General features: G+C 38.8%; 3 protein-coding genes, 1 long non-coding RNA gene and 1 other non-coding gene across 8 annotated transcripts; 1 reads left to right on the top strand and 4 right to left on the bottom strand.

Moving 5' to 3' along the window:
* Positions 1-16,809: 16,809 nt before the first annotated feature.
* On the bottom strand, positions 16,810-281,669 carry LOC145995342 (membralin). 4 transcript variants are annotated; one of them, XM_083131956.1, is made up of 14 exons: positions 281,592-281,669; positions 276,922-277,382; positions 267,575-267,810; positions 264,268-264,470; positions 257,681-257,742; positions 254,822-254,875; positions 248,892-249,006; positions 244,737-244,980; positions 217,979-218,069; positions 172,954-173,011; positions 149,499-149,582; positions 110,324-110,456; positions 45,745-45,844; positions 16,810-18,023 (listed from the first exon to the last, which is right to left on the bottom strand). In XM_083131956.1, exons 2-14 carry the CDS (start codon positions 277,216-277,218, stop codon positions 17,622-17,624), a joined length of 2,079 nt encoding a protein of 692 aa, XP_082988082.1. In that variant the 5' UTR covers positions 277,219-277,382; positions 281,592-281,669; the 3' UTR covers positions 16,810-17,621. The 4 variants fall into 4 exon arrangements, with proteins under 4 accessions (XP_082988082.1, XP_082988086.1, XP_082988090.1 ...); XM_083131960.1 differs by lacking the exon at positions 281,592-281,669 and adding an exon at positions 281,419-281,579; XM_083131964.1 differs by lacking the exon at positions 281,592-281,669 and adding an exon at positions 281,196-281,387.
* Positions 281,670-343,063: 61,394 nt separating this feature from the next.
* Positions 343,064-383,860, bottom strand: Mon1 (vacuolar fusion protein MON1 homolog). The gene is made up of 8 exons (XM_083131947.1): positions 383,590-383,860; positions 377,215-377,387; positions 371,481-371,678; positions 364,759-365,002; positions 357,548-357,723; positions 355,262-355,382; positions 353,533-353,814; positions 343,064-349,712 (listed from the first exon to the last, which is right to left on the bottom strand). The coding sequence occupies exons 1-8, from the start codon at positions 383,767-383,769 to the stop codon at positions 349,572-349,574; spliced, it is 1,515 nt and encodes a 504-aa protein (XP_082988073.1). The 5' UTR covers positions 383,770-383,860; the 3' UTR covers positions 343,064-349,571.
* A 6,557-nt stretch (positions 383,861-390,417) lies between these two features.
* LOC145992809 (uncharacterized) lies at positions 390,418-394,490 on the bottom strand. Its single transcript, XR_014442220.1, has 4 exons — positions 394,215-394,490; positions 392,973-393,134; positions 392,245-392,371; positions 390,418-390,882 (listed from the first exon to the last, which is right to left on the bottom strand). It is a non-coding gene; the product is annotated as an uncharacterized LOC145992809 (long non-coding RNA).
* Positions 394,491-420,859: 26,369 nt separating this feature from the next.
* Gint3 (GDI interacting protein 3) lies at positions 420,860-453,293 on the top strand. The gene is made up of 8 exons (XM_083131935.1): positions 420,860-420,999; positions 423,219-423,565; positions 424,146-424,297; positions 425,953-426,080; positions 430,982-431,227; positions 440,148-440,305; positions 442,263-442,392; positions 451,386-453,293. The coding sequence occupies exons 2-8, from the start codon at positions 423,330-423,332 to the stop codon at positions 451,653-451,655; spliced, it is 1,320 nt and encodes a 439-aa protein (XP_082988061.1). The 5' UTR covers positions 420,860-420,999; positions 423,219-423,329; the 3' UTR covers positions 451,656-453,293.
* A 31,376-nt stretch (positions 453,294-484,669) lies between these two features.
* Positions 484,670-484,741, bottom strand: TRNAP-UGG (transfer RNA proline (anticodon UGG)). Its single transcript has one exon. It is a non-coding gene; the product is annotated as a tRNA-Pro (tRNA).
* Between the last annotated feature and the right edge of the window lie 17,024 nt (positions 484,742-501,765).

The following is a 501,765-nucleotide window of genomic DNA, read 5'->3' as shown; positions in this document are numbered from 1 at the left end:
AAAAAAAAACAACTAGACATTGGAAACCCGTATTACTAGTAAATCACGTAACTCTGTACTAGAGCGATAATTGTACCTTTCGGATATCCGAGATTTCTATCAATTAGAGTGTGTGAGAACAGGGATCGACAATGAGGAAGTAAATAAGATTACAGATACATCAATATTTGAACAGTGGATTGCATTTCCATGCATACAACCATCACACAGCAAAGCAATTACAAACATAGGAGGAAAAAACTGAGCAATAATTGGCCATGTTCAGTGCGAATACAGGAGTTGGGAAATTTCTTTCTCAACACTTACATATTCTTTCAGGGTTATGACCTACTCAATGAAAGTGGTTTCAAATTCTGTCGTCAATAACAATAGCTGCAAAGTGTACAACTTAAGGTATATTTATGAAAGGCTTCAGACCATTTTAATTTTTAAGAAATGCAACTTTGAATGACTTGTAGAGTGAGATCAACTAGTATTGCTCGGCAAATTGTCCATGACTCTTTTCATTAATATTTATTTTTCTTATATCCTATGTGTTTTTAAGCGATGCATTCATGTGTGCTGGTGCAGAAGTTCTCAACAGCTTGATATGAGTTTTCTCTTAATTCTTGAAGTTCTTAGGGTCAAATAAAGTGCACGAACGTGGTGATGGACAATTTGCACAGTAATACTCATGGATTCCACTGTACAGTTCCATTTATCATCAAGATTTCGCATGCCAATATCACTTTTCACCTTAAAATTATCTTTAATATTAAAATTATGGCTGAATATTAATATTAAAAAGTAACTTGGTAAATCGATTCTCCAGTAGGGAACGAATTTGAAACTGTAGAGACTGGAAAGGGAATTCCAGACACACACAACACAAATATATTCCATTCCATGTCATTCGCTCAATGAGGAACTGAAATGTCACCCACCGACATGGATTTCAACGAAATTTTGTATAGCTTTGGCCTAGGAAAGAAACCATATCAATTTTTTTTCCTCTCTGGGTCTTATACTTTTACAATTATAGGAGGTCAAAGTTTTCAGAATTTGCTTGTATATGTCGCTCCTGACTCTTCGTTGCAGTACTGTAGTACATTAAAAAAGTAATTATATTTCAATATGCAACCTTCGTAGCTCCATGCATTTATTTTCTGTAAGCCAAAGTGTGAAGTTTCAAATAAAAATACCCGAAGACTTATGTGGTTTTCTCATTATTGCAAAAAATGATTTTACATAAACAAAACATGTTTCTTTTAGCCAACGGAGGTCCATTGAACTTGTCTGTATTTGTGCCATTGAACTTGTCTGTATTTGTGCCATTGAACTTGTCTGTATTTGTGTTTCACTAATCCTCTAAGTACGTATTAACATATTATAAGAAAAAAGTTCTGGGGTTTCGACGGCTTATGTATAAAATTTATGCTAATTTATGAAACACGCTAATTGAGACTTCAATTTAAAACAGTGATCATGCATTTACCAACACTTTTTTTTATTTATTACAACTCTCAACAGAGTATGATTATATGTATGACTATTACAGAAAACTAACTGCATGAATTTTAGTGCTACAATATACAAGGTGTATCATAAGTAATAGCGCAAACTGACATAGTTGAAAGTACACGACAATAGATGCAAAAAAGTCTCAGTAAACATGGGTCTGCAAACGAGCCGTTTTCGAGATAATCGCGAATGTGTGATTGCAAGCCGCCACTGCCATCATTGTTTGTAAACGTCGACCTAGTTGGTAAAATGCTAATAATACAGTAAGAAAAGCCATTTTAGATCTCATTGCTTTTATTGAACATTCTACTTACTTTAACAAGGAATACAGTACTACGTTAGTATGTTACATGTTACAATTACTGTAAACTCGTTCCTGTTAAAGGAGGTGTTCAAAGTGTCGTTCTTGCATATGGTACAAAATGCAATCAGTTACGGTTTCTAACCACACATTCGCACACATTATTAGCATTTTAACAAATAGGACGACGTTTACAAACAATGAAGTCAGTGGCGACTTGTAACCACACATTCGCAATTATCTCGAAAACGGCTCGTTTGCAGACACATGTTTACTGAAACTTTTTTGCTTCTATTATCGTGTACTTTCAACTGTGTCAGTTTGCGCTATTACTTATGAGACACCCTGTATAAGCTTGAATGCATGTGTGGGATATCACGGGAGCGAGTGCAGGCGATAATCGCACGGTGGGTGAGCTGCCTGACATGAAACAGAAGAGACTGGACATTAGCCAACAGTTGCTTCAGAGCTACGAACTTGAAGGTAATGCGTTCTTCAACAATACTGTCACAGGTGATGAAAGTTGAGAGGAGTTCACTTTGATTCTGATGATGCAGTGCGAACAGAAGTGAGGACGCTGTGGCTCCGTCGTCAAGACCAACAATTCTACAGTGGCGGCATTAAGAAACTGGTCTCTCTTTGGCAGATTTGTGTTGATCACCAGGGCGATTATGTGGAAAGTAATTGGTAGATATTGACAATAAAGTTCTAGAATCTTTACCTGCATTTCTTTTATTCAAATAAATTCAACCGTTTCCCAATAACAAATACACGCACGCCGTCGTATTAATGCGTTACTGCATTAGTATATTGTCGTGTGTACAAGGGGAACCTTCTGGTGTTTCGCTTGCAATGCGACGCTATGCGATGCTATTCTCTGAAACGCGACGCTATGCGATTCGATTCTGTGCAATGCGATGGGATGCAATTCTACGCAATGTGACGCTATGTCTGCCTGGCTTTGTCTATCCTGTAAGGTACAGAAATGAGGTATTGGATTTAATTTTAATTTTAAGTCTATAATAATATTATACTAATTGTGTTCTTGGATTTTACTCTGTGTAATCAGCACATTAACAGTTTATATGTATAAGAATTATTTTTCTATATTTTAAATTTTCTACTGTCAAAATGATTTTCAGAAATTGTTATGTAAAATATCAATTGTAATATGTAGCTATTTGACCAGAGTTTGTTGTAAGAACGGCCAGTGAGACCTAAACACGCCCTCTCAATAAAGGCGATTCTATTCGATTCTGTGCAATGCTTGTCGACCCGACAGAGCAGTTATGAATTCCGACAGTCTCGTGCTAAAATGATTTTCTCGTTAAATTTTCTATTTGGTAGAATTACGAGATTTTCCACACGCGATTGCGTCTTATAGTAACCACATTTTTTTATTTTTTGAAGAGCCAAAAAGAAAATCGCAAAGGTATATTTACCATTCGGTTCTTTCATCTCCTCCCCATGCCTTGTTTATCATTCTCATCCTGGTCTTCACTTTCCGGATCCGCGAGTCCCCAACTCGTCAATCCCGAAACCTTGTTGCAGACGGGGGGAGTTGGGGTGCAACGAGCAGCAGGAAGGCTGGGATATCTCGATAATCAGCGGGTTAATTAGTAGTTCAGGAACCTAATTAGTAGAGTTTCCTGCCATAACATGTTTACAAAAACGCTCAAGCGAGGGCGCTAGTAGCTACGCAACCTACGAGTGTATGTCGTTCCAGATGTTAGCTTTCTCATTGGACTCCTCTCCTTGCTCCGACCCCCCTCTTTCTCTCTCCCTCTCTCTCTCTCTCTATGTCTGGAGCTTTATCCTACTTGTCCCATTCAACTTTCTTCTCCAATTATACCTTCAATTAACTCAATACCTTCAAATAGGATAAGGGTCGGAAGCACATTGCACAACTGGATTTACACTCTGGCTTGTTTTAGTGAGATGTCATGTTCCATATGGCAAAGTGGATGGTCATTACTCTCAAATTAATAACGAAATGCGTTATATTGTAATGAGCCGGCCTTTGTATTCAACTGGCCGTATCGGCCATGGTACTGGATTCGATTGATTGATTGATTGATTGATTTAGTTTATTTTACTTCGCGTTTTGTGCCTCTTGGCTAATTTGCGAAGATGGGGATGAGTGATGAAATGATGAAATTGATGAATGGACATTCACAAACAACCAAGCCCGAGCGGAATTCGAACCCGGGGGTACTGGATTCGAATCCTGGGAAGGGCATTAAGGTTTTCTAGCTATTACTCATTTGTTTGTTTCATATATTCATCTACCCTCATTACCTGCAATTTATGTTGCGAACAACTTTATGCATGTAATCTATCTATACAGGGTGTCATTTTAATGGCGCTCACGGACCACGGAAACGTATAGAGGACTTCAAAACAAAGAAGATTTCTCAGCAGCATTGTTCTCGTTGGTGCATCATTTCGGCGCTACAGTCGTTCAAAAAAGCCTGTCCTGCCGCCTGAATGCTGGCAACCACACACAACATTTGATTGCATTTGTGACGTCATATCCCGTCGTGAAGCGATGCGTTCCAGGGTTGTCAAGAACACTCATATTCTGTGAACACCCACATTATGTACCGTAAAAGAAAACGAGAAAACACGTTCTTTAACCTAACACGAAGTAAACAAACGATACGAAAAATGGTAGAAAGAAAATATAATTCAAGTGGAAGTGGTCACATCGAAATTTGTCTCGCTTACGTGTCAAATATTTGCAAATCAAGTTGGCATCTACAATTTAGTCTATCCACTTCGTCCTTCTGATACTAGTTGTCTGTGACAAACTGAACAGATGACAAAATAGTAATGAAAGAACTCAAAATTCCAAAGGTAAGCAACACATAATATAATGTATATTCAGGGCATTATGAGGAAGTGACAAAAATGGTTGAAAAAATATGGATATAAGTAGTACTAATAAAAGCTCTCCGGCGACTGTGTTTATCTATGCACCGGATACACATTTAATAGTTTGGAACTGTGAACAGGGCAGTATATTCGCTACTCATCATTCGATTGTTACTGTGGTTGATTTGGTGCTTTAAGTCCACTTTATGCACAGTAAGGCTAATCGGGACTAGACCTACAGTGTAAAGTGGGATCCGAAACACTTGTACCTCCACCGGGTATCGAACCCGGGATCCCTTGATTACAAGGCGACGACGCTACCACTGCGCCATCGGGGAGGCACTGTGGTTGTTCGTGTTTTAGCCGTAATGTAACAACGTGAACCTCGGATACTTCCGTTATCAGCACAAAAGTACCACAAGGCATCTGGACACAAACCTTTAGATATCAACCTTGCAACGAGATTGCAAATATTTGACATGTAGCTGGGCGTAAACAGCCACATGTAAGCTATAAGTCCAATAAAATGTATTGTTCTTGATATTTGACTTGTAGGCTGAGACAAAATCCGATATTGACACTTCATTTTGAATACGTTTTTACCATTTCTCATATCGTTGGTTCATTTCCCCCTTCCCCTGAAATGACAGCTGATCTTCTGGCTGGTAGACTATGATGTTCGGTCTACTGGACGCATTTCTCGATTAGTTTTACACCTATTCATGTGGTTGGTAATTTGTCAATTTTCACAAAATGTGTATGTTCCTTGCAACCCTGCCGTGCGCTGTTTCGCCGCAGGAAATGGCGTCATAGATACGATCAAATGTTGTGTTGGGTTGCCAGCATCCACGCGGCAAAACGGTCTTTTTTGAACAGCTGTAGCGACGAATCGACGCACCAACGAGAAAAATGTTACTGAGAAAAGTTGTTTGTTTTGATATCCTCTATACGAATCTGTGGTTAGTGGGCGCCATTAAAATGACACCCTGTATATATAAAAGTGGATGTAAGTGTATATGTGTGTGTTTGTTCCAGAATAACTCTCGAACGCCTAGAGCAATTTCAATCAAAATTGGTACTCGTATCACTTGCAATCTCGAAAGAAATACTGTGGGGTAAGACACCCCTGACACCCCTAGGGGTGCGGGTGGGAAGGGTTGACGTAAAAATAACGACTATATTAGTGTGGAATCCATAGTTGTCGGGGTCGCTAAAATGAATAGTGACACTCCCAATGCCATTCAACTCCAAGACACCCCTGGCACCCCTAGGGGTGGGTGTGGGAAGGGGGTGACATGTAAAACGACCGATATTAGTGTGGAATCCATAGTTTTCGGGGCCGCTGAGATGAACTGTGACACTCCCAATGCCGTTCAACTCCAAGTTCATTTTACACTATAGTTAGAATTCATTATTTTCCTGTCTAATAGAAGATTGGGATAAATAAATACCCGGGCAACGCCGCGTAATCAGCTAGTAAAGAATAAAAAAAAGTGAAAAAAGTAAAGTTCTCCCCTGAACTTTGCACCGCTCCATGAAGGCGTACAGGTGGTGTCGAGTTAGGGGCCCACAGTTCCTTGATCAAGGCCGAAGGTAGGGGTGATGTGATCAGCACTACGTCCCTGGCCGCCTTTATCCCCCCCCCCCAGAGTTTCCTCCAGGTACCCACTTTATACGACGCTGGGTGGGCGCCGGAGCCGTTTGAAGAGGTGGAAAAAAAATTCGGATCTCCCCCGCCCGGGTCTCTCGCGTGGTAGTCAGACGCCCTAACGACTGAGCTACCGCGGCGAATATGTAATAAAGAATAAGTTATATTAATAAATATTAATTAGCTAAGCGTTTATTCTGCAATATTTAATATGAATATTTGACCAGACCCATTCGAACAACGAAGGTAGGCTGATTTCACGGATGGAACGCTGCTCTAGGCGACATCTCCTGCCGATTCGGACGCGGCCTGTTACTGCGAGTCAGTGCGTGCAGTGTTGTCACGTTCCACATCTTTACTCCGTTTAATAAAAGTCTGCATAAAATCGGTTTTGCAAATGTGAATTGACAATGATCATGGCTTCTAGAAAAAAGGTGCAAAGAGCTTCAAAACAAGAACAATATTGTATTTGTAGAACTACCCAATACTAAGAAAAAATTCACAAAATTGATAAGAACGTTTTTTGATAAATTTTAAAAAAATCTGAAAATTAAGAATTGTATTTAAAACCTTTCTGGCTGCACCATACTTACATTTCATCACGATCTGACCACCCGTTTTATGTTTGAAGGGTAAGAGGAAAGAACAAGAAATGTCACAAAACCAGTTTTTGGAGAAAACGACATTTTAATACTAATCTTTCCAATTGTTCCTTCACAGTACCTCAAATATTCGATCGTCTCTTACACGAACATAAGCTCAAAGTCGAAAAAAATGGACATTTCTCGATTTTTCCCCTTACCCTATTTTTATAGAAATTCAGAGAGCAATTTTTTGCAAAACTTAAATAAAATTTATATAAAAAAGCGGCATTTTTATATTCTCACGACAATACAAAATAGAAGGCATAGTCGGAAAAAAAAAGTGGTTAGCATAGATTAACGCAAAATTGAATAAGCTAAATTTTGATGTAACTAGTTTTCGTGTATGTCTACTGGTTAATTATTTTTTTTTGATTGGAGTCAAAAGTCGAGTAACTATAATTTTTAATCCGACAGTATTGCCGATGCATGACAATTACCCAGTCCAGGATTCATATCCACGAACAATAGATGACAAGACAAGTTAACCACCACCGTCGAGGCGACAGACACATAAAAATCACTAAATATAGGAAATCTGCGACGAAAGTTTCAGTGAATAAAAAAAAAGGGGTTGAACGAATCCAATCAATCCATTACCTACGCACTTCTCCCGCGTGAAATAAAAGATTGAGCACGCCGATTGGTGGATAAAAAAACGTCATTGCATCGGGAGAATTGGCACTCGGCCGTTTGCAGAATGTGCGAAAAAGCGAGACCTCCCCCACATCACATGCTTGTGCACTTTACTTAGAGGTGGCCGGGGACTGTTAGAGCGTTACGACCCAGCTAGGCACTATCCGGAGTTCGTAGCTAATAAACCCGACCTATTGCTTGGTCCTTGGTGTTTGCAGAGAAAATATTTTCCCTTCCCCAGTCGCTCTCATGGTCTTACAGAGAATCGCGTTTGGTCCAGTTTCATTAATACAGCCCAGATCGAAGACCTCACCCTCTCGCTCAATCATCTCATCTTCCAGGTCTACATCGTTCCAAAAACTTCTCCCCCATTCCATCCCCTAACCACCTCCCCCTCCTTCTTCCCCCGCTTACGGGGTCGGTTTCTTGGACTCTCCTTTTCCTGGAATTTCGAAAAAAACAAGTCCGATATATATATATATATATATAATCTTTCAAGGGACGCCATCTTCTTTTTCTGATCATCGCGTCTTCGAGACGGTCGGGTAAACACGTTTTCCGAAAACGGGCGTAACGATCAATGGTTTATGGTTGGAGTGACATATATAAGAACGCTGATTTCCAAGATTTTTTTTTTAAAAAAAGGATGTTCCAATATGTTGGTACGCACGCGTTTGATGCGTACGTGTAGAATTCCATAAAACAAGTGATTTCTAAAAGGGGGAAACAAAGTCGGAATTCAGATTCGCATGGTAAATTCGACTTCCAAAAAGTGGAGAACAGAATAGGTTAAATACCTTGCACTCCGTTAATATTAGCATTACAAGTCGGACAAAATTTTCATTTGGCTGAAGTTTGAAATTCAGAAACGAAAAAAAAAAATATAACCCATATTTCAAACCTGGTCACGTGTGCTGCTGAGAGCCATTAAAAAAAAAGGCACTGATCGTAAGACAAGAAGTGTAATTACTTAGAAAATCATAGCTTCGTTTCGTCTGTAGCTAGTTAATATATTATTATGTTTAATTAACATTTGGTATTACAGTACAATGAATATTATAAATCCGTATCTTTGTTGTTACTGCATTATAATTTGGTACACAGAGAGATGTATTACTTACGTGAAATTGAACTCGTAAAATGAATGCTGGTAGCCGTCATCTTGAAAAACTGTTCTGAGGTACGTGTTTGATACCGCATTGTCAATATGACACTACTTTCCATATTTTCAAGCATGAAACGCATAGCGTATATCGCTACCCTGTTAGCAGTGTAACTACCTGACCGCGCATGTCATTTATTTGTCATTTCTGTGCACGACGGTACGCTCTAGGGTGCAGTCCACTAGCGCACAAAAATGTGCAAGTGTGCGCTCGTGGGATATGAAAGGTGCCACGAGCGCAAAACATCCAATGCAGCGTTGCCACATCTATGATTGTGTAATGGCTGGCCTTCCTTCGGAGATCATCATTCCTTCCCTCATTGAAATGACCTCTTTTTGTTAGGTTAGGTTAGAAAGAAAGAATGTAAGAGTAATTATAAAAATAGCATATAGAAATAAGATTATTATTTGTGCGCTCGTGGTATACATTTTAACTACAAGCGCACGCAGGCTTTTGTTTGTGCGCTCCCGGCATACGACCACGCTCTAACGTTGGACATTTTTCAGTTAGTATCTCGTCACGCTAGCTTCTCCGGCTCTAGATTCCTATCTCCAATTGTTCAGTAGTGTATCACCTATTTCCTGTTTCTCTTTTTTGCGCTCCTTTACTGAATCACCCTGTATGTACAAGTATATGTATAAAAATGTGTCATACCATTTTAGAACAGACCACAGAGCTTTAAATTTTCAAAATTAAATTTGCATCACCCTTTACTGCTAATAATAATAATAAAAAAAATCACCGTACATATAGCACCGTGCCATGAAGGCACATTTAGGGGACTGAAAGAAGCAAAATTCACAAAATAGTTTTTAAAAAAATTATGACTATTTTTAATATAGTTTTAAACAGGTTTGAAAAACATGTACGAGTAAGGAACGGATAATCTATAGGCTTTAATCCATCGTTTTGCAATAATTTTAAACAGTTTTTACTTTCTTAATGTTTTGCCAGAGCACAGAAAATAAAAACAGATTCTGTGAAAGGCAGCTTCGAAAGCAAGTATTGCAGCTTCCAGTAGACGTTTATTATACATTATAATCTATAATTTATATACCATCAAATGCAGCACGACCATCAGTAAATGCTGCCGAACATTACAATCCATGTACATACCGTTGACCCCAGTGGCGGAGTGGTTAGCACATGGCGGTACGACTCCAGGGTTCCCAGGTTCGAATCCCGGCCTGGGCATGAATGTTTGTGAGTGTCAATTCATCAATTTCATTATGTCATCACTCATCCCCATCGCAACTTAGCCAAAAATTGCACAAAAAGCGAAGAAAAATAAAGCAAATCATCAATCAACTATTTACATACCATGAAATTCTACGGGCACCTTAGACGAAATTTTAGCACTTCCTGAAAGAGAGAGGGGAGTTATGTGCAGAAGAAATTTCTCTTTTTTCCTCTTCTCGTCCAAATTTCGAGACAAGGACGAGACAGGTTGTGTCGTCTCGTCTCTATGCCATCACTACTCTTCAGCATTTAAGCTATTTTTCCTCCTTAACTTCTTTAAAAAGTGGCTAAAAATCGAAGCGTACCACGCGTCTTCGCATAAGAAGAGATTCCCAAAAGAACACACAGAGGGGAAAAAAAACAGCTTCCCACGTTTGGAAACCAACCGCCTTCCAATTAGAAACGGTTAGAAGTAAAGGCAGCAAGAAGTGCCTAATTAGAAAGCAAGATGTTCCAAAGGACAAGCTACGTCTTTGTATGTGTACAAAGAGCGTGCAATACAAACGATCTTCCAATGGAGAAAAATAACATTTCTTTGGGATTTCTGCATCTTTGAAACTAGAAAAATACATTTGTATGAAGAGACGATGATGAAAAGTTATTCCGAATAAAGAAGTGAACTCTCGCTAAAGGCAATAAATTATTATTTTTTAACAACTGATGAATATTCTAGAAGAGCACCGTTCCACTCACAATTAAAAGTACGTTTGCTTGTTTGACTTTTTGTTTTAAGTCCTATTTGTGCACAGATAGGCTAATCGGGACTAAACCTAAAGTTTATAGTGGGAACCAAACCACTTTGCTTCCAACCGGGTATCGAACCCGGGACCCCTTCAAGGCGACTACGAATAAAAGTACGTATTTAGAAAATAACACGCGAGTTCGAGAAGCTACAAAAATGCCGCTCTGAAAATTCCACGACGACGTCGCTGTCGGGAAAATGTTGCCAACTTAGTACATCATTCCACCATCCGAACCCGATGTAAGCCGTAAAGCGCCAAACGGGACTATACGGTGGATGTCGTAAGACAGTCATGTCAGATTTGCATTCGGTGGTTGGTTTGTTACTGACTAAGCATAGCTAGGACCCCCTGGTATAACTTTTGGATATCTCAACATTAACAACATAGTTTCCAAAACATTGAAGCAGATATTCAAACCCCGTCTTTTGGCGCGGATAAACTGATAGAAACGCTCGATGTTGCGTGGGTAGAAAGCTGTGTCAGCTCGTCCAGAACGAGACTTCCTTAGATATCTGTCGCCACTGTTGCAACACATCACACACCACCTCAGTGTGCTTACACGCGCCATTTTCCATGTACCAATTGTCGATGAATACCGATGGGTGCATTTTACGAATTTAGGAATTCTGTAATACGCCTGTGCCTCGTGCGTGCGTACATGCCAGATGTAAACTTGTTCGACTAACCCTCTGCTGCAAATTTGTTGCCCCCTAACAAATTACTGGTTACTGACAGAAAGGTTCTATATGAACTGCCATAGCACTAACATCCACCTATGACTTCGTGGGGCAACGTAATAAAATAGGATACATTATTTTCAGTTTGCTGCTAGTCCAAAATAAAAAAAAATAAAAAGTTAAGTGTTCCCCTGTGCATAGCACCACGCCATGAAGGCATATAGGGGGTGTGGGGGTAACGCCCCACACTTTCTTGATCCGGTCGTGAGTGGGGGTGATGTGATCAGCATCACGCCCCTGACCGCCTTTACCCCCCAGGGTTTCCCCCAGGTACCCATGTTATTCGACGCTGGGTGTGCGCCGGGGCCGCTTCCACCGTTAGAAAAGTTCCCGGATTTGAACCGGCCGGGGATCGAACCCGGGACCTTTAGCATGGTAGTCAGACGCGTTACCGACTGAGCCACCGCGGCCACCGAAATACACTATCTAATAAAAAAAGTAATTGGCTACGTACCTGAAATGTTTGCCCGGAGTCCGTGCTGTCAAAACCTCTTGCTAATGTAGCAGCAGCCTACATGCATGCTCTGGACTATGTTGTGGAGGAGACTGGAATCTTCCGCTACTCCTCTTGCAAAATCATAGACAGGTGGGCAAGAGACGTTCGCCGCCTTACCGAAACCTCACCCGCAGGCCCAACTCGTCCTAAATGTGTTATATTGGATTGATGTCGGGACCTTGGGTAGGCTAATCCAGGCGATGAACATTATTGTCTAGATACCACCGCAAAGTAGCAGCATCAACATGGCACCTGACATTGTTATCCTGGTAGAAACAGGGTTCCATCCCCCAAGACAATATTCGTTTGTTCTTTTCTAGAATTGTATAGTGAGACCAAGTCCATGCTGCCACGAACAACAATCAGTGGCCCCACACCGTAGTAAGTGAAACATCCCCATACCATAATACCACCACCAAATGTCCTTGTGGGCCGAAAGCGTTCCCTGGGTAGCTGTCACGCTCATACTCCCCCGTCGAACCAAAACAGTGTGAACCTCCATTTGTCACTTCACACAACTGATTTCCACTGTTCCAGTGTCTACTTGCGAGATCAGAGCTTTGTTCTTCTTCGTGATCTGGGGCATATGTGCAAATGCTCTGCCTCAATATCCAAGATGTTGGGTCTCTCTTCGCAATGTTCCAATGGAAACGGACATCGCTGTTGCTGCCTAGAACTCCTGTCTGACAGTGTGATCGGACATCGCTGCTGTTGCTGCCTAGAACTCCTGTCTGACGGTGGTGATCGGCTGTGCCCGGATTTTCACAATTCCACATTTCATGGTTTGACGATCTCTGTTGGTCAGAATTGTTGGTCGTCCGGAATGCTCGCAACTCTTACAATGTCCCTTCACTTTCCACTTACGCAGGATGAGTGACACAGTTGATTTGGGCCTGTTAGCTTAGCGGCTATTTCCTGCTGGATAATCCGCTGAGGTAACATCCCATGATTACACACTTGTCGAAGTCGGACAGCTCTGCACTGGTTCTCTTGTTCACTGAAATACGTCAACCAGTGGCGTACGCAAGGGGGGTTACGGGGTTTAAACCCCCCCCCTTGACCTTGTGAAATGTTATGAAAAATGCTGTGGAAAAAAAATAATTAAATGGCCAACTTACCACAGTCAAAGATCTAGGACAATACTATTACTACTACTAATAATAATAATAAAAATAATAATAATTTGAATTATTATTTCCATACAGCACGGAGAAAAGCACAGCATTCTAAACACATGCGTCTTTCAGAGAGAAAGCCTTGAAAATTAACAAGTATTCTTGAAAACAAAATATGAGGGCAACTATGATTTAAAAGAGAGAAAACTTCGTTTTGTATCTCAGTTGCAACAATGTTCAATACACTGGCATATGCAGGATTTTTTTTTTCGGGATGGGCTGGAATAGTAAATGTGGATAGCACATGCCTTCGTTTTGGAGGGCAGGATGCATAATAAAATATTTCGTATTTTTCGAGCTTTTCAGTCTATTGAAATTGTATTCAAAAACAAAAATTGTAATCGGGACACATTTTGATTTTTTAAAGATCTTAAGGGATTTTTATTTGAAAATTTTGATTTTCTCAAAATTTCGGTAGAGGTTGTAACCCCATCAGCCACCCCTCTACGTACGCCAGTGTTCAATGAACATGTATTTTTTTGTGTGAACAATGAGAATTAACTAAAGAAAGTTCTTGGTTCGTTGTAAGCTGCTAATGTATAGACAAAGGCTAGGCGGACAAGAACAGTCACCAGTCCGCCTTCCTATTGGTAACCGCAGCATGTTTGAATGTCTCTCTTTTAAAATATCTCACCTTGTTGACTAGACATTTATTCAAACGACAATAAGCTTAACTATTGTAAAATGTTTTGTTGTTAAGAACAGAGAGACAATCCAGATGTGAATTATCGGGGACATTTATGAGGGGAAGAAACCGGAAAAATTCCAACCAATTCCGGGAATCAAACCCGGATCTCCCGCGTGGTTGTCAGACACTCTACCAACCAACCAGACCACCGCAGCTCCTTGGATGAGTTCCATACTTTGATTATTTTAATTTATTTTAATATTTTTTCTTGTTTTTATGGTTTTTCATCACACTTAAAATGTCTCACCTCGTTGACCAGACAATTATTTCGTAACAAAGAAACAAAATAATGCTCCCAGAATTTGATAAAAATCGAATGACTAGAAAGTGATATTGTTGTATTGCTTTCGTAAATACTATATTTATGTAGATCTCTAGTACATAATAGTAGTAGTGGTATTATTAGTAGTAATTCAGTTAATTAATTAATTATAAGTATTATTAATTAATTGTGATTATTATTTAATTAAAGTATAATAAAACAATGGTAATGTGAATTGGACAAAGTTTTAGAAATAACCCCCCCCCCTTGATAAAATCCTGCGTACGCTACTGACGTCAACACGGTTCAAGTAATATGACAGCCAACGAGTCAAATAACTTACCTAGAGACAGGGTGTGCTCAATTACCCTGGATGGAGAGTGTATTTCCCAGAACCACGAAATTAATTGGTAGCTACGATCCACTCAGTGCACAAAACCGTCTGAAGCAAATACTGGGTGTCCCGTTCAAATCTCCCTATTTCAATTAATCGTAGAAAAGAAAGTATGAATGATAGAGCAATGAAATTTCAGAGAATTGAAGAACAACTCATAAATTTTATTTTCCACACACTAATACACCTCCACATGTGCCCCATTGGTAGCCCGAACGATATCCAGTCTGTATTCAACTTCTTGCCATGTTCTCTCCAATATGTCCCCCGTTGCAATCGGATCACGTATGCGGGTTCGTAACTCTGGGATGTTATTCACTGGAGTCGCAAACACACGATCTTTGACGTAACCCCAGAGAAAAAAGTCCAGCGGAGTGAGGTCAGGTAAACCGTATTGGTCCATCGCGTCCAATCCAGCGATTAGGAAATGTACAATTGAGGGACCTCCGAACATCCAGACTCCAGTGTGGAGGAGCCCCATCTTGTTGAAAGATTATGTCCGGTTGTAGAGCAACTACCTGGGGGTACACAAACTGCTCCAACATGTCCAAGTACACAGGGCCTGTTACTGTATCTTCATTGAAAAAAAACGGACCGATGATCCTATCCTTCATTAGATCACACCAAACATTCAATTTTGGGCTATCGCGGACATGTTCTCTGTACACATGTGGGTTTTCAGATCCCAAGATCCATACGTTATGCCGGTTGACAATCCCAGACACGTGAAACGTTGCTTCGACTGAAAACAGGACGTTGTAAAGGAAGTGAGGATTCATGTCGATATGCTGCAGCATTTCCATACCAAATTCTTTGCGACGCAGCTTATCATCTGGCTTCAATTGTTGCACAATCTGCACTTTATACCGATAAAACCAAAGCCGCTTGTGCAGAACTCGATGCATTGTCGTTGGAGGCACATTGAATTGCCTAGATGCCTGGCGGATGGATTTACTCGGACTTCTCTGAAACCCCGCTCGAATTTCTTCCACCTTTTCCTCCGACACACGACGACGAGCTCCACCAGATTGTTTTAGGACACTGCCGGTTGTTAGAAACTTACTAAACCACAGCCTAATAATTGATTTAGCATCAGGTGTAACTCCTCCGTACACTCGTCTGAAATTTCGTTGCGTTGCAATCACAGATTTTGTCTCACCATAACACACCACTGCCTGCGCGCGTTGTTGAAAAGTCGCCATTTTTATTTATGCGACCGTGGCGCTGCGTAGTGAGCAAACGGACAACTTCAAGTCATGAAAACAAAACTTGAAGATCTGGCCTTTCATTTGGTGTTATAGTTATTTTACAATTCATCGTACTTCGTTCACAGTAATTAATTGGGAAATTTTAACGGAACACACTATAGTTTGCTGATGGTTAAAGCACAACTTATGGTTGGTAGCTATCCAGTTCAAGAGCTGTCATGCTGTGACTTAACCGATGTCGGAACTATACTTGTCGCTGCCACTTATCTGGCGCAGAAGTTGCATCAAAACCAGCTGGACCAGTGCGAACATTAGCACACTATTCGAAGTGGTTCATCAGGGTCCACTTGGTCTCGATCTTCCCCACCTCAAGTGCAGCCGCGATTTCAGAAAACCATCCCTGTCCGTGACTTAAATAGTTCTAGAACAGAAAACATCTACACAGAAAAATCCTACTGCACCATCTTCACGGTCAGCACAGAGCTTGTACTAGATGTGATCACCTCTGGGGTTTCTAAAGATCAAAAAATCACATTTGAATTAAACAAATCTACTACATAACTTGTATCGGGTTCAGTAGAGCAGATCTGGACGTGGAAACCCCAATGCACATCCCTTTGATGAATAGATAAGGCGACGGATATAGTTTTATGGGGCACAGTAATTTTGGTATTTGAATCACGATCGTTGCAGAGATGAGTGAATCATCCTTAAGAAATAATACAATACTGATGGAATATTTTCGAGTTATCAACGAAATTAGTTCTGAATAGATTACCATGTTTTCAAGAACGAATGTCATCCTCATCTTCAGATATTGAAGTTAATATTGGAGATAACATTTACGTTAGTTCTGCAAGGCTTGGAAACCTATCCAAAACTCCCTTAATTGATATCCTTAGAAAATCTTCAGGAAAGCTTCAAGACGGCTCGGTGTCTGATTTCCCTGCTTGAAAGACAGTATTACCCAGTTAAAAAACCTGATAGTTGTCATGTATGAATATGATACACTACAGATACAGAGGCTACCACGACCTCCTATAGTAAATCATACACGGAAGATGATGATGGAGGGGTGAAGAAGGAAAAAACACTCTTAGACCAACATTCATTAGGTTTAATGTTTCTTTTGCCGTAACACAATGTTTATTACAGACCAAATCATACAGTTTCAATCCCCAGATTGATATTCCGTTGTTCCATTTACTCCAATTCAGTAAATAAATTTTCAACACATTCAATACGGCAATTGTTTTTATATATACACACAATACACAATGTTCAGACAAATGAACATTGCCTTGAACTTCCACCTTTCACACAATACTCACAAGTAACAAAACATGATCCCTGGTGCGTAGTAGCTCTTCGATAGAAACAAGATCGGATACACAAAATATGCATATAGCATGGCAAGTTACATGAAACTGAAGCTGCTTATTATTATTTTTTTTATTTACCATGTGGACAACATGTTGTATGTGAAACAATTCCATTATTAATCCACCTACAAAATATGTATTAGAAAAAGCTCGTTCAGGGAAACTTCTGAATCTTACGTCAGATCTCTTTTCTACCAGGAGCTTTCTCCAAATATTACAGCAACACAAAGGCATTCACTTGATTAAAATTTGCATACGACAGCAAACCCAAAGAGCATTGTTATTTGTCTTGACCGAAACTCCGCGTCAACGGGTTAAGAAGAAAACACACACACGTTTCTCTCAAGGCAGACTGAAGCATCACTAACTCAAGTGCCCTGACACAGCACTTTCGTTGATCTTATGCAAATTATTGTGCGGTAACAATTGTTTACACTTTTATACTTCGCATTAGGCCTATCACATATGTTTCTCCTGTACTTAATCACATCACTTGGGGGAAAAAATCACACCACTGATTGTATTGACCTTGCACTATAACGAATCATCACGGTTTTCCCTATTGGCGGAAAGTTCTGATGTACCACTATCAGGATTACCTGATTGGTTCTCGCCTCTCACAGTTGCAGATGATGTTTCCACATCAGCAGCTGCAGAGGATGTAGCTTCTGTACTTGAGGTTTGCTGTGATGACTCTGAACTACTTGAAGGATGTCCAGCATCCTCTTGAGACAGAGGAGGAGGAGGGGAGGAGCTTGCTGTAGCTGAGAGCTGTTGATCAGGTGGATGATCATGTCGAGCTTCATTTCCTGCAGGCTGTTCCTGCTGCGGTTGTGGTACATCTGCACCTTGGTTCCTTAGCAATAGCTGCTGAAGCTGTGCCTGTTGTAATATTACAGGCAGCTCATAATGGTGAAAGAAGTACAACATCGAGTGCTGGAAAGAAGAAAGAACACCTGCATCAACTACATGATTACATATATTCGGCACGTTTCTGATGAAAAGCAAACAAAATTCATTATATTTTATAGCATAATTCTTGCACTTGGCGTTAAACGTCTCATATTAAAAGTCCAGCAGAAATCCGAAACTTCAATACCGAAGTGATCTTAAATATGGTGTAGTAGAAAATTTGTTGAGGTGCCGACATGTCACACCTCAAAATGTAAAGCAAATATCATCCCCCGTATCACTCATACTTTACAAAACAGCTAAGTTATATAAGCCGTGGACATTAATAATAATATTTTAGTTAATGTTAACGGGTATGATATTGAAGTAAATGTCAGTTCTTGTAAGAAATCTAATTGTGTTAGTGTTTTGCAATCGGCTCTATACACCAACCTCGAAATGGTATAGGAAACATTTCACTCTAAGGAAAATATGAAACTACCTGATTGTAAGAAAGTGTGTAAATTTAGTGCTCATTTCACACTTTTACTCACACTTAGCTTATACCCATGTAGTACTTGTGATCCTTGAAATGTCCTCATTTCGGTTCTTTAAAAATGTCTTTCATTGTAATATGCGTCCAGAAATTAACAAAATTTATGAAAAATGTCTTTTAAGCCCTCCCTATGCGGCGAGATTCAGAGAGCTGTAACTTCGAAACGGTAAGATTTGAAATCATCCCGTGTGCACAACGTGCACAGCAACGTCTCTACAACTCAGAAATTTTTCAACATTCTGCAGTGAATACGTTACAAGGAGAAAACTTAGATTCTGTGTTCTCGTATATGGAAAAGAAAATTCTGAATGTGAAAAAATCAAATTGGGAGTTCTCAAATTACCTTTCGTATAATAAAACAATTTATATTTTAATATATTTTTTTCTGAAAGCTTATTACTCACTCCTGCGTTGCAAATTTGTCCTCTCGGCCTATGACGAAAGTGCCTTGTACTTGGAGTTAAGACAATATTTCCTTTCAATGCATTTACTTTCGTACGGGCAGAAAAGCTCATGGTTTTAGTACGTAATTTTAAGTGAAGAGACAAAGAAAAGCGTTAAAGAACTGCTTATCTCAACAAGTGAAGGTAAATCCTAAATGTCTGAGTGGTATAACTATAATGGAACCAGAATATTTATCGATTTATTGCTTGCAATGAGGGGGGGGGGGTCTCTGGCGTCGCCACTGAAGAAGGAAGTGTCAGATGAACATTCAGTGATCTGCAATTCTCCACCCTCGTTTCAAAAGGAAATATCTAACGAGTGTAATGGAACATTCTAGATCTCCAGTTGAAACTCCCTCCCTCCCTCCCTCTCCCACACACACAAAAAAATAACGAGAACCTCTTGGCCAATCATTCAAAATGTAATTTCAATTAACAACGGCAATAATAATAATAATAATTATAATGAGTACTGACGAAACAAGTTATTTGGTTATTGCTGCACAAATAAGATATACTCGAAAATATGAGTTCATTTTCTAAGCATAACATGATGGTTCAAAATATTGGAAAATTTTAATTAGTGTAACAAGCCATAAAGGTGCTGCTATAATAGAGATAGGAATAAGGAACGAATTATAACAACATAGCAAGTTAAACAAACAATAGAAAGAGTAAACAAACAATGGAAAGAGAAAATTTGTTGTTGTTTTTTTTTTAATAATAATAATAATAAAGTAAAGGTTGTTGGCTTTGGCTGCGCGGTGTTTCCGAACGCGACGACACAGGGATGCATATACGTATATTGCCACACTTCGCTCACAGCGCAACGTCAACAATTCCAGCGCAACCGTACAGTGGGATCCACAAGTATTGCAGTATTGCTCAGCAAATTGTCAATTACTATTTTCGTTTGTTTTCATCTTCATTTTACGTATTTTTAAAGACTGTGTTTTACGTATACTGGTTCAGAGGTTGTAAGCAGATTGTAGTCAGTTCTTGGAAACTCTCATTGCATGAAACAAAGGATTTTGGATTTAATTTATTTTATTTTACTTTGCGTTTTGTGCCTCTTGGCTAATTTGCGAAGATGGGGATGAGTGATGAAATGATGAAAATGATAAATGGATATTCACACACAACCATGCCCGAGCGGGATTCGAACCCGGGACCCTTGGCGTCGCAGCGCGATGTGCATGAAACAAAGGGATTAAACATGGTGATGGAACATTTGCTTGGTAATACTTATGGATCCCACTATACAAAAACCGTTGGACAGCAACACCGACAGCGCGATTTCTTCCTAATTTCATGTTACGTGCAAGAAAATATCCTTCAGTATCAAACGTACGGAATTTCATCTACAGAACAACTAAATTTGTAGTCCATTGGTCCCCTTGCCGATATTAATCAAACAAAGCGAATCTCGGCGTCTATCCTTTCCGTGGACATTTTTCGCTGTAACAGCAAGAGCTTTCTTTTAATTATACTTAAAGGGTCTTATTAGAAGTTCTGCACAAGATATGATATTAAATCATCTCGGTTCCAAGTTACAGCCAACTGAAGTTCTAAGAAATGTGGTGCAAACAACACTTTTTCGTAAAAGTAGTTTTTTTTCTTCACACAAACAGGATTTTTTTTAAAAAAGTTTCATTTTATACTGAAACAGTAGCATCCGGAAAACAACGAAATGGAAACAATACAAGAAGTTATCGATTGTCGAAACTGTTCTGGCAAGAGGGTCAACATTTGGAGGCAGGTTAAGCGAGGAAGCCTCTAGAAAAGAAAAGGCTATAGAAGGGGAGATCCTTGGAGTGGAATTCTGATAGTGCTTTACGTTACGGGTTGGCCATGTGGATACTAGTGGATTAAATTGGTTGATTATGAAATTAGTTATTAATTTTACCATCCCATTATATTTATGGATAGTCGTAAAGAGTGCACTGAACAAATTCAAAAATGTATAAAACGTTCACGTTTCCTTCGCGGTCACGTTAACAGCGAAACTTGGGGGTCAATATTTATTAAATGGATAGTAGGAACATACATTTTCAGCATAAAGAACTACAGGTTATGTATGAAACCTGCAGAAGAAAAATTCGTATATGGTTAATATATGCAGAATTTGAAAAGGGGCCATAAATTTTCCTGAAAATCATCGACTATTTTCTTGCTCGAGACGCAAAAGCAGCATCAAATAGCGATTCTTAAGAAAGAAGATATGGGATCAATTAAGAAGATTATGCAAACAAGAGTAAAATTTGACACTATTAAAGATAATATTGTTATATTTCAATAAATAGTGGCATGATACAGCAGCATCAACACCGTGTCCGTTCATAATTATCACCCCTCCGCCTAAGTAATGCGACATTTAAAATGTTAGAGATTTAAACGCAGAATACATTATGACGTCAATTATGTTATGAGGTAATTCCGTAACACTACCTAATGGTTACTAGCCAACCTGTAAGTTCATTTCCGGTTGCTAGGAGAGAGAGTAGTGCATTTCTAGGTCCGTACCTATTTTTTTCTTCATCCTAGACGTATGCCATTTAGAGATCTATGCGTTTCATGCACACAGCACCTTTCCTCTGACATTGTATAGGACAGAAAACGCCTATGTGAAGCACAAATTCCTATAGATGCCTAAAAGCTCTGCTTGTACCTGAAAAGCACCTTTTAAACCTTTCGTGTAAATTTAAAAATATTATTTATTAGGAACGACCCTTAGTTTCCACCACAAAGGGTTTCAATAATAGATTATTACGGTCAAGAACCCAGGCGATCAAAGGGATCGTAGGTGCACCATACCAAACAAAGATGCGGACTGTTTTGGGACAGAATGCTGGCTGCAAAACCATACAACCGTTAAAGGCTGATCATCGAAGAGAGAACACCACTGCGAACCTGCAGCAGTCGCAAGCATGAACTTTGCATCAATAACTTCCTGCGACGTGGAGTGAACGTTCTCAACGTACATGACCCTACTATACCTGCCGCAAAATTAGTTTGGTATTGACGCTTGGGAAGCACGTGTTGAAATCGGGTCTACGTCACTGCGGGAGGGTGGGTTGCTGGCATGCAAGCCAATCAAAATCTTCCCAGTGCTTCACCCAAGCCCTGGTTACCCAGCAACAGAAAACGTTTATCTCGGTGTTGCCGCTTATCGGGCGATTGATTCTTCCTGCGATCAGATTTCATGTTGGGAGAGGACGTGTTGTTTGTTTGTTGCGTTGCGCTGCTGTGATATTTTAACCGGTCCGTTTGTTTAGTGTTTATTGAATTTAGAGTATTCTTTGTTGTATATAGCGTGTTGTTTTAGTGTGTTATTTTTTGTACATAATTTTCTGTGTTCTGCTTGAGTGTGTCGTGAGCTTGTGTGAAGAATGTCAAGCACAGGAGGCAATACTCGAGATGACAATGTACCAAAGAGGCCATGCACTAAAAGAAAAAGGCATTCTTCTCAAAGGACAAACGCGGTAGATGGTTTGTTCTGAGCGCAAATAACTTGAGCAAGAGAATAATAATGGGGGTCCAATCATTTCTGTAAATAAAGTTCTGGACAGGACTCCTGCTGCTTTCGACGTGTCTAAGAACACTATTGTTACAATAGGGAAAGAAAAATATAATGTGGTAGAAATAAATAAATAAATAAATGCGAGGCTTCAAAATTGGAAACACCAGGAAAGAAGAGGAATATCAGTAAACGCGTGACAAATTTAGATACCTTTCAGCAAGATGTTATTCGTCGTCATATTTACTCTTATTATAGGAGGAAAGATCATCCCACTGTTGGGAAACTGCGCGTTTCGTTGAAAGATTCGGCATTTTTTCAAGGTAGGGGAACATCTTTAAGGATAGTCATAAAATATCTGGGATTCTCATACAAAAAAAAATAATGGACGCAAAATAAAGTAAAGTGTGGAGGCATATGGGGATGTGGAGGTAGAGCTCCACACATTCTCGACCTCGACCTAGGCCATATTATGGAGGTGATGCGGTGATGTGCTTCACCAACCGCCTTTACCGCAGGTTTGCCCCAGGTACTCACTTGGGCTGAGTCGACCCCGGAGCCGCTCGGGATATTTGAAAAAGTTCCACAAACCACCGCGGGTCTCACGCGTGAAAGTCAGACGCCCCACCAACTGGACTTTGTGCAATTCAGTTGCGGTAATTGAAAGACGGGCAGACTTTAACGGCAACTTTGGAAAGAAATGATTATTGAAAAGGTAACCTGTAAACAATGCTCGTTTCGTTAATTCGTTCATGTTGTAAGGGAAATGGAAATGAAGAAAGGAAACAATATCACATTCATCATTGTTGTCATCATTGTTATTCCGTTTTCCTCGAAAAACAATAACACATTTCATCATTGTTGTTCCTTTTCATAACACGTTTTCCTCGACACAGCGTCAGACGACTGCACTGCGTGCCGTACCGCATGATATGGCAACACCGTGACGCGTGTTCCTTCAGCTCTCAATACCAAACTAATTTTGCGGCAGGTATAACGGGATGACCGAAAGAAATTCACCACGGAGAACATTGAAAAAATATATGGCGGTGCAGTACAAAAAATTATTATTTAGTGGACAAATTGCATCTTTTCTTTTTGTAATCAAAGAAAAAAAATTGTTGCACTGAAAATAGTAATATTTTTGTGTACAAATTGCACTTGGAACGAGATTTCCCTAAAATTATTATTATCAATTAATAATTGAGCAGCTCGAGAGTAAAACTTGATAACCAACACTCCGTTCTGAATTCAGTTAACATTAGATGTACTTGCTGCACAGTCTCCAGTTGCTGTACCATAGTGAATAAAGTTCCTTCAGGGGCCGCTGATAGCCAGAAACACACGGGAACGTCTGGGTAACCCATAAGCCACAATGTAATGAACGAACTTTCACCTGCGTTTTTCTCTGATACTTTTGTTGGTTATCAAGTTTTACTCCCTAGCCAATCAATTATAATTATCAATTTATTATAAATGCCTAAAAGTCCTAAAATGGGGTTTAAGAAACCCTGAATCCCTCAGTTTTGGCACCTAAGAATCCGTTTCATAACAGGGTGTCTACCTAAATAACAAATCCAAAATTCTTGATTTCTTGATCATCTTTCATTTTTCTCAACCTTTATTTCATCGACCCCTACTTAGGTAAAGTTGGGTATTAGTAATTAAGAAAATATTTAAATTTAATGACGTGACTAAATTTTTCGTTCTTGGCGAAATGAGTGATGAACGCCTACTTGTAAAGGGTGTCTAAAAAATACGGGCCTTTTTTAAATTGTTAGTTTGCAACACTGTAAACATGTGGCGCCGCGTAACGGACACAACGTTAAGTACATACCATGCCATTCAGTTATCATGGAGAAGTGGGACGGTGCGCAGCGTGCATATGCTGTGAAAGCGTATTATAAGAATAACGACAGTGTGGATGGAGGCTGCACGTCGCGATTTTCGGCGACATTATCAACTTCCGCGGCATGCACAAGTTCCATCCGCGCATGCAGTGCGAACTTGGGTTAAAAAAAAATCGAAGAAACAGGTTCGACCTTTAAGCTGAAACAAACAGGTCGACCTCGCAGTGCTCGAACACAGGATAACTTACAGGCTGTCCAGGCTGCCGTCGAGAGAAATCCAAGACGCTCTGTTCGACGCTTGTCGACGCCAAGCGTCATCTCTGCAGCTGCATAGGTTAAGTGTTCCTAGACGGCTTCAGGTATGTTTACGCAAAAACGGTAGCCATCTTACTGACGTCATCTTCAAGACATGAGGCCATCTTGTGAGTGTGAGTGAATTAATACACATAGTTCGAAGTTCATCTTCTTTTATTTAACATTTCAAAAAAGCCCGTATTTTTAGACACCCTTTATAATACTAAAACTTTGGATCCTACCGTCAAAATAACAGAATGTATGAGTTTTAAGAGCTTGGTGGAAAAACTACCAAAGTCCAGTTAAGATGAAAACTGAAACTGTACTTTGCCAAGAGAATTAGACTTGCTTTATGTTTGAATTAGGATTGCTAATGTTTGCGATTAGCCAAGGGTGGCAGAAAAACGAAGTAAACTAAACAAAATCAATCAAATTTTTGACCACAAGTATAATTTCTTGACTTTTCCTTGACTTCTTGTCAATCTCTTTACTTTTACTTGACTGGTAGACAACCTGCATAATCATTACACAGAACTGGTCTAACTTGACAAATCTGTTTGACCTAGGACTCGATAAGAAAGAAAAGAAAAAAAATTAAAAATCATACAGTTCCTGTCTGGTTCTCCGCCACATAATACCCCTCTGTTTGGCGGCGAGGGGAGTGAGTATCGGGCATGTCATGGTGCCCTGATCACAGCCACCGCCACCCCAACCCAAACCAATGCTGCGATCAAATTTATATGGAAATCTGACAACGGGAGCCGCTTCGCTTTCTCTCCCAGCCCTCCCACTTTTAAAACCGGGGGAAGGGAAAAGAGGATGCTGGACGGGGAATCACTCATTAGACAAACATAACGCGAGCTGGAGCAGCCGAGGGGAAGGAGATCGCTACTTGTCCATGCTCCTCTGTCTCAACAACCGTTCTCCATCCGAACGCCGGCGCCAAGAACATGAGGCGGTTCGGTAATTAACAGCATTAATTATCTTCGGATCATAGGTGCTTGTGTTGCAGAGGAACGACAGCCGGAAGTGAACTAAAACTATTCAAGACTTTTTCTTCGCTGACGCAGAAGCCTGAAGAAAATGCGTGAAGAACCCTTGAAACCTGGCTTATAAATATTAACCAGTATCGTTCGTATAATCTTCAGTGGCGAAACGGAACAATTTCTCATTAATCTTAGGTTAATAATCGGTGAAAGCTGATAAAAGGTCAATTCAATGTGAACCATAGAAGTGACGAAAACTATTGCAAAGGTAAAATTTGAGAGACAATGGTGTGGCCAAGAATATTAGAGCATCTGGCTTTAAAAGTAACTTTTTATAAAGGGAATTGACCTAAAGTTTATTGATTGATTGATTGATTTGGTGTTTTAAGTCCACTTTATGCACAGTAAGGTTAATCGGGACTGGACCTACAGTTTAAAGTGGGATCCGAACCACTATGTGCCTCCACCGGGTATCGAACTCGGGACACCTTGTTTACAAGGCGACGACGAAACCACTACATCATCGGGGAGAGCCAGTCAAGTGATCAAAATTACTGATTTGACGAACCAATTAAAAAACCTGACAGAATACTGACAAATCACTGACATATTTTACTTACACCACATCAAGTAAAAGTGGGATAATATTTTTTTCTTTTTTTAAAAAAAAAATTGTTATCTAGCCTTCACCATCCCCATAGTCAGCCTTCACAATTTTTTATACACGGTAAGGCAATGTTTTCATTATTGCACAAAAATTATGTAAGTCAATAAAACCATCCTCTTTGGGAAAAAAAATAATCGTGTGTAGCACATGTTGAAATGCAAAACACACGTTATCTTTACTTTAAGTTTGTCTTTGACTTTTTACTGAAAAATATTATTAATAAACTCTTTTTTGTTTCTCTGCAGATTTCTGAACTACATTGGCATGCATTCTTCTTTTTTGGTTCTCCTCTTCCAATGTTTTCTCCACTAGTAGCATGAGCTGTGCTATGTTGAATCTCACTATGTATTTTCCCTTAGCAGTCTTATTCACTAGCAACGTGAGAAAACATCCTCTTCTCATTCTGCTCTTGTCTCAGCTTCCATAGTTTTGCTTTCTTCTCTTATATACTATTCTTTTCATTGTCTATCTTCATCAGCCTTTCTAACTTCTCTGCCTTTTCCCTTTCTTTCATTTCTTTAAACAAAAACTCTAGGTTCAGTCCTGATCAGAGATGTCCAGCCTCCGGAGGACCGGCCTCAGTCTCGGCCTCCAGGAGCTTTGCGAGGTTGAGGCCGTGTGAGGAAGAGGCCGACTTCGAGTTCGGATGCTGAGGCCGTGTGAGGCCAACCTTGAGGTTGGAGGTTGAGGCCGTCTGAGGCCGAGGTTGATTTGCAGGTCGGAGGCTGAGGCCGTGTGAGGCAGAGGTCAAGTTGGAGTTCGGAGGCTGAGGGTTTGTGAAGCCGGAGGCCGAGATGGAGTTCGGAGGCTGAGGCCGTGTGAGGGCGGAGGCCGGGCAACCGGCCATCTCTGGTCCTGATTAGCCTATTTGACCACAGTTTGACCATCTCTTTCTGAGAAGGCAAACAATAAAAGTCAAAACATCTTCTAGATCGGGACGATGATTATGGTTGTAAGTTGGTTTACACTTCGTGTACTATGTGCTATATGCCTAATTCAGAATTCGAGCATAGGACCCTTTCTCCTTATTCCATTACTGCTAAATTTATTTGTTCGCATTTTCGAACATCCATCATGCATGCATTGCAACAAATATCTGTAATCAAAAGTTCCAAACGAACTCAAAAGATGCTAGTGTTTCTAAGAAACAGAGAGGACTCAATCTCTAACTAATATTGGGGTAATATTCTGGCGTCTGGATCTACGGTCAGTATAATTCTCTGTAGGGTTGAGTGTTGTCCTGAGTTTTGTTCGTATGTGCTCAGTGTCCCTTTACAGCCTCAGCTTTTAACGAAGGTAAGGAGCTTTTAGACCTCAGATTTAGCCATGGCAAGGGCCTGGGACACGTATAATATGACGGGTGCGAAAAGTCTAAGTGCTGACCAAGCTTTTAACCATAACACCGAAAAGTTTAGGAAAGTAAAATAAAGGTTTCGAAATCGCGAAATAAAGCGAATTTTGCGATTTTTCAGAATAACACCGAATTTTGCACTTAAACGCGAAAAACGCCCGAAATATGCAATATAAACTGGGGATAGTACTTCTTTTGTTAGGAAAAAAAATACCCGAAGCACTATTAGATCTGTGATGTGTATTTTAGCTGATGATAGTTCGATTCAAAAGAGATTGTCACTCTTCATTTATTGCAGTTTGGTGCAGAAATGACTGACTCTGTTTACCCTCGTCGCTCGGGGAGATCTTCCTAGAACGGGAAAATTTTCAGGAAGAAGCACCAGTTGTGTTTCTGGGGGGGGGGGGGGGAGTTGCACAAACTGTATTTTGAGGTCGCAGAGGAATTTTTTGGCATTGGAAGGAAATGTGATGTGTATTATTGTTTTCAATACAATAAACATTTCATATTTAGTGACTGGTGAGATGAAATAGTTTGACAAATGGAAGAAATTTGGTCCTTTCTCAATAGGTAAGCCATAATTTGTCTTTTGCCATTTAAACTAAAGTTTGTCTCAATTTTCCAGAACTAAAACAATGTGAAAATCTTAAGCATAAAAGAAAAAGTAAAATGCATGTAAAAAAACATACCGATTTTAAATTAATGACACCGAAATTTGCCATAAACCGCGAGAAATAACACCGAATTGCAGTAAAAAATAACATCGAAATTTAGGGGAAAATAAAACGAAAACTTCACGTCCCTATTTATGAGTAATAAATATTCCTGATTTGCTCACCCATTCCTCTCTTCGAACCCACGAATCAATTCATGATTGATTTCTCAGAAATGACTTTAGACACAAATGTTAATAAGTAAGTAACAATTTGTAAACTGAATTACCAAGTACTGGTTTAGTGAATTACATATTAACATGATTAGTCAGTTTAAAAAAAGAGAGAGAGAGGAACCAATGGGGAGCACATGTAGTAAAAAGGGGAGAGCAAAAGAGGATTATCTATCGCTGGTGCCTCGTTAGCCAGGATTAACTAATTAGGGCGCCCATTATTCTAATCCATGAAGAGAATTTCTAAATCACGTGTTCATGCGACTTCCTTTCAGTGCATGGATGCATAAATAAATTAAATATGTGATTCATTAGGAAAATATATTGGCTTGTTGTTGGTGATAAAAACAACCATTCTCGACGAATTAGCACATACTGTGCTTTAGATTTCTTCAAGAAGACGTAAATTAGGTACACGGATACCAAGGTGGATTCATTTAAATCAGGTTGACTTAAATCGCGTTTTAAATCACTTGTAAAAAATATAATTATAGAACAATGTACATAAGGATTTTGTAGATGGATCATTCCACGTCAAATCAACTGGGGTCTGAACCTTGACATCTCAGAAATTGATAATTTTTTGTGCAGTGGCAGTACCTGTGAAGTTAACGAAAAATGCCAAATTTCAGATTCTTTCGGCCCTTAGTTTCTGAGTTACTGACTTTCAAAAAAGCAAAAATTTAACTACATTTTGATATCTTTAAACAGTTGTAGAACTATTTGACCTAGAGAGCTCAAATTGGAGTCATTCTCTTCTGCTTATAATGACCTTTAATTTCAAATGCAACACGACTGTGTTACTGCAATTACGTATTTTTTAAAAAAAAAAAACTCGAAAAAAAAGTTTTTTTGGAAATCTCAAAATCACCATTTTTAATTATTTTTTTAAAAAAAATCTTTTGAAGACTTCAATTGACTATTTGTGTGCAAAATTTCACAATGGGACGGCAATGAGTTCCTATGGATATTATTTTTTTTGTATTGAAATGTGTGCAAAAATTGCTAAATTTATTGACTTTCATGTTAAAACCACAACTATATGCTGAGTGGTTGATGTTGAAGTCTTCATATTAGTCTATTTTATAATTTTGGACTACAAATAACATTAAAATACCTAAAATTTATCACTTTTAATTTCAGGTAAGCAAATTGAAAAATGTACGAGGGGAAGTCATTACATAACGGGAATTTTATTCTAAACTTCATGGGAGATTTATACACAACGAAAGTTTTGTGTTTCGGCACTCAAAAAGGCTCCTTAGCAACACGCCATAAAGGTGTCGAGACGATCGAGCAGTATGCGGCTGCGCAGTAGCGCGTACAACATAGCCGCTACACTGTTGAAGAGCAACGAAGTGTTATTCGTTTTCTGTGGTCAGAGGGAGTGAAACCTTCTGAAACCTACAGCAGAATGAAGGTTTAGTACTACATAGGAATCAGGACTTCAACTATTAGGAATCAGGACTTCAACTATAAGAGTGCAGTGTGGCATTGTAATCATGGCAGAAGAAGCAGGAGGTGGCTTCGAGAAAAGGAGGGTTCCTTCTCCTGCAGTACATTTGTTAACCTCTAACGAAAGGGGCTTCCCCCTACACACACACCTGCTCTACTGCTTACTGGTCTTGAGGTGCGGTGTGCAGGTGGAATGCTCAAACCGCATGGATAACTCACTGGCCTCTACAAGTGCAAGACGATGCTCAAGCCTGACTACGCCACCAGGAAGGCCAACCCTAGGATATCTTGTAATCACTCCTTAAAAAACAAGGAACCGTACACTCTGCCTCGGGAATCTGTGGAGCAAGGCCAGGCATAACGACGGAGAAGGGGAGAAAGCGAGTGGGTGGAGCAAAGCAGTGCGCGCTGATGCAAACGGCTGGTAGATACGGCCGCGTTTTCCCTTCATGCACTCACTTCTCTCACGCGATCATTGATAGAGCCCTATCGAGTCCTACTTACTTAAAAGACTTGTTTTCATTCACTTGCTCCAGAGATTCCCGGGACAGAGTGTAGTTGAAGTTGTTTTTTTTTTCTATAAGCTGATACGGAGCGGCGGTGGTATAGACGGTAGGGCGTTTAACAGTCACGCGGGAGACCCCGGTTCGATTCTCTTTGCGAGTGATCTAAGGTCGGAATTTTCCCGGCCTTGTCCCATCATAAAGCGGCTCTGGGGTTCACCCAACCTCAAATCAATGGGTACCTGGGGGTAAAGGCGGCCGAAGTGTGGTGCTGATCACCACCTCAAAAATGGCCTAGATCGAGACTGTGTGTGGCCCTACCCCCACACATCCCCTAAATGTGCCTTCATGGCACGGTGCTATGTGCAAGGGGTACTTAAAGTTTGACCCGAAACCTCTGTGCAATATGCCTACAACGGGATACGAAACTTTAGCCCTTTGAATGAGAGGCGAGGCCATTACGCAGAGAGAAGAAACCAGTACGCAATCGGGAAGGACCACACAATTCACTGGATTAATTGACTTGGTTTACGTTACTTCACTTTTCTCCCAATTGTTGGTAGTCGCGGAGATGAGGATGGGTGATGATATGATGAAACCGAAGAAGGAACACTCACAGAGAACAGCCACGTCCAGGTCGGGATTCGAACCAGCGACCTCTGCCGTCGTAGCGCCTGTGCCAACGACACCGCGATCGATCGGTCCAATTCATTCGAAACCGCGAAGGGAATCGGAAATCTTTCAATCGAGACGACGTCCGGTACCCGAAGCATAGAAATTGAATCCTCCCACCAGTTCGGTTGTAAGTTCGTTTGCACTTCTTGTAGACATTAGATAGCGAGCGAGTTAGGAAAGCGAGCCAGGGACCGAATTACGTGTTGTGTGTTCGTATTTGTGTTGGCAGAGGTGGCGCCTGGATGCCGTATGTAATAGAGAGACCATTGGAAGGGAACCGGCTAGAGGCGTGGTGAACCCCTCCCCCCCGGCCGCCGACGACCTGGCCCATGCATTTAATCAATTTGGAGGCGAGTCATTAGACCGTGGGGCTACAGCGGGACGTCCATTATTCGGAGAAGTTGGGGCCCGGCTCTTAATCACACATCCTGGCGGGACACCCACCCCCTCGGGGCTGGGCTGATAGGGGTGTGGCGGGAACATACAACAACCGACCAAACCGCAAGTTCTACCAACTCATCAACAACAACAAACATTGCAGAGATGAACTTCGGGGCAGTTTTTTGTCTCTGAACCGTGTCTTCTTGTGGACACCTCTGCTTCCTTGACATTATGAACTTCATATGGACGTGCGCATGCGCCTGCTTATGCACACAAAAAGGAAACGTTGGTAGAACTCCCTGCATCACGTGACCTATGACGCCACGCGCCCTTTATAATTTTAACTTCACTCTTCTGCAACTTTTGGCTAATCGCGAAGAGGACGATGCGTGATGATATTGTATAATTTCTATACAATATCATATATTTTATTAAGAACACAAAAGGTAATTACTCTCGATTCTTAACTATCAGAACTATCTTACTACGAGAGAGAGAGAGAGGTCAGTCTTTGCACATCAGTCTGTAGGGCTGATGATGGTTGACCCCAGTGTTGTTACTCTCTTTCTATACTTCAACGCAAGCAAGAACAAGCCTACGTTCTTCTACGATTCTTCAGAGAACTTCAGTTTTTAGTTGAAACAGGTATTTACCTAAACATCATGCCGAGACAATCTTAGTGAGACCTAAAATCCAATTTGTGTTTATTGTGTGTTCATTTGCCATTCAACGCTATTCAGATACAACGTCTCGCATGAGAGTTAATCGCCAAGCGAGTGTGCGCGATCGCATCTCAAGGGAAATCTAATGGTCCCAGGTTAAGATCCCGGTGTTCCTAAGGGAACGATACGATATGATGAAATTTGATAAATGGACACCCACACAGAACACACATGTCCACGCCGGGATTCGAACAGGGGACCCCTGCCGTCGTGGCACGGTGTGGTCCCCACTCCGCCGAGGGAAACGGAGTCAGGCGTCTTGTTTTGAGCATTTGCTTTCAATAATAAATTTTTCTCTCTCTCAAAATTGTTTAAACCGCAAAGAACTTATGTTTCAATTGTTCAAGTAATGAAATCGTGAAAATTACTCACTTAGAAAGCTATTCTGAAGGGAGAAAAGTTACTTCACAATGCTAATTATAGCAAAATAAATGTTAAACATAAGCACAGGCCCGATTACCGAAAACCAAAGGTTCTGGGTTAGATTTCCGATCTGGGCATGTGTGTTTACATTTTACAGAATTACACTATAGTGCAGGAGGCCCTAGAAAGATCGTTTCGCGGGCTTGCAGCAGACGACAATATGGGGGTGTGTCTGTGAGAACCAATCAGGTCCGCGAATGAGCGAGCCCGGTTGCCACAGCTAGCTCGCAGCACCCTTCTGGAAGGGTGAGTGACCTCTGCCTCTTGCTCCCTCGGCCTGTTTGTTCGGCTGAGGAGCAGACGACACGAGAGTGTATCGGCAATAGTGTGCGAGCGACGTCAGCTGTTAGCCCGCGAAACGCTCTTTCTAAGGCCTCCTGCACTATAACCTTGCTTTACGTTTGTTGGCAGCGATGACACATAATAGTGTTGACTATTACTAAACTGTCAAAATTCCCAGAATGTGCAACTAACTGTGGAGCCGAGGTGATCCGTTAGTAGGGTACCTGACTGGCGGGCGGTAGACCCAGGTTCGATTCTCTGGATTGGTTATCTAAGAAGGCAATTTCTCCAACCTTGTCCTGCATAAAGCGCTCTGGGGTTCACCTGGCCTCTATATAAATAGGCTACTGAGGGAGGATAAGGCGGCCGGAGAGTAGTGTTGATCACCTCACCAGGCAGGCTGCAACATATACCGCGTGGTTACAAATTATTGGACGATTAAATAAGGCTATATTTTCACTAATCCTGAAGATAAATACGTTATCTTGGTGTCATTTGAAAGAGGGAAGTTTGAAGACTTTTTTACTGACTTTAGATGAACTCGATGTGAGCCCCACGTGTAATACGGCAGACATCCAGGTGGCGATCCCATTCTTGCCAAACCCTCTCAAGCATGTCTGGTGTGACGTTCTCAATGGCTCTGTTATTGCGCCTTCTCAATTCTGGCAATGTAGCTGGAAGTGGAGGGATGTAAACAATGTCCTTGAGGAAACCCCACAGGAAGAAATCACACACTGTGAGGTCCGGTGAACGTGGTGGCCATATGCAGAATGTGTCTGTCGTCTGCGGCCGTTGCACGACCAATCCATCTACCTGGCAGGTGTCGATTTAGGTACCCCCGGACATCTGTATGCCAATGTGGAGGGGCCCCGTCTTGTTGGAAAATGAACCCCTGTTTCTCCTCTTCCTTGAGCTGTGCATTAACCAACTTTCCAAGATGTCCAGGTACACGTTCCCCTGATAGTGTTCTCGTCAATAAATAAATAAATAAATAAATAAATAAATGGGCCAAACACACGTCTCTTAGAAACGGCACAAAACACGTTTACTTTTGGACTGTCACGTTCTACTTCAACTTCCCCATATCCGGACATTGTGCCTATTGACTTTTCCGGATAAATGAAATGTCGCTTCAACACTCATAATGATTCGTTCCAACAAACCCTCATCCTCTTCGATCTTGGCCATCAAACTCTCACAAAACGCAAGCCTCTTTGCTGGATCATCAGGCTGCAGTTTTTGTACCGGTTGCTGTTTGTACGGGAACAACTTCAATCGCTTCCGTAGAATCTTCCTGACTGTTGATGTTGGTATCTGCCACTGCTGACTGGCTCTACGCACTGATTTCTGAGGGCTCCGTGTGAAACTTTCACGGACTCTGTCGACAGTCTCTTCACTTACATTTGGCCTCCCTGTGCATCCTTTTCCTTGATGACAAATGCATCCTCTATTGCGAAATTGTTCGAACCACCTACTGAATGACGACGCGGGAGGAGCACGACGTCCAAATTGCCGTGTAAATGCCCGTCGAACAGAAACAACACTGTCTCTTGGTGCATATTCAATCACACAGCAGCTACGATCGGATGGCAGCGCAGCCATTTCTCCAACACAGCAAAAAAAAAAATCACATGGCAACTACGAAAACTTCAAACTTCCCTCTTTCAAACGACACTAAGATAGTTCATTGATGATCAGTACTAGTGAAAATATGGCCTTATGAAATCGTCCAATAATTTGTAACCACGCTGTACAATGTTCCTCAATGTCCAAATTTTCTCGTGCTGAATGCTGCTGAACCAGTGACATAAATCAGCCTTGATCGTATCGATCAGCAAAAATGAAATGAAAGACTTAATCGATATCATGGGATTGGCCGGCTGGGTGGCCAAGCGTGTTAAGTTCACCGGTTAAAATCCCGGCATGGACATGAGTGTTCTTTGAGTGTACTTTATCATATCATCACGCATCCTCATTGCCGCGATTAGCCAATAGTGGAAGAAATGCGACTCTAAATAACGAAAAAGCAAATAGACATCAGTTGATTAGTTATTCGTGACTATAATATCTTAATTTGTTAACTATTTCTTTTTCCTAAACACTGTGCAAAACAAGTGGCTGTTGCGCAATTAGAAATGGGATGCTAAAATAAGAAGCAATGAGTATATCGTACTATTTGGTGCAAAAAAGTACAAATTCCCAAAAGCCCATCCATCTTCTAGGAACGCTGTAAGCAACCCCCGCCCCACTTTGAAGGAAAAAAGTAATTTGCATGCAGACAGCTTTCCAAGCTGGGGCAAATTAAAACCATAATAAGGAAGTCGTGACGTGAAAAGTGATTGCCGTTGCCATCCTTGAATTCTGAAACCAAACAAGAAAGATCCCAGCATACAGGAAACCATCGTTATGGGGTACTACATACTGCGTAAAATATATCACGTATGAAAGAATATATAAAGGATGCGAATTGTATTTTACAGTCCACGGTTTCTGAACCTTTTTAAAGCATTTTAAGATATCATTTTTAGATCTCTAAGTGTTCCATACCTCAAATTAACTAACTGTCTATCCTTCTCAAACCCGAAGGTTTATGGCTGCAGAAACCAAAGACTTCCACGTGCCCCATTCCTGGGCAAAATCAATCCAATCTTTTCCATCTCTACAAAGCGAGACGTATGGAATTTGAATCTAGGAGATTCAGATTGGGAATTGAGAGCATTTATGAACGGAGGAAAATATATTGCCCTATCTTCTTCAGAAAAATGAAGTCCAAGGGTGGGGGTGGTGTTCTGACTCCCACAACCACTCTTGTTTGTCACTGTCCTGGATCTACACGCTGTCTACGAAGTAGCATCACTCCAATACCTTCGGGATTTTTTTCAGCCGTGCACTCAAAATTAATTTTCAACACTAAAGAAATATGTGTATAGGAGAGAAATTACAAATACGTACACCCGGCAGATAGATATATGTAGTGAATATGTATGCTGTATTTTCAGTGTGTCTCTCACATCCCATTATAATTGTACAATGTCCGCTGTAAATGTATTGTAAAAGCAGATCGACAACGAAGTAATTGAGAGAATATAATTTTGACAGTGTTCTACTTTTGTTGGGAGTAATATTAAGTGAACTGTGTGTGTACGTCAATACACACACACACATATTTTACTCTCGTCTCATTTGCGTTACAAAACACAACACCGTCAAACGAGTACCGATACTTCCACTTCAATTTAATTACAAGGTTAACAGACAGCGCAATGTCCATTTTTTTCAGAAGATACCTTTAAAGTTTTACATGATATATATTTATTGGACCTTTGTCACCATTGCGCTGAAAGTTTGTATCATTGCAAAGGCTGATGTATTGATGCCTCTCTAAAAAGCAGTAGTTGTTTACTTAGGTATTTATGCTGTTATTAATTACTGAAATTTCAGATAGAGCAATTACACGCCACAGCCACTTTGACTTGAGTTCTACCAGATAGAACACTGCATTTTAGAAATGATTGATTGATAGATTTAATTTAATTTACTTCGCTTTTCTGCCACTTTTTTGCTAATCGCGAAGATGAGGATGAGTGATGATGCGAAGAAATTAATGAAGGGACAGTCACGAACATACATGCACAGGCCAGGATTCGAACCGGGGACCTCTGGCATCGTAGTGCGATGTGCTAACCACTCCGACACGGAGGCCTGCTGCATTTTAGAAATGCGATTAGGTACTTGTTCTGTAATAGAGATGAAACAATCATTACAAATTTGTCATTCGGTTGCAAAGCGAAATCAATAAATTCAATTAATAAACTATTTTCATTCCACTATTATTCAAAATTTTTGTCTGTTAACAACAAAAGTAGGCGGAGGTGGAAACAGCTCCCACAAGTGACAGCTTAGTAGTTTATCTCATACTCAGATGGCGCTTGTGGTTGGTTGAGGGAAATTGTTTTAAGGTTTCATTGGCTGTTGGAGTTTGCATTCTCGTGGCTGATTCCAAATTTAGTAGATGAACGATAAACACTCACAATATATCAAAATTGGTTGTATGTAGGCATCAGACGATAGCAGATATGAAACAATTGCATCCTAAATAGACCACAACCAAAATATCTCAATGTGTTTACAATTTGGAGATAGCACATTTACAGTCTGAATGGAAGACTGTGACCAATTTGAGGAGGAAAAAAAAAAGGCAAGCAAATTGGACATACAAACAGAAAAAAAGTGGGTTAGGTCAACATACCAGACAACCAAGGACGTATTTAGAGGGAGGGTCCAGGGTGTCCGGACCCCCCCCCCCCCGAAAGAATTAGTAAGTACATAAATTAAATAATGAAAATGTATTTGTTTATAATTTGTTGTATAATCTATGCTTATGTATCTCCTTTGAACTTACAGGAAGGCAAGGATTATATTGGGATCATGTGGCTTTGAAAGACAGCACCAAAGAATATTCATGCATACTACTACTCATGATAATATGCATAAAATAATAATCAGGAACTATACTTCTCGTTAACTGGATCTAACATCCCTTTTGTTATTCAAAAAATATTCAATTCTTTATTTATTTGACATATCTACCTTGATTTGTCTTTAGAAACATTTTTGGTAATCTTGAATATGTGCTGTTATATCTATCTCTATTCTTATACCGTATTCTTACCTATTAATGCCCAAATATGAAATAATTTAATACTTTATTAATCTTTTAATTATAATTTAATTATTTTAATTAAAACACTATTATTATTATTATTATTTCTGAGACATTGGTTCGGACCTTTTCCGAAATCGATTTCTAGATATGTGCCAGCAGGCAACATACAAACAGCAAGTAGACAAAATCAATTCGCTGAACATTGTTGTACATAACATAGAGCAAAGTACTGATAACATAACAAAACATCTTTAATGTCTAAGCGAATGATTCCGGATTCGATTCCCGGTCAGGTACCTTTCAGTGGTTTTAGCAACAACCCAAAAAGTGGAGCCAGTAAAAAAAATATCGCATTTGTTAAGTAAAGCGGACAATAAGAACAAGTTTATTTTCATGAGTACTACAAAGAAAAGTAATCACGCACAATGATACCCCACAGAGTTTCAACATCAACATATACCAAGATACTTTTTGTGTTGAAATATGCGAAATTACGAGCACAGAAGTTAAGAGAAAATTCAGAAAAATTATATCGTTTAAATAAACGTCTAAATAACATCATGTCCCAATGGTTGGTTGATTGGTTTCCATCATTTTACTTCTATTTTCTGCCATTTTTGGCTAATTCGCGAAGATGAGGATGATTGATATATTTAGGGGCACACTCAAATAACACCCATGCCCAGGTCGGGATTCGAAACCGGGGCCTTGGCGTCGTAGCCACATTCTAACCACTCAGCCACGGCGGTCGGCGCCGTGTTCCAACAAAAAAGGCACTCGAATGTACATTTAAAGAAAAGGCAATAGTAGATGTAATTTAATTCGGCCAACACATATTTTTAGTGGTTACTTAGTAAGCTAATTGTAATTAATATAGATTTTTAGGAAAGAAAATAGTGCAGCGCTTTTAAGTTCTTGCAAAGCATGCATGGGTTTCCCGAAAATGGCGCGCCATCTATCGGGAGATTTTGATTCACGCATCACTGGCGAGGAAAGAAAGTGGGGAAAAGAAACATTCAGAAAGTCAAATACGTATTAAATTCAATCATCCGAAGTGAATATAGCCATCGACAACAGAAGCGTAAAATATGCTCACAAAACAAGACGACCTAACAGCAAAATATCAGCTACTCACAAGAATGCAACCAAGTTACGAGGAAAACATGTCGGCACATAAGTTCAACAGAGATGAATATTACTAAAGACCTCTGGCCCCAACACCTGTCCAATTTCCCGCAGAATATGCTTTTTTCCTCTCTTTTTACCCCCTCCCCATTTCCACCGCGTTCTTACGACCATAGGCGGTGGAAAGGAAATTCCGCAGTTTTGAAGAAGGAAGGCGATATGATGAGGTGAAAGGGGGAGGTTTTATTCGGATTTCATTGGTCAACAGGCGGTCGACGACGGGGGGAACCGCACATTTCTCACGGTTGGCCTGTCTCCGAGGCAACCCGCTCCTGTGGCGGCTTCTGAAGAGAACTCTCTCTCTCTCTCTCTTTCTCTTTTCGTTGCCCCTGGCAACAAAACTACACCAGATTCTGATCTCAGATGGCCCTGTTACAATGAAAAGGTGGCCAGGATGAGAGAAACTGAGATGACGAGAGACATGACGGATGGATAGGGTTGCAATAACTGCGCACTTTATAGTAGATTTCGTAGAAAATTTCTCCGGCTAAATCCCACACAAGAATAACAAACGAAACAAGAATATCTTTTTTTAATATTCTCTGAAAGCAGTGGCGTAGCAACATATCGCGAGGCCCTGGGCGAGATTAGAATGGGAGGGCCCCATCCATTCTTTTAGGTGATTTTCGGGGGGACGCATGACATGAGTTTGAGGGGGATGCGCCTTTGGCCTTGGGGGGGGGGGGTATGGGCACCCCTGCATATTAGCATTCAAACTTTCACATCAGCTATACTATAATGGGAAAAGAATCTGTGAAATTTAAACATTATGTGCACAGAAGGAAATGTTTGTTTGGAATAAATAAAATATTGGGAGTAGTGACCAAAATATTATTTTTAAAATTCGATAAACAAATGATCCTTTACCAGCCAAATTACTTTCATAAGTAAAATATAAATTGTTTATTGTTATGAAAAGCTGTTTTTAGTTGATTAAAAAAACAGACTTTTCTGTGTATGTATACTTGCACTTCAGTCGGATGATTGAAGTAGATAAAACTAGTTCTCAGTATTTGGTATTACTGTTAACCGGTAGTCCTCATTTACCTGGCAAGATAAAACGTGAAATGATGTCCTACTACTGTGGTAAACAACAGGTAATGTAGAGGATACTTGGTGTAAAAATGAGGCGTGATGCCACCAAAGGTTACGTCACTCGCACTGCTCTGTCATCAGGACCCAAACATCTGTTTCGTTTATGGAACAATATGACCACTTCAATGGAAAATGTCAACAGATGACGGAGAAGGTCCTGCTGAAAGAAGACCAGGAAACATACCGGTCAGAGTAGCATATGCCACTGACTTTGTAACGTCATTGTTAGTCAAAACTTCAGAGGTTTGATCTGAGGACTAAACCAATTACCATGCATCGAAGATGAACTACAAATGCGATCGCAACACAAGGATAGGATCTGAAGTCCGGGTAAAAATCAAATGAAGTTTTCTTTTTTACTGAAAAAGATCTAAAAATATCAACAGTACCTCCCCTAAATCTCCCAATCTATGTGCAGGGGAACACAGCTCGTGGATGGGTTCACGGCGTTGCTACATTTTCTTTTGTGTTTCGGCCATCATGCCTTCCTCCCATGCTCTCTACTGAACTTTCAATACGAAATTGAATTCTTCACCTACCACCACTGTCCTTTCCTAGGCACATGCTTATTCAAGCTTCAATACTGTGAGGAAGAGAACGTCCGACTTTTCAAGTGTCCCCCACCCTCACCCCGAAGCTATACCAACTACTTCACGGCGCTATGTTTAGAGAGAGAACCTCTTCTCCGTCTTCAGGTAGCGCACCAGATTTGTAGAAAAAAAAAAATCAAAAGTCTGTCGTAGGTTCGATTCTCGCTAGAGTGCTGCAACGAGAGGATTTCGCTCGAGCGCAAAATAGTTCACACGGACGATGCTAGGTAGCGTACGGAATTGAGTTTCTTCGCTCGAGCGAATAACGCTTGAACAGGCAAAACGAGCGGTATACGCTCGAAGTCCAGTTGTACACGTATAGCCGTCATTTGTCTGTGATAGTGGGACCTCAAACACGGAACGTGAGGTGAAAGACGCAGTTAAATTGAAACTTAAGTTAACATAGTCAACATTTTCATGTTAAAATGTAGTTTAGTCTATCTTACCAATACCCAGTGATGTATGAAAATGAAGTAGATGATTGTGGGCTAAAACTACAAACCAAGGCGAATGTTTTACAAATATATTTCTACGACTATTGTTGACTAAAATGATATTCCATTGTACATGCTCGAGGGTGGGAGACTCGAACGAGCAGGAACGAGTGAAAGTGGTATCATGCAGTTCTCTATCTCCACCACCGGCAAAAATAAATGTGTTCGACTGAAGACAACAGGTGCTCTCTAGTGTTAGAAATAAGTATAGTTAAAACCACTAGACTCGGTGGAGGCACATGGCACAGTAGTTCGGATCGCACTTTGAACTGTAGGTCCAGTCTTGATTAGCTTTTATGTGCATAAAGTGGACTTAAAACAACAATTCAATCAATCAATTAAAAGAACTAGGCAGTGAACATTGTCCAATTAACATGGCATGCTAAAAAAAATTAGCATGTCATGGATACATAGTTAGTTGCCTATACGTGAATAAAGGTTTGGCGTGTCTATTGAAGTATCAAGTTCTACAAAACAGTGGCGTGTTCAAGAAGGAATTTCGTCTAGGAAAACAGAACCCACTGCTAGAAGAAAAGACTACCACATCTTTATAGTCGTATCACAAACACTTTTTAAAATCCTGGGCATGCTACTCTGTCGTCCACTGCGACTCCTCCTCTCGGTGGACGGGTCCATGGCGCCTCAAAGACCTCTCCTGTTGTCAGCGTTTCTAATGCTTCAGACACTAACATCTTTCTCAATCTTTCTGCGCAATTTTAACCCCTCAGCGGGAGAGAATGTATTCAGGTTTTAGGGGAGAAGAAGGGTGCGAGGGGAGGACTGGCTGACGTCACATCCGGCCAGTCACTTGCAGAAAGGGAGTCGGGGGACAACAGAGTATTCGTGTCATTCGACTGTCTTGCTCCACGACAAAAACACGCTGGGCGGTAAACAATGGATATAAAAGAAGTTGAAGGTGGCAGCGTGCAAGAAAGGCATGAAGTCATAACAGTGAAAGAGCACAATGAAACCAATATCATAACAAGCGTTAGACAAACATGGGATGTGAAGAAAGCATACGCGACCTAAAATCAAGAACTAATTCTTGAATCTGGCCATAGGTAATTTACTTTCCCTCATCTCGCATTCAGCTCTCAATACCATGTCAAGATTTGTGCACGTTAATTGTCAAGCCTGTGTAAGCTTACGGGTTAATTTTGGTCACCAATATCTCCAGAATCATTCGGCAGAAAATCAAGAGCGAACTCGTTGTGTGTTTTGGTTCAAAGACCGCATCCACTTCCAACAAGATAGCGCACCACCTCACTACCTTACCGAGGTCCGGGATATCCTCAATAATCGATTTACAGGTCGATGAATGAAACCCCAAAGTAAAAATCGAGGGATGTCAGGTTAGGTGAACGAGGTGGCCATGCAATTGGCCCACTTCGACGTATCTATCGACGTGGAAATCGGTTATTGAGTTTGAGTATATCCCGGACTTCGCTGAGGTAGCGAGGTGGTGCACCATCTTAGAAGTGGACGCGGCCAATAAACTAGGGATGGCCAAACGGATCCGGATCCGAAAGTATCGGATCTCAATACCATTATAATATTACCACACCTTAAAAGGTATTATGATCTTCGATTACAAAGAAATTTTTCATTAGTTAGTCCTACAAGAATTTTTTTCAAGTGTTGTTCCTAAAATACTTTGCTACGCATCGGCTAACACACTCGTGCACAAAAATAATCTTACTTGTTTAACATAAAATGTCAGAGGTGATTTTGTAAATGCCATTGAAACGAATATGTATTCATTCGAATGTATTGGAAATGAAAACACACAAATGTGAGACATTCCATTCCAGGACGAAACCTTTAACACATATAACAAGATAGAAATGTTATACAAAAATTATACAATTGTTCTACAGTTACAGTTTTACAAATTAAAATAAAACATTATAATATATGCAGTGTTATATAATTACAAAGTGTAAGACTAACAAGGGAGGTTATCTAAGTGTCCCCCTCCGATTTCCATGAAACTTGACAGGTGTATAGAGGGGCCCAATGGAAGAAATTCGTGTTTTTTTTGTTTCAGCTAAAAAACTGTTTTGGGGGCAAAACCCACTCAAATGTCGAGATGAGGACAAATTGAAGTAGGGATCTGACACCTGTGTCCCCCTCCGATTTCCATGAAACTTGGCAGGTGCATGTATAAACGGGCCCAAATGAAGAAATACGTGTTTTTTTTTGTTTCGATTAAAAAACTGTTTTAGGGAGCAACCCCCCTCAAATGTCAAGATGAGAAATTTAAGTGGGCATTTGATCCCTGTGTCCCCCTACGATTTCCATGAAACTTGGCAGATTTATAGAGGGGCCCAAAGGAAGAAATACGTGTTTTTTTTTGTTTCGGCTAAAAATCTATTCTAGGGGGCAACCTCCCCTCACATATCAAGATGAGGATAAATTGAAGTGGGGATCTGACTCCTGTGTTCCCCTCCGATTTCCATGAAACGTGGCAGGTGTATAGAGGTGCCCAAAGGAAGAAATACGTGTTTTTTTTTTGTTTCAGCTAAAAACCGTTTTAGGGGGCAAAATCCCCTCAAATGTCAAGATGAGGACAAATTGAAGTATGGATCTGACCCCTGTGTCCCCCTCCGATTTTCATGAAACTTCGCAGGTGTATAGAGGGGCCCAAAGGAAAAAATACGTGTTTTTTTTGTTTCGGCTAAAAAACTGTTTTAGGGGGAAAAACCCGCCTCAAATGTCAAGATGAGGACAAATTGACCTGGGGATCATCTGACCCCTGTGTCCCCCTCCGATTTCCATGGAATTTGGCAGGTGTATAGAGAGGCCCTATGCCCCCTGTTTCTTCCTATGCCATATTTACGTGGTTTTGGGGTCAGATACCCACTTCAATTTCTTCTCATCTTGACATTTGAGGGGGGCCTCTATACACCTGCCAAGTTTCATGGAAATCGGAGGGGGAGACTTAGACCTCCCTTGTAAGTGTATTAATTAATTACAAATCGCGCAGGCGATATCTATATGAGTATGTATGTATATTAGCAGGTAACAATATGTTATAAACACATTCTTACTTTCCAAAGAAGCGCATGTGGGATGGCAAAACGGATCCGGATCCGAAAGTACCGGATCCGGATCGGAAAGTACCGGATCCGTATCCGGATCCAAAAGTAGCGGATCCGGATCCAAAAGTTCTCGATCCGGATCCGAAAGTACCAGATCCGGAACCAACCGGGTCCGGATTTCGGATCCGCAAGGATCCGGATCTGGCCTCCCTACAATAAACACACAGGGAGCTCGATCTTAACCTGTGAAGACAGCCTTTTTTAATGGAACTGTTGATGGTGCTTAAGGTGGCGGAATTCGGTATTATTCCACAATGCTAGTCAAACTTGATGTATGTCCTTACAAAATGACACCACAACCAGTTCTGTAACGCATCCTTGTAAATTTTTATGCACTTTCTAAGTTGTAAAGTCGTTTTGGACAACCCTGAATAAAGGATTCTGTCTATTAATTTTATTAGGCATAAGATCAATGATTGGAAAAGCTCTTGCCCAGGAAGTCGACAGTATTATCAGGAACTACATCGTCTGAGACGCCCCAGCTACATTTAAGCGTAACATTCAAGAAAGCACAATTTATCTTTTTCGGTATTTCATCTTGATTCAAGTAAATTTGGGAGAAAATTGGAAGTATAGTGCAAAATCAAACATTTACAAACCAGTATGCACTATGTAGTTGAAAAAGAGAATAGAGAATAACCATAGTACTGGAGACGTAAAACAGTTACAGTTAATCAGAAATAAAAACAGCATCCTCAATCTGCGCGGTTTGGAGCAATCCTAATTACACTCAAGTACATCGGACAGTATAGCATTTAAGCATACTATTTTGAACAGAGCAAATAGTTACAGAAAAGTTGAATGTGAGTTATATTTCTGTTGCTGGGACAGCAATTCTTAAGGACACCTATTATAGAATTGGGTACAGATATGAAAAATAGAAAGTTATCAGTTATAAACAGGGCTTACATTATGCAAATAATATACTCAATTTTAAGAAAATATTAAACTGAGCCAACTTTCACACCGCCGTAGTGTTGCCCACGGGACGAGACGGGACAGGCTTTTAAAAATTCGAGACGAGACGAGATTGATCATGTGTCCCGAGACAAACGAATATTTTCGAGACGAGACAACATTTCACAGCATTTCCACGAGACGAGACAGGCCAAAGTCTCGTGGGCAACACTACACCGACGTATTACAGAAGTGCAACGTGCCTCCTGGAAGCAGTGACTATCGGCATGCCTAAAAGGGTTATTTCTAGGGCTGAACCGATACTCTTCCCGATACCGATACTTTCAAAATTACAATAAATAAAAGTTGTTCAAAATATTGATCAATATTAGTGTATAAATATTCTTCTCCAATTATATGCATGAAATTACCAATAAATTTGCTTCAAGAATTACCTCAGAATGTTATACAACCACAGCATCCAGTTTTTCATGCAAACTTGGTGCAAAATAAATACAATGTTTGAATTTTGCATAATTTCCAGGATAATTAGAAAGTGTGACGCGGTATTTTTTGCGGACCCCGTAAAGACCAAAATGACGGAAAAGTATCGACTGTTATCGATAAATCAATTCCAACCGATACCTTCCGATACATCGGCATCGGTTCAGCCCTAGTTATTTCAGATAAGCTACTGCGGAGTGAAAGCTGGCTAAACAAGAGTGAAACAAATAAGCATATACATACCTGTATAAATAACCACGAAGTTACTAACGCTAACCCACTATATTGGCCATTGAATCGATAATGGTAGGCGTAGAACGAGAAGTGGTAAAGGTAGAAAAACCTGAAAAAAAAAGAAAAATGTGAATTTTAAAATTCTGCGTAGTTAATGTACAACGATTAAAATTTTTAAAAAATATATATGTACCATACATATACAATATAATAATGACACTTCTGAGACATCAGCGAAGACTGTGGTTTATCCTTAGCAAAAGGAATGAATAAACGCCGACGAATTTATGCAAACGAATTATAAAACACCTATTTATTTCCATAGTAATAATAAACCAATACAACCACAGACAGACGCAAGTTTAGGTGCTAGGTTGGCTAGGATTTACCTAGGATTTACCTAGGATTCGTGAGGACCTTCTTCTCTCCCCGATGCTCTCTCGCTCCTGTCTCCCGCCAGGGATCCCGGGTTCGGATCCCGGCCTGGGCACGGGTGAGTGTCCATTCATCAATTTCATCATATCATCACTCATACCCATCTTCGCAAATTAGCCAAAAGTGGCACAAAAAGCGAAGTAAAATAAAACAAATCAATCAATCGTTCCTGTCTCTAATCGAACTCTCGTCTTCCAGTTTCCTCCAAAATTTCGACCATTCATCTCTCTACGTAAACACCCTTACCACATCTTGCACTCGCACCACTCTGCTTTCCAGCTCATGCTGACCCTTACACTTCCTCATTCCTCATTCTACAAACACACCACAATTCAAACACCACATTGATTGAAAATATTCTCTATTTTCTCAATGAAAAATCAACAACATATTGCATTTTCATTTCAAGGATATTAAATTATTCCAACACTGTGCGCTGAATATACGAACACTGATAGCAGCAGCAGAAAAGTAGCGGGACTACAGCCATAACTGTGAAGACATGTATGACGGCAACAATCGTCTTGAGGTGTTGTGCAGCATGGTATATCAGCAGTTCATGGTACGATTCTCAACTTGTTTACTTTAGTCAGGTGTCTATTGATATTTCTATTGATATTTATTGATATTGATACGAGCCCTTCGGCTGTGCGTATCTTACAATATTGTTACATAAACACCCCGACCTTAAACATGCACCCCATTTATCATACATTCAGAAACATTTATAAACAGAAACATTTGAAAAATAATTACATACTATGTACATATATAAATAGCAATGTGGTCCTCTTCTTGCATTTGAGATTGTTCATTTTCACAACACTACATTACACTCTTCACCTATGCTTGAGCCGCTGCTGTTCCGTACCCTTCACTTTCACTGACTCCTTGCAGCAGTTTCCTGCGCTCCCTCCAAACTGCATGAAAATAGGAGCCCAGGGCTTTGATACGAGGGCGGATTGAAAAGTTCGTGGCCTGAGTAGGAAGGAAGCTTTTAATTTTAAGTTTCATACATTAGTTGCACAGCTATATCCTTTGGTAGTCACCGTGTAAAATTTCATTTCATTTCATTGCTCTATTGTTTCAGGCGAGGACTTTTAGTGGGCAGAAGTGACGGAAATTTGTGACATGGAGAAAATAGAGCATCGCGCTGTCATTAAGTACCTGCATAAAAAGGGTTAAACACCACAGCAAATTCATACGGACATGGTAGAGACGCTTGGAGACTCCGCGCCCTCGTATTCCATGGTGAAAAAGTGGGTGGCTGAATTTAAGCGTGGAAGAAACAGCATTGAAGATGACCCCCGCAGTGGCAGGCCTGCAACGTCGACCACAACAGAAAATGTCAATAAAATTTGTGACCTGATTTTGAGTGACCGCAGAATCAAAATCCGTGAGATAGCTGAGACTGTGGGCATTTCCTATGAGCGAGCACAAAACATTATCGTGAACGATTTAGGGTTTTCTAAGGTGTCTGCGAGATGGGTACCCAAGTTGCTTTCAGTTGAACACAAACGCACTCGACTCACCCTTTCCCGTGATTGTTTGGAACTGTTTGAAAGTGATCCGGAGGAGTTTATTGGCAGATTTGTGACTATGGACGAGACATGGGTGCACCATCATACACCGGAATCAAAACAACAATCAAAGCAATGGAAACGACAAGGATCTCCTACCCCAAAGAAAGCCAAACAGGTTTTGTCGGCAAACAAGGTTATGGCATCAATATTCTGGGATGCTAGGGGCGTTATCTTAATCAATTTCTTGGAAAAAGGAAAGACTATCAATTCTGAATACTACTGCACCCTGCTGCGACGTTTACGCGAGGAAATTAAAATTAAGAGGCCAGGAATGCTGCGAAGAAAGGTGTTGTTTCACCAGGATAATGCGCGCGTTCACACGTCCCTTGCATCCATGGCAGAAATTCATTCCTGTGGGTTCGAACTGTTGCCGCACCCATCCTATTCGCCTGATCTGCCCCCCTCGGACTTTCACCTGTTTGGAAACCTGAAAAAGTTTTTGGGGGGTCAGCGATTTTCTTCGGATGAAGAGGTGAAAAGTGATGGACTGGGGTATTTTGCAGACCTTGAGGAATCAATTTTTAAAAGTGGTATAGCAGCGTTACCGGAGAGGTGGCGTAAATGTATCTCCCTCGAGGAGGATTACGTGGAAAAATAAAACATAACTTATCCAAATATCTTCTCATTTTCTAGGTCAGGCCACGAACTTTTCAATCCACCCTCGTATTTACATTCGTTATACCACTCCTCTCCTCCCTACATATAGCCTGGATGGTCTGCTCAATGCTGTCCCTTGCACTGTCCCCCCATTTGCGTTGTCTGAGGGGTGCCGACCAAACACACTCGTGTAGGATGTGAGCCCTCGTCTCCTCTCCGCCGCATAACGTGCAGATGGCACGACCGTCCGGCCCCTTGAGTTTGTGTTGCCTCCACCCCCCTAGCAGGAACCAGGCGAATCCACGTCTTTGCTGGTACGTACACGTATCAATATATCGTTTTCTCCCCCATTCCACCCACACCCCTGGCGGTTGTGCGGCGACGAGCGTTACCTTCTCCCTACATTCTGCCATGATGTCTTGCCTGCTACCGTCCACCAACCTCTCCCTTATGATTTGCAACATCCCAGTTTCGCACCTCCCGCCCCTCACCTCTTCCCACAGTTCCCCCAGACCCATTCTGTACAAGTCGTCCTTAATTCCACTTGCCCAGTGGCGTGCGAACCCTTCCTCAATCTGAACTCGCAGACACTGTTCTTTCAGTGAGTCTCCGGCCCCTTGTTCCAGCTTCATCCAGTACTTGAAGCATCTCATCCTCGCTTCGACATCCTCCCTATGTTTTCCCATATCCCTCAGGACGCCACACGTGCTTGCACTCGTGCTGGTTCCCAGTATTTGTTTTAAAAACCGCGCTTGTATCTGATTTGCTACTCGCCCCCCTACCCTCCCCCATAGTTCCGCGCCGTAAAATAGGGTTGCTTTCACCGTTGCTTCATAAATTTGGTCCAGCAATCTCACACTGACTGTAGGGACTTTCCGTTGCAGTCGCTCTACCTTGCCCAGCCCATAACAAGCTTTTCCCTTTCTGCCTTCGATGTGCTTTGTCCACTCCCCTGCCATACTCAGCGTGATGCCTAGATAGGTGAAACGTTTGACCCTTTCAAGCTCGGAATCCCCATAGGTCCACCGCTCCTTTGCTGCGAAAACATAACCTTTCTTGAACGCCATTATTTTAGTTTTTCGTGTATTTACCTTCAACTTCCATGTTGTGCAATATTGTTTAAGTCTGTTCAATCCCCGCTGTAACCCCTGTACTTCGTTTGATATTAAAACGAGATCATCCGCATAGAGAAGGATTGGTATCGGTGTCCCGACTATCTCCGGTGTTTCAGCTCCTTCTTCTCCCACGAAGCTAGCAACATCATTAATAAAAAGAATGAAAAGTAAAGGTGAAAGTATGCATCCCTGCTTGACGCCTACCGTGCTCTCGTGATGCCCAGACACCACCCCCTGCCCACATTTGACACAAAATTTGACCCCTCTGTACATATTCATTAGCGTATTAATCATTCTAGCCGAAACCCCCATGTCCCATAACTTCCCCCACAGCATTTGCCTATTGATAGAGTCAAACGCCTTTTCAAAATCAACAAAACAACAATATAATTTTCCCCTTTTCTCGTTTAACTTGCTTTGGATCAATGTGTTCAGGACAAAAACATTATCTATAGTGCTATAATTGGACCTGAAACCAGCCTGCAGGGGGGTCAGTTTGTCAAAAATATCGGCCCATTTTCTCAATCTGTTGTACAGAATACTACAATATACTTTCCCTAACACGGGCAGGAGAGAAATACCTCTGTAATTATTAGTGTCATTTACATCCCCTTTCCCCTTGTAAAGAGGACAAATAACGCTCGTTTTCCATATTTTTGGGAAGGTTCCACTATTGAATATGTTGTTGAGCAGAGACCTTCCCGTTTCTGCCAATCGCTCGTTACAATTCAGCACCTTCACGAGATCTGGTCCGATTCCATCGATACCCGCCGCCTTGCCGGTCTTCAGCGAGCGAACAGCCGCATCATATTCCAGCCTCGACACACTTCCGTCAAGGATTGGAACAAAAGTACCCAGGAACCTGCCCTCGTTTGGAATAGCCCCTGACCCCCCCTCCCCTTCCAGCAGATTGAAAGTCCCGTCGTGTGAAAGCGTATTTCCGCTTTGTGCGGGAAGGGATTGACTTGAAAACCGGCCACAACGAATCAGCATCGAGTTTGTGGTAAAACTTAGGAAGTCGGCCAGATCAAAATTCCAGATTGACTAACCTGAGTGCAGAAGATGAATAATTTCTAGATTGTGACTGCAAGACTTGCAAATAAAATATGTATTAATATTTCAAATGTTACGAAATAAATGCGCCAGCACCTACCGACAACCAAAAAACGCAAAAGAATAACCGACAACCAAAAAACGCAAAAGAATACGAATGAACAGTACAAACAAGGAAGCGCATAAGAAGAATAAACAGTAAATTATACAGCGAAGAGCGCGACGATCATCCGCGACCAAAGAAGTTACGAGAGAGTGTTCGAATAATCCCGGGTTAAGAAGAGATCATGTAAGCAAACCGATTTTACTAAATATACGAGGGTGGGTCAATTTATTATTTTTCTTGCGGATTTCTGCATGAAACATTGCAACAAGCTATCAAATCTTAACATAAACTATACTTGTTGATCTATGCATAATTCCAGCTGATTAAGTGCCTGGTAACCTCAGCAAAATGCTCTTGAAGATGAACGTGCAGTCACTTATACGCCACTTCAGTTTTTCCACCCATCTGTCCGCAGAGTGACGCCACCTTCGAAATATCTCCGCCATTCGTCAACTTGCTGGTGCGGTACGCATGCGTGGGTTTATTGAATATTCATTTGAAGAATTTCTACAGGTTTTACACTTCCTGAGGGAAAGAAACCACAGCTCATCACTAGTGTGAGTGCTTAGCGGAGCCTCCATCTATAAAATGACAAAATGGCGACTTTAAGATCATTTGGCCACCTGAGGGCTTTAACAGCTGAACCCTTAGAGACTTTTACGGTTTTCATGTAACTCACCTTTGTACTTTTGAATCTTAAGTTAGTGATTATAGCTATTCGGGCATGACAAACATAATAAGAGTTACTAAGATGATCCTGATCATTATAACACGTACCCCCTTTCATTCTGTTTTCTCTTTCTTATAATAATGACTTGATTGCTAATTACAGATAATTTCCAGACGCAACCAGGCTTCTTGTTTCTGACAAATTCCGGAAAAGAAGGGTTCAGTAGCAGCTACTGTGAACGTGGATGGAAAGGGCTCATCATGGAAATCGATTCACTAATTAACGTACCTCGTGTGCATTTCTTACCTATATTGAAGCTGTGAACCTTAAGACTTCATTATGACATCCAATTACGCTTCCTCCTCCTTGCTTAAACGGAATAATGAAACTGAACACTCACAAGTATGGTGCTCGTCCTGACTAACAGTTATGCATTTCAAAATCTCCAAAGACGTTTACATTTTTTACGCAACATGCGAAGAAAAGTCATTAAGTACTTTATATGTACTTCATTTTACAACAGCACTTACAGAATTAGTTTCAGTCTCTATTTTTCGACACAGTCGCTCTGAATCGCTTGGTCCACCTGTCAACAAGTTTGCAGATCCCTCTAGAAAAAAAGCTTCTTGCTGTGGCCTTGAACCAACTTTGTGTCATCTGCAAACTTCTGACCCCGCAAATTATTTTCCAAATGTCCACACAAGTGGAAGTCCGATTAAGTCAAGTCCGGACTGTACGGTGGATGTTTTAAACCCCTCAAATTTCACAGCACGCAGTGCATCCATTTTATGCCCAGCAGTATGGGGACGGGTCTTGTCGTGAAGCAAAAACACTCCTTTTAATAGAAGTCCGTAGCGTTTCGGTCTGATGGAATAATTTTTAAAGTAATAATAATATGAGGTGATCATATTCGACTACGCAACGAAAGTTTTCTATTCCAGTGCTCTGACACGTAACAAGGAATCCGCTGAAAGGCCGTCCGCAGGGCTATGTGAAAATGCGCTTCTATTGTTGCTGCAATTAGCCATGGCCTCAGTTGCGATTTCGACGTAGGTTTAGTAAATATATGTCCGGAGCTTGGATTTCAGCATGAGGCAGTGTTTCCACATGAAGGAAAATTTCTCTAAGTGAAGGAGAAAATCAGGTAAATATTTGTGGTCAAATGGAAAAAAAATGTTATGAAAAATATCAAAATCAGTCATGTAAATATTCTTATAAACACAAACCAATAATTTAAATTTGGCTTGGGAAGAATTAACATTTTCCACTAATAAAACTTTTAAAATTTAACAGCATGACTCGTATAATCCTAATGGAAATTGTTGTCAGAATCTTTTCCATAGTCTGAATATTTTCCAAAGTATAAAATCTGATAGCAATAATGAAAAGTGGGGGAACCCCCGAAGTAAGCTCGTCGCCGCCAGCATACATTCGAGGGGGCGTTCAAGTCCTTTTGCCTTTAAATGCACCAGGATATCAGTTGTGTGAATTTAATCGGTCCCCCGGACTTTTATTTTCATATTTATCTATTATTTATAATATACAAAAATATATAGGCCTAGTATACAAACAAAACACGAACAAGAACTGATAACAATAATATTTTTATTTTATTTTTGTTTAATCAATCATTTCTAGAAATTAATGTTATCTGTGGGTTAACTAATGATAATAGCCGATCAGAAGTTTTGAGACCGCATTTTTTTAATATGAAGGAGAAAATTAACGATAAACGGTAATTTTGCACGTGAAAAAGGGAAATTGTGGTCTTAGATTGTGGCAACACTGCCATGAGGGTCTCCATAATATTGTACATTACACTAAAAATCAGATAATCTCTGGAAAAACGTTTCATGTCAAGCTTTCTTTTCACCCAACGCGACAGGTAAAAGCCGCATGGCTATAGAGGTACAGAAGGGGTAAAAAAAGACACTGAAGAGGAAATTCCTTGAACAAGGAGTACCGTAATGAAAAACGCGGTCCCACTCACCTAGCGCAGGCAGAGTACTTTAATGAGCCCATTATCACACTTAACAGCGGTCTAAATGACTTGGTCTAAAACAATTAGAAATCCTTGTTAATTACTGCAAGCTGCCATCTCCTTCGAGTGAAACGGCTACGGGAAGGAACGCGAGGTTCTACGAGTCTACTTCGCAGCCTTACGACTGCCAAAGGCTGAACGTTCAGTTAGGCAGTTCAGCGCGTTCAGGTGCATATCGACACCAATCAGTGCAAAATACCTCATCAGCGGATTAATCGCCTTTTCATTAAGACCCGCCGTTTCAAAGCCTAATGCCACTGAAATCACTTCCCGGAAGGGTTTTATACTGTTCTTGAAGTAATTACGCAATACTTTTTCCAAGTTTTTGCTCCACTCTCCTCCTCCTTAATAAATGTATTTACGAGGAAAGATAATGGCACTTCTGTGAATAAAGTTTAAGACAAATTGAAATGAAATTTGTTCACAATTTCGTTTTCCACCTGGTGCTGCGTGTTCTGAGCTTGAAATAGGTTGTCCATTAAGTTTCACACGCTGTTAACAAAAACCTCACAAAAGTAATAGATTCGAAAATGTTTCCACTCTTGGTGTGCTACACTTTTAATGCTAGCTCAAAAACAGGCAAATAAAAAAGCCTAGCACCTTTCGTTAAATGAGTGTTCAATTTTCAATCCTAGTAAGTAAAACAAAAAAGCAAAAACATTTAATTTCCCACGTTTTTTAACATTGCATTAAAATTCTTTGACATTTTCCATAACCTCTTCACTTCTAAGTTGATTTTCTCTAAGTTTTAGAAGCTTTGCAGGCTAGTGGAAGCCATAATAATAGATATGTGAGTATACACGTGAGCACATACATGTAGGAATTACACGGTATCTACTGAGCATCACTTCCTTCGATTTTCCATAATTGTGTCCGACGACTGAGAGCTTTGTCAGCTGTGTCCTACGTCATTCACGAGTTTTGTTTTAAGTGTACTACACACTCAGCCAGATTAATAGAGACTGGATACTGAAATTTGCTCGCACCGGAAATTGAACATTGGTTCCCTTCATTACAACGCTAGAAAGGTAGCTTGGATCAGTGGCAACGGTGTATGCTCGGGCTTAACGAAATAATTTTAATCTACTCTGCAGGACAACGTATTGTCATGACATGTAATCTACTAGTCAGGTAAGATCAGAAAACAGTTCAATCATTATTTATTGAAAGGAAATAAATAATGCACAGCTGGTCCTTGCACCTACGAGTTTTAAAATATAATAAGATCCGAAAAGAAAGCATGGTATATTATACAGGGTGTCTCACTCGCTCTCGGGACCCAGATTTTCGCATATACAAATCAAAGTAATGGTTGTAATGTAATGAAATTTGCTACGTGGTGACATCAAAGAAAATATTGGAAGTGATCGCCATGAGCATCAAGACATGCCTGCACACGACTCTCCATGTTACGGAAGACTGCCGCCAACATATCGGGAGGCACAGCATCAATTTCCTGCCGAATGTTGTATTTTCGTTGCATAACAGTCCGTGGCTTGTTGCGATACACTTTTTCTTTCAACATGCCCCATAAGAAGTAGTCCGGTGGGCTAAGATCGGGCGACCTTGATGGTCAAAGCCGCTTTGAAATGACGCAATTTTCAAAGAAACTTTGCAGGCGGTTTCGGAATCCAAACTGAACAGTAAATTGCCGCTAGCACGGCTTTATGGACTCAGTTTTCCAGTACGTGCGGACAATAAACACACGCTGTTCCACTGTATACTGAACCACACTCTTCTGTACTGTACTGCAAACACAAACACAAATCACACTGTACTCTGTATCAGGCGCTTCACAACAAGAACACACGCCCACAATCTCACAACTGTAACACAGAGACAAGCACGCGTCCGTAAGACCGCATCAAATGGCCGACTAGCGCATATGCATGCCTAGAACGACTGTGACGCTCATTCTCGTGATTTCACCACGCTTCTCGCACACCAAGGTATGTCTGTAACAAATTTTATTTATTACATTACAACAATTACTTTGATTTATATAAGCGAAAATCAGGGGCCGAAAGCGAATGAGACACCCCGAAATTATCCCGAAATAGCAAACGCACAAACACAACTACAAGCGAAGGCAGCATTACGCTTGGCAACGTTGCAATATCCACCTCGAAACTGAGATTGCTACCTGCACCAGCGCGCAGACCCTAGAATACGATTGGCAGAAATAGCTCCCAAGGTCAGCGGCCAGTTCAAAAGGCGGTGCATGCTTCCAAGGGTCCCGTCATATGCACCAACTTGCTTCTCTTGGCGTAAAGTTACAGCGTATCATCATCGACTAACTTGAACACCCGATATATTCGACAACAAAATACCATATTTTGAACCCTTCAATCAATAAACATACACACAATTACACATTGGTAAAAAACGGCAGTAAAAACCTCGCCAATAACCTTACTGATTAAGTTATTTGTATAAATATCAGCTGAAAAATTATCCGTCATATCGGATTCAACAACATTGATAAAGGACAGTTTAAACACCATTAACAGTCCCGACCAAATCAGAAATTTCCAACAAATGCAACTGTTTGTGTAAAGACAACATACGATAATCATGTAGTATTTACGCACGATTGTGCAAGCACAATTTTCGTTTGTACACAGACGTGACTTGTTTAAAAGTTCGTCTCAAAATCAATACCAAATACACACAGTCCTTCTTGTACAATAACTCTGGTGGTAATGTACTCAAGTTTAGAGATACAAAGTGAATTCTAACAATATTAATAGGACTGAAACAATACTACGTGTACATGGATTAGGTATGAAGTTTGGAACTACATTTTCAATTATCCACACAAGAGGAATGGAATAATTTCCTTCTATAAAAATACCTCTTCCCTAAGACTACCGATATTGAGGCTCTATGGGGAATTATTTTTTCCATGGCTGTACACGACGCAGAACAGATTCACATACGATTTCTTTTTCACTCGAAGTATTTTAATTTCGGACTATGGCAACACTGTGCTCGAATGTAGAACTCTTTAAATGTGGCAGGGTACTTTAGAGTACACCATATAAAAACGAAAGGATGTAAAGTTAAATCCTGGACATGATATAAACTATTCCTTTGAAGTACAAAATCCATCAACGTAAATTTACTGCAAAATATTTTGCCCGTAAATTTTCGTTGTTCTTACTGCGAAATAATTTACAGGTTAGTTACGACGCAACCTAATCCAATGCTCCTTTTTCTGCATTCCAGGTGGAAGGAGAGAGAGAGAGAGAGAGAGAGAGAGAGATTGTTGGCCGGAAGATGAGAAAAAGGAAAATGGCCAACAAAGAACTCAGAAGAATGAGCTAAACCTGCGTAGGACGGGAACCGTGGGTGGACGTGGTCGACCCGGAAAATGCCGGAACGCCAGCTATGGAGGGAAAGAAAAGGGAAAGAACAAAAGGAAAAAAGAGTTGATGGCGCCAAAAGAGGGGTATTATGCATTGTGCAGAGGTTAACTTGGAGACGGAAAGTGATAATGGCAAGAGCCATTTCCTCCAGACTAGAAAGAAGTGTCAGTGATATAGCCCTACCACTCCATGACCTGTTGCTTGCATGGAAATAAAGCTGGCTCTTTCCCGCCAACAGTTCTCTTTGGCGCGAAAAATAATTTACAAAAATAACTGTGTCTAAAAAATCTGCAAGCAGGTATTTAACAGAAAAAATATCTTAAAACGCTGCCCGAAAGAAATAAGACTAGAATAATCAGGGTGGCTACAAACAAGCAGAAATGAAATTCCCTGACTTTTCCAGGTTTTCCAGGACAAAATTTACATTTTTCCCTGACAATTACAAACTAAACTAAATCGATGTTTTTGCAAATGGAAATAATAAACTCATACAGATCCAGGTATGGATTTGTTAAGTACCAATATTATTTTCTATGAAATTGACTCAATTTCTCTATTCTCTATGATTTGAATTCAAACTGCAAAATAGTGAACTTGGAAAATTATTACAATTCACAAGCTAGGGAAGGATTACAGAATTTTGTCATACGCAGTAAGTTTAAAATAAAATACTTGATTATTTTTAAAGTTACGACTCAATGAATAAAGCAAACAACTTAACTCTTGCATATAAGTGAAACAATTGAATCGAACAAAATAAAGTGTCATATTTCCTTACATTATCAATGGGATTTCTGCTTCAGTTCAGTATATCCAAGTCAAGTACTGTGAAACTGACAACATGCAGTTATACCATTAATGCTGTCGAAAAGGGTATGTAGGTATTAGAAATTTAACGCAAAGAATTTATAGAATTGCATTGTATAGGTACCTGATTTAGTTAACCATACATTAAAACAGGAACACTCTAATAATAAAAGCTTCTGAAAGTTCATATACGAGGGGCATCTTGAAAAAAGCTCCAATGGTGCCTATACGCAGCACTGGTGGTCAGAGATAGACGCACACCCATGCAGGCAGGAAGAAGTGGCATGTAGCAGTAATCTGGTACAGTTGCAATGCAGCCGTTTTAGGACAGTTCTAGGTTAAAGATTGCAGCTGTCATACAGTCTCCCACCGAGCCTAGCCTACAATGCACACTCAGAATTTGGCACAGAGCCACCAGCAATTGTGTGAGGTGTGCAGACCGGACGCCGTGTATGGTCAGACGATGGTGCAGACAATTCACGGAAGGCCAATCGAATGTGCACAACCCCATACAGCTGAGTACACACAGGCCCTTTGCATCACTTCAGGTGAGAGATCTTGGATCACTCCATGTACAGCCCTGGCCTTGAATGTACCGACTTTCATCTCTGTTTAACTGAAGAGGTTTCTGGCAGGGCAACACTGCGGTAGAGATAGTTCCAGTCTTTGCTGTCCGACACATATACCATGGGCATATAAAATTTAGTGCCATGCTACGACAAATGCCAGAACAATGGTGTTGATTATGCCGAAAATTAGGTTAAGACTCACTGTTACTAATGCAATAAATTACAACTGATATTCATGTTTTATTTATGCCTAATCGGTAGGGACCTTGATATTTTGTTATTTGTTTTCAAATAGGTGTATTTTCTTATTTTTTATTTTTTTACTATACGGTGTTATTTTTCTCAAAATTCACATTTTCATTTTAGCGCATTTTCTGGCAAATATCTGAAATTATTCCTTCATGGTGTTTTTAAACTACTGTTTCAAATTGTAAGTCACATGGCTTACGCCTCTTCGTGAGAGTTCTTTTTGGAAAGTTATTTTCCATATTCCTTTTTTTAATTTTAAGGTAAGGATTTTAGATAATGGAATTTCTCCCGTATATACTGAAGGGTGCATAATGACCATAAGTTGCGACGCACCCAAAAAATTAAAATCAATCAATCTCACGTGACAGATACCGATATATAATGGCACCAAAAAATTGGCATTATCTTTTTCTGACTTGTCAGTATTAAGTTTCCCAAAATTCGCTTTTTTGTTTTAGAACATTTATCTGCCAAATATACCGAAACTTAATACTCCATTGTGCTTTTAAACGATTATTTTAAATTGTAGATCACATGGTCTACGTATTTTCGTGACAGTTTGATATGTTGGAACAGATTTTTGAGGAAGTAAAAGTAAAGTGCACCCCTGCACTTTTCCATGAAGGTGTATAAGGGTGTGGAGTTAGGGACCCACACTTTCTTGATCACGGCTAAAGGTGGGGGTGATGTGATAAGCAACATGCTCCTGGCTACCTTTATCCCACAAAGTTTCCTCAAGGTACAAGCTTCATATGATGCTGGGTGGGTGCCGGAGCAGTTTGAATAGGCGGAAAACATCCCAGTACTCCCCCGCAGGGGATCGACCCTGGGTCTCTTGCATAGTAGTCAGATGCCCTAACGACTGAGCTCCATTATTACTAGCTTGACAAATGTCGATGGAGCGCACTTAGCTTGGTAATTCAAAACATATCTCGTGCGACAAATACGAGGATGTGGATCCCGTGTGACAGTAGATACGCACTCGATCTCCTGTTAGAACCCTGCCACTTTTCTCTGTGATGCAAATTGTTTTGATAGAAGTTGAAAAAATCGTGGGAAATACACGATTTAATGTGGTTGTCGGAATTATTCCATGTACGTATAACTCTATAGTTTACTCTTGAGTAAAATGTTGGAAAACTTGCATGTTCTATGTACACAAAAAGGCCTAAAAAAGACAAGAATGTTGGATTTCATGGAAATTTTCGTTGTTTTAAGTCACTTCTTTAAAAAAAATCGCTAAAAACGCCAACAATTCACATTTTATGACAAATTCGCATTATTTCGATATTTAGAAAGGGCAAAAAATGTGTACCACAGACATCACTGCACATTCCTAAACATAACTTCGCTGCAATTACCAGTAATAAAATTCCAGCAGCATATTTGCAGTCTAAAGCTCTTCTTGTTTATGCATACGATTTTTGTTGGATGTTGCAGTCCATGCAATTTCTGTCGCATGTTGTAGTGAGATACTTTGTCGGGTGGCGATATTCGACAAAAATCAGGTGTATCAATGGAACCTATTTGTTTCCATGTTCCTTCAGTTTGCCCAACAAAATGCCTTACTACGACGTCCGACAACTATCGGACGGTGCCACCCGCTCCCATCCCCTCCATCTGTTGACAGTTCTGTCTCCTTACTACTCTCCCATACGGACAAGAAAAAATGATAATTCAATGCACTTTCCACGTAATATTTAGAGGCTTAACCTTTACTCCCTCGATGATATTATATGGTATCATCAGAGTGAGGTTGTTCTGACCCGATGAAACCATATGGTGTCATGGTGCAGATTACGACATGAATGTGCTTTTTGGACCCTCATACTCTTCTGTTTGAGTTGAAACTCTGACACAGGTCTGGAGCAAGCCTGGGTAAATTCATATTGATGATTAACTCTCCCCCCCTCTCCGCAACATCTCCATGACACATTTCCGAATAGTTTCACATTTTCGGCTCATTATTCAACTTGTATGGCACCCAGGAACATGAAACAAGATTCAATCTCTTTGGAATCGTCCATTCTTTGAATAGAATACTAAGGTTTGCGCCTTCTCCCGAAAATAGCGAGAGAAGAGGGGTGAAAACTCCAGATTTTTGTTGTTTTTTTTTCATTGAAATTCGGTGATCACGCCCCCAAACCCCCTTCCTCGGTTTGGCAATCTTAATTGTACACGGTTGCGTGCTATGATGTTTTAGCTGCAAAACAAAACTTATCCGAAGTAGATTGCTCCCATAGTGCCCGAGTTATAACAATTTTCCTCCAAAAATGCTAATGTTAATCACTGAGTAAGGTTAATGTCCAATATTATGAAATGAAATACTAATAATAAATATGTAAATATATTATAATATCATATTTACTCGAATCATTCAATCATAAAAGCAAATCACTTTCTTCAAGAATTGACTTTTTTCTGCCAGCCCTGCTAAATTTTCACTTTCCATCTACTGATTTATATGAGGGGTGGCCAGAAAGTAATTTCCGATTGATTTTTCGCAAATGCCAAAACCGTGAAAAATGGTAATTGCAGCGAAGTTATGTTTAGGAATGTGCAGTGATGTCTGTGGTACACATTTTTTGCCCTTTCTAAATATCGAAATAATGCGAATTTGTCATAAAATGTGAATTGTTGGCGTTTTTAGCGATTTTTTTTAAAGAAGTGACTTAAAACAACGAAAATTTCCATGAAATCCAACATTCTTGTCTTTTTTAGGCCTTTTTGTGTACATAGAACATGCAAGTTTTCCAACATTTTACTCAAGAGTAAACTATAGAGTTATACGTACATGGAATAATTCCGACAACCACATTAAATCATGTATTTCCCACGATTTTTTCAACTTCTATCAAAACAATTTGCATCACAGAGAAAAGTGGCAGGGTTCTAACAGGAGATCGAGTGCGTATCTACTGTCACACGGGATCCACATCCTCGTATTTGTCGCACGAGATATGTTTTTCGTAAAAAAAAAAAAAGAAAGAAAAGAAATCACATTTTGGCTTATTATTCAACTTGTATGACACCCAAGAACATGAAACATGTTTCATTCTCTTGAGAAATGTCCATTCTTTAAAAAGAATACTCAAGTTCGCACCTTCTTCCCAAATAGCGGGAGAAGAGGGGGCAAACTCCACATTTTTATGTTTTTTTCATTGAAATTCGGGGGTCGCGCCCCCAGACCCCCTTTCCTCGGTTCGGCGTTCTGAATTGTACACGGTTGCATGCTACGATGTTTTAGCTGAAAAACAAAACTTATCCGAAGTAGATTGCTACCATAGTGACTGAGTTATAACAATTTTCCTCCAAAAATGCTAATTACCTATTTTTCGTATAAAAAAAAACAAGAAATCACATTTTAGCTTATTATTCAACTTGTATGACACCCTAGAACATGAAACATGTTTCATTCTCTTGAGAAATGTCCATTCTTTAAAAAGAATACTAAAGTTCGTGCCTTCTTCCCAAATAGCGGGAGAAGAGGGGCAAACTCCAGATTTTTATGTTTTTCCATTGAAATTCGGGGGACGTGCCCCCCCCCCCCAAGCCCCCTTCCTCGGTCCGGTGTTCTAAATTGTACACGGTTGCATGCGCTGATGTTTTAGCTGCAAAACAAAAGTTATCCGAAGTAGATTGCTCCCATAGTGCCCGAGTTATAACAATTTTCGTCAAAAGAGTGTTCGAAGTAAATGAAGACGATATTCCCTGACATTTCCCTGACTTTTTTTGACACCTCAAATTCCCTGATTTTTCCCGGTTTTCCAGGATTTCCAGGTCTGTCGCCACCCTGATAATGTTTTGCAAAACATTCAATATATTTTTAAAAGGCATGATATGATTGTTTTCCTCAGTTAAACAGACCCACATTTCCGTTCGTTCAAAGTCTTCAGTTGCGTTGCGTATGATCAGTTAAACAATCCGATATTTCTTTTCGCTCCAAGCCTACACTTGCGAATGATCAATTAAACAATCCGACATTTCCTTTCAAGCCTACAGTTGCCTATAATCAGTTAAACAATCCAACATTTCGTTTCAAGCATACAGTTGCGTACGATCAGTTAAACAATGCAACATTTATTTTCGTTTTAAGCCTACAGTTGCGTATGATCAGTTAAACAATCCAATATTTTGTTTCAAGGATACAGTTGCGTACGATCAGTTAAACAATTCGACATGTCTTTTCGTTTAAAGCCTACAGTTCCGTATGATCAGTTAAACAATCCAACATTTTGTTTCAAGCATACAGTTGCGTACGATCAGTTAAACAATTCGACATGTCTTTTCGTTTTAAGCCTACAGTTCCGTATGATCAGTTAAACAATCCAACATTTTGTTTCAAGCATACAGTTGCGTACGATCAGTTAAACAATTCGACATGTCTTTTCGTTTTAAGCCTACAGTTGCGAATAAAGAACAAAGATCGGAAAATGATCGATCCTTAAGCAAATCTCGAATCAAGATGATAATCAGAATTTGGAAGTTACCACTTTAAAAGTACTCAATTACAGTTGCAGTTATTCCTTTTGAAAGTAACTATGTTACCCTTAGAATTACTTTATTCTAGATTGTGTATAGCTTGAAGAATACGTTGCCATGTTGCATGTATATATTGTCATCGGGCTGTTATTTTCCCTTACAGATACCGATCTGCAATTAACACTAATTTTCATTCAATTATAGTACATTTTGTACGAAAATACAGAAGTAAGAAAATTCAGAGTAACCCTTTATACTTGGAAAATATCATACAATGCAAAACATTTACTCTCAATAAATTTACATATGAAGAAAAAAAAATACATCCATTTCTTTAGAAAACCACATTTCTCTATATTACTGATGGGTAACTATACATTTATTTACTTCCAAACACTGAAGTTAACAAATGATCACTTCTGAGTATGCCCCGAATGACTGTATGACGTAATTAATCTCTCATCCGTTTTGCTTTGTCTTTTAGTTATTTGGATTATGCCACTAAATGGGCGTATGACGAAGCTCAAAAATTTTAAATACTAAAGCGGATCGAGTAAAATACAATTTACTCCAATTCTCGAAATGGATTAAGAACGCTATATATTATATCTAGCGGGTCTTTTATCTTCATATATTTCTCCAAAAATCTGGCAATTTGTTAATGTCGATCCATAAACATTTGCTATTAATCGAATACAAGAACTTATATGACCGCAAGGCTCTCTTAAAAGTGTTGGATTTTCATCTATAATTTCTCAGATGTAAACGAAAGCCATAATCCTCCGACAATTAAGCCATAATCCTCCGACAATTTAACGGGGACAAGACGAAATAAAATATCCAGACATAATAAAACAACAAATTACAAAGAACAAACTACAAACTGGGAAAAGAAAAGAATCGAGATCAAGAAAATTAATATTCCGCATAACGTCTATAGGAAGAGTTAAAAGCAATCACACGGAGGTTTAATTCGGTCCGTAAGTCTGCTATAAGTTAAAAACTTTTAATTAAAGTTTAACATTCTTCCAATTTGCATCACTCGTCATGATAAATATACGACACCTTCTATGACAGCCATAAAACGCAATCTACAACAAATAGAGGATATTCATTTCATTCCTATCGATGTTAAAGTACTCGTAATTATGATAAAATTATACATAACATTCACTTCAGATTAATCCATATGTACGGGCTCACGTGCGGATGCGTGTGCATGTATAACAAAGAAGAAAAATAAACAGTCAACAAATATCATATTTGTACACTATTCGTATATTACCATATGTAGTTAATAATAACTAAAACAACAAGTTTTTTTGACAAAATTGTATGCACAGCGTTCTACGACGTTCCAAGTTCGAATCCTGAGAAAGGTTAATTTTCATAAATTCGTCATTCATCTTCATCGTAGCGATTTAACTACAAATATACTTACTTACTACCTAACCTCCTCGGTGGCAGAGTGGTCGTTGCTTGAGCACAGGTCCCCTCCCACAATATAAGTGCCCCGTCAACAGTTTCATCTACTTTGTCATTAGCCGACCTCCGTGGTGGAGTGGCTAGTAGCTACAGAGCTCTACGTCGCCAAGGATCCGGGTTCGATTGATTGAAATTACAATTGTGGGTGCGTCAGCACTTAGGCTATTTTGCACCCGCCGCATTACACGGGGCCCCGTCCCTTACCGAAGCAAAAATCAACACATGTCTCTGAGGAATAAGGTTTCCTTACCATATTAAAAGTCGAGGTCGTAAAGGGGTGCTCAGCACATATAAGGACACACAGCCTTACAGAGGCATATACTGGCCGTAGGTCCAGACGCCAGAGCCTCGTTGGTCTACAACATCAGGTCCGGAGTTCGAATCTCGGCCTCGGCGTTCTTTATGAGTATCCCATCACGGTGAAAATTATTGATTCATTGATTTGATTTATTTTACTTCGCTTTTCTGCCACTTTTGGCTAATCGAAAAGATGAAGAGTGATATGATGAAACTGATGATGGCCCATCATCAATTTCATCATATCAGTCTTCATCTTTTCGATTACCCAAAAGTGGCAGAAAAGCGAAGTAAAATAAATCAAATCAATCAATCAATAATTTTCATCGTCACGATTAGCGGAAGGAAATGCAACCAAAATAAGAAAATTATATTCTACCAATTGATATGAATGTAGAAAGAGTGAGGAATACAGAAAAGTGTTAGCAGCACCATCCATGGGAACATGAAAAAATCGTAAAAGCTGTCATTTTAAGGTTTAAAACGATAATGGCAAAGAACAGATAAGTACTACACGTTAAAAAATAATCCCCCAAAATTCCAAATTCTGCTGTTCGCTACTCAAATTCACCGTGCTTTGACTTATTACAAAAAAAAAAAGGGATCAAACAAAAAGTCTGCGTTGAAACGCAAGCGGGGGGAAAGTCTAGATTCTCATTAGAACTTCCACTCTCGGAAGCCAATCGCCCCCCGCCACCTGCACTTGTCAACCTTCCCTGTTTCCCCGGCCCGCTGGCTGGCGACGTCCTGTCCCAGGGGCAGCTAATGGGATAGCCCTGTCGGCGTCGGATCCCGGCGGGGGGTTCGACGAAGTAACGCCATAGGAACCCCAACAGAGAAACGACTCGCAGCTATCAGCTCCCTGAAAACCAACGGGGCACACCGGCGTAGGAGGTCACTTGCCACGGTTAAAACAATCCCGGCCCGCCCCACCCACCACCTTTCGCTTCCCCTTCTTAGTGAACTGTTCCTAAAACGTGATGGGAAAACGTGAGGGTAAAAACAGTTCCATATGGGACAAGATGGTATTCATGCATCAACATGTAAGAGCTCAACTGATGTCAACGTTAGGATAGAAATTCGCTTCGCACATATCCTTAAGTGTTATGCAATACTATCTACTTGTATGAATTTTGACAGTCTGCGTGTTCGTATGTAGGGGTAAGTATAATGGGTCCAACTCCTCTCCAATTGAATTAACAAACAATTGGCATCAATTACAAACTAAAATAATTACAAAAGCGCAGTATTCAACATAACGTTACAATAGCTTTAAGGTATTTTAACAATCTGAATTATGCTCTACAGTGACGCCAAAATATATTAACATACATGTTACAATATCTCCATAATTTCTGGGTAACTGTGTCAGTACTACAATTTATTGGTTTTTATTATCTAGCGTCGGAGAGCATGAGTGATGATATGATGAAATTGATGAAGGGACACTCACAATGAAGAACCATGGCCATATCGAGATTAAAACCCGGGACCACTAGCATCGTAGCGCGCTGTATTAACCACTCGGCGAAGGAGGTCGGCACACTACAATAATAAACCATATTATTATTCCCAAACAACCAAATCTGACTATGGATTGACAGAAAATTTTCTTAATAGTAAAGGTAGTTTATGTCCTTTTAATAATATATGTAGTATATGCTAATCAGGACTGGACGTACTGGAATCCTAAACGAAAATACGCTATCGCTGGAAATCGAATCCATGAGCACTTGATCAGATTGAATGTAAAATAATATTGCTATGAATAACAGAATTGAATGAATTAATTAATTAATTTTATTTAGGTGTGTCGGCAATCACTTCTCAAAAAGCTAAAAGCATTTGTTAAAACGCTGCCATCGTCTCCAAACATGATCATTGGAAATAGAATTATTGTAAAAGTAAAAGTATTATCATCGTTGTCGTTTTCACTTTTGGCTCAACACAAAACTCTCTTCATGCATCTTTCTAACACATCAACTTTTCTTATGAAACTTTTAACGTTTCCATTTGTACTCTGGTTCGTTTTCGTCGCTTTCCTTCCTCTCTAGGTTAATCGAAATTCGGGACGATCAAATTGAATTATGAATTGATGAAATGGATGGCACATGAAACATATAGAAATATTCTGTGTTCGAGTCTAGATTGGCTTCGCAATCTAATATGCTCACCAGTCCGCCACATGATTTTCTCTCTCTTAATAATTGACGACCGTTAATACAAATTTAGTCTAATTAACATGTAACAGGTCAAACAATGACACTCACGCAAATAACCCGATTATTATTTTTCCAGTTTTCTATTTGGAAATTCATCCTAAATTAAAGAATGCATTATTTTTTGAAACAACAGGGTACCAGGCAGGTAGGAATATCCATTAATTTCCGAGCCCTATAACCCAGTGCAACAGGTGGGTAAATATTTGTGGGAAGTGAGGACGACGAGGAAAGCTCTGTTACAAACAAACCACAAAAAAGTAGGGGAAGGATAAAACAAGTTAATGTGTAAATAAACCGTTATTTTCCTCTCCAGCTATGGACTTAAAGGTAAACATTGTGCTATATGTCGAATGTTTACGTAAAATGTTATGTAGTGCGTACACCCCACGGCTCCCACGTGATCAATATGAACAAAAAACTAAACCATTTATATTTGGTGAATGATCTGCAAGTTACTAAGTAAGTAATAAGAGGATTTTTTTTAATATTTCGTAGCGACTTAAACCTGAATCCTTAAATAGGACGTAATTATTTCTGAACTAATTTTGCGACACAGTTTGTCTAAATGTTAGTGCAATCTTAATAGGACATTTATCCATTGTCTAAGAAAAAAAATAGTATCCCTAAGAAAGAGGGATTATCTGTGATCCGGTTTATCAAGTATCACTGGGGAAAATCTAATCTAACAGACTTTTGTTCTACATGTGTTATAATGGATTAGAAATTATTTGAAGTTGTGTGTTACATGTTGTTTTCACTCAAAAAGTCTGCTTTGTGCGTTGACTATACCTGTACTTTGTACAAGAAAATATACTTTGCACAAAGATAAACAATTGTATTGAAAAAGTGATCCGATTTCCCGCGGGCTCCCACATGCGATTTTTTGTGAACTTACAACTCAAGTGTTTGAGTTAACCCAATGTTTAACTAAAGTTGACGCCCTTATGTGAGGTCATCGAAATAGCAGCGCCCCACTCTTAGAATTTACAAAACGTCACCCTATTTCACCACGGACTCAAATCACTTTCCAGCAGCTGCTTACATTCCCAGGTTTTCCAAATAATCAGAACGAGCAACGTGACGAAGGAAGATGGCATTGCTTGAAAGAATAATTGCCCAATATGTGACGTGGATCCTGACAAGACAGATCGTGGGAGATATGGCTGATTTGCGATACGTTGCACGCATCGCATCTCGCCCGTCTCTTTGAATGCTATGCCGCTTCTCGATACAAACATAAGTTTATATGGATCTATAACAGATGTCTGATATTATAAGCATAACGCAACCAGCACATTGAGTCATAGTGGAATTACCTCTTAGAGTACAAAATAAACAAGTTGAAGTTGTGTTTACCGGTATATACTTCATGGGAACTAATCACAAAACTAGTAGTCGATATTTGAACAAACTTGTCAATTTATATCGCAACATGTGGTAGGTATGGCCAATTGCAACAGGTGGTAGGTACAACTATCAGGTCTTGTCTCTGTAATATGACCTTTCACAAAAACATCCAAATTCAACATGCAATTTCAAATTGCAAACTAACGAGGCTCTGATGTCTGGACTCACAGCAAGTATAATCCTCTGTGAGACTTGTGTTGTGTGCTGTTCACATGTGTTTGTGATCGTCTATTCATCACTATCATGTTATCACTATTCATTAACCATTGGCAGAAAAGTGAAGTAAAATAAATGTTTCTGATATATCCAAGGTTAAACAGATATCGATAGCTGACCTTTGACCGATTGGCTTCCATAGACAAACGGACGTAGCGAACAAGATTATTTATGACGCAATTTCAATTCACTAAATTATAAAATGTAGTTAGATTAAAAACCGACCGATTGTCGACGTTGTATTATTTAGCCACCACAGGTAAATGGAAAAACCAATCGAAGTAATTTAAGTCACGTTAAGCTAGCACTTGCCAGGTTCATACTGGAGTGTTTCCGATATATCGAAAGGCCACTTTAGATCGATAGTTCTCTCTCGTTGATAGCCAAGGCGTTCAACTGTAATTGGGTTAAGTCTTAACAGTTCATTAACTTCATCTGTATGGTTCTGATGGTTTCTGAAATTCGACTACTTCAGTGATCTCCATATCAGTGACGTAAGCAAAATGAAAATGATCGTATACGCCACTAGCAAGACGAAATTGCCGATTCATGCTCGCGAGGTTGCTCTTGTTTCTTATGTTACGCTTTGGTTTATAATGCATGCCAATCGAGAGATGAAAGGAACTGTCTTCAAATCCGGAATAATGAATTCTAAAATTAAATATAAACAGTGGTAGCGTTTACAACATTCAGCGTTGTCAACTTCCTAAGGAAACTGAATGTGTTTAACATACCATTCTCCGAAGAGGAAAGCGAAAGCTTCGATCACTATCGTGATCAAATGTTTAGTTTCCTCAACTTCTCCGTTTTTCTTACGGTTCCACGAGGGATGAGCGTTCGAATCCAAATTATCCGTATCCAAAATTACACGAATCCGAATCCTGCAGGGTTCGAGCCATGGATTTAAATCGGTCCATCCCGAATTTCTACATATTGCATTCGCATTATCCATTTCCCCGGGTTAACCTGAAACTGTCATCCGCCCCTCTCTACAATGTGTGCAAAATTTTCAGCTTTTCGGTCTTCCCTGTGCATATGAGAGTTGTAATTGGTTGCGCTTACATATGCCTGCTTCCATTTGATCCTATCTGGTCTAGTTCACTATTTCCTCTCTTTACCAATATCATGCGCTCTAGAAAGGTGGAGAAAGCGCCGCTTGCGTAGATATTTCTATTTCAGAGTTGCCATGGGGTTTTATCATGTATTTCTTGTTTCCTGCCTGCTTTGTAAAATGATCAAGTGATTAAAAAATCTTCAGCCACAAATTCCAAATTTGATAAATGTTTCTGTGCTTCCGTTTTGACTGCGCTGCTTCTTCGCCACAGATGCGATTCTCTGTCCGTTTGCCTACGTTTGCAGCCTACCCCTGGTGAACATGTACCATTTTTGCACGTTTTGCGTGATAGACTTGCAGGGCTAACCTGGTTGGCAAAAGTTAGCGACTTTCCGCCATTTATCATATCGTGCAAGGATTGAACGACGGAAACCTGCTGTATTTTCATAATTTGTTATAGTAGAGTTTCTAGATGTTCTTATTCTATTTTTTGTAACTGAGCCGCGGTGGCTCAGTCGGTAACGCGTCTGACTACCATGCTAAAGGTCCCGGGTTCGATCCCCGGCCGGTTCAAATCCGGGAACTTTTCTAACGATGGAAGCGGCCCCGGCGCCCACCCAGCGTCGAATAACATGGGTACCTGGGGGAAACCCTGGGGGGTAAAGGCGGTCAGGGGCGTGATGCTGATCACATCACCCCACTCACGACCGGATCAAGAAAGTGTGGGGCGTTACCCCCACACCCCCTATACGCCTTCATGGCGTGGTGCTATGCACAGGGGAACACTTTATTTTTTGTAAGAAATAAAACAATATATTCATGAATACGGGTTGCCTCTAGTTCCAATTTATGCTGCAACGTAATAGTAGAGTAGCGAAGACCAGGGGGAAGCTGCCGTCTTGGAATTGCTACAGCTGATATAAACCGACAAAAACGAATCACCAGTGCTAATAGTGGTAAGTAAAAATAATTGAAATTTCATACATAAATATTACAATGGAATAAGGCACTCGTGATCATCTCTGATTAATGTTCCGACAGACGACGGAAAATGTCCATGTAAACTCATTCTCTACATTGTAAACCTACAATTTCTCTCGTACAAATAAAATATTTTCATCAAATACAGTATCAGACGTGAGAAAACAATCCGTAAATACATTTACTTATTTCGGCGCTTGAATTCTTACATAATGTTCATTCAAATTGAAAATTCCTAGATGGGGGTGTTTTCTCGTGCCTTCAGAATTGGTAGGGGCAGTAGCGACTCTAAAGGGGGGAGGGGCAGAGTGAACCATGCCCCTCCTCCCAAAGCGCCTGAACCTGCCGTGGCCGAAATATTATTTTGGGGAAAAAAAACTATTTATTGTACAATTATGGCCATATACAATTCTGTATTAAGTTTCGAACCATTGATAATTTTTGTGCAGCCTCTTCTGCCAATCGGGCTCCCCCTTGGCCCTGTTTCTACTAGGTGGGAGGATGCACAAATTATGCAGTGTAGGATGACATTTCCCATTTCGAGCACTGCATTCAATGCTATATTGTAATCGACCGGGACTGGACCTACAGTTTCAAAAGAAAATATTCAGTCTTAAGAAGATCGATCATTAAAAAAAATTCAAGAACAACAATTATCACACTGTCGTAATGGTTTTTAAGTAATTTTGGACACTTACATACGTCAAGTAGTCATATCATGACGATAGTTAATATTACTATAATTATTAATACTACTACAACTATTATTACAAATTTTGTGTGATATTGAACCATATTCAGTGGTTTGCCTAACACAAATTGTCACGTACGGCACTGCTCTATACAAACATTCTTGTCTTACACCTTTGAATCAAGGAGTCCTGGGTTTGATACCCGGTGGAGACACATGGTGATTAGGATCCTATTTTAAGCTGTAGGTCCAGTCCCAATTAGCCTTTCAGTGCATAAAGTGGGCTTAAAAAAACTCAAATGAACAAATTGTCTTACTAAGGTTGTTCTCAAGGATGTAAAGACCTAACACGTGTGAGACATGGGAGGAATTGCCATTATGTCCAAAATATATTCTAAAAAAAACATGAGACGCGAACAGTACACACACAGTATGAGTATATATTTGCCGATAACGGGAAAGAGCGTTACAATTAACAATTTAAATATACATGAAGAGCTCTCTCCCTACTCTTAATCACCCACGTTAGCTCTATTCTGTGAAGAACTGCAGAATGCCAATGATATAAAAGCGAAACACGAGCGAAGGAACAAAAACAATGTCCGAAAAAGTTCAATCTACTCTGTAGGGCTAATGCGGCATTTGTTCGTCCCTCCCCCCCCCCCCTGACATTGTGCAGGCAGTGCAATGGGGATGGTGGCACGAGGGAGAGCGATGCAGGATCGGCATCCGTGTCCCTTCCAGTTAGAACCACACGTCCCAGTTAATAGCGTTGGGAAGTTGTGATGAAGACAGGATGTGGCCAATGTGGAAGGCTAACAACATACTACTATTAGAGCCAATCAGCACAGTGTCATTCCTCTCTACATTTACAAAAACCTGCATTTATGCACAACATACCGGCATATGGCATAACGATGCATTATTGTAAGAATTAACAAACACATAATGGAGAAAGTTAATATAGAACAACCGAACCACAATGCAAATTAACAAGGGGTCTCTAGGATGCTCACCAACATTTCTTTGAAGTATTGAGGGTTTTATCGTTTAACTCGTCCATCAATCAGTGGTAGCATGTGCGTAGTGTTTACAATGATGCAGTTCGTAACAAGTAAAATATTCATACCCAGATTGAAAAGTGCTACGAACGTATGAGATGATTTGAACTGTTATTGTCCACTTTATGCTAGTGTTGCCCACGAGACGAGACGAGACTTTACTCTGTCTCGTCCCGTCTCGTGAAAATGCCGTCTCGTCTCGTGTATCGTCTCGAAAATATACGTTTGTCTCGTCCCGTGTCTCGTCTCGAAGGGTTCTGTCCCGTCTCGTTTTGTCTCGTCTCGTAAAAGTAATGCAGGGTATTATGCCAACAAAAGTTAAAACTGGAAGACATCACAAAATATTATTCCCGAAAGTGGGTAAAACCTTAAAATATTTTGTTCACTGTATAGTGAGAATAAATTAGGTTCGTTAACCATAAGGACATTAATATTTAATATAATGTTTGTTAATTACCAAGAGCTAGATAGAGAATGAAATCTACTATGTGGTTTTTCTACCTTCTAATCAACTCTTTTATCCATCGTACACTAAGGGAGATTTCAGATCAAAGCAACAAGCGCCAGGCGACAAGCCGCATGGGGAGTTTGCACCGAAGTTACAATCAACACAAGCCCCTTCCGAATATAGGCAAATATTCACCCCATATGCACTACCAACTAACAGACCGAGGCTACACTATGCACGATATTAAGTTTCAGCTACAAGAAACATGTACACCTTATCGTGTTACTTCGGTTCGGGAGGTCACATTTACTGAGGGTTCGTTTCCAAGCGGTTGCGTGTCGCTTTAGTCTGCAAGCTCCCTTGAGGGACCGTTCAGAACGAAGTGACAAGCGACATGGTAGTTCACACGTGACACAGGCAACTTCAGTTTATTAGCAAGCATTCACGGTCCGAGGCAACATGACGCACGGTATTCAGAAAACGGTCTAATCCGTACAACACACAAGCGACAATCGACCCAGAACAGTTTGTTACGTCGCTTCGGTTGCAAGGTTTCATTAAGGGAGAGTTCAAACCGAAGCGACACGCGACACATGCTCCTTGGGAACTAGCCCCTCAACAGCAGTATTGCACACTGTGGCGGTATGAGACGCCGTGCAAGCCAGCGTTCGATCGATGGAATCCCCAACCGACACGAGGGTTTCGCACCGAAGTGAGAAGCGACACAAGCTCCTTTAGTCTCTAAGCAGGCTTTCCCACGTGCTACCAACGGACAGAGGCGACACTACATTAGAAAACGGTCAAGTCCGAGCGACACGAAAGCGACAAGCGACACGTCCCGCTCGTCATGTCACTTCGCTTCTGAAGGTTATATTTATTACTAAGTGTTAATTTCCAAGTGGCAGGCGTTGCTTCTTGCCTCTTGCATGTCGCTTTTTACTCCTTTGACTTCAGGCAATATAGATTCTTTACGTCAACACAGAGTATCTAACTATATTGGCCTATTACCAGGTTTTTGGTGCGAAATCTGTGGAGTTTGCAACCAGTACTGAGGATGGAGCTGTTGATTTTGAGAAGAGGGGTCGCAATGAATGAACTGTGCTGGCGATTGTCCCAAATAAGGCTGGAAGATGATCTACAGTAAACAATGGCAGTGGCTACCTCCACATCGTTTGGCGCAAGGATGAATGGAAGGAAGCCCTTTAGGTAGCAGTTGTTGAGAAAATTTCAGGATTTTTTAAGTAAAGATACCTGCAACACGAGGCTATAGTCTGGGCAAATTCGTTACGGGCATCGTGTGGTGAATTAGGTCTTGCGAGGGGGAATCTTACAGAAATATCTCGAAAGAGCTTGCTAATGGAATCGAAGAAATGTTGGAACATCCAGAAATATGGAGAAATAAGAGAATGCCTAACCGATGCAAGAAATTAATTAGAAATTAGACGTTGATATGGGCAGTGATAGAAAATACCTTTTCCCAGCGACACGTGCAGATTGTCGTGCTACTTCTGTTCGGAAATTGACATAGGTTGTTACTTTGATCTGGTCACTTCTTACTTCGGTCTGAGCTATGCGACAAACAACACAGGACAGGCGAAAAGCGAAAAGTGTCGCTTGCGAACGAACCAACACTAAAAAAATGTAATTTTTCGTGCCGAAGCGCCGCGACAAGCAGGAGAGGATAACGATCACCCAGGGAAGTTATGCCACAAATTGATTACATTTCCTCACAGGATTCAGTTGCATTATAACATATTTCCCATCCAAGTAAAAATTTCGGCGAAAGGGGAATTCCTGTTTCGCCGATTATTTTGAAGGGAGGGAATTTTCCCTCCGCTGGGAAATTTCATGTTTAAACAGACAGAATGCTTAATAAAAAGTTGTATGGTGAGAAATACCGAGAGAAATGGATTACTGACCGCGATCGGGTTTGGATGGGGAAATATTACAAACAGCAAGGGAGGTTACATGTCAAACATCACTTCATTCCATGAGAAGACTACAAAAATTGCTTTGGGTTCGTTCCTTAGATGGCACGATTTTATGTGGAATATTCCTTATTCCTTGTGCGGGAATAATCGTGTTGTGACGATAACAACTATTGTATGTCTCACTTAACTGTAGTTTACGCGTTATCAGTGTGGTATTGATGAAATTTCCAGTGGGGGGGGGGGGGAATTCTACTGACTGTCTAGGGACAGCATGAGACAATGACTTTATGCCATATAACATTTCCCCCCATGGATAAAATTTATCAACCAGAGGGGGGGGGGCACAAGTACCCGAAGGGGGGAAATCCCCTCATCCCCCCCTACAAATACCACCCTGCGCGTTATAGCAGTAGTTTTTACTTTAAAGGCGTTAAATATATTTAAGCTGTTTTAAGGATAAACAAATAATAAATTTCGTTACTATAGCAAAGACCGCAATTTTCGTAATTTTCGTAAGTTTTACAAAATGTCTCATAAATTTTCCATTCAAAGAAATTATCGAGAATACTTCTCTCACAATATTTTTATACCGATAGATATCTGAATCGGTATTTTAGCAAAGTATTTCTATCTGGAGTACTATTACAACTTAAAATTACTAAGCTTGAATACATTGAAAAATGCAAGTAATACTGGATTTCGGAAGAGTATAAAAACTAAATAAGATAGCCTTTTTATGTAATAGACGCTGATTTGGGTTTCCAAAGAAAGTCCTTTACTCCGAGTAAATAAATATTCGCAACTGATTAATTATTTTGTTTGTATTTTTTTCGAGACTTTCGAGACGAGACTTTTCACGAGTCGTCTCGTCCCGTCCCGTGTCTCGTGTCGTTTTCGAGATGAGACAGGTGGTCAGTCTCGTCTCGTCTCGAATTATGAAATGCTTGTTCCGTCTCGTGTCTCGTCTCGTTTTCGACGGGACACGAGACGAGACGAGACGAGACATGTCTCGTCCCGTGGGCAACCCTACTTATGCACAGAAAGGTTCATCGGAACTGGACCTACAGTTTAAAAGTGGGCTCCGAACCACTGTGCCATGTGCCTTTACCAGATATCAAACCCGGGACCCCTTGCTTACCAGATATCAAACCAGAGACCCCTTGATTACAAGGCGACGACGTTACTAAAACGCCATCGGGGAGGCTCTATAAGAGATGATGTTGCGTGCGTGACTGTACAGGATGAAACTGTGATTGACGATCAAGTCACTAATGAGCTAATCCAGAAAAATGTCAACCTTGTGTTCCACTAACTTTGATTCAGAAAATGCAGATTCTTAGGTTGCCATTGTGTCAGCCTGTTACCTTCAAATTAAATTTTGTATATTGTTCGCAGAAAACATTTGAAGAAATTTTACTTTGCAAGAAGAAAGACTACTACTTGCAAATTTCTTGGATTACAGTTTATCATTGAATGTTTCATGAATCACATACAAAGAAATAAACTAAAAATAAAACTGCTTCTAAGTGTCAGTCTGTTACCTCTGAAATTGTTCTAATGCTAATTTGCAGTGCAATATTGTGCTGGAAAAATATCGGTTGCAGAATGATTGGAAAATATATCTGAGTGTTTCGAACGTGGATGAGCAGTTGGAGGTTACAAGTATGATGGTCACTGCTGTTACGAAAGCAATGGTAATTTCATGACTCAGATAATAGGCTGGTTCCCGAGAAGCAGGCTCGGAAGGCTGATATGTGTGTTCCGTTACATCCCTGCCATTACCGTTCAAGATTGCTCTGGTGTAGAGAGCATCGCGGAAGTGACCAACGGTCGTGTTCAGTGTTGCGACCAGGTTTGGTCATGAATTGGTTTGGAGAGAGCATGGAACAGCTTGTACGGAACAAAACATCTGCTAAGTTGCCATTTTGCTTGCAATTCTTACTGTGTAGAGACAACGTTTACTGAATACGCGATCTAAAAATCTGCGCTACTTGTAGAAAAAATTGTAAAATAAAAAATCACATGCCAAATTTTGAATTGAAGTACTGAATAGGCGGAGAGCATTATGATGATTGGTTGACGTCCACCTTAGCGTCCGACAGAACACTTCTCAAACACCTTTCTTCGTCAAGCCCGCCCTTCGTCTTCTGACGATATTGCTTTCGTTGTTAAGTTAGGCATGTTAGGTTTAGAGCTCTTGGCATAAATACACTGCAATTTTAGTGACGTCACGAGTCGAAGGGCGGGCCTTGACAAAAAAGATGATTGAGAAGTGTGCGATAAATGAGATCGCCGCCTTCTGCTTCCGTATTGTGTGCCTGCGCCTCAGAGCGTGGTAGGAGACCTTTGAACTGATACCTGGCCGGAAACATTACATCATTAGTCTGTAGCAGGGTGGATAAAAATCATGATTTTTATTTAAAAAAATCATTTTTGATGATTTTTTAAATTTAAATCGATTTTTTAAAAAAAAAAACACTTAAAATTACTGGTATGGTTTTTGGCACCATACATACGTTCTTTTATAGGAAGGCCTTTTCTAGTAAACGGCCCTGTAACATATTTGAAAATTTTGATTAAAGCAAATAAAAAATAAATTACATGTAAATGTACATTTTTCCGATTGAATTTTGGTAGCTATTCTTTAAATGATGTTTGTAAAATATCAGCTGTCATATTTATTTACTGTTTAATGATAATGACACTATTTATGGTTTAACATGATTAGTATTTTGTACATTTTTCTACACAAAATGTTTGCTATTCTTGCCTATAAAAATTATTTAATTTTCAATCAAGGGAAATTTAAGTGTGTTTACTATTTACACATTATATTTCCTTTTGTATGAGCTTCACCCCATCAATACATATATTTTGTTTCCTTTCTTTTTCTTTTTTAGAGCCTAATAAACACTATTAAATTATTAAGAGATTAATGTATTTTCACTAAAAGTGATTCTGATATCTACAAAATCCTTATGTTAGTCTATAAATTATTTATTTAAAGTGATTTAAATCAATCCACCTTGGTCTGTAGTAATTAAAGTTACTATGGTATGCTACGAAAAAAAGAGCCACGCTTTTAGACTATTAAAACTTTCTAAGTTAAAGATAGGCTATGTTTAATCCTGTATTAGAGAGAAACGCTGGAAATACAGGACAAGAAACGCTGGAAATACAGGACAAGAAACCTAAGTTAAATGCTATCCCGTCATGGCTGGTAACACAGAAGTAATTATACGACTTTTATCATGTTCTTCGGACATGTTGGGGTGCATATGCACGGTTCAACATTCTTGTCCGTAAAAAAAAAAAAATCAACTAATAACGTAATGATATAAACGGTCGGCGCCAGGAAGTATAATTCCAATTAATTCGGCTAATCTCCGCGCGCTCGAAATGGAAATTTACGCGCAAGTTGGGCGTAGCCTTGCTAAAGGCCGAGATTACTTCGATGTCTCTCTAAACGTTGATGCTGTTCTTCATGAATCCTGAAACTGCAGTCGTATTGCGGAAGTGTAAAAATAGCCATTGTTTCACAGTTGTACTTTCTGTTGATTTAAAGCATTTTTATCTAAATGTCTCAACAAATAACCTAAACTGAGGGCCCGAAATCCTAGACCTTGGCATTATTTGGTGAGTATCCCTTCATGAACTTCACGTAATCGCCATTTCTTCCTCGTCGTCCCGCTTAGGTCAACAGTGGCGGAAAATGCGACGTCAAATAAAAAAAACATACAAATTATGTTTATTCACATAAGTTGATTGTATGAAACCTGTACAAGGAAAAAAATCGACTCGGATAGTCATCAATATTATTATTAATAACATTACTATTAATAATAATAACAATAATTTATTACTTGTAGTTGGGTTACAATGAGAGCCATAATTTTGCCTTTGTTAGTGTCGTGGGCTTCACGCATCCCATTTTTAAATTTTGTACAGTTATTGAGTAATATTGGATGTACGATATATATATATTTTAAAAAAATATAAGATCCGATTTTCGGGAAATTGCTACCAAAATTTTCTTTACACCACCTTCAATTAGTTTTTACCCTGACATAGGTATGCAATATCTCATGTGAAAGAGCCCTTCAAAACCTTTCCAACGGCGTCTGAATCGCATCTACAGGTGCTCTTATTACGGAAATATTGCACTTTAAGTTAACAAGATGTTGGCCCATCCAGTATGCCAAATTTCAAATGAATAAAAAAATGTAAGGTTGAGGACATTGTTGATCTGACATGGAATGACAAAAGGCAATCGTAATCATAATTTGATTCCCGTGTGAGAAAAATACCACAGGCATCACGCAGGGAGTACTTTTCTACATAATCTTTGAAGCATTCTTCTTTGTTTTTCCTTGGTCTTGCTGCCTTCCGCCCGACCAGTCTCCCCTCCTCCCTCCCCTTTGTGATGAATGAGTCAGGGGCCAAGGCTGGCGGGCAGTCCGTCAATCACGAGACGAGAGAAATCCTCCTGAGAGAGCGAAAGGAAAGCTCAACCGATGACCACTGCCCGATGCCAACCGAAATACACCGTGGCCGGGGTGAGGTTGGTTAAGTCCCGGGCCACAAACGCCAAAGGGTTATTCAAAATGAGTTACCTAAAACTGAAGCCGACAAACTCTGAAAGTGTTATTATTGATCCAAATGTGGTTAAATACGCGCCATACCAGAAGTTTCATTTCTAGGCCGCCAGAGGTCAGTCGCTCTGTTACAGGTGACTACGTGACCAATAAACCAGTTGACATGGATTCGTACAGCGATGCGGAGTGTTAGCAGTGTTGTCTGTGGTTAACACTGTCCGTAATTACCGTTCAACGGCGTTTCAGAACTACATATCAGAAAGTTACGCCTCAAGGAAAGACTGTCAACTCTCTCTGACCTGAGACGATGGGGTGTTACAAGTGGATGTTCGCGCGAATATGGGATGAAGTTTCATACCGGTGAGATTTGCCGAGTGACAAAAGGGAGCCACATCGAACATTTATAAGAAACTTGAAGTTAAGTAGATTTTAATGCAGTAAATTGCAATAATCGAGGCCGTGAGCCCGTTGCCATGGCACACGACACACAGGCTCGGTCCCCTCAAAAGACCAAGACCGAGCGTCGCTGCCTACCAATTATCTTTCTGTTATAATATATGCCACGACTAATTCTCAGTTCCTGCGGGGCATGAGAGCTCGCACCCCAAAGTTCGGGTAAGGGTCTGCATTTGAATAATAATAAAAAAAAAAATGTTTACTTAACCAAGAACCTTAACTCTAAAGTACGTAACCTTCCTTACGCTAAAACTTCCATCGTGATCGCACCCGCATCCCACTGACCAGTGAGGATACGCATGCGAGTCGCGAGCGAAATCAGCATAATCTAAACTGACTTCTTATGGGTTGATAAAGCCTCTGCCCCACTGACCAGTGACGGCGGAACACCTTATCAAACCAAAAGGAGGCCAGTTAAATTGTACTTATAAACCAAATTTACTATAAGGAAATACTCATTTACGATTACAAATTTATTTACATCTCAGATTTCCAATAAACTTTCCAAAATTAGCATGAGAGAAGGTTCTCCGTCTAAACCTTAATCAACTTATTCACGAGTTCAAACATAGTTAAGTTAAAAGAAAAATATATAAACTTCTGATCTAAAGGAAAACTACAACAATGCCGAGATAAAATTTAGATCATAACGACTTCCTATGGTCAAAACTTTCTATAGAGTAAACATAAAACCCAGAGAGCACTCTCTTATATAACATGTCCATATCCCATCATAGAACTAACACAGCTTTAACTTGGTTTCAAATAACGGGTGACAAATTATTAACTAAAGGTCGATAAAATTACTATTAACCAAAACCAAAGAAAAATTTGCATAACATCTTTCCGTAAATTTCTATTCGTGCTTCTGTCATATTTTCACATCTGCATTATGTTCTCTAGAACTCATGAGGTATACTACCCTCTCCAGGGCCAACCTCCAATAACATTCATAACAAAATATAAGGGGAGCCTTTCTCTACGCAATATCAAAGCCATATCTCGGCCACAAATTACAAATGTCCACGTAGAATTCCTTAACATAGGGGACTCTATGTCTACCCTTTTTGGCTACTCACATTGCAAAAGCAAAACAATAGACTTTTACATTAAATGAATTTATATAAAAACTTATATTCGACCGGTCACCTATTATAGCTGTTTCAAAAATACATCTAATATAAACCTAACTAAGAGAAACCATAAACTTTCCTTAACGTTCCGGATACTCAGACTTGAAAACGGACAAGTAAACTATATAAGCTATCAGATTTAAAAGACCCACTGACCAGAGGTATGCCCCCGGATTAAAGTAACAAGAAATAAACTTTTAATTAATTGAACCTCCTGACCAGGAGAATTCCAAATGATTTAGAATAAAATTTAACTCGACGAAAAGGATGTATATCTTTGATGAGCCTAATTTATTTAACTTGAATTTACATCGGAGCCACACTGACCAGTGACAACTCCGACAGAATTTATGAATCAAAATTTTAAATTATTAAGATTAAATATTTATATACGAATTAATTATTTATAAGCCTACCAAAATCCCCTTTAAGGATCATGCTGACCAGCACTAATCCTGAAAGGTGGCGTACGGAAAACCTCGGACATTGTGGAAGGGAGAGCTGACCAGCCACTCCCCTCACAACGCCCGTATTCTCTCAGCCCTGGACCTCGACAAGCGATTTAACCACCTAAAGATTCCGGAATATACTGATCAACTGATTATTTTGCCAGCGACACGGCTGGTATTTATACTCGCGGGATTACGCAATCCTCTTCCCTGAACAAAAGATTTAGACATATGTAAAGTTATTTTTAGCTTTCAACAATTACCCCTTCGAAAAAGGTTTATCGAGAAACACAATGAAAGATAAACTTATTTACAAAACCGCGCAGCGCCGAACGAAAAAGAACCCATTGTTGATAAGAAAGAAAAAGAATGTAAGCTTCAACTTGCTTTGCGTTCTTTTTCGCTTAGCAGAAACTGCGTTACAATTTTAACAAGGATAAAATATAGTACATTCAAAAAGATTAGACTACAAAATAATTTATACTAGGGCTATCGAAAAGTAATTTGAATAATAAACAAATTTACCAAAATTTATCAATCGTTACAATATAAATTATGTAAGTATATTATACAAACGGAGTTATTTAATTTTAGTTTTAGGTAACTAATTATGAATAACCCTTTATGATGCGACTTTTTCTACGAGTGCAGCTAAATACGTCACGTTAAGTGTTTCGGATTTTTCGTGAGCTTATTTTCTCTAAACAAATGAAAAGAAACAGCATATGGACATTTATAGTGTAACATTCTTAAAAATATACTTCAATGCTGCAGATCATCTCATTGTTTTACTGAAGCCAAGAAAAAAATGAGTTGCAAAGTGGTGTGTTCAGAAACACGTGTAGGTAAATAGTTCCAGGGTTATAGAATAGTAATAATAACCCGTTTAAACACAATATGCTTAGTGAATGAAAATGGTATCATCAAATCTCGTGCTAAGTGAAGTTGTCTAGATATTCACAATAGTTTTGTGACCTAGAAAACGTAATTTCGATCACAGATATCTAGAAAACAGTGAATTGATGTGAATGCTCTAGAAGGAATTCTACACAGATGGATTTTTTCAGAATTCGGGATATCATAACAATTTTTTGAAAGAAAAGGAATTTTTGAAAACTACTTCGCTAATGCAGGCTAAAGGTCAAGCGGAGTCCTGGCATTACAGGACGAAAGACAGAGTGGCAATGGAGGGATAAGTAAAAATTCATCGATTGAAATGAAAACTGTGGGTGCGTCAGCACTTTTGCTATTTGTACCACTCACATTATAGGGGGCCAAGCCCCTTACCATAAATATAATCAACACGTGTGTCTGAGAACTATAGTCTCCTTACCTAGGTTAACACCTGAAGCTCTAAAGGGACACTCGGCGCATATGAGGACAACACACACCCCTACAGAGAGTATACTGGCCATAGGTCGAGACGCCAGACCCTCGTTGGCCTGCTACACTGCAGTTATCCCCGTAGTGTGCTACGTGGAAATGAGGTTGGCTTTCGGATGCCTTCTCAAAAGGTCACCCCTTACACTCTGGACACTATTTCATACTGAATCAGAAACAGCAAAGAAAGGAGAATGTGGAACAGGATATATAATAGAATAAAAAGGACAATGGAAGTACTGATTGCTTTCGAATACATGAATGAAGAATATAGAGCATACAGATGAGTAGCAAATTGTACAACCTTACAACAGTAAATAAGGGGTGTTTCAAAAAGATGGGACATTTTCAAAGAGATTCATAGAGAAGAGAATAAATAGCTGCAAGAGATTTAATCATGGAAATGAATAGTGCAGAGGATGCCATTACATACCGCTGAAGAGATGGGTTCGTTTATGGCATGACCATGATGTCCAGAAGATGACGACCTTTTCTAAGCAACCATTCCTGGAGTTGTCGAGGGACATCCTGCATAGCTCGACGTAACACGGATCCTTTCGACTTGACAACCGAAGAATCGCTAAGTTTCCTGTGGACATGTTACGATGAACTGTGAGGGATGTCACTCGACGAATGCACGCAGGGTTGCTTAGGAAAGGTCGTTATCTACTAGACGTCATAATCAAGTCATAAACCTACCCATCTCTTCAGCGATATGTAATGATGTAATGGTATTCCCTGCACTATTTAATGATTCAATCTCTTGAAGATATTTATTCTCTTCTCTACACCTCCGTTTCGAAATGTATCTATCTATCTTTTTGAGATATATTTTATGTACGCTATGCACACATAGAAGATAAATACGATAAAACATATCCATGAAGATATACAAATGGTTATGGCGAAAATCTCCAAATATGATAAAGTAGTATTGTAAGGGGATTCCAATGCTAAAATATGGACCTCAACAAGCACCCTGGCCACATGCTCAACTACAAAAAAAAGTTCCTTGCATCAAAAATTAATAGGAACAGGGTTGCAGCAATTAGCCGAGTTCATTGTCGGGTGTCGACGGTGGCGAACGTGCAGGAGGAAAACGCACAGAAAGCGTATTAGTATGCAGGTCCATGACACTCATATTACGTTCAACTTCGTTACCACCACCACGCGGTTTTCGCTTTGCGAGCAGAATACAAGTCCAGCTAGTTTATTGCGTTATAGAAGGAGAGTAATATTTAACCAGAAGACCCCTCCCCCCCCTCCCGGCAAAAAATGTCAATAACATAGTACGGCAACACTCAAGACAGATGTTTGCATGCTCGGTGTTGACAATACCGCAGTTCGTCGCCGCTTTTGTAAATAAATATTAATGCACAAACGCACGAACGGTAATGTCTAAAACCTCAGATTCGTGCAAATTATTTGCAATGTTTGCGTACAGTGTGTCCATAAAGTCACTGAGGTTTTGAATATTTCTGTATGTGTGCAAAATAAATATCTCGAGCAGGCACTAGGTGAACCAAAAACTTATGAGCCCTTGTTGACATGTTTATTTAAATTCGATGTGACTTAGGTTTTCTGACTTGCAGACATCTGAGCGGCAATTTGTCATACGCTCATAATTCACGGTAAAGCTTTTCGAACTTCAGAGAGATTTCAAATCTAAACGAGACAAGACGAAGAACACCCAATCTAATGCAGCCTTATGCACTGTGTCACGTCCGTGCAGTGTGAAACGTTGGTGTGTCGCACGTCGCTTGTCGCTTGGGAGTGTATTCTCCCAATAAACACAAAAATTAAAAACTCAAGCAAATACAAATACTAAACTGAAGAATTACGCAAACAGTTATTGATTAAGATGTTCAGGGCTTCGTTTAAATAAACCATTCATAGACGCTACTCCATCGTCACACTTTTATGTTCTAGGTTAGGAACGGCAATAAATGAACAACTGATATACAGAAATGTTAAAAATAACTTGCTGAGTTTCACTCTCATTTGGTGCAGATTTAAGACGTTTAGTACACATAGCCAGGGGTAGACAAAATTAAAAATAATTCAGGTGCGAGACCCCTTTTTCTCAGGGCTACGAAAACCATGAATCTATCTAAGATAGGTTATGAAATGCGATCTTAAAACATTTAAAATGAAATGTTCCTCCTGGGCTTAACCTGTTTCTGTCATGACCAGTTGTACCCACTCACCCTATATGTACATAAAAACAAGGGTGTACCGAAGGGGAAGGCTGATAGAACTACAATCCCCTCCCTCCAAATGCATAAGCCAGAATTCTTAGGCAAGCTTTCAGATCGAAATGGCAAGTGATATGCGACACGGACCGTTCTAGTCTGGAATAAAAACCTTCACTGCGAGCACGCGACTAACAAGCGAGGCGACAAGATGCACACTATTGAGGAAACAGACCAGTCCGAATGACAAGCAAGCAGCAAGCGGCACGCACACCTTGTCCTTTCCGTTCGGTACCAAAGGTTGCGTTTACTTGAAGGTTCGTTTCCATGAGACACGTGTCGTGTCACTTCGGTGTGAAAGCTGCTTCAAGGAAAAACATTTTTGCATCGAATTTGTAGGAATATGTGTATCTTGCAAAAAATACAAAATTAACAACTGAATTAATACTTATATTTTTTAATCAGAGTATACAGTATCCTAATGGCTGTTATCTGGGGACACAAGAGGGTTCTCCTTTACCAATCTTTCCAGTAGGGCAGGGTTTCCCAAACTTTTTCGTTTCACGGTGCCCTTAGTGTTTCAAGAAACACATTACAAATTCAGAAATATTTTACATGTAAAAAGTACTAAGTAAGCACATATTTGGAATAACCATATCATTCAGTGAAAATATTGGAACATTTCGCGGCGCACCTGTAAGCCATCCCCGACGCCCCAGGGTGCCGCGGCGCACACTTTGGGAACCGCTGCTGTAGGGAATATATTATGCTCCAGGTTCACACTCCCCACCCATCCAAATCTTGAGTACGTTCATAAGAAATCTAACAATATATTTTTGTACGCAAAACGAAAGGAAAACTCTAAGATATTCTTCCCATTTGAATATAATATAATATAATCCGAGTCTTATGTCACAAGAAAACACCAATCAAAACAGTGTTGCCAAACAGCATTAGTAGAAAAGAACACTGCTCACTTTCTAAGAATTATATATATCGGAAATTTTAAGATCGAACATTATACGAAGATGCTTACACAATGGACACATCATCCAGTATTTCTTTAAGTTCTCATGCGAACAACCGAAAGATATGGATTATGGATGGATGTCTGTCTTTTAGTCATTTTACTTTCTTTTCATTAATCTAGTTTAGTATAATTTGTGAACCAATAGCTGATGAAAAAAATTCAGGTGATGTGTGGATTTCTTGATAATAACATGACACACATATTTACGCTCGTGGCGTCATAAATATTGTGCGATATTAGGAGCTAGACCTGGTTCCTAAATAGCCAAACTGGCAACTTTGATTCAGTTCCAGCGAGTGCTGTGGCCGAATAAACGAGAAACGGTCTTCTCTCTCTTTGTACTCAAATATTTATGGGAAGAAGTAGATAGATTTCTCTGAATCGCCTTGTGCGATTCCCACACATCCGGGACTTGACACAGACTTCAGTTCGTCGTTCTGTTTGGATTCAGTTAGGGAGGTTCCACTAAGAAATAAAATCAGTTTCCAATATAGATTTCAATTACGGGCAGTTAAAGTGATCAAGATTGATCTGTGAACGTGACAGACCTAAGCTAAAACTGACCAGATCAATCGCATGTTTAAGCACAACAAACTTGATAATGATAATTTATATGCTGTGTACGTGGAACAGATATGACTATGAAGGAAAGAGATAACATCCTGGTTTTATTATCAATAAAAAGTGAATTCCGTGATGCAAACGGACTAAGAAGTGAAAACTCATACCAGGGTGATGTCAAAATAAATTACATTGTCCATTAGGGTCTTGCTAATGTTTCTGTATTACTTTTGCACATAAAATGATAAAGGTAACGTATGTAGGATGCAAATTCACGTGGTAGGCCTATCAGTAACCCCCGCCCCTTTTCGGATGTGTCTCCTAGAGTAGCTCTCGTGCCAGTGACGGTGTACAATTGATTGGTTAACGATATTTTTTTTATTAATGATGGTAATTTTTGTAATTATTATATAACTACGCCTATATAAACAACAAAGCAAGCAATGATTCAATAACAACGGCATTCCATTGTCACGAGTGGGAGACACGGACTACATTATTTATATTAAAGTAACTATTCTGCTATTAGTTAAGCAACATTTTCATTACAGTTTGTGTGCAATGAAATATGAAACTTAACACTGTTCCCAGATTTGTAGCTATATGTGAACAATTCTGCGTCACGGGTGGGACAGAAGAAACACTGACTCTTCACTTCGCATTAAATTTATTCTAATTTCTGTGAATTGTCAAATAATGAAAAATAAATTATTTAAGACATCTAATTAGCTTTGAATATTCTAGTGGAGTTGAGGGGGAAATGTAACAGTTAAAGGAGAAATTAATTGTTTTTTGGTGTCGCGGGTGGGACAATATAGAAAACGCATGTAAACTAAAATGTTAAAAAACACGAATAATATGTACAACAGCTTCTACTTTCTAACTTAAGTATGTAAAATACTTGATTTTTTATGCAAATGACAATTTTAATTGTTCACTCACAAGAATGGGTAAAGTTACAGATTTGCATTTTAAGGTTCACGGTCATTTTCACAAGGAATGACCAAAAAAATCTTAAATTTTAGTTATAAAAAAATGTATTATTCTCTGCCCCCCCCCCTCCCCTTTCCACACACACACTCCTCAGGTAAGTAAGCTTCTTGTACGACACGGGTAAACTGAGACTACACTGGTCGATCAACTACTTATTTACACAACACTTCTGAATAAAGATTCAGGAACATTACATTTTAGGAAACGATTTTTTGACCGCATAAGCAGCCGTCAAATACACCACTAGACACATTGCAAAATACCCATTTCGGTTCCCGTATTTTGCAAACGAGAAGGTTAATACATGTGAAGCTTTCATGTTCTTTGGCTCAAGAAAATGTTCTGAAACGCGACAGGATGGATAAGGCACAACTTGGCCCTCCCTTCCATAAGCAGCATTTAAACCTGGCGACCAAATATTTTTCTTGAACGTTCGCATTTTCAAAGCGTTTTCAGACAAATACAAAGGACCAAGATAATTCCTGACTATACACACTCGGACACGACTCGCTTCACCGCGACTTTTCTTTCTACCTTTGCCATCGAAAGCTGGCTGCCGTTTCCAAACTGAACACTTTATTGTAAGCCCGCGAAAAGCTTGATAATGCCGTCACTTCACCGGCAGCGGTGCATAATTGACTGCACATGCATCGTTCTACCGCAAGATTGTCGAGCTACAGTTTCATTGAGAATGAACTGAATGAATGAGCAAGTTAAGATTGTTGTGTGCATCCATTTTGCACCCTTGAAAGTATGCGCGGAAAAAAAAACTCTTATCTATACCCTGTCCCAGCTAACTGTGGAGCAGGACCGCGCATAGCGGCAGAGGAGGAGGGAAATCGAGTGGTGAAAGCGCAGCGTTGCCAACCGTACGGTCCTGACTGTACATGTACGGAAATTTCATGGCATGTACGGACGTATGGCCCAGACCTTAGTCCGTACGTTAAATGTACGGCTTATCAAAATTTGCTCTTGGCTGTTTTATCCCTAATATTTCCCTAATAAATTCTTAAGCCAAGCGTACGGACCTAGAGACAAAAATACGGTCCGTTTGCCATGTGCGTTCGGTATTGTCGCTTTCAAAAGTTTGCAACGCTTCCGAGCGAAGCAAGGAAATCGGGCAACTCCAGTCGCCGATTATGCAATCCCGTTTCTCTCACTGTTCATTGGTGGAGTCGTCTCGGGTCACTACTTGCGCAGAGACTTGTTGTCGTTCGCCTGGTCAACAGTTAGCTGGTACAGGGTATGTAACCCTTACCATAAATTTTAAAAAGGGGTGTAAAGAGCCACTTGAAAAAAGTTAAAAGTGCAGACCTTCACAGGATGTACGCAACATATTATAAAGGTTAGTGGCTTGGCGTTGGATTTTTAAAAGTGTTACCGGTTATCAGTAGGACATTTAAGGGAGGGGCCGTAAGACTTGGGCGCCTCCCCACCTCATACCCCCCCCCCCCCCCCAATGTCTTCCAAGTAGTTCGTATAATATTATTCTGGTACGACTGCAATTCAATACTAGATTTTGGTACAGTTATTAATCAGGAAAAAAAATGTTGGCTTAAGCACTGAAGTGAAATCGCAAACATTGGTTATTGACACAATAAACATTAGCCTAATAAAGAAATACGTAATTTGATACTTACAGAAATATCTCCTATCGCACAATTACACACACTGTTCAGATAGGACGAACCCGCCACCTCGGAACTCGAAACAAGCTCCATTCCGCTTGCTAATTAATTGACAATGGCCGAAAACAACACAAAGATGAAAGACACCACTCACAAAACTCGCACTGCACAGTCCCTCCCGCCAACCGTTGTTTACTTTTGTAACATGTGAAGCACCCTCCTTGCCCCCCCCCCTCTAAGCATCGGCGCTTCCCCAATAGCCAATATTTCCTTCGGAACCTTACACTGCAAAAAGTCCAGTTCTACTACTTTTGAAACCAGATTTGACCAAATCGCGAAACTTTTCGTTTCAAATAAGACGTATGTAGAGTAGATGTAGTCTTGATCTGTTTCCTAAATCCACAGAAATCTCATTTCTGACACCACTACTATTTCGTATATTTTACGTCCCTTGCTACCTTTAAGGCTTTCGCTTTATAAGATAATTGTAATCGTGACTATGAGGATGCATGGTGAATTATTGAAATATATTATTATTTTGTGTATGTAATTATTATTTTTTATAATCATGTAAGTAAAAGTATAACAAACATTGAAATAACCATTTCTTGCTGAGGATTCGAACCTGCGACGCCTGACACTTCAGAGCTTGGTAAGATATCAATCGGGATATTATGCTTCTAAGTAATGTTTTCACCCAAAAACAGTGCTGCTGCCTCAAAAACATTGCTTCAATCCGAAATTATCGCATTCCTGCGACAACGTATGTCAATCTCAATCGGCCCTTTCAACAATTATCACAAATTCCTGTAACCGAAATAATATTATACGTATGAAATTATAGAATTTTAGGTTGGCATTTTTAGAAGGACAGCGGACCCCTTGACCATCCCCATCTCTCTTCTCCTCGCCCATGAAGACGAAAAAGGGACAAAGAGGACTTTCGTAATGGCTGATATTTAGTGTAAATACAAAATATCACTTGGTAGTTTGCTTTCCCCAGTGTGATGTGCACTTTATGCACAGTAAGGCAAATCAGGACTGGATCTACAGTTTAAAGTGGGATCCGAACCACTTGTGCCTCCACCGGGTATCGAACCAGGGACCCCTTGATTACAAGGCGACGACGCTACCACTGCGCCATCGTTCTCCAGTGTGAATGCACACCTTCAGAGTAAAATAGACCCGATCAGGCGACTTAGCTCTTTTCTGTCAATGGAATATGGCAACACTGATCTGTATCCGGTAAGCCTCACCGGCAACTGTGGCGGCTAAACAGGCATGGCAATAACCCGCCTCCTCCTCCCGCCGTAACAGTCTTTGCCGCGACGTGAAGTCTTCCTTGCGTGGGCTCAGGGCCCTTTCCTCATGTTGCCTGAGGAGGGTACCGGATCAGTCCTCCTCTTCGCTTTTGCCGGTGTCAGAAAAAATGTCAGTCTGCAATATTTACTTTACGACAATATTACTAGTTTATGTATGTAATAATATTTTAAGACAGGTTCTTCAATTCTTTACATTCTGGTGTTACCTGCGGTAACAGCGGTTACATGCACGCCACGCCTCTGATAAAGGTAAAGAGAGACTAAAAATTTCCTCACTGCTTGCTCTTCTCAAAAAGGTGACAATATGGTTGACAATATTGCTAATAAAAATACTAGAACGTAATGTAATTATTAATCTAACGTCAGGTGTTAACGATTCAATATATGTACAATGCAAAGCACTACAATAACAAAACCAATAACACAACTACAGTAAACAATAATATTGATTCACTGAAGTGTAAAACCGAGCGTAGGCTAATTAGCTTCTAATTTTACACACGCATGCATTAATTCCTATTATCAGATGTTTTATTTTTCTGCAAAGATCAAATTAACCAACGTGAATTTACAAAAAAATGCACTACTTACTAAATCAGCATAAGGAAAATAGTCACTGGTCACATTCTTCAACTGCCAAATTATTATGTAACAGTTTTGAATTTCTGTTTACAGTAGGAGTACCATATGTGCGGGAGGGCATATTTTAGTTTTACGAACACAATGTTGGTATATATATATATATATATATTGTACCGATTCGATATCAAATGGCAAATATTTGATGAGAAGCATGAATGACACATTCATGATTCGAATGGGTTATCCTGTACTAATCAGCAAAGATGAAAAAAGTACCCTTATGTGCCTTGGTAGTGTGCGCCCGTGTCAATTGTCAGTGTGTCAGAAATTACCACACCTATAAAGACAAGTTTTGATGGGACAGATAGACCTACCAAATAAGTTCGGTGAAAGACAACAGTTAATCCAGGTGGTCTGGTGACATCTCGGAAACTAACAAATGTGAAGATTTGAAGTTTTCTAAAATTTCAGACCCACCAGTCCGTCTGGCTACGGTAGTAAAATAATCGAAAGTCAACAATCGATTTTTTTTCATTGCGATATCTTCGAAGCTATTCGACCTAGAAATATGAATATGACAATCTGAAAGAACCCTGAATTACGCGATATCTATCTGCTGGATTGACCCATCCATTATTTGTATTCGTATTTTATTGAGGCCGTACGCACTACATAATTTTATTTTACATAACTCTGTATTCGCTTTTTGTTACAATATAACCATTCTTTTATTTATCTCTACAATGTTTATCTCTATATCATACTCTGTCTCCTCAACACAAGTACCTAGGTACAATATGATCAATATTTAAAAACACTCAAGTTGCTGACCAAGGAAGTTTATTAAGATTTAAAAACACTTTTAAGTGTAACGTTTCTACCCTCTATCAGGGTCTTCCTCATAAACTGCCTTGGTCAGCCAATTTAGAGCTTTTAATATGAAAACAAGGCTTAATTATATTATCATTGATCAATATTTAGCTAGGGAATAACAACAGTAATTCTCCAATACACTAGTTTAAAAGTCCCTTCCTCTTATGACGTCAGGACCCACTAAGGAGTTAAATGCAAGGAAAGGAATTTCTCCTTTAGTCCAGGGGCTAACCACTTTTAAGGGAGTTATGAGCGGTTCTCTTTCGTAGTGAGTGAAGTGGCAGCCATCTTGGATTTATGACGTCACACACGCCATATGCCACCATTGCGGGCAAAACACCTGGTAGTACATGATTGTGTACCCCACTAATAGCAACCTATCACGGGTAGTTATTTCTTCACTGCATTCAAAAACTCACGGGTTACAAAATATTAACACGTGCCCCTGGACTATTAAAGGAAAGAGCTCTTGACCTAAAAACATGAAAAGTCTTATGAACAAAAGTCCGTAACTGACGATGCTGTGTGTATGATATATCTCGATATGTTCGTGTAATAGAAGACTTAAAAAACACATTATTTTTTTTTCAATGAATGCTACTTTCTGATACCAACGAATATTTTACTAATGCTTCATAATTATGTAGAATTGCTTATAAACAAAAATCCTCAACAGATGACTGTATGGGGTGTAAGACGCGACCCTTGCTAAACACACCCAAATATCAACTATCTTCCACGTACACTGGGCTGCATTTTGTAGACTAATGATGCCCTGGCGTTTGGGCCTGCAGCCAGAATACCCATCTGTAGGAATTGTGTTGTGTCGTACGTATGTGTTTCTGATTGCCCCTTCATTCATCTCATAGCATCACCATTTATCCTCATCTTGGCGATTAGCCAAATGTGGCAGAAAAGCAACGTAAAATAACCTAATTCAATCAATTAATCTATCGATACATCTCTGTATGGTTGTGTCTTGCACTGATCTATACAGAAGGACTAATACGACTCATAGATAAATTACTTATTTATTCTCATGAATGCTAATTTCTGGTAGCAACGGATACTGTACTAAACTAATATTTCATCATTATGTGGCTTGAATTTGATTGATTTTGGATTACTGGTTTCGAAGTTATCTATCATCTGATGAACAAACATTTAGATTTAATACAACGTGGATGGAACTGCGGGTGAGTTGATGGTCACAAATAAATTGTAGAGGATAAAAGTTACAGACTTCCTAGTTGCTTCAAGACGGGAAGCTTGTCTTTGCTAAGGTAGAAATATGCTACCGCAATATACCTCCACAAGTTTCATTAGAATCTGATAAAAAGATGAATTTCCAATATATTTTCCTTTTGGAAGAGGAGGTGGAGGGTGGGGTTGTTTCCGAGTTCTATTTTTTCCGTAACGGTTTCGGGGGGGAGATTTCAAAACGAAGGCGATGGGGGGAATTTTGGGGAGGGGGAGGAGGGAAGAAAAAGTGACAGAAGATGAAAGCAATCAAAATCCGCCCATTCTACTGTCTCCAAACCAATCCCTGCCCCATCCAGGGCCACAACACAGTATCCCCAGCCAGGCCTCGTCCCAGATTAACTCCGAGATCAACTTAAACCCACCCTCCCGCCCCAACTCCCAACCCGCCTTAGCAAAAGAGGGTTATCGATTCCGCCAAGCAGGCACTGGGCCATTTTGTTGTTTCCCAGTCGGTCCCTACGACCTGGCTGTAATCTGCGAGCCCGGATCGCCCCCCTTTTCGTGCCTCCTCAAGCGTGACAGAAGACGAAGAGAGAACCAGAGATAGAGAAACACTCATTTTCTCAAGTCTCCACCGGATGCTTGTTTGTTTGTTTGTCAGAGGTAAGGAAAAGCACACCTTAAACTTTTACTCTAACGTCTACCCAGTTAAAAGCCTTTTCGTTTCTTCCTCCCCTTCTCTAGTCCTGAACTTAGCGAGATGAAATGGATTCATCGTAGGGAGACACTTCATAAGGGTCGCACAAAGAAAGACCGACGCAACAATTTGTTCCAAAAGAACAAGCTGATAAAGTAACAGAAGAAAGAAAACACGACCGGTATCTTCAGAACAACGAAAACCAGAATAGGACCGCTGGACAGATGTGACAATGAGGTACGTTCGCCCTGAAGAACTCAACATTAGACATTTAGAAAAGACGTAACGGTATTACCAACTGGAAATTGCAATGATAATTCTTCAAATTTAAACCTATCAGCGTAGCATTAACGTAATGACTATGTGTTCTCAATATATCGCCCAGTGCGAATGTAAACGTTCCAAGACCAATATATCATTTTTTCAGGAGAGACATTTGAAGTTTGGCATGTTATAGTTATTGGACTTTCGTCACCATTGTGCCAAAAGTATGTATCATTGCTAAGGCCAATATATTGAAACCTTTCTACAACTGGTTGTTTCGTTAAGTATTTATGATGTAATTGATTGCTGAACAGTTGCTCGCAACACTAACTTTGCATTCTCGTGGCTGCTTCCAAATTCTTTAGATGAACAAAAACACTCTCAGTATATCAATATTGGTTACATGTATACATCCGATGATAGCAGAGATGAAACAATTGCATTCTAAATATACAACAAAAATTACTCGATTTATTTACAATTTGGAGATAGAACATTGGCATTCTCAATGGGCGATATGTTAACTAACTTCGATAACTTGAAGTCCGGAAATAATCCTGATATTACTGTTATTAGATTGTAACAACAAGTGTTAATAATAAATCATTAATTAATGTCGTGTATTATATTGTCCTTTCTTCCTTACTTGTCGCAGTCTCGATGACTCAGTGCATTGACACACAATTTCACTACGAACGTTCAAGGTTCGAATCCTGGTTAGGTCATGAGTGTCCTATCAATTTCATGCAATCACCATTTCATATTGATGTTCGCGATTAAAGTGTAGAAAAGTAACGTAAAAAGAAAAAACAAAATTAATTTGCTTATTCATTGTAATATAATGTACTAACATAACTTTCATTAAAAAAATTCTTGAAAAAAATACTTTTTCGCTTACATAAGTTATACTCAAAATTTGAAAACTAGCTGCACATGTGATTGAGAATGTATAGCGGAAATTATACGGGGTTTCATAAAATAATGTATAGGGGAAATTATATGGAGTTTCATAAATACATTTTAGGCAAAAAGGATTGATTGAGATTTATTGATATATTTTACTTCGCTTTTCTGCCACAGGATAATTATAAACATATATGGGGCCTCCCCGATGGCGTAGTGCTAACGTCGTCTCTTTTAAAATAAGGGATCCAGGGTTCGATACCCGGTGGAGGTACATGGTGGTTTGGATCCCACTTTAAACTGTAGGTCTAGTCCCGATACCGAATAGCTTATCTGTGCAACGAGTGAAATTAAAACAAAACAAAAACACACACACATGACAGCACAACACAAATTCCACAGAAAATTCTACTAGCTGCGAGTCCAGACGCCAGAGCCTCGTTAGTCTTAAAAATGCAGTCTAACGTGGGGGAGAGGTTGACTTTCGGGTGTCTTTCAAAAGGGGCTACCCCCTACGCAACAAAGAAAAAAATACAGGTAAATGCTACAATTATGGAAAGCAGCATGCAACCTCATGGATCTCTGTTTACAGTAGAAGTATACGCATAAAAAATAACAATATTTTAATATACGAGGGAAACTCAAAATCTGCCGCAATTTTGTCACATTTTTCTTAAAATAGCTATAGTGGCACTTGTTGGTGCATGCGTCCGCTTAGTCAAATAGTGAAAGTTTCAAACTTTGGCAGTTGGTTCCCTTGTTGCTTTTGAGAAACGAACAAATCCGCTTAGATCTCCCGTTTGCACGAACAGGGAGACAACATTTTATTAACCACAGCGGAGTGTTTACGAATATGAGAAGTTCAAAAACAATCAGCTGTTGAGCACGAAGGAGTTAAATCCTTGCGTCATTGGCAAGCAATATGCAAATTAGTCTAGGTTCCGTATAAGCCACTGTCCAGACATAACTTTCATATCTCGGGAGGGTGAGTTCCTCCACATGTTTCAGAAAATTAGTGCACCCGATTAATTACCTGCTTATTAGCGGCAAAACATGAGGATATGTGGACAATTCGCCAAATAACCATACCCTTCCACCTTCTGATATTTGGTCCAGTCAAAACAACCTTTAGAATACTGATTAATTTAGTTTATTTTACTTCGCTTTTCTCTCACTTTTGTCTAATCGCGAAGATGAGGATGATGAAGGGAAACTCATGCTAAAAAAAATGCTTCGATAGACTATTTCACGAGCCATAGTGTTAAAGAAAAAAGTACATATAATTATGTAACCACGCTCTGTACTATCCCGCGGACTAAAAAAGATCCGCTCTCTTTCATGTAAAAATCGCACAGTATACAATTGGGGTGGGGTATTTTTCGCGCTTTACGCAAAAATATAAATCACGACAGTATCGAATCAACGCAAACAGGACATAGTTTGCACTTTGTCAATGGCAATCGAATGAGAATGAATGCATAGCAAATGTCGAGAGTAAGCTCAATATTAATTGCTTTGGTGTTATAGCAGCATCTGCAAACAAAAAAGGGAGAAAATTAAACACGGAATCAGTAAACAATAACTCAAGAGAATTGCAAACAAATCTCCCAACATCCGACGCTACAGTTTTTTCTGCAATTCTGGAAGTTAGATCAGTGACGGGGAAGGGGGGAGCTGTTGTTCTACCTTTTCCGATTCAATGGAATCGAATTAGATACGGAAGAATCAGTATCGTTTCTAAAATTATATTGTGAAGCAATCAGAACAGAAATTCATGAGTCGTGAAAATAGACCTCCTTTAGATTGATTCACCGAGTGAGAAAAGACGTGTTTACAGAGGCGAGATACTCAGAAATTTGAGATTAACATAGACACACATTTCAATGATACAGCGGTGGATTCATACTTTTCTTTTCCGGTGGAGGTGAAACATTATTATTCTGACAAAAGGCAATATAATATATACAACTTATTCTGAAGGGGCATTGCATGTTTCAAATTTGCATGAGTAATGGTATGCTAAGGGTTACAATGTTTCTTTATTACCTTTTTTACATGGTAAAATGTAGCACACGTTAATAAGTGGAGAAGTCGAAAGCTCATTTCATTACCATTTACGGGTATCGTATTTCCTCATACGAAAACACTAAAATTTGTTCGAAAAAGTAGTCTAAGGTCAAATCCGAAGATAGTATATAACCTACGAGGGTCAAATACGTAATATATTTACGAACGGGAATAGAGAATATCCCAAAACAGTCTACTAACTGTGAATATATTTTCAACCGTCGAATATCCATTTTTGAAGCTAATGCTGGATCCACAGTTCCCCTTTCAATCACTCTGAGTAAGGTATTCACCATAATTAAGGTATTTACACCAATCTAATTATTGCAAATAACACAAACATAGTTAATGTTTTTCAACTTTGCCATGTTTTTCAACTTTGCCTATCTTAAAAACAGTCAAATTTTCAATTTGCCTATGTATCGCGCGACATAATTTTGGAACTATAATATTGGACCATTTTATCATACTTGTATGTACTTCTGAATTATTATATCTGTAACAAAATAACTTGCGTTACATATTAATATATGCCTAACAGTTATTATCTACTCTCGGTGAGTAAAAATAAAACAAATTATTACATAACTTAAATTAACAAATTTAAATCATGTTATGAGCATGCCAACCAAAATAATAATACCAATGCCATTTCGGCATTAATAGATTAGTGCAATTTGCAACCATATACCTATTCGAGTGTACAGTTGAGCTCCGCCACGCACGGTGTACATACATAAATGGATTTAATATGTAACGAGGGCAGCGAGTTAAAATATCTCCCTTGAAGCCATAAATTCGGAAGCTGACACCTTTAAAGCAACATCGACCATAACATTAAACTAGAGCTGGTGCAATTTGAATATTGAATATATTAAATTAATACTAAATAAATTGTAATTTGATTATTTTTCATTGAGATCTCCTCTTTATACTGAGGTTTTGTATTACTACGGTCATGCTTGTATTGAATGGCAACTACTTCGATTTACAGTATCTACAGTATTTCCGAGAAATTTAAGTACCCCTAGTAACATGTATATCATGTTGCGACTGTTAAAAATAGGCCGTTATTTTTAAATTTCCAACTAAACATTCACTTTATACTCACAGGTTAATTCATAGTGAACTAACTCAACCTGTCGATTACAAGCCATAAAACGTTCATAACTTAAGGTTTTTAATATTATTGGAAAGTTTAGGTATGCATACACGGGCTGAATCGCCCTAATTTCAATTATTTTTTTTACATTGTTGTTGTCATGGTAACTTGTTGATTTTGTTTCCTCGCAGGTATGTTCTAACCTAAATACATATCGCCGGCTGAATACTATTTTGTCGTATGCGCATCTGCACTAACTCTTCAGCAGAGCTTATTGAAGTTGGATTTATGTGCATTTTGAATACACTACACGATTTTCACAAACATTTTATTAATGTTGATAATTCACACCACTTGACAGCCAGATTCGTCGCTTCGGAACGTGACGCATTAACATATACGGGACAGGATAATGTCATCAACTTACTTCCGACTAAAAGTGGCGATACGACAAAACAGCATTCATCCGGCGATATGTTATACTAAATAAATATGTCACTTATACAGTGTTATTCAAAAAGAAAGAGCAGATTTGAAATGTTTATTTCTCACGAACTATAAAAGATAGAAACACGTGCCATACATCAATGGATAGAAGAAGGTTCAAAATTTTATAATCCTGCCTATAAGTTCCATTCAATACACATCGAATTGTTGTAGCTATCAATTCAATAACTAGGGACCAGTTAATTCGTGTGTGGCAAGAAATGAAGTACCCTTTTGATGTTTGTCGGGCAACACATGGTGCTCATGTTGAGTGCATACATTAAAACTTTCAACAATAAAACTTTGAACCTTCCTCTATCCATTGATGTATGGCACGTGTTTCTATCTTTTATAGTTCGTGAGAAATAAACATCTGAAATCTGCTCTTTCTTTTTTAACAACTCTGTATAATTCTATGGGTAATATGTAATATAATCGAAGGGTACAGGGACTTCTCGGACACTATGTAGTATTTATTAATTTTAATAAAAGTTAATAACCAAGTGAAGATTTCTGAAAATATGCACGTAACATGAAACCACAATAGTTACTTTGCAACATTGTCGTATCTGAAGTTATGGAATGATTACTATTTTTTAAATTAATATTGTGGGTTCATATATTTTTTTAAATGCTGAAAATAAAGAGCCCTCATTTGAAATAAACTATTTGAGACGCGCCCTGGACAGTGGGCGACATTGAAGAAAGCGGACTCTTTGACGGAGAAGAGGTGTTCGAAACGTAACCTCCCGAGGCTCCGTGTTCAACCTGGCTCCCAACACGAGGGAGTAAATTATTGTTGGACGGTGCAGATTTTCTCTCCGAAACCTGAACCGTTTCGGGCACAAAGTCGACGGAGCTTCACCTTGAAAACACAGCCAACATCAAGCCATGCCCGAGGGCAACCTGGATCCTACCCCCTTTTCCACCCCACCCCCCTTAAAACTCCATCCACTTACCAATCTGTGCAAGGGAGTGCGCCGGGCAAGAGGAGCAAACGCTACTGCTGCTCCGGCCCGGAAATAATGCATGAGGGGGGAGGGGGGATCCTTCCTTCCCGCCTCGAGACACTAGTCTGCATTTCGGATCGTTAAGGCCGACCCCACCTTCCCCCATTCCTCCAACTCCCTATACTCCTGCTATCTGAAGCAGTGGTCGACGGGATTATGGAAATGCGGCAGCTCCACATCAAGCTTGTGAGACGACGCAGAGGGGGGAAGAAACAACGTGAAGGTAGAAGGAAGGAAGAATCCATGAAAAACTATGTCAAAGCATACGCTGAGGCTTTCGCCTCGAGGTAACTTTAAGCTTTGGAAGAAAGTATAAGAAAAAGAGGAAGAATTCAAGACAGGATGCCCAAAAAATGAAGAAGACAATGAACATCTCTCAAGACAAGGTCCATTAACGCCACGGTAGTCGATGGAACGGACGTAGTTTCAATTGTGCTTGGTTGTAATTCTGTACCGCTAGAAAATCTAACGTCTCATGTGTATTGCAACATGTTCGTTCGTTGTGTTTAAACCTCCATCGGTGGCACCTGAAAAAGTATCAAGATCGATCGCGCTGTATTTGTGAGATACTAGTCCGGTTTTACTAACATCATGATTAACGGTAACACTGTTAAGCCTTGCTTCCAGAATAAAAATATATAGACTAAAAAGGTAACGTTCCCACCCTCTAACAGGGTCTTCTTCAGACTATTCTATTGTGAATATTCGTCTGAAGAAGACCCTGTTAGAGGGTGGAAACGTTACCTTTTTAGTCTATATATTTTTATACTCTAAATTCTGCCTTGGCCAGTATTTTAATGTTTTATCATGATTAATTTTAATTTTCAGCTTATTCTATTTTAGTACTAAGCACCTTAACAACATTGCTTTAACACGTGTGCTATTGTCACCTTACAATAAATGAAGGGCTCGGGTGTAAAACATGGTAAGTGACATTTTGGTCATTTCTGAGTTAATTAATCAGAAAGATAGATAGACTGTAGATAAATTGTTTTTGCGTAGTGTTTACCAATTTCAGAAGGCTTCACTGAGTCCAATGCAAATTGTATGACATGGCAATTTATCGAAAATTGAAGAATGGCACATTTTACTTTGTAACTCACAAATTACCAAAATGTCACTTACCATGGTTTACACCAGAGCCCTTCATATATATATATATATATATATACAGGGTGTCATTTTAATGGCGCCCACGGACCACAGATTCGTATACAGGACATCAAAATAAACAACTTTTCTCAGTACCATTTCTCTCGTTGGTGCGTCGATTCGACGCTACAGTCGTTCAAAAAAGACCGTTTTGCCGCCTGGATGCTGGCAACCCAACACAACATTTGATCGTAACTGTGACGTCATTTCCTGCAGCGAAACAGCGCACAGCAGGGTTGCAAGGAACACACAAATTTTGTGAAAATTGACAAACTACCAATCACATGATTAGATGTAAAACGAATCGAGAAATGCGTCCAGTAGACCGAACATCATAGCCTACCAGCCAGAAGATCAGCAGTCATCTCAGGGGAAGGGGGAAGTGAACCAACGGTATGAGAAATGGTAAAAACGTATTCAAAATGAAGTGTCAATATCGGATTTAGTCTCAGCCTATATGTCAAATATCAACGAGAATACATTTTATTGAACTTACAGCTTACATGTGGCTGTTTACGCCCAGCTACATATTTGCAAATCTCGTTGCAAGGTTGATATCTACAGGTTTGTGTCCAGATGCCCTGTGGTACTTTTGTGCTGATAACGGATGTATCCGAGGTTCATGTTGTGTTGTTACATTACGTCTAAAACACGTACAACCACAGTAACAATCTAATTATGAATCAGTTCTGCCCTGTTCACAGTTGCAAACTATTACATGTGTATCCGGTGAGTAGATAAACACAGTCGTCGGATAGCTTGTATTACTACTAATATCCCTGTATTTTCAACCATTTTTGTCACTTGCCTCATAATGTCCTGAATTATATTATGTGTTGCTTACTTTGGCATTTTGAGTTCTTTCATTTCTATTTTGCTATTTGCTCAGTGTGTCACAGACAACTAGTATCAGAAGGACGAAGTGGATAAACTAAATTGTAGATGCCAACTTGGTAACTAGATTTGCAAATATTTGACATGTAAGCTGAGACAAAATTCGATATGACCACTTCCACTTGAATTCTATTTTCTTTCTACCATTTTTCGTATCGTTTGTTTACTTCCTATTAGGTTAAAGAACGTGTTTTCTCGTTTCCTTTTATGGTACATAATGTGGCTGATTGTAGCTATGTCATTTTTCACAGAATATGAGTGTTCCTGGCAACCCTGGAACGCATCGCTCCACGACGGGATATGACGTCACAAATGCAATCAAATGTTGTGTGTGGTTGCCAGCATTCAGGCGGCAAAACGGTCTTTTTTGAACGACTGTAGCGCCGAAATGACGCACCAACGAGAAAAATGTTACTGAAAAAAGTTGTTTGTTTTGATGTCCTCTATACGTTTCCGTGGTCGCCATTAAAATGACACCCTGTATATATATATATATATATATATATATATATATATATATATATATATATTTATATATATATATATATATATATATATATGACTCGATCTGCCGTTCATCGCAACCATCATCACATTCCAGTTCAGTCTTCGAATTACCTTCTATTGCCTCTCCATTATCACAACCGCTGAAAACCCTAAGCACTGATGATATCGTATTCATTCCTTACACCACTACTGCTGTAGTGAATGCACGAATGAATTCAGCGTTTTTCCGGGTTCTAATGTTAAATTCTACAAGCAGACTGTGCTACAATTAACCCGAACGAGATCGGTCGCTCTTTATCTCGCAGATACAAACAACCTACTAAGCCCACCCGAAGAGCCTCCAGACTCACCTGCATTCAGATAGAGAGTGAAGCATCTACTGAGAAGCGTAAAACCGCACGCCTAATAGTTTTCGAGACAGTTTTAGTGTTGGTCTCGATTTCAATATGGGATAGCTATTGCAATTTCGCTAAGTGTAATTGCAGATCTGGAACAGTGGGGAAATAGACATTTTGTCCCTCATGAAAAATCTAGCATCAAATTCAGGTCAAAGAAAGTATGCACCTTCCTACACCGAATCCACTCTTGATGACTGTCCAAACGATCTCGCAAGGTTGTGGTTCTTGTCTGGGTGTGGAGTATCTGAAGTATCGAGCACCAAAAATTTATACCGGGTGATTCAAAAGTCTTCACATTTTAATCATTATTAACCCATTTTATTGACGAAATTGACAGTACTGCTGAAAACTACTCTACAATAGAGGACAAACTCAACCATTTCAAAGTGGTGGCCTTGTACGTCTACGCATAGCACCCACATCTCTCGCGTAGACCGGAACACATGGGAGCATGCATGCTCCAACATCATCTCCCCTGTTACTGCAGCTATTTACTGCGTCAGTTGATCTAGGGTGTTGATCTTTACATGGTACACCCTAGACTTAATGAAACCCCAGACAAAAGGTCTAGGGTAGTCAGGTCTGAGAGCGAGCGGCCCAAAGTCTTGGTGAGCCACGGCCGATCCACCTATCGGGGAAGGTGTCAGTGAGATAGTTCCGAACGATTCTGGCGAAATGGGAAGGCGCACCATCTTGCTGGAAAACAAGAGTGTCTCTTTTCCAATCCTGAACCCCATTCATTAGAGATATAAGGAAAGTGTCAAGATACTTTTAAATCACCCTGTATTATCATCTCCACAATAAGACTACAAGGTTCTTTTTTTTTCTGAAAGAGAATCCGAAACAGTTTTTTTTTTATTCCTTAAGAACCAATCAGTTTCTCTGCAGTATACTGAAAACATAAAACAGTTGCTCAACATGACAAATGCGATTCCATTGCATTTGGAATTAACTAATGAGAAAGCGGCCGGCTGAAAATCTGCCAGCCAAAACATTAATTTTCTAGCGCGGCGTTGCAACAAGTTTCCTTACTTTTCCACGAAACCGGCCGCATTACCATTACAATTACTGGGCATGATCCGCAGCCTACCGGCGGACATTGCAAAAGCCAATCCTTTTATCCACGCAATTCACACAAGCGGAACGAAAGTGAACCCTATTCAACAAAATGTGACCAGATTCCCCAACTTAATTTAATGAGATGTGATTGTTTCGTTTTCAGATCCATTTGCATTATTGTTCCGCGAGGGTAATTAAAACTGCGCTGATTAACGTCGGACAACAGGCGGGTCGGTCAAGGCGGAACTTTCGGGGCACAGCGAGATGTCCACGAGCTGAGTGGCATCGAGAGGTGCGAGTGGGGGAAGGGGGTCCATGTCACACCTCCGCACACAGATAGGATCGTAATTTAATCAAGAGCGTAAAATAGCGCGTTGATTGCACCATATACGCCTGTTTCTGGCGAGGGAATCATGCATCCGATTGCGTATACACCCTGGTGACAAAATGGAAAAAAAAGAGGATCCTCCTAGCGAACATTCTCCCAATTTTCCAACACACTTCAAATTCATAAATGGAGCTTAAATTTTCATGGCTCTCCATATATATTTGGTAACGGTGACATGTTCCTGAAATTTACAGAAATTCATGTTGTGAAAAACTCATCAAGTTAAGGTGCATCGTTAGATATGGTGTCTACAATTTCGTAAAAACAAAATTCCCCGAGATTACCAGATTTTCTAGACCAAGTCATAAGGGAAATTCAAACTTAAGTGTCACACTTAACCAGGTTAAAAGCAATAAAGAGAAGTGAAACTGAACAGAAATTGGCTACCGGTTGGGGCATCAACGTTGAGTAAAACTTAATACTCGCCACTAATGGTAAACAAAGAATTAACTTTTATAAAAAATCGTAACTATAGCATAAACAATACAAAATTAAAGTTCACTTTATGCACAGATAAGTATACTGGTCGTATACTTTAAAGTGGGATCCGAACCTCTTGATTACAAGGAAGCGACATTCCACTACGCCATTGGAGAGGCCCTAGACTGTTAACCTTTAAAATGAGGCATTGTTTCATACATTAAATAGCAGCTACACCACGTAACTTATGAATACAATTTATAATTTAACGTGTGAATGTAATAAAACGTCGCCGGAACAAGAAATACAATGATTGTTGAATACACAGATGTTTCGTAAATTTGAAACGTCAAGCATAAATGCTCACATTAATTATTATCTTTTCATTGCAAGAATACTGCAGCGCATTACAACACAATTAACCATTACAAACAACCCAAATTAATCATATATCGAATTAATATGGAACATGATTCATACACAATTAATTTAATTTTGAAGGTTTATTCAACGTACAGCTCGGTTTACCGTGATACAAAAGGTAATCAGAGTAAAAGCGAAGGCAATTCAGTCGTATCAACAGGCCTTATACGGTCAAACTAAATTTCGCGGCTTATAGTAAATGCATTCTCTCAACACAGTGGGAGATCATATTACACACTCCCTGCTGCTCTTGCCAAATTCCCTGATTTTTCCATATATTTTCCAGTAACTTTCCAGACTATTTTATAATGCTTAAATGTATGAATCGAGTCTTTAACCATCCATGCTAATTAAATGAACGGTTTACTTAACAATGTTAAAAGTAAATTTTAAAAAATGAAAACATTTACCACAAGATATTTGCTGGCACGCATCCAATATTCCGGACTTTTCAAGATTTTTGAAAATTTTTGCCAAATTCCATTACTTTTCCTGGTGTTTGAAAAAAAAATACAAAATTCTCTGCCATTTCCAGGATAAGCTGGTTTCCATGAATTCTCCAGGATTTTCAGGTCAGTAGGAATCCTGTATTAAGACAGAACCAATTGTTCACTTTGTGCAAACACATAATGTGCTAACCGGGAGCGGACCTGCGATTTAAGCGAGAAAATAACGCGCGACCCTTTCATTGAAATACCACAAAAATCTGATTAGAGTCATTAACCCGTAAGTAAAGAAATGGAAATAAATATAATTTCCCAGGTAAAATGTACCGTAAAGAAAAAAATACAAAGCAATCTCAAATTATGTGTTTGAAGTTGTAGTATGAACAATATTCCCATCGAATATATGACTCCAGTAGTTAGTTATCTACTGGAAAATCTCAAGTCTGAATTTTAAATCACTGTAACAACTAGTTCGCTTTGTTGTCAATAATTAACAGTAGAATCTCTTTAAAATGGTCCTCAATCGTGTAATGTTTACAATTATTGTAAGAGATTATAATGTGTTTTCTCAGTAGTCAGTTCTACATTTTGTATGTTTTCCTGCAAAATACACGCACTAAGCTTTTGACGTTCCCTTTCTTTAGGAATGGTGGGCCGAAACCATCTACGAACGCCGCTGGTCCTCGATCTAACAAGGCTGTTATTCCTTGTTCTTCTTTATTACAATCAGTAAACCTTGTTTTCATTCGACCAAATTTCACAAATCATAGGGAATTACATATTCGAACTACATACATAATATTGAGATCCCACCGGGCAAAATACAAAATACAAAAATTGGATGTCCTTTACGTTGTACTTGTGTGTCAGTGTTCATTTAGTACCACGGTAATACGACGGATGTGTAGCTAAATTCCACTACCAGCATGTTAATATTGTATACAAACTTACCTGTCAGGAAAAACAAAATATATCAATTTCAATTTCAATTTTATTACTCCATGTAAACCATATACATTGGTATTTGGAGGGTTCAGTACAGTTCATATAAAAAATATATAATTACAAAATTTTTATAATTTACAATCTAGATATTCACTAACGCTATAATATTCCTTATTAACTAATAGTTTCTTTAATTTATTTTTGAAACTTGTCATATTTTCTGCTTTAATATCATTTGGTAAATGTTTGAATATTTTAATTGCCATCTGTTGAGGTCCTTCTTGAACTAATGTTAGCCTGGTGAAGTAAGACTTTAAGAGCTGTCTATTTCGGGTGTTATATGTGTGTTCCATTGAACTTCGCTGCGCAATATTTTTTCTCGCATATAATGACATTTCATATATGTACAGAGAAGGGAGGGTTAATATTTTAAATTTCTTAAACAACGTTTTGCACGATTCCCTAGGCTTTATACCTGCTATAATCCTAATGGCTTGCTTTTGTTTTCTAAATGCTTCTAAACTTGCCGGTGAGTTCCCCCAAAATTCTATTGCATAATTTATTAGTGAATGAAACAATGTATAATATACCTGAATTAGTGAATTTGTTTGAAGTGTTTGTTTTAATAACCTCAGTGCAAATATTTTGGAATTCAGTTTTTTAACAAGTATTTTTACGCTGTTTGACTAATTTAGATTTTCATTTATAGTAACTCCTAAAAATGTTGTTTCTCTAACTAATATTACTGGAAGATGGCTATTCTTTAGTACATCTTTAATTTTATTGTTTTGTTTAGTATGAAATAGCACGTAATTTGTTTTCTGTTCATTCAATAGTAATTTATTACTGTCAAACCAAGATTTCATTTCTTCCATTGCTTTTTCAATGTTGGCTTCTAACTCGTTCACATAATTTCCCTTTATTATTGCGCTAGTATCGTCTGCGTACAACAAAATCTTTGTATTCTGTATATTAAATGGTAAATCATTTATATACAAAAGAAAAAGTAGTGGGCCTAATATTGATCCTTGGGGAACTCCATATTTTAATGTCTTTAGAGTGGATTTGTATTTCCTTACGTTTCCTTCTTTTTCGTGGCTAATTTCAACACATTGCATTCTGTTTGATAAGTATGATTTCATAATTTCAAGTGCGTTACCCATTATCCCATAGTGTTCCATTTTAGAAATTAATATTTTGTGGTTTACTAAATCAAAGGCTTTTGTCAAGTCGTAAAAATTCCGAGAACTAATTTTTTATCGTTTATACCTTGCAAGATATTTTCGATTAATGTATGTGTTGCACTTGCTGTGCTTTTATTTTCAATAAATCTATGTTGTTCTTTTGATAGTATGTTGTGTTTATTAAGGAACTGTAGAAGGCGACGTTTTAGTAACTTTTCTAGAATTTTGCTTAGCACAGGTAGTAATGAAATTGGTCTGTAATTTTGAACCAGGTTTTTACTTCCATTTTTAAATACTGGGTTGACTTTTGCTATTTTTAGCTTAGTGGGAAAGATACCATTCGCGATACATTAATTAAAGAGATATTCTAAAATGGGTGCTAACAACTCCTTGATTTATTTTATTACTCTGATTGGAAATTCGTCTCCTACAGCCTTTGAGTCTATTAAATTACATATCTCCTTCGATATTTCATTTGTCGTGGTTGGTGTTACGTTCTTTGTCCATCATAAATATCTTCATGTTGGAGAGAAAGCACTGTTTTCAAAACTTGGGATAGTACCGTGCGTCCATTTCGATCTGCAGCCGAGAGATCGGGAGAAGCGTGGCGGGCGGCACTGACGGAGATGCCGACATTTGCGGCCTGAAATGCCCGCTTATTTTTATGGACATATGCAGACATTTATATAAATATTGCAAAACGAGCACTAACCTGTGTTATAAGAGTACGGTTTTAATTTTAGTAGCTTAGTGGCTGTATGTGCCGATGATTTTGACACGCCCACCTCTTGTGAAACACGGCGTAGAGGTGTGTTTGGAGAACGTTCTAACGCTGCACCAATATCATCGAGTTTTGCTTCGGTTAGAATCCGTCGTTTTTGCTTAGGTGTTTTTAAATTTAACGATACAGTTTCTCGTAATTTAAGGACAAGATATCTAACCGTATCTCTGTGTGGAGTTGAAACGCATGGGAATTTCTGTACAAATTACCTACACACGTCTCTAAACGAGTTTGTTTTCACGTAGGTACGTGTCATACATAAAAAATCTTTGTTCTAACGTGAATCTTGCGGCTGGCATTCCAATCGTCTCACTGACACGTCACACATACACACTACAATAACACAAACAAGTAACTGCAAGTAACCAAGAATAACACTCTTGCGCACAGTACGAAATTAACACGCTCTTGGTTTACATTGCTCGCCACTATATTTACAACTCTGTCTTCATCTAGTCGCGAAGGAACAAAAAACTCGAGATCAGATATTTCGGATTGCGAGGAAGCTCACGAAAACCATTCACTTTTATCGGTTTCGTCTGCAGTGTAATCCTGATACAGTGTTGCACATTCGAAACCTCCAAACGATTCCCATCGCCACAAAACTCTTTCAAGGATATAAACTTAAGCAGGACGTTACTGATCAAAACCATGATTAAAATGCTTTTTTATCTGTGGCTCTTAACATCGTTTCTATAGCGTATTTATTTGTGTATATAAGAGCAGAACTTGGATGAATTACAGAAGAACTTTTGCGTGTTATAACACAGGTTAGTGATCGTTTTGCAATATTTATATAAATGTCTGCATATGTCTATAAAAATAAGCGGGCATTACAGGCCGCAAATGTCGGCTTCTCCGTCAGCGCCGCCCGCCACGCTTCTCCCGATCTTTCGGCTGCAGATCGAAATGGACGCACGGTATAATTCATTAGACATGAAGACATCAAATAAGCTTGACCGTTTGTACAATTTAATCTGTTCCTATCGTTCACGTGAATATCACCTTTAGAAAAGATGAACATATGCATTGTTTCGCTGATTGCGTACCTAACGATGCACTCTCATTTTCGTGAGTACTGATTTGGCACCCTGGACGAATATTCAGTGCTATTACCACAATGATAAAATATATGTATATTATAAGCTGCATGTGTTATGGAGGGAGAAAAAATCCTGCTCCAAGGACATAAGAAAACCCAAGCTTATTAGACCTCGGATTTTAGGTTTTTAACCTATTTTCTCCTTTACAGGTATGTAAGAAATAATAAATTATGTCAACGTTTCGTTAAAAAACGTAACAACCTGATGAAGTTTATAGTGCCTAAAACAAACTATTTTGCTTGTTAGAACCTATTTTAGGTTTATGCGCCTAAATCAAGCCTTTTTTTTAGGTTTTTATATATTTTTAAAGGTTTTACAGGATTTATATATTACACAGAGGCATTTGCTTTTTTTTTGGTCACGATAAAATTTAATGACGAACGTGTTTGAAACGTACTCTCTGTCGATATCCCTTTCTCCTAGTCCACGGTGATTTTTCAAAGCTCTAACAAAGCAAAATGTCTGGCGTCACTGTTTACCTGTACAGTCCAAAGTGCAAACTTCTGATATGTGTGGTCTTGCCACTTTCACGTCACTGAGGTACTTTGTGGCATTCACGCCTTGCAAACTAACATTTCAGCATTGAAGTTTGCACCACTGACTATGTTTTTGTTGAAAATATTATTTTCAGCATACCTATACTGTAAGTAAGATGGTCCTCACAGACAAAATTGCGGAGTTTGACTGGGGATAACATGTAAAACTATTGTTGCCTAACTATACGGCGAAGAGTGGATTTTAATGGCAAATTTCCAATGGTAAGTTCTGCCATCGCCGTAGGGTTAGGCAATACACATAACGTTATCCAAGATAGTGCGTATTTCAGGATATAGGTGTCGCATTTTCATTGCCGGTGACTATACATAATCAGTATTTTTCAGGAATTTTGAACTAATTATTTTAAGTTTTTTGAACATACTTCAGGATTTTTCGAGCCTAACTTAGGATTTTTAGGACCTTTTTTGGATTTTCAGAACCTATTTTAGGGTTTTTCGAACCTATTCTAGGATTTTTAGAGCCTATTTTAGGAACCTAAAAGCACACTTTTTAGAACCTAAAAATCCGAGATCTACTTATTATATACATTTACTTACCTTAGCCAATGCCTCTTCGTTATAGGTGTATGGCAACAAATCGCATCATACTGGTCGGCAATCCAGACTATGAGGATTATGTAGAATGCCGTTGAAGTGTCGTTAAAAAATTCAGACATTATGGCTTCCATACCTGTAACAGAAATGAACGTAATGAAATGTTACATAATCTAACACAAATTTCAATTGAAAGACATCTGTTATCGTTGAATTCCCAATGTTATACATTTCTAGACGCCCTCACGCTTAAAAAAACTGATCCTCATTGTGGAGATTAAGCTAAACCGGTAGCATGGAGATGCTAGTTTATAAAGAAACCTAATTAACCATTTGTTATTCAAACGACTTTAACTGTGCAATTCATTATTGTATTATAGAATAATTTCTACAACTTGATAGTAATGATTTCTTACAAGAGGATATTTGTAACCTACTACATGCAAACATCTTCAGCTTCTAGCAGAGCAATACATTTTTATACTTCTGGAAATACACAACTCAAATAACTATCTAGTTTCTTGTTCCGACTGCTTGTTATAAATAGCTTTCTTTGTCTGTACCCACAAATTTATTAGGTGTACACTTTAATTCTCGGTGCTTAAATTAATTCACCTCTTATTACTGTTGCGATTACTCAAATTCGAACTTTCCCCGGCACTCAAATACCAACCTAAAAAGGTAAAAAGGGTTTCACTCACAATAAAGCAACAACATCGTGTTCTGACGTAACCGAGGAAGGCCTTTGTTGTTAGGCTAGGATTGTTAGGTTTATTTCTCTTTGAATAAATACGCTGCATTTAATCTGGGCTTGATAAAAAAAATATTATTTATGCTAAAAGAACTGAACCTAACAAGCCTAATCTAACAACGAAGGCATTCTGCACTCACGTCAGAACATTATGTTGGTTGTTGCTTTTGTTATAAGTGAGACCCTAGGTAAAATACCCGACTAGCAGACGACGTAACATAAAGAAGTAGTAGTGAGGCACGATGTTGTTCGAGAAGCAGTACGTCAGACACTGCATGCTTCTTGCATATTAACTGAATAAAAATGCCGCTGAGGCGAGGGAAATTATTTGTTTGGCCTTGGGTGAACATCATCATACGGCAGCTGCAGGAATTTGCTTCAAAGATTCCGAGTGGGGAATTTCAATCTCGAAGATGAACAGCGTCCAGTAGAGCCAAAGACACTGAAGGGTGAAGACTTGGAGCAACTGTTGAACGAAAATCCAAAAATCAACGTCAACTGATTCGTTTGAGTAACGAAATTGAGATGAAAAGATCATTTACCGGCAGTGGGACTAGGCAAGGTGATATTGCTGCATGATATAGCCAGGCCGCACACGCCAGATGTAACAAAGGAGACGCTCTATACATTGGACTGGGAAGTTCTGCCTCATGCGGCTTATTATCCTGACCTAGCCCCTTCATACTACCACCTATTCCGGTCCCTGCAGCAGCATCTAGTGTATTCCCACTTCATAAACCTTCAAGACATGGAAAATAGTAGTGTTGAGTTTACAGACGCTAAAACGCCATCGTTCTCTTGCCAGGGAATTCGTCAGCTACCAGAAAGATGGCAAAGTTTATAATTCCAAGGACATCGCTAATTAAAATGTAAAATTATTTTTCATGAATACGCATTTTCTATCTTTAAAAAAGGCTGAAAATTAATCTGCACAGCTAATGGCAGCATTCCAAAATTTCAATTTTGAACACACTTTGGCATACACTGGTACTAAAGGAAATTCGATGCTTTTGCCCAAGCATCTAGCAGCTCGAAAATTTATATGTTTCTGCTAAATTAATTGCTCTTTTTTTTAAAGCTGGAGACAATAAACGGACGAGATCCGGGTGAAAAAAAATACAGACAATTCAACAGTAAAATGATCCACATCTGTGCACTTGAAACATAGGAAACAGACAGACGCCGTTAAATGCTTGTTTCCGTTTTACACAGAATAAACCCGTCATCAACACACTTTTCATGGTTTTCTCTCCACGCAATAACTTGTCAAGTTCAAACGGTGCGCAGACGACGTCATGGATCTCCGAAACGCGGGAGAAACGAAGCGAAAAAGGCTCATTACTTGGTATGCTAATGCGTTTTCGGCAAATCCCGTATGATTAAATATGCGTTCGGTCGATTACCGGGGACTAGCAGGAAAATGATGGTTACTGCGAGCGTCGGAAGGGAAGAAAATTAAGGGCACGAGAAACAAACACAGCTTGATGTGATTAACATCAAAACAGAGATGTTCCATCGGTGGAGCGGGGGGAAAAGGGCCGTAACGGGTATATGACGCGAAAATTACGACTCGGGATTCATCTTTCGCAACGCCGCTGCATGGTTTAAAATGAAATGATGAAGGCGAAGGTCACAAACGGAATCTTCCGCTTGAAATCTTCCGGACGCTTGAATCCTGAGCAGACCATATACTTGTTGCAATCTTTAGGCGCTTTTTTCTTCCTTTTGCAAGTGCATTACCGTGCACACGGGAGTGGAGGTACAAGGAATAAAAAGCAGAATTGAAATGTCTTGAGGGGGGTCTTTGGGAGACTGTTAGGATCTTGTACGATTATGTTAACAATTAAAACGCCCGTCTCTCCATTAACACCTTCTTTCCATTTTCGCCATTGTATTTATGTCAGCATAAAACTTGCACTTTGGGTTTTATGTGTTCGAAGACTGCCGCGGCGACAGAACATGAAACTACGTCTCTGAACCATTAACTCCGAGATTTTGGTCTCCCCCTCCCCCGATTCCTCCTCCCCCTCTGCAGATATCGATTCGCATCGCGAGATCGGTGGGATACGTTGCTTTTAATTTCTAGGATAGATTACGACAGAGAGATTAAAATTCCACAGAATTCTGCCATTCACAATTTTGCAACCTAAATGTGTAAAAGGGTTGAAAAGAGATTTAATTTCTTTCTCTGTTATTGCTTCTTGGATATAATAGGATCATCGCCTTTAAAATTGCATGCATATTTCCACTCGCCTTCCTTCTTGAATACGTCAGATGATTGTTACCAATATCATAATTCTTGTATTGTAATTGGTAAATGTAATAAGATTTTGGGTACCTCGCCGTCGAAAGTACATCACATATGGCACAATTTTCATCACTGGCAGAATCAGATGTCTGTCGTTGGTATCAAAATTATAGTGATAGCGGTTCAAAATTAAAGTTGCCACGCGTTGATATTTGAAACTTCTAATAATGTAAAGGGTTTTCCAATAAGAATGGTATGATTTTGAAACAAACTGGCAAGTATGTTATAACTGTCACTAGTTCTCATTTGTGCTAAGTATACTGTGACAATTCATCATGGCTAAATACACGCTTCAAGAACGTTTGGTTATTATCCAAAAAAAATATGAAAATAGACGTTCTTTTGAAACTTGAAACTGATCATAATTTTGGGGAAAAAATTATCTTCTCAGATGAAGCTCATTTCTGTTTAACAAACAAATTGTCGTTTTTGGTGTGAAAACAATTCATCCGCAAAAGGCTACTGTATGGTGTGGTTTATGGCATGGTGACATCATCGGGCCATTTTTTTTTTCCAAAACGAGGTAGGAGATTTAGTTACAGTGACTGGTGAGCGGTACCGATTGATGTTAACAGATGTCTTGTGGCCAAATTTAGATGAAATTGATTTGAAGGACATGTGGTTCCAACAAACGGTGCCACATGTCACACTGGTAATGCCACTATCGACGTATTGCAAGAACAGTTTGGTGAAAGGATAATTTCAAGAAATACAACTGTTAGTTGCCCTCCAAGAAGTTGGGATTTAACTCCTTTAGATTGCTTTTTGTGGGGTTATTTGAAATCTATAGTCTATGCAAACAGACCACGAACCTTTGATGCATTAAGATTGAACATCGAACGCAGCATTCGTGACATTAAGCCCAACTTATTGCACAAAATCATCGAAAATTGGGTTCATCGAATTCACTCGTGTCCATAAGTTGAGGTGGACACTTAAATGACGTGTTATTCAAAACATAATGTAAAAAACTATGCTTCAAAATAATATAAAAAGTTTTTTGTATCTGAAATAGTTTTTATTTTATTTCAATGTAAAATCATATCGTTCTTATTGGAAAACCCTATACCTGCCAAAAAAAGGTGTGCGATTTCACCTCGCTTGACATTTAATATACCAAGGTTGTTTCGAACAATTCGCATTTCGTAGGATGGTGGGTGCAATCGTTCCTATTGTCACTGTCGTCTGTAAAGAAGGTCATACCGCAATTGTATATACTACGTTGAATCGCTGAAGGATTGGGATTTTTTAGTGTTGCCAACTGTAGTGAATTTGTCGTAAATTAAGGGATTTATGACGGTTTGCTGATAGCAGCGCATATACAGTAGGATTTGTTTGTAAAAGTTGTGTTGTGTTGTGTGTGTGTTGGGGGGGGAGGGGTCTTCGTGAAACTATTTCTTCTTATAGTTTACTTTAACTATGGCTTCAAGTTGTTACTCTGTATTTTTGCGCTCGAGTGTATTATTATTCCGTATTCAATTCGTTACGCATTATCTTTGGTTTCTGTTGTTTATTTACAAGAAGTTTAAAGGTCAGATATCAGTCTAGTACGTTGTGCGTACGTTTCGTCGCTAATTTGTTCCTGTCGCGAGAAAATCTATTTTGGAATGCAATAACAAAATGAGTCAGATTAGGAAGTTCTCATTTTGCATGCTGCGGGTACGGTAAAACTATCCGCCATACAGTCTTGAGCCCATCAGAATTAGACCCGAATAATCAGAATCATGAACAGTGAAGGTGCCTTGACAGGAACGAAAGGCTTATGAAAACGTTGGGCCGCTGTGGTAAAAAGAATAAAACTGAATAGCCTATTCTGAGAGGGGGGGGGGGGGGTTTCCGGCCTCGATATCCGAGATGACTTTGAAGACCTGTAAATGTGACTTGTAAAATAAATAAGTTACATACATGTAAAAGAAGACCTACAGTGTGCAAAAAATTTCAAACAGCCCTCGTCTATTTCCGGAATGTGCCAATCGCTAGTGCTCTTCCCTGAAATTTGAGTAACTTCGTGGATGGAAAGAAAAATTAAATAAAAATTCTGGCGTCCATAAAGTTTTCAGTATTCGAAAGCGTCTATGAATTCATGTGTAAATTAGGTACACCACTATCGAAATTAACAAAACTTCCAAGTTTGAGCTGGAGAAGCATCAACCATGCACTACAAAGCAGACGTTCTTATGAACAGCGTCCGAACTTCGCCGAATGTAAACCGAAGCAAGGAAATGTCAGACGCAGAACTACAACCTCAAGTTATGCACAGTTCTGTACAGTGATCCGCGTACAGTGAAAATGGCAAACAAAACTAAGACACATACACACCAGACAGTTAGGTCAACCTTCTAAAGATCTCGTGACGAGAGAGAGAGACGAGCAAAACAAGAACATGATTTTCTAGCAAAGTTACGGTCGCTTCTGTTACGTTGTAACTTGTCACATCAAAAGCTAGTAGATCCACGTTAGGCTTGCATGAAAGTGAGCGAAGATAAACAAGAGACTGTCAAATTATTGCTCGTGATTTGATGAATCCTCCAAATGTATTCACTAAGATACGTCATTTGCATTAACAAACTCGAACAAAACACAACACTAAATCGTTCAAGGAAATATGCATCAACCTGGGAAGCGCTGAGCTACTTGATGGTCCAATAACTTTTGCTCAACGAGCAAGTTTTCACTAAGCAAAATTTTGGAGCACAGAATAGTTATAACGTCACTGTCTGACGTTGAGATAAGTATCATGGTGTAACCACGGAGAAAGGATATGATGTAAACGGCGTAGAATTATGTTAATTATCCCCAAATCATTTGGTTCAGTTTCCATAATGAGCATTGTGCCTGTGTTGACAAACCAGTTGCTAGGAAAGAGGTATATCGCGCCTACAATAAAGTGAAAATCAGTTTCTAGTGACCTGGTATGTCAACACTGGCGCAATGCTCGATCTGAACACTGAAGGAATCTGACCAGAAGCAGTTTCCACAAACGAATAGGAAGAGTCCGTCAAAGGCAAAGAAAAGCGCCCATGGAAATGGCAGTCGACTGCTTACAAGCGAAATGTTGATCGTCGCGATGAAATACGGTATCAAAAATCATTCACCCACGATCACAGACGATCATAGGTATTTCAATATCGCATTCGTCTTAGTTAAATTTTTTGGATGGTACAATGTTCTAGATACATTACACATATGTACTTGTGATGTATCTGTGACTTCTGTGCTGTACTGGATCCTCAACTGTCACGCAATGAGCACAACTATAGGCTAGTAGCGTCATTTCAGGGAAATTTTAAATGTAAGTGGTACTTTAAAAAAATATAAAACTACAGTTATTTCGTTGCGATTATCTATTCTGAGTTACTACTATTTTCCTTGAAAGGCGTTGAAAGGCAAAACAATTGCCTTGCAAACGAAGAGTCATAAAATCTTAAATCGTGACTGTTTTGAACTAGGGATGGGCACATCCAAACATGATAAAAATGCGATATCGAATTCTATGAATTTTGGCAACAAACTCTACGTTCAGACTTTGGTTATAGAATCCTGCGTTCGCGAATCGGGTGAACAATCCTTGATTTGAGAATGGAGTAACAAATCCTTGACTCGAGGATCGAGTAACGAATCCTTGATTCGAGGATCGAGTAACGAATACTTAATTTTGAGGATCAAGTAACGAACACTTGATTCGAGGATCGAGTAACGAATACAGGCATCGAGAACAGGGTAATGAATCCTGTATTCAAATCAAACTGCATTCTGATTTTGGATATTTTGGATTCTGGTATATCAGATGTGGCTGGCTTCCCATCTTTAGTTAAAATATTCACCATGGAAAGAAGGAAATAAATATGCACTTTAAGCTCGCAGAAATTATATTACTATGAACCCCTTTCGAGACGAGTGCATGGCTCTCGTACCTGGTGTCAATGATCATGCGCGCGCTGGTTAATTTCCAGTTAATTTGCACACATTAGCGTGTACAGCACCAAAGAACATGATAAGGTTTTGTCCGACACACAGGTGGCACAACTGCACCGGATGCAAACTTTTTTTTTTTGCGTTCATCAAATACAACTCCAAAACAACCAGCATGAGCTCCGGGCTATTATGATAACCGTGTCCGTTAGGAAAAAAATATATCTACAGCGGTTACCCTGCCGTGTGAAATTTCTGGCAGATAGATCATGTCATGCGTGATGTTTCTTGCTCTAGGGCACATTATTGTTCCATCACACATCCTCACTGCAATTATTCGCTCGCGTTTGATGTCACGGCGAGGATCGCAAAAACGCAGAGCGTAGTAGCATAGTAGTACGGGGGAACAAAAGAATTAGGAATCCAAGGTTTGTTCTCAAGTCTCGGAAGAATTCAGTCTGCGAGACGGAGGGTGTTTCGAATAACACAGGCGCCTCGACGTCCACCAGATACTGTAGCGGAGGTGGATAGGACGGAGGGTGGACGTTTGATTGATGATTGGCTCCACATTGAGTGTGTCGGAATGCAGACAAGCAGGCGGATATCAATCACGGTGTGGGAGCCGGCGATGGAAAATGAAACCCATGTGATGAAAAGGAGAGAAGCAGAGTGAATGGGGAAAGTATGGCGGGTTAAGAGTTAAAGGGCTTGTATAAGTATACAGGATACTGTCGGGAATTTGCCCATGGTGCAAAGTCTGTATTTCTATTTAACCCTGCGATTCTACTTGATAGATTAAACCAATGCACTTTGTATTGAAGGAACAAAATCTCGCCCTAGTCGTGAATTAAGACACATGCACTCACGCAAGTCCAAGAGAGGAAAAAAGTCGTTAGAAAAAGATCCATGTGTAACTTACAAACACAAATCCAAGATGCCTACCAGTTTGTAAACAAAAGAATGCTGATATGTACGTACGACAGATGCAGGGATCAAAAATTCATAAAAAATGAAAGACTTGAAAAATTCACATTCAATGCAGCTTACGCGTAATTAACACCCACCAGGCCAATCAGCTCTTTTGGTGCTCACTAAGAGCTGTAATCTTCATTCAAATTTCCTTATTAGTAATTTTACATCCCTTTGACTTTACATACGTTTGACTTCACAAAAATAATTTATTAACTGTATTTTAACCCTTTTCAACCGAATATTGCGTGTTTCTGAAATATGCGAAGTCCCGAAATATCTCGAGACTCATTTCTGTGGTCGAGTGTGTTCAGAGATCATCTCACGATCTTGCTGAACATGGATGTTTGTTATTCTACAGTAAACCTTGTGCTTATTAAAATCAAAGACTGTGGCCTGGTACGAGATCGATTATCAGAAAGAAAACTATACAAAATAAGATAAATAGGATTGATTGAGGATTGATTTTGATTTATCTAACTTCGCTTTTCGTGCCACTTTTGGCTAATTTGAGGATGAGTGATATGATGAAATTGATGAATGGACACTCACAAACATCCATTCCCAGGCCGGGATTCGAACCCGAGACCCCTGGCGTCGTAGGGTGATGTGATAACCACTCCGCCACGGGGGCCGGCAATAAGAAAAATAGATTTTACGGACTAGGAGAGTTATGAAGTAAATATTTTATGGGATAACTGCACGGCATCAAGCATAATATACGAGTGTGGAGGGAAAATTAAAATTCTAGATCAGTTCAAATTATTGTGTTTATTTTGTGCTTCAAATATTTGTATTTTGTAAGCTGTTAAGACAACGTTCTCGACCAATAATCGACTTTCAAACAAGAGAACGTTCTCGACCACTAATCGACTTTCAAACTAAGTTCCCGGATTCGACCAGCCTGAGTATGGTGATTCTTTTAACTGTCCCTTCATCAGTTTCATCTAAACATCACTCAGCATCATCTTCGCGATTCGCCATAAAAAATGGTGGAAAAAGTTACGTAAAATAAGTAAAAAAAAAAAAAAATACAAATCAATTTCAAGATGGGAGAAATTAAAGTTCAAGAGCTTAAAGAATACATTATCCTGATACTTATGCAACCCAATACGCAGTACAGTTGAACAAGTTGCCAGAATTTTAGGCTGAATCATTTCAAGCATTACTTTAAGTGGACCTACGGTATTTATTCTAAGATCGATACTCCGAATAATTCCGAGTAGTATCCACCTAGTACAGTGCGATCCATCAGTTTTACTGTGCAAATTGTCCATGACTATTTTCATTAATTTGTCTCTTACATCCTTTGTGTTTTTAAGCGATGGATTTTTATGTATGCGGCTGCAGAGGATGTCAACAGCTTGTTTTGAGTTTTATTTTAATTCTTGAAGCTCTTATTGGGTCAAAGATTAATACTGTATATAGCGAGTGGTTCTCGCATTATAATTCGTTATTTTTGGATACTTTTGCGCGGACACCCTCGATATCTTAATAAAATCACTACGGAATTATTAGTGTAATTTGGATACTGGGGAAAGATACTGTACTGATCTGTGCCATTATACGGGAGCTCTTATAAGAGCTACCGCATAACAGAATGGTTAGCTATCTCGCCTTCAGTTGAACGGTCCCATGTTCTATCCCGACAGGTCCAAATTTCGGTGTTGGCCCAGCATCGTTAAAACAAATAGGGAACTACTTGAAAGCAACAGATGACTCAGGTCTGGAAACCGAGAAAACAGCAACGATGGGCCACGATGTGCTGACAACGTGTTACCAGTTGGAAATCTGTCTTGAAGCTTTGACCCTCAAAAGGATGTTGCGTCACGAATATATGTGTGTGATAATGTAATTTGTTTAAAATGCTCAATTTTCGAGCGGAATGTAAGAGCAGCTTGAAAACTTCATATTTTGAATTGACTGTTTCGGAAACCCTTCTTTGATAAGTCCCTCCACAGGCTGTCGTGTGTTATCAATGAAAAGATTTCTATAGGAACACATTTAGGTGTGATGCCTTACAAAGCTTAAGTGAAGCTGTTGAATTTAATAACCGAACAGAGGGGAGTTCCACGCCACCTGAAACTTTAGAAGTGCGACTCTTCTGTCCTTGGCACATAAAAAACAACGCCCTACATTCCATGTCTTTAATTTCTTTACAAAAGACTCCGCTCGAACAAAGCGGTGAGCATTTTGAAAGGAAATACAATTTAACGGTAGAAATTTCTGTTCAACGAGGTTCCGACACTCCATTAGTTCTCTTTCCAGGTACAAGCACCATTCACTAGATAACCTAAATAGGGTATATTTTGTTCTATTATCTACCTTAGGTTTGCTTAAGATTCACTTTATGCTCAGATAGGCTAATAGTGGTTGGGCTTAGTTTAAAGTGGAATCTGAGCAACTGTGGCTGCATCGTGGAGCGAACCAGGATCATCTTGGTTGCAAGGCGATAGCGTTAGAATCGAGGAGACTATCTACGATGGCTATTTTTTTCAACCTCCGATAGGGCATGAAATAATAACCACAGTGAATAGCAAAATGGGTTTATTGACAAAAGTTACGTACACGTATAATCTACTTTTCAACGTAATCACCAAGAAGATACAGACATTTATCGTACCGATGCACCAGTTTCCCAATAACCTCTGCAAAAAAAGGTGCCGCCTGTCTGTTGAGCCAGGTCTGCACGGTGTCCCGAGGCTCCGCATTGGTGTGGAAGCGCGGCCCTCCCAATCACTTCTTCATTGCCGGGAAAAGGTGGAAGTCACTCGGCACCAGGTCTGGGATGTAGGGAGGGTAATCAAACACTTCCCAGTGGAATCGTTGAAGAAGGTCTTGGGTTGACGCAGCACATGTGGCCGGACATTATCATGGGACATTATCATGAAGCAAGGCAATGCCTGAAGACAGCATGACTCTCCGGCATGCAGCTCATTCGACGGTGAATTTGTGCCCCTCTGCCTGTAAAAATCGTATCACACTACGCACCTCGCACTTGGCGGAAGAGTCGATTGTAGCAGACATCTCTACGCGCCCCTCCCTCAGCTTCAATTGTAGCGTTGGCCTTGGCAGTGGTGGTGGTAGTGGCAGGGGAGCCCCAATCACGCTGCGTGACGCCCCGCTTCCTGGCGCTTCACGAGCCACCTGGCGGCACCATCGGAGGTTGAAAAAAATAGCGCCCGTATCTTAGGTTCTGCCATACAAGAGTGTGATCGATATGTCTTGGTTGTGTCTCATAAGTCAAAAAGAGATTGATGGATTGGGTTTATTTTATTTCGCTCTTCTGCCACTTTTGGCTAATCGCGAAGATGGGGAATGAGTAATGACATGATGAATGTAATGAAAGGACAAGCACAAAGAACAGCCATGCTCTGGCGGGATTCGAACCCGGGACCCCGGGTAGTGTAATGTGCTAACCACTCCGCCACGGAGGCCGGCGACACAAAGGGAGAGAGAGACACACACGCACTTGTCATTTAAATAGGCGACTGGGCAGAATTGCGCTGGTGCCACATATGCGAAAAGCCCAACGTGAGTGAGACAATAAGTTACTGGTTCCCGCTCACTGTGTGGCTACGTCAACCGGGCTGCGTTGCCTAGTTCGAGAGTCAGACTGATCTCTCTCCGGGGCAAACAGTTATCATCCTTGTCCCTTCGAGTAAATACTGTCACTTTGTATCACATGGATTACAAGACCAACTCTACAACGAGATATTTCATTCTCCGAACACACGGGGTTTTTCTCCGACGTGGCAACAGGGCGAACTTCTGCCACCCGCCTTATTTCATGGCTGTACGTTTACTGTCAGGAACATTCTGATGACTAGTTGCATGAAAACAGGGCGAAAATCTTGTAATTTCAGGGTGGCTACAAACAAGCAGAAATTAAATTCCCTGACTTTTCCAGGTTTTCCAGGACAAAATTTACATTTTTCCCTGACAATTACAAACTAAACTAAATCGATGTTTTTGCAAATGGAAATAATATACTCATACAGCTCTACGTATGGTTTTGTTAAGTACCAATATTATCTTCAATGAAATTGACTTAATTTCTCTATTCTCTATCATTTGAATTCAAACTGCAAAATAGTGAATTTGGAAAATTATTACAATTCACAAGCTAGGGAAGGATTACGGAATTTTGTCATACGCAGTAAGTTTAAAATAAAATACTTGATTATTTTTAAAGTTAGGACTAAATGATATAAGAGTGAAGAGTGATTGATTAAGAAATACAATTTGTAATTTATCAGTCTCCTTATACATTCTCGGTATTATATGTTGATATTTCCACTGAGGTTTGGAACCCTCTGCTTGCAAGAACCATGAGTGCAGACTCATTTTTCGATGCATAAAGCTACTTCTCTCTTCTCTGTAAAGCAAACAACTTAACTCTTGCATAGAAGTGAAACAATTGAATTGTACAAAAGGAAGTGTTATATTTCCTTGCATTATCAATGGGATTTCTGCTTCAGTACAGTATATCCAAGTGAAGTACTGTGAAACTGACAACATGCAGTTATACCATTAATGCTGACGAAAAGGGTATGTAGGTATTAGAAATTTAACGCAAGGAATTTATAGAATTACATTGTATAGGTACCTGATTTAGCTAACCACACATTAAAACAGGAACACTCTAATAATAATAGTTTTTGAAAGTTCATATACGAGGGGCATCCTGAAAAAAGCTCCAATGGTGCCTATACGCAGCACTAGTGGCCGGAGAGCGACACACACACATGCAGGCAGGAAGAAGTGGCATGTAGCTGTAATCTGGTACAGTTGCAATGCAGCCGTTTTAGGACAGTTCTAGGTTAAAGATTGCAGCTCTCATACAGTCTCCCACCGACTGCGATGTAGCCTACATTGCACGCTCAGAATTTGGCACAGAGCCACCTGCAATCGTGTGAGGTGTGCAGACCGGACGTCGTGAGTGATAGTGTGGTCAGACGATGGTGCAGACAATTCACGGAAGGCCAATCGAATGTGTACAACCCCATACAGCTGAGTACACACGGGCCCTTTGCACCACTTCAGGTGAGAGATCTTGGACCACTCCCCGTACAGCACTCGCCTTGAATGTACCCACTTTCATCTCTTTGTTTAACTGAAGAGGTTTCTGGAAGGACAAGGATTTGACAGCTACACTGTGGTAGAGATATTTCAAGTCTTTGCTGTCAGACACATATGCCATGGGCATACAAAATTTAGTGCCATGCTACGACAAATGCCAGAACAACGGTGGTGATTATGCCGAAAATTAGGTTAGGACTCACTGTTACTAATGCAATAAATTACAACTGATATTCTTGTTTTATTTATGCCTAATCGGTAGGGACCTTGATATTTGTTTTTCAAATTGGTGTATTTTCTTATTTTTATTTTTTACTATACTTAGTTATTTTTCCCAAAATTCACATTTTCATTTTAGCGCATTTTCTGGCAAATATCTCAAATTATACCTTCATGGTGTTTTTAAACTACTGTTTCAAATTGTAAGTCACATGGCTTATGCCTCTTTGTGAGAGTTTGATATATTGAAAGTTATTTTGGAAAAGTTATTTTCCATACCCCTTTTTCTAATTTTAAGGTTAGGATTGTAGAAAATGTAATTTTCCCCGTATATACTGAAGGGTGCATAATGACCATAAGTGGTGACGCACCCAAACAATTAAAATCAATGGCAACGCACCCAAAAAAATAAAATCAATCAATCTCACGTGACAGATACCGATATATTATGGCACCAAAAATTGGCATTATCATTTTTGACTTGTTAGTGTTACGTTTCCCAAAATTCGCGTTTCTGTTTTAGAACATTTATCTGCCAAATATACCGAAACTTAATACTCCATTGTGCTTTTAAACTATTATTTTAAATTGTAGGTCACATGGTCTACGTATTTTCGTGACAGTTTGATATGTTGGAGCAGATTTTTGAGGAAGTAAAAGTAAGGTGCTCGCTCCCCTGCACTTTTACATGAAGGTGTATAGGGGTGTGGAGTTAGGGCCCCACATTTTCTTGATCACGGCTGAAGGTGGGGGTGATGTGATCAGCTCCACGCTCCTGGCTACCTTTATCCCTCAACGTTTCCTCAAAGTGCCAGCTTCATATGATGCTAGGTGGGCGCCGGAGCAGTTTGAATAGGTGGAAAACATCCCGGTTCTACCCCGCAAGGGATTGACCCCGGGTCTCTCGCATAGTAGTCAGACGCCCTAACAACTGAGCTCCATTATTACTCGCTCGACAAATGCCGATGGTGCACACTTAGCTTGGTAATTCAAAACATATCTCGTGCGACAAATACGAAGATGTGGCTCCCGTGTGACGGTAGATACGCACTCGATCTCCTGTTAGAACCCTGCCACTTTGCTCTGTGATGCAAATGGCTTTTATAGAAGTTGAAAAAATCGTTGGAAATACATGATTTAATGTGGCTGTCGGAATTATTCCATGTACGTATAACTCTATAGTTTACTCTTGAGTAAAATGTTGGAAAACTTGTATGTTCTATGTACACAAACATGGCCTAGAAAAGACAAGAATGTTGGATTTCATGTAATTTTTCGTTGTTTTAGGACATTTCTTTTTAAAAAAATCGCTAAAAACGCCCACAATTCGCATTATTTCGATATTTCGAACGGGTAAAATATGTGTCCAGATATCACTGCACATTCCTAAACATAACTTCGCAGCAATTACCATTTTTCACTTTTTTGATGTTTGCGAAAAATCAATGTCTCTACTAATTGGAAATTACATTCTGACCACCCCTCGTATAAATCAGTAGATGGAAAGTGAAAATTTAGCAGGGCTGGCAGAGAAAAGTCAATTCTTGAAAGTGAAAGTGAAAGTGATTTGCTTTTATGATCGAATGATTCGAGTAAATATGATATTAAAATATTTACGTATTTATTATTAGTATTTTATTTAATAATATTGGACATTAACCTTACTCAGTGAGATATTAATGACCATCTCTCACGAATTTAAACAGACAGGACAGAGAGTGGCGTTAATTTCATTGCAATACTAGTGTTGCAGTAAAGTTGAGGTTGGGAGCATGCACTTGCCAATTTTTATAACGTTCACCAATGCAGATTTATGTTTCACATTTTCGTGATAGTATTCAATATATATCCCGTTTGGTTGGATTCTTCTTGATATCTAAGAATAGTGCAATGTCATTGTAAACGTATGTTAACTTGTGCGAAACCAGTAATACGTCAGGATGATGAAAAAAGACCTTCGTAAGCACTGCTACATTAAATAAGGTGAAGTGAGCCAGAAGAGTAATAAAATTCCAGCAGAATATTTGCAGTCTAAAGTTCTTCTTGTTTATGCATGCGATTTTTGTTGGATGTTGCAGTCCATGCAATTTCTGTCGCATGTTGTAGTGAGCTACTTTGTCGGGTGGCGATATTCGACAAAAATCGTATGTATCAATGGAACCTATTTGTTTCCATGTTCCTTCAGTTTGCCCAACAAAATGCCTTACTACGACGTCCGACAACTATCGGACGGCGCCACCCGCTCTTATCCCCTCCATATGTTCACAAGTCCCCTTACTACTCCCATACGGACAAGAAAAAAATTATAATTCAATGCATTTTCCACGTAATATTTAGAGGCTTAACCTTTACTCCCCCGATGATACCATGGTATCATGGTGCTGATTACGAAATGAATGTGCTTTGGACCTTCATACTCTTATGTTTGGGTCGAAACTCTGACACAGGTCTGGAGCAAGGCTGGGAAATTCACATCGATGACCAACCTTCCGTCTCTCACCCCCCCCCCCCCCCACTCCGCAACATATACATGCCACATTTCCGAACGGAGTTTCACATTCTGGCTCATTATTCAACTTGTATGGCACCCAGGAACATGAAACATGTTTCATTCTCTTTGGAAACGTCCATTCTTTGAAGATAATACTAAGGTTTGCGCCTTCTCCCCAAAATAGAGGGAGAAGAGGGGGGCAAACTACAGATTTTTGTGGTTTTCTTTCATTAAAATTCGATGGTCGCGCCCCCAAGCCCCTTCCTCGGTCCGGCGTTGTCAATTGTACACGGTTGCATGCACTGTTGTTCTCTCTGAAAAACAAAACTTATCCGAAGTAGATTGCTCAAACAGTGCCAGAGTTATAACAATTTACCTCCAAAAATGCAAATTACCTATTTTTCGTAAAAGAAATATCGCATTTTGGCTTATTATTCAACTTGTATGGCACCCAAGAACATGAAACATGTTACATTCTCTTGATAAATGTCCATTCTTTGAAAAGAATACTAAAGTTTGCTCCCTCTCCCCACAATAGCGGGGGAAGAAGAGGCAAACTACAAATTTTTATGTTTTTCCATTGAAATTCGGGGGTCGTGCCCCCAAGCCCCATTTCTCGGTCCAGCGTTATGAATTGTGCACGGTTGCATGCTATGATGTTTTAGCTGCCAAACAAAACTTATCCGAAGTAGATTGCTCCCATAGTGCCCGAGTTATAACAATTTTCCTTCAAAAATGCAAATTACCTATTTTTCGTAAGAAAAATATTCACATTTTGGCTTATTATTCAACTTGTATGGCACCCAAGAACATGAAACATGTTTCATTCTCTTGAGAAATGTCCATTCTTTGAAAAGAATATTAAAGGTCGCGCCTTCTCCCAAAGCAGGGTGCAAACTCCAGATTTATATGTTTTTTCCATTGAAATTCGGGGGACGTGCCCCCACCCCCCAAACCCCCTTCCTCGGTCTGGTGTTCTGAATTGTACACGGATGCATGCGATGATGTTTTAGCTGAAAAACAAAAGTTATCCGAAGTAGATTGCTCCCATAGTGCCAGAGTTATAATAATTTTCCTCCAAAGAGTGTTCGAATTTAAAATTCCCGCCGAGAAGCCTGGGCGAGAGAAATTTCTCTCTCTCTCTCTCTCTCTCTCTCTCTCTCTCTCTCTCTCTCTCTCTCTCTCTCTCTCTCTCTCTCTCTCTCTCTCCTCCTGTCATCACTGGTTTCTGGCGCCGTGGTTGTGTTGCGCATAAAAGGGGCCTAAAAGTTGAGGCCGAAACTTACAAACAAGATTTCCTGTTCCCGTGCAGAATTTCATAACGATATATTTAAATAAATATTTTTTTAAAAAAAAAAAAAAAGTCAATGAAGACGAAATTCCCTGACATTTCCCTGACTTTTTTTGACACCTCAAATTCCCTGACTTTTCCCGGTTTTCCAGGTCTGTCGCCACCCTGAATTTACTAATACAAGATCTCCCGTACAACACCGTTACAATTTTACAGTGTTTCATAGTACGATTTTACTTCTCGTTGAGGTCTCCTTTAGACGTCACGAGCCCCTTTATCCTACACACACATTCTTGGCGCTACAGTCCATGAAGGGCCTTGGACTCCTTCACAACCAGCCTCCACTCCTCTTTATTCACCGCTTCCCTTTTCCATTTCCTCATTCCCAGTTACCTTAAATCTTCTTCAACATCGTCAACTCATCTCTTCCTTGGTCTTCCCTTGTTTCTCTTTACTCCAGGTTTTCCTTTTAGCACCTTATCATGTACTCCCTCCTCTTCTACTCTACATACATGTAATTCTCAGCTTGTTCTTTAACTGTTCAGAGAGTGCCTGGTTTTCTCAATGTTCGTACATTCCAATATGCCATCGTCACCCTCGTCTTAGCCTTTCCAATTTTCCTTGACTAATTCGGCTAATAATCTGTCCTTCCGTGGCTTGTTTGTCGGCATCTCAACAAGACAAGGTTGTTAACCTTACGCTCAATCCCCAAACTGCAGGACCAATGGCATCTCATTTAGTCAGGACCATCATTTTTGACCTGTCCAATAGCTATGGCTAACGCTGACACAGCTCTTAAGATCCTTTGGCCATGAGAGCCTTCTCACCTGGCAAAATACCTTCGCCAAGATAGAGGGATCGCATACATGTGCAAACACATATATTCGGTTGCCAGTAGCGTTTACTTTTTCTGTCTGCTGGTATGATAGTGTGTGTTTTGAATGAAGTATGTGATGGGTTGGAGCGGGGTAATCATGAACTGCTGAATTCACATGTAAAGAGAAAATCAAATTTGCAATTATATCCACTTCAATTTGGAGGTAATGCTAATAAATCGAGGATTCCCTGCTAAATATTATCTAATCCAATGATTTTGCATTACGCAAAATTAATTGAATGTCTATATTTTCTCACTCTGTACCACAGTTAACTGTTTCCATGATACGTTTAAATTCCATAGTAGTTTGGAGTTTCATCAAACGAGGTTACGAAAGTTTAACACTCTCTTCGCATACAATGATTTGATGTTTAACCAATGAACCGATAAATATGTGCCATCCACTAGCATTCTCCTGCACTGAATAGACTAACAAATCACTTTTTCTAAGCACGGTGATTTTTTCATAGTTGTCAGTTTGACAATCTGAAGAAATGGCATTTGAAGGAACGAAAAAAATTCCTCTGTCTCAAGCATCCAAAATCTAAAAACACTTCGAGCTAAACTAAACTGTGTGTCGTAATAGCTCTTCGAGGTCCGAGGAATGCCTATCGGCTTTCCTTTGGGTAATTATTGTCGATCGTAAAGAGTCTCTTTTAACTGGCTTTCTAGTTCGGAATCTGATGTTATTTCTTACAATTGTCGTCACGATGTTGTGTTAATATCGATAGTTTATAACTTGCAAAAGAAAGAGGGCTGAACATAGGATAGGCGGGATTACAATCTTTGCCTTACAGTGCTGCTGTTCGAGACTTACTGAAAAATACTCTATGTGATCAGAAGTATCCGGACACCCAACTGAAAATAAAGTACAAGTTTGGGCAACCCTCCATCGGGAACACTGACAGTCAATACAGTGTTGGCCCACCCTTAGCCTTCATGACAGCGTTCACTCTCATAGGCATACTTTCAATCAGGTGCCGGAAGGTTTCCTGAGGAATGGCAGCCCATTCCTCGCAGAGCGCCAAAATGAGAAGAGGTATTGATGTGGATCGGTGTGATCTAGCACGAAGTCGGTATTCCAAAACATCCCAGAGATGTTCTATGGGATTCTAATCAGGACACTGCGCAGGGCAGTCCATTCGTGGGACGTTGTTGTCGTCAAACCACTCCCCCACAAGCCCTGCAGTATGGACGGGTGCTCGGTCGTGTTGAAAGACACAATGGCCATCCCCGAACTGGTCTTCGGCGGTAGGCAGCATGAAAGCTGTTAAAATGTCAACGTAAGATTGTGCCGTGACATTGCCATGTAAAGCAACCAGGGGCCAAGCCCTCTCCAGGAGAAACATGACCACACTTTAACCCCGCCACCTCCGAATTTCACTTTCGGCACTACACAGGCTGGTAGATGTCGTTCACCAGGCATTCGCCACACCCACACCCTACCATCGGATCGCCGCATTGCGTACTGTGAATCATCACTCCACACAACGGTTTTCCACTGTTCTATGGTCCAGTTTCGATGCTCCGTGCACCACAAGAGGGGGCGTTTGACATTTGTCTGTGTGATGTTTGACTTATGGGCAGCTGCTCGGCCATGGAAACCAAGTTGCCGCACCTTGCGCCAAACAGTAATGGTGCTTGGAGTAGATCCTGATGCAGTTCGGAATTCCTGTGAGATGGTGGCGATGGATGATTTACGATAATGCTGTACGACCCTCTTCAACACTCGATGGTCTCTGGAGGGCAACATGGGAGGTTGGCCTGCACGCTTTTGAGTTGTACACATCCCTTCACTATAACATTGGAAACAGTGGACAGAGGGATGTTTAGGAGGGTGGAAATCTCACACACAGACTTCCTAGACAAGTGGCACCCAACCAACTGACCACGTTGAAAGTATGTGAGTTTCTCAGAACATCCCATACTGCTGTCTCACACTGTCTGCAAGCTACTGAGTTCGCTGACTATGTGTTCTATGCGGTAGATGGCAGTACTGTGTCGCCCTCTATGATAAACATACGTTTCGCGGTGTGTCCGGATACTTTTGATCACATAGAGTATGTTGAAATCTATACAACATACACTCTACCCTGTAAAACCGTGGAATGCCTCTTAATTTTTACCAATATCTGGTTTGTCTGCTAGAAAGGATTAGGCTATGCACCATAGGAATTTTAAGATGGGTTTCAATGATTGCATAAGTATAACGATCTACCCTCATTGTGCCAATTACATTGTTTAAGGGCTAACAAAATTACATCTAGAAGGGATTACAATTAAGCTTATCTTGACGGGAAAGATTTGTCAAAATCCCTAACAACTTCCCCAAATAATTCGCCATCATTATGCGCATCATCGCGATCAAACCAACAGTGAAAAAGAGTAATGTAATGAACATTACCGTTTCAGAACACTTGAGTTAACGTTTTGCCAATACTTCCTCACTGATAGCACAATATGATATGTATGCGTTTTTCTTATGTCGCTTTTCTGCAACTTTTGACTAATCGCGAAAATGAGAACTAGTTATGATGTAATTAAATTGATGAAGGGACACTCACACAGAACACACATGGCCAGGCCAGGATTCGAACCCGTGGTAACCACTCCGTGTTTTGGAAAAATGGCCCAACAGCAGATCCAGCCTGTGATCTGACCATCATCACACACGCAAATTTCCTCTTTTTTTCGCGTAAGAGAGAGAGTTGTTTTCATGCAAACTTCCACTGAACCGTAATTGCTGTGTAACCGAACGCCCTCGCAATAAATGAGCACGTGTAAGAGAAAACGGAGCAGGCGCCCTATGGACTGGGTGCTGTCCCGCTGTGAAGGGGCCCAACAGGGTTCAGTGTAAAGTAAAACAGCTGAGCAAACAATCGCGCCAGTGACGTGCACGCAATCAATACAGGTGGAAACTAAAGTATCCAATGCAACTCCGAAACAATTACTTCCACTTCACGCGATCGGACCCACCCAGCGAAAGTAAATATAATGCGAGTCGAAGAGCATGCTGGGTATTCAGAAAGCACCTAACGGACAGGTAAATTGCACCAAGTTGAACGGAGCATGAAATACACTGTCGTCTGAAATTTACCCACAGGCATTTAGGTTAGAATGAACAAGGCCGTTAGAGTGTCTTCAATTTCAATTTCAACTTTTACAGGTTTTCGAAATTAATAACTAAATTTTTCAGATTTAAGTTATTAGGACAATTCACGTGGGTAAGAACGTAACTTCGAATCTCACTTAATGAAGATTTTACAATATTCACTTTCACATGTTAAAGTGATAAGGGGAACTAAATCGAATTGACAGTTGGAAAGGGGTACCTATCAGGGTGGAGGTTTTACGCAATGCTTCCCACACATTGACATACGGTTAACAAATAATTTTTTACAAAAATATAAAAATTATAGCATAAATAATACATAATTACAGTTAAATTTAGTAATAATAGATGTATTAATAATAATATCTACCCAACACAATCAAAAATGTGAAAAGTAAGTTGAAAATACGAATAGCCACTTACTGCAACAATTTAACAATTTCTACATCAAATTACTCAAAGCATGCCCTTTTCCTACAGTATTTCATATACAATTTCACTGTATAGTCCACGCGCTTAGTTCGTTACCGTCCCTGCTCCTCTACTCCACGTGGAGTCTCAGTCACATGACTGCAGATATGCTGTTGCCGTAGTTTGCAACTTCAATGTGGAAATCGTGGGAAGGTGTTAATGCGGGGGAGGTGTGGAGAGTAAATGTGTGGCAACACTGTGCGTTGAATGTGATTGTTGCAGCTGGCGGGCGCGCTTCGTGGACTCCAAAGCCAGCCGGTCGTCAAGCAAGCTAGCGCGTCGACTATAACTACCGGTAATTCTCAGTATATAAAATTGAAGTATAGTTTGTCAGAATGGATTTCAAAGTCCTCTTTTCTTCGTTCAAAAACATACCTTTAGTGCACAGATACAAAAGCGTTCATTTCTCCAGAAACACAATCAATTTTAATGACACATCCATGACTTTTCCAGACGCCCTGAGTGTATTTCTCAGTGCCCAATTTTCTAGTTTTCAAGATCTGCAGGATAGAGTCATGACTAAAGAAATTACTTTTGCAAATCCCACGATTATCAGATTTTTTCAAGGAGCATCTCAAAAATTTAGGATGAAATTTACATGTTGCTCTAAATTGTTGTCGTTCAATTACATGTTTGCATGAACGTGACCGTTAATGAAATAGCTGGGGAAGGGGTATGAAGAGATATCGTAAAAATTCATCCTGTCTATAATGTGACCCTCTCCACAGTTCTGAAGAAAAAAATGCCGTAGAGGGAGCTACATCGCCCATTCGAACTCTGTTTATTAGGGTCAACGCCGAGGGAACGTTGGACTTAATCAGAAGAGATGAGGTGGACGGACATAGACCAATCGCAATCTCAGCACCGGGACCTCTCGACCTTCGAAATCTCCCTCTCTCTTCTCCCTCGCACGCACACACACACAAGCCTCCACTTCCAATCCCTACCTCCTCCAAGCACACGAAATTTGATTTGTTTCCATGCTAATAGAGTTTGTTTGTTCCCATTTTCCCGAGCTATTGACTTCTGAAACTCTTCAGGGACGGGCTGGAGAAGGAAAGAGAGGAAATTTGTTTCAATGCAACACTGGAGAGTGAAGGTATCGGGATTACAGTGGGCTGGGGGTGGAGATGCCGGATCATCCACCAGATGTAGAACCATACCCCCTCTCCCGCTACCAAAAAAACTCTCTTAAAACATCCCTCAACCTCGGAGGGAGGGGTCTGGATAGACTTTCCCGTTGAAGAACAATTAATCTAATAACCGAGGGTACCGTTCCATTCACTGAAGCAAACCTGCTCCCATCAAAATAGGAATCTGTTCTCTCCTTGCCTCTTGAATCCATACAAGATTCTCTACTTAGGAACAAAAAATCATTGATTTTCATATCCTTATTCCTTTCTGCATTGCAGCCACCTGCGTGTTCCTGCACAATTCTGTTTCAATTCCGAAGTTGACAAACAAGAGAAGAATGTGCATTTCTTTTTTCTTTTTTTTTAAGAGTTGTAAACACACATTTTGAAGATAGATTGTTTGTTGAAGTTTCCTTTACGTCGACTTTAAACTCGCATAAGCTAATTGGGACTAGGCTTACAGTTTAGAGTGGGATTCGAAGCCTTCACGGGGATCGAACCCGAGACTCCTTCCTTACTATGGATCAGTATTTCGACGGGAAAGAGCAGGTTTGACCTTCTTCGGAAAAAAATCAGGAGGGGCCCCCAGGGATTTTTAATGATGCATGCGTTACGTTGATTATATTCATTTTCCAACACGTAAAATTTGAGAAGTAAAAGAGGCACCGATATTTCCAAAGTTTTCGGCTGGTAAAGTTTATTGAAGTCCCGTACCGTGGCCGCGCGGTCTAAGGCGATATGCTTTGGGCTCCGGCTACGGAACGCTCCCAGATTAGTCTCTCCTGTGATTTCGGCCTACGTATGGGACCGGTGGCCACCCACCATCGTGAGGAAATCGGGGAGCTACGAATGAATAGCGTAACCCGGTCATGCAAAATCTACAACAACGACTGGGAGTTCGTCGTGCTGACCGCACGTCACCCCGTAACTGGTTGAATGATCCCCCACCTGGGGCGGGTGAGTGAGTAGGATCAGGTGGGTAGGTAGGCCCGGGGCCTCAACGGGCTCTTGCGCCACGGGTTACGTTATGTTAAAGTTCCTTGGAACATCAACCAACATTTTGCACTCACGTAGAAGATGAGGCAAAGCAAGTCAACAACTGTCATTTGCTAGACAAGATACTTTTATATTATCTACCAACACGACAAAGATTGGAGACCGTATCATAGCATTCTTTTATCCACTGGTCACAATGGATGGCAGCGTTCGCAGGATTAGTAGATCTTTCAAGCGTTCGTTGTTTGAGGCTCACCTGTCTATCCTGCGGAAAGTTCAATCCCTTCCGAACAAATCCTCTTCGAAATTCAAGTAGCTCATAGTTACTCTCTTCCCTTTCCTAAATTTAGAGTGGACTTGGCGATGCAATTATCGTCATCAGGTAGTCCACCAGAAAACCAAAATGACCATTTAAAATCGGTTCCGTACATGTCTGTGACAAGTTGTAGAATTTCAAGTGAATACATTTCGGTAGAAATCATTTACAGATTATATATACAAAGGCTGTCGCAGAGAAGGTGAGACAGAATTTTTTCCTTGCTTGGCAACACTGCCCATGGTTTCGGCACTAGTCGCGTCGTGTAGGATGACTCATTCTATTTCCGTAGCAAGTTGTCACATGTTGCGAAACCACGTTAGTGAGCACCTGTGTTGATTTACGTTGAATGTGTTTCCTTTACCCCTTCAGGTTTTTATGTATAACATTGCTTTTCGCGATGAGTATTCAAGATGAACAGCGACATGCCAGAAAATTTTGTTCGCGTTTAGGGAAAAGTGCTGCGGAATCACATGCAATGTTTCAACAGGCATATGCCGATCAAGACAGACTGAGTATAGTCACAGTATTACCAAGGAGTCATTGAGACTCTGCCCCAGAAAAAAGCCGCATTTGAAGAACTCCTTCATATTGCACCACGATAACCCACGCACGCATTCCGCGCGGAATTTTTAGGATTACGCGACGAAAATGAAAATAGAAATTGTCCCGCATACATCATACAGCCCGGACCTTGCACCCTGCGACTTTTGGCTATTTCCAATTTTAAAGGCCGCTTTACGTGGTCATTTCATGACGAACAAAGAAGTGATCACCGCAGCGCAATTTTCTTCAGTTTGCTACCTGACGACGAATTTTCAAAGACATTCACCAAGTGGCAGGAGCGTATGGACGCTTGCTTAGCTGTCAATGGTACCTATTTTGAAAAAGATGTACGTCTACTCGATATGGCTGATTCTGAATAAAAATTTTGTGGTTTGTAATTTTTTGGTTTCATTTTCATGATTCTTGGTAGGGGTCCATGTACATGCTTGTCTTTTAACTACTACGCAGTCACGACTTTTTTATCTATTGTTCTCATTTTGGTCCCATTCGGCAGCTAATGAACCAAATTTTCACCCTAGTACATTTGCTAGCCAATGGAGGTCGCTGTTGCCCTATACAGGAATTAGTCTCACCTTCTCTGCGACAGCCTTTGTAAATATCACAAGTAAAATCACATATCAAATCGCCTGACATCAACACTCAGTAAATCCCAATTCGCTTGAAATTCTTCCAATATAACTGAAACACAGTAGATTAAATGAATTTTATTTATGTTATTAACTACAAAAAAAAACTTTTTTACAATTTGAAATGAACGATGCCAATTTCTAGGAGGGGGAGATCGACTGGCCAGTTCGACCATCATGACGTCATTCCACCCCACACTCCCAATAATTGATAGATTGGATTTGTTTGGATTGGTGATGAGAATATTTTGAAACTTTTAATTTTTACTTCGCAGTAACGCGAATAAATGAAGAACGCACAGGCGAAATGGGCACGTTTTGATCTACAACAGCGAAAATTTATTCTTTGATTCACAAGTGAAAATTTATTCTTAAAAAGTAATATTAATGAAAACGTTCTTAAGGCTATAGGATAATTTATTTTTATGATGAAAATAGATCTGCTTGTGAAACAGGTAAAGATGTAATCTGTGGTCAACACCATCACATATTCGATTGCGCCTTCTGATGTTCACATACTCTAGCCTTCCTGTCTATGAACAGTTTCTTTCCTAATAATAAAGTGTGTAGGGAAAGGTGTAAAAATGCATCATTGGCATACTCCCTTGCATTTTCCGGTTTAATCCTGCGCAATGCCGTCTCGAAAATTTTCATTAAATGCCTTTTACGGAAATTCTGATACAAATATTACTTGCGTGAGGGCAGAACAGTAATTCTTGCTAATACAACTGCTTAAACATTCGTTACAAGTTAAATGTATTTTCGTGGCTTTTTGTGTTTAATTTTCGTGTTTGGGTTTACTTGGAATTTCCATCGTATCGATACTCATCCTCCTTGTTAGAAGAAAGTAAATTAAAAAAAAGAATAATACAAAATATGTATACGACCCACTACAAGAACAGCTGTTGTCTCGATAGCCGAGCACAGTGAATGTTCATTAATTCCCTTCAAATGCTCTTGATTAGATTCCCAGCCAGTACAGGGTGTTCATAAAGTTCCCGTACCATTACAAAAAACATAGCTCGGAAACTACATGCAATAGAACAATGCTGTTGATTCCAAAATGAGCTACAACTCTCCACGTTTATATGCCATACACCTCAATGTGGGTCCCTCTAGTTGCTCTCAGAACATCTTCTGCCCATACACGTCCCAGCATATCATCAGTAACAGTTAGGATACTCTCAGTTATTCTTCTTCGAAGAGTAGCAACATCTGGAACAGGAGTGCGGTAAACGCAATCTTTGACATACCCCCAGAAGACGACTGAATCCAAGGGTGTGATATCAGGAGAGCGCGGTGGTCAGGGAATAGGTACATCACGGCCTATCCACCTGCCAGGGAAATGCCTATGCAGAAGATCTCCAACAGCCTTGTACCAATGAGGGGGTGCCCCATCTTGTTGAAAAATTATGGTTGGCTGGAATTCCTCCATTGTTCTATTGCATGTAGTTTCCGAGATATGTTTTTTTTTAACGGTACCGGGACTTTATGAACACCCTGTATATCTTTTGAGTTGTCCTTTCTTGCATTTCATCTAACCAGCATCTTAATCTGGATTTGATTTGAATTGACTTGGCTTTTTTGCCACTTTTGGCTAATCTGAAGACGAGCACGAGAAATTACACGATGAAATTGATGAAGGGACACTCTATGCTGCATATTAATCATCAAGACAAACCTGAATAATTAAGAAAGCCACGCTCAATAACCAAAATATAATACAGTCACAAATTAACGACTGTTTCTACAGAATGTAGCATCTTCTCGATGCTTGCCATATTTCGGAAAACTGTACGGGAAGGAAATGCTTTTAAATAACAAAGGAGAATGCTCAAGAAAGCCAATTCACTGGCACCCTGGTGGGTTTCTGACATCACTCCAGAGAACAACTAGAGTCGGATGTTGAGCTATTATTCATCACATCAACCGATACAAGCAGCTTCCTCTTCACTCCAACCGCACCATCTTTCTCTCTCAACATATGCTTCCTTCCTCTTGTCATCTTCCCCGACACATGCCAACTTCCGCCGATCTCAGCCGCTAGTGGTATCGATCATGCCATCTAGCGACGGCGACACGAAACACATTCGGAAGCAGGTGGAGTTCAACAGTGTTTCCACTTACACGTAATAACAACCGACGATTTTCGGGTTCAATAAGTGAACTTTAGGGTTCGTCTATTCTGTATGAATATTTAGGACGAGGTAGTTATGACGCTGATCTATGTACACCTAACGGCAAAATAAATAATAGGCGAATTGTATCACCATTTTCAGCCAGTCTGTTTTCCACAATGTGATTGTCATTAATGGAAATAAAAACGTCAATAAATAGAGGATAACATCTGCTTTACATCAACAGACTTCTATATTTTAAAACAACACAGGAAGTAGAAAAAAGCAGAATGAAAATAGTGATGGACAATTATCTTTGACGTTGGCTGTACAAGTAAGCTTTTAACGTCTCGACTGATTTGTACATCTCGACATTAACGCAACAATGGCAATTTGAAAACAAAACTTTAAAACCTGATAAACTAATGCTCAATTTCAGAATACGTACTAAGGTTTAACAATCTTTCGTGGAATAGTAGGGATGGTATTTGATAAAGTCTCGGTATCGGCTTCAGTTGTAAATGTCTGTCTCGTTCTCGTCTCGAGTCGCGAAATGTAGTCACCGGCAATAAAAATGGAACACCTAGATCCTGAAATACTCTCTTCCCAGCAAAGCGTCATGTGTGTTGCCTAACTCTACGACGATAAGTGGATTTTAAAATAAGATTTTTAATGGCAACTTCTATCACCGCCGTAGTTAGGCACCACACATAACGCCTTGCAGGGAAGCGAGTATTTCAGGATATAGGTGTTCCATTTTTCTTGCAGGTGACTGTACAGTACTTGCAACCCGTCCCCAGGCTTCGCACGCATTATATTATATTTATATATGTATGTTATGCGTGTTTATTAGTCCCTTTTAGATCTCAGCAAAACACAACCATCTCGAGTTGTATATTACACACTAGAGTGCTGCAGAGAGAGGTTTTCGCTCGAGCGCCAAATAGTTCGCACGGTCGACGCTAGATAGCGTACGGAATTGAGAACTTCTTCGCTCGAGCAAATAAAGCTCGAAGCCTATCTTACCAATACACAGTAATATATGAAAATTAGTTAAATTATTGTGGGATGAAACTACAAAGGCGGATATTTTACATATAGGTAGCCTATGTGTCTACGATTATTGCCACATAAAAAATGACATTCCATTGCATACGTAGGTGAGAGACTGGAAGAAGTGCAAGCAAGCGAAAGTGGTCACATGCAGTACTTTATTGCACACAGTGAACTTGTTAAGAACTTTTGTTTACAATATAATTCATGTTTCTAGGTTCAGGGTTTTAGCTATAAACGTACCATTTTTTTACAGAAGTACAGGGTGATTGTAAGTCTGAGAAACATTTTAGAATACACACACACACCCAATACACACGACATACACACATATATAAATGCATGCTTGGTCAAATCACATTCAATACTCTCTCCTCGATAATCTTTGTTTCGTTAACGTTATGCACATTGCACAGTAAAAACATGTAGAAAAGATACTTTTGTCACGCACGAACATGGCCTAGCATTCATAGGCGTGTGCATATCCTCTGATTAGGGGAGAGTACAAAAGCCTTGAAAAGCTAGTCGGGGGAAACAAAAACTGCATTTCCATTCCACTACTTAACAATCTCTGCATTTTGATAGACCCAAAAAAGGAGCGTATCTATTGTGCATGCGGACCCCTCGAAATCCCATTTAGTGTAATTTTAGGCGTAATTTTATGCATGTCATACCTAAGATGTGGAACTCATGTTTAAGTCATATAAAGGAAAGCCAAATCTAAAAACAAAATCTCGGGTCGTCTTAAACGAGAACTTTCACTACACACACGCTTGCAAAGAGGATGCTCCTATATTTCAAAACATGGTATAGCATATGAAACACTACTGGTCCAATATTAGAACTAACTGCTACAGTTTTACGAAAATGTCGTGTGTCACGTCTCCGTTCAGTTGGTACAAGAGATTTAAGGACATCCAGTTTGTCACTGAAGCATCAAATTGCATAAGAAACCAGTTTGTCACTGAAGCATCAAATTGCATAAAAAATAACGTCGTCCTCCTCGTTATTTGGAACATTTAACAGTTTGAAAATGATTCCGTATTTTTAGAGAGTATATACGTACAATCTTGTAAATCCCCTCACTGAATTTCTAAGTGAAAATAAAAGGAGGTTGACTGCCCGTCCCCTGACCTCCTTTGCACACGCCCGTACTAGCACGTTAAGGGCAGGAGGAACAGTTTTGTGTCCAGATAGACGGGAGGACCCAAAACTGCTCCTCCCTCACCGACCTATCTTCGCGGCGAGCTGGGGAAAGAGAAGTCGGTGCGCTGGTGGGATATTTTTATTTGTTCTCTTGGGAATACCAAACTTCAGTGGCGTACAAAAACACATGAAAGGAAATAGAACCCATTGAAGATTTCAGTTGTGTGAGGAATAGTCGAAACTCCCATTTGATTAGCTGTAACTTGAATTTGGAGTTGTTCCTCCATGAGGAATACATGGGATTCTGTAAATATTTATTCATCATATTTTTTCAAACATTGTATCTAGCTTAATATTGAATTTAAAAAACCACTTCCACTTGAAAAATGGGGAGAAATCCATACTCTCACACAGTTTGCTTTTTTTAGTAGCGGACGATATATAAATAAATATTTTGAAACAAATGCATGCTCTGTGCGCGAAACTGTCACTCCTCGCCTTAAGAATATGGCAATGAAATACGTGTTTCGGGTTGCTTACCAGTATGGATTTGTATAAGTCTTGGCTTGATCCAGTTTTTCTGCAAAGTGCTAAGTTACCTTCACTTTACAATTACACGCTGAAAATTGCAGAAGACACGGTTAACATGCACACGTACGTGAACAGGGGGATTCCACGATTTTACTTCAATTTCTTGGAAATGAGACACTATAACAAAGAGAGGAATCCACTGCACTATGAATATAAGCCTCCAAGGCTAAACAGCTAGATGAACTCAACTCGAAGAGATGTTATTGCTAGTCAAGAGGTACGATGCAAGACTTTCAACTTTTCTTAACGGAAGACTCAAGTTACTACCCTTTTGTCTGTACTGCGTAAGGAAGAAAAGATGATGCTTCTACCTGCATAAGATTGCATTCGTGTTTCATTACATTCCTCTAATCCTTCTTTTCTGTCTGTGCTGACGACACGAGCTTACTCTTAATTCTGAGATGAAAATCAAGTATTATTTCTGATCTTATCCGAGAAATTTCCCAAATTTCAAAACAAAAAGTCCGTTTCGTCTGCTTTTAAACATTAAAACATATCTTCCTTAGAAGTAACGGCATATATTTATTTTTATTGCAGGGTGTGCGAAAAACAAATTCACCAATTTTCTCAGACTTTTTTTTTTTTTTTTTGCTTTAAGTACGTGTTGCTTGCATTGTAGAATTATTCCTCTCGTAGTTTACGGTGGTTACAAGCATTTACATTCAACTGATTACCTGATCAATATGTAGGTGCTTGTTGGGAGGAACATTTTAAATGCGTTTATTTCAGTTTATTATCTAACATGAAATTTCCATGATTTTTTCCACAAGCTGATTTCCCTGGTTTTACTAGGATTCTCAAGACAGTGGGAACCCTGTTTTATTTCAGAACAAAGGGTAAAAATAGAGAAGTCAGTGTTGCAAGGAAAGTTCGTGTGGCTGTCGATGATATTTGAACAAGTGCAGTTTAGTTGCGTTGTAGAAAATAGAAAACACTTATGGCCCAATCTGACATACTATGAACCAGAGATGGCGAAGCTAATGGGAAAAGCCAGAACTCGTCAAGTTTTTGTCACTATATATCAGGCGCGGAGCAGCGTCCATGTAAGCCGGGCTTACACTTCATTAGTTCTAGTAAAATGTATGTGATTATAGAACAGCCGCAGGCTGAACCTCGCCCTTTAATAAAGGAAATTGAAATATGAAAAATAAACACCTTCAAAGTTCAACTCGGGTCCACACCAGTGTTCGAGATCCTGTTTTGTTAGATTGCAACACTTCAGCACCAGGCGGAACACTGCTTGTGGAAATCTGTAAGTCTTCTGAATTTTGCCTTACAAATTTCTGACCGCGAACGAGCAGTGCCTACCCCATGGTTCTCTAAGAGTTAGTATCATGGCCTATATGGGTGCAGATGAGCGGGCCAAAACCCTACGTGTGTAAACCTACGGCCAGAGGCTGACAGCAGCGTTGCAAACCTCATGTTTAGAAAAAAGTGTTGTTCATGGACGTCCGCAGTATTTCCTTCCATCAGGTAGGATTAAGCAAAGTATTTTCTTCCAGGGTTTGGGGTAAACTAGGTATATTTCCCCCATAATAAAGTTGCCTTCTCAAAAGATACCCTTTTAGGACTTTTTTGAAGATAATTCTGAGACTAATCCATATTTTAATGTCAAATAAATTTGAATATACCGACAATACGAAAATACATGACGTAAGTTACGCAGAGATTTAAATTCGGATACAATTTTTTATCAAAAATATTGGAAACTGCATTATAAACGCGTTGTGTGGACATGTTGCTCCGGATTTGACTGTAAAAAGTAAGATAGTGTCTGTGTACATTTGTTTTGTGTATTTTTTAGCCAACCTATCGAATTTTGTTGAAAAATGAAGGGATCTTTTAATGTTAGAAGCAAGACGTATGGATAGGTTGTTTCTCTGGATAAACGAATTCAGGCAATCCTCTCCAGGAATGTTATCTTTGAAAACCTTAACTGTTTTCCCCTGTTTTTCAAGATATTTTGAAATACCAGTTCTCACATCCAGCCTAGTTAGAGGAAAACCCCAACTGACGACCAACACCAAGTGTCTCCGTTATAGTGGCTTCCTCTTCGCTCGAAAAAAAACTGTTGGATTACCAACTGCTCCCAAATTCTTTCCAAGAACCTTCCTAGTGGAGCGAGGTACTTCATACTAGGGACGTTCAATATATAAGTTTCCCTGTGCTATAAAATATTGTATAAAGCAATGCCATTAAAAAGAAGCACATGGTTGACAAGCGCCATCCTTCGTCTACAAGGAACAACAATCGATTTGTTATCAGACCTGAAGGCGCATGCGCTCAAGGGCGAAAAGTAAATGCTTGTTCGGAAAACGTGGGCTCGCGTCATAAGGAGTTCAGAAGCATGGATGCTAAGGGCGTTCTGCTGATGGACTTTTTGGAACGAGGAAGAACAATTAATGCTGACCGTTATTGTCAAACATTGGATAAATTGAAAAACGCAATTCGACATAAGCGACCAGGTCTCCTCTGTCAACTGGTGTCATTCTTCTTGACGATAACGCTCGCCCCCACTCAGCAGTGCAAACACAACACAAAATTGAAGAATTGGGGTGGGAACGGCTGCCCCGCCCTCCATACAGCCCCAATTTAGCGCCGAGTGTTTTCCATCTTTTTCCGGTGTTAAAGTCTGAATTGCAAGGTTACCGTTTCGAAACAGATGAAGAAGTGAAGCGGAATGTGAGAATAGTGCTCAATAGCCAGAACCCTGATTTTCTTGCAAAGGGTATGGACAAATTGGTGCAACGGTGGGACAAATGCCTGAATCTCTATGGGGATTATGTGGAGAAGTGAGGAAGGATCCTCCTACACATGTATGTATAGTTTTCTAATGTAAAGGGCCGCGGTGGCTCAGTCGATAACGCGTCTGACTACCATGCTAAAGGTCCCGGGTTCGATCCCCGGCCGGTTCAAATCCGGGAACTTTTCTAACGTTGGAAGCGGCCCCGCCGCCCACCCAGCGTCGAATAACATGGGTACCTGGGGGAAACCCTGGGGGGTAAAGGCGGTCAGGGGCGTGATGCTGATCACATCACCCCCACTCACGACCGGATCAAGAAAGTGTGGGGCGTTACCCCCACACCCCTTATATGCCTTCATGGCGTGGTGCTATGCACAGGGGAGCACTTTACCTTTTTTTTACCTTAAAAATATAAAAAAAATACAGCATACGGAAACTTATATATTGAACGACCCACGTATGTTTTCGCTGGGAGATGTTTTGACATTCCAGCTTGAACGGCCTGTACGGCATTTTCCAGATCCTCGTCCTTGAAATTGCGATAAGGCTTATTTCGTACTTTCGCACCATTTTTATTCAAAAGTTATCTGAAGCAAAAGAGAAGAACATGTAAAAACCGAAAAGAAAAACAAAATAACACTTAAACAAATAAAATAATAAACAATATAATGGGTGAGCAAGTAACCCTGGGGTGTCCAAGTAGTACCCGGTTTACGGTACAAATTCGATTTGAAGTTAACATTTTTCTGCAACGCCCTTACAATAATTAACATAATTTGATGTGACTGAAATGAAATTATATTGGTTTCTTTTATGGTTGACAATCATTTTCCAGGAAGGGCTTCCTCTCCTTGCCCCTTCTGGACATTCATGATGTCGTTTAAACTCCGAAATTATGCTACATACTACTAAATTGTTCTGCGATCTACATATTATTAATATTGTTGTTGTTGATTTGTTGTTTTAAGTCCACTTTTTGCACAGTAAGGCTAATCGGGACTGGACCTACAGTTTAAAGTACACTTGTGCCTCCACCGGGTATCGAACCCGGGACACCTAGATTACAAGGCAACAACGCTACCACTGCTCCATCGGGGAGGCCCATATTATTAATATTAATTTGTAACAAAAACATAAATATAAATTCGAATGGTTCAACCAACGGGATGAGTTCGACGACGTTATACGTGAAAAGTTTGAGAAAATTCTACTACCACGAACAACGGACCTCTTGCTTTATTTATATCCCCAACTTCCAAACGACTTTTCAAACTTGTGCGAGATTTAGCACCATTATACTTGGGTTGGCTTCACTGGCTAACCGTGAATACACGCCAGCGAAACACGGGTCCTGCAAGAGGAAGGGGCTCCAGCGTTGTCGGGTATGAATGAATGGTATGAATAAACATCAGAAATATTAATATCTATGTTTTTTTTGTTTATATTCGAACTCAGCTGGTATTAATTGAACTAAAGTGCAAAATTTTTTTCAAAAATTAAAATGTTTAATGAAAACTGAATATTGGACCAGTTTTACAAATCTCATGTCAAATGTGAACAAAATATTATTAATTACATAGTCCGTGGTTTAAACACTCTTCAAACAACGTACGAAAACCCTGTGGTCTTTCAGGTGCTAGATTTGCTTTTACACTACCCTTACTTACATGTACTTTCACAGAATCTTCGGGATAAATCCTTAGAATTAGTGAGCATTTGTTATATATTTTATGTTGTCGTTCTTTTTTTTTTTTTTTTTTTACGAAATTTAGGGGATTTTAAGGCAAGAGGGAATTTATTCATGTCCGAAATCGATATTCCCTCCGAGTCCGAAACATCACTGCTTTGAGCAGTGATCGCTTTTGGATGTGGTTTGTTTTCGTTTCCTCTTTCTTGTTGTATTGTGTGCGTAGTTAAAGTCTCGCGGTATTTTTTGGCGACTTCCATCCATTGAAAAGCGGGCTATCATCCCTCTGCTGTGGTGTGATAGTGAACAACAACAAGTGCATTACGGAAGAAAACGAGTGTGATTGTATGGTGGGGTGGATAACTTGTTGAAGACGCCGTTTTCCAGCAAGGATTTTGCTGCCAAGAAGGAACTTGTGGATGTAGGTAGGCCCACCACTTCACTAGCAGGCATGGTAACAGAAACGAAAAATAAAGTGCGCCGATTTTGTGGTGGTACGAAGCTGATACTTGGTTATGAAGTTGTAAAAAGTATTCAGCACTTTTCTGTTTCCTTCTGTTTTCGTTTCTTGATCATTATTCTTCATTTTATCAAACTTTGCATATCTTTTATTGTTACGTTACTCATTGTGATAGGAATAAAACTAGCGTAATTATGAATTGAACTGTAGGAGATACAAAGCCTAGCAAAGAAAACACCAGGCTCAGGGATTTATCCAGAATTTTTAATCTGGTGTAATGTAACTTCGTTTTTAAGGGGTGTAAGGTTAAATTTAGTGCCAAACTTAGGATTTTGTGAAACATTCCAGGGAAATTTTCTGAATGAGAGGGGAGGGGGGGGGGCGGGGGTCGATGTGTGTGGATAAATCACTGACCATGCCAGCCCAAAAATAAGCACAACGGGAAATAGCCTTCATCATACTAGGCTTACACTGTTGGAATGGTAACGCTCCGCTACTGCTATATATAGAGTCTACCTTTAAAGGATCACAGCACCTATGCTCATTGTCCACAGCAGCTATACATTTTGTGGTCCTATATTTCAATATCATACCGGATGGTTATAATTAAAGTTTCCCTACTGAGAGCCATCTGGAGCGACGGATTGTGGTTAAACTTAGTATACAGGGTATGGAGACCAAGGGGAAGCGAAGAATGCTCAAGGAAAAATAGTTCAAGTTTTCCCCACTACGTGGAAATGTGGAGCCTAGAATAAAATTTCACCTACTCGGAGCCATCTGGAGCCCGTTCGAAGCAACGGATTGCGGCTAAACTTAATATAGAGACTATGGAGACCATGGGAAAGCGAATGATCTAAAATAGTTCAAATTTTCACCACAGCGTGGAAATGTGGCGGTGAAATAAGAATCAGAAGCCGGACATACAAACTTTATTTTTAGTTTATGCCAGTACAGCAGTGTTGCAGGGTGTTCCATAAGATTGGACCCATAGAAGAACACGTAGAATTACAGAGTCTGTACAAAGTATCCGCCATTGTATTGCATACACAGTTGAAGACAAAATCTGACACATTTTATGGATGACAGTCCCGAATTTTGCTAATACGTCTGCACAGTGCATAATTTAAGATGGAGAATAATGTGAATTTTTACCTCGTGTACAACGGTTTTCAGGTGGCCCCACAAATAAAAATCTATCTGAGTGAGATCTAGGCTCCTCGGAGGATACTTCAGTCATCCTCGGCGTACAGTCCACTGTGCGGAGAACTGTGTTAAGGTAATGTTGCACTGTCAGTACGTAATGTGGATGGGCACCATCTTGCTGAAAACTCCTGAGAGTCCAGACTTACGAGTCACCCTGTGCATAGACAATGAAATTGCGCGACAACACTTGCAAGGAGAGAAGACGCCAATGAGAAGCGAACCTCCTCGAGTCGAAAGTACGAGTAAGTAAGTACTTACTGTAAGGCACGGGAAATTAATCGGCGCGAAGCAATCCTACAAAGGAGCCTTAGTGTGTCATCAACCCCGAAGCAAATCCTGTATCCAAGTGTTGCAGAAGCCTTCTCCTTATTAGGCTGGTTCATCGATCACGCCCAAAAAGGCTTCGAGCACACTCCTAGCAAACGAGGAGTGCAACTCTTGTTGCACGCTCAACTGCCCCTGTTGGTTATTTAAAGAGTTGGCTCTATCTCCCTTGCCTGTTCATTCAATGAAAAGAATTTTATGGGGGAAGGGGAGCGAAGTTTAACACGCCATGAAGCGAACCACATGAAAGGTTGAATTAGATATTGCAATTTTTTTCCCCTTCTTTGAGCTTAAAGGAATATTCTCAAACGCTTCAGTGCAGATTTTGTTCGAACAAGAGAGGGAAAATTCCACCATGCTCGGGCAGTTACCGAAGAACTTTTTTTTTTTTTTTTTGCTTTTCTCTCAATAGCAAGAACTTGTTGAAGGCACCAATAATTTTCAACACTTTCACGCATATGCACACTGATTTTTTTTTCAAATAATGGGTGAATTATAAATTATAAAAATTCAATACACGAATTTCTCAAATAATTTTTATTGCAATTATTAATATGCAAATAAACTTGAAATGTCGGATTTGGCAGTGAAACTTTAAACAGTACCTCAGTGGAAACGAACTATTTTTAATAAAAATAGGCACTTCTCCCAACAAGATGATAGTGCATTAATGCTACTTTCGTAGAAATTCGACGTTCAAGACTGAAGAATCTCCTCAATGGCGTTTTTGACAGATGCTTCATTGGTGAACATTTTCCCCGCCAAATAATAGTCCAATGCATAAGAAAGTGGTAGTCGGTTGGCGAGAGATCTGGTGAGTACGGTGATTGCGGAAGAGTCTCATAGTGTAAGGTATGTAGTTCATGCCACATGGGGCCTTGCGTTGTCGTGAAGCACTAAAGCTTCATGTCTGTTGATCAATCTAGCGTGCTTAACTCATGCGTTCGTCGTTGTCGATTGCTGCGAATGCGTGTCCACGCAGTTTACTTTCAAGGGTCATGTCGCGGATCGGAATGTTTTAGACCATCACTGTACGATTCTTTCATTTACTGCGTCCGATCCAAATGCTCTGTTGATGTTCCTCGCTGCCTCTCTGCGTTGTGGTAAGTTTAAACTCGTAAAGAAAATGTAAGTGATTTGACTTACGTCCATGTTGTGTCTATACGACCACACGGCAAGTTAGTATTAAACTTATTCTTTGCTCACGTGCACGGATATGTACCAGTCACTTTTCGATACGCTGGCAGCATCTGGAGGCGTGTGGGGATATCCAACTTACGTAAACTCGAAATCCGACATTTCATGTGCAACGACCTGATGGTTTCCCCGCATCGAGTGTTATAATGGGCATTTACGTAAGTTAACTTTATGCACGTGTAAACTCGGTTCGATACCCGATGAACGTATACAGTGGTTCGGATCCCACATTAAACTGTAGGTCCAGTCCCGATTAGTCTTTCTCACCATAAAGTGTACTTAAAAACTAACTCAATTTTGTTTTTTCGTTTTAAAAAAAAAGCACATGTAAACTAATTTTAAACTATGTGTGACATATCATACCACTTTTTCTAAAGGAGCTTTTGGGTTGCAAGTGTCACGGTTGCTACATATCTTTTAGGAAGTACTGTAATGCATTTGAAAGATATAGCTTCGCGTATTTAAAGATGACGAGCGAAAACTCTAGTTTCGATTATATCCAAATTCAGTTTATACTTCCAATTCTCACTTCGGACTACACTTTCAGATCTTAACAAACTGAACTCGTTGAAATTTTAGGTAATCCCTTGAAGAACAATTTGTTCACAATAAAAGATCTTAAATATGGGATGCAATTAAAGGAAGGGCAAGTTACTAAACTCTGACCACAGTAACGTCCGTAGGTTAGAGAATTAAGCTGGAATTTTTATACCTCGAAGGACTGGTTGGCTATTTCATTTGAGTGAGGTCGTCAACGCGTTTCAAAAATGCCGAACTTATAAACCTACAGCAACCAAATTTTGACAAATACACTGTCGGCGCGGAGAACATCCTTATTGCATTCTTATAATAATAACGATAAAAACACTTGTCGCGCAAAAGCCCTTGAGGGCCAGGGCCTACCTACCGAGTGTCGGTCTTACTCCCACATGCCTCAGCAGAGGTGGACTATATTTCAGGGTGACTGCGGTCAACACGACGAACCTTAAGTCGTCGTCGTCGGTTTCCGTGACCGGGTTACGCTTACTCATTCGCAGCTCCCCAATTTCCTCACGATGGTGGGTGGCCACCGGTTCCATAGACTGGCGGAAATCTCAGGAGGAAAGTTTTTGCGCATGGAATCTTCGGAAACAAGATTGTGTGTAGATCACTCAACGCGCTTGGCCATCACGAAAAACAAAACAATCTATAAAACCACGCCCAAGGCAACAAGCGACATGATTTAACGTCTTCGTCGAAAATTTACATTTTTGGAGTAGTTCGCGTTAAAGTATCGTACACGATATATCTATAGGAATCCAGCGAACTAATAGTTACATCTATTACAAGTAAAATTACCGCCAGTTTCACTTAATTGCTATATTCCTCCATTAATTCAATTTTCTTCCACTTAGATGCTGGTTTGTTCCACTATCACCGGTGCTTTGAAAGAATCTACAAAACTGACTAGTTTATGTACACTTGACACGATTCTCAACTAAATAACACTACAAATATCCCAGTAATCGTCACCAAAGAAACGAACAAGGGACTTACCAACCAAAGCCAATATCACCGTAAGTAGAGGCGCGGCTGGGAATGTGATTGTGACGTTGAATTCCAGCATCTGAAGCAGATCCACTGGAAGAGAATATATATATCACAGTTACTCAAAATGTTACGGAACAAGGAAACATTATTATAACATATCAAGCAACCGAATGCTGGAACAGCAAAAAACTCATTACATTTTGTAAGTACGGTACGTCACATTATCAACTCGCAACTCGTGATCGGTTTAGTCACGGTGCATTCAAGGAATTTCTCTAATTAAGCCTATATATATTTCATGAGAATAGACAGTAAGTTTTCATGACACTCATTAGTATTAACAATATAGAACAAGGGGTTCCCAATTTTTTTTTGTTTCACGGCAACCTTAGTGTTTCAAGATCTTTCCGCGGCGCCCATGTCAGAATGTAGGCCTATCTAACATTTGCAACGCTCAGTTAGTGTGGTTAGGTAAGTTGCCTTAAGTTAAAAAATAAACACATATTTCAAATTCAGAAACATTTTACATGTAAAGATACATGTTCGGATTCATGCGATGGTCGGTTTATAAAACCATGTGTAGACTAACAAGTAAGTGTCATTTCAGTGAAAATATTGGAACATTTCGCGGTGCACACTTTGGGAACCACTGATACAGCATATTCAGTGATATGTCACCGAAGAGTATTAACTGATTATTTAAAAATATAGTATATCATTTTTCGGGTCGGTAGTGACCCTTAAATGCCCGAATTATTATATTGCAGTATTATTTACTTATATAGTTAGTGTCAGCTGCAAAACAAGTCACTTTTATGACTTCTATACTACCACACACAAACAACAGAGTCTGTAACAAATTGCACGCATGAGACCACAATCATTACGTAAAATCCCTTCAAAGTAACAACACCAGACCACTATCATTACGTAAAATCCCGCCTAAGTAACACCACCAGACCACGATCATTACGTAAAATCCCGCCTAAGTAACAACACCAGACCACGATCATTACGTACAATCCCGCCTAAGTAACAACACCAGCTCAAGGTATCAGTAGGTTGGCAAATATGACAAGGATAACATCAGTCAATGTTATCCGGTGATCATGTAATCGGTGACGGAAATCTTTTCACATCGTTTTTTAGGTCATATTCCTTTACCTTTATTATTGTTAGTTCTGGTTGTTAGGTTACTCAGGTTCAGTGTCTCTCTCGGTGAAAATAATCACAGAGGACACTGCATTGGAGTAGGTTACGCAGTTAGGTTCAGACACATTTCTCTAAAAATAATTCATTTGTATATTTGTGAGATTTCATTATACGATTTTCTTCACATAAAGATCTACGAAAGTTATTTCAGTTACAACTACGTAACAACTGGAAATATAGGGAAAAATACATTACAAATTAATTTTGCGGTACCGTGTTGCGGAAAAAGTACTATTTCAGAAATCATTCTCTACATTCTACCAAAAATGTGACACAAATATGTTGACCCCAGTGCATTATAAAGTGCATAAACTACTAATGATGCACTTTTGGAGCATCAAAATACTCACAGATATGTATGATGCTATAAAAATGCATCAATTAAAATCAGACACGATAATTTCAAATAAACCGAAATTACACGTTTTAACTATGTACACTGATCGCATGCATTTCTAGCTCTATGTGTTGGCCATAAAGATATATCGGTAAATCTTATATCGCCTTGACAACACTTAATCATCAGGTGGGAAAAAATAAAATCGTGCATTTGAGGAGGGAAATCACGTATACTGGATGCACTGTGCGCGAGCGCTAACCAGGGATAACAAGGTGTGACATTCTTTTTTTTTTTCTAATTTTAAGTGCACTTTGTGCACAGATGGACTCATCGGGGCTGAACTTAAAGTCGAATCCGAACTACTTTTTTCCTCCTCCGGACCCCTTGATTACAAGGCGACGACGTAACCACTACACCATCGGGTAATTCCTAAAATATGAGAGTTAACCACCACGCTATCAGGAGAGCATAATATTTAAGTATGAATGAGCACCTTTCTCGCATTTTTCTGCAGTCTCATTTCAAAGGCCAGAAAAAGTCTCTCAACAAGTACAAAAACATCAGAAATACTGAGGAATTAGTTCCAGAAATGACTAACCTTGGAAATATATGAAATCCATCCGCAGTCCATTCCGACCGTAAACATGAAAATCCAACCTTCGGACCACGGTGAAAGGGGGGGGGGAGGCAAAGGTCAGGATGACATTTACTTGCCAAAGTACCTAGAAACAGCAAACCATCGCACTAATGTCAAAGTTCAATGGCGCAACAAGCAAGGAACACGGCAATCTGTTACACATCGATCTTCTTGAACAGTTCCAGTTTAATTGCGGCCATTTCCAAAATGTCGTGAAAGCGGCACTAGTAATGAAAGTGAGCATTCTTGACTAACAAATTACGCACGAAGTGCACTGAACTCGTAGAGTAAAAACAAGCAAAAGAAAACATTGTCGGATTTTATTTTTACATACCTTTCCCTTTCTATGTAGCCGAATAAAAATGGAATATTTTGGCGTATTACAATATTAGGAACGATTTATATGAATTTTATCTTTCACACATCCTCATATTTTGACGTAGTCACCAGCAATAAAAATGCGACACCTAAATCCTGAAATACTCACTTCCCTGCAAGGCGTTATGTATGTTGCCTAACTCTATGACCGTGGCAGAACTTGCCATTTGCTATTAAAATGCATTGCATACTTTGCTGAAAGGATATATTTTTCCAAAAAATGAGGTGTTTTTACCATTTCCCTGTGTTTCATTGAGTAATTTGTGGGGCCCACATTCAAAATACGTTTCCTACTTAATGTTTACATAATGTGATTTTATCTCGTGTTATGAAAGTCGCACTGTAGAAATCAAGGCTCCCTGTCTACTTTGTTCTTCACTAATGACATGTGTCTCGAATAATCACTGGTGATTCTATGAACAGTGACTATAGAGCAGGATTTCAGAGAGAGGTAGGTACTGATCAAACTTCCAAAAAAATCCACTCAAACCTTGAAAAAAAAATTGCTCAGTAATGAACGAAACGATATTACATATCTTACATATTTCAGTGATTTATTTCACATGTGTGTACATATTTTGCATGTTGTGGCTTCATGAAAACCCGGGCCTTAGTGATGATATGGAGATTCAAGTAACAACATATGTGTTAACATGTATTTGTACAGTTAGTTCTAGTATATCACATAAATTCACTTTGTTTTACGCACTGCGACGCTAGGGACTTGAAACACCAATTAAGTAGACGGCGACCTCTACATAAGCATCAAGCCCGCCATCTTGAAATATCTTAACGATTTCATTAAAATGTGACATTAGAACAATCCTACAATGTATAAATTATTATAAAAATGCCAACCTAAAGTCTCCCTACATACGTAAATTACCGTTGTCATAAGATTACGAGACTTGGTCCCAACTCCGTCCTAACCTACGCACTACATTTTTAAAATTCTATTGCGTAGGTGCAACCTAAGAAATGAATCAAAATTCCTGTTAGTTTAATTTCTCTCGAAAAAATAAATATGCTGACCAACGAAGCAATGTATTATATTTTAAAAACAAACTAAACGTTACGTTTCAACCTTCTAGCAAGATCTTCTTCAGACTCTGTACCAAATACAAATGAAATAAGGTACAAAACAGGACGATATAGCCTATATGTTTTTATGTTTTTAAAATAAAATAAATTTCTGCCTTGGTCAGCATATTTTATTTATTTATTTGTTTCTATTTTTTGTTACCATGGAAACAAGGCTTAACGGTGTTATCATAGTTCCTTTCGCTCCGAAATTGTATGGCAGACAGGTTTTGAAAAATGTATAGCACAGTATAGTCAAGGTAACATACGAAATATCAGTTGGAAACATGAACGATTTCATTAGGCGAGTCCTTGAAAATGTCTAGCTTATATGCGAATTTCATCACAAGTCAGTTATGGTGGTCGCAAATTGGTGACGTGCTCTTGCCCCTAATAAATCACAAGCAATATTTCATAGTTTTCTTTATTTTTTTATGGAGAGATATATCGTAGCGCTAACGATCTAATTTTCACATGATTTACTGATTGAATTAATTAAATTTACCTCGCTTTCCTCACACTTTTGGCTAATCGCGAGGATTAGGATTAAGAGTGATAACAAGAAATGAATGAAAGGACAAACATAAATGGACAGCTCACAACACAAATCCCACAGAGGATTATCCTAACTCTGAGCCCAGACGAATTATGAATTTCTAATCACTGATTCGTACCCGGGAGAGGATTTGAACACGGAATGTCGGCGGTGACATGCTGAGGAAACCACTCGACGCGTTCGATCATCGGAAAAGGTCACAATGGAGTCATTCCATGTGAAAGTGGACAAACAAGGTTAATTCATTTTTAATGAAAATATCACTTATTATACATGAAATCAAGGGAAAAGTATGCAGAATTGGGAATCATTAATAAAAACATTAGTTTCGTAGCTTTTAAATAACATATTGTTTCAAACCTATTACTTTTTATAGTAGAAATGGGACTTTTTGTGTGGGGTTTCCACTTAATTTATAAAGCTCTGAAGTATCCTACTTCATTTCTGATACAAATCTTAGTTTGAAGTGTCTATTTATGATAATTTTCATAGCCTTTACATTGTTCCATAATCCTACATGTGCATGATGTCACACCCATCACAAAATTTGTCACATCTGTCACAGACAAAAAATATATATAAAAAAGTATGTAATAATATTTTTAGAAACTAAAAGCATCTAAATGTCGAGTAAAGTTTGTATTATGAAAATATAATGAAACTATTTCAGTAAACTCAAATATTTCACAAGAGATTTCTGAAAGACTGAGGAAGATCTTGAACTCATGTCTCAGAATTGTCACACCCGTCACAAGTGCAAAAAATATTTTCTGTAACTGAGAATTGAGATGGAGGAGAAATATTCTGCAATGAAATACGTTTCATGAACGAAAATGAAATTACGTGAATTGATAGTTACATATTTTAAGGTAGTGAGAAAATTATTTTAAAATGAATGTAAATTTGTCTGAATGTCACACCCGCGCAAGTTCGGTGGAGGTCTCAAGTAAAAATACCAATAACAAAAATTCTTAATACAATTATTTTAAAATTAATTTTCACCACAAAAGAAAGCACTTCGGAGCCAGAACAAATCACGGAAAGGATGGCAGAGGTAACGCGCCTGTATCAACCGTAACCACGGCTCCGAAAAGGACAGAAAGGGAAATGAAAGAATGCTCAAGTATAGAGAGCGTCTGCCAGGCCTATTTTTCCTCAGTCTTTTCTCGTGCAAAAATCCCATTTGCCACGGGTCTCCTATGCTCAATGGATCACTCTCTAGACTACGCGCCAGCTGGAAGACTCCCTTCATGAATATTTCATAGCAGAGGCGTTGGTCTGGCATACATTTCAGTTTCGTCTCTCAAGATCAAGACCAATGCCTGTCAAGCAATACACAATATACATAGGTCTGAGGCTGACCTCTGTGACCAAAGGAATTCCAAACCTTAAAAAAGGGAGAGTGAAGCAGGACCATCATACCAAATCATCCGTTGCATGATTCGCATACATCTGTATACAATGTTACCCATAATACCACCTCAATAAACAGCACACATGGCGACAGTTCAGACGTAAAATGATTTGAACATACGAGGATAGTCGGGAAAAAAGTTTCACTAGTCTGCCATCTGCAAAGAGTTTATGCTGGAGAAAGAGCATGACATGGGCAGAAAGAGGCATCATTACATTATGTTTTCCACATAGTCCCCAGCGATATTCAGGAACTTCTCGTACCGCTTCACAAGTTTCAAGAAACCCTGTTCGTAAAACTGCGTGTCCTGTTTACGGATGAAGAGACTGGTTCAATGTTCAGAAAAATCAAAATTTTTATTTTCATTTCATTCATTTGTCCATCACATGACATTCCAGAAGTTTCATGCATTCGTAGCAAACAACACTTCATTCTTTGTCCACGATTGCAACACACCTCTGTTATCCATGCCCACACTTCTCAACTATTCCCGTCTTCAAGTCTTCAACACAGCAGTACGCTGACGCCTTCTGCAAGCAAAAGGTCGTGTATCGAACAACAAAAGGAGGATGATGCCTGTATAACCACGACATACGTATTACCAAACCAAAATGTCCATGCTTTAAGGAAATGCACATACGGGAAACTTTTTATTCGACTATCCCTCGTACTTTTCAGCACAAAATGGCTGCAAATTTTACACTGACGTTGTTATGAATTTATATAAACTTTATACAGGGTGTCCGAAAAGTCACGCAACCGAGACTTTGAACGTACATAACTTTTGAACATAAAGCGATAAGAGACATGAACCTTGCACCGGGCACTTCCTTTCTCTATGTGAATGTTTTTAAACATAAAACGACCACATCATTTTCTATATGAACGTTCAGTATGGGGGAAAGAGTTGCTAAGGTGTAAAAACGTTTCTGTACGAAATAAAGAAAAACATGGATAAAAGATAGCTATGAAATAGCTTGCAATAATTTTAGTTGTATATCGATGGTCCTCTGTGGGTATTGATGAAAGAACGATCGATTTTTTACGCGTATGGTTTATTACAGGCCGATTTATGAGGTTAATTATGACATTCATATAAAAGTCTGGTTTCTCTTTCGAAATTACCAAGTGTATTGGCAACACTGATCGTGTCAGATGGCAGTAACAGGTACGTCCGACATTGATTTGCTTTATTTTACTTCGCTTTTTGTACCACTCTTGGCTAATTTGCAAAGATGGGGATGAGTGATGATAGGATGAAATTGACGAATGGACACACACAAACATCCATGCCCAGACCGAGATTCGAATCCGGGACCCGACATCTGTCTATGTTATTCAATCAATGCCCAGATGAAATAAAAGATCATGCATAAGACTAACCTAACCAACCTTTTTGTACGACAAACTTCAAATCTTTTAAGGCAACTTTAATTTTGGCTACCCAGTACATGGATTTTTGCCTTTACTTTTTGATTTACCAACGTACATGCCTAAACGATAAAGCACACACACATTGAGAGGGAGGGGGGGGGGGGTCTTACAACTCGCAAATAAATCCAAAGTGGTTTCAATCTCCAAAAACAACACGGTAGCGACGACTCTTCTATAAATAACAAAAGATAAATCTTTCCAAGGAGCATCCCACAAGATGAGAACACCAACAGATCGATCTGCGAGGGAGCAGTTCTTCGGGGCCAAACGAAGTGTGCGCGAACAGATTGTCAGTACTCAGTGCTGGAGGGAACAGGGAAAGAGTCGACTTCTCCAGTGAGCACATTTTCTCCAGGAATCCGCACCGGAGAAGAGACCCGCCGCACTTAGCCAACATATTAAGTTGACAAGCATCCTTGAGACCCTTGAAAATCTCGTTTTACGCGTCGCAGCCCAGAACCTACCCTCTGGGAGAGGATTTCCCGAGCACAACAAAGCACATATCTGACGGGAAAGGAAAGGGTGCGAGAAATCAAGAAGGATAGAAGAGTTAGACAGAACTCTACCCGTTCTCTTCCTCCCCCTCTTGCCAGTATCACTATTCGATATTCAAAATCAAATCTGCAGCCGCTTTCGCTGGAAGTGATTCACGATCCTGGAGCTCAGAAAAGGTTTTCTAAATAAGCCAAAGGAAAAGTGAAGAATCGTTAAAAGAAAACCTTTTATACACCAATACTGCGTTATCCCACCCTGCATAATATAACGCTATGTATGTTTTAAAAAACAGTACGGTACCCTTGACCCTCTGTACCCCCTGGAGAAAGTGAAATATCTTGCATGGTTTATGAAGATTTTGTTGTTTATGAACGTTTTCAGTTGATTTTAGCTCTCGGAAATGTGTTATTGTGAAGTAAAGTATGTATGTTACCTTAGCATGTTACTTTATTTGTGAAGCAGAACAACCTGAACAGCACCCAAACGACTATCCACAACAGCAGCATTAATTTTACGTAGTTAGGTTAGGATTGTTAGGTTTGGTACTGATAGTTATTTTCGGCGTGTACTTTCACTATTTTAGTGTACATACAAACAGTTTTTACTAACAAAAAGCGGCGAAAGTACTCCGAAATTGCAGGTTTTAACTTACGTGGGCCATTCTTTGGGATCAAATATCTTCGTTATTTGTGCTTTCCTAACGCTGGAACAACTTTTACATTACGTAAAACATTGAAATCTATCGATTAAAAAAAATCGGCGTAATTCCCGACGGGATACAGTGGGTAAACGGCCCCAAAGGTACATATTATTGTAACAAATGTACATCATTAAGCTACTTCTCTAAGTCATCGCCGTTTGTTAAGGCACTTGTTACAATGGGAAACCAGCTTTTGTACAGGGTCATCGAATATAGTAATAAGATGTATTTTATACAGCGTATGATGCCCTTGTAGGTTGAATTGTATCTTCTGCAAACACGCTGTATTACGAAACGAACTGCCGGGGTACTATGTGAAGCGAGTATACACCCTCGTCGAACTCCTGCGTAACATCTACGCATGCTCAATGAAACAACGGCGACACACGCGGTGCGAATGGGAACTAGTAGGGTTAACTTAGGGTGAATCGAGTCAAAAAATGAAACAACCGAAATATTTCCTATAATTTCATTCAAATTCAAAAGTATCGGGAATATGGCAATAAAGCGATCCTTTAATTATAATTTCCAGTAACTAATAATTTGTTAAGTTCTCTTATTCTTTTGTCCGTACCATTTAGACTTCGACTCTGCATGACCCTATTCACCCTTAAAGAGTTTGGGTGAATCGAGTCACATCTGAGGGTTAAACGAATCCGTTACCTAACATTGAAATATGCATTATCAGTTTTTAATTTCCAATGTAAACCTTATGTTAAGAGTGTAGGACCCTATCTTTTGCTCGCACATCTTCTACAAATAAACTTTATTCTCCCTTGTGCAGTCGCACATATCCTGTGATAACCATCTTTAGATTTTCCTGCCACTGTACCCAATCAACCATTTTCACAGAAACAGGTTGGTTATGTTAGTACTTCACATTACAGAACCCAGAAACAGTATTGTTTCCCTCATCACTGACGTTTTCCGACTCGGAACATGACGATGATAATGAGAGCGTGCGCGTGACTTGAGAAATTGGAACGCAATCTTTCTCATATTACTGGGGGTCGATGCAGAAACCTCACGAACATAGTTTTAGTAACTGCGATGCCAGTTCATCCTTCTTCTCCACGGCCAAAGTAAGCGTACCCCCTTTCTTTCTCAGGGATTGGTCCTGGCCACTCTGTATTCTTCTTTGGAAACACGAATAAGGAACATCAAAAAGTTCTGCGGCATGTCGTCGGTCCCTAAGTTCCCTAAATGCCTTAATCGCTTTCTGCATGTCTTCGTGATTCCACAAAGCTGATTATTCCTTTGTATCCGTAGGAGACAAATTAATTTAGAAGCCTCTTTCCCGGTATGAAAAGCACCTTCACACTTGTGGAGTAGAGAGGTAGCTTATCGTGAAAGGATTCTGATCTGGACAAATATGTGTGCCTTATACCAAAAAAAAGCCTAAAAGTAACTTCCTGGATAAAGTAAGATAACGCAATCTACAGATAACACAAGTCTACAAAAAAAAAAATATTTTTCTTTAGTTGCCAAAGATTTTTGAACGAATTTATGGTATTTTAGTTGTGCCAAAATGAACAACAGTTTTGCCAAGTTGGCTCTAGTTCTTGAGATACTTGATATCCTTCGATTTTCCGAGGTTTATCTCAATAAGAGCTGTAGGTGAAATAGGACATGGCTTTTATTTTAGAATATAAAATATTTCTCCAGTCCGTTCATTGCACAGAATATTTTATTAAAAGTTCGTTTTTCTTTATTTCTTTTATATTTTATTGTTATATTTCTATTTTTGAGGGGAATGAAACATGCGTTCTTCACGAGCAGGCCGGGTAAATGATTCTGATGGATTGTGCTGCATTGGTCATGAATATTCTGTGCAGAAATAAAGAGAAACATCAATGACTTTGTAAAGGAAGCATATCTTGCATATTGAAGTAGTTTGTTAAGTCTTGGATAAAGGTGGCGAGTATTTCATTACATATAGACATTACATCATGGACTGAATACTAAGAAACTAAAAACAGGGATCTTTGGTGGGCCTATAACTCGTAAACTCATTGATGATTCAAATCTCTATTTTAAGAATGATATTGAAGCTTCCACATCATTCAGTTATGTCTCAGTTGTCAACAACTTCTTCGGCAATCACAAACACGAAAACTATGAAGAACTGGTGCAAAACTTGCTCACAAACTTCAAATATTTTGTAATTAATATGAGTATAAAGATAAATTTCCTCCAAATCCATTTTGACAGTTTTCCAGATAATCTTGGTGATTTTAATGGAAAACAAGGGGAGGTGTCCCACCAAGATATAAAGGAGATGGAGGAAATATTTCAATGCAGATGGGACAGATACAAGATAACAGATCAGGGGTGGCGATTAGATGGGGTGTGGAGGACATTTTCCACCCACTTTTTGTCTCCGCACTATGGTCTCTTAATGATATGCCATGTCTACTAAGGAAGACTCCCTGTTTTGGTACCCAATGGTCGCTATTGTAGCAGATTATTGCTGGGATCTTCAACGTGATTGTTCCGACAACCTACACACAAGAAAATCTCAGAAACAACGTTTTTCTCATCATTACGAGTGATTAACAATAAGATTTCATGCTTGTTTATGTTTTTTTAAAGGACAGCCATTACTCAAAAACTAGAGCAAATTGAGAAAAACTGACATCATATTCGAAATCACGATGGCAAAAGATACCCTAAAATGACTTTAATTTCGTTGGCAATAAAAAGTGTGTTTACCAATGTAATTATTGAATCTTACAGATCTCAACGTCTAACTACGCGTAAGTAAGTGGCTGATTTTGTATATAGGATACTTACAAGTAAATGAACATAATCGAACTATACTCTGTCCAAGGGGTCTGTGGAGAGAGCGAACGAAAACAAGTCGTCTGCGCAGGTAGATAACTTTCTATCTCCATGCTATACCAGGGTGGCTACTCTAAGTCTAAGGTTATGATAAAATTCGAGTATAATTTCCGGTTTCCAAGGCAAACTTTCCAAAAGTTCATGGGTACAATCAGGTGTTTTCTCTATTTCAACCTTACCTATTACTGCCTCTCACCATACACACACAAGTAGCTATATTAATAACATAAAAGCTATGTGTGATTCAATGTATCCAAAAAATCTAATTCAAGTAAATGGTATATATATATATATATATATATATATATATATATATATATATATATAATTTCAGCTGCGAAGTATACATTTGCCATTTCGCATATTCAGACTCGAAATACATCTACAAACACAAGTCACAAATATTAAAGGATATACTAAACTTCGAAAAAATGGTAATTGTATAAGAATTTCAAACTCAAACTCAAATTTACGTAATCAACTTCAAGATATCTTATATTGCAATAATCTTCCGCCTGTCAGATAGACTGTTCTGCAAAATACACTAACAAAGTAAACGGATTGAGAGAATTCGGTTTTATTTTCCAGGCAGCTTTCTTTTCCTTCTTCCGACAAAAATAAAAGCTAAACTTTGAAAACCTTGCCTTAAAGCATTTATAAATATGTATAAATTCAATGAGATTTGTATTAATAATAAAAGATGCTATTTTTCACGTTTACGGAGAAAAATGTACGAAGAAATCACGCATAATTCCCGGACCCAATAATTCACGCAGAATTGCTGGAATTCAAGGGATTCCCGGTGAGGAGGTAACCTGTGTGATGATATTTTCTTAGAAGAAAAATCACAATGAATTATGATATACCAGTCATATTGGCTGGCAAAGTATCCTTCCTATTTCACAATCAAGAACTGGTTTAAGGCAGTTCTTTTTTCAGCAATGAAGTTGAACATTATCCATGGACACCGATTGAACTGACAAGGGTTGTGCACGGTGTTCCCGCCGAACAAATGTACAGTTCGGACTCTAGGTACAGCTAGATGATTGGAAAGTTCTGATGTACAGGTATGTACCAAGTTGATATGTAGCCCGCGAAACGTAAGTGGCCATCACTGATGAAAACATGTATGCTACCAAATAATGAGCTTTCGCTACGCAATCAAAGAGTAAAGAACATGTGAAGCATTAGTGCATCGCGTCAGTAGATCGTACCCATGTTAACTGGTGCAACATTCGAGGCGATCCATATGCTATGTTCTCGCTCTCCATCTCACCTACTTCCTATACCTTTAATCTCTCCCCCTACAGGGTGCCTTCAGAGCAGATTAATAACGCTGAAATTTCAGAACGGGGCAAACATACGACAGTTCTACCTGTTCCTAGGATCATTGAACATTACAAAAAAATCATAATTGAAACAATTATCTCTGGAGATGATTACATACGGTTCATTATGTCCTGTTTCTATCTACATATTTACACTGATCCACAGGTGCATTATTCCAAACAATCAATTCCCTAAATCAACCAATGCGCACCTATGGCTTGCACCATTGGTACTTCCACTAACGCAGAATTAGCATAACTATCTCTGCGGGCCTACACTCAGCTTAATCGTAATTCAAATAACAACGCAACCTTCTAGCCGTACTAGTAGGGCGCGTTCTAGTGCGTTTCCTAACGCTGCATCATCCTTTACTTTCGCCCGCTACGCATTACGATGCATTCTCGGTCGTCTCATATTTAATTATCACACAGCACCAGGTATTCCATATTGATCGACCTTTTGAAAAAGGTACACATCTGTAATTTTTTCCTGTTTCTTTTTTTAAAAAAATCCGCTAAGCGTCATCGTTTTCATAGGAAAATTCAACACTGCATTGAAACTTATTAAATTAAATGATGGGTAAAGAATTTTTTCTCTTTGTTTAGTTATGCAAAAATATAAGTGGTATTCCATATTTGTTAACTATTCTTTTTCTCTGGCGGTACGCCGTACCGGCACCTGTTTCTATGAGTGAGAATCATGCCAATAACATTTTATTTTAACGAAAGAAATGTTCGTGTGTGCATGGATGCACGATCTTTGAAGAACATAGCACTATATTTTGAGTAAGTCTTATAATGAACACAGTAAAAACCAACACCATAACAACAAACTAACTTGAAGAGTACCGGAATCTTTCTTCCAAAGGAAAAAAAGGTTCTTTGATCACAAGTTTCGTAAACGAATCAGCATAATTCTTTAACCTGTGCAAGAAAAATATCGACTTTAGTTAGCAAAGTTTGCAGGTACGTCGCATGAACCGCAAAATTTTCAACGAACTTTTTCTTACCGGCGCTGCGTGGAATCCCATCCCACCTAAGCAAAACTACTTGCATGTGATGGAGGGCACCGTTTCCAACTTTTGCAATGGCACTTTCCGGGCTCTCCCTTGCCTGTAGTCCCATAAACCATCATCCTAAATGGATGAAATAGATCCTGGTTAAGCTAATGAACAATTCCTCCCCTCCCCTCGTTGCCTCCCCTCTCCCTCTCTCTCTCTCTCTCTCTCTCTCTGTCGCTCCGGCACCTCGGCTCCAATTTCGCAAATACATCTGCTTCCAATTTCACTTAATTCCGTCGCTCGAATGTGCGCCAGCGCGACCTGATGTGGAGCCAGCGAGACAACGTGCACGAGCGAAAAGTCTATCTCTCTCGGATCCATCGCCTTGTCAGCGCATAAATTCAAGATTCCTAGAAGAAGCAAGTGAACTTACATTTCATCACTTTCTTCTACATACATGTTTATAAAAGTCATGAATACACCCACATAAATATTTCTTAATTCGTATTTACACAACAAGAGTATCAAGATATGTCAATTTCCTTCTTAAACATTAACAAGCAAGAATGTAGCCCCATTGTGTTCTATATCTTTAAAAAATAAATAATACAAAACTAAGGATGTAAAATGAAGCTTTCCGTTAATTTTATACGTAAGTGTGTGTGTGCGTGCGCGCTAGACCTGCATTTCGTTATGCTGCCTCGCACATTTATATAAAATTTAAGGACATGTATGTTAAATATTTTTAAAAGACCTTAAAAAGAGTTGATATATTTGAGAAGGAAATTCTAATACGTCGCTGCTCCAAAAATGTTGACAACTACATGCCTATACACACACACACACATTTCGAATTTCCCGGGTTTGAGTCCGAACTTGTGAGTATCCCTTCATGAATTTCATGTAATCATCCTCACCGTCACTATTAGTCAAGTGGCAGGAAAGCGACGCTAAATAACGAAAATTCAAACACACACACACACACACACACAAACGCGCGCGCGCGCGCGCGTTCAATCACGGACACTTCTGGGTTGTAACAACCCTATTTGTCAATGTTATTGGAACATTTACTTGGAAGTTTAAACTTAGCTGTGTTTTTCTTTTCACGTGCGTGTGTGTAAGAAGAGTGGTGTGCACGGGTGCTGGGTGGTTTTCAAAGTATTATTTTCGTCCAATCCTTTAATATAATTGTAAAATATGGAATTTACAGTAATGCAAGGAGTGAAAATATCAAGCAAATTCGTCAAGTTCCTTACCAAACAGCATTAAATAAATAAACATAATGTGAAGCGGGTATTATTCCATCTCGAGAACACGGTACATTGTGTCCTAAATGTTCATCTCGTATTTCTCCTTGGCATCACTTCTCAATTTACTGAGATGTATACCCGTGATTGATATAAACACAGTCAAAAAAGTTTTGCATCAGGACGGAAAATGACAAAAGATATATGAAGCACAAGGTTTACTGACAATGACAGTGGGAATACAAAAGAAAAGATGAAGAACAAGACATGTGAAATGAAAAGGGAACAAAAACCGTACAATTCTCTCAGAAATGTGTTTAAAACGAAAATGGCACAATTCACGATGGAGGTGAAAAAACAAAGAACTGTCACAAGAAGACTGTTCGTCATAGCGGATCCACCAGAAACATTGTCTACCACCTGGTGTGTCCTCCCCTGGCTGCAAGAAGGTCTTGAACACGCTGTGGCATACTGAGGATGAGACGATCAAGGTGATCTTGCCGTAAGCGATCCCATTCGTTCTGTGCCGCAAGAAGAACTTCACGAAGATTGGTGGGAGCCACAGGACGGTTTCTAATGGCATTTTTTAGCATTGCCCATGCATGTTCGATGCAATTCATGTCGGGACTTTGCGCTGGCCAGAGCATGCGACGGATATTGCAGATAATCGTGCACCACCATCTGTGCACGGTGTGGACGGGCATTGTCATCCACCAAGACAAATTCGTCACCAATTTCCTGATGAAATGGTTCCACAGTCGTCTGGAGAATGCCCCTGACATAACGAACAGCTGTTTGTGTCCCTCTAATTGGAAATTAGGGGCATTCGACGTCCGAGCATGATCCCTGCCACACCATGATTCCTCCTCCTTGGTATGGACACCACGAAGCCGCTCCTGCAGTCCAGGGTCTTGCCACACCCGTCCTCTTCATGAATCTGGCCTTAGACAGAGCCTACATTCATCGGTGAAGAGCACATGAGCTAAATAATCGGGTCCCCAATTTCGATGCGCACGGGCCCAATGCACACGGTCACGCCGATGTCGTGGCAATATGTACTGGCGGCGGAGAGGTCTTCTGGAACGTAAACCACTTTCTCGGAGTCTGTTACAGACAGTTTGGTTTGACACAGAGGCTGCCTGGAGGGCATGAGTGATGTTCCTTGCCGTCATGGTATTCTGTCGCCGAGCTGAGTGTCGTACATAGCGGTTTTGTGCTGGTGCTGTGACCCGTGGACGACCTGTCCGCTGACGATCTGCTACTGTTCCTGTGTCTGTATACCACATCCAGGTCCTACAGACATCGCTTTGCCCACTCCAACAGGCCTATCTACAGACCGTTGTGACATGCCAGTCTGCAGTAGCGTGATGATCCTGGCCGGATCAAACTGCACTATTGTACGCCTAGGCATGCCTTGCACACAGCTGCACTCGCTCGCCTTCGCTAACTGGACACAAGGAACACCTAACCAACCTTCGCCGACTACCGTGGTGCTATGCTCGAACACACGCATGCACTAGCCGACTCCGGTAGTCGTCTGTGCTGATCGGTATTGCACGTCGACCGCATTACTTCGCACAATGAGCTCTGCTTCATCGTTTCTTGTCAGCTTCGGCATGTTGCGGATGCTATTTTCATCACTTCTCGGGTGATGCAAAACTTTTTTCACTGTGTTTACAAGCCGCACAAATACAATGTTGGTTGGTATGTCTATACACAAGGCACTTGATGGTCGGGCATCCAGGGATTATTTCAATGCTCTTTCAATAGGGTCGTTACAACCAAGACGTGTCCGTGACTGTACATTACATATGGGCAATTCCATTGTGACGGGTGTGACATTCAGACAAATTTACATTCATCTTAAAATTATTTTCCGCACCTTCAAATATGTAATTCTACCAATTCACATAATTTCATTTTCGTTGATGAAAGGTATTTCATTCCAAAATATTCCTCCTCCATCTCAATTCTCAGCTACAGAAATTATTTTTTTTTTGTACATGTGACGGGTGTGACACTTCTGAGACATGAGATTATGACCTTCCTCAGTCCTTCAGAAAACTCTTGTGAAATATTTGGGTTTACCGAAACAGTTTCATTATATTTTCACAAAGCAAACTTTATTCGACATTTAGATGCTTTTAGTTTCTAACAATATTACTACATACTTGAAAAAAAAACACGTTAAAGTTACAGACAACGTAACTCATACACCATGTTTCATTCATGCATTTCAAGCAGACAGATATTTTTCACTAATAGCCGAGACTTCGATCAATTTTCATTAATATATAATCATGATATTGCTTACGTGTATTTTTGTCACTTGTATTTTGGGGGGATGTGATTTTTTAAGTGTTGTAAATTTTATTATTACTAATTGTAACATTGAACTGATGAACTGTTTATATACCGTAATGTATGAACGTAAGAAAAGGCCTATGAAAATAAACCTAGTACATACATTTAAATGCAAAAATCTGGAGGTACAACGATGCAACCACCTTAACTTGAAAGAATTCCGTCACGCAAAACATTTTGTGATAAGAATATTACATGTATGAAAATTAACATTGTATTTCCAATTCTTGAAGCAATAATTTCAAAATTAACTAACTAATTACAGTTTATCGTAAATATTCCGTGCTTCCAAACTCTGTATAAAAATCCGATCGCTAACACAGCCAACTATTTCTAGTACCATCTAATTGCAGATCGACGTCTACAGAATTACGTGACTATTCTTGCAATTACGGGAAATCAACGAATGTATCCACAAGGGTTCTCTGTTCGCATCATTCACACTGGCAATGAATACTACAAAGAACCTCTGTCAGAGCAAGCTACAGCTCTGTCAATTTACACCCCCATGACATCACTCTGAATCGAGCGTCAAGTGTTTACTGTGAATCCAATTCTTTCGGGGTCAATGGACAGCAAATTTTGTACCTAAAAGCTTACGTAATTTGATTTCCACGGAATAAATTGGCCGCCTCGCAATTGTCCAATCACGTATCCTAATTAAACGATTAGCCACAGTGTCTTTAACTACTTTCCGGTTGAATCCAAAATAAGATTTTATCACAAAGTTCTCTTCATCATATTGCGTCATTATTATTTGGAATAAATAAAAAAATGTGCAAAACTTTGTGTGTTTAAAAGGGCTTCAGTAAGTACCTATTTTTTACAATGTACATTCGAACAGAGACTAGAACTAGCGTAGAGTTTAGAAACCCATACAAGAACGCGAATGAAAATAGTTAAATAACATTGCCTAAGTTTAGAAAGAACATAAATAAGGCTTCAGACTAGATATTTTTTTCCAGTAAGGGATGCATTAACATTTGCCTATTTTGTTTTGAACAAATTCATGAAAAGCGAAAATATTGGAGAAAAGATTTTTCTTGATTAACATCTTGTAAATTTCAACAATTTTAAAACATGTCAAATTGTATACATCCAATTACTTTATTGTTTCACTTGCTTTTAGCATGTCTATTTGGTATTGAACTTTAATCTGTAGTTCATTCGTAAGAAAACCCTTGACAGAATTTTTTGTATTTTGATATTGAATTTAAGAGTATTTTCAAAAAGAAAAACATTGAGGATTTGCTTTGTTCTTTACACATACAGTATACATTTCAATGCATAATGTCGGTTCAAGGAGCTTTTCTCCTGAAAACAAAATTCACAAATTTGATAACACCAGTGACATATTTCCTTCAATTCCTCTAACATTGTTTCATTATCGTTCGTATGAGTTTGGCTACAGGAAGTCATTGGTGTACGGCTTGTGTTTCTATCACAATTGAATGAAAAGGAAGTCTCACTAACTTTACAGTTCAAGAATAGAGGGAAAATGTAAGACCCGTCACAATTGGATTGAGAAAAAATGGAAAATGATATGTGAATGTGGGTGGGTGACGTTACCACTAAGTTACCGACGTTACTCGGGAAGGCCCCTAAGTACCCAACAGCGCACTTTCATTATTCGAAAAGAAACATTAAAGTAAAAACAGTTCGAAAAGAAAAAAACATGGATTTGCACCTACTATCGTCCCGCAAATATCTCAAAGATGCTTATAACAGCAGCGTCCTGAATTCTACTGCCTGTGTTCAGTACCACTGATTTAAAAACAGACCCCAAATGTAGATAGCATTTAAGCTGTCCGCGCGTCAAGTTCTGGTATTCATATTAAGTCGCCACTAATTGTACACATCAGGAATGTTGCAGAAAAAGGGAGCACCGAAATTAACGACCCATTAAAACTTCACACACACTGATAATCTATGCGCGTATGCATGAATGATGAATATTGTACCACGTTTGCGGGACTTCCAACCCTGAAAAAATAGTATGTCGGTGGTGATAAAAATTGGAATTGTGCGCTACAGGCAAGCTAAACTGTACCGGTTGTATCTTCGAAAAGATGGGAGTACTAATTTGATTTAACGAGCCACAATTACAAGACACGAATCTAATATGATTTGTTATCAATAACTGGAAATGATATTAACATTCTCTCCAAAATTACCGACTTTATCTACTGCACAACCCATCAGATATCACTTCCCCTCTTATCATGTTTTTTTTTTTTATGGGACATTGTTTAGACTTCATTTTTCATGTCCACTGTACCTACTGTTATCTGATTGTTACGATGAGTACCTATACTTATGATGTTAACTATCAAATTATTAAGAGTTGAATAAGATTGGACTTTTGAACACTACTTCTATTTGTTTCTGATACAATTAGTTTCAAAGGCTTGATCTTTCCCAGTCTTCGGGAGTAGATTATTACGTCTATGAAGTAGTGTAGATTCCCCTATTGCGTTGTGCCGAGCCTTCGGTAGTTTGGGATATACTAAGATAAAAATGGTGTTCTGAGAAAAGCCATCACGATGAACGGATGCGCCTGAGAGGATTATTAAATGGTAAACTAGGACACATCGTGTTCAGAAAAAAATCGAAAACTCCTACAAAATAAATAAATAAACTATTCGGGTAAAGTAATGTCATAGCAAACCAGCTAAATCGCAAAGGTGTGATCGGACAATGTATAAGGTTCCATCAAATGAAAAGGTCCAACGGAAAATATCCCGAAATACGTGTTACCTGCGACAGTGTTTTTGGGTGCTGAGTATGTGACATGTCAGTGGCAGAGGATCGGCGCATGCGCAATGTTGACTTGGGTGGCGTTGGGTCGTCTCTTCTTTCTCCCCTCGAGGTGAAACGTGGTGCTGTGTGACGGAACAATCGAGGTGCCGCTCACGGACGTGACCATGGAAGAACAGCGTAGTGTGATACGCTTTCTGCACACTGAAGGTACACATCCAGCGGACATTTACCGGAGAATGCAGGCTGTATACTTTGGCAAATGTGTATCGGACAAAACAGTGAGGAGATGGTGTCGACGGTTTCGTGCTGGACGCAAAACATTGACGGGCGATTCGAGGCCAGGACAATTGACAAAGCGCATTCCTGATATGAAAGTGAAAGCTATTGACCCTGTCATTTAAGAAGACAGACGAATTTCCCTGTCAGCCATTAGTGACCAAGTGCAAGTGTCATACGGTAGTGTGCAGGACATTGTCAAGAATAAACTATGTAGCTTACAGGAAAGTTTGTGCACAATGGGTGCCAAAGTGTTTGCCCGAGGAACAACACATGTGCAGAATGGGACTGTCATTGACCCATTTGGTGCGATACGAGAATGAGGGTGAGGATTTCGTGTCCATGATCATTGCGAGAGATGAATTCATATGCCCGCATTACCAACCGGAATCAAAACGTGACAGTATGCAGTGGAAGCACCCAGGGTCAACCAACCCGAACCCGGGCAACAACATCAGCTAGCAAGATCATGGTGACCGTATTCTTCGATGACCGTGGTCCCCTGCTAGTGGAGTTCCTTCCAAAAGGACACACCATTAATGCCCACACGTACTGCTAAACACTGCGTCGTCTGCGGACAGCAATAAATCATAAGCGACCCAGCAAGCTCAGCACAGGCATCATTTTACTGCACGATAATGCTCGTCCCCATGTCGCCATTCAAACACAGGACCAGTTGAATTCCTTCGGTTGGGAATTGCTTGACCACCCTGCTTACAGTCCTGACTTGAGTCCATGTGATTTCCACATTTTCGGCCCAATGAAGAAACACCTCAGGGGATGCCGCTATGCTTCGGACGCAGGTCTGCAGGCTGCAGTGACAGAATGGTTTGCCTCACAGACCAAGGACTTCTTCTACCAAGGCATTCATCAGTTGGTACCCAAGTGGGATAAGTGCCTTACCTCATATGGCGAATATGTGTAGTCAATGTCAGTAATAAACTCTGTACATGGAAAAGGGACTTTTTCATTTGATGGCACCTTATATTATCAGCGCAGCTTTCTTTTTACTGGGAAAATATTTCTCGTGGGTGTTTCCGTTCAGACTAATCCACACTGATCGCTTTTCTCAAAGCACAAATATGTTCATGGTATATCCCAAACCACCTGGAGATTCGCCTAACACTGTAATACATGGCTGCAACACCTGAAGACGAAAACAGATCAATTCTCCGAAATGTCTGCGCTTTTGTCACTTTTGACTAATCGAGATGATCTCCGAAATGTCAGCATCATCTGACGAAGTGGAGCCTGGGCCACTGATAACCCTACCTTACAACTTTATGTATATAGAGGTCCTTGTGACAGACAGACGCGGTGGAGCGTAGGCCACCAACAATAATCCTCCAAAGCAACCATATATACTGTAGATCATTTATATGATCTAACAGACTACACGCTACCATGAAGACGGAAGCAGATTCAGTCTCCGAAACGTAGGTAAATCTCTTTTAAAAAATAACAGTGGTTAAAAGTCCAAAAACTAGAATGAATAAATCCCCACTGATTAGCTACAAAGAAGAGAAAGAAGTACGTTGGTTAAAAATCCAATCTCATTCCATATGAATCAATAGCAATCTACAAAGAACAATTACAAATGAAATAAGATAGTTTCTGTAGTTATTATACCACTTTGCTGTAATTAAACCTATTGATCTTACCTTGCCAGGACCTCTTGTACATCACATGTGCCAAGTGATATAATTTTCATTTCCTCGAGATGTGCATTAAAATTTACCTGTCAACCGCAAGTTAAGGTCAAGAATATATTATTTAGAAAATTATATTTGCTTCTACCAGGTCTAAAATGCTATTTACTTTATTCATCTTCTTTTCAGAATAAGCTTATATTAAAACCAGCTCATTATCGAATGCCTAGGGTGTTGATTGTAAAGAGGAGCCAATCTGTGTACTCTTTGACTATATTAACTAAAGCACTCGCCACGAAAACAGTCCAGTCAAGGTCACGCCACCCAGCTAGTGTTGGCAACAAGCAACAATTTCAACCGACGAAATCAACTGCATGAGTAAACGCGCGAAGTGTCGACTGAGCAGCTTAGGAGTAGTGTGGCAACCCTGGAGGGCCAGGGGTGTGGAGGAGACAAGGGGAAGCTCCGACCTTGACTGGACTGTTTTCGTGGCGAGAGTATAGTCTATAGTACGACAGTAAAATAGATGTATTGCGTGCGAACAGGGGATAGTCTCGACTGCAGAATCTACAGAAGTCGTGCAGAAATTAAATTGAGATCCGTAGTTCAAATTACGAGACAAATTCTTTGCATTTCAGTTCCTCCTCTTATTAAATAATAATAACGCCATGTAAAGAGGATTATTAAAAGGTGTGGGCCCTACCCTCACATCCCCCAAATATGCTTTGATGGCACGATGATATATATGAACGGGTAATTCACCTTTACTAATATTTTTATGTGGCATATTTGAAAAATCAACACCACGATGAGGCCCATGCAGCGACAGGTGGACAGGAAGTAACTTTTAGTTTCAGCAAAGTTCTTTTGAATGCAGGAAACATTTCGATTGATTGATTGAATTGGTGTTTTAAGTCCACTTTATGCACAGTAAGGCTAATCGGGACTGGACCTACAGTTTAAAGTGGGATCCGAACCACTATGACCCTCGACCGGGTTTCGAAGCCGGGAGGCAACATTTCAAGTTTGTTTCAAATTCTTACTGAGAAGGAAGATGGAGAATTAAATGTGAGTCCAGTCTCTTGAAGCCGCAAAGGTAATCATTAAACTTACGTAAAGTTGCAAGACTGACTTGATTGTGTTGCAAATGGAAATGTTTATATTTTTGATAACTTTATACTTTGATAACATTGAAACAAAATAACCTGAACAACGGGATCAACAAGATATCAATATAGGCGTATGTAGTTGAATGCTTTTTTAAATTGTTAATCCTGCCGATTTTCTTAAAATTTAGCTCCACTGTACTAAGATAAGGGATTCGTATAAAAATATATATTAAGGATAATGCGAAACTAATTACATGTAAAATCTACGGAAATCCTGATCCTACAATTATTTTTATTATTGTTTTGCTAGAGTGAACTCATTTCATGTACGCGTATGTTTTCTAGAATGGCACCAGGACTGGTTTCCGCTTAGGAAAAACGTAGGGGGGCTAAGTTGCAAATTTTATTTTGTCAGAAATATGCATTTCACTCGTGTGTCTGATTCTAGAAATCTCTTTACACACGAAAACATATTACTCCTTCCGCAACATACTCGGAATCCGTTTATCTCGCATCTCAACTCAATTCTTTGAAATGTCATAACCAGGTTCCACATTTCATGAATATAGTATCATGATTACACAAAACAGACAAGTGCAATCCCCAGAACCCGAGTAATTTCTCGCTTCCGACTTACCTATGAAGACAAATATCTGATGATGGGAGTAACGAAGCAACATCGAGATGGAGACAGTCTGCAAAGAGAAAGAAAAAAAAAGATGAATTAATGGTCGTGTAGAGAAAAATAAATAAAGTAGAATAAGCCTTGACTCGCCGTACAGGGTTCGGCGCATACTCTGAATGCGTGGTCGTTGAAGGATAAAATGAAGGGTGAGAGGGGGAGGAAAAAATCGTAACGACCAAATTACCGAGCATTCATCTTGCTCGGCGTCAAATGATAGCCCTTCACGCTGGGGGGTTCCAGTTCTCTGGCAATAATGATCTAATTAACCTTGCTTCGGTCCCCGTCTGGGAATCACAGACACGGGAGCGAGAGGATGTAACCCGACACCCACTCGTTTCGTGCAAAGCCTCCCCAGGGCACGAATTAGAGCCCTCGACACCAGAAGCACACAATATATCAAAAATTGTGATTGCATGCTATGCGGAAACCCTCCCCTTGGTTATACACAACTACATCGCGTTCGCTGTATGGAGGATGGTTACTAACAACGAGCCCAGATACAGGATGCAGATTTCGCCCTCTTGTTGATTTGGATTCATTCAACTTCCTGCCGTAAACATTATTTCTTTTGTCGGCGCCGTCTCATCACGTTTCTCTTCTCTGTCAATGCGGCTTCCGTTCTTTAGAAAGCGTAATTTATGTACTCTTCTTCGTCAAAGGCTAGTTAGGACATACCGGCATTCCAGATGATGCAACAGTTGTTGATAAAAATATCATACTTAGTGGAAAGTTGGGGTTCATGCCCTCGCCCAAAATGATTCACGTTATATGCTAGTATAACTAATTAACTCTCTACCTTCTTGAACCCGAAGGTTCATGGCTGCAGCAACACAGGTCTTCCATCTGCCCTATCCTGAGCACGATCTATATACTCTTTTCCATCTCTACCAATTTCCTTAAGGTCCATCTCAACATTATCCCTCCATCTTCGTCTTGGTCTTCCTACTGGTCTCTTACCATCAGGTTTCCCAACAAGAATCCTGTAAACTTTTCTTTCCTCTCCCATTGGTGCCACATGGCCTACCCACCTAAGTCTTCTTGATTTAATCATTCTAATAATATCTGGACATGAATACAAATTATGTACTTCTAATGTATATGTATGCTAGTATATTTTTCAAAAAAGAAAAAAAACACGTTTGTTTTAAGTTCACTTAACGTTAAGGGTCAATCCAAACCATATAGTCCAGCAATTTTTGTTGTAACACCTATGGAGGGTGTTCAATATAGGCATATTTTTTTCTCAAACTGACTTCGTTTCAAAATGGCGGCCATTTTAGATTCATGGCGTCGGAACTTCTTGGCCTTTGCAGACAGTTACGATAATTATAACTCAGCTAAGACAAATGATGATAGAAAGCTAGGTTAAGAAACATTGTTTTCAGTGCATTTGAAGCTACATTTTATTTTCAGTACCTTTCTTTACCATCTCTAATGCAAATGACTGAAATTTAGGGCCACAAGGGGTTCGATTTTGAACAAAAATCAAAGTTTTGAAATTTTTCAGCAGTATAACATCAGAGCTATATTTTTTTTTAGAGGAAAGATACAAAATCTTTTTTTAAGAGTTACAAATAAAGAAACCCCTACTTCACACACCGTCCATTCATATTGGTTGATAATTGAATTCTATAAAACTCGCATTATGTAAATGATGAATACAATAATTCTAATTACATGCTGGTTTATTACAACGTAAACATTTATTTGTAACTACTAACGTAAATTTGGCTGTTTCTGACCAAATTCCACCTGTTGTAACTTCGTTATGAATGGAATATCAAACTCGTTTTTTTCCTTACAGGTACACCTTACCGAGTATTCTTTATTATGCAAATGTAAACTTTTATTCGACTTCCTACCAGACATATTGGAGCTCAAATTTTGAAAAAAAAAATCAAAAACGAGCATTCTCCGAAAGAGAAAACGAAACCAGTAACAGAGCTCAAATATTTTATGCTAAAGCCTTGTATGTGTTTGCTTCCTGTAAATATAGCATAACTATGATATAACATTACTTCCCTGCTAAAAAAAAACTAAAAAAAACTAAACTTTTTCAAAATCGAACATCAGTTTTGGCCCTAAATTTTAGCCGCTTGTATTAGAGATAGTAAAAGGAGGTACTGAAAATAAAATGTAGCTTGAAATGTACTGAAAACAAACACTGTTCCTTACCCCAGTTTTCTATCATTTGTCTTAGCTGACTTATCATAATTATCGCAACTGTCTGCAAAAGCCAAAAATTTCGGACGCCAGAAACAAAAATGGTTGCCATTTTGAAATGAAAGTCAAATTTTAGTAAAATAATGTCTGTTTTCAAACATCCTTATATATTATACAAAAGATTTCTAAGAAGCCGGTTGGAGGAAAACGTAAAATATGTTGTCGGATCTGTCATCCTTGCAACAAAAAAATTCACTGCCTTTCCCAGGTTATTTATTTACAAAAAATTCCCTTATTTTTCTGGTCTCGAAAGCCAGAAAAGAGCCCCGATGGGACTCGAAGTGCTGACATGCAATTAAAAAGCCGCTTGGCAGTTCCTGGCCCTAAGAGAACTATTTTGCCATGGAGTTTAATATGCAGTGGTTCCGTAAAGTCATGGTGGGGTATTAGACTCCTACAGTATCCAAGCAAAGCACAATAAAACTATGAGATTTAGTTTTACGCTGCATCGAAATGTTCTGTACGTGTGGAGAAGACTGAAGATGCACGCGCACGTAGTCACGTGGCCTGACAGTGACGCAACCCATGGGAATGGATATGACGCTTCGTTTCGAAGGTGTCGGTTCCTATCCTATTGGGGTGGATGAATAGGAAGGCATGGTCACCACGATCGCCGTGCCTAAGGCCATGAGACTTTTACTTCTGGAATTACTTGAGGCAAATAGTGTACAGTCTTCGTGTTAGCGATTCTGAGCACGAAATCGAGAATTGGAGAAGCTGCTCAATCTCACACCTGGTGTGCTTAATCGTGTGTGGCAATTACGGAGTATTGATTAGATGTATCAAACAGAAGCCATATCCAAATGAATTAAGATGTGTATATATAATCAGTTTATCTTTCATTTCGCATGTATTTGAAATATTTACTGTTTATGGTTTTTTCAATGAATATTTCTGAAACACCACCATAACTTTATGGACACCCTGTATACGAGTGTTTCCAAAAATGATTACTACGAATCGTAGAAAAATGTAATTTAGTCTATCTTGGCAATACATAGCAATATATGAAAATGAATAGATGATTATGGGCTGAAACTACCAGGATGGATTTTTACACATATATTTGTACGATTATTGTCCCATTGAAATGATATTTGAAATTCTATATATTCGAGCGAATTACGCTCGAGCGTGGGAGATTCGACCGAATATATTCGAGCGAAAGTGGTCCAATGCAGTACTCTAAATCACTACAGTGTAATTCTGGAATAGTAAAAAATAGTGGAAAAATATCTCCACTGAGCTGTTCGTTCTACCATTTAACTATTTTTATTTGCCGTGACGATGTTCAGCTCGATTATACAAATGAAATAGTACATGTTACTAATTAAATAATTTAAGGGGAAATAAATGTGATGTTTGTTATTTAGGGTCGCTTTTCTGCCATTTTTGGCTAATAGCGACGATGATGAGTGATGTTATGATGAAATGAGGAGACACTCACAAAGAACACGCCCAGCCTTAATTCGAACCCGGGATCCCTGGCGTCGTAGCGCGCTGTCAACGTAAAATAATTGAAAGTATCAAAAGACACAAGAGAAGATAATACATCCCACCCTACTCCATTTATTGGAAAGCCGTCACTTGGAAACGCAAATAAAAGCACAGACTAAATTTCCATATGCTTAACAAGCAGTAATGTCAGTTATACAAGATGGCGCAAAAGTCATCACCTGATTTTCTTAGCCTATAGCTTGGGTTTTAAATTAAACAAAGTATTTTTTTTTGTGTTAAACTTTTATTGATACTTGTACGTTTTATGTCCTCAATTTTTAAAGATAACATCCAATAAATGACCACCATTCGAATTGATGCAAATTTGGGCTCTTTTTATTGCGTTGGTGGTGTTGGAAAGAATCTGTGGGGTAGTTTTCAATTTCATGCTGAATATTGTCCTTTAGTTTCTGTAACCTCTCCGGCTTATTCACATAAACCAATGACTTCAAATATCCCCAAAAGGAAAAAATCTGGAGCGGACAAATCGGGCGACCTGGTCATCCATGGCAAATCACCAAAACGGGATATTACTCTGCCCGGAAAAGTGTCACGCAAAAGAGCTAATGTTTTGCGGGCTGTGTGTGGGGTATACTTATTCATTTTCGCATACAATAAATTTCGTGAGTATCTTCTATTTAACTGACAAAACACAACAAGATGTCAAAATAAAGGTCAGTTCAAATAGGATGATGACTTTTGCGCCACCTGTTACTTGACGTCTTATCAGATAAAATATGAGTGCATTACTGGGTGGTTACAAACACACATATTTTTTTACAACACCTCTACATTCTTTTCAAAGGCTTAATTGATAGTTAAAACGACAACTTCAGTTATAAAGAATAAACTGAAACCTAAAGATTTGTTTTTTCTTAATTAAAACATTTACAAAATAATAATAATAATCCCATGCAATCACCGATGGACCTGAAATTGTCAAACTGCGTGAATTTCTTCTATTCTGGACATAACAACAGTGCATTTAATAGACTACCCGATTTATGAGGCGTTCTATCGAATTCTGGAAACTAAAAAGCGTTTCAGTAGAAGTTGTAAAACTAGCAAGAAGGATCTGTTTTAGCTCTGCACTACCTGAAAAATGGGTGTCCGGTAATAGTAAGAAAGAAAAAAGACCAATCATTATTATCAAGCAATCCCAGCTACAATCTTCCCACGATCATTTGTCTTCACGAAAAATTCCATAAATTTGTCACGAAGAAGAAATGAAACGAGTCTCCATTTTCATGCCAGTCCACACTAACTTTCTCAAAGCTTACTCCTAAGACGCAAGGGGTCCCGGGTTCGAATTCCAGTTCAAATGAGCCGAAAGTGGCACAAAAGACGAAGTAAAATAAAGCAACTCAACTCAAAGCTTACTTAATTTTTAAGAAACTTCCAGAAATTAGGGAGGAGATATTTCATCTCGATCAAGTTGGTCATGGACCATCAACTTCTACCATACACTTCTGGATTGTGTTGATCCCATTGAAAGTCAATTGGGTTGATACAACCCGGAAGTGTCCGTGACTGTACAGTAGATGTACTGTCACCGGCAATAAAAATGGGACACCTAGATCCTGAAATGTGTGTTCCCGTAGTGAATTTAATAGCAAATTTTCAACGGCAACTAATTATGTAGTTAGACAACAAATATAACACCCTGCAGGGAATAGAGTATTTCAGGATCTAGGTGTCCCATTTTTATTGCCGGTGAGTGTACGTCGAGTTAATGCGATAATTTTTCCATGCAACATTTCAACGTTTTGGCTTAAAATGTAATAAATCTGCACTCTGTGCATTGGTATAGAGTACGCTAGGGTTAATCCAAAATGCCCGAGTTCCGAGGGGGGTTATGGGATGAACCCTAAACCTCCATGAACACGGAGAAGTGGCGGTGGCAAGTCACAGTCTTGCACGCCAGAACTAGGAATTGACAGCAGAAACAGACCAGAAGGCAAGGAGAAAAAATTGGGGGACTCAAAAACCGAACGACTCTGATGAATACACAGCTGATGGATCCTGTGCCAATTTCCGGAAAACGTGGAAAACAGGGAGGGGACGATAGGGAAGGGGCACGAAAAGGGTTTCCCTGTCGCGACAATGACAAACAAGCCCTGCATTCACTCCCCGGCTAGTTAGCTCGTTTCTTTCTCAATTCCGTCTTTCGCTTTTCACTTCTGAAGCTGGCCTTCTTCACTCTTGCCTCGTAAACATCAATTAAAGCACGAAGAGGGGGTGGGGGGAGGGGTCCCCGGGAACGTTCTGGTAATCGAGTTTCTCCTGTTCGCCGCCTCCACCCCGCACCCCACCGTGACATCGTTAACGGGTGGTTATTGAGACATATCTAGCAGACAAGATGAAACTGACACCGGGTTTGGTAGCCCGGACGAGCGCGGGTAATGGGCCATGAGATGACGGTGAGCAGCAGGCAGGCAGATAGCTAAACTGGGACGGGGCTCGATTTAACAAAATCGCTGATTAAAGACAGGAGGCTTGTAGGGCTGTGAGGGGTATCTAAAAGAAATATCCACTGCCCGCATCAAGCGCGGCGAATATATTATCCTAAATTTGCTTTACGATAGGCTATATCGCAATCATGGGGGTTGCCCAAAAATCTTGTAGGCGGGGTCAGGCAATTGATGAAACTTATAGTAGAAATAATAACAATAATAATACAAGATAATAACTATTCTAAACTAATTAAAACAAATTTTATTTGAAATTATTATTAGGAAAAAAGTAACGCCTGAATATTAATTTTTGAAACTAAATTAAATGCTGTAACTTTATACTACCTTGTTGAGTCCACAAAATGAAATTGTCATTTGAATAAAAATTCAAGTATTATACATAATTAAGTTAGAAGGTAGAATGTATTTTATATACAGTATGTTCGCTTAACTTCTTGATTTACTTTTGTTTTGTATTGTGTCCCACCAGTGACACCAAAAAGCAATTAATTCCTCCTTCCACTAGAATATTCTCTCTTCGTCAAAAAATTTACTTTTCATAATTTGAGCATTCACAGAAATTAAAATAAATTTCTTATTAAGTAAAGAGCAAAAACTCAATATGCTGACCAAGGCAGAATGTATTTCATTTTAAAACATAAACTAAAAGTTACGTTTCAACCTTCTAGAAAGGTCTTCCTTGGACTCTGTACCAAATACAAATGAAATAAGGTACAAAACAGGAAGATAGATATATATATGTATGTGTGTGTGTGTGTGTATATATATATATATATATACACACACACACACACACACACACACAGATTTGTCTACCCTACCATGCGAGGACATGAGCAGATCACATACAATACGAGGACATGGCTCAACTGCAATTAGTAGCGCTCAAGAAAGACGTTTTATTGAGATGAAACACCACGCGCGTCGGCATACTAAATGGCTAAATAATAGCGAAGATATGACAACTTTTCTCCTTACAGGCATGTAACAGACATTACGAGGACGGTCCTCTAACTGTAGGTCATCTGTATAACCAAATGTACACCTGTGTTTTGTGTGCACAGGTCCTCGCATCGCACATAATTCTATCAACGATGCGAGGACATTGATGTCCTCGAACTGTAGATTCTGCAACAAACGATATGAGGACCTGAGTGTATGTATGTTGCCGCAGCTGGTGCACCACAGGGGGCAGGGAGAGGGTCGGATAAGGAGGGATGTGGCTATCGCGAAGGGAACTGTTCTAAATGAAAGCCACGTGTTTCCTTCTTTGAAGTAAACCGTGTTGCGGTTAGCAAACTTACAACTTAAAAAGACTCCTGAGGGTCTGGGTTCCATTTTAGAAACAATGCCAGAAATGGAATTTCTGATCCAAGAAAAAAAGTTGTCCAGGTAGTTTCACTGAACCTTCTCAGAATGTATAACGTGATACTGTTTCTAATTATAATCTAATTTCATCTAATTAATCTTATGTAATAAATTGTATATCTCTTTTAATCGTACTTTTAACCAGCCACCTTTCTCTAGGGATGGCCAAAAAAATCCTCATTCGGAGAATTTTAAATCCGGATTCGGAAAATATAATATCCGGATTTCGGAGGGAATCCAATCCGGATTTCAAAGGGAATCCGGATTTCAGAGCGAGAAGAATACCGGAGGCAAGACAGGTTCTGGAATGATAACGTATTACAGAGAGAAAGCAAATTTTGGAGGGAAACTGATTTCGACCCATATTTTCAATAATTGCCTCATGAATTTAACAATATACTCTAATCTACCAACCCAATGTCAGACTATCTTCCACGTAGTACACCCTGGACTGCATTTAGCAGACTAACGAAACTATGGCGTCTGGACTCACAGCCAGTACAATCCTACATGGAGCTTTTTTGTGGTTATGTGATTTGCCCATGTGTGTTTGTGATTGTCCTTTTGTCTGCTTCATCTTATCACAATTCATCGTCAATGGAGCAATTGAAGGGCATCAGGAAAGGGACACATAAATGAGGGAAGTAGGGAGGCCATATCAAGATTCAGACAGGAAAGATAGATTGATTGAGTTGGTGTTTTAAGTCCACTTTATGCACAGTAAGGCCAATTGGGACTGGACCTACAGTTTAAAGTGTGATCCGACAGGAGAGATAGGAATGATAGCCAAGAGGCTTTACGACAGGTGACGGACGACATCGGTTACTTTGCAATCTATCAAAATATCGCTCTTGTGAAACTGCTACGACAGATAAGGAGTCATCGAGCAATGTGGGCATGTTTGGCGGAAAGAGAGAACTGTTGTACAATACTACTGCACATTGCTTTTCAGTTAGCCAACTATTCCTCTTTCTCAGTTTGGAATTAGCTGCAAACATATTCAGTAGACTTAGTTACGTACAATTTAAACATTTAAAATAAGCGTGAGCCAGGATGGATCGAATTCGAAGTCTGGATTCCATTCAAAATCCGGATTCCCTCCGAAATCCGGATTCTCCGTTTTTACTATACGGATTCCGGATTTTTTTTTTAAAAAAAAAAACGGATTTGGCCATCTGTACTTTCTACATATGTATGACTTTTCCAAAAATATTACATGGAAACTTTCTTAGAAATATTAGCGAAAGTAGAAATCTTCCTTTCTACTTGTATTCCATTCATTTGCACTGTATGGATATTTTATTTCGTACTGATGTGTATGAGACTTCACAATCATCAGAAAATTCATTGTAGTGCCTGTCAGAAGGAAAATATATTTATTTCTAATTTATTTTTCTTATTTTGCGTCGCCATTCTACCTTTTTCTTTAATCGCGACGATGATGATGAATGATGAAAATTTGTTACATGAAAGGGTTTATCAAATTACCGAAATCCGATAAAGTTAAAGATAAAACAACATAAATTTCATGAATAAAATTGTCCTTCATTGTCATCTGACAAAATACAATTATGCCAGATATTAGCTCATCAGGTGCTTCGAGTGGATTGATTGATTGAATGATTTGCTTTATTTTACTTCGCCTTTAGTGCCACTTTTGCCTAATTTGCGAAGATGAGGATGAGTGATGATATGATTAAATTGATGAATGGACACTCACAAACATCCACGCCCAGGCCGGGATTTGAATCCGGGACGCCTGGCGTCGTAGCGCAATGTGCTAACCACTCCGCCACGGGGGCCGGCTGTTTCGAGTAGAGAAATGCACCAAGTTTATAATCATAACATTAATAATAATATATAAAACTAATGGTTTCATTGCAAATGACGTATTTAGGGGGCAGGGGGTCTTTTTCCCCAAAGTTCATGGTATTATTTAAAACGCCATCCCAGTTGTATTATTACGACACAGAATGTACACATAATTCTGATTCCGAAGCTTTTGGATATATTCATGCAGTAGTTCCCAACCTTTTTTTACTGACCACGCCCTTCACCAAACCCCTGCAATCACGACACACGTTCATTTGAATTTCTAATTATTATTATTATTATTATTACATACAATTATATGTAGTATCAGAGCGCTTTGAGTACACTGATAAACAAACACTGCAAATTCACCTTACAGGGGTGACTGGTTTGTAACAAATAGACGTCCACAAAAGGCAAGTTTCCTCGTTCTAAACAAAGGTGAGTTTTCCTTCATGAACTTGGAAGCGCATTTACACGCCCGCGAAATGATGGATGGTTATAATCACCCGAGCTGAGGGGGTGCATTTGCACTGTATGCAGATGAAAGGGTGTAAATACACTCCCTTAGCCAGGGTAAGCATATTCACCACATACATTTTCTAGAGGAATAATTACAAAGCCTAGACTAGTGTGAGAAAACTCACCCCTGCTTAGAAATTGGAAACTGGCTCTTTGGGGACTCCTATTTGTGACAAAACTCGCCTCAAAAGTCGTAAACTACTGACTCTTCATGCAGTTCATCTGATGATCATTCATCTTCATCGTCGCGATTAGTCAAAACTGGTAGAAAATCGGCGTATAAAAAGATCAAGTCCAAATTGAAATTAAGCACTTTGGTAAAATAGTTGCACTGCTAGCACACGCATATGCCGAGTATAAACTGACTATTACAATCGCACGATAGCAGCAAGCAGGAAAATTAAACTTATCATTGCTACCGGTGTTGACCCTTTGGTATAGATATTCTCAAAATAAAACGACGTATTATAGGGTAGGTAGCAAATAGTAGAAAAGCAGTATGGAATATGGAACCATTCCAAATGAAATTATATGTATTTCGCCATCCACTTACTGGGGTTTCTACACTTTTTTTAATGTCGTGTTGTCAGACATGGGCGAGGGAGGCTTAGCCTAACCTGGACCGAGACCCGTTTCATCGTATTTCACACTGTCCTTCCATGCTTCTTCTTCTCATGCATGTCAGAAAGAATTTATAAGTTTATTGATATCTAATAAATTTGCATCTCTTAGCCTATATCGCAAACGAGAACCTTTACTAGGGGCAAGTAAGGAGGTACAATGCATTCCATTCAATTTCAGAATTTTAACTAATAATTCAGTTTAAATTATCGATTTGTTTAAAAGAAAAAATAGTAATTTGTTCTTGCTCAATACGCTAACACCACGTTGATTTGTATATTAGTCATATCAACTTCATACTTATTACTATGAAAACTAGCCCTCTCACCGGTAAAATTAATATTGTTGTCCATTTTAAAAAATAGAAAGAAGAGTAAAAATCTTCTCACTTGCTCTCCTCGCAATGAAAGTGCTTTTGAAACCATCATAACAACTTTTCCAAAAAATAATACAATTCTGATAGAAGAATTTAGTTATGTGTATGAATTCAAGGAGCACCGAATTCTATTCTCACTTTGAACTAAAAAAAATAAAAAAATCTCTAGTTGCAGTTCATGTTTCATTTCTGTTTAACTATTGAAAGTAAAAGTATCATGTTTTACATGTTTGAAACAAGCTCACCGGCACTCACCAGTAACCCGTAAACGCCTCCTCAAGAGATCACTCCAAGCTACAGGCCTGCGTGTTGTCAGAGTTTGGCATGTATTTTACCAGAAACACTACCGAAGACACGATTTCCGTTTGCATATTCATATTTGCAAAAACTCTTTCACAATACTTTAAAAACATCAGAAGGAAATATTCTGAACGTGCGAATTGAAAAAAAAATACTAATAAAAATAGCGATAAAAGCTAAGCAATTTGGAACAAATAGCATATGCACTGGAGTATATAAAATCATGAATATTTTCAGTGGTGGTTGTTCAAGAGAATACTCACCCTTCAGCACGTAGGATTCTTCCGTCCTCTGAGCACTCCAATGTGTGAGCAAATACTGATTAGTTTCAATGAATTCAGGCAAGAACTTTAGAAACTCTAGTGCAGTTTAGAGTCATGCGATTGGTCAGTGTAGGGACACTGAAGACAGACCTTTCAACCTTATATTGTTTTCAGTGAAAATGAGAGAAACATCCCTCAGATGGTTAAGGGGTTACATAATGGTAGGTGTGGAGTTAGAAGGCTGGGGTCAAGAAGAGAAAGTGAAGAGATCTCCCCCTTCAGAAAGTGAAAACCGTCACTCTCTTCAGATTTATTGTACTTCCCTTGTTAGTTCTAACACTTTCCCTTCTTGGAGTAAGCACTCTACGAACAAAGGCGGTACGAACTTTACCCTGTGGGTGAACCACTTCGTGGGGCTTCTTTTAAGATATTCAACGATCTTCAAAGGGCCACAAAGATTATAGATTATATTGATATTGACGGTATTTATGTGCAAGCTGATTATCTTTAACGATACAATAGTAAATCTAAATGATGAATTGCATGATTTATTTATATTTCTGGCTATTTTACATCAATGTTTACAGGTTTCGCTTGACCATGACAATGAAAGATGAAGTAATAAATTACGGAAGTGCAATTACCGGAATTTGTTTGACGGCACAGAGAACGTCACTGGCATGAGATTTTAAGGGAACATATAGTACGAGATTGCGACTATTTTAATCTACTTTATTTAGTTGCTTTTGGATCGTTAGGGGTGAAATTTGAAAAGTCAATGAGGCAACGAACGAAATGATGAGTGATAAGTTTTGAAGTAATATTAAAACTTTAGCCATTATATTTATTTTAGAAAGTAGGTAATGTCCCCTTCCCCCTGGATACCGCCATAATTGGATCTGTATTTTAAAGCGGGGTCTGAACCAATGTGCAATGTTCCTCCATCGGGATCAAACTCGATAAGCCTTGATTTAAAAGTCACAATGTTAGGTTCTACATTAACATCGAGATCCATCGTGTACCTCCGTGTCAACCATAGCTTCTGAGACACTCATAAGTGAGTATCTCAGAAACTACAACAGCCAGAGAGACAAAATTTTGGGATTGTTAAATTTAACACACAGCTAAAACACCACCACTAGACTCTGCGAAAGTTCGGCTCCCCAATCCCTGGTTTAACTCCGGCCTTCGGGATTACTTCCCTTCCCTTGTATTATCCTTTCAATCTCTCCTTCCACCTCACCTTGCGTGCCAAGCGAGCAGATTATATTTGCGCCGGAATTACGAAGGGGGGGGGGGGTCACATAACATTTATATTTTTTAGTCCCTGGTTCGTTACACATGTACAGAAAGTGAAAAAATATTTTGTTAAAAATGGACAGTAACTGTAGTTCTTGGAGTTACTTCAGCAAATCATAACATTTCTAGTAGGATTATATGGATTTATTATACGTTGGTATTATTTACATATTTACAAAGTGTTTCCATACTTATGTGCATTTACATAATCAACCAATTGCCTTAATTCAAGCAAATTCGTACCTATGGCCTAACCATTGGTACTTTCATTAACACAGAGTTAGCCTAACTATCTCTGTAGCCTGCCCTCGACTTACTTGATATTCCGACTAGTCTTGCGTTTCCTTACGCAGCATCCTCATTCAGCCCGCAAGGCATTCTGATGCGATTCGGCAATATCGTACAAATGCAAATCTTTTGCTAATTAGGAATCATTTTCTATCATTCAGTCTTGCCACCCTCAGTGGACAAGACTTTCGAAGGGTCTTCGTAGTTGTGAAGGTAGTAAAAAAACTGTTTTTTTTTTCTAAAGCCCAACTGGCCCTTTTTTATAGTCGGGGTAAATGTCCGTGAACGTGAACCCCGTACCTTCAACCCGACCATTACAACTCCTACTTCTTAATTTCTGTCTAGCTTGCGTATTACTTGACCTTTTATTTGAAAGATTGAGGGTCTCCCCGATGGCGCAGTGGTAGTGTCGTCTCCTTGTAATCAAGGGGTCTCGTGTTCGATACCCGATGGAGGCTCATAGTGGTTCGGATCCCACTTTAAATTGTAGGTCCAGTCCCGATTAGCCTTACGGTGCATAAAGTGGACTTAAAACACCAAGTCAATCAATCAATCTTCAAGGATATTCGAATTTCGAAGATTGCACCTGACAAGTTGGATTGTGGCACGTAATAATAATAAAATGTCACATTGACGAGTATGAAGTGGAACTCTAGAAGCTGTGAAAAACATCTGAATTTTTCAATCACATGTGATTACAAACGCATTGCAATGAGTGTACGTAACTATTAAAGGCCGTACCAAAGATGTGAAAAATACTGTACGGCCGTAGGACGGACTGGCTATTGGGACAAGAATGCATTTCTCCCCTTGCCCAACACAATAATCGTCCCTTGTACTTGGCATCAGTCAAAAGAAGAGAAACGTAATGAAGGGGTCCCAGGTTCGCTACCCGGTGGAGGCACATAGTGGTTCGGATCCCACTATAAACTGTAGGTCCAGTCCCAATTAGCCTTACTGTGAATAAAGTGGACTTAAGACACCAACTCAATCAAAACTCAAAAGAAGAGAAACGGATTTACGAAAACAAATGGTTTCTAAATCGAAATCCAATGTCCGTGTGCAACGGTAACAGTTGTCGCTGAGGTTGTATTAACATGTTGCTAGAAAAATTCTGGATTCCTCTCTACTTACACGTTATTTTTTCTTAAAAAAAAAAAAAACTGGTCACCGCACTACAATTCAAAGAAAGCTAAGTGCATCTGGAGTACACCATTATGCTTGCAAGGTAAAGCACCCGAAAATATAAATTTGTGTCTGATATTTTGAAATTCCTTTGAAACAATGGCCATGATTATGACAAAAATAAATTGATTTCTTGAAGGAACAATATTAAAGATGATGGAAGTATCCTAAATCTGCTGTTCCTATACCTATTTGAGATTACTAGGTTATTTTACGTCGCTTTTCTGCCACTTTTGGCTAATCGAGACAGTGAGTATGAGTGATGATTTATGAAATTGATGAAGGGACACTCACAAAGAACAATCAACACCAGACAGGGATCCGAACCCAGGACCCCTGGCGTCGTAGCGTGCTCTGAAAGCCACTACGCCAGGAAGTCTGCTCCTAGGCTTACCTGAATTGACATTGGTTTATTTTGGGAATCTCTCACATAGTATGGTGTTACAAGTACAGACTTTTACAAGAAAGTTATGTTCTCTTTGGTATAATGATACAGCATCTTTTACAAACATACTCTCATCGCATGAATTCCAAAAAAAATATATAGTAGCGTGCCAAAAATGGGGGCTGGAGGAGATTATTATCCCCCTATGGCCCAGTAAAAAGAATGTCAAAGCAGGAAAAGGTGGCGAAATGATGACTGACTATTGTAAAAATGTATAAGTGCCCCCCCCCCCCATTTCGTAAGTCCTTGGTACGCCACTGTATCTAGAGTTTTGTCTTTAAACCCAGTTTATGCACAAGATGGCTAATCGGGACTGGGGATTTGCAGTTTAAAGTGGAATCCGGACCACTTGTACCTCCACCCTGCATAAAACCCGGGACCCTTTGATTGCAAGGAGGTGACATTACCACTACGTTATCCATCAAAGAAATAAAAGCTAAAACTATCCTACAACTTTTCAAGACATGGAGTGTTCCATTTGGAACAAAGAAAGGGAGGAGAAATGGCTGTTCCACTTTCTGATAGGAGAGGAAGCGTGATAATTTACATTGACATTTCTTAACATTTTGAATTTTTTTTCTCGAAAATGGGACGAGCCCCAATGATTTTTTATTTCCATGTGTTAGTACATGTATTCAGCTACAAGATATCATACCACGTTTTTGCTACCCTTCCGCTGTTTTGAGATAAGCCTAAATCTAAAGTTCCCGATTTCGCAGTTTTTGAGTGTTTAAATCTGCGTCAATATCCAAGTAATGTGCTATATCAGGTAGCTTGCCCTAATAGTGAGTTTCCATGCCCAGTAAAAAAAATGGGGTAGTGTTACTTAACCAAGATATTAAGGGCCAAAAACAGGCAAAAACTGCATTTTGGACCCTCTTTGTTGCCGCATAACAATGGAAAGCAACAATACCCCATCAAAACAATTAAATGTATACAAGCAGTCTTATAATAACAGTATATCAAAACAAAAGTTTGGGGTGCTGTTGCTTTCCAAAGATACAGCACTCCAAACGTACTCATGTTTCACTTTTCATGAAAAGTGGACGGTTTGACCTTGAAGTATGACATTTTCTACAGGGTACGGAAAATTTTTCCAGAGTCTGAAAATTGCACAAAATTCATTTTTCATGACCTACTTCAACATATAAAAAAGTCACGGAGAACAAAAAATACAACTATCCAAATATAACTTTTTGGTTCGAATTTCAAAATAATGCCTCTTAAACACATTAAAAAAACGTTATGTTTTTTCCTATTTCCCTTTGACTACTGACACATTGCAGATATCAAAGAACAATAGATAATGCATTTATGCATTCTCACTTTCAGTCAGCTATAATTCTCTTAGGTCACCTTTCGTTACACTTTTCATTGTATTTTATCTCCCTTTTAAAAAAATAAGTTCCCTGAGTAATTTTGCAGTTGACTTGCTAATTAAGATAATCATAAAAGTTTTCTTTACTAGTTCGCACTAAAAACGTTTCTCTAAAAATCCCATCCCGACACCCTTCCTTCAAATACACTACTGTCAAGAGGAACTAATAAATCTTGCTTATGTGCCTAGACAGAAATTGAATAGTTTATTTGAGAAACCCTATATCTCCACAAATATCGTTTGTGAGAAAAAAAATGCTATTGTCCCACATAATATTTGTATTCTAATTTTAGGTGAAGAGTGAAAATGTTGACAGAATATATTAATTTGTTCACAACTTCGTTCGTTCATCTTGTGTATGAGCAGAAGTCTAAGCAGCGGAAAGTGTTTAGAAGATTATCTAGACTTTAGAAAGTTCTTTCATAGGGCGCCTTCTTTATCTGTACCATCCCTGCCCCTGTTGCAGCCTCTCGTTTGACAGAAATCTGTGACTTTGATGTCATTATTCACATTTCTCCCGCATCTGCGTCAAATGTCAACAGATCCCAAGTTTATTGCTTTGGCCGGGGGTGGAATGTACGATAGGCACTATGATTGAAGTGAATATTGTACATCTTGACATGTATGATATAAATATTTGTATCATCAAAAATAGTATGGAGTGTGTGTTAAGGGATGGTGTCAGTGGCAGTCATTAGCACTTCAAGAGATGTTTTAGAAGATAAATAGAAAAAGAACTGTAGTATTTGTATATTTCTAAATTTATATTTTAATTTCACTTAATGACCTCTACACACATAATTTACCTTCATTTAATACTATTGAACTTTTGAAAAATGGACTTGGTTCACAAAGCCTCACCTGATACCGGTGAGCCCCCCCTGGAGGTCAGTTCTAGCTACGGGCCTGGGAAGGACGCACAATAGTTAGCACCCTCCCCCCAAGTTGTAAAATGAATTAACCCTTCCTTCCCATTTTTCGACATCGACTTAGGCTATATATCAGTTTAGTAGTTTGTCGAAACTAAATCAGGGTGGTCTGAATCGCTAATAAATAACTGGATGAAGACATTAGAAATATTTTATCTTACTTCAACGCACTGGCACAGCCAGGATTCTTTCTTAAGGAGGGTGGAGGCTTCACACAGCCAACTATTTTGTTCATGATCCTTTGTATTTTTTGTTCGAAGCGTTTTTTTTTCTTTAATGTAGGTTACATATAATACACATATATTTAAAAAATACTGTTTGGATAAATTGTTTAAAGGCTAGTAAACACTCCTTTTTTGGACTTGGAGGTGGATGCACCTTCAGCCCAAAAGGCCATCCTCTGGCTATGCCAGGCCAATATTCAACGTAAGAGCGCTCACATTACGCTTCTAATACTAATACTAATACTGAGTTATATACTCAAGCAAACTTATCATTTCAGTTACGGGGGTTGAAATGGACCTCTACATTGTAAATGGTGAGCTAATATCTTCGGGTCAATTGCAATCTACTGCTAAGAAATAGAGGCGGACTCAAGTTTTGAGAGATAGAAAATTAAGCAGCGACTGGACTTCATTCACTGAAAATTTGTCACTCAATGAAATGTCTATTGGAGGGATTGGAGCACTTCGAGCACTGTATACTTTGTATATCCTGCATGGCGGTATTGGGGCTACTGGACGTAAGGGCAAAGGGAAAATTGTCCTTGGGCTCAACATCCTGAGTTTTTGGGCTCCTTTGAAGTAAAACGTAATAGGTGTGGACAATGTGGGAAATTTATCTCAGATCTTATTTCAATCTCACATTGAGGCTTGGGGGGGGGGGGGGCTTGAAAATTGTTGGTGGGAAGTTACATTTTAAATATCACGTAATATTACTTGTATTAAAAATGGCATAAATTATCAAGTTTGCTTGTTTAGGTATTGTGTAACAATAAGACATCGACCGGTTGAGCAACTGAATCTTTCTACCCGATTCACAACTGTACTACACTACACTACACTATCACGAAAACCACGTAGGTATAAAGGTATGAGATGAGAGAAGCTTCCTATCGATTGCCATCTATGAGCAAGTAACTTAATTCTGAATTTCGGAGGAGACCCATAATGTCAAGTTGCCCGGGCCCCTCTGCTTATTATCGCAGACGTCGTCATATGATATGTTACTGGGAACCAACTTTCTGTTTCGTAAATCCATTTCTTAAATAAGCGACAGTAACTGCTGAATTTCTGAGATTATATAAAATTTCAGGATGACAGAGAGAACTCGCCCCCCGCATTGCGGGGTTTGCGGGTGGCGGCTGCTACGCCACTGTCCTAGACCAAGTTGAAGCATTCAGCATGTGTTGTTGGCCACAGAAGAATGTTGTCGTAGAAGTTGTCATATTCTCGTGTGTAATCCAGCAACTTACGAATATCGTCCAGTTTCTTCCTGATTATGGGGACCTTTCCTGTTGGTTTTTTTGGTGAATTTAGCTGAAGATGAACTTTGTCAGGCAACATTTCATGCAGTGGCGTGCTCAGGATTTTCTAAAAGAGGGGGGGGGGGTTACGTATATATTTGTTTCGTCGCCAGCCTTCATTTTGCCACTTTTTCGTGCTTTTGATGTCCTTTTATTCTTGAATGCTGGGCCAAAGGAGGTGGGTATGACTTCCACCAACCCCTCCCCCCTTGGGCACGCCACTGAATTCACGACAGTGTTAAACACGCCAATCACGGGAGAACACTTGTTCTTGGATACAATGTAGTATTGCCAACTGTACGGAACTTGCGATTGAATCAGTTGGTACCAAGTGAGTTACATCTTTACTGCAGAAAGCCTCTATGTTGCGACCCTTGAGGAGTTTCTGCAGTAAACGGATATTTCATGGCCACTTACCTGCGTTACGGTATATGAGCGGTTTCTACATCAAATGATGCATCTTGATAAGGGCTAAATGAAACTGTAAAAATGTCGTTTTGGCCAAAAGTAGTCGGTATGGGTTTCTTAAATAAACAATTCAATTGTGATGGTATTTCGGCATTGGAAACCTGGGGTTGAAGCGAACCCCATAAAACTGTCATCAGTAACCTTGTTCCTTTGCCAACCATTCTTCCAGGAAGACACCTCGTCTGTTCTTCCACTGCTTTTGTCGACCGCTTCACACGAAAAAGGACTGGGATAATCGGAAGCTGAGGATGAATGATGAAGCGATGAAAAACATAAATAGACACAAATCCAATACCTCCCCCAGGATTTCAACATGACAGAGAACCTCTGGCGTACAAGCCTGCTACACTCATGACTTCATAACGGAGGCGGAAAAATAACAAATTTTATATTATAATTTTTAATTTATGTTGTATATTAGAAATAATGCAAATTATTTCTAAAAAATAACACAGGGACTTGAGATGTTTGTGAAGCAATGGAACTACAGTACTTTTTCTTATTCGAAGTTTAGCATGCTGCTTGGAATATAAATTAGTAACAAACTTTGAGACGAAAATGGATAGTTTAGAAGTGGAGGGAGGTAAACACCCATTTTCTGACAACGAATGGTTTAACCCTAGGACGCATACCCAAAAATATTTACTACTCTACATAGGTGGGGTCTGGTAGACCCCATCAAAATATATCAGTAAAAGTAATTACGAATACATATTTTGTCTACAACAAGATAAGGAAATCACATATTAATGTCGTTTTGAGATATCCACACGTATTTTATCACAGCTTTTACAAACTAACTAACTCTCTGGCATCACAAAACCTGAAGGTTTATCGCCGAAGCAACATAAAACCACCACCTCCCTCTGTCCTGCGCACTCCCAATCCAGTTATTACTATCCACACCAAGTTCTAACAGATCTATTCAAACATTTACCTCCCATCCTTTTACAAACAAACAACAAGATTTGTGCAATATAATATTTCATCACATATTTCTTCCGTAATGAAATACTCCCATGGGTCCTTTGGCGTGGTAGTTATAGTTCCTGGTGCAGGTCCAGGGGCATTGTGAAGCACATTGTGTTGACGCGTTTGTGCAATAGGTTTAGGAACAGAAGACCACATTGTACCACCTCTTCTGGTCAAAATAGTTGAAGCAGCATCTTGCGAATCCGAAGAAAATGTTTCAATCTCACCACTGTCTAATTCACTTTCAGCTGAACTCGATGTTTCGGAGCACATGTCCTGGGTGTTTTCGAATCATCCTTCTGCATCACTGTCCTGAATACTTTCTTCAGAGGATAAAACTCCCTCTTCAGCAAGCCACTCGGAGACAAATTCACTACAATTACCATCTTCTGGATTCACAGAACGCTCATTCTTCCTTTTTTAGAACTCATTCTAACTGGTTGAAACAAATACTTTGAAAAAAGCTCCAAATCTCTAAATCACACTCATAGGATGCAACACTAACACAAACCTGCCATGATTCAAGTATCCTATGCATCATTGATATTACATACATAACTTATTTTTCAGCAAGAAAGGTGACAAGTTGTAAATTATATTGGTGATGCACAGCAAAAATGCTACCGGAAGAAACATGACAAATAGTATGTATTTCTTCTTCTTACAGTAATGCGGCCAAATAGGAGTATAGCTTTATATACGAATATTATGAACTAGATGTGAAGCTGATTCATTAGCGCATCTATGAAGCACCTGTAAAAGCACGATGCTAGAGTTGAACGAGAGCAAAATGCATTGCTATGACAGAACTAGTGCCTAACATTACAAAAAATGTATTATTTCTTGTTGGGGTCTGAACGACCCCACGTATGGAAACATGGGATAATGATACAAAATAACAAAATTCAGAAGAATTGTTATTGGTACGGGGCTATAATCTCGTACGTTATAAGAACACTTTCAGATGTAAGATGTCACAAACACTGAAGAACTGATGCGCATTTATTGTATCAGAAGGTGCTTTAATATACTACATGGGGTCTGAGAGACCCCACATATGCGTTCTAGGGTTAAATGTACTGTAAGCACTGGCGTACGCAGGATTTTTTCGGGGGGTGGAGTTCTGGAATTGAACAAATGGATGCTTTAAGTGGCGCGAATTTGTAGGGGCCCGTGGCAACATATAGAACAGCTAATAATTTGTCGTGTTATTACTATTATTATTATTATATTTATTATGTATTTGCGTGTTGAAATCAGTAAATAACAGATTGAAAATAGCGAGTATGATGCATTAATATCATAATACATGGAAAGGAGAATTTCAGATATTTTCTTAACTTAGAACCCAATGTTATCAAAAATGGCAACTGGGGGTCAAATTATGGGGCTTGCATTTACCACTCTGGCTTTTCCCGAGTTTTTACAAAGTCAAGAAATCATTCTTGTTGTCAAGAATTTTTGCTATTTTTTACAGTATAGTGACATTGTTATATACCTTTACTGGGATTTGATAAAATTGAATATTTGTACAAATCTTTTATAAAATCACAATACAGGTACACAACAATGTAAATTTTCTTAATTTCCAACTGTACGTAAGTAGATACCGATTAAATAAATGCTAAGAAAAAGAAAAAAAGGTCATGAAAATGTCAAGAATTTATGATTTGTTATTTTGGTAGACACCCTGTTTTAGTGCTTTTATTTTAAATTGTTGATTATTCAAAATTTCGGAGGGGGCTGTAGCCCCTTTAGCCCTCTTTGCGTACGCCATTGACTGTAAGTACCATTACGCTTACTCCTTTTTGTCCTTCAGATTATTTCTTGAATTTATCCCACTCAGTCTAGTCTCAGTTTATTGTCATTTAAGTGAAAATTTATTTCCTTCATTTTCCTTTCTCTTAATTATATTGAAAAAACACAAAATAACAAAATAAGGAACATTGGTTAAAAAAGCTTTATTCAAACATTGGTTTAAACTCTATTTTAAACCAAAGTGATTTAGAAAAAACAATCTTGTTGATTGCCCAATTTTAATCAACTGAGTCGAGATATAATTTAATGTAAAGAAAGTAGTTTCCGCATGTAACCGCCGCAAAATATAGTCTGAGAATGTGATGAGGAAGTGACAAGTCGTAACTTAGTTTCTTTTAGATTCTGGAACCATCTTATAAACAACGACGTTAGTTGTTAACATAAGAATCTAGTATCTGATAGGTCTTTCATCAGTAGACCACGGATTTGTAGGTTCTAAATAAGTGTGCTTTTACGTACCTAAAATAGGCTCTGAAAATTCAAAAGTAGGTTCTAAAAATCCTAAAACAGGTATTAAAAATCTTAAGTAAGGCTAAAAAAATCCTGAAGTAGGCTAAAAAAAAAACTTAAGTTAGTTCAAGATTCCTGAAAAATACTGATTAGGTATAGTCACCGGCAATGAAAATGGGACACCTTTATCCTGAAATACGCACTATCTTGTATAACGTTATGTGTGTTGCCTAACCCTACGGCGATGGCAGAAGTTACCATTGGAAATTTGTTATTAAAATCCACTCTTCGCCGTATAGTTAGGCAACAATCTTTTTTCATGTTACCCACAGTCAAACTCCGCAATTTTGTCTGTGAGGATCATCTTGTATGCTGAAAATAATCTTCCAACAAAAACATAGTCAGTGGTGCAAACTTCAATGCTGGAATGTTAGTTTGCAATCAGTGAATGCCACAAAGCACCAAAGTGATGCGAAAGTGAGCAAGACCACACATATCAGAAGTTTGCACTTTGGACTGTACAGGTATCAGTGGCACCAGACATTTTGGTTTGTTCAGAGCTTTGAAAAATCACCATGGACGTGGAGGAAGAGAAATCGACAGAGAGTACGTTTCAACACGTTCGTCATCGAGTTTTTTCTTGACTAAACAAAGCAAATGCCTCTGTGTGACATAAAAATCCTGTAAAACATTTTAAAATATATAAAAACCTAAAAAGGGCTTGATTTAGGCACATAAATCTAAAATAGGTTTTAACAAGCAAAATAGGTTTGTTTAGGTCCTATAAAACTTCACCAGTCGTTGCGTTTTGTAACGAAACGCTGACATAACTTATTATTTCTTACATACCTGTAAAGGAAACAATAAATTAGGTTAAAAACCTAAAATCCGAGATCTATTCATCAGACAGTTTTCGGTTGCGCCTTTAGAAGTTGTGAGTAATCAATATAGTCTGAATCGATCAGTTCGAGTCTTCGAGTACTTTCTTAACGATCGACGATGGGAATTAATTCTGATTGTTGTCTACAAAAAAAATTGACAGGAGAAGGGAAAATATGTATATCAAAGAATTTGATAATACAGAGTTCTTTCAATTCAAGAAATTTTATATTTACTAAAAAATTCACCTATTAACAAGTTTTCGTTATATATCACCATTTACGAGTAGAAAAACGGAGACTAAAAGTTACCTCATTAAACTGGTAATTACCAGCCTTACAACTTGAGCTTACTTCAAATCTTGAAATTTATAAGTTTGTGGAATTTACATGTGTGGTGTTTTCCGGTTTGGCTTCTTTGAAAACACCGTGGTAGACAAACCGATATCAACGTTACTCTATTGTCACAAGTGTTCGAGGAATAAAGCTTGAAGGGTTTTTACTGTTTTGTACATTAAGAGTAGGATACAGTAACAAGATAGAAGCTGCCACCAGACGTAACGTCAATATAGTAATGAAATACTACATAAAAACTTCTGAGAGGAATTTTGAGTCTGTTTGTGTGGAATTATGTGAGGAACGAGGTTTTACCCAGGGGAGTTCCAGGCGGAACAAAATGATGTTAAAAGGAGGTGTTTTTTACTGACAGTGTTCCTTCGACTACAGTGCACACTGTCTTGTACTGTCTCTTTCAGACGAGACTATTCGTTGAGTGAATGGTTTCTGATAATTAACTGTCTATCACTAAGTACGAGAGGGCCTCCCGGATGGCGCAGTGGTACCGTCGTCGCCTTGTAATCAAGGGGTCCCGGGTTCGATACCCACTGGATGCACATAGTGGTTCGGATCCCACTTTAAACTGTAGGTCCAGTCCCGATTAACCTTACTGTACATAAAGTGGACTTAAAACATCAACCCAATCAATCAATCAACTACGGTCGAGAAAGGTCCAGTACTAAAGTGTGGAAGAAAAGTTTCAGCGTGAAGAGTAATAATGTGCCTAATGTGTTGCTGAGAATTATGCTGTGCAACCTGGCACGACGCTCATCGCAAATGGTGTTACCTCGGGACCGAAGTCCCTTTCTTTTCATCCAAACCAGTGATGCATAATTTTGGATGAAATGCTCTGGTATTTTATTTACTTATGGAGAAACATTGTTTTCGCAATTTGTGACTTAAAATTGCACTTGTTAACTGCATTTGCTACTTTGCTGGTGCATGAACGATGCGTAATGATAGCATGTTAACTATGTGTATTCTCGGTGAGCAATAAGCGTGTTTGTACGTAGTGTTCATATCAGTGGCAACGCTAAAGGGTGGCCAGGGTGGGCCACAAACTCCCAGAGACACGTCTGCCCCCCCCCCCCCCCACACACACACACACACTTTTCCTGACTCAAAACTCGCAGCGTAGATCGAAGTAACTTTTAGAAATCCCTGGATATAATTGCTACCATAGATTGGAAGCCCACGATTTGATGTAGATGTGATAGCAGATCAGTAATGTACTCTAAATTCAGCAAATTTGCTTGTGCTTACTCCTCTCGCAATACAAACCTTTGTAAGGGAACCTCCTGAAGTATATTCTTATTACTTTGAAAGTATTGATACAACAATAAATTAATATTCTTGCCGCTTTGCTCGCTGCTCTCACAATACAAATGTTTCTGACTCATATCAACTTAATATGAATTACTTGCCGTATTATTGTTGAAACAAAGAGTACCGTTATTTATTTATTTTCTCGTGTACAATAATAATGATGGTGCACCTTAACCAGAGTATGTTTCTTATGTACGTATTATTTGCCTTGAACTCCCTGGAAATCAAAATGGATCGACTAATATGTCTGATTGCCGCGTTCACGCCCCATGGAAAAATGTATCCGGACACCCTTCCCTCCCCTCCCGTCTATCGTTCGCATCCATTATAGTAACCTTTCGGTCCACCTGATAGCTCCCAAATGAAGTAAAAAATAGCTAGTTTGAAATGGATGCCATGTTGTTGTTGCACTAAAAACAGTGGGAGAATATTAAATACAATTGTGAAAATATGGAAAGATTAAATTCAAATAAATAATAAGTTCTATGGAGCAAAAATGTCCAGTGTGGCTATGTGTGGAGAATATGTGGAGCCCTCCGTCTCATGTGCGTCTGTGGCACGTTGCAATGCACCGGGGATGTATTTACACATAGCCCACACTCCTGCATGAGGGTAGAGAAGCCAAAACAAATAGACATCTTACTATATATTTGTACCCCCCTCCCCTTCTCTTGCGTTCTGGTCGCCTCTTGGCCTCCCTGGTAATTTATTTATTCCTGACTTAGCCGCTGGTTCATGTGGTTTGAAAACTGCTAGTCCTCATTACAATTTTAATGTTTAACTACCAAAATTTAATTGAACCTTTCTCTTAGTCACTTTTATTACTTTGGTGACTTGTTACAATCCAACCATAATATTCATATCGATCACGTTTTGAATCTCAGATACTCAAACAGGTATCTTCTTTCCTTGTAGGGCTATTATTTGAATTACTCTTAATACAATAAAAGGTTACATTCTCTTAGACACCTTACATCATATTATTTTAATATGCTTCCGAATATTTTGATCACATGAGATTATGCCTTCTGGCATAGATCCGGTTGTTGATTTAAGAATTGGGGAGGGGAACTTTATAAGCTGATGCAACACAGTGTTTGCAATAGTTACTACAACTTGGGAAAATAGAATTGACATTGTCGTGTCATTGGAGATGAATAGCGGACAGATTATCCATGTGTAGATTTATAGGTAATCGGAAATTACTCTCTCTTAGCGTAATCCAGTTTCAAGAAGACAGAATGAGAGTGTAAGATGAAGGCTTAATTTAAGATCTGTCATTGGTTCTTAGACAATGGTTCATAATGCTACAAGAAGAGATTTTCTTCTCATCGGGCACCCGGCTTGGAGAACAGAGCTTTAAGGAGAGATCTTTCAAGGAAAAGTAATGGCAGACATTTTTATATTCCGAAAAATACAAGTTCTGAATTTAATGAATTCTCGTCCTATTACACGCAGATCATGTAAGATATTATTATCCGTTATGGACAGACGATGGAAGATACAATTCTCTTATATCCCAACGGACTACTAATTTGTTAGTAAATCAGTTTACCGTTGCCTATTTAGTTTTCCTGCTTATGCTGGTTAGAGAAACGATTCAAAATCTATACTTGTGCAAAAAGAAAAAGAAGAAAATGGAAAACTTCCCTCGCAACATCCTTTGTAGGTAAAAATAAAATTGAACAAAACCAAATGGACTGGAATTATATTCAGCCTGGTTTTTTGCTTTCATCCGACCGTTCATTATGCGTGGTACGGCCGTTGGGTGACATACGTTTTGAATCAACATGGATGGGTGGTCCACAGACCTTGGAATACTAGGCTCGTTGGGAATATTCTTCTGGTAACCTTGAGCGCAATTGTTGTGCGGGGCCCCCGTCGTAAAGCCAGACCAATGACTGTTGCTCTTTGGATTTCACCCTTGTCCAGGGTAACACATTGTTTGCTTCGACAGGGATGGCGAGGTTGAGGCCAGAGGCGAATCCACGAACAAAAGAGGAAAGAAACTTTCACTTACATCAACCATGTCAAATTCAGTTTGTAAGTAGGGCCGCATATCTTGGAGGTTGGCCCAGACGGGAGGATTCTAGTGATTACTGTTCCAGCATCGGTATATTATATAAACTACATAGAGAGTGCCCCCCCCCCCAGGTGACAAAAATTAGCAATCAGAAGGAAAAATTCCCCCTCATCCCCCTTCATAAATAACCCTGATTAGAACTGAATGACTCCATAATTACGCGCGTATGTAATTGTAATGAAAAATATTTTTTAGTTCTTATATATTTTATTGAAATAAAATCAAACTGAAGTATATTTTGGTAGTTAGTGAAAGTATTTTACATGTTTGTTTTAAACGTACATCGGTTACAATTGTCAAAACATAAAAAAATGGGGGGGGGGGGATTCTATTTTCATGTACCACAGATTTGATATTTTGTTTTTCGAAACCAGCCAGCGTCTCAATGTCCCAATGTTCGCACTAATTTCTTTGTGAGTAGAAAACTCTTAATGCAGAAATGTTGATCGTTGGGCTCTTTCATTTATTTTCATGATGGAGAACAGGTGTTTACAAAGTAAAGTGCTTCCAACATCCCTAAAATTCCACCATCAAAATGACTTATTCGAGGACGCTGCTCTGGGAGACATAGGAAAAGGCTAGAAACACTAACCTTTGATGATATTTCTCTCTCAATGTTGAGTTGCGTTGTATTTCAAAATGTTCGATTTCAAGCTCGGAACTTTCACACGCACCATCAAAGGAAAAGGAATTAGTGAATAAGAAAATTCCCCTCAGAAGCCTTGAAACCTATTTTCAAATTCATCAATGCCTATCTCGGTGACAGAGTGCTACGACGCTGGGAGTCCTGTGTTCGAATCTCGGCATGGGCATCAATGTTTTAGTGAGCGTCCCTTTCATCATATCATCGCTCAATTTTCAAGGCAATGTCGCTGCGTAACTGGGTGTAGCGTTCTTCGAATTTAGTTAAGTCCCTGGATTGATTTTTTGATTCGGCGAATTAAAATAATTGGGTACTTCAGCACTGCAGGCTATTTCGCAGGTTTCTTGAAAGCGGGGGAGAACAGCTAATCCTTTCCTGCGAACCCGTGTGCTTCCCTGGAGGGTAATAACAACCGGTGGATGGCCCTGATCACATCACCTGAAATGTGGCCCTCACGGTAAGGTGCAAAGGTAAAGGCATGGTAGGTATATTTATTTAAAGGTAAAGTTTAGTTTGTTAACTTCAAGAGTTGCATTATTTCACAGCAAAGTAAACTGTACAATTGTGCGACGTTAATAATTTGTCTTATTTCGGGGAATACTTGAAAGCAACCATACACATAAAAACATTTACACCTTTGCAGAATGCCGCCATATGTGCAATTTGGCGGGGAAGACGAAAGCAGAATATATTTCCTTTGTACTTCATTTACTAGATGGTTCCAAGTTACTTTTTTCTACTCGATGCATCATATTTAATCCGTTACATGAAGAAAAGGAAGAATTTCGGGTGAGACAGATCAAAGTAATGTGTTCAGTAAAGCTTAAAAAAAAATAGTGATTATCGGTAATAGGTGTGGTTCTTTTTCTGATCATTTAAAATCCTATTCACACTAAAACGCTAAAGGCTTTGAGTTGTGATTCAATTTGTGTATTTATCTTCCAAATCAAATTATCTGCTTAAATATGCAGCCAACAGAGAAATGTGCCCAGTCAGAATTAGTGCTGTGGTTGCTGAAGGTAAGGGAAGTTGTCTAGATATCCTTTCATTGGCTGTGTTCGTAACTGGGCAGCGCAGGTGAAGAGTGAGTAATTGTTGGATTTTTTAGGAAGCAACTCATTCTAATTATGGAGATGGGTAAACAAATCAAGTGCATGTTCTATTGGAAAATATTTATAAGGGTTACGAATATCAGGAATTTCTAAAAATATATGCTTTTGGCTTCCTGATTTGTCGGCAGAATCGTAAGAACAATTAAATCCTAAACACGAAAGCGATCTAGAACACGAAGAAATGGAAGTGTACAGTGTACGAGCTACAGAGGCTTAACTACAAGCTTGGAGATCCCTGCCAATGTTTCAAGATGGGTACCCAATTGATTTGTACAATTTACCGCCCATACGTCTTGTTCGCAAATTGAAAGATCGTTGAATTTTCTACACTATAATTTACGTGCAAAAGAGACGTTCTGAATTGATTTCTATGCCACGCATATGAAAAATACATTACTAAAAATACAATATGTCCAAAATAGATGATATTAACTAATTTCAATTTTCCGGAAAACTGGATGAAGGAAAGTGATTTTCCTCTATAAGATATTAGAACTCATGCGCTATGTATTTAATTGAATGGTGAAAACTGCTTTATTGGAAGGAGGAAGAAAAGGAGGGAAGAAAAACATAAATAGCGAGAGAAAAGCGGGTTGGCTCACTTCATATCACGACCCCTGACTTTTGCCATACGCCCCTAATGAGCTACGAATCAAGCGTTCAAACTGGGGATAGCCAAATCCGGAATCCGGATAGTAAAAACGAAGAATCCGGATTTTGGAGGGAATCCGAATTTTGAATGGAATCGGGATTTCGAATTCGATCCATCCTGGCTGACGCTTATTTTAAACGTTTAAATAGCACTTAACTATAAGTCTACTGAATATATTTGCAGCTAATCCCAAACTGAGAAAGAGGAATAGTTGGCTAACTGAAAAGCAATGTGATCAGTGTTGTTGCAGTAGTACAACAGTTCTTTGTTTCGACCAAACATGCCCACATTGCTCGATGACTCCTTATATGTAGCAGTTACACAAGAGCGATATTTTGATAGATTGGACAAGTTCGCGCTTCAGTTTAATGCGCAAGCACTTTCTGACGCCGAAAGAATATAATCATTTGCATCTGATTCCTGAGATTACATGCTTCGGAGCTGAAACTATGAAATCGTAGGTATACAACACAAAATTTCATATATATTTCTTTCTGCTTTCGACGAAACTTTTCTTGCTCTCATGCATGGATGCCCCGGGGAAGAAGGTGCGAAGGGGTTCTTTAGCACCCCTTAATTTTCTTCCGCAGCTGCTAGTTACGATATGTATGACTTACTATGATAGTAATTGATGTACCGCGAGATAGGTTTGTGGTCACATTGGAGTAACACCGCTGTCATTGTAGATAACAAATATTGATCGTAATCTGAAAGAGAACCCGCATTTGCTTTCCTCTATTGGGGGCGTGGGGGGGAATTTCTACAATTATTAGTGGCTGTTGTCTTTCTTCCACCATTATCATTTTTTTTTTTGTTAAAAAATTATTTTTATTACACAGTATATGGTCATTGGCCTTCATAAACAAGCTTTGTTCGTTTAAAATTACAAAACATGCGCTTGTAGTGGCCAAAACAAACAAAACTGAAACAAGTCACTAGTAGTCTTCAGTTTCATTGGCATCTTTTTATAATAGCCTAATAAATGTTTTGATGTATTTGATGTAATGGCTAAAGACCGCATGTTTTCCTTATTTTCAACATCACACCCCCAAACTGTCATTCCACGCTCCCTCAGTGCACCTACATGATTAATACGCCGCTGCTCTCGTATCATAGGTACAAAAAAATATTCAGATTACATCTGATTGTTGCGGAACTGATCTCATGTACCAACTTCTTGTTAACCTGTACCAATTAAAAATGAAAACATAAAGTAGTGCAATCATTTCATAAATGAAGGGCAATCTACTATATTACTAAGCGCAGTCGGCTTCTTTCATGCGCGGCGCCAGAAAATTTTGACCGGCTGGGCAGGAGCCAAATACTGATAAATTAGGGTTGACAGATATAAAGTTTGAGTTTCACACACATATTCCCTCGCCCTCTCCCGAATTCCTTTGCATTTCTTTCACCTTTTCTCATTGGTATTGTACGTCTTATTTTTGCGTTCCACTATTTTTCTCTGCTTGTATTACTCCCCCTCCCCCTCTTTCTGTGTTTTAAAAGACACATGGTAAAATTGCATGGGTAATCCGTTCACCAGATCTTCTGATTAAAATTCTCTTCATCCCCTCCAGTCTAGAAAAAAGTAGCGAAAGTAAACGATGTCGTCACCTGTTGTAAGGTCTTTTGGCTATCATTACTATATTTCCTCTCGGATCACACTTTAAACTATACGTCCAGTCCCGATTAGCCTTAGTGTGCATAAAGTGGACTCAAAACATCAACTCAATCAATCCATCTTTCCTGTGTGAATCTTGATATGGCCTCCCCACCTCTCTCATTTATGTGTCCCTTCCCTGATTCCCTTCAATTGCTCAGTATGTATTTCATTTTGTACAGTCTGGGTTGTAACGATTCCATTGAAAGTTAATGGAATTGTTATAACCCAGAAGTATCCGTGACTGCACAGGAGGTATTTTATCTTATCCCTTTAAATTTAGAAGAAATTTATCATAGCCCGTACTTTATTAGTTGAACGACATATTACATTAATTGATTTGATTTATTTGTTCTATTTAACTTCGCTTTTCTTCCACTTTTGGCTAATCGCGAAAATGAGGATGAATTGTGATGGGATGAAGCAGGCGAGGAACAATCACAAACACATATGAGCAGATCACAAAACCACAAAATAGCGTCTCGTAGGATTGTACTGGCTGTGAGTCCAGACGCCATAGTCTCGTTAGTCTGCTAAATGCAGTCCAGGATTTACTACGTGGAAGACAGTCTGACATTGGGTTGGTAGATTAGAGTATATTATTAAATTCATGAGACAATTATTGAAAATATCGATCGAAATCCGTTTTCGCTCCAAAATTCGGTTTCCCTCTGTAATCCGTTATCCTTCCAGAACCTGTCTTGCCTCCGTAATTCTTCTCGCTCCGAAATCCGTATTTTCACCTAAATCCGGATTTTATCCGAAATCCAGATGTTAACGGAAATCCGAAATCCGGATAGTATATTTTCCGAATCCGGAAATTTTTTGGCCATCCCTAGTTCAAACCGCTGGTAGGATATGAATGCTTTTGTTCTCTTTGTTGCGTCATCCAATTGAATAATTCATATTCGTCTGAGAGAAAAGCAAAGAAAAACTAAGAAAACAAAGAAGGGTATAAAAGGAAAATGATTTAAAAAAGTCATGGAACAGATTACAAAGAGAAGTAAAACTGGAAAATTGTCATTCTTAGTGGTTTCATTGACATGACCAAAAGGCAATCGTGAAAGGGCAAGGACTCGGTGGAAGCTTCCTTTCCAGAAGCGAGGGGGAATTATAGTAAACACATGTCCACGGTCCACCCTGGGAGGTCTTTGTCCCCTGCGTGGAAAGGAGGTGGGGGCGGTAGAGAAGTACTGTGACGGGCACGCGACATTCAGACCGAGGACTTCACCCCCTCTCGCCCCGGACCCTTGGCGGGCTTTCGTGACCTTGAGGAGAGTGGAGTGTGAAATCCGAGATGTGTTACTTATGCCTGCAGACCGTTAATATAGGGACATTTGTGTGAGTGTGTTTATCGCTACAGGCACCAGACCTACCTTCCGAGCCACGCCCGGGAAAAGGACCAGACACTGAGAAAGCATTGGGATGCTTGAATATATTGTCGAGACGATCCGAGGACGTCCTCGCATCTACGGTCGGCAAAAAATGTCCTCGGACTGCTGATGTGTTAACACATGGAAGTCCTCGTTTACACGGGTACACCAACGCGCGCGCGCGCGCGCGCACACACACACACACACACACACACACACACACACACACACACACACACACACACACACACACACTCAAAAATCACTCCCCTCCAGACACAAGATTATTAGAATGTTGTTTATCTGGAACATTCTTTTCCAGGTGTTCCACCAGGTGGTCTTCTCCTGTGAACTGTTGTTTCACCTGACAGGCGATTTACATAAACATTTCCTTTCATCTGGAACATGGTTGGACTCCTTATCTCACGCTCTTTTTCCATATCCTTTCTTACTTCATTCCTCTTCCTTCTTTTCTCCTCCTTCGCTCTTGTCCTTTCCACCCTTCCTAACAACTTATTCCATTCTTTGTTTATCTTCAGTCCCCCATTCCAGCTCATTGTGTTTTCTTCCCCTTTCTTCTCTATTTCCTTGGCCTACTTCCATTTTCTCACTAGTACTCTCTTCTCCCTTCCTATCTGCTTAGCCTCATCCCACTCTATGTCATGTCTTGTTTCTCTCGTGTGCTTAAATATCGCATTTCTCTCTATTTTAAGTCGTACACGCCTCACTTAAGTAAAGAGGCAGTGTTTTATGTCCCACCCGTGGTACAAAATTGTTCACTTGTAGCTATAAATCTGTGAAAGTATTTTAAGGGTAGTTATGTTCAATCAACAGTGTTCAGTTATATAATAATTCATTGCACAGAAACTGTAAGAAAAAATGTTGCTTAACTATCAGTAGAATAGTTACTTTAATGTCAAAAATGTAGTCTGGGCGTCCTACCCGTGTCAATGGAATGTCCCATTATTATTATTACTATCGTCATCATCATCAGTGGTGAGACTTCTCTACCCAATCCGTCAATATCTAGTACAAGTGTTTTTCGCTATTCTTTTCTTTACATTTCACACAGTCAATGTATTGAAATGTCAAGTTATTCTATTTTATTAACTTTTACTCACTTCGTTCAAAAATGCTTTAAAAGCTTTAGAAGGAAGAAATTTTATTGGTCATGGTGTTTATGTTGCGTGTCTTTTCACATAAAACTCAATTTTTTGGAATTCTAAAGAATGTGAAACAATTTATTCACAAGCTCTCGGCTTTCCTTTAACTTAAAATGAACGATACCAATTTCATATGGGGGCGACGGATCTGTTCGACTCCCTCTCCCCTCGCCCATCATTGCAATGTATCGACCGATTGGGCTCAAATGCAAATTAGGATTAGTACGCTAAGGGACCTATGTAGTGGACACGATAATTTTCTATCTGGATTTCAAACATCTGGATATCGGATATTTTGATAAACGAATTATCCGGATATGTGAAATATCCTAACGTGTGCGTTATACGGGCAGATTTATTATTTATCCATCTTACGGGCTATCCGCATATTCTATTATTCGATATGTTCTTATTTCGAATGTACGAATTATTTACATGTCTAACATATGTTTACGGATTCTCAGAAAATGTTTAAATGTTTACCTTCTTTGCCTAAAACAGATCTCTGCATTACTAAGTTCAGTATAAATGCACAAAGTTGTCCGTAGTAACAAAAATAAAATGGAAATGAAATAGCATCAGTTTGGTGTCCCGATCCTTCGTTTGGTAATTATTTATTTCCTTCATTTCAGACACCATTCATAGCAGAATAACTTACTGAACTTGAAAAAGTAAATAGCGATCTGCATCTGAATAACCGGATATCAGGAATAGCCGTACTAGTCTGATATCCGGATTATGAGGATATCCGTACTGTTCGGATATCCGTATTATTCGTTGGATAATTTGAAATCCGGATATCAGTCATTCTGATTTTATGTCCATCGCTAGTGGCACATGTAAGTTCTGGGGTGAAGTCACCAAAATGTCAACATCTCTTCCACGTAGTACACCCTGGACTGCATTTTGCGACTAAAGAGGCTCTGGCGTCTCGACTCACAGCCAGTATAATCCTCTGTGGAGCTTGTGTTGTGTTCTGTTCATTTGCGTTTGTGATCGTCCTTTCATCCATTTCATCTGATTACCATTTATCGTCATCTATTAGCTAAAACTATCAGAAAAGCGAAGTAAAATTTTAAAAAAAGCAGTCAATCCATCGACAGGTCAGTCCAGTATCTTAGTCGGGGAAGATAATGTCGTCTGGGGAACTAATTGCAACACAAATGAAACCAACTGCCTCGGCAGTAAAAAAAAAATGTCTAACACTTTCTGACCTGCAGGTTCGCCACCATCTTGAAAAAAATGTAAACTTGACTTCCTAAAACGCTCTGGATTAATGAAATTCCGAAGATTATCGAGCATCCTAATGTATTGCAACCACAGAGCACCGGTATCCTGTTATCTCTCAGAGTTGAACCAAATGTAGATAAATATTTCTTTCAGCGCCTCTGAGCTTAAACTTACATTAGAACTTACTTCTGAGTTGAGCACACCAACGATTATTGAACTTATCTCAGAAATATGTTCATTTTCAATATGCACTTTGCTTCTGCAAGTAGTGAAGAGTGCTGCATAAACTATGAAATGACCCCTAGTAGCTCTGGCTATGGCGTTTCCAGTTTGCTTGAGTTTATTTCAAGTCAATTAATTTTTTAAAAAAATATATTTTTGGTATTTCTAGTGATATGTTTATTATTGTTCTTCCTCGATATTACAAATTTGTTTCAGGATGTATATTTGTTTTCAAAGTAATAAATTGTTCAAGAGCTCTCACCGGTAACAAAAATTGCATGTTCACATCGAAAAGTTGATCAGGGGAAAACAGTTGAAGAACTCCGTAGATAGTGTTTGCATCTCTTGCAACACCTCGGACTACTGATGGATGAAAAACTATCTACATTCCGGCTTCTTCGCTGATGCTGTGATGGGGAATTAGCGTTCTAGAGCCTAGTTTTGTCTTTTTCAAGATACTGTACCCACCGATCTCCTAAATTTTTATTCTCCTCCTTATCCTCATCGCCTAATGATTCCTCATAGATCACTGTTTTGAGCTTTGCAGGCATCTGTCACGAGAATCTTCAATCTCAGAAGGTAGCTGTAGATCAAGTTCGTCATCTGTGTATTCTTCCAGTCACGACACAGCTCTCTCTCCCGCGGTGCAGATCTCAGTTTTAGTTTCGTCTCCCTCCCTCTTGGCATCAAATGTTCTATCTGCTCGCCAACCTTCACCATTGTTGCCAATTGGCATGCCAATCTTGCACACACTCGCGCAAACATAATTTAAAACAATTGAATAGCGCTCCAGCTCGCGGTTCACACCGTTCGACAGGGACGTTAATGTGGCAATTTAGCATGACATAATGGTTGCTTCTTTTACACAATGCATTTCCATTGGCCAGCTAGTAACTAGTGTTGCCAACTGTATTAAGGAAGCACTACTTCTATCACTGAAGGAGATAGTCAAAGTGGTGGTGAGTTTTGTTCGATTGAAAGCGCCATAATAATATTTTAAGTTTGACGTTGTGTGCGTGTATTGCGTGTGTGTATGTGAAAGTGTGTGTTTGTTAATGAACGTTAAAATCCATAATGCCTCCAGTACTGTCAAAGTTGAAATCAATAACCTCGGGAGATTCTAAGCAACGTGCACGAGTTCATGAAGGAGGAAGCCAGTCCAGGTGTTAGCATCCCAATAAAGAATTTTGGCAAGAGAGCAGCTGCAGCGACTGGAGTTCCTGTTCATATTTCTAATTTTGGAATTGTTCAAAAGAAATAAATTATGTGGCTCCATGAGCATTTCAACTCTGGGCTCCGGCACGTGTTCTTGTAGGAATTGCATAGACGAGGCTGTCATTTTTGCTGCTTAATGCGATGCATATTGTTTTCTGTGTTAAAATTGCCATGCTTTCATGGGTGACAAGTTCATTGCAAAAGAAAAAGCTGCGCAGCTTATCGTCTAGTGGCCGGCATCGTTTGTAAATGTACAACAAAGGCAACCGATTGTCGCCTATCACAGAGAGGCAATAATACTGCGTGAGGAGGAGTGTTGTGATCCAATTGTCGCGGTTTAACACGTTCGCATGTTATTATACGACGCACGGTTTTAGAAGCGATATCGGGCGGAGTTACGGAGAGCGTGTCTTTGGCGACCAGCCAATAGCAGGAGTGCAACGTTGTGCAGTTAGGTTTGCGCGCAAGAAGTTCTTTATAAAACTCGCCACTTTAAGGTTCATCATTGAATGGGACACGACAATATGAACCTGACTGTCCAAGTCCCATACATTTCCGTCGCCTACAGCTGGAGATATCGTTTCTCGAAGAAACAAGGGAAATAGCGCGTCTCTACACACACACACAATGACCCTTCGTTTTCCTTCAGTGTTCCGTCTGCCTTTTTTATTTGCCACCCACCTTGTTAACCCCGCTGAGTTGTCTCTTGATAATGCTATGGGTGTCAAATTCGGCTCAATATGAACAATGGTCCTTCATTGTCGTGGGCGTTTACGAACATTGCGAGTCTGAGTAACTTTCAGTTCAGCGTTTTTGTAACAAGGGCGGTGTAAGATAATTGTACTCGTACGCCACGAAGAACAGTTGTGAGACGATTCAATATGGCCCTTATTGATTGATTAAATGTTAGTTTATTTTACTTCGCTTTTCTGCTACCTTTGGCTAATCGCAAAGATGAGGATGGATGATGATGATGAAATTCATGAAGGGACACTTACAAACACCTATTCCCGGGCCGGGATTCGAACCCGGGACCCCTGGCGTCGTAGCGCGCTGTGAAGACCAGCCCTTATGTTCGATAGTTATGCAATAGTGTGTGTTCCGCGAGTGTTACTTAATAATTTCGCGCCGGTCTCCATGGTGGAGTGGTTAGCATATCGCGCTACGACGCCAGGGATCCCTGGTTCAAATCCCGGCCTGGACATGGATTTTGTGAATCAAATTAATAATGTCGCTCTCGAAATCTATTACAAGTAGTGCAGGCACCAAGGGTAAAATATTACGTTCACAAGAAAGAAATCTAGTGTATTCTTGCTTCAAGGAATTGGAGTCGGAAGACGCGTGCTGAAACAAGTGTGCTAAACCGTGTGGTGCCTGTGCGCATACTGTGTTGCGTATTATAAAACATGGTAATATACCTTGTATCTACCACAGAAATCGGTGAACCCCTATTCAAATCTTCTGGGAGACATGCCAGAAAACAGAAACGAGAGTGGTGATGATGGTCTTGCAGTTCCTCTATAATAAATACCTTCAAACTTCTTTCAGGTACGAGTTTCTCTGCTGCAGTGATATGATATAATCCTGTGTAGAATTCTTTACTATATATTTCATTGTACTCAAATATCACGTGAATGAATTATATATAAAAAGCTGAATATTGGATACGGCGAAATCTCTGCGTTTCCTTTCCGCAAGCAGTTGGTTTGGCAGCAGTGCGACAGCACTGGCTGCGTATTGACTGAACTCATGTTCATTCTAAAAGCGTACGCCGTATAGTTCTCAAAGCAGTGATACTGTCGGTCGTGTATTATCTGTCGTTGCAGTTCCGTAGCAGTGTAGACGGGATTATTGGGAGTGAACAGTTAGAACGCCACCAGTGCATTAATGCAATGGAAAATAATAAATTGTTTATTTTGTTTGAAATCACTCAAATAAGGAATCACTATGAAGAAGTCTTCTTTACAGGATTTTGGGTAATCTTACGTATGTGTTAATCCATATTTTGCGAATTTTTAGTCCATATGTATGTACATACAACGCCACTTATTAGTACATATTAATCCTAGTCCTGGAATAATACATGACGTTTAAAACTCAACGTTAGATAGATCTGAGTTCTCTGATTTTCTTGTTGTACGTAACAGCTGTGCATCGGCGCACTGCAGCGATTTCTTATCTTCTCCATTAGCAACACTGCTTCTTGAGTTGTGTCGTGCATCACACGGCAGAGATATATGTGTCGGGCTACTACATCAGGCATTTTTCAAAGTATTCACAAGATGATATAATATAATATTACTAAGAAACCTTTCGTATCGTTCATTAACACGACAGAAAGCATATAGGTACGAAAACTCACTAGAAACAGCCTACACCTATTGACTAAATAATGGACAATCTTCTTAAAAACATGTAACGTGATCCGCGTTCACCGTGACAGGACTCCTTCCACAACAATGGTTTCTCTAATACTGCCGTTTACGTCATCTCATAAGAATGTGATCAAATGACAATTAAAATTGAAAGTGAGCGCAGCGCTCATTCGCGACCGAAAGCGGGTTAAGTCAGTTACAGTTGCAGGTTATTTTATTCTCGATAATCTGTGTGCTAAGCAGCTTTTCCAAAGAACTAGAATTCTAATCTGGTAGCTACACCAGATATCATGCTGGAAATGCTTGCTTTCCGAATAGCTTGTAAACCGTATTCGGCGAATGAGGCTGGGAACAACCAACCATAACCAATTTTCAACCAGTTATTTATTCTCTGCCACTGAGCCGTGGTGGTCTAGTCGGTAGGGCGTCTGACTGCCACGAAGGAAACCCGGGTCCGATTCCAGGGGTGGGCGATCTAAGGTCGGAATTATCCCGGCCTTGTCCCCGCTTAAGCGGCTGAGACTCACCCAACCTCAACTAAAAAGTTACCTGGGGGATTAAAGGCGGCCGGAGGGTAGTGCTCATCACATCACCTCCAAAAGGGCCGAGATCGATAGAATGTGTGGTTCCCACTCCCCAACATCCTCCTATATATGTCTCATGGCATGGTGCATGGTACGTGGAACTTTTACTGTCTTATGGGCCCATCGGTCTACCTGTTCTTTAAACAGTGGAAATTATTTCACTTCATTTTTGCACTTTGTAAACAGGAAAATCTTATTGTCGTACAAGAATACAGTTTCCAGGCTGTGACTTTAGAAAACATGACTCCCCCCCCCCCCCCACCTAATTCTGATGCATTCGATGGCTAATATGCGAATAGGTTTCTTTATGACAGGGGGTTAAAATTGGCGTTGCCTATATTTCGGAAAACTAGTCGGAACGCTACACTACCTGCAAGTAATTTACTGGAGGTTGAGTGGGAAGTAATCTCGTTTTGCGACTTTCGAGATAAATATAATGAAGCGTGAAAAACGGTACGTAGAAGCCGTCACCGTTACTTGCCATTCTCGCCAAGGCAGTCATCCTTTTTTCGGAAAACATTTTCGCGGGAAGTGGTGTTTGTGATGGGAACAATCCATTTGCCGAACCGCCCTCCACACCCCCGCGGATCCCTTCCCGCCCTTATTCTCTTACGTCTAAGGTGGAGGAAAGGGAGGAGGCCAACACAGGTTTCCAATTACGACGTAAACCATCCACAGAAGTGAGCGAATCTTCGAAAACAAAATACACGTCTTGGATGCAGCATCAACATTGAGCCCTCCGCTACTTTAGCCCCCCTTCTCTCTCCCGGCCCCTTCCACTCATATCCCACTTCTATCGAACTCTTCCTCGTTCAACTCTATCCACGAAACTTCTCCCCACAAACCCCATTAGATGGTCCCAAGGGAAGGCCGAGCCAATCAATAGCTTGAGTACACAATCGTGAAATCCTTTCGTATAGCTCCGCAAGCATGTGCGCCAGTTCTTCACCTAATGAAGGCGAAGACTAATACGTTCCAGAGAAACCGTCCTCTTTTTTTCCTGCCAGGAAGGTACCTTATCATTATAGGATCGCTGGCTAGATTATAACGTGGACGCGAGTCTGGCCCGATTCAACCGTCAAGGCGGTGCGCGCCGACGGGCTGTAACGGTACACCGTACGTCACTCCCATGAGGCAGACAGGGTTACGGAATTCTTCAAACCGGAAATGATTATCCACGTCAGTAAACGTGCGCCGGGATCTTGTCTCTCCTTCGCTTTCCAATATCCTCGCTCTCATATTCTTCCTCGTGCCAACACCTCTCCTAATACCGGGATCTGGAATCACTTTAATTGAAATTCGATATGTCCACAATCATTTTTCCTTCTCCTTTCCTTTTTCTTCAACGCGCCAAGGTCCGTGGATCTGGAGAAACTGGATTCAGATCTAAAATTGGCGACCTCCTTGAGAGAGAGAAAGAAGTACAGGATTGACAGTACCCCGAGGCAATAAATATCTGTTACAAAATTGGTTTAAGGACTGCGATATCGTTATTTGGCTAGGGAAATTAAAGTACTCTTGAGGAAACTTAAAACTCTCGTCCAAGAAAGAGATTTAAGGGAACTTATTCGCAAATTTGGACTGTTTCTTTACTTCCAAATTTACACTTTTCCATCAACATAAGAGAAAATAATTTTTAGCTAATCAATACACATAAAAGAATTGCAAACCATGGCAACTTTTGTGTCAACCGGAGAAGAATTTTCCACTACCACTGCCCTCTGGCCTAAGAATATGATAGAGTTTGCTTACTAGTGCCCTTGAACGTGTTCATGGACGAGAAAAATAATTGCAACTACACTTCCTTAATCTAATAGTTCGTTCGTTATACTACATTCTAGGCCTGCAAATGCGTGTTTCTTTTCATCTCTTTTTCTCCTATTACAATTTTCAATATTTCTTCATGTATCTCAATACATTGCTACAACACTGTATCTTATCTGGACGATTGATATCCACAGGCTTCTCTTGTTATGGGGACGTCTCATATAAGGTTCGAACTTCCTATTGGCAGTGGCTAACTTGTTCTGGACGTAGTTCGTCACCGAAAGTATCCAAATCGCTATGAATTGCATCGCCTCAAGAAGTGTACGTGTGCTCTGCATTCTTGTTGAGCCATAAGGTCACGCGACGAGACGAAGTTCTGCTTTCTCCTGAAGATAGCTTCAGTGTTGACCATGAACGACCCTAGGTCCTGCTGTTCTCGGATCCTCGTTACCTTGAGCTGTACGTGCCGAGGACGCTAGGTCAGTGTCCAACTTGCTTGGGATAATGTGACAGTCCTTCCTTGACCTTTCACTATTTCCGTTCCTGACCACAGACAAGTTATGCAACGTGACACGTGTGGATGAAGGTTTAAAGCCACCGTGAAAATAACTAAGGGCGCACCAGAGATACAAATATCTTAGTTCCATGACTAGGAGTGTGTGTTTGCTGATGGCCAGAGGTCAGGCTGCTGCTGACCACCCAGCCCTCCAGGCTGATGCCAGGAAGATGGACTTGGTTGGATTTCTGTTGTTCCTACCGAGCATTCACTAACTGTCCGTTTATCCCAACCAACTCTTACCATTAACACTTTAGGTTTTGGTTTAGAAATTCATCACACGAGACTCTACAAATATAATAAACCTTGTTATTGTTAATTGTGTGTGTAATTGTGTTCTCATCCAAACAGGTACAAAGATGTGGTAACAACCTAATTAGGTCGTTAAGTCTCTGCCATAACAATAATGTTAATCTCTTACAGGTTTTCCCCTTAATATTCTGAGCTACACTTTCCCTACGGTGAGTTTGGGTTTAACTCCCAGCTCCGAAGTGAAGCGGAGACCATCTCCAACCCACTGTAACACTCAAAACATTTTTGTCTGTTACTTCGTCTGTCAATAATAGGAGAACCTGAATTTGTGTAAAGATCCTATGCATGAGGATACATCTCAGATTGTTCTCAGAACAATCGAATCCACAAGACACGGCAAATAATAATAATCAACAAAAAGAGAACCACAACATAGATGCCATCATAGACTGATAAGCCTCCTCACGGCAACGAATCTCAACATAGAGGAGAAACTTGTATGAATGCTATAATATGTACTATTAAAGAGTATTAACAATTTAGTTTACACTGAGAAGGAAAATGTAGTGAAATATCTAAACATTTAAATGAACCGGAAGAGTGTTGCCATATCTGATTAGATGGACCGGAAGGTTCCTGATATTCACACACAAGAATGCCGTTTTGGACTATGTGTATTTAAAAAAAAATCCCATAAACATCTCGATATGATTCGGTCTACACTTAACTATCATACATAAAAATTCTTTGTTCTAACAAACTATTCGGCTGGCATTTCACTGGTCTCACATTATTAAACACACACAAACTCACACTGGAATTTCACAGAAAAACTAACACACAAACACGCACCCACCCACGCACACTAAATTAGAAAGAAATTACACTGCACGCGAAAATGAATAGAACTGTACTGATAAACAAGAACATTTACAAATGCAACGAAAGTTTCAGACAGTGTGTTGACTTGTGCATGTCAATGCGATGGCATTATCTTTCACAGAATGGTCCCTTACATTAAAGAGGAACATAAATTAAGAGTATTTGAAAATAAAATCGTTAGAAAAATATTTGGACCTGAAAAGGATGAGGAGATAGGTGAGTGGAGAAGATTACAGGAAGGGAATCAGTAGGGATGGAAAAAAGTGGATATATCTTGCTCAGAATGGTGACAGATGGAAAAGGCCCGTGTTGCTGCAGCTATAAATCTTCGGGTGTAAGAAGGCTAGAGAGTGAGTTAGTTAGAATGGTCAAGAATAATAACACTGAGCTGATAACTTGCCAGGCTGGCCACTCTAGGACCATGATAAAATTAATGTATAATTCCCGGTTTTCAAAGCGAACTTTCCAAAAATAATTCAAGCAAATAAATAAGCAGATATTTCTCTGCTTCAACCTTATGTATTACCGTCTCTAACCACAAACACACATACAGATATATTAACAATATAAAGGGTCTGTGCGACTCCAATGTATCCAAAAATTATAATTCAATTCAATTAAATGGTATCGTGTATATTTAAAATATTTAATTTACGTTGGGGAATTTTCATTTACCATTTCACATACTAAGACTCTAAGAACATGCACAAACACAAGTCACAAATGTTACAGGACATACTATATACAAAAAATTGTTAATTGTATAATAATTTCAAGCTGATATTCAACTAATCAACTTCAAGACATCTTATGTTGCAATAATCTTCTATTCATCATTTAGATTGTTCTGCAAAGAGCACTAATAAAGTAAACTCAACTGACTGAGAGAATTCTGTTTTATATTCCACGTAGCTCTATTTTCCTTCTAGATAAAAATAAAAGCTAAGGGCATTTATGATTTGTTTAAATTCGGTGGATTAATTGGATTAATAAAAGTTGCAATTCTTCATGTCCACCAAGAAAAATTCACGAAGAATTCCTGGAGCCAATAATTCACACAGAATTCCCAGTGAGTTGACACTCTGCTTGGATATAATGTTTAATCCGTAAGATGACCGTGACACCCTGCTTGCATATAGTGTTTAATCCGTAAGGATGCCCATGTGGGTAAAATTTACCCAGTCGATTTTTAAATATATTTTTTGATCACTTCCAAATTATTGTCTGAGGCCACCCTTCTCAGCATCTTTCCAATGAACCCTTCCAAGTGTTGGGACCTTGAATTGGCTGTCAGTTAGTTCCTTAGTTCCACTCACAGCGACATAGAAACACTGCCTGCGTAAATTTCACACATTTCAAACATTTCAGTTTGGTATTCTAACATGTTATTTTTTCCTCATTTTTATCAAATGTGTGATTCATTCAAATGTTCAAAATTAATAAAATTATATTAATCAATAAAGGCATTACTAATTACATGCCATAAAAAAATTAAAGTTCGGCACACGTCCATATGTTATGCCAGAAAAACCTCTTCTTACAGTCTCTTCTTTCTCATTTTTCTAAACTTCATCTTTGCGTAATGAAATAACAATGTTCAAACTTAATAAAATTAGGTTATTTATTGAAGTTACTATTATTTACATGGTTTAAAAAAATTAAAAGTTCAGTTAAAATTCGGACTTAAGAAGCAATTTTTTTCTGGATACTTTTTACACAGCATGAATCCTGCCGGGTTAAGAATGGCAAGAAAACAACTTGCAAACAAAACAAATATGTCAATCAAAATTTCACCAAAAGGTGCCGAGAATGTGAGAATGCAGTTGGGCACCAGTTTGAACAACTCTTATAGCACAGGTTAGTACTCGTTATGCAATATAAATATAATTGTTTGCATGCACAAGATATGTGTGTAAAAATAAGCAGGTTGAAAATGCAGGCATTCACGCCATGCCGAGCCATCTGCAGTCACGCACTATCTCAGCCCAGAGTTGATTGATTTGTTTTATTTTACTTCGCTTTTTGTGCCACTTTTGGCTAATTTGCAAAAATGGAGATGAGTGATGATATGATGAAATTGATGAATGGACACACACAAACATCCATTCCCAGGCCGGGATTCGAACCCTGGACCCCTGAGTCATAGTACAATGTGCTAACCACCCCACCAAGGGGGCCAGCCTCAGCCCAGAGCCAAAATTACCCAAATTCCTTCACGACAATTTTGAACTTCATATTGACTTTCTTCACTGCAAAACAGATACACTTGTTCCTCGTGTTACTTTGCACTGAACTGTTTTCTTTAGTATCGAAACAACAACCGTAAAATACATGTGCCTTTCTTCTGAATCGAAGGTCCAAACGAGTAGACTATGAGGAAACTATAAAATTTGAACCAAATTGCATGTGCATTTTATAACTATTACTACTTTAAGATGTAAAAGCATGTACTTACAAACACAAGCATGATGAAAAAAGCTGCCAGATATGATGTTCTTGCCATCCACATGCTCACAAATCTGTAATGTTCGCCTGTTACAACATTCCTGCAATAAGAAATAAGCATAATGTAATGATTTTTATATTTCAATTTTCAACATACAGGGCTGATCAAACATCAATATACTTAAGTTCCATTAACAGTCAATATCCAAGGTTTTGTGGAATAATGGTTTTCCTTTCCTCAGAAGGTCCCTTCATAACCAACCATTGTGGTTGAAGAATTGCATGAAACTTGTTGTGTCACTCTAGTGTGAACGGTTACATTTATTTCTGAAGATTTCTTTCCAAGTGACATGTGTCACTTGTCTATTAAGGCTTGTTATTTGTCACTTGCCAATTCGATCTCAAAGCTTCCTTAAGTTTGGAAAAACTTTGAATTTGTTGTAAAAAGAGGCAAAATGTGAATTCTGTGAACAAAAAGTCATGGTTCCAATGTAATTACTTGTCACCATTTGAAATTCCATGGCTCCCTAGAAGGAAGTGTACTTGTCCCTTGGTATTTTGTTTACATATGAAGGATATTTAGGTAAAGTTCCCCATACACTTTGTACCATGCCATGAGGCATATATAAGGGCCGTGGGATTAGGCCCCACACATTCTATCGATCTCGGTCAGTTTGGAGACGATGTTATTAGCACCATGCTCTGGCTGCATTTATTCCCTAGGGTTGCCCACAGGTACCGATTTAGTTGAGGCTGGGTGAGCCCCAGAACCGCTTTATGCAGGGATAAGGAAGGAAAAATTCCAATCTTAGATCGTCCACCCTGGGAATTGAACCGCAGATCTCCTGCATGGCAGTCAGATGCCTTACCGCATCTGTGGCTTCAATATGTTAGCATGGTCCAAAACTCCAAGAAGGTGAGAATTTAGCAAGTCACCCTCCAATTGGGTGCCAATGGCCTAAAAACACCCCCACACAATGTTTGGTACCCGAGCAACATTTTCCAGCCATGCCCCAAGTTTTCTTTTTTTGCACCATACAGATTGCATGCCAAGAACGTAGGCATCCCTGTCGCATGTGCTTAATGACCCTCCAGGGGTCTGGTCAATTTAATTTTTCTTCTAACTTGACGTCAGAGGAATGAAGAAGGTCATAAAAGAATCACAGAATACATATTTAGTGCAAAAACATTAATTATAAACTACGATTTTGCATCCTAATGAAGACTGGCATTGAAAATGACCAAAAATCACAATTATGCTCATTGGCTGCTCTTATGGCCTGACATCAAGCTACCAGTATCATCTTTTGGTGGCAGAGAGAGAGCACCACTTGTCGGCAGTGCAGAGAAAGCATGTCAATTGAGTGCATGTAATTTACAACTTGCTGGAGACCGACCTCAGTGCGTACCTGTGTTCCATTCAATGCAGATCCTCATGTTCACCTATCACATATTCTCGTGTCTATATGAAGTGAACATGCAGCGACATGTGCCATTGACAGGGGAGGGGGCAGTCTTGTCTGGGGAGATTTCGAGGTGCACAAGCTGCCTTCAAGAGGTGAAGTCTTGCAAAATATGAAGATGTTCTTGAAGTGGCGTGGGAAGAATATCAGAGACTCCATGCGATGTTGGAGAAGTTGACAGTGCATGGCAGAGCTCGGGCCTACCTATTCAGCTGAAGGCACATGCTATTAAAGCTATCGAGGGTCTGTACCATGAATTACGAAGCATGCGTAAGCATGAGAAGACGAGAACCATGAAGCAATTGGAGAGATAGGTGAAATAAATAAGTAGATCTATTTGACATTTCCCATCAGGACATCATAAAAATGGCAGAGGTAGAAGAGTTCTGGAAATGCATGGGAAGAAAGGAAGACTAGCATTCATGATGAAGCTGGACAAAGAGTATTCTATTTACATAGAATCTTCAATTGTTAATCAGATAGGTGCGGATATCATACTCTACATCAGATATGTAGATGATGTGCTAATTATTGCTAAAAATGAGAACACCATCATGGACGTATTTAAATTGTTAAATGAATCACATCGTCACATAAAATTCACTTGCGAAGCCATGACAGGGTGGCTACAAACAAGCAAAAATGAAATTCCCTGACTTTTCCAGGTTTTCCAGGACAAAATTTATATTTTTCACTGACAATTACAAACTAAACTAAATCGATGTTTTTGTAAATTGAAATAATAAACTCATACAGATCCAGGTATGGATTTGTTAAGTACCAATATTATCTTCTATGAAATTGACATAATTTCTCTATTCTCTATCATTTGAATTCAAACTGCAAAATAGTGAATTTGGAAAATTATTACAATTCACAAGGTAGGGAAGGATTACGGAATTTTGTCATGCGCAGTAAGTTTAAAATAAAATACTTGATTATTTTTAAAGTTATGACTAAATGAGATAAGAGTGAAGAGTGAATGATTAAGAAATACAATTTGTAATTTATCAGTCTCCTTATCCATTTTCGGTATTATATGTTGATATTTCCACTGAGGTTTGGAACCCTCTGCTTGCAACAACCATGAGTGCGGATTCATTTTTCGATGCATAAAGCTACTTCTCTCTTCTCCGTAAAGCAAACAACTTAACTTTTGCATATAAATGAAACAATTGAATCGAACAAAATCAAGTGCCATATTTCTTTACATTATCAATGGGATTTCTGCTTCAGTACAGTATATCCAAGTGAAGTACTGTGAAACTGACAACATGCATTAATACCATTAATGCTGACGTAAAGGGTACGTAGGTATTAGAAATTTAACGCAAGGAATTTATAGAATTGCATTGTATAGGTACCTGATTTAGCTAACCACACATTAAAACAGGAACACTCTAATAATAAAAGCTTCTGAAAGTTCATATACGAGGGGCATCCTGAAAAAAGCTCCAATGGTGCCTATACGCAGCACTAGAGGTCAGAGAGCGACACACACACATGCAGGCAGGAAGAAGTGGCATGTAGCTGTAATCTGGTACAGTTGCAATGCAGCCGTTTTAGGACAGTTCTAGATTAAAGATTGCAGCTCTCCAGTCTCCCAAAGACTGCGATGTAGCCTATACATTGGACGCTCAGAATTTGGCACAGAGCCACCAGCAATCGTGTGAGGTGTGCAGATTGGACGTCGTGAGTGATAGTAAGGTCAGACGATGGTGCAGATAATTCACGGAAGGCCAATCGAATGTGCACAACCCCACACAGCACAACACAGGCCTTTTGCATCACTTCAGGTGAGAGATCTTGGACCACTCCCTGTACTACAGCCCTGCCCTTGAATGTACCGACTTTCATCTCCTGGTTTAACTGAAGAGGTTTCTGGCAGGGCAAGGATTTGACAGCTACACTGTGATAGAGATAGTCCCAGTCTTTGCTGTCAGACACATATACCATGGGCATACAAAATTTAGTGCCATGCTACGCCAAATGCCAGAACAACGGTGGTGATTATGCCGAAAATTAGGTTAGGACTCATTGTTACTAATGGAATAAATTACAACTGATATTCATGTTTTATTTATGCCTAATCAGTAGGGACATTGATATTTTGTTACTTTTTTTCAAATTGGTGTATTTTTTTTATTTTTTACTATATGGTGTTATTTTTCCCAAAATTCACATTTTCTGGCAAATATCTGAAATTATACCTTCATGGTGTTTTTAAACTACTGTTTCAAATTGTAAGTTACATGGCTTACGCCTCTTCGTGAGATTTTGATATCTTGAAAGTTATTTTGGGAAAGTTATTTTCCATACCCCCTTTTTAATTTTAAGGTAAGGATTTTAGATAAAGGAATTTTCCCCGTATATACTGCAGGGTGCATAATGACCATAAGTGGCGACGCACCCAAAAAATTAAAATCAATCAATCTCACGTGACAGATACCGATATATTATGGCACCAAAAATTGATATTATCTTTTTTTTACTTGTTAGTGTTACGTTTCCCAAAATTCGCGTTTTTGTTTTAGAACATTTATCTGCAAAATATACCGAAACTTAATACTCCATTGTGCTTTTAAACTATTATTTTAAATTGTAGGTCACATGGTCTACATATTTTCGCGACAGTTTGATATGTTGGAACATATTTTTGAGGAAGTAAAAGTAAAGTGCTCCCCTGCACTTTTCCATGGAGGTGTATAGGGGTGTGGAGTTAGGGCCCCACACTTTCTTGATCACGGTTGAAGGTGGGGGGGGGGGGGTGATGTGATCAGCACCATGCTTCTGGCTACCTTTATCCCTCAAAGTTTCCTCAAGGTACCAGCTTCATATGATGCTGAGTGGGCGCCGGAGCAGTTTGAATAGGTGGAAAACATACTGGTTCTCCACCGCAGGGGATCGACCCCGGGTTTCTCGCATAGTCGTCAGATGGCCTAATGACTGAGCTCCATTATTACTCGCTCAACAAATGCCGATGGTGCGCACTTGGCTTGGTAATTCAAAACATATCTCGTGTGACAAATATGAAGATGTGGCTCCTGTGTGACGGTAGATATGCACTCGATCTCCTGTTAGAACCCTGCCACTTTGCTCTGTGATGCAAATGGTTTTGACAGAAATTGAAAAAATCGTGGGAAATACATGATTTAATGTGTCTGTCGGAATTATTCTATGTACGTATAACTCTATAATTTACTCTTGAGTAAAATGTTGGAAAACTTGCATGTTCTATGTACACAAACATGGCCTAGAAAAATACAAGAATGTTGGATTTCATGAATTTTTCGTTCCTTTACGACATTTCTTTTAAAAAAATCGTTAAAAACGCCAACAATTCGCATTTTATGCCAAATTCGCATTATTTCGATATTTCGAATGAGCGAAAAATGTGTCGAGACATCACTGCACATTCCTAAACATAACTTCGCAGCAATTACCATTTTTCACGGTTTTGGCGTTTGCGAAAAATCAATGTGCCTACTAATTGGAAATTACTTTCTGGCCACCCCTCATATAAATCAGTAGATGGAAAGTGAAAATTTAGCAGCGCTGGCAGAGAAAAGTCAATTCTTGTAGAAAGTGATTTGCTTTTATGATTGAATGAATCGAGTAAATATGATATTAAAATATTTACGTATTTATTATTAGTATTTCGTTTCATAATATTGGACATTAACCTTACCCTGTGAGAGATTAATGACCATCTCTCACATGTTTAAACAGACAGGACAGAGAGTGGCGTTAATTTCATTGCAATACTAGTGTTGCAGTAAATTTGAGGTTAGGAGCATACACTTGCCAATTTTTATAAAGTCCACCATTGCAGATTTATGTTTCACTTTTTCGTGATAGTATTCAATATATATCCCGTTTGGTTGAATTCTTCTTGATATCTAAGAATATTGCAATGTCATTGTAAACGTATGTTAACTTGTGCGAAACCAGTAATACGTCAGGATGATGAAAGAAAGCCTTCGTAAGCACTGCTACATTCAATAAGGTGAAGTGAGCCAGAAGAGTAATAACATTCCAGCAGCATATTTGCAGTCTAAAGCTCTTCTTGTTTATGCATTCGAATTTTGTTGGATGTTGCAGTCCATGCAATTTCTGTCGCATGTTGTAATGAGATACTTTGTCAGGTGGCGATATTCAACAAAAATCGTATGTATCAATGGAACCTATTTGTTTCCATGTTCCTTCAGTTTGCCCAACAAAATGCCTTACTACGACGTCCGACAACTATCGGACGGCGACACCCTCTCTTATCCGCTCCATCTGTTCACAAGTCCCGTTACTACTCCCATACGGTCAAGAAAAAATGATAATTAAATGCATTTTCCACGTAATATTTAGAGGCTTAACCTTTACTCCCCCAATGATACCATATGGTATCATCAGAGTAAGGTCATACTGGCCTGATGATACCACCATATGGTATAATGGTGCTGATTACGAAATGAATGTGCCTTTTGGACGTTCATACTCTAATGTTTGGGTGGAAACTCTGACACAGGTCTGGAGCAAGCCTGGGAAATTCATATTGATGACCAACCTCTCCCTTCTCCGCAACATATCCATGCCACATTTCCAAACAGAGTTTCACATTTTGACTCATTATTCAATTTGTATGGCACCCAGGAACATGAAACATGTTTCAATCCCTTTGGAAATGTCCATTCTTTAAAAAGAATACTAAACTTCGCGCCTTCGTCCCAAATAGCGGGAGAAGAGGGGGCAGACTTTTTCCTTGAAATTCGGGGGTCGCCTGCGACGCCAAAGGTCCCGGGTTCGAATCCCGGTCGGGCTTGGTTGTTTGTGAATGTCCATTCATCAATTTCATCATTTCATCACTCATCCCCATCTTCGCAAATTAGCCAAGAGGCACAAAACGCAAAGTAAAATAAACTAAATCAAATCAAATCAAAATCAAATTGGGGGTCGCGCCCCCCAAACCCCCCTTCCTCAGTTTGGCATTCTGAATTGTACACGGTTGCATGCTATGATGTTTTAGCTGAAAAACAAAACTTATCCGAAGTAGATTGCTCCCATAGTGCCAGAGTTATAACAATTTTCTGAGCAATATGCAAATTACCTATTTTTAGTAAAAAACAGTGTTTCACATTTTGGCTTATGGCACCCAAGAACATGAAACATGTTTCATTCTCTTTGGAAACGTCCATTCTTTGAAGAGAATACTAAGGTTTGCGCCTTATCCCCAAAATAGCGGGAGAAGAGAGGGCAAACTTCAGATTTTTATGGTTTTTTTATTGAAATTCGAGGGTCGGGTTCCCTCAAACCCCCTTCCTCGGTCAGGCGTTCTGATTTGTACACGGTTGCATGCTCTGATGTTTTATCTGAAAAACAAAACTTATCCGAAGTAGATTGCTCCCATAGTGCCCGAGTTATAATAATTTTCTTCCAAAAATGCAAGTTACATATTTTTCGTAAAAAAAAAATCACATTTTGGCTTATTATTCTAGTTGTATGGCACCCAAGAACATGAAACATGTTTCATTCTCTTGAGAAATGTCCATTCTTTGAAAAGAATACTAAAGTTCGCGCCTTATTCCCAAAATAATGGGAGAAGGGGGGGCAAACTTCAAATTTTTGTTTTTTCTATTGAAATTCTGGGACCGCGCCCCCCAAACCCCCTTCCTTTGTCTGGCGTTCTGAATTGTACACGGCTTCATGCTATGATGTGTTAGCTGATTGGATTGGATTGAGTTGGTGTTTTAAGTCCACTTTACGCACAGTAAGGCTAATCGGGACTGGACCTACAGTTTAAAGTGGGATCCGAACCACTATGTGCCTCCACCGGGTATCGAACCCGGGACCCCTTGATTACAAGGCGAGGACGCTACCACTGCGCCATCGAGGAGGCTGTAATGTTTTATCTGAAAAACAAAACTTATCCGAAGTAGATTGCTCCCATAGTGCCCGAGTTGTAACAATTTTCCTCCAAAAATGCAAATTACATATTTTTTCGTAAAAAAAAAAAATCACATTTTGGCTTATTATTCTAGTTGTATGGCACCCAAGAACATGAAACATGTTTCATTCTCTTGAGAAATGTCCATTCTTTGAAAAGAATACTAAAGTTCGCGCCTTCTCCCCAAAATAGTGGGAGAAGAGGGGCAAACTTCAGATTTTTTTTCTATTGAAATTCGGGGGTTGCGCCCCCCAACCCCCTTCCTCGGTTTGGCGTTCTGAATTGTACACGGTTGCATGCGCTGATGTTTTAGGTGCAAAACAAAACTTATCCGAAGTAGATTGCTCCCATAGTGCCCGAGTTATAACAATTTTCTGTTCACGTGCAGAGTTCCATAACGATATCTTTAAATATAAAAAATAAAAAAGTCAATGACGACGAAATTCCCTGACATTTCCCTGACTTTTCCCGGTTTTCCAGGTTTTCCAGGTCTGTCGCCACCCTGCATGAATAACAATGTAATTTCTTTCCTTTATCTGCAAATTAAGACAAATGACACAACAATTCAAACATCAGTCCATAGGAAAAAATTAGCAGGGGAAAAATACATCCATGCCAATTCAGAACATTCTCGTATAACAATGGATAATATATTTTTAATGTTTTTCCTGAGAGCACAAAGACTATGTTCTAATAGTAAGGATATCAAAAATGAAGAAGAAAGGCTTTTTAATATAGCAAAAGAAAATGGCTTTCACACTAACAGAATAAATCAAATAAAAAAAAAACAAGTCTCAAGAAAACTAAAAGAAAAGAGAAATACAGACAAAGATCAAAAATCTGTTGAAAAGAAATTTGTGTGCATTCCATTCCACAAGGGATTTTCACATAAAATTGCAAAAAATTTTAGAAAATTTAATTTTAAAATTGCTTTTAGATCACCAAGAAGTTTCGAATGTACATTTAATGAATTCAAAATGAGAAACTCTCTACCAGATGTAAAAACCACAGGAATATATAATATAAGTTGTTCATGTTCAAAGGATTATGTAGGACAAACAGCAAGAAAAATGGCTGTTTTTGGACATTATAAATCTAAACCCAAGAACAGGTTTGTCAGCTCACATCATCGAAGAGAAGCATTTGATTAAAAAGAGAAGGGTTTTAAAAAGATTGATGGGAAACATAGAGTTGAATGTCTGGCTGGGAAGCTTCGTTCATTGCAGAACAACACTGGAATAAATTAAATAATGAAAATGGCAACATAGATCCAGTATGGAGTTTTCTTTTTCACAAATGGAGTAAGCCAACATCTTTAAAATTTAATGTAACAGAAAACATCAAGAAACTTTGTGAAAACAATGACGACTTTGAATTACCTGATGATATTTGGGATTCATAATTTTAAATAAAAAATAATGTGATAAAAAAAAATTATCTGAAATAAAAAATAAAACAAGACTGCTTCTTTTCACAGCTAGGTTGCTATATTACAACAATGTAACATTGACAACATCCATTATATAACGGATTCTTTTTGTATAAAAAATTGCTAACCATTGTTATAACTGTATCTTTAGTCAAAATAAAAATCTGAAAAAGGGAGCATGTGTTCTCCTGAAACGTCACAACAAAAAACTGTTTTATTATGCTTGTAATAACCGTAAACTACAAGAAAATGAAGAGTATGCATTCCATCAAGTAGAAGTGACAAATGCAAAGCAAAGGTGGTACAAGAACACCGCTGCAGGAGGTTCACTGCTTTGAAGGGAGACCAGTCAAGTAAAGTAAAGGGCTCCCCTGTGATTGCACCATGCCATGAAGGTGTATAGGAGGTGTGGAGTTAGGACCCCTCACTTTCTTGATCACAGCCGAATGTGGGGGTGATGTGATCAACACCATGCCTCTGCTTTACTTTACCCCCCAGTTTCCTCCAGGTTCCCACTTTATACAACACTGGGTGGACACCGGAGCTGCTTGAGCAGGTGAAAAAAATCCCGGTTCTCTCCGGCCAGGGATCAAACCTGGGTCTCTCGCATGGTAGTCAGACACCCTAATGACTGAGCTACCACTTGGTTAATTTTACTCCTCAAGTGGTAGTGAAGCGGGGGAGGGGAGAAGAGTAGCAGCAGTGAGGAGTGCCATCCTTCTAGAAAAATCATGCAGGCAGTCAGTGTATGAGACAAATCTGGACCAGATCAAAGAGATTTCGACTGACTTAGCCATTGCTTGCAAATCTGTTTCTGCACATGCATATGTATTCTGCGGCTCTTTCATGACCTTCTGCATACCTTTGAGATCTTTTTTTTTCTTCTTTATTTCAAAAAATAAAGTGGTCAGACCCTTTGAGGGTCATAGAGTACATTCTGCAGGAATGCCTATCCTTATGGGAAAAATAAAATTCATGGAGCACAGTCGGAAAATGTCATTCAGGTCCCAAACGTTGTGTGGAGTGTTTTCAGGTCCAATGGCATCTAACTGAGGAATGACATGCTTTACCCTCAACAAAACGAGAAGGGATTTTTTTTGGAAATTTTGAATCATTCACGCTTCACTATCGCCCATGTCAATGTTCGTTCCCTGGTACCGGAAATTGACGAAATACGTCACACGGTAGAAGAAAATAATTTGGACGCTCTTCTTGTAACCGAGACGTGGCTTAAGGAACACACAAATGATCTAATAATTAAAATACCAGGATTCAACGTGATTAGGAAAGACCGTAAGCATAAAGGTGCCGGCGGAATTTTATTTTACGTGCGTTCAGAGCTAGCGGTAGAAGAGATATAAATTATTCCTGAAGAGATTAATAATATTGAATTTATTGTAATAATAATCCGTCAAAAGCAATGCAGTATTGGCATTTGCGGCATTTATAGGCCCGGTGATATTCCGTACTCCAAATTATCAATCATCGAAGATATTGTATCGAATATATATCACAAAGTCCATCACTTAGTAATCTTACGTGACATAAACGTAGATTTTTTAAAGCCAAATGAGCCCGACACACGATACGTCTGGTCACTTGCTGAACAGTTCCAGTTCTCCCAAATCCAAACGGAACCCACTCGTATCACACATAACACTCAAACCTTAATTGATCCGATCTTCATAAGTAACTTATCTGATGTCATAAATTCTGGCGTCTCTGTACCAGTCAGCAACTCCGATCATTGTTTGACATATGTCTCTCTGCATTTCAGCAAAACAAAGCCTAAGGCCACGACAATTACTTACAGGAACTATAATGCGATAGTGAAAGACAACCTCGAAAACGACCTAAGCAAAATAAATTGGAATACGTTAATGGAATTTGCAAACATTGAAGATAAAGTGTGTTTCTTCACCAAAAAATTGAATGCGGTGTTTGATAAACATGCTCCATTGAAAACCGTTTGCGCAACTAAGAGAAAAGCACCCTGGATAACAGAAAATGTTAAGCTAATCATGAAATTAAGAGATAACGAGCTACTAAAATTTAAGTGGACAAATAATTCTCAACATTGGACCAAATACAAGAGATTACGTAAATTCGCAACATCGGTCGTAAGACAAGAGAAAAAAGCGTATTTCGAACATATCATAAATTCGTCCAATGATTCGAAGCACATATGGCAACATATGCGGAATTGGGGGTATAGTGGTAAAAACAAAATCGGGGAACTTCCTCCCACATTAAATGATGCTAATGTCCTAAATAATCACTTTGTGAACGTATGCCGCGACTTGAAAATAAACCAAGAGAAAGTTTCTCAGCAGTGTGAGCGTTATTACGCTGGCTGTTTCAGTGAGAGTGCGGCTGATTTCAGTTTTCGTGAAGTGGATGAATCCGTTGTCAGAAAATTCATGTACAAAATCCGATCAAACGTGGCCGGAGTTGACGGCATATCTGTAAAAATGCTCACTTCCCCAAATCCTTCCGCCATTAACGCATATAATTAATTATTCCCTCCTCACAGGCTGTTTCCCGCTTTCTTGGAAGGAGGCAAAGGTCATTCCCATACCTAAGAAACAGAACCCGAGCTCTGTAAATGACATTCGCCCCATTAGTATTTTGCCGGTACTCTCAAAAATCATTGAGAAAATAGTAAACGATCAAGTTCGTAAGTACATTGGTGACTATAACATTCTTCCTCCGCAACAATCCGGTTTTCGTCCTCACTATAGCATGCAAACTGCTCTCCTGAAAGTGACCATGCAATGGACAAATCCCATGTAACAATGTTAGTTTTACTTGACGTCAGCAAAGCTTTTGACATGCTACCACATAAACTACTTCTTGCTAAGCTACAATATTACAAACTCTCTCCAATAACACTCAAATGGTTCGAGACGTATCTCCGTGGAAGGCAACAGCGTGTATTAACAGATAAACTGTCGTCGCCTCTGCTAGTGGGTTCAATCCTGGGTCCTTTGTTATTCACGTTAGCAGCTGCCGACTTGATTACGTCAGTGAAATATTGTAATGTGCACTGTTATGCCGATGACACGCAATTGTATATATCGACAGATATATTTAATTTACAAAATGCGATTGCACTATTAAATCAGGACTTGAAAAATATAAGTAACTGGTGTGAATCAAATGGCTTAGTTCTAAATTTAAATAAATCTACATTTACTATTATCGGCAACAATAATCTCGTGAAACAAATAAATCTCAGCGAATGCAAAATATTAATTGAAACTAAGAACGCAAAATTCTCACAAACAGTACGAAATTTGGGCTTGACCATGGATCAAAAATTAGACTGGTCTGAACATGTACTGAAACAGTGCGGTAAAGGATATTCAGTGCTAAAGAGCCTCTACACGCTTGTTGACTTTCTTTCACCCAAAATTAAATTAAATTTGGTCCAATCTTTAATATATCCTCTTTTCGATTATTGCGATGTTGTTTACGGGCCAAGAATCACAAAAAGGCTCTCAGGCAAAATTCAGAAAGTCCAAAATGCAAGCATGAGGTATGTCTACAGATTTAAAAATCACGAACACGTTCTACCTGTGCTTAATCAGCACAAAATTCTCAACATGGCAAGACGGAGAGAACTGAACATGACCTGCATTACTTGCAATGTTATAAATAAAAACAAACCGGACTATCTGAGTGTAAAGCTTAAAGCCAGGAGTGAAATGCACTCATACTCCACCAGAAGCGCCGCTAATCTCCATATACCTCACTGCAGAACTTCTGTTTCGCAATCGTCATTCAGTTACATGGCACCAGGCGCGGAGCGTCCATGTAAGCCGTGTAAGCTGGGCTTACACTTTATTAGTTCTAGTAAAATCTATGTAATTATATGGCAAAATTCGTAAAAACTTCAAAGTTCATCTCGGCCCGATACCAGTCTTCGAGATCCTGTTTGTTAGATTGCAACACTTCAGCACCAGATGGCACATGAGAACTCCTGCCTTTTGCTTGGGAAAAGTTGTAAGCCGTCTGAATGTTGCCTTACAAATTTCTGACCGCGAAGGAGCAGTGCCTACCGTCACCCACCGTATCTGGAAGGAGAAGAGCAAGGAATATAGGGAGAAGAGCGCATCGAAACCCTAGGTGTGTAAACCTACGGGCAGAGGCTTACAACAGCGTTGCAAACCTCATGTTTAGAAAAAGTGTTGTTCATGGACGTCCGCAGTATTTCTTTCCACCAGGGAGGATTAAGCAAAGTATTTTTTTCAGGGGTTAGGGTAAACTAGGTATATTTCCCTTCTCAAAATATACTAATTCAATTTGAAGTTAACATTTTTCTGCAATGCCCTTACAATAATTAACAATTTGATGTGACTGAATTGAAATTATATGTGTGAAAATGGTTAACATTCATTTTTCAGGAAGTGTCTCCTCCCCTTGCCCCTTCTGGACATCCATGGTGTCGTTTAAACTCCAAAATTATGCTACATACTACTAAATTGTTCTGGGATTTTCATATTATAAATATTAATTTATAACAAAAACAAATATAAATTCGAATGGTTCAACCAACGGCATGGGTTCCACGTTATGTGAAAAGTTTGAGAAAATTCAACCACAACGAAAAGCGGCCCTGTTGTTTTATTTATATCTCCAACTTACAAACAACTTTGTACACTTGTGCGAGATTTAGCACCATTATGCTTGGGTTGGCTTCACTGAATACGCGCCAGCGAGACACAGGTCCGGCAAGAGGAAGGACTCCAGCGTTGTCGGGTATGAATGGTTGGTTGACTGCAAAGGAAATTTGAGCCGGTGGTGCTTCAAGGAGTTTTTTTCCCCCCAGGAACAGGGAATTCTTAAGCAAAAAAAACTAACAGGAAGGGGAAAAAGGAGAAACCTAGAAATGAGCGGGATACGGGAAAACTAGATACACATTGATGTGCTACATTCTTGTTGTTTCTGTTTTTCGCTTGTAGGAGAGCATAAACATTAGACATATTAAGACTCTGTTTTCCGTTTATGTATGAACTCAGCTGGTAATAATTGAGCTAAAAAGTGAAATAAATGTTAATGAAAACTGAAGATTGAACCAATTTTACAAATTTCATGTCAAATGTGAACCAAATATTATTAATTACATAGTCCGTGATTCAAACACTCTACGAACAACGTACGAAAAGCCTGTTTATGATCTTTTAGGTGATAGATTTGCTTTTACACTATCCTAAGAAAGCACTTACATGTCCTTTGATAGAAATTTCTGGATATATCCCTACAATTTGTGAGCATTTCTTTTATATTGAATGTTTTTTTTACTAAATATAGGGAATTTTAAGGCAAGAGAGGGAATTTATTTATATCCGAAAGGGATATTCCCCTCACAGTCCGAAAGATCGCTGCTTTGAGCAGTGACCGATTTTGGATCTGGTTTCTTTTTGTTTCCCCCTTCTTGCTGTGTGTTTGTTAAAGTCTCGAGGTATTGCTTTTGCGAATTCCATCTATTGAAAAGCGGACAGTCGTCCCTGTGCTTTGGTGTGATACAGTAGTGAAGTGCATTATGGAATAAAATGAGTGTGATTGTGCGGTGGGGTGGAGAACTTGTTGAAGATGCCGTTGTCCAGCAAGGATTTTGCTGCCAAGAAGAAACTTGTGGATATAGGTAGGCCCACCCCTTCCTTCTCTAGCAGACATAGTAACAGAAACGAAAAATAAAGTGTGCCGATTTTGCGATTCATGATACGGAGCTGATACTTGGTTGTGCGGTTGTAAAAAGTATTCAGCACTTTTCTGTTTCCTTCTGTTTTCGTTTGTTTATTATTATTCATTTTATCTAACTTTGCATATTTTTTATCGATACGTTACTCATTGTGATATTAATAACACTGACTCAATTATCAGATATCCAGAATTTTTAATTTGGTGAAAAATTCCAGGGAAGTGTTCTGAAAAAATTGGGGGGGGGGGGTCGATGTGTGTGGATAAATCACTAACCATGTCAGCCCAAAAATAAGCACAACGGGAAATAGCCTTCGTCATGCTAGGCTTACACTGTTGGAAAGGTTACGCTCCGCCACTACATGGCACCTAAAATCTGGAATGCACTCCCGAACGAAATAAAGCAACTGAACTACAAACACTTTCGTAGGGCCGCATATGATTCACTGATTGATAATCAGAAGCAAAGTAAGACCACATATGATTAAAAACTGTTTCCTGTGAATTATTGAAAAAATTAAGTTAATACATATATATTATTATCTCTTCATTTATTAGCACACACGCACTGTATATATTTTGTCATCTGTTTTCTTTTTGTGATTTTCTTTGTGTAGTAGTAGTTTTTCTTTATAGTTTCTTTTATGCTATTTTACTTATGTAGTGTCTTATAATCTTCATGTAAAATAATGTACCTAGGTACCTTGCTACATTTTTCTTTGTCGGGTTAGGTGGTAGATCAGCATTTGCTGAACCTCGCCCAAGAATAAAGACCATTGAATTGAATTGAATTGAATCAGACTAATGAGAACCATACTTGCTTGAAATCAACACTGGGATGGCTTATAGGGTGTTGGCCCTGGGCTATGAAGGTCTTTATTTGATTTTTTAAGTTTCGAATTTAACTCTTTATATAGTACTGTTACGTTCTTCCAATGTATTCTATGCAATCCATTCCACGTGAGTTACGCAATTTTTAGACCTTCATGTATCTTTCCAGATTTTCTACGTACACTCATCAGCATTCTCATATTTTGTGTAAATGGTTTCCGCTGACTTGCGTGGAGTTTTCTGGCTTAGTGATTGTCAGATGCTTGACAAAATCAACCCAAACCATGGACAATTTTTCAATTAACACTACATGTAATATAGAACTGTTATGTGGGGTGCTGAGGTCTGTCAAGCATATAAATGGACTGCAGAGTATATTATTCCTGAGAAAATAAAAAGCTGTTTATAGTCAATGATTGGGTTTTCCTTTATAATATGCAGTTTTTACAATAGTTTAGTGGCATTTTTAGGTCAAGAGAATAAATAGTTATTATGAACAAAACCTTGACACCTTGAGTATAATCTGTATGTGTTTAGATACACAACAGGCATTAAATGCTAACACAGGAGATATGAGTTTTGTGTATGATTAAATGGATTATATCATCACTGCAGAAATCATGTACGTGCCAGAATTTGACAAAATATAATCCAGACAAAGGAATCATCAACTCCTTACTTGAAAATGAATGTTAATTACTGCCATGTTATCAATATATGCAAAGAAAACCAATTTTCTCAATTCATATCTGTAATTGGACACTATTGCATTATTCAGTAGATTATTAAGCAGTTTGAATTGAATTGAATTGTTGTTTTAAGTCCACTTTATGCACAGAAAAGCTAATCGGGACTGGACCTACAGCTGTTTAAAGTGGGATCCGGACCACTAATGTGCCTCCACCGGGTATCGAACCTGGGACCCCTTGCTTACAAGGTGATGACACTACCACTGTGCCATCGGGAGACTCCTTATTAAGCAGTTTAAGATCTGATGTTTTTAGGAAGAAAATAATAGCTACACCATGGAGTTCCACAAAGTTATTGAGTTAGCTAGACAAATGGAAAGCTCAAAAGAGAAATGAAGGATTATTACTACAAGAGACAATGAATATTAACTGCAAGGTTAATAACAGAATATTAAATGGGGTGAATAAGTTTCACGTGCAAATAAAAGCAATTCACCAATCAGCAAAATAACTTCTGTGGACAAGATAATAATTTGATTGATTGATTGAATTGGTGTTTAAGTCTACTTTATGCACAGTAAGACATTGTGAAAAGTTACAGTTCATTCTATTGGAAGCAAGGCCATAGTTATTTAAAATGTTTTAAACGAATTTACCTGAAATGTTGAAAAAACACAAAATGTGAACAAAATAACAAATTTGTTGCACATAAAATCAAGGCACAGATTCTGTACCTAACTCAGAATCAATTGCAATACACACACCTAACATTCAAGATTTTCTAATTAGGGATGGGACAGATTGATTGGTACTTCATCGGTATATGCCAATATAAGCAAATCTAAAACTATTAAAAACTAAACTCCATGGTGCAACAGCGTTCGAAGGGACAGAGCCTGCCAGATCAACTTTGCCACTGGCTGACATGTGGTCAGTGCATCGGGTCACATCATTGCCATTCTCAACTCTCGTGACCGGAGCTGCTACTTCCTCTTTTCAAGTAGCTCCCCAAATGTCCTCACGATGTCCAAAATTTTGGGGGAATCGGATCAAATCACCAGGAATTAGACTACATCACCTCTTTTGGTGATATTTTCGTCACATGCATGTGGCATCTTCGACTTATTTGGACTGATGTAGAAGCATTCATTATGGACGTCAGCGAAGAAACTCGGTTTGTGACTGCAGCGCCACCTAGGGAGCTTTGCGAGAGGTGACGCACGGCAGGCAGACACAGTGAGTGAGGAACAGTTAGCGAAAGTACCACGGTTCACCCAGCAGTTAACGTCTTCGTCTCTCTCTCTCTCTCTCTTTGGTCGAGTTCACCGACTTGATTTCTTTGGCATCGTCAAAGTGGATAGAAGAATGTGGAAGGAGATTTGAGAGGAAACGCCCAGTCCTTGCCCAGGAGTGCAGTTCCAGGATTACAGTGTGGTTTGTGGTATGGAGTTCACCGGTAAGAGAATCCAGGAGTGTTGCTGCCCCCTTAGATGTTTGTCCTCGAGTCTGCCAGAGACAATTGACAGCAGGCTCAGTGTTTTACCAAAGAAAAGACGTCCCTGTTTTGTATGAAGGCTGCTTTCAATTAGATCGAAGATCGACCCTCGACTGCCCCCTTGTTCCGAAATGCTAGCAAGTGAATCGACGCCCATTTGATCTTCTGGATGTTCGGAAGAGATTCGTGACACAGGAAGTACCAGCCCAGGTTTCTGATCGAAGTGCACCCCGAGAGTTTTTGGATGTTCCCCAGTCCCCAGAGTGGCGAGGACGAGCCCCAAGTCATTTTTAAATTACTGTGGGAAAAGATGTGCGTTTTGCCTCTTTGCATTTAATTGAAGTCAATGGGAGATTGGTTTAAATTGGTGAATACTTCCGTTGATTCAGGGGCGGTTGTTTGATGGGCCGTTTGTATGTTTCTGGACATGCGATCTGTAACTCAAAGGAGAAGTGCTGTTGTAAAAGAGTGTTTAGTTAATGGGAGAACGTACGTTCGTGAGAGTGTGTTTGAGAGATAATGCATTATGAATCAGTTTAGTTATACCGTTAACTGTGGAACTTGATTGTTAGAAAAGGGGAGGGACAGAATTGATATTAATGAATGTTCTTAAGATTAATGTTAGTTGTTACTTGTTTAAATGATGTTGCAAAAAGGAGGATAATTAAATGTTGTTGTTAAGAAAAATTGGACATTATTTGACTTATTGTGAGGATGAAAACCTTGAGAGTTGTAAGAAAAAGGTCCAGGTTATTGTAAGGTTGTTCGCTTCCGGACTCCACTCACCTATGAGAGACTATTAATTTGAATTTAAATGACTGGAGCAGGTTTGGAGACTCCTGTGTGAATTGAGCAGTCACGCGAGCTTCATTGAATATAACTAATTGGTGTGTGTGTAAATCCGAGTACCCTCATGGGCAGGCAAACCAAACCTTGTTACGTGCCCAATGAAGTTCGATGCACGTGAGTGATTACGAATGTTAAACAGAGATGCCAGCACAAGGCATGCAAGACAGAAGATTGCTGTAATATGCATGAATGACAGTGTAAATAAGCACGAAAGTAAATTAGGAAGATGAACAATAATAGAATACGGTATAAGATAATAAAGAAAAAGTATGAAGATAATAAATTAATAAAAATACTTGCGACATAAAACATATGCTCATGTAAATAGATAAGAAATTTAAAGAAATTTAACTGGTCTTGGATTTGTTGGATTACTACGATCCCCTTTGTGAAAGTTTTGATTACATTAGTGGTTTCACGTTCCAATCGTGACCCACAGCACCTTTTGCCTGCACGTCACAATCGCGGCACCGACTTGGCTGCGTGTTTTCTTTGTTGGCACCAAGTCTACACTGGGTCGTATTTAATAGTGGCGGTGCGTTCCAATAGACGCCCCAAGGTGGGTAACTAGATTGGACTTGATATTAGTATTGGGAAAATAAAAGGCAAAACTTTCTGGGATTTAGTGGAAAGTCGACACAAATAGGACAATTAATAAAGCGAAAGATTCGTGATATAAGAAGATAAGTCTGAGAAGAAAGTCCAATCCCACATCCAGAAGGAAGTCCAAGTTCAGATCTAGAAGGAAGTCTGAGTCCACAAGGAAGTCCAAGGCCAGGAGGAAGACCAAGGCCAGAATGAAGTCAGAGTCCAGATCCAGAAGGAAGTCCAAGCCCACATGCAAAAGAAAGCCCAAGTCCAGATCTAGAAGGAAGTCTGAGTCCAAGGCCAGAAGGAAGTCTGCACAAGTGTATAAAGTGAGAATAAACGATCAATTGTGAATGTGAAAGTGACTACACACAAAAGAACTGGAATCAAGGAGAGAGCAATTGAAATTTATGTACAAGTTTGATTACTTCTACAGGGAGGTTATTCCAGTTGTTTACCGCGAGACCATCGACCGCTCAACGGTGCCTTCATGCAACAGATCCCGGCAAATTGCATTACAGGAAGTCCGTAACAGAAACCACTTGTTTTGTAATGTTTCCACTTTTCACAATTACAGTTACAATTACAATTGAAATAAGCACGTACCTTCTCGCAAGGATGCTGGAAAAGGTGTCCTCCCAAATACAAATATTTCTGGCACCTTATTTCTGACATCTAATCTTAGATTAGACATCGCTACTTTATCCTCAGTTGTCGCGAGAGTGCCGGCAGCTTATCGGGGGTCGGGGGAGTTATCAGCCACGAGAGGGTGCTTGCTGTCGGCAGTGATGCCAACCATAGGGACATGTCCCTACGCATAGGAACTTTTCACTATATTTCACCCACGTAGGGATGTAGGGACAGATTTGCCAAATGAGGGAAAACGTAGGGACTTTTTTCAATCTTGGAAAATAACATTTATTGTGCCAAGGTGCAAAGCTTACTCGCCGGGCAGTTGCACTTTCTTCGTGCTCGGTTTGGAATTAATAGATTAGTTTATCTGGATACTTTAGCGAGGAGGAGAAAAAAGAACTAACCAACAAATCTCCATCAAAATTTTGGAACATGTTATCGGTTACCAAGAACTTTCAAGGCAAGTTCTTTTTTGAAAACATTTCCACTCTCGCGAAAATAGTGCTAACATTGCCACATTCTAACGTGGTAACGAAAATAATATTTTCAATGTTAAGTGATACAAAAACAAAAAAAAAAAGAGAAATAAAATGGGACCAGAATTGTTAAAGTCTGCAGGAAATACAGCATCACCAACCAACATCTATCTCTTCACACCAGCAGCATGTATGACTTCAAATAACATAATCAACAGTAAACGACTCAACGTTATTCATTAGGGGTGTGCGGGATCCCGAAAAGTCGGGACCGGAGTCGGGAAAGAAAATTTCCGTCCGGATCCCGATTTCGGGAAATGACTTCCCGACTTTTCGGGATCCCAAGCAGTCGGGAAATACCGAATGGTCACTTTAAAAAGTCATTAATTCTCGACGTTTTCTGCATTGTAAGTTTCTGGAACTTATCGGAAATTGTAAGTTTTTATTCTAGAAATGCAAAAACAATCACTTAAAGTGAAAATGATGTGTAGAATTCAAGATTTCCAGAACTTCGGGAAATTTCGAACATTTCTCGTCCCGAAAATTTCTCGACTTGGTCGGGAAATTGCAAATTTTTCCCATCCCGAATGTCGGGATTTAAAAAACATTTCCGTCCCGACCCAAAATATTCTGTCCCGCACACTCCTATTATTCATTAAGGCAAGAATTTACAATACCGGACCATTCTGTAATTTCTATGCTACGTCTTATACTCACGAAATAATTAGTCGTGATGATTTATCTCAAGTTAACATGTTGGGTTAGGTGAAAAATTGTTGATTAACGTGTAGAAGTAGTAAAATAAGCTTTTCAATTCTCGCAATGATTCTCCGTATACAAGTATGGTAGCCATATTTGTTGATATGAACAACTGACGTTCGCAATTAGTTACGCTGTCTACAGCGTTGCCACACTGTTGATATAATACTTGGAGAGCATGGATCGTGCAAGAATGGCGGAAGAGAACAGTAAAAAAGTTGATAATGTTGTATAGATTTTTAGGTGGAGTGTGCAGGAGGATTGCCGTGGGCTAATTAATAAACTTATGGATTTTGGTATATTGCCCAAAGAAGGTTGTTACATGTGACAGTGACAATCACGATGTAGAAGAACATATGGAATCTAGACTGATTTGATTACAGGTAAGTTTGGCAACAGTGTATCGATCGTAAAATTGCAGGATACGAAAATGGCGTCTTCGATGATGAACGTTTGCCTTTAAAGTGCTACAAAAATAAGATTTTTTTTATTGGTTCGTAATCACAATTACCGCAAAACCATTCAGGGGTAGTCCCACTGACCATTCTCGGTAAGGTTAGGTTAAATTAGGTTAGGCAAGGCAAACATAATTAAAATTTGGGGTCGAAAAACCATGCACGGGTAGCCCCACAAACCATTCACGGTAAGGTTAGGTTAGGATAGGAAAACATAGTTAAAATTTGGGGTCGTAGTAATATCAGGAATGTATATTTCATTTTTTTTTACACAAAATCTTCCGGTAAATAATGAGCAATCGTGCCAATCACGGACCACTCAATTTCACTTATTTTGCAATTTCTACAGGTGACCCCCAAATTTTAACTTCAAATTCGTGATTAGGAGGCCTCAATTAGTGAGTATGCGAAATGTTACAAAAATCGGGGAGGGGTCCTGCATTGTAAATTCGCACCTTCTTATAATTGTGGTAGCACCGAGCAGAAAGATTTGGTAAGTAAATGTGTATATTTTATCTTCTGTTTTGCATGCTCATGAGGTGGTGTTTTTTTTAGTCGCTTTACTTGGCATAGGGACATTTGGTCAGTTGTAGGAAAATTTTGACTACGTCTGTAGGGACACTGCCGGAAAATGGTTAGCAACACTGTCAGCTACCAGACGTAGTAAGTCTACGATCATGTTCACTTCTGTTTGCGTTTATCAGTACTCGGTATGAGTACGCATGTTATTTATACTGTTATTGATTTAGTGTGCTATTCAGTGCTAGTGTCTTATTGTGTGTTAATTGTTATTCATTCATTAGTTATGCCGCTAAACAAATATAGTCTTGAACAAAGAGTTTTATGTACGATAATTACGCGAAAACAAACTCTTGCAGAAAAGTGGTCAGGCAATTACGAGAGACAGGATCTCTTGAACCTAAGAATCATGTTGTATTGCTGTTGAAGGAGGTCATTTTCAATATCTCTTATAACACATGAGGTTAGTGATCATCATTATTATTACTTTTAAATATCATTTTACGCTTTCGGTTTGCTTTATGCACCAGGATGCTGTCTTCCCTTTCTGTCAACTGAGGATAAAGTAGCGATGTCTAATCTAAGATTAGATGTCAGAAATAAGGTGCCAGAAATATTTGTATTTGGGAGGACACCTTTTCCAGCATCCTTGCGAGAAGGTATGTGCTTATTTCAATTGTAATTGTAACTGTAATTGTGAAAAGTGGAAACATTACAAAACAAGTGGTTTCTGCTACGGACTTCCTGTAACGCATAAACGACTGAAATAACCTCCCTATATATGAATATATTCTCATGTAGTCTCAACTAGATCTCGTTAATGTAAAGAGATAAGATGTAATATAATCTTATTAACAGTCTCCATTGGAAAGCTTGCTGTCTGGTTTCCTTTCTAAAAAGAACCCTACCTCTTGAAGACATTTAGCCGTGGTATAATATAAAGGATTGCACCCAAAATACAGGTGGCAACCTTCCACTTTGAGTCTGCTTATGGTGGTGTCACCATCCAGAATTAACCTTGATTCGAAATTGTGGGTAACATCATAAACTGGACCGGCACTACTGTCCCGAGAAAGTGAAATATTCGGACAATAGTGCTACAAAACCCGGGACCATTCATACCAAAGAAAAGAGCACTAACCACTTGGCTATGTGGAAGCCCCTATAGGTATATCAGTGTATCAGTTTTAGCAGTAAAATTACAGATAATTTATCTGTAACATATATGTAAATATCTTACAATTTAGTACAATATTGTGCCATTCTTTTTTGTAAAGTAAATGTCTAAATATGCAACTTCTTTTGAATTGCAATGCTTAGTTCATCTGGTAACATACATTTATTAAGAAGGTCAATGAACCATTTGGAATTTTATATCAGATTGGTAGAATATCGGGTATTGGTATTGGCAAATGTTATATTGGTGCTATATTCGTATATGCCAAAATTCCACATTGGTCCATCCCTAATTCTAGTGATACACAAGTAAATAATGATGAAGAGTAGGATAAAGAAGAAATCCTAGACCAGACATCCAGCCTTCAGTCGATGCAACACGAGAGCAACTGTTCTGAAAAAGGCGTAAACGTGTGTAGAAGGGTACATACCATATTAAACAGTGCACATATATGTAGTGGAAATTAATGTAAATAGTCATGAAACAAAGTTTAAGATTGATATGAGAGATTATGCTTCTATGGCTAGGAAAGTTTTGTCAAACCTTTCTGCAAAACATACAAATGCCAATGTGAGCTTCAAGGAGTCCACTCCTACTTCTGTTTCAGTAAAAGGACACTAATGGGTGAGGCATCAGGTTGTTTGCTTCTCAAGCAGTACCCTCTGTGAAAAATCATATTGCTTTGTTATCTAGATGTGAACTCCTTACAAGTTAAAGCCACTGGCAAAATGCAGCTCTGTGAACACAGTTCCTTTTCTTATTTTAATATACGCAAACAATTACAAGTGACACAGTTACCAAAACTTCCAAGAAAAAATATTTCAAATGCAATGTCTTTGAAAAACAACGAGTGTATGGTTAAATCATTCTTTTATACATTTATCATTATTGTATGTAAAAGTAAAACATATCAGAAAAAAATGCTGGTTGAAAAGTAAAAACCCATATTTTAAGTTTTTAACACTTTCTGGTAGGGAATAGGGTGTGATGCGAGTAGGATATGGTCGCCGTATTTCCGTTGCATTTAAATTTAGTTGCCCGAACCTTATGCGATTATCGTTGCACAAGCTTGGAGATAGTTCTATTTTTCGCCACCAGAGAGCATCTTATATTGGTTGGGTAAAGGCTTACCGTTATTTCGTTATTTTTTTTATAACGTGCACAGCGCATGTTTATGCTGATTTTTCAAAAATACAAAAAAGTACTTAATTTTTCAATAAATATTACAATGTGTAAATTATAAAAATGTAACATCTAATTGAATTATCTATTAGAACAGAATCTAAGCTTTCATTTGATAAATAATACATTGTGATACTATTAATAGTGTATTTTTCTGTAGTTTTTTAAAAAATGCCCTAAAACGTCCGTCCGTCAGACCGGAAAGTGTTAATAATATTGCATATTTTTCTTGCGAAAATCCACTTCATTAAAAAGTGTTTGTTACAAATACTAACAATTAATGTTTTGTTTTGCAAGTCCGGTATGTTGGACCCTGATATATGTACAGGGGATGGACAAAAATATGGAAACACCTGGTATAAAACAGGTAGCAATTTCAAACACGATTTGCGTCTGAATGATAGGTGGCGCTGTGGTCACTGGCACTTCCTGCGAGGTATACACCCTCGCCAACCTGACAGATGGGCCAGTTACAGTTCAGCGACCGGTCCGTACAGGTTATCGTGAATCATGTCTGAGCTGACAGAGTTTCAAAGAGGGCAAATTGTGGGTGCGCGTATGATGGGAGCTTCCGTGACGAAAGTAGCGGAAATGTTTGGTGTATCAAGAGGCACAGTCTCAAATATCATGACTGGCTACGAGACTTCCGGAAAAACCGCATCAGCGAAGCACCAGCGTGGACGCAAGTGTGTGTTGCGTGACAGAGACAGACGCACATTAGGTAGGATTGTGACCAAGCAGAAGATCACCACGGCTCCAAAAGTCACTGCTGAGCTGAATACAGTGCTTACAAACCCTATTAGCATCAAAACAGTCAGAAAAGAACTCCACAAGCAGGGTATTCATGGCAGATTTGCAATTTCCAAACCACTCGTGACTGTTGACCATGCTGCTAGACGGAGACAGTGGTGCAACGCCCATAAATTCTGGACAATGGAGCAGTGGAAGACTATAATCTGGTTGGATGAGTCATCCTTTACATTGTTTCCAACTGCTGGCCGAGTGTACGTGTGGAGAACGCCAGCACAAGCGTACGATACAGACTGATGTTACCGAGAGTGAAGCATGGCGGTTTTTCAGTGATGATTTGGGCAGCCATCTCCTGGTATTCTGCCGGACCCATCATCACCCTGCATGGGCATGTCACTGCCAGGGACTATGTAACCATTTTAAGTGACCAGCTGCATCCAATGGTGCAAACTTTGTTCCCAGATGGTGATGCCATGTTTCAAGATGACAGAGCTCCTGTTCATACAAATCACATCGCCCAGGACTGGTTTGATGAGCACAAAGATGAAGTGTCACATCTGCCATGGCCTCCACAATCACCAGACCTCAATATTATTGAGCCCCTGTGGTCGGTTTTGGAGACAAAGGTGCGAGCCCGCTACCCACCACATCGTCTCTACAACAACTTGCAGCTGCTTTGGAGGAAGAATGGTACATCATCCCTTTGACAACCATACGCGACCTGTATTTGTCCATTCCACGTCGACTGCAGGCCATTCTGAGTGCCAAAGGTGGTCCTACTCGATATTAATAAAGGTAATGTGCATTTCTGCAGGTGTTTCCATATTTTTGTCCATCACCTGTATATAAAAGGGTAAAAAGTCAGAACTGAAATATCATCTTTGATTACGAAGAAATGGTGTGTTAATTGCAGTCATGTGGTGTTGGCTGCTTAATCGACCACCAGGTGTCTAGGGCATAAATAGTGTGGTTGCCTCAGTGGCTCTCAGGCATAAAAGGTTATATATTATACCAGGCCTAGTAAACATGCCATATTTGTGAAAGAGCACTTTTGTATGCAGCCGTGGAATACAGAGTGAGCAGTGGTACTGTAGCATTACAAGAGGTGCAACAAGGAGGGAGTGAGTGATGCAGGAGGCACGCGTTTGTGCAGTGGGAAACTTCTTGTCATCTGATTTGTGAGTAACAATGCAGTTTGGCACTGTAATCGTTGCAGAAAAAACAGGTAGTGGTTCAATCAAAAGAACATATACCTCTCAACACAAGCAGCTTCCCACTCCTATGCTGCTTACTGGCAATGAGATAAAATGTGTAGGCAGCAAGTTGCACCATACAGTGTGTTCATTGAATGAAGAAAAATGTTGAACAAGAATTTTGGATTTTGATATTATTATTCATATTTTAAGCACAAAATGTGTTGAAATTTGAGAAAAAGGGCATAATTCACATTTTAAGCCAAATTTACGTTAATTTGTTATTTCAAATTCGTGAAAAATGTGATTGCAACATGTTACTGCACATACACAAACACTATTTTACAACAATTAACATTTCTCAGTGTTATCGTGTTTGCAAACAATCAAGGTCCATAGTGATAATGTATCAGCCAATACAAATAGAGCACCAACTGTTCTGTAGAATTCTTAAGGAGATTTCACAAGAAACATGAGTCTCATTTTACTTGAGCATTGCATAAATCAAATGCAGCCTCCTCAGGATGTTATGATGTAAAACATTGCTGTTGATTGGTTCGTTCCCAAATGATGTGTGTCTGATATCACTCTGATGTGAAATTTCCCTTAGCAATTATTAATTATTATTGTACAAGTACTCACCTCAAGTAACCTTTGTTATCCTCCTGCTCTGCCAATGTTTTTATGCTGGCCATTAGGAGGTCATCATAGCCGAGAAGCTGGTCTAAGACAAAGCGACTGAAAGCATCACCAAAGCAAGCATCTCTACTAGGATCAAGAGTAACTATTTTCACTGGTATGTTAAGCCTCTGTCTAGTACTTGGAGACAGTCTTAGAAATCCATATTCCAAGGAATATTCAACTATGTATTCATCTTCAGGCCATACTGAAAATTAAGATTTAAGAATAAGTTTTGTTTCTTACAAATAGTATTAGATAATGATTCTATATAAACTAATGCAAAATATTTCTTAAAAAAAAAGTTTGGAACTGATAAATTTGAATAACTGGTACTCTCTTAAATGTCACATAATTATATAATTGAATCAATATGTTTTTTACAGCAATACCAGTAATTACATAATAATCACTCGGACAATATCAATCCTACACAGCACTCAAAATTGCAAATACGATAAATTAGGAAATTTACTTGATCACATAAAATACAATTTTAGTATTTTACAATACTAAATTTATCTCCAGAACACCATTGTTTTCTTCCATGACTGACATTCATACAGTGACAATTTCTATAACAATGCATTATGAATGATTTAAAGGGGAAAAAAAACTAATTGCTATGAATGATCCTCTGTCAATGTTATCACTGAGTACTGCTGACTTTTTGACTATATAATTTCTTTGGCTGATAACTGTCAACAAAGGTTAATATTTATGTTACATATAATTATCATTATTGTAAGTTTTTCATGTTTAATTTTGTATAATTACTTCCACTTTCATTTCATGAATTTCTTTCAATACAAACTGGGAGAAATTAGTCTTCCCTTTTAAAAGCTAGTATCACATATATTCTTCCCAAGTACACGAATATATATTCAAAAATTGTAAATATATTCATGTATGTTAATATAATTTGGTATGTACAGTCACGGACACTTCTAGGATGTAATGATGATCTCATTGAAAGTCAATGGGGCTGTTACAACCCAGAAATGTCCATGACTGTACATCTGACCAGAACACCTTCTATGTGATAACTCATGACAGATTTGAGAACTTTAGATCTAAATATATTATATAAATATTATATTTATACAGTGGAGTGCGGTGCTAAATCAGGCAGGGGAACAGGTGACCTGCATTGCCCCCCCCCCCCCCCACCTCCCATGCCTGTCGTAATATAATGCAGTAGACAAATTAAAATTCAACCCTTACTGAAATGAACTAAATAAATATACAATACATATGTTACAAATTGTCAGAAGTGACATACATGAAGAACGTTAAAATTATGACAATAACATTGTTAAAGCAAATATGATATAATGTAAAGAAAACATTAAAAACAAAATTGTTGATGCACAAAATAGAAAAAAATAATGAAAGCAATTTATGAGTGATCAGAGGAAATAAATGTTTGGTCGAATCCTGTTTCATCTCTCTATTTGTATATTACGTTGACATTTTTATGTAGAGTTGAGTATTCTTGTAATTCAAACGTCCTCAATGAAATAATTACATTCAGATGGCCGAGTTTTTTCATGACGTCCGCTAGATTTGTAGAAATTGTGACAAAACCCGAACTGTTCCAAACTCCCTTCTCAGGAACAAACAAGGACAACAATAATTTGCCGCTGGAAGAGTATCCAGTTAATCATTTACAGAGTTGTAGTAACTTCAGGCACGTATCGAAGGGGGGGGGGGGGCTTAGGGGGCTCGAGCCCCTCCCGGATGTATTCGGTTTACACTAGATAAAATTAGATTTTTTGTTTCTTGTGGTGTGAAATAAAATAATCTGACGTTAATTTAAGGAGAAATAATTATCGATGCAAGACGGAGAATGTTCTACGTATAACCCTATTATTGTAAATAGCAGGTATTCAAGGTGGGCATCAGGGGCTCGAGCCCCCCTCCTTTCAGGATATTTTTCTGTTTACACTAGATAAAGTTACGTAGGTTTTTGGCTTCTTGAATAATGCGATGATAATTTGAGATAAATAATTATCGAGACAAGACGGAGGATGTTCTATAACCCTGTTATTGTTAATAGCACGTATCCAAGGTGGGGATCAGGTGGCTCGAGGGACCCCCCCCCACCAGGATTTTTTTTTAGCTTACACTACATAAAATTAGGTTCTTGTCTTCTTGAATGATGTGACGATAATTTAAGGAGAGAAATACTTATCAAGGCAAGACGGAGAATGTTCTATAATCCTGCTTTTGATAATATTGCACGTAAATTTTTCTTGCTCTTTCGGTGTTGTCGCAGCGAACTTGAACACTATGTAGAGACTTGTTAGCATTTGGAAGCTGCACAACAAAGGTAGAGCCACACGTAGGGCGATTCGTTGTAATTTTTAATCTGTGGAAGGCGCGAGAGGGAACGTTATTGAATAAGAGAAGGAGTCGAACAACTGGCAATATTAACGAATAGTTTTTATATACCCTCATTATATAGAATATAATGAAGGTATAAATACGCGGCTTCAATTTCGCGGTTGATCTGTACAACAGAATCTGTTAATAAGACTTCAGAGGTAAGTGTGGCAATTCATGCAGTCGATTAGTGATCAGTCAGTGTCCATTGGTTGCTTTATAAGATCTAGTGATTCGAAAATGAAAAGGACTAAATACCATAAAGTAACAAAGTCTAGTACTCGTTCTAGTTTGGGTCCAAAGCTGAAGACATTGACGACAGCGGAACTTCCGGAGCATAAGATCTGCAAACATAACATGGGAGGACAAGACACATTAGTGGTGTTCAGGCTCAAATCAGAGTGAAATATTCGAGAACTGTCAGCATCCAGTTTGCAGCCCATAGTTTGAATTCCATGTTGTCGAGTGGATTGTGCATCCCGTGCATGTGTAACAGCTTCGTAAAAACACTTCTGATACATCGATGTTTTGATGCCTGGAAATGGACAAACACACATACTGAGATGGTTCTGTTACAGCATGGAAACAGAGGAGTTGATAGATAGAAAGTGTTCTGATTTCACGTTCTGATGAAAATGACAGCTTTAAACAGTGGCAACGATTTGGGAGATAGTTGCTCCCCATATTTTGCCTGCACTATCACACTATGGCCTCTTAATGCTAAGCCTTGTCTACCCTCCGTTTTGGCACCCGATTGTCACCACTGGCCTTAAACATACAATTGTGAGATTTTATCTATAGCCCTTTAAAAAATTGTGTTCATCCCCCCCCCCCCCCCTCCCAAAAGGAATTCCTGGATACGTGCCTGAGTAACTTGTTTGAAAATGCCTTGTGTATGATTTCGTTTTAGTCTTTAATCCAGTTAGGATAGGTATTGGTTTGATGTCTTTTCTGTAAAGTTCAATGAACTAAAGCTTTGGCCTTCGTCTTCAGCCGGTCGATCATACAACATTCGCAACCCTACGCTCGCAACATTCGCTTTCTTGTCCTGCCGCTGCGTGCGTCTTGGGCCTTGGCTTGGGGCTGGTGGAACAGATGGATGCGAGCTGTTCCCTCGGAAGCTATTTCGCAGTGTTTAGCCAAAGCATTTAGCAGACGCTAAGACAATAGAACATTTTTCCAGTTCGTTATGAATGACAGACGCAATTTTGCAATGAAATTAGGAAAATATGGACTTACTACACTCAAAACTATCACTACGACGCAATTAAACTTTAGCACATAGCAAGAATTCGAAGGAAAAGGAATTCACTATGTCTCTCGCAGGGAACAGCTAGAGAGTTCAGCTTCCGTGGTGAGGATCGTTTACCTTCGCATGTGGTCGGAAATACTCAGCATCAGGCCGTAGAGGGATGAACGACGAGGGTTGGTGAAGTAAACAAATGCCCGGTCACGGTGAATGTTTTTCTTTGGCGTTACTTTTGGAAATGTTGATTTCGGGAGAAAGAAGTGTTCTTATTATGTTAATATAGATAATTTAAATAGCTTCAATGGGCGATAAGTAGGAGGGAACAGCCTGTTCCCTCTGTTCCATGGAGGGACCGCCACTGTATTTATATATGTATATATTAATATAATTTGGTAGGTACATCTGACCAGAACACCTATGTGATAACTCATAAAAGAGTGGAGAACTTTAGATCTAAAGAATTAATTAACAACATTTAAACAAACCTGCTCTAACTAATTTCTCCACTTCTGACACAGATCCCTTAAGTGGTTGTATTATTATACTTCCTGATTCAGAAGAATCTTCACTTGTTTGGTTTACATTAACATCAGAAACATGCTGCAAAGGAAGAAAATTACAATATAAATAATTCCAGAAATAAACAAAAGTATTGAATTCATATGTAAAGAGGTCATTTCCAAAGATACTTAAAAATGCATAAATTGTGTTAGAATTGTATTTACTCTTTCGCCCATACTTCAGCAACTCATATTGTAGGAATTGAAGTTTTTCTGGAAACATGACTGGGAATGTATATATGCAGCAGCACCTAAATTGGAAACATGTTAGCCTTGGGGTACAGTGCCTTGCATACGTAGTGTGAAAAACAACCCAAGAAACTGGTTCCCAAGATGGATGACAACATAGATGGCAGTGCAATCAGTATCACAACTAATTTTCATATGAAAGTAATGCAACTTAGTTAGCTTTTGGAATATATTGAATATATTGCGTACATTTGTTTGTCTTGAAAGGCGGTAAGTGAATAGATGGAAACAGTTATATTTGTGGAGTGATTTGCAGTGATGAAATGGCATTAATTTGGAAAGAAAAGTAGAATAAAATAAATAAAAAGCATGCATAATACAAAAAGAAACATCACAATGTGATTCCGGACTTCAGGTGTTGGATTGTGTACTAGAGTTTATTTTTCTATGTTATTAGAATATAAATAGTATCCTGAGAGATATTTCATACCGAGGCGAAAACCACAAGTGTCACTTGGAAGCAAGCAGTCTGAATCAATGCAGTCTTTCGAACCATAGGGACACAAGCTCTGATTGCACAGTTTCCTCAAGGAGATATTAGACCGAAGAGGCACGTGACAAACGATACGGGGATTTCACACCAAAGTGACACAGGTTTTTCGGTCCAAGGCAGTTTTCAGATCGAAGCAACATGTGACACATGTCGCTTGGAAAAGAGCCAATCAAGAGCAACGTTTCACACCGTAGCAGCATGACGGGCAGCACAAGCCAGCGTTCGGTTGATTAAATTCTCAAGCTATAAGTGTCGCGTGCTGCTTGTCACTTTGGTGTGCAATCTCCCTAAAGCAAGACATTCATTGCATCGCGCATGAGCGAACAACAAACCACGGCAACACATTGCAAGCTATTGAGGAAATGGCCCAGTTTGAGCGACACACAAGCAACAAATCGACACGTGCGGCTTATCGTGTTGCATAGATCTGTTGTTGTAACTTGCAGTTTATCAAGTCGCCTAGATCTGTTGTAACGTGCAGTTTATAGTGTCGCCTAGATCTGTTGTAACGTGCAGTTTATCATGTTGCCTAGATCTGTTGTACGCACAATTAGCAGCAAACACTTGCTAATAGACTGAAGGCACCATGTCGCTTGTCACTTCATTGGGAACTCTTTAAGAGGAAAAATACATACTGAGTAATGAGTGATATGAAATTGTTTTTCATTATCAAACCCAACATAGAAGCTTGACTTAACGTGACTTGAGATTTTGAAGCATAAAAGAGCCAAGTTTCACCTTAAATGGAGCTAAAATTGACTTTCAAGGACCTAGATAAGGCTGGATAAATGTATGCGATAAATAAATGAATGTGCTTATCACCCTGCTGCCTTTAAATCAAAACCAGGGCATCTGTATCCTCGGAATTGTGGTTCCCTGGTTTTCCTTGTGTACTTATTTGTTTTATTTCATTTTGATTTACAGTAATTTATTATTTTAAAATATATAGTGGTATGAATTATTTGTGTCTGAAGTTGTCCCAATGGCCAGGGCAGATTCAGATATTTGGTTTTACAATAATAGGTTTTACAACATAAATGTACTTAAGAGATGCATAAAAAGAATACATAATATTTAAACGCATAATATCACCTACTTCATACGTAAACAATATATATCTAACAGGTAAAGAGGGAGAAGAATTTTGATAGACCCATAATGGTTGCAGAAAGGTAGGAGTTTGTTGAGGATTTCCTGGAAATTCTGGAAGTATAGGTTCCTGGAAACGTCAGGAAAGGAAGATTGTGTAGTTGTGAATGTATTAGTGTGTGATGTATGGAGTAACAAGCATTTGTTTAATTGGTTTCCTGGGAGTGAAGGGAATTGGGATTTCTAGGAAAGGATAATGAAGGTGAGTTTCACGTATTCAAGATTATTAGTAGGATATTCATACATTTATCACATAATGTGGAAAAATTTTAAATCAGGGAACATAACATTGGGATTCCATTGTATTTTAGGGAGCTTTCAGACCAAAGTGAAGAGCAACATAAGAGCATCAGTATATAAGAAAGCATTCAATACACATGCGTGAATAACCAACCAAAGAGACATGATGCACACCATTGAGAAAACAGCCTGTCCGAGCAACATGCAAGCAAAAAGCAGCACATGCAGCTTGCCATGTCATTTTGGTTTGAGAAGTTTCATTGATTACTGAGGGTTTGCTTCCAAGGGACACGTGTTACTTGTCACTTCAGTCTGAAAGCTCCCTTAACCCTTCCTGGACAATATTTAAAATATCAAGTTTTTCCCAGGAGACAGTGTTTTGTGGTTTTTCAAAAAATCATAGAAAATATGTTGTTAAGTGTATTATTATTTAACATTTTTTTTCTAAAATCTTTCAACAGATATACCTTCTGTCAAAAAAGTACCGGGAATTGTTAAATAAAAAGCCCAATTTTCATTTATTCATCAATATTTATTTTGTTGTCTTCAAAGTAAGCCCCATTTGATGCAACACAAATATGCCAGCATTTTTTCCAGTTTTGGAAAACTTTTTATAGGCACTTTCTGATATGGCCTTCAGCTCTTTCCACGAATTTTGCTTTATGGCTTCAATAGAGTCAAAACAGGTACCCCGGAGTGACAATTTTAGTTTTGGGAACATAAAGAAGTCACACGGGGCCAGATCTGGTGAATACGGTGGTTGATTGATGGTATTTATTGTGTTATTGGCCTTAATTCGGTCACAACTGTCGCTCTCTACGATGGCGCATTATCGTCGTGTAAAATCCACGAATTGTTCTGATGGATTTTCTCACGCAAACGCTTCAATATGGCCAAATAGTATTCTTCATTGACCGTCTGTCCCTCTGGAACAAATTCATGATGCACCAAACCACGAATATCGAAGAAAACAATGAGCATCACCTTGACTTTTGAGCGACTTTGACGCGGTTTTTTCGGTTTCAGCTCGTCTTTTGTCCTCCATTCTGATTACTGTTGACTTGTTTGCATGTCAAACTCGTAGACTCATGTCTCGTCACCAGTTATGATGCATTCCATGAATGTGGGATCAGAATTGGCGCGGTCTAAATAGACCTGCTCATGGTACTGTTTTTGAAGAAAATTCAGCTCTTTTGGAACAAGGCGTGCAGCGACGCGTCTCATGCCCAAAATATCCACCAAAATCGAACAAACAGATTTGTGAGAGATGTTAAGGTCACTAGCTATCTCTCTTAAGCTGGAATGGCGATTATCGAGCACAATTTCCTTCCCTTTTTCGATGTTTTCATCGGTTAAAGAGGTCAAAGGTCGTCCAGAACGAGGCATGTCTTCGACGATCTCTCGGACCTCCTTGAATGCTTTGTACCACTTGTAAGCCCATGTTTTTGATAAAACTGATTCACCATAAGTCTTTTCTACCATTTTTAACAAGCCAGCACACAAAATTCCGTTCGCAACACAAAATTTAAGGCAAACTCTTTGTTCAATAATTTCGTTCATTGTAAAAATTGTGATGGACTACTGAAGTGGACTGATTCAACCAGCTGCTGTACACAAACTGGTTGACAGATTGCGCTCATGTTTGGCATAGTAAACAAGTACAGTGCTACCAACTTACGGAAAAAATATTTTTAAAAAATCATTAGCATGGGCCTTTTAAATTACAAATTCCCGGTACTTTTTTGAGATTATATATATAATATATTACATTTTACATAAATTTTCACATTAATGTTTTTTTTGTAACAATTTTTTTTGAAAGTAAAAAAAATATACTCAAAATATATTTTGAATAGGCAATATAAAATAAATTCATGAAAATGACAAAAAATTTCTATTAGGATCAAAATCATTACTAAGTGCAAAATCCAAAGTAGAATCATAGTAAGAAATTTCAACAATGTGGATATACATTTTTAAATACTATTCTCAAGAGTATAAACAAAAGCACAACTTAATTCGACATGAGTACAATTCAGCAATGAAGAAAACTTGACATCTAGTGGTTGAAATATGAAAGAGGTGGTAACAACAAAAGTGCACAAAAGATGCAGTGTGATTATAGGGCGTCGTTCAATCACAATAGAATTTTATAGTGAATGACGGGCTATGCACATCACCCATCTTAATGGAGAGTAATTGTACAACAGGCCGCTCGTCCAAAGGTTCATCTCAAATGCACTACATACATACAAAAATGGGTCATATTAATAAAAACAACATTACTCATTTCTCAGTGTCCTGGAACATGAATGTACTCAATTTCGTATGAAGAAAAAAGCCAAGAGCCTGCTCGTATAGGAAGTACCTACTCCTCAGTGAGTACTTGCTCCAGTGGTGCATGTGCTCACACTTTGATACAAATAAAAGTTGATGTTCTCAGAAACCAAAGAGGTGCTTATAGATACACACGTAAGTGCATGTGCATGTGTGGATGTATGTACAAGGTGGTTACAAATAAAGTTCCCCTACTCATCTGGAGCCTATTCAAAGCAACAGATAGCAGTAAAACTTGGTGAACAAGCTATGAAGATCATGGGAAAGTGAATGCAGACAAAAAATAAATAGCTCAAATTTTAGCCACGAGATGGAAATGTGGTGCTGAAATAACAACTAGAAGTCATACATGCAAAACTTTATTTTCAGTTGATGTCAGTACTGCATTGTCTAATACATGTGTGCCATCAGCGTGAATGACTCGTTGGAAGTGTAAGACAGAATGATCAACGGTCACACAGAGAGTTCCGCGGGGAATGGTAGCGACATGCCATGTTATGCTTGCTTTCAGTCCTCACAGTCCGGATACATTCCTGATAAACACTGTCTTTCAGGAATCCTCACAGTCAGAATTCACATGGTTTAAGTCCGGAGCAAGGCTTCTGAAAATCCTCTGATGACATGATCATTGCAAAAATTGACACGATGCAGGCCATTCACTTGTCGACCAAACATATGGCGATGCTCCATCTTGTATGAAGGCAAGAACCACAGTCTGCACAAGGAATTGGGCATAGAGTGCAGTTGTAACAGAGCATGTCAGGCCCTCGAAGCAAAATGTGCAAATAATAATGTCTGTGGTGAAGCAACACCATACAGTAATGTATTCAGAATGAAACAGCTGTTTCAGCACCAGGTTTCCACCTGGTGGCAAAAAATTGGACTATTTTTTCATCCACATTCAATTCCCCTTGATCTGCATAGCCTCTACATCAAGTGTCATCACAGCCTGTTGCTCTGAACAAAATCCAGAGGGCTCTGAGAATGTGTACTTGAATTCTCCCGGTATGTCAGCAGGCCATAAAGAAATGTTGCTAGATTGAAAACTATGTGAGGAAGAAGCATGTGCTCATGAGCACCTGCTCATTTTTATTAATACAGCCAAATACTAGATAAACAAGCACTATATGCCTTAAATTGGAAACCTTCTGTAGCAAATACCAGTTACGTGGCTTGAAATGTTGCTGATTTTTAGAAATAGTGTGCTTGTTTATGTAATATATGTGATTCTATTGTTTTCAACAATAAGTGCAATAAGCAATGTGCACCATTAAAAATAAAAGTGTAATGAAAAGGTAAGTTTTTGGAAGCCATGTGTGTATATACAGAGTAAAAATGCACATGACATTGTTATTATGTAGTTTACAATAATGTAAAAGAACCTTACCTCTTCATTCACTTTCTTATCCTCAAATAATCCAGCATCTTGTGGGGCTTCTCCCTGCACAAAAATAAACAAATATTTAGTACATTTGAAAGTATGATACTTAAGTATTTTTACTTCAGAAAAGCTATTGAAAACATGTGTTTGTTTCATAAATATGAATAAAAAGAAAGACATGTCTTGTAAGTAATCTTTCCATAACTAAAACATAAAATATGTTTAAAATGTGCATCTATGAATGCAAAACAATTGTGAAAAAAGAAATTTTCAAACAAGTGAAATGTGGTAATAAATAAACAAAATGTGTAGACTACAGGTTATTATTTAATTTGCTTACCTTTAGTGGATTATACATAATTGCTTAAATACATTTTTTAAATAATTGGCAAATGTGTGTAGAGTTGTACACAAGAGAAGAAACAAATAACAAAGAATGTACATAAAATGGCAATGGATAATTGCAGTCCAGATATTATTCACCCCATAAATGTTGTCCATTAAAACTTTCTATGCAAGTGAAGTGGGATCGTTAGTATTAACATGAAGAACATCTCAAAAAATTTATTTAATGTACTTGGCAACACTCGGTGCCATGACGTGTTGTGCCAAAACAGTAAAAAAGTGAAAATGGTAACACTGCAGAAAAAGGCAATTTGTGTGTTGTGGTTTTTGGAAACAAAATCTCCTGTAACTGTTCAGCGTCATCAAAGGAAATAATACAAGGAAGATCCGCCTATGAAACAATCATTTCATGGAGTTATGGACTTGGTAGAATTGAGGTCCAGGATCGAGGAGGCTGTGGCACGTGGAGTGAATTCATCAATAGGCTTGATATTGTGAAAGCCATTCAGGATGCCCATGTAGAGGTTTATTAATAATGAGAAGTATGTTCACTAAAGATTCTTTGAGTCAATGAATGTACCATGTCTGTAATTTCCGAGAAACTTTTTACAGTACAGATATTTTGATCTGCTATGAGGTGAATAATTTATGGACACCCTGTATATCATTGTGACTCTTCAAGCATAAAGACTAGTTCAAATCCTTCTGGTCTGTTGCAGCTTCAGGTACGTGGTACAGAAGTCATTTTCATTTGAAATCATTACAAAAAAACAAAGAGCTTAAAATAACATTTATTTCGCACACAGTAGAAGTAATGTATTAAATATAAATTGTATGTCCTCTCTCTTTATTATACATTCGAAGATAAGAAACTGAATATTTGAATCAATTTGTATGTCTTATCTTAAATCCTCACACCACTTCAAATTTTCAAACACATTGCAAATTAGCTTTATCTCATCACTGCAGCAAATATTTAATCAAGGTGTATGATCAAGATGATACCATGGAACAATGGGAAAAAGAGGAAGTGTTTTTTCGATTAGCAACCAGAATTATCATTCTGTGCAAACATGTAGAGTTGTTCAATTAGAATGGATAAAATCTCTTGGTTTATCAATTAGGTGAGTTCAGGAAAAGTTTCTAAGCTTTAGGGAGCCACTGATTTGTCAATCACACAGCACAAGACCTGACATTAAAGATCACAAACTTTCCACTGTGTACTTATGAAGAAACTACACAGAAACGTCAGTATGTTGTGATGATGTTGGCATATGAACGTTGACCTGTAGTAGTCTCTTTCTGAGTAGCATCTATTATTCTCTATGCATGTTTTGGTGTGCTATCGTGATAATGTCTGGCTTGAATTAGAGTAATGAAGAAACATTAAAGTTGCTATAAAACTTACCAAGACATGAAGAAAATCAGAGAAGCATTAGTGCAAAATTTTGAGAATGATCGATGAAGTGTTACTAATGATGACGAATCAGGGCAGATATCAACAGGCAAAACTGAAGAAAACGTTGCATGTATGTTTCCAATAGTGCATGGAAACTGCTGACTAACTCTCAAAGTATGGCAGAGCAAAACAGAATAACACTTCGGAAATTTTAAACTGAAGATCTGTCATGAAAAATGTGTGTGCAAAATAGCTTTATCACATCACTGCAGCAAAAATTTAAACAAGGTATGATCAAGATGATGCCATGGAACAATAGGAAAAAAAAGGAAGTGTTCTTTCGATTAGCAAGAGCTCAACAATGAACAAAAGGAAAAAAAAAAGAAAAAAAAAGCCAGAGATAATTCTTAGCTACTAAAAGAAACAGCTGTATAGGAACACCCTCCATATTGACTGGATCTAGCCTGCACTTTTACCTTTTTTTCTAAACAATATAAATTACAATTTTACTTACGTTTCTTGCGAGTATGATACGTTTTCTTCAATTACAACGTTTGGAGAGATAACTTCTCTCTTCTTCAGGTTTCGGTGTTATAAGCAATTCATAAAGTCATAGCTTTGTCAAAATATTTCTTCCATAGTCAACAGTTATCTCAGAAGTTATCTCTCAAAATGTCGTAATTGAAGAAAACGTATCATACTCGCAAAAAACGTAAGTAACACTGTAATTTATATTGTTAATCTTGTGAGTAATTCCCATATAGTAAATATGAACACCTTTTTTTCTATTCACAAAAGTATAAGAAGTATTAAAATGAACGTATGTTGATGCCACCGATAGGTGTTCCACAAAACCATTTCCAAGGTTACTTTGAAGGGTGGACAAGGTGTTGGCATCTGTTGGCATCAGTGTATGCAGAGCTTCCCAAGAGAGTTATTTGAAGGGGGCCACAGAGGTACGTAGCAATTTTGCCATGACAAATTTACAAAACCAAAAGACCTCGTATTGCATTTGGTATCTCTGTTATCATCATAAAAGTATCATGGTAATTGCTTACAACACTCCAGTGAGTTATAAGCTTACAACTGTACATCTTTGCACATTTAAAAATAAAACTTACTTGGTCACTTTCAGTGCCTCCACCTTGCCATGCAGTAGATGATGCAGTTGACTCTTCACTCTCTGAAACCAAATTAAAATTCTGATAAAACAAGTTTAGTCACAAGAACTGCACAAAATTCACTACTCAAAACTATGAACTAACACAATATAAAACATGATAACTACATGAAATAAAATGAAAAATGGTAGTAATAAAGCATGAGACAAACAATTTTGATGCGTCTGCCAACTCACCAAATCAAGGTTACCAAACCAACTCAAGGTTCCCTCTTATAAAAAACAAGTTAACAGTGGATCATCGAACAAAAATCTGCTTGTAAGATTTAACAAGACCCCAGCAAAGGCTGTGTTAAATAATAGGATGTTCACCTCAAACTGAAGCCATGTCAATGTCATAAAATTTGCCAGAAGGCTTTTTGGCCATGCAAGTTCTCTCTCCTTTTTCTTGCTTTAGCAGCTGTTTCATTCACCACTCAACTGGCGAGAGGAGATTGGAGAAGAGGCATGACTTAGAGGGGGGGGAGGGGCAAGTTGACTTTGCCACACCTACCTTGATGGACAGGAAGGAAAGGAAAAGGCATTTCTTGTGTTACCAGTCAAGATGAAATGGGCCTTTCTTGTCTGCCACCTTGGCAATGGAAAAAGAAAACAATAAGGGTACTGGATCAGAACAGCATTTTTCCTTTTAATGGGAATTCATTTAGATTATTCAGGAAATAAGATTGGATATAGTCTATATTTCATTGTCAATTATTTTTAACCTGAAGTTTATTTTAACAAATGCTATATCATTTGTTTATCAGAATGAAGCTGAAAACGTACCAGCAGCTTCTTTTCTATGGGTGATATTTTACTCACTGAGGGAAAAATATTCTTGTCAAAACAATTGTTGGGGGAGGAGGCTGTTTGCCCTCTTAATGCACCCTCTGGTATTATCACTACTCTTGCAATTACTAAAAAGTGCTTAGTGTTTCAGCCCCGATTTTCTTTCTTGTGTGAACCAACTACCATAAGGGCGAAAATTGATTGTCCCTCCTCCTTTCGTTTGACTTCTAATATTAAGTAGTCACCCCTGGATATGTACATTCAATGAACACAGCATGTCACAAATAAGAAAAAACAATGTTGTTAACATTGATATCAATATTGTCATATCATCAATATTATCAATATCAACATTGATATTTTCGATATGTGATATATCAAGTTGATATCGGTATTTAATTGTTACCAAATTTTGGTCCTCAGACAATTATTTTTAGTTTATTTTATTTTCGTCACAACGAGAAACTGTGTTTTTATGCTTGTGATAACTGTAGACTATCAGAGAAATATTTCTACAATGCAAGCAATACGTAAAATACAAAAAATATATATGGGTCATTCCATGTCAAATCAGGCAGGAGTTGACCCTCATAGTCACAGATTTTGATGAAATTTAATACACAGCTTTGCTTTGCTCCAAAACCGATATGTGTGAAAGGATTTTTCTGGAATATGATTATTACAAATTATATGAGGGTTGTTCAAAATGTCATTTTTTAGCAATTGAGCTCTTTTCAATTAAGTATATCTTGGGAACGAATGAAGATACAGAAGCGTTCTTGAGCTCATTGTTAAGAGGAAAGACGGTTGCATATTGTGAGATGATCAAATGTTGAAACTTAGTAAAATTTGAACACACTGTTAAAATTTTCAAATTTCAAGTTTGAACAGCTCAATCAATTTTTCTCATTTTTGGATATTTTTAACTACCATCTTTCCTCTTCATACTGAGAAACTTTTATCAAGGTGTTTTTTGATATAAGGGAGAAAAATGAGATTGAAATTTGTCCTGCATCAGCAATGAACTGAGCTGCAGCGTCCCTATGATGAGACTTTTCATTTGTGTCACACTAAAGCTATATATACTTACTCTTCAGGGACAGATGATACTCCACTTGATAATTGGCTTCATTTTGTGCTGTTATTGCTAATTTATACATTACTGTTTCCATATTTTTAGCCACGTTTGTGGGGACGAGATGTGGGCGTGTTGTGAAAACTTCTGTGTTAACTAAAAAAATTAAGGGGGAAAAACAACTAATGTCGGGAATAATTCCGTAAAAGATGGATTTCGGTCAGCTGTTACTAGAAGTACAAAATCTCAAAAGTTCCCACCTTTCTCCCCTGTGCTTCCCCTCAAGCCTCGGATTCACAGACTCTTAGTTACTGGTCTATATGTAAACAGTTATTTTCTATTAAACTTTTGATCCTCATGAGATGGACTGAAGAAAAGGTAATGTTTCGTTGTTCAATAATGTAAGTGGTTTTCAGATTATGAAATCACCTTTTAAAAAAGGACAAGCATTCCTGTACTTTTAGAAGCTTTTCCATTGTAACTTTCGACTAAAGATATAACCTAATTTATAAGCGTTAAACTGATATAAGTTTTAATGTATTTAATCAAAGAATCACCATAAGATGTGTCTCCAAATAGAGGACTTCATACCCAACATCTTGATCACTGTCCAGCGGCTAAGTTCCTAATGATTGATGAATTGTTAAACTTTTTGATAAAGGCAAGAGACTTTGTAGAATAAATGTTATGCCATTTTAGGTTTTTTCAGTAGAGGAGCCAATCGCTATGTGCATGCTGATGCCTCCCATGTTCAAGAGTCCGCCGTATTAGATACTTTGGTTTGATATATCTCGGGAACGGTGACATCTATCAATGTCTGGTTTTCTCAGAAGTGCTCCAAATAGTATAAGCTTTCACACTAAATCAATAAATTTATTTTAAAAAAATAAACGATTCTTTTGTGAAAAACTCATTTTTTTAGAGGATTTTGTGAGAATAACTGCATGTTGAAAGTTTTGTTGATGGTTATCTTCTTACGTTTTCAGTCATATAAATTAGAGCTCATTCCAACATCTCGAAATGAGGTCTCAAGCAATAAAATTTTGTTTAATTGTCACTTGTCCAGTAACTTTATAAATATAAAAATAGTATTTTAAGTATTCTGTTCATCTAAAATTTAAATTAAAACTTCTATACCTGATGCAAAATTAGTTTGGTATTGAGAACTGGAGGAACACGCGTCACGGTGTTGCCATATCGTGCGGTACGGTACGGTACGCAGTGCAGCCGTCTGATGCTGTGTCGAGGAAAAAGTGTTATGAAAAGGAACAACAATGATGAAATGTGTTATTCTTTTCTCCCTTCATTTCCATCTCCCATACAACATGAACGAATTAACGAAACTAACATCGTTTACAGGTTACCTTTTCAATCCATTCTGAAAATATTGAATATATACACTTGCAATAACCATTTCTTTCCGAAGTCGCCGTTAAAGTCTGCCCATCTTTCAATTATACTGCACCTGAAGTGCACAAAAGTCCAGTTGGTGGGGCATCTGACTTTCACGTGGAAGACCTGTGGTGGTTTTTGGAACTTTTTCAAATATCCCCGAGTGGCTCCGGGGTCGACTCAGCCCAGGTGAGTACCTGGGGCAAAACTGGGGTAAAGGCGGTAGGTGAACCACATCACCTCCATAATATGGCCTAGCTCAAGGTCGAGAATGTGTGAAGCCCTGCCTCCACATCCCCATATGCCTCCATACTTTATTTACATACATTTGTTTAAAATATGGATAAAAAAGATAAGCATTATCCATCAGTATTTTGCGTCCATTAATGTTTTTGTATGAGAATCCCAGAGATTTTATGACTGTCCTTAAAGATGTTTCCCCACCTTGAAAAAGTCTCGAATCTTTCAACGAAACGTGCAGTTTCCCAACAGTGGGATGATCTTTCCTCTTATAATAAGAGTAAATATGGCGACGAATAGTGTCTTGCTGAAAGGTATCTAAATTTGTCATGCGTCATGACCTCGTTGGTACAGTCATCTCGAATTGGTTTGAGCTGGTGTTTTAAGTCCACTTTATGCACAGTAAGGCTAATTGGGACTGGACCTACAGTTTAAAGTGGGATTCGAACCTATGTGCCTCCACCGGGTATCAAACCCGGAACCCCTTGATTACAAGGCGACGACACTACCACTGAGCCATTGGGGAGGCCCATTGTCATCTCGAGTATTGTCTCCTGTGTTTGACATTCTTCACACAAGCACATGACACACTAAACAAATGGACCAGTTAAAATATCACAGCAACGCAACAAACAAACAACACGTCCTCTCCCAACAACATGAAAACTGATCGCAGGAACAATCGCCCGATAAGCGGCAACACCATGATAAACGTTTTCTGTTGCTAAGTAACCAGGGCTTGGGTGAAGCACTGGGAAGATTTTGATTGGCTCGCATGCCAGCAACCCACCTTCCCGCAGTGACGTAGACCCAGTTTCTCCATGTGCTTCACAAGCGTCAATACCAAACTAATTTTGCGGCAGGTTATAACAAACATTACCCAATATTACAATATATATAATACTATCGTTTGATTCGGGAATATTTAAGACTGCTAACTAGAAGCTGCGATTGGGTGCAAACCTTAGGGATGGGGGAAGAGGGCAGTTAATTCTCTTATTAGACAAGACTTCGCTTTAAGAGACCATAGCACGAGGCAAAAAAGTGGCAAACATTTGGAGTAATTGCCCCCAAGTCCCCCTAATTGCCGCCACTGCTTCTAACTCACAGTTTTTCTCATAAATTATTGTAAGTAATGATTCATTGTTTCACTCAAACATTCATTGTTTTTCCCCCTTCATTCTTTTGGTTAACACAGAACTTTTCACAACACTCCCACATCTCGTCCCCACAAATGTGGCTAAAAATATGAAAACAGTAATGTATAAATTAGAAATAACAGGACAAAATAAAGCTACTTATTAAGTGGAATATCATCTGTCCCTGAACAGTAAGTATGTATAGCTTTAGCACGACACAAATGAAAAGTCTCATCATAGGATGCTGCAGCTCAGTTCATTGCTGATGCAGGACAAATTTCAATCTCATTTTTCTCCCTTATATCAAAAAACACCTTGATAAAAGTTTCTCAGAATGAAGAGGAAGGATGGTAGTTAAAAAAATCCAAAAATGAGAAAAATCGATTGGGGGGTGTTTTGAGCTGTTCAAACTTGAAATTTGAAAATTTTAACAGTGTGTTCAAATTTTACTAAGTTTCAACATTTGATCATCTCACAATATGCAACCATCTTTCCTCTTTACAACGAGCTCAAGAACGCTTCTGTATCTTCATTTGTTCCCAAGATATACTTAATTGAAAAGAGCTCAATTGTTCAAAAATGACACATTGAACAACCCTCATATAATTCATAATAATCATATTTCAGCAAAATCCTTTCACACATATCGGTATTGGAGCAAAGCAAAGCTGTGTATCAAATTTCATCAAAATCGGTGACTATGAGGGTCTACTACTGCCTAATTTGACATGGAATGACCCATATACAGGGTAAGTCAAAATGATGGACCTGATTTCAGACATTTATTCTCTCAGAGTACCCATCTGTTTCCATTACTGCGAGCAAATCAGCACAGAAGGATGCGCGCAAAGCATAATCAGTGTCCTTTAAGGCTTGAACTAGTTGCAAGCGGTAGGGTTTCATTTGTAAACATTTCCGTTTCAGAACCTGCCAGACAGTTTTCTGTGGAAGTTGAAGTTCTCTCGCTGCCCGGTAGGTGGACTTCTGTGGACCCCGCACGAAACATGTGCCCAATCGTTCCACTGTCTCTTCTACAGTCGATTTTCATTTACAGATGCAGCCCGAATCTCTGAAATGTTCATACTACTTACGAATGGCCTTCCCCGTAGGTGGTTCTCTCCGATATTTGGCACAGAAATGCCGTTGCACAATAATCCCAGACTAGTTCACATGATAATCAAGCACACAGAAAGATCTCTGTTCTCCAGTCAACGCCATTTTCCTGCTCGCTGCTGACTCCTAGCGGTAGAAAATGGAAACACTGTGTGGAAACTAAACTTTGAAAGTTAACCTTTCGAAGCGCATGTCTCACAATAACATATGTTTATTCGATTTTACAGAATAAATTTCTGTAATCAGGTCCATCATTTTGACTTACCCTGTACATACACGTATCTTACATTATTCACCTCCCAAGTATTGTCCCTGCGATGTGTCAAAATTGGCCTCATAAACAACTTTGTGCTCGACTTAAATACGTTGTACAGTGAAAGACATTTCTGGGTTGTAACAATTTTACTGACATTCAATGTGATTGTTACTGTGTTGACTACAAAGTGAACAACTTGATTGTGTTGTTGAACTCCTATTTTCATTTGGGCCTATTCAAAGAACAACACGATTCTCTGCTTCCCCTAGTTTAAATCAAAACTCAAATGTCGGACTGAAACATTTAGATATGTTGGTAACATTGATATCAATATTGTCAGCATCATCAATATTATCAATATCAACATTGATATTTTCGATATGTGATATATCAAGTTGATATCGGTATTTAATTGGTATCAAACTTTGGTCTTGCACAACCCTAGATACAAAATAGTAGGTTATCTTGGTGGAATTCAACCATTTGACAACAACAGTATATTTTTCTAACTGTACACAGCACAAATGATATTAGTACAAGCATACCTTCGGTTACATTTTTTAATCCGACAGAAGTGGGTACTTTTTCACCAGATATTGAGAGCCCTTCTAAAATTCCATTTCCTATTTCCGTTGTAAGTATCTTTTTGTCAAGTGTTTGGTTATCCAATCCATCCTCTACATTAACATGGGAACTATCAGTCTCTTGGGTTACCTCTTCAACAGCTGACGGCTCGATATCAACAAACCTATAAATATAAAAATTGAAAAATATTAGGGTTGGGCTGATTGAAATTTTGTCCGATACCAATAAAGTACCAATATAAAATTTACTGATACCAATAACCGATACGATATAAAATTCCAAATGGTTCTTTGACCTTCTTAATAAATGTATGTTACCAAATGAACCAAGCATTTGCAATGCAAAAAAAGCTGCACATTCAGACATTTATTTTTATAAAGTGCATAATGCAGATTATATCCATAAAAAATAGCAAAGTGGCAGAATATTGACTCAATTGTAAGATAATTATAGATAGATCGGTAAAATTACCGATATGTCTATATTGGCCAATACCAATAGAGTACCGATTAATGTGTCTCATCACTAAAAATATACGCTCACATTAGTACTACTATTACAGTGGTGGGAAACTTTATCAATACCAACAAAATATAATTTTTAATGGTATTAATAGTGTACCAATCAGATATAAAAAAGATACAGTTTGAAGAAGAAAATTAATAAATTTATCAATAACTATATCATTACCAGCCATACCCAGAATCTATCTTACACACTGCCCAACTCCTGAGAGCACTATAAAAGGAGTAAACAGGAAAACACCCTGCATCAGAAGGAGAACACATGGAGACCACCAGGAGTCGATAAATAGGTCACGAGGTCTATGTCGAGGCCACGGAGATAAACGATTCCTCTAAAGGGTCACCAGAAGCCATGGGGTCCAAGCCAAGGCCCGTCTGGGGACAAGATACCTCAGGTCAGCCAACGGGACCAGCATTCAGCCACCCGTTCCAGTGCTGAGGACCCAGGGACCAGAGATAAGTACTTGCCCCGTTAAGGTGCTTATCCTTTTACGCATTCTCAACCCTCCTCTAAAGTGAATCGTGCGAGGGGGATTCTTGTATCACTAACTTCAATATACCTATTCAACTGACATTTGTGTAATGTAAATTGTGTAACGTTAATTGTGTAATGTAATTTTGCTCTACCTCCATCTTGCTGCCTGTCGGTCAACAGGAATTACCCTCCACGTTACATCACCAAGCACAGTGACGGAGCTATGACAGGAGATCGAGTATGCACCTACCTTAACACCAGTATTTCTCGCACAAGATACCTTTTATGTTACAGAGCAAAGTGGCATCTTTTAAGCAGAGATGGAGTGCACACAGGAACAATAACATCGATATTTCTCATGCGAGAAACCTTTTGTGTTATGAAGCAAAGTGGCGCAGTTTTGTTGGAGATCGAATATGCACCTACCAACACATGGGATCCGTAACACTGGTGGTATCTGTCAAACGAGATGTAATGGAAAATAATTTCCTCAAAATAGTTTCTAATGTATGAAACTGTCATGAACGGCCATAGATCATGTGACTATACAAATTAAAATACTAGTTTAAAAGCACAATGAAGCTATTATGTAGATACATTTTGCAGAAAAGTGCTAAATTTAAAATGTTCATTTGGGGGGGAAATGACACCAAAAAGTAAAAAATAAAACGACTTTTGGTATATTGTTGACAAGCATTATAAAAATTCAAAGAAATATATAAGGTAATGACTGTCGCCAGTGAGTGCTTGCTCCCTTCCCAGAGACGATGGAGCCTTGTGCCACCACACTTGTGGACGTGATGTTCTCCTGATCAGTAAGGGCTACTCCATGAACCAAATAGAATTCAAGTATAATTCTACGTTTTAGAGGGAAATGTAGCAAAAATTGAAGGTAAACAATAACGCTTAATTTGTATTAACATTTTACGTAAAAATTTGCCGAAGGTTCCTTATACATTTTAGTAAACATGTGGATAATTTATAATTTGCAAACCCCTAACAGATGTCAAAAACTAGCACTTGATGTACAAGTAAATGGTAATCAATAACTCTCTCCTCTTTGGAGCTCGAAAAAAAGGTCTCACCCTTACTTCCTTGATAGAGTCATCTAAAATTAACAAAATAATAGTTAATTACTACAAACGTTATTGCTGATCGCCAGTTTTAACACATAAAAAGGCAAGAGTACTCCGCCTTCAAATATAAAATAAACTGATTACCCCAAGGCATCTAAGTAATCATAAAAGTTCACTAAGGAAGAGTAAAAAGCAATTGTCCCACTCTCTTGGTCATGTACAATAAAGTGAAACCCCCTACTAGTCTCTCTCTCAAAGTAATAATATAAACTTCATTGAAGCAAGAGTGAACTAACTAACTCTCTAGCCTTCTTAAACCCGAAGGTTCATGGCTGCAGCAACACAGGTCTTCCATCTGTCTATCCTGAGCAAGATCTTTATACTCTTTTCCATCCCTACCGATTTCCTTAAGGTCCATCTCAACGTTATCCCTCCATCTTCATCTTGGCCTTCCTACAGGTTTCTTACCATCAGGTTTCCCAACAAGAATCCTGTAAACTCTTCTTTACTTTCCCATTCATGCCACATGGTCTGCCCACCTAAGTCTTCTTGATTTAATCATTCTAATAATATCTTGCATTTCTTGAATTAATGCCTGCTTTTCATTTCCTTTTCAATATCATTTTCATTTGTTAGTATTACTCCTAAGTACTTGAATTTGGAAACTGGTTCAAACGAGTTGTTACCAATAATTAGCAATAATTAGATTTTGATTATTACCTAACACTTGGTTTCGACCTGTAAACATATATTTAGTTTTCTCTTTGCTAACCTCCAAACCTCTCTCTTTAGCTGCTTTGAAAAATATTTTAGCATTATTCTTAATTGTATTTATATCATCCCCTAATAAGTCTACATCGTCTGCATATGCTGCTAACAGTTGAGTCACACCATTTAATTTTAGTCCGTTAGTTTGAGTGCAACAGCTAAAATTAATTCCCGAAATAAAATTCGCATACAATTTACGCACAACTTATGGTGCCAAAAAAAAAATGAATTCCAGGAATTTCTGGTTCATAGAAATCCTGAAACAGCACTGAAATAGCACCAGTGTCTTAAGGTTAAGACACAGAAAGTGGAAACACTTGAATTAAATGTTATTTATGAAAAATATCATAATAAATAAAGTGGCCAAAATAATATTATATATACTGTACATAAAAGAAATCCTTAAATAATGAGAGCACCTTACCCATCTCCACCAAGAATTCCTAAAACACTACTTAAATCCTCCATTTCTTTTTGCCTAAGTTTTTCCTCTTTAGCATATGATTTTTCTATGCTGTAATCTTCGGCACCATTCCTAAGTATTTCTACCCTCAAAATGCCATCTCGAGGCCAGTCGTCTTTTATATGGTCAAGGCAATTAATAGGTGTACGTGAAAATACAACATGGATGTAGGCAAGAACAAAAAATGCAGTTAACGCCTGTAAGTAAATAAAATTATTAATAGTAACATTATTAAACTAACATATGAAATACAAGATTGATATTTTAAATAGCAATGCAAATTCTTTAGTTAAGCATGATTTAAATTAAATCTGTTAATGTGTGTTTCTTACACTTAAAGAGAAAAAATACATTTCCATACATATGGTTAACTATTTCATTTATCTGCTGCCTTGCAGGGAGGGGAGTGATCCCCAAAGGCTAAGGGAAGGATACCCTGACAGAAAACCAAGGGTGGGGCAGACTCGTAAGGCATAGTGAAGCCAGCTGCCCTACGGGAGTAAACCCTAAACAAATCCTGGTCCTCCAAGAATGGGGGTTGGGCGTGGCGCCGACAACCCCATCCCACAAAAGGAACCACGTTACGAGACCTCAAAGAAATGTAGCCGGACAGATCTACCGACGACGGACTGGCGTGAACAATGGACAAGCGAATTATGGAAAGGGAAGGGATCTATATGTAGGGAGCTGGAATGTGCTATCTTTGTATAGGGCAGGTGCATTGAGGATGTTGCTGGATCAACTAAATAATTATAAGCCTGCGATAGTGGCATTGCAAGAAGTACGTTGGATCGGAAAAGGAGTTTTGGAAAAGAGAGAAGCAACTGTCTTCTATAGCTGTGATGAAAGGCTGCATATGCTAGGAACTGGGTTTATAATGCATAAACAGCTAAAACATCTAGTGATAGGATTTAAAGCTATAAGTTCAAGATTATCGACATTAAGAGTTAGAGGAGAGTTCTTTAATTACAGTATAATCAATGCACATGCACCCACGGAAGTATCCACAGATGATGTAAAAGATGATTTCTATGATGCGTTAGAGAAAGCATTTGATGATTGCCCAAAAAATGACATAAAAATAGTAATTGGAGACTTTAATGCCCAGATAGGCATTGAAGACGTGTATCAACCAACAATTGGTAAACAAAGTATGCATAAAGTAACAAATAACAACGGTATGAGGCTAATAATGTTTGCAGCATCTCGGAATCAAGTAATAACAACAACTCTGTTCCAGCACAAGGATATTCATAAAATAACATGGAGAGCCCCGGATGGAAAAACTTACAATCAAATTGACCACATACTGATAGATTGTAGACATAGATCAGATATCATTGATGTTAGATCTTTTAGAGGGGCTAATATCGATTCCGACCATTATTTGATTATGGGAAGGATTAGAGCAAGAATATCTAATAGCCGAAAAATGAAGGCGACTAGCCTGATTAAATTTAATGTCACGCAGTTAAGAAATCCAACGGTGGTTGAGAGGTACAGAAGTAAACTACAAGAGGGATTCGTCGGGATGAAACCGGCAGAAGTGAAAAATGTAGATGAGAGGTGGGATAGATATAAGCTGAGGATCAGTAATGTAGCAAAGGAAATACTTGAAACACTACTTGAAGCCAGTAAAGAAAGAAACGTGGTTCGATGAGGAATGTCAAAATGTAACCAAAGAAAAGAATGATGTATATAAGAGGATGCAGCAAAGAAGTGCAACAAGGAGAGCTAGGGATGAATATCAAGAGAAAAGAAGGATTGAGAAGAAAGTCCATAGGAAAAAAAAGGGAATGGATGAAGCAAGAGATGAAGCAGTTGGAAAGCCTGCATGAGCAGAAGAATGTAAGACAGATGTATAAGCTGGTAAATAATACAAAAGATGTTTTTAAACCAAGGACAACAGTCTGTAGAAATGAAACAGGCGATATAATTAGTAGTTTTTCTTGTATGTACGCATTGCTTGCATTATAGAATTATTTTCTTGTAGTTTACGGTTATTACAAGCATAAGAAAACAGTTTTTCTTTGTGACGTTTCAGGAGAACACACGCTCCTTTCATCAGACATTTATTTTCATTTTGACTAAAGATACAGTTATAAAATTTTTTCCTGAGAGCACAAAGACTATGTTCTAATAATGAGGATATCAAAAATGAAGAAGAAAGGCTTTTTAATATAGCAAAAGAAAATGGCTTTCACACTAACAGAATAAACCAAATCAAAAAACAAGTAGCAAGAAAACTAAAGGAAAAGAGAAATACAGACAAAGATGAAAAATCTGTTGAAAAGAAATTTGTGTGCATTCCATTCCACAAGGGATTCTCACATAAAATTGCAAAAATTTTCAGAAGTTTTGATTTCAAAATTGTTTTTAAATCACCAAAAAGTTTGGAATGTACATTTAATGAATTCAAAATGAGAAACTCTCTACCAGATGCGGAAACCACAGGAATATATAATATAAGTTGTTCATGTTCAAAGGATTATGTGGGGCAAACAGCAAGGAAAATGGCAATAAGATGGCACGAACACGATTTGGACATTATAAATCTAAACCCAAGAACAGGTTTGTCAACTCATATCATCGAAGAGAAACATTTGATTAAAAAGAGAAGGGTTTTAAAAAGATTAATGGGAAACACAGAGTTGAATGTCTGGGAAGCTTCGTTCATTGCAGAAGAACACTGGAATAAATTAAATAATGAAAATGGTAATGTAGATCCAGTATGGAGTTTTCTTTTTCACAAATGGAGTAAGCCACCATCTTTGAAATTTAATGTAACAGAAAACATCAAGAGACTGTGTGAAAACAATGATGAATTTGAATTACCTGATGATATTTGGGATTCATAATTTAAAAAATCTCAAATAAAAATACAACAGACTGCTTTTTTTCACAGTTAAGTTGCTATATTACAACAATGTAACATTGACAACGTCCATTATATAACGGATTCTTTTTGTTTAAAAATTACTAACCATTGTTATAACTGTATCTTTAGTCAAAATGAAAATAAATGTCTGATGAAAGGAGCGTGTGTTCTCCTGAAACGTCACAAAGAAAAACTGTTTTCTTATGCTTGTAATAACCGTAAACTACAAGAAAATAATGATATAATTAGTGACAGTAGTGAAATTTTAGAAAGGCATTTTAATGATGTATTGAATGGCAGTGCAGATATGCTGGAAGAAGGATTAAATGAAGAAGAGGAAGGAGAAGAGGGCATAGAAAGTCCAGAGTTAGATGAAGTATGGGAGGCAGTCAAGATATTGAAAAATAGTAAAGCACCTGGGATAGATAACTTGCAAGCAGAGCTGCTTAAGCATGGAGGCGAGAGTGTCATTAGAGGCTTGAAGGAAATAATAAACATAATCTGGAAAAAGGGACAGATGCCAAGTGAATGGAGGACGGGTATCATAGTACCTATCCACAAGAAAGGGGACATGATGGAGTGTGCAAACTATCGTGGAATTACATTGTTGAACGTTGCCTATAAAGTACAGGGTGACAAGAAATAACCCGTACAAAGTTTGGTGTATCCTGCCAAGAATGTAGTGTACCCTAGCCAAATAATTGTTGTGTTATTGGATTCTCCATAGTCTTTTGTAACTGTACCTGTTGTTTCGGCTTCATAACGATTACTTTTTTTGTGTTTCAAAATGTCAACCAAACGCAGTGCAATTTTGGAACTGTGGCGTCAAGGAAAGTGTCAATGTGAACTTGTTCGTTTGCTGAGTGTTCCAAAAATGACAGTCTCAGACGCAGTTCGGCGATTCAAGGAGCTCGGCCATGAAGGCGACCGTCCCCGAAGAGGAAGAAACCCTACCGTCAACACGTCCCAGAACCGCAAGATCATCAAAAAGAGAGTTCAGCGAAATCCGAGGGTCTCCATGAGAAAAGTCGCCCGTGAGATCGGGATCAACCGCGAATCAGCGCGGCAAATGGCGAAAAAGAACCTCAACCTCAAGGTGTACAAGCTCCAAAAAGTTCAGCTTCTCACGGACGAAAACAAGCGCCTGCCACTCAAAAGATGCCGCCTTCTGAAGCGCCGGGCCGCAGGTCAGCAATGGGAGGGCATTCTCTTCAGAGACGAGAAGCTGTTCACCGTGGAGCAGGCGCACAACCACCAAAACGACAGTACCTGGTCTGCAGAGGCTCCTGCTACCTCAGCCATCGTCGAACACTGCCAAAATCCACAGTCGGTCATGGTGTGGGGCGGAAATTGCGCAAGCGTCAAGACGCACCTGGTTTTCGTGGATCAAGGGGTCAAAATCAACCAAGAAGTGTACCACCGTGACATTCTTGAGAACGTTGTCCTTGTGTGGGCCCAGCAGCACTTTGGCGATAAACAATGGACATTCTAGCAAGACTCCGGTCCGGGCCACAGGGCGAAAATGACGCGAGCGTGGTGCAGAACCCATTTTCCCGACTTCATCGCATCGATGGAATGGCCGCCCTACTTGCCGGATCCCAACCCAATGGACTACAGTGTCTGGTCGATTATGGAGGCAAGGGTATGTGCTAAACGCCACCACAGTTTGGAGTCGCTGAAGCAATCGCTGCGTCATGAGTGGAACCAATTGTCGCCAGAGGACCTGCGGCCCATCGCCAAAAATTTCAAAGCCCGTTTGGACCTCTGTATCGCCGCCCAGGGAGGCCACTTTGAAACCGGCTGAACATCCTGTTCCTAAGGTCCCATGTCATTGTTCTTCAGTGTTGTTTTGCTCAATTGTTTCGGTTTAATAAATTTATGATCACAAACATTAGTACGGGTTATTTCTTGTCACCCTGTATTTGCAAGAATTATATATAAAAGACTACTACCATATGTAGAAAAGTGCACTGGACCATATCAATGTGGGTTCAGGCCAGGAAAATCTACAATTAACCAGATATTCACCTTAAGGCAAATACTGGAGAAAACTCTGGAGTTTGGGATAGGAACGCACCATCTATTTCTTGATTTTAAATCTGCATACGATAGTATAAACAGGACCCAACTATATCTAGCAATGAAAGACCTTGGAATTCCAATAGGATTAATAAGAATGGTGAGGATAACTATGGAGGGCTCCAATAGTAAGATAAGAGTAGGAGGACAACTCTCAGAACCTGTTGAAATAGAAAATGGACTAAGACAAGGCGATGTGCTGTCCTGTTTGTTGTTTAACATTGCCTTACAGAAGGTTATACGGGAAGCTCGGGTGCAAATTAGGGGTACCATATATTATAAGTCAATCCAGATACTTGCATATGCAGATGATGTGGACATAGTAGGAAGATCTCTACATGCAGTAGAAGAAGCATTTCTGGCCATAGAAAGGGAAGGAAAGAAGATGGGATTGGTGGTGAATGAAGGGAAGACTAAGTACATGGCAGCATGCAAAGCACACGGATATAATCCATCACCGACCATAACAATGGCTAATTATACCTTTGATAGAGTGGATGCCTTTATCTACCTGGGTTCTGTTGTGACATATGAAAATGATTCACAGGAGGAAGTAAAGGCACGACTTATAGCAGCGAATAGGGCCTATTATGGACTACAGAGACATTTTAAGAGCACCATATTGTCCAGAACAACTAAGTTAACACTTTACAAGACACTGATAAGACCTGTATTGACCTATGCTGCGGAAACTTGAACCAGTTCAAGGAAAGATGAACAGCTGGTAGAGACCTTTGAAAGAAAGATATTACGAAGAATATTGGGACCAGTATGTGAGACTGGAAAATGGAGAAAGCGATTTAATAAGGAGCTCTACGACTTATATCAAGAACCAACAGTTATTGGTGTAATAAAGGCGGCTAGATTAAGATGGGCAGGTCATGTGATACGCATGAGTGATAGTGACCCTGCAAAGAGAGTGATGTTGGATAGCCCAGGTGGACAAAGAAAGCGAGGAAGGCCTAAATTAAGATGGGTGGATGGAGTGGATGAGGATGTTCGGAAGCTCCAGTATAGAAATTGGAAAGTTGTGGCAAAAGGTAGAGATAGATGGAGACAAATCACAGAGGAGGCCAAGGTTCATCAGTGGACTGTAGCGCCATAAGAAGAAGAATTTCATTTATCTCGAATGTGTGGCAACACTGGAAATGTAGCTGGAGCCTGCCACGCTTTTACTTAATACACAGTTATCTTGGCAGTGAAGTATGCACTGAACAACTCGCTGCCTATTGAAAATGAACACAGCAATCAAGACACATGGAAATTCAAATTTGTGGCTGGAGTTATAGTTGGGTTTTCAGCGAAAACATACAAAACACTCATTTTGACACAATAATTACATGACTTTTCCAGAATTATGTGGTATTTAAACTCTAATAACCAGGTTTAAGTGCTAAACTGCACTTTCTATTAGAAAGAATAAGTTCATTAACGACTATTCAAAGAAAATTAACAAAAATTGGGTCTCCCTGATAGGTAAGACATAAATAACATAGTCAGCTTGTAATAAAATTACAAGAAATATAACTAACATTCTTCCACATTTTTAAGGTGGTTGATTTTCCATCAATTTATTGAAAACGTCAATGTTTCAAATGAACTGCAAAAGTCAGGAAAAATCATACTGTTGGCGGTTTCTAACATACACCCAAATTCTGGAAAATATCAGTGTGTTTTGAACATAGTGCAATTGGGAAATGAAAATAAATTCTACTTTTTCTTGAACTAGCTTCTTACTGAGAAAGGTTTTATATTAAAATGTTTTTCCAGTTAATTTTTGTTCATTCATTTGAGTTTTTATTTTAAGCCCATTTTATGCTCAGATATGCTAATTGGGACTGGACCACATTGTAATGTGCCTCCACTGGAATTCGAGTGAATCCATCGAAGAGGTCTTGCATGTAATTCAGACCCTACTTTGTCATATTTGGGTGAAAGTACCCTTGACCCTTTGTATCCCCTCAAGAAAGCGAAATACTTTGCATGGTTTACGAAGATGATGATGTTTTTGAACGTTTTCAGTTATTTTTAGCTCATGGACGCATTATCCTTATTAAGATATCATTGCACAAAAGCCAAAACCACAAATGTACAAATTTTGACTCTCTCATTCACCGAGTAGTTTCGGATTGCTTTTCGTGGATATATTCCTATGCTAACTTATATGACATAATAAACTGCCATAGGCAGCAAGACTATTTCGGTCGCACACCAAATAGTTTGCACAGATGATCACGTATAAAATGGAGAGCTTTTCGCTCGAGCAAATAATGGTCAAACTGGCAAAACGATCAGTATATGCACAAAGCTCAGTAGTACAGATAGAACCGTAATTGGTCTGTTGTATTGGGACTTCAAGTATGGATCGTGAAGTGAAAGACGCAGTGAAATTGAAACCCAAGTGAACCCATGTTAAAATGTACTTCAGTCCATCTTACCAATACAGTGATATATAAAAATGAAACATGATTGTGGGCTGAAACTGCCAAGACAGATATTTTACACATGTGTCTCTACGATTATTGTCACATTACAATGATATTCCATTATAAACGCTCGACTGTGGAAGACACAAATGAGTATGAACGAGCAAAAGTTATTCCATGCAGTAGTCTAGTAGGTACGTATTGTACCAATGAGAACATTTAACTAACTGTAAAACCTGTCTCTTCCTTGAAAATTCAAATGCCTTTATCTCAAAAGAAAGATTTAGCACATTTGTGATTTTTGCATTCATGCAATATGCCTGCGGTTAAAAAAACTGCTTATACTTGTGGTTATGACAATGAAAATCTCCACCTACCCCATGATTTCTCACACAGGTATCAAAGGAAAGATATATATGTACAGTAAAACCTCGTTAATCCAGACTAATGGGGGGGATTACTTTTCTTAAAAAAATGGTGTTTCCCCCGAAAAAAAATGTCAAAATGCACAAAATGCAAATTTGGCGTATATATGGAGGGGGAAGGGAGAAAACCCCCAAAAATTATTTTAAAAACTTGTCACCACCCAAAAAATGTCCTCGCACTTGGGCACAAAACGACACCTACGCACAACATTCACGGATGAAAAGCTAGAACACAGTGAAAAATGAGCGCCGATTCTTGCAGCTGCTTGAAATTCTATTTTTAGACAATGCAGGGTAACCCCTGTCGCAACTTGTGGACACTTGTGCTAAAAAAACAAAGGTTTCCTTCAGCGCGCTTCGAAATTCCATTCTCACAATGCAGATTCAACAACCAGTCTTCCCCTTCCCCCACCCCCTGCTTGCGCACTCACGGAAAACTTTCATTTTGACATCGGATACTTATAAACAAGCTTCCTTCGAACGCAGATAGCAGGAGGGAGTGAAAAGCATTGCTTTAGAACAACAAAGCCGGTCTTCCTTTGTCGGCAAAAATTTGACGTTGAAAAGAGCCGCAAAAGAGAAGTACCTTTTCCTGCCTTTTCCCCTCCATTTTCATGAAGACAAAAAAAAAATGCAAAAAACCATTTCTGTTAAATACATGTGTTAGGAACAATATAAAAAAATAAAATCGAAATTCTAGCCAAAAGTTATAACGTAAAAACTACGACCTTGACACAGCGTCTCGATCGAGATGCTTGGGACAGTGAGGGTTACATTTGGGCATCTGGTTCGAGACGCTTGGGTGGCAAAAGTTAACTGAAATAACCTAAAAGAACTAGAAAAAGTGCATTAAAACTCAGTTTATAGAAAAACAAAACATGTTTATTATCATGTATTTAAAGGGCATTCCTGTGTCAATGTAGTTTCTTCCTGAAACACTGCGGGAAACCGAATTTCATCAGTGGTTGACTGCCTTTTTTTTGGGAAGTTCTCCCATGGATGTTGGATGTACGTATTCTTAGCCATTACAGAGCACATTTAAAACCTTACATTCTGCTCTCTTTTTTCCCCTTTTGCCTGTCCGGATTAAGCGAAGTCTGGTTTATCAGGGTTTGGATTAACGAGGTTTTACTGTATGTGATGAAGAAAAGAACACGAAAAAACTGGTGGGAGCACAGAAACTACAAGACAGTACAGAGACAGACGGGATAAAAAGAAAGAATGTGGCAGCAATGGAAAGAACAAATCATGAATGAAGTTGAAATAGGAAGAAAAGAACAACGAGAGGAAAGAACATTAAAAATTAGGAACCAGACAGGTTACCACTGTTACCAAAAATAGATCTTTAATTTAATTTTATGCTTATTGATTTCAAACACTGTTTACTACATCCCTGTATATGTATGAATGTATTTAAAGAACCACGTCAAAAAATGTAAATGTCATAACTTAACACACTTGTAGCCAACACCATGTTATTAAATTATCAAAGGCACTCACTTTCAATAGAACTACAAACTCCAGAAATCTCCGAACTGGTCTTGGAAACGTGCGGGCATAGGCAAGGGCAGCTTTGAAAAATAATGCATGGAAAAGTCTATCACGAACATTGATGAGGGGATTTTGATTATTATTATTGTTGTTGTTGCGAGCACGATTATTATTATTTGTATTGTTGCCGTTGTTGTCCGCAGCTGGAGCTGGACCTCCTGCGGGTTGTTGTCCATTGGCAGCATTTCCGCCACCTGGTGCCGGGCCTTCCACACCATTCTCCTGCTGATTATCTTCCAGTGGCATATTAAGAAAACTTGATACAGATATTAGGTATGCCTTGATTTCTTCAGATCACCACAGAAGGCATATTTCACTTACAAAGTCTGCACTTGCCAATATATATAAATGGCATATCACCAATAAGAATGGTGGTAGGCCTTTGTTGTCTCATTTCTACTAACAGGAACCTGAAAAGAAAAAAATATAAAATTAGGCCCTGGTTGGGAATGAATCTAGGACCACTCACCAAAAGGTAACAAGGGTGTGACACATTCAGCAGTGGAAAACAACTGAACAAGGCAAATTTGAAACAAGTTAATGAAACAATACTAGCATTTCTTCAATACTATACATCACTGAATGCATTTTGTAAATTCATAAAGTAGCATTTAAAATTAAATATACAAGGAACACACACACAATACCTTCTGAAGCATTAAAACAGTAAATATTCAAATTTGGCACATATTAGGAATATAGTGACATGAAGTTTTGTACAAATATGCAAGAAAAACAATAACTGGCCCAAGTTCCTTTTGTTTTATTGAGATTTCATCATGCTACGAATGCAATATTAACATGATTCGATTTAGATTTACTTCTGTTAACACATACTGTGGAGTTTTAGCGATTACTTAAGATTTTGTTCAATATATGCTTTAGTAGTTAGGTTAGACAGGTCAGGTTTGGTTCTCTTAGCATCAAAATAAAGTCACTAAATTCATTCTACTAAGGTTCCGATTTACTTCTACATTAATTCCCACTAATCTACGATAGTTACAGTCACTTCTCAATGAAAAATACATTGCCCATGGGAAGCAGGCATGCTCGTGTAAGGCAATTTTTAAGTTGCTTCTTTCAACATAAATAACTTTTTTCGAAATCCAGACATTGCATATTACTTTAAGGAAGCTTAAAAAAAAGTCATAAAACAATCGGAACAGTCACCCAATAACTGTTATTCTATCAGACAAACTACAAATGCACTTTCAAGAATATTATTTATTATTTACCTCTTAAATTAATATGTGTACCCAGATAACTCTAATGGATTTTACATTACTGAAAATAATTTCTAGGTTATTATTTTCAATTAGCCTACACAAAATTTTGGAGCCATTTTACAATACCAGACACTTCCCCAATTTCATTCATAATTCGCATACTCAATAATGTATGGCTCCTAATCACGAATCTGCAGTTAAAATTTGGGGCTCACATGTTGAACTTGCAAAAATAAGAGGTTCCGTGATAGCAACCAACACCCTCGATTTCTCAAGAAAAGCAATGTTTATCGGAAGATTTTGGGTTTCGAATACCTAGAAAACGAAATACATATTCCTTTTTTTACTATGACCCCAAATTTTAAGTATGTTAGCCTAACCTAACCATGCATGGTTCGTGGGGCTACCCGTGCATTTTCGTAGCATGTAGTACTTATGAACGTCATCAGGACTCCATAATTAGTGTTTATTCGAATTGTTAATGAAATTATGGCATTTTAAAAGGATGTTTTCAAAGCAAAACTTTACAACTTCTTCACGTTATTTTACAATTTCTACATGCGAGCACCAAATTTTAACTGCAGATTCGTGATTAGGGAGCCCTACATTATTGAGTATGTGAAATATGAACGAAATTGGGGAAGTGTCCGGTATTGTAAAATCATACCAAAATTTTGTGTGATTATATGTGAGGTGATATAGGTACAAGTGTATATTTTGAGTTTAAAATACGAAATGCCACTAATTAATGAAAACAAGTTTCCTGCCTTAGAATATGATTTGCTATATTTTACTTTGCCTTTATGCCACTTTTGGCTAATTTGCGAAGATGGGGATGAGTGATGAAATTGATGAATGGACACTCACAAACATCCATGCCCAGGCCAGGATTCGAACCCGGGACCCCTGGCATCGTAGCGCAATGTTCTAACCACTCCGCCATGGGGGCCAGCCAGCTCCTGCTTTAGAGTTTCATCACTAGTGAGACCCATCCAAGATTAAATTCTTACAGAAGAGACATTTTTAGTCTACACACACACACCTGCTGGACTATTAAAAAGTACCAGACTTCGCTCTAGAATTATAGGTAAATATGCGATATCGCCCGAATGGATTTCTTCAAATTTACAGGAGAAACTACTTACTGAAATCAGTTTCTGTAGCATTGTCGAAGTTCTTAGAGGTATTTTCTTTCGCGGAAACTGAAAACTTCACCATAGAAGGTAAAAATTTACTATCCTTCGGACACCTCTAATTTTTTCGTTTCGTCAAATTTTGACATTCGTACTTACGTATCTGCTTCGCGGAACATTTCTGAAGATGTATCAACGTTGTTTTGATGAAATTAATTGCAATTTTTCACATTACCAGTACGTCTTTCTGGTAGACCTTTTCACTTGCCTGAGACACAATATGGCGAGTACACCTTCCAATTTCTAGATCCCGATACTAACATGACACCAAATTTTAACTATGTTTCCTAACCTAACAGAACTAACCTAACCACGTGCCAATGGTTCGTGGGGCTAGCGCCAATGGTTCGCAATTATTTTCAATTTCTAGATCCTGATACTAACACGACACCAAATTTTAACTATGTTTCCTAACCTAACAGAACTAACCTATCTACGTGCCAATGGTTCGTGGGGCTAGGGCCAATGGTTTCCTTTCTTCACGACCCAGTGTTCAATTAGAAAATCCACTGGATCCTCCTCAAATGGTACAAACTTCACCACGCATCCAGGACATGTCATCCTTCTAACTCTCCTTGCAAACGTAGACAGTTCGAAACACTGGATCCCAATGAACATGAACAAAACACAATCACGACGCATCATGATACAGTCACGACACGTGGTGGTGTACGAAGGTGTACACGCCAAACACTATTCTCCGTCGAAGAGTTAATTTTCAACGAACAGCATGAATTTCAGCTATGAAATATTCCCACATCACACAAAACACCTTCCCGATGTTCGACAATGCTACAGGAACTTATTACAGTAAGTAGTTTCTTCTGTAAAAATAAATAAATGTGTCCGAAGGATAGTAAACAAGTACCTCGCATAATTACCGAATTATAAACAGCAATGGTTTATAATGGAAAGTTTGGTCCTGAATGGCTATTATACAACAGGATAAAATAAATAATTTTGTTGATGAGAAATAATATGGCAAGATTTTACAATACCGGATAATTCACCGATTTTGTTCATATTTTGCATACTCAACAATTTAGGACTCGTAATCACTTGGAGGTCACATGTGGAATTTTCAAAAAAAGGGGGGGGCGTGATCGCAACCAACAATGCACGATTGCTCATTATTTGCCGTAAATTTGTTGCTCAAGTGCTACGAAACTGACATTTCTTTATGGTGCCCCACAAACCATTCAGGCATAGCCCCAAAAACCATTCACATATAGCCCGACAAACCATTCACGGTAAGGTTAGGCAAATATAGTTAAAATTTGGGGTCGTAGTAATATCAGGAATGTATATTTCGTTTTTTAAGTATTGGAAACAGAAAATCTTCCAGTAAATAATGAGCAATCGTGCATTGTCAGTTGCGATCATGGACCCCCTTCTTTTCGAAATTCTACACGTGACCGCCAAATATTAACTGCAGATTCGGGATTAGGAGTCCTAAATTATTGAATATGCGAAATATGAACGAAATCGGCGAATTATTCGGTATTGTAAAATTGCTCCGATAATATATTTTTTTCTGTTGCTGGCCATACCGACTCTACACATAACAGACTGTGATCATTCGTGGGAAATGTCTGTTAAAAATAGAAACAATTTTCCTCCCATTCAAACTACAAAAATTGAGAATGCAGGAGAAAATCGAGAGAAAGTTACGGGAATTGTTTTTGTATGCGGATAAAACAAGCATGTGGCAATATTGCTGTATGCGTAAAACAAGATTTGCATGGTAAAGGCCAAGTAGGATATAACTTTACTTCTTCATCGAAATATTGCAAATACTACTCACTGATTACACCTAACATTTATTAGGTCATGTCCCACTAACACCGAAGGTTTTTTCATCCTGAACATCAATCGATACTTTAGTTCTCCATGAACTATATCTGACAAGAATCGACTACTGTCCAGTATTTTCTTATAAGTTATTTCAAAATGCACAAGTAACTTTATGAACTCTTGTCTCAACTTTTACCAAGTCATTTTTGCTTGCATAAAATGAAAATTCTTACTTCTGACGAACATCCAGGAAAGTTAACACACTGTTCCATCACTAAAGTATGTTACCGACAGCGTTTCAGGTACGGACATATTAGAAACAAAATGTGATTTTATTTTCAGTAAATGATTGATGGATTTTTCGTAACATATACTACAACTTAAAACATTTCGCTTCATATATTACCTGCACTATGTTCTGCATGCATATTTCCCGTCATTCTTTGCAAAAGAAGCGATTATCATCCTTCGTTTGTCCGTAAACAAATGAAACTTTAAATTTTGAAAATTATTTCGTTAACTATTTTCGGAAAGTTAAATCCAACATCGCCGTCTTCGAAGGAAGTAGTCGAAGTGGGGGAAATGCGGATCCCCCTCTTTGCGATTATCATTTTATTAAAATTTCGGTAACTACCAAACGTCTCTAATTCCCTTATTTTCGTATTTTTCACATTGATACTTACATATTCTGCATTCGTAAGGATTCTTCTATTTCGCGTTTCGTTTTTTGCAGGCAAATAATCTCAATTTTCGAAATATGGAGTATTTTTATTTTCTTCGCTTTTGCTTGCGTTACACGCGATATGGCGGAGAAATCTTGACTAGCGTAGTCCATGATCAGTGGTTATGCAGTGTTGCGACCTTCTTCATAGCAAAATATCTAGGTACTAGTATGGAGAATACGTAAGTATGAATGTGGAAAATACGAAAATAAGGGAATTAGAGACGTTTGGTGGTTACTGAAATTTTAATGATATGGATAACAACATAGGCCTTTAGCCTAAAAATAAACTTCAGTCTGCTGACGTCAGAACGCAAGGTAGCAAGAGTGTTGTGCGATAAGTGATTGAAATAAAACAAAGCAACTGAAACCATTGGCGCGTGGATAGGTTAGTAGGGCCACGCAAAGGTTTCAATAGTGAAAAAGAAAGCCCCACGAACCATTGGCGCTAGCCCCACGAACCATTGGCGCGTGGATAGGTTAGTAGGGCCACGCAAAGGTTTCAACAGTGAAAAAGATAGCCCCACGAACCATTGGCGCGTGGATAGGTTAGTAGGGCCACGCAAAGGTTTCAATAGTTAAAAATATAGCCCCACGAACCATTGGCGCGTGGATAGGTTAGTAGGGCCACGCAAAGGTTTCAATAGTTAAAAATATAGCCCCACGAACCATTGGCGCTAGCCCCACGAACCATTGGCGCTAGCCCCACAAACCACTGGCGCGTGGATAGGTTAGTAGGGCCACGCAAAGGTTTCAATAGTGAAAAAGATAGCCCCACGAACCATTGGCGCGTGGATAGGTTAGTAGGGCCACGCAAAGGTTTCAATAGTTAAAAATATAGCCCCACGAACCATTGGCGCTAGCCCCACAAACCACTGGCGCGTGGATAGGTTAGTAGGGCCACGCAAAGGTTTCAATAGTGAAAAAGATAGCCCCACGAACCATTGGCGCTAGCCCCACAAACCATTGGCGCTAGCCCCACGAACCATTGGCGCGTGGATAGGTTAGTAGGGCCACGCAAAGGTTTCAATAGTTAAAAATTGGTTTCGAAAAAAATATTCGTAGCCCCACACACCATTCTCGGATAGCCCCACGAACCATTGGCGCTAGCCCCACGAACGATTCACGGATAGCCCCACGAACCATTCACGGATAGCCCCACGAACAGGCACGTATCCAGAGGGGGGGCTTAGGGGGCTCGAGCCCCCCCCGAAAGTTTTAGGTTTACACTAGATAAAATGAGATTTTTTTGTTTCTTGTGGTGTGAAATAAAATAATGTGACAATAATTTAAGGAAAGAAATAATTATCGAGGCAAGGCCGAGAATGTTCCGTAACCCTGTTATTGATAATAGCATTATCCAAGATGGGGCACAGGGGGCTCGACCCTCTCCCCAGGAAATTTTTCACTTTACGTTAGATAAAATTAGGTTTTTGGCTTCTTAAATAATGTGAAAATAATGTAAGGAGAGAGATAATTATCGAGGCAAGACGGAGCATGTTTTATACCCCTGTTATTATTAATAGTAATAGCACGTAGCCAAGGTGGGGATGAGGGACTCGAGCCCCCCCCCCCCTCAGGAAATTTTTAAATTTACACTAGATAAAATTAGATTTTTGACGTCTTGAATAATGTGAAGATAATAATTTTATTAATCTGAGAGAAATAATTATCGAGACAAGACGGAGAGTGTTCTATAACCATATTACTGTCAATAGCACGTATCCAAGATGGGAATCAGGAGGCTTGAGCCCCCTTCAGGATTTTTTTTCTGTATACACTAGATAAAATTAGGATTTTGGCTTCTTGAATAATGTCATGATAATTTGGGAGAAATAATTATCGAGACAAGATAGAGAATGTTCTATAACCCTGTTATTGTTAATAGCACTTATCCAAGGTGGGGTTGATGTGGCTCGAGCCCCCCCCCCCCCCAGGAGTTTTTTATTTTACACTAGATAAAATTAGGTTTCTGGCTTTTTGAATAATGTGACGATGATTTAAGGAGATAGACAAGTATCGTCGAGGCAAGACGGAGAATGTTCTATAACCCTGTTGTTGGTAATATTGCACGTACACTTTTCTTGCGCTTTCGGTGTTGTCTCAGCGCATTTGAGGACTATGTAGAGACTTGTCAGCATTTGGAAGCTGCACAACAAAGGTAGAGCCACACGTAGGGCGATTCGTTGTAATTTCGAATCTCTGGAAGGCGGGAGAGGGTACGTTCTTGAATGAGAGAAGGAGTCAATTACTGGCGATATTAACGAATCGTTTTATCTGCGGAACGTTCTACAATATAATGAGGATATAAATATGCCGATTCAATTTTTCGATTGATCTGTACAAAGAATCGGTTAATGAGATTTCAAAGGTAAGTGTGACAATTCATACAGTCGATTGGTGATCAGATCAGTCAGCGTCCTCTGGTTGCTTTATAAGATATAGTGATTCGAAAATGAAGACATTGACGACAGCAGAACTTCCGGGGCCTCAGAGTAGTGCTAGCTCGGTTCGAGGGCCGAAGAGATCAAGGCCTCTCTCTCTTTCTCTTCTCTCTCTCTCTCTCTAAAGTGAATATTTCATCAGTACCGGATATTAAAACAGAAATAAACTGCATAGATCAACTGAAAATCAAAGTTTTGAGTGATGATTTAGTTTTGCCAGAACTAAATTTCGTATATGCAGTCCGAGAATTTCATGATATAAAAAAATACTTTTGTTTAAGCCTACTGGGTTCGAAACACATTCAAACACTTAACTACCATAAAGAGACAGCCGAAAATTTTATGAATGTCGAGAAGAGAAAGCAAGAAGATGTTGCATATGTAGACATTTTAGGCGGAAATTGCAGGCTCTACCAGGACCCAAATCAGGGCTCTACCAACTGAGCCACCTAGTCATCCTTGACTTCAACCAATTTTTCGTTAAAATATCTACATAGTACATGTGCTGTATATATCAAATCGTAAGGTGTTGCCTGTATAGTGAATAAGCACAGAAAATATAGGAGAGAGAAGAAAACTGAGGGGCATTATCACCGGTTGAGGATAATTTTTTTCTGTGGTCAACAAGAGCTACTACTTCAAGGTGACAATGACAGTGGCCTAATAAGGTAGATTTGACACCATGTCGCCTGAAGATTAGGTTTGTGCGGCCTTTTGTGTCGATACGGTGTGAATCGTTGCTGTTGATTGGCCCATTCCAATCGACATGTATCGCGTGTCCCTTCGGTCTGAAACCTTCCTAAGTCTTGAAAATCCAAGTCACAAGGATGGAAAATTAGGGCCTTGTTAAGGTTAGGTGTGAAGGCAGACAGACGACAGCACCCTAATGGATCATATCCAAACCTGCAGGAAGAACGCATCTTACTTCAATCTCCAATACGATGATAAAAACTTCTGGTGAGTTCATTTTAAAAAATGTATCCGAGATAAAGAGAGGCGTGCCCAGGATTTTCGGAAGGGAGAGGGGTTAAGCATACTATTTTTGGTAGTCAGTCCTGATTTTGCCATTTTTTCCCTGTCTTTGACGTTCCTCTTTTTTTTCTTTTTTTTTAAAAAAAAGGAATACTGGGTCAAATGGGGTTATTACCTCACCAACCCTCCCTTGGGCACGTCACTGGAGATAAATGAGTAAGCATTTGATCATACTGGGAGACGAAACATTAGATGTGTTGGGAACGGAAGGGTTTTCATTCTGCATTAATTGTTTCGTGATCCACCTGTATTCGAAAAGACTTCCTTTGTTTCGTGCCGATATATAACAAGACAGCGGAAGCTGTGACAGGCATTTTTGAACACTTGTGAGTGCTAAGGCCTGAATCTGAACAATTTGGTGGGTTTCGGCTTTTATAAGAGCTGAAAAAATGGGAGGACAAGACACGTTAGTGGTGTTCAGGCTCGAATCAGAGAGAAATATTCGAGAACTGTCTGCGTCCAGTTTGCAGCCCACAATTTGAATCTCGCGTTGTCGAGTGGATTGTCCATCCCGTGCATGTGTAACAGCTTCGCAAAAACACTCAAAGATACCATAGATGTTTTTATCCTGATGAGAAGAAATGGACAAACACACATACTGAGATGGTTCCGGCACACATTATTAATGCATGGAAACAGAGGAGTCGAGTGGTAAAAAATGTTCCGATTTCACGTTCTGATTAAAATGATAGCCTTACAGTGGCAACGATTTAAGAGATAGTTGTTCCCCATTTTTTATGTTTTTGCCTCAACATTATGACCTCTTAATGTTAAGCCTTGGCTACCAAGAGAAAGTAAACTTTCCTTGCAACGCCCTCCGCACCCCCCCCCCCCCCGTTTTGGAACCCAATTGCCACCACTGGTCTTAAACATACAATTGTGAGGTTCTTACTATACCCCTTAAAAAAATGGTGTTGAGCCCCCCCCCGAAAGGAATTCCTGGATACGTGCCTGCCCACGAACCATTCATAAATAGCCCCACAAACCATTCACGGATAGCCCCACGAACCATTCATGGATAGCCCCACGAACCATTCACAGATAGCCCCACGAACCATTCACGGATAGCCCCACGAACCATACATAAATAGCCCACGAACCATTCATAAATAGCCTTAGAGATACTGGGCGAAAGGGGGGGGGGGTTTGTCATCCCATCAACCTCACATTGAGCACGCCACTGATCCTGTGCACGTCATGTTGTCGCAAGTTCGTAATCAGAAATGATGAACAGTAACTCACGTTTATTTACGTTCTAGAACTGTTACACAGTTACAAAACCGCGCATTTGGAAACACTGACCGGTTGTTACGTCATGAAACGCTCGCAAATATTTGGTTCACGTAGTAGACGGACATCAAGGGAACAGCTTTCATGCATCGGAGCGACATTAATGTCGAAAATTACATGATTTATCGGCAAAAAAAATTTCAACGAGTTGAAAGCAAACTTCCAAGACCTTCCTAAAGTATAAATAAACCCATTTCGGTAACTACTTTCTCCTGTAAATTGAAGAAATACGTTTTGGGGATACGAAAATTTTACCATTATTTTCTCCATAAAGTATCTCCCCTGATATTGTATTCATTGGTTGATCCACACAATAATTAGCGGCTTCCGTTCTGTACGGTGCAAAGTGCTATGTAACCAGAGGTCTCAGGATTCGAACCCCTGGTAAAAGCTGAAAGCAGGTATAAATCATTGTATTTGTCCCATCATTTATCATAGAGGAGTTAGGGAGTAGAGGATTATCCCACATTTAAACCTCGCTGCGCTTTGAAATTGCATTTCCATCGGTGGCCAGTAGATGGCGCGGCCGTCTTCTTTTGCTGTTTCCAGCACAAATTGGGGGGAGAGCTCTTTCGGTGACAGTCACGTGGGTTTCAAACGTCCTTATTGGTCAGATCTCTTGTATGCCATCAAGGCTGTTACCAATGGCAAGGGCTTCCTTTTTCGCTGGTTCCCTTCCAAGCACCGCTGTTAGGGGTGGGGTGAAGAGATGGGATGGGTGATGCGTTTCCGCCACCGCAAAGTTCTTCGGAATCTTTTACTCGAAAGTAAGGTTGCCTTTCCTATGCAATTAACAGATTCTTTGAGTGTTTATTTGAAGTCGGAATTGGGAATGTAAAATGTAGGCATTTTCAACTGGCGCCTGAATTTTCAAATTCAGTTCTCAAAAAACTTTTTTTAAAAAATATTTCAACTTCGCTTGTGGAAATTTTCATTACCACTTTTGAAATAACGAGTACAGTGTGTGGGCCTCCCCGATGGCTCAGTGGTAGCGTCGTCGCCTTGTAATCAAGGGGTTCCGGGTTCGATACTCGGTGGAGCTACAAGTGGTTCGGATCCCACTTTAAACTGTAGGTCTAGTCCCGATTGGCCTGAGCAAAAAGAAAAAAATAATAGCTCATAACTGAAGTACAAACGGGGGGCGGCGAATTCCATGCACCGGCGCAACAATCATTTCTTGACTGCAACAATCTTTACTCGGCCTTGCCGCACAAGAAATGAAAATGAACTGAATAGCGTGAAATTCAAATAATTTTTGTTTCACTTTGCTCGAAATAAAATCGTTTCTTTAAGATAGGGTGACCATTCGTCTCGTTTTGACCGGGAGAGTCCCGTTTCATAGGCGTGTCCCAGTTGTCCCGTCGATATTATACAAGAAACACTATTTGTCCCGTTTTTTAAAAGTCTAGGAATTAGCTTGAAAACCAAGTCTAAATTTGAGAGATTCTTAAAAAGAATGACTTTCTGTGTCTTGGCGGAAATTCAAATGTCAAATCCCGCGTTTTGTGTTAGATATTAATATGTGATGCAACTTTTTCGGGGAGCTTTATTAACGGTTAGTAAAGAATAAAGTTGTTCTCAAGAAGATTGGTCCTTCTGCAAAATACTTCTGGCATAGTAGTCATACCGAGATTATAAAAATTAATAGCTCTTGACAACGAGAGATCATATTTTACATAGATATTGTTCATGATGTATCGTTTATGTGATCCATACTATAATAAATAATAAAAAAGGTAAAGTGCTCCCCTGTGCTTTGCACCACGCCATGAAGGCGTATCTCGGCCGAAGCTTGGAGTGATGTGATCAGCACCACGCCCCTGGCCGCATTTACCTCCCAGAGTTTCCTCCAGGTATCCACTTTATACAACACTGGGCGAGCGCCGGAGCCGCATAAACAGGTGGAAAAAGTCCCGGTTCTCTCAGCCGGGGATCGAACCCGGGCCTCTCGCATGGTAGTCAGACGCAATACCGACTTTTTTATATATAAAATAAAGAAATTCCCCTATTCGGTGGTATCCCCCGTCATTCACACACATTTTCTCAACATTCGTACATATCAGTTTTTCTCTATATTCTCGGTTTTCTAAATTTACGGACAACACAAACATCCAAGTCCTAGCCGGGATTCGAACCCGGGACCACTATGCTAACCACTCCTCCACGGAGGCCGACCACCGACTGAGCTACAGCGGTTACTATAAATAATAATAATAATACGTTAATGACAATAATTTTATAGCTAATTAGGCCTAACCAATTTTTCAGGAGGGAGTAAAGTGACCTTTGGGTCAAAATATTATGGTCACCCTACTTTAAGAGCAACATCAAATCGTACTTGACCATGTTTTTATGTTTAAATTTTTGCAGCTTTTAAAAATTAAGATATACTATTGATGAAATCCTACGAGCAATATTTGTATTTTCCTCAACCACTACAAATTTTTAATTCACCATGCTCCAAAAAACTTGTAAAATTATTGCTTTTTTTTTTTTTTTTTTTTTTTTTTTGAAGAGTGACAATTGTCAATTCAACCTGTATGTGGAGTGAGTTGACGATATGTTCGGGGTCAGTTGACAATACTTGTAATTCTACCTTTGAAATGGTTTGGCATATTTTATTTCAAACAATATACTGCCTTAAAATTACAGATTACAAAAATGTGATTTAATGAACAGCATAATATGTAACATAAATGTTCCAAACCAAGGTGCGGAATCCCGGGGGGACGGGGGAATTCCTCCCACCAACGATCTTGTCTTGAAATTCCCCCCTCCCCCCACAAAAATTCTTCCAAGGGGGGGAAGAGTTTTTGTTTTAACAACAAATATAAACAATTAGTTTGAGATTCGAATATACATGACTGGAATAATATCGAGAACATACAAAAAGAACGGACAACAAAGAGCCTCACCTCTAAGGACACTAAACCCAGCAATCCCCAGAACACAGAAATTGGACCGACTTGTTACTTCTTCTCCATTTCTCATCGTCTTTCGTTAGCAACCACGAAGTACATAGATATATTAATAAAACACGTAATAGCATTTATATGTGAATTTTATACATGAAACTATATCATCTTAATATATCTTATTTTTTATCCCTCCTCCCTTATGCACATCATTGTTCATCTATTTGCAATTATACATTTTGATTGAAAGACAGTCGATATAATATATTGTATATATTATAAAATAATTTGAGACATTTAATGACATTATATATATAAATATGGGTCGGGTCATTCATTCCATGTCAAATCAGGCAGGAGTTGACCCTCATAGTCACGATGTTGATGATATTTCGGACACAGCTTTGCTTTGCTCCAAAACCTGTGAAAGGATTTTGCTGAAATATAATTATTACGAATTATATGAGGGTTGTTCAAAATGTCAGTTTTGAGCATCATGCTCTTTTCAATTAAGTATATCTCGGGAACGAACGAAGATACAGAAGCGTTCTTGAGCTCGTTGTAAAGGGGAAAAACGGTTGCATATTATGAGATGATAAAATGTTGAAACTTTGTAAAATTTGAACACACTGTTCAAATGTTCAAATTTCAAGTTTGAACAGCTCAAAACATCCCCTCATCGATTTTTCTCATTTTTGAATATTTTTAACTACCATCCTTCCTCTTCATACTAATAAAGTTTTATGAAGGTTTTTTTTTTATATAAGAGAGAAAAATGAATTTGAAATTTGTCCTGCATCAGCAATGAACTGAGCTATAATGAGACTTTTCATTTGTGTCGCGCTAGAGGATATACATACGTACTGTTCAGGGACAGATGATATTCCTCTTGATAATAGCCTTTATTTTGTGCTGTTATTGATAATTTATACGTTACTGTTTTCATATTTTTAGCCGCGTTCATGGGGACGAGATGTGGGAGTGTTGTGAAAACTTCTGTGTTAGCCAAAAAAAAAAAAATTAAGTTGAAAACGACGAATGTTGGGAATGATTCCGTAAAAGATGGATTTTGGTCAGTTGTTAGACCTCTACTAGAAGAAAAAAATCTCAAAAGTTCACGTCCTTCTCCCCTGTGCTTCCCCTCAAGCATCGGATTCACAGACTCTTAGTTACTGGCTTATATCTAAGCAGTTATTTTTCTATTAAACTTTTGATCCTCATTAGATAGACTGAAGAATAGGTAATGTTTCGTTGTTCAATAATGCGTAACGATCTGTAGGATTTTATGTTTTGGTAATGAATGATGCCCCTATAAGATTGGATCACATATAAAGACGAATTCAAAGGAATTATTTTCCGGAGAGGGGCATCGTAACGATCTATAGAATCTTTTAAATGTAACGTACAACGAACTCTAAAATCCCAGACATTTAGCCATCACTTTCCAAATCAGGAAATTGCTAGAACCATCTAAGGAATGTCTTGTTAGACATTGCCGAGCTTCCTTGATCGCCGTCGTTGCAAACAGGTGTAAACGATCGCAATCAAGGAAGAGTCTACAGATAACTGAGTCGGCATTACTTAGTAAATTCGATTGGAATAAATGTCTGGAAGGAGAGAGGTCAGTGGTCAGTTCTAAGTCAGTCAATCGAGGAGCGAGTACGAGGATTACGAAGAGAGATAAGAGGACGCCTTGGGGGGACCGTGTCGAGACGAGTCGCAAGTCAGACTCTTTGTATAGTCTCGAGCGTAACCTCTCATCGCATATCTTCAGTAGTGCAGAGACAAGTATACCCTTTCCAATAAGCCATGTTGATCCAGTCTTTGGGGGTTTAAAACTCAAGTGGTAGGGTTACCAGACGTCCGGTTTTTCCCGGACATGTCCTACATTTTAGCCTTATGTCCGGCGTCCGGGAGGAATTTGAAAAATATCATAAAAGTCCTACATTTTGAGCGTCACAAAATATTAATTAGGAAAATAGGTAACAGAAAGAAATCATGCTAGTTACAAGTCTATGGACTACGCTTCCAAACTCAATAGTGAAATTTATTTTGCTTCAGTCATTGATGTCCGTGTGCACAAACGAAGATCAAATTTTAAACTCGGATCGGGAAAGGATCACTGGAAAATTCCATTGCACGAAGACGGTTCAACACTTGTTTGCCTTCTGATCGGCCATTCGCGACCGTTTTGGTGTGTGATCCTGGTTCACGATACTGACGCTTCGACTGCAGGCAGTTGTTTTTTAATATAAAAAGAGCGGAAAGTGATATCGAGGGCGTGCAAACGCTAGAGATGTTGGATGTACAATGCTAATAATTCGAGAACTATGTAAACTAAAAACTGTTAAAATAATAATAATAATTTGTGGTTCTGTGGTGCAAAGTTGTAATATTTATAAATACTGTACTTTCTATCCCAGAACACAAAACATATATAAATGTCATATATTACGCGCAAGGTAAATTAGAACACAGCAATGTTTACGATATTGCTACATGGTGTTGGAAATATGATTGTATAAATTTACGAAAATACATGTTACTGGCTATTTACACGACACGACAATATAAATATATAAGAATTAAGAAATGAAAAATTCAAATAGTTACCACAGTACAGTAATAATAGAAATAATAATAATAATATATCTTTATTGCGGGCGAGGTTCAGCGTACACTGTTCTCTCAAAATCGAATGTATTTCGTAAGGCATTAAAGTCCCGTAGAAGAAGGTTCCATGCTTTCTCCTCCTTTTGTGTTGTGCCGTCAGTTCTTTTTTAATATCATTATTTCTTTACGCTCCACTACATCCTTGTACATATTGACAAGGTTGATTAGTACATCTCTCAAATTCAGAGAAGTTTGCAGCCCGAATTATCTTCTTCTCCTACATGTTGATACTTTACCACATCACATTACTCTATGGAGTTCTTGGTTGTGATTTGTGTTAGCCAACCAATCAGGTATAGCCTTACAAATTAATCTCGGATCAGTTGAACGGAACCTCCTGAACGTCGTTTTTCGTTGGTGCAATGCAAATCCTTAAACCAAGTTCATTTATTGTGGATTAAAATTGATCTCGTTCATCTGAACTTCGAAATAATCGGAGTTGGTGAACGCGGCCATGAGTCATTGCCCCCCCCCAAAAAAAAAGTTTGTCTTGCTATTAAACAAACAGGAAAACGGAAGCACTTAATGAACAAAGTTTTGGGACCACTTTCTGATAACGTCACTGTTCAATGCCTGAGCAGAATTTCTTGCCTTAGGGTTTATACTGATGGAACAAGGTCTTGCCCATTCTGATTCAATATTCAATACAATTTGATTGTAAAGCAGGGGTATAGATAACAAAATTATTCATGGTGTCTGCCAGTCAAGAAAGTCATGGTAGTCAAGAAAAAGTAAATATATTAACAAGTAGGTCAAGAAGTCAATAAAAAGGCAATAAATTATTCTTGTTGTCAAGAAGTTTTGCTATCATAATGACTGATTGGTTGATTTAGTTTATTTTACTTCACTTTTTTCTGTCCCTTTGGCTAATCGCGAAGATGAGGATGAATGGTGGTAAGATAAGATGGATGAAGAGACAGTCACAAACATATAGGGACAACCGACACAAGCCCCACATGAGTAGACGCCAAAGCCTCGCTTATCTGCCAAACACAGTTCAGGCCCTTTAGTAGGGTTTTTCATTAAATAAATATTTATTTTCTTAATTACTAATTTTCAACTTTACCTAAGTAGCGGTCGAATAAATAGACATTAAGAAAAACGGAAAAAGGTATAGAAAAGTCCAGAAAAAGTCAAGAATTCTGGATGTGTTATTTTGGTAGACACCCTGGACACTACTCAAGATGAAACTTCTCGAACCATTTTCAATTACGGTAACTGCTGAATATTTGTTTGCCATTACAGGTCATAATTCAAATGTTGAGAGAGTACTTTCATTACCATCAGCACAACAGACTCACGAGAGAAATTATTTTTTCATGAAGTCTGTAAAATGTTTGTTTGGTACTGGTCCCTATAATTTCAAAGAGTTTGACTGTCCACTCTAACATAAATATAGTTTGGCTAAACCTGAAATTTTGATAAAGATTGTCTCCTCTGAGAAGTACCGCTTAAATCATGTAGTGAGAGGTGCATTGATTAGTATGATTGCAAGTTTTGAAATTTTGCATTTAAAAATTCATTAAGAATTATTTTTTTTAAAACTGAAAAGTGTCACTTTTCAACTACTTTCTAAAGTGTTCTATAGAAATATCTATTATTTATTGAGAATGTTTTGTGTCCTACCTACATTTTGGATAGCATGTCCTACATTTCCCTTACAGCGATCTGCTAAGTGCTAACCCTAGCCACACGTATGTGTTTAGTCAGTACCACTTGCACCTTACCATCAGGTTTGCCATGAACAGCGAGTATGCCAATAGTTGGGGGTGATGAATGATGAATGAGCTACATTACCCGTAGTACGATCCCACGTGGTGATAGATGTGGGATATTCATTTATTTCAATTCGAAATAAATGAAAATTGGAAGGATAGGCAATGATACGAATGTAAGTGGTTTTCACGTTATGTAAGAAATCATCTTTTAAAATAAAGACAAGTCTTGTCTTCCCCTGTAAAATAGAGACAAGTCTTCCTGTACTTTTAGAATTTTCTCGATTGTAACTATCAGATAAATTATGCGACAGAATATTATTTGGAATAAAAATTATAGCCTAATTTATAAGCGTTAAACTGATATAACTTTTAATGTATTTAATCAAAGAATCGCCATAAGATGTGTCTCCAAATAGAGGACTCGTACCCACACTCTTGATCACTGTCCAGCGGCTAAGTCCCTAATGATTGACGAATTGTTACACTTTTTGATAAAAGCAAGAGACTTGGTAGTATAATTGTTATGCCATTTAAGGAATTTTCAGTCGAGGAGCCAATCGCTATGTGCGTGCCGATGCCTCCCATGTTCAAAATAGTCCACCGTATTAGATTTATTTTGGTTTGATATTTCTCGGGAACGGTGACGCCTATGAATGTCTGGTTTTCTCAGAAGTGCTCCAAATAGTATAAACTTTCACACTAAATCAATAAATCTATTTTTAAAAAATAAACGATTATTTTGTGAAATACTCATTTTTAAAGTATTTTGTGAGAATAACTGCATATTGAAAATTTTGTTGATGGTTATGTTCTTACATTTTCAGTCATATAAATTAGAGCTCATTCCAACATCTCGAATTGAGGTCTCAAGCAATAAAATTTTGTATAACTGTCATTTGTCCAGTAACTTTATAAATATAAAAATAGTATTTTAAGAGGAAATCATGCCCCTTGCCCGAGCGCGACCGTCTCCCCCTCCCTTTCCTAGAAAGACGAGTTTTCCCCGTTTATTTGTAAAAGAAGTAATCAATTCCACTCCTCCGTAACTATTGGACTTACGACCTTCATATTTTATGGGACACTTTTTAAAGGTTTATTTCATAATCTATTCACTCAAATTCTCTGTAGCAATAATGATTTCATACTTGATTTTAATTATATTGAGTTTGGTAACAGCGTACAATTGCCTCACTAAATGGTCGGCTTCTCACTTTCCGATTCCGAGGGTAAACAAAACAGGTTTCGAGAATCGACGGGACCGAGCGGGCAGTGGTTTCTAGTGTTTCGCCCGATGGGAGGGATTGAGAGAGGGGGGGGGGGGAGTGAACTGCCTCCTCCAGAATAAATAGCCTCGGTCTTTTACTATAGCCATGGGCAGGGGCAGCGTGACAAAATTCGCAGCAGCTTCTATTCTCCACTTGCTTGTGTCCATAGGAACACAGAGCAGATGGTAGGTTGGTTACTCTATCCCAGTGGTTCTCAACCTTTTCGAGACCTCGGCCTAGTATTTTTTTATTTTATAGGACGATGCCCAATCCCAACAAATTTATTCGTAAATACTTTTCATTTTTTTTATAGTTTATACTAACAATTGGAAAGTGTGGTATAATCATAAAGACTGACAAATATAAATTTAAATTAGTTACCAATCACTGGAGCAAAGCAATATTATAGCATATAAGTTCCTCAAGCCATCATCATTAAATTAATTTCTGTTCATTATTATTGACAAACCGCTTTCTGATAAAAAATATATAATATTATTCCGTATAAAATTGATTATTGTTTTATTAAATTGATTGATTTTAATTGTGTAATTAAAACTGCCGGCCCCCGTGGCGGAGTGCTTAGCACATCGCGCTACGACGACAGGGGTCCTGGGCTCGAATTCCGGCCTGGGCATGGATGTTTGTGATTGTCCATTCATCAATTTCATCATATCATTCCTCATCACCATCCTCGCAAATTAGACAAAAATGGCACAAAAAGCGAAGTAAAAGAAAGCAAATCAAATCAATAATTTTAATTAAAACTGTACTCACTATAGAAGTCAATTAAGCAGGAAGCCAGCAGAAGAATGACAGCTTATCGGCGAAACCCTGTCCTATCATATACACACAACAAATATGTACATGCGTAAAATATATAATTTAGTCAATAAACACTAGTTCAACACTAATACCAGGCTGTCCCAGAAGTCCTGCACCATCAGCACACTGAGCCCTAAGAGATGAAGTTTGCGAGGGTGGTTGGCGCCACCTGTGAAAGGCTGTTGGCAGGCATAGAGGACAGGTTCGTGGGATCAAGTGAAGGCACGCGCAGCATGTGTAGCGAGTGTTCCTTTGAAATTAAAGTGGGCACGATGAGTGAGGACCAAATTGCACTTCGTGCAGTGCTAGCTTTTTTTTATGGAAAAAATGTTTAACAGCAAAAGCGGCAGCGGAGGAAATTTGTCGTGTGGAGAACGAAGAAGTGGTGAATCGATGGACAGCTTCCCGTTGGTTTAAAAAATTCGCTTCGGGTGAAGTACGCCTCGCGGACAAGGCCCGCACGGGGTGACCTCCGATGGACATTAACGAGTCTCTGCAGGATGCTGTGCATGCTACACCACAATCCAGCACACGTGTTAGCCAGAGTGGTTGGGGCATCCAAATCGACAGTAAAACTTCGCTTGCATGACATGGATTACACCAATACACAGTCTCGACAAAGTCCTCACGAGCTGACAGAGGTGCAGGCCCAGCGCAGAGTTGCAATTTGCCAGACATTGCTACAAAACCCGCATGATCTTCGTTTTAGGAGGAGAATTGTGACAGGAGACGAGAAGTATGTGTTTCTGAAAACCCCGATACACGTAAACAGTGGGTGAAAAGAAGGCAGGAGGCCATCGCCCATGTGAAACAGGACAGATTTGGGAAAAAGCTCATGCTGAGTGTGTGGTGGAATATTGACGGGATTGTCCATTATGAGTTTGTTCCAGAAGACCATGCTGTAACAGGTGAAATGTATTCTGAACAATTACGCCGAGCGTATGCCATTCTGGACGGGAAATACCCGGCATTAACGAGGAGGAAGAGGTTACTGCTGCAAAATGACAATGCTCCCAGTCACCGGTCTCGAAGAGTGACCAACACACTAGCTGAGCTTGACGGATTTGAGTTGTTACCTCATCCCGCCTATAGTCTGGAAGTTGCACCATCGGATTACGGTTTGTTTCGCTCTCTCTCATTTCCTGTGTGGTCGGCACTTCAGTTCATATGATGAGGTAAATTCTGCCTGTCGTGAGGTTTTCAATTCTAAACCTGCCACCTGGTATCGCCATCAGATTGAACTGTTGTCGCAGAGGTGGGCGAAGGTAACTGAACATGGAGGCCTGTACTTTGCTGAATAAAGTCTGTCTTTGTTTCTGATATTCTGTGTTTCGTTTTCGTTCTAGTATGGTGCAGGTCTTCTGGAACAGCCTGGTATTTTATTTTGAATCTGCAAACTCGCTGAAAAAATAGTTGGCTTATTTTATTACAACTGAGCTTCTTTTTTTGTAAGTTTTTCTAGTGAAACTTTTGCTGCCGTTTTCTGTCCGTAAGTTTGTTAATTCAGGAATGAATTAAAGTGATATCCAAACGAAGACAGTCACAAAATTGCAGGTTTTTACCTTGGAACACTAAAACACTTCTATCTTCATTTAACTTCTTGGATTCCATTTTCTAATATTCCTGTGAAGAGCATGTTCCAATGTCACTTCTGTTCGGGCCTATTATAATAATTAATGCACTGTTACAGAAATTGAATTACATGTTTAAGAGATGATAATTAACCTATCGTTAATGTCCAGGTTGAAGAGGTCCTCCATTTCTTCTCTTGGGATCTCGTCAAAGAAGGCGTCATTAGAAATATTATGCTTATTTCTGTGCTTATGTCAGAAATTAGTTTTTAGATTATATTCAGTTCAGTCTTCACAGAATTGCTTCCACATAAAAAACATCCACTGTGAAATGAGATTTGAAAAGCCTCAATTGCGTACACTTTATACGAATCCATGTTCGAAAGACAAATTGAACGACATCCAGACAGCGCAAATTTGTAATTTATATTTTCAACAGATAGTTTCTAATTTATATGATCAGCGATCAATATATGTCGTGGGATATACACTAATGAAATCTGTCCGAAAATCTTACTAATTCAAACATTAATAGAATTTTCAAGAAAACGTGTACATTACCCAGGGCGAAGTTCGAACCTGGAATCTTCGGCGGTGAGATTTTGAGTCGATAACTCAAATCATTTGGCCACTGAGGCTGTCCATTAAATGTAGAAAATATAGGTACGTGTATCAGTTTGTACTTAATCACTCCGGATAAATTCTAAGATGCAACCATAATGGAGGCTCTTCCTCCCAGTTTCATATTTTTATTCCTCCATCTCGTCTTTCTTAATCTAATGATATAAAGAGCAATATATTTAAGTTTATTACACTTATATTCACCTCACCGTTAGATCAACTTTGATGGGAAAAAGTTTCAAGATAAAGAAAATTGAAAGAAAGCATACGAGGTCTTTATGGAAAACACAGTCTTATAATTCACATAAACTGACTGTATTTATTATTTTCGTTGCTTTTATAATTCTTAGCTTAATCGCGAGTATGAGGATGATGAAGCGTATACAATACAATTTCTCTCTCCGTGTAAACAATAATTATAATTATAACCCATGGCGCAAAGGTCCAAGCAGGTCAAGATACTGCCGGCATCACTCCCACATGCCTCAGCAGAGGGAGATCATGCAACAGTGGCGCAACTACAGGGGGGCATTGCCCCTCACCCCAACCTTGGACGGAAATGAGTTCTGGGGGGGGGGAAACATTGACGGCCAAGTGCATCTGCAAGGGGCAATTACCGCCCACAACTTCAAATTTTATGTAAATAAAAATGCTTTTCGTAAAATTTTCTTCCTCGGTTCGCTTGCAGTACCTGCTTTTCTTAGTATTATCAAGTCCCGAAACATATCTGGGAATGGCGAAAGTCGGCCTTGGGCGCCGAACGATCTAAATGAAAAGAGATGAATTGTGGTTTTAAGTCCACTTTATGCACAGAAAGGCTAATAGGGACTGGACATACAGTTTAAAGTGGGATCCGAAGCACTGTCATGTGCCTCCGCCGGGTATCGAGCCCGGGACTCCATCAAAAGGTGACGACGTTACCACTACGCCATCGGGGAAGCTAAAAAGTTGTAAAAGAGAGAATGCGTTGGCGTCCCGTGAAATTATTTGCCCCCTATTAAATTAAAAAAAAAAATGGATCTAAAAATATTCTTGCTCGCAGGTTGTTTTCTGTAATGCATTGTAAATTACCAGAGAGAGAGTAACACTTTTATTAATTGATTTTGTTTTAAATGTATGAGCAATTGTTGAGGAAAAGGAGCGTGCACAATTTATGTAATTTTTGCTGTTGGTTTATTGTGAGATGGATGAATTTATTGTGTAATGTATTTAAATAATATATTATATTGTATATAATATGCATTAAAGAAACTTTGAATACGTACACAATTTAGTGTTGCATATGTGCGAAACATATATCGTGCATGAGTTATACATGTTAATGTAAAAGGGAATTATATTTGGAATGCATTTATCAAGCATTACTATCTTTCAAAAATAGTTTGAGTACTTGTTTTCCGTTATTAATGTGAAATTGAACGTCTTGAAAAATAATTTAGATCGTTTGTTCGAAAACAAATACTTTAGCACCAACTTCTACCCCTTTTTGCATAATTTACGAGGGTAATAACGTCTTTGATACTACTACTACTACCGCTACTACTACTACTACCAATAATAATAATAATAATAATAATAATGTTGGTCCCGGGTTCGAATCCCGGTTTGAGTGTCAATTCATCAATTTCATCATATCATTCATCCCCATCTTCGCAAATAAGTCAAAAGTGGCACAAGAAGCAAAGTAAAATAAAGAAAATCAATAATAATAACATTATTATTATTATTATTGGTACGTTTATTATGGTACTTGCCCCGCCCCATGACAAAAATTTAAAAAATTCGTGGTTCCGCCTCTGTCATGCTACCAGTTACGGGATGACGTGTGATTAGCACGACGAACCCTCAGTTGTTGTTATAGGTTTCCACGACCTGATTACACTAATCGTTCGTAGCTCCCCAATTTGCTCATGATGGTGAGTGCCCTCCGGCCTCATACCCTGGCCAAAATTTTCGGGAGAAAAGTTGTTACTAAGTAGAAATATTTTCCAAGTATAATAAGTAAGAATTTGATATGGTTCTACTAGAAAGTTTGTATTACTAGGAAGCTAGCAAAAAGTCTATCACTGTTTTGCAATTGCAAGCCGAACGATACTGATTTTATATGACCAGGGGTCAACCTAGAATTTTACAGAAGTGTAAGGGTAAATTTAGAGCCGAAATAATCATAAATTTGACTTCAGTGAAAAATTTTTGGTGAGAGTTGAGAAATTTTGTAGTCGTTAGGGGTGCGTGGATAAATTTCTGTATAGGACGTCATTATTTTCACAGGTAAGGTAAAGCAAAGTTCACCGTGCCATAACACACATTTAGGGGATGTGAGGTAGGGCCCCACACATTCTCGGTCTCGGTCATGTGATCAGCACCACGATCCGGCCGCCTTTATCCCAAGGGTTGCCCCCAGATACACATTGATTAGAGGCTAGGTGAGCCTCAGAGCCGCTTTATGAGGGGACAAGGCCCACCTCCAGAATCGAAACTGTGTCTCCCACGTGGCAGTCAGACGCCCTACCGAGTAGACTACCGAAGCAGTATTCTTTATTTTTATTTCATTTTGTCTTTATTTTTATTTTTTATTTTTGGTGATCTGGTGTCCCTTGCTATCACTTCGCTTAAGAATGATTTAATACACAAGGATTCTCTGTTTATTTTTAATACACCAAATCGCCGACCTACGTGACGCTGTGGTTAGCACTGTGCGCAACAATGCCAGGGATTCAAGGTTCGAAGCCAGGGCTTTGCATGGTTGTTGTTTGTGAGTGTCGGTTCATCAGAACATCAATCATCCTCATCTTCACGATTAGCTAAAAGTGGCAGAAAAGCAAATAAAATAAACCAATTCAATCAAACCACAAAATCGAAATTAAATATTTGTTTTTACCCGGACATGCAAACAATTTTCATTGTGAACTCAGCCGGCTCCCGTGGCGGAGTGGTTAGCACATTGCATTCCAACGCCAGGGGTCTCGGGTTCCCGGCCTGGGCATGGATATTTGTGAGTGTCCATTCATCAATTTCGTCATATAATCACTCATCCCCGTCTTCGCAAATTAGCCAAAAAGTGAACAAAAGTTGAAGTAAAAATAAAGCTAATAAAAAATATTGTGAAATTTTATGTAAATAAAAATACTTTTCGTAAAATTTTCTTCCTCGCTTCGCTATCAGTACCTGATTTTCTTAGTATTATCAAGTTCCGAACCGTAGCTGGGGGTGGCGAGAGTCGGCCTTGGGCGCCGAACGATCTAAATGAAAAGAGATTAATTGTGATTTTTCCATTAATTCCGAAGAAGAGCACCCTGCCGAGATTTCTTCTTTGGAACCTTTGAATGTGGTATTCTGCGCCTTTTCTCTCTTCGATCTTCTATTTCTTGAAGGTTTACTCTTCCAACGAAGGTTTGGCACTCATTAGCAGCACCCCTCCCTTCCTTCGCGGTCCTGCCGAAATGAGGGGGAAAAAACTCCAACCGCCGGGAAAGACCCCGTTCCGTGTAAAGGGTCGATTTTGACTTCGCCTGTTTATGGCATTTGGAATGAACATTGCCAAATTTAATGTAAATAAAACCAAATATCAAACCATTTTTGAGAATAAAAATTTGAATGAATGGATTATGAAATAAACCTTTGAAAAGTGTCCCATAAAAATTTGAAGGTCATAAGTCCAATAGTTACGGAGAAGTGGAATTGATTACTTCTTTCAGAAGTAAACGGGGAAAACTCGGGAGACGAACGCGCTCGAGCGAGAGCAGGGTTGGCATGTTTAAAACAAAAGTGTTTAAAACACTTTGTTTTAAACGTTTAAAACACACGGCTTTGTTTTTTACAAATGTTTTAAACGTTTAAAACAATGTGTTTTAAACATGTTTTTTTAGAAGTGTTTAAAACACATTTTGGTACTTGATATTTTATAGTCTGTGATAATTTTTTTGTTTGGCAACCCTGTCTTTTCATTGAATCAGTGTCAATTAATCCGTGCTTTACGGGTCTCACTTATCGCACAACACTTGACCAACCTCATGTTCTGACATCACGGGCTACGTTGGTTAGGCAGGCTAGCTATGTATGCACAAGGTAGAAAAACTGTTTTGCGACAAGAAGGGCCCGTACTTTACTGTAGAAATGGAAACTTCTCAGTTCTTTGTTTCGTACCGTCCTGTAAGTTTGAGACTGGTGGAAGTATCTGAATACACAATGCGTGATTTTGATGATGATGTGACTTTTTTCTCTTGCGATAGGATTCATTCGTTTGTATAACTGAATAAAGCGCAGACGCTTACTTTTGGTAACACAATTTTGTACTTTGGATAGATAAATTGACCTGGAGAATCTATTATGACACTGCAGGTTGTTTTCTCCTATATAAACTGTTCAGGCAGCAGGAACTATTTCACACTGATTTTTCCACGACGAAGATAGTAATTCTATAATATTTAGTTTCTTGAGATTTAGATGAATATGAATCCTAATCTACTTCAGCAGTGGCGGAAAATGGGGGTATTACTCCCTACTTTTGTCCCTCAGTAGAGGTGTGCGTGATCCCGAAGAGTCGGCACCGGGATCGGGAAAAGAAATTCCCGTCCGAATCCCCACTTTTTGAGGTTCCAAGCAGTAGGGAAATACAGAATGGTCACTTTAAAAAGTCGCCAATTCTGAACATTTTCTTCAATGTAAATGTATGTCTGGAACGTATCGGAAATTGTTAGTTTTTGTTCCAGAAGTGCAAAAACAAACACTTAAGATGAAAATTACGTGTAGAATTCGCGATTACATTACAAGAGCTTCGGGAAATTTCGAACATATCCCGTCCCGAATGTCGGGATTTAAAGAATTTCCCGTCCCGACCTAAAAATTCTGTCCCGCACACCCCTATCCTACAGTATGGTAAACCTTATCTGCAAAGGGATATAAACTGTCCTTGCAGCCACTGTACTTCAGTAATATAGATTCATAAAAATGAGTATTTTTTCTATAGGTGTGCGAGACAGAATGTTTTTGGTCGGGACGGGATCGGGACAGGAAATTTTTTTTAAATCCCGACATTCGGGACGGGAAATATTTGCCATTTCCCGACAAAGTCAGGAAATTTTCGGGACGGGAAATGATCGAAATTTCCCGAAGCTCTAAAAATCTCGAATTCTACACGTAATTTTCATCTTAAGTACTTGTTTTGCACTTCTGGTACAAAAACTAACTGCTCGGGAACCCGAAAAGTCGGGAAATTTTTTTCCAGATCCTGGTCCCGACTCTTCGGGATTCCGCACACCCCTATTTTTTTCTTTAACGACTTTAACTATAATTTACTGGAAAAAGTTGACTTTCTTTTGTTTAAAACACATGTTTAAAACTTGTTTTTTAAAACTCATGTTTAAAACTATGTTTAAAACAAAAAAAAACATATTTTAAACAAAAAAAAACAGTTTGTTTTGTTCTTTAAAAAAAAAAAAATTGCCAACCCTGAGCGAGAGGCATCATTTCTTCTTAAGTATTCAGTTAATCTAAAATTTAAATTAAAACTTCTAACAAACATTGCCCAATATTACAATATATATAATACTATCGTTTGATTCGGGAATATTTTTAAGACTGCTAACTAGTAGTGGTGATCGGCACAAGAAGAGAAGTAAAATAAAGTAAATCAATAATAATAATAATAATAATAATAATGTTACAATAACATTATTAGCAACATTATTATTAACATTATTTTATTAACATTATTATTATTATTATTGGTACGATTATCCTGGTACTTGCCTCCCCCCCAGACAAAAATTCGTGTTTGCGCCTCTGGTCCCAACCAAGACAAAGCCTACATCACGCAGGAAGTCACAGCACGGAGTTTGCGGGTTGTTTTTAAAGAAATCGTTGACGCACGACATCAAACTATGGTCAATGGATCCGTCTCTCCCCCAACCTTCCCTCGCTCAAGGACGACTGGTCCTCTATGCCTCGCAAGAAGGCATCCCTTCTGTCCCGCAGTCAAGTTACCTTGTGTTCTCTGCCCACTGCCTGAAGGTCTCCTTTTGCAGGGATATAAAACCTTTTTCGAGCAAGGCCTCATCCCCTTTTGCAAAGAGAATGAATGGGATTTTGTCAACCCTCGCGGTCTGAAAATTCTGTGACGTCATCGTCACATCGGCTTGAAGAACTTGCCTTCCTGTGATGTGTTCACGTGGAAGCGTATAGAAATAAAAACATCAGTGGAGTGTACTGAGTGTACCGAGTTTAAACTAGGGATGGCCAGATCCGGATCCTGGCGGATCCGAAATCCGGATCCGGTTGTTCCGGATCCTTAGGATCCGGATCTTAAAATTTTTCGGATCCGGATCCGGATCCGTTTTGCCATCCCACATGCGCTTCTTTGGAAAGTAAGAATGTGCTTATAACATATTGTTACCTGCTAATATACATATATATATAATATACATACATACACATATATATAGTGTGTGTGCGCGCGTGCGCGATTTGTAATTAATTAATACACTTACAAGGGAGGTCTAAGTATCTCCCTCCGATTTCCATGAAACTTGGCAGGTGTATAGAGGCACCCACCCTCAAATGTCAAGATGAGGAGAAATTGAAGTGGGGATCTGACCCTGAAACCACGTAAATATGACATAGGAAGAAACAGGGTGCATAGGGCCTCTCTATACACCTGCCAAATTTCATGGAAATCGGAGGGGAACACACGGGTCAGATGATCCCCACGTCAATTTGTCCTCATCTTGACATTTGAGGGCCGGACCCTGTGGCTGAGTGGTTAGCAAATCGCGCTGCAACCTCAGGCGCCCCGGGTTCGAATCCCGCTCGGGCACGGTTGTTTGTGAATGTCCATTCATCACTTTCATCATATCATCACTCATCCCCATCTTCGAAAAAACGCCAAGAGGCACAAAACTTGAAGTAAAATAAAAAAATAAATCAATCAATTGACATTTGAGGGGATTTTGCCCCCTAAAACAGTTTTTAGCTGAAACAAAAAAAACACGTATTTCTTCCTTTGGGAACCTCTATACACCTACCACGTTTCATGGAAATCGGAGGGGAACACAGGGGTCATATCCCCACTTCAATTTGTCCTCATCTTGACATTTGAGGTGAGGTTGCCCCCTAGAACAGATTTTTAGCCGATACAAAAAAACACGTATTTCTTCATTTGGGCCCCACTATACGCCTGCCTAGTTTCATGGAAATCGGAGGGGGACACTTAGATAACCTCCCTTGTTAGTCTTACACTTCGTAATTATATAACACTGTAGATATTATAATGTTTTATTTTAATTTGTAAAACTGTAACTGTAGAACAATTGTATAATTTTTGTATAACATTTCTATCTTGTTATATGTGTTAAAGGTTTCATCCTGGAATGGAATGTCTCACATTTATGTGTGTTTTCATTTCCCATACATTCGAATGAATACATATTCGTTTCAATGGCATTTACAAAATCACCTCTGACATTTTATGTTAAACAAGTAAGATTATTTTTCTGCACGAGTGTGTTAGCCGATGCGTAGCAAAGTATTTTAGGAACAACACTTGAAAAAAATTCTTGTAGGACTAATGAAAAATTTCTTTGTAATCGAAGATCATAATACCTTTTAAGGTGTGGTAATATTATAATGGGATTGAGATACGAAACCCTCGGATCCGGATCCAGATCCGAAACTTTCAGACCCGGATCCGGAATTTTCAGATCCGGATTCAGATCCGTAACTTTTGGATCCGGATCCGAATGGATCCGGATTTTTCGGATCCGGATCCGTTTGGCCATCCCTAGTTTAAACCCATTCTTGAGCTTTGATTATATAATGGAAAATTTGGAGAGCGGTATTGGAGGTTTATCACAAATCTTTACAGTGTCGTTTGAGAACTTTTGATATGTCTAAACCATGTAAGCTACCGCCACCGCAAAATTCAATTTTGCATTCCCGCTCCCCGCCCCCCCCCCAAAAAGTCACGCGGTGACTCTTGCCAGAATTGTGAAAATTCCTTGCCTCGTCGCATTGGGTCGTCGTTATTGCGAACGTTCTTCCCGGTATTGATTACGTATCCCCTTGTGAACTCTCAAGTGGTACTGAATCTACATCTACATCAGTAAATAATGTTGATGAAGTGCTTTCTGAATAGCCTAGAAGTGATTAATGCGTTGCAATTTTTTAAAATTTACTTTTGAACGCAAAAATAGACTCAGTGGAATTTAGCAACATGTATTCTGGTGAGTTCCATAGGTAGAGGTAATGTAAATTTTTCCGTGCATATAACACCGTGCCCTGGGTGCCCAGGGGCGCCGACTTGTCAAAATTATTGGGGTGGCTCTGATCACTGAAATAAATAAATGAATGACTCACTCCCTCCCTTTTTTAAAAATAAAAATTACGTCTTCGTATAGCAGATTTAAGCAGCTATTATATTCCTCATGCAAATGAAATGTAACATGAAAAATGTGTGTCTGCTCATTTGTTTTTTAGATAACAGTTAACATTTTTATTTAAAAGTAGGCTATGTATTTAAATTAAGAGGCCAACATAACAGTTTTATGCCGGCCTCGGTAGCCGAGCGTGTTGGGTGGTCGGCTCAACTCGCTTTGATCCGGAGGTGTCGGATTCGAGTCCCGGCGAGGGCATGGGTGTGTTTTAATGTCCGCAACAGACTTGTAAAGAAAGGACATGTGACGGGTGCAAAGAACCTTAGTGTTGACGTACCCATAAAAATAGCGAATATTTACAATATTTAACAGTTTTATTTAATTATTTACATAAATGCTAACACAAATCGGAGGCAAATAGTTTTACTTTTTTGTATTTTACTTTTTAAATTTAATTTTGCAAGAATAAATAAACACATAGCACGCCGTGCTTTAGCAATAATGCCCTTGATCATAGCCGTTCCCGCTTTCGCAATACAGACTTTTCATAAGCTTTCTCATATGAATTTCATCATATCATCACTCATCCTCATCGCCGTGATTAGCCAAAGTGGCAGAAAACGACGTAAATAACCTAATTCAATCAATTGAGCATTCAACACTTTCGAATCTGCCCCCCCCCCCCCCCCCCACAAATGCTTTGTGTGAGCCTGACATAAATCTTCTTCAAATCAACATGTTTTCGTTGCTGAAATGGCGACCCTCGGAAGAAGTTTCACCTACGTAGGTGACGTCACAGCAGGCCTGTAGCTATACGGAGCAGAGGGGCAACTGCCCCCCCTGTAAAAAATACAGAATACATATCTACCTGGAATTCTCACTAATCTTTACAATTTGATCCTGTATTACTCTAGCAACATAACAAAGACATTTATTGATTTTGTGATTTATGAAGGTGTGTGGGATTCCGTATAATGTCGGATCAGGATTTGGGGAATAAAATCTCTTCCAGATTCAAACTTCGGGAAATGATTTATCAATTTTCTGTATGTAGAACAGTTGTGATATTTTGAGTAGTCTTGTATTAAAAGTGCCTAATGTATTTGGAAGTTTTTCTTGGATGTGTTGCTAAGAAGTTTGAACAGCATAATTTTTTGTTTCCCAAGTCTACCTTTTGGTAATAGCGATTCATGTGATAGAGAGAGGGAGTGACGTGAAATTGATGAAGAGACACTCACAAACAGTGCTGCAACCACAGGGGGTAGGGGCATTGTCCCCCCCCCCCAATCTTGAACGGAAGTCCAATCTGGGAGGGGGCAAACATTGAAGTAAAGAAACATGACTAGCAGAATCTAAGTATAGTAGAACAAAATGGATACTCAAGTTGGAATTAGTTTTCAAGTGTTTCTTGCTATTTTCCTCCAGACGGCCAAGGGCACTTGCAGGGGACAAAGAGGGGCAATTGCTCCCTCGATTTCAATTTTTGTTTACAAATAAAAGTACATTTCGTAAAATTTTCGATATCTACTATTCTTATAGTCCCACGTTCAGAGCTATAGCTAGGGGACGGCGGGAGTCAGCCCTGGGAGCCAAAACGATCTAAATAAAAAAATGTTAAAGAGAATGCCATGTTCGCCGTGAAATTTGTTGCGCCCTATTAAATAAATATTGTTTTCAGTTTGCAAATATTTGATACTAAAGATTTTCCTGCTCGCTTCGATCCCAATATGATTATTTTCTGTAATGCATTCTAAATTACCCGAGAGAGAGGTAAGGCCAGATATATATACTTCAGACTGTTGCTGCTTAAATGCATGAACAATTCTTTTGAGGAAATGGAGCGTTCACATTTGAGAGACAATTTGGCGGATGAATTGACAATGTAATGTATTTAAATTTTATATATATATATATATATATATATATATATATATATATATATATATATATTAAGGAAACTTTGAATACGTACACAATTTAGCGTTAACATGTTGCATATGTGTTTTCTTATTTTATGTCGCTCTATGTTACATATGTTTAAAATATATGTTGTATACATGAAAGTTATACTTGTCATATGTACAAAATAATAATGTTCGTAATTATTCTGTCCTTGAAAAATACGGTTTGTGTGCTTGTTTTCCATTATTAGCTAATATGAAATTGAACGTGTTGGAAAAATATTTCAAATAATTTGTTCAAACACAAATGCTTTAACACCGACTTCTATCCCCTTTTGCATGATTTACGACGATAATAACGTCTTGTAATGCTACTATTATTACTACCATTACCACCACTATATTACTATTATTATTATTAGCACGTTTGTCCTGGTACTTGACCCCCCCTCTCCAGATAAAAAATTGTGGTTTCGCCTCTGCTCACAAAGAAGACTCATGCCCAGGCTCGAACCTGGAACCCCTGGCTTCGCAGCGCGTTATGTAACCATCCTACCATGTAGGTCGGCTAGTGAAAGATGTAGGACAGCTTACTGGCTCAAATTATTATCAAACACGATGAAAATGTGATAGTGTTTCACAATTATTATTTCGGTTAGAAAGCGATAAAATTTGTAGTTCGATAGGGTTACACTAAGCATCTTATGGAGTGTAAATATCAATTTCAAATCTTATGAATCATTTCTCTATGCAAACGCATCAAATATGGTAAGCAACATAGGTGTGTGTTATGATATCCATTTTATAAAGGAAAAGTTAAGTTTTAACCCTGACTGTTTGCATGATATCGTTTCAATAGCATGTTATATATTGCTCTCAGAATTTTAAACGGCAGTAAAAATAAATGACATTTGCAACTACGAAGCTTACAATGGGATTGCATTCATTAAGGACAGAAGATGCCTATTTTGATTCCTTGTAACATCGAAAGTTGAATTAGAGGCGCAAATAGTGACTGAGAAAAGTTGCTTGCATTGATGTCCTGCACACACTGTGAAAGTTGTCGATGTTATCAGGCGGCACCTTATGAATATAGGTTCAAGAAAATGACAAGTAGAAAAAAGCTGCAGTGAAATAAATACGATTGAAAATCTCTCAAATTACATTCTATTTATTTTCTTATATTTATAATAATAAATTGTGTCTGTAGCAGAAGTTGTCTGTTAAACCTACCTCAGGCACAACCTAATTTTTTGACAAATAATTATGTCAACTCTTCTGCTATGTAGTGGATTCTCCTAATTTTATTCATATATCTTAAGCCATTGTGTGACTGGTAAAAATTAGTATCAGAATAAAAATCCCTGATATTTGGGGTTTGTACTCTTCTGCTCAAAAAGTGGTGACGATAAGCTGCTCAGAGACTTCGTGCCGCGGAAATGGGGTAAAGCGAAGGAGGCCCCTTATATCTTTCGGTTTCGTACCATAGTCATTAAGGAAGGTATTTTTCAAAATGTAATGAGGATACAGCATTTCCCTCGATAAAACTTGATAAAAATATGAAATATTAATGATGACAGTGTAATCCAAGAAGTCGCTGATCAATCAAGGGATTCCTATTTGTTTGTCAGGTGTCAACACAATATTTTGCAAAATGGTTAACGTAGGCAAAGATTGTCTGAAGTGATGCAAGAGTCTTTCATTTGAAGCAAATAGAATCCATGGTGGACTAAGGGACCCATTTTAATGTTTTAGCAAGTAGGCCTTAAAAAAATGTAAATGTTTAAACAATTCATCAAAGTGTAGATAATATGTAACCATTATTATTTAATTAATTCTATTTTTCTTGCCTAACACAACACAATGGTGTTCTTGGATTCTCGTTAGATTCCTATGAGCGTAAAAATCTTGCATACTGGAAACTAGAGGAAAACATTATGAAGCACGATTTATAAACGTCTTCCTTAATCAGTTCTGCAGAGAAGCCCAAAGCTGTTGGTACATATTAATCGTGTATTAACATTATTGACCTGTAAATGTAACGTAGATACAGTCCCGATTAGCCTATTTATGTTAAACTTTATCTTTGTATTCTTTGGTAGTCCGAAAATGTCATTATCGAAATATTGTTATTTGATGTTGCTCGAACTTTTTTTGTTCGTTGGAGTTTCAAGATATCATCCCTTTCCTGTTACTTATCACTTTTGGAGGAGGGGGAGGGGGGCATCTTCCAATGCAACACAATATATTAAAAATTTGCTCCCTCTAGGATTGACTTCGCCCCCCTACTAAAAATTCCTGGCTACGGGCCTGCGTCACAGAGAAACTGGCTCTGGCGGGATTGTAAACACGAGAGTTGGGGGAAGAAAATGCCTGTAGGACCTTCAAAAGCGGGCCAAACCTGAATCAGATCCGCGAGCAGTTTGGACATCGGGGGGGTAATGGTTGCGGTCGTAAACTTGGGAACATTACGACAGTGAGTGAGTCCTAACTCAAGGTTACCCCACCCCTCTCCTCCTCGAAGCCAATGCGTCGCTATTTTTCCACAGAAGATTTGAATCTGAAACCTGCGAAGATTGACATAACAGCTACTGAAGGGAGCCACGAAAGCTCAATTGATCATGATAATTAGAGACAGTGGCGTAGTGGCCGTCCGGCAATGCAGGGTGTGGCGAGGTGTAGAACCAGCCCCGCAATATTCTTTCTCTCTCTCTGCTTCTGAAATTTTATATAGCTTAGAAATTCAACAGGAAGTGTCGCTTATGAAATAATTTAATTTACAAGACAGAAATCTGGTTTCCAGTAACATATGATACGACATCTTCGATAATAAGCAGGGGCGTTCTGGTTCGGCCAGAGGGGCCCGGCTAACTTAACATATGTCCTCCTCCGAAATGCAGAATTAACTTCCTTGCTCGCAGGTGGACATCTATAGGAAAAATCCCATATCTCATAACTAGACCTCGGATTTTTAGATTCTAAAAATCCTGAAATAGGTCCTAAAAATCTTAAGTTAGACTCGAAAAATCCTAAAATAGGTTCGAAAAACCCTAAAATAGGTTCTAAAAAATCCTGAAATAGGTCCTAAAAATCTTAAGTTAGACTCGAAAAATCCTGAAGTAGGTTAAAAAAAAAAACTTAAAATAGTTCAAAATTTCTGAATACTGCTGATTAGGTATAGTCACCGGCAATGAAAATGGGACACATATATCCTGAAATATGCACTATCTTGCATAACGTTATGTGTGTTGCCTAACCCTACGGCGATGGCAGAACTCAACATTGGAAATTTGCTATTAAAATCCACTCATCGCCGTATAGTTAGGCACCAATCTGTTTTCATGTTATCCACAGTAAAACTCCGCAATTTTGTCTGTGAAGATCATCTTATATTCTGAAAATCTTACAACAAAAATATAGTGAGTGGTACAAACTTCAATGCTGAAATGTTAGTTTGCAAGGCGTGAATGCCACAAAGCATGGAAGTGACGCCAAAGTGAGCAAGACCACACAGATCAGACCACTTTGTATTGCACAGGTCACAGTGTAACCTAAAATAGGTTCTAACAAGCAAAATAGGTTTTTAGGCACTAAAAAACTTTTGTTGCGTTTTTTAACGAAACGCTGACATAACTTATTATTTCTTGCATGAATCCAGTATAGAAAGATCCAGTTACTCAACCAGTCGTTGCTTTGTTGCTGCACAATATAAAGAATTAAATTTGATAAATCATGAAGTTTTATCACTAATTTTAATTTTACGTGTGGTATTTGAATGTAACTTCACATCAAATATTTTCAAGATGGCTCTAAGCCTTTTTATATTCAAATAAGAGCTGAAAAAAACTCTAAAATAGTTTACACCTGTTCCATGTTACTTCAAAGTGGTCCCAAAACTCAGTTTGATGTGGAGTCGAATTATCCCTTTGCCCTAAGGGTTCACAGCGTATGGGTTAAATGTTACCATTATTTGGGGGCATTTTGTGAAGTTCATTTTTCTTCCATATTGAAATTCTGTGGACATTTCCTTTTTTCCAGTGTGTTTTTATTTTATGATCTACAGTGCTCGAAGTGGATACTCCTATAGCTGGTATGCTTGGTCGAGGAGGATTGGATTGATTTGGTGTTTTAAGTCCACTTTATGCACAGTAAGGCTAATCGGGAGTGGACCTACAGTTTAAAGTGGGATCCGAACCACTTGTGCCTCCACCTGGTATCGAACCCGGGACCCCTTGATTACAAGGCGACGACGCTACCACTGCGCCATCAGGGAGGCCTCTTGGTCGAGGAGGGTCTTTGTGTAGATCAGCATGGAGACAATGAAGAAGTGGGGGATGCTTATGCAAATTATCCTAGCAGGAGGCGATGGTTAATGGAAATGTACATAAATGGGGGAAATGCACCCCTCTGCACTCCTTCTCCACACCCACAACTCCAGCACTGACGATCTATTATTAATATAAAAAGGTCTTGTTTCATGAAATATATCGAAAAGAAATGCTATTGTTGAAATTATTATTAATAATGTCCACTATTATTAAAATTGAAATCCTTTTCGGAATTCAGTCTTTCCGATCGACTTTCATTGAGTGACGAATTTTCAGTGAATGAAGTCCCATCACCGCCCTATTACCCGTCTTTCAAGGCTGGAGTTCCGCCATATTTCCTTCTACTAGATTTCAATTGAACTTGTGATGCTGGGTTAACACTAGAAATCTAGAGGTCCAGTTCAACCCCCAAAACAGAAATGAGCACATTGTTGAATACATTAGTTACTATTAGTATTAGAAGGCTAATGTGAGGGGATTACTTTATATCATACATTTTAGTCCGATGAGAAGGTCCGTAAAAATGCAGATAGATACCTCAAAAATTTTTAGATCCAATTTGTGCAATTGAAAACAATATTGATTTATTAGTGCGCAATTAATTTCCCTGGACGCCATGGCATTCTCTCTTTTACAACTTTTTTTAGATCATTCGTGCCCAATGGCTGGCTCCCGCCGCCCCTCTGAACTTGATGAAAACAAGAATAGCAGATATTGCGAGCGAAACAAGGAAGAAAATTTTACAAAATGAATTTTTATTTGCATAAAATTTGAAATCGAAGGGGTAATTGCTCGCATTAGCCCCTGTCCCCCCTGTAGTTGAGTCACTGTATAATGCAGACATATTTAAGCAATATATGTTTACTTTGGATACCTTAGGCTCACTGCCATTGTTAGTCAACCTTATTCTGCACAGTTGCTCGACTAACCTTGTGTTAATGCAAATACCACGCACCCTTCCCCCTTCCATCCAAACCGATTCTAAAGGCATAAGAGATAATGTTTTATTTCAACCCTATCGCCGCGATCACCCACAGGTAGGTAGAAAAACTATACATAATAACCAAAACTAAAAATCAATAACAAGTCAATCAAACGATAGTTTAAAGTGGGATCCGAATCACTATGTGCCTCCACCAGCAGGCACGTATCCAGGAATTCCTTTCGGGGGGGGGGGGGGGGGGGCTGAACATCATCTCTTTAAGATATATAGATAGAACCTCACAATTGTATGTTTAAGGCCTGTGGTGGCGATTGGGTTCCAAAACGGAGGGGGGGGGGGGTGCAAGGAAAGTTTACTTTCTCTTGGTAGACAAGGCCTAGGAATAAGAGGCAAAAAAATGGGGAGCAACTATAAAGTAAATTGTTGCCACTGTTTAAGGCTGCCATTTTAATCAACGTGAAATCGGAACGTTTTTTATCACTCGACTCCCCTCTTTCCATGCATTAACATTGTGTACCAGTACCATCTGAGTGTGTGTGTTTGTCCAGTTCTTCTCATCAGGCATCAACACATCTATGGTGCCTGAGTGTTTTTAAGAAGCCGTTACACATGCACGGGATGGACAATCCACTCGACAATGCAAGATTGAAACTGTGGGCTGCGAGTTGGACGCAGACAGTTCTCGAATATTTCTCTCTGATTCGAGCCTGAACACCACTACTGTGTCTTGTCCTCCCATGTTTGCAGCTCTTATAAAAGCCGAAACCCACTAAATTGTTCATATTCAGGCCTCTAAAAAACCCTCCGTTCCCAACACATCTAATGTTTCGTCTCCCAATATGATGAAATGCTTACTTATTTATTTCTATTGACGTGCCGAAGGGAGCATTGGTGGGGTCATAACTCCATTTGATCCAGTATTCCTTAAAACAAAACAAAAAAAAAAAAACTTCAAAGACAGGAAAGGATGGCAAAATGAGGACTGACTACCAAAAATAGTATTCGTAACCCTTCTCCCTACCGATAATCCTGGGAACGCCATTCTTTATCTCGGACACATTTTTTTTTTAAAATCAACTCACCAGAAGTTTTTATCATTTCGTATTCGAGACTTAAGTAAAGTCTTCCTGCAGGTTTGGATTTTATCCTTTAGAGTGCTTTCGCCTGCCTTCGCACCTAACCTTAACAAAGCCCTAATTTTCCACCCTTGTGACTTGGATCTTCAAAACTTAAGTAGATTTCAGACCGAAGTGATACGCGATACATGACGTATGGAATGAGACAATGAACAAAACGTTTCACACCGTAGCGACACAAAAGGCCTCACAAACCAACGTTCGACTTGTGAAATCCTCGGGCAACACAGTGTGAAAACTCCATCAATAGGCCACGAGCAGCAGCTCGTGTTGACCACCGAAGAAAAATGTCTCCTCAACCGGTGGGAATGCCCATCAGTTTTCTTCTTTCTCCTTTATTTTCTGTGCTTGTTAATAAAACAGGTAACATCTTACAATTTGACATACACAGAACATGTACTATGTAGCCTATACATTTTAGCGCAAGCTCAGTCGAAGTCAAGGGTGGCTCGTGGATCAGTTGGTAGAGCAATGGCATGGTGTGCCAGAGCCCTGATTCAGGTCCTGGTAGAGCCTGTAATTTCCGTTAAAATAACTACATATGCAACATCTTCTTGTTTCTCTTCTCGACATTCATGAAATTTTCGGCTGTCCCTTCATGGTAGTTAAGTATTTGTGTGTGTGTGAACCCAGTAGGCTTAAACAAATTTATTTCTTTTATGCCATGAAATTCTCGGACTGCATACATGACATTTTGTTCGGGCACAACTAAATCATCACTCAAAACTTTGATTTTCAGTTGATCTGTGAAGCATATTTCTGTTTTAATAAACCTCTGAAATATTCACTTTAGAGAGAGAGACCTTCGATCTCTTCGGCCCTCGACCTGAACTAGCTGCACTACACTGAGACTCCGGAAGTTCCGCTGTCGTCAATGTCTTCAGCTTTGGACCCGAACTAGTAGACTTCGTTACTTTACGATATTCAGTCCATTTTATTTTAGAATCACTAGATCTTACAAAGCAAGCAATGGACACTCACAGATCACTAATCGACTGTATGAATTGCCATACTCTGGAAATTCTGAAGTCTCATTAACCGATTCTGTTGTACAAATCAACTGGTAAATTGAAGCAGCATATTTATATCCTCATTATATTCTAGAACGTTCCGCAGATAAAACGATTCGTTAATATGGCCAGTAGTTCGACTCCTCTTATTCAAGAACGTTCCCTCTCGTGCTTTCCAGAGATTAAAAATTAAAACGAATCGTCCTACTAGTTGCGCTACCTTTGTTGTGCAGCTTCCAAAAAGTTTGCTGCGACAACACCAAAAGCACAAGAATGGTTTACGTGCAATATTATCAACAAAAGGGTTATATAGAACATTCTCCGTCTTTATAATTAAGAATCTCCTTCAATTATCGTCACAGTATTCAAGAATACAAAAACATAATTTTATGTAGTGTAAACTGAACATTTCCTGTTTGTGTGTATGTGTGTGGGAGGGGGGGCTCAAGTACCCTGATCCCCACCTTGGATACATGCAATTGACAATAACAGGGTTATAGAACATTCTCCGTCTTGTCTTTATAATTATGTATCTCCTTGAATCGTCACATTATTCAAGAAGACAAAAACATAATTTTATGCAGTGTAAACTGAAAAATTTCCTTAAGGGCCGGCTCGAGCCCTCTGATCCCCACCTTGGATACATGATATTAACAATAATAAGGTTATAGAACATTCTCCGTCTTGCCTCTATAATTATTACTCTTAAATTATCATCATATTATTAAATCTCCAATAACCTAACGAAATGTGAAAAATTTTACTGACGGGGGCTCGAGCCCGCTGATCCCCATCTTGGATACGTGCTATTAACAATAACAAAGTTATAGAACGTTCTCAGTCTTGCCTCGATAATTATTTTTCTCCTCAAATTATCGTCACATTATCCAAGAAGCCAATAGCCTAATTTTATCTAGTGTAAACTAAAAAATTTCCTGGGAAGGGGGCTCGAGCCCATGATCCCCACCTTGGATACACGCTATTAACAGGGTTATAGAACATTCCCCGTCTTGCCTCGATAATTATTTCTCTCCTTAAATAATTGTCACATTATTCAAGAAGCCAAAAACCTAATTTTATCTAGTGTAAACTGAAAATTTCCTGGGGAAGGAGGCTCGATCCCCCTGATTCCCAACTTGGATACGAGCTATTATCAATAATATAGTTACAGAACATTCTCCGTCTTTCTTCCATAATTAATTATCTTCTTAAATTATCCTTATTTTATTTTATTTCACTCCACAAGGAACCAAAAACCTCATTTTATCTAGGGTAAACTGAAAACTTTCGGGGGGGCTCGAGCCCCCTAAGCCCCCTCCTTGGATACGTGCCTGTCCACCAGGTATCGAACCCGGGACTCCTTGATTGCAAGGCGAAAACGTATTCACGGCGCAATCGAGAAGGCAGTTATAAATATCCGATACATAAAAAATAACAAATAAATTCCCTTATATGTATTAAATACTAATGTATTTTTACATGTTTAGTAATTTAAATTTATATTTAATAACATTATAAATATTAATCATATAGGCTCTTTCTTCTCAGATGCTTGGTAGAAAATTTGAAAAGTTTCATGCACATACATAATATATATGTATAGTTTGTGTATGTCTGTGTAGACCACAATCTTCTTGCGCCCCCCCCCCTGAAAAAAAAAATCAATCTTCAATGATTTCGCGCCATGGTAGGGTATGTAGCTGCCTGGCAAAGTCCTCATTCCGTAAATTCACGAACTGCATGAAATCAGAAAAAGACATATATTCCCCCTCGTTTTCAGAAAACCTGTTTCACAACCCACCCCTGTCCTTTCTGTGGTGAAGGACACTCCAGTGGGACAATGAATCTCCCCCCCTATTTACTGCGAGCAGCAAAAGAAGACGGCCGCGCCATCTACTGGCCACCGATGGAAATGCAATTTCAAAGCGCAGCGAGGTTTAAATGTAGCTTCCACTTCTATTCCCTAATTTTTCTATGCATTTATCCCATTGTCGCGATTAAACCAAGAGATAGAGAAGCGACGTAAATAACAAAATAGAAACACCGAACAGGTAAAATCTTACTTACTAAAAGAAAATTAGGATGCACAAATATGTTGTACCCTGGCTGTATAGTTTTCAATTTGAACGTTGTTTGCCATGCTTCATATAGAAGCAAGCAAGAGATTCTTTTATTCATTCATTCATTCATTAATTTTTCGTTCAGATGTTGAACAGGTCAATTCATTTACAATTATATATATATATATATATACCGGGTGTCACTTTAATGGCGCCCACGGACCAAGGAAACGTATAAAGGACATCAAAACAAACAACTTTTCTCAGTAACATTTTTCTCGTTAGTTCATCGTTTCGGTGCTCCAGTCGTTCAAAAAAGCCCGTTTTGCCGCCTGAATGCTGGCAACCACACACAACATTTGATTGCATTTGTGACGTCATATCCGTTGTGAAGCGATGCGTTTCAGGATTGCCAGGAACACACACATTCTGTGAAAAATGACATAGCTACAATCAGTCACATTATGTACCGTGAAACAAAACGAGAAAACACGTGCTGTAACCTAACAGGAAGTAAACAAACAATACAAAAATGGTAGAAAGAAAATAGGAATCATGTGGAAGTGGTCATACCGAATTTTGTCTCAGCGTACATGTCAAATAATTGCAAAACTAGTTACCAAGTTTGCATCTACAATTTAGTCCATCCACTTCGTCCTTCTGATACTAGTTGTCTGTGACACATTGAACAGATGACAAAATAGAAATGAAAGCACTCAAAATTCCCGGCGCCTACCCAGCGTCGAATAACATGGGTACCTGGGGGGTAAAGGAGGTCAGGGGCGTGATGCTGATCACATCACCCCCACTCACGACCGGATCAAGAAAGTGTGGGGCGTTACCCCCACACCCCCTATACGCCTTCATGGCGTGGTGCTATGCACAGGGGAACACTTTACTTCACTTTACTTTTACAAAATTCCAAAGATAAGCAACACATAATATAATGTACTATATTCAGGGCATTATGATGCAAGTGACAAAAATGGTTGAAAATACAGGGATATAAGTAGTTGTAATACAAGCTCTCCGACGACTGTGTTTATCTATGCACCGGATACACATGTAATAGTTTGCAACTGTGAACAGGGCAGTATATTCGCTACTGATTCATAATTAGATTGTTACTGTGGTTGTATGCGTTTAAGCCGCAATGTAACAACGTGAACCTCGGATACTTCCGTTACCAGCACAAAAGTACTATTAGGCATCTGGACAAAAACCTGCAGATATCAACCTTGCAACGAGATTTGCAAATATTTGACATGTAGCTGGGCGTAAACAGCCACATGTAAGCTGTAAGTTCAATAAAATTTATTGTTGTTGATATTTGACATGTAGGCTGAGACAAAATGCGATATTGATACATAATTTTGAATAGGTACGTTTTTACCATTTCTCATATCGTTGGTTCACTTCCCCCTTCCCCTGAGATGACTACTGATCTTCAGGCACGTAGGCTATGATGTTCGGTCTACTGGACGAGTTTCTCGCTTCGTTTTACAACTAATAATGTGGTTGGTAGTTTGTAATTTTTCCCAAAATTTGTATGTTCCTTGCAACCATTCCGTGCGCTGTTTCGCCGCAGGAAATGACGTCACAGATACGATCAAATGTTGTGTTGGGTTGCCAGCGTCCAGGCGGCAAAATGGCCTTTTTTGAAAGACTGTAGTGTCGAATCGACACACCAACGAGAAAAATGTTACTCAGAAAAGTTGTTTGTTTTGATGTCCTCTATACGAATCTGTGGTCCGTGGGCGCCATTAAAATGACACCCTGTATATATATATATCAAAACACTATTACAACTTTTTAACATTTCTAGTAATTATATATGTTAGAATACATTAAAATCCTCCTTCCACATAGCAGACCCACATACATAGGCATGCTCATGGGGTGGTAAGGGCGGGCATTTGCCCCTCCCCTAATCACGGACCTTCTCAGATTTTTTCACGAAGGGCCAAGGAAGGTATTTTTTCCATGGGGCATATTGCCCTGATAATAGAACTGCCCCTCAAGAAACACCACTTGAATTCGAAATTGTCGCATTTCTGCTTCCCCCCATTACATAATAATTAATGTAAATTACTGAAATCAAATTATACGTGTGAAATATATACTTTTAGGTTGATATTCGTTTTCGAAGGGAGAGGTGTGGCCATCCCTGCTCCCCCTTCCAGACATTCCATGCCCCTACTCACCTAGAAATTTAGTGTAGAGGAATCTTATCATTGTAAAAAGGTAAAGTGCTCCCCTGTGCATAGCACCACGCCATGAAGGTAACGCCCCACACTTTCTTGATCCGGTCGTGAGTGGGGGTGATGTGATCAGCATCACGCCCCTGACCGCCTTTACCCCCCAGGGTTTCCCCCAGGTACCCATGTTATTCGACGCTGGGTGGGCGCCGGGGCCGCTTTCACCGTTAGAAAAGTTCCCGGATTTGAACCGAATTAAACGATATTTTACACTTATAGAAAATAAAGTATTTTGAAGTCCATGAAACTTCAAAGCAACTACAGGGAATGGGGTGCAGTGGTGCAGCTACAAGGTGGCAGGGGGCTTTGCTTTTTCCCAACCTTGGACGGGAATCGATTCTGGGGGGGCAAACATTGAAGTAAAAGAAAGCAACACTAACAGAATGTAAGAGTGCGAGGACAAAACTCAAGATGAAATTAGTTTTCACATATTTCATGCATAATTTCTTCCAGGTGGCCAGGAGAATTGCAGGGGGGCACCCTCAACTTTAAATTTTATACAAATAAAAGTACATCTCGTAAAATTTTATTTGCTTGCTTCGCTCGTAATATCTACTTTTCTTACCAGGAGTTGTCCATGGATGCCGAACAATCTGAATGACAAAAATTGTAGAAGAGAATGCCATGGCGTCCAATGAAAATTTTTGGCCCTATTAAAGCAATACTGTTTTCAATTTGCAAAAAATTGGATCGAAAAATTTTCTTGCTCAGTTTGTTTTCTGCAATGCATTGTAAATTGTAATGGCAACTCGTGGATTTTTTGGGGGTGTAGGAAGTTCTGGTAAACAGACCGAGGTAAGGTTTCGAAAATGAATTCAATTACACAGTGATATGTATCGCCTGGACCTAGGATTAGCATTGGCAGGCCCTCCCTGCCTGTCATGTGTGGATTAAGAACAGCCTTGCCAATACCAACCTCCCAGTGGCGGCGATAAGGGAGGGGCGATTGCCCCCCCAGTTTTCGCCACTTTTGCCCCTGCACTATGCTAAATCTTATCTATGAAGGGAAATGTACTGTTTTTGTCCCCACTCCCAGTTGAAGAAAATTCCATGACTGGTAACGGTGTCTGTCTCTTATTTGTGACCTCCAACTTTCTACAGATTTCCTTTTATAAAATGTTCGTCCCTTCTTAAATCGGGAAGGATAAAGAAAACATTAAAACGAGAGGATGGATCAGGGCCTGTAAAAGCTTGTCCCTTGGTCGGCATACTTCCTTTTGTTTGAAACAAGTCCGCTAGAGAAGTACAAACAAGATCAGGAGATTTTTTAAAAATTAATATTGCCTCAAAATATCTCCATTAGAATTCAATTTCTCTGTTTCCCAGGGACGCCCGTTTCTGAGATGATGCTGGTTTTACCATTATTGCAAACACAGAGTGCTAGGTGCCAAAAGTTCAAATTTTGCTAGGTTTAGAACCATTATGTTGAGGAAAAAAAGGTAGGTTCCTCGCGGACCATATAACTGGGCAACCCCCGCCCTCCCTTGCACTGCCCCTTACCCATCTGCCTGTAGGATGACAAGAAAGGATCCTCAGAGTATTTGGGCAACATATCTGGAGCAAGCGGGTGATATTTGGCACATTGACTCTTTGACAATTGAGTAGCGAACCTTTATTGCGCTCAAAATTTTATAATGCTCATTAAACTCTTAAAAAGTAGAAAACTGGAAATAAGTATAAATGAAACTGTAGGAAGTTCACAGAGTTGTTGCTATAATAGTTTGGTTTGGATGGAAAGGAGGGTGCACATTTCAGAGACAATTTATATCATTTTTGCTGTTGGTTTCTTATAGGGCAGATGAATTGATTTATGTTATGTATTTAAATAATATAAAAATATTACACACATTGATGGCCAAGGGCACCTGCAGGGGGGCACAGAGGAGAATTGCCCCTTCGATTTCAAATTTTATGCAAACAAAATTACATTTCGTAAAATGTTCTTGCTCCCTTCGCTCGCAAGGCCTGCTTCTCTCAGTTTCGTCAAGTTCCAAGCTGTACCCAGGTGGCGGCGCGAGTCAGCCATGGGTGCCGAATGATCTAAATGAAAAAAGTTGTGAAAGAGAGAATGCCTTTGCACCCTGTGATGTTATTTGTGCTCCATTAGGTGCAAATAGAGGGGAGGGGCAAACATTGACGGCCAAGGGCACCTGCAAGGGGGGCACAGAACAGCAATTGCCTCCAATTTCAAATTTTATGCAAATTAAAATACATTTCGTACAATTTTCTTGTTCGCTTCGCTCGCAAAGCCTGCTTTTCTGTTTCATCATGCTAAGAGCCGAAGATATGGGTCGACGGGAGTCGGCCATGGATGTCGAGCGATCTAAATTAAAATAGTTGTAAAATGCCGTGACCAGTGAAAATATTTCTGCCCTATTAAATCAATGTTGTTTTCAATTGCAAAAATTGGATCTAAAATTTTTCTTGTTCGCATCGCTTGGAATATAATTCCTTTCTGTAATGTATTTAAATAAAATGTATTCATAATTGGAAAAAGAGAGACGCGGTAGTATATAAATACGGAGAAACTGGTACAAGTGAGACAGTCGGCGAATTTCAGCATGTTTGCCGGAAATGATGGCAGATAGCGCACATTTTTGTACATCACTGCAGTACAGCAAGTTCCAACAAGGATGGTGGCAGTGGCCACTGAAATTAATCGAAAAAGCGCCGGATAAAAGTGAGTACAAGTTTCTCCATATTTATAAAATGTATTGTATATATGTACTGAATACATATTGAATACGTACACAATTTAGTGTTAGCATGTTGCATATGAATTTTCTTATTTTATGTTGCTCCATGTTGTATATGTGTATAAGATATACATATGTTGTACATGAAAGTTATACATGATACATGTACAAAAAGAATTATCTTCGGAATGCATTTCTCATTCATTTTCTGCCATTCAAATATATAGTTTGTGTGCTTGTTTTCAATCATTAGCTAATGTGAAATTGACTGTGTTGAAAAAATATTTCAAATCGTTTGACCGAACAAATGCTTTAGCACCCACTTCTATCCCCTTTTTGCGTATATGAGGATAACATCATATATGATACTACTACTACCACTAGTAATAATAATAATAATAATAATGCCATTATTATTGTTGTTGGTACATTTATCCTGGTACTTGGAAGTACATTCAGGAAGTGTCTGACCATTATTGGCAATATAGTGTGTGTGTGTGTGTACACACACACACAGACACTATACAAATACAAGGGCAAATCGAAAAGTCTTTGCCACAATTTTTTTCAGCCGAAATAATAACCAAACAGGGAAATCAAAATATAGGAATTGTTCTACGTACCTTGCACTATTTTTCCACATAATCACCGCAGCGGTTCATGCATTTGTCCCATTGCACCACTAGTTTGAAGATTCTGCTGTTGTAGATTTCGGCCAGTTGATTGTGGAAGCACCGCTGGACAGCAGTCTTCGCTTCGTCCTCGTAAATGAACCTCTGTCCTGCCAGGAACTTCTTCAGTGGACTGAACACGTGGAAATCACTGGAGGCGAGATCTGGACTATATGGTGCATGCTCCAGAATCTCCCATTCAAATGACTGAAGTCTGTCGAAGGTCCTGTTTGCTACATGAGGTCTGGTGTTATCATGGAGGATAACCACATTGTCCACATCAACAATCGCTTGGCGCTTTTTCCTGATGGCAGCTCGCAGATGTGAAAGCGTGCCACAATAAATGTTAGAATTGATGGTGTCACCTCCTGGAATGAAATCCAGCAGGAGCTGTCCTCGGCGATCCCAGAAGACCCTGAACATCAACTTCCACACTTATGGCATTCTGCGGAATTTCTTCAAGACAGGCGAATGTGGCTTTGATTCTGGAGTGAAATGTAACACCCAAGTTTCATCTCCAGTGACAATGAGATCCAGAAAACTTTCACCCTCCTCGGTGTAACGGAGCACATGTTTCAGTGAAGGCATCTTTCACTTGCTCCTGTTAGGTCATCCAAAAGCTTTGGCACCCACAGACATAAAACCTTGGGATACCCCAAGGATTTGTGAATGATATTGTAAACACTGCCATAAGAAATGCCAAGCTACTTGGAAATGTCCTTCAGATGTACACACCGATTCGCTTTCACCATTGCATCCAGCCAGCCAGTGTATTCCGTTGTGAGTGAGGAGCTCATTGTCATGCAGACCTTTTTGGCCAACACCACCACCGCACACTTCCAAAGCAAGACACTTGTCCCCATATGTTGGCTGCATTTCCCTATGGATCTCGATGGTCATTCATCCCTTGCTCCATAGAAAATGAATAACACTTCGCTACTCATATGATGTGGACGTGTTGAGTACTACAGCCATCTTTGCAGACTGACAGCAGCACAGTGCCGAGGAGCAGCCGAGAGTTAACACTGGGCTGTTCCAAGAAAAATCTATTGCATTGAGTATATATATCTCGGTTTCTCAATCACACTGATATTTCGGCTGTAAAAAATAGTGGCAAAGACTTTTCGATTTGCCCTCGTATATATAAAATGTGGAAATTTAAATAATTGCTTATTAGATTTCCTTGGCCTTTCCTTTGTAATTTCCAATAAAATTAACCCCGGTGGTACAAGTAGCCTGCTGTGAGATAAGCCCTGTGATCAGTATAAAATTCCAAAATTCATTTCAACAAGATGTATTTAAAAAGAGCATATAATGATATTTATCACACAGATAAAAAAATACAGAGCAGTAACATAAATTAATACAATTATGTACAATGATTGATACTTATACAAATCCATAACAATCAATGAGCTACATAGTAGCAAGGAATACACTTACAAGATTATTGTAACAAACTTTAATTAACCACATCAATGTGCTCTGAAATAATTACCCAACAGGTAACTTGTTAAAATGTGGATCAAGTTATTAAATAACTTCACAATTATGACACAACCAATAAACAACATCTACATAAGTTTTCTTAGGAAATTATGCACTTGAACAACTTAAATAAAGGCAATACATAAAATCCTTGATATACTTTCTGTACAAATAGAATTTCCACAAAAATACTCAGTAGTAGTAGTAGTAGTAGATAGCTGACAACAATTGTATAACCGAAGATGATAGTTTAGGAAATGAAATTCATTTCAAAAACAGGGTAGCTACGATTTTTTGATTATGAAATTCCCTGACTTTTCCAGGTTTTCCAGACCAGAAATGAAATTTTTCCAGACATGTTTGTTATGATTTTTGCTTTTGAACGTCATGTTTTTCAATAAAATATGCAGGCACGTTAATTATTATGAATATGAATATACACAGTTATTAGTTGAAAAGTTATTAGCGTCTGACTACCATGCTAAAGGTCCCAGGTTCGATCCCCGGCCGGTTCAAATCCGGGAACTTTTCTAACGTTGGAAGTGTCCCCGGCACCTACCCAGTGTCGAATGACATGGGTACCTGGGGGAAACCCTGGGGGGTAAAGGTGGTCAGGGGCGTGATGCTGATCACATCACCCCTACTCACGACAGGATCAAAAAAGTATGGGGCGTTACCCCCACACCCCCTATACGCCTTCATGGCATGGTGCTAAGCACAGGGGAGCACTTTACCTTCTTTTTTACCTTTTTTTATTAGCTGAAAATTTACCAAGTGATTAATACGATGCTATTCAATGAAAAAATAAAAACTATTGTACTTCCGCATTTTCACTAAGTCATTACAATTAAAGTGGTGTAAAAAAATTAATAAAAAAATGTGTCATATATCAAAGCTGTACAATGTAACCTGCATACAACACAACCTCAATTATATCAATACAAATGAGAAACAACAGAAAATTAGGTCATGTACCTTTAGAAAATATGCAATAAGTTTAATGATTATATTTTTTAATTCATTGAAAATAGTACATATTTCGGAAATTCAGAACGTGAATGGAGCTGGTGAACCACCATACACCTAAAAAAAATATATAGGCGGGTCATACTTCGGAATCAAATATCTCCATTATTTGAGTTTTCCACATGCTGGAATCAATTTTATATTACGGAAAACATCGAAATCTGTCTATTAAAAGGTAACAGTTCCGAATGTCTTATAATTTTTCAAATTTTCCTAGCAGGAAGACTAATTATCATACCATTGTGACACAAAATTTGAACCTTCCTTAAAATAATGAGCACTGTTTGGATTCGAAGAAAGTTATTTATGTTGAAAAGAAAACTTCAAAATGACCTTACACACTTCCCACGGACAAGGTATTCTCCGGTTGACAAGCGACAGTAAGTATTGTAAACTACTGGGAATGAATGTAGAAATAAATCGGAACCTTAGTAGAGTGCATTCAGGGTCTTTATTTTAATTCTAAGACAACCAAACCTGACCTTCCTAACCTAACCACAAAAGCATATATTGACAAAATCTTAACGCGATGGATCAAGGAGACGAGTTTGCCACCCTTACGTCTGAGACATCTGGTGGTGAAACTTCCGAATTACTAGCAGCCACCAACGATACTTTCGCGAGCGGGCCCAACGCAAGAGTATGGCTTATACCGCGATGGAATATAGTTCCCCGTTTCATTTGCATTTTCCTCCGTCGCTGCAGTTCTTCCTCTACAATTTACCCATTCTTAGTGCAGCACACGAAACGTAGATGTACTTTGGCCGTATGTTATGCGTTAGACTAGACAAGATGCGAAGGTTGTTCTACATTTCAATTTAATTTAGCGGAAAAAAATGAAAGGTGTAGTTGAATGTTCCCAAACTACTATAAGGAAGTGTTATACAGTGTTATCTGTGTACAATGTTGCCATTTGATTCCTTTTCTAAAATATAAGTTACTCACTCTGTATTTTACTTACAAATAGCGAAAAATAGTATACGCAAAAATAAAACTTTCACCCACAAAATACGAAACACGCGCCGACCCTCGTTCAAGCTCCCCTCCCCATCCTTCCGGGACTGTAAATTCCTTCCTCGCAGAACATTCAACCAACAAACACCCTTCGACTGCTTTTGTTTTGATTTCTGTCTGTCCCCGAGGCTAGGTTTACCAGCGACTCAGGTTGGGTTGGAATTTCCTATGCGATTGTTTTGGTGATGGTTATTCCGTGTTGTTACCAATAAATTCCAAAATCTGAATTTCAGGCCTCCTCCATAGCGTAGTGGATAACGCTGTCGCCTTGTGATCAAGGGGACCGGGTTCGATCCCAGGTGGGAACACATTATACAGTGGCTCGGAAACTCCACTGTACGCCAGTTCCGATTTGCCTATCTGAGCAACTAGTGAACCAAAACCTTCGTCGCTTTTCACGGCGAGGTTAAATGTTGAGCCGATGAAGCAGGGAATAGAACAAATGCACTAAAATATCCAAACCATGGGCATAATTCGAACCTAGAGCCTTTAGAACAGAAGTCAGTTCTGCACCACCCAGTTTTGGAATAATAAACTCCTTGGTTTGCTTTGGTTTGATTTAGTGTTTTAGTGTTATGCACAGTAAGGCTAATCGGGACTGCACCTACAGTTTAAAGTGGGATCCGAACCACTATGTGCCTCAACCGGGTATCGAACCCGGGACTCCTTGATTACAAGGCGATGACGCTACCACTGCGCCATCGGGGAGGCCCTAAACTCCTTGGTGAAAATGTCGTCTGAGGTTCAATACCTGCCGAGTGGCTTTGGATAACACCTGCTCAGCGCAACGAGTCCAATTGTCTTTATCGTGCCGTGCCGACCATCGTGGTCGAGTGGTTAGCACAGCGCGCTACGACGCCAGGATTCCCGGGTTCGAAATCCAGTCTTAGGTATGGATGTTTTTTGTGAGTGTCCTTTTATCAATTTCATAATATCATGTCACTCATTCTCATCTTCGCGATTAGCCAAAAGTGGCAGAAAAACGATGGAAAATAAACCAAATAAATAAATCAATCAAACTAATTGTCGCTGTTATTTGGCTTTCTTGGCGAAGCCTTCTCCTTTTCAATCCTCACGATGCTTGGCCAACACTGACATTTGCGACTCCCATTGGGTATCGAAGGCCAGACAGTTCACACCGTAAGCAACATTTGACTACCTGGGACTACATATGAATTAATCATTAATATCGCTATTAAAAATCGTAATAGAAATTATGTTTCAATCTGGAGAAAATAGACATAAAAATATATTAAAGGCACAAATAAATACAACGTCAAGGTAAAATCAAAATATCTCACCAGGAAATAGTGTTATTTTTACGAACATTATAAATTAACAGTATTTCAATAACCAAGAACAGTAAAATAAAACTAGTAATATTAAATAATACAACCTCAGAAAGTGGAATATATCTGATTTTACTCTTTCACTCATTCTGTCTTTTATGCAACGCGTAGTTACTTTCCTACTTTTTGTTTGCATGTCGGCTCGCAAATATGGCGGCGCTGCGAGAAACTCGTATATTGTGTTAAATCAATATCATTTTTTATTTGCAAATAATAAGATAAATGGTCTCGATGGCTCTATTAGGAGTTGAAACCTTTTAATAGGTAAGTCAATTCAAATATTTCTTTCCCATGAAAAATAATTTCGGCATAAATAAAAGTATGCTGAAATAAGTTCACGAGACACCAAATTCTATTCCCCCCTCCCCGGGGTCAGAAATCTCTGTCAATCAGTGGCGTGACGCAATATCCTAGCAAGGTCTATCTTCCAACGATCACTTCAGAATTCGTCACTTCCCTCCCAGCTTTCTTAACCTGTTCAAAATGTTCCTACGCAAGTCAAGCTCCTATCACGTTTTACTGAACTACAGTTTGTAAGAATATCAACGAAATGAGAAATCATCTTTTTAAATTTCGATTTCGGCTGAGGAAGCTATGATAGCCCAGAACCTACCGAAAAATGTTTCAACTATCCTTGAACCCAGCCCAAGAGAAATTACTGGTGACGCCACTGCTTATCTCCAGGGGGCGGTTGTTCCTCGAGAAAATAGGACCAACCGCCCGCCCCCCATTGAAAAAAAATAATAAAATTTTGATTTGATTTATTTTACTTCGCTTCTTGTGCCACTTTTGGCTAATTTGCGAAGATGGGGATGAGTGATGGTATGATGAGATTGATGAATAGACATCACAAACGTCCAAGCCCAAGCCAGGATTCGAACTCGAGACCCCTGTCGTCGCAGCGCGATGTGCTAACCCCACCCCTTCATTGAGATAAGCAGTGACGTCACCAGTAATTTTTCTTTGGTTGGGCTCAATGGTGGTTGAAACATTTTTGGTGGGCTTTGTTTCAGTTGTCGTGGCCAAATTAGCGGTTAAATTTTCACGCAAATCAGGTGGCATCAGCGTGATATAGAAACGCGATTATCAATTTATACACATGTCCCCCTCACATACACACGAACGAACGAACGGAAACTGAGACAGAACGGTAATTCTAAAAATCGAGCATATGAATTGGTCGTTAAACTACAAGGAAAATGTAACTGAACTGCAGTAATATGAGTAAAACTCTTCGATAGCGAAATTTTTCATTTCATGCGCAAAATCTTCGACTTTAGCATTTACAGATATCTCTCTGTAGTAAAGTGTGTACCCAGAATTTTTATTTCCTGCGGGGCTTGTCAATACTGATTTCTAGAGTGCCCGAAGAAAATAATAATAATGTACTGTTGTTATTATCATACACAAGCAAATAGAACACGTTACTTCTAGTTTCAATTGTTACACAGAAACGAAGCATTGATTCATACACAGAGCAGTAGGAGAAAAATTACGTTTCATTTGACGTCACTTCCTTTCGATAGATTTTCAACGACTTGTTCAGAGATTATTGCACAATGCACGGAGGGCTTTACTCAATTTCTTCTTCATCCTTTTTTCTAATCCCAGTCATCTAAAATTTATATTTTTGCATTGCTTCTACTTCACTATCCTTTCCAGTAGTAGTGACGATCTTCCATGTTCCAAATCTCATGTTGTGTCTTCTATGCAGATGATATTTCATGTGTTACGAGTCCAACCGAGGGCCATGTTACCTCGGGACAACTGGCCCTCCCAATATTTGTATCCCCTTATGAGGAGAATGGTAGCCGGGTTATAAGCCCCCCTCCCCCTGCACTGGCTGCTTGGTTTGATTTTCTATATTTTACTTCGCTTTTTGTGCCACTTTTGGCTAATTTGCGAAGATGGGGATGAGTGTTGATGATATGATGAAATTAATGAATATACACTCACAAATATCCATGCCCAGGCCAAGATTCGAACCCGGGACCCCTGTCGTTGTAGCGCGATGTGATAACCACATGGCTCCATGGGTTCTTATCCACTATTCGAATCACCCCTTCGTACGTACTAAAGGGAGTTCCTCATCCGGCACTTGAGGGATCATTTGATTTTGTGCATTTTCACTTGATTATGATCTTTCAGGTACATAGATCGTTTCCGGTTGTTGGGGAATCGTTTGCTTTTCCAGTCCTAAGGGGTACAGTGAGGACATGAGGTGAAACTAAAAACATAATATTACGCAAATGGACGCATACTGATCAACACACACATATACAATCAACATACAAGGTAACTCTGGGTAAGATGACATAGTTATGTTTGTTTAAAATGAAATGTGAAATGGGAAAAACAAATATTATCACACTCAATATAGTGCGTGTTTAGTTAACTGTAAACTATGAAAGTAATAATTACGTAATTGTATTACAATTGTATTCGGCTCAATGTGAAAAGGTTAAGAAATGCAATGAAACTAAATGCGTCAAAACCTACATCTATCTTCAACAAGGGGATAGTGGAACAACATATGAAGTTTGCAATATCACAAAGAGAGAGAAAGGAAATTGAACACTTTGTATTACAACGTATACAACTCAGTATACAATGTAAATTAAATATATAGTAATACAAGAAGCATTGAAGCAAAAAAAAATGCTTTCGTTTAGAATTTTTTACAATATAAATGGTCCTTTCTGCACATTTCGTGGAGCAATTTCTTACATTTAATTCATTGAATCCAATCACATTTTGGCCCCTTTTTATCGAAATAGAATCATTCGCATCTTCATTCTCATTGTCACCACTACTGTCTATGAGATTATATAAAATTTAATTCTGTCGTTCACATAAAAGATGATGATGCGTTACATGTTAGTAGAGCTAGGCCAGACTGTCATTTGGGTATAATCGCACCACTAGTCAGCATGGGGGTCCCCAGGATTCTTTCCAGGGAGGGGCAAACAAGGTAATTTTCTTTCGAGGTGGGAACAAAGGAGGCACATTTTTTCCCCATAATAGTGATGCCCCCTCGAAAAACAGTATTTCAGTCCGAAATTATTATGTTTCTTCAACTAATTTATAATAATGAACATGAATTACTGTAATTGAAATGAAATTATGTGTGAAATATAAAAGTTTTAGGTGGACATTCATTTTCCAGGAGGGCGTGGCCCCCCTTGCCCCCTCCATTCCATATGACCATAGCATTTTTTTATCCAGTAAAATCCAGTTGATTTGTCCGTGGCCCCCAAAAGTTTTATCAGCAGGTAAACTACTTTCCATTATTTTCACTCAGTCATTTCCGCTTCTAAATAATATTTTATTTTTAATTTTCATTATTTTTCATTTCTCAAACCCCACATTGAGTAAATCATAATTTACTCGCTATTATTCTTGAGAGGGACCTTACGCAGCCAATAGTTTCATAGAATTTAGTGATAATGCGTTAACGAATATTTCTCAAATATTCAAGGAAACAAGAAAAAAAAAAACGATATCCGGATGTAAATAAAATAATGAAAACGTTATTGTTATTTCTATTTTGCTTACGTCGCTTTTGTAACTTTTGTGATATTTGCGACGATGATGATGAACGATGAAGCGATAGAACAAATACACATGCATATTTGCTTGGGATTCGAACCTACGACAATTTCTGTCATACATCCACCATAGAGGTCACTTATTATCATCATTATTATTATGTCATGTGATCAACCAGCATAAATATGTAACAAAAGCTTGGACAAACATAAAATACACGGGTTCAGTACATTTACACGTAGTATTTCCTTTTCAATGGAAAAGATAGCCCTGCTCCCAACAGAAGAAAGTTCCTTCCTGGCCTGGCTCTGGTAATCGACCATTCATTCCAGAGAAGGATTCTGAAATTCGACCTTGCCCTTTTGGCGGTGACAACACAGCTCTCTGAGGGAGGGCAGAGGAACGGTACAGTCCATTCCCCTCCGGCTATTTCGAGGGTATGGCGAACATAGATTTCGCGGATCTATGAATTTGCGGCCGGAATTGTTGGCGTGACAATTATACTTTCTTATATTATCTGCATTAGGAAAGTGATAAAAGACAGTTATACTGCTTTTGTTATCTGGCCAAATTTTCAAGTTAATCGCTCTCCTCTTTTTTCTTGCTAATAGAAACAATTCTCTCTTCTTTCTTGGCGGTTTCTTATTTTATGTTGACAACACAACACTCGCGAGACTCGAAAAACGTTTAGCTAGCAGAAGCTGTCCAACTCGAATATCCCTCCGCCCGCTGGAAGTTCCAGGCGGTGTCGCAGATGGCAGCACAATTTGCCGTGATAAAAATACGTTGCAGGCTTGGAATGTTAATATAATTGCAAAATAATACGCAATCTTGCCAGTAACAAAAGTATAGCAATCGCAGCATAAATGTTTCCTCTTGTGATCTACGTAGTCGTTTTTTTAATATTCTTCTTGTAAAATAAGAAAATTAAGTGGAAAGACGTGAGAGCTGTATTTTGAGATTTATTATTATTTTGCGCTTAATGTAATTATACAATCTATAATATAGGTACGAGTACACACACGGATAAGTACGAAGAACAATGTCCTGCAAGCAGAATGTCGAAATTCCATTTCAGAGCTACACAATCACAGTAGCAATTTAACATGTAAATGAATGGGACGAATTTTCAAGATGGCGGCCGTAGTCTATCCCCTTAAGTAATCGCTAAAACTCTGCAGTATGCGTTAATAGACATACTAAATCGAAATCGAACCATGTAAAAGTTGCATTTGTAGTATGATGAAATCTTAATAAAACAAAAGGAACTTGGGCCCATTTTCACCACTTTTCAGCATAATTTCATTCTACACGCAAAAAATATGTAAAATTACTATCGGCATCAAACCAACATTTGTAATCTAACAACGATGTGTGACCAGCATACGTTTAATTCCTCTATTTCGCACCAGTTTTTAAAAAATAAATTCGTTCTACATGCACAAAACACGTGCATTCTTCTTCTTCTTCTTTTTTGTCCCTGTCAACATTATCTTGTCGACTTTGGACATCGTTATTGTTTTGTATTTGTTTTAATGTTTTCTTCTCAAGTTTATAGTTAGTTTCATAAATTAATCATAATCACAAATATAAAACAATTATAAATAATTCACTTTGTTGTCCTTTTGCTGTTTCTTCTTCTTATTTTTTTAAAATATATATATGTATATATAAAAATCACTTTATATTTCGAGTTTACATTTCCGAGAATATGCTTATATCAACCATATTAATGAAGGGGATAAATCTGTTAAAATGGATGAGAGTGCTATTGGAAATGGAATTTTTAATCGTTGTAAACCTTTGTAGAGTATGATTTGTTGATCTGAAAAAATTGGACATTCTAGAATTAAATGTTGAGCATCGGGATTATTATTGCCACATTTACAATTTCCTTGAGTTTTAATTTTTATTTTTGCTAAATGTGCTGGTGAACGTACATGTCCTGTTCTTAATCTATTAATAAAAACTATGACTTGCCGTGGGAGTGTGTATGAATTGAACCAAGGGACCTTAGATTTAAATTCTGCAATCCATCTATATGTGTTGCCCACAACCTTAAATTGATCTTTGCACCATTCGTTCCATTGTTCCATAATTTTTATTTTCACTCGTGGTAATAAATCAGTATACATTAACCTATTGAAACTTATGAGTTGTAAATATCTGGCCTGTTTAGCATATCTGTCTACTCGATCATTTCCTACGTTAATATTATGTGCTTTAACATAACTGAATTGTATGTCAATGTTTCTTTTGCAAGCAAATTGAATTTGTTGAATAATTAAAATAATAAAATATGATTGATGACATAATTTGGGATAGGATGTAGATAATGCTTGAAGAACACTCAGAGAATCTGTAAGGAGAAGAATTTTTTTTTAATCTTCCGCTATTCCACATTGTAAGGCTTTGTATAGGGCGTAACTTTCCGCAGTAAATATAGATGAATCTATAGGTAATCTAAATTGTTGATAAATGTTTTTCTCTGGGATGTAATAGGCACATCCTACACCATTGTTATTCTTAGAACCATCGGTGTAAATCATTACGTGCATTGGCCATTTTTCTCTGTACATTGTATGTAAACCTAGATCTCTGAAGTGGATTGAACATTGAGTATATAATGGAATATCGAGTTGATAAATCAAAGGATGTAAGAGAGTGAAAGTATTAGCACCTGTGACTCAAAGAAGTTTCTTTACTCTCCATATAAACAATTACATTGGGGCTTGATTGCGTAAGACCTAGACAAAATCTCAATGCTTTTCTTTGTAATATATCTATTTTGTTGAGTAGACTGGATTTTGCTCCCCCGTAGCTGAAAGCTGCATAGTCGAAAAATAAGCGAAAGCAATTTTTATAAAAGAGAAGTAAAATTTTTGGGTGGCCTCCCCATTTTGTTGTTGTCATGCTACGAATTATGTGAAAAACTTTTGACCTTTGTTTAATAAATATAAAATGTGTGTATTCCACGTAGAACATCTATCAAAATGTACACCTAAATATTTGTGAGAATCTCTCACTGGGATGTCAGAAATTTGTAAAATATTATTGGGATAACTGTCTGTGCATTTGTTATTAAAACAAATGATTTTGGATTTATTTTCACTAAGGGTTAATCCTGCATTATGAAACCATTCTCTAATGGTGCTAATTAATCTCTGCATTTTGATTACGCCTTGGGTTGCATCATCTGTAGTACAGTAAAACCAGAAATCATCTGCGTATTGTACTATCTGGAACGGATAAAGAGGTATAAACACATGCATATTCGAATAATGACGTCACTGATACTGCATAAAATTACTAATTTCTCAGGTGTAACACATCTCTGCAATGTAAAAACTACGACAACGAGCAAATGAACTAGTTGATCAAGTTGCTTCTGAACGGGTCGCAAACAAAGGACTCAAATTCACAGGGGGGACGAAGTAGTGAGTCCCTTTGTTTTTACTAGGCATCCGCACCCGTCCAGTGTGACGTCAACCACAGTCAGTTTACGTGAAATTCTGCTCTTCAAGGCAGAAAGTATTACACTGTCTTTTGTTCAAGGAGTATACAGTTATTGCAGATCCAAAAACAATGAACTGTCCGAACACCAACCTGCTCCGCTTCACGTATCAAAAGAGAACGGGTTCCGAACGGGTGTATTCTTGCAGAAAGGAAATTTAATCACCACACACAAAGCTAAAGCAACATTTTCTCCGCAAGAAATTCTGAGGATGGCTGGTGCGTAGGTTTCGTCTTGAGTAGCTTGTTCTCTAAGGAAAAGTCTCAGGCCTCTCCAAATTCCGGTCTTGAACAGGTTCACAAGAACGAGTCGCAAAATGAACGGATCCAAGATCCGAGAGTAGTGTAGTTGATGCTATAACCAGGACCGGAAAGTATGAACCCCCCTCAAGCAGATTTGCCTACACTTAAAACTAGCTCATCATGAGCATATGAGCTTATTGCTCAAGTGCGGAACCCTGTCTAATCCAAGATTTTTGTAAAAATGCCCTCGGGAATTTTCCGGAAAGTATGACCCCCCTCAGATTGATGAGGCTACACTTATAAAAGGCACTTCTGTGAGATTGTTGTCCATAATCCTGTCAAAAATATGCTTTTTTTGATATTGTATGATATCTTAAGTATAGTAACTGCTATAGTGCCCTAGCATGTATAGATTTCAAAATATTAACAATTTTGTTAATATTGCATTTTTCAGAAAATTCTATTTATAAAAATTAGATATTTACAGCTTAAATATTGCATATATCAGGAAAATTATAGAGACAAAAAATGTAGAGAATTATGCCTAGAATATGCCTACAAAATTTCAAGTCTCCAGCACTGATAGTTTTTGAAAAATCTCAAATTCAAAAAATTATCGATTTTTTAACAAAACTTCTAAACAGCCTCTAGATTTCAAATATGCAACCCCCATGCTCCTATCTTGAAAAATAGGCAAGTTATTCAACATCTAGAGAACAACAAGAGATTTTTGAAAAATTATAGAGATCAAAAAGTTGCATCTTCCCATGTCCAGGCCAAAGCAACAAACCCCATGTCTCTAGGATTTATGGTTCCAGAGATAATCAAAATCCAAAAAATTATCGATTTTTTCACAAAACTTCTAAACTTCAAATATGCAACCCCCATGCTCCTATCTTGAAAAATAGGCAAGTTATTCAAGATCTAGAGAACAACAAGAGATTTTTGAAAAATTATAGAGATCAAAAAGTTGCATCTTCCCATGTCCAGGCCAAAGCAACAAACCCCATGTCTCTAGGATTTATGGTTCCAGAGATAATCAAAATCCAAAAAATTATCGATTTTTTCACAAAACTTCTAAACTTCAAATATGCAACCCCCATGCTCCTATCTTGAAAAATAGGCAAGTTATTCAAGATCTAGAGAACAACAAGAGATTTTTGAAAAATTATAGAGATCAAAAAGTTGCATCTTCCCATGTCCAGGCCAAAGCAACAAACCCCATGTCTCTAGGATTTATGGTTCCAGAGATAATCAAAATCCAAAAAATTATCGATTTTTTCAAAATTTGAGTATGTTGCTCTGGGGGCCATGCAGAGTCACCCCCAGGAATATAACTGGCCTAGGATCAAAACTAGTGAAAATTGCAAAAATAAAATAATCGATTTTTTCAAAACTTCAAAGATGTTAATTGCGGACATTTGTGTTTATCTGTTCTTAGATATATGTCTCAAATAAATAAACCATCAATTGAAGATTTTCAAAAAGCCTTGTGGTATTTAAAACATCATGGGGGTATTCCATCTCACCAGCCAAAATTCAATATTGAAACTCAAATTACATGATGACATAGTGTATCCCAAAACAATAGCTCTCAGAGCATTTTATGGCATGTACTTGATCCCTAATATTACACACTACAACACCACAATTGCAGTAGGGGATCAAAAAATTGTCATCACTCCAGGGCAATATAATCTGTCCACTCTAAATGCTCAATTACCCAGAGGTGTAGTGTTAAGTCAAAATTCTGTCACTCACAGAGTAGAGATTGTGTCTGCTACAGAAACAGTGGATCTGGGTACTATAGGAGAGCTGTTAGGCTTTGAGAACAACACAAAACTTGAACCAGGCATCAAACACACTGCTATTAATATACCCAAATTCTTAGCCATAGAGACTCTGAATATTCACTGTAATGTGGCAGAGGGTATGATCACCAAATCAAATGGCATAGGCACTCACAAACAAACTGGCATCATTGCAACATTCAAACCTAACTCTGAATTTATGGAGCCCATCATCTACAATCCATCCCCAACATTATATTTTCCTGTGTGTCATAATAGAATAGATTATATTGAATTGATGGTCACTAATGAAAAAGAAGAATTAGTTGATTTTGCTGGAGCCACAACAACTGCAATCATAGAGATTAATATTTAAATAAAAATACATACAAGAAAAAAATGGAAAATATTGAGAGTTATGAGCTACAATCATTCCCTCCAAACAGGAGGACATTTGCAAATTTAAATCAACCCAACACAGAGATTGAGGTTGATCTTGATGTAGGGGATGGCTTTATACACCCACACAGAGCAGATCTATACATCAAATTTGATGTTGTAAAGCTCGATGGAACAGATTATCCGGCAAATTCAAATATAAGATTGGTAGACAATTTTGTGCCGCATCTATTCTCTGAAATTGAGATCAGAAAGCATGGTGTTGTTATAAACAGAATAGATTATCCCGGCATTACCTCCACAGCTTTGGCCACACTAAAATTATCCAAAACCGAGGCTTCTTACTACAAAATAGGTGGATTTGAGGCTGGTGATAAGATATTATCTAAAAACCACACAGTGCTGTTCCCCATGCGCCTATTGCCAGGATTCTTCTCAGATTACAAAGATATTATGTGGAAGGGTGGTTTAAGAATCACATTTAGAAGAGCTGCCAATGATAATAATGCTTTGATGAGGTACAGTGCATTAAACTCTACAGGGGAAGCTCTGCCTAATACCCTACCAGATGCAGGCAAATGCATTATTCAGACTATGGAGCTAAGAATCCCTGTTGTTGAATATGAGGCCAGTTATGCTCTTAAATACAAAGCTGATATAATAAAAAATCCACAAATTCCTTTACAATTTTATACATACCAATGTGTACAGAAGCCCGCAACTGGTACCTATTATGAGTTTGATGCTACAAATTCATTCTCCAGTATACAATATGACATGCCTGATTTTGTGGTGGTATTGTTTCAGACTGGAAGACACAATAATCAGGAAAAAAATTCAAGTAAATTTGATACCTGCAACATAAAGAACATATATCTTAAAAATGGCAGAAATGAGGTATTTCCTAGAGAAAATTATAATTTAGACATGTCCAAGGATGATTTCCTCAAATTATATGAGGCATTTTCGGCATTCAAAAGAGTCACTACTGGCAATACTGACATGTATTACACACCAGATGAATTCAAAGCACAGAGACCCATGTTTGTAATCAACACTTCAAAAAGAAAACAAGTTGTGGTTAATGACAGAACAAACATTAAAATTATCTGTGAATTCCATGAGGCATTCATTACCTGATGACACCATATGTAGTGTTATTCTCATAGGTGAAAAATCATATGTTTATGATGTAAGAAATGAGAGAGTCACGGAGCAATTCTAGAAAATCTCTGCATATTACATTGTTTTAATATTAGATATGCAAATTGAGGCTGGGGTCCAATTAAACTTAAACCGGAAGTAAATATGTGTGGGTGGGTGTGGGTGGGTGTGTGTGTGTGTGTGGCTTTTTAGCTTAGTTTTAAGTGTAGCCAAAAAAAATATCAAGAGGGGCATATTTTTGACAAGATTATGGACAACAATCTCACAGAAGTGCCTTTTATAAGTGTAGCCTCATCAATCTGAGGGGGGTCATACTTTCCGGAAAATTCCCGAGGGCATTTTTACAAAAATCTTGGATTAGACAGGGTTCCACACTTGAGCAATAAGCTCATATGCTCATGTTGAGCTAGTTTTAAGTGTAGGCAAATCTGCTTGAGGGGGGTTCATACTTTCCGGTCCTGGTTATAGCATCAACTACACTACTTCCGAGAGTGAATAAATATAGAATCGAAATGTAAAGGAACCATAATTTTGTACGTAACAGACTAGAAGTCAAATGATGAGAGGAACAAGTTTCTGAACTGAATCTTTTGGGGAAACTGGAATCGCAAGAACCGAATTCGGAAGTGGAAGTTCATTCATTTTGTAACTGGTTCTCCTGCAACTCCAAAATGCACGTAAATTCCAGAAAATATGCAAAATTCCCTGACTATTCCCTGACTTTTCCCTGACCAACAAAATTCCCTGACTTTTCCCTGTTTTCCAGGTTTTCCAGTCGCGTAGCAACCCTGAAAAAAGTCTTTCATTTTTCTGTATTGCAGTCTGCAATTAATGTTCTTCACAAATAAAAATATCTTAACAAAACTTCTGATTACAGTAGAATGTCGTTTATCTGCATTAATTGGGACCGAAGGTTATGCGGATAACGATTTTTGCGGATAATCAAACATATGTTTATTTAACAAAGAAAAGCACGTACAGTACAGGTTTATTTTATGCATACAGTACACAGTACTACATATGTATACAGTACAAGAAAACAAAAGATATGAGAAAATGATAAAACACTTGTAATATACATACAGTACGTGCCTAAATTACCTGTACTGTGTTATTTATGCAGAAAAATAATCAGAATTTTTTTTGGAACAGATTTGATAGTCTTTTTTTTTTTTGCCGCTCTTGCTTTTTTGAGTGTGCAGATAACTGACGTTGCAGATAATTGACGTGCGGATAAACGATGTTCTACTGTATTTATAACTTCCCAATAATCCAAGGAAATTACGAAATATGCTTTCTTATCTAACAGGTTTATGAGAAATGCACATAAATATGGTTACAACATATTTGTTCAATTTTCAGTGTTATATATTTGATAGAGTAGAGGACTTTTCACAAGTTAACAAATGCCACAGATAATGTATCAAGGACAATAAAGCTGCAACTATAAACAGGAACATGCAACTACCTTCTTTAACCCTCAAATGTGCAGGATAATTTGACGATAGACTCAATGCCGAAGCTGTTTTTAGCAGGAAATTCGAAATTATACATTGCTCTAAATAATTTTGTCTCTTGGAAACTAAGAACGGTAGTCACGAATGATACCTGTTTTTTTCCAGTATAGATTAGGCTCCCAAATGTCATGCTAATAAAAATATACCTACAAGTCACTGAGTAGAAGAGAAATCAAATTGAAGTTTGCCCCTGGCCCCTCTGGATCACAGATGATACTTGAGCATCTGTTGGTACAGTCATGGACACTTCTGGGTTGTAAAAACTGACACTCCATAATTGAATGAATTAGTTAAGTCTTTTTGTAGGGGTTGTGTCGATAACACTGGTCAACATTTTGAGAAGAAAGTTTGGATGTTTTCTTTCTGGAAGTATTTTGAATGCCGATCATGGAAATAACATACAATTTTTCCAATCACGTCAGAATTTATCACAATGTCACAATCAAAATTCTCATATTCGCCATTACATCACATTTATTACACAACACAACAAAATTAATTTATACAAGGGAAACTTCGGTTCTTTCGAAACCAAAATGGTGATTCTGGAAGTACTATGAATGCTGATCACACAAATTGCATCCATTTTACATGATGAAATTGATGACGCTCACCATGCACTTGGGATTTGAACCCGGGACACATGGCATCATAGCACAATGTGCTAACCACTCTGCCACGGGGACTGGCTATAATTTCACATTCAAAATTCTCATATTCGCCTTTGCATTACACCTATTACACAATGCAAGGAAAGAAATTTATACAGGGAAATTTCGGTTGTTTACAAACCAATAGGTGATTATGGAAGTATTTAGAATTCTGATCACGGAAATTACATCAATTTGATCCCATCACATCAGGATTTTTCTCCACGTCTCTAAGTTCAATCAACCCACCATATTATAACTAGGGAACGGAACTTTATGTGCTAAAAAACTCAGAAATATTTATTTTTTATGTGTCATAAATGTTGAAAATATGTGATAAAAACAGGAAAATATGTGACAAAAATAAAAATATTTGGTAACAAAAACAAACTATAACATGCATTTTAAACACCTGAAATTAGTTTCTAAATGATTACCTCTTAGCGACCTATTTTTTGGAAGAGTTGCAGCGGATCACCATAGTTTTTTCCAAATTCTCCATTGTAAATCTGTGACGATTATCTCTAAAAAGCATTTATATTGTGAGAAAGATCGCTCCACGTCACAAGAAACAATTCTTGCATATTTGAAGCACGAAATGTCACTAACGCTGAAGTTTTCCAAAGCTTCCTCTTCCTCTACTTCACCTCCTTCCAAAACACATGCAATTTGGCACAATGTTTGAAAACCTTGGTTTTTCCCCAAAAGTTCTGTACATTTAGACATTTAGATCCAGTGAGTTCTTTCAGTTTCGTTTCTACTATACGGACTTTACCAATGGAAGCTGCCAAAGTGTTCGCGGACGATTCAAGCTTTCATATGGAATTAGAGAGAATGGACAGGTTTGTTGAGATGTATGCCAATTCGACTTTTAAGGAGGGCTCCATCAACAGTTCTTGCAGAATTCTTCTTTGTCGAGATCATTTACAACAGATACAATTTTTTTCAAAGTTCTGGGCATAACATCTGCATCGCGTAACTACAGGTGTAGGGGGAAGGGGAACCTCAGGACATTTTTGTTTAAAAATGTCTATTCTTCTAGGCGACTTGATAAAAACTTTCTTCCCATTTGAAACCAGTTTATCGACATTGGGAAAAAGAGCTCTTATCTTTTCACATATTCTATGCAACGCATGCGCGACACATGTAACGTGCACCATTTTGGGGTAGCTAACGGCAAGACCACTGCATGTAAGCTGCAGCATCTGTCAAGAGAAGAACATTGTCAAATTTTATGCCTTCTGGCCACAATAGCTGCATTGCTTCATTAAAAAGCCTTGCTATCGTTACTTGTAGCCAGCCACAGCTACTCACAGCTATTTTCTCCCAATAGGATCGTAGGCGAGGTGCCAGAAGTCTGCCAGCGAGGGTGTTCAAAGACAAAAAACCTAGCACTCTCGATATGAAAGAGGTGGGGAGAATAAACATTTTTCCTTCGAGGATTTCGAGGTAGATGAAGTCAATGAGCGATTTTATGTATTTAAAATGAAAATTCGCAAAATATGTATTTACATACGGAAAACTGGAAAATATGTGTTTTTATGTAAAATAAAATTTGCTGTGTTGACATATAAGGCTATGATCAGAATTTTTGCAAAAATGAGGGTCTCTATCTTATCGCAGAAAAAACATTTATTTACCTGAAGTTCCTTTCCCTAATTATAACACTGAGTATTGGACATTTGGTGAAGGAAATTTTCATGAGGGTATCGAAAATAAAACTACATAATCAAAGTCCACACAATTTTCATTCCAATGTGTCATATGAAGGTGGAAGGTGAATTAAATGTATACAATTCTATATGTATTTACAGTTTAAAATTGAAGGATTTGTATTGTAGACAATCAATATTTTTTTTATCACAATCTAAACAGAGCCATCTATTGGAGAAATAATGAAACTACACATATTATTTTGAAGTTAAGGCAGTTAATATATTGCTGTCTTCTGAAAAAATAGACATGATGGGTAAAAATGGATTTCATTTTTGGAATCAGCATGCTGAAATTATTCAGACACAACAGTCATCTGCGATACATCGAAACCCATGTCGACCAGTGTAATTAATTGAATTAGTTTTTTGTATGAGTTGTGTCAATTGCAATGGGATCATTACAAACCAGAACTCTCCATGCTTTAATCTAGTCCAGAAAACATGTGCTATCTTGGAGCCCACCGAATGCATGAAAATTTCCATCCCAGAAATGAAACAGAGGGAGAGCTTTTTTAAAATCTATTTTAAGAACTGCACATTAAATGTCTTCACCCCCACCCCACCTCTCCTTATGGTTACACCAGCAATAGAATTAGTCACGCCAGCCCTTTATGTAAGGAATGTTAATTGGAATACAGTATGGTTCCAAACTCGACCTCCTTTGCCATTTGGGTGTTGGTGAAAATATAAAAATTTGGCATACACCTGCATGCATAGAAAAAAATATCTTTTGGGGCGAGGGGCCATTCAGAAATCTACCTAATATAACAATTTATCATCGTCTTCACATCATCTGCAACTTGGATCCATATGGTAAACCAACTTTGCAAGTCAAGCTGCAATTAAAATAAAAACAAACACAAACAAGAAACAAGAGAAATATGTATCTTACTCAACAGTGAATTGGCGTTACCCCCCCCCCTCCTATATGCCTTCATGGCGTGGTGCTAAGCACAGGGGAGCACTTTACCTTTTTTACCTTTACTCAACAGTGAAACAAGGAGCCACGTACACAAACAGAAGAATTAACATTCATGTGGGTGTAGTCCACTGTAATTAAAAATGTCTTGTACTTCTACACTGATCATATTCTCTGCATAACATCTATGGCTCAGTATGACTAACCAAGGCATTGTTCAAAGCTCTATATGCTCCATTACATTTTTGCTCATAATGGAACTGCAGAACATTGATATATAATTTGGAATGTATTTTGCAGGCACTCACACAGACATTTATAAACAGAATCATTACAAAAGCATGTCTTTTTCAATTAGAAATAATTTACACAAAATAATTTGCAACTTCGATTATATGTTTTTCAGGGAACTATGGCTGAATAATTCATAACGCAGCAAAATATAACGTATGAAGTTGGCAGTGGCGTATACTGAGTCCAAGATCTGGGCTATCTCATTACATCACGTGGTCCTAGACTATGAATAGAAATAAATTTACCAACTCCTAAGAAATCAGGTTGCCAACTCATAAGAAATCAGGTTGCCAACTCATAAGAAATCAGGTTGCCAACTCATAAGAAATCAGGTTGCCAACTCATAAGAAATCAGGTTGCCAACTCATAGAAAATCAGGTTGCAAGCTCATAAGAAATCAGGTTGCCAACTCATAAGAAATCAGGTTGCCAACTCATAGAAAATCAGGTTGCCAACTCATAGAAAATCAGGTTGCCAACTCATAGAAAATCAGGTTGCCAACTCATAGAAAATCAGGTTGCCAACTAATAGAAAATCAGGCTACGAACTCATAGAAAATAAGGATACCAACACTCAGAAAATAAGGATACCAACTCATAGAAAATAAGGATACCAACTCATAGAAAATAAGTATACCAACTCATAGAAAATAAGTATACCAACTCATAGAAAATAAGGATACCAACTCATAGAAAATCAGGCTACTAACTCATAAGAAATCACGTTGCCAACTCCAGATATGAATAATATTATTTACAATTTCTGATCGATTTTTCTCCTGTATGTTATTCTCTAGACTTCAGACTACACAGATAGCCTAGCTAGCCTAGAATATACGCTCCTGGAAGTTGGAAAATGTAAAATCCAGGAAATTGGGGTTCCACTGCACATTATGCAAAATTAATTGTAATTGTATTTTGATTATTTTACATTGCATTTCTACCTTTAGGGCCAACAAGAATGAAAGATGAATTAATGATGTAAATGACGAAACAAATGAAATGAAACATCCAACTTCTGGCTTTCTTAACATGCTACTCTAACATTTTTGGTTTGGAGACTCAATCTCGATTCTTTCCTAGCACTGAAAGCAATGCATATCCAGTAGGGATATAAGAGCATCTCTAAAAAGTAACTGTGCACATTTTTCTATCTATCCTTCATGTTTCTATTCACTATGTCTGATTTTTATGTCAGCTCAGTGTAACAGAATTTTTTTCACTTAAGTTAAGGATATATTCTCTCATTACATGAAAACCTCATTAATTCAAAGTTCAAAGGACCAAAAAAATGTAAACTTCAAATTAAATGACTGGATTATAAAAACTTCTCAATGTGGCATCTGTTTTTCAAGTGGAAATATATTAGTTCAAATTACTCCAATCACAGATATTTTAAACTTGGCAAGAACTTACAAAGCAAGTACAGTGGAATCCCGATTTTACATTTTCCACATTTTACGTTTCATTAGTTTGGTCCCCTGGAAAACATAAAATCGAGGTTCCACTGCAAAGAACTATATTGAAATTCTTGTGTATTTGCATACAATTATGCACAAGGCATAAAATTTAAGTCAAATCGAGTCTAGTAAATATTCTTTAGAACTTTTGATTCAAAAGATGGTAAAAAAATAAAATACAGCATACACTGTACACGATTCAGATCATATAGTAGTTATGATCGAGATTATGATTATGCTACAAAACATATGGCTTACATGAACCTACCAATGACAAATGAAGATTATAAAATCACCATGAATTCTTATGTTTAACAATTATTCAATAGTTTTGTTATGCTCATTTTGACAAGATAATTCAACAAGTATTCAACTCCTTTCCAACTAAAGCTTTTTCACTGTAATATAATAATTGGATTTTCTTTCTATAATCAGTTACCATAGTGCCATACTCCTTTACCAGAGGGTGCCAGGTCAGTTCTCTTGCAATATAACACTTCAAAAAGGGTGACAAAGAAGATATTAAAATCAACTAAAGTTAAAAACCATCATTATAGCCGTATTTTCTACTGTAAATGTGATGTGGGCACGAACAGAATTTTTATAGATCAAGGAATGTAATTTTCATTATTCACACATTGTAATTACATTTGTGAGCAAACTTCTAGTACTTAAAGACTATCACACTATGTACACACACTGGGTACTCGCATGATGTTTATGATGCACTTCAAAAGAGGCATAACCACAATAAAAAGGATGAAGAGTACACAAAATTTTGTGGAAGTACATGTTCGTGACCGAAGCCATGAATGTGCCAGAAAATGAAAACCCTGAAAGAAGCAAAAGAAAAACTGGAAGAACGATAAAAAACATTTGAAGGAAACTGTGCCAGATATCGTGAAGAGTTCTGCTATAACTTCTAAGGTTAAAGCAGATCTTCTAGGGAATCTGTCAGAAGCTAGATAAGACTGAAGAATATTGAAAATAATAAGTGTGCAGCCATGGACTGAATCGGTCATAATTTCAAACATTATAATGCTGTTGTCATAGTAACTTGTTAATTTTATTAATGTGTTATGGCTAGGGAACGGAACTTTGTGTGCTAAAAAACTCAGAAATATTTATTTTTTTATGTCATAAATGTTGAAAATATGTGATAAAAACAAGAAAATATGTGACAAAAATGAAAAACATTTGGTAACAAAAAGAAAATATTACATGCATTTAAACACCTGAAATCAGTTTCTAAATGCTTACATCTTAGCGGGCTATTTTTTGGAAGAGTTGCAGTGAATCACCATAGTTTTTTCCAAATTCTCAGCTGTAAATCTGTGACGATTATCTCTAAAAAGCATCTTATAATGTGAGAAAGATCGCTCCATGTCACAAGTAACAATTCTTGCATATTTGAAACACGAAATGCCACTAACGCTGAAGTTTTCCAAAGCTGCTTCTTCCTCTACTTCAGCTTCCAAAACATGTGCAATTTGGTACAAAGTTTGAAAACCTTGGTTTTTCCCAAAAATTTCTGTACATTTAGACATTAGCACTTGAGCGTTAGATCCAGTGGTGGATGTAATATTTTCCCCCAATAGGATCGTACACGAGGTGCCAGAAGTCTGCCAGCGAGTGTGTTCAAAGACAAAACAAACCTAACACTCTCGATATGAAAGAGGTGCAGAGAATAAACATTTTTCCTTTGAGGATTTCAAGGTAGATGAAGTCAATGAGCGATTTTATGTATTTAAAATAAAAATTTGCAAAATATGTATTTACATACGGAAAAATGGAAAATATATTTTTTTATGTAAAATAAAATTTGCTGTTGACATATGATCAGAATTTTGGCAAAAACGAGGGGATTTATCTTATCGCAAAAAAAACAACATTTAATTACCTAAAGTTTCGTTCCCTAGTTATAGCTAAAGATAATCCTTGAAATGAACAACCCCATAAAGCAGAGAAGTAACTTCAAAGAGCAATAAGAAGGCATTTTCAGCACTAATTAAGAATTCTCAGGGTATGAGGATAAGGAATTATGATTGGGCAACAAGTTTCATTTCAGAAAAATCTGTCTGATGAGCATGTCAGATGTTTTGACTACCACTAAGAATCTAGGTACCAGCAATTCGGGTGAAGATGCATCTCTTCCTTTGAACCCTCATCTGTGTGATGCATCTGCTGTTCTGCAACCCAGAAGCATCAATACAAAACTCACAAGCAATCATACAGGAAAACCAAGAAGCGAAACACTGAGTAATACTGGCAAGAATGGAAGTGAAAATTTTAATAACAAAAGTGTGAAGAAAGTAACCAGGATGAACTCAGACAAAATATACGCATAAGATTGTTGTGCAAAATGAGCTTGAATGTGCAGCAACATTTCCAAGAAGGATTACAAGATAACATGAAACATCTGACAAATATGCTGTTGGGTATTTTCTTTTAACCAAGGGGAATATTCATGTTCATGTTTAGGGAATAAAAGATGGCAGTAGTATATTAAATCCAAGTAAGTGAGACTTATTCACTTATGTGAATTTAAGGGGAATATTGTTATGTATTATTGGGAAGTATGAAGCCAAGGGGATTTTCTATTTACCAGAGTGCTGGTTGAGTTGCCTCGTAATATAACACTTCCAAAAGGATGGCAGAGATGATAATAAAATCAACCAAATTTAAAAACCATCATTACAGCCACTGTGTGTAACATAGAAAAGAAAAATATGTACATAGGAATCATTTTACATTACACTGTAAATATGATGTGGGCAAAAACCCCACTTTTATACATCAAGGAATGTAATTTTCATTATTCACACACAGTAATTACATTTGTGAGCAAACATACATATGAAGTTATTCAGTACTTAATTACTACCACACTATATACATACCACACACTGGGTACTTGCCTGAATTTCATTATACACTTACAAAGGCATAACCACAACGAAAAAGGATGAAGACTACACAAAACTTTGTGGTAGTACATCTGATCATGTAGGAATGGAGCAAACATCTGTTACTACAAATTACATTTAATCTTCATGGGACAGATTCATCTGTACTCTATAGGAATTGGCCAATATGAATATTTGCGTAACTGTACAGTTGCCAACAATTCTACCAATCCAATATTCTACAAATACTTGGTATTTAGGTGAATGATTAATATTATTTATTTATCCTTCTTTTTTTAAGAATATAAAGGTACCTTGGTTTTCTATCTCCTGTGCCATGAAGGCACACTTGGGATGTGGAGGTAGGACTCCTGCAGATTCTCGACCCTAGCCACACTGAATGTCAACTGATCATCACAATGCTCTGGCTACCTTTACATCTTAGGGCTGCCCTTCCATCCTCGCTGGTACCATTAATTTGGATGCTGGGTGAACCCCAGGGCTACCTTATGCAGGGATCTTGTCAGGAAAATTTCCACCCGAGATCATCTACCCTGGGAATCAAACACAAGTCACCTGCATGACACCCCATGCCCTACTAACTGGACCACCTTGACTGTTTACTTGTTTTGTACAGTAAATGTCTAAATATGCAGATTACTATTCATAATACTAGATATGCAAAACCTATTTGGTTGTTCCCTGGTGAAGTCAACGAACCATTCCGGTTGGTTATGAAAAGTTTGCATTGAATATTGGATCGGTATAATGTTGGTTATCGGTTTCATCCCTAATATACAGTATATACATATATCAATCACCTTCAGTCAAAATGACATCCACAGTCTTCTGACATACATTTTCCAGCATGTTTCATACATTATCACATCCTGTACTACACTGGGAATAATTCATGATTGACCATCTAGATCCGAATAAACACTCTAGAAAGTTGGTGCATTAAGTATGAAAATTCTGTCTTCTTCTTTCTTAATCCACCTCAGCAACTTGTTAACTGCATTAATTGCATTAAGTTTTGTAACTAATGGCTCAAATGTTATATACAACTCAAATCCTGACGTAACCTGAAATTGAAAGATATAAACATTCAATGTTTCAATCATAATTTCAACCGTTTTTCTTATTTGTGAATTGTTAACATGTTCTTCACTACTTCAACACTCATAAAACTCATCACTGTAAATTAAACTAAGACATGCAACAGCTAATTAGTGTAAAATGAATATTAATTAAGAATCCATCTGAATCTCTACAAATATTTGCATTTTCTCATTTTACATTGCTTTTCTGCTAAGTTTGGTTCATCACAACAATGAGAATTAATGGTGATTATGTGAAACTAATGAAGGGACCATACATGCACATGTACTTCCAAAAGCTGGTACATGAACCAGCATGCTTGACCTAATATCAGTACAATGTAACTGCCCACCTTAATATAATTACTATGTTTTTCCATGCCTTGTTTGTCATCAAACACACAAATAATACATTGATTCTTCTTGCAGAAATAATTATAACTCTCCACATAAGATGCTGTCAGTAATACCCCAAAATTACATGCATAAAGGTAACCTTGCAGTTGAGGGGGCAATTTTAGTTTTGATCTCACTGTAAATTGTAAGTTCAATATTAAGCAAGTCCGTTTGCTTCAACGAATCATCCAACTTTTTCACTTCGCCAAATAGCACTTACAATTTAATAAAATAAAATACAATGAAAAAAAAAACTGACATCACGATTAGAAATCTCCATATATTAATAACTTATTTATCTACATCATGTGTTCATAAATGTACATCATATTAATTCAATATGTATAACGTTTTCACGAAATACAACAAAATAGAAATTAATAATAATAAATATATATGATACATTATGCATGTTAAGCAAGAAATAAACAATACATAATAAATTAAATGAATTAAATATTTGGGTCAGTCACAAATGCCAATAAATCTAACCTGATATTTGTGGCATAATCTCCCTTTGAGGGTTAAGATCTGAGAAGGCTTCAAGTTGGACTATGCATGGTGAGCACTTCTAGTCTCATCATTGCTTTTTCTGAATTTCTACGCAAGAGTGTGTAATTATTTCTTCTCAAGTTACTTACTAAGTGAGAGCATTGAGTATTGAACCACACAGAACTTTCTGATTAAGCATAAAGTAGACTTAAACTTTGGCATATTATCGTATTAGCTTCCGTATTAGTTCTATTTGGCTATTTTTACACCACTTTTGTACCTCTTGGATTCATTGCAATGATGAGTATGAGTAATGATTGGATGAAATTGATGTACACACACTCACAAAAACCATTCATATCCAGGGTGGTAATTAAACCTGGGTACTTCAGCCATCACAATGGCTCTGTATCAGCTGTTATACAGGTAAGAATTGAAACACCAGTCAAGGACACCATCACATAACGAGTTAAGAGTGTTCTTTAATTGTATTGTTCATTGATTCCATTTACATGAAGATGAATGAAGTATTATTTCTTGTACACAAATGTAAATGTTAGCAACATTTGTACCTTGTTGGATAGCAGATGACACAAGGAAGTAATTTAAGTAATTTGTACACTTCGTGTCATACCAATTTTGTTATTAATACATTGCCAAGTAAACTAAGATTGGATTTTTTATCACCACTTGTAAGTTTAGATCCACCCGTTACTTACATGTGATTGTTATTTGGGAAATAGTTTATTCCGACCAACCCCTTATTTGTTGGTTATCAGAAAATGCTGAAATATGTGCCATACAATGAGCTGTTTTTTCCCAATTAGCATTTTTATGTGGAAAATTGTCATTTAAAAAACAAAAAACAATAGAAATTCGATAATCTTGAAAACTACTAATTTTCAGACGGGGTATCATATGGTCAAAATTATTGTAAATTGCCTCTACTTTAACCCCTTTCAGAGAATACATCTAATTACAGGTCACCCTGTATACAGGGTGTCTCATCTAACATTGCGACCTGAAATATTTCGTGAACAACAACAAATATTGAAAAACTGGTTTCGCAGATATATAGGTATGAGAGGGGCTCATGAAATTAGTGGACACAATACGTTCAACTACGTAAGGAAGTATGATTTTCAACACAAACTTAGTTTTTTTTTAATGGAAACCCCATTTTATTTTCAGCTCATTTGAAAGTATGAAAAAAGTCATTAAGAATGGCGTTTGTTACATTGTAATACGCAAGTAGTTCTCAAGTAAATGTAACCTGAAGTTGACGCTTCAAACAAACATTCTCACAAGTTGATTCGTGTGTCGTAACATGCCATTTGTGTATCATAACAAACATGTTACTCTTCTGCATACTATGCTTTGTGCTTAGGAAAGTTGTTACGTTCCCAACAACTGCGGGTTGTACATAAGTAAACTGTGACAAATTATCTAAAAGGTTCTGATACATCTTTCTGAGTTATCAAATAAGGGTTTATTAAAAAGTATAAATTTTAAACATTCCGTCATCAGTTACATACATAAATGTTAGTACATTAACATCTTTCTAATTTTTACTTGACGATCATTTATTTACGTCATAATTTTTAGTACATTGGAACAATCAACTCTTCTTGTTTGGTCATGACAAATCTTTAAGTTTTCAACTTTGAAACTTTGCAGCTTATACATTTTCCCTTCAAATTGACTTATCAAATTTATCAAATAAAGCAAGGGCGTATCAAAGTACACTGATTAACCAGATGTTTGTGATAGTGTACGTACGTCAGAACTGTTGCTGAGAAAATAGTATTTTCAGACTCTGAAAAGGTTGGGATGATACTTATCTATGGCAAGTGTAGGAAAAATGCAGCACATGCATGCAGGCTGGATGTGTGACGACATTTGCGCTTGGCTCTGCCGACCCGCATAGTGAGGGATGCACCTTCACTCTCAACTTCAGGTTACATTTACTTGAGAACTACTTGACGTATTACAATTATACAAACGCGATTCTTAATGATTTTTTCCGTACTTTCAAATGAGCTGAAAATAAAATGGGGTTTCCATTAAAAGAAAACTAACTTTGTGTTGAAAAACGTACTTCCTTACGTAGTTGAACGTATTGTGTCCACTAATTCATGAGCCCCTCTCATACCTATATATCTGTGAAAGAAGTTTTTCAATATTTGTCGTTGTTCACGAAATATTTCAGGTCGCAATGTTACATGAGACACCCTGTATATACTTTGGACAAATCCAGATATTTTACTGCCTGGAATATGGATAGTAAAACCGGACAATCTAGATTTCGGAGATCATCATTATCAATGAATATGAATATTTACTTGTTCAAATCAGACATACATCATGCTTATGGGGAAACATCTTTCAGTGTCTATCTATATGTTCAACACAACGTTAAAAGTTGTCGGATTAATAAAATTTGCTTCACATCTTAAAACTGATATCGTGACTTGGTGATGAGGTCTCTCACTCATGTGCATTGCTCCGCATATTACCAGATGATATCTCCGAGAATTTGTGACATCCTATTCTTGAGCCAACTCTGAATTGATGAGGAAGATGAAACTTACAGCATGTTAAGAGTTTTATTACAATAAATTCTACCTTAAAAGTGGAAAAAATATTATAAACCTCCCCCCACCCCTATCCGGAGTGTCTCCAAATTCCAGATTATCCAGTTTTACTATCTGGATTCTGGATTTGACCATCCCTAGTACACACTACACAAAATGAAAGTTTCTTATTTCCCTGCTAACACCTCCCATAATCTGGCTACACTGTAGTATGAGACCATCTTTCCCCTCCAGTGTGGCCAGGCCACAAAATATAGAAAATTTCATTTTGAATAGTGTTTACGGTTTTCTTCCATTTGTATTATATGAAAATAAACACTTACCCATCCTAACATGGTCTCTTTCTCCAGCTGTTGATAAAGCAGTTTAAGCGGCCGAGAAGAGGAATGAATTCTATAGTGCAAATACTGATATAAACTAAACAACCGTTCCCTTTCTTCTTCTATATGGTAAGGTGGTTCAAATTCAGGACTAGTGTACTGGGCAGTTGACTTTGACTTGTATAAAAAGTGTCTTACATCCTGGATAGCAACTTGAGAAATAGAATATCCTTGACAATTTATTGATTCGTTAATTGCTTCAAGGCAATTGCACCTTCTCAGCTTCTGTAATATAAAAATAAAGAAATAAGTTTTTTATAATTGATTAATTACTGATTCTAAGGCAATGGGTGTTTGTCTTAGAAAAAGAAAGAGCATATCTACACATTTGCTTTCACACAACGAACATACATGAATTATATATATAGGGACCTAAACGTTTGCAAATTTGATTTTTTTTATTATTGCAGAAAGTTGATAAAATTATATGCTAGTTACATTTTCTTTTATCCACAGTTAGTCACAAAATAATGCAAATTTGGTTTTGTACGTGATTTTCAGCACTTCTTGCGAATTTTGTACCCAGAAGAGTATTCTATGTTTAAATAATACTCCGACAAGGAAACAATTCCTTTGTGCAGTGGTTCGTAGTTGATCTTGTGACACATTGTCCTCACGGTGTCAGTTAAACACCAACACTTTGAACTTAGAGATTTTATTTGGGCAGGGCTCACATCATAATTGCATTGTACTCAAAAGGTCCCAGGTTCGATTCCCAGTGGAGGTGCATTGCACAATGGTTCAAATCACTCTTTAAACTTTAAGTCCAGTCCCAATTAGTCTATTTGAGCATAAAGTGGACTCAAACCTTCTCACACCAAAACAGAATATGATAACCATTCAGTCATGTTGGAGCTCTGGTCTAGGGTCTACATAAAAAGTGGTTATAAATCTAATGCAAACATTTTCAGTCAGTTAAATATCCATTTGTCATAACCTTCATTATTCTTTCAGAGAAGGTACGAAATGCCTCATGCATATTGTTATACTAGGGTAGTTCGGAAAATAACCGCCATTGTGTCGTGGCGCTAGTAGTAGTGGACAGAGCGCAACCGTTGTTACATCACTCAATCTGTGATTCAGTAAGCTTCAGGCTGTGCTAGTGAGAGCATCGTAGTGCGCACGTGTGCTGGTTATAACGTTACAAAATGTGTGCTGCTATCGAAAATCCCGCCAAATGCAAGGTACGCGGAGTGATAAGATTTCTTTGGACAAAAAATCTGTCGGCGGCAGACATTCATCGTGTATTGTGTGCTGTATACGGCCCAAACATTATAGGTGAAAGTGTTGTGCGTCAGTGGATCAGATTTTTCAAAGAAAGAACACACATTCATGATGAACCTAGGAGTGGTAGGCCTTCTGTAGTGAGTGATAATCTTGTCAAGAAAATTGATGAAAAAGTTTGTGAGAATTCCCAGGCAGCTGAGTTTTATGCCAAAGGGATTGGTAAGTTGGTGAAACGCTATGACAAGTGCTTGAATTTACATGGCGACTATGTTGAAAAATAGAGGACAGCTGTACCTTTCAGATGTAAAGTAAAAATCTGTTGTATCTATGCGGGTTTTTTTATTTACGGCCAAACGGCGGTTACTTTCCGAATGACCCTCGTATAAATCAGGTTTCTTTCTATCACATGAGATTAGTGTTTTGAAACAATCAATCGTACACTTACCTCTACAATCTTTTGCTTTGCTTCTGACAAAGTAAAAAATACATCTCTGTCTACAGTAAGCAGTAGTAAGCAGGCTTGGCAGTCATCTGAGAGATATGACACATGTCCATGTAAAAATCCACTAAAATGGAACATAAATTAATGTAAATTCAACATATAATAATAAATAGCAAATGTGGCATAAAAATTCAAAAACTCGCACCTTTTAATTAGATAAATCTTTATAACAAAATGTACACTCGATTTCAACAAATTGTATAACTCATTGAAAAGTTTGTGGTAGTTGTGGCTGAACTTAAGACTGCATCTCTTAACCATGTTTTTGATGTATAGCATATAATGTGCTAGCATATAAATCCTGTTCTATCTGTTTCGGAAATTTGGACCAAAAAAATAACAAGTACACTTTAACAGTAACATTACTCTCTTTTCAACTAGATTCATGGAGATTCCACATATAATTCATGGAGACAGTAATTCCTGCATAACTCCCTCAAGTTCTAGTCATTTGTAGCCCATAGGCAGCCTGTATTTCCAACGATGCTCCCAAGTCAGCTATACTATAACAACACTTTTCATAAGTTTTCTATACTTTAACAACTCTTTTCATAAGTTTTCTATACTTTAACAACTCTTTTCATAAGTTTTCTATATTTTAACAACTCTTTTTATAAAAAAAAAAGAGAGAGAGAGAGATAGAGACAGAGAGAGAGAGAGAGGGAGAGAGAGGGAGAGAGAGAGAGAGAGAGGGAGAGGGAGTGAGTTAGGGGGGGGGCGGATGTGGGAGATGGTATTCCCAGCCAGAACAATTTTCGCAAAGCATCCCCCCAGCTAATCACAAGGCTTGACCAAACATCCCCCTTCCCAGCTAAAATTTTCCATGTCAAGCCCTGGTGTCAGTTGAAGTAGAAACCTTTATTTTAGTTATGTACAAGGCTTTGTTGGTTGACAATAGGCTATCATTTGCATTCAAAAACTTGCAAAAGTAGCAATTATATATTGCAACTCTAGACTCATAAAGTGAATTAACAAGAAGGATTTGAAAATATACCAATATTGATATTCAGAATAAAATAAATAGTTCTATATACCTTCAAATATTAAACCTTTCTAATTCTTTCTTTTCCTTTTTAACTTTACATAAATAGTTCACCCCACGACGGAAACCTAATTTACTAATTTCAAATTTATATTGATGTTAGGGGATACACCTTAAGTTAACTGAAATTTTAGGTCATAAAACTCTAGCCCTAGTTAGTAGTAATTCGAGACCTCTTCCCAAAACAGCTTACCACAGCAGATGTTTGATGATATGAACAAATCATCGATCAGAGTTAACAGTAAAAAACAAAGCAACGATATGTATTAACAAGATAATATTTGAGTTAAAAGTGCATATCAATCTATGTTCTTCTATATACAGTATATAAAAAATGTGTGTGTGTGTGTTTATATATGTATGTATGTATGTATGTTTGTTCAGGCATTCAGCCATAACTCTCGAACGCCTGGAGCAATTTCAACCAAGCTTGGTACACATATGACTTACAATCTGAAAAGAAATACTGTGGGGGTACGACACCCATGGCACCCCTACGGTTGGGGGGTGGGAAGAGGATGACATGTAAAAATAATTGAAAGCGACCGATATTACTGTGGAAACCATAGTTTTCGGGGTCACTAAGATGAATAGTGACACTCCCAATGCCGTTCAACTCCAAGTTCATCACCTATCGGCATGAGGGTGAGAGGGGGTGAAAAATAAAATGTCAAAAATGACCTACATTAGTGTCGAATCCATAGTTTGCAGAGTCGCTAAGCTAATTGGTGACACTTGTGTGTGGTAAAATGGGGATATTATAGTTAATTTGTAAAACATTTTACTTTATAATTTGTATACTGTACTCATACTTTTAAATATTTGTAAATAAAATTAGTTACATTTTACACTATAGTTAGATATTATATCTAAAGATATCTGTTTGGCGGTTACGTGGAGATAGGTAATTAACTTTATTTAAGTTTATCAGAGTTAATTACTATAGTTAGAATTCATTATTTTTCGTAATATTAGATTGGGATAAATAAATACCTGGGCAATGATGGGTAATCAGCAAGTAGCAAATACAACATTAAGAAAAACCTTCATTAGAAATTGCACATTGTGCACTGACTCTTCCTATTCACTTGTGAACTTAAAATTTGTGGGTAACAAAGATTTACCTACTAAAAATGTGCACATTACCCAAGCGTTGATTTTCTCGTTTCTACACTAAGTTAACTCACCTAGAATCAAACTTTGGCAGACATATTGGAGTCCAGCTTTCAGCTGCTTTAAATGATTCAGAAGAATTTATCAGATTAAATATCAGATGGAGATCTACAGGATGGATGAAATACTTCTTCATTCTTACTAAAGTAATCAGCTGGTTGTGTGCTATTAAAATCGCAAACACAAGGTTCTGAAAATGAAAAAAAGAACATTATTTTACTCACCCTATATCAACAGATTACCTTACTGAACTGTGGAAACAGGGTGATGCTAAATTTTGTGCATTAAAAAATACAGTTACTTGAGACTGTTCTTATTCTAATGGAGAACGATAACACTTTTGCCAATTGTGTGTGACCATCCTACATATTCAAATATACATTTTCATGCTACTCTTTTTCGCTTTAGGATAATATTTGAAGGTCCACTATCTTAAATTGTAGTGAGAGTACCAAGAAATTAATCAGTTTAAAGAAAAGACCAGCAAGGATAGCTTTTTCTACACTGTGTTTACTGCTCAATGCCATATATTCAAATATGTAATGCTCAATGTGCTTTTACAACATATGCATAAATATCTAACTTAAAACCGTACTAATGTATGGTGATACTGTTTTCTTACATCAATGCTAATTTGTTAAAACACTAAAATAACACAAACAGCATGATGAAAAATACTTAGTTCTTCCGAGCTTACGACTCCTGGCTGGTTGAGAGAAGACGGAGTGGACGCGGTTGTAGTTCCACTGGCATTACTTGATGTGTCTGCCGGCAGATGTCGTTGCAGTCTTGCAGTGTTGGTAAGTCTTTGTATGTTTGGATTGTTGGTTGGGGGAGATACAAGACCACAACGACATCTGCCGGTATATGTATATATATATATATATTGGATAAAAGCAAGGAGGGCCAAAAGGGCTAAGTAAAAATCAAATAAGGTAAAAGGAAACACTCACCGGACAGTAGAAAAATTCAAAATTTTCGCTAATTTATAGCATCATCGGTGTGAGAAGAAACAGAAGACGGAACCGGAAGTTGGGGTCCTGCAGAGTTGCCAGGTCCCCATTGAAGAAGAAGCGGTGCGTAGAACGAAAAAAACACTGTTTCGTCACCAGGCTTGTCGTAAACTGTGAGTGGGGAGGATGAGTTGGGAGGGAGGGCGGGAGGGTGGGTGAGGGTGGGCATTACTGGGTGGCCTTGTTCAGGCCAGGTGGAGTGGTTGCACTCATGGCCGATATATAGGCCCTCTCCCATCTTTTGCGAACAGAGGTGTTGGCTGGTTGGGGTAGGAGGTGGATGATCGCTACCCGGAAGCAGTCGTTGAAACTGATGTTGTGGTGGTTGGTGTGGACGGCGACAGTGAAGTCCAGGTTGTGGGTGGAGGAGCGGTGGTTATTGATGCGGAGGTTGAGGGCCGTTGATGTTTCCCCCAGGTAAAAATCACCACAGATGTTGCAGGTGAGGATGTAGATAAGGTTTGAGGCATGGCAGGTCCCTTTGGGATGGAGGGTAAATTTGCCAGTGGCCGTGTGCACCTGGAGGGTGTGAGAAGTGATGAGGATGGGACAGGTCTTGCACCTGGGTCGGTTGCATTTATGGGCAGGGGGGTGTTGGATGTGTGGTGAAGGAGTGTTGTGGACCAGGATGTTTTGGAGGTTAGGGGGGCGTTTGAAAACCACCCTGGGTTTGTCGGGAAATATGTTTTTGGTTTCGGGATCACTGTGGAGGATTGGGAGAAGAGAGTGCAGTGTGTGCCTGATTTTGTTGAGGTGGGGATGATATTGGGTGATGAGTGCAGGTGGGTTGGTGGCAGCAGGTTTCTTGGTGGTAGTGGTATGTGAGGCAGCTCGTGATATTTGCTTGGTGACCAGGATGGAGGGATATCCACGGTTAACCAGGGCCTGGTGTAGGCGGAGGTTATAATTCTGGCGGGAGGTGGGTGAAGAGTTCAGGCGCTGTCCCCTGAGGGCCAGAGAGAATGGAATTGCTTTTTTGGTGTGGAACGGGTGGGAGCTGGAGAAGTGTAGGTATTGCATGTGGTTGGTGGGTTTTATGTGGATGGAGGTAGTCAGGTGTCCTCCCTCGATGTGCACGTCCACATCCAGGAAGGTGATCTGGTTGGGGGAGTGTGTCCAGGTGAATTTTAGGGAACGGAAGTGGTTAAGTTGGTCCAGGAAGGCTGACAAGGATGGTTCTCCATGTGTCCAGAGCATGAAGATGTCGTCGATGAAGCGGAGCCAGAGGAGGGGTTGGAGGGGTTGGGTAGCCAAAAACTCTTGCTCAAGTTGGCCCATGAAGAGGTTTGCATAGGATGGGGCCATTCTGGTACCCATGGCTGTACCTCGGATCTGTAGGAAATTTTGGTTTTCAAAGGTGAAGTTGTTACAAGTGAGGACAAGGTGGGCTAGGTGGGTCAGGAAGTTGGTGCTGGGGTTGTGAGGTTTGGGTCTGCTATTGAGATAGAATTCTATGGAGCGGAGGCCATGGGAGTGAGGTATGTTGGTGTAGAGGGAAGTGACATCAATGGTGGCAAGGATGGTATTTGGGGGCAATGGTGGGAGGGTGCTGATTTTCTGGAGGAAGTGGTTGGTGTCACGGAGGTAGGAGGGCAGAGCTTTCACAAGAGGCTGGAGATGGGAGTCAACAAAGGCTGAGATTCGTTCTGTAGGTGAGTTATAGCTGGACACAATGGGTCTGCCAGGGTTGCCAGGTTTGTGGATTTTGGGCAATAGATAGAAGGTGGGGGTGCGGGGATTGTCGGGTATTAACATGGCGGTGGTACGAGCTGTTAGGCCTTCAGGTGGGCCACGGGTGTGGATGAAGTCCCGGATTTTGGTGAGGTGTTCGGCGGATAGGTCAGCTGTGGTGGGTTTGTAGGTGGAGGGGTCAGCCAGCTGGCGGTTGGCTTCCGCCAGGTAGTCTTGAGAGTTCAAGACCACCGTGGTGGACCCCTTGTCAGCTGGGAGGATTTTGATGTTGTGGTTGTTGCGGAGGTCTCTGAGAGCTTTCTGTTGGGGGGGATTGAGGTTAGGTTGGTTGTGAAAGTTATTTAAGAATGAGCTGTCAGAGGTGGTGGAAATGACGGCAGTGATGTATCTTTCCAAGGGGTGGTTGGTGGGCAGGGGGGGTGGATCTTGGGAGGAGGGGGGGCTAAATTGAAGGAGGCTCGGGTGGGTTTCACTGGTAGTGGTTTGGAGTGAGGGATTTTTGGCCCAGAAATGTTGCCATCGGAGGCTGCGAGCAAATGTGTGTATGTCAAAAAGTAGGCGGAATTGGTTGGGGGGAGTTGTGGGGGAGAAGGTGAGGCCTTTGGATAAAACAGCTATTTCATCAGTGCTCAGTTTATGGCTGGATAAATTGAGTACAGTCTGGTTGTTTTTGAGTGGGTTAGGGTCATTGGTGGTCATGGATCTGGTAGGGGTGGGTTTGTCCGTGGACTGGTTGTTTCCCAAGGTGCGATGTATGGGAGTGCAGTTTTGGTTTTCAGGGGGGGTCTGTGGTGGTGTGGGAGGGGTGGGCAATGGTAGAGGGGGGTCGGGTAATAGTGGTTTTACTACCAGTGAAACCCACCCGAGCCTCCTTCAATTTAGCCCCCCCTCCTCCCAAGATCCACCCCCCCTGCCCACCAACCACCCCTTGGAAAGATACATCACTGCCGTCATTTCCACCACCTCTGACAGCTCATTCTTAAATAACTTTCACAACCAACCTAACCTCAATCCCCCCCAACAGAAAGCTCTCAGAGACCTCCGCAACAACCACAACATCAAAATCCTCCCAGCTGACAAGGGGTCCACCACGGTGGTCTTGAACTCTCAAGACTACCTGGCGGAAGCCAACCGCCAGCTGGCTGACCCCTCCACCTACAAACCCACCACAGCTGACCTATCCGCCGAACACCTCACCAAAATCCGGGACTTCATCCACACCCGTGGCCCACCTGAAGGCCTAACAGCTCGTACCACCGCCATGTTAATACCCGACAATCCCCGCACCCCCACCTTCTATCTATTGCCCAAAATCCACAAACCTGGCAACCCTGGCAGACCCATTGTGTCCAGCTATAACTCACCTACAGAACGAATCTCAGCCTTTGTTGACTCCCATCTCCAGCCTCTTGTGAAAGCTCTGCCCTCCTACCTCCGTGACACCAACCACTTCCTCCAGAAAATCAGCACCCTCCCACCATTGCCCCCAAATACCATCCTTGCCACCATTGATGTCACTTCCCTCTACACCAACATACCTCACTCCCATGGCCTCCGCTCCATAGAATTCTATCTCAATAGCAGACCCAAACCTCACAACCCCAGCACCAACTTCCTGACCCACCTAGCCCACCTTGTCCTCACTTGTAACAACTTCACCTTTGAAAACCAAAATTTCCTACAGATCCGAGGTACAGCCATGGGTACCAGAATGGCCCCATCCTATGCAAACCTCTTCATGGGCCAACTTGAGCAAGAGTTTTTGGCTACCCAACCCCTCCAACCCCTCCTCTGGCTCCGCTTCATCGACGACATCTTCATGCTCTGGACACATGGAGAACCATCCTTGTCAGCCTTCCTGGACCAACTTAACCACTTCCGTTCCCTAAAATTCACCTGGACACACTCCCCCAACCAGATCACCTTCCTGGATGTGGACGTGCACATCGAGGGAGGACACCTGACTACCTCCATCCACATAAAACCCACCAACCACATGCAATACCTACACTTCTCCAGCTCCCACCCGTTCCACACCAAAAAAGCAATTCCATTCTCTCTGGCCCTCAGGGGACAGCGCCTGAACTCTTCACCCACCTCCCGCCAGAATTATAACCTCCGCCTACACCAGGCCCTGGTTAACCGTGGATATCCCTCCATCCTGGTCACCAAGCAAATATCACGAGCTGCCTCACATACCACTACCACCAAGAAACCTGCTGCCACCAACCCACCTGCACTCATCACCCAATATCATCCCCACCTCAACAAAATCAGGCACACACTGCACTCTCTTCTCCCAATCCTCCACAGTGATCCCGAAACCAAAAACATATTTCCCGACAAACCCAGGGTGGTTTTCAAACGCCCCCCTAACCTCCAAAACATCCTGGTCCACAACACTCCTTCACCACACATCCAACACCCCCCTGCCCATAAATGCAACCGACCCAGGTGCAAGACCTGTCCCATCCTCATCACTTCTCACACCCTCCAGGTGCACACGGCCACTGGCAAATTTACCCTCCATCCCAAAGGGACCTGCCATGCCTCAAACCTTATCTACATCCTCACCTGCAACATCTGTGGTGATTTTTACCTGGGGGAAACATCAACGGCCCTCAACCTCCGCATCAATAACCACCGCTCCTCCACCCACAACCTGGACTTCACTGTCGCCGTCCACACCAACCACCACAACATCAGTTTCAACGACTGCTTCCGGGTAGCGATCATCCACCTCCTACCCCAACCAGCCAACACCTCTGTTCGCAAAAGATGGGAGAGGGCCTATATATCGGCCATGAGTGCAACCACTCCACCTGGCCTGAACAAGGCCACCCAGTAATGCCCACCCTCACCCACCCTCCCGCCCTCCCTCCCAACTCATCCTCCCCACTCACAGTTTACGACAAGCCTGGTGACGAAACAGTGTTTTTTTCGTTCTACGCACCGCTTCTTCTTCAATGGGGACCTGGCAACTCTGCAGGACCCCAACTTCCGGTTCCGTCTTCTGTTTCTTCTCACACCGATGATGCTATAAATTAGCGAAAATTTTGAATTTTTCTACTGTCCGGTGAGTGTTTCCTTTTACCTTATTTGATTTTTATATATATATATATATATATATATATATATATATATATATATATATATATATATATATATATATATATATATACATGTATAAAATAATTTGCCCACGCTACAAAGTCAGAGGTTCTACCTAGCTAAGCATGGGCGTTTCACTGTTTGTGTCACTTCATCCATGTCATGACTTCTTCATTCATCCTTGTTGTTGTACTTACCCATAGAGGCACAAAAGTGACGTAAAATAACTAAAATAGAAATAGAGTTTGGGGTGGGATAAAATACAGCCATCTAAAAATAGTAATGTAGTAAAAGTAATAAAATAATGTCCTAGCACAATTGAGTAGCGTTTGACATAATTTCACAGTTCAAACAGCACTTTTCACGGCTGAGTGGAGTTCCACTCCACCTCTCCCCTCCATGTTCAAGTAAGATCAGCAGGAAACGTGTTTTTTAGCTGGCCGTTGGAGGTTCCATAGCAATAGTTTATTAAGGAATTCTCCCGAGAAATCAATAGGCCTGGCAACGTTGACGTGAGCCGCGCTGATTGTTCCTTTCTCCTGCCCTTTCCCGCACCCACCGGCACGATGTGCTTCTGCGCAGGTTTTTTTGCTTGTGGTTCCACTATAATTGCGACGATGAGGGTGAAACTGATGAAGTGACACTCACAAAGAATATCCATGCCCAGACAGAGATTTGAACCTGGGACCCCTGGCAATGTAACACACTGTGCCAATAACCACTTCGCCACGGAATTCGGCAAGAGAAGAATGGATTTCCTGTTCGGATGAAATATTCAAGATAAGAAGTTTATTATATATTTTATTCTTGCACATAGGACTACATCAATATTTCACAATATGGGTCTCCATTTTCTATAAATAACCCAGAAATACTTGAAATCTTTTTCTTACTGTTTCTATTTAAATGATACAGTGTACATTTTCATTATTATTTGTAAGGTATGTATTTTTAATCACAATGTCACATCACTTCAAAGTCACAAACTGAACAAAAACTAGTTCTCCTCGCATCAAATTTTTGTCCATTCAAGCCCAGGTTTTTGAATCAAGTATACGCTGTTGACAAATGTGTATGACATGTTTTTCAACTGATTTTGCCTCTGCTGTAAGATTTAATTTTTTTAAAAAAAATGTTATTTAGTGTCACTTTTCTACCACTTTGGCCTAATCACAACAATGAAGATGAGTAATGATATGATGACATTGACGAAGAGACATTCAAAAAGTACACCCAACCCGAGACCCCTGACATCATAGCATACTGTGCTAACCACTCTGCCACAGAGGTTGGTCCCCTGCTGGAAAAAAAAAAACTTCTACCTCCGTGAAACATTAGTACATCACATCAGTTAAAATGTGTCTTAAGTGTTTGCATCAAACTAGAAGGTACATTAGTTACTCACATACCTTTATTTTGCCACACGTCTGTATTATTGTCTGAGTTATTGTTTCTCTGGTGGACGACGTGAGGGGTAAGCACTTTACAGCACCTAATGGAAATGCTGGTTCCCGTTCCATGAAGTTTAACAAGTGATCAATCAGCCTTTCTGCACCGGCTAGCAATCTACGTAGGTCATAGTTCCGTCTTTGCTCGTATATCCTTGTCAACTGAGTTAAAGTGAGAACACTGACAATCTGATTGTATACATATCTGAAAAAGAGATGATGATAAATAATTAGAAGCATGCATATTTCACATTTGACGGAAACAAGAAATGTGAAAAAATGCACTGTAATGTTCAATTTCATGTTTTTGAAAGGTGTGAGGTAGTACATTTTCCTAGCATGTTTGGTCATGAAATGATGCGAAATAAACTTTTGAAAACTATATAAAGGTAAAGGTAAAGTGCTCCCCTGTGCTTAGCACCACGCCATGAAGGCGTATAGGGGTTGTGGGGGTAATGCCCTACACTTTCTTGATCCGGTCGTGAGTGGGGGTGATGTGATCAGCATCACGCCCCTGGCCGCCTTTACCCCCCAGGGTTTCCCCCAGGTACCCATGTTATTCGACGCTGGGTGGGCGCCAGGGCCGCTTTAACCGTTAGAAAAGTTCCCGGATTTGAACCGGCCGGGGATCGAACCCGGGACCTTTAGCATGGTAGTCAGACGCGTTACCGACTGAGCCACCGCGGCCAACTTTGAAAACTATATTCAGAGTTTATTTACCAACATGGCACTTTCTGAATTATCCTGGGAGTTATGCAAATCACGGAAAATTGATTAATTCTGCTGTAAATATTTGGGAAGCCAAATTGGACTCCTTCACACAAGAATACAATTAATACTGTGACAACTATATAAACATGCTGTTGGAAGGAAAAAGTTTATTTTGCGTAATAAGTATAATTTTAATATCAAATATAGGGTTAAATTCACTATTTTAGCACTGAAATGCCATTCTATATACTGCTTTTGTTCCTGGAATGTGCCTAGTATTTGTACTGAAATCTTGCTCTTATTCACCATAAATATGTCACTAAAGAGACAAACAGAATTCTCATATATAAATAGGGATGATACAATTGTCCAGCCAGAGGCAGGAAATGGCGAAGGATGATGATGATGACAATTGTGTTGGTCCTTTTACTGGGAACTCTTACTTTATGGTATGGGCATCCGTTGACTCTGCATTTTTATAATGGTGCTTATGAAGGGGGTCTTATCTTTCAGAGACTCCTGCATATTAAAGTGCAATAAATAGTGTGTCTGCAATTAAAGCCTAGTTTTCCTTAAGCTTTAAGTTGCTGGAAATGGTCATTTGAGACTACAAGTTGACATGGAACAAAATATAAAGAGCAGACAAGGCTGTAAATTATGTAAATGAAATTGTACATGCACTTGTACAGTCTCGGACACTGCCGGCTTGTAACGATTCCATTGAAAGTCAATGTATTCATTATAAGCCGGCAGTGTCCGTGACTATACACACAATGTTTCATTTGCAAAACCTGACATCTGATTAGAGAGAACATGTTGGCTGGTAAGCTGTAAGTTGATGACTTGAGTGCAGAATGTAGCAAGGACCAAGCAAAAGGTAGCCCATGACATACTGAAACAGTTTTTCATGTATGTACGCATTGCTTGCATTATAGAATTATTTTCTTGTAGTTTACGGTTATTACAAGCATAAGAAAACAGTTTTTCTTTGTGACGTTTCAGGAGAACACACGCTCCTTTCATCAGACATTTATTTTCATTTTGACTAAAGATACAGTTATAACAATGGTTAGTAATTTTTAAACAAAAAGAATCCGTTATATAATGGACGTTGTCAATGTTACATTGTTGTAATATAGCAACTTAACTGTGAAAAAAAGCAGTCTGTTGTATTTTTATTTGAGATTTTTTAAATTATGAATCCCAAATATCATCAGGTAATTCAAATTCATCATTGTTTTCACACAGTCTCTTGATGTTTTCTGTTACATTAAATTTCAAAGATGGTGGCTTACTCCATTTGTGAAAAAGAAAACTCCATACTGGATCTACATTACCATTTTCATTATTTAATTTATTCCAGTGTTCTTCTGCAATGAACGAAACTTCCCAGACATTCAACTCTGTGTTTCCCGTTAATCTTTTTAAAACCCTTCTCTTTTTAATCAAATGTTTCTCTTCGATGATATGAGTTGACAAACCTGTTCTTGGGTTTAGATTTATAATGTCCAAATCGTGTTCGTGCCATCTTATTGCCATTTTCCTTGCTGTTTGTCCCACATAATCCTTTGAACATGAACAACTTATATTATATATTCCTGTGGTTTCCGCATCTGGTAGAGAGTTAATCATTTTCAATTCATTAAATGTACATTCCAAACTTCTTGGTGATTTAAAAACAATTTTGAAATCAAAACTTCTGAAAATTTTTGCAATTTTATGTGAGAATCCCTTGTGGAATGGAATGCACACAAATTTCTTTTCAACAGATTTTTCATGTTTGTCTGTATTTCTCTTTTCCTTTAGTTTTCTTGCTACTTGTTTTTTGATTTGGTTTATTCTGTTAGTGTGAAAGCCATTTTCTTTTGCTATATTAAAAAGCCTTTCTTCTTCATTTTTGATATCCTCATTATTAGAACATAGTCTTTGTGCTCTCAGGAAAAAAATTAAAAATATGTTATCCATTGTTATACGCGAATGTTCTGAATTGGCATGGATGTATTTTTCACCCGCTAATTTTTTTTTCTATGGACTGATGTTTGAATTGTTGAGTCAGTTGTCTTAATTTGCAGATCAAGGAAAGAAATTACATTGTTATTCATGGGTTCACAAGTGAATTTTATGCGACGATGTGATTCATTTAACAATTTAAATACGTCCATGATGGTGTTATCATTTTTAGCAATAATTAGCACATCATCTACATATCTGATGTAGAGTTTGATATCCGCACCTATTGCATTAACAATTGGAGATTCTATGTAATGAAGGAAAATGCTGGAGATGATTCCGGATACTGGGTTTCCCATTGATAGACCATTACTTTGCTGATAGATTTTGCCATCAAATATAAAGTAATTGTAATTTGCACATACAGTAAACCATCGAACCATTTCCCATGATTCTACTGGGTTAACCTTCATCTCAATAAGCCATCTGTGTAATGCATCTGTGGCACCTTCTATTGGGACACTTGGATATAAATTTTCAACATCAAAACTTGCAATACGATACTCATTATTCCAAACAATATTTTTTAGTTTCTGTTTCACTTCATATGCATTTTTAACACTGAATGGTGTTTGTTGTTTAATTATAGCAAGTCTTTCAACTAAATATTTGGATAGTTTGTATGCAGGATGTGTGAAAGTTGCAATGATGGGTCGTATTGGAGTTCCTGGTTTGTGAGTTTTTGGTAGTCCAAAGGCAATCGGCAGGGTTGAATTTTTGACAATGAGTTTTTTCTTCATTTCCCTTGGTATTGTGATACTGCTTTCAATTACTTTCTTTACCTCATTTATTATTTTATTTATAGGGTTTCGAGAGGTTTCTGTGAAATTGTTTACTTTGAAACATTCTTCCATTTTTTCTTTATAGTCCTTAATTCGGATAAGGACAGGTTTATTTTCCTTGTCTGATTTTATTAAGAAAATGTTGTTTTCTTTCAACCAGATCTTGAAGCCATGAACTTTTTTCCCCAACCTTATATGCTCTTTCTCCCGTTCTGTGTATTTTGGACCTCTGTTATTTCTTCTGTTGTATTCAAAACTTAACCGTTCATCAAGAGCATCATGTGTGAGACTTCGTAATTTTCTCTTTTCCTCCTCATCATCTAAGAAATTCAGTGCTTTTTCTATTGAAATCACAAAATCTTCTTTGTGTATATAAGCATTACCAACTGCAAATTATCCAAATATTTAGTTGAAAGACTTGCTATAATTAAACAACAAACACCATTCAGTGTTAAAAATGCATATGAAGTGAAACAGAAACTAAAAAATATTGTTTGGAATAATGAGTATCGTATTGCAAGTTTTGATGTTGAAAATTTATATCCAAGTGTCCCAATAGAAGGTGCCACAGATGCATTACACAGATGGCTTATTGAGATGAAGGTTAACCCAGTAGAATCATGGGAAATGGTTCGATGGTTTACTGTATGTGCAAATTACAATTACTTTATATTTGATGGCAAAATCTATCAGCAAAGTAATGGTCTATCAATGGGAAACCCAGTATCCGGAATCATCTCCAGCATTTTCCTTCATTACATAGAATCTCCAATTGTTAATGCAATAGGTGCGGATATCAAACTCTACATCAGATATGTAGATGATGTGCTAATTATTGCTAAAAATGATAACACCATCATGGACGTATTTAAATTGTTAAATGAATCACATCGTCGCATAAAATTCACTTGTGAACCCATGAATAACAATGTAATTTCTTTCCTTGATCTGCAAATTAAGACAACTGACTCAACAATTCAAACATCAGTCCATAGAAAAAAAAATTAGCGGGTGAAAAATACATCCATGCCAATTCAGAACATTCGCGTATAACAATGGATAACATATTTTTAAATTTTTTCCTGAGAGCACAAAGACTATGTTCTAATAATGAGGATATCAAAAATGAAGAAGAAAGGCTTTTTAATATAGCAAAAGAAAATGGCTTTCACACTAACAGAATAAACCAAATCAAAAAACAAGTAGCAAGAAAACTAAAGGAAAAGAGAAATACAGACAAACATGAAAAATCTGTTGAAAAGAAATTTGTGTGCATTCCATTCCACAAGGGATTCTCACATAAAATTGCAAAAATTTTCAGAAGTTTTGATTTCAAAATTGTTTTTAAATCACCAAGAAGTTTGGAATGTACATTTAATGAATTCAAAATGATTAACTCTCTACCAGATGCGGAAACCACAGGAATATATAATATAAGTTGTTCATGTTCAAAGGATTATGTGGGACAAACAGCAAGGAAAATGGCAATAAGATGGCATGAACACGATTTGGACATTATAAATCTAAACCCAAGAACAGGTTTGTCAACTCATATCATCGAAGAGAAACATTTGATTAAAAAGAGAAGGGTTTTAAAAAGATTAACGGGAAACACAGAGTTGAATGTCTGGGAAGCTTCGTTCATTGCAGAAGAACACTGGAATAAATTAAATAATGAAAATGGTAATGTAGATCCAGTATGGAGTTTTCTTTTTCACAAATGGAGTAAGCCACCATCTTTGAAATTTAATGTAACAGAAAACATCAAGAGACTGTGTGAAAACAATGATGAATTTGAATTACCTGATGATATTTGGGATTCATAATTTAAAAAATCTCAAATAAAAATACAACAGACTGCTTTTTTTCACAGTTAAGTTGCTATATTACAACAATGTAACATTGACAACGTCCATTATATAACGGATTCTTTTTGTTTAAAAATTACTAACCATTGTTATAACTGTATCTTTAGTCAAAATGAAAATAAATGTCTGATGAAAGGAGCGTGTGTTCTCCTGAAACGTCACAAAGAAAAACTATTTTCTTATGCTTGTAATAACCGTAAACTACAAGAAAATAATACTGAAACAGTCCTTGAAGTTATATCAACCACTATACTATCAAGGCCAGGCATGCCCCTTGATTGATTGATTGATTTGGTGATTTAGGTCCACTTTATGCACAGTAAGGCTAATCGGGACTGGACCTACAGTTTAAAGTGGGATCCGAACCACTATGTACCTCCACCGGGTATTGAACCTGGGACCCCCGATTACAAGGCGACAACGCTACCACTGCACTGCGCAATCAGGGAGGCCTCTTATAGTTGGTATTGAACGTTTTCCCACTAATATCATCAACAATTTTGAACCACTTTTAATTGTTACAATTTTCAGGCATCAGTATTGGTATTGGTTCAAAGTGGTATTGTCTCAGCCCTAGTAACTACTTATATCATTACTTTACCATTATCAGTACATAATAAGCAGAATAAAATAATAAATAACCCATGGCGTAACAAAGTGGCCGCAATAGCTCAGTCGGTAATGCATCTGACTACCATGCTCAAGGTCCCGGGTTCGATCCCCCGGCCGGTTCAAATCCGGGAACTTTTCTAACGTTGGAAGTGGTCCCGGTGCCCAACCAGCGTCGAATGACATGGGTACCTGGGGGGTAAAGGCGGTCAGGGGCATGATGCTGATCACATCACCCCCACTCATGACCGGATCAAGAAAGTGTGGGCCCACGCTCCCTATATGCCTTCATGGCATGGTGCTAAGCACAGGGGAGCACTTTACTTTTACTTTTTTTTTATGGCGTAACAAACCGTGAGGGCCAATGCCTACCTACCGACTGCTGGTCTCACTCCCACCTGGATCATCCAAGCAGTTATGGAGTGTCGTGTAGTCAGCTCCAGGTTATGTTTACTCATTCGTAACTCCCCAATTTCCTCACGAGAGTGGGTGGTCATCGGTCCCATACATAGGTTGAAATCTCAGGAAGTTTCTTATGCTTCCTTGGACGGAGACTCAAACCTGCATGTGACTCATAGACAGGGTTCAAAGCTTGCACCTTAGACTGAACATTCACAGGTGTGGGACATTCACAGCATGCAATTAATAATTTTTAAAAAAAGCAATAAAAGATAGAACCCCTAATATTGTGTTTTACACTTACGTTAGTTGCAGAACAACCTGAGATACACTTTCTGAAGTCCTGGACACTGAGACCAGGATGATAGGTCCCTTCAAGAGAAACACATATTTTGTTTGACCAGCATGGATCGATCTTATAACATCCTGATTCGCCTGCACAAATGACACAAGGGCTTGCATCACTCCAAATATTGGGGCCAGCTTATCCTCACTTCCATATCTGTAATAACAAAAAACCCATCATCACGCTCTAGACGTTGAGGTTATACAGGTAAATATCTTATTTGCTAAAATTGTAGTGTAGTAAATCACACATGTGAGGAAGAACAGCTGCACCTGCATACGAAGTAGAAAAAATGCAAACACTTCTCGCATATCTATAGCCCATATGTAGTGAAAACAGAATGCTGAGAGGATCAAATCTGAGGTTCACACTCATGAAACCATTCTTGAAAGTGGAAGTAATTGTAATTGCCAAATAAATAATACAGGGTGTATCTACCAACTTCAAATGACAATGGAAAGATGGCAAGTGCTTATTAGCAACTTTATATGTTAATATACAAGGGTCGTTCAAGGTTGATCGGGATTTTCGTACGTAAAAAATCGATGAATAGCCGGATCATGATGAAACGTGCGGGTGACGTAATGTATTCCTTCGCGAGTAACTAGCACCCGGCATGACGTATTTCGCACATGCGCAGCAGTTGCAGCAAACATGGCGGCAAGCAGTGTGTCTGTGGCTGTGGAGCAGAGGTGTGTAATCAAATTTCTCGTGAAGGAGAAAGTGAAACCAGCTGAGATTTTCAGACGATTGCAAGCACAGTATGGTGAACAAACGATGTCGCGGACAAGAGTGTACGAATGGTGTGAGCAGTTTCGCGAAGGACGGGAGCTGGTGACAAATGAAGTGCATGGACACATTCACCCGACTGCAGTCACACCAGTGAATATCGCACGTGTTGAGCAAATGATTCTTGAAAACCAGCGAGTAACAGTGCGAGATATTGCTGCCGAGGTGAATATCAGTGTCGGGAGTGTTGAGACAATCATTCACGACCACTGGGATGTTGTCTGGAAATGTCATTCTTCTCCATGACAATGCCCACCCTCACACGGCCAATGTGACAACAACAACTCTGGTCGACATGCGCTGGGAAGTTCTGCCCCATCCCCCCTACAGTCCGGATTTAGCCCCCAGTGATTATCATTTGTTTGCACCCCTTAAAGACCATCTGGGAGGGAAGAAATTCAGCACTGCGGAGCGATGTCCTCCAGTGGCTACGACAACAACCAAGTTCTTTCGACGCCAAAGGAATTCGGGAGCTGCCAGAACGATGGCAACGGTGCTTCGGCGCGCACGGAGAATACTTTGAAAAACTGACATAGTATGGTGTTTCTTCTGCTACCTATTTCCCGGTCAACCTTGAACGACCCTTGTATATAACCTGCAGGGACGCTGAAGAGAAGTGTGACTAAAAAACATCGTCTATATGTGTCATCGTAAATGATGCAAAAACTAACTATAAAAAGACTTGCCGGAAAATGAAGGTAAGGAAAACAATCTATATATAGACTCTGCTGCAAATAAACATTCCATATGAGGTAAGGTTCCCCCTGCATGCAACACCATGCCTTGAAGGCACATTAGGGCATGTGAGGGTAGGGACCCACACTCCCACTACATATTCTCGATCCCAGACATTTTGGAGGTGATATGATCAGTACCATGCTCCAGCTGCCTTTACCCTCCAGGGTTGCTCGCAGGTGCACGTTGATTTGAGGCTGTGTGAGCCCTAGAGCCACTTTATGCAGGGACTAGGCTGGTAAAATTCTGACCTCAGAACATTCACCCCCGGAATCGAGCCCAGGTCTCCTGCATTGCAGTCAGACACCCTACCAACTACAACACCGCCGCTCTAATTCCATATTGCAAAAAAATATTTTTCAGGAACTCTCAAAGCATCAACAATGGATTGTTTGATTGCCAATAGGCCTCACAGACTAATAATAGCACGAGAAAGTGGTGTCTATAAAAATGGCTTGCCGCAATACAAGAACTGTTAATTTTGAAATACCGCCTATATATACAGGTATTGGACAAAATAATGGAAACACCTGTGGAAGTCGGAACATCATGTATTAATATGGTGTTGGGCCACCTTTAGCATACAATACAGCTTGGATTCGGGACGGAATAGACCGATACAAGCCCTGAATGGTGGTGAGTGGAATTTGAAGCCATTCTTTATGCAGCACAGCCTCCAGCTCGGTTAGAGACGAAGGAGGTGGAAATCGACGCCGAACCCTGGTTTCCAAAACAGCCCACAGAGGCTCGATAATATTCAGGTCTGGGAACTGGGCGGCCCAGGGAAGATGTTGAACCTCATCAGCATGCTCTGGAAACCACTATTGAACAGTGCCAGCGGTATGAATAGGGGAATTATCATCCTGGATGATGGCATTCCGGTTTGGAAATAAGGTTTGCACCATTGGGGGATCTGGTTACCCAAGAGTTCTTTATACACTGCTTATGAGACCCGACCGTGTAATGTGACAAGGGGAGCTGCCGAATACCATGATATAGCGCCCCAGACCATAATAGAGCCGCCAACATGTTTGACAGTCGGGCGGTGACAGTCCACATCGTATGATGCCGAGGGTGTTCGCCATACAAACACACGTCCAGCAGTGGGGAAGAGGGTAAAGGTTGACTAGTCTGACCAAATGACATGTATCCAGTCCTCCAACGGCCAAGTTTTGTGGTCATTGCATCATGCACGTCACCTTCGAGCACTCGTCTCAGTTATTAGGGACTTGGCAATAGCAACATGACCATGGATACCCATTTGATGCAGTTCCCACCTCACTGTTTTGCATGACACGGGGTGTTTAGGTGCTGATTAAGTTCTGTAGTCACTTTGGCGGCCATTGTTTTCTTCTGCAACGTTACAATACGCTTCAAGGCCCGCGGTCCCTTTCCTGCAGCTTCGTCTTTCAACCACTATTGTGCTTAGCAGACTCTGTTTCACCGTGCACTGTGTATGCGGGCATGACTTTCGAGACTGTGCCCCGTGTTACACCGCATAACTTCGCTGTTTTGCTCACAGATGCGCCAGTGAAACGGGCACCAACAATTCGACCTCTTTCAAACTCCATTAGGTCAGCTATACGGGTCACTCACTACACCTGAACAATGTGCACTACCACACTGCCTCACTCTACTGTCAGTGCACAGTCCATACTACCTGCAACAAACAAGAGAAGGTTGATTTTCGCCGTGCTCAATGTTACCAGGCACATTGAAAATATGTCTCACTTCTGACTCGTGTTTCCATTATTTTGTCCAATACCTGTAGATGCTCTGCAAACAAGGCCCAACTTTAGAGAGTCTATATATAGCTCCGCCACAGTTAATGGGTTAATACAGTGTATATTATAAATGATACAGACATTAGTGCACCTTGAAAATAACATCCTCTAAATGTCCTTTTTTGCTTCGATGCACTGTTCGAGGCAATGCAGGAAGGATTTAATGACGCTCGTCTCAACATACATGTCCTGTGGAATAGCACGTATTTAATTTCAACTGATGGTTTTCCCTTGGCTCTCCACTGTCTAACCCACCTCAGAATGCTGTGTGTTTCTGGAACAGGTGAATTCTGACAAGGTTGCCAACTCAAATTGGTAGATACAATATGCACAAGTCTGCAGTTGATGCAGGTCAGCCAGTTCAGGGTTGGTGATCTCTTAGAATATGGGTCTGCCCATATACCATGCATGAAAGAATAGTTCCACACAAAACCACTCAATACTTGACTATGCTGCATCTCTGCACACTAAAACCAGAAAATGATCATATTAAATAACTTCATAAAGTGTGCAAAATTTTCCACTTTCCAGCATGCAGCCTCATTGCTTTGTAATTTCTAATACATTGTCTAATCCTTGTCTATAGGGCAAAAGTTATAACTTCCCATCACTCTGTTCTGAGTCAGATGGATAATGTTCCAGTCCACTCCCATCATCTGCAGAAGTAAGCAAGAAAGCAGTCTTGCCAACAGGGAATAAGGCACAACACACAAAGGCCAGTAACCCTTTCAACAGGGGTGAGGCAAACTATGGCAATAGCTGTGAGTGGTTAGAGGACATGTTTGTGTCAACGAAAATCAACCCACTATGTGAATATTTCTCAAATCATTAATTTCAAGATAAACAGGACAATGACTAATGTGTAGATACATGCTTTCAATTAAGATCCACATCAGTTCGTTACAACTTCCTCATGTTATAAAGTCTTTAATGTTTGAACTTACTCTTTTTAACAACGTGCATATTATAATTTTTCTTCCTTTCCCACCCCTGATGAAGAACCCAGGCAGGTTCAAAAATTCAGATTTTAGTTGAAGCTACATGTTTAGACATTAGTCCTTTTATTTCTAAGCTACTGATGACATATTTCTTTTTCAAGACTTAGTCATTCAACAATTACAGAGTAACAAAATGAAAAATGGTACTTTTATAGATGCAACTGCTGCTTAATTTGAAAGCACCATATCAAATCACAGGCAGGAGTACCACAAAGATCGATACTTTTGCCGCTCCTCCATGTGCTGTACACAGCAGACATGCCATCAACTTGGAACACAACCCTAGCAATCTACGCTGATGACATGGTTGTCTTCACTACAAGCACCAATCTATGCTATTGTGAAACTAATGGAGGTACCTCAGGCTATATGAGGAGTGGTCGACCAAGTGGTGTATTAGGATCAATGCAGATAAGAATACAGCTGTCCTCTAAACAAGGCGAAGACTAAGGTTCCATCCAAGACTAAGACTGCACAAAAATCCTATACCAAATGCTCTAAAAGCGTGATACCCAGGCATGCTGTTCCGCAAGAGTCTTACATTTAAGGACCACAAAAACAGAAGACTGGGTAAAATCTATCACGTGCTCCACACGCAGGCGATATCTTTGCAACATAGATTGAACATATTTCAGGTTTTAGTTTGGACTCTTCTGACATATGCCTGTGTGATATGGATGCCTGGTCTCCCCAGCTACATTGCAAGACTCCAGGCAGTGCGGGCCTCCCGATGGGGCAGTTGTAACATTGTCGACTTGTAATCAAGGGGGCCAGGGTTCGATACCCTGTGGAAGCATACTTTAAACTGTAGGTCCAGTCCCGACTAGCCTTACTGTGCATAAAGTGGACTTAAAACACCAACTCAATCAATCAAAAATCCAGGCAGTGTAGAACAAACCCCTCAGAATTATAACGGTCACTGACAGATTCAGGCCAAACTTGGAAAAATATATCATCTTGGATGAGGAAATTCATTATGAATTCATGAGGAAAAACATAATGAAATTTTGGGCACTCCTATCGCAACACTCCAACCCGGCGATCAGTGAAATAGGACAGAGAGATTCAAGACGTCATGTTTACAAGCTCCCCAGGATAGATTGTCAATGAGGAAGGCAAATACATGCTTTGTACAACCAGTGAAAAGTTGAACGAATCTTTCCATACACTAACCACCATGAAAAGGGGCATTGAAAGACTCCAATCCGTGAGTTGCGGGTAGGAATAAAGAAATCATAAAGAAGAATCTAGGCCAGCTATACTGAGTAATGCAAACAATTTTTGAACAGAGTCCAACTAAGGACTGAAACTCATTTACAATAAAAGACACCAGGATATATATTTATTGTCTGTCAGATATGTTATTGGGAAAATATCATAATTTACCTAGAATAAACGGGTTTTCCAGCTCCACTGAGTATGAACACATGTTTTTTCTTCTTTTTCCATTCGGGACTATGCCAATATTCATCTTCTGATATTGAATCTACTGGTGTACCAGGAACATTTTCTTCATTGGAAGTCAAACTTGCTTCACTTAACTGGGATGCAACCTCTTCCTGCAATTTAAATATTGTAAATATAGCACCATGTAACTTTCACTATTTTTCATACAATAATAATATAATACAATAAAGCAGATACACATTCCACACATAATTATGACAGCCTAAGAGAGTATTCAAAATTACTGAATAATAAGTATAGATTCTTCTTAAAAGTTCACTTAACCACTTTTTATGACGCAAAATTATAAAAGGTTATTTTATTTTTTTCACAGAACTTTCTCAAGCCAAGATAAACACACAATCTTACATGAATACTGTCGAATTAAAAATTATGGATACTTGAGTTTTAACTCCAATTAAAAATTAACCAGTAGACCTACATGAAAACGAGGTACGTCAAAATTTAGCTTATTCAATTCTGAGTTTATCTATGGTAACCAATTTTTCTTTTTTCGAGTATGCCTTCTATTTTTTATTGTCAGTGCAGTATTTTTTAGTTTTGCAAACCATCGTGCTCTTTGAAATTCTATTAATAAAAAACTTGTGGTCAGATTGTGATGAAATTTTAAAATGGTGCAGGCAGGTTTAAAACACAATTCTTAATATTTGAATTTTTAATATTTGTCAAAAAAACATTCTTAGCAATTACTTACGTGAAATTTAGAAATTTCGTATTTCCGCGTTGCACAATTTAATAGTCAAATCCTATTAATTTCGAAGACAGAGGATCTTCGAAATTAACCTTTAGGAGCCCGATTGTCTCAATCGAGATGCTCTCACCATTCACGGATAGCCCCGCGGACCATTCACAGAAGGTTCGCTTAAATTGAAGCAACGGGAATTGATTTCCAGCAGAAATAGATTGAAAGATGAAAGAAAATACCTCGAAGAACTTCGACAATGCTACAGAAACCGATTTTGGAAATCATTGTCACACGAACTTTGACTCTTCCTTAAAGTAATGAGCACTGTTTGGATTCCAAAAAAAAAAGTTATTTATGTTGAAAAAAAACAACATGAAAATTACCTTACGCAAGCATGCGCACTTCTCATGGACACAATATTCTTAATCGACAAGCGACAGTAAATATCGTAGAAGCATGGGAATGAATGTAGAAGTAAATCCGAACCTTAGTAGAATTCATTTAGGGACTTTATTTTAATGCTAAGGGAACCAAACCTAACCTGCCTAACCTAACCACGAAAGTATATATTGAACAAATCTTAAGTAATTGCTAAAACTCCGCAGTATATGTTACCAGACATACACACAAATCGAACCATGTAAAAATTGCATTCGTAGCATGATGAAATCACAATAAAACAAAAGGAACTTGGGCCAGATATTTCTCTTCAAAAATACATGCATTCACGGTCAAACAGATTCAACGATGAAAGAAAGCACCTCCACAAACCTTCAAAATGGTACAGAAACTCATTTCGGTAAAAGTTTTTTCTGTAAAAATGAAGAAATTCGTTTGGCAGATAGGATACTGTCACCTTAAAAAAGTTGAATCCTAGTGGAAATTCGCATATATATTCATTTATTTATTGAAATTTCCAGTACAGCAGAAGCAATTTTAAGCCAGAAAGAAACAACAGTAAAACAATAGAGTAAGATTAAAAATATAAAAGAAAGGATAACATAAAATAAACAAAAATAAAACAAGCCAAAAAAGTACCAAGGTAAAAAGATCAGTTTCACAACTCCGCAATTATGTACAATTTTTTCTATTGTTGATAAAAAATTAATATGAAGTGAATATATCTATTTGGTTTGAGATGATATTGAACTGATTCAGTAGCCTATGGAATAGTGATCGTTGTATGAGTGAGAGCCCGGGAGTTGTAGTGTGGAAAGTTACCATGCTCCGTGTTTTATGTCTAGGAACTCTGAGTGAGAGTTCGTGGAATGGGATGCTGCATCTTAAGTTTCCATTTATAATCTTATATAGCAATTTCATATCTGCAATGTATCTATGGGTTTCTGGAGTATTAATATGCAGATTTACAAGCAGATCTCTCTTAGGCAGGTGTCTCAGGGCAGGCACTCTATTCGAACGATGGAGAGGAAAAAGCTGAGAACACTGTCGATCTTGGAGGTATGAGAATGGGCAACCATGTTCCAGATTGGTGAACAATATTCTAGAATGGGGGACACAAATGTCTTGAAGTAAATGGAAAGTGCTTTCGGGTTATTGATTTCGGTAAATCTGTAAAGTAGGCCTAGCATACACATTGCCTTTTTTGTGATTATCGAAATTTAGTTTTCAATCTATGAGGATACCTAGATCTCAGTGTTGTGCTTCTTTTCCTAGAGGGAGGTCGGCGAGTGTATAATTGCCTTCAAGAATGTTTTGTTTCAATGAAATTGTTATGTAAGAGCATTTAGAAGGGTTTGTGGACAGTTTCCATCCCTTACACCATTCAGAGAATCTGTTGTCATTTTGGAGAATTTGCATGTCGGATGGCTGTTTTATTTCTCTCATAATCTTGCAATCATCTGCAAATATTAGAATTGTGCTTGAGATGGGGGAATCAAAGAGGTCTGTGAGATCATCCAGATATAATACAAATAACAGAGGACCAAGAACACTTCCTTGCAGCACACCAGATATAACAGGAAGCCAGTTAGAATTAGTTCCAGGAAGTATAACACGTTGTTGTCTATTTCTTAGATAGTCTTTCACTAATTTTAACGTGTTTCCAGTGATGTTAAATCTGTTGGATAATTTATGCAGTAAATAATGGTGATTCACTGAATCAAAAGCTTTGGACAGATCAAAGTAAACAACATCTAACTGATTACGATTAGTAATTGCATTTATGGCACAGGATTGCATAAAGACAGATTGGTAAGGAACGAAGAATTTGGAAGAAAGCTGTGTTGTGCTGGGTTAATGCAAGGGGATGTGAATTTCAGAAGTCTTTTTTTCAGAATTTTTTCACAGACAATAGCAAGTTGTGGAAAGGAGAGAAATGGGCCTATAACATGTAGTATCGTTAGCATTTCCAGATTTAAAAATAGGAATGATATTTGCTTTCTTCCATTGAGTGGGAAAGCAACCTTCAGAGAAGCACCTATTGTATAACATTGCAAGAGGAGTAGCTAGTGAGTGAGCTGTTTTTTGAACGAAAATAGTAGGAATATTGTCTGGGCCAGATGCTCGGTGAGAAGAAAAGGAGGTAAGGAAGTGCAAGACTTCACCTAGTTCTGTAAATACTGTAGAAAGAGAGTGAGAGCAGATAGATTTGATAGGCGGGTGATCTAAAACATCATTTGCAACAAAATTATTTTGAAATGTTAGATTGAATAGTTGAGCTCTATCATTACCAACAGCTGAAATGTCATTGTGTGTTACTTCTAAAGGGATGCGCTTGGCTTGTCTTCGTGAATTTATTAATGTCCAGAACCTCTTTGAATTAGTAAGGAGTTCGTTTGTGACTGTGTTGACATATTCGGTGTATGTCTGTTTAATAAGGTCTTTACTATGCTTTCGAAGTGCTTTGAAAGTGTTGTGTGTGGGGATTGGGGAAACGTTTCCAGTTGCCATGCTCTCTTTTTGTTATGTAACAGATGCTGCAACTCTTTATCAAACCAAGGGGGGAACTTTTTACTTTTCATTGTTTTATGTGGCACATAGTCCTGAATTAGGGCATGAATCACGTCCGTAAACAGTTCAACAGCCTCGGTCACCGTCCCTTCGGAAAGCAGGTTCCAATTGAAAAGGACAATGGCTCGATGGACTGTGTCCCATGGCATTGAAAACCAAAGTTTGACCTGGAAATACTGTGTGTTTACAACATGGATTAGGTTTAAGGAAACCAGATATGGCAAGTAATGTAGTAGTATTTTTTTATTTCATAGAAATGTAACTTCATATTTAGAAATGGGTAACATTATCGTATGAGGGAAACGGATCCCTTCAAATTTACAGGAGAAAGTATTTACGGAAATAATTTTCTCTAGTGTTGTGGAAGTTCCTGATCCATTTTAATGTGAATGCGTGTTGTTTTCTGCGAAAATCTCTGTCCGACACGCTGTTTCTGCTCCCGCCATTTACTTTCTGCACAAAAGTGCAATGTTCCATGTGTTACGATGATGCAACCCCGTAGCCAGTGTTTCAGTCTCACCGTGTTTTCACTAGAATATGACGTGTCGAGTATTTTTAATTTTTTTTTTTTTTTTAACTATGCTTGCCTAACTTAACCTTACAGAAAATGGTTTTTGGGGCTAACGTCAATGGTTTGCAACGTATTAGCATAATTTCAAATCCGGGCACGAAAGCAGAAATTTTCCAGTGAACGAGGTTGCAACACTGCATAAATCGACAAAACACTCTCAGAACGCCCCCTTAACCAGTACGCTATCACAGCCATAATGTGTTACAGATTCGAAACAACAAGTAACAGTAAGTACTCGTAAATCTAAGAAATAGACATTGATATGCATTATTTCACTTTTGGAAACGTTCCACATTCGAAAATAACACGTTAGCAATGTAAAGAAGTCCGGGTAAAATGGTACTATTATCGTATGGGTGAAACACCTACGAATCATATATTTCGGACTTCTTTACATTGCTAACGTGTTGCGGAACATTTCTTAAGGCGAAATAATGCATTTCTAACTAAGATAATGTTTATTTTCTCTATTTACGAGTACTTACTGTTACTTGTTGTTTCGAATCTGTAACACATTATGGCCGTCATAGCATACAGGTTTAGGGGGCGTTCTGAGAGTGTTTTGTCGATTTATGCAGTGGTGCAACCTCGTTCACCGGAAAATATCTACTTTCGTGCCCCTATTTGAAATTGTGCTAATACGTTGCATTTACGTGTAGAACTTGTAAAATAACCTTGCGATTTACCACGTTCATTGTCCATACACAGCAATTCGGAACCATCTTTCTTTCGCAATTCGTTAATGCTCTTCCTTTACGCACAACACTCTCGCAACCTTGAATATTGACGTCAGACGAGGAATGCCTACGTGGTTAGGTTAGGCCTGTTAGGTTAGGTTCCATTAGCATAAATACAAAGAAAAAATAATATTTTCGCTAAGAGACGTGTTACCTTTGTATTGCCTAACATGAAAAAGGTCTCTCCTGTGACGTCAGAACACAATGTTGCTAGAGTGTTGTGCGATAAGTGACACCCATTCGGGTCGGAACCATCTTTCTTTCGAAATTTGTTAATGCTCTTCCTTTACGCACAACCCTCTTGCAACCTTGAATATTGACGTCAGACGAGGAATGCCTACGTGGTTAGGTTAGGCCTGTTGGGTTAGGTTCCATTAGCATAGATACAAAGAAAAATTATTATTTTCGCTAAGAGACGCGTTAGCTTGTATTGCCTAACATGAAAAAGATATTTCCTGTGACGTCAGAACACAATGTTGCTACAGTGTTGTGCGATAAGTGACACCCATTCGGGTCGGAACCATCTTTCTTTCGTAATTCGTTAATTCTCTTCCTTTACGCACAACAATCTTGCAACCTTGAATATTGACGTCTGACGAGGAATGCCTACGTGGTTAGGTTAGGCCTGTTAGGTTAGGTTCCATTAGCATAAATACAAAGAAAAATTGTAAAAACAGCTCTCTCCTGTGACGTCCGAACACAATGTTGCTACAATGTTGTGCGATAAGTGACACCCATTCGGGAAAAATGGCTTGTTCCGAACTCGACAGGTGGTTCTAGTGAAAACACGGCGAGGCTGAAACACTGGCTACGGGGTTGCATCGTCTTAACACACGGAACATTGCACTCTCATGCAAAAAGCAAATGGCGGGAGCAGAAACAGCGTGTCGGACAGAGATTTTCGCAGAAAACAAAACGCATTCACATTAAAATGGATCAAATCTACATTCAGGAACTTCCAAAACGCTCAAGAAAATGATTTCCGTAAGTACTTTCTCCTGTAAATTTGAAGGAAATTTGAAGGAATCCGTTTTACCCATACGATAATGTTACCGAAGTCCGAAATATATGATTCGTAGGTGTTTCCCTCATACGATAATAGTACCAAGAAATGCACAGTGGCATTCGAAATGTTAAATACGTACTATTAGTGAACAATATTTTTTTTTTACTTTCAAACGGTAAAACACAAGGGTCCATTGTGTAGTCTAGCCTAAAGGGTAATGAGCATCAAACCTTATTCCGATAAAATGAATAACAGTAAGAAAATTGAAGTATATATTCATAGTTGGATCTCAACTTGAATTATTATTTTCAATATTATTCCCTACCACTTCATCGTTGCTGACAATTTTCTCTTCTTGATCAGAGTCTTCGGGAATGGTAGTTTCCAACAACTCCTCCTGAATTTCGCTGATAGTACTGGTCGTGCTTTCCTTCATTTGTCTTTCATCAAAACTGGAGTCCATTTCTTGCTCAAAATCTTCAAAGGAGTCCGTAGTAACCAACATACTCTCCACACATGCACCAGGTTGTAAGTCTCTAGGGACTTCGTTAGGTTCTTCTGCAGTTTCGGCCGCATTACGCTCCGTTGGTTTTACATTCGACGCCATACTTACAAAACAATACACTGTCGTTAAGTTATCACAGACTACAGCCATACCGCTCCATAGACATTACATAGACACGTCTAGTTGGCTGCACTTTTTGACACTCGGTGCAGTGTAGGTGTATCCAGTGTCGGAGTGGTGCAAGGAAATGACGTTCAACCAACTAGACGGAAAGCGGTGTTCAAGTTCAGAAATTCAACAAATGAATGTCTGCTGCTTCAAACGGTCATTTGAATAGTTAGCACGCACCACGTGAACATACACCATACCAGTGGCGGAGCGTGACCTTCCCAACAGTGTAAGCCTAGCATGACGAAGGCTATTTCCCGTTGTGCTTATTTTTGGGCTGACATGGTTAGTGATTTATCCACACACATCGACCCCCGCCCCCCCCCCATTTTTTTCAGAACACTTCCCTGGAATTTTTCACCAAATTAAAAATTCTGGATATCTGATAATTAAGTCAGTGTTATTCCTATCACAATGAGTAACGTAACGATAAAAAATATGCAAAGTTAGATAAAATGAATAATAATAATAATAAACAAACGAAAACAGAAGGAAACAGAAAAGTGCTGAATACTTTTTACAACCGCATATTTTTCGTTTCTGTTACTATGTCTGCTAGAGAAGGAAGTTTCCACAAGTTTCTTCTTGGCAGCAAAATCCTTGCTGGACAACGGCGTCTTCAACAAGTTCTCCACCCCACCGCACAATCACACTCATTTTATTCCATAATGCACTTCACTACTGTATTACACCACAGCACAGGGACGACAGTCCGCTTTTCAATAGATGGAATTCGCAAAAGCAATACCTCGAGACTTTAACAAACACACAGCAAGAAGGGGAAAACAAAAAGAAACCAGATCCAAAATCGGTCACTGCTCAAAGCAGTGATCTTTCGGACTGTGAGGGGAATATCCCTTTTGGATATAAATAAATTCCCTCTCTTGCCTTAAAATTCCCTATATTTAGTAAAAAAAAAAAATACAATATAAAATATAAAAGAAATGCTCACAAATTGTAGGGATATATCCAGAAATTTCTATCAAAAGACATGTAAGTGTTTTCTTAGGATAGCGTAAAAGCAAATCTAGCACCTAAAAGATCATAAACAGGCTTTTCGTACGTTGTTCGAAGAGTGTTTGAATCACGGACTATGTAATTAATAATATTTAGTTCACATTTGACTTGAAATTTGTAAAATTGGTTCAATCTTCAGTTTTCATTAACATTTATTTATTTATTTACTTATTTATTTCACTTTTTAGCTCAATTATTACCAGCTGAGTTCATACATAAACGGAAAACAGAGTCTTAATATGTCTAATGTTTATGCTCTCCTACAAGCGAAAAACAGAAACAACAAGAATTTAGCACATCAATGTGTATCTAGTTTTCCCGTATCCCGCTCATTTCTAGGTATATCCTTTTTCCCCTTCCTGTTAGTTTTTTGCTTCAGAATTCCCTGTTCCTGGAAAAAAAAACCTCCTTGAAGCACCACCGGCTCAAATTTCCTTTACAGTCAACCATTCATACCCGACAACGCTGGAGCCCCTCCTCTTACAGGACCTGTGTCTCGCTGGCGCGTATTCAGTGAAGCCAACCCAAGCATAATGGTGCTAAAACTCGCACAAGTTTAAAAAGTCGTTTGTAAGTTGGAGATATAAATAAAACAACAGGGTGCTTAGTCCCGACTCGATGGCCGTGTGCACGAACGAAGATCAAATTTTAAACTCGGATCGGGAAAGGATCACTGGAAAATTCCATTGCACGAAGACGGTTCAACACTTGATCGCGATCTAGGAACATCAAAATGAGTTTATCTTCTGAACGGCCATTCGCCACCGTTTTGGTGGCCGATCCTGGTTCACGATACTGACGCTTCGTCTGCAGGCAGTTGTTTTTGAATATAAAAAGAGCGGAAAGTGATATCGAGGGCGTGCAATCGCTATAGATGTTGAATATACAATGATGATAATTCGAGAGTTGTGTAAAGTAATCTAAAAACTGCCAAAATAATAATAATAACTTGTGGTTCTGTGGTGCAAAGTCGAAATGTTTCTAAATACTGTACTTTCTATCCCAGAGCACAAAACATGTGCAAGTGCAAGGTAAATTAGAACAGAACAATGTTACGATATTGCTACATGGTGTTGCTACACGACATGACAATATAAACATATAAGAATTAAGAAATGAAAAATTCAAATACTTACCACAATACAGTAATAATAATAATAAAATATCTTTATTGAGCGGGCGAATTTCAGCGTACGCTGTTCTCTCGCGAATGCATTTCGTAAGGCATTGAAGTCCCGTAGAAGAAGGTTCCATGCTTTCTCCTTATTCTTTTGTCTTATGCCGTCAGTTCTTTTTTAAGATTATTATTTCTTTACACCCTACTACATCCTTGTACTCGTCGACAAGGTTGATCAGTACATTTCTCAAATTCAGATAAGTTTGCGGCCCGAATTACTTTCTTCTCCTACACGTTGATACTTTAACACATCACACTATTCGGTGGGGTTCTTGATTGTCATTTGTTTTAGCCAACCAATCAGGTATAGCCTTACAAATTAATCTCGGATCATTTGAACGGAATCTCTTGAACGTCGTTTTTCGTTGGTGCAATTCAAATCTTTAAACCAAGTTCATTTAGACGTGAGAACGGAAACGACCATTTCGTTATCACCCCAACTCGTGATTGGAGAGAAAATCGTAGTCCTGACTGGTCGTTAACGAGTGCCGACTTCGATGGCTTACGAATTCTCGCTAACGACTGAGAATATAGTCTGTGATGCACTCAAAACAAGTTTGTCGTAGAGGCTACACCCAAAGAACCAATCAGATGGCGAGAATTGAAATCGAGAGTCGTGAAGAATCGATCGATCTTCCTAAAAATCGATTGTGGTTTGTTTACTGTCTTATGAAGTTGCCCAAATGTCGAAATTGATCTTAAATGTAAAACTGCACGGAAAAATAAATAGTGAGTTTATTCGAATAGATAATATTCATGTATGTATGTGAGTGGCACTCCATGCGGATTTTTCGGAAGAAGAAATAAAACAAATCTATGCACTTACCAAATTAGCTGATAACGTCAACTTAAAAAAGGAAGAAAAAAGTTGTACAATGTTATGAATGTCCAGCCCAATATTTTTTAAAGATGTAATAGTAGTTTTCTTCAATGCATAGAAGGCAGGGAGAGGGAGGGTTGTTTCTTTCAAATTTATTATGAAAAGAGGTGTTTCAAATATGTGGTCCAAGTTCCGATCGTTTAATTCAAAATTAATGGTATTTTTTACACGGCTCGATTTTTTTATCTGTATTAACACATCGTTACCACACATTCTTTATAGTTTTAGTGATTTCTTGCTGCATCTCGTGTGAAGAACGATTTTTCCCCTCCACACATACCTACATGATTGTTTGGGAGTATATATATATTGCAACATATTGAAGGTTAGGTTTTTCTTGGTAAATAATATTTTACGAAATTTTAATGGCAAAAATACACACATATTCCTAAAATGAATGTTTTGCTTGTCTTTGATACAAATAGCTGATTGGTATCTTACGTTTTAGGTTAAGCAGGTTAGATTTAAGGCTCTTAGAATTAATAAAACATTCCTAAATACTTTTGTTGTAAGGTTGGGTTAGTCAGGTTTAGGGTTCTTAGCATTATAACAATATCTCTAAGTGAACAAAACATCCAGTCTCAAGCAGAAAACTCCCTTCGAACCTTGATGAAAATCTGCTAAAACTCCATGTCTTACATAACCGGAAACCAAGAATGATTATTTGCTGCAAATCACAGCTACTCGTGTAAGCTCCTTTAAAAATCGAAGTATCTCGGGTAAATAATACTTTGTGTAGAATTTAACAGTGCTAATTCATTTCTCCAAGCTTCAAACTTACCTTCACATATTGTTTCCAGTATTCCAAACTACTTTCTAATACATCTATAAAATTTGCAAAAATGAAAAAGAAAGAAAAAAGAAAAGAATACCATTCAACATTCGGAACCGTTGCCAACTTCTCTATTAATGGCAGAATATTGATTTTCGGTAGGTAATTGTGGGAGTTTGTGAATGAGGGGTGATTTTCTATGAGCATTGTAGGAATATGTATGCATTTTATCCTATATTTTCCAAATTTTATTTACAAAAAAAAAATATTGAAAAATCGAACGAAGACATCAAACATTGGGAAATACAGGAGTTATCCATTGTTGACATAACATTAAAATGCAAAAGCAACCTTTTGATGTAATTCTTTTATGGCACATTCCTGGTAAATCCAGGTTCCTCCCCTCACTAATTCATAATTTATTGAATGGAGATGGAAGTATACAGAATTTCTTTGCATTACCAATTCAAGTGTGATTTTCCTCAGTGAAATGTACAGAAAACATACCTCAAAAATGACAAAAATATGCTGTCATACAATGAATTTGCTAAAAAATATGCCTTAGGTTTTTTATGCATTTACATGACAAATGACAGCATCATCATAGCGTTCACAGAAGATAGGAAATTTAATTTGGTGTGGAGAAACAAGCTAGGATAAAAACATGACAAAAATCTGAGGCCTGTAAGGGGAAAAAAATCTGAAAATATACTTACTGATTTCATAAAGGTGCTTTGTCAAAAATGAAAATTGTTACTTCTGGAAGTTTATGACAGCCACACAATCTTCATTGTGTACCTCAACCTATCTACTTACCATTCAAGTTAACATTTCTGGAGGTGTGAATATCCTTAGCTAGTTATATGCAATAGCTTATGGCAAGTTGTGAATATGCTTAACTAGATGGCACCTCCATTGCAGGAAGAACACAGTAATTGCATGACAAATTGTATGCTGTAACTTATTAATGCCTAACAGAACCAAGAAGTTACAGAACTGGCATTGTAAATTTACACAGAGATCCAAGTTGTGGAAATTATGGGAGTGCAATACACAGGTTTTTTTTTTTTTTTTTTTTTTTGGAAACTCTGTGAGCATTGGCACATAATACCAAAGACATGTTTTTCCATTTCATAAATTTTCAGTCAATTTTAATGTCTCTAACATGTAAATTTTGCATTCCTAGATGCTATTTAATGATTGGTACAACAACTATAATTCCTCAAAACTATTTATTTCAGTCGTTATAGTACCGAGACAGTGATGTGAAAAGATTTATGAATTATAATGACAATCTTAGTGTAGGATTTCCCTTACTCTTTGAGTGGAGTGGAGTTTTAAGTCAACTTTTGTGCACAGATAGGCTAATTGGGACTGGACCTACAGTTTAAAGTACGATCCGAACCACTATGCCTCACCGGTTCTCAAACTTGGAACCCCTTGATTGCAAAGCAAATATGTTACAACTATGCCATTGGGGAAGCACCCGTACCATTTGAAGTAGATGATGTAATAAAAATTATTGTGGATGCCGTATGAAAATTGAAATATAGCATCAAAAGGTAAAAATAATAATAATAAAAAGTCTCTCAAGAGATTGAAAATGAAATCTGGAGTCCCCTTGATGTTGAGGTAATTAAGATTTGACTAATCTATTAATGGGGAGACTGTTCAAAGAAGTCCTCCCATTAATGACTATTGCAATATTGTTGTACGAGAACCAGTTGGACCTAACTTAAATTTATGTAATTTTCACGAGTGATTATGTCTGAATATAAAAAAGTCAGTAATTTGAAGATACTTAAATCCTCTTTACCACTAATGAGAAAAGCTGGACATGGGTGAATCTGATTCCAAACACGGCTTTTTTAGTTACGTTCCTCTGGTTCTCACACGGCAACATATGACATGAGGTCGTCTTTATGCACAAAGAAGCTACAGTTTAAAGTGGTATCTGAACCATTAAGTGCCTCTGCTGAGTATTGAACATGGAATCCCTTGATTACAAGATGGCAACATGCAACATTTCCAATACACCAATGAAGAGGCTTGAACTGTCAGTGAGCAAATGAGTAAAGTAAACCAATTTTAGATAGAACAGCACTGAAAAATATATTTGCAATGAAACTTTTCTAAATCAAGTGGGAGGTGATTGTGTACATTATGAAACATGTATTCATGAAATCACACACACACTGATGCAGACCTTTTGTACACAGAAAAGGCATAGTTAAAAAAAAAAAACTGACTACATGGGAACTTTGCATGTAATATCAGCTTTCTAAAACTTCAGGAAAACCCTTTTGTGTGTTCTGTTACAGCTCTTGCAATAACAATGTTCTACAACAACACACTACTTTATGGCAAAAGTAACTAAGGCAATGAAGTACATTGATATTTCATAACGACAAACAAGGCTTAAAAACTGTTGCAAAGGGGAAGCTTTAAACAGAATAAAATAAACCTTTTCATGTTTCATCTTGCATATGAAAATATAAATCTCCTTTCTTTAAAGAAATATATTTTAAGGTAACAGCCATCCAAGCCATATGAAATGGCTGATGTGCATTTTACTGAAAAATTATCTGAAAATTCTGGCTCAAGCAGATATTTAGTTTTTTGTTGGTTGAGTCCCAATCTTCAAGAAAACTTTCCAGCAGGTAGTAAAAATAAATAAGTGAACCATTTAAAGTATTCAATAATTAAATGAAATAAGTGAGGAATTGGCACTGCTAACAATATTGAAATAAAGTTCTGGTGTACCGTTACAATGTTATATTTCAAAAAGAATGTCACAGAAAACCTATTTCACACAAACTTAATAACATTAAAGCACATCTGAAGATTCACACACACACACACACATGCAGAGTTGACAGTGGATAGGAAAACTGAATTTTCTTCCATCCCTCCATCTTTGATTTTTGTTGCCATAGGAGGGTGATAGTGAAGCACCATGTTCTTTAAAAGACACCTCCATTTTTGTTTTAGGATGCCAATGGTCCAAATGGCATTAGACAGCTATGCACCTCAAGAGTGTTTTCACCAGCACCATCTATTGGTGTCATGACCCATGGTCCTCTGGATACCCACTGTTACCTGCAAAGATAAAGAAAGGCCTGTCCTGAGTTTCCACTGTAGATAATAAATATCCCAATAACAATTGAAAGTAACTTCACTTAAAAGATTTCAAAGGATCAGCAGGAATTCAAGTATTAACTTATGAGCACTTCTATAATCTATTGCTTTACTTCAAAACATCTAAAGTGCACATATCCGGTGATAGTCCCCCCAGTGTCTTATGAAACAAACTGTATGTTAAATTTGGCAATCCTCTAAAGTGCCACATTTATATAAATTTTGAGTACTTTCGTTTAAATCGCAATGTCAATGTTTGACTTCCAAAAATACGCAAGTGTTCCACAAAAGCTCTATTTCCATAGCAAATGGAATGTTGAACAAATGAACATGTAATAGCCCCATCTAGTTGCTGCACTTTTTTACACTCTGTGCAGTGCAGGTGTATCCAGTGTCAAGAGTAGTGCAAGGAAATCACGTTCAACCAACTAGACGGAAAGCAGTGTTCCAGTTAAGAAGATTCAACAAATGCCTGTCTGCTGCTTTGAACGGTCATTTAATTAGTTAGCACACACCACGTGACCATACACCAGTCCGAAAGGTAGTGCAGATGGTGCAGACACCAAATACACTACTTGACTCCAAATCAACAAACTAGACAACTCAGTGTTGCACTGTGCAACCAACTAGACGCTTCAGTGCAAAGAGAGTCAAAAAGTGCAGTCAACTAGACGGGGCTAATGTGTTATGACTCCTAGGTGTTTTATAAACTTGCCTACAACATCCTCAATTTACATTCTACAAATTCTATTACATTTCAATAATCTTGTTATTCATATCCAAATTAAACATGTATCATATTTAATCACATGCTCATTGTGTGGCAAACATTATAGATTATGCTAACTGTGAATGTTATGTGAAGGCTTCCATGAAAAGTATTGTCTGGAATAAAAATAGTTATATGATTTTATGAAACATTCACGTAACATTTCTATTAATAAAAATGCTTCCACATAAAATTGTCCCTAGCATGGTCTTGTATACTGGTAGGGTTTCTTCTTATTATTATTATTACTACTTGTATCTAAGAATAAAACGTTTTGATAACATTTGAAAAACTCAGAAATGTTTAAGTTTAAAATTTACGGGTAATGCACATTTTGTAATAATAAAAAGGTGAGAGAAGAGAATACTAGACTTATTGTAGAATATAGATAATTATGAAACAACATTGCACATGTATTCATAATACAGTAATGGTAATAAACATAGTACTTCACATCTTTAATAATGCAGTTCATATATGAGATGAGTGCAATTTAAATACTTCATGGAAAAATTATTAACAATAATTATTCCAGACTTAGAACATCTACATACCTAACAGCCAAGTGTTCCTTGTACCTGCCTTATTCTTATATTGACAAAAGTATCTGATGTTGGAATTCCTCATGTGTCCACCCTGGATACCGAGAGTAGTCACAATATTTTCATTTTAATCGGCTATCTGCAAAAGAGGAAAAGTACTGTAACTTTTGCACAAATAATTGGGTTAACAAGTTGAGGTATTGATCATAATAAGATACTGCACAAAGTTAATGATTTTTTTAAAAAATATATATATATATTCATGTTATTCTGAATGAGAAATACCATCCATCTGATGTTACACATTACTCAGTTGTTTACTTCTGATTTATTTGAAAATAGCAACTGTTTTGAAAACCCACACAAATTCACCTTTTACTGTGTTCCAATAAAAAATAATAAAATATTAAAAGAATATCACTCTGGAACTGTTATTGCCATGAGCACCTTTGATTTGGTTTGTCTTAACAATTATAATTGTATTGTTTTGTCCATGCAAATAGGAATACGAGATAAAAAGTGATACAAATTTGTTTGCTAATCCAGAACTATATGGATAGTACTGAAAATAAACTAGCATGTTCACTTGCACAATATACCTACCTACATGGCCAGTCAGCCACTCATTTCAGTATTTATGTTTTATTACATTTTATTGTAGAAGCTGTCTAAAACCCACCACATGATGGATGTCAATAGGTGTTATTATAATGAAACAAAAATAACGTACACTATCTTACCTCCTTTTAACATCCAGCTGATCTGCTTGTATCATTGGGAACTTCATCCATTGTGAGGAGCAATAACCACGATAGCACTGCACACTTGCTCTATGCACTGGCTGATGACCTATAACCATCTGGCTGGTACCTCCATGTTGTGAAAATGAGAGCTTCTAGCACCTATAAAATTATTTCAGAAAAAATAAATATAAATTCTCTTACAAGGAAACTTCTATCAAACAGTTCCCACTGACTCAAAGATTTTCATGCTTAAAATAAATTCATGCTACCCACTATCAACACATGACATAAGGTAGTTAAACTGAGTGCATTCTGTTGATGGTTTCATATAGAAAAAAAATATTTTCCCCTTTTCAATTGATGGTTATGAATACAGTATACCAAGTACCCCCTCCCATGCACACACACATATATACATTACTAATGACATTTTTGTCACAAAAAAAGGTTTTCTCTCACCAGTGTCTGGGCAACTGAATGGAGTACTTTCACTTTTACTGGTGCTTAGGCGTTTAGGTTAGATTTTGTGATTACAATAAAAAAAAACCCGTCGTGATAAAAAAATAGATTTGGGATAAATTCTAATGTCCGTAACTCTGTAAATATACGTTTCTATGCCCCCAAGCTTCTGATATAGTCTTAACAACAGTTAATCTTTCCATGGGGAATTTTTCCTGGAAATTCGAGGGAGTACGTAATTTAGTACACTCGACCTGCAATTAATACAACTTAAAACATAGTGTCAAAATTTCCTTTAAAATCTTTATCATCAGTTCACGTACTGTATAAATCATGTGTACCATTTTTTCCCCCTATATATAACATATGGTAGTGGTGCCTAATTGATGTATTTTATAGTACCGTATTTTCATTTATTGTTTGCAACAGGACAATATGTTGCAGAAAATTAATTGTTCTTATTTTGTGCGGCATCGTTATTTTACATTTTGATGTGACGTTGGTGGAATGTTGGCATACATTTCCCAGGTGTATCAAAATATATTTTGCAGTAGTATTTTATTTCACGATTGCTAAGCTTAAGGAATGTTGCAAAAATATCAGCTCTAATTCTTACAAAGTACGTGGAACAATGTAATTAACAATAAGAAGGAAAATGGCACATCGTTAGGTACATCGTAGCAACAATACATACGTATTTCACTCTCCCCCAGATTTGTTCCAATTGTCCTTATGTTCATACCCAATAATATTAATGACATACTAACATGACGTACTTACTCGAAATACGACTGAAACGAAGTGGGCTTGCAATTCTTCTTTCTTCAAAACCATCATCCGCAACAGCTGATAGTGTCCATCTTGAAAATCTGCAGCCGTGAACGAACTCGGTAGGTGCCTGGCTTGTGAGTAGGTTCCACTCGTTTTCTGTTAGCGCGTCCGTAACCGTATTCGTTAACGAAGAGTGGAGACTACACTAAATGGCATTCGTTAGCCTTTCTTGACAAAAACGTCACGAACTCGTTAGACCTTAACGTGTTGACAGTTCAAGACTTAGGCCCCAGGGCCGCTTTTCGTTGTGGTTGAATTTTCTCAAACTTTTCACATAACGTGGAACCCATGTCGTTGGTTGAACCATTCAAATTTATATTTGTTTTTGTTATAAATTAATATTTATAATATGAAAATCCCAGAACAATTTAGTACTATGTAGCATAATTTCGGAGTTTAAACGACACCATGGATGTCCAGAAGGGGCAAGGGGAGGAGGCACTTCCTGAAAAATGAATGTCAACCATTTTCACACATATAATTTCATTTCAGTCACATTAAATTGTTAATTATTGTAAGGGCGTTGCAGAAAAATGTTAACTTCAAATTGAATTAGTATATTTTGAGAAGGGAAATATACCTAGTTTACCCCAACCCCTGAAAAAATACTTTGCTTAATCCTCCCTGGTGGAAAGAAATACTGCGGACGTCCATGAACAACACTTTTTCTAAACATGAGGTTTGCAACCTCTGCCCGTAGGTTTACACACCTAGGGTTTCGACGCGCTCTTCTCCCTATATTCCTTGTTCTTCTCCTTCCAGATACGGTGGGCGACGGTAGGCACTGCTCCTTCGCGGTCAGAAATTTGTAAGGCAACATTCAGACGGCTTACAACTTTCCCCAAGCAAAAGGCGGGAGTTCTCATGTGCCTTCTGGTGTGAAGTGTTGCAATCTAACAAACAGGATCTCGAAGACTGGTATCAGGCCGAGATGAACTTTGAAGTTTTTACGAATTTTGCCATATAATTACATACATTTTACTAGAAATAATAAAGTGTAAGCCCGGCTTACACGGCTTACATGGACGCTCCGCGCCTGCACCATACATGCACCGGTCCGGAAGGTAACTTAGTGCTGACACCAAATCAACGAACTAGACGACTCGGTGTTGCACCATACAACCAACAAGACGCTTCGGTGCAAAGAGAGTTGAAGCATAGGTCAAAGTGAGTCACACTTTGGATGTTATTATAAATTTGGCCCTTAGAGATTATTCGTTAGAAAAAATTGGACAAAGAGTCAATAAATCACACTCCACAGTTCAATACATAGTAATCAAATTTAGAGAGGAAAGTTCAACCTATGGTTCAACACAGAATGTGCCGCGAAAACCAAAAAAGAGACTGTTGAATAAACGTGATGAACGCTTTATTTTAAAAAGAGTGCGAGAAAACCCCCGACTAAGCATGGATATCATGACAGAATACTAGGAAAGAGGTAAAAAAAAAAGTAAAGTGCTCCCCTGTGCATAGCACTACGCCATGAAGGCGTATAGGGGGTGTGGGGGTAACGCCCCACACTTTCTTGATCCGGTCGTGAGTGGGGGTGATGTGATCAGCATCACGCCCCTGACTGCCTTTACCCCCCAGGGTTTCCCCCAGGTACCCATGTTATTCGACGCTAGGTGGGCGCCGGGGGGCCGCTTCCATCGTTAGAAAAGTTCCCGGATTTGAACCGGCCGGGGATCGAACCCGGGACCTTTAGCATGGTAGTCAGACGCGTTACCGACTGAGCCACCGCGGCCACACTACGAAAAAGGCCGTATGTAAATAAGGTGAATCGTAGGAATATACTTTCATTCGCTAAGGAGCACATCCACAAGGACCAGAAATTTTGGGATAGTGTCATATGGTCAGACGAGTCCAAGATTAATATATACGGGTCAGACGGGATAAATAGGGTCGGGAGAAAATAAAATAAAGACAATGATCACATTAACACAGTTCCAACAGTTAAACACAGTGGTGGGTCATTAATGATTTGGGGCTGTATGTCGTCCAAAGGTATTGGTATCATCCAGTTTATTGTTGGTATCATGGATACCGTGTTAAAAATGTAAACATAAACATTGGTGAGGTCTTGCCCGGTCCCCCCGGAACTTCCGGTTTAGGCCAGTCCCCGTTGTTGCCAGTGCAGATTCACCGGCATACGAAGTAAGAAATGAGCGCTTGTTTTCATCAGTTGTGCGACAAATAGTCAAGAAAGGTATTTGTTAAAGTTCTACTATGAAGGAGTGGACGTCTAGAATCCGTCGGATGATCAACTGCAGAGCAGATTATTAAAATATGACGTGTCTCTGTGGCCGCCAGTTGTATACATGTATCTCATGTACACGCACGGCAAACGTTTAGATATATATTCAATTATTTTGTAAATGGAAAAGTGGGAAAGATAATTCTATAAAACTAGTGATATTATTATATTATAAAGTAAAGTAGAGTAAAGTAAAGCTTAAGTGAATCTTTGCCAACAAATCTGCAGAAATAATGACACATAACAAATGCTAAAGTAAATATATGTGCTTTCAACGTCGCCTTTCTGCCTGAGGGATTTAGGGAAAACCTATGATATGGCATGCCACTTTCACTTGCACGAATATACTTCAAACAACAAGGGAGTTTTCAGATTGAAGCGACAAGCGATATCGGAATTTCACACAGAAGCATTGGATCTAAAGCAAACCATTCACCAGCCACGCTTGCGCAAATAACAGGCCGGCGCAACACAATGCACGGTATTGATAAAACGGTCCAGTCCGAGCGACAAGCGACACCTCCAAATTAATTCGGAAGGTGTTTTTTTATTTTTAATGTTGGTTTCCAAGAAACACGTATCGCTGCAGTCTGAAAACTTCCTTTCGAACCAATTCATCACGAGAAAATGCAGACTGTTGTTTTGTCAGCACCATGCATCGTGTCGCCTCGGTCTGTTGTACTCGTATGCAAGGTGAATTGTTTCCTTTAGAGTAAAGGGGCTGTTGCTTGTCGTTTCGGTGTGTAATCTCCGTGCCACTTAAAAGTGAATCCTCAGTGATCAATGAAATTTTTCACAACAAGCTGCACGTGTCGCTCAGATTCCCAATGGCGTGTATTGTGCCGCCTGAGACTTGATTTCCCGTGAGCTGTAAATGCTTATTTATAGACTAAATGGGCTTGTGTCGCTTGTCACTTCGGTACGAACCACTGCTGTCGCGTGTCGCTTCGGTTTGAAACCTCACTAAGAGGCGTGCTTTTCACCACAACACAATACGCAGATAAACGATGAACATGCTTAACAAAATGCAAGTCGTACAAATACTTTTCGGTTACCAATCCTTTCTTCGTTCTGCTTGTATCAACAGGTTTCGTCTCTCTACGTCCTTCGGAAACCTACGAAGTGATACTTGACTCAATAAATTTGTTCCCGGTCGAACTGTGAAACCATATCCTACACAGTTGACACCCTATTTCCTTGTAAAAGAATCTCCACCTTGCTCTTTCATATTTACGTCCATAGCACCTTAAGCGTAACCGGATGTTCGAGGGGGACCAGACGAGTGCGCAGTAGCTCCACCTTTAATGGCCGTGTGCACGAACGAAAATCAGATTTTAAACTCGGATCGGGAAAGGATCACTGGAAGATTCCATTGCACGAAGACGGTTCAACACTTGATCGCGATCTAGCTAGGCCGTGTTCGGATTGGCAAGCGCTCCGTCCCGTTCTCTCCCGTTGCTCTCGCGTGCTGTAGAAGTCACGTCCAATTCGTCCGAATCTACATGTCCCCTTGTAGTACGGTTGTCACTTTTCCCGCCAGGTGTCAGCCCGAACTTCACCAACCGCGCTCTGGGGCGCAGGCGCATCGCACGGAAGCAGAAGGCAGACGCCAAACAAACATGACAATGATTTCCACCTAGTTACTACTCATATTAAAAATGTAACACGATATTTCATCATTTACAATTTTTCTACATTCAGTATTATTGATAAAATGTTAAAGTATAACTGAGTTTTACATCCTCTAATCAGTAAATGTTGTCTGTACAAAGTGAAAGTTAGAATATGGCTGCCAAGCGCAGCGTCACAGCGAGTTCAAGCGTGCATCAGTCGCACCTCTCTGCTCTTCCCTCAGACTCCACGTCTGCCGCGAATTCGGACAACGGAGGTTGGTTGAATCCCCGGATGGAACGGTGCTCTAGGTGACATCTGCTGCCGATTCGGACGCGGCCTAGGAACATCAAAACGAGTTTATCTTCTGATCGGCCATTCGCCACCGTTTTGGTGTCTGATCCTGGTTCACAATACTAACGCTTCACTGTAGGCAGTTGTTTTTTAATATAAAAAGAGCGGAAAGTGATATCGAGGGCGTGCAAACGCTAGAGATGTTGCATGTACAGTGCTGACAATTCGAGAAATGTGTAAAGTAAATTTAAAACTGCCAAAATAATAATAATAATTTGTGGTTCTGTGGTGCAAAGTCGAAATGTTTCTAAATACTGTACTTTCTATCCCAGAACACAAAACATGTGTAAGTGCAAGGTAAATTAAATTAGAACAGAGCAATGTTACGATATTGCTACATGATGTTGGAAATATGATTGTATAAATTTACGAAAATACATGTTACTGGCAATTTAAACGACAAGACAATATAAATACATAAGAATTAAGAAATGAAAAATTTAAATACTTACCACAATACAGTAATAATAATAATAATAAAATATCTTTATTGAGCGGGCGAGGTTCAGCCTACGCTGTTCTCTCGCGAATGCATTTCGTAAGGCATTGAAGTCCCGTAGAAGAAGGTTCCATGCTTTCTCCTTATCCTTTTGTCTTGTGCCGTCAGTTCTTTTTTAAGATTATTTTTTCATTACACCCTACTACATCCTTGTACTCGTCGACAAGGTTGATCAGTGCATTTCTCAAATGCAGATAAGTTTTTGGCCCGAATTACTTTCTTCTCCTACACGTTGATACTTTAACACATCACACTACTCGGTACTCGGTGGGGTTCTTGATTGTCATTTGTCTTAGCCAACCAATCAGGTATAGCCTTATAAATTAATCTCGGATCATTTGAACGGAATCTCGTGAACGTCGTTTTTCGTTGGTGCAATGCAAATCTTTAAACCAAGTTCATTTAGAGTGGTTTAAAATTGATGTCGTTCATCTGAACTTCGAAATAATCCGCGTTGGTGCACGCGGCCATAACACCGTCTATTTGGATATATTGAAGAACAATGTAAAGCAGAGTGCCCAAAAAATGGACATGCCGCCTATCTACAGATTCCAACAAGACAATGACAGTAAGCATAAGGCGTGAGTTAACATGAATTGGCTAATATGGAATGTGCCCAAACTACTACAAACACCAGCTCAAAGTCCAGTCTTAAATCCCATTGAGCATTTATGGGCAATTTTGAAGAGGCGATTCCATAAAGCAGGCGTCAAGTCCAAACAAGAGTTGAAAACTGTTGTGCAAGCCGAGTGAATAAAATAAGGTCTGAAACATGTTGGAAACTGGTTAATTCTATGAGGAACAGGTGTCAAACAGTAATTAAAGCCAAAGGATACGCATCAAAGTATTAGAACTGTCAGTCAATTTGCTCTGAATATACTTTTTACTTTTATATTATTAAGTGTACAAATAAAAAGTTGTACAAAAAATGGCATGTTTCAATTTCAGTTCATTTAATTTATTATTGTCATTGATTATACAGAATTTGGGTAAGATTTTATCTTAGTTATTGGATTGTAAAGAAACAATTTCAGAAGAGTGTATTTCCTTTTAGATATTAAAGCATTTTCTTTGAAAATCCGTGTGTACGAATAAGAATGTTACATACTGTAATCATTCTATGCTGTAACCCTTTCCAACAGTCCCTTCTTGTTATCACTTTTACCAGAGGCGTGGCGTGCATGTAGCCGCTGTTACCGCAGGTAACACCAAAATATAAAGAATTGAAGAACCCGTCTTAAAATATTATTACGTACATAAACTGGTAATATTGTCGTAAAGTAAACATCGCAGACTGACATTTTTTCTGACACCGGCAAAAGCGAAGAGGAGGACTGATCCGGTACCCTCCACAGGCAACATGAGGAAAGGGCCCTGAGCCCACGCAAGGAAGACTTCGCGTTGCGGCAAAGACTGACCGCGGGAGGAGGAGGCGGGTTTTTTGCATGCTTGTTTAGCCGGCGCAGTTGCCGGTGATCCTTACCGGAAACATACCAGTGTTGCCATATTCAATTGACAGAAAAGAGCTAAGTCGCCTAATCGGGTCTATCTTAAGCCCCTATCACACGGAACTGGATTTCTAGTTGGAATGCCCTAGTTGGCGATGAACTGACTTTCTGGGTAGTAATCATGGCCGCCTGGCTGACTGCTTGACTGGTTTTGAGGAATAGGACATGTTCTAATTGCTACTAACTTCTACGACTAGATTCTGTGGAACAGCCAATCAGAGCAAAGTTTGGCCATGTGAAGATATTCTGTGAGTTTGTAAAGTAGCCTTTTTTTGTCTGTGACTTTCGAATGCATACAACACGAAAGGCATGTTTACAATTGAAAAAGCTAAAATATTCTTCCATACGTGTATAGTAAACGTTCTAAAGTACGTATTTTATCAGCGCTGTTCTTCTCTACCTAAAGCCATTTAACGCGATGCGATATTCCTCTCAGTTGGATAGTTATCGTATTTTAAAAGTGTGAAGTGTTACGTTGTTTACATCTCGCGCGGCCGCCATTATGGGAACGAAAGACTATCGACAAGTACGGTATAACAAGTACCGTGTGAGACGAAAACTAGCAAATGGGTAGCCAGTCCAGCGTCAACTAGAGCATTCCAACTAGAAATCCAGTTCCGTGTGATAGGGGCTTTACTCTGAAGGTGTCCAGTAACACTGGGGAACGATGGCGCAGTGGTAGCGTCGCCGCCTTATAATCAAGGGATTCCGGGTTCGATACCCGGTGGAGGCACAAGTGGTTCGGATCCAACTTTAAACTGTCCCGATTAGCATTACTGTTCATGAAGTGGACTTAAATCGCCAAATCAAAATTTTTAAAAATCAAATCACATTGGGGCAAAAGCAAACTACCAAGTGATATTTTGTATTTACACTAAATATCAGCGATTATGAAAGTCCTCTTTGTCCTTCTTCGACATCATGGGCGAGAAGGAGAGGAGAGGGATGGGTATGGTCAAGGGGTCCGCTGTCCTTCTAAAAATGTCAACCTAAAATTCTATATTTCACACATATAATATTATTTCGGTTACAGGAATTTGTGATAATTGTTGATAATAGTGATTGAGATTGACATACGTTGTCGCAGGAATGCAATAATTTCGGATTGAAGCAATGTTTTTGAGGTGGTAGAACTGTTTTTGGGTGAAAACAATACTTACAAGCATAATTTCCCGATTGTTATCTTAGCACGCTCTGAAGTGTCAGGTGTGGCAGGTTTGAATCCTCAGCAAGAAATGGTTATTTCAATGTTCGTTGTTATTATTTCACTTACATAATTATAAAAATTAATAATTACATACGCAAAGAAATAATAATTTTATTTCAATAATTCACCATGCATCCTCATCGTCAAAATTATCCTATAAAGCGAGAGCCTTAAAGGTAGCAAAAGACGTAAAATATACGAAATAGTAGTGGTGTCAGAAATGAGATTTCAGTGGATTTAGCGAAACATGGGAGTGGGAGTAGTTAGGAAACAGATGAAGACTACATCTATTCTACATACGTCTTATTTGAAACGAAAAGTTTCGCGATTTGGGCAAAATCTGGTTTCAAAAGAACTAAGATGGTAACATTAGTAGAACTGGACTCCTTGCAGGTTCCGAAGGAAATATTGGGGAAGGGCCGATGCTGAGAGGGGAGGGGGCAAGGAGGGTGCTTCACGTGTTACAAAAGTAAACAACGGTTTGTGGGAGGGACTGTGCAGTGGGAGTTTTGTGACTGGTGTCTTTCGTCTTTATGTTGTTTTCGGGCATTGTCAATTAATTAATGAAGCTTGCTCCGAGTTCCGAGGTGGCGGGTTCATCCTATCTGGACAGTGTGTGTAATCGTGCGATAGAAGATATTTTGAAGCAATCTTTCGGTTCGTTATCGAAATTGTGGCGAAAGGGAGGCCAAAGCTTATTTTGAACGATTTAAAAACCAAGTCGTCTGCTGGATATGACCGACATTTCAATGTTTCGTGGTATAACGACTATCCGTGGTTATGTGGATGTGTGCAGTTGTCGAAACTCTTTTGTTGGCCATGTACTCTATTTTCGGGTGAAAAAAAACGTGTCGAATTCAGATGTGGATAACATGGACCATCAGTGATTTATCCACACACCCCTAACACCCCCCAACACCCTCCCAAATTTTGGTGAACACCCCCCAAGCACAAAAGTGGAACACCCCCCTACAGGGGGGTGTAAATATGGATGTTTTATATCAACAATAGAATGACAATACTTCAACATTAACAGAAAGGAACTATTTGTAGCTAGCTCTACAAGAAGCGTAGTCCAATGGATCTCTCGAATCAACTAAAACCAAAGTGTCAAGGAAGGAGGTGGAATGTGCAGCATGGTCATTTCCTGGAAACACTAGCTCCCTTCGGTCAGTTCTAGGGAAGGGACACTGCCATCTGGAAAATGTCAAACTGCACTCTCGGCCTCCTTCCAGGGAGCACATTCCGCGCACAGTGTTGACAGTTCAGCGTTTGAATACCTTATATATTTCTTAAATATGTTACAGATTCGTAAATTCAATTATTGAACCCCTGAGTCAATGAAATTTGCATTTTGTTGCATTTTCCTTTCGATTCTTTCATGTGAAAAATGTACGATAAAAGTAAGGGATGAAATTGAAAGATACAGGTTTGACTGCTTTAGTGAATTCTGTTACTATGGTTAGCAACATTATTTTCTGTAACTTGGCGAGATGAATGATTTTGGAATGGTAGAGAAAAGAACAGTCAAATGCCTTTGGCCTTAGGTCAGTCTCAGTGTAGCATCTCCGTTCGTGTGTTGTCGTTCTGTTTAGTGTATAACAATGTCTGAAACTTTACTGCAAAATTGTCTGAAGAAGATAGAGAAAATGAAAAACCAGACAGAAAGAAACTGAAAGTGGTGAGTAGAAAATCAGTGACACTATATGTAGGTATAATTTCTTCCATCCGATATTCATAAAGTATCAATATAAAATTTACTGACTGAGTATTCGATATAAAATGGCAAGTATTTCATGAAGAACCTAAGTGATTCATTCACGTCTATAGTTGATGACCATTTTTGTGGCTCCAAGAGTTCTTACCTTTGTAAAATAAATGTACTATTAGAAAGAGAGTTGTAAAAGGGCGAGGGTCCACGCGTGGTGCTTGCCAGGGCGCTAATTACAAATGGGGTGCCGAACAAGCAGAACAGATAACAATAGAAAAGCGTTAACGTCGTGGTGCTCTGTGAAATTATTGGCACCCTATTAAATTAAAGTTATTGTCAGTTTGCAAAGATATAGCTTTAGTAAAACTTGTCTTTCTCTTTGTATCTAGTCGGTTCCCTGACATAATGAAATGTTAAATTTTATTTAACTTTTCAGAGGAAGCAAAGGAAGTGTAAGCAGGCCCATAGCTAGAGGGGGCAGGGGGCAACTGTCCCTCTGAGAGCCTGCTTTGCCCCCCTGTGAAAAATACAGAACACCTGGAATTCTCACTAATCTTTACAATTACTCTAGCAACATAACAAAGACACTTATTGATTTTGTGATTTATGAAGGTGTGTGGGATTAAGTATAATGTCGTATCAGGATAGGGGGGGGGATTTCCATTTTGGTAATAGTGATTCATGTGGTAGAGAGGGAGTGGATATTTGATTTTTGTTACTTAGCATTGGTTTTCTGCCACTTATAGCTAATCGCAACAATGAATGATGACGTGAAATTGATGAAGAGACACTCATAAACAGTGCCGCAACCACAGGGCGGCAGGGGGCATTGTCCTCCTCCACCCTCCCGACCTTGTATGGAAGTCCATTCTAGGGGAAGCAAACATTGAAGTAAAAAAAAAGAAGGCTAGGAGAATCTAGTTTTTACGAGTTCCTTGCATTTGTCTTCGATACGGCCAAGGGCACTTGCAAGGGCAATTGCCCCCCCCCCTTTGATTTCAAATTTTATACAAATAAAAATACATTTCGTAAAATTTTCATGCTCGCTTCGCTCGCATTTTCTTCTCTTCTTATAGTCCAAGTTTAGAGCCATAGCTATGGGGCAGTGGGAGTCGGCCCTGGGAGCCAAACGATCTATATGAAAAAAAAAGTGTTAAAGAGAATGCCATGGCACCCCGTAAAATTATTTGCGCCTTATTAAAACAATTTCTTTCTATGAGACTTAATATGAAATATTAAGGATGACATTGTAATCCAAGAAGTTATTGATCAATCAAGGTATTCCTATTTGTTTGGCAGGTGTCAAAACATGTATTTCAACTATAATATAATACAATTCACACAATATTTTGCAAAATGGTTAACGTAACCAGTAGGCAAACATTGTCTGTAGTGATGCAAGAGTCTCCCCTTTGAAGGAAAGAGCAATGGGTGATCTTTGTGTGTCCCTTCAAAAATTTTATCGTATCGTCTTCGCGATTAGCCAAAATGGCGGAAAGCGAAGTAAAAGAAACCAAATCAAGCAATCAATCAATCAATGAATGATTTGATTTGATTAGCTTTTTTCACACATTTGGTTAATCGCGAAGATGATACGACAAAATTAATGAAGGGACAAACACAATGAACACCCATGTCCAGGTAGGGGTTCGAACCCGGAACTCCTGGTGTCGTAGCGCGCTGTGGTAACCACTCCCCCACGGTTGGTTGATTTGATGTTTTAAGTCCACTTTATACACACAAAGGCTAATCGGGACCAGACCTACAGTTTAATGTGGGATCCGAACCACTATATGCCTCCATCGGGTACAGATCCGGGACCACTTCCACTCCCCCACGGAGGTCGGCTGACAACAAACATGAGAGGAAGGCGCTAACCATTCGGATACGTGGGTATCGGTAAAGCAAACTGCATTTTCCTGAGTAGTAATTTTCAATTGAATTTTTGAAATACCAACTTTATATATGACTAACGTTTTTTTAAAAAAATTTGCATTGCTTGATTTCCCTAATTTCCCCATCTCACGATCTCGTTACTGAAGGATCCGGGCTCGAGCCCTGGCCTTTGCATGAGTGTTTCTTTGCAACCACTCTTCACCCGTTTAATTTAATCAACGTTCATCGTCATGGCAGAAATTAGGTGAAGCGATGGAAGAGAGAAGAAAATACAAACAATTTCCTCCCAGTGCATCTGCAGGGCACTGTGAAATCAGGAGCCTAGAATTCTCTGTTTATGATTGTCCCTCACGACTTTCATAAGCTCTTAGCTACTTATTGCGATTAAATCTATACAGTTAGAAAAAGCGATGGAGGATAAACCGGTAACAAAACACACCTATTTCTACTTTCTTCAATGATATTCATTTGGCTTTTTGAGTTCTGGGATACATTTTTCATTTCTATTTTTTTCATTATTTACTGCAGGCAGAGTACAACACACAGGAACAAGAATGCACGCTCATCACGAATTCCGGCCTGAATTGTTCTTTGTGAGGTCCGTTCATCAGTTTCATCATATCATCACTCATCCTAATTTTCGCGATAGCCAAATGTGGCAAAAAAGCGAAGTAAAATAAATCAAACCAACAACAAGAATTAGAACGCGCGTTCTCTTGCCCAAATAAGTACATCCGTATTTATGATTGTTTAGCTTATCCATTTTTTTTTGGGGGGGGGGGCCAAGAGATTAGTATATTTAAATAAGACACTACTAAAATGAGAGCAAGAGAGGGCGTGAGCAAATATTTGCTATTTAATCATTATATATTCCATATTTGAAAAGAAAGAAGAAAAAAAGCATAACATTTTTGTCTGCACATAAGGGGCTGTGTCCAAAAGGTACACTCAAAATCGAATGAAACGTCCCCCCTTACGGTTATGCAACCCGGAATTTTATATCATCTAGTTTCGCCAGGAATATCAGCTCGCGAGAAGCGTAGTGTTTCCAACTCTTGAATCTAGCCACAGATTCACGCGACCGGGTGGAGATCTTGCTTTCCTCTTGATTTGATTTTAACGGACAAGAAGTTTATTTTGAGAATGTCTCTGGTAATAATAACAAGTGTTATTAACATTTATGCTTGAGTTTTTTATTATTCTTTTACCACTTCCGAACGAATGTGTGAAGATTTTTTTTTTCATTTTGCAATAACGCTTTCGGCATTTTTCCTTCAGAGTTATTCTTTTTGTTTTTAAATTTTTGGCGACATCTGATTTGGAAAAAGTTCCACGAAGTTTGTTTTAAGTGTAAATGCATCTGGACATACAGTGTAGAGTGGGATTCGAACAACAAATATGAGCTTCCGTCGCGAATCGAACCAGCGCTCCTTTCATTATGTTTTCTTTCCACGTTTATTAAAATTTGCTTCCTTCAGCCTACTTCCGATTGTCGTATATTTCAATTCGTATTCCCGTTTTTTTTCATTTGCATTGTTCGAGCAGTGATAACTTTCTCTCTTAATCTGGTTATTCGAATACTTTTATACTTAATTTTTTTTTCCTTTTCTCGATTTTCCCTTCGGACTCATTACAGATTTTGGTATCGCGCTTTTCCATATTTTCAGTAATTTAATTCTTTGACTATTTTTAATTTGCTCTTAGTCCGAATCAAGAAAATATGTTGGGAAATGTTTCCCGTGTAAATCTTATTGTATGGTGGTGTAAAATTGATGCCAGCTTTTTCTTGCGATAAGGGTTTTGAAAGTGCAAGGGTCTCATTTATTAACCATGGTGGGAAGGGGAGGGGGCGGAGGGGTGCCAGAAACCTTCCAGTCGGAATATGCCTGAAACGAAAAGTATAGATCGACCAAAACGAAAAAAATCCTTGGGACGAAAAGTACCCGCGCAGATCTCCCTTCTTCCCTTCAGTTCGGGCCATAAGGAAGCATGGTCCACTCTCCCCCGCCCCTCCTCGGGGGAGTACGGTGCACAGGAGTCGTGGGTCTGCGCAGGTTGTTTTGCTTGTGGTTCCACTCTTCCATCAGCAGGTGCGTGCTGAGAAGGCTATGCTATCTGCGAGTGAGGGGGAGGGGGTGACGAGCAACACTGCCACAGCGAGTCGCTCTAAATGATTTCATTGTCTGTGCTGGGTGAAACCGGTTCTTGGTGCTCCTACACTTTTCCGATACATTTCTGCCAGCCTTTCTAGCGAAGCGAGGTCATATGTTCCAGATTCGAACTCTGGTCAGGCATGAATGTATCACTGAGTTTGTCCCGCCACAATTTTATAAATTGATAATTCATCCGTATTATCGCGATTAACTCAAGAGGCAGAAGAGTGATGTAAAATAACCGAAATAGAAATTGATGCATTTGTGCCTGGTGCTAGTGTAACGACGAAGTTAACTCTTTATAAATGATGCAATAGGTAGCCCTTGCGCTCAAATACACTTATACCTTGCCACAAAAAAAATCTAACTTATCGCTGATCTCTTACTACATTTGGAATACAGCCAAGAGCGATGTAAAGCAATGCAATTACATTGTGAATGTTTCACATCCTATAGTCTTTCTTTTTCTCGTAGCGGGGGCGGGGGTTCATTCATTACAAATATCTAAGAATGGATTTAGCAGCAATCCGTGATATATTTAAATATCATAACATGCTGCGTAGCCAGGGTTCTTGGGTCCTAGCCTCTGATAATGAGTTTTTCTTTTTCGTTGTTTCTTCAATCTTCATCAATTTCCCTGAAGCATCATTCATCCTCTATCGCCATTGGCTATATGTAAAAATTGACATAAAATTAGTAAATTTTGAAAAGAAAACACAAGGATCTGCTTTTCTCATAGCTCGCCAAACATGCACATTTCTGTATTTTATGCTTTCAGCGCTATCATTATTCTTGGCAGGCAATGGAATTGAAGCAACTCTCACAACTAACGTAAACTACATATCACTCAGGCATGACAATTCTCGCGGGCAAAGTGGATTTCTTTGGCACATGGTAGCGCAATAACTATCTTCTGGCCTAGATTTAAATCCGTACTTTTTATTCCAGTTGAGTGATTGACTCACAATTTTGCCATTGAAGGTTTGGGTTGTATTTGGGTTATACGTATTGTGTTTTTGGTGCGCTAGGAAAAAGCAATCCCAAAGGTTCACACTGAACAGAAAATTGTGTGCTTTTCCTCTCTCTCTCTCTCTTCCAACTCCGTCCCTCTCTCTCACCCCAAGTCCCCACTATTTAGGTAAACTGTTGTTAGAAACATATTTTCCGAAGAATATCCACATTGAAAATAATATTCCCCAATTGTTTTGATAGGGCATTTATATTGCTCCGAACGAATTATCTCCGTAAGAGGACTAGGGCCTCCCCTATGGCGCAATCGTAGAGTCGTCACCTTAAATCAAGGGGTCCCGGGTTCGATACCCGGTGGAGGAACAAAGTGGTTCGGAACCCACTATAAACTGTAGGTCCAGTCCCAATTAGCCTTTCTGTGCATAAAGTGGACTTAAAAAAACAACAATTCAATTCAATTCAATTGAATTATCTTATCAATATTTTTAAATCTGCATGCACCTGCTTAATTTAATAGATTATACATTTATATTCATTGCGGGCAGAAATGTGCGAGAAAATAATGCATTTTTTTCAGGGAATGCATGAGTCAATAATAATGTATATTTTACGGTATATACTTTTTTATATTGCATTGATTCAATAGTATCCTTATTTCCTAAAGCAAGCATGAGTTTATTTGCACACACCACGCAGGCCCTGCTTGACGTAAATCTCAGATGCAGTAACTTCACGGTTGCCTTTTGCCACCACGCTTTGGCTTTAATTCGAGCCCCGGTGGGTGCTTCGTTCGAGATCCTGCAGCAGTTTTACTCGTATCTATGCCTTGAGCATGCCACTTGCAACGGAACCAATAAAATGAAACTTTCTGCACCGGAATGGGCGTGAAACTCTACATGCACCAATGATAAGGTGTTTTCAAGAGGCATGTGCCACGTGCAGCATGTCCCTTCGGTCCGAATGTTCCTTTACGATATCATTTCATCATGCCTTACTTTCGGAATTTACAAGAGAGAAGATAGTCCGCATGTTCTTGTGCGGCGGATCTGCTGCACTACAGATTGCTACGACCCTTGGTGTGGATGATTCATGCGTCAGGCGTTGGATTCGGTGTTACGAGGAAGAAGGTGACCAAGGAATGAAGTGAAGACCCAACAAAGGCCGGCCGTGGAAGGCAACCAGGGAAGAAGATGCAGGCATCATTGAGATGAGCGAGGGCAATCCCTTCATGGCTACAACGAAGATTCGCCAAGAGTTGAAACTGGAGTGCCATGCTGCAACAGTTCGGCACCGTCGAGCGGCAAAGAATGAAGCAATGACGCATTTCCATCACGAAGCACGGATCAGTTTTCTTTACAATATTTACCAGCTCCTCAAGAATTTTGGCAGAACGTAATTTTGAGCGACAAAAAAGTATTTTCGTCTGACGAAAATGGTCAGGTTTATGTTTGGAGGCGCAACAAAACTCGCTACGGCCCCGAGAACATTTCTACCCATGCTAGGAGTGGCAGGATATCCGTGGCGGTGTGGGGATGGATCAGTTCGTCTGGAGTAGGTGGATTGGTGGAAGTGTCCTCGAGAATGAATTCGCAGGAATACATCGCAGTGCTGGAAAACCACACGCTTCCCAGCGTGCGAGAGAGACACCTTGAAGATGAGATTTCGCACGTGACTTTCGATCAAGACAACAGCAGCGTCCATACATCGAAAGCGAACACCACCTGGTTTAATCAGCACCCAGGAATTTCAAGAGTAGATTGGCCAGCGAAGTCTCCCAATCGAAAACATTTTCACGTGTTTGATGTTTGGGAGAGTTTAAGGAGAAGACCAAACATCTGCTCGTGGAATCCTTGCCTCGTCGACTAGATGCAGTGCTTGAATCCAACGGCGGGTGGACACAGTATTGAAACCCCGCACGGTTTAACCGATGTTCTTTGCTACATCCCAGAACAAAACTAATTACACACATCTCCATATGCAACTTATGTTTCCAATTCTTTTTTATTGATACCTTGGTGCTCATGGTTACTTTTTCACACACCTGCACCATTATATTATATTCTATAATATTAATATTCACATTATTGACAGATATGATTCACATAAAATTCAAATGCGCAGCACACATGCACCCATTCCTAACACTTAACTATTAGTTACATTACACCTATCACGTTGTCACAGTTCTAAATCAGTGGTGCCCAGGGGGAGGGGCATTATGGCACAGACTGTGATGGAAATTTGACTGAGTAAACAGGGAACAAGTTTAATTACGTTATCAATTAGCCATTGCTGTTATACAAATAGTAATTTGTAGATTGTCAGGGGAATTGTTACGGGTAATAAGTAATATTGGTGGGGGGGGGCGATATCCAACTCTTACATATTAGGCCTTAGATTGATAGGGAAATTATGGTGGGCGATTAATGAAGTTAGTGGGATTTTCAGGTAGCTGGATTGATAATTATTTTGGGGGCAGGGAATCCCAACTCTTGTGTATTACTATTACGTCTTAGATTGCTTTTTTGGAGGGAGCAATATCAACAGGAAGTCTAAAATTGGCTTGGAAATTTGGTTGGGAAGATTGAGTATTAAATTTGAGGTGGAGGAGAGGTGAATAAAGTTTTGATAAAGTGTTATGTCTTAGATTGTGAAGGGACTCGAACCCGGAACATTCGGTGTCTGGATCGTTAGTCCATCACTAACTGCGCTTGGCCGCAGAGAAGGTTCTCTTTGGTGGCCAAGCGCGTTAAATGGTCCACTTCCGATACCACGAAATTTCCGGGTTCGAGTCACGGCTTCAGTATTGGTATCATGGTGTCAATTTAATCTAATCGTCACTCATCCTCATTAGCCGAAAGTGGCAGAAGAGCGACTTAAAATAACAAAGAGGTACAAAAACAACTTTAACCCTCTAGTAATTTCTGATCAATAGATGCGTATTAGCTTTGATTGTTGACTCTTTAATTATAAGCTTGCGATTATTATTGTTAATATGGATTGCCATCCATCAACAGAAGGACGGACCAATCGATCATTTAATTCATTACGTTTTTTTGGTATTTGTTGTCCCTTCGGATCAGCTTCGAAACCTAAGGAAATGATTAGATGTCTGTCTGAAGTTAGTGACAATGGTTCTTTAATTTTCCGTCGCTCTTTCAGCCGGCGCGGGAACCACCTTTATGGCAGTGATCCTCTGTTGCCGCGTTTACCTACGAAGGAACTCGTGGCCAAACAACGAATTAGGTCTACCGCTTGGGCAAGAAGCGGCAACTTCACAAAGCCCTCTTCTCCGAAGCAGCCAGCCGGGAAACAGAATTTTGTCAAAATAACCCTTCTGCTCTGTGAATGAACACCGGTTCTAACAGCGTTTCTATACTTAATTGGACATTATCCATTGTTTTTCTTTTTGATTGACTATATATTCTATCTATATATTTCGAGACACATCAAGAGATCACCTCTTCTCTCATCTTCAGGCGATCAATTTTTGCTATGTCTGTAGTGTGATTGGAACAATGACAGTCCGTGATTTTTTCCAAATCCGGTCCGCTAAGCAACCAGTCTTAGATGCCCATTCGAAATCGGCAGCTATAGAGCAAAATATGTTTGAAGTGAAGAGTCTTATTGAATGAAACATAGCTCGACTCACCCTCACATTTGAATTTTTTTAGATAACTTGCTTGCACTTCGTATAGAAAGCACCACGAGACTGAAAATTCACACTATTTGTCATGGCAAATAGACCTTATTCCAGCTTCGCTGATTGTTTATAAGTGTTCCTTCATGAATTTTATCATACACTAATCCTCATCGTTGCGACTAGCCAAAAGTAAAGTAAAAAAAGAGAAATATATTAGTAATAATAAAAATATGAATCTAGCTCCCCATGGTTCCTTTATGACTGTCCTTTTATCAATTCCATCGAGTCATCATTCGTCCTCATTGTTGCGATTAGCCAATAAATGGTAGAGAAGCTGCGAAAAATAAGATGTAAAATAATAACAGAATTTTCTCCACAGAAGGAAAAATAAATGCTCCAGAAAACATGCAATACAGGAAAAGAGTGTCCTGTAATGTGAGTCTGTAAACCAAATGTAAATCACGAATGAAGAAGTTACGTGAAGGTTTCGTCTTCTACGAAGCAATACAGGCTTGGATGGCGTAGTGGTAGCGTCGACGCCTTGTAATCAAGGGGTCCCGGTGGAGGCACAAAGTGGTTCGGATCCCACTTTAAACTGTAGGTCCAGTCCCGATTAGTCATACTGTTCATTGTGGACTTAAAACACCAAATCAACAGCCAACCAACCAATACGGGGTTGGAAACACTACGGTTATAGGTTTGGAAACACTGCTCCTCTCGGGAACTACTCTACCAGGCGAAACTAGACGATATAAAATACCGGGTTGCATAACCGTAAGGGAGGCGTTTCTTTCGAATTCCTCTGTACAAAGTACATACTTGAAGTACAGTCTTGACGGAAGTGACGTCACCTAGTGCAGTTCGAAAGCGCCAAGCAAACGATTGTACAAGACCAGAGCACGCAGCACACGAGCAGTGCACACTTGCGATCTGTGCTTGCTTTTCATTTGTTAAAAAAATGGACGTCGGAAGTCAATCAGCTGGTAGTTGTAGTTCTTCCATTGTGTGGAAATGTAAGTAAACAAGTTTTTAAAATACTATGTAATTTTATTTATTGGTTTTATTCATGTATGCGTGGTTTCTTTCTTCTATAGTGAGAAGTGTTTAAAAGTGAGAAAACAATTTATTTTTCCGCGATCGTAAACCATGTTGCGGAATGTGTGAAAATTAATTTGAAAGAGCAAATTTCTTTCATATTTCTATAATTAATAACGTGCTGTGTTATATAAACTGCACGCCGAGTCATGTGTGTGTTGTTCACGGAAAACAAGAGTGGCACATACAGTCGATGTTTGATAATTTTAGTTTCGAAGCAACTTTTGTTGCAATCCTCACTTGTGCTGGCGCTGAAGTCGAAGTGCAGTTCGAAAGCTTTCCGCTTCCAGGCTTCAAGACCGCACTGCGAGTATGCTCTCGAAGTATGCTCGCTTCAAGTATGGTTTTGCAGCTTTCGGACACAGCCTAAGACGTTCCAATTGCATAAATAATAAAACTACATCCCATATTACACATACATATTGTACAACGTGTAAAAAGTAGTGTAAATACAGAGAACATAAGTACTGCAGAAAAATTTCCCCTTAGTTCTTTAGAGGATTTACAAAGGAAGCGAAGGGAACCCAATCCCCTATCTGCCCTACAGGAGATAGACTGGAGGACCTGCAAGCATGGGCTTTCAACCATTGAAGCGGGGGCGAGGGGGCAAGGGAGGTAGAGACAGAAATCTTTCCTTTCCCTTCGGAAACTCGTTTCTACCTGGAACTGTGAGGCGGAGGAAGAGCGAGCTAGGCCAGCTGAACGCATCGAGGGACGAGAAGCGCGTGAAAAAAAAAGTGTTGCATATGAACTGTGGTTTCAACAATACAATAAATATTGTGATTTGAAAATAATTAGATATTTGAGATTGATTGACCTATCTCTGCTAGACTAGCTACTCCTCAGTGCACGTCACTGTCTGTTACTTATCTCTTTTGGGGGAGGTGTCAAGTGCCTCTGTGTACCCTGCTATATCTGCCAATGCGACACAATATATTAAAAATTTGCCCCCCCCCCCTACAAAGAATTCCTGGCTATGGGCCTGATGTGTAAGGAATTAAACATAAAAGAAATTTAATTTACATTAAGTCCCAAATTTATATCTGACCATAGGCGCATCAGTGAGGGCACGATGGCGCTTGCCACTGCCTGCTGGAAAACGTGGAGAGAGAGCATTTGTTTGGTTGTGTTGGATAGTGAAATAAATGCTATTCAATTTTTAAATAATTGAAAATAAAGTATTGCCTCACTTTAAAAGTGAAAATTCCTTGCCTTCCTTTTGCAGTTAACATGCAATGCGTTTATTTGCACATGTTATTTCGTTTTCTTTTAAGGCAAAGAGGCACGTGACTCCTAATTCCCTAAAGTCTCTCATTTAGTATTTGAAAGATAAACTCTCAAAAGCGCCAAGCGTATTTTCCAAAGTTTTGTAAGGATATAATGCATATGCATATTATTAATTAAACTTAGCGACAGTATCCCATGATGTTTACTCTTTACAATCTTGCTTTGCTCGTTCGGCGTCCTCTTTACCTCACCACATGCCTCCTGCCCCCGCCTGTTCTAACAGTTAGAAAATATGCATGTATAATTTTAATAGTTCTATGTAGCGAGTGAGTTCCAAATTCTGCTGATGTTTTCAAATCTCTGTTTAAACGATGATTCAAAAATTGAAATAAAGTAATGAAACTCGATATATTTAGAGCATGGCCATGAAGACGTTAAACTATAGTGGGAAGTTGGGATGCACGTTTGATAGATACCTGATATTGCTTTTGAACTAAATCGGTCAAGGAATTTCATATTGAAATATTCAATGAATGAGCAAAGCAAGATTGTAAAGAGTAAACATCATGGGATACTGTCGCTGTGTTTAACTAATAATATGCATAATCAGTTTGCAAAGAAATAGTTCTAAAAATTTTCTTGCTCGCTTCGCTGGCAGTGTCATATTATATCTGTATTTATTACTACTACTTCAGACAGGCAAGTGCGCGCACACCCATGCAATGCATTCTCACTGATATTTCAATTGAGCACCCCCAAGTTGAACTCCGAGTTACACCTACGGCAAGAACGATACAAATACAGTTAAAATATTGCGCAAGTGTTCCTAATTTCTTTATAACTAGCTTAAGAATTGCATGAAATGATTCCTGGTAATAATATGTTAAAATTTTGTGTTTTTTAATGTCATCCCTTGTGTTTTGTCTAACGATTGATTAAATCAAGTACTGAACATTATCGGAAGAAAAGCAATAATCGAAATGTTAAACTGAAATGTTAACATTAATCTTTTTTTTCATCTTTTCCTGTATTTGACATCTTTTTTCTTCTGAAATGTTATGTGAAGGAAAGGGAGGAAGGGGGGTTAATCTCTAGAAACATCCATGAACAAATTGAATTAGGGCGAACATTTTTTAAACGGTCCAAAATATGCACTTAACTTCCCCAAACTTACACCCCCAAAATTTTCCAACACCCCCCCAAGGAAAAAATCCTGGGTAAACCCCTGTGGACCATGACCATGACGCACCCAAAAATTCAAATTCAAATGAAAAACTTCTCTTTATGACAGCATTATAGAAGTTTTTTGACTTGATTTGATTGATTTTGCTTCGCTTGTGCCACTTTTGGCTAATTTGCGAAGATGGGGATGAGTGATGATATGATTAAATTGATGAATAGACATCACAAACGCCCATGCCCAAGCTAGGTTTCGAACCCGGGATCCCAGCATCATATAACTATTTTCAAAGTTGGATTGATCTGCTCTATAAGTAGCCTTCGATGTTTCTGTAAGTATCAAATTACGTATTATTGTGTCAACAACCAATGTTTGCGATTTCACTTTAGTCCTTATCGTCGGTCCAATGACATAACGACGTATTTCATGTTTTTGCGAAATTGAGTTATTAACATCGTTGTGATCATACTGGTGCCCTGCATCACCTGGCAAATCGGCGTAACTCAAATTCAATTAATAAGGAAGTTATGAATATTTTTTGATTTTGCGTATCTCAATTTGTTAAAAAATTTGGTATGACATAGCGGCGTATCTTGACTTCCGTCGTTATGTCACATAAAGTAAATCCAAAACTGTTTCGCAAGTTGGCGTATCTCTTTTTGCTTACAGCAGAAAAATGCAACAATTGGGGCCAATAGACTCACAAAGAGGAAAATAAAGCAATGCAGAAATGTATATTTCAGTGTTTACAAATCAGCGGTCACAATCTTAAGAATAGCGAAACGGTCTAACAAAGTATAAGGAAAGAAAGAGGTAAAATTAATTGTTAGATACCTTTTGTTGATGTCGGATATAGCACAATTTAACATTAGCGGCACGGTTTTTCGAAGAAGGGTCAAAGCTGTATATTAAGCATTGTTTGTAAGCTCTGTTAGGCAATATGCAACGTTGTCAAAATACTCTCAAAGCTTTCAACTTGTCCCGATCATTTTGAGATCAGTAACCTTAGGAATAAGATGGACGTCTTAGTGCTCTGGGAAGATGTCTCAAGAAATATTGTTCCATCAAGAGAACTACACGTGATCGGAAAGAGGAAAAATAACATCAAAGCCGGGATATCTGTAAAATTTTACTGGCCTCTTGAAAGGAAGTGGTACAAAGGGACTGTCACAGAAACATTGAATGAAGAATCTGCCGTATCATCTGACGAAGATGTACCTCTGTCTTATCTGCTGAAGAAGAAGGACGATGTATCATCCCCTACACAAGAACAGGACGAGAGTGACTTTGATGCCGAAAGTGAATATCTTGAAGATGTCAGTGACCCGGATGATCCAGATTATTTGCCAGGAAAATCGCAACATTGTGAAGCAAGAGGATGCAAGGATGAGGTCTTCTCCTCGTGTTCCAGATGTCACATCCTGCTTTGCTGGGATCATTTCGTTCAAGATAATGACTGTTCATTACACAAGAAACGGGGCGTTGTTGACAATTCAAAATGTGTGGTAAACAAAGTGCAGGATAACAATTCTTTAATATGTGATAGCAATGCCATCACTAGAGACCACATTGCAACAAATCCTGAAAGTTATGATGTAGACGGATCACCAAAAGAAGGCTCTACTACAGCTTCTAGAAAAGGAGGGAAGAAAATTCTGAGTAAGAAGTATGAAGTATGAAGCTAGAAGATAAATTTAAGCAATTGTTGCAGAGAAAAGTAGAGTGAGAGAATCGAAAGCAATAAGTAAGACTACAGCGACTTTTTCTGCTGTTTTTGATCTGCAACAAGTTATTCACTTGCCTATGTCGAACCAGTCATCCGTGTTCTAGAACAGACGTCTGGCTAACTACAACTTCACTGTCTATGAACTAAACACGAAAAATTGTCATTGTTTCTTGTGGCATGAAGGAATCAGCAAGCGTGGATCATGTGAAATAGCAACATGTCTTTACCAGTATCTAATGAAAGTGGACCAAGAAAAGAAGAATACAGTTCACTTATATGCTGACAGTTGTGTTGGTCAAAACAAGAATAGGATTGTGGTGGCTGCGCTTATGCATGTAATGCTAAAAGCAGAGAAAATAAAATAAATTGTGCTCAGATTTTTTTAGCCTCATCATGGGCAAAACGAGGGAGACTGCGCACAGTGCAATCTCCAGATCGTTACGGTAAGTTGGAGAGATATTTGTCCCCTCTCAGCTTGCACCCATCATAAAACTAGCCCGAAGAAACCATCCTTACATCGTGCACACAATGCAGATGGAAGATTTTCTGAATTTTAAGACAATTGCTGAAGATCTGAGGCTTTTCCAGCTTAAGAAGACCGATGATGGTATTAAGTTCAGTTGGAAAGATATTCGTGAACTACGATTGCAGAGCAACAAGGCAGATACTATCTACATAACAACAAGTTTACTGCACGAGAATCCCGCAAAAATCGTAGTAAAGAGATGTAATACTAAAGATATAGCTGCGAGAATGCCACCTCCATTGAACACAGAATCTGTGAAAATAGCGCAAGAGAAATATGCAGATTTATTGTCAATGTGTGAAGGTCCTTTTCCCGTTGTTCTAGACAGTGACTGCAAAAACTTTTAAGCAAATTTAAATCACTGAATCTGTTTTCCACTCTATTCCACAAAAATGTTTTATTGATGTTTATGTAATGTAGCCAAATTATCTCCTAATGTTGTACTCTTGTTATGTAGTAATTTTGCATGTATAGCTTTTTAATTGTACTTGTGGTGAAGAGTTTTGTAATTTGTACACGTACTTAAAGCATGTAAATCTAAAGAACTTCAAAATAAAAATAACCATTCACTTTGAAAAAAAAAAGCGTCATGAACAATAAAATCATAAATATTAAATAGTTTTGCTCACATTTTGACTAAAAAAGAAAATTTCTCAAATCATGAAGCTGTAACTTGTTACTAATTTGTATGGCGTATCTCAAAGATATTTCTGTGTGAGTAATTATTTTGATGTGACATACCGACGTATGTTAAGAAATTATGAAATTTCAAGGACGTAACGCAACACATGTAACATTCAACCACACTATTTTACAGCAGAAACATAATACAATTTAATGATAAAACAAAATTTGTTATGGGATAAATAGTTTTCTCACAAACATCTACGAAAGTGTGTGCGAAAACGTTTTTTGCTTCTCCTGAAAAGTTGGAAAAAATGAGATAGGTCGTTACGTCATTGGACCAACGTTATGTCAACATTTTTTTTCCTGATCAATAACTTTACCAAAATCTAGTATTGAATTGCATACGTACCAGATTAATATTATATGAACTACTTGGAAGACATTGGGGGGGGGGGGGCATGAGGTGGGGAGGCGCCCAAGTCTCCCTTAAATGTCCTACTGATAACCGGTAACACTTTTAAAAATCCACGCCACGCCACTGACTTTTACCTATTCTATGCTTTTACATGTTAAGCGTTTTATATCCTTTTATTCACAAATAACAACAATATGCATAAAAACTGGTGTCTGAATGCAGGTAATGTACTCAATGCAATGCTTTCTCATAAATTATGGCTTTTATTTCGGACTGCCGTAAAAATCCATTTGCCTCCACAGAAAAATTCGTCTGCTTGAGCTTTTCTTCCTCCGTTCCCTGGCGTAACTAAGCGAGAGAATGGCTTCACTTTTGCCCCATAAAGCAGTCCTTCCATGTTATATATAGTTCAATGGTACACACTAACTTGAAATTTCACGCGATATCCCTAAAATAAATGTCTACCGTTGTCGAGAAAAAAAATGATTGGTTGATTGATTTTTTTTAGCACAGTAAGGATTATCGGAACTGGACCTACAGTTTAAAGTCGGTGGAATCCGAACCACTATGTGCAAAGACAAGTTTATGCGTCTGCCTCCACCGGGTGTCAAACGCGGACCTCTTGTTTTCCCAGAAAGAAAATTCCTATCCCGATCCGGACTTACTTTGGGAAATGATTTTCAGAAACAAGAAAGAAAACATTGGGGTGAAAATCTCGAATTCTACACACTGTGTTGGAAATTTCGAACAACCCCCGTTCCGAAAATTTCCTGGCTGTTCGAGGTACATCAACGGCAAGAAAATGGCAGTGTCTGCTGCCACGTTCTTTTTCTGCTGGAACCTCAAAAAAGATGCGCGTGGCAGTAGACTCGGTCTTTGTTTTATCGTGATTTCATCATGCTATGTATGCAATTACGTCTGTAACACATACTGTGAAGTTGTAGCGATTACTTTCACAAAAATGTTTTAAGATTAGGTCCCTCAGCATTCTTCTAAAATAAAGGCAGTGTCTGCTGCCACGTTCTTTTTCTGCTGGAGCCTCAAAAGAGATGCGCGTGACAGCAGACTCGGTCTTTGTTTTATCGTGATTTCATCATGCTATGTATGCAATTACGTCTGTAACACATACTGTGAAGTTGTAGCGATTACTTTCACAAAAATGTTTTAAGATTAGGTCCCTTAGCATTCTTCTAATAATAAACCTAAATGCTCTCGTAGTTAGGTTAGGTTCTGTTAGCATTAAAATAATATCGCTAAATGCTTTCTAAAGAAAAAGTTCTAAATTACCTGTACATTCATTCCCACTAATCACGAACTTGCATTTTTATCGTCTTCATCTGTTCTTAAGACTTGTGACATCCTCTTAGCAGACGAATTACGTGGCAGGAGCAAATTTGACGCTTATTCTTACTGCTGACACGTGCGTGGCAGCAGACTCGGCCAATAATAAACCTGAATGCTCTCCTAGTTAGGTTAAGTTCTATTAGCATTAAAATAATATCGTTAAATGCTTTCTAAAGAAAAAGGTTCTAAATTACCTGTACATTCATTCCCACTAACCATAAACTTGCATTTCTCTCATCTTAATCTGTTCTTAAGATTTGTAACATCCTCTTAGCAGACGAATTACGTGGCAGCAGCAAATTTGATGCTTATTACTGCTGACACGTGCGTGGCAGCAGACTCGGCCAAAGAAAATGGTACCGACATATCAAGCAGGTTACCTGTTCCTTGTCGAAGACACAATATTCTGTGAGTCTGTGACTTTAATGTACTAAAAAGTCAGGTGACTGTGAATTTACGTGCGAACGTATTAACTGGTAAATGGGATGACATCTGTGACTGCAGGAAATTGGGAAAATTCATCGTTTGTTGATGTAATATTTTACTTCGTAGATGGATTTTATTGTATATTATTTGAAAAATTAGGCTGGAAAGCAAATAAGATTGTAGACGAGGAAACCACAATATTTGGTCGTTTGTGTGAGGAATTATTTAGTTGGTTTGCATTTGATGATTTCCAACTGAAGTTATTGAAAGGTTTCCTGATTATTCTCGCAGCAAATATTTTCCTGATATTTCTGGCGTGGAAGATCTATGGAAGCAGAATCTCTGATAAATTTATGAAACCAGGTGCGTATTACCAGACATCACATCTATGTCGCTACTAAGGGTAAGACTCTATTTTACGTCCTTTTCCTAAGGAATACGTGTCATATATCGTTGGAAAGGGTATTGTATAAGGAATTCAACAACGTAAATCCCAAAGCGAGGAAAAATTACCTGGAGGAGGAAATCGATAAAAACCGATGTTGTCCGGATATGCGTAATTGAACGTACTGAGAAAATTTTTCGATAATGCACATATTTAGGGGTGAAATGAGTGCTAATGGAACCTAACCTAACCTCGTAGGCATACCTCGTCCCCGTGAATGGTTTGTGTGGGCTATCGTGAATGATTCGTTGGGCTATCCGTGCATGGTTTTTGGAGCTAACTTCTATGGTTTGTGGCGATACCTGTGCATGGGTTGTGGAGCTAACGTGAATGGTTTGTGGGGCTACCCGTGCATGGTTTTTGAGGCTAACGTGAATGGTTTGTGGGGCTAACGTGAATGGTTCATGGGGCTACTCGCGAATGGTTAGTGGGGCTATCGTGAACAGAAAGTGTAAAAAGAAAAAGGTACTTACCCGAAGAGATGCCGGCTGTCTGCAAACACGGTTTTGAACGATGCAGTAAATTATTACTTGCGATAAACATATTTTACACTATCTACAAGTTTTTGGAACCTGTTTTTCTTCACGCAAAACACACCGTGAACGCAAAGAAGCAATCACCACGCAAAACGCAAACGAAGGAAGCACACTCATTCACAATGCAGACACAAAGATGAGCCTTCAGTGTTGTTAACTCCCATCGGTTACCACCAAAAGGCAATAAGGACGTAAAGTAGAGTCTAGCCCTACTAAGTTTGAAGTTCTTAAATTTTTTAAATTTGAGTACAAAGTCTAGTTAGCCTAATCACCGTTTTGGAGGTTTGGGAGAATATGTGGAACATAGATGCAAGATTTGGCTGCCTTATGTATGTGCTTATGCATATATGTTTGTGTGTATGCTTGCAAGTACAAAAAAAAAGCATTTTACTTGAATCACATTACTCCAGAACTCTGAACCACCAAATCCTTTGCACATGCAGGAGGAACAAAACAGTCCTAACTCATTAATTTTTTTTATGTAGTTAACATGTAATGCACAGGATCTGAATTATAAAATATTCTGCACACAAAGCGTAGATAGTAATCAGAAAACCTGTTGAATATGTGTGTGTATTAATGTAGAAATTACATGTGTATCAGTTATGATACAATGCAATTCATTGAAGTGTAGAGCATCATGTTAGTGTTTGCGCTATCGGCAAGCGAGGCATTTGCGCTGTTTGATGGCATTGTATGTAGTGTGTCGATGAGGCAAGCACACAACACTTTCCGTATTTTAAAAACTGATTTAATTTCCAGATTCTCGAACTACGATACCAGGGGTCCCAGGTTCGAATCCTCGCCTGGGCATGGATGTTTGTGAGTGTCCATTCGTCAATATCATCACTCATCCCCATCTTTGCAAATTAGCCAAAAGTGACACAAGAAGCAAAGTAAAACAAAGCAAATCAATCAATCAAAAACTTACCAGATTTATGAAAGGTGGTGTTCAAACTAGTTGCCTTCAATGTGCACAAGTCATTTTTGATACATCTTTATTAATGTAAGCTGGTGAAGGGTGCTAGTTACATGAGGTCCTGAAAGTAGACATGAGACTGTGAAGTAATAGAGGAGTTGCTACATATTTTGTTTTTTGTAGTGTGTTCAACCGCAAAGTGTGTTATGGCTCAGGAAATGTTTTCTATTGCACAGCGTGTATTTATTTATGATTCATGTGTGTTAACTCAATTGACACGTGAAGTTCAAAGGCGATATGGAACAAGATTCCCAGGTGTAAAAGTTCCATGCAATTTTTATCTCTGGGGTAGATTAAAAAATGCTGTATGCAAGTCAAATCCACGCACGCTGGAAGAACTGAAATGTACCATCCGCAAAGTAATTACCAACATTAATCAATGGGAACTGCAGCAAGTTATGGCTAACTTCATCAAGAGCTGTCAAAAATGTGTGGATAATGACAACTTTTTAAACTAGTTATGGAAATGTGTGTGCTTGATACAGTTTAGTGTCGCACATATGGCCACAGACACAGGTGCGACAGTCTGCACTTCAATGAATTGCTCCGTGTAATATGCATTTAATTGTATGAACTCTGTTGTTATGTATGTACATTTAATACACTATGCTTTGCATTTTAGCATCTTCAAAGTTGATCGAAGATCTGCGCAAGAGCTTTTCAGAACTGAAATTACCAAAAGAACATTCACCCAGGGTGTGATTGGCTGACTTTAGCTGTAATCTCAACGGACATGGCAGCCATCAGGAAATTCTTTGAAAAGAAGAAGGCAGATGCCAAATTCAAATTAGCTGGACCTGGTCATCGTCTCAATGAGGAAAGGGCAGCTAAACTTTCAGAGTCATCTTCTAGTTCTAAAAGGTCATCCACTAGTTCTAACCGTTCAGCTCCATCAGATGAAGCTAGACAGGCAGCTGCAGCAGCTTTGGCACGATTAGAACAGAAGTCTGAAAGATCAGCTTTTAATACGTATGTATTTCTGAATAGGAATTATTAAAATATATGTTGACCAATATTGTTTCTACATGCAATAAATGTAGGTAATAAGTAGCACAAATTTTGCTATAAATATATATATATATATTAGTTTTGCTTTTAGTTTGCCAAAAGTGGCAGAAAGTTAAAGTAAGATAAACAAAATCAAAAAAATATATTAGTGTTTCTTTTGTTTTTTGACAATAGAATCTGGACTGGGTGTTTGTTGTTAGGGAAATTCAAATGTCTGTGACCTGTCAAACACAAATTGAAAATGTTCTCTCTCCATGACAAAATTTACCACACTATTTAACCCAGGATAGTGGTAACGCCACTTATTCAGAGGCAGGATATGAAAGTCAGTGTAAATCGCTCTAAGATAGACTTCGAAAAATGTGAGCTAATAACCTTAAAGTGCTACCAATAAAAAATTTGATAACAGTCTTCCTCATTGCTTTCATGCAGTGCAAAACAATATTTACACGAGTCAAGAGTATTATTCATTACACAAGCTGCTTTTTTTTCATTAAAATTGTTAGTTTTTACACCATTTTTTTATGTTACATTTCTACAGGTCATATGGTGCTATTAAAGCTCAAGTGAAAAGGGAACTGGAAGCTGAACGAACAACTGTTTCTACCCCTGAGAGGAAGAATGAACCAGTGAATTTGGAAGCTTCACCAGTGTTAGCAGTTAATGGAGTATACTTTAAGTGTCCATTGGTGGGTGAGTATTTTCACAATCTTTTTAACTATTCAAACTATTCACATTGCATGTTTGCTTTGACTTTAAACTGACAACAGCACATAATAGTAAGACCTTAATATTTTTTTTTTGTTGTGGAAAAAGTGAGGCTTATGCAAAGCAAGAAAAGATATAGAAGAATGTTTCTAGTTGAATTTGGAAAAGAGAAAATTACAAAAGAAATTGAACCAAATTCTACAGGGTGTTCGAAAAGTTCCCACACTCACTTTTGAAGAATTTATTGTGGAGAATGTGATACACATGGCAACGTAATGAATATGTACATAAGTCACTAATTCTAGTATGACACAGAAAATAATGTGTAAACCAAAGGTGCATAATATTGTAATGGCAATGGTCACGAAGACACGAACAAGATGGCACATTAATTTAAGCGCACCCAAAAAAAGCTGTCCAAACACAACACAATGCAACACAATTATATGGAAACACTATGGTGGGTCTTGCTGCACACTCTATGGACGGTTTGCCAGTCTATAGTAAGTGCTGAAAATAGCCACCATGTTCCTGTAAACACATGTCTACACGCTTACACATGTTCTGCGCCACCTTTCTCAATGTTGCTGCTGGAATTGCACAAGATCATACACTGTGCTTTTTCCTGGTGTCGGATCATCAGGGAATATATGTCTCCATTTCTCCACACACCCTGAATATGACTTACACTCAAAATATGCTTGCGTAAAATGCATTATCGACTGACTGCATTTGTCTGACTCGCACCGGACGCTGTAATAGCAGCACAGCTCTCCAATGACGTCATCTCGTTCTTCAAGGTTATACCCTTCCCTCCTACTAACGTTGCCAACTCATGTTGCCTACTGCCCTCGTAGCATATTTTCAAAGTCTGAGTGTGGGGATTTTTCGAACGCACTGTATATCCATAATGAAATCATGCTATTTGTTTCATTGGGAACACAGATATCCAACAGAGAGGCAACAAAGTTACAAATTGTCAGACGAGAATTACATATTCTATAAAGATTGAGTTTTATTTTTAGCTTCAAAACATGTAGAAGCCTCTTTCTCCCACAGGAGCCAACACTTTTTAGCTCTTCTCCCTTCCACATGTGAGCACTCCTATTTTAATATCCCTGAAGAAACCTTGTCGAAATATTGGAACATACATGTTCGATGTGCCAGCATACCTTTCTTTCAATATTACGTGGTATGTGGCATGACCCAAACTGTCATGAAGAGAATGTGACAAGTATGTCAATCCACATAGTATGTGGATGGTGGTGTGCGGGCAATGTTGTAAAGGGACAGATATCGATAATTATTTTACTCTTTTTTTTTGTAATAGTAATAGTTGACAGTAGCAATTATTTCTGCTAGAAGTATTGTTAATCTGTTATTTGACTAAACAAGATCACAGTGAGACATAACACACAAAGTAACAAAAGGTGTGGAAGATATAGTGAAGATTAATTTGAAATGGAATATCAGGAACTCAGGTTGAGCTACGATTTCCACTGTCTTTTCAAGCACAGTCATGTAGAAACTTATATGAAAGAGAATTGTACATGCAGTTTTACTGTAACAGTGAAAATTAATTTTATAATTGGTAAAAATATAATTTTATATAGAGTAACATGTTTGATTTATTTTTGTAGGACCTGATATTCTCTCACGAGAAGAATGGGATGCCAGACTCAAAGAATTTCTTTACCAGCAATTAGAGGAAGAAAGAGGTTTAACATCATGCTTGATTATACATACACTAAATAAACACAAACAAAAGGTAATATATTGAATTTTTTACATTTTTTTATTTTCTGCTTGTACATATTTCTTTTTTGCACAGTGTGGCATGTATCTGTACTTGCATAGTACAGTATGTTGTTTCAAATGCTAATATGTTTTGAATTAAAATTAAGTTTAATAACAAATTGTAACCCTAGCTTATCTTGATATTGAAAGGATACTATTCGTGCAGACACATATTGCAAGTGAGACAATATATATATATATATATTTGAATTTCTAAGTCATTGTAATAATTATTATTTTTTGAATTTTTGCAAGTACATATCAGTATTTTGTAATAGGAGGAGTTAGTCTGGCAATAAAGTTTTCAAAATTTGTAATGTATACTTATTGAAATATTCCTACCTTCAGTTGTGGTGGAGTGGTTATCACTGCGCACTACAATGCCAGGGGTCCTGGGTTTGAATTTCGCCCTGGGCATGTTGTTCTTCGTGAGTGTTCCTTCATCAATTTCATCATATCATCACTTATCCTCATCTTTGCGATTAGCCAAAAGTGCAGAAATGCGAAGTAACATTAATAAAACTACCTCCACTTTTATGAACATTATGAGAATCAACCAAAGCTGCAATTATAACATTCAACTCTGTCTTTTTTTTTCCTTCCCAGTAACCATTACCTGTAATAAGTTTCCACTGACGTACAAAACTTGGAAAGAATGCCAGTAAAAAAAAAACAACCTAAGAGTGAGAAAGTTAAGGGGAATAATTTGAAAAAAATGTACTTGGAAGGACTTTGGACCAGAGGGTGACCCCTCATGAGAACAGAATTCACCCTTGCTCCCTGGAAAACTTGTGAGGGTGAACCTTGTGGATGAGATATATATAACTAAAAGTAACAAGAAATATTTCCATCGGAAGATGGTGTTATCTCTTTGTAAGCTACAGGCTCAATAGTCGAACAGCCATACTGTTGTCACAAGTCACAAAATTTTACACTTACTTTTCCAGAGGTGTTCACAGATTTCACCTTCCCCCACATCCCCCATAAGACTTGTTAGGGCATGTTTGGTCGAGTCATGAGGGTGAGGGATGCTGATATTAAATTAACACGTCTGGTTGGGAATGTAAATAAGTTCGTTTTATCTTGATAGATTTTCTGTGTAAGAATTATTATTTTTACAATTTACTTTTGTTAATTTATTTTGATGAATGTTGAATAAGCATTATCTCTTTAATAGCAAGTGCAGTTTATAATTTGAAACTTTGTTATTTGCACCACCAAATAGTGTGGAAAGTTATTTTGAAATTGCCTGGAAAACGTAGAGCATATGTATTGCCAAATTAAGTGGGAATGCCGTAATAGTAGACAATCTGAGATCAGTCATTGAATCCTGGATAAGTCATGAATGTGTCATTGTGTTGGTCCCATCATTCATCATAATGTCAATTAACCTTGTGAGGTAGAAAGTCAATGGAAAATTACCATAATAACAGTAGAAGGATGACATTGTATGACAGTTAAGATTCTGTTTACTATTGGCTAGTAAATGTTGTGTTTATATTTATATGTATAAATCAGTGTTGTTAAAGGTCCAAGAATTTTAAATTAATTCAATTCTGGTCCAGGAGAGAAAATCAGAAAGCGTAAATGGCTTCTGGACCGTAAAGAAACTTTTTATGTGTAAAGTACAGTAAAACCTTTATAAACCGGACTTTGCTTAATCCGGACAGGCAAAAATGCAAGGTTTTAAATGTGAAGAGAACTTCCCAAAGAAAAGGCATACAACCACTGATGAAATTCTGTTTCCTGTAGACTTTGTACTGTATAGTGTATTTAGGCCTATGCCCTTTAAATACATCATAATAAATGTGTTTTGTTGCTATAAACTGAGTTATAATGCATGTTGTACTGTTCTTAAGGTTATTTCAGTTAAACCGGTCAACTTTATCCCCCCCCCCCCCATTGGCCCAGATTAACGAGGTTTTACTGTATTACAATTTGGTCCAGGAACCTTTTTTTCCAGATCAATTTAAATACTGTCCAGGAATCATTTTTCTGCATGAATTTAAGTACGGTCCAGGAACCTTTTTTCAATGAAACAATATGCAACTTGGACCAAATTCAAATTGTGCGAGAGAAAAAAAGGTTCCGGTCGTGGTGTGGAACCCAATAGAACCCTTTACAACTTGTGGGTTCTTGGACCTTGGACTCTGGTATAAATGTTTATAATAGCCACACTTAAAAGAGATGTATATTTTGAACACTGGATCAGATCAATTGATGTTTTGCAAAATGTGGTTTACAAATTCCGGAGTTTCTTATGATATACTTGGAAATAAATCAGATTTTTTACCCCTTTCGTTGAAAGCTATGCACAGCTAGCTTGAGAACGTTGGGTTCCTGGAAATAACTTCACATGAAATATATATATATTATTTTGTGATATTGGACATTGTGGGTTCCCTGTAACTTAAAAAAAAATTCAGGAACTTTTATGAAACATTGAAAAACTTGGAATCAAATATAACTTTAATCTTTCAACTGGCTGCTTTACGGGAGATATTTAGTAAAAGAAACATTCTTATGTTATTTTCGTTAGTTTATTTTCATTATTGTTCAGTTTTTTTAGATTCATGCATGCAGTTGAAATCTTAACATTTTTTATCACCATGGTAGAGCATTATAGCATCACATGAAAAGTTATTTAAAAGGACATGCAAAATGATTGAGAATCCTAACATTACAGTGAATTCTCCTGAATATTGATTTCCCATGTAGAGTTTAGTTAAGTAATTTATTCATGTGTTCACAAATTTCCAAAGAAATATATTTAGAAATTGAAATATCCCTCCAAATGTAAAATTATTTTATTGTTGCCTTGTAAGTAAAAATTAGAAGGTCGACATGAAAAGCATATTACAGAGATGGGATGTCGAATTTGTATATCTAAGCAACCAAAGAGATCTGAGAAGATCTGAAAGAAAATTCTAAAATGAAAATACCCTATTCACTTAGGGCAACAAGCTGCATAACAATGATAAAATGTCCCATAAGAATAAAGATGTAATGTAATAGCTATGGGACATATTAATTACAGCAAAAAAAAGCCACCTCAATGGTTAAGCATTTCAACTTTCTCACGGTCTTTTCTAAGTCTCTGGGTTGAATCCCAACTTGGACATGAGTTTTGCATTATCAATTTCATCTCATCGCAAATAGCACAAAGAAACAGAGAAGTAACATCATACAGCAACAAGAGCCTCCCTGATATTTTAATGGTTAAAACTGTTGCATTGGGAACAAGGGATACTGGATTCATTTCCCTGTGAGGCCTCACTTTGAAGTGCTCAAGTTTTGCCATACAAAAATGGCATTCATTTGAACACTCATTGTATAATGTGTGACTCATGATAAAAATTTGTGAAGTTTGATTTGCCATAAGTTACAGAAGATACATGTAGTCTGTAAACAACTTCATTTCTGATACAAGCATCACTCAGCATATACCAAAACATTTGTGCATAAATAAGTGGAGAGCGATAAAACTTTTGTGAGTATTGCACGTTTGACCTGATACCGCTGGCACATGATCAGTAACAGCCGTTGAGGGCCAGGGTGTACCTACCAACCGCCAACCTCACTCCCACATGCATCAGCAGAGGTGTGCTATCATCCGCCCAGCTACTGGGTGACGTGTGGTCAGCATTACAATCCCCTCCAAGACCAGGTTACGCTACTCGTTTGTAGCTTACCAATTTTCTCACGATGGTAGGTGGCCACTGGTCCCATACACCGGCCGAAATTTCAGGGGAAAGTTGTTACGCTTAGCCCCAGGAGACTTGAACCAGCATGCATTCTGTAGCCTGACGCCTTAGAATGCACAGCCATGGTGCAGGACGGCACATGCCCACTGAAAGTTTTTGAGAAGATTGCAAAAACTGTAGAGGGAACAAAAATTGTCATGGGCAAGAGTGTGTGAATAGTGTCAGCAGTTTGGTGAACAAGAGTTGGTGGTTAGTGATGACAATTGAACCGTCTGCCGGTAAGTTTTTTTTGGGAACTTTCTTTTGGGACATGCAGGGTGTCATCCCTGTAGATATTTTGGAGCAAGGGGCCATGGTTAATGTTTAGTATTATTCACATTGCCCAGGGTGCCACTCGAAATGTAATTTGCAAGAAAATACCTGGAATGTTGCGTAAACGTCATTCTTCTGCATGACAATGCTTGGCCGCACTCAGTAATTTTTACACTAACCACTCTGACTGATATGCACTGGAAGGTTTCTTTTACCGTCTGGACTTAGGCCCATGTGATTACCACTTGCTTCGGTTTGTTATAGGCCATGTAGGAGGCAAGAAATTCCACACAAATGCAGCATTACAGCAAGATGCCCTGGCATTGTTGCAGCAGCAGCCTGTGTCAATGGAATTGGGGAACTGTCACAACAATGGCAGCACTGCGTGAGCGCTCAGGATGAATATTATTAAAAAATGAGCAAGTTTGGTGCTTGTAGGACTTTCCATTCTTATCCTAGAAATAAAAAGTCTTGGTCAACCTCAAACAACCCTTGCATTTAATGCTTCCACAAGGGTTTGTACACACACATACACTTGCATTTAATGTGACAATGATTTCTTGTTCTCTTTTTGTATCTTTTAAAATATCCTTCTGAAACGATTTCAGTTTTTATCTGCCATCATGTAAGAACAAACTTGTCTCTACCATTTTCAGCTATGTTTATGTATACCAATTCATTTTAAAGACATTTGAATCTTAAAATGCATATTTCACAGGTGTATTGACAACCACTCACACACGCACACACATCTCATGGTCCATGTATGTGTGTTTCAGACGTGACTCTTAAAAGCATTGCTTCCATGTTTGTGCCAAATATTTATATGTATATACCTGTGTTTGCTATTTTTTAGGTAGAGGCCTGTGTAGAAACATTAAGTAAATATTTAGAGAATATATGGATGAATCCTACAGAAGAAAAGTACAGGAAGATACGGATGTCAAATAAAGTGTTCCAAGAACGTGTGGCACCTTTAGAAGGGTCTCTGGAATTCTTAATGGCTTCAGGCTTTGACTTTCAAAATCTGCCATACCAAGATGGTGAAGAGCAATTCCTAGTATTCCCTGAAGAAAGATTGGATCAAATAGACACTCTTCAGGTAACTACACTCTTTGGAAAGGGTTGATTAATTATTTAATAATTAATGACTTTAGTTGTATGCCATTGACATTATATTACACTTTATTTGTTTTGTCAAAAGTCAAATGCAATTATACTGAATGCAACTCCAACTGGTGGCTGGGAAACAGCGAATCAGCAATCAGTTGAATTTTCATAGACTGAAATCGGGCATTTTAGAGTCACAAGGTACCGAATGTTGTTCACAGGATGAAACAAATGAGCGTTGGGTCACCACATGTTGCCAAATGTACTGTAAAGTGCAAGAGAGTCTTCTTGGGCAACGATATTGCCAGCACCAGAAATCAGCAGGGTGTTAATGGTACAACTGCACATGTGGTCCTACATGAGGGAGTTTCACGCAAACGCTCTACAAACACGCAAATAGGCAACTGGCAAAACAGAAGTACGCTTGACAACGTTGCTTTGGGAGAGCAATGTGACCCCTTCAGCTTTTACTTCGCAACTGAGTTTGTTGTCGCCCATCAAGCCACACACCCCAAAGATGATTGGGGGACAGAAAGGACCAAAAATCGCTGTCAAGGTCAGCTGCCAGTTGGAGTTGCGTTCAGTATCACTGTCGTAGAGAACCTAAATCGCTAGTTCCGCCCCAAGTACTTTACAGATTTTGTGTGTAGTGAAGACAGTCATTGCTTTCATCAGCCACATTTCCTACACATTTTCTTGGCATGGTTATTATATGCATGCAAACATGTCTATGTAACAGGCTTCTTTTTGCTCAAGATCATATATTTAGAGACTTTGCTAGTCATTTTTATGTAAGTGGTCTTTCTAAAAATATATTAACTAAAATTGATTTCAGAAGTTATTTCTTATGCATATAAAAACATGCACAAGGTTTTCAAAATTAATTACTGTTCACATAGATTGATACATCGGATCATTTTACCATCTGTTATCAATATTAGTACAGGATGATCAGAATTAAAGCTCTGGAGCCTGTCCAAAGCAACAGATTGTTAGTGAGACTTCGTATAGAGACCATGGGGAAGTTAATGCTGATGAGTAGAGGCACATATTTTTCGAAAATAAAAAAGCAAAATTTCGGTACACTTCGCAACATCTTATTTGACCGCCCTGAAAAATTTCAAAGTCCGGAATTCGTAAATTTGGCAGCATAGCGCTTCAGAGCCAACTAAGAGTAGCCAACTTTGCAACATTTCTTCTTCCTGAATGAAAACACTCTTGTGATTTTTTTTCATTCCTTCACATTCCATAAAGTAAAGATACCCTAAAGCAGTAATAAAAATACATGAGTAGACAAAAAAATGTTAAGTAGAAATACGAATGTTGAAAATATTTCAAGATTCCTCGCTCTGAATTTGAAAAGAGGTAAATTTATGTGCATTTTGAAACACTGAACAAGTTCTCATCCACTTGGAAAGAATTGCCGTCACATTTGAATGCAAGGAGGCAAATTCATGATGATTTTATACGAAATTTTTAGGAAAGATACCTTGCACAACACCAAACGATTCTGCAAAGTGTGTCTTTTCCTTGGTTCTTGACGAAAAATGGTTCGAAACTCCGGCACAAGGTTTCTTCAACTGAGATCAACGTGCTTTACTGATCTTTTCGTCAGAAATCTCCTGGAGTAGTTGGTTAGATGACAACACTTTTCATTTTTTACTGTTTTCGTCAAGATCGAAACATCGTAGGTTCAAATCCCACCCCTTCCTGATTATGTTTTCTTTTTTATTTACCGAATACAAAGTGTTGTAATAACGTAATATAAGATTATATGATATTACTGTAAATATTTATGTGATGCATACTCAGTGGCGGCGATTGGGTTCCAAAACTGATGGGGCAAGGTGTCAAAACTGAGGGTTTCCCTTGGGAGATAAGGTTGAGCATAGTGGGAGGGCAACTGTTCCTCTACCCCCCCCCCCCCCCCCATCTAATCGTTGCCACTGTGCATGCCTCAAGTAATATTTCTTCTAATGTTCTTAAACTTTCAGTGATTGGCAGGATGTAGGAAAAACTTATCCTTTCATTCAGCTGTCATAAGTTATGTTAACACATACGCGTATTTTAAGAACTTATATGTCATTAATATCTGTTCTTAAACAGGATGTTGTAATCAAGGGGTCCCGGGCGCAACACCCGGTGGATGCACGTTGCTTCGGATTCTAGTTTAAAATATAGATCCAGTACTGAATAGTCTGTCTGTGCAGCAAGTAGACTTAAAACAACAATACAGAAACATATACAAATAGAATGTTCTTTGCTTGGAAGTTACGAGTGAGTAGCGTAACCCGGTCATAAAAATCTTCTATAACGGCTGAGGGCTCGACGTGCTGACCCCACGTCACCTCATACCAGTTGAAGAACTCACACCTCTAGGTAGGATTGTGGGAAGGAGACTGGCAGTCGGGAGATAGGCCAAGGCCCTATATACTCGTCAGAAATTCAATCAAATTCATTCAGCTGGGCGTCATAAGTTGTGTTAACACACATTATGAGTCAATAATAATAAGTTAAGAAATCGACATGACGTTTCTGTACTGAAGGTAACTAGAGGTTGTTTTCTTGTAACGTTGTTACTGTGTCCAGCTCGGCATTGTGATTAAAATAACTCTTATCTGCATGTTCACTTTCCTCTTACATAAGTTTTCCTTTCGCGAAAACATCGTTCCATAGTTTCCAGTTTCTCAATATATTTTTCTATGAAGTGTTGAATATAATTCTAGCCTGCTTTCCACAAGCTACACAACTTCTTCCTCTCTCTCTCTCTCTCTCTCTCTCTCTCTCTCTCTCTCAGAGGTGCAATGTAACATAATTTAAGAAGGCCATTGTTGCACAAACGATAAACGAACATGTGTTAAATTCGGTGAGATCAGCAGGTAAGGGAAGCTCGATTTTAGCTGCAAATCAGTGCCTTCGTTACAGGAAAATCCCCAACAAAGCAAGGAAATAACTAATGAATGGTTATGCTTTACGATCTTTACGGTTAAAAATAGGTGATCTAAATCTTTAAAAGAAAACCGTTTTCCAGATAGAATAGGTGTATGCATGAATAGAAAACAAAAATTAAGATATTGTATTAGCTGTGGAGTTCATTCTGTTGTAGCTTTGTGGCACATCCGGTAAAGGTACCCATTTCCAGTTCCACTTGTGTCTTTGATTAGGGTTCGAGCCTCACTTCATCTGGATATTTTTATTTATATTGAGGCCTGTAAGACAATAATATATGAAAGGTTCCAAAATATTTCTTACACGAGTGTATTTTTTTAAAATTTGTTAGTCCTGAAAAGGACTGTTTGGGAAAATTGAACATTTATTTAATATCTTGTCCAGTAGCCACCTCCATCTATGACATGTCTCAGGCGTCGAGGAACGGATTGCACAAGATGTCGAATATACCTGTTCGAAGTGCACACTTCATTCCAGGCATTGTTGACGTGGTCAAATAGTTCTTCACTTCTTCGAGGTGGTGGATCGGGCCAGCTTTCTTTCAAACATCGAACGACCTCAGCCCACATATTTTCAATTGGGTTGATGTCGCATCCCATGGGTGGCCAGTCAATTAGATGTATGTCGTTTCGTTCAGAAAACCAACGCTGAACAATGGCTGAATCATGGATGGAGGAGTGGTCTTGCTGGAAGTCAAAATTTCCCTCGGGATACAAAGCTCGCACGCCAGGAACCATAACATGCTCCAAAATGTGCACATACTGTATCCCGTTGAGACGTCCTTCTATGCGGTGTAGGTCACCTCCGCCACTGAGAGACATCCAATCCCAGACAGGCATGCTCACGCGTCCATGCCGACGTGAGTTAGCAAAAAAATTGGGATCAAATCGTTGTCCTTGATGCCGGTAGACCATCATTTGCAGTAGAAAATACTTTCTCGTCTGAGAAGATTACTCTATCCCAAATCCTATCAATATTTTCTTCAGCAAATGCTAGCCTATCAGTTCTGTGTGCATCCGTCAAGACCTCCTTCTTTGCTGCCCTTCGTGCCCGCAAACCAGAAGCAGCCAGCCTCCGCCAAACTGTCTGTGGGCAACCAGGAAAATCGGCCCTTGCCTTGAGATGAGTGGCTGACTGGAATGGATTGGCTTCACACTCTGCTATCAGCCGATCGTCTTGCACTGGTTTCGTAACACGGCCCCAGCTCTCGCGTCTTTTCCGTGATGCCTCACCAGTTTCTTCGTATCGAGCCCACCACCTCCTTGCTGTCCGTGCTGGAATGCCATACTGCTCGCCAGCTAAACCAGGTGACAATCCAGCTCCCTCGATCAAACCGATCACCCTTTATCTTGTGGATTTGTTGTAGTGCTCCATTCTTCGCGAGGTTGAAGAAAGAAATGTTGCATGCCTCTGTTTAGAGCGTAGTTGAAAGGAAATAAGGTCTTCTATTGGTATAGTTAATCACGTGATGCTGCAGTTGGTTCAAAGACGACTTCCAATTACATTCAGCCATGAAAAGTTTCGTACGAATTCATACCAGAAAAGGATGTCAAGAATAATAAAATAAATTTAACCATTATTTACAATTACATTACTTTCATTTAAGAAATAAATAAAGAATAATTATGACAAATGTGCTACAATGAGTGCTCTTTACATCCATGTGTAAAAGTATTTGGTATTACTAAACACGCACACACGTTCAGAACATCTGTAGCGTAGTTGTAACGTTTCAGACAAGCATACATCTTCTTACGTTCTTCTTTTCTCTTTGAGGTATTGGTTCAAACCCGGCTCAGCTTTCACGTTTTTTTTTATATAATACCTAGTAAAGTTTTTGTCACTATTTTTTCGTCCACAAAAAAAAACAATAAAAACAATAATTAAACGATCTTCTCCCCAAAATAATGATTGAAACATCATATTTATTCACATACTAAATCTATTCCACTCATAAAATTGATTCCTTCGGGTCTTAATGCAACATCACCGAAACATTCAAGTTTCAATGTTCATGTTGGAAATTGAACAATAAACAGTTTTGGGGACACATTGCTTTATATAAAACCTCATGTTATTATAGAAATATACACAAGAAGTTGAATGAAAGTATGCGTAAGGAATACTCTTGAAACTCTAGAGTTGTGATCATGCGATTTGTTTTTCATAGAGTAATCTGTTATATTCAAGGTTAATTATTTCAAATTTTTTGTATTCAGTAAATATCGTTTTCTGTGTTCACTTCAACAGAAAAGAAATGGAGCGGCTAGGATTTGAACCTGTGGTCTTTCATTTTAGATTAAAAAAAAATACACGTCTTACCAACTGTTCTACAAGGAAATAGACAAAAAGTTTCCTAACATGGTTGCGGCAACAACCACCTGCCAGTGCTCCAAACATTTCTTTGCCACAGATTGTGGATAAGTTCCTCTCTACAGAAATGCCCGGTATTTTGCAGTGTATTTTAGCTCAAATTTTGACTAAACTCATGTGAACTTTGATGAAGAGGATTTACCGGGATATCAACGAGGTGATTTCTGGATAGGCTTCCGAGGTTTCGAGAGCTGTGTTATCTTCAGGGATTGAAGGGATGACGGATAACGTGCTTATTACTGGCAAGCGTGGTTGTAACTGCGATTCCTCATGCTGCCGAATTTTATTTTCGGAAGGAGTATGGCATCGGACGTAAAATATATATACTGTTCTTGGATGATCTCTCTGTGTATTTCAGGAGGTGGAAGTAATGATGAAGCGTTTAGAATTTTCGGAAACCATTTCAATGATATTACTGAATCACGTGCCACGTGGAATGGCAGAATCAAGTAACGTATAAGCAAGTCTGAGGGTGGCTGTTTTGAATATTGCGAATTTGGTGGAAAGTTCGTTAGATATACTTTCTGTTGAAATAACAGTATTATTTTGTTGAAATTAGACAAGTATTTTGGATATAAAGCAGTGCCGAATTAATGATCATTCTCAAGTTTTGCATTTATTAGATGTCACGTAATATATAAATAGTTATTAGTAGATTTTTATTGCATCGGCCTCGGTCGCAAAAGGTATTTACTTACGTTTATTGGGGATTTATTATTAGATTTAGATGCATTGGAAGATCGAAGTGAGGGGAACAAGAACTGTCATTACTAAATAAACGACATAACATAACCAGTCTTAGCGAATTGAATACATTCAACTCTCTCGTTCGTTACAAAAATTCAATACATCAATGTAGTGGATTATTTCCTATTATAATTGTGTGTGTTTGTGTGTTAGTATTTTGAAATAATTAATATTTTAGGTGTGGAGTGAAGAGCGTACACAATACTTATCTTAAATTCCATTACTTGATTGATGATTTGGTTTAATTTACTTCGCCTTTGTGACGTTTTTGGTTAATCGCGAAGATGAGAATGGGTGATGGGATGATGAAATTGATGAAGGAACACTTACAAAGAACACCCATGCCTGACCAGGATTCGAACCCAGGATTAAATACCATTACCTACAGCATCCTGAATGCATATATATTATATGTAAATTAGTCATAATGTGTGTTAACTCAGCTTATGAAGAATAGCTAAAATACAAAAAGTTTTAACCTTAAATCCTGGCAAGCAACTGAATAAGCATTAACCTTCTTAGGGAGAAAATGTGCAGAAGAGACATCCCTTGAAGTGTGCATCGGATATTTTTACAGTGTTGAAATATCAATTGTCTCTGTTTAGCACACACACACACACACACACACACACACACACACACACAAAAAAAAATAGAGGGTGGGATTTGAACCCGCGACCTTTCAAGTATGTTGAAAAATATGGATACCAGCGTCTAACCAACTGCTCTACGTTAACTTAATGACAACATTCCCTTACAAACACGTAGATGTTTATGATAAAATCGATCTTCCTGTGTTCCAGCACGTTTTCTCCACAAGTCGTGAAATAAATGATTTCTTTTAGATCTGTTCGATATTGTGCAGGGCATTGTAAATAAAATGTCACATAAACTCCTAAGAAATTTGCCTCTTTCTACTGAAATTTGATGGCGATTTACTCCAGGTGGAGAAAACCCCTGTTCAATGTTTCAAACCTATGTGATATCAAGTCGAGCACGCAGGATTGTTACAATTTCGCACGATTCTCATTCTTCTTATTATTTCAATTTACTATTTCAGTTTCAGTGTGTATTATATTAGCGATTGATAGTTTATAAGTTCATGGAAAGTGCGAAATTGAATCCTTTCACCGCAGCGTTTTTCGTCTAGTTGAATGACGAACTCAAAGTTGGCTACTTTCAGCTGGCGCTGAAGTGCAATGTTGCTAAGTTTACGATTTTGGGACTTAGAATTCTTTCGGGGCGGTCAAATAAGATGATGTGAAGTGTACAAAAACAGTCAATTTAGGGTTCAAAAGTGGTAAATAAAATGAAATTTCGCTGTTATAGCGGTGAAAAAGCAATATATAAAATTACATTTTAGTTTTAAAAATGTGAATATAATCCAAAATTTGATTTAAAAATTGTACTATTACACGAAATAAACATATCCCTTCCAATAGCACATTAAATCATTACCAGAATATTAAGTTTATTCCTGTATAAAGGAGTCCAATTTTGCTTCTCAAATATTTACAGCAGAATTAATCAATTTCCCGTGAATTGCATAACTCACAGGATACTTCAGACTTCAGAAAGTGTCGTGTCGGTATATAAACGGTAAATTTCGTGTTTAAGAGTCTATTTCGCATTTTGCAGTTCATTTCGCATCATTTCGTAACAAAACAGGGTAGGAAGATGCACCTCTCACCTTTCAGAAACATGAAAAATTAACATTAGAATGTGTTATTTCACATTTCATGTTTTTGTCAAAAACAAAATATGCATGCCTCTACTGATAAGAAAAGAAAAGTTCAAATTTTCACCACCAGGTGGAAATGTGGTGCTTAAATTACAATAGCCAGAAGGAGGACATGTTGGTACAGCAGTTTTCAACTTGAATGACCGTTTGGTGAAGTGTGATAAATGATTCAGCAGCAGGATGTTGTTCACCATGCACCAGATTTCAGTGCCACATGTTCACCTAACGGTGAAAATTGGAACTACTTTTTTATATAGGCATTTACTTCCACGTGGTCTGCATAGCCTCTATACCAAGTTTCACTAAAATCCGATGCTTGGAACAGGCTTCAGAGGGCTCTAAGTAGGGGTAACCACCTGCCACATCTTATATGTACTTCATGGGTATTAGGGTTCCCCTGTAGGAGTTTCAAAATTTCGATGTTGACCTCCTATTGTGAGGACAATTGGGGAAGTACTTGACTTCAGTAGTAGCACACACTAGTCTCAAAATCCAGAAGAAAGAAGTGAATGGGCTCGACATGCCAACCATGTGTTATCCAATGAAAAGCCATGTAGCAGGGCGTGACCCTCACAGGGCTGTTGCATCATGGAATTATGAGCATTGATAAAAAATTCATGGAGGTGCATCCTAACAAAATATATATTAAATTGTTATTGCTTATTCATTTTGGAAAATGCTCATCAGTGCACAAATTTCACACAAAATATATTCTATCTTGCTATGTAAATAACTCTAGCACCATACCTTCTATTAGGGACATGACAGAGTATTGTTTTCTTAGTATGGTCACAATTTATGTATTGTAGTTTTCTGAAGTAACTATCTAGATATTCTTTTGTAAGACACAGCATGTTGTTTTCACTGTTTCCATGTGTTAATTAAAGAAGGAACTGAACCATTCAATTTCTTTGTGGATCATTTGCAACTTGTATCTGATCAGTAGGATGTCAGGTTTTGCTAAATTTCATGTCAGTCCACCTCTATATGTTTTCCAGTGTTTCCTCATGAAAACTTATGTTGCAAATCTTTATTAGTAATGTGGTATATGTGATTGCAGTTTATGGCAAATTGTTATTAATCAATTATGTATTATTTATAGGCCTTAACTGATGCATTGAAAACCTGTGAACCAATTCAGTTGGAATTAGATAGGAATGTAAGGGTTTTACTGCCGTCACAAGCCAGGAAGCAGGTTGAATTGCCACCAGTATTTTTCAATATATCTCCTGAAGAATTGAAGCGAGAGCAGCAGTTAAAGTGCGTAAACCATTTGAATTGCAGTTCAAGTTTCCAATTCCATTTCAATTTTAATGTATACATTTTTCATTTGTTGGCAGTTGTTTATATTGATCATGTTACACCCCATTCCTTATTCTGTTTATGTTACTTTACATATAACATGAACGAAACTTCACATATATAACTCTCATATGACATAACTTTTCCTTGTGACAAATGAAGAATAGATTCTATAAGACTACTGACCAGGCTGTCACTACTACCCCTGAAGACGAGAGTGACGTTAGCTCTTGAAAGCTTGGAAATCCTTCCAGAACTTACCTGGTGTTAATTCATTCTAATGAGATATCTATCTCCGCATAACCGCCAAACAGATATCTCAATTTCTGATAAATTCAATGAAAGTTAAACTTTTATGTTTTTGATAACCGGTGTCTGAAAAATCATGCAACCGAGACTTTGAACACATGTAACTTTCGTACAAGAAGCAATAGAGGCATGAACCTTGCACCTGGTATTAACTTTGTCTATGTGAGTATTTTTTAAACATTAAGCAAGAAAATGATTCTCTACATGAACCTTCAATATGGGGGAAAAGTTACTAAGGTGTAAAAAAAAGTTTTTGTATGAAGTAAAAAAAAAATACATGAATATAAGATGGCTATGGAGTCGCCTGCAATAATTTTCGACGTGTATCAATGGTCGCTGTGGGTATTTATTGAATTGAAAAAGGAAGGATAAAGTTTTATGCATTACAGATGATTTATGGGGTTAATTACGACATATTCATAAAAAAGTATGTGTTTTCAAAATTATGAGGTATACTGGCAACATTGGTCATGTCAGAGAGCAGCACCAAGTGTGCCAGACATCTGGCTATCTTATTCAATCAATTCCCAGGTGAAAGAGGGGCCTCCCTGATGGCACAGTGGTAGCGTCGTCGCCTTGTAATCAAGGGGTCCCAGGTTTGATACCCGGTGGAGGCACAAGTAATTCGGATTTCACTTTAAAACTGTAGGTCCAGTCCCAATTAGCCTTACTGTGCATAAAGTGGACTTAAAACACCAAATCAATCAACCAGATGAAAGAAAAGACTTGACATTTATCGACCAATAAAATAACCTACGTACCTAGCTTTTGTCCATGTGGTGAGTCTGGAGTCGTGGTTTTCATAGTTATGCTATAAAAATATACTATACATTTGGTAGGACAAAACATTACACATCTTGAGATCTATTTCAAGGTATCTGGATGAAATGGTGAATTTGTTTTGACAAAATAAGTGTGAACCTTGTTGCTGATGCATTCTCATATTAGACATAGGCAAATACACAATAAAGAAAGATGAGACGTAAAGTTTTCGTGCAATTTACACACATGATTTTGTTTTACTTTCCTTACTGTTATGATTCAAACAGGGAGCCCTGCCTTCACATGACATTATGCTAAGCACTATTTTTAATAGAGGCCAGTTATTGGGTCTTGGATATGGGCATATCGGTTTATCGATAAAATTACCGATTGTTTTACCGATCTGATAAATCTATAAATATCTTATAATTTAGTGCAAACTTCTGCCATTTTGTTATAATTTTTATGGATAATCTCAATGCCCTATTTTTGAAAGAAGTGAATGTCTAAATATGCAACTTCTTTTGCACTGAAGTCGCCTCGAAACAAACATTTATTAAAGAGGTCAATGAACCATTCGGGTTCAAGGACCATTTTTAACTTTATATCGGATCCGTAGATTATCGGTATCAGTAAATTTTATATCGGTATTGGTCAAAATTTCATATCGGCCCATCCCTATAATAATAATATTACTTTCATTAAGTATATAAATAGCTCCTTATGTGCTAGTGAAATGTTGGCTTTTTAACTATTTCTGCGGTGCCCGTGTGTATTTACACACCTGATTTTACAGAGGTGAGGAAAACGTTAGTTATTTATTCCTTTTTTTGTTATGTTGTAGGGCTGAAGGTGTGGAGAAAAGTCTGATGTTACGAACCAAAGCTATGAGGGAAAGGGAAGAACAGAGGGAATTGAGGAGGTACAGATATGCCTTAATCAGAGTAAGATTTCCAGATGGAATACTACTACAGGTAATTTATAATTTAGATGTGAAAATTCATATGTTTCTACATTGTTGTAACTTTCCTCTGCATTTTAACATAATCATTTTTCTTGTGATTGGAAATTCTGATTCATTGCAATAAACTTGTAGCATGCTTATAATATTCTTTATTGTTTATAGCTCCAATTTCATTCATAACGTTTTTATTTTCTTTGGCCATTAACCTTTAAATGTCGTGGCTGTTTTACCCATGCCGGGCGTATTTTCAGCGGGAAGTTTAAAATTACGCATGTGCTCATAGTTACCAAGATACAAATTTTTAGTATCACTAGATCACTAGAGTTACAAATTTTAGCCCTGCTTTTCAGTGCAGATTAGGCTACAAGCCTATGGTTGAAGAAAAAAACAATTTCCATGTATTAAGTAAAAGTAGAAGACAAAATTTTTAAATCTTATTTTTTTTTAAAAGAAATTTAATCATAGGCCCCACGTAGAACCCAGAACATGAGGGTTCAAACAGGATCTGCACATTTCCTGATATGTTTTCAATTCTTGTGGCAAGAATTGTGCACTTGCTGTTTATACTTTTGGAGAAAAATAATTTCTAACATAAAAGCCGTGCTATTTTCTTCGGCAGAATATTCTTCCCTCTCCCCCATAAATATAGCCAGAATTAAATTAAACTTTACTAATAGGATGCCTCATGGCTCATGTAGCACTCAAAACTTGTACCTACTTGAGTTGAATTATGTTTCAACACTTGAAAAAAACCAAATGTGACATACATGCCATATTAAGGTGGTCCAAATTATGATAGCAAAAAGTGAGGTAGCTCAAAACATTTTTCCACATACTTTATTTTTGTCCTCTAGTACTGACTTACTTGTCTGTACAATGCTAACTTGATGGATGCATATTTGGAGGTTCCGCCATTGTATACATTTTTTTTTCTCAACGGATAGATTCCAAAATGTTTGTGGAAATAATGAAAGTAATCCAAAATATTTTCCCCATTATTTATATATATATATATATATATATATATATATATATATATATATATATATATATATATATATAAAAAGTGAAAGAGGAGAGAGGAAACACTCAGCGGACAAAGAAAAAATTCAAATTTTCGTGATGGTATATCACATCTTCAGGAGTACAGAGACGTTGTATAACTAAGTGACTAGAGGGAAGAGTAATCATGACCTGCAGTGTTGCCAGGTCCCGAAGGGAAAAAAAGGGTTGACAGTACCACAAAAAAAAAATGGTTCTTTCGCCTGGCTTGTCAAAAACTGTGAGTGGTGGGGGGGGGGGGGGGGTTGGTTGGTTTTCCAGTCCACGGACAAACCCACCCCTACCAGATCCATGACCACCAATGACCCTAACCCACTCAAAAACAACCAGACTGTACTCAATTTATCCAGCCATAAACTGAGCACTGATGAAATAGCTGTTTTATCCAAAGGCCTCACCTTCTCCCCCACAACTCCCCCCAACCAATTCCGCCTACTTTTTGACATACACACATTTGCTCGCAACCTCCGATGGCAACATTTCTGGGCCAAAAATCCTTCACTCCAAACTACTACCAGTGAAACCCACCCGAGCCTCCTTCAATTTAGTCCCCCTCCTCCCAAGATCCACACCCCCTGCCCACCAACCACCCCTTGGAAAGATACATCACTGCCGTCATTTCCACCACCTCTGACAGCTCATTCTTAAATAACTTTCACAACCAACCTAACCTCAAACCCCCCCCAACAGAAAGCTCTCAGAGACCTCCGCAACAACCACAACATCAAAATCCTCCCAGCTGACAAGGGGTCCACCACGGTGGTCTTGAACTCTCAAGACTACCTGGCGGAAGCCAACCGCCAGCTGGCTGACCCCTCCACCTACAAACCCACCACAGTTGACCTATCTGCCGAACACCTCACCAAAATCCGGGACTTCATTCACACCCGTGGCCCCCCTGAAGGCCTAACAGCTCGTACCACCGCCATGTTAATACCTGACAATCCCCGCACCCCCACCTTCTATCTATTGCCCAAAATCCACAAACCTGGCAACCCTGGTAGACCCATTGTGTCCAGCTACAACTCACCTACAGAATGAATCTCAGCCTTTGTTGACTCCCATCTCCAGCCTCTTGTGAAAGCTCTGCCCTCCTACCTCCGTGACACCAACCACTTCCTCCAGAAAATCAGCACCCTCCCACCATTGCCCCCAAATACCATCCTTGCCACCATTGATGTCACTTCCCTCTACACCAACATACCTCACTCCCATGGCCTCCGCTCCATAGAATTCTATCTCAATAGCAGACCCAAACCTCGCAACCCCAGCACCAACTTCCTGACCCACCTAGCCCACCTTGTCCTCACTTGTAACAACTTCACCTTTAAAAAAAAAAAAAAAAAAGGTAAAGTGTTCCTCTGTGCTTAGCACCACGCCATGAAGGCGTATAAGGGGTGTGGGGGTAACGCCCCACACTTTCTTGATCCGGTCGTGAGTTGGGGTGATGTGATCAGCATCACGCCCCTGACCGCCTTTACCCCCCAGGGTTTCCCCCAGGTACCCATGTTATTCGACGCTGGGTGGGCGCCGGGGCCGCTTCCATCGTTAGAAAAGTTCCCGGATTTGAACCGGCCGGGGATCGAACCCGGGACCTTTAGCATGGTAGTCAGACGCGTTACCGACTGAGCCACCGCGGCCACCAACAACTTCACCTTTGAAAACCAAAATTTCCTACAGATCCGAGGTACAGCCATGGGTACCAGAATGGCCCCATCCTATGCAAACCTCTTCATGGGCAAACTTGAGCAAGAGTTTTTGGCTACCCAACCCCTCCAACCCCTCCTCTGGCTCCACTTCATCGACGACATCTTCATGCTCTGGACACATGGAGAAGCATCCTTGTCAGCTTTCCTGGACCAACTTAACCACTTCCGTTCCCTCAAATTCACCTGGATGCACTCCCCCAACCAGATCACCTTCCTGGATGTGGACGTGCACGTCGAGGGAGGACACCTGACTACCTCCATCCACATAAAACCCACCAACCACATGCAATACCTACACTTCTCCAGCTCCCACCCATTCCACACCAAAAAAGCCATTCTCTGGCCCTCAGGGGACAGCACCTGAACACTTCACCCACCTCCCGCCAGAATTATAACCTCAGCCTACACCAGGCCCTGGTTAACCGTGGATATCCCTCCATCCTGGTCACCAAGCAAATATTGCGAGCTGCCTTACATACAACTACCACCAAGAAACCTGCTGCCACCAACCCACCTGCACTCATCACCCAATATCATCCCCACCTCAACAAAATCAGGCACACACTGCACTCTCTTCTCCCAATTCTCCACAGTGCTCCTGAAACCAAAAACATATTTCCCGACAAACCCAGAGTGTTTTTTCAAACGCCCCCCCCCCCCCAACCTCCAAAACATCCTGGTCCACAACACTCCTTCACCACACATCCAACACCCCCCTGCCCATAAATGCAACCGCCCCAGGTGCAAGACCTGCCCCATCCTCATCACTTCTCACACCCTCCAGGTGCACACGGCCACTGGCAAATTTACCCTCCATCCCAAAGGGACCTGCCATGCCTCAAACCTTATCTACATCCTCACCTGCAACATCTGTGGTGATTTTTACCTGGGGGAAACATCAATGGCCCTCAACCTCCGCCTCAATAACAACCGCTCCTCCACCCACAACCTGGATTTCACTGTCGCCGTCCTTACCAACCACCACAACATCAGTTTCAACGACTGCTTCCGGGTAGCGATCATCCATCTCCTACCCCAACCAGCCAACACCTCTGTTCGATCATCCATCTCCTACCCCAACCAGCCAACACCTCTGTTCGCAAAAGATGGGAGAGGGCCTAAATAACGGCCATGAGTGCAACCACTCCACCTGGCCTGAACAAGGCCTCGTTCTATGCACCGCTTCTTCTTCGATGGGGACCTGGCAACTCTGCAGGGCCCCAACTTCCAGTTCCGTCTATTTCTCCTCACACCGATGATGCTATGAAATTAGCGAAAATTTTGAATTTTTCTACTGTCTGGTGAGTTTCCTTTTACCTTCTTTGATTTTTATTAGCCCTTTTGGCCCTCCTTGCTTTTATCCATTATATATATATATACACACACACACATATATACACACCTATACTTCCGACTTAAATGTGGGTGGAATTTTAACTTAATTGATGGACTCTTATTATACACATCTTTATTTTTTGAGGATGAAGTATGTCATCGCTTATTGTGAGATCTTTGCCACCTAAATGCACCCGATGTTCAGAATGTTGTAGCAAGAGATGGTAAATTATTTGCCACTTGCTCTTGATGTCCAGCAACCAAAGGATGATTATAAAGGAGTTCTGTTCCTTTATCTTCTGTTTCTTGGAGGAAGAAGTGGAAATGAATCATTTCGAGCTCCTGGTGCAACTCATCGTGCTCAATGGATGAGTATTTTTTTTTTTTTGCCACTTAATGCACAGAAAGACTAACGGGACTGGATCTACAGTTTAATGTAGGATCAGAACTACTACGTATGTCTACCAGGTATCGAACCTGGGACCCCTTGACTACAAGGCGACGACATTACCACTACTCATCTGTGGATGACCAAATGTACCTATGTGCTAAAGATGTTCCTATATTGGCATCAATTGCACGAGAAATCAGGAATATAACTGACTAAACTTTGTTTGTGAGCTTGGTCTACAGCAAACAGTGCAATGACGCTCCTCTTGGAATTCAAGTTTCCTTGAATGATATCCCATTTCTGAGTGTCCTCAAGACATATATGAATGGGATTGAGGCTACCAAGACATAAGGAGTATTTTGCGGACGTCTTTAGCTTCATAAACAATACTAAAAATAGTATAAAATTAGTTTTAAAAAAACTACTTACGTAAGTGAGTATGCAATTGTTAAAGAACGACGTTTCAAGGTACAACTGCCCCCTTCATCAGGTTCACAATTCTTTCTAAGCACTAAAACATAATTGGAAAGTGTAATATGAGGATTAGGTAGAGGTTTGGGATAAAAACACTTAAAAACTGTCCTTCACATTTCAATTTAAAAAAACCTCACTATTTAAAAGACCCATTAAAGCTGAAAACACCCATATCCATTAAGATCCCTTAGAAACGGGAACTCGTAAAAAAGTTACACTGGTGAAACAACTACAATTGGAGAAGAGGTGAAAGCTATTTCTCCTCTATCCCATTCCTACTCTCCCCTACATTTACATCACCAATCCAGCACAAACTCACGTTCTACACAGGCAGCTCTGCCGACTTCCAGAGTAACATGGAATCCAATGTTAGGTTCTTTTTTGGTTACTTTGTCCCACTTTTTGAAAAGCCTTAGCCATCCCTCTTCCAAGTTACCATCATCCCGATTAAGTTTTACATTTCTCCCCATGCAAATATTTGCAGCCTCGTAAACATTTCTTTTCAATTTATTCCCTTCTTTTCTGATAACCTCCCTCTTGATAATTTTATGCCTGCTCCCGATTATATGCTCTGATAGCCCTGTTTTGGGGAACTCTTCTCTAATGTCATCATCATGTTCACCCCATCTTACACACATGCTTCTACCCGTCTGTCCTATATACTCTTTTCCATATTCGCATATGATTCTGTATTCACCTTGAAATCCCTCGGGATTTCCTTTCCCTTTATCCCACTTTTTCTACTCTGTAAAATGTTTTTCCAAATTCCGGGGGGCCCTTCATCCCACATTTAATCCCATATTCCCTTACCGTTTTTTCAATTTTCTCCGATACCCTTTTGAAGTAGGGGATCCCAACAAAACTAACTATCCCCTTACTTTTTTCTTCCTCTTTCCCGTTTTTCTCATTCGTGTCTATGTTTGTCTCTCTTTTGATGATTTTATGTGCTTTTCCGGCTATCCTATTCAATTCATGTTTGGTGAACCCATTCTTTCTTCCCACCTCCATAATCCATTCTACTTCCTTTTCTTTTTTGTCCTCTTTGTTGCATAATCTTCTTGCTCTAATGAAGAAATTGAGAAAAACGTTTGTTTTTATTTTCCCAGGATGTTCTGATTTTTTATTTATGTACATGTCCTCGGCTAAGCGGTTTATGGTACACACCGGTCTTTATTACCTTATCCGATTTTGTAATACTAAGATCCAAATAATTAATCATATCGTCTACAAGGTTTTCCCTTGTGAATTTAATCCGTGGGTCTTGTTTTTCTAACTCTTCAAAAACATTATCAAGATCTCCTTTCTTTCCTATAATTAGTATATCATCGACGTACCTCCCGTAAAATTTGATAGCAACCCCTGTTTGTAACAGAGCAGCCTTTTCTATATAGTGTATGAAGATGCTGGCTACAATACCAGAAACCTGGTTGCCCATTGCTAGCCCCTCTTTCTGCCTATACATCCGATCATTCACATAGAAAAAGTTATATCCAATTACCAGTGTAAACCATCTAACATGTTCCCAAGCTATTAATATATCAACCCCTTTTTCTAATAGCCATCTCTGTAGACAATCGGCTGCTTTCCCTCTGAGTACACTTGGATACAAATTGACCACGTCAAAGCTGCTAATTTCATTCTCTTTCTCAATTTCAATGCTCTTAATTAATTTCTTAACTTCCAACGAGTTTTTGACACTGAACTGGGTGGAATCGTTCACTTTATTAACCCTATTCACTAAGACTTTGGCTAACCCGTAACCTGGATGTTTATATGTTGGGATTATGGGTCTCAAGGGGACACCTATTTTATGCATCTTGGGTATACCGAAAGCCCTTGGAATCCCACCCTCTTTGACGTGTTTTATAAGTTTCTTTTTTCCCCGCTTCCTAATGCAATACTAGTTTTGATCCCTTTTCTGACCTCATTCTTAATTTTGTTAATCGGGTTCCCCGTGATTTCCTCAAAATTGTCACTCTCAAAGCTCATTTTGCGTTAGCGCAAAGTAAAAAAATGGGTTAAGGATAGAAGGGTATACCTAATGAGATCGGATAAAGAGAACATAATGGGAAGGGAGGAATATCATAGAAAGTTGAAAATGAGCTTTGAGAGCAATGAAAAAAGAACCTAACATTAGATTCCATGTTACTCTGGAAGTCGTCAGAGCTGCGGGTGTAGAACGTGAGTTTGTGCTGGATTGGTGACGTAAATGGAGGGGAGAGTAAGAATGGGATAGAGGGGAAATAAGTTTCACCTCTTCTCCGATTGTAGTTGTTTTACCAGTGCCAGCTGTGCAATCGTGCATGTTTTTAACTTTTTTACGAGTTCCCGTTTCTAAGGGATCTTGATGGATACGGGTGTTTTTAGCTTTAATGGGTCTTTTAAATAGTGAGGTTTTTTAAATTGAAATATGTCAAGGACAGTTTTTAAGTGTTTTTATCCCAACCCTCTACCTAATCCTCATATTACACTTTACAACGCAGCATTATGTTTTAGTGCTTAGAAAGAATTGTGAACCTGATGAAGGGGGCAGTTGTACCCTGAAACATCGTTCTTCAACAATTGCATACTCACTTACGTAAGTAGTTTTTTTTAAACTAATTTTATACTATTTTTAGTATTGTTTATATTATATAGTTAGTAATATGCACGCAGCCACAATATGTTGTCTTTAGCTTCTTTGACACCTGGTTGCAGTTGCCTTTTTCAATGATGAAGTGACCACGGAAACAAAAGAGAAAATGACTCAGAATTTACAAGATCTTCGATCTCCGCTCGACGTCTGCAGATCATAGATGAAGTGGATAATCTGAAGTTAGCAAACCTTGCGACAAAATGACCTCTTTATTCTTTGATGTATTGATGTAGGAAAGTAAAACAAGATCTCAAATCTTTCTGCAAAAACATCGAAAGGAATGGACGGACGATTCTGTTTCCAATTAACTTCATCATAGGATCTCACAGATGAAAGTAGTGAATAACACAGCGGAACGAGGCATCGCCCTATTACAAAAGTATGATGAAACTCAGAAAAGGGATGAAGAAGAGATATAGTTGCTTCTTCATATAGTAGAAACCCATAGATTTTTTTTTCCCAATATTATCAAAAGCAAATTTATTGTCTTCTAAATGTTTTATTGTCTTTATGGGTTCTAAATGCAACTTAATTAGATAAAAAATATAAATTGGGGTGACCCCTAAATATTGTTTGGAATAAATTTTGGAGAGTTTTTAGTTACATGTGAAGGAATAAAAATATCCATGAGGAGAATGGAAACTCGTACATCTGGATTTTTGAACCACTCCAATGTCACATCACGGTGTTAGAACATTAAATGAATGCATTATGTTGTTTTCATTGGTCATTAAATTAATCTGTTATGTTGTTTATAATTTGTATTATGTAATTTCTGACCCTAGTCCTGTTCGTAGACATAAACCTTGTGTACAAAAGTATGAGATTATGAGTTGATCTGATAGAGGACCTTTTACTTGACAGAAAACATATGTAGCCATCACCACTTTTGCATTTTAAATTTGGATAATTTTGATAATGGGCTTTTGGTTCTCGATGATTTATAATAACATAAAAAAAGGTAGAAGCTGTGCATTGCACCGTGAAATGAAGGCACGTTGAGTGTGCATGGAGGTAGGGCCCCACCTGTTCTTGATCTCTACCATTTTTGGATTTAATGTGATCAGCTCAACACTCCAGCTGCCTTTACCCACCACCCCTCTTCCAGGTACCTTCCGAGTATTGAACCTGGAACCACATTTACGAAGCAATGACGTTACCATTATGTCATCCGGGGAGGTCTGACCTTTGCCATTTGAAATTTTCAAGGTATCAAGGTAGTCACCTTTCGACTCGCCATGCATTTTCGTGATGTGGTATTAATAGTTTGTGTAAAAGCATTATCTATTACAAAGTTACAGACTTGCCTGGTGCGTGTGAATAATTGGAGACACAATACATACATTTACTTTCATACTATACAGTAATTTGTTGTAAATAATGTTATCTTTCTATAGGGAACCTTCAGGGTGTACGAAAAGTTCTCGGCTGTGATAGAATTTGTAAGAGAAAATTTATCAAGTGACTGGATGCCTTTCATGCTGTCTACTTCAACGGGGATAAAACTGGATGAACAAGATACCACCTTGCTGGATCTCCACTTAGTGCCTGCAAGCATATTGAATTTTGCCTGGGATGAGGCCGTGGCTAACGATGTCCAACTTCAAACGAACAAGGAGTTCGGATACCTCAAGGAAGAAATATTAGCATTGGTCACACCGTTGTGATTATTGTATGTAATTTTGACAATGGTTTTTACTGATAATTTCAGTACATGTAGACTGCAAATCTTATCATTTGCGCTCCCAGTTCTTTCTTTGTCAAAGTAATCTTTGCTTACATGTCCTCCCTTCAATATTTTTTTAAACAAAAGTACTTCAAGATATATTGTATCTTTATAGTATGCCAAATATATTACATCGATATTATGGTATTAGCTTGGGCCTAAGGTACAGGCTCTCTGCTGATCACATTGATGTGAATAATTTTCTAGTCCAGTAATTTTTCAAGCAAATTTCATTTCTGATTTTCTCACTTATCTACTCTTTTTAAACGGCTAAATATATTTATGTAACCCATAGCAGTAACTTGCATATTTCCACTGGTAAAAATATGTATACATTTTTCAGTATTTTAAATGTTTTTTAATGTGTTCACAACAGATATAAATTTTAAATGTGAATGTATACTTAAACATGTTGTGTGCATGTGTCATGCTTGCACCCTTTTTTACATTTATGAACAATAATTAGTCAAAATTAATGGATTTACTTTGAGTACTGGAACATAGAAGATAAATACAGCTTCAATTATTCAGAATATGTATTCTTTAAAATTCCTATTTGTGTTGGTTTTCATCATTTGTTGAAGGAAAACAGCTTAGAATACATGTAATTGTAAAACATGTTTCTGGAAATTGACACTTTAAAAAAATGTATCATTTGATTATGAGACCTAGTTTGATAGATCATGAAAATAGGTGAACTATTTACTTCCATCTTGTAAAAAGTACAATATATTTGTAAATTTTGTTCAGATATATTAGATGTTTAATAGCGAGCATAGGTTGCTAATGTATATATTTACTGTTGTATTTATGACTTGTTATGTAGATTGCTTTTGGCATGTTTCAAATTTTTGTGAAGGAAGGTTGTGACGGCAAAAGGTATGAAGCACAACAAGAAAGGTACCAATTGTAACATGGTTATAAAGTTACTTTGAAACTCAGGTAAAGTTACAGGGCGTTTTTGAAATGTTAATAAAAGGCTGTTTAATAGAAATATATTGATGATGCTGGTGTTAGTCATAGCTGAAATATTGAACATTTATTGTTTTTCTGTTTGGTAATTTGTTTACTTTACTTATATTTTTTCTATATTAAGAGACCGCAGAAAAAACGTCAGTCTTACTTTTATTTGTCAACATTGGCCAATATGCTGTTCATATTACATAATTTCTGCAGGTGCAAAAATTGCTAGATATGAAAAAGCGTGTATTTTCTCTCTGATAGTCATATTTTCTTTGGACTCGACAAAGACTACATACAAGCTCTGTTTAAAAGAATATCAGCCATACTGTTCAATTCATGATTTCTGAACAAATCATATAAAACAGATTTTTTGTTAAGAGTCATGTAAAACATGTATTAACATGCATAAGTGTACTAATCTTTATTTGGATTAATTTCTAGTTTCAATCTTTTACAAATTGTAATTAATTTTGATTGATAGAATCATATATTTTTTTAATAAAAAAATCTTGTTTTGTTTTGTACCTTTCAGGGAATCTGAAGTTGAAATTGTCCATGTAATAGCAGTCTTGAATTACTTCATTAAAATATTCAATAAAAACTGAAGTATACAGAATTGTAATGGGTTTTCATTGCCCCAAAACTGTCTAGGTCCATAGCCACAACACCATTTTAAATTGCATCAACTTACTATGAAATTAAGAGTCTGTATCATATTTTAGTTTCTTAAATTGTTTTCTATTTTTTTAATCTTGGGCTGCTGAGTGGTAGCTGTTTTACCACCTCCATGTGGTAACAATTAATGCGTAATTTCTTCAAAACTACACATGATATCTCAGTTGTCTATTTTGTGAATTTGTATACATATAAAGGTATGACATTCTCGAATTGCAAAATAATATATCTGTTGTTACTATTATTAGCAAGTGCAATTTCAAAATGTCTTTATTTGCATTGTAGTAGAAATGTACCACTGCTACATACATTTTTTTTAATTTTCGATTTTCTTCTTCCTTTGACTTTCACTATTGGGAAGTCAAAATGTATAAATTTCACCTTCGCTAAAAGCCCTGTCATTCCGAAAAATACAAAGCTGATTTCATCTCTCTACGAAAATTAGTTCTCGAGCTACGATTTTTTTGGACTTTGTGCTCCAAGTTCGAAAAGCATGCGGCTGGAAAGTGCTTGTCTGGAAGGGACTAACAAGCAGGAGAGTTTCTTGTCCTCTAAAGGTTAAAGTTAGTTGGTGGGTGGAGAGGGTCTGAATTGAATCTCCTTTTCGTGGTAAAAATCTAAATTGTTACCTAAGATAACATATAATCTAGCAATCAAGTGTCTATGGTGAATGGTTAGCAGTTAAATGTCTTTCATATATTAGGTAAGAAGATACTGAAAGCCTTCTACCCTAACCTGACCTAAATCTAGAACAACTCTAGGTCTCATTGGCATCCCATTTTCAAATACTCTATAGTTGTTGAGTACAAGTAATAGTACATATAAGACATGTTTTCTTGAAAAAATTCAAAGATCCGTTTTGGACAGCCAAATTTTGATTACACCACCTTAACCCCCCTCCCCAGATAATATTTTGCATGTAATACCGTGTGAAAGAGTTATTCAAGACGTTTCCAACGGCATCTGAATCACTTCTATAGGTTCCCAGATTGCCAAAATATTGCAATTTAAAATTAACAATGTGATGAAACAATTGGTCGAAATTGCACATTTTGCACCCTTGTAATTTCGGTAATAGATATGGTTTGGCAACTTTGCATAGGTTCCTCCCTCGGATGGCCCTTTCAGTATGCAAATTGAAATGATTCAACAAGTGTGTGGCTGAAAAGTGCCTCTTCATTTGTTGATTTCACATTGAATGACTCCCTACTTGACAGGCACACACTAACTGTCCCCAGGTGGCATGCACAAAAGATCTTTCTTTGCAGATGCACTACCGCCAATTTCCTTGGGACCAGCATGTGTTGAGTGTTCAAAAAATAACCAAGTTGCAATTAGAGTTACTTTAGACAACACAGTTACAGTTACTGGTACTTGAAAAGTAACTAAGTTGCTTATACAATTACTTTCTGTTCGAAGATTTTGCAACGTCCACCCACGCAGTGCTCAGCACCACGGCGCAGGAGTACTGGTACTGGCTGCGTTCAACACGCTAAACACTGCAGTTGGGTGGTCGGCAAAAGTTTACCCATATGTGCTAACTGATTCAGTCGTAGTACAAAGACTCAGAAATATCTCAGGGCTTGCTGGGTGTAAAGAAAGACTAAACCAGGTTTATATATATATCTGTAACAGTTTATTATAATCGTATCACAAAGATGTCTGTTAGCACACTTACTCACGTGTCTTTACCTTTACCCTTACCACTCACGTGCATTTACCTGTACCACCTTTATACTCGAAGAGATAAGGGGGGTAGCAGGGAACATCCAATTCATTCCTCACAGTGAGGCGCCAATGGGGAGTATGGGGACCTAATTTTATTTAGGGCCTGGTCGCCGTATGTTGTCTGGAAACCCAACGCCACACTACCCTGGCGGGGTGCCGCAGGTTGATAGGGGAAGGAAACCTCTCGCAGCAAGCGGAGCGGGTCCTCTCACTCGAAAGTGGAGTTGTTCTCTCTCGCCAATAAGCGGAGTGGGGTATCTCTCACTCGAAAGTGGAGTGGGTTCTCTTGCCAAAGGCAGAGTTCAACCTCTCTCGCTGGAAGGCGGAGTGCGGCTTCTCTCGCCCGCAGGCGGAGGACAACTTCTCTTGGGTGCTTGGTGTCTCGCAAGAGCGGAGTGCACCTTCCTTCCTTCCTTCTTTAGGATGCTTGGACTCTCGCAAGAGCGGAGTGCACCTTTCTTCCTTCCTTCTTTAGGATGCTTGGACTCGCGCAAGAGCGGAGTGATCCTTCTTCCAGGTCAGTTGGTAGGAGAGATCTTATCGTGAGCCGACCAGAAAGCCAACCGAAGTTCGGGCCTCGCTGCGCTGGCTTTATACTCGCGGTGGCGCATGGGTGGTGAAAATAGTAACTACAAGTACGCGTTGCTAACTCATTTTTTTACATATTGCAACCTTCGTACTGAGAAACATCCAAGAAGTGACATCAAGAAAACACTAGTGGGAAAATTACTAGCTGCACGTGTCAATATAAACTAAAACTGTGTGCATTTAGACAATACAATTAATAATGAGCCTCGCACGACTCTGCAATCCTAAACATAGAGTTGAACAGTGTAAATGACGATAAATTATAACATTTACCAAATACAACGACCACGCAAGGTCTAATAATGAGCGAAGTTAATAAACGTAGAGGTGGACCCGTTAACATTTACAGAATACAGCGACCACGCAGGGTCAAATAATAATAAGCGAAACTAATAAACGTAGAGGTGGATCCGTTAACACATTTAAACATTTAGCATGCATTCTTCATCCATATCTTCTTAACAAAATATAATATTGCGACCACGCAGGGTCGTTAAATGTGGCGACCACGCAGGGTCGTTACATACGCCCCTTCCTCGGGCAAAAATTTTGGTAGAAATTTAAAACTTACAATTTCTGGAAAAATTTTACTGGAAATATTAAAGATCAAACTGGTAAGAGTCTCTGTCTCTTCTACACTTCAGTCACTTGGTCCTTTTCTTCCCCTACTACTTCTCTTCTTCGTTCCGGAGAACATCTGTAAAGGCGAAGGTTGTCGAAGTTGACTCTGTCGACTGGGTTCTTGGTCGTCGGGTTCAACAGCAGGGCAGTGTTGCTTCGAACATCCGTGGCGACATAGGGGCCAATAAACACCTCAAATAGCTTGGCGATTGTCTTATTCTTTCTGGAACTCAGCTTATGGTTCCTGACAAGAACCAAGTCACCTTCTTGCAACAGGAAAGCATTTCCTTTTACTTTAAACTTCCTTTTCTCACTTTTGGAGCGTTCTCTAGCTCTGGCCATGAATAACTTTTGATCCCAGTTGTCTATTTGGGAATCGGCTTCGTCGATGGGCCAGTTGAAGTGGTCCAAAACTTCATTAGGCACAGGCCTGTTAAAGAATAACTCTGAAGGTGCGTATCCTGTAACGTCTGAAACAGAGTTGTTTAGGAGCCATGAAATTTCGGTTAGATACTTTGACCAAGACTGGTGCTCACGATGACAGAACAATCTGAGTAACCGCACTATTTCTTGGTTCATTCGTTCGATGGTATTACTACTGGGGTGATAAGCAGTGGTGAAGTAATACTTAATCCCTTTCTTACCTAAATACTCCTTCCACAATCCCGAAGTAAACTGTGTTCCTCTATCAGATAGAATTGCTCTCACCTTTGGAAAATGGGAGAAATATCCTCTCTCCATTACATTAAGGATTTCCCTGGCTGTTCCTCGTCTCAGAGGGTAAGTGGAGACAAATTTGGTCCCTACATCTACCATGGTCAAAATATACTGGTACCCATGAGACATAGGTAACTTTCCAATTAGGTCGACTGATAAAATTTCATGAGGATTTTTCTGGTTAATGTGTAGCTTATCCTTCAAAATACCTAATTTGTCCATTTTCGTTTTAGCGCAGGTGAGACAATCCCTAACATGTTTGGCTATATCCATCTTCAATTTAGGCCAAAAATATCTACTCTTAATTCTCTTAAGGGTTTTAGCCATGCCGAAGTGACCCAGTTCGTCGTGGTTCTCCTTTAGGACCCTCTTTTTCAGATTCTCAGGGACACACAATTTCCAGGAGACTTCATCTCCAGATGTTTTCCTAAATAAGAGGTTTCCATACACTTGATACAATCTTTTCATCCTGGATTCAACTGGGGAGTCGTTAACTTCCTCTTGCCTCAGAACCTTTAAGATCGGCTTGCAGAAATTATCCTCTTCTTGGGCCTGGATCCAATTTTCTACATCCTCCACTTCTCCCCTTTCTTGCCAAACGTAGTTCACATGGAAAAATTTGGTGTCCTCATCTTTCACGCTCTCTTCGGCTGGATAACGGCTGAGTATATCGGGAACCGTGTTTTCTTTCCCTTGTATATAAATAATTTCAAAAGAGTAAGATTGTAGTTTCAGGGACCATCTGGTGAGTCGACAGTTCCAGTTCCTGGAATTTTGGAGCCAAACTAACCCTCTGTGATCAGTGTAGATTTTGAAATGTCTCCCGCGAAGATAAATCTCAAACTTGCTTACTCCAAAAAGTATGGCCAGGCATTCCAGTTCATGAATGGAGTAGTGTACTTCATTGTTCTTTAGCTTCCTGCTAGCATACTGGATTACAGCTTTCTCTCCGTTCTGCTCCTGAAATAAGACACATCCTAAGCCTTTGGTCGAAGCGTCACACTGTATGCAGAACTCCTGGTCTAAATCAGGTTGAGCCAGGGCTGGAGCGGTTACCAGTTCTTGTTTAAGCTGGTCGAAGGCGGATTGTTGCATTGAACCCCAGTTCCATCTAGCGGTCTTAGAGAGTAACTTAAGCAATGGTTCTGTCTTAATTGAAAAATCTTTTATGAACTTCCGTCTCCAATTTGCGAGCCCCAAAAATTTCCTGACATCTTTCTTAGTTTTAAGTAGTGGAAACTTCAGGATGGCTTCGTTCTTTTTCGGGTCTATTTTAATCTTATCTCCCGAAATTAAATGGCCTAAATAAACCAATTCACCTTTAGCAAAGTTACATTTGCGAAGTTTCACCTTAAGTCCAACCTCTTCTAATCTATGGAGCACCTCTTCTATATGTTGGATATGGCTGTCGAAATCCACATCAAAAATCAGAAGATCGTCTATGTACACTGTCAGATAACTTTCAGTTTCAGGTCCAAAAACGGTATGCATAACTGACACAAAGGTAGACACAGCATTAGATAAGCCGTAAGGCATCTTCAAGAATTCGTACTGGCGACCTTTGTACGAAAAAGCAGTGTATTTTCGGCATTCTGGTTTCAAAGGAATCTGTAAATAGCCTGAAGCTAGATCTAAACTCGAAAAATACTGGGCTTGTTTAAATCTCTGCAATGACTCATCAATAGGTGGCACTGAGCTTTTAGGAACAATCATAATAGCATTTAATAGTCGAAAATCCAGGCACGGTCTTACACTACCATCGGGCTTATCCACCACTAGTAATGGATTTAGATAGGGTGATACCGATGGTTGAATAATGTTCCAGCTTTTCCACAAGCTGAGTTCTTTTTCTAGAGCGGCCCTTTTCGAGAGCGGCACTGGATATGGCGGGCGATGAACTGGTTCGGTACTTTTTAAAAGGATCTCACATTCTGCACTTTCCATGGTACCGGGCTTCTCTGAGAACACAGCTATATATCGATTCAGCACTTGCAGCAACTCCTGTTTCTGGGAATCATTCAGAATGTCTATAGTTTCGACCTTCTCCTTGAGGTCTGTCGGTTTATACATCCACTCTTCGTCTCTTTCTTGGACCTTTTGGATGTACCGCACAATTTCAACATCCAGTAGATTCCCTACATCTTGATCCGGAGTTTTTCCAAAATACAATTTTACCGAGTGTCTTCTGAAATTTATCTCGGCCTCGTGCTGCTTCAAGAATGGCATGCCCAAAAGAAGATCTGTACCAAACCCTCTCAATATAAAAACTTCAGTACTGAACACCATACCTTCAATCTCCAGTTCCACACGTCTGCTGCCAAAGACACGCTTCCTATGGTTCCCAGAAAAATCCACCAATCTTATCTCTGGAACCTTCTGCACTTGAATACCTGGAATTTGTTCCTTTAACTTAGTCCAAATTTCATAACTTAAAATAGAGCATTCGCTCCCAGTATCTATTACACAAGTCACTGGTATATCTATTAACTTTGCAGCCACTGCTGGTGATTTATATCTAATCCTTGATTCCCTTGCGGATTTCAGTTCACTCTGTAATTTTACTTCTTCTGTTTCAGATAGTTGAAAGTTAACCTTTAGTTCTTGGATAGTTGTATCAGGTCGCTCCTCCGAGGCCCCTTGCCTAAATGGGAACGAAGCACCTAGACAAGGATCTAGTTTGTTTGGCAGGATTGAGACCTTTGATTATGCAGGAAGTCCCGGGTTGTTTCTAGGGCTTCCTCCTGCTCAGAGGTCAAAACTTCTCTGGAGGGTGACTGTGTTCCACTTGGTCCCGAGTCTCTAGGTGAGGGTCGCCTAGGAGAATTAGGACTACTGCGTCCCTGATTGTTCCTCCTCCAATCGGGAAATCTGCGATCTGGCCCTCGATTTGGTCGATAAGGTTCCCATCGACCATTCTGGTTACGGCTCAGTTCTCTGCTACCTCCACCTCTATTAAAATTCCGAGTTCTCCAAGAGTTTTCTGGTTTAGTATCACTCTTGGTCTCAATGCTTCGCACTTTGAAATTCTTATTGGGAAGTTCTTTACCTTTGAAGTCCTCTTTATTTCTCCAGAAGTCGGGATCATCATATATTTCAAAGTCCTTGAGGAAACTGGTCAATTCGTCGACTGTTCTGGGAGAGTGCGCAAGGCAGAGATTTCGAGTTCTATAGGGTAACTGACCTATGATTAAATTCAGCACCTCGCTCTCGCTGAAGTTGTCACTTAGATTCCTATAGGCGGCGTAAATGCTCCAAGCGAAGCTCTCCATATTTTCATGTACTGGACGGGAATATCTTCTATTTCTTACTGCTGTTAATTGTCTCTGCTTAGCCTTCTCGGAGGCAAACTCTTCTTTAAACTTTATGCAGAAATCAGCATAGCTAACAAAACTGTCTATGTTACCTGCCAGCCAATGTTCAGCTTTACCTGTGAATACTCTAGGTAGCAATTCGAGTCTGTAATTGTCAGGCACTTGCATAAGCTCGAAGCTTACATTGAGCTCACGAAGATATTTCTCAGCTGACTGAGCTTCGATATCACCCTTGAACTTGGGGATGTGTGCGATGTCAGCCATTCTAGGCATCTTAAATTCGGTTCTTCGCCGAGGAGATGTCCCGTCGGAACTATCTGCTTCTCTAGGCCGCTTACGCTTATCCGATTGAATGGTTCCCAGATAGAAAGGATTCTGCACCACCCTAGGAGGTTCATAAGAGGCTGCTTCAGGATTCAGATTTTTATCCCGTTCAATGGAATCTGGGAGAACATCAGAAGGCACTCCCGGTTGTAGCTGCAACCGTTCAATTTTATCTTGCAGTTCGCCTACTTTTCTGACTATAGACCCAGTCTGCTCATGTATTTCTTGCCGAAGACATACCTCCAATTTCTGTGTCTCTCCGCGAAGAGAGTTCACCTTTTCGCCGGTTGCTTTGGCCATCGTTTCTGCAGCTGCCTTCTGTTCTACGGCCTGCTCACTCAGAGTCTTTACTGCTGAACTTATGGTTTCTATCGATGCTTCTATCTGCTTCACTCTCTCTGGTTCTTCACTTCCGCTTTCCGTCGTAGACCGGGCTACCAATTGCAGACAGACCTCTAAATTTTTCTTCATTTGTTCCTGCTCTTGCTCCATTTCACCACGCCAGACAGCTAAAGGTTCTAATTGTTCTTCCACTACTTCCACTACTTCCAGCTGACAAGAGATTCTAATTTTATCTAATTCCTCCCTAAGACTTTCTAACTGGTCTGTCTTATGTTGGGAGAAAAGTGTTCGCATCTCTGTTCTGCTTCTTTCAGCTTCTTGCTGTCTCCTCTCTTCTTGACCTTGAACTAAGGCATGGAGAGTTTCTAATTCTCTTTCTCTCTTCTCTTCAGCTTCTCGTTTTTCCATTTCTCTTTTCTCTTCTGCTTCTCGTTTTTCCATTTCTCTTTTCTCTTCTGCTTCACGTTTTTCCATTTCTCTCTTCTCTTCTAGAGACTCTATTAGCGACCTAAATTCTTGTGTCTCTAGTTTTCTTTTAGCTTCTTCTTCTGCTTTCTCTTTCTTTCTAGCTTTCTCTAATTGAGCCATATCTTTCTTTCTCTGCTTCTCCTCCTCCGCTTTTTCTTTCTTTCTCTCTTCTTTATCTCTCATCAGCCATTCTAATAACCAATGGTCTGATGGGGTCGTACTAGGAGCACTTGGTTCTTGTCCGAAAGCCATCAAGGGTACTGATGAGCAAGTCTTGCATCTGGACTCTGCAGTGGAGACTGAAGTCTCTTCTTGCCCCTCACATTTCCAATGGAACTTCTGTAGACATTGGCAACACTGGAAAGACTCCATCTCTCCTCCGGTATCCTCACAGCATCCGAACCCAGTTTCTTCATCTACGGTTTTCCTCCCTCTGCTTCTTAAGTTCATACCTGACGCGTCCCTTTCCATTTTTGGCACACCGTCTATGGTTTCTTCCACAACACAACACTATATCTTCTCCTTCGTGAATTCTTTGGACGAACACTAACACTGACACTTATGAGCCCCTTCTAGTCCTTGTAGCTGGCGTTTTTTGGTTTCAGTCTTTACAATCGGGCCCCACGTTAAGAGCGCCAAAAACTTTATGCAACGTCCACCCACGCAGTGCTCAGCACCACGGCGCAGGAGTACTGGTACTGGCTGCGTTCAACACGCTAAACACTGCAGTTGGGTGGTCGGCAAAAGTTTACCCATATGTGCTAACTGATTCAGTCGTAGTACAAAGACTCAGAAATATCTCAGGGCTTGCTGGGTGTAAAGAAAGACTAAACCAGGTTTATATATATATCTGTAACAGTTTATTATAATCGTATCACAAAGATGTCCGTTAGCACACTTACTCACGTGTCTTTACCTTTACCCTTACCACTCACGTGCATTTACCTGTACCACCTTTATACTCGAAGAGATAAGGGGGGTAGCAGGGAACATCCAATTCATTCCTCACAGTGAGGCGCCAATGGGGAGTATGGGGACCTAATTTTATTTAGGGCCTGGTCGCCGTATGTTGTCTGGAAACCCAACGCCACACTACCCTGGCGGGGTGCCGCAGGTTTATAGGGGAAGGAAACCTCTCGCAGCAAGCGGAGCGGGTCCTCTCACTCGAAAGTGGAGTTGTTCTCTCTCGCCAATAAGCGGAGTGGGGTATCTCTCACTCGAAAGTGGAGTGGGTTCTCTTGCCAAAGGCAGAGTTCAACCTCTCTCGCTGGAAGGCGGAGTGCGACTTCTCTCGCCCGCAGGCGGAGGACAACTTCTCTTGGGTGCTTGGTGTCTCGCAAGAGCGGAGTGCACCTTCCTTCCTTCCTTCTTTAGGATGCTTGGACTCTCGCAAGAGCGGAGTGCACCTTTCTTCCTTCCTTCTTTAGGATGCTTGGACTCGCGCAAGAGCGGAGTGATCCTTCTTCCAGGTCAGTTGGTAGGAGAGATCTTATCGTGAGCCGACCAGAAAGCCAACCGAAGTTCGGGCCTCGCTGCGCTGGCTTTATACTCGCGGTGGCGCATGGGTGGTGAAAATAGTAACTACAAGTACGCGTTGCTAACTCATTTTTTTACATATTGCAACCTTCGTACTGAGAAACATCCAAGAAGTGACATCAAGAAAACACTAGTGGGAAAATTACTAGCTGCACGTGTCAATATAAACTAAAACTGTGTGCATTTAGACAATACAATTAATAATGAGCCTCGCAGGACTCTGCAATCCTAAACATAGAGTTGAACAGTGTAAATGACGATAAATTATAACATTTACCAAATACAACGACCACGCAAGGTCTAATAATGAGCGAAGTTAATAAACGTAGAGGTGGACCCGTTAACATTTACAGAATACAGCGACCACGCAGGGTCAAATAATAATAAGCGAAACTAATAAACGTAGAGGTGGATCCGTTAACACATTTAAACATTTAGCATGCATTCTTCATCCATATCTTCTTAACAAAATATAATATTGCGACCACGCAGGGTCGTTACAATTTCTTGCAAACAAATTACACAATCAATGAAATAAATATGTGAAGACTTACATGTGTTTTTGTTTTTTTATGTTTCAAGTACATAGAATAGAATAGTCTTTTTATTTTCTACTAAGCGAGGTTCAGCCTAGGGCTGCTCTACCACCTAACTCAGGACGAGGTATTGCATAGGATTACATGTGAAAAGCATTAAACAAAATGATATAGAATAAATGAGATACATGAAGAAAAAAAACAACTAAAAAATAGAAACACACATACCAATTCACACACACATATACAAAATTCAAAATCGTGTGTAAAAAAAAAGGAAAGAGAAGTGTACACAATACGCATTTATCGTGATGTCAGGCGGGTGTATGTATATTTTGGGGGTTTAGCCATATGAGGAGTGACTTAATCATTGTTTTTTCAGTAGGTATGTTATGATCTTTTCTTTGAGTGTTTGATTGAGGTAGCAGACGAAATATGACCAGGTAAGGCATTCCAGACAGTTGCGGACCAGAGACAGAAAGAGCCATCGAAGCTGGCGACAGAGTGGTGGGGGATGTCGAGTTTACGTCGACCTCTGGTGTAATGTGAATGCACTGAATCTCTAAATCAGTGGCATATGCAAGGGGGGTTACCGGGGGTTACCCTCCTTGAGCTTTTGAAATATTATGGAAAATGTTGTAGAAAAAATAAAAATGGCTAATTTATCACAGTCAAAGATCTGCGACAGTAATAATAATAATAATACTAACAATAATAATTTGAATTATTATTCCAATGCAGCATGGAGAAATACAACATTCCAAACACAATCTAAGCGGCTACAAAGTTCAATTTTGCAATTCTTTTGCAACAAAGTCGCGTAGTCTCTCGCGAGAATTGTGAAAATTATTTGCTTCGTCGCAGTGTGCCGACATTATTGCAAATGTCCTTCCCAGTACTGATTTTGCATCCCCTTGTGAACTCGTAAGTGATGCTGAGTCTACATCCACATCATTAAATAATGTTGAAGAAGTGCTTTGTGAATCACCTAGAAGTGATAAATGTGTTGGAATGTCTATAAACTTACTTTTGAACGAAAACATAGACTCAGTGGAATTTGGCAACATGTATTCTTGCGCCTCATCATCATCCTGGGTGTTCCATAGGTAAAGGTATTGTAAATTTCCCCGTGCATATAGCACCGTGCCATGAAGGCACGTGTAGTGGTGTGCTGGGGCCCACACATTCTCGATCTCGGCCAATTTGCAGGGGATGTGATCAGCACCATGCTCTGCCAGCCTTTATCCCCCAGGGTTGCTCTCAGGTACCCATTGATATGAGGCTGGGTGTGGAGACAAGCCTGGATAAATTGCAACCAATTCCTGGAATCTAACCCGGATCTCCCACGAGGTTGTCAGACTAGACCAATAGATAAAAAGATGAAAGCGATTGTGTTCTGCATGTATTTTTTTTTTTAAAAAAAATCATCTTTTTTAAAAAATCAAATTTTCTTTTAAACCAAAAAAAAATTGTGGGTGGCAGTGCTTCCCTCCCCTTTGACATTTTATAGGGATGGTCCGAGATACGCTTGGATTAGGGATGGCCAAACGGATCCGGATCCGATAGTTTCGTATCTCAATCCCATTATAATAATACCACACCTTAAAAGGTATTATGATCTTCGATTACAAAGAAATTTTTCATTTGTTAGTCCTACAAGATTTTTTTTCAAGTGTTGTTCCTAAAATAATTTACTACTCATCGGCTAACACACTCGTGCACAAAAATAATCTTACTTGTTTAACATAAAATGTCAGAGGTGATTTTGTAAATTCCATTGAATCGAATATGTATTCATTCAAATGTATTGGAAATGGAAACACACACAAATGTGAGACATTCCATTCCAGGATGAAACCTTTAACACATTTAACAAGATAGAAATGTTATACAAAAATTATACAATTATTCTACAGTTACAGTTTTAAAAATTAAAATAAAACATTATAATATATGCAGTGTTATATAATTACAAAGTGTAAGACTAAGAAGGGAGGTTATCTAAGTGTCCCCCTCCGATTTCAATTAAACTTGGCAGGTGTATAAAGAGGCCCAAGGGAAGAAATACGTGTTTTTTTTGTTTGGGCTAAAAAACTGTTCTAGGGGGCAACCCCCCCCCCTCAAATGTTAAGATGAGGACAAATTGAAGTGGGGATCTGACCCCTGTGTCCCCCTCCGATTTCCATGAAACTTGGCAGGTATATAGAGGGGCTCAAAGGAAGAAATACGTGTTTTTATTTGTTTCAGCTAAAAAAAAACTGTTCTAGGGGGCAACCCCCCTCAAATGTTAAGGTGAGGACAAATTGAAGTGGGGATCTGACCACTGTGTCCCCACCGATTTCCATGAAACTTGGCAGGTGTTGTTACGTACCCAATAGGACCAAGTAATGTGAATAGTTTGCCAAAGACGAATAGAGATGGCAGCACCAGGCGTGCAAGGTTAAGAATTGGCATAATATATGTGAATAACTTTATAAATAAGAACAAAGCAAATCGGAAAGATGAAAAACAATAGAATATATTATAAGAAGACAAAAAATAAATATGAAAGAAGTAAATTAATATATATATATTATAAATCAAATCAATGATCATATGTAAGTTAATATGAAAATTAAGGAAGTCAAAGCACTGATACAAGTTTGTGTCTTTGAACAGATATTGCATCTGTATGATTGATTTACCATTCCTATAGGGGAAATTTTGTTTACATCAGTGGCGAGCGCGTTCTGATCGACGCCCCACAGCACTTTTTGGTTGCGCAGTTTAACTGTAGCACCTACTTGGATGCGCATGTCAATCGGCTGCACCAAGTATACACTCTGTTGTACCTAGTTAGTGGTGGCGCGTTCCAATTGCAGCCCCAAGGGAGGATATTAGTATTATTCCCAAAGCTTAAAGGAATTCGTTAAATAGTCAAAACCTAAATTGAAATCCATAGGGAAGTTAACAAAAAGACGAGAAGGAAGTCCCGATCCAGACCGTCCATTAAGAAGGAAGTCCCGATCCAGACTGTCCATTGAGAAGGAAGTCCCGATCCAGACCGTCCATTAAGAGGGAAGTCTAGATCCTCCACATTGAGAAGGAAGTCCAGATAGAAGAATATACAGATAGAGAAAATAAAATAATAAAAAGCATAGAAGAAAGTAGCTTATCATGTAAATATTCTTACTCCATGTATCCTGTGTTTAAATAATATATTCGTTTAAACGTCTCCATTGGAAGGCATCCTGTCTGGTTTCGTTGTCTACAAAGAACCCTACCCTGTAGATAAGCTAGCTGAGTTTTAAGTTTAAGGTTTATGTACCTTTGCACCAAATGAAGGTAGCATAAATAAATGGCGACCAACTTTTGGGGCTAGAGAATTAGGAACCAGACAGCGAAGAGAGAAAGAATAATTGAAAATGGAGGAAAAGGATGAAGATGGAAATGAGAATGGAGAAGCTACAATGAAGGAAGACGGAGAAAAAAGGGAAACTTTCATTTGTTGCGGAGAGGAAGGAAACAAGGAAGAAATTATTTTCTGTGTCACATGTAAGGAAATGAAACATTGGACGTGCGAAGGAATAAGAAAGGAGAAATACATAGCAATAAGTAAAAGGGAAGAAGATTATACATGTAAGGAATGCAAGAAGGAAAAGCTAAAAGAAAAGCAGAAGAAGACAGAAGAAATAAACTTGATGGAAATGTTCCAAAAGCTGGCAATGCAGATAAATGAAAATAACAGAGAATTGAAGGAGAAGTTTGATGAAAGTAATAGAAAGTTAGAAGAAAATAACAAGGAAGTGAAAGAAAAGTTAGAAGAAAATAACAAGGAAGTGAAAGAAAAGTTAGAAGAAAATAACAAGGAAGTGAAAGAAAAGTTAGAAGAAAATAACAAGGAAGTGAAAGAAAAGTTAGAAGAAGTAAGAAATGAAAGCAAGAAAATGTACGAGAAAATAACCGAGACATGTGAAGAAAATAGAAGATCATTGGAAAAGAAGATAGAAGAAACAACACTGCTAATTGAAAACAAAAGCGTGGATATAAATAGGACGATCGAGGAAGAAGTTCAAAACTTAGAGAGGAGAATATACACAGAACCGACAGTATGGAAAGAAAAATTGTTGAAAATAAATCGCAAATAGAAGCAGTATCTTCTAGAGTAGATGCAAATGAAAGCAAGATAGAGGAAGCAAAGGTTCTAATGGAAGATAGAAGCTGGGAAACACGCAATAGAATGGAAAAGGAAGTTCTAAAACTGAGAGAAATAAGTACGCGGGAACTGCAAGAAGTTCAAGAAAAAACTAGCAGTATGGAGAAGGACATTGCGGAAAATCAAAATAAAATTAATGCAGCAGATAAGAAAGGAAAGGAATTAGACAGAAAATTAAATGGGGCAGTGTCAAAGATAGAGAAGACAGAAAAGAAAGTAGAAGAAGTGGAAAGAAAGTTAGGAAAGCTATTCATCAAAGAAGGAAACATAAATCCTAGGTTTCGAGAAAGTGAAGAAACGAAGGTTAGGAAAGAACTGAGAGAAGAGAGTTCAAGCGATGAATCGACGACGGAGGAAGAAGAGAAGCATAAGAGATATAGAATAGCGGGAGGTCACAAGAAAAGGAAATGGAAGAATAGCGAAGATGGAAGTAATAATGAAAGGCTCTTAGACATATTGGAAAATTAATTCCCGAGAGACGAGAACTATAGGACCAGGATACCTAGGCCACAAGAATTGCAGCATCTTCCTAAATTCAATGGGAATATATCTGATAAATGTCCCAGAAAGTTTTTAAGGGAACTAACAACAAATGTCAGACTTATGAGGATCCCCGAAGGAATGATTTTGAACGTCATAGAGACATGTTTTGAACAGTCGGCAGCAGGATGGTATCAACTAAATCAGCACAAATTCAGAAATTTTAAGGAGTTCAGCCGAAAATTCCTGAATTACTACTGCAGTGAAGACATAAAGGAAAGGCAGCTAGAAGCATTAAAAAGAAGATATGTAGATTGGTCAAAAGTCGACAGCCTGGAAGAACATACATGGGAGACTCTTAGAAGCTTCAAAAACCTAAAGGAAGGATGCAGTGAAGAGGAGCTGGTTAAACAAGTTGTCCAAACATTGCCATTAAGAATTAGTGATGGGCATTAGTCGACTAATATTAGTCGATTAGTCGATTATTAAAACCATCGAAAAAATTATCGACTAATGAAAATTAGTCGACTGAAAAAATTAGTCGACTAATATTAGTCGAATTAGTCGTTCGACTAATATTAGTCGAATTAGTCGTTCGACTAATATTAGTCGGAAACATTCCGACTAATATTAGTCGGAAACATTTCGACTAATATTAGTCGGAAACATTTCGACTGATTTCAGTCGGGAACATTCCGACTAATATTAGTCGAAATGACCGAACATGTCTCATTTCCAGACGAACAATCGACTACTTGAGCAGAGGGCTTATTGTCAAGAAGGGAAGCAAAGCAGGTAGGTATTTCTTGGAAAGGTCAGTGACTGGAATCTTTTATCCCTTGATGCCGCGACAGAGCTGGTATGCAAAGGGAAAGCTGACCCTGCTGTAGCTCTATCCCCCCCCTACCTCCAGGGGGCGATGCCTACCGTCATTCATGTCGCTATTTTTGTTTTCTCTGAAGGGATACACATTCATAGTTCCGAGAGTTTCTTGGTATTCACAGGCCAGTGCACATTGTTGGTGCAAGAAAGACACCGCAACATTTTAAAAGCAAAACTATCCATTTCTGACCTTCAGATGGATTAGAGGGTTTATGATAAATGCATTTTACTGGAATAAAAATATTCTTAAACTTAAAAAACCGGTCGAATATAAGAAGAGAGTTTACAATCCACCAGCTCTGATGCAAGGTAAGGTAAAATTAATTTAATTAAAAATAAACATTAATTATGTTCGTGGGGCAAATACTAAAATATACGCTGTCCAGAACGATCTCAAACTTGCTGCAGTCGCTAGATGTTAATTTACCTTTCTGCCCCTTATGGGGTACAAATTTGCCAGCAACATCGGTGGCAGAGCGCGCAAGGTGGTTCATTCACATTCACGCCTTTTACGGCTCCGGGTTCGAATCCTGTGGTGGACATGGGTGTTACGTGTAAGTTTCCACTCATCCATTTCCTGTAATCACAATTCATTCTCATCATCCCGATTAGCCTAAAGAGGCATAAAAGCGATGTAAAATGAGGATAATAATAAAGAAAGATAAAGGATGTATGTCACTTTGGGTAACCACGACGATGAGGACGAATTGATCAAAAAGAACATCCATGTCCAGCCTAATACTCAAGGGGTGGGGCAATGGGGTAATTTACCCCCTCCAACTATGAAATGTTTTAATATGAAGCTGTAAAACCTACGAAAATAACATTGACGATTTTTCAGATTTTGCAAGAAATTCGATTTTATTCTTACATAAATGAATGGGTTGTTCGCGAAGCGAGATAGGCTCCAGGACTCTGCAGTCTACAATATTTGGTTATTTTATAATTTTAGTATTATAACCTTTAAAGGTTTAATTGATGCATATCTATCAGACGCCCGGATTCAGCCCAGAGTGTCCTTGTTTTAAATCCCCGTCCCGACTTTCTTCGAACTGCATTCACGATGAAAAAATGTCTTTTTTTTTCATTTAATTATTTATTGAAATTTCCAGTACAGCAGAAGCCATTTTAAACCGGAAAGAAACAACAGTAAAAAGTACACTGGTGTTAAAACGAACACATTAAACACTAAACAAGACCAAAAAATTAAAAAATTATAATAAAGAAAAGAAAATAAACAAAATATAAATAATAAACAAGACAAGACAGTACCAAGGTAAACAGATTATTTACACAATGCATTACTTATGTAGAATGTTTTTCAAGTTGGTGATAAAAGACGAATATGCAGTGAATATATCTACTTGGTTTGAGATGTTGTTGAATTGTTTCGGTAGCCTTTGGAATATTGAACGTTGTATGAGCGAGAGTCTGGGCGTTGAAGTGTGGAAAGTTTCCTTGCTCCGTGTTTTATGTCTGGGCACTCTGAGGGAGAGTTCGTGGAGTTCAGACATGCTCTTCATTATAAGTATCATTGCTATCACATACTTAATTTAAAAATATATCATTTTCTATATATCTAATTATCATGATTGGTTAATTGATAGTCAAACATAGATGGTTTTGATTGATTGATTGATTGATGTTTTAAGTCCACTTTATGCACAGAAAGGCTAATCGGGACTGGACCTACAGTTTACAGTGGAATCGGAACCACTTGTGCCTCAACCGGGTATTGAACCTTGATTACAAGGCAAAGACGCTACCACTGCGCCATCGGGGAGGCCCTCAAACATAGATGGGATTGGGTGCCAAAACTTGGGGGGAGGGGGAGGATTTTATCTTGATTGACAAGGCTTAACACTATGAAAGCATAATATTTCATCTCGCAATCGTCGCATTAACGCATTGACGCATCAGATCACGAAACCAGTTAGAGCGACACATGATCTTTGGACGCAGAGAATTATTTTTTTAAGTAAGTACTTCGCAACATTAGTAAATTTTCTCACATTTAATATTAGTCGAAATAGTCACACGATTAATTTCAGTCGAAATCGACTTTATTTCCGACTAATATCAGTGGAAATCGAACACAACTGATTCTGATTCCGTTACCAGACGAAGCTTAGACCACTGAAGTAGAGAGGGCTTATCGCTAAGAAGTGATGCGAGGGAGAATGGCCTAGGTGTATTTAATTTCTTGAAAAGGTGAGTGACTGGAAAATTCCGGTACCGCCTCACAGCATGCCAAATTGAAAGCGAAAGGTGCCCCTGCTGTAGTCATTCATGTGGCTATTTGTTGTTTACAATGGTGTCTTTTCTCAAGAGATACGCATTCAGGACTTGGAGAATTTCTTGGAATTCAAAGACCTAACCATCCCTAGGTATCATTAGTGGTGCAAGAAAGATATCGCAATATTTAAATCTCAATGTATGGCCTTCATGTGAACTAGAGATCTTATCTTAAAAGCATTGTACCGTAATGAAAATATTCTTAAACTTAAAACTAATGTCAAACTTAAGAATATAGTTTAAAATCAACCAGTTCTCACGCAAGGCAAGGGAAAATTAGTTTTAATAAAAATGAACACTAATTATGTTCTTGGAGCAAATACTAAACTTTACGCTGTAAAGTACAATCTCAAACTTGCTGCACTCGCTATAATACAACCTTGTATGTTGATCTTCACTTTGCGCTGAGTGGCCATTCACATTATCCGCCAATCACGACTCCGGGTTCGAATCCTTTCATGGGAGTGTTCCTTTGTAAGTTTCTACTCATTAATTTTCTTTAATCACCATTTATTCTCTCTTTGTCCTGATTAGCATAAAGAGACAGAAAAGCGACTAAAAATTTGGAAAATTATAACGAAAGACATAGGATTATTTACTGCAGAAACTTGTAACAAATAATCATCAGGTATGAGTAACGTTCTTTCAAGTTGTTTCATTATTGCTGTTTCACTACACAAAATAGGCATTTTACATTATGATATTGCTTCTAAGTTGTAAACCTTATTTTCGAACCGGAAAGTAATCATTACTTGAGAGAGGACCTCCCACATGGCGCAGTGGTAGCGTCATTGCCTTGTAATCAAGAGGTCCCGGGTTCGATACCCGGTCGAGGCACAAGTGGTTCAGATCCCACTTTAAACTGTAGGTTCAGTCCCGATTAGCCTTAGTGTGCATAAAGTGGACTTAAAACAGCAACTCATTACTTGAGAAGGGTGTATTGAAGCCTCTTATAGTATTCGAATTTTTATTTAGAGTCGCTTTTCTACCACTTTTGAGTAAACACGACGACGATGATGAGTGACGATTAAGAAATTAGTGAATCGAAACTCACAAAGAAAGCCATGTAGATCCGCGTAATCAAGGGGCGATGAGGGCATTTACCCCTTCGAATTATGAAATGTTTTAATGTGATGCTATATAAAACCTATCAAACTAATTGACGAATTAATTTTATTTCGTCCTTGCATAAATGAATGGGTTGTTCGCGGATAGAGGCAGGCTCCAGTCTGCCATATTTGGTAATTGTACCCAGGTAGTTTTATAACAATTGATGCAAGTCTACCAGACATACAGATTTAGTTGGGACAGTCAAATCTTTTTAATCCCTGTCCCGAGTTTCTTCGGACTTAAGTGGCAATGAAAAATGTCATTTTCTTGGTTAACTCACATTCAGACATGTTCTTCATTCATTGCTAATAAATATCACTTAATTTCAGAATATATTATTTCTACATATAAAAGTATCATGGTTGGTGAATGATATTGATAAACAGTAGCAGTGATTGTGATTGGGTACCAAAACTGGGAAGGGGGGGGGCAGTGTACTTTTCTTGGTAGACAAGGCTTGGCATTAAAAAAAAAACATGTATTTCATCGCATGACCGTCGCACCCTGCTTTTTCAGTCCAAAAATGGTTAATAATCTTTCATCTCGTAATAGTCGCATTGTCGCGTTAGACGAAACCAATTATTGCGAGGCATGATCTTTGGACAATAAGATTACATTTTTTAAGTCCGTATTTCGCAATACTCTAGTAAATTTTCTCAGGCGAAATATTTCGATTGTAATGCACAAATGAATAACAGCCAATGTTTTACATTTCTTTTTCAGACAGGAAAAATGTGTGTGTGTGTATAAACATTCGTTTATAAACAGTCCAATTTAGCCTGGCTCAGCTCAGCACAAGAGTGGAGGAATTTGAAAATAATAAGAAAAATATATAGTTCCACTTTGACTAATATTTGTCGTTAACGACTGATTCGACTAATATTAGTCGAAAGACTAATTCGACTAATATTAGTCGAAAAACTAATTCGACTAATATTAGTCGAACGACTAATTCGACTAATATTAGTCAAACGACTAATTCGACTAATATTAGTCGAACGACTAATTCGACTAATATTAGTCAAACGACTAATTCGACTAATATTAGTCGAACGACTAATTCGACTAATATTAGTCGAAAAAGTAGTCGACTAATTTTTTCGACTAATTAGTCGATATTTTGTTTCGACTAACGACTAATTAGATAATGGTGGAAATTAGTCGATGGTGCCCATCACTATTAAGAATACAGAGAGCTATAGCAGCGGTTAAGATAAAAGCAGTTGATGATTTGATTGAATATCTAAGAACCGAAGATGTGCTAACAAAAACTCAGAATTCCTGGAACGATAAGGAAGGAAGATTCTATGGAAAGAGGCAACATTCAGAAGAAGAAGGGCGCTCAAAACCAAAGTTCCGGAGACAGGAATTTGATGTAAGAAGAATAGAAGTTAGAAACCAGAGACCAAGTGCAGAAAGAAGAGACGTAGGAAGAAACAATGGAAGATATGAAAGAAACATAGACTCTGTGGAAGAAAGAGAGAGAAACGATGATAGATATCGAGGAAATTGGAGAAACTTGAGAGGACGAAATAATTTCCGAAGATACGGAAGAGGAGGAAATCAGCGATGGAGGAACATATATGAACAGAACGAAAGAGAATACCGAGTAAGTGTGCCCAATGAAGAAATGGAAAGAAGAAATGCACTTCCGGATGTAGAAAGAGACGAAGCCATAGAATTAGCCAGAAATTGTTGTAATGACGGAAGAAGATTCCAAGACAGACTACGGGAAGACAATGGCCCAAGAAATGTAGACTTTAACGATGAGAGAAGGTTTCCGGATAGATTGGTGGAAGAAGATCGCCAAAACGCACAAGATATAATGGCAAATAGATGAAAATATAGTAATATAGTTAAACTGTAAATCGAAGTAAACTATATGTAAATATTTGTAAATAGGAGAAATTATAATTGATCAAATAATATATATAGATAAAACAGAAATTTTGTTCGAAGAGGAAAGTATATGTTGAGAAGTTAAATAGAGCCCAAAATGTTATTCAGATAAGAGACTCACAAGCTCACTTGAAGACATCGGACAAGGATAAGAATAAAATTAGTCATCGCAGTAGAAAATGGAATTAATATAATAGGAACTGTTGATGGGGATATGAATCTCCAAGGAATAAGTTTCATTGACGACTCAACCTTACCAAAAAGCTGGATATGTAACGCCAATGGTTGAACAACGTTTGAGAAAAGTAGGCTGGACATGATCTACGTTAACGAATGGAAGGCGAGAAGACAATTAATGTAAATGAATATGCTAGGTGTTCCTATGAAAAAGCAATTGTGAAGCAGAAAAATGTGCATTAAAAATGAGAATCTTGTGTATAAGACGAAGAAGTTATGAGACATGTGAGTTATAGAAATGAATAGAGAAAATGAAAGATAAATATAATGCATATGTCAATGATACATGAGATAAAGATGATGCACGCAAGAATGTCCCGAAAAAAGAGACAGAAGAAGCGAAAAATGTGCTATTTGAAACATAGTAATTCATTTATCAAGAGCCTAGACCATCCATAATATATGTTTGTCATGTCCAGAAAAAGACTGAAATCTTCCGACAAGAAAAGAGTTGAGTGTTACAGAAACTATAAAAATAGATCATCTTAGGACAAACAAACATGCCAGTTCCTGAAAAGAAAGCAATGAAACAGAAGCCAAACAAAGATGCTGCGAATGCTAAATATAGTTTGTGAAAAGGAGAGCGGTGTATACATAGTGAGTTTTGTGAATCCAACATGAAAATTGAGGAAGATTGAAGAATAGATGAAGAAAAGAAGAAATTTAGGAAGAAGAAAAAATTTTCTATCTTCATATTTTTACGATGAAAATTTTTTTATGGCCAACGGGGGGAATATTGTGTTACGTACCCAATAGGACCAAGTAATGTGAATAGTTTGCCAAAGACGAATAGAGATGGCAGCACCAGGCGTGCAAGGTTAAGAATTGGCATAATATATGTGAATAACTTTATAAATAAGAACAAAGCAAATCGGAAAGATGAAAAACAATAGAATATATTATAAGAAGACAAAAAATAAATATGAAAGAAGTAAATTAATATATATATATTATAAATCAAATCAATGATCATATGTAAGTTAATATGAAAATTAAGGAAGTCAAAGCACTGATACAAGTTTGTGTCTTTGAACAGATATTGCATCTGTATGATTGATTTACCATTCCTATAGGGGAAATTTTGTTTACATCAGTGGCGAGCGCGTTCTGATCGACGCCCCACAGCACTTTTTGGTTGCGCAGTTTAACTGTAGCACCTACTTGGATGCGCATGTCAATCGGCTGCACCAAGTATACACTCTGTTGTACCTAGTTAGTGGTGGCGCGTTCCAATTGCAGCCCCAAGGGAGGATATTAGTATTATTCCCAAAGCTTAAAGGAATTCGTTAAATAGTCAAAACCTAAATTGAAATCCATAGGGAAGTTAACAAAAAGACGAGAAGGAAGTCCCGATCCAGACCGTCCATTAAGAAGGAAGTCCCGATCCAGACTGTCCATTGAGAAGGAAGTCCCGATCCAGACCGTCCATTAAGAGGGAAGTCTAGATCCTCCACATTGAGAAGGAAGTCCAGATAGAAGAATATACAGATAGAGAAAATAAAATAATAAAAAGCATAGAAGAAAGTAGCTTATCATGTAAATATTCTTACTCCATGTATCCTGTGTTTAAATAATATATTCGTTTAAACGTCTCCATTGGAAGGCATCCTGTCTGGTTTCGTTGTCTACAAAGAACCCTACCCTGTAGATAAGCTAGCTGAGTTTTAAGTTTAAGGTTTATGTACCTTTGCACCAAATGAAGGTAGCAGTGTATAGAGAGGCCCAAAGGAAGAAATACATGTTGTTTTTGGTTTCAGCTAAAGAAACTGCTTTAGGGGGCAAAACCCCCCTCAATGTCAAGATGAGGACAAATTGAAGTAAGGATCTGATCCCTGTGTCCCCCTCCGATTTCCATGAAACTTGGCAGGTGTATAAAGGGGTCCAAAGGAAGAAATACGTGTTTTTTTTGTTTCGGCTAAAAAACTGTTCTAGGGGGCAACCCCCCTCAAATGTTAAGATGAAGACAAATTAAAGTGAGGATCTGACCCCTGTGTCCCCCTCCGATTTCCATGAAACTTGGCAGGTGTATAGAGGGGCCCAAAGGAAGAAATACGTGTTTTTTTGATTCGGCTAAAAAACTGTTCTAAGGGGTAACCCCCCCTCAAATGTTAAGATGAGGACAAATTGAAGTGGGGATCTGACCCCTGTGTCCCCCTCCGATTTCCATGAAACTTGGCAGGTGTATAGAGGGGCCCAAAGGAAGAAATACGTGTTTCTTTGTTTCAGCTAAAAAAAATTGTTTTAGGGATCCGGAAAAAATTTTGGACCCGGATGCGGATCTGGCCATCCCTGGCCTGGATCCTTCGAGACGAGAGGGGTGTAATAGGGAACTCTTTTCCAAGATGCCCAAATGTGAACCTCCCTTCCACAGTACACCCTGGCATGGGCGTCCGGAAGGGGGGGGCAAGGGGGTCCGTGGCCCCCCCCTGGAAAATGAAAGTCAACCAAAAAATATATTTCACACATATAATTTCATTTTAGCCACAATAATATGTGTTAATTATTGCATGAACACCATAAATTCAAATTTAAGCAATGTTTTTTAGGGAACAACACTATTTTTGGGAAAAAATTGTCTTCGTTTGCCCCCCCCTGGAAAAAAATACCTTCCTTGCCCCTCCCTGGGAAAAATCCTGCGGACGCCCATGCACCCTGGACTGCATTTTGTAGACTAGCAAGGCTCTGCGGTGCTTGCAGCAAGTATAATCCTTGGTTGGGCTTGTATTGTGTCGTCCCTATGTATTTGTGATTGTCTCCTCATCCATCACCATTCATTCTCATCTCGTTCCAGACTGGTATAATGTCTAGAAACTCTATCTTAACCAAATTTACTATGGTAAGTCAATAATTATCCGCACTTTCGCCCTAACTTTCTTTAGGTTGGCCATACTAACTTCAGCGCTCGCATGCTATGTTAGCAGTGTAGCAGCCATTTGAACTGCTGTAACAAAAGAAAGAAAAATGCTGCGATTAAGATCAAATCTCGGCCGCGTAATCACAAGAGAAACCCTTTTAGCAAGAGAGCGCTGAAGGCAGTGCGGCCAACCAAGGACCTATTTGGGGGGATGGGGTCCGGACCTCTCCCCCGAAAGATCTACCACGTACTAAAAATTAGATAATGAAAATATACTTAGTTAGCATTTATTATGTAATCGAGGGTTATTTGCTCTGAACTTACTGGAAGGCAAGGATTACATGGAGATCATGCGGCTTTGAAAGACAGTACCAAAGAAGGTCATGCACACTACTCCTTACAATATTATGTATAAAATGTTAATAAGGAACCTTACTTTTCGTCAACTGGATCTAACATTATTTTTGTTATTCAATACATATTCAATCGTTTTGACATAACTTTCCTTGGCAGGCAATTGATTTTATATAAATTTTGGCGTTATTAAATACACGTAAGCTAGGTAATGAATACGTGCGGTTATATCTATATTCTTAAACATCTAATAATAATATGATATTAATTAATTTACATATTGGTATTATTTTAATTAATTATTTAATATAATTATATATATTTTTTTAAATTTCAACATTATTTTATTATTATTATTACTGAGGCGCTCGATTTGGACCCCCCGAAATGTGTGCCTGCGGCCAACCTAAAGAAAGTTATGGCGAAAGTGCGGATAATTTTTTACTTCCCCTCGTACTTTACTATGCGACTTCATCTGAAGAGACCCAAGCAGATATCTACCTCATTAGAAACATAATTACAAAGTCAATTCATCAGCAGAGGTGGTCATTTTCGTTCAATACCTCTCACCCTCACGGATATCATTGCCCCACCCTCACTCTCCTGTTCATCTTCGGCCTCAGCCTCACAAGTCTTTGGAGTGTGATGAGGTCTGTCCTCATAAATGTCACCTTCCAGACAGTTGCGTAGCAACATATCGCGAGACCCCGGGCGAGATTAAAATGCGAGGCCCCCTTTCATTTTCAAAATTTGAAACACAGTGTTGTTCGATACAAAATCTCCAGTCATACGTTAGCAAAATTTTAACAATAATAATAATAATAATAATAATAATAATAAACTTATGAAAGTGAAAATATTATCACTTTATTTTACTCACCCTAAAAATGTCGTTCTCTGCTCTTCCTGGAGCTGAATTCGCTCACAATTTCTGAATAGTCCAGAGTTGAGGCGATATCTCTATCGATAGCATGGCGAGTTTTTTAGCTTTCTGAATACGTGACTGTGTTACATGGTCAATAGAACTCCCTTCTAACAAATGCTGTTCTAATTCAAGCCACTTTAACATGGAGTTGATGTGACTTTCACTGTTTTCATGTTTCTGTAACACACTGCTCATATGTTTCCAGTCATGACATCCGCTTAGCACTAGGGAGGTCTGTGTTATTTTTTTTCTATAGATTTCTACATGACAAACAATAAACGCAATTGTTAGAGACGGAATATACTAACCAACGTCTGTTCAAGTTCTCGCCATTTTTCATTATTCTGTGATAGTGAAAATTGCTAAAATTTCTACTCTTGATCATCCTTTAGGTACTGTTCGTCACTCAGCAAAGGGCGCAATGGATCGTTGCGTACTATTTCGCAGCGCTGTTGATCACTTACAGGTAATATCCACTTACCTGGATCTTTGAAACTTGGTTCCGCTAAGTCTTTGCTTACTGACGAACAGGAACTTGAATTATCTTCTATAGCAGAAACACAATGTAATTAGCTTACACTATGATCTACACATGCACCATCCTCTGAATGTACTACCCGTTGACACTCATCTTCATGTATTTCATTAACATCACTTGCATGCATTTGTTTTCAGATATTTCATCAGTGAACCACATGAACTTTTATTCTGTTTTGTTATTTCAGCTTTTCTTTTTCTCTTAGACGCACCGGACGGGAATGTTCTTCCCACATCGCGATCTCTACCCGACATTACTGTAATATCACTACGACTACCGAACACGGTGGAGAGTTAATAAAGCGAGCAACGCTAAGAACCACTTGTTACCGTGCACAACATTCTGTGTGCATTGCTGTGTCTGGCTTCAAGGCTTCAAGGCTTCAAAATATGTCAGCAGTGAAGATTTAACAGTTACAACAATCGCAATAACGCTTCCCTTCGTACACCAAGGTGGGTTAAAAATTGTCCACACTTTGATTCGGATAAGAATTTTTATGGATGTTTCTTTAGTATCATGTCATAACTCAGGTTTTGTGTCAAAAATAATATAAATTTTATTTTCTGTCATTCAATACCTTTAATTTCTAGAAAATAACCCAAAATTTAAAAAAGTTTTTTGTGGTGGACATAAAGTACCCACCCTTGGTGTAACGTGTTATCATAATGTGCATGAAGTTATTTCCAGTTAAAGTTGAAGATTCTGACACTACGCGTCGCTATCGGTACAACTGACGCAAAGAGTCGTACACCAAGGACGTGAGTGAAGCAGACATCACGTGTTTTTACTTTTGTGGAAAGCAAATATGGCATATTGTCTTTCCGATAGTGACATTGAGCGCGAACTGGCAAATAACACTGATGACCGTGACTCTGTATCTAGCCTGGACGAAATTTTAAGTGAAATTGAAGATCACGTCAGCGATGTAGAAAGTGTTAGTTGTGACGAAGAATTCGAAGAAACGAATTCTAGTGGTGGTAGTAGTGAAAGAGGAAGTTCCCCTCCTTCATCAGCCGTGACATACATTGCTAAAAGTGGCCGAATGTATACTAAAGAACCTCCCATCCTACACGCAGAACATAACAGAATATTATTCGTGAAAGTTCGGGCTTACGACCATCAGGAAAAGTAAGCGGTATAACAGGGTCATTTTCTATTATTTTTGCAAAAGACATTTTGTCTCTAATTGTTAAAAACACTAATGAAGAGGTACAAAGAAGAAATGTTGCTGAAACCAATGAGACTGAAATGCTGGCTTTTATTGGAGATCTGGTTTTGATGGGTGTAAATAACGACAACAATTTGGACATTCGTACTTTATGGTCAAAAGAACATGGTAGGTCGTCATATATAGCAAGCATGAGTCGAAATCGATTCACTTCACTTCTAAGTGTTATCGGGTTTGATGATATAAGTACAAGGGAAGAAAGAAGAGTTAAAGACAAATTTGCTGCTTTACGTGAAATATTTCACCTTACAAATGAAACTATAAAGCTGGTCAAAACACTGTTGTCGATTAAATGCTTTCGTCTTTTAGGGGAAGATGCTCGGTCAAAGTGTTCACGAAAGACAAACCCAAAAAGTATGGGATATTGATAAGAATTTTAGCAGACTGTGAAAAGCGTTACGTCCTCAATATGGAAGTTAATGCCGGAAAAGTAGAAGGATCGACCCCCAAAACTAGGGGACCTAAAGAAATAGTGAAACGACTTGTGGCTCCGATTGCAAATACAGGACGCAATGTGACAACTGACAAGTTATTATACTTGCGTAGAGCTTGCCGAACAATTGTAAACAGACTATAATCTTACTCTAGTTGGAACCATGCAATTCAATAGGAAGCACATTCCAGAAGAACTGAAGTCCACTAAAGATAGAGAATTACACTCTAATATGTTTGTATTTACGGATCCTGCTTCTGGTAATCCACCAGTCATTCTTGTGTCGTACATTGTGAACGAAAAACCAAAGAAATTACTAATCATGCTCTCGACACAGCACAATGATACAAAATGCGATGAAAGTAATAAAAATAAGCCCGATATTATATTGTTTTATAATTCAACCAAAGGCGGAGTCGACTCAATTGACCAAATGGCCAGAAAGTATACTACGAAGAGGAACACTCGAAGGTGGCCATTATCTGCATTTTTTACCTAGTTGGATATAATTTGTATCAATTCCTATACCATATAAATGTTGAATAATCCAGAGTGGCAAATAAGAAGATCCAACAAAAGGTACGTGATATGTGGAAAATGTGAAGTCCTTGTTTGTGGAAAGCATACTGAAAAACGTAACGTGTGCCACTCTTGTAAACGCAAGACTATTGACTTTTGGAAAATAATATAAGGCAATAATGCTTACTCTGTAGCTTCCAACAACAAAAAGAATTTATGTCTGTAGTACTACATCATTACTCTTATAATTCTGGAAATATGTGAATAGAATTTCCATAATGTTAAAATATATTGTAAGAATAACACATAAAAATGGTGATATACTTAATAGAATTTCCATAATGTTAAAATATATTGTAAGAATAACAAATAAAAAGGTGATATACTTAATACCTGCTCTGTTCGTAGCCTTCAGTTGTCTTAGTTTATAGTTACTACAAAATAGAGAAGAATATTAAATTTTCTGGGACAGAAAATAATGATTTATGTGGTGGACATTTTTTAACCCTCCCTTGGTGTGCGGTGTTACTCGTAACCCCTTGGTGTACGTAGGGTTAACAGAACTCCAAAACAAAGAAAAATTGTTGGATTTTTTCCGTCTCTTTTGTTGTCGCCGTGCCGCGTAAGGTTTGGATTTCAATGCATTGCGACATCTACCGCTGTGGGTTGCAAGTTTGTAACAATAAGTAAGACTATTCTTTCGTTTGAGTTTCATGATATCAGAATTCAGATAAATATATAACACACTGCCGTAAAATCTTTCGTGAATTAAATTTTTTAGTAACCCTATGTGTGTGTGTGTGGGTGTTTCAAATTCTTTCGTCAAGTTTAAACCAAGCAGAAACCGGCCCGTTTTATGTTCAAAGGTTTCCAACACTGCTTCCAAGCGCATAAAACGAATGAATAATAGACAGAGAATTGATAAAACGGAAAATTATTTTATTCTTAGTTTGTTTATAGAGACGTGGCTTCTCAAATGCTAAACATATATAACGTATTCAGTATTACTTTTATTGCCGGGAAAACAATATAACGTTTTCACATATTTTTCTCACTTGTAATTATTATATATATTTTTTCGTAAAACCTGGGAGCGCGAGGCCCCGGGCGGTCGCCCACTTCGCCCACCCCTTGCTACGCCTATGCTTTCAGAGGTTAACCACCTCTCTGTCCTAAGAAGTGAACTGATTTTTCAGTTTCCTGTCCGTCAATTCATGAGGTTGACGTCAATCACCCACAACCTCTTCCCAATGGCAATGGCAATGGCGTACGCAAGGGGGGTTACGGGGTTTAAATCCCCCCCTTGAGTTTGTGAAATATTATGAAAAATGCTGTGGGGAAACAAATGGCCAATTTATCAGTCAAAGATCTGGGACAATACTATTACTATTATTACTACTATTAATAATAATTTGAATTATTATTTCCATGCAGCACGGAGAAAAGCACAGCATTCTCAACACACGCGTCTTTCAGAGTGAATGGCTTGAAAATTAACACGAATTCTTGAAAGTAAAATATGAGGGCAACTATGACTTAAAAGAGAGAAAAGCTGTTTTGTATCTCAGTTGCAACAATGTTCAATACACTGGCGTACACAGGATTTTATTTTTCGGGATGGGCTGGAATAGTAAATATGGAAAGCACATGGCTTCGTTTTGGAGGGCAGGACGCATAATAAAATATTTCGTATTTTTTTAGCTTTTCAGTCTATTAAAATTGTATTCAAAGACAAAAAATTGTAATCGGGACTCACTTTAAATGAGGTTTCTCATTTACACATTTTGATTTTGTTAAAGTTCTTAACGGATTTTTATTTGAAAATTTTGATTTTCTAAAAATGTCGGTACGGGCTATAACCCCATCAGCCAAGCCCCTACGTACGCCAATGTTCAATGAACATGTAATTTTTTTTTGTGTGAAGCATGAGAATTAACTAAAGAAAGTTCTTGGTTCGTTGTAAGCGGCTAATGTATAGACAATTCTAGGCGAACAAGAATAAAGTCACCAGTCCGCCTTCCTATTCTTTACCGCAGCACGTTTGAATGTCTCTCTTTAAAATGTCTCACCTTGTTGACTAGACAATTATTCAAACGACAATAAGCTTAACTATTGCAAAATGTTTTGTTGGTAAGAACAGCGAGACAATCCAGATGTGAATTATCGGGAACATTTATGCGGGGAAGAAGCCGGAAAAATTCCAACTAATTCCAGGAATCAAACCCGGATCTCCCGCGTGGTTGTCAGACGCTCTACCGACAAGACCATCGCAGCTCCTTGGATGAGTTCCATAGCTTGATTATTTCAATTTATTTTAATACATTTTCTTGTTTTTATGGATTTTCTTCACACTTAAAATGTCTCACCTCGTTGACCACACAATTATTTCGTAACAAAGATACAAAAAAATGCTCCCAGAATTTGATAAAAATTGAATGACTAGAAAGTAATTTCGTTCTATTGCTTTCATAAATACTATATTTATGTAGATCTCTACTACTTAATAGTAGTAGTGGTATTAGTAGCATTATTAGTAGTAATTTGGCTAATTAATTAATTATAAGTATTATTAATTAATTATAAGTATTATTATTTAATTAAAGTATAAAAAAACAATGGTAATGTTAATTTGGAGAAAGTTTTAGAAATACCCCCCCCCCCTTGATAAAATCCTGCGTACGCTACTGGGCGTAAGGAATTCATCCAGAAAGTTGAAAAGGTTCTTTTTAAAGTGGGACAGATCTAACTTACTTCAAATGCGTGCAGGACTAAAAGAAGTTGTAAGAATGGCATGTTCGTATGACTCCTCCCCTCTTCCTATATATAGATTATCAAGGACCGTATTTCCTTGTTTATTATCCACGACTCGGGTTACGTGGCAGAACATTCTCAGGCTGAAGCTCAGAATGCAGGATTTGAATTTGTTTGATCCATCGTAGTCTAGCAGAGGTCATAGAAAAGTGAGCTCTGAAGGGACATTATCCCATTGGTAGTGATTGCTGCTACAGCTGTTTTAAGCATTCCCATTGGCTGGTAACTTTGTGGATGTCTCACTTATCGCACATAACTTAAACACCTTTGGTGGTTAGATTAGTCTTGTTGGGTTTGGTTGATACCGACGTATCTCATTACAATCATATATTCAGTGCGATTTCGTTGCTTTTGAGCTCAGTATGCAACAGGAAAATAAAAAAATTGGGCTCGTCCGGGATTTGAACCCGGGACCTCTCGCACCCAAAGCGAGAATCATACCCCTAGACCAACGAGCCTTTCTCCATGCTCAAACCATATTCGAGCAGTTTGCAGAAACGCGCTACGTCATCAGCGACATAATAGGACCCGTTCTTCAAGTTAAGTCTGTGACGTCACGGCATTAAGATAAACAGGTTTTATGGCCGCTTTCACTATATGAATTGTACGATCTTATAAATTACTTCGCATTCTTTCTTGTCAACCTCTGTAACGATGACGAAAAAAACCTATTAGGTTATTAAAATAATTCTTGAAGCTTTCCTGGCGGCGATTGATGAAGAGGTTTCCTCAGCTCGGGATATGAGCCAAGTGATATCCGGATAGACTTCCGACCTTTCGAGAGCAAGGACGTATTTAGGAGAGGGTCCTCCTGAAATACTTAATTCCAAAAATTAAATAATGAGATAATAAAGAAACTAAAATTAAATAATGTATATATGGTAGTTGTTTAATCGACTATTATTTATTTCCGCAAACTTATTGGAAGACAAGGATATATTGGGATCATTCGACTTTGAATGACAGTAGTACTACAATGGCCGTGGACGCATCCCCCCCCCAAAGTCGTTCATCATAATCCCCCAAAATAATTGTTCATCAACCCTCCCCCCCCACACACAAGTATAGTTTGGATGAACACGCAGTAATGGATTTTTGTTTGAATGTGGATAATGTGATTAAATTTTCGAAATACGTAAGTTTTAGAGAACGAAAACTGACAATATTCCACAATTATCCAGTCAGTCATAGCACAGGAACACATGCAAGCGAAACTAATCGTGCGTGAAATCATCCAACACTAAAACTGAAAGATAATACCGGACAGTTTACCACTGGCCGAGATGCCAACAATCGAAAGGCGCAATTCGAAACCTTTCATTGCAATTGATTGATTGATTGATTTAGTTTATTTTACTTCGCGTTTTGTGCCTCTTGGCTAATTTGCGAAGATGGGGATGAGTGATGAAATTGATGAATGGACATTCACAAACAACCAAGCCGAGCGGGATTCGAACCTGTGACCCTTGGCGTCCCAGCGCGATGTGCTAACCACTTTATATATATATATATATATATATATATATATATATATATATATATATATATATATATATATATATATATATTAGAAGGAATACCCCTATTCGGGAGTATCACCCGTCATTCACACATTTCTCACTTTCCCACATGTCAATTTTCACTGTATTCTCGTTTTTACTCATTTTTTCTGACAAACACAAACATCCAAGTCCGAGCGGGATTCGAACCCGGGACCCCTGGCTTTGTAGCGCGCTATGCTAACCACTCAGCCACAAGGTCCGGCTCATTGCAATTTAAATTAAAATACCAAAGAAAAAGCACTGCTAACTTTCATGTTTGCTACAGGAAATAGTGGTCTTATGGATGTTAAATCATGAAGTAGATGCTGAAGATAATAAATCAATCAAACGATGCGATCCACCCAATTTTGTGTGAAAATATGTAGAATTGTTAGGTAAACTATGAAATTTTGTCCCCCAAAAAATTAATTGAATTAATAATATTTTTATTAATTTAATGTTATTATAGTTATTTTGATTTAACATTATTCTTATTTTGAGACATTAGGCTACGACCCCTCCGAAATATATTTCTAGATACATGCCTGTTCGAGAGTGACGCTAGCTCTCGAAAGCTCAAAAGCCTATCCGGAAATCACCTGGTTGATATCCTGAGAGAACCTCTTCATCAATTAGGTTATTCTTTATAATCAGCCATTAAGAAAACAGTATCTAAATTGTCAGTCGCTATTTTTCTTATTTTTTATGTTTTTATTTTGCAGTCAATATTTTGGTTTGGTTTGAGTTGATGTTTTAAGTCCACTTTAAGCACAGTAAGGCTAATCGGAACTGGACCTACAGAGTCAGCGAACATCCTTGCAGTCGGCTACACATTGCACAGCCTGGTCAAGAGGCCGTACTTGTGAAGGGTCGCTCGTGTGAACAGTGGCGTGCCCAGGATTTTCGAAAGGGGGTTATGTATATTTTCTCAAGTAGTCTGTCCTCAATTTGCTATCTTTGCCTGCCTTTTTTTAATAATGCTGGGCCGAAGGAGCAGACTACTGCGTGTGAACTGCACAGCAAGCAGCAGCACTGGAGCGTTGTAATAAGTATGAAAATGAAGGAGTAAGCGAGGCGGGAGGTTTCGTAGGCCCCGTTCGTGCAGTTGGAAACCTCTCGTCGCCCGATTCTTGAGTGACAGTGATGTGTGGTAATATAATTTAGGGTGTTCTCCTGTATTTCCCGGGAACTCCCGTATTTGAGCTATTTTTTTAATCCTCCCGGCTCCCGTATATTTCATTCACAATCTAGATGGCGAAATTTAAATTCATTCCGATATACGAGTTCGGCGAGCGATACGAAACTTCAAGACGACTGCAAGATCTTGCACGTTTAGCCTTCAGCGGGAGGAAGTGACGTCAAATCTTGATGATTGATGAATTATGATAGATGCTTCGTTCCGTAGTATCAGTGGACGAAAATATATACCTAGGTTAGGACTAAGAAAGACGCAAATTTGTACATTTTTATTCTGTTTTGTGATCTGTATATTATATAAAATGTAAATTAATAATTATTCATTCCGTGAACATTAGCTGGAGAGACGCCGCGCCGCTAAAAATACGCAAAATTTGTCGCGACTAAATCTTCCGTAATTCAATGCCGAATTTTGGAAATCTCCCATAAATTGATGGCCAAAAGTTGGTTTCCTAATTGTAATCGTGGCAGAAGATACGAGATAGTTCCATGGAAAAGGAGGGTACCTCTCCACAGCATTTATTTACCCCTCAACGCAAGTCGTTCCCCACTCCCTTCTGCATTCTGGCTTTGGGGTGCAGCGTGCAGGCGGGAAGTTCGCACGAAACGGAGCGCTCGCTGGCCTCCGCAAGTGCAGGCGAGTTGCTAAAGCCTGCATTACAGGGTGCCATGAAAGTGCCTGGTTGTAGAGGGAGGTGCCACACATGCTCATTTCGATCACATTTCGAGCTGTAAATTAATTTACTGGTGTTGATCTGAGGAAACTAGAAGATTTGATTAGATCCGGTGGTTGACAACTAATTTAAGCCTGATATTTTTTTATTTTTTTTTGCCAACAAGCCTAGACATAATCGAACTGCCGACTTCCGTGGCGGGGTCCTGGTTCGAATCTCGACCTAGGTATTAGTGTTCTTTTTAAGTGCCCCTTCATCAGTTTCACCCATTCTCATCTTCGTCATTGCCCAAAAGTGTTAGAAAAGCGTAATAAAATAAATCAATTCTTCTTCTTGAGGTGCTACAACTTCATGTATTGAAAGTTTTGGCCTTCTCAACAACATCTCTCCACTTTTTCCTATCCTGGATGCTCTTCGTCCAATTCTTTACTTTCTTGTCTTTCAGATCTTGAATTATTTCATATTTTCCTCGTTTCTTTGCCCAAGGCTCGTGTCCGAAGTGGTTTCCATTTATATATTTCTCTGACTAATCTCTCATCAGACATTCTATTTACGTGCCCAAACCATCTTAGTCTTTGTGATTTTATGAAATTTATGATAGTTTCATTCCTGATTAACTTGTTGAGTTCTTCGTTAGTTTGTATTCTCCAATTTCCATCAGGTTCTTTCAGAGGTCCATAAAATCTTCTTATGATTTTTTTTTTCAAATATTGAGAGTTTCTGTTTACAGGAGTCTTTGAGGGTCCAAGTTTCACATGCATATGTGGTTACGGGTCTTATTATTCTATGATAAAATCTCAGATTTAGATATTAGTTTGCTCTTAAATAGAGCTAAGTTGGCGAAATATGCTTTATTACCCAGAATAATTATCTTCTTAATTTCTTCTTCAATTGTGTTGTCGCCATTTACAACTGATCCAAGATATTTGAAAGATATCAATTCTTCTATTCTCTCTTCGTTTATAATTAGGTCTTGTAATCTGCTTTTGCCTTTTACACATCTGAGATATTTCGTTTTCTGCATATTAGTTACGATACCCATTTTCAAAGCTTCACTTTTTAGTTGTTCAAATGTTTCTATTAATGTCCTTTTTGTCCTTGCTGTTAAAAGGATATCATCGGTGTGTTGATATGTTTCCTCTCAATTCAATCTGTTTCAATACAGAGTCTATCACTATACTAAACAGAGTTGCAGATAAGGGATCACCTTGCTTGACTCCACATTCTACTTCGAATTCTTCACTTAGTTTCCTGTTTATTTTGACTCTTCCTTTATTGTTGGTTAAGGTTGACATAATTAGTCTAATTAGCTTAGATGGTACTTCATATGATTTTAAAGCATCTATTGCTTTGTTCCTGTGCACTAAATCAAATGCATTGGTAAAATATATAAACAAGTTATAGAGTCCAGTATTATATTCATAGCTTTTTTCAAAAATCTGTCTTACTATGAATATATTATCTATAGTTGATCTGTTGGCTCGGATTCCCATTTCATATTCGTCAAATTTGTATTCAGTGCTTTCCATTAGCCTTTTATTTAGTATTATAGTCAGTATTTTATATGCAATGTTTAAGAGTGTAATTGGCCTGCAATAAACCAAATCAATTAATTCATCAAAACAATGGAACCATTACTCATTATGATGATATCATAATGTATTTATTAATTATGAATGAATGTATAAAGTTAAAATTTTTGGAAGGTATTTAGGTATAAAATTTGCGATCGGTACACTGACTTTTAAGAAAAGGATTTACCGGGCCACCGTCTCACAAAGGGTTGGGTTGATTTGTTGTTTTGTTTTAAGTCCACTTTATGCACAGTAAGGCTACTCGAGACTGTGCCTACAGTTTAAAGTGGGATCCGAACCACTAAGTGCCTTCACCAACCGCAGGGTGCGAAGTCACTGCGGATTGGTTGGGAGGGAGGGGAAGGAGCAGACACACACTCACACACACACACTATATATATACACACTATAATGTCATTAAATGTGTGTCAATTATTAAATAATTAAATAATATTATAAAATATACACTACATTAAATCAACTCCCCTTCATTCAAAATTCGATTGCAAATTAAGATTTTAATAATGCTATGAACAATGATTTGTGTGACTAAGGAGGGGGGGATGCAAAAATTAAGAGACATTAAGAAGATAATAGTTTCCTACATAAAATTCACATCTAAATGCTATTAGGCCTACGTGCTTTGTTCTATTAATATATTTATATACACTGCTCTCCATAAATTAAGCAACAAATGGTGATCATCCAATAGAATCAAACACAAGGCCGGAGGGTGTACATATTTTATTTGTAACGAAAGAAACAAGTGTCCCACGCCTTACAGAACAGAAGAAACACAAAACAAGGTACACTCGTGGGCAAAAGAAATGAAATGTACGCATGGAGCATCACAGGTGGTAAACGTTGGAGACGGAAAGTGACCATTATCTGACACTAATAAGGGATATGATCACCGCGCGCAGCAATGCACGCCTCACAACGCCGCCGCATGCTGCCAGTAAGGTTGTCCACCAACTCATTGGGTATGAGGGTCCATTGTTGGGAGAGAGACAGTTGAAGGTCTTGGAGTGTTTGTGGAGGGGGCACAAGACCAGCGAGACGTCTCCCCAGAGCATCCCACATGTGTTCAATGGGGTTAGGGTCCGGGGAACGGGATGGCCACACCATGCGTTGAATATGGTGTTCGTCCAAGAACCGATCGACTAGTCCTGCCCTATGGGGACGGGCATTATCGTCCTGCAGAATGAAGCCCGGACCTCGTTCTCGTGCGAATAGTTCCACATAACGTGCAAGGACCTCATCCCTATAGCGCTGACCTGTCATGGTGCCACGTGGGAGGATATAGAGGTCAGTACGTCCACCAATAGAAATGCCACCCCATACAAGCATACCTCCACCACCATATCTGTCCCTTTCAACAATATTGGAGGGATGGAAACGAGTTCCTGCCTCTCTCCAGACCAATCGGCGTCACGAATCACTGTCCAGTGAGAATCTGGACTCATCAGTGAAGAGAACGGACTGCCACTGGTCCAGTGTCCAGTTCACATGTTCTCGTGCCCAACGTAAGCGGGCTGTCTTCTGACGCTGGGTGAGTGGTATACACAACACTGGTCTCCTGGCATACAACCCACCCTCGAGTAGCCGTCTGCGTACTGTACTCGTTGACATAGGCCGTCCTGTGGCAGCAATAGCCGCTGCACGCACTTGGGTAGCTGTTGCGGACCTGTTACGCCGACTTGTCAAACGGATATATCGGTCATCCCTGACCGATGTCACACGCGGTCGACCTCCACTGAAACTCCGCGATGCATTTTGCGTTCTCTGGAACTTGTTCCATAACCTACTGACAACTGAAGGATCGACATTGAGCCATCTGGCCACTTCGTCCTGACGCTGCCCTGCTTCTAGTCTACCGATGGCACGCCACCGTAATTCATCAGCCAAATGATGCCTGGTTGCCATATTGGACCCTTTCCGCACACTTGACTCACCTCTGCACTCTCCAGATAGAGACACACACCTCTTCCGTGAACGCGCGTCTTCGACTCCAATACCTGGTACGCCAGAAATCCGTGCGAGGGCACGATGATCGCACTTTATGACTCACCTGTTTTCCCTAACGCATTCGTTGCTTTCTTTCAGCGTGCCCACAACTCTTCTTCTCTTTTCTCCAACTGTTTTCTCTTTTATCTCACATTTTCTTGTTGTTGCTTAATTTCTGGAGGGCAGTGTACTTTGCGGTAACTGACGAAAGCCGATGAGAAATGGAGAAGGAATAACAAGTCGGACTAATTTCTGTGTTCTGAGGATTGCTGGGTTCAGTGTTCTTAGAGATGAGGCTCTATGTTGTTCGTTCTTTGTGTGTTTTCGATATTATTCCAGTAAAGTATATTTGACTTCAAAACTAATTGTTTATCTTATGTTGTTAGAACAAAAACTCTCCCCCCGGAAAAGTTTGGTGGGGGTAAATCCCCCCTGTCCCCCCGGGATTTTGAATCCTGCCACCAGGTATCGAACCCGGGTCTCCTCGTCTCACAAAGGTTGAGAACGACTGCCAAACACGGAGTATCAGGTACTTACTTCCTGGAAACACCATACATTCTCTTAATTATTAAAACGCTGATAGAGAAATGAAAGCATTCACAGTGACGTCGCGTTGCTAATCAATGCCCTGACATTTTCGTGTAGCGCAGTTCAAAATTTTATATATTTAAAAAAAAAGTTTTATTAGAATGTTAAAAATTGATTATATTTGATATTGACATATTCTGCGTTGTAGAAATATCATCATCGTGAAAACATATTACTTTGTCAGTGTGTATGGAAGTTTTTTAATATCGTCTTTTCGGCTCCTTACGAGATACATGCATCATCGCGATTAGAAACAATTTAGCAACACGCAATAGACCTGGAATTGGACAGGAAAATAAATAATGGATCCCATGTGGATACATCAACGTCTTTGCCCGTTCGATAAACTTCTGTAAAAGCAACTTAATTAATTAAGATTGTTATCCCAACGCAGCTGCTTTCGCCTAAGGCCTTTAAATCCAGGTAGTTAAAACTTCGTTGCAGTCAAACTACGACCTTTCTCCTTATCAGGCCGAGACAATGCGAAGTTTTGGTTGAGGAGAGGCGGTAGGTGCTGCCGCGAAGCGGAGGTGTCTAGAAACTTTCGCGAAAGAATAGAGCATCGGATTCCCTTGAGACCTTAATTTAAGAGATTAGCTCCCGCCAATAATTTTGATTAGGAGCTGAACAGAAGTGTGAAAGCGGAGGGTTTGCTTTCCCATTAAGATGAAGGAAGGGTGACGTATCTAAACCGAAAACCTTAGTTGAAAGGCAGAGAAGATATTAGCAAGGTTGCCGCTGTTCGGCAATTTAACGAAGAAGCTTGATATTTTGCTTCTCTTTATTTTTAACACTTAACTTGCATTGAACTGAATGAAACTAGATTCAAAGATCTTCGTACTCTTACTAGAGTATCTAGCACAGAAGCTTTGGCTCTGCAGAGTTTGTAGTTACCAGGCTCCGTGGCGTAGTGGTCTGCGTAACGTTCGAATTTTGGGTGAGTCATGAATGAATGTATGTATCATTGGGCTTATTCCATCATCCATTTCATCATATCATAATTCGTTATCTTTTTCGTAAAGAATCGACGCAAAATAACAGAAGACTGATCCTCCAGGATTTTTTGTCGGGTGGTGGGTGGGGGCAGAGTAAGATTTCATATCTTGCCCCTTCAGTCATAGAACTTGAATTTTATCAATTATTATTATTTATTATTTTACAAATCATAAAATTGAAATTGAGTGAAAATACCTTGGCGCTGTTGACAAATTCCGACTTCGAGTCCACTATTTGAATAGAAACTGGATTCGCCTTGCTTCGTTTCCACAAACATCTATCACTTTGGTGACGAACAATTCTTTATCTTTTTGTTCCTTTTCACAATGCTTAGATAAACAGAGACCTCTTAATCACCATCGTGGCATCTATGATCCACGCTTTAACGCGTCAAAGGCGTATAGTATTATACGAGGGTAGAGTGCAAAGTTTTTGAGTCTCACATGGAAGGAGTGATGCTAGGTAGTTAAAATTTTGGAGGATGTAAGTTTTGAGTTTTAGGACACTCTGTGCAAACTTTCATGAAATTCACGTGTTTTCTTCTATTTGTTTGTCAGGTTGAAAATGAATTAAGTGTCAGAGAAGAGACTGGCCGACAGAGCAGTGATTCGGTACCTCTGTCGGCAAGGCCTCACTGCACAGGATGCTTTGGTCGAGTGTGGCTTCACCGCACTTCCCCATCCACCTTATTCCCCCGACCTGTCCCGTCAGATTTTCATCTTTTCCCTGCTATGAAGAATTCACTTCGAGGACGTCACTTCCACACGAACGAAGGCGGTCATTCGGTGGTGTGAGACTCAGGACAAATCATTCTACCAGACGACTGTAAACAAATTCCAGAACAGAATGCATAAGTGCATTGATCTGGGGGGTGATTATAGAGATTATGTGATTATATAGAGAAATCATAATGAGAAACTGTAGCTGAAACACCCTTCCCTGTGAGGCTCAAAACTTTTCACTCTCCCCTCGTATATTAAAAAAAAGTAATTCAAAGCGACGGCGCGTGAATGATCAAACTCGGATTCGGAAAATAATTTCTAACTTTTCTGGGTCCCGGACAGATGAAAAATACCAAAGTACCGTATTGGATAGTGGTTAATTATTGGTATCTTTGCGCTAAAAGGGTAAAAAATTTCTTGAAATTAAAGGTTTATATTTCAGAAGTGCAAAAACAATCACTTGAGGAAGAAGGGAATAGTGTGTATGAATTCGAGATTTTCAAAACATTTCAAAAGATTCCCTTCCCGAAACTGGTCCGGAAATGACGATTTTTTTTTCAGTTTCGAACGTCCCTACCAAAACGTTTCGTCCTGCACACCCCTAGTTACGGCAGTCAAGATGATTCTAATGCCTGTGGTGAAAACGTTGTTTTGCTTATTTTGCTCGACAGTAATTGCTAGGGCTAGAATTTTTATGACCTAGAAATCACCAACATATGTAAAATAAAATATGAAAACTAATTGTAAAAAATATGCACTATAATTTGAAAAATATGCCCTTATAACTGGACTGTTTCGAACATCAATATCTAAATGCTGAGATATTTTCACATACGTAATATTTTTAGTTCACTTTATGGGCCCTGAGTTGCAATGAACAATGAATACTTTCTGTAAATTTTCAAATAAAAATGAAAAAGATTTTGCTGCAGCCCCCCCCCCAAAAAAAAAACCTCTAGTGAACATGGGAGTAAAAACGAAATCCACTTGGAAAATGACTGTATATTTATTGAAACAACGAAAATATGCTGAATATGACCGAGAATCCATCAAAATATGCTCTATCACACAGTCAAATATGCCTAAATATGGCCTTAAAAAGAATCATAATTTAATTAGTTTCTTCATAATATGAATTTCTATAAGGGAACACATCACCCTCACCAAAAAATATATATGCTAAGTCATGAAAATTCTAGCCATAGTATAGCTTATAGTCTGCAAGTCACAGAACACAGTACATTGCATTGTGGTAACATATACAAATATGCATAACCCCCCCCCCCCAAATACGCTACTTAGTGGGCATGCCTCAAAGCAAAAAGCTCAATTCGCACAGTGTTTGCGAGTGTCCCTCAAGTAATTTAACCCAATCATTACTCATTGTCATCGTGAAGATTAGCCAAAGAAAAAGCACAAAAGAACACTGCTATTATTGCGTACCTATATTAAATTACAAGTCCAATTTATGTTAAAGCGGAGTGGTTAGCACTGTGCGATACGACGCCAGGGGTTCCGAGTTCTAATCCCGGCCTGGGCATGTGTGTTCTTTGTAAGTGCAATTTCATCAATTTAATCATATCATCTCTCTTTCTCATCTTCGCAATTAGTCAAAAGTGGCAGAAAATGAAGTAAAGTTAACCAATTCAATCAATCAATTTAAGATAAACCTGAGAAATGACGTCAGAGCATCATAAATGAATAATCAGTGCATTACACTCCTCCTAAACTAGGATGAAAATTATGCTCTCTCCCCGGAACGGTTCCTTCGTGAACACCAAAGGAATATTTTTATGCGGTTTTATCTGGCAACACTGATTCCACCAAAGAGATAACGCCAGACTTGGAAATTGGAAATCTCCATCCAGCGACTGGCAAGACCAAGCTGTTTGATCTTCTCCGGTTTTACTTAGAGGAAGCTACTCCTCCTCTTAAAACCCTCACGCTTTCGGTGGTCGGAAAAAGGACCCCGAGCTGCTTTTTTTATCTAAATTAACAGCGTCAATTCCTTCTTAATTATTCTGGCGGTTCCCGAATCCCTGGAGGACGTCGAAAGCGCCGTATCGCCTGCCACCAGCCGTGTTCTGGTTCGTAGGATTTCAATTTGGCTCTCTCTCTCTCCCTCTCTTTCTCCTCAGTTAGGAGGAAAAGCTTTTCCGAAAGTTAACGTCTGTGAAGTCCGTGTCAAACCACGGTTTGCCCCTTTCCACTTCTCTCCTTACATTTCTCCCTCAAAGATCTCTTTCCTAATATTCGGTAACGTTCCTCTCTTTCTCTCTCTCTTATATATTTTCTTTCCTCTTTGTCTTTAATTTTCCATCTTTCATTCTCTCTATCTTTGACACTCTTTCTTCTCTGTCCTCTTTCATGTTCATCTTTTCTCTAACTTCACTGTTTATCTCAATCTGTATTATATTTTCTCTGTCTTTTTCATTATCTTTATTGTCACTCTCTCTCTCTCTCTCTCTCTATTTCCTTCCTCCTTGTCTTCCATCTCTGTTTTTCGCTCTTTGTCTGCTCTTCATCTCTTTCTCTCTCTCTGTGCATGTTTTGTCTTTTTCCGTTTGTCACTCAATGTTGTTCTCTGTGTTTTTGTGCCTCCTCTTTCTGATTGACTTTCATTTGCTTTGTCTCCTTTTATTTCATTGTCTCTTTCTCTGTTCGCTTCTCCTCTTTTCCTATCTTTTGGTTTTTAAAACTAAGATAAAGGAAGTTGACATTTTTGTCTCTTTTTTCCATCGTACAGAACATATTAGTCGTCGTTGTTATTTTCAGGTAAGTAAGAAATGTGTGCTTGTACATCTTTGAAATTAACGAATGTTCATATATTATACATATTTTGAAAGCTCATTTAATTATCTTTTTCATCATGTATTTACATTGTAAAAAAAATGTTCCTTGTATCAAAGCAACCAGCCTAGTTTTGTTTAAAAACGTTGTCCAGAAGCGAGTTCCTAAGGTGGCCCATGTCTGATTTAACTTCTCTTTTCTGGCGGTTATAAACAAGTTTACAAAATATCCATTTGCTACACGTTGTTAATTAGTTATAGGAGTTGTTTATTTTAATTTCGAAAATTTCTCTCTCATTAGAGGTTTGTAAATTACCCTAGAAACTTAACTATGGCCAGCTTTGGTTCACCTACCTTATAATTGTCCTCTTCTTGCTGCATGTTCAGTGCCATCTTGGCTAATGACGTAAGCTCGGACACGTGACACTTATCTGAAATGTAAAAATGAAGTTTCAAGTTTAATATAACATTCATCATTTCCCTCTACATTGTACAGTAACACACTACATTTACTTCAAACGTGTAGCCATATTTCCGACTCACCCTCTGTAGAACAGCAATGAATTAACAAGTATTAAGTTTCTATTTGACTCACCCTTGTACATGCCTTGATTAAGTAGTAAGACTTTGTCATAAGCACTTACACGAAAGATTCGTGCGGAACAGCTTCCATCGAAATTAACCAATAGGATTTCTCATGAGTCACGTGTATTTGTTGACATCGACTACGTTTTTATAGTGGACAAAGAGTAGGTACGAAAAGGAAAATAGTTCCTGGCATTCTAGGAAAAAGTGAAATGACACAAAGTAGACCTCAATGGGGGGGGGGGGGGGGGAAATGTTCACCGGAACAATTGGTGACAGAACTCACACTTGCGGATCTGGTTAAAAAGTGAGAAAGGGATCAATATATATTACTGCTAAGTGAACATTTAAGATAACAAGCGAAAATGAAATGTGCGAAAATGAAATGTGCGAAAATGAAATGTGCGAGAAGTATTCAGATTTTGTGGACACCAATTTATACACCACTGGGCCCGCGCTTACTGGACCTAGAGCTAACTAAATATGGGTGTTAGGCAGGGACATATTTATGGGGGGGGGGGTTCCAGGTGGTCCGGACCCCTCACGAAAGACTAACCAAGCACAAAGTTAAATGAGAAAAATACTTTAATTCTTTGGTAGGACAACCATTTTTATGCAAAGGTTAGTAATCTCAACTATACACCAGCCATTCTGTTCATGCAATAATAATAATAATTAGTAATTTACCTATTTAAATACAAGGATTATTTTTTAAGTAAAGTCCGTTTTTTTTTTAAAAAAAACGAAGTAAGTAAATGTTTTTCAAGAAACAATTTATTTTCTGAATTTACATACACTTCACTATTTTTCTACATAATTTCCTTGCCGGTTTTAACATTTATTGTAACGAACTAGGAGTTTTTGGATACCCTCCTCATATAACTCTGCCGCCTGTGATGATAGCCAGTTACTCACGGAAGCTGAGTTAATTGTTGTTCTTTGCTGCAAAAAGTCCACTAACAAGACACCCTGCCTGTTCCAAAACACAGTTGCCATGATGCTGTTCAAAGAATGCCGTGAGCCTGCGCGCGCACTCATTCCCACGCTCACGCGCAATTTCAAACGGTATTCACAAACAGACCTTGCGCCTAGCAACTACCACCTCTTCCGCCATCTGGAGACTTTCCTGGGCGGCAAGCGTTTAGACACTGATGAAGAAGTGAAAACGACCGTGAGTAAACTGGCCATTATCACAGGCGGCAGAGTTCTATGAGGAGGGTATCCAAAAACTCGTAATTCGTTACGATAAATGTTTAAACCGGGAAGGAAATTATGTAGAAAAATAGAGAAGTGTATGTAAATTCAGAATATAAATGGTTTTTTGAGAAACATGTACTTACTTCGTTTTTATTGCAAAACGGACCTTACTTAAAAAATAACCCTCGTATTATTATTATTCAATCTTATTAATATATTGATTATAAACGTTATTATTGTTATTATTGCTTCATTATTATTATTGCATGTGACACTTGGTTCGGACCCCCCCCCCCAAAAAAAATAATTCTAGATACGTGATTGGTGTTAAGGAGTGAATAAATCAAAACTTCATTGCATTGGGCCAGGCACGAGTCGAGAACTGGCGCGTGCAGCAACGAGAGACAAAAAGCTATAGTTTCAAGAGGAGGGGAATGTAAGTGTGTTGCATCATGAACACAGTACACCTGCCAGCGCACGCGATTTTTAAACCTCATCTCGCTCCCTTTACGGAGCTTGTCACGCCATGATGGCAGGCAGATGTCTTCCAGTACCGAAGGTCTACTAGATTCGCAACCTTGAACTTGATACCCAAGTACAATGATGATAATTCGTTCCTTGCATCTTGCTAATTTGCTTCTTGTTGGGTTTGCAATGCCACACTCCGACACAAGCGCCCAACATGGCCGCGATAAGCGAGGGGTAAAAAAAAAACACCCGAACGTCAGAGACCTCTAGCGTTTCTCCAGATAATTAGCTTAATATTTCATGGAAGGGTAGCATAACTCGAAAGTTTGCCTTACTTACAGCGAAGTTAGAGATAGGAGCTTACTTAGCGCTTATAAAATTACTGCTTGCAGACCGAACCAAGGTTAGTCCCGAGCCAGGAGGGATGAGGGGGGTCTGGCTTGTGTCTAGTCTGGTTTTGGCAAGGAATTAAGTCAAGCTACCAGTAATTGCCCCGCCCCCAACAAATGCTTCATGTTGTAGATGCCTCGAAGGTACATACGTAGACGTATAAATATTTTGTTTCAGCTGGACAGCTCCGACAAGAGTAATACCGTGGGGTTCTCAAGGATACGACGATGTCGCCCAAACTTGGCAGTCAAAATCCTTGAGGGGAATATGATAAAAACAAGAACATCCATAAAATAGCAGTGCACGTGCCTTTTTGCCTCGAAGGAAGGAAGAAAAAACGAAAACAAGAGACAATCGCAACCACAGTTGCAAGTCGTAAATCATAATAATCTCTAAAGCCTTGGCAAAGGATGTCTTGCGTTTATCTACATATCTGGGAGAGGTTTAGAATTTTTACTGTGGTTTAATTTAACTTTTTTCTTTAAGAAGTGATAATTTTTTCAAGCAAAATTCGGACTTGAGATTTGATTTAATGTCATTTAAAGTATAAATAATCACCATTAATTAAAATGAGTAGTACGTATAATAGAATAATATCCATAAATCCAAATATTTATTTTAATCTTAATATTTTGAAATATAAAAATGCTATAAAAGCAACACTTGACAGCCGGCCCCTGTGGCGGTGTGGTTAGCACATCGCGCTACGACGCCAGGGGTCCCGGATTCGAATCCTGGCTTGGGCATGGATATTTGTGAGTGTCCATTCATCAATTGTTCATCATATCATCACTTTTATCATCCCCATCTTCGCAAATTAGCCAAAAGTGGCACAAAAAGCGAAGTAAAATATAGGAAATCAAATCAACACTTGACAGTGGTACTTTCGCAAATGATTGATTATTCTTTACGCTACTTTATTGTAGAATATGCTGTATATGTATTCCTTTCCTAAATATGTGTGTATAAATGTGTCCATAAGTGGCCTCAGTTCTGATATGGTCCCTGCTCGGCCATCTTCAATTTTGATGAAACGTCTGAAGATTGTGCATACGTATCCCACATGGAAAGCTGCAAAGTTGCAGGTTCATAAGTAGTTTGGTTGGGGCTGCTTCTGTGAAGGTCACTTTTTTTAATGCCGCGGCAAATACGAATGGTGTGATGAATTCGCCCAAAACTTTAGCAAGTTCTAACCAAGCCCGTATTTAGGGGTGGGTGTCGGACCATGGCCGTATTTAGAGGGGGGGTTTCTAGGGTTCAAACCCCCCCCCCCGAAACTTCTGACATGTTGGATTAATGGAAGTTCAGAAACCAAATTTTTAACAAATTTTCATTTTTTTTCGAAGCATCACAAAAATACATGGAGACAGTGTTGAAACGATCGAGCTAGAATTTTCATACATTTGGAATTCTGAAACTTGAGTGAAACAGGATTTATTCTCAGAATCGTAGCCCACCAGCGACCCCTCCATTATCACTTCTGCTGTCATCTTTCGAGTGTTGCTCCCGCGTCACAAGGAATATAGACTGAAGATTCCCTTAAGATTGTCCCAAAATTCCCTTTCCAGCTTTTAAATTCCATGTCCGATAAAGTCGAAAATCCCCCTTGATGGGACTTCAAACCTAGGATCTCCAGTTTTGTAGCGCAGTACGTTCGCGATTGAGGTTACAATCCATGCACCAGGCTAAGTTTTTAAAAAGAATAACTGGTTCCGCACTTTTCAAAATTCCAAAAATTTAATTTTAAAGTCAAACAACAAAAGCTTTATGACTAAAATTTCCATCTAACTTTTAAAGCTTTTCTCTTGAAGGTATCTAAAGTTTAATGACGAAGTATAATAATTGTGCATTTCAGTACACACTATATGAAACGTAAAAAAATAAAAAAATAAAAAATAAACTTGTGCTGGATATTCACTCATCTGCTGGATTGAGTAAGCCCCCTCAAGGATATAACAATAATATAATAATAATTATTATTAGTATGGAATAAAATTGTTTTATTATTATGAAATTTTAATTATAATTGTACAATTATTGTTATTATTTCTATTATTCAAATTTCTGGCGACGCCCATGGGAACAATTATGAATGAACCCCCCCGAAATTTTTTCCTGCCTACGGCCATGTGTCGGACCCCCCCGAAAGATTTACTAAGTACAAAAATTAAATAATGAAAATAATGAAATAGTAAAATAACTAAAATTAAATAATGAAAATATACTTGTTGTTTAATTTAGGTTTATTTCTATCCGTCAAACTTATTTGAAGGAAGGATAATATTGTGATCGTGACTTTGAATGACAGTACCAAGGAAGATTTATGCAAGATTTAGGTCTATTACTACTTATAACGTAACATTAATAAAATATCACCAGGAACTTTACTTTTCGTCAACTGGATCTGACATCTTTTTTTAATATATTCACTAAATATTCAATTCTTTATCTATTTGACAATAATTTCCTTACCAGGAGAGGTTTCTTTTTTACAAATTTTGTCGACCTTAACTACACTGAATATCACATCTTACGCCTTCCTTTTATCTATTTGTGTAATAAAAATATAATATTAATTAATTTGAATATTTTAATTAATACTATTTTAATGAATATTATTTTAATTAATACTATTTTAATTTATATTATTCTAATTAATTTAATATAATTATAATTATTTTAGTATAAACATTATTATTTATACTCGGTTTGGACCTTCCCTTCGAAACATATTTCTAGATACTTGCCTGGCTG

Source organism: Lepisma saccharinum, chromosome 1, assembly GCF_977018435.1.
Source record: "Lepisma saccharinum chromosome 1, izLepSacc3.1, whole genome shotgun sequence".
NCBI lineage: Eukaryota > Metazoa > Arthropoda > Insecta > Zygentoma > Lepismatidae > Lepisma > Lepisma saccharinum.
This window is presented reverse-complemented; position numbering and strand designations above follow the sequence as displayed.

Coding starts and splice junctions, on each gene's coding strand:
- LOC145995342 (XM_083131956.1), bottom strand. CDS start 277,218: ATGCCACTGGAAGATAATCAGCAGGAGAATGGTGTGGAAGGCCCGGCA. Junction 254,876..257,680: donor GAGGCACTGAAAGTGACCAA/GTAAGTTTTATT, acceptor ATTTTTGTGCAG/GGAGAAGCCCCACAAGATGC. Junction 244,981..248,891: donor GGAGAAATTAGTTAGAGCAG/GTTTGTTTAAAT, acceptor CTTAATTTTCAG/TATGGCCTGAAGATGAATAC.
- Mon1 (XM_083131947.1), bottom strand. CDS start 383,769: ATGTTGGTTACTACGGACTCCTTTGAAGATTTTGAGCAAGAAATGGAC. Junction 355,383..357,547: donor CTGCCAAAGTTTGATTCTAG/GTGAGTTAACTT, acceptor GTTCCATTTTAG/TGGATTTTTACATGGACATG. Junction 353,815..355,261: donor CAAAGCAAAAGATTGTAGAG/GTAAGTGTACGA, acceptor TTTATATTACAG/AAGCTGAGAAGGTGCAATTG.
- Gint3 (XM_083131935.1), top strand. CDS start 423,330: ATGGCAGCCATCAGGAAATTCTTTGAAAAGAAGAAGGCAGATGCCAAA. Junction 440,306..442,262: donor AAGCGAGAGCAGCAGTTAAA/GTGCGTAAACCA, acceptor GTTATGTTGTAG/GGCTGAAGGTGTGGAGAAAA. Junction 442,393..451,385: donor CAGATGGAATACTACTACAG/GTAATTTATAAT, acceptor ATCTTTCTATAG/GGAACCTTCAGGGTGTACGA.